The sequence below is a fragment of the Leucoraja erinacea genome, chromosome 6 (assembly GCF_028641065.1).
Source record: "Leucoraja erinacea ecotype New England chromosome 6, Leri_hhj_1, whole genome shotgun sequence".
Lineage (NCBI taxonomy): Eukaryota > Metazoa > Chordata > Chondrichthyes > Rajiformes > Rajidae > Leucoraja > Leucoraja erinaceus.
Window position 1 is genome coordinate 4,755,289 of NC_073382.1, and position 576,716 is coordinate 5,332,004.

At 44.8% G+C, this 576,716-nt stretch overlaps 2 protein-coding genes across 2 annotated transcripts; both read right to left on the reverse strand.

Moving 5' to 3' along the window:
• Window positions 1-38,324: 38,324 nt before the first annotated feature.
• Window positions 38,325-291,216, reverse strand: LOC129697847 (gamma-aminobutyric acid receptor subunit gamma-3-like). The gene is made up of 5 exons (XM_055636508.1): window positions 290,791-291,216; window positions 287,130-287,278; window positions 256,072-256,139; window positions 78,387-78,607; window positions 38,325-38,710 (listed from the first exon to the last, which is right to left on the reverse strand). Exons 1-5 carry the CDS (start codon window positions 290,841-290,843, stop codon window positions 38,605-38,607), a joined length of 597 nt encoding a protein of 198 aa, XP_055492483.1. The 5' UTR covers window positions 290,844-291,216; the 3' UTR covers window positions 38,325-38,604.
• A 95,948-nt stretch (window positions 291,217-387,164) lies between these two features.
• gabra5 (gamma-aminobutyric acid type A receptor subunit alpha5) lies at window positions 387,165-480,459 on the reverse strand. Its single transcript, XM_055636510.1, has 10 exons — window positions 480,124-480,459; window positions 479,118-479,244; window positions 477,155-477,276; window positions 476,470-476,537; window positions 475,742-475,962; window positions 433,668-433,750; window positions 415,746-415,889; window positions 405,687-405,839; window positions 394,004-394,215; window positions 387,165-388,310 (listed from the first exon to the last, which is right to left on the reverse strand). The coding sequence occupies exons 2-10, from the start codon at window positions 479,183-479,185 to the stop codon at window positions 388,017-388,019; spliced, it is 1,365 nt and encodes a 454-aa protein (XP_055492485.1). The 5' UTR covers window positions 479,186-479,244; window positions 480,124-480,459; the 3' UTR covers window positions 387,165-388,016.
• Window positions 480,460-576,716: the final 96,257 nt, after the last annotated feature.

Sequence of the window (576,716 nt, forward strand, 5' to 3'; positions counted from 1 at the left end):
AATTGGTGGTGGGTGCCAGTGGCAGTCATTGAGGCAGATATGACAGTTGTATTTAAGAGACTTTTGGATAGGTGTATGGATATACAGGGAATGGAAGGATATGGATTATGTGCAGGCAGATATAAGTTAGTCTTGGCATCATAGACACAAAATGCTGCAGGAACTCTGCGGGACATGCGGGACATATCTGGAGAGAAGGAATTTTCGATGTTTCGGGTCGAGACCCTTCTTCAGATTCATGTTTCACACTGACATTATGGGCCGAAGGGCCTGTTTTTATGCAGCACTGTTCTATGGTCCAGAACCAGGGGGTCACAGTCACAGTTTAAGAATAAGGGGTATGCCATTTGGGACTAAGTTTAGGAAAAACCTTTTCACCCAGAGAGTTGTGAATCTGTGGAATTCTCTGCCACAGAAGGGTGTGCCACAGATTCTCTGCCACAGAAGGGTCACAGAGCATTTCGTTGTCTCTGTACTGTACACTGACAATGACAATTAATTGAATCATTTCATTTCATTTCATTTCATTTCATTTCATCATTTCATTTCATTTCATTTCATTTTCATTTCATTTCGTGTGGAGGCCAATTCACTGGATGTTTTCAAGAGAGAGTTAGATTTAGCTCCGAGGGCTAATGGAATCATGGGGATATGGGGAAAATGCAGGAATGGGGTACTGATTTTAGATGATCAGCCATGACCATACTGAATGGCGGTGCTGGCACAAAGAGTTGATTTCCGCAGGCAGGCAAGTTTGAGGAGAAGGCTCTCATGGCTCGACAGTGCTTTTAACTTCACAACAAATGACACACAAAATGCCAAAGCTAACCGAGTGACAGATTTGAATGTTGATGCAGATCTGAAGCGCAAAATTATGGGCAATGCATCTTTGGCTACACTAACATCAAGAGTTTAATATTCAACGCAGATATTAATCAATCCCTCACTGTGATAAAAATGAAGGAAGAGGGAAAAGGAACACGGACTTATTTCTTGCACACAGATTTGATTTACTGTGAAATTTCATCTCCACATCTGTATAAGGCAACTCAATAAATATTAATGATATGACATAACATATTCCTCAGCTCCGAGATGCGCAATTAATCAAAGAAAGATATGGACGTTTAACTTTTCACTGGGAAGTGTGGAGAAGGCAGGAATAGTCGGCTGTCAAACATCAGACCCGGATTAATGATTTAACACTTGGACGGCACGGTGGGGCAGTGGTAGAGTTGCTGCCTTACGAACGTCACAGCACCAGAGACCCGGGTTCGATCCTGTCCTCTGGTGCTGTCTGAACGGAGTTTGTACGTTCTCTCTGTGACCTGCGTGGGTTTTCTCCGGGTGCTCTGGTTTCTTCCCACATTTCAAAGACCTGCAGGTTTGAAGGTTAATTGGCTTCTGTAATTTGTCCATAGTTTGTAAGATGCAAAAACTGGGATGACATGGAACTCGTGTATGGGGTGATCGCTGGGCAGTACGGAATCGGTGGGCTGAAGGACCTGTTTTCATTCTGTACCTCTAAACTAAACTAAACTAAACTAAATTTCTTGATGTAATAAACGGAACTGCAGATGCCGGTTTATACCAAAGATAGACACAAAATGCTGGATTAACAACAGCGGGTGAGGCAGCATCTCGTGAGAAAGTGGATAGGTAACATTTCGGTTTGGGTCCGAAGAAGGATTCCAAAACATTAATTATCCATTTTCTCCAGAGAAGCTGCATGACCCACTGAGTAAATTCACGAGATGTTTGATTTGCTATTTTTCCTGCCTGATAAGATTTGCTCTCCTTTGTGTTTAGTTTGGTTTAGTTTGGAGATACAGCACGGAAACCGAGTCTGCAGTGATCCCCTCACATTAACATAACCCTACACACACTGGGGACAATTTTTACATTGACACCAAGCCAATTAACCTACAAACCTGCACGTCTTTGGAGTGTGTGAGGAAACCGAAGATCCCGGAGAAAACCCACGCAGGTCACGAGGAGAACGTACAAACTCCGTACAGACAAAGCACCTGTTGTCAGGATCAAACCCGGGTCTCTTGCGCTATAAAGCAGCAACTCTACCGCTGTGCCACCATGCCGCCCTTACTCCTGCAAGACAGGTCTGAATAAGGTCTGAAACCTCCTGTTATTGAAGAAGGGTTTCGGCCCGAAACCTTGCCTATCTCCTTTGCTCCATAGATGCTGTTGCACCCGTTGAGTTTCTCCAGTATTTTTGTGTACCTCCTGTTATTGAAATGCTTGCAGGTTGACCTGTCAAAGGCGTAACACTTAAAAGCTGCACATGATCTATCCCTCAACGTCTCTCAGTGCCACAAGGCTAAACATCTATTGGAATTGCAGACCACTGGCTGGGAGTGACAGTATCTCCTGAGCTTTGATGACCCAGCCAAGTATTGACACCTGCTGACGCTGCCAGTAAATCTCAGTTCACACACAGCAACCAAATGGCACTGTGACTTTGATAATGATGAATAAAGCACTTCATTTCTATTTGTAGTTCTTGTCATTCAGAAAATGCAATGCCATCTATTTTCAGCTTCCTCCAGATAGCCAAAAAAAAAGGTGACTGCCATTAAATTATAGCGTTTTCCCAATGACAAACCTTTGGGAAATCAATGACTGGACAGGAAATACTGGCAGTATTACTAGGTTGGCTCTTATCCTTCCCACTTATTCAGAGAAAATCTTCACTCAAACTTGCTGCCAATGCATCCACCCTCTTCCTAAAAACTCCACAAACTACTTATCAGCATGCCCAGCAGATTCCCCCTGCACTCGCCCATACTTCATACAAGTTATAGAATTTACTGCCATGGATCCATGGAGTCAGATAGTGATAGAGCATGGAAACAGGCCCTTCGGACCAACTTGACCACACCGGCCAACATGTCCCAACTACACTAGTCCCATCTGCCCTCGTTTGGCCCATATCAGACCAGCGATCCCCACAAATGTACACTGTCCTTCGTGATTCGTACAGATGTCAGAGGTTATGGGGAGAAGGCAGGAGAATGGGGACAGGAGGGAGAGGTAGATCAGCCACGATTGAATGGCGGAGTAGACTTGATGGGCCGAGTGGCCTAATTCTACTCCTATTCCTTATGACCTTATGATCCTACACACGCTAGGGACAATTTACAATTATACCAAGCCAATTAACCTACTAACCTTCACGTCTTTGGAGTGTGGGGGGAAAGCGGAGCTCCCGAAGAAACCCCACGCAGGTCACATGGAGAACATACAAATTTGGTACAGACAGCACCCATTGTCAGGGTCGAACCTGGGTCTCTGGTGCTGTAAGGCAGCAATTCTACCGCTGGGCCACCTTGCTACCCTATCTGCCCACTTGCATTTTATTATTTTCGAGATTCGGATTCTCTTCAATTCTCATTTCTCTGCTGCTACAGAGTGCTTTAGTGTTGATTGTTCATTTGAAAAAATACTGTCCATTTACAGTAACATCTTGCTTTTGGATCGGTAGCAATTTTCTGAGACAATTGGACGATATTCATATGTTCATAAGTTCCAGCAGCAGAATTAGGCCATTCGGCCCATCGAGTCTACTCTGCCATTCAATCGTGGCTGATCTATCTTTCCCTCTCAACCCCATCACCAATTCCTATTAACAAACCAACACACTTTAAAGTCATCCTTGTTACATGTTACACAGTTGAATAATAAGTTTCCCAGCGATCCCAGTGAGTTTCAAAGGAAGCACGGGAAAGGGCCCCGATGTTTCGAAAGGAGCACAGGAACTGGGACTCGAAAGGGTAACAATTTGCTTCTCCCCACAGATGCTGCTTGACCCTGCTGATTTACTCCAGCAGATTGACGATACTCCAGTTTCCAGCATCCGCTGTCTTTTGTGTTCACTCCAACCGCGTGGAGCTCGAATGAATGGTTTTACAGAAAACCCGCGAAAAAGCTGCACCACTCACGTGACCGTGCTAGCCGATAGCGAGGGTTCGACATTACCAGCGCCACCGCTAGGTGCCGCTACAATATAATGACTGTATCAGATTCAGATTCAATTTTAATTGTCATTGTCAGTGTACAGTACAGAGACAACAAAATGCATTTAGCATCTCCCTGGAAAAGCGACATAGCTGATTTGTGTAAATAATAAATGTCCGGGGGGGGGGGGGATTGGCAGTCACCGAGGGTTGGTGAGTAGAGTGACAGCCGCCGGAAGAAAGAAGGTCGACCTCCTCCATCGAGAGGACCTGTATCTTTTTCCATGGTCGCCTCCCCCGTGGCCTAACAGCAGTTGGGGATCGACCTTGGCGATGCTGAACGCCTCTCCCGCAGTTTCACATGCTGTTACACACAGCACAGGACTGCAAATACATCCCACTTTCTACGGACCTTGTGTTTTAATACTGTACATTCCTTCTCTTGAAATATTTTAGATGGGAGGCTTTTTTTTCTCCCTCAGTAAGCTGATTGCTGAGTTATTCTTTTGTAATTGTTTCATTTGCCACCCCTTATTTTTCTCTGCGACATGCCAGTCATTAAAATGAGTGCTGTCCTTCAGATGGAGATCTGGAATCTCAGCGCTGTCCCACTGTCTCCTCCACTCCATACACACTAGGGGCAATGTACAGAGGCCAATTGAGCTACAAACCTGCACGTCCTTGAGATGTGGTGGAAGTCCGGAGCACCTGGAGGAAACCCAAGCGGTCACAAGGAGAACGTGCAAACAGGCAAGGTCAGGACTGAAGTCAAATAGAAACATAGAAACATAGACTATAGGTGCAGGAATAGGCCATATGGCCCTTCGAGCCAACCAATATGATCATAGTTGATCATCCAGAATCAGTACCCGTTCCTGCTTTCTCCCCACATGCCTTGGTCCTGTTAGCCCTAATAGCTACTTGTAACTCTATCTTGAATGGTGCCCGGATGCGAAACCGACAGACAAGAGGCCGAAGCAAAGAAGCCGAAGCCAAAGAAGCGAATTGAAACCGAGGCCGAAACGCCAAGTAACCGAAAGAGTCGGAAGACGAAACGCCTACTAACCTAAAGGATGGGATGCCTAAATGCAAACTAACCGAACGGGCGGGACGCCTAAAAGCCTACGAACCGAAAGGCTGCGTCGTCTAAAAGCAAACTTACCGAATGGCCGCTCTGTCGAAACGCCATGTCCCGAGGAATGCCCATCTTCTGCTGCTTTCTACTTGGTGCTTGGGTTCAGATTGCCCAGTCACCTAATACTCGTGTGGGAAAATGAACCCCACGCTCCCATCTCCCCCTTCTCTCCCCCCTCTTCTCTCCCTCCCCCCCTCTCTCTCCCTTCTCTCTCTACATTATAGATTTAATAGGTATCTATATGCAACTCACCCACAGAATATTCATGAAATTATGAATGGATGAGTGGAGAAAGGCATGTTTGAAAGAAGACATTTTCATTTTGCAGTGATGGAGTTAATGGTTAGAATCAAGACCTTCTAGGTGGGAATTACACAATGATGAAATCTTAATTGCTGATGGACTGCAACTACTTCCCACTTTCTAATTGTGAGGGGTGATCTGATAGAGGTGTATACAATTATAGATCGGATGGATGCATGGGGTCTCTTGCCCAGAGTGGGAGAATCAAGAACCAGAGGGCGTAGGTTTAAGGTAAGATTGGGAAGATTTAATAGGAACCTGGGGCTTAATTTTTTTGGCACAAAAGGTGACGGGCGTAAGAAGTGAGCTGCCTGAGGAAGTAGTTGAGGCGGGTACTATCTCAACACTTAAGAAACATTTAGACAGGTTCATGGATAGGATAGGTTTAGAGGGATATGGGCCAAATGCAGGCAGGTAGGGCTGGTGGAGATGGGACATGTTGGCAGGTGTGGGCAATTTGGGCCAAAGTGTCTGTTTCCACACTGTATGACTCAATGACCAAGCCTTTGCCCATTAATGCTTCAGGCCAGGGCACTTATTTGCACAACAAGTAGTCAATACTAATAGAAAGACAGCAGAATTGGGATTCAGAGGATAGAAGATAAAATGGGCCACAGGTACCGATTTCTCAAAGTTCATTTCATAATTCTACTATACAAAGGGAAGAAAGGGGAATTGAATTCTGTTTAATTATAACAAATCCATATTTAATGAGCGGTGAAATGGAAATCCATCAGCAATTAAGATTTCATCAGTGTGTAATCCCCACCCAGAAGGTCTTGATTCTAACCCACATCATTAACTCCTTCAATGTCTTCTTTCAAACATGCAATTAAGGGAATGTTTCAACTTGTAAAGTTTGCATTAATGCCTTTCTCCACTCATCCATTCATAATTTCATGAATATTCTGTGGTTCAGTTGCATATAGTTACCACTTAAATCTATAAATTTTCAAAATTTCTGGATTAAATTTTACAATGTGCAAAGGCTTTGATGTTCGAACATACAGGAATCTCCTTCAGCCGTTAAAGGAACAACTATCGGGCAAATCCCATCTGAATTGTTGTGACATCCACCAATCCTCTCCCCCCTCTACACCAGCGCTAGAGGCACAGAGTCTCTAGCCCAGAGTAGGTGAATCGAGGACCAGAGGACATAAGTTTAAAGAAAAGGGGAAAAGATTTAATCGGAAGTGAGGGGTAACTTTTTCACACAAAGGGTGGTGGGTGTATGGAACGAGCTGCCAGAGGAGGTAGTTCAGGCAGGGACTGTCCCAACGTTTAGGGACATAGAAACATAGAAACATAGAAAATAGGTGCAGGAGTAGGTCATTCGGCCCTTCGAACCTGCACCACCATTCAATATGATCATGGCTGATCATCCAACTCAGTATCCTGTACCTGCCTTCTCTCCATACCCCCTGATCCCTTTAGCCACAAAGGCCACATCTAACTCCCTCTTAAATATAGCCAATGACCTGGCCTCAACTACCTTCTGTGGCAGAGAATTCCAGAGATTCACCACTCTGTGTGAAAAATGTTTTCCTCATCTCGGTCTTAAAAGATTTCCCCCTTATCCTTAAACTGTGACCTCTTGTTCTGGACTTCCCCAACATCGGGAACAATCTTCCTGCATCTAGCCCGTCCAACCCCTTAAAAATTTTGTAAGTTTTTATAAGATCGCCCCTCAATCTTCTAAATTCCAGCGAGTACAAGCCGAGTCTATCCAATCTTTCTTCATATGAAAGTCCTGACATCCCAGGAATCAGTCTGGTGAACCTTCTCTGTACTCCCTCTATGGCAAGAATGTCTTTCCTCAGATTAGGAGACCAAAACGGCACTCCAGGTGTGGTCTCACCAAGACCCTGTACAACTGCAGTAGAACCTCCTTGCTCCTATACTCAAATCCTTTTGCTATGAATGCTAACATACCATTTGCTTTTTTCACTGCCTGCTGCACCTGCATGCCTATTTTCAATGACTGGTGTACCATGACACCCAGGTCTCGTTGCATCTCCCCTTTTCCTAATCGGCCACCATTCAGATAATAGTCTACTTTCCTGTTTTTGCCACCAAAGTGGATAACCTCACATTTATCCACATTATACTGCATCTGCAATGCATTTGCCCATTCACCCAGCCTATCCAAGTCACCTTGCAGCCTCCTAGCATCCTCCTCACAGCTAACACTGCCCCCCAGCTTCGTGTCATCCGCAAACTTGGAGATGTTGCATTCAATTCCCTCGTCCAAATCATTAATATATATTGTAAATAACTGGGGTCCCAGCACTGAGCCTTGCGGTACCCCACTAGTCACTGCCTGCCATTGGGAAAAGGACCCGTTTACTCCCACTCTTTGCTTCCTGTCTGCCAGCCAGTTCTCTATCCACATCAATACTGAACCCCCAATATAATGTGCTTTAAGTTTGTATACTAATCTCTTATGTGGGACCTTGTCGAAAGCCTTCTGAAAGTCCAGATATAACACATCCACTGGTTCTCCCCTATCCACTCCACTACTTACATCCTCGAAAAATTTTATAAGATTCGCCAGACATGATTCACCTTTCATAAATCCATGCTGACTTTGTCCAATGATTTCACCACTTTCCAAATGTGCTGCTATCCCATCTTTAATAACTGATTCTAGCAGTTTCCCCACTACCGATGTTAGACTAACTGGTCTGTAATTCCCCATTTTCTCTCTCCCTCCCTTTTTAAAAAGTGGGGTTACATTAGCTACCCTCCAATCCTCAGGAACTATTCCAGAATCTAAAGAGTTTTGTAAAATTATCACTAATGCATCCACTATTTCTGGGGCTACTTCCTTAAGTACTCTACGATGCAACCTATCTGGGGATTTATCGGTCTTTAATCCATTCTATTTACCTAACACCACTTCCCAGCTAACCTGGATTTCACTCAGTTTCTCCAACTCATTTGACCCCCAGTCACCTGCTATTTCCGGCAGATTATTTATGTCTTCCTTAGTGAAGACAGAACCAAAATAGTTATTCAATTGGTCTGCCATGTCCTTGTTCCCCATGATCAATTCACCTGTTTCTGACTGCATTTGTTTTAACTAATCTTTTTCTCTTCACATATCTATAATTTTGCAGTCAGTTTTTATGTTCCCTGCCAGTTTTCTTTCATAATCTATTTTCCCTTTCCTAATTAAACCCTTTGTCCTCCTCTGCTGGACTGAATTTCTCCCAGTCCTCTGGAAGGCTGTTTTTTCTGGCTAATTTGTAAGCTCCATCTTTTGTTTTGATACTATCCCTGATTTCCCTTGTTATCCACGGCTGCACTACCTTCCCAAATTTATTCTCTTGCCAAACTGGGATGAACTATTGTTGTAGTTCAGGTACATGTCAGGTACAGGTTCGGAGATATATGGACCAAATGTGGGCAGGTGGAACTAGTGGAGCTGCGGCATGTTGGCCGGCGTGGGAAAGTTGGCCCGCAGGGCCTGTTTCCATGGTGGATCACTCTATGACCATAAAACAAGTCAAAAAAGAGACAGAAAATGATGGAAAAATATAAGCAAAACATAAAGTGTTGGAGTAAATTAGCAGGGACAGGCAGCATCTCTGGAGGGAATGGATAAGAGGAGTTTTAGGTCGGGACCCTTTGTCAGACCTGAAATGTTGCCCATCCATTTCCTCCACAGATGCTAGCTGACCAGCTGAGTTACTCCAGCACCATGTGTCCCTGTGGACAAATTTAAATTGGAGATTACAATGGAGCTGATTTAAAGGCAGCCACATATTTTAAGATTTACATGAACCCCACCTTTGGAACAAAGCATTGAGGATCACTGGAATAATCAAACATGGACAGCATAGTGGCGCAGCGGTAGAGCTGCTGCCCCATAGCATCAGAGACCCCGGATCGATCCTGACTACGGGTGCTGTCTGTACGGAGTTTGTACATTCTCCCCTGCGTGGGTTTTCTCTGAGGTCTTCGGTTTCCTCCCACACTCCAAAGACGTACAAGTTGTAGGTTAATTGGCGTGGTATAAATGTAAAACGTGTAATGTATAAATGTAAATGTAAATAAATGTAAAATTTACGGTAATGTTAATGTACGCGGATCGCTGGTCAGTGCGGACTTGGTGGGCCGAAGGGCCTATTTCTGCATCGTATCTCTAAACTAAACTAAACATAGAAAATAGAAAATAGGTGCAGGAGTAGGCCATTCAGCCCTTCGAGCCTGCACCGCCATTCGATATGATCATGGCTGATCATCCAACTCAATATCCTGTGCCTGCCTTCTCGCCATACCCCTGATCCCTTTAGCCACAAGGGCCACATCTAACTCCCTCTAAAATATAGCCAATGAACTGGCCTCAACTACCTTCTGTGGCAGAGAATTCCACAGATTCACCACTCTCTGTGTAAAAAATTATTTTCTTATCTCGGTCCTAAAAGACTTCCCTCTTATCCTTAAACTGTGACCCCTTGTTCTGGACTTCCCCAACATCAGGAATATTCTTCCTGCATCTAGCCTGTCCAACCCCTTAAGAATTTTGTACATTTCTATAAGATCCCCTCTCAATCTTGTAAATTCTAGCGAGTACAAGCCGAGTCTATCCAGTCTTTCTTCATATGAAAGTCGTGCCATCCCAGGAATCAGTCTGATGAACCTTCTTTGTACTCCCTCTATGGCAAGAATGTCTTTCCTCAGATTAGGAGACTAAAACTGTACGCAATACTCTAGGTGTGGTCTCACCAAGTCCCTGTACAACTGCAGTAGAACCTCCCTGCTCTTATACTCAAATCCTTTTGCTATGAATGCTAACATACCATTTGCTTTCTTCCCTGCCTGCTGCACCTGCATGCCTACTTTCAATGACTGGTGTACCATGACACCCAGGCCTCGTTGCATCTCCCCTTTTCCTAATTGGCCACTAAACTAAATTGTGGGTAAGCACGGAAAGGAGGGATATGGATCATATACAGGCAGATGAGAATTGCTTATCTTGGCATCATGCTAGGCACAGACATCGCGGACCAATGGGCCCATTCCTGTGCTGCACTGTTCTATCTTCTATGTTCTTTTTTATAGTTCTGCACTGTTCTATCTTCTATGTTCTTTAATACAGTTTTATTAGAGGCATCTGCATATCATAGTCCAAACAAATACAGACTGTGTTTCACGGTTACATATTCAATATCCAGGTTTCCAGGGACCCAGTTACTAAAGTAGCTGGGATCCGCATTTATCCGTTACCTATCAACATTGCCTCTAATTATTTATTTATACTTATAGATAGGAAAAATAAAGAAAGAAAGAAAGAAAGAAATTAGAAAAATAGGATAAACTATCAATAATACAACTTTGGAGATAGGTCCGTAGGTCAGAAGACATAACTATTCATCTAGTCCTGGGTTCAGGCTTCAGTCCGGCCTCCGTTCCGGTCCGATCTACCCCTTCAAGTAATCTATAAATGGAGACCATATTCTAATAAATAATTCTGGTTTGTCAAATAAGACATATCTAATTTTTTCCAAATGTAAGGTCTCCGACATCTCCATAATCCACATCTTGATAGTGGGGATCTTCTATGTTCTTTAATACAGTTTTATTAGAGGCATCTGCATATCATAGTCCAAACAAATACAGACTGTGTTTCACGGTTACATATTCAATATCCAGGTTTCCAGGGACCCAGTTACTAAAGTAGCTGGGATCCGCATTTATCCGTTACCTATCAACATTGCCTCTAATTATTTATTTATACTTATAGATAGGAAAAATAAAGAAAGAAAGAAAGAAAGAAATTAGAAAAATAGGATAAACTATCAATAATACAACTTTGGAGATAGGTCCGTAGGTCAGAAGACATAACTATTCATCTAGTCCTGGGTTCAGGCTTCAGTCCGGCCTCCGTTCCGGTCCGATCTACCCCTTCAAGTAATCTATAAATGGAGACCATATTCTAATAAATAATTCTGGTTTGTCAAATAAGACATATCTAATTTTTTCCAAATGTAAGGTCTCCGACATCTCCATAATCCACATCTTGATAGTGGGGTTCTAACTTCTATGTTGTAATATACCATTCAACATCTTGCGCCTGCTCTAAAATTCAACAATCTCACAGCTAATCTTTTGCCTTGCTCCAACTGCCTGCACTAACCAAATATTTGATTCCCTTAATGTCTTAATAACTCGTTGACTCATTGTTCATTGCACGTCAAGTGGAGAGAGACAGACCATTAAAAATTGATTAATGAATGAGAGTTAGTACACAATTAATGCGATACTGAAGGCAGAAAACTGCATATGCTGGAAGTCTGAAATAAAAGTAGTAATTGCTGGAAATTCTCATCAGGTAGCATCGGTAGTGAGAGAAACTAATTAATGCATTAGGTCAATGATCTTTCTGATGCGAATACAAGTTAATTTGAAGTTGTGGCTAGGGATTTCTTTTTCCAGTTTTCTTTCTATTAGAAATTATACATTGTATATGATTTATTTTTCTGCATATTTCTATGGGAGCTAAAAACACTGCTGCAAACATGTTTTTTCATTGTTACCTGTGTCTCATAACTTGTGTAAATAACAATTAACTTAAAATGACTCGACGTCTGTGGTAGGCGGTCCCCACACATTAACACTACCCTAGACACACTAGGGACAATTTACATTTATACCCAAACCAATCAACCTACAAATCTGTACGTCTTTGGAGTGTAGGAGGAAACCAAAGATCTCGGAGAAAACCCACACAGGTCACGGGGAGAATGTACAACTCCCTACAGACAAGCGCCCGTTGCCAGGATCGAACGCTGGTCTCTGGCACTGTAAGGCAGCAACTCTACCGCTGCGCCACCATGCCAGGCGTGACCAAATGACACCAAATGGCACAGCCCGGGTTAGCGCCAAGATGTACAGAAGGTTTGATGATCATAGAAAATAGGTGCAGGAGTAGGCCATTCGGCCCTTCGAGCCTGCACCGCCATTCAATATGATCATGGCTGATCATCCAGCTCAGTATCCTGTTCCTGCCTTCTCTCCATACCCCCTGGTCCCTTTAGCCACAAGGGCCACATCTAACTCCCTCTTAAATATAGCCAATGAACTGGCCTCATAATGGTAGTTAGACAAGTTTCACATGGAGGGAGATGAATGAGATCAGATGAGATGAAACCAAGCAAGGAAGGTGCCATCCCCTTGCACTAAATTCAACTCTGGATCCTCTGGACATTAAGAGCATCTGAAGAAGACGTCTTGACATGTCACCTATTCCTTTTCTCCAGTGATGCTGTCAGACCCGCTGAGTTACTCAAGCTTTTTGTGTCTATCTTCAGTATAGACCAGCATCTGCAGTTCCTTCCTACACATTGTCACCATATCAGGATGCTATTCATTGACTACAGTACAGCCTTCAAAACCATAATGCTGAATAAACTCATCTCTAAATTGGCTTCAGGGCCTTCATTTGAAACTGGCTACATAACTTCCTGACTGGTAGATCTCTGCAAGTTTGAAGTGGTCATAATATTTCCGACACCCAGTTTAATCCTGACCTCGGGTGCTATCCGTGTGGAGTTTGTACATCCTGTGACTGCATGGATTTCCTCCGGGAGCTCCATTTCATTCCACATCTCAAAGACATGTGGATTTATAGGTTAATTGGCCTCTGTAAAATGCCCGTAGTTTGAAGGGAGTGGGAGGAAGTGGGATAACATAGAACTACTGTGAACTGGTGATCAATGGTCAGCGTGGACTTGGTGGGCTGAAGGGCCTGTTTCCATGCTGTAGCTCAACAAACCTAAATGCTTGCTGCTAATGTGAATTAGCTGCATTAGCTGGGATTAGGATGGTGGCCGATTACACGATGTGGTCCGGATCACACGAAGCTGGGGGGCAGTGTTAGCTGTTAGGAGGATGCTAGGAGGCTGCAAGGTGACTTGGATAGGTTGGATGAGTGGGCAAATGCAGATGCAGTATAATGTGGATAAATGTGAGGTTATCCACTTTGGTGGCAAACACAGGAAAGTAGACTTTTATCTGAATGGTGTCCGATTAGGAAAAGGGGAGATGCAACGAGACCTGGGTGTCATGGTATTGAAAGTATGTATGCAGGTGCAGCAGGCAGTGAAGAAAGCGAATGGTATGTTAGCATTCATAGCAAAAGGATTTGAGTATACGAGTCGCCCAATCTGAGGAAGGACATTCTTGCCATGGAGGGAGTGCAGAGAAGGTTCACCAGACTGATTCCTGGGATGTCAGGACTTTCATATGAAGAAAGACTGGATAGACTCGGCTTGTACTCGCTAGAATTTAGAAGACTGAGGGGGGATCTTATAGAAACGTACAAAATTCTTAAGGGGTTGGACAGGCTAGATGCAGGAAGATTGTTCCCGATGTTGGGGAAGTCCAGAACAAGGGGTCACAGTTTAAGGATAAGGGGGAAATCTTTTATGACCGAGATGAGAAAAACATTTTTCACACAGAGAGTGGTGAATCTCTGGAATTCTCTGCCACAGAAGGTAGTTGAGGCCAGTTTATTGGCTATGTTTAAGAAGGAGTTAGATGTGGCCCTTGTGGCTAAAGGGATCAGGGGGTATGGAGAGAAGGCAGGTACAGGATACTGAGTTGGATGATCAGACATGATCATATTGAATGGCGGTGCAGGCTCAAAGCGCCGAAGGGCCTACTCCTGCACCTATTATCTATGTTTCTATGTTTCTATGGATAAATTAAATTGGTGTTTGATGTTGGCTGCTATAAATTGCCCTTAGTGTGCAATGAAAAAGTAGGATAAAACAGATCTAGTGTGAAGGGGTGATCGATAGACAGCTTGGACTCGTTGGGCTGAAGGGCCTATTTCCATGCGGTATTTCTAACCTAAACTAAACTAAACTAAAACAAGCCTCCTAAGCCTGAACATCGACAAGAGAAATATAGGCAAAGGGATAAAAAAGAATATTGAGCAATCATGATCCAACATACTCAAAGAGACCAAAGGACTATATTTGCTTCTCTAATGCCAACTTGCCCCAAAATTTATCGCCTGGTCGGAAGAAAAGTTTGCATGGCAATTTATCTCAAACAAAGGCCATTGTTTAATTAATGATTCAGCAGGTGGAAACGGGAATTTATTTAAACAATTTATGCAGCAGTAAAGATTTTTGGAAATTAATGATCTAGCAGTGCGGAGTGGAGGTTGGGAGCAGGAATATTTGGTCAGAATTAATTCTACAGCTGCAGCTGGCAGGGAGGCCAAAAGAGCAGGGACGGACGATTAATTTACACTGCCACTGGGTCCGAGCCGAGGGTTTGGGGTTGACCAGGGCAACAAAGCATCAATTGGATTGCTAAGGTGATTTTATTTTTTAGTCAAGAGTTGGTGCCTTTGGAGAGGGATTGGGTCTAGAGACAGTTTTCAGCTTTTAATATTTAATCGGGTTTTGGGTGGTGCTTAGGCTGCCTGCAGACATCGCAGCATGATAACTCCCAGCGCTTGTAAGCTGCACATTATCAGATTAATTTATATTAATTTTATACATATAATTGGAGAGGCCATTCAGCCCGTCGGGTCTTTGCTGGCTCCCAGGCAGCAATCCCATTAGTTTCATTAACCCTCTCCCAATTTCCCTGTGTTCGTAGTTTCTAGGGGCAGAATTAAGCCAATTGGTCCACCAAGTCCACTCTGCAATTTAATCATGGCTGATCTCTCTTTCACTCTCAACCCCATTCTCCTGCCTTCTCCCCATAACTCCTGACACCCTTAAGATCAAGAATCTGTCAATCTCCACCTTAAATATATCCATTGACTTGGCCTTCATAGGCAATGAATTCCACAGATTCACCACTATCTGACTAATGAAACTCCTCCTCATCTCCTTTCTAAAAGTATGTCCTTTTCTTCTGAGGCTATGACCTCTGGACCTAGACTCTCACACAAGTGGAAACATCCTCTCCACATTCACTCTCTCCAGGACTTTCACTATTCGATAAGTTTCGGTGAGGTCCCCCCCTCATCCTTCTAAACTCCAAAGAGTACATGCCCAGTGCATTCAAACACTCATCACATGTTAACCCAATCATTCTCCAAATTATTCCCTCTCACAGATGCACGTCAACTGTCCTTTGATTCTTTTTGTCATCAACCTACCTTGAACGCTAATTGCATCTCTTTTTATTTTCCCCATATTCCCGTTAATTTCCTGCAGATTTCACCACTCACTTGGACACTGCGGACAATTTAAAGGGGCCGACTGACCTACCAGCACATCTTTGGGATATGAGAGAAATCTGAGGGACCAGGGATCTGTTGACCTCCATGCAAACTCTATGCAGACCTCAATTCCCGAGGTCAGGTTTGAATGAGCCCCTACAGTAGCATTGAGTGACGCACCATTCTGCTCATGAAAGGTGCTTATTGAGGTAAGTTCGGAGCCTTCCCAGAATCACCAAGGTTCTATCTTGGAGTCTGATGAAGAGTCTCAACCCGAAACTTGATTCTGGATTATCACAGGTGTCAGAGGTAATGGGGAGAAGGCAGGGAAGGGGAATAGGACCTGAGGACATAGGTTTGAATGGTGGTGCGGGGTAGAGATTAATAATTTAATAGGTACCTGAGGAGTAACTTTGACCTTACACCAAGTCACCTATCCTTTTATCCAGCGATGCTGCCGGAGGAGCTAAGTTGCTCCAGGCAGGTGTCTATTGTAACGCTTTAAGTCACAGTCAAGAGCTTAAAACAGGCATTTTGGTCATTTCACTCCAGGTACACTTTAGAGGGATGTACAGGGGCAAATTTACCCAAACTGCACATCTTTGACATGTGGGAGGAAACTAGAGCACCCGGAGGAAACCCACTCGGTCACAGGGCGAATGTGCAAATTCCACGCAGACGGCATCTGGGGTCAGGATGGAATCCGCGGGCCTCTGGCGCTGGGAGGAAGCAGCTCTACCCGCTGCGCCACCCTGCTGCAGTGTTTGTGCCTCAGAGGGCGGTGTAGGGCTGTCAGCTCTGGTGATGCCTCATCATATAGGGCGAGAGCTCGAACGTTGGCTCTTAAAAAAGAGCAGTCTCGGGATATTCGGGGAGAAGTTCACAGACTGTGGGCTGTACTGATTGGGATGATCAGCCATGATCAGATTCAGCATTCAGATTCAGAGTTCAAAATTTTAATTGTCATTGTCAGTGTACAGTACAGAGACAACCCAAAAATGCATTTAGCATCTCCCTGGAAGCAAATGCTCAGGACTTAAACGATTTTAGGCATATAAATAATAATAAACAAAAATCACATTTTATACATAAGTTTTTATACGTGCACAAATGGTGAGATTGATCCCCACCGAGCACAGTCTCTTGAGAAGAGTGAGGGGAATTGAGAACCTGAAGCTAGGTTTCCTCGTGTGGGGGTAGGTTAGGCAACGGAGGAGTAACTTATTTTTACTCCAAGGGAGATGGTAGGAGGGTAAACAGTCCAGAGGAGGGGGTGAGAGCAGTCCTTGGTAATGCTGAGCGCCCTCCGCAGACAGCGCTTGCTTTGGACAGACTCAATGGGGGGATGCGGGCCAAACGGTCATGCAGTTGGGCAATTTGTCACCATGGGGCAATGGTCGGTGTGGGGAAGATGAGCCAGAGCAGTTGCCATACCATACTGTATGCAGTTGGTAAGGATGCTCTCGATGGTGCAGCGGTAGAAGTTCACCAGGATCTGAGGAGACAGATGGACCTTCTTCAGTCTCCTCAGGAAGAAGAGACTGACATTTTTTAAAGCTGATCAGAGCCTTCTTGATCAAGAGAGACACTAGATAGGGCTCTTAAAAATAGCAGTGGGGATATGGGGGAAGACAGGAACGGGGGCCGAATGATCAGCCTGATCAGATTCAGATTCAGATTCAGATTCAATGTCTATTGTCTCATTGTACAGTACAGAGACGGCTCATGCATTTAGCATCTCCCTGGAAGAGCGTAATAGCAAACGATTTGATTAAATAATAATAAGTGTCCGGGGGGGGGGGGGGGGGGTGTTTGGCAGCTCCTCTGAGGTACATTTCTGACTAGAGTGACCCCACCGGAAAGAAGCTAATCTATCGATCTGCTAGCTTGCAAGTGAGATGCCTATCCTGATCTCCCACACTGTAGGAGGGTAAACATCTATGCTATTCTCCAGCATTCCAACTAAACTGAGCGAACTCCGCAGACAGCCATTGAGTACAGACTATGGACTTGCGAGGCGTTGTTTTTGTCTGGGTGTTTGGCAATTTATCTAGGTGTTTGGTTGGATTTACAGACGACAATGTTTACATATCAGTTGTGCTGCTGCAAGTAAGAATCTTATTTTTCCATTTCCAGAATGAATGCCATACCATACTGTGATGCAGCAAAGTAGATGCAGCGGTAGACACTGAGGAGACAGAATGCTTCAGTCTCCTCAGGAAGGACAGACGCTGACCAGCCTTCTTGATCAGACATTGAATGGTGGTACTGGCTCGAAGGGCCGAATGGCCTACTCCTGCACCTATTGTCTATTGTCTATTGAAATACTGAACGGCTCAGGCAGCAGAGATGAAACCTGAGGTAATATTCCAGATTGATTACCTCTCCACTGACGATGTCCAATCTGCTGGGCGTTTCCCGCTCCTCTGATTACATTTCTCACTAGCTGTCCCCACCAGTCCTCAGTAATCTATCAATCAGATAGCTTGAGTGCATGCCAATCCTGATCACCCACACTGTTCTTTGCCCCATCTACGCTATTCTCCATGAATTCCAACTAAACTATGAACTTCAAACTCCATTGAGTACACTAGGGACTTGCGAGGCATTGTTTTTGTCTGGGTGTTTGTACTTTTATCTAGGTGTTTGGTTGGATTTACAGACTACTATGTTTACATATCAGTTGTGCTGCTGCAAGTAAGAATTTTATTTTTCCATTTCCAGAATGAATGGCAGCAAAGTAGATAGACATAAAAAGCTGAAGCAACTCTGCGGGACAGGCACCATCTCTGGGAACCTACAGTATTTTGATTTTCAATGTGTTTAAGTATTTATTAGTGACATTTCCAGTGCTTCACTAACCTCATGCAAATATTCCAATATTGAGTATATTAGCAAACATCAGGATACACAGATAAAATGGGCATATCTTCAGAAGATAGTGTGGAACAATGTGAATACTTTTCAGTAGAAGGTTATGCGGAGAAAACAGGAGAATGGGGTTGAGAGGGAATAATATATCAGCCATAATTGAATGGCGGAGCAGACTGAGTGGCATAATTTTGCTCCAATGTCTTATGGTCTATAGAGTGGAGCATTGATAGAACTGAGAAATGAAATGATATAACTTTAAAGGAGACTAGACCAAGTGCAGACCCGTTGGGTCTGCTCCCCCAATGGTGTGATCCCCCAACCCAATATTCCACCGTGCACCCGTCTCCTCCATTGGAACTGAAGCCATTCCCAAATGTAAGATTCCAGCATTCCCCTGCCTCCCTCAGCAGTGGATTAAAAAAAAAATCCAATTGCACCTCCGCTGCCTGCTGCAGCAGTGAAAAGTTCAGAGTTTTCCTGTCTTTCGAAGTGTGTTGGAAGCTGATAGGAAGGAGCAGCCGTCAACGAATCAAAAGGCAGAAAGGCAGCCGGACGGCAGCCGGTCGGATGGCACGAGAGTTTTATATATTAATAGATAGATAGATATAGCTACAAGTGCAGGTGTAGGTACACAACTCCTTGATGGTAGAATGGCCATTTGAAAAGGTTGTAAAAACAGTAAAAGGGATACTGGGATTAATTCATGGAATTATTGGGCATGATTTGAGGATGTATCTCCTTGTCAGGAAATTCAAAAACTGTGGAATTGGTTGAAGGCCCAAGGGGTCTTGTCAATAGCATGCAAATGATGAAGAACTTTCTTCCTTCAGAGGGTTTTCAACCTTTGAAATTCTCAGCTGCAGAGACTGAGATTAAAAATAATCAAGACAGAAGTAAACAGATTGTTGGTCTGTAAGGGAATCAAAGGTTACAGGCAACAGATGGGAAAGTGAAACAGACACCATCGGTGAAATCGGCCTTGATCTTACTGAGTCACACAGCCGGCTTGAGAGACTGTGTGGTCTTGTACTACACCTACTGTCTATGCTCTATGAAAGAGTGGAAAAACAAGGTATTAATGTTAAGGCGTTACAAACCACCGGTTCAGTCTCATCTGGAGTACATAGAGCATGGAGCAGTACAGCACAAGAACAGACCCTGCAGCCCGCAATGTCTGCGCTGAGCGTGATGCCAAGACCATCACTTATCTGAGTTGAGTCTGAAGAACGGTGTCGACCCGAAACCTCACCCATTCCTCCTATCCGTGTACCTACCTAAAAGTCTTTTAAAGGCCACTAACAAATCTGCTTCAACCACCACCTCCGGCAGCACATTCCTGTCTTGTTTTGAGCTGCCTCCAATATATATAAATCCCACACATATGGAGGATGAGTTTCCAGGTGAGATTTTGGCCTTCACAATTAAGTCTGAGTGAAATGTAATTGAATCAAGATACAAGTTACAGTTAATCAGTTAATGTGCCTACCATCTCTCTGGATGATCTATCTCTGGCAAATACAACAATCATGGGATTCTTGTAGGGAGACCTAAAGGTAAATCTAAGATCATCGAGTGGTACAGCATAGAAACAGGCCCTTCGGCTCAACTTGGCCATACCGATCAACATGTCCCGTCTACACTAGTCCCACCTATCTGCGTTTGCTCCATATCCCTCTAAACCTGCCCTATCCATGCTCCTGTCTAATTGTATCTTAAACGTTGCAATAGTATCTACCTCAACTACCTCCTCCGGCAGCTTGTTCTATACACCCTCCACCCTTTGTGTAAAAAAGTTACCCCTCAGGTTTCTTCCCCCCCCGTCACCTTAAACCTATGTCCTCTGGTTCTCGATTCCCCTACTCTGGCCAAGAGACTCTGTGCGTCTACCCGATCTGTTCCTCTCATCTAAGTGGTTGAACAGAGGGATCTGGGAATAACCGTGCAAAGTTCCTTGAAGGTGGAATCTCATATAGATAGGGTGGTACAGAAAGCTTTTGGTATGCTGGCCTTTATAAATCAGAGCATTGAGTATAGAAGCTGGGATGTAATGTTAAAATTGTACAAGGCATTGGTGAGGCCAATTCTGGAGTATGGTGTACAATTTTGGTCGCCCAATTATAGGAAGGATGTCAACAAAATAGAGAGAGTACAGAGGAGATTTACTAGAATGTTGCCTGGGTTTCAACAACTAAGTTACAGAGATAGGTTAAATAAGTTAGGTCTTTATTCTCTGGAGCGCAGAAGGTTAAGGGGGGACTTGATATAGGTCTATAAAATGATGAGAGGGATAGACAGAGTTGGTGTGGACGAGCTTTTCCCGGTGAGAATAGTGAAGAGTCAAACAAGAGGTCGTCACTTCAGAATGAAGGGACAGAAGTTTAGGGGGTAATATGAGGGGGGAACTTCTTTACTCAGAGAGTGGTAGCGGTGTGGAATGAGCTTCCAGTGGAAGTGGTGGAGGCAGGTTCATGGTATCATTTAAATTTTAAATTGGATAGGCAGCGTGTATGAGAAGGGAAATGAATTTAGGATCTGGTAAGAGTGCATAGCAGGTGGGACTAATAAATAATAAAAGTGTTCGGCACGGACTTGTAGGGCCGTGATTGCCTGTTTCCGTGCTGTATGTTATATGGTTATATAGGTTATAGCTGGTTGAAAGTTCCTCTCTCACTGTTCCGGGAAAGTACACTGCACCAGTGGGTTTGTACAAAAGGGCTGTGGGCCAGGTCATCTTGAATCTGCCCCCTTGCATGATGCTCACCTACCTGCATCACCCAATTTACCCAAACTATTCCTCTTGTGATTTTGCACACCTCTATAAAATCATCTCTCATGCTCCTGCGCTCCAAGGAATGAAGGGATCCAGGAAACAGAAACATCAAGTGAACAGAGTCTGCTCAATGGAGAGAACTTTAATTTCACACAAATTAAATTCATTGTGAAGTTGCTCAACAGACTGTTATTTTCCAGAGAATGCCTATAATCAGCCCTGGGTGAATTCACAGTGATTGTCAGATTATTCCCACTGCCGTCGGCCTGCAACAAGACACTGAAGTATGAACGGCCTGTTTGACCATGCAAGCTTACTCTCTTTCTACCTCATGCTGTATCTGAAAGTCTGTGGGCTCCATGCCTGATACCAACCACTGGTTCACCTACTCAGATTCAGATTCAGATTCAGATTCAATTTTAATTGTCATTGTCAGCGTACAGTACAGAGACAACAAAATGCATTTAGCATCTCCCTGGAAGAGCGACATAGCAAATGATTTGAATAAATAATAATAAGTGTCCGGGGGGGCTGATTGGCAGTCACCGATGCTAACTTGTTGAGTAGAGTGACAGCACTGGGAAGAAGCTGTTCCTGTACCTGCTGGCCTCGGCATGATGAGAGACCTGTGAGCCTCCCGGATGCATAGGAGGGTAAACAGGACATGGTTGGGGTGAGAGCTACTGGCGATGACTCAAATCACATCAATGAAAAAAACAGATATCTTCCATCATTCTGACAAAATGGTCCCAAAACTAAAACATTGACCTTTTCTCAGATGCTGCCTGATCTTCAAGATGTTTCCAGAGACTTCTGTTTCTACGTATTCGTTTTTGCCTGTTCTTCGTCACCTCTAATTCCCCTTCAGTCCAAACATCTTTGGCAAAGACACTGTGGGCCAAAGGGCCTGTTCTTGTGCAGTACTGTTCTATGTCCTCTCTGTCTATCACAGCCTTAAATATTTTCAAAAGATTAATTTCATGGGTGATAGATACAGCAGGGTAACAAAGTCATGGAGTCATACACCATAGAAAGTGTCCTTCACCCCAACTCAACCATGCTGACCAAGATTTTAACTTGAAAAAAATATTTGTCTCACTGCTGAAGTTGCTGAAGGCCTAACCATGATGAACACATTTTACCTGATGGAAAATCCAAAAAAACTGGACATTAACGTTTTGGACCCTGACCTTGAGAGTCGCGCACATTGGTGCCCTTAAAAATCAAATTTCCCCCCTGTGGGGCGTACGCCCCACGTTGGGAACCACTGCTCTAGAGGGAGAAGGCAGGGGAATGGGGTTCGGAGGGAGAGATAGATCAGCCATGATTGAATGGCAGAGTAGACTCGATGGGCCGAATGGCCTAATCTAACTCCTATCATTTATTACCTGATGAGATGCTGCCTGTCCCGTTGAGTTACTCCAGCAGCATTTTGATGTAAACCAGTGCTATTTACATGATCAGGGCGTAAACCAGGCATACGGGATACTGAGTTGGATGATCAGCCATGATCATATTAAATGGCGGTGCAGGCTCGAAGGGCCGAATGGCCTACTCCTGCACCTAATTTCTATGTTTCTATGTTTCTATGTTTTAGTTCCCAAAAGAGTTAGTCGTCTTAGAGCTCCCACATTTAGTTCCAAAAGAGTTAGAGCTCTAGGGGCTAGTGCGGTCAAGGGATATGGGGAGAAGGCAGGCACGGATTATTGATAGGGGACGATCAGCCATGATCACAATGAATGGCGGTGCTGGCTCGAAGGGTGAAATAGCCTCCTCCTGCACCTAGTTTCTATGTTTCTATGATGGGCGGCTGTGTGGTGCAGCGGTAGAGATGTTGCCTTACAGCGCCGGAGACCTGGGTTTGACCCTGATGATGGGTGCTGTCCGTACAGAGTACGTATGTTCTCCCTGTGACTGCGTGGGTTTCCTCTAGGTGCTCTGGTTTCATCCCACATTTCAAAGGCGTGCAGGTTTGTAGGTTAATTGGCTTCTGTATGTTCTCCCTAGAGTGTAGCATAGAACTAGTGCATGGGTGATCGCTGGGCTGCGCAGACTCAGAGGGCCGAAGGGCCTGTTTACATGCTGTACCCCTAAATTAAAGTAAACCAAAAAAAAATGGACTAAACTAGACTTCAATGGAGCTGAATTCCATCGGTAAGTCAATGATTCTAGGGACCCAAAGACAAACATTTGTTCCTTCAATTCCAGCAACAGTTATAATTTTCCAACTCATTGACTCCTGAATTCCAACCCTGCCTGTCCAGCAACAAACAATGTTGACTAGATGGACACAATGTGTAGGAAGGAACTGCAGATGCTGGTTTACATCGAAGATAGACACAAAATACCGGAGTAACTCAGCGCTACAGGCAGCTCCTCTGGATACAAGGAAGGGGTGAGACCCTTCCTCAGACTGAGGGGCAGGGGAGAGGGAGACACAGAGATATGGAAGGGTAAGGTGTGAAAACGAGACATCAAAGGGGATGAGGGTCAAGGAAAATGAAGAATAGATCATTGTTCGCTGGGGGAAGGTGACAGCGAAGCATGCAAAGGTAGCATTTAATTAGGAGGGCAGTCAGACTGGTCGGAGGACTATGATGGAAGAGGGATGGAGAGAGAGAGAAAGCAAGGGTTACGTGAAGATAGAGGTCAATATTCGAAGCTATAGCTCTCAGGGCTAACGGAATCGAGGGATATGGGGAGAAAGCAGGAATGAGGCACTAATTTTTGATGATCAGCCATGATCGTATTGAATGGCGATGCTGGCATAAGGGCCGAATGGCCTACTCCTGCACCTATTTTCTCCGTTTCTATGTTTCTATTCATCCCGCTGTGTTGTAAGCTGCCCAAGTGAAATATGGCTTATCTTGGGTAAGAAGTCAATGGACTAACAGTCTGAAGTTGCCCCTGATTGTTCTGTGAGGGTGGTATAGCAACCAACTTGAAAAATCTCTGCTCCCACGGCTGGGAATTATTCTATCCCTAGCAAAGCTGGTAGTTCCACGCTGAATTATCCATGCTAACGCCTGAAGATTCAAGGCCCCTGAGTGAAAAATCCTGATCCTGTCGGAAAAATACTGTTGGCAAACTTTTCCGGTTGCACACTGGTGCTCCAAGCATTGCAAAAATGATGAGATTCCCCAACATTGCAACTGGGAAATCAACGCCAAGGTCCTCTGCCAAGTTGGACCAGTTGCAGTATCCATGAACCCATTCAGTCAAATTATGACTGCAGCACTACAATAACATAACATACATTTTAAAATTTGTACTTGTGTTTGCATTTTTCATTCGATAAACGCACTATTACATGCTTTTTAGTTGATTTTATTCGGGCCAAATTGACATTATGGGCCGATAGACCTGTTCTTGAACTCTAGAGTCGTTGAGTCAGACAACGTGGAAACAGGCCCTTTAGGCTCAACTTGCCCACACTGCCCGACATGCCCCAACGACACTAGCCGCACTGCCTTCATTTGGGCCATATCCCTCTAAACTTGTCCTATCAACTGTACTGTTCTATGCTCTTATTTCTCAACTAAACATTTGTAGTTTTTTGAAATGTATTTCATTTTTGACAGTTAATAAAAATGTTGAGAAATATTCAGAAGTATCGACAGGAATTTTTTTAGTTATACTGCACGAGTGAAGGCCTTTCGGTCCAACTCTTCCATGCTGGCCAAGATGCCCCATCTAAGCTTAGACACATTTGCCCATGTTTGTTCCCAATCCATCCAAACCTTTCCTATCCCTGTACCAGCCTCAACTACCTCCTCTGGTAGATTGTTCCATGCACCCACCACCTCTGAGTGATTAGGGATAAGCAGCATAGCTTTGTGCAAGGTAAGTCTTGCAAAACTTGATTGAGTTTTTTTAAAAAGGTTTAGTTTAGTTTAGAGTTACAGCACGGAAACAGGCCCTTCGGCCCACACAGTCCGCACCGACCAGCGATCCGCGCACATTAACACTATCCTACACGAGGGACAATTTTTACATTTATACCAAGCCAGTTAACCTACAAACCTGTGTGTCTTTGGAGTGTGGGAGGAAACAAACCCACGCAGATCACGGGGAGAACGTACAAACAACGGCCGTAGCCAGAATTGAACTGTTGCTGTGAGCGCTGTAAAGCACTTTGGAGCAGCCAAGGGAGAATGTTAGCGCGAATAAATTAAAGCATAATGTACGGCGATAGTTGTTAGAGTCTTTTGCTGGATGGTAGACTCTCTCATTGTTACAATTGTCACCTCCAGTCTCCACGGCTCATCGCCTGCCTCACTGATAACACTGTGTTCCTTTAACACCTCACTAATTCCAGTTATGCTGTACACACTGTGTGAACATACAACCCCCGATGGAAATATAATGCTGCTGCGTTTCAATGCGTTTTTATAAAAGGAACCAAATGGCGCTGATCCATGGGGAGAGCAGATCAGTGACTGGATAGTCTGAAGTCTATCCATCATGCAAAGTATCATACTGGATGCAAACATCCTTTGAAGGATGCTCATTATGGCTTTTTGATAACCAGTGGAATTTTCTTCACCCCCCCCTTACACAGAAACATAGAAAATTAGGTGCAGGAGGAGGCCATTCGGCCCTTAGAGCCAGCACCGCCATTCATTGTGATCATGGCTGATCGTCCCCTATCAATAACCCGTGCCTGCCTTCTCCCCATATCCCTCGACTCCACTAGCCCCTAGAGCTCTATCTAACTCTCGCTTAAATCCATCCAGTGACTTGGTCTCCACTGCCCTCAGTGGCAGGGAATTCCATAAATTCACAACTCTCTGGGTGAAAACGTTTTTTCTCACCTCAGTCTTAAATAGCCTCCCCTTTATTCTAAGACTGTGGCCCCTGGTTCTGGACTCACCCAACATTGGGAACATTTTTCCTGCATCTAGCTTGTCCAGTCCTTTTATAATTGTATATCTTTCTATAAGATTCCCCCTCATCCTTAACAACCTTAAGCAACCTTAAATTGCGTAGGAAGATGATGCAGCCTTTTTCAAAATGGTGTGGGGTGGAATACTGCTGGTGTCAGAGAGAAGTTAACATATGGGCTTAACAATTACTCAGGAAAGCAAACGGTATGTTGACCTGTTTTAATGAAGGACCCTTCACTTGGAATGTCACGTGTAGGAAGGAACTGTAGATGCTGGTTTAATCCGAAAATAGGCCCAAAATGCTGGAGTAACTCAGCGGGGGGAAGGCAGCACCTCTGGAGTGAAGGTGGCGTTTCGGGTTGAAACGTTTCGGGTTGAAACGCCACCCATTCCTTCTCGCCAGAGATGCTGCCTCTCCAGCATTTTGTGTCTATCTTCACTTGAAATGTCACCCCCTGGTTCTCTCTCCACCAAGGCTGCTTGACCACCTGAATGTTGGTGACTTTCCCCATTTTTGATTTGGCCTTTCAACATCTGTAGACTTTTTACTCTAAGTATGTTGGCCTTAATTATAGGCGTAATTCCGTTTCAAGTTCAAAGATGCGGGGCACAGATGAGACCACAAAATATAAGAGTGTGTATCGAAGGCTGTGGAGGCCAAGTCAATGGATATTTTTTAAGGCAGAGATAGATAGATTCTTGATTAGTAGGGGTGTCAGGGGTTACGGGGAGAATGAAGGTGAATGGGGTTTGGAGGGAGAGATAGATCAGCCATGATTGAATGGCGGAGTAGACTTGATGGGCCAAATGGCCAAATTCTGCTCCCTATCACTTATGAACATATTTGCAATAGAAAGAGTGCACTAATGCTCATCAAATTGGTTTGTGGGACGATGAGGTGAGGTAATATTTGTTGGAGCAAAGGTTAAGCTAACTGGGTTCATACTCTCTAGTATGCTGAAGTGTGAGAGGGGTTCTCCATGAGGGATGCAAAATTCTTCAAGCCTAACAGGACAATTGTGAAGATGATGTTTCCTTTCACTTCAGCGTCTAGCACCAGTGGTCGATGTTAAATGAAAAGGCCTGTTCATTCAGAGCTGAAAATTCTTCAACTAGAAAGTGTGATGTTTGGTGGACTGTGTGGGGTGGGGAGGCCCATTGCTCCTCCCGTGCAATAAGTGGCGGTGCAAAGGACAAAGGGAGATGTCTGGTATATAGTTTATCCTGTCTGTGAACAGTGTGAGTGTGCAGTCAGATTCTGTGTGTTGCAGCCGTTTTGCGTTGTCTTGCTGCCAGTATTCAGTAATATATTAAAGACTTCTGTTGTACCTTGAAGACTCCCAAGTTTCATGCCGACCTAGAGAACAAACACGAAAGTGGTGTCAGGAGCGGGATACTTCGGGTTGCGTCCAAAGACCCAGATCAGAGCCTATTTTTTTAAAATTAAAAAAAAAAAACAGAACTCAAATTAACATGTCTCGGCAATTCGATCGTTTCGATCCCGAGCGAGAACGGTGGTCGTCGTATTATTGCGCTGAGTATTATTTTGAAAGTATGGCAATGATGACTGACCAGAGGAAGAAGGCTCTCTTGTGTTCATCAATGTCTCCAGAGACTTTTGCACTGCTTCAACATTTACTTACAGAAGAAGTAACTGAAGCCTCATATGCTGAAATCACAACGGCTTTGCAGCTGCACTTTGAAGAGTCGAAATTTCCTCGCAGCTCGCACCAAGGCAAAGGCATCTATTATATATTATTATATAAAACTCTCGTGCCATCCGACCGGCTGCCGTCCGGCTGCCTTTCTGCCTTTTGATTCGTTCCATCGTGTGATGTCACAATGCCCAATGCTCGCAGATGTCCAATCGGAATGGCCGATGCTCGCAGATGTCCAATCGGAATGGATCCATTTACATGTACGGCTGCCGGCTGCATTTCTTCCTTTGATTCCTTGCCAGGCCGAATCCAGACGCACAATCGCCGAGATCTTTTCCATTTCGGTAGAGATTTCACTTTTCTTTCTAAGTATCCGCTCCTCATTACATTTCGTCGTGTTTAAGTACACGTTTTTAATCAAATCCTTCTCCCCCCCCCACCCCCCAATATTTCAAAAATAAACTGGCTTCTCACCCATAGAAGCAGCCATTTGGGTAGACATTTCACTTTTCATTCCAACTATCCACTCCTCATTAGATTTCGTTATGTTTATGTCTACATTTTTCATTAAATCCTTCTCCCCCCCCCCCCAACTCACTCACTCATTTTGTCGCCTCCTGCTGGCCAGCAACCATAACGGCTGCTGGCGCCCGCATCTCGCCTCAAAGACGCCATTTAAAACCAGCCGCACTGCTCATTCCTGAGCCTCATGAGTTGGAGGACCACGTCTCCCGTGGGGCTACGGGTAGGGAACAGCTGCGTTGGGGGAGCAGACCCAACGGGTCTGCCCTTGGTCTAGTTATATATTAAAACTCTGCGGCTGCCGCATGCCGTCCCTCCGGCTGCCTTTCTGCCTTTTGATTTGTTCCATCGTGTGATGTCACAATGCCCAATACTCGCAGATGTCCAATCGGAATGGATCCATTTACATGGACGGCTGCGGGCCGCCTTTCTTCCCTTGATTCCCTGCAACTCCGAAACCAGACGCAGAATCGCCGACGTCTTTTCCATTTTGGTAGAGATTTCACTTTTCTTTCAAAGTATCCGCCCCTGATTACATTTCGTCGTGTTTATGTACACATTTTTAATCAAATCCTTCTCCCCCCCCCCCCCCCAATATTTCAAAAATAAACTGGCTTCTCACCCATAGAAGCAGCCCCAGCCCCAGCCCCTGGTGAACGTTCCATCGTGTGATGTCACAATGCCCAATGTTCAAAGGCATTCTTGCCATAGAGGGGTCACAGTTTAAGGATAAGGGGGAAATCCTTTAGGACCGAGATGAGAAAAACATTTTTCACACAGAGAGTGGTGAATCTCTGGAATTATCTGCCACAGTAGGTAGTGGAGGCCAGTTCATTGGCTATATTTAAGAGGGAGTTAGATGTGGCCCTTGTGGCTAAGGGGATCAGGGGGTATGGAGAGAAGGCAGGTACAAGATACTGAGTTGGATGATCAGCCATGATCATATTGAATGGTGGTGCAGGCTCAAAGGGCCGAATGGCCTACTCGTGCACTTAATTTCTATGTTTCTATGTTTCCCTTGACTCACCCCTCTCCCTCTCCCACCCCCCTTCCCTCTCTACCCCGCCCTCTTCCCCCTACCCCTCTGTCCCTCTTCCACCACTCCCGCTACCCCTCTACCCCTCCCCACTCTTCCAATTCTCTCCCCCTTCTCTCTCCTCCCCCTCTCCCCTCTCCTCAACCCCTCTCCCCTCTCCTCACCCCTCTCCCTCTCCCATCCCTCTCTCTCTCCCCCCCCCCTTCCCTCTCTCTACTCCACCCCCTTCCCCTATCCCTCTGTCCCTCTTCCATCACTCCCCCTACCCCTCTCCTCCTCCCTCCCCACTCTTCCACTTCTCTCCCCCCTTCCCCTTCCACTCCCTCCCCACTCTTTCCCCTCTCTCCCCCCACCCCTCTCCCCCTCCCTCCCTCTTCCCCTCCCTCTCTCACCCCCTACCCCGCTCTCCTTTCTCTCCCAAATCTGTCCCGTTTCCACCTCCTCCTCTCCCCTCCCTCCCCTCTTCTCAACCCCCATCCCCCCACCTGTGTGTTGGGGGGGTGGTTAAGGTTAGTGTGATGCGCAGCCCCCACCCCCCCCCCCCCCCCCCCCAAACGCCGTTGGGGAAACAGACCCAACGGGTATGCACTTGGTCTAGTGTGATTTTAAAACTCAATGCTTCTGAAATTGCCAAGACAATGCGTTGCGGGATAGACTGGTCATGGGCTGCAGGTGGCGCTGCACAGGACAAAGGGAGGTGTCTTGTATATAGTTTATCCTGTCTGTGAGCAGTGTGTGTGTGTGTTGCAGCCATTTTTCAGTTGTCTTGCTGCCAGTATTGAGTAATATATTAAAGACTTCTGTTATACCTTGAAGACTCTCAAGTTTCATGCAGACCCAGAAAACCGACATGAAAGAAAGTGCTGAATCTTTGGAACTATCAAAGCTGGAAGGCTAGGAAGATCATTTGCTGAGTAGAGAAAATACATTCTTCTTCTTTTCGTGTCTTTGAAGCTGGTTGGTTATATAACAGTTTCCCATTCCTTTACACAGTCCTTTGCGTTTTTATTGAACACTGCAAGATCCTTTGGGCTGCATTGGTTGGGTAGTAGGGGGCAGACAAGGCAGTGCTGCATTGTATGGTCCTCTTCTCCACATTCACAGGTGGTTTGGCCAGTTTCATAGCCCCATCTGGCCATGGCAGCTTTTGATCGCCCTGTTCCTGCTCTCAGGCGGTTGAGCATCTTCCACTGGACCCATGGTGCTTCTGAACCCAGAGGGAGGGCTTCAGAAGGAGGGATACCCATGTCAGTAGGAGGGGGGTCGTCCTCAAGCCTTTTTGTCCATAGTTGGAGTCTGGTTTCTTCCCGTGATGCTATTAGGGGCTGGACATGGCTGAGAAAGCTTCTCCTGGACTTCAGCCGTTGGGCCGGGGGTACACGTCCGTAGAGGAGGTGGCGCTCATCACTCGTGGCCTTGGTCATCTCTACTCGGCTGGTGACTTCCCGTCTCACATCGGCAGGGGCAATGCCAGCGAGGAGGTGCAGGTTGTTTATGTTGGTGGGCTTCAAGCAGCCAGTGATTGAGTGGCAGGTGTTATTCAACGCTGGGTCTAGTTTCTTGGCATGGGATGATCTCTCCCAAACAGGACACGCATACTCCGCAGATGAGTAGCACAGGGCCAGAGCAGTAGATCTTAATGTGTGTGCTGTGGCTCCCCATTTGGAGTTGGTCAGCTTCCAGAGGATGTTATTTCAGGAGTTAACTTTCAGTTTGGTGTTTTTGACGTGTTCCTTATAGGAGAGAGTGCGATCCAGTGTTACACCGAGGTAGACAGGGTTGGTGCAGTGCTCAAGAGGTGTTCCAGACCATGTGATGAAATAGATTACAGAAGGCTACAGCACAAGAATAGGTTCGTTGACCCACAATGTCCATGCTGAACATGATGCCAAGTTTGCCTGAACCTGACCTGTATCCCTCCATTCTCTGCGTATCCATCTGCCTGCCGAAAAGCTTCTCAATTGACAACATGGTATCTGCCTCCACAACCACCCCAGGCAGCTTGTTCCAGGCACCCACCACATGGTTAAATCATTTCAACCACGCTCCCTTTCTATCTCTCCCTAAAAACCTGACTAAAGCTTCCTCAAGGTTGATTTACCCTCTGCAACAAAACTTGCCTGCACATCTCCTTTAAACTTTGACTTAGTCTTTGACATTTCCACCGGTGGAAAAAGGATCTGACTGTCTCCCCCACGTACGCCTCTCATCATTTTATATACTTCCAACAAGTCTCGCCTCAACCTCTGATGCAGCAGAGAAAACAATCTTAAGTTTGTCCAACTTCTTCAGAGGACTTTCCCAGAGACAGATTGAGAAATATTTTTATGTTGAGAGGATCAAGCCATGTGGAGTCAGTATAAGAAAATAGGGCTGATATAAAGCTCAGTCTGGTGAAGGGTCTCGACCCAAAAAGTCACCTATTCCTTTAGCTAGGCTGCCTGATCCGCTGAGTTACTCCAGCATTTTGTGTCTATTTTAGGGCAGAGTTCAACCATGATCTTATTGAATGGCAGAATTGTCACAGGAGCTAAATCACCTACTTCTGCTTCTTTTGTCCCACTCCCTCTGCTTCCCTTTCCCCCTTGAAGCCATTTCTTGAAGCCTATCTCTTTGATCAAGCCTTTGGTCACATTTTCTTATATAACCATATAACCATATAACAATTACAGCACGGAAACAGGCCATCTCGGCCCTACAAGTCCGTGCCGAACACTTATTTTCCCCTAGTCCCATCTACATCTCCAAATCTGAGGAAGGACATTATTGCCATAGAGGGAGTGCAGAGAAGGTTCACCAGACTGATTCCTGGGATGTCAGGACTGTCTTATGAAGAAAGACTGGATAGACTTGGTTTATACTCTCTAGAATTTAGGAGATTGAGAGGGGATCTTATAGAAACTTACAAAATTCTTAAGGGGTTGGACAGGCTAGATGCAGGAAGATTGCTCCTGATGTTGGGGAAGTCCAGGACAAGGGGTCACAGCTTAAGGATAAGGGGGAAATCCTTTAAAACCGAGATGAGAAGAACTTTTTTCACACAGAGAGTAGTGAATCTCTGGAACTCTCTGCCACAGAGGGTAGTCGAGGCCAGTTCATTGGCTATATTTAAGAGGGAGTTAGATGTGGCCCTTGTGGCTAAGGGGATCAGAGGGTATGGAGAGAAGGCAGGTACGGGATACTGAGTTGGATGATCAGCCATGATCATATTGAATGGCGGTGCAGGCTCGAAGGGCCGAATGGCCTACTCCTGCACCTAATTTCTATGTTTCTATGTGTTTCTACATGCACTCAGACCATAACCCTCCATTCCTTTCCCATCCATATAACTATCCAATTTATTTTTAAATAATAAAATCGAACCTGCCTCCACCACTTCCACTGGAAGCTTGTTCCATACAGCTACCACTCTCTGAGTAAAGAAGTTCCCCCTCATGTCACCCCTAAACCTCTGTCCCTTAATTCTCAAGTCATGTCCCCTTGTTTGAATCTTCCCTACTCTCAATGGGGAAAAGCTTATCCACGTCAACTCTGTCTATCCCTCTCATCATTTTAAAGACCTCTATCAAGTCCCCCCTTAACCTTCTGCGCTCCAAAGAATAAATAAAGACCTAACTTGTTCAATATCTTATACTGAATCCACATGGCTTGATTCCCTCAACATCAATATCTCTTTGCTGCTTTTTTTTTTGCTTGATAATTCTTCTGTGAAGCATGTGGGAAGCTGCTGTTCCTGTTGACGCAAGGATCATTATTGCCCATGTAGACGCTGGCAACAATTCACTGAATTGGAGGTCTACAATCTGCTGCAGGTCTGAAGAAAGGTTTTGGCCCGAAACGTTGCCTATTTCCTTCGCTCCATAGATGCTGCCGCACCCGCTGAGTTTCTCCAGCACTTTTGTCTACCTTCGATTTTCCAGCATCTGCAGTTCCTTCTTAAACAGCAATTCACCTCTACCATATTGAGACATCAGACATTGCTTCGGAAACTGATGTACATTACACTGTGTATTACACTGCTGGGAACTATATTTTGCAATCTTTATTGGTCCCTTTACTCCTCTGTTGTACATGAGTAAATTGAGTTTCACTGTACCTTATGTGTAGGAAAGAACTGCAAATGCTGGTTTAAATCGAAGGTATCGCAACATCTTGAAGATATGAGACTTGACTTAGCAGGAAAATCAGAGCAATTTTCAAAGATATGGTCTCCTTTCATTGATTCATTACAAGGATAGTATGGTGCAAAACAACTTCGGGATTAAACCGAATTACAGACTGGGTGATGGGTGTGGTGAGAAATGAAGCAGGTATATCAACACTTTTTTTTTTTCCTTTTTTTCGTTTTTGTCTTTTTATTTTTTTTTTAAGTTTTTACTTACTCACTCTTTGACTACACTCATTTGGTAGTTTAGGGGTTCTATTCTTACACAATTCTTTCTTGCTCTTTCTCTCTTTTTCTATTTCATCTTTGTTAAAATTTAAATGGAAGCTGTACAATGATGTCATATGCTGCGGTTTATACTTTTGTGCACTGCTTCTAATAAAATTATAAATCAAACAAAATAAATAAATAAATAAATAAATAGATAAATAAATAAATAAATCGAAGGTCGACACAAAATGCTGGAGTAACTCAGCAGGCCAGGCAGCATCTCTGGAGAGAAGGAATGCATGACGTTTCGGGTTGAGACTGAAGAAGGGTCTCGACCCAAAACGTCACCCATTCCTTCTCTCCAGAGGTGCTGCCTGACCCGTTGTGTTACTCCAGCATTTTGTGTCTATCTTCACTGTGCCTTAATTGGCACACCTGACCAGAAAAGGCCTTTGAAACTTTTTTGAGTTTGACAATTTCATTTATGTAAGGCTTATCTGATCTGTTTAGATAGCGGGCAAAACAAAGCTTTTCACTGTACCTCGGCACACCTGACGATAACTAAGCTAAATCTAAACCTAAAAGGATGTCAAATTTGGCATCTGTTGAGGGAACGGGCAGAATGGAATGGACAAAACAGGGTTAGGAGCCTTTTTTAGACTGAAGACGGGCCCTGAACCAAAATATAATTTGTCCATTCCCTCCACTGATGTTGCCTGACCCACTGAGTTCCTCCAGTGCATTGTTTTGTTGCTGAAGATTCCAGCACCTGCAGTTTCTTGTGTCTCTTCATTACTCTACAAACCCTGGAACTATCCACATCCACGGAGGAACCGATACATAAAGATGCACCTAAAAATACACTGTATAGCAGACCAAATGCTTTTTGGGTACCACTTTGCCCGTTGTAATCCTGGCTTCCAATTACTTTCCCTAGCAAGCGCTCATACAGCCATCCATCCATCTGCCTTTGCCACTTTTTGTCGTGCTTGAAACAAGACAGATGGCTTGACAACAGAGGGCCAGAGCTCTGACATTTGCTTTTCGCAATAATCCCAAGTGATGAATGCATCCTCATATCCCGAAGTTTGAGCGGGGGGGGGTTGGGGGGGGGGGGGGGTGGGGACGGTTGAGTTTCCCTTGGCAAAGAAGATTGAGTTCAACATCTACAATCTGCTGAGGGCGATGATAATAGTTGAAATGCACTTGAAGCATTATTTTTCTCCCCCTGTGCAATTCCGTTCTCCTCAATCCTAAGAGCATCAGCCAGTTACGGCCCTTCAAGTCAAGCGGCGAGAGAGATTTTAGTTATAGTCTGCTAATGCACGGCCTTTGGTGTCTCATTATTTCCTCTGTAGAAATTGTTCAACGACTAACACAAAAAAGTGAACCACTCCAGTTTCCATGCCAGGGAGGGATAAATCCTCCAGTGCCAGAATAGACTTTGAATTAGTTCCACTCATGCTGGTTACTTCTCTAGTACCACTAAAAGGAACTCTGGCTGAAGAGGTCCTCTGTGGTTGCAACACATCACAATCTAATCCACAGCTATGCACATGCTAGATCATATTTCACAGTTTTTCAATTTAACATTTCAAAAAAAAAAAATCCAAGAGTTAAAACACCCCCAGCCAACTCTGTGCTTTGAATCAAACATTCAATTCAGAAGAAAATCACAGCACCAGCATGTTTCAAGGAAACAGGGAATCCCCACGTTACATTTTTTTGTGCAATTGTCAATTCTAGTCACGTACTTATGTCGCATTGCAAATCTTTTCATACATTATTAACAGTGTTTATTAAACAGAAAACATGTAGAAATCGGTAATGGAATCATCGCATTATCTTGAAAATAGATCGAATCTCAGCACAATTTATATTCACGGGGATTTGGAAATAACCTGTTTCATTTGTATGTTGATTTGTTCCTGTATCCTCTCTGGGTCCAAATCCTAGTGTACCCTCTCCAACACTATTACTCAAGCAATCTCAATAGAGACCAACAAAGGTTTGAAACGGCAGCTCACTGCCAGCTGTTGAGGGACATTTAGGGAAGGGAAATAAATCCTGGCCTTGCCAGTTGCACCGTTTTCTGCAAAAGAAATGAGCTATGTTGGGAATTGTGATGAAATATGTGCCAAACTCAACTCTGAAAGCTTAAAAGCCCTGTCCCACGGTACGAGTTCATTCCAAGAGCTCTCCCGAGTTTAAAAAAATATCAAACTCGTGGTAAGCACGGAGAATGAACATAGCGGGTACGTCGGAGCTCGGGGACGTCTCTTAGCGGCTCGTTACGCTAACGGCAGGCACTCGGGAAGACTCGCTAACGGCAGGTAAGCTCGGGAAGACTCGTGAAGATTTTTCGACATGTTGAAAAATGTCCACGAGAGCCCCGAGTACCGACGAGTGGCCATTACTGTAAATCTCCGAGTTCGAATCAGGGCAAACTCAGGAGAACTCTTGGAATGAACTCGTACCGTGCGACAGGCTTTAAGCTGAATGTTGACACAATTACTAATGGGTTTGTTTAGTTTAGGTTTAGAGATACAGCATGGGATCAGGCCCTTTGGCCCATCGAGTGTCAGGGGTTATGGGGAGAAAGCAGGAGAATGGGGTGGGGAGGGAAATAGATTAGTCATGATTGAATGGCGGAGGAGACTTGATGGGCCGAATGGCCTAATTCTGCTCCGATCACTTATGGCCTTATGAGTCCAAGCTGACCAACACTCACCCATACACTAGTTCCATCCTACACACTAGGGGGAGTTTACAGAAGCCAATTAACCTGCAAACCTGCACGTCTTTGGAGTGTGAGAGGAAACTGGAGCACCCGGAGAAAACCCACACGGTCACAGGGAGAATGTACAAACTCCATACAGACGCTATCCTTAGTCAGAATCAAACCACTCTACCACTGTGCCAACTTTGCTAACTTTAAAATATCTGCTTTTCAATTAACCTGATTGCACAGTTAGACAAGACAGCATTTATGGAGAGAGAGAGAGAGCATAGATTTGAAATATTAACTCTGTTTCTCTCTGCACAGATCCTTGCTTGGTCACATTCGTTTGAGTTAGGACTTTGGTAAGCCAATGTCCCCAGAGCTATTTAACAGTATAAATCACGAATAATTGTCACCATTTCTTTATATCTTTTATTTATTTCAATATATATATATATTATCTCTCCAACCTCCATTGCAACACTTTTTTTTTAATTGCAATTCATAGCATTTAATAGAAAATTTCAAAACACTGCGGGGAGGTACTTTCAAAACACTGCAGGAGGACTAATGATGGGCATTTCCCGCTGACATTTTTGACAATTGACCTAAAAGCAATCTTTATATGCTGTTTTCAGTGGAATCTTAAATTAATCATGAACGATCTCATCCATGGTTGGAGAGGTGAAAGATTTACAGGACTGTATATCTCAATGTTGCTAAACAGAGCAATTTTCACCTCATAAATTTATTTTGCTTTCCCCAACTCACTCCCATTTTCAATCTGGGATAATAATAATTGCAACTAATAACTGAAATGTAATAATAATAATAGACCCATTAATTGGGTGTAATCCCTACCATGCAGTCATTTAACACCCATAAACATCCCACCATTTACAGCTATATTAGTTCCTTTCAATGACAATTATGCTAATCCATAGAAGGCATGTTTTGACTGGTGTAGTTATCTAAGTATGTGATTTTTAAAAGTTTCAAATGAATCATATTACGTGTGTTATTCCACAAAGAATGGAGGGACAAGGAAGACATTATTTTATCCCATTTTCCCTTCGCACCCTTCTCAACGTATAACATTGTATAAGACTTTGGTGAGGCCGCATTTAGAGTGTTCAGTTCTGGGCACCATGTTTTTATAGGAAAGATGTTGGAAAGGGTACAGAGAAGATTTACGAGGATGTTGCCGGGAGTCTGAGCTATAGGGAGAGGTTGAGTAGGCTGGGGTTTTATTCCCTGGAGAGCAGGAGAATGAGGGCTGGTCTTATGGAGGTGTATAAAATCATGAGAATGAATGAATGATGGATGAATGAATGAATGTATGAATGAATGATTGATTGAATGAATGAATGAATGAATGATGATGAATGATTGATTGAATGCATGAATGAATGAATGTATGATTGAATGAATGAATGAGTGTATGATTGAATGAATGATTGATGAATGATTGAATGATTGAATTAATGAATGAATGAATGATTGAATGAATGAATAAATGGATGGATGGATGAATGAATGGATAAATGAATGATTGAATCATGAGAGGAATAGATTGGCTAGATGCACTGAGTCTCTTGCCCAGAGTAGGTGAATCCCGGACCAGAGAAGATAGGTTTAAGGTGAAGGGGAAGGTGGAAGGGGAAAGGTGAAGAGGAAATGATTTAATAGGGATCTGAGGGGCAACTTTTTCACACAAAGGGGGTGGGTGTGTGGAACAAGCTGCCAGAGGAGGTTGGTACACAAAAATGCTGGAGAAACTGAGCAGGTGCAGCAGCATGTGTGGAGCGAAGGAAATAGGCAATGGTTAGGGCCGAAACCCTTCTTCAGACTGCCAGAGGAGGTAGTTGAGGCTGGGACTATCCCATCATTTAAGAAACTGGGACAGGTACATGGATTGGTCAGGTTTGGAGGGATATGGGCCAAATGCAGGCAGGTGAGACTAGTGTGGCTGGGACATGTTGGTCGCTGTGGGCAAGTTGGGCCGAAGGTCCTGCTTCCACCCTGTATCACTCTATGACTATAACAAGACTGGAGTCTTTCAATTGACTATTATTCTGGCTGTTCCACAGGGTATAAGAAGCAACAATCCTTGTGTCAGTAACAAAAATAACTGAATCAGTGTTTACATTTATGTCTAATTCAATGATATAAATAATACTCACAGCTCGAGAAGATGAGAGGGCAAGAATGTTCATCCATTGGAAAGTTGTGCAGCTGTAATTGGCACTCTGCGATTATTGTAAGCCTGGGGAAAGCAATCATTTGTGAGTCTCAGTGCATTTCTGGAACTCTGACACAATAACACCTTTGTTTCAGAGCGGGAAATGGAAATGCCAAAGTCCATAGAGCGTGATATTGCCCTCAATCTTTCAGGTGATGTATGGATGGAACTTACCCTCGATGAGAGGAAGGAATCATAAAGTACAAAAGGGAATGGGAGTTGTTTCAACTCCTCGATGCCTTTGATAGCAGACGAAAGAACATGACAGTGGTCACCTACCGTCTGCAGGCTGGCATATAGAAATAATCCATTTGATCTGCCTCTCAGGAGGAGGACTTTGAAATAGAACCAGCATGATGTCTGAAGCAGCTTTTAACCTGTGCGCGAAGTCTGTATAATCTCCCACCTTCACTAACTTCGCCAATATATGCTCCCTTTCCCAATTAACCACAGGGAATTGAAACATAGAAATTAGGTGCAGGAGTAGGCCATTCGGCCCTTCGAGCCTGCACCGTCATTCAATATGATCATGGCTGATCATCCAACTCAGTATCCCGTACCTGCCTTCTCTCCATACCCCCTGATCCCCTTTAGCCACAAGGGCCACATCTAACTCCCTCTTAAATATAGCTAATGAACTGGCTTCAACTACCTTCTGTGGCAGAGAATTCCACAGATTCACCACTCTCTGTGTGAAAAAATGTTTTTCTCATCTCGGTCCTAAAAGATTTCCCCCTTATCCTTGAACTGTGACCCCTTGTTCTGGACTTCCCCAACATCGGGAATAATCTTCCTGCATCTAGCCTGTCCAACCCCTTAAGAATTTTGTAAGTTTCTATAAGATCCCCCCTCAATCTTCTAAATTCTAGTGAGTACAAGCCGAGTCCACCCAGAATGTAACCTTGCCCTTCTGAGTCCTCCTGGCGAAGCAACCATTTATTTTCACTTTTCCCAGTTTAGTGTACCCATACTCATTGTTCACAATGCTAGCACAGTCACTTCGGAATTAATCTGAACATTTCAACCAATGCCTTAAGTTAGGCTGAGGGACCCACTGCACTCAAAGGTCCATGCTACACAGAGAAAACTAAGTGCTTAACATTTCCATCAGTGCCTCGAAAGGCTGTTTTCTTATAAGCAAATAATGATTAGGAATGTCATATGGAGCCTTATCTTGTGTCTTCCAGTTCCAATTATCCATTCAATATTTTAGACTGCTGAATCGTTACAGCCTCCTATCTGCCCTGCTGTTGAGAATGACATCAATCTATCTGTCCTTGAAGATAAGCCTCGTTAATCATTTGGAGCCGCAAGGAACTGCTGGAATCTTGAGTGAAGCACAAAGTGCTGGGTTAACACAATGGGCAGGCAGCATCTGAGGAGGGAATGAAGAGATTTTGAGTCGGGAACCTTCTTCAGATCGAAGAAGTCTGAAGAAGAGTCCTGACCCGAAACGTCGCCTGTCCAATCCCTCCAGAGGTGCTGCTTGACCTACTGACTTATATCAGCCCTTTGTGTTTCACTTATTCATATTTTTGATCACATTTTAAGCGATTATATCTCCTAACTAATCTTAAGCATTCATCTCCTCCCGCCTAGATTACTGCAACTCTCTTTACACTGGCATCAGCCGATCTTCCCTGTCCCGCCTGCAACTGGTCCAAAACGCCGCAGCGAGACTCCTGACGGGCACCCGAAAAAGGGACCACATCACACCGATCCTGGCCTCTCTCCACTGGCTCCCTGTGTGGTTCCGTATACATTTCAAGATACTCCTCCATGTCTACAAAGCCCTCAATGGGCTTGCCCCACACCTACATAAAAAGTCTTCTCACCCACCACTCCACATCCAGGCCCCGTAGATCGGCCGACTTGGGGCTGCTGAATATCCCGCGGTCTAGGCATAAGCTCAGGGGCGACCGCGCCTTAGCGGTTGCAGCTCCTAGACTGTGGAACAGCATCCCCCTTCCCATCAGAACTGCCCCCTCCATCGACTCCCTTAAGTCAAGACTAAAAACGTATCTATACTCCCAAGCCTTTCCTGATGTCCACTGAGCGAGGGCTATATGTATATATGTATGTAGTCTGTTTTGTTGTGCTATTCTTATAACAAATGTAAAGCACTTTGGCCAACGAGAGTTGTTTTTAAATGTGCTATATAAATAAATGTGACTTGACTTGACTTGACTTTATTTTATTAATTAATTTGGGGAATCTGGGCAGTATTAGCAAGACTCTCACTGTTCAGGCCTAGTTGTAGTTCATGGGGTTCATACGGAATAAGAGTAGAATGAGTCCATTCGGCCCATCAAGTCTATGCCGTTCAATCATGGCATCCCTCACTAACCCCATTCTCCTGCCTTCCCGCCATAACCTCTGACACCAGTACTAATCAAAAATCTATCTATCTCTGCCTAATAAATATCCAATGACTATAAATTTCTTCGGTAGAAATTGTTCAACGACTAACACAAAAAAGTGAACCACTCCAGTTTCCATGCCAGGGAGGGATAAATCCTCCAGTGCCAGAATAGACTTTGAATTAGTTCCACTCATGCTGGTTACTTCTCTAGTACCACTAAAAGGAACTCTGGCTGAAGAGGTCCTCTGTGGTTGTAACACATCACAATCTAATCCACAGGCCAGATCATATTTCACAGTTTTGCAATTTAACATTTCAAAAAAAAAAAAAAAATCCAAGAGTTAAAACACCCCCAGCCAACTCTGTCCTTTGAATCAAACATTCAATTCAGAAGAAAATCGCAGCGCCAGCATGTTTCAAGGAAACAGGGAATCCCCACGTTACATTTTTTTGTGCAATTGCCAATTCTAGTCACGTACTTATGTCGGATTGCAAATCTTTTCATACATTATTAACAGTGTTTATTAAACAGAAAACATGTAGAAATCGGTAATGGAATCATCGCATTATCTTGAAAATAGATAGAATCTCAGCACAATTTATATTCACGGGGATTTGGAAATAATCTGTTTCATTTGTATGTTGATTTGTTCCTGTATCCTCTCTGGGTCCAAATCCTAGTGTACCCTCTCCAACACTATTACTCAAGCAATCTCAATAGAGAACAACAAAGGTTTGAACTGCCAGCTGTTGAGGGACATTTAGGGAAATCCTGGCCTTGCCAGTTGCACCGTATTCTGTAAAAGAAATGAGCTATGTTGGGAATTGTGATGAAATATGTGCCAAACTCAACTCTGAAAGCTTAAAAGCCCTGTCCCACGGTACAAGTTCATTCCAGGAGCTCTCCCGAATTTAAAAAAAATCATACTCGTGGTAAGCACGGAGAATGAACGTAGCGGTTACGTCGGAGCTCGGGGCGACTCTTAGCAGCTCGTAACGCTAACGGCAGGTACTCGGGAAGACTCGCTAATGGCAAGTAAGCTCGGGAAGACTCGTGAAGATTTTTCAACATGTTGAAAAATGTCCACGAGAGCCCCGAGTACTTATGAGCGACCATTACCATAAATCTCCGAGTTCGAATCAGGGCAAACTCGGGGAGAACTCTTGAATGAACTCGTACAGTGGGACAGGGCTTTTGTCCTCCACAGTCTTCTGTAGCAAAGAATGCCACAGATTCACCACCCTCTGACTAAATACATTTCTTCTAATCTCCTACCTAAAAGAACGTCCTTTAATTCTGAGGCTTTGACCTCTAGTTCTAGACTCTTCCACTAAGGGAAACATCCTGTTTGAGATAGTTGTGGTGACCTTCTTTCTTAATCCACTGCGGTTCTTGCGTTCCTACGGTGCTGTGGGCTTGAGACCAGTGATAATGAAGGAGCAATGATATCAAGAGAGCCAGTCCTATTTGTCCATTGTCCACACTATTCTGCTTGTTAAGCAGTATCTTGATTTTAAAATCCTTTGTCTATGCTGTCAAATTCTTTCATGACATTGACCCATTTTATTTTCGGCAAGATCCAACAAAGATATCAGCACCCATCCACTCCAAGCCTCTAGGAAAGCCACTAGGCATCTCCTCTGAATTTACACCAATTCACCATAATGCAGGGATCAGTTTAGAAAACTCCTACTAGCCTATTCTGCACCTTAACGATTAAATTGTATGACCGTGATCTAACTTTATCAAGCATGTCTGGAGGACATGCATGGGCGAGGTTTCGACGCGGGACCCTTCTTCAAACCTGACCCGAAACACCACCTATCCAAGTTCTCCGAAGATACTGCCTGACCTGCTGAGTTATGCCCCTGTCCCACTTAGGAAAGCTGAACGGAAACCTCTGGAGACTTTGCGCCCCACCCAAGGTTTCCGTGCGGTTCCCGGAGGTTTTTGTCAGTCTCCCTACCTGCAACCTCCGGCAAACACCTGCAACCTCCGGGAATTGCACGGAAACCTTGGGTTGGGGCGCAAAGTCTCCAGAGGTTGCTGTTCAGGTTTCCAAAGTGGGACACGGGGCATTACTCCAGCACTTGTGTCATTTTTTTCTTATAAACCATAGTCCCTTGTGTCCACCTGCAACTTTATGCACAAGGATCTGTGCCTTACCCCAACACCTTCAGAATTAAATGAGACGCATCCTTTTCACAAAGACAGCATGCAGTACAATACAAGCAAGAGTTTCCACTGGGTCTGAAAGAACTGAGTATATTCAATATTCAGGTGGGATAGAGAGAAAGGAAAAGGAGGTGGGGTAGTGTTGCTGGTTAGAGAGGAGATTAACGCAATGGAAAGGAAGGACATTAGTTTGGAGGATGTGGAATCGGTATGGGTAGAGCTGCGAAACAATAAGGGGCAGAAAACGCTGGTGGGTGTTGTGTACAGGCCACCTAACAGTAGTAGTGAAGTTGGGGATGGCATCAAACAGGAAATTAGAAATGCTTGCGACAAAGGCAAAGCAGTTATAATGGGTGACTTCAATCTACATATAGATTGGGTGAATCAAACTGGCAGGGGTGCTGAGGAAGAGGATTTCTTGGAATGTATGCGGGATAGTTATCTAAACCAACATGTAGAGGAACCAACGAGAGAGCTGGCTATTTTAGACTGGGTATTGAGTAATGAGGAAGGGTTAGTTAGTAGTCTTGTTGTGCGTGGCCCCTTGGGCAAGAGTGACCATAATATGGTTGAGTTCTTCATTAGGATGGAGAGTGACATTGTTAATTCAGAAACAATGGTTTTGAACTTAAAGAAAGGTAACTTTGAGGGTATGAGACGTGAATTGGCCAAGATTGACTGGCAATTAATTCTAAAAGGGTTGACGGTGGATATGCAATGGAAGGCATTTAAAGACTGCATGGATGAACTACAAAAATTGTTCATCCCAGTTTGGCAAAAGAATAAATCAGTGAAGGTAGTGCATCCATGGATAACAAGGGAAATCAGGGATAGTATCAAAGCAAAGGATGATGCGTACAAACTAGCCAGAAAAAGCAGCATACCGGAGGACTGGGAGAAATTCAGAGACCAGCAGAGGAGGACGAAGGGCTTAATTAGAAAAGGAAAAATGGATTATGAAAGAAAACTGGCAGTGAACATAAAAACTGACTGCAAAAGTTTTTATAGATATGTGAAAAGAAAGAGATTAGTTAAAACAAATGTAGGTCCCTTGCAGTCAGAAACAGGTGAGTTGATCATGGGGAACCAGGATATGGCGGACCAATTGAATAACTACTTTGGTTCCGTCTTCACTAAGGAAGACATAAATGATCTGCCGGAAATAGCAGGGGCCCGCGGGTCAAAGGAGGTGGAGGAATTGAGTGAAATCCAGGTTAGTCGGGAAGTGGTGTTGGGTAAATTGAATGGATTAAAGGCCGATAAATCCCCAGGGCCAGATAGGCTGCATCCCAGAGTACTTAAGGAAGTAGCTCCAGAAATAGTGGATGCATTAGTAATAATCTTTCAAAACTCTTTAGATTCTGAAGTAGTTCCAGAGGATTGGCGGGTAGCAAACGTAACCCCACTTTTTAAGAAGGGAGGGAGAGAGAAAACGGGGAATTACAGACCAGTTAGCCTAACATCGGTAGTGGGGAAACTGCTAGAGTCAGTTATTAAAGATGGGATAGCAGCACATTTGGAAAGTGGTGAAATCATTGGACAAAGTCAGCATGGATTTACGAAAGGTAAATCATGTCTGACGAATCTTATAGAATTTTTCGAGGATGTAACTAGTAGCGTGGATAGGGGAGAACCAGTGGATGTGGTGTATCTGGACTTCCAGAAGGCTTTCGACAAGGTCCCACATAAGAGATTAGTATACAAACTTAAAGCACATGGCATTGGGGGTTCAGTATTGATGTGGATAGAGAACTGGCTGGCAAACAGGAAGCAAAGAGTAGGAGTAAACGGGTCCTTTTCACAATGGCAGGCAGTGACTAGTGGGGTACCGCAAGGGTCAGTACTGGGACCCCAGCTATTTACAATATATATTAATGATCTGGATGAGGGAATTGAAGGCAATATCTCCAAGTTTGCGGATGACACTAAGCTGGGGGGCAGTGTTAGGTGTGAGGAGGATGCTAGGAGACTGCAAGGTGACTTGGATAGGCTGGGTGAGTGGGCAAATGTTTGGCAGATGCAGTTTAATGTGGATAAATGTGAGGTTATCCATTTTGGTGGCAAAAATGGGAAAGCAGATTATTATCTAAACGGTGGCCGATTGGGAAAGGGGGAGATGCAGCGAGACCTGGGTGTCATGGTACACCAGTCATTGAAGGTAGGCATGCAGGTGCAGCAGGCAGTAAAGAAAGCGAATGGCATGTTGGCTTTCATAGCAAGAGGATTTGAGTATAGGAGCAGGAAGGTTCTACTGCAGTTGTATAGGGTCTTGGTGAGACCACACCTGGAGTATTGCGTGCAGTTTTGGTCTCCAAATCTGAGGAAGGACATTATTGCCATAGAGGGAGTGCAGAGAAGGTTCACCAGACTGATTCCTGGGATGTCAGGACTGTCTTATGAAGAAAGACTGGATAGACTTGGTTTATACTCTCTAGAATTTAGGAGATTGAGAGGGGATCTTATAGAAACTTACAAAATTCTTAAGGGGTTGGACAGGCTAGATGCAGGAAGATTGTTCCCGATGTTGGGGAAGTCCAGGACAAGGGGTCACAGCTTAAGGATAAGGGGGAAATCCTTTAAAAACCGAGATGAGGAGAACTTTTTTCACACAGAGAGTGGTGAATCTCTGGAACTCTCTGCCACAGAGGGTAGTTGAGGCCAGTTCATTGGCTATATTTAAGAGGGAGTTAGATGTGGCCCTTGTGGGCAAGGGGATCAGAGGGTATGGAGAGAAGGCAGGTACGGGATACTGAGTTGGATGATCAGCCATGATCATATTAAATGACGGTGCAGGCTCGAAGGGCCGAATGGCCTACTCCTGCACCTAATTTCTATGTTTCTATGTTTCTATAGTCATATTTTTTAATGTGAGTGGTGATATATGCACAGGAAGCTCCCCAAAAACACTAATATGATAATAACCAGACAATACATTTTGCAAAGAAAACAACAATGGCGAGAACATCAGGAGACTTTCTTCTTTGAAACATATTTTATTCCTGGACATCCTGTTCTATTTCTGGACCCATAAGGTGACCTTTAGATCAGGGCAATATTGACCTACATATCAGGTGTGTCACAAGCCAAAAGCAGCTGGCTGGGAAAGCTGATGAAGAGAGAATGGAAAACAGAGCTTTTCAAGGATGTATTGTGTCTTGGTTCAGAACAGATCAAACAATCAATTCCCATTTTTGAGTTTGGCAGCCTGTGCTGTCTCTCCCCCTTCTCACAGTTGTGGTTTAAACATAGGTACCAATTCAGTTGGTGCCTGTTGTTTTATTCAAACCAATTCAGTCGGTGCCTGTCCACAGGATTTGGGATGGAGATTAGCGAGTTGAGACCAAGACAAGATCAGATGGACTACATTTGGATACAATTCCAATGGACTTCTGCAATTCATAACTTTGTCTTATTAAATATATGTAGTCAAGTATCCGTCTCACACCGACCGGTCTCCCCGGCTTTTCCCCTCTCCCATCGGGCAGGAGGTACAGAAGTTTGAAAATGCAAATCTCCAGAGTCACAAACAGTTTCTTCCCATCAGGCATCTGAGCGGCCCACTCATCAGAGGACCTGCTAGCTACCTCATTAGAGACCTTTGCGCTGTCTTTAATCAGAGTTACAGGTTGAGTTTAGTTTATTGTCATGTGTACCGAGGTACAGTGAAAAGCTTTTGTTGCGTGCGAACCAGTCAGCGGAAATCCCACTCGCAAGATGATTAAAATGGCCATTAATTTACGGGAACACTAAATGCCTTCCATTTGGCCTATAAATTCATGACAATGAGATTTAAAAATCATGTTATATTGTGAATTCTTGCGTGAATATTATTTGGACACAGGCTATTTAAAAATGTTAATATTTTCTTAAGAAATGGATAGAGGTTTAGATCTAGTAATTGAATTTTGTAATTAGCTACAATTAGGTAACTAACTAATTATATGCTTTAATTTCAGGTCATCCAAGTAAGATTGTTTCATATTTGTTTCAGAATGCTTCAATCTATAATAACTGAAAATTTAACTCCGTTCTCTTAATTTTTAAGAAAGTTATGGGCTTTTGACTGTCCTCGATCACAGCTTTTGTGTTAAGTCAATGGAAAAGCAATAGGGAACAAGATGCTAATTTCCGAGTATGAAAATGGCCATAACATTTTTAATACTGAAGATATGAGAATGAATTAGGTGTCAAATTAAACTTCTTTTTATGCTTTATCTGATAGGATAAATTGCAGACTTGATTTAAAAAATCTCAAAATGTTGTAACATTGCTAATTCATGCATAGTCATTTCTTTGACTAGATAGCAAACAAAAGCTTTTCACTGTATCTCGGTACATGTGACAATAATAAGCTAAACTAAAAACGAAACTAATAAGAAGGAAGTTTCAAAGAAATGGCACTTTGTAGATTCAAAACAATTTAATTCCCTTCTTCTAGCAATGCATTACCAAGTAAAACTGGAAGTCATTGTTAATCACCTAGTTATTCCGCTTGTACTGTAAACTCATTTTATTTGCTTAATTTAATCAGTAAAATTTCAGATAATCAATTAAGCAACCATGGCAATCTTCCAGATTAGTTGAACTAAACATGAAACTGTTGCAATGTAACTTTTTCAATTAAAACCTTTACTGCTTTTCATTAAAAGTGCATTGAATCCATTCTGTTTGTTTGGTAATTGCCTCGACTTGGAGTACTTATGTTAAGGAAGGCCCGTGTTTCTCTACAGCCAATTATCCCAAAGTTAAGAATTTAATGAAAGGACAAACAAGAATTTAATGATGGGCTCCTACGATGGCATCAGACATTATAATTGATGTCATTTTTGGCTTCACTTCTACAACAGAAATTCGGGAATTATAGATCACGCCAGAATTTTACTGATTAAATTAAGCAAATAAAATGAGTTTACAGTACACGACTCGGGGCTGGGACGGCGCACCGGTGAGGGCGGCCCGGCGCGGGGCTGAGACGGTGCTCTGGTGGCTGAGGCGGCGACCTGAATCCGGGGCTCGGCAGCGGGCCAGTGGGCGACATCGTCGGGAGCTCACAGGTCACAGAAACATAGAAACATAGAAATTAGGTGCAGGAGTAGGCCATTCGGCCCTTCGAGCCTGCAGCGCCATTCAATATGATCATGGCTGATCATCCAGCTCAGTATCCCGTACCTGCCTTCTCTCCATACCCTCTGATCCCCTTAGCCACGAGGGCCACATCTAACTCCCTCTTAAATATAGCCAATGAACTGGCCTCGACTACCCTCTGCGGCAGAGAGTTCCAGAGATTCACCACTCTCTGTGTGAAAAAAGTTCTTCTCATCTCGGTTTTAAAGGATTTCCCCCTTATCCTTAAGCTGTGACCCCTTGTCCTGGACTTCCCCAACATCGGGAGCAATCTTCCTGCATCTAGCCTGTCCAACCCCTTAAGAATTTTGTAAGTTTCTATAAGATCCCCTCTCAATCTCCTAATTCTAGAGAGTATAAACCAAGTCTATCCAGTCTTTCTTCATAAGACAGTCCTGACATCCCAGGAATCAGTCTGGTGAACCTTCTCTGCACTCCCTCTATGGCAATAATGTCCTTCCTCAGATTTGGAGACCAAAACTGTACGCAATACTCCAGGTGTGGTCTCACCAAGACCCTGTACAACTGCAGTAGAACCTCCCTGCTCCTATACTCAAATCCACAGGTCACAGGTCCAGGTCCAAGGTCAAATCCAAGGTCACAGGATGGTGCCTGTTTTCCGGAGCTCCCACGGCAACAGCTGCGTCCGCTAGACTGGAGGGGGGCAGCTTCGACCACCCCCGGGCCGCGGAGCTTGAACTGGCTAGTTTGCGGAGCATGGTTGAGCCGCGGGACTGACTTACCATCGCCCGGTGGGGTAACAACATATCGCCTCAGCTCAGAGGGAGAATGAGGAGGGAAGAGACAGTAACCCTAAGATTTTTGCCTCCATCACAGTGAGGAGATGCCTGGTGAACTCACTGTGGTAGATGTTAAATTGTGTTTATTGTGTGTTTTGTTGTTTATTATTATATGTATGGCTGCAGGCAACGACATTTCGTTCAGACCGAAAGGTCTGAATGACAAATAAAGGATCTAAGTCTAAAAAAAGTCTAAAAATCCGCACGACTAGCCAGCTGACACTCACATTCAGACAAGAGGAATGAAGCGGTTGTCTTTCAGTCGAGGCCCCATTTGCAACCTTCAATGGATGCATTTCAACGAGGATTGAACCCTGGGATCCCTGGGATAGCGGGACTGTCATATGAGGAAAGATTGAAAAGACTAGGCTTGAATTCACTGGTGTTTAGAAGGATGAGGGGCGATCTTATAGAAACATATAAAATTATAAAAGGACTGGACAAGCTAGATGCAGGAAAAATGTTCCCATTGTTGGGCGAGTCCAGAACCAGGGGCGACCGTCTTAGAATAAAGGGGAGATCATTTAAGACTGAGGTGAGAAAAAACTTTTTCACCCAGAGAGTTGTGAATTTATGGAATTCCCTGCCACAGAGGGCAGTGGAGGCCAAGTCACTGGATGGATTTAAGAGAGAGTTAGATAGAGCTCTAGGGACTAGTGGAGTCAAGGGATATGGGTAGAAGGCAGGCACGGGTTATTGATAGGGGACGATCAGCCATGATCAGAATGAATGGCGGAGCTGGCTCGAAGGGCCGAATGGCCTCCCCCTGCACCTATTTTCTATGTTTCTATGTTTCTATGAGGAAATTCTCTCTGTTTAGTTCAGTTTAGCTTATTGTCACGTGTACCGAGGTACAGTGAAAACGTTTTGTTGCGTGCTAATCGGTCAGCGGAAAGACAATACATGATAACAATCGGGCTGTACGCAGTGTACAGATACATAGGGTTGCCTACTTTCTCACTCCCAAATAAGGGACAAAAGGTGAAAATAAATTCCCAACAACAATTCGTTGACCGATTCGGCTGTGTCTGGGTGAATGATGAGTTGTGCCGGGTGCTGGACTGCACACAAAGCCCTGCCGGCTGGCCAGCTGAGGAGTGTTGGCCCGAGCGCCGGACTCTGCGCGCGACGTTGCCCGGCCCGGGCCAAAACTCCTCAGCTGGCCCACCGGTGGGGCTATGAGATCTGCTGCAAGCAAAGTTCGGCATCCCATCCAACTCAAAACGTTACACCTCAGATTCCTATTAAATCTTTTCCCCTTCACTTTAATCCTATGACCTCAGGTCCTCGATTACCCCACTCTGGGGAAAATGCAATGTGCATCTACCCGATCTATTCCTCTCATGATTTTATGCACCTCAATAAGATCATCCCTCATCCTCTTGTGCTCCAAGGAATAGAGTCCCAGCCTGCTCAACCCCTCCCTGCTCAGACATATTGACTTTTTTGTTGAACTGGACTACTTATTTTTGTAAAAATAATATTTTTTTTTGCCAGTTGTCTCACTATTTCATTTTAGTAACTGAGATGACAAGACCATTAAGGTTTTAGTTAATTGGTATGATCATCTGCTGTCATCTAGTTTGAAACTACAGATGAGCAAATCCCATTGTCAGAGGATCTTTACCTGTGTGAAAGTCAGGTGAGTATTCCATTGCTGATTGTGCTCCACTCTTGCAGGGCCAGATTTAGATGAAGAGAGGCCCAAGGCTGTTCCACTTGTGAGAACCCTCCCAATCCCCCACCCCCACAACTAGAGGAAGATGGAAGAGTCCACCAGATTGACACCGATTTGCAGCCGAGCATGGCCAATGAGATAAGGGGCTGGAAAGCTGCACGTTTTATTTATTTATTTATTTATTGCCAGTGCTAGTGTCGAGTTATTGGCTTAAAACACTATTATTCTGAAATGGAGGGCAAGGAAAATTACTGAAGGGTTGTTTAGAGACATGATATATACCACAATGACATGCAGCAACATTATAATACAGTATCTCAACTCTTTTTACACGTTGCAATGAATGCAATTTCAATTATTTCTTTCCACTTCCAAACAAAAATGTGGTTGGATTATTCAGCGTATGATCAACCTCGGTGCCTTGGCTAGAGGCCCACTAGATTTCAAGGCTATGAAGCCTAGTGGTAAATTTGCACCCTTGCCTGTTGAGTTCACTGGCACTAAAACCAAAGTGAGTTATCCTCTTCCAATCTGGATAATGTTAAAGACTGTAAGGCATAGCTTTAAGGTGAGAGGGGAAAAATTTAAAGGAGATTCACCTTTTTCACACAAAGGGTGGTGGGTGTATGGAACAAGCTGCCAGAGGAGGTAGTTGCGGCTGGGTCGATCCCAACGTTTAAGAAACAGTTAAGACAGGTACATGGATAGCACAGGTTTGGAGGGATATGGACCAAATGTGGGCAGGTGGGACTGGTGTAGCTGGGACATGTTGGCCTGTGTGTGTACGTTGGGCCGAAGGGCCTGTTTCCACACTGTGTCATTCTATGACTCTAATCCAATATTCATATCCAATAGGTCTGATGAAGGGTCTCGACCCGAAACGTCACCCATTCCTTTTCTCCAGAGATGCTGCCTGACCCGATGAGTTACTCCAGCTTTTTGTGTCTAATAGTTTCACAGTTGTCATTACTGATGCAGTATGACACATGCACATCTCTAGTATAGTCTCTAAATAGCAGATCAAGGCTACTGCATCCAGTACAATATGGGAGTCTACAATGCTGGTCAAAGTGATTTTATTTCACACCAGGTGCTGCATCTACTGATGAAATCATCAGTGAAACCTAAGGGATTTTGAAAATGAACACAGGGAACACAACTCAACCATGTTTGATAAGATTCCAGGAAATATTAAAAGTCCTCTGCAATTTCGATCAAAAGTGCTTGATCTGGAGTAAGTGCTTAATCGTAAAGTCGATGCGTGAATTCAATATTCTGTGCAATCCAATTTTTAGTTCAGCGAGAAAAAAAGCTTAATATTATTATTATGCAAGTTAAGAGAATTTTTTTAACATGGATTATTTTTGGCATCAAAGGCGACTTTACTGATGGTTAAAGTCATGCAAGGTAGGCAAAAATGCTGGAGAAACTCAACGGGTGAGGCAGCATCTATGGAGAGAAGGTATAGACATCATCTATTCCTTCTCTTCATTGATGCTGCCTCATCTGCTGAGTTTCTCCAGCATTTTTGCCCCCCTTCAATTTTTCCAGCATCTGCAGTTATCTCTTAAACGTTAAAGTCATGCAAGCCTCTTTTCATGCTGCAACTCTGCACTGCGCCATGGGGCCTTTATCAATGCCTTTCTAAAATCAATGAGGACAACATCCGCTGCCCAATCCTCATTGATCACCTTTGTTACCTTCCCAAAAAACGTGAATAATTTATAGCACTCAACCTGGCGTGTCAGCAAACACCACGTCTATGCTTGGCCAGGCCGACCCTGAAATGCCGGCAGGACAACATACTTTCACATAGAAACATAGAAACATAGAAAATAGGTGCAGGAGTAGGCCATTCGGCCCTTCGAGCCTGCACCGCCATTCAATATGATCATGGCTGATCATCCAACTCAGTATCCTGTACCTGCCTTCTCTCCATATCCCCTGATCCCTTTAGCCACAAGGGCCACATCTAACTCCCTCTTAAATATAGCCAATGAACTGGCCTCAACTACCTTCTGTGGCAGAGAATTCCACAGATTCACCACTCTGTGCAAAAAATGTTTTTCTCATCTCGGTCCTAAAAGGCTTCCCCCTTATCCTTAAACTGTGACCCCTTGTTCTAGACTTCCCCAACATCGGGAACAATCTTCCTGCATCTAGCCTGTCCAACCCCTTAAGAATTTTGTAAGTTTCTATAAGATCCCCCCTCAATCTTCTAAATTCTAGTGAGTACAAGCCGAGTCTATCCAGTCTTTCTTCATATGAAAGTCCTGCCATCCCAGGAATCAGTCTGGTGAACCTTCTCTGTACTCCCTCTATGGCAAGAATGTCTTTCCTCAGATTCGGCGACCAAAACTCTTCACCTTCATGGTCAGATCAGGATCCCTGCACTTACAGCAACTGAGACTTAAAAATGGCGTCAAACTGGCGACTGTACTACTGCTATACACTTGTAGTGTATATGAGATGCTTATCCAATATGTATCTAAGTGCTTATGTGTAGTGAAACTTGTAATGAACTGTGAACAAAAATGAATTTCACTGTAACTCGGTACATGCGACAAACACAGTGCCCAACCATGCCATAAAGCCGTACTGACTGTCCCGACTGTAACGTTTTTGAGATACAACGCAAAAACAGGCCATTCAGCCCACCGAGTTCATGCCGACCAGCGATCCCCGCACATTGACACCAACCTGCACACACCAGGGACAACTTATACATACACCAAGCCAATGAACCTACATACCTGCACGTCTTTGGAGGGTGGGAGGAAACCGAAGATCTCATAGAAAACCCACGCGGTCACAGGGAGAATGTACCAACTCCGTACAGACAGCAGCCGTTGTCGGGATCGAACCCGGGTCTCCGACGCTGCGAGCACTGTAAGGCAGCAACCGCTGTGCCACCGTGCCGCCCAAATGGGATCGCTGGTCGGTGCAGTCTCGGTGCGCCGAAGGGCCTGTTTCCATGCTGTATCTCTAAACTAAACTAAACTAATATCTACATTCACAACAAGTCTTGAGGAAGGTCTGACTGGCCTCCTTCCAGTTGCACAGTCTGCTCTGTGTGAACTGCGAATTATTCACTTTCCAGAGGTGAGAGTAATTTATTTCTCAGTATTTCATCACTAATTAAGTTAAATCTTCTGCTGCTGTGGGAACTGATGCCATGTAATTCCACCAGCGTGGCCTTAAATCATCTCCTATCTTGTCCAATACACAAGGGATTTTTCAGTAATGGAATATTTGGCTGGAAATTAGAACAAACTGAACCAGAAGTGAAGCGTAATTTATTTCCCGAGTCATCCATAAGAATATGGACAACTCTTTCAGCAGACAGTTAGGTATCACCCACATCGAATACAGTCTCGGAATCATTGATATTTATGGTACTAATGGTAGTCCTTTTGTCCAGAACATATATACAAACTGTGTAGCATCCTCGGCAATACAGCTCAGCCCCTCCATCACACATTGGTCAACCTGAGGAGTAGCTTCAGCAACAGACTGGTCCTAACAAGATGCAGCACAGAACGCCACATGAGACCATCCCTGTGGCTATCAAACTTTACAACTCCTCCCCCTTCTGTCATGAGGTAGACTGACTGCCCCCCCCTCCCCCCCTCCCCAATTTTTACACATCCCCAATCCTTTCCACTCTTCACTTTAGTTCCATGTTTCATGTAGTTTGTATTTATGGCTGTTGGCAAATTAATTTCCCTCCTGGTATGAATAAAGTTCTGTCATATCATAGAACCAGGCTTGTACTCGCTAGAATTTAGAAGATTGAGGGGGGATTTTTATAGAAACTTACAAAATTCTTAAGGGGTTGGACAGGCTAGATGCAGGAAGATTGTTCCCGATGTTGGGGAAGTCCAGAACAAGGGGTCACAGTTTAAGGATAAGGGGGAAGTCTTTTAGGACCGAGATGAGAATTTTTTTTTTTTCAAGCAGAGAGTGGTGAATCTCTGGAACTCTCTGCCACAGAGGGTAGTTGAGGCCAGTTCATTGGCTATATTTAAGAGGGAGTTAGATGTGGCCCTTGTGGCTAAAGGGATCAGGGGGTATGGAGAGAAGGCAGGTACAGGATACTGAGTTGGATGATCAGCCATGATCATACTGAATGGCGGTGCAAGCTTGAAGGGCCGAATGGCCTAATCCTGCACCTATTTTCTATGTTTCTATGTTTCTATATGGATCGGAAGGGTTTAGAGGGATAAGGGCCAAATGCAGGAAAATGGGACAAGCCCAGTATGCCACCTTGGTTGCCATTGGGGATGATCAGCACATGATCATATTGAATGGTGGTGCTGGCTCGAAGGGCCAAATCGCCTACTCCTGCACCTATAGTCTATTGTCTATTGACATGGACAAGGTGGGCTGAATGGCCCGTTTCTGTGCTGCACAGCTTCAAGGCTCTGTGACAACTCTGTGGCTCCTCGGTGACCTGATATCTTATGTTAATCATCAATAGTGCTTTAATGTCTATTAAAGCACTATTTTAAGATAGTGCTTAAATTCTTTTTTTGCAAACAGTTCAGTAAAGTATAGTCGTACCTAAGCACGATCCCCAAATCGCAAAATGTGCAGAAATAGTCTACCGAGACCGCATGTAATAGGTGCCAAGTTTTGGTGCCATTATCAAAGTCCATTGCGTGCTCTGTGTCTTATGAGCGGGTGCCCGATCGAAGCGAGCCCCAGGCTGCAGCAGGGCCTCTAGCCCTCGCCTTCCTTGCACACCTGGATAGTCCAGTGAACCGACGTCCATCTCCGCACCCATCCAACTTTGTGGCCCGGGGAGCCTCCCACAGCCGACCATGTGTGTGCGAAAGGCCAGATGCCGGTTCACTCTCCTATCTGCTTTGCTCCTCTTGTCCGTTATCGCTGGCTCACTCCTCTCCTCTCCTCTCCTGGCCTTTGGGGGATGAGCAGGGGCTGGCTTGGGTTCCCCCTACAGACCGTAACCCGCCAGGTCTTCTGCGTCCAGCCCACCGGGTCTCGTAAGTCGTAATCAACCATTCCAGCTCTTGTAGACACAAGGAACTGCAGATGCTGGAGTCTTGGGTAGGACTCAACATGCTGGAGCTCCTTAGTGGGTCAGTCAGCACGTCAGGGTTACTCCAACCCACTGTGAGTTCTATGTAAGGTTTCACCATCTGCAGTTTACACTTTACTGCTCCATAGAGCAGAATCTCATCAAGGCATGCCCATTTTGAAGACGTCCCCTCTCCTCTCTCTCTGATGGGAGTTCTGTGAGACCCTCACTCACTGCACTCCCCCTGCGGAGTCTGAAGAAGGGTCCCAACCCGAAACGTCGCCTATCCATGTCCTCCAGAGAGGCTGCCTGAACCCGTTGAGTTACTCCAGCACTTTGTGTTCTTCTCATTTCTTGGCTCCATGGTTTTCAGGTTCTGGCCATTGCAGTGATCATCCAGGTACTTGTTAATAATGTTGAGGTTCCTTGGCTCCACCACCTTTTTCATAATTGAGTTCCACCCCTACTGAAACTCCCCTCTAATCCTTCTAACAATGAACTGTGTTTCTCTTTCAGCGGCACGGTGACACAGTCGTGGAGTAACATCGCCAGAGACCCGGGTTCAATCCGAACAATGGGTGTCTTTTGTACGTTCTGCCTGTTACCTACGTAGATTTTCTCCGGGCGCTCCGGTTTTGATCTCACCCTCCAAACATGTACAGGTTTGTAGGTTAATTTGTTTGGTTTAAATGAATATTGTCCCTGTTCTGTGTAGGATAGAGTTGATGTCCGGGCATCGCAGGTCGGCACGGACTCGGTGGGCGAAAGGGCCTGTTTCCGCGCTGTATCTCTAAACTAAAGTTATATTTCCCCTCAGACCTGTTCTGCCCTCCCCCAAAGAATGCAACCCAAGACTACATTGCATCGTCTGATAAGTATGCTTCTGCAGCCCTGGCAAGCTTCTCATAAATCTTTCCTGCAGTCTCTCCACTGCCAACATATTCTGCTTGCTTTGTGCGGTTCTGTGCACAGTTCCTAAATCATGATCTGGAGCCACGATGAACTGCAGAAGCTGGAATTATGAACCAAAACACAACTGCACCAGAGTAACTCATTGGGGCAGGCAGCATCTGTGGAGGGAATAGACAGATGGCATTTGGGGTCGGGACCCTTCTTCAGACTGATTGTAGTCGGGAGAGAAAGCTGGAAAAGTGCTGTATGGGGTAGGACAAAGCCGGACGAGTGATAGGTGGATACAGGTGAGGAGAAATTGATTGGCAAATGGGTTGGCTGGAGGTGAAAAGGAGACAAAAGGTTGTCAGATAAGGAGTGAAGAGGAGGAGTGACATTTTTTGTTTCAGATTTTTCGTTTTAGAGATTCAGCGTGGAAACTGTTCCTTCAACCGACCAAGCCCACACCGACCAGCGATCCCCACACATTACTGAGCTGGATGATCAGCCATGATCACATTGAATGGCGGTGCAGGCTCGAAGGGCCGAATGGCCTACTCCTGCACCTAATCTCTATGTTTCTATGTCTATCAACACTATCCTACACACACTAGGGACAATTTACACTTATACCAAGCCAATTAACCTACACACCCGAACGACTTTGGAGTGTGCAAGGAAACCGAAGATCACAGAGAAAACCCACACAGCTCTTGTGGAGTTGCTGCCTTCAACTGACAGAGACTCGGGTTCGATCCTGACTACGGGCACTATCTGTACGAAGTTTGTATGTTCACTCCCTGAGCTGAGTTGGTTTTCTCCGGGAGCTCCGATTTCCTCCCACACTCCAAAGGCGTACAGATTTGTAGGAGTAATTGGCTTGGAAAAGTGGTAAATTTCCCCTTGTGATCGCTGGTAGGCACAGACTCTGTGGGCCGAAGGGCCTGTTTCTGCACTGTATCTCCAAACTAAGCTATATTTCCTCTGCATCCATCAGTGTTTTGGTCCTAGCAGTTAGGTGTCGGATTTGATTTGAGCTGTGTGACAGTTTTCATATTCTCTCACATTCTGTCTTTCAACCATGAGACGTGGAGTTTATCTCCCACCGCAAAGAAGGACGGGTACTTAAATAAAAGCTCTCAATCTTTGAAAGCCCACTGCAAATCCTGCATTGACCTTGAGAAAGACTGACCGTATTTAGTTCCAAACTGAAGCAGCTCTGCTTTGCAAGCGCAGCAATAACTTGTTTACGAATACACAAGGAACTGCAGATGCTGGAATGCTCACATTTCAAGTAATGCCTTCCCTACTCACCTCTCTCTCCTGAGGCCCTTCCATCCACATACATTTCTCCCATCATCTTCCAACATTCCCAGTCACCCTACCCCTTCCCCATCTTTCCACCTTCATCTTTCATCTCCGAGTTTCTCCAATTCCCTTTATACTCCCCCCCCCCCCCCCGCCCCTCACCCACCCCCAACCCCTCCTATCCATATCTTTGCCTCTGGATTTACACATCATCACTCCTTCCCTTCTCTCCTCATCTTTCTTATGCCCCTGTCCAACTTTCCCTTGCTTCAAACTCGGAGAATTACGGTAATAGCCAGCCGTAGGTACTCGGGGCTATTTTTTGTACTTGTGGACATTTTTCAACATGCTGAAAAAACCGTCCTGATTTACCTGATGCCCCGAGTACCTAAGGCTGGCATTACGAGCCGCTTCAAATATCTACGGACTCCAAGATACTCGCTATGGACTCACTACGGACATTCTCCGAGTTTGCATCAAGGGGAAAACTATGGAGTATTTGTGAGTAACTCGGGAAAGTGAAACAGGGGCTTAATCACATACCCTTTTGTCTCCTTTTCTCCTCTAGGTTTTGACATTTAGTCCTCCCATCTGTCAACCCCCCTCCCTCCTCTTGCTTGTATCCACCTGTCACTCGCAGGGCTTTGTCCCACCCCTACCTCCCTTTTCCAGCTTGCTTCCGCCTACCCGAATCAGTCTGACGATCAGTCTGAATGGTGTTCTGATCATTCTCTCTGCAGATGCTACCTGTTGAGTTCTTTCAGTATGTTATGCTTTTATCAATAATGTATTATATCAACACCTGTTGAGTTCTTTCAGTATGTTATGCTTTTATCAATAATGTATTATCAACAAGAATTGCTTTCATTAAGCAACTTCAATGAAGCAAAACACAAAAAACCAAACTACACAAAGAGATGTCAAGCAGAAGGAACTGTAGATGCTGGTTTACAAAAAAGACACAGAGTGATCTAGTAACTCTACGGGTCAGGCAGCATCTCTGGAGAACATGGAGAAGCAATATTTCAGGTCAGGACTCTTCCCAAGACTGATTGTAATGGGGGGAGAAAGCAGGAAGAGAGGTAGGGGCAGGGCAAAGCCTGATAGGTGATAGACAAGTCAGGAAGCATCTGCGGAGAGAATCAGATCACGAGGAGGTTTTGATTGACAGCTGGTTGTACAAATGCTAGTGAGATCAGGAGATAAAGGAGGGAAGGTGCATGAAATGTGAAGCCAGAGGAAAGGATGCAGGAGGAAGGAGACAGGGGTAAGTTGAAATGGAAAAGAGGGCAGGATTGTGGGAGAAATGGCTGCACATCCAGTTGGGGCACAGGGAAGAGGGCGTGAGAGGGTGTGAGAGTGAAGAGGGAGGGGGTGCAGGGAGAATGTACAGCCAGCACCTGTAGTCAGGATCAAACCCGGGTCTCTGGTGCTGTGTTGTGTTGCAGCAACTCTACCGCTGCGCCACTCTGCTGAACAAAAAGGTGTGGTTGAGAGGTAGAATTTGGGGGGAGTTAATGGGAATTTGGGGAGGCTAAAACAGGATTAGGGTGGGGTTTGTGCAGAAGGGTGCTTTCTGGTTTTCAGCGGGACAAAGTGCCGGGTCGATGCCGTTTGACTCGTGGATATCTCAGTGCGTTTAGGTCTGAAAGTGATTGCAGAGACAGAGAGGTAAGAATCGGATAAATGGGAATCACGCTGGGAGATGGTGTTGCATCCAGCTGGACTGTGGTAGATAAACATTGGAGTGGGCGATGTGCTCAATCAAATCAGCGGCTACAGACAATCCGAGATAGATATATTGTCATTGTCATGATCACAAAGGACATCATTAGTACCATTGATGAGAGGAGTTACGGCTCTGTGCCAGAGATGAGAACAACTAACAATCTGGTCCAGTAATGAGTATGATTGTAAGACGCAGCAGTCTACACTTAGAATCATTCGCATTGTGGGCCAGTCAAACCCAACTTCCCAATTTGTTCTTCTGCAGTAGGAACCGGTTGCAAAGATTTTTGTCGGCCAACTTGGCTTTTAGGTTATGTTTTGTAATCAGACCATTATAACGTATTAGGTGAACCAGAAAGCATTTATTAAAACCGATGCAGAGAGAATAATACAAACTGCTGCACTCGTTGCATCATCTGCAGGCTGCCGAGCTAAGGGGCCAGCAGGTTGATATCAGTACCAGCGTTCCTACTTTAAATCCCGGACTGGATTACAGGGTGGAATGTGTATTATGCATAATGAAGGTTCACCAGACTGATTCCTGGGATGTCAGGACTTTCATGTGAAGAAAGACTGGATAGACTCGGCTTGTACTCGCTAGAATTTAGACGATTGCGGGGGGATCTTATAGAAACTTACAACATTCTTAAGGGGTTGGACAGGCTAGATGCAGGAAGATTGTTCCCGATGTTGGGGAAGTCCAGGACAAGGGGGTCACAGTTTAAGGATAAAGGAGAAATCCTTTAGGACCGAGATGAGAAAAACATTTTTCACACAGAGAGTGGTGAATCTCTGGAACTCTCTGCCACAGAGGGTAGTTGAGGTCAGTTCATTGGCTATATTTAAGAGGGAGTTAGATGTGGCCCTTGTGGCTAAAGGGTTCAGGGGGTATGGAGAGAAGGCAGGTACAGGATACTGAGTTGGATGATCAGCCATGATCATATTGAATGGCGGTGCAGGCTCGAAGGGCCGAATGGCCTACTCCTGCACCTATTTTCTATGTTTCCATGTTTCTATAATATGTGTGGTGAAGGCTACATTGATAGAGATTAATATGGTTGATCTACAGTTTAGTTTAGTTTAGTTTAGAGATACTGCGCGGAAAGAGGCCCTTTGGCCAACCGAGTCCACACCAACCAGCGATCCCCAAACACACAAACCAATCTCCCTTCTATTGACTCCATTTTTACCTCACACTGTCTCAGCAAGGCCAGCAGCAAAATCAAGGACGAGTCGCACCCTGGCCAGCTTTTGCCATCAGGCAAAAGGTATAGAAGTGTGTAAACACACTCCACCAGATTTGGGGACAGTTTCTTCCCAGCTGTTATCAGGCAACTGAATCATCCTACCACATCCAGAGAGCAGTGCTGAATTCTGATCTACCTCTTTGATGACCCACGGACTATCCTTGCTGGCTTTACCATGCACTAAACATTATTTCCTTATAATGTATCTATACACTGTAAATGGATCGATTGTAATCATGTATAGTCTTTCTGCTGACTGGTTAGCACGCAACAAAAGCTTTTCACTGTAGCTCGGTACACGTGACAATGAACTAAACTAAATGACACTATCCTACACACATTAGGGAGATTTTTCTTTACAATTGCACCAAGCCAATGTACGTCTTTGGAGTGTGGGAAGAAACTGGAGATCCCATGCAGGTCAAGAGTCAAGAATCAAGAATTTGAATTTGAATTTGAATTTGAATTTGATTCCTTCATTGTCATTCAGACCTTTCGGTCTGAACGAAATTTTTTTGCCTGCAGTCATACACAATAATAATAAATAACAAAACACACAATAAACACAAATTAACATCCACCACAGTGAGTTCACCAAGCACCTCCTCACTGTGATGGAGGCAAAGATCTTAGTCTCTGTCTCTTCCCTCATTGTTCTCCCTCTGCGCTGAGGTGATCCAGGCCGAAGATGCTGCCCTCCAGTCCAGCGGACCTCCGTGGTGATGTCGCCGCTGCCGAAAGCCGGAACGCCGCCTCAGCGAGTCAGGCCACCGCTGCCTCAGCTCCGAGTCCCACTGCCTCAGCGAGTCGGGCCACCGGTGCATCAGCTCCGAGACCCACTGCCTCAGCTCCGAGTCCCACTGCCCCAGCTCCGAGTCCCACCGCCTCAGCGAGTCGGGCCACCGCTGCCTCAGCTCCGAATCCCGCTGCATCAGCTCCGAGTCCCGCTGCCTCAGCTCCGAGAGTTTTATTGTCATGTGTCCCAGATAGGACAACAAAATTCTTACTTGCTGCAGCACAACAGAATATGTAAACATAATACAGAACGGGAGATAAAAGTTCAGTGTGTCTGTAGACCATAGACCATAAATAAACAGATAAAGTGCAATGTTAATAATAGACTGTTCAGAGCTTATTTATACATTGTGTGACATCATAGCTTGATGGCTGTGGGGAAGAAACCTGTTCCTGAACCTGGATGTTACAGATTTCAGGCTCCTGTACCTTCTTCCCGATGGTAATGGAGAGATGAGTGTGCGACCAGGATGGTGTGGGTCATTGATTATGTTGGCTGCCTTTTTGAGGCAGCGACTTCGATAGATCCCTTCGATGGTGGGGAGCTCAGAGCCGGTGATGGACTGGGCAGTGGTCACAACTGAGCAGTGGTCACGGGGAGAACGTACAAACTCCGTACAGACAAGCACCCATAGTCAGGATCAAACCCGGGCCTCTGGCGCTGTAAGGCAGCAACTCTACCGCTGCGCTATCGTGCCACCCTCCCCTTTTGTGAGAAGGAGGTTTCGCATTTTGCTGATCACTTGCAGAGACGCTGTGTCGTGAGAAAGTGCAGACAGGATAAAACCGAGATGAGGAGAACTTTTTTCACACAGAGAGTGGTGAATCTCTGGAACTCTCTGCCACAGAGGGTAGTTGAGGCCAGTTCATTGGCTATATTTAAGAGGGAGTTAGATGTGGCTCTTGTGGCCAAGGGGATCAAGGGTATGGAGAGAAGGCAGGTACAGGATACTGAGTTGGTTGATCAGCCATGATCATATTGAATGGCGGTGCAGGCTCGAAGGGACGAATGGCCTACTCCTGCACCTAATTTCTATGTTTCTATGTTTCTATGAAAAACCTCAGGAAAGAATCAATGGCAATTGACGAGATGCATCAAAGACGCTCAAAATTCCTCTCCGTGAAGATCCAAGTCGTGATGATAGATTCTGCAGTTATTCAACAAGTTCATTCATATCAGTAAGATCAATGCCTGCCTTTTTAGCTTTTCATCTACTTGTCGACAAATGTCACCAAACGTTGATGCGAATGCCAAGGGTGGCATTTTCTGCCATTTCCTTTTTTGCACAATTCAATCCTGTCCAACATGTCACTGTTTCATCAGTCGAAACCACCGACAATTAACTTCATTCCCCAACCACAAAATATCATCTTTAATGTCAAATGGTAAAAAAAAATTGAATGCTGTTAAGTGGCCTGTTCAAAAAATTGATTTTTGTGTCAGATTTACTTTAGTTTGGTTTAGTGTAGAGATACAGAGCGGAAATACGACCTTCGGTCTGCCGAGTGTCTGCGCCGACCAGCGATCCCCGCAGATTTGCACTACTCGGACACGCACTAGCGGCAATTAACAATAATACCAAGCCAATTAACCTACAAACCTGTACGTCTTTGGAGTGCAGGAGGAATCTGGAGATTCAGGAGAAAACCCACGTGGGTCACGGCGAGAATGTACGTACAGACAGCACCCATGGGTTGGGTTGATCCCGGGTCTCTGGCGCTGCAAGGCAGCGTCTCTACCGCTGCGCCACAGGGTTGCCCAAGTGCCCAGTGGCGGAGTACCTGCAATATCATGTGGTTTCTTTAGTGGGTGAGTCAAGAAGAGATGCCTGCAGGAACGAGGTGGAAGGGAATAAAACCAGCTGTGTAGGAAGGAACTGCAGATGTGGGTTTAAACCGGAGATAGTCACAAAAAGCTGGAGTAACTCAGCGGAGCAGACATCATCTGTGGTGAAAGGGAATCGGTGATGTTTTGGGTCGAGACCCTTCTTCAGACTGCGAGTTGCCCAAGCGAAATATGAGCTACACAGAGGTATGGATATTGATTTCTCTGACTTCAAGTAACCGTTGCATCCCCTCTCTATCCATCCATCCCCCACCCTAGTCGATGTACTAAGTTCAAAGTCATCTTGTTGCGTCTCATTGTCTGTAACTCGTTTTCACCGAGCCCACAGCGAACAATTTTTCCTTTATCATTGTAACCTTTTTGCATTTGTTTTTTTCATTTGCTCCATATCATTGTCTATGTCTTTTGTTTCCCTTTCCCCTGACTCCCAGTCTGAAGAAGGGTCTCAACCTGTGTCTTTTCTCCAGAGATGCTGTCTGACCCGCTGAGTTAGTCCAGCTTTTTGTGTCTATCTTCAGGCATCCTTTCTGCTCATTCCACATTATCGATTTCATGAGGAAATGCTGCCGTATTAACTACGCCACGTCCAGTTGAAGAAGGTGCTTTGAACAAAATGTTATTGAAAGGAATAGCAAATAAACAATTTCCCTTTCCCATGGCCATTGACATACTGGCAAGTGGAAATATAACTGCCTATAATTGCTGGCTTGGGTTTAGGTTTATTATTGCCACTCAGGTACAACATAAAGCTTTGCTTTGCATGCCATCAAATCAGATCAGATAATACTCTACATAAATACAATCATCAATCCCCAGTACCATAGATAGAGCAAAGGGGAAGATACAGAGTTCAGAATATGAGTATAGAAGTTGGGATGTAATGTTAGAAATTGTACAAGGCGTTGGTGAGGCCAATTCTGGAGTATGGTGTACAATTTTGGTCGCCTAATTATAGGAAGGATGTCAACAAAATAGAGAGAGTACAGAGGAGATTTACTAGAATGTTGCCTGGGTTTCGGCAACTAAGTTACAGAGAAAAGTTGAACAAGTTAGGGCTTTATTCTTTGGAGCGCAGAAGGTTAAGGGGGGACTTGATAGAGGTTTTTTTAAATGATGAGAGGGATAGACAGAGTTGACGTGGAAAAGCTTTTCCCACTGAGGGTAGGGAAGATTCAAACAAGGGGACATGACTTGAGAATTAAGGGACTGAGGTTTAGGGGTAACATGAGGGGGAACTTCTTTACTCAGAGAGTGGTGGCTGTGTGGAATGAGCTTCCAGTGAAGGTGGTGGAGGCAGGTTCGTTTTTATCATTTAAAAATAAATTGGATAGTTATATGGATGGGAAGGGAATGGAGGGTTATGGTCTGAGCGCAGGTATATGGGACTAGGGGAGATTATGTGTTCGGCACGGACTAGAAGGGTCGAGATGGCCTGTTTCCGTGCTGTAATTGTTATATGGTTATATGGTTATTATATTAGACTAGAGTTCTCAGCACAAGAGCACCCCAGTTCCCTAGACAAATCCAATGTCTGCAATGGGGTAGTATGAATCAGAAGGTAACCTAATTAATGGAAGTAAAGTATCCTGAAGCCTGATAACGGAGAGAAAGAAGCTGTTCCTGAAGGGCCTGTCCCACTTGGGTGTCATTTGCGTGTCACGCAGATGGCGCGCAAAGTTTTTGAACATCCCAAAATCCTGGGGCACCGCGAGCGACCGCGGGTGACTGCCTACGTCACCGCGTACCATGCGCGCATCACGTGCACCTCACAAAGTGCGCATCGTGCGTCGTGACGCGTGAACGATGTCACGTGAATGACGCACAAATGACGCCCGTGTGGGACAGGCCCTTGAGTCTGGTGATGCATCATTTGTAGCTTCCGTATCATTTGCCCGGCAGGAGCATGTGATCCATATCCCTCTATTCCCTGCATATCCACGTGTCTCTTCTGTAACACTATCATATCTGCCTCCACCATCACCCCTGGCAGTGCATTCCTGGCACCCAACACTCTCTGTGCAAAAACCTGCCCTACACATATTGAAACGTTATCCCTACAGCTACGTCCTTTAGTCTATGACATCTCCACTCTGGGAGGAAGGTTCCAAATGTCTACCCTATCTATTCCTTCTCATCTTTTTATACACACTTCTATCAGATCTCCCATCAGGCTCCGACACTCGAGAGAAGGCAATCCATGTTTGTCCTCATAGCGAATACCTTCTTATCTCGGCAGCTGTCTGGTAAATCACTGTTGCACCCCTCTTCAATGCCTCCAAATTCTTCCTTTAATGGGCCGACTAGAACCGCACACAAAAAACCACCAGACATTTACGTGAGAAGCCCACGACGTTGACGCTTTGATTTCGATAATCAAGGAGACAGTAATACAGAGAGACAATACATAGAGAAAATAGGACCTGTGTGAGTGAGGCTGATTGCGCCAGTTTGAAAAAAAATCCATTAAGATAAGAGATTTGTTGTGCGGTTGATTAAAGAGGCTTTCAGTCGTCCGTGCCGTCTATAGGCTGTGAAAGTGCCTTTGACAGCAATGTTGGCAGCTGCCTCTCATTTATGCAGGACAGGGTCACAGAATCCCTCAACTGCACCCTTCACCTTCAAATGCAAAGTGCCTTGACAGCAAATTATTACAATGGGCCATTTTATAATCCAGTATCTGCACACGGTGGACGCCTTGATTGTAATCATTTATAGTCGTTCCGTTGACTGGATAGCACGTAACAAAAAACTTTTTAACTGTGCCTCGGTAAACTAGGCTAAACTAAGAAGCATCTAGACGCATACTTGAGTGGCTAATGCCCCTGTCCCACTTAGGAAACCTGAACAGAAACCTCTGGAGACTTTGCGCCCCACCCAAGGTTTCCATGCGGTTCCCGGAGGTTGCAGGTGGTTGCCGGAGGTTGCAGGTAGTGGCACCAGGTTTGGAGACTGACAAAAACCTCCGGGAACCGCACGGGAACCGCACGGAAACTTGGGTGGGGAACAAAGTCTCCAGAGGTTTCCGTTCAGGTTTCCTAAGTGGGACAGGGGCATAAGGCAGAGAATACTATCCAAAGTGGGTGAACCCATCCTCACCAATCTCATTCACCTACTTTGGGTTGATAGTATCTTACAATGCTATTCCTTCGAACATAGGCACAAAAAGCTGGAGTAACTCAACGGGTCAGACAGCATCTCTGGAGAAAAGGAATAGGTGATGTTTCGGGTCGAGACCCTTCTTCGACCAGGATATGCGACTGATCTTTACCCCCTCCCCCTGTCTGCGCCTTAAACATGTTAATTAATTAATTGTTTTTTTGTTTTTTTTTTAAATTAGAGATACAGCTTAGGAACACGCACTTTTGGCCCACTAAGTCCGTTCCGACCAACAATCCCTGCACATTAACAAAATTATACAAGTCTCAGACAAAACTCTGAACATTAATAACCCATTATCTGTTATTTGCACCATATCAGTTCATTTATTCATGTGTTTTATAGTCAATGCCTACTATGTTCTGTTGTGCTGAAGCACAGCAAAAATATCATTGTCCTATCAGGGACACATGACGATAAACTCACTTGAACTTGAACTTGAACATGCACTAGGGACAAGTTACACTTATACCAAGTATACAAGCCCAAGCCAACTAACCTACAAACCTGCACGTCTTTGGATTGTGTGGGTGGAAACTGAAGATCTTGGAGAAACCCCACACGGTCCTGTGGAGAACGTACAAATTCCGTACAGACAAGCACCCGTAGTCGGGATCGAACCCGTGTCTCTGGCACTGCAAACGCTGTAAGGCGGCAACTCTACCGCTGCGCCAGCATGCCGCGCTGTTAAGTTTTTAAGATAGACAAAAATGCTGGAGAAACTCAGCGGGGTGAGGCAGCATCTGTTCTGCTGAAATAAATGTTAACTTGGATCTCTTCACACAGATGCTGACTGATCTATTGAGGATTACTAATATCTGTAGATTTTACCTCCCGCTGCCTCGGCAGGGCCAGCAGCATAATCAGGGACAAGTCGCAGCCCGGCCACTCCCTCTTCTCCCCTCTCCCATCGAGCAAAAGGTATAGAGGTGTGAAAACACACACACCTCCAGATGCAGGGACAGTTTCTTCCCAGTTGTTATCAGGCAACATAATCATCTTACCACAACTGGAGGGCAGTCCTGAACTACTATCTACCTCATCAGTGACCCTCGGACTATCTTTGATCAGACTTTGCTGGCTTCACCTTGCGTTGAACGTTATTCCCTTATCATGTACCTTCGCACTGTAAATCACTCAATTGTAATCAAGCATTGTCTTTCCGCTGACTGAATAGCACGCACTCTACCTTGTCCACGTGACAATAAGCTGAACTGAAACAGGATTTTCATCCAAAAATGAGAGATTTCAGATTTCTGCAAATGGAAAATCTGGAGTTGTTCACTCTGAGGCAAACAAGGTGGAGAGGAGATTTAACATGAGATGGACAAGGTCATGGCTGGTTCATAGTGGAAAGATGTTCCGATTCAAGATTAAAGAAGAAATATTAATAAAAGAATAAATTATAAAGGGGTTGTGACGTCAGGGACGATGCCAGGTTCGGCAGTGACCACACCGACACTCTCAGTGTGGTGAACTCACGTGATATATTTTCCTTACTGTGATAAGAAAGTCCAGGACCACATGGGGAGGGGCCATCAGGGCTCATGTGCGGAGGCACTAGTGATCTCAGGCTTGTCCTGGCAGCTCAGTCCTGATCTCAATGGAGCACACTTGGCGACCTCAGGCTTCTCCCTGCAGTTCACCCTTGCCTCCAGAGGAGGCACTGGTGGTCTCAGGTTTATCCTCGTGGCTAATCCTTGAGGCTTGAAGAGGTGACGCTGGCTGTCTTTGGATTATCCTGGCGGCTCAGTCTTTTCCTCTGTGTGTGGGCGCAGACCATCATTGGACAGGGAAATGGCGCTGGCAATCTCAGGCTTGACCTGGCCACTCGGTTTTAGCCTCAGGGGTGTCGCTGGCTGTCCATGGCTTCTTACAGGCAGTCCAGTCCTGACCACACAATGGCACTCGTGGTCTTGGGCTTGTCCCAGTGGCTCAGTCACCCTCCAACCTCTGACCGGGGAACACAGCTAGCAGGCAGGCCCCGCACTTCCTCAACCTCTCAACATCCCAACCTCTCCCTTCTCCCCTCTGGCTACAATGCCTGGGTTCTTTCACAAGAGCACAGTAGAGAGCATGCTGACCGGTTGCATCGTGGCTTGGTTCGGCAACTTGAGCGCCCTGGAGAGGAAAAGACTACAGAAAGTAGTAAACACTGCCCAGTCCATCATCGACTCTGACCTTCCTTCCATCGAGGGGATCTATCACAGTCGCTGCCTAAAAAAGGCTGGCAGTATCATCAAGGACCCACACCATCCTGGCCACACACTCATCTCCCTGCTATCTTCAGATAGAAGGTACAGGACCTGAAGACTGCAACAACCAGGTTCAGGAATAGCTACTTCCCCACAGCCATTAGGCTATTAAACTTGGCTCGGACAAAACTCGGAACATTAATAGCCCATTATCTGTTATTTGCACTTCATCAGTTTATTTATTCATGTGTGTATATATTTATATAATGGTATATGGACACACTGATCTGTTCTGTAGTCATGCCTGCCATGTTCTGTTGTGCTGAAGCAAAGCAAGAATTTAATTGTCCTATCAGGGCCACATGACAATAAGCTCTCTTGAATCCTCTTGAATCTTGAATCTTGAAGGAGTAGCCTGATGAGGTTCAGCAGAGCTGAACCAACACCAGCAAATTGAACCCAATTGTTACAGGTCAGGACTCTTCTTCCTGAAATGTCACCCATCCCTTTTCTCCAGATATGCTGCCTGACCCACTTTGTGTCTGTCTTCTGTATAAACCACCATTTGCAGTTCCTTTCTACACACTAAATGTTAGTTACTACTTTAAAAAAGTGCTGTGACTCTTGGCAAGATAATCCTGGGTCTATAGCTTGTCTTAAAAAGATTGCGTTAGAGCATCAAGTCCTGAATAGGACAAATCTGAAGGTCAGCCAGTGTTGTCCAATGTGTTCCATTTATCCTGATTGACTTCAATTCTGAATCAGGGAGAGCAATATAATAGTGGACACCAAAAGCTGGAGTAACTCAGCAGGACAGGCAGCATCTTTGGAGAGAAGGTAGACAAAAATGCTGGAGAAACTCAGAGGGTGCGGCAGCATCTATGGAGCGAATTAAATAGGCGACGTTTCATGCCGAAACCCTTCTTCAGACTGAAAGTCACGGGAAAGGGAAACGAGAGATATAGACGGTGATGTGGAGAGATAAATTGAATTGAATTGAATCCTTTATTTGTCATTCAGACTTTTCGGTCTGAACGAAATGTTGTTGCCTGCAGCCATACATGTAATAATAAACAACACACAATAAACACAAATTAACATCCACTACAGTGAGTTCACCAAGCACCTCCTCACTGTGATGGAGGCAAAAGTCTTAGAGTTACTGTCTCTTCCCTCCTCTTCTCCCTCTGCGCTGAGGCGATACCCCACCAGGATGGTAAGTCAGTCCCGCGGTTCAAGCTCCGCGGCCCGGGGGTGGTCGAAGCTGCCGCCCTCCAGTCCAGCGGATGCAGTTGTTGCCACGGGAGCTCCAGAAAACAGGCACCAGCCTGTGACCCGCGAGCTCCCGACGATGTCGTCCACTGGCCCGCGGCCGAACCCCGGATTCAGGTCGCCGCCGCCAGAACGCCGCCTCAGCCACCGGAGCATCATCTCCGCCCCGCACCGGGCCGCATCGTCTCCGCCCCGCACCGGGCTGCCCCCACGGGAGCGCCTTCCAGCCGGGACCCAGGCCGCCCTCACGGGAGCGCCCAGCCGTTAGCCGCGCCGCCCACACGGGAGTGTCTCAGCCCCGCGCCGTCCGCCCTCACCGGAGCGCCGAGTCGTGCCGCTGCCCGAACGTCGCCGCACCTCGAAGACGGCCAGCCTGGCTGGCTCTACCTCCGGATCCTCGATGTCGGTTGGAGGCTGCCAGCTCCGCCATTAGGCCTCAGCTCAGGCGGGGGAAGAGAAGGGGGATACCACAAAAAAGTTGCATTCCCCCGAAGGGAGAGACAAAAAGCCCTGTTTCACCCCCCGCCATACACATAACACCTCCTAATAACCAAAAATGTAACTGAACTAGACAAAAAAAAACAACACAAAAAAGTAAAAACAGACAGACTGCAGGCGAGAAGGAAACAGGTTATTGTTAGCTGTTTGTTGGGTGAAAACAAGAAGCTGGTGCGATTTGGGTGGCGGTGGGATGGAGACAGGGATTGCCAGGGTTACTTGAAGTTAATGAAATCAATATTCATACACCTGAATATTGATTTGGCCAAGCAAAATATGAGCTGTTCGTCCAATTTTCGTTCAGCCTCACTCTGACAATGGAGGAGACCTAGGATAGAAAGATCAGTGTGGGATTGGGAAGGAGAATTAAAGTGTTTAGCTACCGAGAGATCAGGTATGTCCAGGCAGACTGAGTTAAGGTGTTCAGTGAAATGACCACCCAGTATATGTTTAGTAATAGTGGATGCAGTTCTTTCAAAATGGGAGATAATCAGACACAGTTCCACACTAATCAATTGGCATTATTAATTCAAGGATTACAAGTTTAATCACAAGATATAGGAATTGACGAATCTAGGAGTGAAGCACGTTCACAGGCCCTTTGTTTTGCAGGCCATTATTATTCATAATTTGCAAAAAATGGACCTATTTACAAAAATTAAAATTGGCTGTCTGCATTTTGACCTATGCTTCCTATATTACAACGGCGAGCACACTTCAGAAGTATTGTATTGTTCCCCGGAATACTTTGGGATATTCTGCGGTCATGAGATGTCCTTTACTAATCAGGACCTTCTTCATACCTTCAACTTGGTGTTTGGGTTCAATCTGTGGCGTGCATTGTTAGTACTTTCTACCACTCAACGAGGGACTCTCTCAGTCACCTAATTCCTATTTTGTTCTGATAATTGCATCCTGCATCAAAACTTAGAACTATATTAGAAATGTGGTCTGTTTAGTAAATGATGCATGTTTAGTAAATTATAAATGCAATGTATTACAACTCCATGGTGATGACATCCAGCAAGTACCAAATCTCCAACCATCTCCCTTAACCTCTTAAGCGACCTCCCTTAATCTGCAGATTAACCTCTTTGACTTAATCTGTAGATACTGTAATTCTATGACCACTGAAGTAAACAGTACTTCTCCAAATTAAATGTCACCTGACTTTGTTTATATATTTCCAAGCTTTCATTAACATAGCATTCTTCTTCACTCAACTATCGATAATGCCTATAAATTTAACTAATTCACATTTCACACAGTAATTTCGGAGAGTTTATTGTCATGTGTCCTTGACAGGACAATGAAATTGTTGCTTTGCCTCAGCACAACAGAACATAGTAGGCATTGACTACAAAACAGATCAGTGTGTCCATATACCGTTATATACGTAAATACACACATGCATCAATATAAACTGATAAAGTGCAAATAACAGATAATGGGTTATTAATGTTCAGAGTTTTGTCCGAGCCAAGTTTAATAGCCTGATGGCTGTGGGGCAGTAGCTATTCCTGAACCTGGTCGTTGCAGTCTTCAGGCTCCTGTACCTTCTACCTGAAGGTAGCAGGGAGATGAGTATGTGGCCAGGATGGTGTGGGTCTTTGATGAAACTGCCAGCCTTTTTGAGGCAGCGACTGCGATAAATCTCATCGATGGAAGGAAGGTCAGAGCCGATGATGGACTGGGCAGTGCTTACTACTTTTTGTAGTCTTTTCCTCTCCAGGGCGCTCAAATTGCCAAACCAAGCCACGATGCCATTGGTCAGCATGCTCTCTACTGTGCACCTGTAGAAGTTAGAGAGAGTCCTCCTTGACAAACCGACTCTCTGTAATCTTCTCAGGAAGTAGAGGCGCTGATGTGCTTTCTTAATAATTGCATCAGTGTTCTCGGACCAGGAAAGATCTTCAGAGATGTGTACGCCCAGGAATTTGAAGCTCTTGACCCTTTCAACCATCGACCCGTTGATATAAATGGGGCTGTGGGTCCCCATCCTACTCCTTCCAAAGTCCACAATCAGTTCCTTGGTTTTGCTGGTGTTTAGGGTCAGGTTATTGTGCTGGCACCATATGGACAGTTGCTCGATCTCCCTTCTATACTCTGACATCCCCATCAGTGATACGCCCCACAACAGTGTTGTCGTCAGCGAACTTAATGATGGAGTTCGCACTATGACCGGCTACGCAGTCATGAGTATAGAGTGAGTACAGCAGGTTGCTGAGCACGCAGCCTTGAGGTGCTCCCGTGCTGATTGTTATCGAGTCTGACACATTTCCACCAATATGAACAGACTGTGGTCTGTGAATGAGGAAGTTGAGCATCCAATTGCAGAGGGATGTGCAGAGACCCAGTTCTGCGAGTTTGGTAACCAGCTTGGAGGGGATGATTGTATTAAATGCCGAGCTGTAATTATTGAATAACATCCTGACATATGAGTTTTTGTTGTCCAAGTGGTCCAGAGTGGAGTGGAGAGCCAGCGAGATCCCATCCACCGTTGATCTGTTGTGGCGGTAAGCAAACTGCAGTGGGTCCAGGTTTTTGTCGAGGTAGGAGTTGATTTGCGCCATGATCAACCTCTTAAAGCACTTCATCACCACAGGCGTTAGTGCCACTGGTCGATAGTCATTGAGGCACGTCCCCTTACTCTTCTTGGGGCTGGTTTCCATTTAGTTTACTAGCTCAACATGAAAAGGGGGTCCATTGGATAACAGATCTGGAACATGAGATGAGATTGGTGATAACTCAGGAAATTGGGAAGTTTTTGGGGAAGAGTGGTTGTGATTTTTTGCGTGTAAGAAGGAACTGCAGATGCTGGTTTACTACGAAGATAGACACAAATTGCTGGTGTAACCTGAATTAATAAGGGGTAAGCCATTTAGAATGGAGACGAGGAAACACTTTTTCACACAGAGAGTTGTGAGTCTGCCTCAGTCTGAGTCCCGGTCTGAATTCTCTGCCTCAGAGGGCGGTGGAGGCAGGTTCTCTGGTTACTTTCAAGAGAGAGCTAGATAGGGCTCTTAAAAATAGCGGAGTCTGGGGATATGGGGAGAGGGCAGGAACGGAGTACTGATTGGGGATGATCAGCCATGATCACATTGAATGGCGGTGCTGGCTCGAAGGGCCGAATGGCCTACTCCTGCACCTATTGTCTATTGTCTATTGTAACTCAGCGAGTCAGGTTGTTGGTGATATCAGCTCTTTTTTGTAAATTAGGTATCAAATTAAATTTAGGGTGTCATAGCGGCATAGTGGTAGAGTTGCTGCCTTACAGCACAAGAGTGTCAGCTTTGAACCTGACTATTGGTGCTGTCTGTACAGAGTTTGTATGTTCTCCCTGTGACCGCGTGGGTTTTCTCCGGGTCCTCCGGTTTCCTCCCACACTCCAAAGACGTACAGGTTTGTAGGTTAATTGACTCCGGTAAAATTATATATCGTCCCTCGCTTACTGTACAGGGAGATTGCTGGTCAGACTGGACTCGGTGGGCCGAAGGTTCTGTTTCCGTGCTGCATCTCGAAAGTCTAAAGTTTATTTTCCAATACTCCAGCTATCTTAGAAAGATTTGAATATATTATGTACAGCTATTCCACTTTGTCACTCTTACTCAATAGTCCTTTTGTCTTGTCCTCGACATGGAGTATACTCTTTGAGGTTTTTCCAGTGTGTCTGCTTCCAGTAATTGGGGAATTGGGTAAATACAAAATCAGAAAGGATGCTGCAGTACATTTGAATTGCTCTCAACATATCTTCACCTTAAATGACCTATCCAACAAACAGCTACTAAATTCCCCTGTTAATATTCACAATCTCTGCTTCCACTATCACCCTAGTCACTTTAATCTGTGCATTTTCCAAATGCTCTTGCTATTCCCTCCCCCCCCACCCACCCACCTCCCCAACTTGACTTGAAATTCTGATGAGACACTCTCTACTTTGAAACTAGAGAAAAATACTTCAAATGCTTAGTTCCTCCCTTGATAACGTGTCATCTCCAGAAACCTTCAAGTGTCTCTTATATTTCAAATTATTTTATACCTGCTTGTTACCGATGTATTTATAGACATGCTTGACATTTCTTTTCACATTCCCTGGTGTCTTCATTTAGTTTCTTTTATTGTCCATTTCTGACTCACTCCTTCACATTTGTGTATGCGTTCTTTGCCAGAGCATTGTATTCTACAAGCAGTTTTGGCCCAGAACCTCCTATCAATGGTAAACCGATGTTGACCTGCGAGAGAAGACCAAGCTTGTACTGTGCGGATTTCCCATGCCAAGTTGCTGGAGAGTCTTGACACTTGTTTAGTTTAGTTTAGTTTAGTTTCGAGATACAGCGTGGAAACAGGCCCTCCGACCACACCGACCAGCGATCCCCGCACATTAACACTATCCTACACTAGGGACGATTTACACTTACACCGAGCCTTTGGAGTGTGGGATGAAACCGAAGTTCTCAGAAAGAACCCACGCAGTCAAGGGGAGAATGTACAAACTCCGTACAGACAGCACCAGTGGTCGGGATCAAACCTGGGTCTCTTGCGCTGTAGGTGCTGTAAGGCGGCAACTCTATCGCTGTGCCACCGTGCCACTGCTCGGAAACAAAGGCTTTCTCCTTGGAAGTTGAGCCATGTTATGGTGACAGGATGAAGGGGTAGGAGGAAATGATACCAATATACCAATCTGGATAAACTAGGGCCACAGCTCAGCTGGCTGTCAAATTGTTGTTGACATCTCTAGCATATGGTATAGGGCTTTCAAAACAAGCCCTTCTGTGTCACATGCAAAAGAATGTTTCCCCTGTTTTCAATCTTTAATGGATGCTGACTACCTCATTAACAAATATAAGATAAACTCCTGTCTCCAAAGTACTTTTTGAACTGCATTGCTATACGTTTGAGGAAAAGTCCACAACCGATGTTAATGAAACTGCTATAAGTTCTTAAAAACACAGCTTATGGGCGATTTATTTAGCCAACTGCCGGTGACTGTAATAATCGTAGCAGGTCGCCACAAAAACCCGGCGACAACCTACGTCATCCTGGCGACAACCTACGATAGCGCCTAGGTCAGGAGATGTCAAGCTACGCTCATTGGCGTCAAACCCACTGTCGCAGGATGTTGAACAGTTAGCGGTGACCAGAAAGACGCTACGAATTTTTGCGCGACTGAGGAGACTATTCCCGGCGACCAACGGAGAACATGTGGCGACAAACCAGTCGCCTGTTGTTGCCTAAAAAAACGCCTAAGTGGGACAGGCCCACAAGGGGAGAAAATTAGAAGAGAGGGATTAGTTTTAAGTTGCTTTTATACAAAGGCAACGCACACTCCGTTCTAAATTGTCTTCTGGAGTATTATGTCATCTGTAACAAATGATTTGCATCTCAGGAAAGCGGACTAAAGTTTAGGCGGGAGATTACATCATTAAATGTGACAAGCAAATGTATTTAAAACTTTAATCTTTCACTCCTTTTTGGCGGCAGACTGTGTCTCCATGCTTATTATGCACTGACGGAGACAGACAGACACAAAAAGCTGGTGTAATGGGCCTGTCCCACTTAGGCAACTACAGGAGACTATGCAGTCGCCACATGTTCGTGGGTGGTTGCCGGGGAGTCGCCTTCATGGTCGTGAGATGTTTCCCGCATTCTGTGTACTATGGTTAATGGGCCTGTCCCACTTAGGCAACTACAGAAGACTATGCAGTCGCCACATGGTCGCGGGTGGTTGCCGGATAGTCGCCTTCATGGTCGTGAGATGTTCCCGCATTCTGTGAACTAGTCGCAGCCTCGTTATGGTCTCCGTGAATTTTTCAACATGTTGAAAAATTAGCGGTGACTAGAATGAAGCCGCCGTGGAGAGTAGCGAGAATTCTCGTGCCGTGCGTGGGTCGCCAGGAGGTCCTAGTGGATTGCCAGGAGGTCGAAGGATCTCGGAGGTTCTCATAGGTTGTAGCCGGTGCTGACCGGTGGGTTTCATTGGGGAAGAAAAGGTGAGCAGTAGTTTTCAGAACCAAGGATAACCGACCGGTAATGTTAAATGTCCGCCGAGCTTCACAGCCGTGTATCTCTGGCTTCTTAAAAGTTGTCTCTCCCTCCTTCTCCCCCCTTCTCCCCCCTTCTCCCACCCTCTCTTAAAGGACTTACCATACACTGTGCTTTAGCCGTCTTTGTACAGCCTTGGCTTTGCACCACATGAATTTTTAAGACAGTGCTCCTCTCGCTTGCCCTGTCCCCCGCTTGCATAACAGGCTGGAGAAGGAAGCCATGTGTTTGTATGTGTTCCACTCTGACAGTCGCCGTTCCAGTTGCTGTTTTTACAGGCGACTGCCGGCAACTTGACGGTCACCGGCAGTCCGCTGAAAAATTGCCTAAGTGGGACAGGCCCATTACTCAGCGGATCAGCCAGCATCTCCGGAGAAAAGGAATAGGTGATGTTTCAGGTCGAGACCCTTCTTCAGACCGAGAGTCAGGGGAGAGGGAACTGACAGACATGGAACGGTACTTAGAACATATTAATGAAAGATAAGCAAAAGGACAGATCAAAGTCTTTGCATATCCTTCAATAATTTGTTTTAGTGGACGTATCATATTGTTTAAGAAAGAACTGCAGATGCTGGTAAAATGGAAGGTAGACACAAAATGCTGGAGTAACTCAGCGGGTCAGGCAGCACCTATGGAGAGAAGGAATTGGTGACATTTTGGGTCGAGACACAAAACGTTGCAAATTCCTTCTCTCCATAGATGCTGCCTCACCCACTGAGTTACTCCAGCATTTTGTGTCTGCACACCTTTTTATACCTCACTGTCCCCTCTCTCCTGAATCTGAAGGAGGGTCTTGACCCGAAATGTCACCTATTCCTTTTCTCCAGAGATGCTGCCTGACCCGCTGAGTTACTCCAGGTTTTTGTGTCTATCTTCAGTGGAAGGCTGCTCAATAGTAAACATGGATATGGTGGGCTCAATGGCCTGTTTCTATGTTGTACAATTCTTGGATTTTACCGTGCTCTCCTGTAATGCAGTGCAATGCAGATAATAGCTTGAACGCCATCACAAAAAAGCCTGGCTCCGCTCCCACCTCACTAGAACTTCCTGGGCACCGTGAATGGGAAAGAATTTCATTGAATTTCTCCAACAACATAATGGTTGAACACAAATTCAAAACCAACGCTAGGGTGGGCGTAGGGAAGGGTAGTGGGATATATCTCCGCTTTTTTCACTTCTTTGTTAGTTCAGGGGTTTTTTCTTTTTTCTCTTTTGTGTCTTTTTCGAAATTCTCTCTTTTCTTTTTCTTTTCTTCTTCCTTTCCCTTCTTTCCTTTTTTACTCTTGTTCCCGATTTAGTTATCAGTTTATAAAATGTTAAAATTGAAGCTGTACGAAAATTGCATCATTGTTATGTCGATTACTTTCTCCTTGCACAATTGCTTCTAATAAAATAAATATTAAAAAATTAAAAATTAAAAATAAATTAAAAAACATAAAAATAATTTGGCGGAACCAAGTTGTCCTCAAAATGGTTTAGATTGTTAAAATAGGAGGGAGTTAAACATTTTTGTTACATTGTAAGTCGTTTCTTAAACTTACCTCAAGGTATACAAGATTTTCCCATCGTTCCATATCCTAAGTAGCTGATTCGGTGTGGTGATCCAATGAGCGTCGGCCATCTTGGAGTTTCTGAAGATGGTGTCTGGTACCCATATGAGGCCCACCATGTTGCTGTTCAGAGTGATTAGTTTCATCGTACTGTTGAACCGTAGGCGACTGTCAATCCAGGTTTGAGCAAAAAAGATGTCGATCGTATACTCCTGCAAAAAGAAAAGGCAGTGCTTGTTTAAGACTGAACATGAATGGAATAAATGCATAAGTCATAAAGTGATTGGAGCAAAATTAGGCCATTCGGCTCATCAAGTGTACTCCACCATTCAATCATGGCTAATCTATTTCTTCCCGTACTAATCAAGAATTGATCTATCTGTGTCATGAAAATAATCCATTGACTTGGCCTCCACAGCCTTTTGTGGCAAAGAATTCCATAAGTTCACCACCCTCTGACTAATCTGACTCCAAATCTCCTACCTAAAGGAACATCTTTTAATCCTGAGGCTATGGCCTCTAGTCCTGGACTTTCCCACTGGTGGAAACATCCCCTCCACATCAATAGCCAAGGAGAATAATTCTTGGCCCCGTGTCCCATCTGTCCATGTTTGGCCCATGTCCCTTTAAACTTTCAGATCCATGTACCTGTCCAAATGTTATTTAATTGTTTTTTACAATGTTTTTATAGTGATGTGCTTTGACATTCTATTGGGGAATTTTGGAAATTTGCTACTCCTATATTTAGGCTAAATGATCTTAACGTGTTAACATGGATCAGTGGGAGTCACCCTCTTGGGAGTCAAGAAACAAGAGATTAGAGTACAAAATGAAGGCCAACAATCCCAAACAGTACTGTAAAGGTGTCCCTTTAAATGAGGTTCATATGGTGTGTAGAAGGACCCATCCCATCTTGAATTCAGATGATTCTTTCTCTCCCATGTATTTAGTCAATATTTGTCCAACACAGTGGGCAGGTGCTATAGACCTGCACGGGAAGGTAGACGCTCCCGCCCCCACGAGTCATGGGCAGACGGGGCTCGTCAGCATGGGATGGGATGGTAGTCCATCTAGGAGAGGGAAAACTGATTTAAAACCTCCACTGCCTTGTGGCCATATCCAGTCATAGAAAAGGCTCCTGGAGTAAACCTCAAGAAAATCCGGAGCCGGAGCCCCTAAGGCAATTTGTCGTTGTCTACAACCTCGCTCTGGCAGCTCCTGCAATGGACCTGCTGTTCCTTTGGATCGATCAGCGACGTGGAGAGGGGGGACGTGCTGCATGGGCAACAGCCTGTCCTCCATATAACATCGCCCAGGCTTGCATCCGACCAGGATGAACACCCATGGTCAGTCATGACCGAGAGGAGCCTCCTACTACTTCAAAAGTGTTTGTTCACAGAATGCTCTGGCATATGCTGAAGTAATTGAAGGAATAAAACCGTTCTAGTTCATGCATGAAACAAGAATACAAAATAGATTTTATGTATAGCCACTATAGGACAGCACGGTGGCACAGGGGTAAAGTTGCAGCCTAAAGAGCCTGTCCCACGAGCATGCGACTCCATGCGGCAAGCGCGACCTAACGTGGTCGCTTGAGCCGTACAGCCTCGTGGGGGGGGTCCCACTTCGATCGCCGGAGCCGTATGGAGTTGTGCGGGGCTGGTCCCGACATCGCACGGGGCTCCGAAAAACTGACACTGTTCAAAAATTCCGCGCGGCAACGGCCTGCCGGCCCGCAGCCGCATTGAGGCCGTACGCAGCGTCTTGACGGCATACGCCTAGCACGAACTTCCCACGGACTTCGCTCGAACTTCACGTCAACTCGTACGGGATCACTCAACCTCCGCGCAACCCCCGCTTCCGGTTTGGTCGCGCTCGCCGCATGCAGTCACATGCTCATGATGGGATATCAGCAATTAAAGATGGGATAGCAGCACATTTGGAAAGTGGTGAAATCATTGGACAAAGTCAGCATGGATTTACGAAAGGTAAATCATGTCTGACGAATCTTATAGAATTTTTCGAGGATGTAACTAGTAGAGTGGATAGGGGAGAACCAGTGGATGTGGTGTATCTGGACTTTCAGAAGGCTTTCGACAAGGTCCCACATAAGAGATTAGTTACAAACTTAAAGCACACGGCATTGGGGGTTCAGTATTGATGTGGATAGAGAACTGGCTGGCAAACAGGAAGCAAAGAGTAGGAGTAAACGGGTCCTTTTCACAATGGCGGGCAGTGACTAGTGGGGTACCGCAAGGCTCAGTGCTGGGACCCCAGGTATTTACAATATATATTAATGATCTGGATGAGGGAATTGAATGCAATATCTCCAAGTTTGCGGATGACACGAAGCTGGGGGCAGTGTTAGCTGTGAGGAGGATGCTAGGAGACTGCAAGGTGACTTGGATAGGCTGGGTGAGTGGGCAAATGTTTGGCAGATGCAGTACAATGTGGATAAATGTGAGGTTATCCATTTTGGTGGAAAAAACAGGAAAGCAGACTATTATCTAAATGGTGGCCGATTAGGAAAAGGGGAGATGGTACACCAGTCATTGAAAGTAGGCATGCAGGTGCAGCAGGCAGTGAAGAAAGCGAATGGTATGTTAGCTTTCATAGCAAAAGGATTTGAGTATAGGAACAGGAAGGTTCTACTGCAGTTGTACAGGGTCTTGGTGAGACCACACCTGGAGTATTGCGTACAGTTTTGGTCTCCAAATCTGAGGAAGGACATTATTGCCATAGAGGGAGTGCAGAGAAGGTTCATCAGACTGATTCCTGGGATGTCAGGACTGTCTTATGAAGAAAGACTGGATAGACTTGGTTTATACTCTCTAGAATTTAGGAGATTGAGAGGGGATCTTATAGAAACTTACAAAATTCTTAAGGGGTTGGACAGGCTAGATGCAGGAAGATTGTTCCCGATGTTGGGGAAGTCCAGAACAAGGGGTCACAGCTTGAGGATAAGGGGGAAATCATTTAAAACTGAGATGAGAAAAACTTTTTTCACACAGAGAGTGGTGAATCTCTGGAACTCTCTGCCACAGCGGGTAGTTGAGGCCAGTTCATTGGCTATATTTAAGAGGGAGTTAGATGTGGCCCTTGTGGCTAAGGGGATCAGAGGGTATGGAGAGAAGGCAGGTACGGGATACTGAGTTGGATGATCAGCCATGATCATATTGAATGACGGTGCAGGCTCGAAGGGCCGAATGGCCTACTCCTGCACCTAATTTCTATGTTTTTATGACAGGCCATTTACATTGCTGGAGACCCGGGTTCAATCCTGATTAAGGGCGTTTGGCTGTGCAAATTTGTACGTTCTCCCTGTGAACGTGTGGGTTTTCTTCAGTTTCCTCCCACACTACAAAGACGTACAGGTTTGTAAGTTAATTGGCTTAGTGTAAATGTAAAATTATCCCTAGTGTGTGTCGGGGTGTGTTAATGTGCGGGGATTGCTGGTCGGCGTGGACTCGGTGGGCTGATGGGCCTGTTGCCGTGCTGTGCCGTGCGGAGAAAGTGGGAACGGGTTATTGATTGTGGATGCTCAGCCATGATCACATTGAATGGCGGTGCTGGCTCAAAGGGCTGAATGGCCTACTCCTGCACCAATTGTCCATTGCCTATTGCCTACAACACTTGTCCTTGGTGTTAGAGGCTTGGATGGTGCTGTCAAAGCCCCCTTGGTAAACAAATGCAGCTTATTTTGTAGGTAGCTACAGCTCCATGTTGTAATGTTGGGGGGAATGATTTTGTGAGGTAGTGGATCAGTTGGCAGTCATTAGGAGCACTAAAAATCTCCTCCTCAGTTTGTTAAAATTGAAATGTTTTCATAAAATGTGAATTTCGCAATTTCTGAATGTTTTCAGATGATTGACAACGATGTGGTTTGCAAGTATGAGTATAGAAGCTGGGATGTAATGTTAAAATTGTACAAGGCATTGGTGAGGCCAATTCTGGAGTATGGTGTACAATTTTGGTCGCCCAATTATAGGAAGGATGTCAACAAAATAGAGAGAGTACAGAGAAGATTTACTAGAATGTTGCCTGGGTTTCAACAACTGAGTTACAGAGATAGGTTGAATAAGTTAGGTCTTTATTCTCTGGAGCGCAGAAGGTTAAGGGGGGACTTGATAGAGGTCTTTAAAATGATGAGAGGGATAGACAGAGTTGATGTGGACAAGCTTTTCCCTTTGAGAATAGGGAAGATTCAAACAAGAGGACATGACTTCAGAATTAAGGGACAGAAGTTTAGGGGTAACATGAGGGGGAACTTCTTTACTCAGAGAGTGGCAGCGGTGTGGAATGAGCTTTCAGTGGAAGTGGTGGAGGCAGGTTCATTGGTATCATTTAAAAATAAATTGGATAGGCATATGGATGAGAAGGGAATGGAGGGCTATGGTATGAGTGCAGGCAGGTGGGACTAAGGGGAAAAAAAAGTTGTTCGGCACGGACTTGTAGGGCCGAGATGGCCTGTGTCCGTGCTGTAATTGTTATATGGTTGTTATATGGTTAAGTGCGTTCACCATTGCTATGTTTGAAACTGAGTACAAGCAGATGTACAGGGATCTTCCATGGTCAAATAATCATGACTAGATTATCGAAGATAGACACAAAAAGCTGAAGTAACTCAGCATGTCAGATTAAATCTCTGGAGAAAAGGAATAGATGACGTTAGGAATCGAGATTATTATCTACGACCAGATTATTTATTTTCAGTCATGTTTTGTGAGGAGTTATCACTAATCAGGACTCAAGAGTGAATTTAAATAAATTGCGTTTGGTTTGTTGTCAGGTGTACCCAGGTACAATGAGAAGCTTTTTGTTGCGTGCTATCCAAAGTCATGTTGCGTGCAAGGTAAAGTCCAGTAAAATCCGATTAAAGATAGTCCGAGGGTCTCCAATGATGTAGATGGTAGCTCAGGACCACTCTTCAGTTGTTGACAGGATGGTTCAGTTGCATGATGACAGCTGGGATAGACAATAGACAATAGACAATAGACAATAGACAATAGACTATAGACAATAGACTATAGACTATAGACTATAGACAATAGACGATAGACGATAGACAATAGACAATAGACGATAGACAATAGACAATAGACTATAGACAATAGACTATAGACTATAGACAATAGACAATAGACTATAGACAATAGACGATAGACAATAGACAATAGACAATAGACGATAGACGATAGACAATAGACTATAGACTATAGACAATAGACTATAGACAATAGACTATAGACAATAGACGATAGACAATAGACAATAGACTATAGACAATAGGCAATAGGCAAAGGAGTAGGCCATTCGGCTCTTCAAGCTAGCACCGCCATTCAATATGATCATCGCTGATCATAAAACCATTATTGAGTGTCGTTAGTGATGCATTAATGGAGGTAATTGGAGAATGTTCAAGTACTATCATGATTTGTGAATGGTGGTGAGTCAAAGATGGAATCACACATCGCACAGTCGGGTTTTCTCTTGTAGGCAACGGATTTGATGCATGGTCCAATTATTTTTCTTTCATGATGATTTATAGAAGGTGAGAACTGATCAACGGCGATGCTACTGAATGTCGAGGGTGGATGGTCAGATCCCTCTCTGACACTTGCCCAGCACATACATTACCAATGTCATCTGTTTATTGTTTCGACGTTGCTGAATGCAGGAATGGACGGTTTCATTTTCTGAGAGGTAACAAAGTAAAAAAAGATGTACAGGAATCTTCCATGGTCAAGTCAAATAATCCTGACTAGATTATCGAAGATTGTGCAACCAGCAGTGAACTTCTTCACTTCTGATCTAATGGCAAAAGGGACATCATTGATGAAACTCCTGGAGATGGCTGGTCTGAGGATACTGCCCTGGGGAACTGACACTTGCGGCAAAATTCTGCAACTTGAACGATTGATCTCTGCAACCACAAATCCAATGGTCGGCACGATAAGGCAGCGGTAGAGTTGCTGCCTTGCAGCGCCAGACACACGGGTTCGATCCTGACTAAGGGTGCTGTCTGTACGGAGTTTGCGCATCCTCCCCGTGATCTGCGTGGGTTTTCTCCGGGCGCTCCAGTTTCCTCCCACACTCCAAAGACGTACAGGTTTGTAGGTGAATTAGTTTCAGTAAGTTGTAAAATTGTCCCGAGTGCGTGTAAGGTAATGCTAGTGTGCGGGGATCGCTGGTCGGCACGGACTCGGTGGGCCTGTTCCTGCGCAGTGTATCTAAACTAAACTAAACAAAACGTTTTCCCCTGATGTCCTTTGGTTTCAGTTGTACATGGTCAGTCAAATGCAGCCATTTTATTTCTGGCAATCACTCTTACTTCATCTCTAGAATTAATTTCTTCCATCGTGTTTCCACCAAGTTTGTCACGAGGCGTGGAGCCCACCAGTCCTGGTGAAGTTCACCATTGGATTAGTAAGTATGCAGATGATACCAAGATAGGGGGTGTTGTGGATAATGAAGAGGATTTCCAAAGTCTACAGAGTGATTTAGGCCATTTGGAAAAATGGGCTGAAAGATGGCAGATGGAGTTTAATGCTGATAAGTGTGAGGTGCTACACCTTGGCAGGACAAATCAAAATAGGACGTACATGGTAAATGGTAGGGAATTGAAGAATACAGTTGAACAGAGGGATCTGGGAATAACTGTGCAAAATTCCTTGAAGGTGGAATCTCATATAGATAGGGTGGTAAAGAAAGCTTTTTGTATGCTAGCCTTTATAAATCAGAGCATTGAGTATAGAAGCTGGGATGTAATGTTAAAATTGTACAAGGCATTGGTGAGACCAAATCTGGAGTATGGTGTACAATTTTGGTCACCCAATTATAGGAGAGATGTCAACAAAATAGAGAGAGTACAGAGGAGATTTACTAGAATGTTGCCTGGGTTTCAACAACTGAGTTACAGAGATAGGTTAAATAAATTAGGTCTTTATTCTCTGGAGCGCAGAAGGTTAAGGGGGGACCTGATAGAGGTCTTTAAAATGATGCTAGGGATAGACAGAGTTGATGTGGACAAGCTTTTCCCTTTGAGAATAGGGAAGATTCAACAAGAGGACATGACTTCAGAATTAAGGGACAGAAGTTTAGGGGTAACATGAGGGGGAACTTCTTTACTCAGAGAGTGGTAGCGGTGTGGAATGAGCTTCCAGTGGAAGTGGTGGAGGCAGGTTCATTGGTATCATTTAAAAATAAATTGGATAGGCATATGGATGAGAAGGGAATGGAGGGTTATGGTATGAGTGCAGGCAGGTGGGACTAAGGGAAAAAAGTTGTTCGGCACAGACTTGTAGGGCCGAGATGGCCTGTTTCCGTGCTGTAATTGTTATATGGTTATATGGTTATATTACATCGGTGAATTGGATATCGATGGGTAAGTGCCATCTTGATTGTATTGTCAATAGCAGGTTCCATCCTTTTGTTGAAGACTGAGAGTAGATGGAAGGGGCATGAGTTTGTTGGATTGATTCTTTCGTGCTTTTTTGCACAGGATTAATGTGGACAATGTTTTGCACGATGTTGGCGTAAATGCTAATATTGGAACTTAGTACAAGGTGGATTAATTTGCTGAGCAGAATCCGTTAGTACTGCAGCTGAGATATTTAGTTTGGTTTAGAGATACAGCATGGGAACAGGTCCTTCAGCCCACCATGTCCATGTGGACAATCAATCACCCATTCACAACATTCTATGTTATCCACTTTCACGTCCACTCCCTTCACATAGAAACACAGTTATAGAAAATAGGTGCAGGGGTAGGATATTTGGCATTTAGAGCCAGCACCGCCATTCAATGTGATCATGGCTGATCATCCAAAATCTGTACCCCGTTCCTGCTCTCTCCCCATATCCCCATGTAACAGTCCTCCTGTTCTCTCTACTATTCACCACTTCACGCCTTCCGCCCAAATGCCCCTACACCCAAATACTGCCAGTGCAAGAGCACACTGGTTTTCTCACTGTTTCAAGATCTGATGGAATCTTTGATCTAAAATGTCGACTTGTCTGACTCTGCATCCCATTTGCAAACACATCAGGGGCAATTTATAGAGGTCAATTAACCAAAAAACCTGCGGATCTTTGGGACGTGGGAAGATACTAGAGCATCCGGCGGGAACAACATGATCACAGGACGAACGCGCAAACTCCACACAGACAGCACCTAAGGTCAGAATTTAACCCGGTCTCCAGTGCTGTGGGGTGGCCGATCTGTCAGCTTTTGCCATATGTTGCCCTAACATTGTCTGGTCATTTCCTGTATCCAGTACTCTCATGCTGTCTTGATACCATGACCACAGAATTGAATCAGCTAACAATTTGTTTCAGTGGTAATGGGGTCATCGGGGATAGAAACATAGAAACATGGAAGCATAGACAATAGGTGCAGGAGTAGGCCATTCGGTCCTTCGAGCCAGCACCACCATTCAATGTGATCATGGCTGATCATCCAAAATTAGTACCCCGTTCCGGCCTTTTTCCCCATATCCCTTGATTCCCTTTGCCCTAAGAGCTAAATATAACTCTCTCTTGAAAATAGGATGGGATGGGATGGGATATTGAGGTGGATCATCAGAAGTTTCTGACTTAAGATGACTGCAAACCCAAAGAATAAAGGACAAAGGTGGCACAGCGGTGGAGTTGCTTCCTGACAGCGCCGGAGACCCGGGTTCGATCCTGACTATGGGTGCTGTCTGTAGGGAGTTTGTACGTTCTCCCCATGACCTGCGTGGGTTTTCTCCGAGATCTTCCGTCTCTTCCCACGCTCCAAAGACGTACAAGTTTGTAGGTTAATTGGCTTGGTATAAATGTAAAGTGTCTCTAGTGTGTGTAGGATAGAGTAATATGTGGTCGGTGTGGACTCGGTAGACCGAAGGGCCTGTTTTTTGCGCTGTATCTCTAAACTAAATTAAACTTGAAAATCACTTCCACTGGGGATATTTTTTATATTATATGATAATTCATGATGTAAGAATGATTAAAAAAAATCTACCCAACTGTGCAAACACACTGATTATGCCTTGGCTCGGTTGATGGTTCCTAAAGGATAATCAAGGGCCTAATCACTGCAAATGCATTTAGGGATAATCAGCACTTGATTACAGCATAATATGAGTTACTGCATGTTATAAAATAATGAGCTCCTAAACATCACACATATCAGCCACTTGCCAACACAATGATCAGTGAATTTGAAAGCAATTAGTTGTGCCCATGAAGGCAATGAAATTATTCTCTGACACAATCAATAATTGCATTTTATTTTTCTCTTTTGATGATTTGCTCAGATGTTCAATTCAGGGCATTTCACTGAGTTTGACTTTGATAATGACTTATTGCAATACAGGAGTGAAACTTCAGAACAAAATTGATTCAGTGACCAATAATCAATATTAATACCAATTTGTAATTAATTCTCATGTCAAATATCAATACGTGTTCTAAAAACAAAATGCTGCTATTTCCCCCCAAACTATAGCTACCTATAGCAAGAAGCTCAAGGTACTGGGTAATTTGCACACATAACCTGGAAGAATAAAGTGAACTAGTGTCAATGTCCTTTTTCAGGGCAATATCCCTGGCATCAGGGCCCTACTCTTTTAGTCAACTGAAGTTAGGACAGGTTTGGAGGGATATGGACCAAATACGGACAGGTGGGACTAGTGTAGCTGGGACATGTGGGCCGGTATGGGCAAGTTGGGCCGAAGGGCCTGTTTCTATGCTGTATCACTCTATGACTTTATGACACAAGTCAGCTCTTTTAGGCACAGCCTGACACCATTCTCCCAAAACAGACACTATTTAGTTTAGTTGAGTTTGGAGATACAGCGCGGAAACAGGCCCTTCAGCCCACCGAGTCCGCGCCGACCAGTGATCCCCGCACATTAACACAATCCTACAATTTATACTTATACCAAGCCAATTATTATCTAAATGGTGGCCGATTGGGAAAGGGGGAGATGCAGCGAGACCTGGGTGTCATGGTACACCAGTCATTGAAGGTAGGCATGCAGGTGCAGCAGGCAGTAAAGAAAGCGAATGGTATGTTAGCTTTCATTGCAAAAGGATTTGAGTATAGGAGCAGAGAGGTTCTACTGCAGTTGTACAGGGTCTTGGTGAGACCACACCTGGAGTATTGCGTACAGTTTTGGTCTCCAAATCTGAGGAAGGACATTATTGCCATAGAGGGAGTGCAGAGACGGTTCACCAGACTGATTCCTGGGATGTCAGGACTGTCTTATGAAGAAAGACTGGATAGACTTGGTTTATACTCTCTAGAATTTAGAAGATTGAGAGGGGATCTTATAGAAACTTACAAAATTCTTAAGGGGTTGGGCAGGCTAGATGCAGGTAGATTGTTCCCGATGTTGGGGAAGTCCAGGACAAGGGGTCACAGCTTAAGGATAAAGGGGAAATCCTTTAAAACCGAGATGAGAAGAACTTTTTTCACGCAGAGAGTGGTGAATCTCTGGAACTCTCTGCCACAGAGGGTAGTTGAGGCCAGTTCATTGGCTATATTTAAGAGGGAGTTAGATGTGGCCCTTGTGGCTAAGGGGATCAGGGGGTATGGAGAGAAGGCAGGTACGGGATACTGAGTTGGATGATCAGCCATGATCATATTGAATGGCGGTGCAGGCTCGAAGGGCCGAATGGCCTACTCCTGCACCTAATTTCTATGTTTCTATGTTTCTATTAACCTACAAACCTGTACGTCTTTTGAGTGTGAGAGGAAACCAGAGCACCCGGAGAAAACCCACGCGGTCACGGGGAGAATGTGCAAACTCCGCTCTGACAGAACTCGTAGTCGGGATCGAACCCAGTGGTGAGGGAGGGGGGGGGGGGTGGGTTTGTGAGGGGGGGGGGGGGAGGGGGGTGAGAGTTTTGATGGGCAAATTGTGGAACATCAGCCTGAGACTGAAACCGAGAAGGTGTGAGACAGAAGGATTGAAGTTCTGAATTGTGAAGCCGGAGGAAGGAACATAGGTGGAAGGGGAGAGGGTGGAGAAAAATAGCCGCACACAGGGGGAGTGGTGGGGGGGGGGGGATCCTTTCAAATGATCTCCCCTCTGGGAGGCAGATGGCAGCTTGGCTCAGGAGATGGATCTTCCATTCCTGGAGATTCTCGGCCAATCTTAACGGGTTGGCCTCATCAGAAGATGGAAGAGGGGCCTTTCCTGGACGGTTAAAGGACTTTATCATCACACCGAGAAAATTAAGTGCAGTTTCTGACATCAGCAGCTGTTCACAGTTGGACACAAACAAACAATCAGTGTAATTGTGAGTGACCTTTCAGCTTATTCACAATTATAATTAAGTTCTTTAGAAATTATGGCACAGGCAAGATGAATTTGCATCATCAGTGCCCCTCTGCACCAACAAATAATATGTAATTTCTGTCAAGTCTATACCGAATGATACTCCAAGGAATGGAAAGTTAATTTAATTCAAGTACGACATCAAATGTTGGTTAAAGTGGTGCCTGCAATGTTCAGAATCATTTTATGTTTTCCTTGCTGCAGTATAGTGGCTACAGAAATTACACTTAGTGAACTGTGAAGATAGTCCTAATCTTGCCAATACTTTAAATCAGCCAGATTACCTTCAAATACATTGGTCAGATAACTGGATTTGAAATTGGTACATTTGAGTTTTTAAATGCCACCATGGCATCTGGAGAATATTAACCTAACCATATAAATCTGGCACCTATGATATGGTGTTGGACGAACAGATGCTACACGTTTCACTGCCCTCCTGATTAATTTTACTGTTGGTATGACTTGTTGTCACCTTCCCCTCGGCCAACAATGAACCATCGTACATTTCCTTGATCATCTTCTGCTTTGACCTGTCCTTCTCACGCCTTATATGCTCTTTGTACCCTTCCATATCTCTAGTTTCCCTCTCCCCTGACTCTCAATCTGAAGAATGGTCTCGACTCGAAACGTCACCCATTGAGTTACTCCAGCATTTTGAGCCTATCTTTGGTGTAAACCAGCATCTGCAACTCCTTCCTGCATGATTTTTCAGCTTATTACTCTTATTAATATTACTCTTATTAATAGGAAAACACCTTTATAGTTCACTTATCTAACTTGTCCGCAAGGACTCAAGAAATTACAGAAAGTTGCAAGTGCAGCCCAGACCATCACACACACCAGGCTCCCTTCCATTGACTCCATCTAACTTCACGCCGTCTCGGCAAGGCCAGCAGCATAATCAAGGACCAGTCTCACCCCGGTCACTCCCTCTTCTCTCCTCTCTCATCAGGCAAGAGCTACAGAAGTATGAAAACGCACACCTCCACATTCAGGGACAGTTTCTTCCTGGCTGTTATCAGGCAACTGAACTGTCCTATCACCAACTAGAGATTAGTTCTGACCTACCATCTACCTCATTAAAGACACTCGGACTATCTTTTATCAGACTTACTGGACTTTATCTAGCACTAAACATTATTCCCATTATCCTGCAACTGTACACTGTGTGCGTGACTTGATTGTAACCTTGTACAGTCTTTTCGCTGGTTAGCATGCAACAAAAAGCCTTTCACTTTACCTCGGTACATGTGACAATAATAAATGGCACGGTGGCAGACAACATGTACTCTCAGTAGACAATAGACAATAGGTGCAGTAGTAGGCCATTCGGCCCTTCGAGCCAGCTCCGCCATTCAATGTGATCATCACTGATCATCTACAATCAGTCCCCCGTACCTGCCTTCTCCCCATATCCCCTACTTCACTATCTTTAAGAGCCCTATCTAGCTCTCTCTTGAAAGTATCCAGACAACCGGCCTCCACCGCCTTCTGAGGCAGAGAATTCCACATACTCACAACTCTCTCTGTGTGAAAAAGTGTTTCCTCACCTCCGTTCTAAATGGCCTACCCCTTATTCTTAAACTGTGGCCCCTGGTTCTGGACCTCAACATCAGGAACATGTTTCCTGCCTCTAGCATGTCCAAACCCTTAATAATCTTATATTTTTCAATAAAATGCCCTCTCATCCTTCTAAATTCCAGAGTATGCAAGTACAGCCACTCCATTCTCCCAGCATATGACAGTCCCACCATCCCAGGAATTAACCTTGTGAACCTACGCTGTACTCACTCAATAGCAAGAATGTCCTTTCTCAAATTTGGAGACCAAAACTGCACACAATACTCCAGGTATGGTCTCACTAGGACCTGTGTAACCTGTACAACTGCAGAAGGACCTCTTTGCTCCTATACTCAACTCCTCACCAACATGCCATTCGTTTTCTTCACTGCCTGCTGTACCTGCATGCTTACTTTCATTGACTGATGAACAAGGACCCCCAGATCCCTTGTACTTCCTCTTTTCCAAACTTGACACCATTTAGATAATAATCTGCCTACCTGTTTTTGCTACGAAAGTGGATAAGCTCACATTTATCCACATTAAACTGCATCCGTGATGCATCTGACCTCTCACCCAACCTGTCCAAGTCACCCTGCATTCTCTCAGTCTGAAGAAGAGCTCCGATCCAAAATGTCACCCTTGTTTTTCTCCAGAGATGCTGCCTGACCAGTTAAGTTACTCCAGCATTTGTGTGTCTATCTTTGGCATGGATATGTTGGGCTGAAGGGCCTGATTTTGCACTTTTCGATTCTATGATCTCTTTGGGGTGCGGGAGGAATCTGGAGCACCCCGAGGGAAACCACATGGTCACAGGGAGAACATGCGGACTCCACAGGGACAGCACCGGATGTCAAGATTGAACTTGGGTCTTACGTGGCTGTGAGGGAGTAGCATCACTAGCTGCACCACTCAGCCATGATGTTGATAAGTACTCCATGTTAAGTATCCCCAAACTTAAAGACATCCTAACTCTATAGATACTCAAAATGCTGGAGTAACTCAGCGGGACTGAAGAGAGGTCTAGACCCATCCCTTCACTCCAGCAATGCTGCCTGTCCCGCTGAGTTACTCCAGCATTTTGTATCTATCTTCAGTGTAAACCAGCATCTGCAGTTCCTTCCTGCACATCTCCTAACTCAAATTTAGAATTGTTTATTTTATTATTTATACTGAGGCACCGTGAAAAGCTTCTACTTGCTCGCTATCCAGTCTCAGACTATGCATGAATGTGATGAATACCACAGTGCATGCTTAAGGGATAAAGAGTACAACATTTGATGCAAGGTGTAATATTGAACCTCTCTAAAATATCATTGTCTGAAGAAAGTTGTGGAATACAAAATGTATTCTCCCACAATAATGTGCATTAAAGTAAAGCCCATCTGCTCTATAAAGTTCCAGCAGACCATGAACCCAAGGCCACATCACTGACTGTTCTTTGTCTAGTATTGGGAGTAAATAAATACATTTGGAAGCAGCGAAAATCTCAGCACATCTCCTTAATCCCAGGAAACAATTGAAGATAGACTTCAGAATATAGAACAAAATCCATATGCAATATCCAGAACTAGCAAACCAAACATTGGGCAAAAACACCACCGTTGGCTCTGTTGCATTAATCATACGTCTGAAAAGATATGTATGTGACTGAGTTTCAAATGAGTTGCCTACCTATCATTCGCAGACTAGGTGTTGATATTCTTTGTGCAAACTGCCAAAGGAGCTCAGATTCAGATTCAGATTCAATTGTTATTGTCATTGTGCAGTGTACAGTACAGGGACAACAAAATGCAGTTAGCAGCTCACCCAGAAGAGCGAACATGGAATAATGGAACAGTAATATATATATATATATATGTACATACAGTAGCAGTAGTGCAATTTTACTGGGGGGGAAGGAGTGTCCGGGGGGTGGTGGGGGGGGAGACTGGCAATAACCAAGGCGCAGAGTTAAGTAATGTAACAGCCGCAGGGAAGAAGCTGTTCCTGAACCTGCTGGTCCGGCAACGTAGAGACCTGTAGCGCCTCCCAGATGGGAGGAGGGTAAACAGTCTGTGGCTGGGATGAGAGCAGTCCTTGACACCTCAACAGATTGAATGGTGAAAGGCCTGGATAGAGTGGATGTGGAGAGGATGTTTCCACTAGTGGGCTAGTCTAGGACCAGAGGTCACAGTCCTAGAATTAAAGGAGATGAGGAGGAATGTCTTTAGTCAGAGGGTAGTGAATCTGTGGAATTAATTGCCACAGAAGGCTGTGGAGGCCAAGTCAGTGGATATTTTTAAGGCAGAGATAACCAGATTCTTGATTAATATGGGTATACTTCGGCTCAACTTACTCACACTGGCCAACATGTCCCAGCTAAATTAGTTCCACCTAATAGAAACATAGAAACATAGAAATTAGGTGCAGGAGTAGGCCATTCGGCCCTTCGAGCCTGCACCGCCATTCAATATGATCACGGCTGATCATCCAACTCAGTATCCCGTACCTGCCTTCTCTCCATACCCCCTGATCCCTTTAGCCACAAGGGCCACATCTAACTCCCTCTTAAATATAGCCAATGAACTGGCCTCAACTACCCTCTGTGGCAGAGTGTTCCAGAGATTCACCACTCTCTGTGTGAAAAAAGTTCTCCTCATCTCGGTTTTAAAGGTTTTCCCCCTTATCCTTAAGCTGTGACCCCTTGTCCTGGACTTCCCTAACATCGGGAACAATCTTCCTGCATCTAGCCTGTCCAACCCCTTAAGAATTTAGTAAGTTTCTATAAGATCCCCTCTCAATCTCCTAAATTCTAGAGAGTATAAACCAAGTCTATCCAGTCTTTCTTCATAAGACAGTCCTGACATCCCAGGAATCAGTCTGGTGAACCGTCTCTGCACTCCCTCTATGGCAATAATGTCCTTCGTCAGATTTGGGGTAAGATAAGATCATGGGGTAGGAGCAGAATTAGGCCATTCGGCCCATCAAGTCTACTTCACCATTCTATCATGGCTAATCTATCTCTCCCTCCTAACCCCATTCTCCTGCCTTCTCCTTCACATATGCCTTCACATAGTGTTAAGTGTGTGCAGGGATCGCAGGACGGAGCACCCTCAGTGGGCCGAATGGCCTGTTTCCATGCTGTATTTCTAAACTAAACTAGAAAACAAAACACAGATAGCGTTCTCCAAAGGCATTGACCATTGGCATGAAACATAGAAAGATTGGGACCGATGTGCAGCAGCCACAATGAGATGTGAGAGTAAATCAGAGCACCCAGAGGAAATCCATAAGATCACAGGGAGAACGGGCAAACTCCACACAGACAGTGCCCGAGGTCTGGATCAAACTTGGGTTGCTAGAGTTATGAGCTAACGGCTCTGCTGGCTGTACCTGTGTCACCTCTGGATATTGGGAAGAAGGAGGTGGTCACCTCAGTGAGATGGGTGGGCACACCTTGGTACCTCCAGTGCCAAGCAGAGACTGGATATGATCACTCTACAGTGTCTGTAGATTGTCACCTTGTCGTGGTGGAGTAGCTTGTGTGGTCCTGAGATCCTGAGAGCGATGCCGTCTGGAGCGATGCTCCTGGTAGGGTCACCAATGGCGGTAAGGTCTATGGAGAGGTCTCTGACAAAAAGCAATCCAACCAAGACCTCAACGGTGGAACAGGCGGAGGACAATGTCTGACTTTAGTGGAGCGTCACAACGGCTGGGAAGGCGGATGAAGGCTGCAGTAGAAAAGGGTCTCTGGTCGTCTTGGACTCCATGCCACTGGATCCTGACCCAGATCTGTCAAGAACCGTGCGGTGGCTGTCTGTGCACCAGTCTCCCCACATTAAACAAAGTCACGCACTGTCATCTCGTTTCGAGGGATCGGCGATGATCATGACAATAATGGCAGTAGGAAGGGTTGTACACACCACAACTGGTGACACCGCAACTCTCCTCTGGCCTGCTCTGCCTGCCCTGATTTGTCCCTGTCCTGCCTTGCTGTGTTTGGCCCATGTCCCTCCAAACCTGTCCTATCCATGTACCTGTCTTATGCCCCTGTCCCACTTAGGAAACCTGAACGGAAACCTCTGGAGACTTTACGCCCCACCCAAGGTTTCCGTGTGGCTCCCGGAGGTTGCAGGTGGTTGCCGGAGGTTGCAGGGAGTGGAAGCAGGTAGGGAGACTGACAAAAACCTCCGGGAACCGCACGGAAACCTTGGATGGGGCGCAAAGTCTCCAGAGGTTTCCGTTCAGGTTTCCTAAGTGGGACAGGGGCATAACTGATTCTTAAACGTTGGGATAGTCCCTGCCTCAACTACCTCCTCCGGCAGCTTGTTCCATACACCCACCATGCTTTGTGTGAAATGGTTACCCCTGAGATTCCTATTAAATCTTTACCCTTCATCTACGGACTTTTTACAGGGGGACTGTTAGCCTACTGACATGAACATCACTTCATGTTCGAGAGCTGCAAGGCGTACGAACTGCAACGGACAGGTTCCAGACCTGCAAGCAGGGTGGGCAAACTCCCCTCCGCTTGACCATACAAGAAGAGATGCAGAACAGAGCCATCTCCATCATCAAAGACCCTTACCACCCATCGGACTTTTTCACCATCCTCCAATTGGGAAGAGGTACAGGAGTAATCAGCTGCCATCTCAGCAGGGATGCTCCTCAACTCTAGGCAGAAGACTGTTAAATGAACTTTCCCCCCTTCTATCGCGTACATTTATTATGTAAAAGAGCCACTGTATGTGCGCTGCCGGTTACGGCGATTGTGTGTTATTTTTGGTTTAATTGTTTGACATGTATTTTAATCTTAATTGCATTTATTTTGTAACGAAAACTGAATGGACACTGGTTGAGAAACGTTTTTTTGTTTCCTCTGAGTATGCGAATACTCAGGAAATGACAATAAAGATTTACAATTACAATTACAATTACAATTAAATGTATAGAGAGTTAGATTTAGCTCTTAGGGCTAAAGGAATCAAGGGATTTGTGGAAAAAGCAAGAACAGGGTACTGATTTTGGATGATCAGCCATAATATTCAATGGCGGTGCTGGCTAGAAGGGCTGAACGGCCTACTCCTGCACTTATTTTCTATGTTTCTATGTTCCTCTGGTTCTCGATTCCCCTGCTCTGGCAAGAGACTCAGTGCGTCTACCTGATCTAATCCTCTCATACACCTCTATATGATGTCCGCTCATCCTCCTCTGCTCCAAGGAATAGTCCCAGCCTACTCAACCTTTCCCTATGGCTCAGACCCTCTAGTCCTGGCAACATCCTCATAAATCTTCTCTGTACCCTTTCCAGCTTGACGTTTAAAAAATTATTTGAATCTATTTGAAACATTTTAAAATTATCAAAGAAATGTGAAGGAATTATCCAAATGCTCTAGGTAATGGCACATCAATCCGGACGTTCACAAGTTCACAAGTTATGGGAGTAGAATTAGGCCATTCGGCCCATCGAGTCCACTTCGCCATTCAATCATGGCTGATCTCTGCCTCTGAATCAATTTCATGCCTTCTCCTTATAACTCTTGACACTCATTCTAATCAAGAATTTGTCTATCTCTGCCTTAAAAATATCCACTGACTTGGCCTCCACAGCCCTCCTCATCTCCTTCCTCAAAGACCGTCCTTTAATTCTGAGGCTATGACCTCTGGTCCTAGACATCCCCCACTAACGGAAACATCCTCTCCATATCCACTTTATCCAAGCCTTTCACTGTTCTGACCTGGCCCACTGCTCTATTGCAGAAACTCGCTGGAACAGTGCACTTTCACTGGAAACATAGAAACATAGAAACATAGAAAATAGGTGCAGGAGTAGGCCATTCGGCCCTTCGAGCCTGCACTGTCATTCAATATGATCATGGCTGATCATCCAACTCAGTATCCTGTACCTGCCTTCTCTCCATACCCCCTGATCCCTTTAGCCACAAGGGCCACATCTAACTCCCTCTTAAATATAGCCAATGAACTGGCCTCAACTACCCTCTGCGGCAGAGAATTCCATAGATTCACCACTCTCTGTGTGAAAAAAAGTTTTACTCATCTCGGTCCTAAAAGATTTCCCCCTTATCCTTAAACTGTGACCCCTTGTTCTGGACTTCCCCAACATCGGGAACAATCTTCCTGCATCTAGCCTGTCCAACCCCTTAAGAATTTTGTAAGTTTCTATAAGATCCCCCCTCAATCTTCTAAATTCTAGCGAGTACAAACCGAGTCTATCCAGTCTTTCTTCATATGAAAGTCCTGACATCCCAGGAATCAGTCTGGTGAACCTTCTCTGTACTCCCTCTATGGCAAGAATGTCTTTCCTCAGATTAGGAGACCAAAACTGTATGCAATACTCCAGGTGTGGTCTCACCAAGACCCTGTACAACTGCAGTAGAACCTCCCTGCTCCTATACTCAAATCCTTTTGCTATGAAAGTTGGGCTGAAGGGCCTGTTTCCATGCTGCCTGACTCTATGACTCTGCACTTCAAAATCTAGGTGGACTGTGAAACACTATGGAAGACCCTGATCCTTAAGTAAAGGTTTTTCCTTCTTCCCTCTTTCTAGAGTGGACACCAAAGAAAGTTTGAAGAAGGGTCCCATCTCAAAACGTCTCCACAGATGCTGCCTGACCTGCCCACTGAGTTACCTATGCCCTTTTATGTAAAACAGCATCTACAGTTCCTTGTTTTTACATTCTAAATTTGAAATTTACTTTGGTGGGAAATAAACATGTAATTTTAAATCCAATGAAACACACGTGAAGCTCAGTCTATAGTCTGTAATGGGGTTTGGTCTGTCCAATACAAAACACAAGTTCCAGGATAAATACAAAATCATTGTCAAAATCAGATCAATTTCGAAATCAGAAAGAATGAAAATAAACGATACACATTAGGAAATGTTCTGGTAATAATACTATTTAATTTAACACAACAGATGTTAAAATCTCATCCGTCAAACCAGTTTGATCTAACACAAGGCGAATAGAAACTAAGGCAGTACATTTCTCGTTTGTAAGTCATCCATTGCATATGCTTATTATGTGTTTACGGTTTTGGAGTGCATTGCCATTAATATACCACCATTAAAGCCAAAACATTTTCAATGTAATTATTCCACTGGAGTTCCATGTTATAAATCATCACTATTTTAATTTAAAATGCACATGTAAAGTTCTTTGGGATATTTGATAACAATCAAAACCCTGTACAAAATGAAGCTTTAGTTACACACTAACGATTTCTGATGAGCCACTTTCGTAGATTAATCAAAAATCTTCTGAACCAAGTAGGGGACTTCTGCTGTTTTCTTTTGCCTTCTTCCCAGAAACATCGCAACAAGAGAAGGCTACTTTTGGTTTAGCTTTGTTTTGTTTAGAGGTACAGAACGGAAACAGGCCCTTTGGCCCACCCAGGGATGGCGGGACTGTCATATGAGGAAAGATTGAAAAGACTAGGCTTGTATTCACTGGAGTTCAGAAGGATGAGGGGATATCTTATAGAAAAATATAAAATTATAAAAGGACTGGACAAGCTAGATGCAGGAAAAATGTTCCCAATGTTGGGCGAGTCCAGAACCAGGGGCCACAGTCTTAGAATAAAGGGGAGGTCATTTAAGACTGAGGTGAGAAAAAACTTTTTCACCCAGAGAGTTGTGAATTTATGGAATTCCCTGCCACAGAGGGCAGTGGAGGCCAAGTCACTGGATGGATTTAAGAGAGAGTTAGATCTAGCTCTAGGGGCTAGTGGAGTCAAGGGATATGGGGAGAAGGCAGGCACGAGTTGTTGATAGGGGATGATCAGCCATGATCACAATAAATGGCGGTGCTGGCTCGAAGGGCCGAATGGCCTCCTCCTGCACCTATTTTCAATGTTTGTATGTTTCTATAAGTCCGCACCGACCAGCGATCCCCGCACACTCATGCTATCCTACACACACTAGGGACAATTTACATTTATACCAAGCCAATTAACCTACGAGCCTGTATGTCTTTGGAGTGTGGGACGATCTCGGAGGAAACCCACACAGGTCATGGGGAGAATGTACAAACTCAGTACAGACAAGTACCCGTAGTCAGGATCGAACACGGGTCTATGGCGCTGTAAGGCAGCAACTCTATCACTGCACCACACATTTTTGAAGATTTGTGCTCCTTCTTACTCAAACAACATGTCCCAAGTAGCTACAGAATCATTCCTGTAAAAGGCCTGTCCCACTTACGTGTCCTTGGCATGCAAATTACGCGATCTCGTGGTCGCGTTGTGTTGTACGGGCATCGTATGGCCGTGCGGGGCCGGTCCCACTTAGAAGCACGGAGGGGTATGTAGTTGTGCGTGGGGCTGAAAATATTTGTAGTGAAAGAAATCTTCGCGCGCCAACGGCCAGTCGTGGAACTGACGGCCAAAGTGGGACAGGTCCAAGACCCTGGCGCGACGTAACGTCTCACCTTCAACAGCAGCAGAAGCAGGCAAACGATCGCAGAACTCGGCCTGGAGCTCACGGCCGTTGCGGTCCGGATCCGCCCCCACTTCTACTCCCAGAGCGGGGCCAAGACGATTGTAGATAGACACAAAATGCAGGAGTAACTCAGTGGGACCGACAGCATCTCTGGAGAGAAGCAATGGGTGACGTTTCAGGTCAAGACCCTTCTTTTCAGAAGAAGAGTCTCGACACGAAACATCACCCATTGCTTCTCTCCAGAGATGCTGCCGGTCCCGCTGAGTTACTCCAGCTTTGTATCCGTCTTCAAATGACGTCACGCGCTCCAGACGGCAGTGCGTACGTGTGGAATCGCGCCCGACCTTCGCGGGACCATCGCGGCTCCATGCGACCACGAGGTCGCGTAATTTGCGTGCCAAGGACACGTAAATGGGACAGGCTCTTAAGCCTTTGAACGTGTGGAGAATTGACCTTGTGTGCATTGTACGTGACCCAAATTGCAATCAGGTATATAAAAGCAGTAGTTAAGAATCAGTTCGAACAATGGGGGAAATCAGTGTCCCAATCACTCTTAACCAAAGTCAAAAATGACATAAATCAGTATTTCTAAACTATCCCCAATGCATTAATGTGTTTTTGAAGACGAGTGACACCAAATTAAAGCACATAGCCGGAATATGATTTTACCAATGAGTTCTGCAAGATTCAAATAGATTGTTTTTGCTCCTAATTAAATGCTCTTGAGATGCATTCAAGTGCTTGATTAGCATGTTGATAGAAGCTTCAAATTGGCACAATGCAACAATGAATAATTGCATCAAAATTATTTTCCACCTTCATCATTCCTAATGGGTACTGCTTGATTATAAAACTTTCATCTTTCTGCCAGCTATTTGCACAACTTTATTTGCAGAACCCCCCCCCCCCCCCCCCCCCCCCCCCCATCATCATTTTGTCAATTCATTTGCTGAGCTCCGGCTACGACAGCTATCACTGCCTATGCCGTGATTTGAGTTCTGTGAAAGACCAGGAAAACCTAACAGCAGGTACATCCATACAATGCCACTTCCATTTGTCAAAACTGAATAAACTTATTTGCTCAGGCGTCATAGGTCAAAAGATTGTTAAGGGTTCGGACAAGCTAGAGGCAGGAAACATGTTCCCGATGTTGGGGGGGTCCAGAACCAGGGGCCACAGTTTGAGAATAAGGAGTAAGCCATTTAGAACGGAGACGAGGAAACATATTTTTCTCATAGAGAGTGGTGAGCCTGTGGAATTCTCTGCCCCAGAGGGCGGTGGAGGCAGGTTCTCTGGATGATTTCAAGAGAAAGCTAGATAGGGCTCTTAAAAATAGCGGAGTCAGGAGATATGGGGAGAAGGCAGGAACAGGGATTGATCAGCCATGATCACATTGAATGGCGGTGCTGGCTTGAAGGGCCGAATGGCCTACTCCTGCACCAATTGTCTATTGTCTATCGTTTAACCTCTGACACCTGTGCTAATCAAGAATCTATCCTCTGCCTTAAAAATATCCACTGACTTGGCCTCTGCAGCCTTTTGTGGCAAAGAATTCCACAGATTCACCACCCTCTGACTAAAGACATTTCTTCTTTCTAAAAGAAAGACCTTGAATTCTGAGGCTATGACTAGCCCTAGACTCTTCCACAAGTGGAAACATCCTCTCCACATGCACTCTATCCAAGCCTTTCATTATTCTGTATGTTTCAATGAGGTCCCCCCTCATTCTTCAAAACACCGGCGAGTACAGATTCACTTGTAGAAAGAAACAGATTTAATGTTTCAGATCACAGACCTTCTTCAACCTTAAACAATAAACTCTTCGTCTTTTTTTTCATAGATGCTTTTTATTTCAGATTTCCAGCACCTGCATTTTTAGTTCTATTTTCATTTTCATGCATCTCATACATACAAGAGTTACTGCCTTACATCGCCAAAGACCCGGCATTCGATCTTGATGACAGGTGTTTGCTGTAAGGAGTTTGTCCGTTCTCCCCGTGTCCTATGTGGGTATTCTCCGAGATCTTCGGTTTCCTGCCACACTCCAAAGACGTACAGGTTTGTAGGATAATTGGCTTGGTATAAAATGTAAAATTGGTCCTTGTGTGTGTAGGGTAGGTTGATGTGAATCGCTGGAATTCTCAGCCACAGAAGGTAGTTGAGGCCAGTTCATTGGTTATATTTAAGAGGGAGTTAGATGTGGCCCTTGTGGCTATGGCGATCAGGGGGTATGGAGAGAAGGCAGGTACGGGATACTGAGTTGGATGATCAGCCATGATGATATTGAATGGCGGTGCAGGCTCGAAGGGCCGAATGGCCTACTCCTGCACCTATTGTTTCTATGTTTCTATGTTTCTATGTGCAGGGGTCGCTGGTCGTTGTGGACTCGATGTGCCGTAGAAGCTGTTTCCTCGCTGTATCTCTAAACTAAACATCCAGTTTTTATTATTCTTTGGAGTACAGCAGTCAGTTGCAAAATATTAAAAGTCAATCCATTGACACATGGGATGGTGTGGATCAGATACAAAAAAGGTTTTTAAGAGGGTTTTAGATAGGCACAAGAATATGCATGGAATGGAATGGACAGGCAGAGGAGAATAGTTTACCTTGGCATCATGTTTGGCACAGGCATTGTGGGCCGTACGGCCTTTTTTTAATTGCTTTGTTGTTCCATATTCCATGTTCTAGGCTAGGCTGTTCTAGTTCTAGGCTCGTTCTAGTTCTAGGCTAACTCTGACCTAAAGAATTGTATTTTATATCAAAGAGCACTCCATGAAACCATCATTTATCTGAAACCTATTTTGCAATACCATACACAAGGAATTATGTTTAATACATGATTGATCATTAGAATGAAATAACATTTAGATAGGGAAAAGTTAAAATAGTACATGGATTTAACGGGGATGCATTTGATTTCAACATGTTCAGAAACTGTTGAGTACAAACCTGACCAGGTGGAACTAGTGTGTTAATATACAACATCTTGTTGACAGCTAGGCCACTGGGGTCTAGTGAAGAAAGCAGGCAATTACATTCAAACATGCATATGTCACTGTGGTCTAATTAACAGAATGATTTCCTTGGGTTAGTGCATTTCGTGAATAGGGCCACAGTTTAAGAATAAGCAGTAAGCTATTTAGAACGGAGCCGAGGAAACACTTTTTCTCACAGAGAGTGGCGAGTCTGTGGAATTCTCTGCCTCAGGGGGAGGTGGAGGCAGGTTCTCTGGATGCTTTCAAGAGAGAGCTAGATAGGGTTCTTAAAAATAGCGGAGTCACGGGATATGGGGAGAAGGCAGGAATGGGGTACTGATTGGGGATGATCAGCCATGATCACATTGAATGGCGGAGTGGGCTCGAAGGGCCGAATGGCCTAATCCTGCACCTATTGTCTATTGTCTATTGAATAACAATGCTCTCTTTTCTTTCTGCAGTCCATACCCTATTTAAAAAAATCATTTAAAATGTACCTTTGTTTTCTCACAACATGTCTGGTCAATGTTTTTTTACATGGGAAGCAATCAAGACTGCATTGCCAGTCCAGTCGCAGACCCCTTTAATAGTGGTTTACTTTGAATTCAATACATTATCGCTGTTGGTCTGGCTACACCTGATAGCTGTGGCCTCCAGTTTTCAATTCCACACAAATGGCAAGTTTCATTCAACTCAACCCAAATAAATTGCAGTGCAGTGTTACAGGGATCTATTGGAGGAAAGTTAAAGCTGTAATAAGCATCTGCCCTTCTCGATGAAGGAAACAGATTGGGCAGGATGCACCTTCAGATCTAAGCTTTCCAGTTGTGCCAGATATCAGTGAGACTAAGTGACATTGCCATCGGGTAAATTGCCTCGCAAGACTATGTTCCAGGTTGCTAATGGAAGAGAGTACAATGGGGCTTTGCAATGGTAAAAATAGAAACATAGAAATATAGAAAATAGGTGCAGGAGTAGGCCATTCAGCCCTTCGAGCCTGCACCGCCATTCAATATGATCATGGCTGATCATCCAGCTCAGTATCCTGTACCTGCCTTCTCTACATACCCCCTGATCCCTTTAGCCACAAGGGCCACATCTAACTCCCTCTTAAATATAGCCAATGAACTGGCCTCAACTACCTTCTGTGGCAGAGAATTCCAGAAATACTCAACTTGCAGTGATGTGCAGTCGGAAGACCAAGTCCGCACCCTTTCCACACAGCATGGGTTTAGTCGGAAAGAACTCGGTCTTTCACGAGTTGAGCTCATTATGGCGACTTGGGACATTATGGGAGGTTTTGACGGAACCGGTGGAGCCGCTGAAAGGCCACATCGCATGAGAGCTTGCGGCGCATTGGTTACAAGACAAGTCAAGTCAAGTCAAGTCAAGTCAAGTTTATTTGTCACATACACATACGAGATGTGCAGTGAAATGAAAGTGGCAATGCTCGCGGAACAACAAAACAACCAAACAAATTATAAACACAATCGTGCGGCGCATAATAGAAGGGTTACAAGTCCCTGGTGACAGGGCAGTCGAATTGCCTCTGGGGTGTCCGTTCTTGCATGTGACAATAAATGGAAAAGGTTCCTGTTACACTCGAGGGTGTTTTAAGGTTCCTGGTTTTAAAAACGCTATCAGAAGCCTCGCTGTGAGCCCGAAGCTCGGAGCACTTGAGAGTTACCCTTATTTATCACTGTCATGGAGAGCTGTTAATATAAAAAAAGCTACATTGTAAATGTCAGTTAAATCCCAACCTCCTCCTGATGGATATGAAAGGTCAGCTCCTGTATAACACAATGCTCACAGTGCGGTCACCTCCCCTTTGAGAAGACCAAACACAGATTGGGCGATTTCTTCCTGGAATACCTCTAACCAATTCTTAATCCACCCCATCCCTGGGTTCTGATCCAGATTACAAAGTGCTGGAGTAACTCAGTGGGTCAGACAGTATCTCTGGGTGCGATACTGAGAGGTGACGTTTTGGTTTGGGACCCTTCTGCAGACAGAAACATCGCCAATCCATGTCCTCCAAAGATGCTGCTCAACTCACTGAGTTACACCAGCATATTTAAGGATAAGGGGGTCACAGTTTAAGGATAAGGGGGAAGTGTGGAAGTGTTTTAGGACCAAGATGAGAAAATCAGTTTTTACACAGTGGGTGAATCTGTGTAATTCGGTTTCCTCCGACACTCCAAAGACGTACAGGTTTGTAGGTTAATTGGCTTGGTATAAAATGTAAAATTGGTCCTTGTGTGTGTAGGGTAGGTTGATGTTAATCGCTGGAATTCTCAGCCACAGAAGGTAGTTGAGGCCAGTTCATTAGCTATATTTAAGAGGGAGTTAGATGTGGCCCTTGTGGCTAAAGGGATCAGGGGGTATGGAGAGAAGGCAGGTACAGGATACTGAGTTGGATGATCAGCCATGATCATATTGAATGGCGGTGCAGGCTCGAAGGGCTGAATGGCCTACTCCTGCACCTATTGTCTATGTTTCTATGTTTCTATTTAGCTCTGTGCAAGATTTCAGCATCTACAGTTCCTAGTATCGACGTATGCCTGGCATCAGGTCACCTGCCACTTTAATCCTCTATCCTATACCTACCTTAACTTTGTGCTCTTGGCATCCTATACTATTCCATTGAAACTTAGCATAGGTTTAAGTGACGGTGGAAAGATTTCATAAGAATCTGAGGAGGTAACGTTTTCACACAATGGGTGTTAGGTGTATGGAACAAGTTACCAGTGGAAGTGGTTGAGGCATGGACTATCGCAACATTTAATAAATATTTAGACAGGTACATGGATAGGACATGTTTAGAGGGATATGGGGTAGGTGGGTTTAGTGTAGATGGGACATGTTGGTCAGTGTTCGCAAGGTGGATCGAAGGGCCTGTTTCCACGCTGTATGACTGTATGACTATAAACACAAGCAGCAATATCTCATCACTTGATCAGGCACATCATCGACTTCAGGGCTCATCACCGTGTTGAAAGGGCTATTGAGAGTGAACTGGCTGTTCTGCAGCAGTGTGCATTGCATTTATGTATCTGTACACTGCTGTGCAGGAGTTCAGAATGCAGTGGAGGCCAAAGATCAGCTCATCAAACATCTTGCTGATATTTGCTCGCATTAGACGGCGCTAGCGATAAAGAGAGGCTGGACAGTCTTGGATTGTTCTCTGTGGAATGCGGAAGGTGGAGGGGGCGAGCTGATAGAAGTATATAAAATCATGAGATGCATGGGCTCAACATTCAGAATCTTCTTCCCTGGGAGGAAGTATCAACAAATAGAGATGTGTGTGTGAGTGTACGGGTGTCAGGGGTTATGGGGAGAAGGCAGGAGAATGGGGTTAGGAGGGAGAGATCGATTAGCCATGATTGAATGGCGGAGTAGACTTGATGGGCCAAATGGCCTAATTCTACTCCCATCACTTATGATCGTAGGAAGCATAGCTTTAAGGTGAGAGGGGGAAATTTAAATCAGATGTGAGTATCGTTTCCTCGCGAGAGTGTGGAATATGCTGCCACGGTGATGTTGGAGGCATATTTGATAGTGCCATTTTCGATTTTGATAGTGCCATTTTCGATTAGCTTTTAGCTAGGCTATGGGCATGCAGGGAATGGAGGGAAATGTACCATTAGCAGACGGATGGGTGGCAAATAGGTGCAGCAGCAGAGTTGTTGCTTTACAGCGCCAGAGACCCTGGTACGATTCTGACCACGGGTGCTGTCTGTACGGAGTTTGTCCGTTCTCCTTGTGACCTCATGGGTTTTCTCCGGGTGCTCCGGTTTCCTTCCATACTCCTAAGTCGTACATGTATAGATTCAGATTCGTATTCACATTTATTGTCACATGCACCAATTAAGGTACAGTGATATTTGAGTTACCATGCAGCCATACAATTAAAAGAACACAACACAATTAAAAGGAACGATAGAACGTAACATAAACATCCACCACAGTGATCACCGTGATGGAAGGCAATAACGTTCAGTCAGTCGTCAGTCTTCCTTCTTTTATTCACCCATGTTTGGGACCTTGACCCTCCGCAGTCGGCATTACAGATGGCTCAGTCTACAGGCCTTCTCATCGGGATGATCAACATGTTTGTAGGTTAATTGGGTTCGGTAAAAATTGTAAATTGCCCCCTAGTGTATAGGATAGTATTAGTGTGCGGGGATCGCTGGTCGGCACGGACTTGGTGGGCCAACGGACCTGTTTCCACATTGTATTTCTAAACTCAACTGAATTAAACTAAATAAAAATGAGATTAGTTTATCTTGGCATCATATTCGGCACAGACATTGCGGGCTGAAGGACTTGTTCCTGCGCTGCATTTGTCTATAGAGTCATAGAGTGATATAATGTGGAACCAGGCCCTTCGACCCAACTTGCACACACCGGCCAACATGTCCCAGCTACACCAGTCTCACCTGCCTGCATTTGGTCCATATCCCTCCAAACCTGTCCTATCCATGCATCTGTCTATTTTCGATGTGGTTCCACCCTCACAACTTACTGACCCAAGGAGACAGATGCTCCAAATAACTATATGTCAGAAACAGACTAGTGCATTGTACATAGTCCCATTTATTTAAACCAGGTCAGAACCTTCATTATGGAAAAGCTTAGCCAAGATATTTTGTTTACCTCACCATGTATATCAATATTTAGTTGCTCGTTAATGAGTTTTAAATACAAGTTTTAGCGTTTTAAATATACTGAACATTACTTTTTTAAAATTTCTTAAATCAATTTGAATGGTTTTTAAATGTCCCTGAATATCAGAGATAGTTATGAATAACGCATGGTGCTTTGACAGCAGGAATTTATCTCTGGTTGGGTGGGGTTGGGTGAAGTGGCTCATTACGCCACCTAGAGGCCTGGCCATTGCTTGCAAGATGACAATAGATCCAAGGCCTTGAGGAACAGAGCCCAGATTAAGAATGACCTGAAGCACTAACTATGTTGCGGGGATCTGGACAGAAGCATCCTCGTGGCGATCCCCAGAAACGACGACACGATGCACTCTGTGACACGTCGGGCGACCATTTCTGTCAACATGTTGGACCATGACAGAAGCCAACAGCGAGCTATACGTGTTTAAGAAGCTGGAAAATCGAAGGTACACTAAAATGCTGGAGAAACTCAGTGGGTGCAGCAGCATCTATGGAGTGAAGGAAATAGGCAACGTTTCGGGCCGAAACCCTTCTTTAGACTGAAGAAGGGTTTTGGCCCAAAACGTTGCCTATTTCCAGCGAGCTATATGTCATCTGTCACACGAACTAACAAACTAAGTTGTTCCCTACACCTACTGATACACGACTTCTGGTCTTACAGTTTAAAGTGAGGGGGGAAAGATTTAATAAGAACCATTTTTTTTACACAAAATTGTGATCAATCCACTGTATATCCACTATTGAACATGCTGACCGGTTGCATCGTGGCTTGGTTCGGCAACTTGTGCGCCCAGGAGTGGAACAGACTACAAAAAGTTGTAAACACTGCCCAGTCCATCGTCGGCTCTGACCTCCCGACCCTCGAGGGGATCTATCGCAGTCGCTGACTCAAAAAGGCTGGTCGCATCATCAAGGACCCACACCATCCTGGCCACACACTCATCTCCCTGCTACCTTCAGGTAGAAGGTACAGGAGCCTGAAATCTGCAACCAGGTTCCAGGTTCAGGAATAGCTACTTCCCCACAGCCATGAGGCTATTAAACTCAACTCAAACAAAACTCTGAACATTAATAGCACAATGCACTTTATCTGTTTATTTATTTATGTGTGCATATATATATATTCAATGGTATATGGACACACTGATCTGTTCTGTATTTATGCCTACTATATTCTGTTGTGCTGAAGCAAAGCAAAAATTTCATTGTCCTATCTGGGACACATGACAATAAACTCTCTTGAATCTTGAATCTTGAAATGACTCGATTGTAATCATGTTTTGTCTTTCCGCTGACTGGATAGCACACAACAAAAGCTTTTCACTGTACCTCAATACTAAACTGAACTGAACTGGTGGTATTAATGTACTGAGCAGCCAAAGGAGGCAGTTGAGGCAGGTGCCATTGCAACATTTAAGAAACATTTAAGGAGGTACTTAGAGATAATATATATAAGCATCTGGATAAACAGGATCTGATTAGGAACAGTCAACATGGATTTGTGCCTGGAAGGTCATGTTTGACTAATCTTCTTGAATTTTTTGGAGATGTTACTCAGGAAATTGATGAGAGTAAAGCAGTGGATGTTGTGTATATGGACTTCAGTAAGGCCTTTGACAAGGTTCCTCATGGAAGGTTGGTTAAGAAGGTTCAATGGTTGGGTATTAATGGTGGAGTAGCAAGATGGATTCAACAGTGGCTGAATGGGAGATGCCAGAGAGTAATGGTGGATGGTTGTTTGTCAGGTTGGAGGCCAGTGACTAGTGGGGTGCCACAGGAATCTGTGTTGGGTCCACTGTTGTTTGTCATGTACATCAATGATCTGGATGATGGTGTGGTAAATTGGATTAGTAAGTATGCAGATGATACTAAGATAGGTGGGGTTGCGGGTAATGAAGTAGAGTTTCAAAGTCTGCAGAGAGATTTATGCCAGTTGGAAGAGTGGGCTGAAAGATGGCAGATGGAGTTTAATGCTGATAAGTGTGAGGTGCTACATCTTGGCAGGACAAATCAAAATAGGACGTACATGGTAAATAGTAGGGAATTGAAGAATGTAGGTGAACAGAGGGATCTGGGAATAACTGTGCACAGTTCCCTGAAAGTGGAATCTCATGTAGATAGGGTGGTAAAGAAAGCTTTTGGTGCGCTGGCCTTTATAAATCAGAGCATTGAGTATAGAAGTGGGGATGTAATATTAAAATTGTACAAGGCATTGGTGAGGCCAATTCTGGAGTATGGTGTACAATTTTGGTCGCCTAATTATAGGAAGGATGTCAACAAAATAGAGAGAGTACAGAAGAGATTTACTAGAATGTTGCCTGGGTTTCAGCAACTAAGTTACAGAGAAAGGTTGAACAAGTTAGGGCTTTATTCTTTGGAGCGCAGAAGGTTAAGGGGGGACTTGATAGAGGTTTTTTAAAATGATGACAGGGATAGACAGAGTTGACGTGGAAAAGCTTTTCCCACTGAGAGTAGGGAAGATTCAAACATAGGGACATGACTTGAGAATTAAGGGACTGAAGTTTAGGGGTAACATGAGGGGGAACTTCTTTACTCAGAGAGTGGTGGCTGTGTGGAATGAGCTTCCAGTGAAGGTGGTGGAGGCAGGTTCGTTTTTATCATTTAAAAATAAATTGGATAGTTATATGGAAGGGAATGGAAGGTTATGGTCTGAGCGCAGGTATATGGGACTAGGGGAGAATATGTGTTCGGCACGGACTAGAAGGGTCGAGATGGCCTGTTTCCGTGCTGTAATTGTTATATGGTTATTATATGGTTACATGCATATGATAGGTTTAGAGAGATATAGGGTAAACTAGACTAAGTGGGACCCGTTGGGTCCCATGTTCACACGGGAGGGCTGGTCACCCGACGCAATATTCCACCTCTCCACCAATTCCAATATTGGTGGCCAGTGGGGGGGCTTTCTGGAGTGCTGGTATGGGTTCTTGGGGTGGCAGCTCAGTCCCTCAAGCCTGATTTGCTGGCAGCTCACTCATGGCTGGTGGGCTGGCAGTTGACCCATGACTATTCCTTGAAATTCCATTTCAAGCAGGGTGCAAGGCCACCAAATTCAAATCCATGTTCCTACCATTTCAAGCAGGGTGCAAGGCCACCGAACTCAAGTGCTGTTTCATACCACTTTCAGCTGGATCCAAGGCCACCAAATTTGTGCAATTTCATACCACTTTCAGCAGGGTGCAAGGCCACCAAATTTGTGCAATTTCATACCACTTCAAGCAGGATGCAAGGCCAACAAATTCAGTGCAGTTTCATACCACTTCAAGCAGGATGCAAGGCCGGCAAATTCAAGTGCAGTTTCATTCCACTTCAAGCAGGGTGCAAGACCACCAAATTCAAATGCAGCTTCATGCCATTTCATGCAGGGTGAAACCACCATTAAACCACACAAAACACCACACTCACAGTTCAGTAGACATTCAGTGTGTTCAGTTGATTCACATCTCAGGCACAGTGGTGACCTCTCCCTCCCCCATCATGCAGAGACTGAGCCACACCCACACTTCCGGGTTTTATAACCCCTCCCCCTCCCACCGGAAAAGGTGTGGCTTTCATGGCTTGATTGACAGGAGAGAGATTCTCAACATTTTTTAAACACTAATAACACTTTTATTTTTCATTGATGGGAAGAATTCTCTGCACCTGCTCAGCGGAGGGGGGACTGAGTAAGATGGCCAAAAATCACAGCTGTAAGTGGTACCGTTTTATCTAAAATCAATATACGGTGCAAACAGGAAGTAATGCATTTGCAGTAGTGCTTTTAACTTCAAGCCAACGCACTCAAGCTGCCATTTGCAGCAAGTAGTGCCTTTCAACTTCAAACCAAAGCTCCCACGCCACCATTTGCAGTAAGTAGTGCCTTTCAACTTCAAGCCAAAGTTCCCACGCCACCATTTGCAGTAAGTAGTGCCTTTCAACTTCAAACCAAAGCACCAAAACAACCATTTGCAGGCAGTGCCTTTTTACTTCAAACAAACCATATTTTAATTTTCAAACCACATTAAGGGGACTCACAGTTGTGTAGACATTTGTTCAGCGTTATTCAGAGCTCAGAGAGACGTGACCCTTGGCTTCATCCATCTTGCAGAGACTGAGTGAGGCACACCACTTCCTGGTTTTATAGTCCCTCCCCTTCCCTCCAGCAGGGGCAGCAGAGAGAATGGTGAATTTTTTTAATAAACATTAATATCTCACTGATTTGTCATCGATGGGAAAAATCATCCACATCCATAAGGCGGAGGGGGGCTCTGAGCGAGGTGGCCAAAAATGACGGCCGTAGTTGTTGGCTTTCTGTTGGAAATCGCAGCACAGTGGGCCAAAAGCGGTCAAGATCAGAGTTTTACTAATATAGAAGATGTAGGCAGGTGAGCCTAGTGTGGATGGGGCATGTTGGTTGGTGTGCGTAGGTTGGGCCAAAGGGCCTGTTTCCACACTGTATCACTCTATGCATTGTCTCATCAGCATACTCTTCTGGTCTTGCATCAATTCTTTTGGAACTTATTATTCTCCTTCCATTCTATCATCTCTGTTTTTGGATTATAAAGCTGTTTAATTATTCTTAATTCTGACATGTTGCAGATGCACCGTAGAAAACCATATGTCGGGTTGCATCACAGCTTGGTTTGTGAACAGCTCTGCCCAAGACCGCAAGAAATTACAAATATTTGTACATGTAGCCCAGTCCATCACACAGACCAGACTCTCCACCATCAACTCCATCGACTCTTCAGACCGTCTCAGGAAAGCAGCCGCCATAATCAGACTTCCATCCCAGTCTATCTCCATGCTCCTGTCCAATAGAAGGCTTGAAGGTGCACACCGCCAGATTCATTTTTTAATTTTTTAATTTTTTAATTTTTACAAAATTATTATTATTATTATTATTTTAATTTATTTATTTATTAGAAGTACAATAAGTTACAGTAATACACACCACATATATCTTATTGCATTTGTTGTACCCCTTCATTTTTTGAGCTTTAAGAAAGATAGAAATAAAAGAAGTAAGGAAAGTGAGAAAGAGTCGTGGTAGTGCAAGAAAGTGTTGGGGGAAAGAAAGCCCCTTAGAAATAGTTAGAGAAGAAAGTTAAGAAATAGATCCTAGAAAAGAGAGAAAGAAAGAGAACAGTTGCTCTATTATAAAAAAACTACGCAAAAATGGATATACCAACCATATTTTTCATTGCCCGTTGCCAGATCCTGGCACCATTTATTTTTTAAAAATTACTGTTGTACCTTATGCTTGTAGTAAATCCACACGGCCAGATTCATGAACAGCATCGAGTGATACAGCATGGAAACAGACCTATAGGCCCAACTTGCCAACACTGGCCAACATGTCCCAGCTACATACACTAATCCCACCTGCTTGTGTTTGGCCCATATCCCTCCAAACCTGACCTATCCACGGACCTGTCTAACTGCTTCTTAAACTTTTCAGTCCCTGCCTCAATTATCTCCTTTGGCAGCTTGTTCCATGCACCCACCAGCCTTTGTGCGAAAGAGTTACCCTTCAGAATCCTTTTAAACCTTTTCCCCTTCACCTTAAACCTATCTCCTCTGGCCCTCGATTCCTCTACTCTGGGCATCTACCCGATCTATTCCTCTCATGATTTTATACACTTCTGAAAGATCATCCCTCATCCTCCTGCACTCCAAGCATTTCCCCCTCCCGATACAAGGTGTCTTTATGGTCCATCCATTAGCTAGGGTACTGTCTGAATCATGCCTATCCCATTATGGGTATTGGACTTTGTCTATGTAACTGATGCTCTGCAATCCTGAGAACGATATTCTGCACTCTTTATCTTGTACCTTGCTTTAGATATTGTGCTTGAGTTTGACTGGATTGTAATTATGTACGGTGTTGTCTGAACTGACTGGACTGCATGCAAAACATGTGTTCTTCGGTACACATGCCAATAATAAACCTAATCCCTAACCTAAGATCGTTTTGAAACATTAGCTGTGTTTTTCTCTCTCCATTGAAGAGTATTTCAAACATTTTCTGCTTTTGTTATTCATTCAGTAAATGCTGCTTAGATTATACAATGGTTGTAATTGGGATCAATGTTTATCCTGCTGAACATTCCCGGCATTTTCCGCCCCATTTCAAACTCTGCGGGATTGTTAGGATTGTGCGCGATGGTGGGAAGGAGGAGATAATGGATTGGCAGCCGATTTTGCACCACTGGCCATTTGGCGATCTGCTCACTTTGATCAGGGTACGTACATTAGGAAACGGCTCTGATGTTATCTATGCCACACTCTTGCTCTCCCCAACTTCCCTCAGTTGCACCATAGAGAGATTCGTATCAGAAGGCATCACAGCTGGGTTTGGAAAATGCCCTGCCCAAGACAACAAGAAACTGCAAGAGGGTTTGTAGATGCAGCCCAGTCTACCCACCCTCACCCCCAAACCCCCACCCCCACCCCCTGACTTCATAGATTGTACACACACTTACATACCCCAGTCATTCCGTCTCCCATTGAGAAGTAAATTAAAAAACCTGAAAGCACGCACCACCAGACAAGGAAGGGTCACGACCCAAAACATCCCCACTCCATGTGCTCCATGGATGATGTCTGGCCCGTTGAGTTCCTCCAGCACGTTGTGTGTTTTTTTTTTTTTGTAAAGCAGCATCTGCAGTTCCTCTGCTGCAAAATCTCCTCAATGTATGCCTGGAGTCAGTCTGACGAAAGGTCCCGACCCAAAGCCTCACCCGTCCATGTTCTCTAGAGATGCTGCCTGACCCACCGAGTTACTCCAGCACCTTGTGTTTTTATTTTAGTCCACCGCACTCGAGGACAGCTTCTTCCCCATCGTTATCAGACTGTCCGGCTGAGCATATATTCCCCAACTCCCAACCTACCTTGTTGCCGCCCTTGTACTTTTTTAGAACCTGCACCTTCTCTGTTACACTATTTTCTGCTATTATACTAACTGTTGCACTTGTGTGTGATTTGATTGTACTTACTGTATGTCTGGCATGATTTATCTGGATGGCGTGCAAAACAAGGTTTTTCATTCTATCTTGCTTCACATGACAATAATAAATAACTGAAGAGATAAAACTGGGGGCACTTTTTCCAGATCGTTCATTCATGAGGTTAATAATGGAGCCAGGATCAAAACACATTGCCCTATCAACTCCCCTGGTGATGCTCACAATGGAATCCTCTCTGGATGGTATTTTATAGACCGTTAAACCATTTGCTTCATTTGTGGTGGAGGAAGGGGTATGATGAAGGGTCTCGACCCGAAACGTCACCTATTCCTTTTCTCCACAGATGCTGCCTGACCCGTTGAGCTACTCTGCCATTTTGTGTCTATCTTGTTTCATTTGTAGGGTGGCTTAAATATATTTCAACTCTACTCCATCCAGAAGATCTCTGGAGAGCATGGAAAGAAAATGGAACATAGAACAGTAGAACAGTAGCACAGGAACGGGCCCTTCAGCCCGCAACATAGGAAGTTGAAACAGGTCCTATTTCCTTGGGATGACTATCTTAAAACATCGAACATAGAACAGGACAGCACAGGAACCGACCTTTTGGCCTATAATGTTTGTTTGGTGCCAAATTAAACTGATCTTGTCTGCGTGTATATGGTCCATACCCCTCTCTTCCCTGCACTCAAGGGCTTGTCCCACTTACGTGATTTTTTTCAGCGACATTCGGTACCCGTCATAGTCGCAGCAGGTCGCCGAAAATTTCCAGCATGTTGAAAATCCAGCGGCAACCAGAAAAAGGTACGACTCTTTGCGCGATTACTCACGACCATACAGGCGACATGTCGCTGGGTCACGCCGGTATGGTCGTGAGTAGTCGCCCAAAGAATCGTACCTTATTCTGGTCGCAGCTGGATTTTCAACATGTCGAACATTTTCGGCGATCTGCTGCGACTATGACGGGTGCCGGCAGTCGGCGAAAAAAAATCGCGTAAGTTGGACAGGCTCTTCACAAGTGCCTATCCAAAGGCCTCTTAAACACCCCCGCTATGGTATCTGCCACCACCACCCCCCTGGCAGTGGTGACGTTTCGGATTTAGTACCCTTGTACGGACTGATTGTAGTGGTGGGGGGAGGGAAAAAGCTGGAAGAGAAGTGGGGGTGGGACAAAGTCTGGCAAGTGGCAGGTGGATCGGAAGGAATCACAGAGGGGGAGTAGTGAGGGAAGGCTCTCGCAAAACTCCTGTCAGAGAGAGGAGGCAAACTTCAATGTAGGCTTGCCTTGAGCAAGATTTCATGATGGATGGCAGCGTATGGTGGAATGGGTCTAGACTTCTTAAGGCTTGGGTGTAGAAGAGACCCAGAGTAACGTGCAAGAAAATATTGTTACACTCCTGAACATAAAACATACTGTTGTAATCAAAGACAGTTTGGTAACGTTGTGAGGAGCATAACTAAATTGTTAATGAACAATTAACCCTAGTGTAAATTGCCCCTAGTGTGTAAGACAGAACTAGTGTATTAGTGTGTTGGGTGATCAATAGTCGGCATGGACCTGGTGGGCCAAAAAGCCTGTTTCCACACTCTAAATCTCTAAAATCTAAAGCAAATTCTGAATTAGTTTGAAGGCAACCCTGCCAAGGTCAGGTCTGTGGTTGACTTATTCTCCAGGGACTGACTTCCCTTCTGAATGAGAGAGTTAGATATAGATCTTAGGGTTAACGGAATTAAAGGATATGGGGGGAAAGCCGGAACAGGGTACTGATTCTGGATGATCAGCCATGATCATATTGAATGGCGGTGCTGACTCGAGGCCTTGTATTCACTGGAGTTTAGAAGGATGAGGGGAAAATCTTATAGAAACATATACAATTATAAAAGGACTGGACAAGCTAGATGCAGGAAAAATGTTCCCAATGTTGGGTAAGTCCAGAACCAGGGGCCACAGTCTTAGAATAAAGGGGAGGTCATTTAAGACTGAGGTGAGAAAAAACTTTTTCACCCAGAGAGTTGTGAATTTATGGAATTCCCTGCCACAGAGGGCAGTGGAGGCCAGGTCACTGGATGGATTTAAGAGAGAGTTAGATAGAGCTCTAGGAGCTAGTGGAGTCAAGGGATATGGGGAGAAGGCAGGCACGGATTATTGATTGGGGACGATCAGCCATGATCACAATGAATGGTGGTGCGGGCTCGAAGGGCCGAATGGCCTCCTCCTGCACCTATTTTCTATATTTCTATGTTAAGAGCATGGACTAGAGCAGCTAACTATGCATTAAAGGGAACGTTCCAATACAAAGGCCATGCCGTATATAAGCAGATGCCTGGGGATCATTCCCTTTGGAAGCTGATGGGATGTGCCTCAGCTGTGAATATTCCACAAGCAATACCAAAGTTTGAATAGTCCATGCAAATGTGAACACAAGACAGCAGACCATCTGTGCAGTTGGCTGAGAGGAGTGTAGTTAGCAAGGCCGTATGTTGCTGTTCGGGTTATAATTTAATTGAAGGCGGCCGTCCCATTAACAGCATTCCCTACCTATTACAAATTTACCAAACTGACTTTGATTCCAACTGTATGTTTTCTGTTAAGGAGCCTAACTAAAAATATGGCTCTGAAAGAGTGCCATGAGTCTGATTGCTGGAGTGCTGATTCCACCCAGGCTGACCTAGGCTATCGTTTAAACTCGGAGGCAACAATCAGGGCGGCACGGTGGCGCAGCGGTAGAGTCGCTGCCTGACAGCGCCAGAGACACGGGTTCGATCCTGACTACGGATGCTGTCTATACGGAGTTTGCATGTTCTCCCCGTGACCGTGTGGGTTTTCTCTGGGTGCTGCAAGGCTGCAACTCTACCACTGTTCCACTGCACTGCTGTAAATACCTGTGCTCTGATATTCTTGGCATATCAATGTTCACAGTCACGACACTCTATGATGCCTCTGAGCAGAGGCCCAGCGGAATCTCACCAAAGGAGTACTTGTAGCATACAGGATGTTTATCCAACACAATTGACAATTGTCCGTCAGTTTTTCAACTGCTGCTGCTATATTCCATGCATCAAACTGGTTATTTTCTTTTGCAAATATTCACCAAACCTTATACTTCTTTTGTTTTCCTAGAAAATCGTGAAGTGGAATTTCACGGGATTCCGATTTTCACTTTAGTGGGAAATTGGGAGAAATGTGTGAATACAGATTATACAATATAGTATCTACCTCATGCGGACCTTCAGACTAACTTTGATCGGACTTTACTGGCTTTACCTTGCACCAAACGTTATTCCATTATCATGTATCTATACATTGAAAATGGCCCGATTGTGATCATGTATTGTATTTCCGCAGACTAGATAGCACGCAACAAAAGCTTTTCACTGTACCTCGGTACTCGTGACATTAAACTAATCTAAACAATATGGGTATGGACCCTCATTGGATTGTAACGGGAAGGAATCGCTTTGTTTGCTGAACATGCAGCTTCAACGTGGCAGCATCTATCATCATAGATCCTCACCATCTCGGTAAGTCTCTTTGACCTATTGGGTAGGATTTACACAAGCCAGAAGTTTAATGGCAGAGCTGGCGGCCTCCAACTGCGACCGACCTCGAGGCTCCGGAGACAGAGCCAGCCAGGACTTACCAACGAGAGGCTGGCCGACTTCGGGGCTGAGGCGGTGTTCCGGCGTTCCGGCAGCGGCGACCTGGCTTCGGAGGCTCGGAGGTTCGGCCGCAGGCCCAATAGACGACTTCGGCGAGAGCTCGCAGGTCACAGGTTGGTGACCTGTTTTTCCGGAGCTCCCGCGGCAACAGCTTCGTCCGCTGGACTGAAGGGCGGCATCTTCGACCACCCCGGGCGGCGCAGTTTGTACCGGCCGGTTCGCAGAGCACGGTTGAGCCGCGGGACTTACTTACCATCACCCGGCGGGGTCACAACATCGGCGGCCTGGATCGCCTCAGCGCAGAGGGCGAACAAGGAGGGAAGAGACAAAGACTTAATATTTTTGCCTTCCATCACAGTGAGGAGGTGTCTGGTGAACTCACTGTGGTGGATGTTAAATTTGTGTTTATTGTGTGTTTGGTTATTTTATGATATGTATGACTGCAAGGCATGAAATTTTGTTCAAACCGAAAGGTCTAAATGACAATAAAGTTTCCAAGATTCCAAGATCCAAGAACTACAAGTTCCTTGAACCGACCTGAACGACTCTAATCCTACGGTAGCAACAGAACATTATGGACTACCTTTTGCTTTGACATGGACTTGTTTCCTTCTAAGTTGTGTTGTGCATTAATGCGTTGTTTTTTGCAATATCTTTTTTGTTTCTCTGCCATCCAGAATCTATGCATAATATATAGAAACATAGAAACATAGAAATTAGGTGCAGGAGTAGGCCATTCGGCCCTTCGAGCCTGCACCGCCATTTAATATGATCATGGCTGATCATCCAACTCAGTATCCCGTACCTGCCTTCTCTCCATACCCTCTGATCCCCTTAGCCACAAGGGCCACATCTAACTCCCTCTTAAATATAGCCAATTAACTGGCCTCGACTACCCTCTGTGGCAGAGAGTTCCAGAGATTCACCACTCTCTGTGTGAAAAAGATTTTTCTCATCTCGGTTTTAAAGGATTCCCCCCTTATCCTTAAGCTGTGACCCCTTGTCCTGGACTTCCCCAACATCGGGAGCAATCTTTCTGCATCTAGCCTGTCCAACCCCTTAAGAATTTTGTAAGTTTCTATAAGATCCCCTCTCAATCTCCTAAATTCTAGAGAGTATAAAGCAAGTCTATCCAGTCTTTCTTCATAAGACAGTCCTGACATCCCAGGAATCAGTCCGGTGAACCTTCTCTGCACTCCCTCTATGGCAATAATGTCCTTCCTCAGATTTGGAGACCAAAACTGTACGAAATACTCCAGGTGTGGTCTCACCAAGACCATGTACAACTGCAGTAGAACCTCCCTGCTCCTATACTCAAATCCTTTTGCTATGAAATATATGTTCAACTCATGCTTTTGAATGTCGTCTGAGTTTTTGTGCTTTTGATGTAGCCGCAAGCCATGGACTTGTAGGGCCGAGATGGCCTGTTTCCGTGCTGTAATTGTTACATGGTTATATGGATTTCTATTATATCTGTACCACACTATACTTGTGCATATTATAATAATAAACCCAACTTGACTTGAGTTGTAAAAATCAAATTCTAATTAATGTGGAGAATGTAAGACATAGGTTAGGGGGAGGGGACTAAAGAGGTATTGGAATGCAACACCACAAAAACGTTTGGAAGCTGAAGGACAAACCAGCAACTCCATCCCCTTCTCCTTTTGATTTCCCCAATTAAGAGGTAACCTGCCAAGGGAAGTCTGTAGCATTGATTATGTACCATCCAGAACAGATACCGGGTATTTGCTCCAGAATCAAGGATTGATTTTAGAGTCATGGAGTGATACAATGTGGAAACAGCTCCATCAGCCCAACTTGCCCACACCAGCCAACTTGTCCCAGCTATACTAGACCCACCTGCCTGTGTTTGGTCCATATCCCTCCAATCTTGTCTGAAGAAGGGTCTCGACATGAAACGTCGCCTATTCCTTCTCTCCATAGATGCTGCCTCACCCGCTGAGCTTCTCCAGCATTTCTTGTCTAACTTTGATTAGCAGTTCTTTCTTAAACTATCCACGTACCTGTCTAACTGTTTCTTAAATGTTGGGATAGTCCCAGCCTCAACTACCTCTTCTGCCAGCTTGTTCCATACACCCACCACCCTCTGTGTGAAAAAGTTACCCCTTGGATTCCTATTAGATCTTTTCCCCTTCACCACGAACCTATATCCTCTGGTCCTCAATTCACTGATTCTGAGCCAGAGATTCTGCGCACCTATTGTATCATGGTGTTACGGAGGGTTCACAGGCAAACGTTGCAATTGTCCCCGCAGCTTCCCATGGGGAGAATGATCTTTTGAATTTAACACTGGGTTGTATTTCATTTCATACTTGCATATGTCCATAAGAGATAGGAGCAGAATTAAGCCATTCCGCCCATCAAGTCTACTCTGCCATTCAATCATGGCTAATCTATTTTCCCCTCTCAATCCCATTCTCCTGCCTTCTCCTTGTAATCCCCTTCCTAATCATAGAAACATAGAAACATAGAAAATAGGTGCAGGAGGAGTCCAGTCAGCCCTTCGAGCCAGCACGGCCATTCATTGTGATCATGGCTGATCGTCCCCTATCAATAACCCGTGCCTGCCTTCTCCCCATATCCCTTGACTCCACTAGCCCCAAGAGCTCTATCTAACTCTCTCTTAAATCCATCCAGTGACTTGGCCTCCACTGCCCTCTGTGGCAGGGAATTCCATAAATTCACAACTCTCTGCGTGAAAATGTTTGTTCTCACCTCAGTCTTAAATGACCTCCCCTTTATTCTAAGACTGTGGCCCCTGGTTCTGGACTCGCCCAATCAAGAGCCTATCGATCTCTGCCTTTAAAAATACCCAATGTCTTGGCCTCCACAGCCATCTGTGTTACTAACGGTTTGTTTTTCAGCTGTCCTGGACTTGGTGGATTTGATTGTTATTGTACTGAACCCTTGATCCACAGATCTGGACACAGGTTCAAATCCCATCACGGATGCCTGGGCAATTTAATTTCCAGCTAATTAATTACATTTGGAACTAAATCAATAATGATGTTCATGAAGCCACTGGATTTGTATCAAAACCTTTTGTGTTATCTTATGTCCTTTAAGGGACAAAACATCTGCTATCAACAGCCAGGCTGAAATATATGAGATTCGAGACCCACCAAAGTGGTCAGTTCTCTCTGTATGATAGCTCTCTATGATGGGCTGGCAACTACTCATTTGCAATGAGCGATGAGCAACTTCCCTACAGTAGCTGGCTTCACTAGCCATGCCCCATCTCCTGATCAAATAAACAAAAGAGGCTGCTTCTATATGCCTCCTATAATAATCCTCTGACATTTTCACTTCCTCCAACGGGATCCCACTACCAGCCACATCTTCTCCTCCCCACCCCTTTCTGCCTTCTGCAATTCCCTGGCCACCTCGTTCCTTCCCACCCAAACCATCCCCTCCCCAGGTATTTTCTGTAATAAACCAGTCGTACGCACGTCAGGGTACAACATGCTTATTAAAGTCTACTCACAGCGCGCTTTAACATGGTGTTACAGTAAACCTAACAGCCACTCAGACCCACCATATGAACTAAATTCTGATAATATAAACCACATAGTAGGCGGAGCTTCTACCAATATAGCAATTTGTTAGTAAGAAGTAACCAATCTACATCTTTAGCGCATTACAAACGCTAACCTGCCCTCCTTGGATGAACATATACAAGGCCCGATGCTTGCGCAGGGCCATAAATATCAAGAAGGACACATCCCACCCTGCCAACCACCTTTTTACTCTGCTACCCTCCGGGAGGCGATTCAGGTCTCTGCAGGCTCGCACTGGTAGACTAAAAAATAGTTTCTACCATTGTGCGATAAAAGAGTTTAACTCCAATAGTGAACTCTGGGAAGCAAGAAGTAACTTCGAGGAATACCGCTAAATTATTTTAATCTCTTTTAAAAATGTATTTATATTCTACTATTAACTGTACATATGTGCATTGGTGTCGTGTTGTATTTCTTTTAACGGAGGAGAAGCAAATGGAATTTCGTTGCTCAGTTTTGTGCAATGACAATAAACATATTCTATTTTATTCTATTCTATTTCCTTGTAGAAATAAAACACAACTAAATTACGAATCAATAAGCAGCAATACGTTAATAAGTGATGGCCAAAGGGCATTCTCAGGAATTTGTAATGGCCGAAGAGGGTGCTGAACGTGGTAAGGTTAGACAAGTAAGGGTCCAGGGGGATCTGCCAAAACAAACTTTTGGCATCCAGAACATATGCAACACATGTCCGTATACCTCCGGCCTCCACTCCGTCCAAGGACCCCGGTAGTCTTTTCAGCTGAGGCAGAGGTTCACTTGTGTCTCCTCCAACCTCATCTACTGTATCCACTGTTCCAGGTGTGGACTCCTATATATCGGCGAGACCATGCACAGGCTCGGCGATCGTTTCGCTGAACACCTCCGCTCAGTCCACCTAAACCTACCTGATCTCCTGGTTGCTCAGCACTTTAACTCCCCCTCCCATTCCCACACTGACCTTTCTGTCCTGGGCCTCCTCTATTGTCAGAGTGAAGCCCAGCACAAGTTGGAGGAACAGCACCTCATATTTGACTTGGGCAGCTTATACCCCAGCTGTATGAACATTGAACATATGAAGAAAGCTAATGGCATGTTAGCCTTCATAACAAAATTAGTTGAGCATAGGAGCAAAGAGGTCCTTCTGCAGTTGTACAGAGCTCCAGTGAGATGACATCTGGAGTATTGTGTAGAGTTTGGTCTCCAAATTTGACGAAGGATATCTTGCTATTGATGGGGGGGAGCGTAGGTTCACGAGGTTAATTCCCGGGATGGCAGGACTGTCATATGTTGATAGAATGGAGCGGCTGGGCTTGCATACTCTGGAATTTAGAAGGGTGTGAGCAGATCTTATTGAAACACATAAGATTATTAAGGGATTGGACACGCTAGAGGCAGGAAACATGTTTTCATTGTTGGGGGAATCCAGAACCAATGGCCACAGTTTAAGAATAAGGAGTAAGCCATTTATAATGGAGATGAGGAAAAACGTTTTCACCCAGAGAGTTGTGAATCTGTGGAATTCTCTGCCTCAGAAGGCAGTGAAGGCCAATTCTCTGGATGCATTCAAGAGAGAGTTAGATGGAGCTCTTAAAGATAGTGGTCGGGGGATGTGGCAAGAAGACAGGAATGGGGTACTGATTGCGGAAGATCAGCCATGATCACATTGAATGGTGGTTCTAGCTCAAAGGGCCAAATGGCCTACTCCTGCACCTGTTGTCTATTGTCTATTCTCTAACTTCAAGTAGCCCTTGCTTTCTCTCGCACTACATCCCCTCCCCCTCCCCAGTTCTCCGACCAGTCTTACTGTCTCCGACCACATTTTATCTCTGTACGGCCCACTCCCCTCATCAGTATGAAGATGTCTCGACCCGAAGCGTCACCCATTACTTTTCTCAAGAGATGCTGCCTGTCCCGCTGAGTTACTCTGGCATTTTGTGCCTATCTTCCTATAATTCTACCCAGGCAGTGCTTAATCACAGAGACTTCATCAATTATTTATTAGCTCCAGTGATAAAATGGTCAAAAACTCCTCCTCGCCCAATATCCCCACTGGGGCTATTGTCCATTTACACCTGCTGCACAGTGGTATAGTTGCTGCCTTACAGCGCCAGCGACCTGCGTTCGATCCTGACCATGGGTGCCAGCCTGTGAGGAGCTTGTACTTTCTCCCCATGACCTGCGTCGGTTTTCTCCGAGATCTTCAGTTTCCTCCCTCGTTCCAAAGACGTTCAGGTTGGTAGGTTCGTTGGCTTGGTATAAATGTAAATTGTCTGTGGTATGTGTGTAGGATAGTGTTAGCTTGCGGGGGTCGCTGGTCAATGCAGACTGGGCCTGTTCTCGTGCTGTATCTCCAAGCAAAACCTTCTCTGTTGCCTCACTGATACTTAGTCCCCACTTCTGATAAAAATCTCCATTGCAGGTGATAGACTTCTAATAAAAAAACATTGACGACTGCTTTGGTGCCACCTCCTGCACCCACACACAACTGACTGCCTTCATCCACTTCACCAAAAGAATCCAAACAGAATCAAATACACAGGACTAGATGCAAACAAACCAAGTATCTTGGCATCAAATTGCAGAATGATCTGCGTTGGAACGGTCAGACTCATCATGCAACGGTGAAAGCAACAGGTGTCCTAAACATTCTGAGGTGCAACTTACATCATTGTTCAACTTCTGTCAAGGAGAAGCTATACTTCACCCTCGTTAGACCTCATTTGGACTACGCAGTTGCAGCATGGGACCTATACACAAATAAAAACATTTCATCCATCGAACGTGTCCAAAGACAGGCAGCTCGATTTGTTACTAACACCTATGAGAGAGAAGCGAGTGTCACCAAACGTCTGAATTCTCTGGGGTGGAACCCTCTCCAAGACAGACACACGTGAAGCTCACTGTTTGACCTGTTTTTACAAAATGTTAAATGGTCAGCTCGACATAGACTACAAGACCTACACCAAACCCAAACCAATTAGGAGCAGACGAGGGCATTCGATCCAATTTGTGATTCCAGCTACAAAGACAGATGTGTACAGCAATTCGTTCTTCCCCCGCACAATTAAAGCATGGAATAATCTCCACCCAACTATAGTTACCCAACCAGATGCAACTAAATTTAAAGTAGCTCTTTCTTCCCAATAACCCTTTCTGGCTGAAGCCCTCCCTTCACCACCTCCAGTCTAAATTCCATTTGGAATATTTTGGAGGACCAAGAAACCAAGAACCAAGAACCACTAACTTCCCACCAGCACTCAAATGCACCTGGACCATTTCCGACACTTCCCTACCATTCCTTGACCTCACTATCTCCATTGCAGGTGATAGACTTCTGATTAAACACTTAGTCGCCACCTGTTCTGTCGCCCACCACCTCTCAACCTCGCCATAATCAGATCACGCTTGAGCGTATTACCAGGTGTTAGCTTTGCTCATAAAATAATCTATTTGCAACACACATACACAAGAGCTAATGTTACAAGAGCTGAGGCTGCTTGCATGCATCACTATTATACATCATCGGAGCCTTCACTGGCAATGGTGCCTCAGTAAAAAAAAGGTTCTTGGCTTTGCCTTATCATGTGAGTTCTGATATAACACCATGAATTAGACATTAGCTTTTCAAAAGGATTACTATTTTTCATCAAATTGTATCAATGCCTAAAAAATATATAATTGGGCACTCTCAACTGGATATTAATATGGCCCTTGGAAACAAATGCTCCCAGATGTCAACAGATTCTTGGAGAATGTGCGGTGTCACAGCTGAAGCCTAATCTATCTTCATGTGATATCTGTGCACCGATAGCAGTGTGGAGATGAATCTCTGGCTCAAGCCGCTTGATCTCATCTCTTGTCCCCGCTCAGATGCTCCTTATGTTGCTCTGGGCTGAATCCAACTGCAACAACGCTTGGCGTGAGCCAACAGGATGGGGCGGGAACCGCTCGGAGATTTTCAGGACAATTTTCCAGACCATTGCAGGGCAAAATGCATCCATTGAGCAACTGGCAAACATTCAACGTGACCCTGCGATTTCCAAGGTGATTCCCAGAATAGTCAGAAGAAATCCGAGATCCTCCCTTCCCATATGGATTGTCACTGAGCTGTGACTTACAACATGCTTAAGGGGTTGGACAGGCTGGATGCAGGAAGATTGTTCCCGATGTTGAGGAAGTCCAAAACAAGGGGTCACAGTTTAAGGATAAGGGGGAAGTCTTTTAGGACCGAGATGAGGAAAACATTTTTCACACAGAGAGTGGTGAATCTGTGGAATTCTCTGCCACAGAAGATAGTGGAGGCCACAGTTCATTGGCTATATTTAAGAGGGAGTTAGATGTGGCCCTTGTGGCTAAAGGGATCAGAGGGTATGGAGGGAAGGCAGGTACAGGATACTGAGTTGGATGATCAGCCATGATCATATTGAATGACGGTGCAGGCTCGAGGGCCGAATGGCCTACTCCTGCACCTATTTCCTCACCAACCGGCCCCAGACTGTGAGACTCGGCCCCCACCTCTCCTCCACTCGGAGGTTGAGTACCGGTTCCCCACAGGGCTGTGTGCTAAGCCACCTCTTATACTGTCTCTACACCTACGACTGTAGTCCGGCCCACAACAACAACCGCATCGTCAAATTTGCTGAGGACACTACTGTGGTCGGACTTATTTCGAAGGGAGACGAGGCAGCCTACAGAGAGGAAGTCCTGAAGTTGACAACCTGGTGCTCAGAAAACAATCTGGCTCTGAACACCAGGAAAACAAAAGAGCTCATTGTCGACTTCAGGAGGCACAGCACCGACTTAGTCCCCCTACACATCAACGGCGAGTGTGTGGAGAGGGTCAACACCTTCCGGTTTCTCGGCGTCCATATCGCTGCCGACATCTCCTGGACAGACAACACGACAGCGGTCATCAAGAAGGCTCAGCAGCGGCTGCACTTCCTGAGGGTCCTCAGGAAGCACAACCTGGACTCTAACCTGCTGCTGACCTTCTACCGCTCGTCCATCGAGAGCCTGCTGACATACTGCATTACAGCATGGTATGGCAGCTGCACCATGGCAGACAGGGAGAGGCTTCAGAGGGTAACCAGGACAGCGCAGAGGATCATTGGCTGCCCTCTCCCCTCCCTGATGGACATCTACACCTCCCGCTGCCTTAGCAGGGCAAAGAATATCATCAAAGACAGCTCCCATCCTGCGTTTGGACTGTTCGACCTGCTGCCCTCCGGAAGGCGCTATAGGTGCATCAAATCCAGGACAAACAGACTCAGGAATAGTTGCTTTCCGAAAATTATAACTACTATAAATTCAAATTCACACATGCACTGACTACACCGCCCAACACGGACTTCCATCTGTATATATGTATACATGTATGTAGCGCCGCAGAATTTGTGCACCTATTCCCCCCCCCATCTCCCTTCTGTTTTTTGTTTTTTCTGTTTCTTTCAGTTTCACTGTACATGTATAGTGACAATAAATGGCATATCTCATATCTTATCTTATCTATTTTCTATGTTTCTATGTGTGCAAAAACCAGCATTTCACTGTACCTAGGAACACATGATAATAATGTAATAATTCAACCATTGAAACTAAATCATCGTTGTAAATAAGCAAGGAAGTGTGCATATTTTTTATCAGATCTCCTCTCAATTTCCGTCACAGAATACTCAAAAGAGCCATTGTTGAACTCCATCTCATCTTTGCATGCAATAGATAACTCCTCTAAATGAGCACCATTCCCTTGGTCCCACTCTGGAGCATCGACCTATATGTGTAGGAAAGAACTGCAGATGCTGGTTTAAATCAAATATTGTCACAAAATGTTGGAGTAACTCAGAGGGGCAGGCAACATCTCTGGGGAGAAGGAATGGGTGACGTTTCGGGTTGAGATCTTTCACCCGACTGATGTCTGAAGAAGGGACTCGATCCGAAATGTCACTTGCTGCCTGTCCCGCTGAGTTACTGCAGCATCAACCTATATGTTGTCCTCAGTCGGATGAAGGGTCTTGACCCGAAACGTCACCCGGGTTCGATCCCGACTACGGGTGTTGCCTGTACGGAGTTTGTATGTTCTCTCCATGCCCTGCGTGGGTTTTCTCCAGGGATCATTCTCTCCAGACAAGCTGCTTGCCTGCTGATTTACGCCACCATTTAGTGTTTTTTTCCTTCGTTGTGCTCAAGGCTCTGGAGTGGAACTTCAACTACAAGTGTGGCACGGTGGCGCAGTGGTGGAGTTGCTGCCTTACAGCACTTGCAACGAAAACCCAGGTTCAATCCCGACTACGGGTGCTGTCTATACAGAGTTTGTACGTTCTCCCAGTGACCTGCGTGGGTTTTCTCCGATATCTTCAGTTTCCGCCCACACTCCAAAGACGTACAGTTTTGTAAGTTAATTGGCTTGGTGAATGTAGAAATTGTCCCCAGTGTGTGTAGGATAGTGTTAATGTGCGGTACGCAATCCTCAGACTTCAGCCAGATTGAGGCCAAACTAGAGGCTGCTCTGCAGAATATGGCAACATACTACCAACAGAACTCCCTGCACCCAAACCCAAAAACAAGCACAGCTTTCCACGTCCGAAACCGGGATGCGAAACGTCAACTGCAGGTGCGATGGAATGATGTCCTGATGGAACACTGCAAAGCCTCAAAGTACCTTGGTGTGGTCCTCGATCGCATGTTATCATATCACCAACATATAACCATATAACAATTACAGCACGGAAACAGGCCATCTCGGTCCTACAAGTCCGTGCCGAACAACTTTTTCCCCTTAGTCCCACCTGCCTGCACTCATACCATAACCCTCCATTCCCTTCTCATTCATATGCCTATCCAATTTATTTTTAAATTATACCAACGAACCTGCCTCCACCACTTCCACTGGAAGCTCATTCCACACCGCTACCACTCTTTGAGTAAAGAAGTTCCCCCTCATGTTACCCCTAAACATCTGTCCCTTAATTCTGAAGTCATGTCATCTTGTTTGAATCTTCCCTATTCTCAAAGGGAAAAGCTGATCCACATCAACTCTGTCTATCCCTCTCATCATTTTAAAGACCTCTATCAAGTCCCCCCTTAACCTTCTGCACTCCAGAGAATAAAGACCTTCTTCCAAATGGCCTAAATCACTCTGTAGACTTTGGAAATCCTCTTCATTATCCACAACACCCCCTATCTTGGTATAATCTGCATACTCACTAATCCAATTTACCACACCTTCATCCAGATCATTGATGAACATGACAAACAACAGTGGACCCAACACAGATCCCTGTGGCACCCCACTCGTCACTGGCCTCCAACCCGACAAACAACCATCCACCATTACCCTGTGGCTTCTCCCATTCAGCCACTGTTGAATCCATCTTGCTACTCCTGCATTTATACCCAACAGTCGAACCTTCTTAACCAACCTTCCATGAGGAACCTTGTCAAAGGCCTTACTAAAGTCCATATAGACAACATCCACTGCTTTACCCGCGTCAATTTCCCTAGTAACCTTTTCAAAAAATTCAAGAAGATTATTCAAACATGACCTTCCAGGCACAAATCCATGCTGACTGTTCCTAATCAGACCCAGTTTATCCAGATGCTTATATATATTATCTCTAAGTATCTTTTCCATTAATTTGCCCACCACTGAAGTCAAACTAACAGGTCTATAATTGCTAGGATTACTCTTAGAACCCTTTTTAAACAATGGAACAACATGCGCAGTACGCTAATCCTCGGGGACTATTCCCGTTTCTAATGACATTTGAAATATTTCTGTCATAGCCCCTGCTATTTCTACACTAACTTCACTCATGTTGAGAAAACCCAAGGCAAAGGTCAACATCCGGAACAATGTCATCGAAAAATTGGGAAGTAGCTCATTTGGAAGTGACCCAACAACAATCCACACTGCAGCCCTGGCACTCTGTTTCTTATTGGCAGAGTATACAAGCCCCTTCTGGAGCCGCTCTAAACAGGCACGCAAGTTGGACTCTGCATTGAACACTGCCTGCAGGAAAGCCACAAGATGCCTGAAGGCGACAAGGGTTAAACGTCAGTACGAGCTGGCAGGCATCGACGAACCATCTCGAAGACGTGGTCGGGCAGCTGCAGTAGAACGCTTCAATGTAGCCACATACCCTCGTCACCACTTGCACAATCACCAACATGCCAAGAAATGTCGGAACAGAGTCAGAATGGAATGCCTTTTATTGTCATTCAAACAACTAGATTTGAACAAAATTTCATTTTCTACAATTTTTACATTACAAAAAATCCATGAGCACAATTTACACAAACATCCATCACAGTGAATCTCCAACACCTCCTCACTGTGATGGAAGGCAAAGTCTTATCTCTTCCCTTTGTTCCTCTCCCGCGGCCCAGCAGTCCAACTGCAGCGTCGAGGCGAACTGGGGCTCCGATGTTAATCCCCCAGCGGGCGATGGTAAGTCCTGAGGCTGTTTAAGCCGCGCGGGGCGATGTTAGGCCCCGGCTCCGTGTTTTTTAAACCCCCCCGAATCCAGCGGGAGAAGTTGCCGTAGCGGAGCTCGGAAAAGCGGCTCTCCCACCCGGGACCTGCGAGCTCCCGATGTTACTATCCACCGGGCTTGCGGCCGGAGCCTCCGAAGCTCCGAAGTCGGGTCGCAGCCGTGCGCCACCACAGTCCTTCCCGCTCCGAAGACGGCCAGCTCCGCGTTGTCAGATCCGCAGGCTCCGCGAATGGAGACCCCTGGTTGGTCCCGGCCAGAGGCTGCCGCCGGCTCCTCGATGTTAGGCCCAACGACATCGGAGACCCGACAGGGAAAAGGTCGGGTCCCCGCACAAGGAAGAGATTAAACGGTTTCCCGCACAGCCCCACCCCCCACATATACACAGTTAAAATAATAATTAAAACTAGCTCAAGACATACATTTAACGAGACAAAAGTTAAAGAAAAGGACAGACGACTGTGGTCGAGTCGCTGCCGTTAGGTGCCGCTACACTCACAGCTTCATGGAATTAGAACCAACCGTGCCAGGTACCAAAACCACAAACAACAGACGGCACCAGGCCACCACCTGCCTTATACTGCCTGGAAAGCCCTAAACAGCCTCCGCACTGGAGTGGGACGTTGCGGACTCAACCTGAAGAAGTGGGGCTTCTCGGACTCTGACAAGTGCAACTGTGGAGAGGTACAGACAATGGCCCACCTACTGACTTGCAGCGGAGAGGCATGCACGGCGGACAATCTCTGCAGAGCACAGATGTGGCACTGGCAGAGGCAAAGCGATGGCAGAACTTTGTCTGACACACGTGCGAACGAATGTGCGGGGATCGCTAGTCGGTGCGGACCCGGTTGGCTGAAGGGCCTGTTTCCGCGCTGTATCGCTAAAAGTAAAAATCTAATGCGTCTTATTCTGAACCAGGTCTCCATCCATTTTGTGAAGGACATAGCCTCTGAGTATAAATGGACTAACAATTCTGTTACAGAAATCGCAACATATCAAGCCTATATATTATATACTGTATTTAGAGCAGTATCAATATACGTGGCAGTTCTGTCAATATTACAAAAGAAAGTATCCCGATTCCTTCTTGTTTACAATAAGCATTCAGATATCCTTGAACGAAGTCAATGTTAAATGGTGAAGTTTTCAGAAGTTGCCTTCCAGCTGTGCCTGGAGTATCCTTGACTGAGATAATTGCTGGGTTTGAAATGGAGAAGTGTTTCCACAGCCAACATTTCTCACAAGTGATTTCTGCAGCCGTTGTCATTACGGCAGCTAATGGCCATCATCAGAGCTCATCAACAACCTGGGGCATCATAGCATTTGGGATTCATTAATATATGTTCAGCATGGTGCATTCATGCTGCCACCTTCGTTTAATAATGGCACATTTATAGCACAGGCATGCTCTCTGAAGTAACTGCATCTTCAACAGAAGACACACAACCTCCTTGACCAACGAACTCGAGGATGTGGGTCAAAGACATTCTTGCCATAGAGGGAGTACAGAGAAGGTTCACCAGACTGATTCCTGGGATGTCAGGACTTTCATACGAAGAAAGACTGGATAGACTCGGCTTGTACTCGCTAGAAACTTATAGAAACTTACAAAATTCTTAAGGGGCTGGACAGGCTAGATGCAGGAAGATTGTTCCTGATGTTGGGGAAGTCCAGAACAAGGGGTCACAGTTTAAGGATAAGGGGGAAATCTTTTAGGACCGAGATGAGAAAACATTTTTCACACAGAGAGTGGTGAATCTCCGGAATTCTCTGCCACAGAAGGTAGTTGAGGCCAGTTCATTGGCTATATTTAAGGGGGAGTTAGATGCCCTTAGGGAGTTAGAGGGAGTTAGGCCCTTGTAGCTAAAGGTATCAGGGGGTATGGAGAGAAGACAGGTACAGGATACTGAGATGATCAGCCATGATCATATTGAAGGGACGAATGGCCTACTCCTGCCCCTATTTTCTATGTTTCTATGTTTCTAAATGTGAAATTCCACCATGACTCCAATATATTTTTGTTGGGAAAGCATATTAAATTTGCTTTTTACAAATAGTGTAGGCAGGAACTGCAGATGTGTGTTTACACCGAAGATAGGCACAAAGCGGGGCAGGCAGCATCTCTGGATAGAAAGAATGGGTGACGTTTCAGGTCGAGACCCTTAGTAGTACCAAGGCGGATGGAGAGATTCAAGAAGCAGATTAACATTGAACAGTACAACACAGATACAGGCTTTTTGAGCCACAATGTTTATGCTGAACATGATGCCAAGTTAATCACCTACACTTGCATGTGATCCATATATTTCAATTTCATGCAGATGCACGTGCCTCTCTAAAAGCGTCCCGAATGTCATGATTGCATCTGCTTTCACCACTACCCCTGGCAGCATGTTCTAGGCATCCACCACTCTGTACAAAACAAGTTTCCCCACACGTCTCCTTAAAACATTGCCTCCCTGACCGTAAAGCTATGCCTTCAGCATTTGCACCCTGGGGAAAAGGTTCTGTCCACCATATCTACACCCCTAACATTTTAATATCTATTAGCTTGGGGAAATAGGCGAGTTGGGACTGTAGTCTCACGATGGGTTAAATAACTCTTTGCTATTCCCAAACAGTACCGCCACTGGGAACTTTTCTTCACCTTGTATGTTGAGGTTGCCCTGCCTGTTTTAGTCACCTTTATGCCATTATCATCTACTATGTACCCGGTTACTGGAATAGCGCAGTTAACTTCATGGACCTTTCCATCTACACAGATGTTCTCACCTACACTTCCTTCACTAATCTCTGTCTGTGTGGAGTTAGCTCGTTCTCCCTGTGACTACATGGGTTTACTACAGTTTCCTCCCACATTAGCACTGCGAAGACGTACAGGTTTGTAGGTTAATTGGCTTATGCCCCTGTCTCACTAATGCCCCTGTCCCACTTAGGAAACCTGAACGGAAACCTCTGGAGACTTTACGCCCCACCCAAGGTTTCCGTGCGGTTCCCGGAGGTTTTTGTCAGTCTCCCTACCTGCTTCCACTACCTGCAACCTGCAGCAACCACCTGCAACCTCCGGGAACCGCACGGAAACCTTGGGTGGGGCGCAAAGTCTCCAGAGGTTTCCGTTCAGGTTTCCTAATTGGGACAGGGGGCATTAGTGTAAATGTAAATAGTAAATTGTCCCTAGTGTTTGTGTAGGATAGTGTTAGTGTGCGGTTATCGATGGTGGGCACAGACACGGGGGGGCTGAAGGACCTGTTCCCGCGCTGTATCTCTAAACCAGTGATTCCCAACGTGGGGCAATTAGATTTTTAAGGGGGGCAATTGAGCGCGACTGAGGAGGTCTGGGTCCAAATTTTCGATTTTTATTTTTTTGGATTTTCCATCAGGTAAACATATGTAGTTTATGTTTCAGATATTATTTTCAGTAAATAACTTTTTTTGGGGCAAAAAAGGTCTTTATTGTGTAGTTATTTTTTGAAGCTTGTTTAAACCAAGGTATTGGCGTTTTAAGCTTCTTCAGCTGAAACGGAGTTCACTTTTTAAATGATAAGAATTATATATCACCATATGGGAGGGGGGGGGCATCAGGATTTTGGAAGTGATTATGTGGGGCATGGCCAAAAAAAGGTTGGGAACCACTGCTCTAAACTAAACTAATTCCAGAGTTTCTTCAGCATTTTTGTCTACCTTCGATTTACCAGCATCTGCAGTCTGTTCTTAAACATAATTCCAGATGATCGTGTTCTCCAGTTATGCTCCCTGACCCACTGAGTTACTCCAGCACTTTGTATCCTTCTGTTTGATGATTTATTCAGCCTGGAGACTTCCTCCACCAAAGCACATTTACAGGGAAATTCCAGAGATTATTGATTAAACTCTTCTAGGAGCTGAGGCTGTGGGCCCCACCTTGATGCTTGCCAACACATTAGAGCACTGGTCTACCTGGGTCTCCTATCACCATTAGGAGGTTTCTTTCCTTGTCGCACTGCCTCAGCATGTGGTTTGCACTTGGCAACCGACAAAGCAAGAAATGAAATGTTCTATCTCCTTCCTCAGAGTTAGGGGAGCCACTTCACGGAGCGTTTCGCTGGAGTAGAATCGCTAGTTCTGAGGTATTTTGCAACACTTTTACCATCTGTTACACTGGCTAGCTGCCCACATTAGTTCCCCAGTTGCCTTCTTTTGAAATTTCGACAAGTGTCTAAGCTGCGAGCTCACCTGCTGTGATGATAAAGCCAACCATAGCCGCTGGCTAGTGAAGGCAGTGAGTTGTCTCAGCATGGCCTGTTGTACAACACAAAATGGGTTCTACACAACCTGCCTAGTGAAGCTCCCTCGATTATACCTCCTTTATTCCTTTTCCTTGCTTGTGACTGCCATAAATTAACCAAAGGTGGCCTCAAATTAAGTATCTGAGCCCATTGTCAAATGTGCTTGAGTTGGAATTTGGTATTTGTGAAATGCTACTTGTTACAGGCAACCTTCAGCCATCTTGTGGATACCCACCATATGGGCGGCACTTTTGCGCAGAGGTAGAGTTGCTGCCTTACAGTGTCAGAGGCCCGGGTTCGATCACGACCACAGGTGCCGTCTGTACAGTGTTTGTACGTTCTCCCCATAACCTGCATGGGGTTTCACTGGGTGCTCCAGATTCCTCCCACGCTCCAAAGACAAACAGGTTTATAGGCTCACTGGCTTGGAAACATTGTAAATTGTCCCTAGTGTGTGTAGATTAGTGATAGTGTGTGGGGATCGCTGGTCGGCGAGGACTCAGTGGGCTGAAGGGCCTGTTTCTGCACTATATCTCTAGACTGGACTAAACTCAGCTAAACAAAACTAAACTGCCATTTTCTAATTTCTCTTTGTTAACGTTTCAAAGGAAGTTGGTGGAGATGTTCTAATGTGTGAACGGTAGGATTGGATTGTCACTGAGGTCAGTAAAGGGTCTGTCCCACGAGCATGCGACCTGCATGCGGCAAGCGTGACCTAAAGGGCCGGTCCCACGGGCATGCGCCTGCATGCGGTAAGCGCGACCTAACGCGGGGCCGGTCCCACTTCGAACGTCGGAGCCATATGGAGTTGTGCGGAGCTGGTCCCGACATCGCGCGGGGCTCCGAAAAACTGACCGTGTTTAAAAATTCCGCTGGCAACGGCACAGCCGCCTCAACGCCGTGTCACTCACTCGACCTCCGCGCGGCTCCCGCTTCTGGTTTGGTCGCGCTTGCCGCATGCCGTACGGCTCAAGCGATCACGTTAGGTCGCGCCTGCCGCATGCAGGTGCATGTTGGTGGGACCGGCCCTTTAGGTCTCGCTTGCCGCATGCAGGTCGCATGCCCGTGGGACAGGCCCTTTACACAAGGAAGAACATACCCTACAGTTTGCTGGACACTTGACTCCGTCCGTCTGAACGTTATAAGCAATAGCATTGGAATAAGAGAACTTCAACATTACTGGTTAAACAAGGCGGTACCCGGTGGTAGAGTTGCTGCAGCACCAGAGACCCGGGTTCAATCCTGACTACGGGGGTTGGCTGTAGGGAGTTTGTACGTTCTCCAGTGTGGGTTTTCTCCAGTCCTGTTTCCTCCTTCACTCCAGAAACGTGCAGGTTTTTAGGTTAGTTGGCTTGATAAAATGATAAATTGTCACTAGTATTAATGTGCGGGGATGGTTGGTCGGTGCGGCCTCGGTGGGCAGAAGGGCCCGTTTCCCCACTGTATCTCTAAACTAATCTGAACTAGTGGACTAGTTTAGTTTACACAGCATGGAAACTCGCCATCCAGCCCAGCAAGTCCGTGCCAACCAGCCATCACCCTGCACTCGTTCCAATCTATACACCAGAGACAATGTACAGAGGCCAATTAACCTACAAACCTGTACGTCTTTGGAAGGTGAGAGGATAGTGGAGAAAACCCATGCGGTCACAGGGAGAATGTACAAACTCCACACAGACAGCATCCGCAGTCAGGATAAAACCTAGGATGAAAGAATGGGTCGACTGGACTTGTATTCACTGGAATTTAGATGGATGAGGGGATCTTATAGAAACATATAACATTCTTAAAGGATTGGACAAGCCAGATGCAGGATTTTTTCCCCAATATTGGGGGAGTCTGGAACCAGGGGTCACAGTTTAGGAATAAGGGGCATTTAGGACTGAGATGAGGAAAAACCTTTTCACCCAGAGAGTTGTGAATCTGTGGAATTCTCTGGCACAGAAGGCAGTGGAGGCCAATTCACTGGATGTTTTCAAGAGAGAGTTCGATTTAGCTCTTAAGTCCAAAGGAATCAAGGGATATAGGGAACAAGCCTGAACTGGGTACTGATTGTAGATGATCAGCCATTATCACATTGATTAAACAGGGCCGATTGTCCAACTCCTGCCGAATGGCCTACTCCTGCTGCTCTTTCTCTATGATTCTATGACCTGAATGCTGTACGGCTGCAACTCTTACCCCTGCACCACCATGCCGCACACATCCAGGAGAATGGACTATTGATCTGGAGAGGAGTTGAAACCTCACCATTGCTGCTTGGGAAATCAAATTCAAAGAAATGTGAAATACTTATTTGACTATAAGATTGTAAATAAAACACCCCATCTGAAATTCTGGAGAAATTCTGAAACAGGTCTACAAGCCTTACTGGGTCTAGTCTATACGTGCACACAGGAACGCTTCAATGCATTGTTGCATTATGAAATAGCTGTTGTGTAATGGATCAATCAAACAGACACAATAGCTTGTGGCAATACCACTGGCGCGCACTCACCTGCATTAAATGTTGTACTCTTTCTCTGTATTCTATGGATGGCTTGATTGTAATTACCTTTTATTTGACTGGATAACACAGAACAAAAATCTTCTCACTGTACCTGACAATAATAAACAAAACTAAAATTCTGCAGAGAGTATGGATGATTCTACTTATGAGGAATTCTTTGACACAGAATGCTGTGGAGGCTAAAGGGCCTGTGACCAAGCGCGACCAAACCTAGATGCTGCGTACGGCGTCGGGACGCTGCGCACGCCCGTCGAGGCGGTGCGTACGGCCTCAATGCGGCTGCGGGCCGGCAGGCAGTTGCCGCGCGGAATTTTCGGACAGTGTCAGTTTTTCGGAGCCCCGCACGATGTCGGGACCAGCTCCGCACAACTCCATACGGCTCCGGCAATCGAAATGGGACCGGCCCCGCGAGGCCGTACGGCTCAAGCGACCACGTTAGGTCGCGCTCGTGGGACAGGCCCCTAAGTCAATAGATATTTTTATAAGGCAGAGATAGATAGAGTCTTGATTAGTACGGGTGTCAAGGGCTATGGGGAGATGGCAGGAGAATGGGGTTAGGAGGGAGAGGTACTAGATCAGCCATGATTGAATAGCGGAGTAGACTTGATTAGTGGGCGGCACGACTCTGGTCAGCAGCGGCCTCTGCAGTCTGTCCGCGTTTTTATTTTTGTCTGTCTGTGTTTTTATGTAGTTTTTGTTATTTTTTGTTGGGGGTGTGTGTGTGTGGGGGGGGGCGGGGGTGGGGTGGGAGGGGGGGGGGGGAACTTTTTAAATCTCTCTCTGCACGGGAGACCCGACCTTTTCTCGTCGGGTTTCCGTTGTCGTTGGGGTCGCAATGAGGAGCGGCCTCCAACAGGAAGAGACCGGGGACTATGGTGCCGACGACTCACCGTCACCGTCGCGGGGCTGGCCGAGTCCGGAGCGGGTGGAGCGGTGGAGGAGCGCTGCTGCTGCTGCTGCTGCGGCCCGACCGGAGAGTCGGAGGCTCCAACGGCAGGTCTGTGGACGGCGGCACCGGGAGCCCGAGGGTCCCTGGAGGGAGACCGCTTTTCAGGGCTCTCGCAATGGCGACTTCCCCCGCCCGAGTTGCGGGGTTGAAGAACTCCTGGAGCGGGGCTTAGCACCACTGCCCCGCGCGGCTTGGAATGGCCGCGGGACTCTGCGAGCGCACGCCGGGGGCTCTAACATCAAGACCCGGTGTGCGACCTCGCACCACCTGGCGTGGCTTTAATGGCCACGGGACAATCGCCATCGCCAGCCGGGGGCTTTGACTTTGACTCTGACATGGGGGGGAAGAGTGCAGTGGAGAGATAAGTGTATTTGGCCTTCCATCACAGCGATGTGATGGATGTTTATGTAAATTATGTTGTGTCTTGGGTCTATGTGTTTGTAATGTATGGCTGCAGAAACAGCATTTCGTTTGGACCTCAAGGGGTCCAAATGACAATTAAATGTATCTTGTCTTGTATCTTGATTGTCCGAATGACCTAATTCTGCCCCAATCTCCAATGACATTACAATTATGAGCACTATGGCATTTGTGTTTTTATTTTAACTGAAACATTAAAAAGACGGGACAGCTTCATTGGAATAGGAGATGGGAATGCAAAATGATTAAGGCAAGATGACAATAGAAACAGCCAGTAAAACAATGATTGACCATTATTCGAGACTTTGGTGCGAAATCCTGAGAATAACATTGATTTTCTTGGATTTAATCATTTTTGTTTAGATCTTGAAAACTGTTCATGAGAGTGTGAAGCAAAATAAAGTCAATGCTGATTTTTGACAATGCCTACTATTGATCCATCTAATTATGTCTTGTTTCATTAGTTGGTTCAATTGTCACCTAGCCTTGATTTATAAAGAGAAGCGTAAACATTATTGTCAGGCTATAAACCAACAGAAGAGCAAATCATCGATTTTCTTTTCATTCTGGCTGGGCTTAACATAATTGATTATTGAGGGAGATTACGCCGAGACTAATTGATTATGATTAGTTCTGCATTCCTTAATTACCGCCCTGCTTGAAATATACTCGATCATTAGGAGGCAGCTCAACATAGGAAGCAACACAAACAACTGAAATAATCAATCAAGTCACCATTCTGCACTGAACTGTTACCTGTTGGAAAATGATGGGAATATCGGTGATTGGTTTTGAAGTAGGATCGATCCATCCTACTTAGGGGAATAGAACAATGGGTAATTGGCTAAATCCATCATCGAATCCCGCAGTGGCCTGACATTTGACACAAATGTCCAGAAAAAGGACTTTTCTTGTACACGTTAGAACATAGCACAGTACAGCATGGTCGCGCAACGGTAGAGTTGCTGCCCTACAGCGCAAGAGACCCGGGATCGATCCCGACTATGGGTGCTTGTACGGAGTTGGTCCATTCTCCCCGTGACCTGCGTGGGTTTTCCTCGGGAGCTCTGGTTTCCTCTCACCCTCCAAAGACGTACAGATTTGTAGATTAATGGGCTTGGCATAAACGTAAACAAGATTGTCCCTTGTGTGTAGGATAGCGTTAGTTTGCGGGGATCACTGGTCAGCACAGACTCCTTGGGCCGAAGGGCCTGTTTCTGCACTGTGTCTCTAAAGTAAGCTAAGGACAGGGACAAACCCTTTTGCCTACAATGTCTGTGCCGAACCTGATGCCAAGACTAACTCTCCTCTCCATGCACATGTTCCATAGCCCACCATTCTTGCATTTCCATGTGCCCATCCAAAAGTCCCGAAGCCTTTATCATGTTTGCCCCCACCACCATATAACCATATAACCATATAACCATATAACAATTACAGCACGGAAACAGGCCATCTCGACCCTTCTAGTCCATGCCGAACACGTATTCTCCCCTAGTCCCATATACCTGCGTTCAGACCATAACCCTCCATTCCTTTCTCGTCCATATAACTATCTAATTTATTTTTAAATGATAAAAATGAACCTGCCTCCACCACCTTCACTGGAAGCTCATTCCACACAGCCACCACTCTCTGAGTAAAGAAGATCCCCCCTCATGTTACCCCTAAACTTCAGTCCCTTAATTCTCGTCATGTCCCCTTGTTTGAATCTTCCCTACTCTCAGTGGGATAAGCTTATCCACGTCAACTCTGTCTATCCCTCTCATCATTTTAACGACCTCTATCAAGTCCCCCCTTAACCTTCTGCGCTCCAAAGAATAAAGCCCTAACTTGTTCAACCTTCCATGGCAGTGCATTCCAGTCACTCATCACTCCCTGTAAAAAAACATGCCCCACACATCTCCTTTAAACTTTGCCCCTCTTACCTTAAAGCAATATTTTAGTTTCACTTTTAGAGATACTGCACGGAAAAAGGCGCTTCTGCCCACCGAGTCTGCACCGACTAACGACCCATACTAGGTTCAATATATATTTATACCAAAGCCAATTAACCTACAAACCTGTACGTCTTTGGAGTTGGGGAGGAAACCGAAGAAATCAGAAAAAACATGCAGGACACGGGGAGAACGTTTAAACTCCCTACAGACAAGCACCCGTAGTCAGGATCGAACACGGGTCTCTGGCGCTGTAAGGCAGCAACTCTGCCGTTGCACCTATCGTGCTGTCCCCATGCCTTTGAGAATTGGATATTTCCATTCCGTTCTGACTGTCTACCCTATCTGTTCATAAAATGCTTCTTATGAAAAAAGCTTGGCTTTTCCATGCTTAGGTCGAGAAAGCGGCATCTGAAATCATCTTTGGAGTAAAACAGGTTCATCAGTCGCTATTAAGTAGATTGAATGTCAATCACACAACATGACCCACTTTTTACTGGTTGCTGGCAGGAATCAGCAACATCTGACCCTACTTTGGCAGCCTTCAACAATGGTTGCATTCAGAATGCAGAGGTGAACCATCTTTTTATCTCAATGTGACAACAGAATGAATATCAAGATTCACAACTCGATGCTACTGTGGAAGCATCATCATAATTGTAGCTTGTTGTGGACGCAGCCCAGACCATCACACAAACCAACCTCCCTTCTATTGACTCCATTTATACCTCACGCTGCCTCGGCAAGGCCAGGCGAGTCACACCCTGGCCACTCCCTCTCCCATCGGGCAAAAGGTATAGAAGTGTAAAAACACACACCTCCAGATTCAGGGACAGTTTCTTCCCGGCTGTTATCAGGCAACTGAATCATCCTACCACAAACAGAGAGCAGTGCTGAACTACTATCTACCTCATTGGTGACCTTCCGACTTTCCTTGATCGGACTTTGCTGGCTTTATCTTGCACGGAACAGTATTCCCTTATCAAGGTACACAAAAAAGCTGGAGAAACTCAGCGGGTGCAGCAGCATCTATGGAGCGAAGGAGATAGGCAACGTTTCGGGCCAAAACCCTTCTTCCTAGGGAACTGGAGCTGGAAGCCGGTGGGCGGCGCGACTCACGTCGCAGTGGTCTCTGCAGTCCGTCTGTCTTTTTATTATTTTTTGTCTCGTTTCAATGTAGTTATTATTTTTTTTTGACGGGGTGTGTGTGTGTGTGTGTGTGTGTGTGGGGGGGGGGGGGGGGGGGGGGGGGGGGTGTGGTGGGGGGGGGGGGGGTTGGGGGGGGGGGGGGGGAGGGGGGGGGACTTTAAAAATCTTTCCCCTGCACGGAGAACCTGACCTTTTCCTTGTCGGGTCTCCGTTGTCGTTGGGGTTGAGCAACGTGGAGCGGCCTCCGGCAGGAACCACCTAGGGCTCCAGTCGCGGAGCTGCGGACCTACTCACCATCGTAGAGCGGGCCGAGTTCGGAGCGGGTGGAGCGTTGGTGGTGCACGGCTGCGACCCGACTCCGGGGATTCGGAGGCTCCAACCGCAGGTCTGGTAGACAGTAACACCGGGAGCCCGCGGGTCCCTGTTGGGAGACCGCTTTTCGGGGCTTCCGCAATGGCGACTTCTCCCGCCCGTGTTGAAGGGTTGAAGATTACCTGGAGCGGGGCCTTACATCACCGCCCCGCGCGGCTTGGAATGGCTGCGGGACTTTGCTAGCGCCCGCCGGGGGCTCCAACAACAAGACCCGGAGCGCGGCCTTGCATCACCCGGCGCGGCGTTAATGGCCGCGGGACAATTACCATCGCCCGCCGGGGGCTCTGACTCTTGACATCGGGAGGGGAGAGGGGAGAGCGGGGGAGGGATAAGTTTTTGCCTTCCATCACAGCGAGGAGGAGATGCGTTGTGATGGATGTCTGTGTAAATTGTGTTGTGTCTTGGCTCTTTCTTGTGTGTATGACTGCAGAAACAACATTTCATTTGAACCTCAATGAGGTATTGTATTGTATTGTATTGTATTGTATTGTGTGAGGTGGAGGCGCAGGCAGGCCCCGAGAAAGCAAATGTGGCTGTGGTATTGAGTCTGGGTAAGGCTGTGGTCATAGAGTTGGAGGGCAGGGGGGGTCACAGAGGGGGAGCAGTTAGAGAGGAGGTTGTGAAATTGTCTCCGGAGAGAGGAGGAGAACTTCTTCAAAGTAGACATACCTTGAGGAGATTTCGCAGTGGAGTAGACAAAGTGTTTAAGAAGGAACTGCAGATGCTGGAAAATCGAAGGAACACAAAAATGCTGGAGAAACTCAGCGGGTGCAGCAGCATGTATGGAGCGAAGGAGATAGGCAACGTTTCGGGCCAAAACCCTTCTTCCAAAGATTCCTCTATCATGTATCTATTCACTGTAAATGGCTCAATTGTAACCATGCATTGTCTTTCTGCTGACTGGACAGCATGCAACAAGAGTGTTTCACAGCACCTCAGTACACGTGACAATAAACTGTGTTGAACAGGGTATAGACGTCTGCAAGGCCTAGGGTTGCCAATTGTCCTGTATTAGCCAGGACATATTTTGGGCTAAATTTGTTTGGGACCGCCCATGTCCCGTATTTGACTGCTACTACTTGGGTCGAGGGGACTGTCGGGTCTGAGCGCCACATCCGGCCACGCCTCACCCGTCCCATAGAAACATAGAAACATAGAAATTAGGTGCAGGAGTAGGCCATTCGGCCCTTCGAGCCTGCACCGCCATTTAATATGATCATGGCTGATCATCCAACTCAGTATCCCGTACCTGCTTTCTCTCCATACCCTCTGATCCCCTTGGCCACAAGGGCCACATCTAACTCCCTCTTAAATATAGCCAATGAACTGGCCTCAACTACCCTCTGTGGCAGAGAGTTCCAGAGATTCACCACTCTCTGTGTGAAAAAAGTTCTCCTCATCTCGGTTTTAAAGGATTTCTCCCTTATCCTTAAGCTGTGACCCCTTGTCCTGGACTTCCCCAACATCGGGAACAATCTTCCTGCATCTAGCCTGTCCAACCCCTTAAGAATTTTGTAAGTTTCTATAAGATCCCCTCTCAATCTCCTAAATTCTAGAGAGTATAAACCAAGTCTATCCAGTCTTTCTTCATAAGACAGTCCTGACATCCCAGGAATCAGTCTGGTGAACCGTCTCTGCACTCCCCGAAGTAGGATAGCAGCAGCGCCTCGCCCGTGGCCCCGTCGGTCGGCAGCCCCGCTAGCTGTCCGACCTTCGGACCTTCGCTTACCGCCGACACCACCACCCCTCCTTCTCATGGCTGATCATCGGTTCATGAGTTGGACGGGGTGCCGGACTTTGCACGCGACGTCGCGCGGCCCCGGTCCAAAACTCCTCAGCTGGCCCACCGGCTGGGCTTTGTGTGCAGTCCAGCACCCGGGCCAACTCATCATTCACCCAGCCACGGCCGAGTCAGTCAACGAATTGCCGTCGGGAATTTGTCCCGTATTTTGACCTTTTGTCCCTTATTTGGGCGTGGGAAAGTTGGCAACCCTAGTAAGGCCCTGTGCCACCTGAGGAAACAAGTGCTTGGTGTCCAAAATCTCAAACCACCACCAAGCTCATGGGTGGCAGTGATCATTGCCTTCTCCCTATGCCTTCACCTGTTAGATGTCCATATAGAAACATAGAAACATAGAAATTAGGTGCAGGAGTAGGCCATTCGGCCCTTCGAGCCTGCACCGCCATTCTATATGATCATGGCTGATCATCCAACTCAGTATCCCATACCTGCCTTCTCTCCATGCCCCCTGATCCCCTTAGCCACAAGGGACACATCTAACTCCCTCTTAAATATAGCCAATGAACTGGCCTCAACTACCCTCTGCGGCAGAGAGTTCCGGAGATTCACCACTCTCTGTGTGAAAAAAGTTCTTCTCATCTCGGTTTTAAAGGATTTCCCCCCCTTTATCCTTAAGCTGTGACCCCTTGTCCTGGACTTCCCTAACATCGGGAACAATCTTCCTGCATCTAGCCTGTCCAACCCCTTAAGAATTTTGTAAGTTTCTATAAGATCCCCTCTCAATCTTCTAAATTCTAGAGAGTATAAACCAAGTCTATAATATAATATAATAATATACAGGCAACAATGCATTGAGTTGGTTGAACGAGTTAAAAGAGGAAGCAGATTGATATGCGTCATAGATAAGGACATCGTACAGATGGCATCTCAAAGCACAGAACCAGTACCACCAACACTACTTCCTCATAATCCTTCAAATTCACCTGCAAGACAGGACAAATGGCATCACTCCCTAAGACCAATATCCCTGGTCAATTCACCTCCTGCTCGGTGAAGTGAGTGTTAATCAGCCCATCTAGCTGTGCTGTCATTTGTAACAACTATTTAAACAGCAGGTTATGGTACACCCTCTGTGGAGGTGAAAGCCTGTAATGGTTTGCTTGGGGCACCAGACAAACAATATACAGGCAACAATGCATTGAGTTGGTTGAACGAGTTAAAATAGGAAGCAGATTGATTCATAATTTAAAACATTGCGTGAGATTCTAGTTTTAGAAACTGAAAATAAAAGAGTTGATGTGGATAATGAGCGCAGGTAACAGAATGTGTTTGATGAGCTAAATTATGATCATCAAGCAATGAGGTACAATAAATATTTTCCACAGAGCAACATAATGATACTAATATACCTGACATTAGTGCGGCATGATAATTAAAATTAATTGTGTTTTAATATCGTAATTATATTATACCAATGGATTTTATTTTATCCTTAATATAATAAAGCCTCAGTAGTTAAATGCCTCAGCTCTCGTCACATCTGTAAAACTTTATTTAGACTGCATTTGGAGGATTGCAGTCAGGAGAGGAATAGATCGGGTAGATGCACAGAGTCTTTTACCCAGTGTAGGTGAATCGAGGACCAGAGGACATCGGTTCAAGGTGAAGGGGAAAAGATTGAATAGGAATCCGAGGGGCAACTTTTTCACACAAAGGGTGGTGGGTGTATGGAACAAACTCCCAGTGGAGGTAGTTGAGGCTGGGACCATCCCATCGTTTAAGAAACAGTTAAAGAGGTACATGGATAGAACAGATTTGAAGGGATATGGACCAAGCACAGGCACGTGACAATAGACAATAGACAATAGGTGCAGGAGTAGGCCATTTGGCCCTTCGAGCCAGCACCATTCAATGTGATCATGGCTGATCATCCCCTATCAATACCCCATTCCTGCCTCCTCCCCATATCCCCTGACTCCGCTATTTTTAAGAGCCCTATCTAGCTCTCTCTTGAAAGCATCCAGAGAACCTGCCTCCACCGCCCTCTGCGGCAGAGCATTCCACAGACTCACCACTCTCTGTGAGAAAATGTGTTTCCTCGTCTCTGTTCTAAATGGCTTACTCCTTATTCTTAAAATGTGGCCCCGGGTTCTGGTGGGACTTGTGTAGCTGGGACATGTTGGCCGGTGTGGACAAGTTGGGCCAAAGGGCCTGTGTCCACACTGTATTATTCTATGAATCTATGACTCATTGCAGGAAGGTTTGGAGAAGGTGCAGAAAAGCTTCACCAGAATGCTGCCTGGATTAGTGGCTATTCGATATAGCTTCTAGTGCTAACGGAATCAAGGGATTTGGGGAGAAAGCAGGAACAGGGTACTGATACTGGATGATCAGCCAGGCTCGAAGGGCCAAATGACCTACTCCTGCAGCTATTTTCTATGTTTCTATTTACTATTATAGAAGGGTACAGATTGTAGAGTACTATTACAGAGAGTACAGAGGAGATTTACTAGAATGTTGCCTGGGTTTCAACAACTAAGTTACAGAGAAAGGTTGAATAAGTTAGGTCTTTATTCTCTGGAGCGCAGACGGTTAAGGGGGGACTTGATAGAGGTCTTTAAAATGATGAGAGGGATAGACAGAGTTGACGTGGATAAGCTTTTCCCATTGAGAGTAGGGAAGATTCAAACAAGAGGACATGACTTCAGAATTAAAGGACAGAAGTTTAGGGGTAACATGAGGGGGAACTTCTTTACTCAGAGAGTGGTAGCGGTGTGGAATGAGCTTCCAGTGGAAGTGGTGGAGGCAGGTTCATTGGTATCATTTAAAAATAAATTGGATAGGCATATGGATGAGAAGGGAATGGAGGGTTATGGTATGAGTGCAGGCAGGTGGGACTAAGGGGAAAAAAAGTTGTTCGGCACGGACTTGTAGGGCCGAGATGGCCTGTTTCCGTGCTGTAATTGTTATATGGTTATATGGTTATTAGGAGAGGTTGAACAAACTTGGATGGTTTTCTCTGGTGTGTCGGAGAATGAGAAGAGACCTGAAAGGTTTATAAAATGATGGGAGACCTATTTAGCATAGTCGGTTCCCACGGTGGAAATGCCAACTGCTAGAGGACGCAGGTTTAAAGTCAGTGGGGGAAAATTGAAAGGAAATTTGCAGGACAATTTTTTTTTAAATTGCGGAACAATTGTGTTTTTTTTTTAAACACAGGAAATTGTTGGTCCCTGGAATGCACTGCCAGGGGTTGGTGTGGAAGCAGATACGGCGATGAATAAGAGACTTGTAGATAAGTGCATGACTATGCGGGGAATGGGGGAATCTGGATCACATGCCGGTAGACCAATTAGTTTAATTTGGCATCATGTTCAATGCAGATATCATGTGCTGTACAGTTTGTTTATAGAGTCATGGAGTCATACTGCATGGAAACAGGCCTTTCGGCCCACGCCGACCAACATGCCTCATCTACACTCGTTCCACCTGCCTGTGTTTCGCCCATATCCCTAAATACCTATCCTATCTTGCCATATTGCCACATTCTTGCCATAGAGGGAGTACATAGTTCACCATTACTGATTCCTGGGATGTCAGGACTTTCATATGGCCCTGGATAGACTCGGCTTGTACTCGCTAGAATTTAGAATATGAGGGGGGATCTTATAGAAACTTACAAAATTCTCAGTATGGACCCGTAGATGCAGGATCCATACCCCCTGATGTTGGGGAAGTCCCACAAGGGGCCACATTTAACTCCCTCTTAAATCTATTAGGACCAATGGGGAAAACTGTTTCCTCAGAAGTGGTAATCTCTGAATTCTGGCAGAGAGGTCCAGTTGAGGCCAGTTCACTGGCTGCGTGAAAAAAGTTAGATCTCATCTCGGTGTGGCTAAAGGATTCCCCTTTATCCTTAAGCTGTGACAGGATACCTTGGAAGATCAGCCTGATCATAGCTGAATGGCAGGGCAGGGGAAGGGCTTTAATGGGGATTTCCTGCCCATATTTCTAATACCTTTGCTATCCACGTACCTGTCCAATTTTTCATCTTTTAAACGTTGTGTTAGTACCTGCCTCAACTACATCCTCCGGCAGCTTGTTCCAGATACCTATCACCCTTTGTGTAAAAATAAGTTGCCCCTCAAGTTCCTAGTAAATATTTCCCCCCCTCACCTTCAACCTGTATCCTCTGGTTCTTCTGGTGGATCACTGGGATTCTCTACTACAGGTGGTCATGCAGGGTAGACAAACGGGTGCACGGTGGTGCAGCGGTAGAGTTGCTGCCTTACAGCGGTTGCAGCAACGGACACCCGTGTTCGAACCCGACTGCGAGTGCTGTCTGTGCGGAGTTTGTACGTTCTCCCCTTGACTTACATGGGTTTTCTCCGAGATCTTCAGGTTTCCTCCCACACTCCAAAGACGTACAGGTTTGTAGGTCCATTGGCTTGGTATAAATGTAAATTGTCCCTGATGTGCATAGGATAGTGTTAGTGTGCGGGGATCGCTGGTCAGCACGGACTCGGTGGGCCAAAGGGCCTGTTTCCGTGCTGTATCTCTAAAATAAGAAGTAGACAAATTTTCTAAAGTTCAGGGAATTGAAGGCACAGAAGAGGAGATGGGGCCTAGGCCAAATAAGCCACAATCGTAGAGAATGGACGGGCTGGCTTGAGGGGCTGAGTGGTCTATTCCTACTCCATTTATATGTTCTAACATAATTCACCAACAGTTGAACTGTGTGTTATTTTAAATGAATCCAGTTCTCGTGTGAATCGATGAATTTAACTTATTCATCCAGGAACAACAAGTTATTTACATCATAGCATTTACATCATATACTTTGTTTAAAAAGATCAAAACTGTGATAATCAGGAATATTAAAGTCCCACCTCACCAAAGGTTCTTGCTATAGTTTGTTATATTTTTCCGATAATTATTAATGCTTCCGTCTCATTTATTTTTTTTAACAGAATGGGTTTTTTTTTGCTTGGTTATGGACAACAGTACATTCAAAACATCTAATTCCACAGTGGCACAGCAGGAGAGTTGCTGCCTTACAGCGCCAGAGACCTGGGTTCCATCCTGACTATGGGTCTTGTCTGCACAGAGTTTGTTCATTCTCCCTGAGACTCTGTGTGTGTTTTCTCCAGGTGTTCCCACATATAACCATATAACCATATAACAATTACAGCACGGAAACAGGCCATCTCAACCCTTCTAGTCCGTGCCGAACACATATTCTCCCCTAGTCCCACATACCTGCGCTCAGACCATAACCATCCATTCCCTTCCCGTCCATATAACTATCCAATTTATTTTTAAATGATAAAAACGAACCTGCCTCCACCACCTTCACTGGAAGCTCATTCCACACAGCCGCCACTCTCTGAGTAAAGAAGTTCCCCCTCATGTTACCCCTAAACTTCAGTCCCTTAATTCTCAAGTCATGTCCCCTTGTTTGAATCTTCCCTACTCTCAATGGGAAAAGCTTTTCCACGTCAACTCTGTCTATCCCTCTCATCATTTTAAAAACCTCCATCAAGTCCCCCCTTAACCTTCTGCGCTCCAAAGAATAAAGCCCTAACTTGTTCAACCTTTCTCTGTAACTTAGTTGCTGAAACCCAGGCAACATTCTAGTAAATCTCCTCTGTACTCTCTCTATTTTGTTGACATCCTTCCTATAATTAGGCGACCAAAATTGTACACCATACTCCAGAATTGGCCTCACCAATGCCTTGTACATTTTTACATTACATCCCAACTTCTATACTCTATATCCAAAGAGGTACTGGTTTGTAGGTTATCTGGCTTCAGTAAAGATTGTAAATTGTCCCTAGTGTGTAGACAGTGCTGGTGTATGGGAACCGTTGGTAGGCGTGGACTCAATGGGCCGATGAGCCTGGTTCCGCACTGTATCTCTAACAAAACTCCATTCTTTTTTCATCATCCTTCTTTCATCTTCCTGGTTTGTGTCGTTTGTTTTTTGTGATAGGTTGTTCCTTCTTCATCGGAAGTTCTCCTGGCACAAGATTAGTGGAAACCGCTGAAGCTCAAGATCTCAAAGGAGTTACTTTTCCCAGTAGCATGCACAGAACACCAATGAATGTGCAGGCACTGTCGACATTCTCTGAGAATCCGTGTTAGAATTTGATACAATGCCCGAATCTGTTGTCCCAAATTCTAACCAATACATTCCATGTTACTATGGCACTGTAATAAGTTGCAATGCATTTTCCCAGGACGGAAATGTCAAAGACTAGAGGGAATTGCATTCAAGTGAAAGGGGCACCATTTAAAAGAGATGTTTGGGGCTATTCTTTTTACCCACCACATAGAAGATGGTGGGTGCCTGGAACACACTGGAGGCAGATACGATAGAAGGGGTTGAGGGTCTTTCAGATAAGCACATGGCTATGCAGGGATTTGAAAGACATGTATCATGTTCAGGAAAGAACTGCAGATGCTGGTTTAAATCAAAGATAGGCACAAAATGCCAGAGTAACTCAGCGAGACAGGCAGCATCTCTGGAGAGAGGGAATAGGGTAAGGTTTTGGGTCGAGACCCTTCTTCTATAGAAACTTACAGAATTCTTAAGGGGTTGGACAGGCTAAATGCAGGAAGATTGTTCCCGATGTTAGGGAAGTCCAGGACAAGGGGTCACAGCTTAAGGATAAGGGGGGAATCCTTTAAAACCGGGATGAGAAGAACTTTTTCACACAGAGAGTGGTGAATCTCTGGAACTCTCTGCCACAGAGGGTTTTGAGGCCAGTTCATTGGCTATATTTAAGAGGGAGTTAGATGTGGCCCTTGTGGCTAAGGGGATCAGGGGGTATGGAGAGAAGGCAGGTACGGGATACTGAGTTGGATGATCAGCCATGATCATATTGAATGGCTGTGCAGGCTCGAAGGGCCGAATGGCCTACTCCTGCAGCTAATTTCTATGTTTCTATGTTTCTATGAAGAGATCTCTCCAGAGAAGCTGGGTTACTCCAGCATTTTGTGTCTATCTTGGGTCATTTGCAGTCAGATAGATTAGTATATCTTGGCATCATGTTCAGGACATAGTGGGCCGAAGGGCCTGTCAAGGGTGCTGTACTTTTCTATGCTCAATGTAAAATGCAACATGGTAGAGAGATGCTGAAAGTATGTATTTGGCACCGTTACCACGGCACCTAGCAATGAAACAGGAAAATTCAGCAGGCTGCTCCTTTCTTCTCTCTTCTTTCAAAGAGATTGTTGCCAAGATACAAATGTCTATCTCCGGGAATTTCAATGATTGGGACCAGCAGTTCATTCTGCCTTAGATCGGAAACTGTGCAGGACAAGTGGGCAGTAGTAATTGTTTGGCAGCAACACTCAGCCTCAATAATGACTTGGTGCGGTGTAAAGGAAAGAGATAATTGTAACAATCAATAACACTTCCAACCAAGATTGGAAGCTGGTGGACTCCAAACTGCAAAAAGTTCCATGATATTTAAGGATTTATAGTTTCTACAAGTCAGAGGCATGAAGAAACATTCTCAGTGACCCAAAGATAGACACAAAAAGCTGGAGTAACTCAGCTGGACAGGCAGCATTGTGGAGAGAAGGAATGGGTGACGTTTCCGATTTAGACCCTTTTTCCTAGACCCAAAACATCACCCATTCCTTCTTTCAAGTTCAAGTGAGTTTATTGTCATGTGTCCCTGATAGGACAATGAAATTATTGCTTTGCTTCAGCACACAGAACATAGTAGGCATTTACTACAAAACAGATCAGTGTGTCCATATACTATAATATAAATACATACACACATGAATAAATAAAATAAAAAATAACATATAATTGGTTATTAATAATCAGAGTTTTGTCCGAGCCAGGTTTAATAGCCTGATGGCTGTGGGGAAGTAGCAATTCCTGAACCTGGTTGTTGCAGTCTTCAGGCTCCTGTACCTTCTACCTGAAGCTAGCAGGGAGATGAGTGTGTGGCCAGGATGGTGTAGAAGTTAGAGAGAGTCCTCCTTGACAAACCAACTCTCCCTAGTCTTCTCAGAAAGTAGAGGCAGTAGATTTCAAACTATATTTTTAGATCCTTTAGAAGAAGCAATGAATATTAAGGCTGATTCACAAAAATTAATATCATACTTTTATAATAATATATTAAATAGAGAATCACCCTCAACAGAAGCATTAAGGGAAGATTGGGAACAAGAGCTAATGACAAAGATCTCGAAGGATAGATGGGAAAAATATTTGATGAATACACATAACTGTTCTATCAATGCAAGACATAATTTAATTCAATTCAAATTATTACATAGACTATATTATTCAAAAACGAGGTTGAATAAATTTTATCCAAATGTCTCTCCCAGATGCGATAAATGTTTGTTTCAAAACGCTAATATAACACACTCATTTGTTGGATGTACAAAGTTGAATAAATTTTGGAGTGATATATTTGATATATTTACAAAGATTTTCAAGTCAAGAATAGAACCCAAAACGGAATGGATTATATTTGGAATAATAGGAGAAGATACCAATTTAAATAAAGATCAAAATGTTTTTTTTAATTATGGGTTAATAATTGGAAAGAAATTGATACTTAAATTTTGGAAAAATGCAACCACACCAACTGTTAAAATGTGGATTAGGAATATGATGGACATAGCACGCCTTGAAGAAATGAGACTCCGACTAATAGATAAATATGACCAATTCTTAAAGAGTTGGTCTCCTTTCATCGACTTTTTGGAATCATGTGATGCAGCGGTGCCGTAAGGATTGCCGATTTCAGTTCATGACGCGGATAGAGCTACATCTCCGAATACAGATTTGAAAAATTCTCTTTTAAGGGGCCTTCTCTTCTATTTCTACTTTCCTCTTTCTCTCTTCCTTTTTTTATTTTTTATATACACACTTCACGTTTTTCTACTCTCTACCATCTATTTTTCCACTTTTTCCCCTTTCTATTGCTTTCTTTTTCTTGTTCTGCTTACTTCTTTCTTATAACATAAAACTAGAGGTTGTACATAGAATGGATTACGGTATTACATAGTTGGCACCTAAAATTAGGTGCCACTGTACTGTTTTGTGCTGTATTAATTTCTAATAAAATAAACAAAAAAAAAAAAAAAAAAAAGAAAGTAGAGGCAGTGGAGCTCTCCAGAGATGCTGCCTTTCCCATTGACTTACTCAAGCTTTATGTGCCTATCTTCGATTTAAATCGGCATCTGCAGTTCTTTCCTACACATTCTCAATGAGTGGCCCAAATAAGTGTGATTCCTACAATACTGACCCTATACAAACTTGTCCCAAACCAGAATATAGCAGCCTGCATTAACCGACAGCCATTCCTTCAGCCATTCCTTATTCAACTATTCCTTCCACCCATTCTCTCTGCAACCAGCACACCGCAACTCCATACAGTACCATCTACAAAATGTACTGTAACAACTTGTCAAAGTATCTTCAACAGTACCTCCCATTATGTGGTAGCAGGAAGAACAAGGGCAGCAGGAACATGGGAATGCCACACAGTGAGGGTTCTCCTCCATACCACATGCCATTCTGAGTTGTAGCACTGTTTCTTCATCTCTGTTAGGTACCAGCTTTAGACTGGCAGAAGTTACAGTATTTTTTTCTACTCTGTTTTAACTGTGGTGAAAAACGTGAAGACTAAGGAACTTGGGATAATTAATGGAGGTGTCCTGCGGACAGTTTGCCTTCTGGTCAAGGAGTTGCTGGATGTCCTACGGTGTATGCAGGTAGGTGTATCTCCTGGGCATGATCAGATATATCAGAGGACACTGTGGGGTTGAGGAAAGAGCGTTCACTCTTTTCACCAATATTTCTACCACCACGCACAAGAAGCACAAACAGTGCAAGAGAGACACAGTTGTATATAACAAGCCTTTATAACAAGACAAATCGAATATAGGAGCAAATAGGTCCTTCTGCAGTTGTACAGAGCCCCAGTGAAACCACACCTGGAGTATTGTGTGCAGTTTTGGTCCCCTAATTTGAGGAAGGACATTATTGCTATCTGAGAAGTGTGTTCAGCTTTGGCTGAACAACTTCTAATTTTGTGTGCAACAGTAATTAATAATAAATAAATAAATAAATAAATGGTATCAGGACCTGGTAACGGGAGGTAAAACAACAAAAACAGACTTGGTTGGTAGTCCCCTTTATGCGGAGTTTAATGTTATAATAGAGCGATTGTTCCTTTTTTCTTTTTCTTTCTTTTCTAGGGTCTACTTTCTCACTTTACTTCCTTCTCTAACTTCTTTTCTAAGGGGCTTTCTTTTCCCAACACTCTTGCACTTCACGACTCTTGCGCACTTTCTTTACTTTCTTTACTTCTATCTTTTTCTTAAAGCTCAAAAAAAAATGAAGCAGTACAAAAAATGTATTAAGATATATGTGTTGTGTGGTATAGTAATTTACCATACTTCTAATAAAAATAAAATAAAAAAAAAAAAAAACTTCTAATCTTGTGTGTGGACTTGATATGAAGATGAAGAGGACAGTGTGGGAAGCTGGATACGATATGATGGGAGACCTAGCTGAGATATATGAATCATCTTCAGACATGGGTGAGGTGCCGGTGATGTGGTCTATTTAAGAAAGACTGCAAGGAAAAGCCTGAGAACTATAGACCAGTGAAGCTGACATCTGTGGTAAGTTAATGAAGACCATTCTGAGGGATAAGATATATATGCATTTGGATAGAGAGGAAATGATTAGGGATAGTGAGCATGGTTTTATTCTTGGTCGACCCTGTCATATGCATTTGATTGTGTTTTTGGAGGAAGTAACCAAAAAGATTGACGAGGGCAAGGCAATAGACATTGTCTATATGGACTGTAACAAAAAAATCTTTGGCTTTCATTGCAAGAACTGAAGCAGTTCATATAAATAGACGTTTGTTATCTTCTCAAGGGCAATTGGAGATGGTCATTAAATGCTGGCTATGCCAATTAGTGGTGTTCACATCCTGTATAAAAAAGGGGTGTATAACATAATGAACCAGTTTCCAGTAATGAGAAAAACAAACTAAAACAAAGGCTCTAAACAGATCAAGTCTCTTAAATGCACAATCGTATCTAACACTGTGGTGTAAATGGAGTTACGATCATAGTTAGATATAATAGTGGCATTTAAAAGATTTTTGGATAAGCATGGATATGCAGGGAATGGAATGGATATAGATTTAGTGCGGGCAGATAAGAGTTGGTCTCAATAGACAATAGGTGCAGGAGTAGGCCATTCGGCCCTTCAAGCCAGCACCGCCATTCAATGTGATCGCGGATGATCATCCCCAATAAGTACCCCGTTCCTGCCTTCTCCCCATATCCCCTGACTCCGCTGCCTTTAAGTGCCCTATCTAGCTCTCTCTTGAAAGTATCCAGTGAACCGGCTTCCACCACTCTCTGAGGCAAAGAATTCCACAGACTCACAACTCTCTGTGAGAAAAAGTGTTTCCTTGTTTCTGTCCTAAATGGCTTACCCCTTGTTCCTAAACTGTGGCCCCTGGTTCTGGACTCCCCCAACATGTTTCCTGCCTGTTATAAACAAACTTATAAGTTTCAATAAGAGTTCCTCTCATCCTTCTAAACTCCAGAGTGTACAAGCCCAGCCGGTCCATTCTTTCAGCATATGACAGTAACGCCATCCCGGGAATTAACCTGGTGAACCTACTCTGCACTCTTCATCTCGGCATCATGTTGAGCACGGACATTGTGGGCGAATGGTCTGTTCATGCACTGTAGTGTTCTATGGTCATTTGCCCCTTTAAACTTACTTCTCCATTTCCCTCACCCAGCAATGCTGGATGCCTCCTTTGTGTGTGTTTGACCTATGCTGGGTGCTAATGAAATTGTAATGCTGGAGGATTGCATGTATAATATTAGCATATCATTATCACCCTGTGTAAACACACTGCCCATTTCGGCATACAACTGGCACAATGTTTACCCTCTATGATACCGACTTCCGCCTGGGAAACAAGAAAGATCGCAGCTTGGGATTCCGATCTTTGAGATCCAAGCCAATGTTTATGTCCGAACACAAAACTAATTTTAAAAAATCACACCTCTAAATGAATGTTTTAGATATTCACTTGGCTTCCCGTTTCCCACAGTGTGTTTCTCTCAGCTCTCACTCTCCTGTAATTCGTTCTCATGTAACATGGGCGGCACGGTGGCACAGCAGTACAGTTGCTGCCATACAGCAAAAAAGACCCAGGTTCAATCCTGTATAGAGTTGTACGTTTTCCCTGTGACCTGTGTGGGTTTTCTCTGAGACCTTCGGTTTCCTGGGATGTCAGGACTTTCAGATGAAGAAAGACTGGATTGACTCGGCTTGTACTCGCTAGAATTTAGAAGATTGAGGGGGGATCTTATAGAAACGTGCAAAATTCTTAAGGGGTTGCACAGGCTGGATGCAGGAAGATTGTTCCCGATGTTGGGGAAGTCCAGAACGAGAGGTCACAGTTTAAGGATAAGGGGGAAATCTTTTAGGACTGAGATGCGAAAAACTTTTTCACACAGAGAGTGGTGAATCTCTGGAATTCTCTGCCACAGAATGTAGTTGAGGCCAGTTCATTGACTATATTTAAGAGGGTTAGATGTGGCCCTTGTGGCTACAGGGATCAGGGGGTATGGAGAGAAGGCAGGTGCAGGATACTGAGTTGGATGATCAGCCATGATCTTATTGAATGGCGGTGCAGGCTCGAAGGGCCGAATGGCCTACTCCTGCACCTATTTTCTATGTCTCTATGTTTCTTTGTTTCCTCCCACACTCCCCATAGACATACAGGTTTGTAGGTAAATAGGCTTGGTGTAAATGTAAATTGGCCCTAGTGTGTGTAGGATAGTGTTGGCGTGCGGGGATCGCTGGTCGTTACGGACTCGGTGGGTCGAAGGGCCTGTTTCTGCGCTGTATCTCTAAACTAAACTAAACTAAACTAAACTATACAAGGTTATTAGCTGCAACACCAGCAGCTAACATTAAGAGCCAGTCCCACTTGGCGATTTTTTTCGCCGACTGCCGGCATCATTGCCTGACGTATCAGGTCACCGAAAAATACGCAGCGTGATCACGTATGACGCGGGATATTTGTTCAAATGTCGCAACGACTTTTTTGTCGCCACTGGATTTTGAAATATTCAAAATCTTTTGGCGACACTGATATGACGCCAGCAAAATCACCAAGTGAGACAGGCCCTTTATATGTGCAGATGTGGTGAAGATGTCGCTATTTAGAGCATATTGCACACCCCTCTACACTGCGCACCTGTGGTCGAACTATGGAAAGACAAGTTTGCAGAGACTAAAGGTGGCATATAACGATGCCATGAGAACACTGCTGAGGAAACCTAGATGGTGTAGTGCCAGTAATATGTTTGTGGCTGCAGGAGTCAGTACTTTAGAAGCTATCCTAAGAAATCACATGTATAAATTCATTTGCAGGATAAATTACTCTAAAAATGTAATTATTGTGGCCTTGTCAAACATAAGGATTAGCACTACACGCTACGAATCCCAGCTGTGGAGACACTGGTATCGTTGTCTCATTGTAGGGCATTGATCATTCTTTTAATCGGGATTTTTAACTTATGTATTGTGTTTTAAAACATATATAATTTATGATGCTTTTATAAGTGATATACTAAGATTTTATATGTACGTTATAATATTTTTAAATATGCAATGCATTTTTCTTTTAATGTAATGTTGCCCCTTGTCTGGACCTCGAGTCCGCAATAAAGTTTATTATTATTATTATTATTATTAATAACATGTCTAGGTCTCCGGGTTAAGCCTATTCTGTTTTCCCTTCCCTGGTGTTATCCCATTTTGCTTTCAGCAGAGGCGCACGTTGCCATGCCTGTTGTTCTCCATCACAATCCTGGGACCAACTTCACTTGAAACAGGACAGCATGCAGTATGCACAGACTGAGCAATGGGGTCTGAAGAAGCCGAAACGTCACCCATTTCTTCTCTCCAGAGATGCTGTCTGCCCCGCTGAGTTACTCCAGCTTTTGGTGTCTTTCTTCAGTTTAAACCAGCATCTGCAGTTCCTTCTTACACAATGGAGCCAATCTATTCTGACCACAGCACCCTACTTGCCACACCTCAATCCCATTATTCAACCCTACTGTTTTCCTACTCTGGTACCAATTTTCTCTATGGATCAGAACAAAAGCTTGGGGAATTTTATTCAGACACAAACAAGGCTCACACAGCTTTCATTACTCACAGAGAACAAGTCTAGAGAGTGGTGGAACACTCTGCACTTGCCTGGCAAGTCCAGCTTGAATATATGAGTCATAGAGAGAGGCGGAAAGAGGCCTGTGGTGCCCTGCATTAATTCTCCCCATATTCCCATCAACACCCCACAGATTCTACCACTCATCCGTAAATCCGGATCTCCACCACCTTACTAATCACAAATCCGTCAATCTCCGCCTTAAAAATACCCAATACCTTGGCCTCCACATCATGGACCCAAAAACATCGTTCAAGGCATAGTGTCAAACTGAACCGAAACCGGCCCCATCGGCCCAACTTGGCTAACCAAGATGCCCCATCTCAACTGGTCCCATTTGCCGACATTTTGCCCATATCCCTCCATGTTTATTCAATGCTGTTATAGCACCCACCTCAATTACCTACTCTGGCAGCTTGTTCCATATACCCGCGCTCTCTGGGTGAAAAGGTTGCCCCCTCGGGTTCATATTAAATCTTGTCACTCTTACCTTAAACCTATGGCCTCCGGATTTTAATTCCTCTCCCCTGGGAAAATAATCTGTGCATTCACCCTGTTTATTCCCCTCATGATGTTATACACCACGCTAAGATCACATCTCAGGCTCCTCTATTCCAAGAAAAAGTCCTAGCCTGTTCAATCTCTCCCTATAGCTCAGGCCATCGAGTCCTGGCAACATCCTGGTAAATCGCTGCACCCATCCCAGCTTGACAACATCATTCACATAGCATGGTGAACAAAACTGAACACAATACTCCAAATCTGGCCTCACCAATACCTGGTGCAACTGTAACATAACCTCCTAACATCTGTACTGAACACTCTGATGAAGGCCAACGTGCTGAAAGCCTTCTTGACCACCCTGTCTACCAGGAACGCCACTTTCAAGGAACTATGTACCTGCACTCCTAGATCACACTGCTCTATGGAGCAGGGCTCCACAGGGCTCTACCATTCATTGTGGAGGTCCTGGCCTGGTTTGTCTTCCCAAAATGCAATACCTCACACGTATTTGCATTAAACATCATCAGCCATTCCTCAGCCCACTTGCCCAACTGTTAAAGAGCCTGCTTTAATTTATAAACTGTAAGCTTGTAAAAGCAATGGTTATTTCAATATTTCTCTTGGTGTAGTGGCAGATTTTCATATCTTTCAGGAAATTAACTCCCTAGTTGCTATTTGGATGAACAGGGATAAGGGGAATATCTTCAATACGCATGTGATCTGGATCACAGAGACCTTCAGAGCTTCTTTACCGATAAGTCTTCAAAAACATAGTCCTTTGATTAATAAATGCTTTATTTATGATAGAAAATGGTAACATACATCCAAAATTCTTCCAATGTTACTACAATCTTCATCGAACTCCAGCTTATTACTTTAAACATAAGAAAGCTCCTCGTGTCTCGGTAACACTGGCAGGATCTCCTTTATGGCTCGCTTGGTCGAAGGGTTAACCTTCTCCCTGGCTCGCTCCAAACTACACTAAAAAACTAAACTTCTGCGCAAGCATCTAAGCTCCAAACACGCCCAAAAACACGTCATAAATCCCACCCACAATATAACGGGCAGTCTAAAATTTAAAAGCACATGCTTTTAATCAATGACATGCAAAACAGGCCAAATGGCCACTACACTTGGGTCATAAATGTAAGGGTTTGAACTTCAGATTTATTGTATTGTATTGTATAGTATAGTATATCTTTATTGTCATTTCCTGAGTACTCACATACCCAGAGAAAACAAAAAAACGTTGCTCAACCAGTGTCCATTCAGTGTGCAGTAAAAATAAATAGGAATAAAAATACATATATCATGAACAAATTAAACACTCTACTCTCTACTAAAACATCAACAGGCGTTCCGATCGGCAGCGGCACGACAGTGGCTCTGTTGCAGTGTGTCCAGGTTGGTGGTTGGTGCGCGATACTTTGGCAATACTTTGGCAGGGGGCAAAGTCCGTTTATCAGTCTTATGGCCTGCGGGAAGAAGCTGAGGAGCATCCTGCTGGTTTTGCAGCTAATGCTCCTGTAGGCTAAGGCTCCCAATTCCCCTTTCTGACGCTGGGCAAATCTAAACCGCGTCCAGAAGCTGTGGATTGTAAACAAATGAGTTGGCCCATTTCTCAGCTCACGAAGCTTCTCTCTCAGGCAGTGGGCCAAATGACGATGAGCGAAATATGGAAGCAAACTGCTGGAGGAACACAGCACGTCCTTTCAAGTTAACGAGGAAACCCCTAAGTCAGTGGAGAACTTGCCGCATCAAGCATCCACCGTCTTCGGGGAACGTTGCTGTATTTATTTTTTTAATCGGAACTACAGCTGGCAGTCATTAGGCACACCAAGTATCTTCTCCTTGGCATGTTCAAATTGAAAAGTATTCAGAAATTTGTATCTTAGTTTAGTTTAGAGATACAGCGTGGAAACAGGCCATTCGGCCCACCGAGTCAGCACCGACCAGCAATCCCCGCACATAAACACTATCCTGCACACACTAGGGCCGATTTACACATGCAACAAGCCAATTAACCTATAAACCTGTACGTCTTTGGAGTGTGGGAGCAAACCGAAGATCTCGGAGAAAATCCACACAGGTCAGGGGGAGAACGTACAAACTCCGTACAGACAGCACCCATAGTCGGGATCGAACCCGGGTCTCCGGCGCTGCAAGCGCTGTAAGGTAGCAACTCTACCGCTGCGCCACCATGACAGCCCATCTCACAATATGCAAATGTTCCCAAATGATTTACAATGATGTGGTTCAAAAGTGTTGTCGCTGTTATCGTCATTGAAACTGAGCGCAGTGTACAGCGATTTTCCACGCTAAAGTCAAATGTTCATGACTAGATTATCTATTTTCAGTCACGTTACACGAGGAATTATCGATGACCAGAACTCGAGAGTGAATCCAAATAAATTGTGTTTAGTTTATTGGTACGTGTACCGAGGTACAGGTGCACAACCTTTTATCCGACAGCCTTGGGACCAGACACTTTTCGTACTTCAGAATTTGTCGGTCTTCGGAATGGAAATTTTTTTAGCGTAGATTTTAAGCTGGCTCAGTGGTCTCCGCTCGGCTCATATCCGCAAGGTCGCTTTTTGCGTTTGATCCCGGCAGTTTACTCCGCGAGTTTGAGTCTTCAATGTAGGTTTTTTTTTGCAGAATAAATGTTTGTATGAAATGCAGTGTGTTGAATGAATTCCTCAATTTGTAAATGTGCCGGCAGCATTGAATCACCTCTCGCACTCATGTCACCCTAGCGGGGCTACATGCCCTTAGGCGGCCTAAGGTCGCGAGTTTGCGTCTTGATCCCGGCAGTTACTCGGTCGCGAGTTTGAGTCTTCAATGTAGTTTTTTCTTGCAGAATAAATGTTTGTATGAAATGCAGTGTAGGAGAGGTGTACTGACTGTGTGGGCAGAACTTTGGAAGTGATTGCCCACCAGTCTAAAAAGCCGCTGTGTCTCCCTGTCCCTGGGATAGCAGGGGGCGATCAAACAGCACAATACCCCCCCTCCCCCTCCAACTTCAGAGGAATCCGCTCCCCGATGGGCCGCTACAGCGCCAAGTGGCAGTTTGCCCACAGCCCGAGCTGCGCCACCCCAAGAACACCTTGCACACCATCAGCTTCTGCCCCTACGTGTTCCTCTGGAGTTGGAGCGGGGCTGGGCTGGAGTTGCTGCTGGCTGTGGGTCTCTGGGATCTCCGTCCTTGCAGTGGGCCTGGGGGGTCGCTGTCCCGTTGGTCCTGACGTCTCCGGCCACCCCCATGGACAGGAGCTGAGACTGGGAACTGTACCGCCCTTGCCCCCTCCCTCTGCAACTGCAAACAACCCCACTCTCCTGCAAGGGCGGTACAGTTCCCGGAGGATAGCAGGTGGCCAGAGACGTCAGGACCAACAGGAACCCGCTCCCCGATGGGCCCCTACGACGCCCCGAGCTGCGCCCCGTCATCCGCAACCCAGGTTCCTAAGTAGTTGGAGCGGGGCTGGGCTGGGCTGCTGTTGGCTGTGGGTCTCTGGGTTCTCCGTGCTTGCGGTGGGCCTGGTGCTCGACGTCCAATTGGTCCTGACGTCTCCGGTGACTCGCACCGATCTGCTGCCATCGCCGACGTGAAGACAGTACAAAGCCCCCGCGCCGCTGCAATGAGCGGGGAGCTGGAGAGGGGAGGGATGGAGTCACACACATGGCCGGGAAGCAGAGGGGTGTAGATGGGGGTGGTGACAGATGGGGCCAACAATGAGTGGAGAAAGACAGAAACACCGACGTGCAAAGGAGACCTACAACAGTGCATGATCTCTCTCCCGTGGCAGGTGACTGTCGCTGGGAAACTGAAGGGAGCGACAATCTGCTGCTGCCTCCCTGAGTTAAAGAGTTCCCACGGTAGACTCACGATACATAGGCGGCCTAGCTCGGGGATTCTTGAATCCCCCGAATAAATAATAAAGACGAGATAAACGTTAAGTAAAACTTTAAACATAAACTGGTGAGCTTCGGTGTGCAGACGACATCCTGGAAAAAATGTCCGGTTTCTTCCAGGTAGGCGATATACCCTCCCGGGCAATATACCCTCCACTTCTCTTTTATGAAGGGGATTTAGTTCCCCTTTTTTCGAGGACCGACCGGAGGTTCCGCTGTCACCTCTGCGGGCCGCCCTCGGTGAACGTCCTGTCTCCCTGTCCCATAGCAGGGGGCCATCAAACACACAGCACCCCCCCTCCCCCTACATACCTCTAGGAATCCGCTGCCCGATGGGCCGACGGCGACAAGTGGCAGTTCGCCCACAGCCCGAGCTGCGCGACCCCAAAACACGACGGCCCTTGCACACCATCAGCTTCTGTCCATACGGGGAGCGTGTTCCTCTGGAGTTGGAGCGGGGCTCGGCTGGAGTTGCTGATCTGGGATCTCCGTGCTTGCAGTGCGCCTGGGGGTCAGCAACCCGATGAGAGCGCGCAGCTCGTGAGCGGCTTCTGGTGGTCAATATGCTCCGGCCAGTTTGCAGTTTTACTCTGTAGTTGGAACGGGGCTGGGCTGCTGCTGGCTGTGGGTCTCTGGGATCTCGGACAGGCAGCAGCATATTGTCAATTATTAACCCTCCCGCGCAATATACCCTCACCTTTTATTTTATGAATGGGGATTTAGTTCCCCTTTCTTCGAGGACCGGGACCGACCGGAGGTTCCGCTGTCACCTCTGCGGGCCGCCCTCGGTGAACGTTTTCAAGGACCTTTCTTCAAGGACCGAAATTTTTTTCGCTATTCGGAGGTTTTCGTTATTTGGATCGTCGGATAAAAGGTTATGCACCTGTACAGTGAAAAGCTTTTGTTGCGTGCTAACCAGTCAGTGGAAAGACAACACATGATTAAATTCGAGCCATTCGCATGTAAAAAAAATGGAACAGCGTGAATAGTGTTTAGTGCAAGATAAATTCCAGTAAAGTCCGATCGAAGATAGATAGAGAGTCTCCAATGAGGTAGATGGTATCTCGGGACTACTCTCTAGTTGTAGGTAGGATAGTTCAGTTCCCTGAATCTAGACGTGTGTGTTTCCACTAAAGGCAGTTTTCATTCAATAAAGACAGAACACTGAGTTCTGACAAAAAAGTTCATTGGCTTCAAACATTAATCATCTTTCTCTCTCTCCACAGATGTTGCCTAATGCTTAAGCCTATTTCCTTCGCTCCATAGATTGCCTATTTCCTTCGCTCCATAGATGCTGCTGCACCCGCTGAGTTTCTCCAGCTTTTTTGTGTAACCTGTTGCCTAATGCTGTCGAGTATCCACACCATTTTCTGTTCCTATTTCAAATTCCCAGCATCTGCAGTGATTATTTGCATTTCAACAGGAGGGGGCGATTTCCTGTTCTTCTTTGAAACAATGGACTGGGTATCGTTATGTCCACCTGCCAGTAGGTTGGGACTCTTTGTGTCAACCTACAAGTGGGGTGGGATTCCGTGTCAACCTGCAAGTGAGTTGGGACATCGATCCGGGGGTATTTGGTTTGTTTTTTTGCACTACTATTTGTGTGCTCGCGGGTCCGGGGGGAGAGAGGGTCCGGGGTGGAGCTCGCGGGACCGGGGGGAGAGAGACCGCTATCCGGAGCTCCCGCAACGCGACTTCTCCAGCCCGTGTCGCGGGGTTGGAACGACCCGGACCGGGACAGTACATCACCTGGCGCGACTTCACGGCCGTGGGACTCACCATCGCCCGTGGGGGTTCCAACCTTGTACTTTCAGACCGGGAGCGGGGCCGTAAATCGCCCCGCGCGGCCTAAAATGGCCGTGGGACTTATCATCACCCGACTGGGGCTTGGACATCGGGAGAGAAATTGAGAGCAGGGGAGAGAAAAGACTTTGCCGTCCATCACAGTGGGTTCACTGTGATAGATGTTTGGGTGAATTTAATTGTGTGTATGGCTGTAGGACATTGTCTTTGTTTGTATGGCTGTGGAAATGAAATTTCGTTTGAGTCTCACTGGGGCTCAAATGACAATACATTTGTATTGTATTGTATTGTGTGCGTGTATGTATGTATATGTGTGGCAATAGACAATAGGTGCAGGAGTAGGCCATTCAGCCCTTCGAGCCAGCACCGCCATTCAATGTGATCATGGCTGATCATCCCCAATCAGTGCCCCGTTCCTGCCTTCTCCTCTGACTGCTATCTTTACGAGATGCACACACTGAACTATTTTTCTTGTTTATTATATTGTTTACATATTCTGTTGTGCTGCTGCAAGTAAGAATGTCATTGTTCTATCTGGGTCATACGACAATAAACCACTCTTGACTCTTGACTCATATGCAGAGTACAATGCATTGTCTCACCCACGTGGCATATTTAGCACTAGTAAAGCATGAACTTCCAACAATTGTAGAGCTCACTCTGTAAAGGTTGGAGAACTGAGGACTACGGAGAGGATGGAACAGAAAAGGAGGAAGCTCAGCTATGATCAAACATCGACCGCTGCACCATCGAGAGCATCCTTACCAACTGTATCACGGTATGGTATGGCAACTGCTCTGTCTCCGACCGGAAAGTACTGCAGAGGATGGTGAAAACTGCCCAACGCATCACCGGTTCCTCACTCCCCTCCATTGAGTCTGTCCAAAGCAAGCGATGTCTGCGAAGGGCGCTCAGCATCGCCAAGGGCTGCTCTCACCCCAACCATGGACTGTTTACCCTCCTACCATCTGGGAGGCGCTACAGGTCTCTCCATTGCAGGTCCAGCAGGTCCAGGAACAGCTTCTTCCCTGCGGCTGTTACATTACTCAACAATGTACCTCGTGATTACCCCCCCCCCCCCCCCCCCCCCCCCCCCCCCCCCCCCCCCCGGACGGACACTCCTTCCACCAGGAAAAAATAATTGCACTACTATGATTGTATGCATGTAAATATATTTATTTATTGCTCATTATTCTATGTTTGCTCTTCTGGGTGAGATGCTAACTGCATTTCGTTGTCTGTGTACTGTACACTGCACAATGAGAATAAATTTGAATCTGAATCTGAATTGAATGCTGAAGAAATATTGACCGGGACAATTGCCTACTCCTGTTCCCATTTTTACTTTTGCTGCTGGGTGCTCTATATGGAAGCGCGGAAAAAAGGCCCTTCGGCCCACCGGGTCTGTTCCGACAAGCGACCCCCACACATTAACATTATCCTACACCCACGAGGGACAATTTTTACATTTACCAAGCCAATTAACCTGCAAACCTGTACGCCTTTGGAGTGTGAGAGGAAACTGAAGATCTCGGAGAAAACCCACGCAGATCACGGGGAGAACGAGCAAACTCTGTACAGGCAGCACCTGCAGTCAGGATCGAACCCGGGTCACCAGCGCTGCATTCGCTGTAAGGCAGCGACTCTATCACTGAGCCACCGTGACCTCTTGTGTTCTGTATTTCTTCCGCACTATATTGCAGTGCCAGTCTAGATTGTGCACGCTTTGGTTTTTGTGCAGCAAGATATGATCCCACCACTCACTAACTGTCATGAATAAGCAAGCCATAGACAACAATCTGTACCCCAGTTCTGCTTCCTGAACTGATTAAGGATAATGAGTTCATGAGACAGATTGAACAAAGTGTACGCCTGCTGAAGATGGGTCTCGACCCAAAACGTCACCCATTCCTTCTCTCCAGAGATGCTTCCTGTCCCGCTGAGTTACTCCAGCATTTAGTGTCTATCTACGAAATATATATCAGGGCTACAGTTCTTCATAAAAAGCAACACCATAAAACCTTGAATTTCTTTGCTCTTCATCCCGTTTGATCTCTTGTTTTTCACGCCTTACCCTTCCTTATCTCTCGTTTCCCTCTCCCCTGAATCTCAGTCTGAAGAAGGGTCTCGACTCGAAACGTCAGCCATTCCTTCGTCCGGAGATGCTGCCTGTCCTGCTGAGTTACTCCAGCTTTTTGTGTCTATCTTCACCTTAAACTATTGATGAATGGTTATATGGAAACTTATAGAAACCTACAAAATTCTTAAGGGGTTGGACAGGCTAGATGCAGGAAGACTGTTCCCGATGTTGGGGAAGTCCAGAACAAGGGGTCACAGTTTAAGGATAAGTGGGAAGTCTTTTAGGACCGAGATGAGGAAAACATTTTTCACACAGAGAGTGGTGAATCTCTGGAATTCTCTGCCACAGAAGGTAGTTGAGGCCAGTTCATTGGCTATATTTAAGAGGAAGTTAGATGTGGCCCCTGTGGCTAAAGGGATCAGGGGGTATGGAGAGAAGGCAGGTACAGGATACTGAGTTGGATGATCAGCCTTGATCATATTGAATGGCGGTGCAGGTTTGAAGGGCCGAATGACCTACTCCTGCACCTAATTTCTATGTTTCTATGTTTCTATGACTTGGTATCAATCAATCGACTTAAGACCTACTCAGAATGAACTGCGCTGGGAAGAATCATTGTCCATCTTACCGGAGGAAACATGCAGATATTTTAACATAATTTTTGATAATTTTGTCATTCATAATATTTTTTGTCATTATAATTTTGACATTTTCTGCTGAGGAAAATATATTTAATCCTCGTGGGCAAGATGTCGCAGATCACAAACCTCTGCACATTTCAATATCATCAGTAAATTTCACTTAATGGCCCTTTGCCCATTGCTTAGATATTCCAAATCATAGCAGCTTAATTATTGGAGTGAATTCTGGGCGGCAAGAGCATTCTGCAACATCGAAACTGCTGCCAAAATCGTTAAGTCTGCGAATGCAGATCCACGCAAAAATAAATGTAACTTATGAACAATAACTGCTCCGGGGAAAGATAGATGTTAACCATATAACCATATAACAATTACAGCACGGAAACAGGCCATCTCGGCCCTACAAGTCTGTGCTAAACAACATTTTTTCCCTTAGTCCCACCTGCCTGCACTCATACCATAACCCTCCAATCCCTTCTCATCCATATGCCTATCTAATTTATTTTTAAATGATACCAATGAACCTGCCTCCACCACTTCCACTGGAAGCTCATTCCACACCGCTACCACTCTGAGTAAAGAAGTTCCCCCTCATGTTACCCCTAAACTTCTGTCCCTTAATTCCGTTGCCGAACCAGCAGGTCGAGGAACAGCTTCTTTCCGGCGGCTGTCACTCTACTCAACAACGTACCTCGGTGACTGCCAATCACCACCCCCCCCACCCCGGACACTTATTTTTTTTTTTTATTCAAATCGTTTGCTATGTCGCTCTTCAAGGGAGATGCTAAATGCATTTTGTTGTCTCTGTACTGTACACTGACAATGAGAATTAAAATTGAATCTGAATCTGAAGTCATGTCCTCTTGTTTGAATCTTTCCTACGCTCAATGGGAAAAGCTTATCCACGTCAACTCTGTCTATCCCTCTCATCATTTTAAAGACCTCTATCAGGTCCCCCCTTAACCTTCTGCGCTCCAGAGAATAAAGACCTAACTTATTCAACCTTTCTCTGGAACTTAGTTGCTGAAACCCAGGCAACATTCTAGTAAATCTCCTCTGAACTCTCTCTATTTTGTTGACATCCTTCCTATAATTGGGCGACCAAAATTGTACACCATACTCCAGATGTTGTTGCAGAACAGTGTTTTTGAAATATAAGTACATGTCGGTGACGTGACCAGAGTCAATGTAAACTGTGCCCATGTCCGTCATTCCTAATCCAACATGGTCCAGTACCACTTGACTACACTTTGACAGGCAGTAACTGCTTTTAGCTCCTTAAAAAGTAACTTCAGTCTCATCCATCACAGAGAATATACGTGACAGTGAATAATGACATTAATTTGCTGAACATTTATAACCCTTAAGGCAGAATTTGAGCCATTGAACACACAAGAATCCTAGTTACGATTATCAACGTGATTGTTAACAGAAACATTAATCCATTTAAGATATTCAGGTTGTTGCTTCTGTTCAAATAGCGGAGGATATTTTTTCTGAAGGAATGTAATTTCTGCATTACGGTTTTACTGGTCGTAATTTCTACCCTCTGGCTTTTGAGATTGCATCAGAACAAATTGCTTCATCTTCTCATCTCGCTGCTTTAATTTGCCAGGTAATTATTTTAGTATTGTTTTCCTCGAAGCTTCGTGATCTTATGTTTTTTCAGGATTATCTGGTTTTGCGAGATGGGCATTCAAAGGCGGGATGGAGCTCTTGCGGGATTGTACGGATGCAATGGGCCAAATGGCCTCCTTCTATCTTGTTACAAGTATCACTCCAACTATGTGATTTGAAGTGCAGATGCTGGTTCGCGTCGAAGATAAACACAAAATGCTGGAGTAACACAACGGGACAGGCAGCATCTCTTCGGAAGAGGAATAGGCGGCCTTTCGAATCTTCGGACTGTGAGTCAGGGGAGAGGGAAACGAGCAGTGTGAGAAGGTAGAGAACAAATCAGAGCCGGCATCGATGACGCAGGAAAGGTGGAGCCCACAATGGTCCATTGTTGGCTGTGGAAGAGGTGATAAGGAAGGGATGCAAATAGTAAAACTAGCAAGACATCTTGGGTGGGGGAGAGAATGCAAGGATTACTTGAAGTTGGAGAAATTAATATTCAACGGCTGGGGTGTAAGTTGTCCAAGCAAAATAGGAGGTGCCGTTCCTCCAATTTGCATTGGGCCTCTCTCTGACAGTGGAGGAGGCCCAGGACAGAAAGGTCAGCGTGGGAATGGAATTGAGATGTTATGTTCGGCAAGTGGAAGATCGCGTAGGCCAAGGTGTGTTGAATGTAGGTGTTTCCACGAGACAATTGCCATGTCTGCACTTGGATCTTGCCAATATTTCAGCGTCCACAACGAGAACTATAGATACAGTAGATGAGGTTGGAGGAGGTGCAAGTGATTTGAAGGTCTGCTGCATTACGGAAGCATGAATCAATGCTGAGGGAATGCGTTTGATGTCATAAAACCCAGATCTGGCTATAGGAGAATGCTGGAAATTAAAAATTAAAAAAAGAAAACGCCCGGGATACACAGCAGCTCAGGCAGCACCAATGAAAAGAGAAGTAAAATTGACATTATTTAATGTACAAAGTGAACAGACTTTAGAAGTGGAAAGGTGAGGAGCCCAAAACCTGTCTTCATCAATGGGAAGGTGGTGGAGAGAATCAAAAACGTCAAGTTCCTGGTTGTGCATGTCTCCAACGATCTGTCCTGGACCCAGAATATTAATGCAATCATCAATTCTTGATTAGTATGGATGTCAGGGTTTATGGGGAGAAGGCAGGAGAATGGGGTTGAGGGAGAGAGATAGATCAGCCATGATTGAATGGCGGAGTAGACGTGAGGGGCCAAATGGCCCAATTCTGCTCCTATCACTTCTGATCTTTTGAATCATAGAGATGGCCCATCAAAACCTCTACTTCCTTAGAAGACTGAGGGGGTTTGGTATGTTGATATACACCAGGGCTGCCAACATCGGGTGAGAGTGAGAGTGAGAAATTGGGAGGGAGCGTAGCGACCGAGGGGGATTAAGTGTGAGAGGGGGGGGTGTCACCCTAGCGCTCCCACGATAAGGAGCTTTTGCATTTTTCAGCTTGAAATTGTGCAATCTGGTGCATACTGTAGCGAGTATTTTAACTTACACTTGAATGCAACATTTATGCTTTAAATTGGATTAGGTATGAATAAGGTTACGTTACATTACATTCCTAATTACATTCCACAGTAGAGCCAGGCTATGATCAACAGATGCAGCAGATGAATTACCTTAGTATATTCATGTATGGAAATCAGATTATAATTCATGCTATTATGCATATATATATATATATATATAGAGGAAAAAACAGAGAAACAAGTCAAGAGTCGGACTTCACTGTTCTGCACAAATAAATCAATCAACTATAGAAACAAGGTGAAAATAATGCCACATATTCAATCATATATGGTTCAATGAAATTAAGATATATATGTAAAACATATATATGGAAAGAGGCCCTTCAGCCCACCAAGTCCACACTGACCAGCAATCTACCATACACCAGTTCCATCCTACACGCCAGGGACAATTTACAGAAGCCAATTAATGTACAAACCTGCACTTCTTTCGGATGTGGGAGAAACTGGAATATCCAGAGAAAACCCACATGGTCATAGGGAGAATGTACAAATTCTGTACAAACAGCACCCGTAGTCAGGATCAAGTCTGGGTCTGTTGTGCTGTAAGACAGCAACTCTACCGCTGTGCCACTGTGCCTCCGCATTAAATTACTTTTTCTGTAATAGATTTATTATGGTGTCACGTCAATAAAGATGAACACATGATTCTGATTTCTGCCCATGGTTGGATAACACACATCTCCAGTCATTGTGTTTTATGGCTGGTTTTCAAACTATTCAGTCTGAAGGTCTCGACCCAAAACGTCACCCATTCTTTCTCTCCAGAGATGCTGCCTGTCCCGCTGAGTTATTCCAGCTTGTTGTGCCTATCTTCAGTTTAAACCAACACTCTTTGTTAAGTGAAACATGTCCTATTCTCATAATATTATTCAACTCAACTAAGTCTTTGCTGCAGAGAATACAATCCCAGTTATCAAATCTTTCTTCAAAGTGAAAAAAAAAAAACTCCAGCCCTGCCAACATCTGCATAAATCGCCCCTGGATCCTCTCCAGAGCAATTGCACCCTTTCTACAATGTGTCATAGTCTTACAGCATGGAAACAGGCCCTTCATCCCAATTTGTTCATGCAGATCAAGATGTCCCATCTAAACTAGTAGGGTCAGAGGGAGGTGAGGGTGGCCAGTGACCTGTGGGTTGGGCATCAGACAAGACATGGAGCCTTAGCCCAAGATTCATCCCCGCGGCTCAGGAGGCGGCATCGACACCCCCACTCACCCGGTCCGCTCCTGGCTCCATGCCGCGGTTAAAACTCCATGGGGTGTGGACAGAGCGGCCGACAGACACATAGCCACCAGAGGTGAGGGTGGGAGATGTGAGCGGTGCCTCAGGGGTCGGTGCTGGGACCACCGCCATGTCTCACCTATCACACCATCTGCAGGGGAAAAACTAAACTACTTTTCTTTCCCCCAAATCATCCCGCGGGCCAGATTTATTATCTGAATGGTGGCCGATTAGGAAAAGGGGAGATGCAACGAGACCTTATATCTTCCCCTCATGGCTTTTACTCACATTTTTTACTCAAAACAATTTTTGCTTTATTTTGCAATTCTAGCAAATGCAGATTTTGGATCCATGAATGTCAAATGTACTGCCGTTTGTCATTTTAAATAGTGTGCTTAAGAGTCTAAGACAACTAAATTGCTCGTTCTTCACGGGAAACCCGCCGACAAAAAACTATCCGTATTGGTGAGTATGGAGGAGATCTGGAAGCCTTGGGAGAATTGAAGTGATCTTGACTTTTATTTATTTATATTTAAAATATGTGAGCGTGCAAAATTTGTGATCAGCATGAGAGTGTGAGAATTTAATGAAATGCGTGAGTCTCACGCTGAATGCGTGAGAGTTGGCAGCCCTGATGTACACTCTCTTAAACGTCTACAGGTGTACGTTAGAGGACATATTGACTGGTTGCATCATGGTTTAGAAAACTCAAACGCGTAAGAATGAAGGAGATTACAAAAAGTGTGAACACTGAAGTGAACTTGGTGTATTGAGAACCAGAGGTCATAGGGGACGACAGATGGCGCAATGGGCTAAGTGTTCGGCTGGCGACCTGAAGGTAGCCGGTTCGAATCCCGCTTGGAGTGCATACTGTCGTTGTGTCCTTGGGGCAAGACACTTCACCCACCTTTGCCTGTGTGTAAATGTAATGTAATTATGTGAAGCACTTTGGGGTCAATGCAAGTTGACTAAAAATGTGCTATATAAATAAGATTATTATTATAGGTTTAAAGGGAAAAGATTTAACAGGAATCCAAGGGGTAACTTTTTCACACAAAGTGTGGTGGGTGTATGGAACAATCTGCCAGAGGACGTTGGGACTATCCCAACATTTAAGAAACAGTTAGACAGTTACATGGAAAGTAGACAAAAATCCTGGAGAAAATCAGCGGGAGAGGCAGCTTCTATGGAGCGAAGGAAATAGGCAACGTTTCGGACCGAAACCCTTCTGTACATGCATAGGACAGGTTTGGAGGGATATGGACCAATTGCAGCTAGGATATGTTGTCCGGTGTGGGCAAGTTTGACCGAAGGGCCTGTTTCCACGCTGTATGGCGTGTATATCATAGTATCCGCTCTGACTCTATGACTCCATCACAGGTATTGAGCTCCCCACCATCGAAGGGAACTGTAGGAGGCACTGTCTCGAAAAGGCAGCCAGCTTCATCAAGAACCCACACCACCCTGACCATGCTCTCATTTCACTCCTGCCATCAGGAAGTAGGTAGAGAGTGGAGTCTGAAAATTATAACATCCAGGTTTAGGTACAGGTTTTTCCCAACGACTATCAGGCTATTGAACACTACAAACACAAACTAAATTTTAAATGACACCCTCCCTTTGTTACACTATTGTCTTTGGACTTTTTTTTGTTTTTGCACTAAATTTGTTTTATTAATATATTGAACTCTTTTTTTATGTTTGTTTATTGTATTATCTATTGAGTGCTGTGTTTACAGATCTCTTGTGCTGCCGCTAATAAAAAATTCATTGTTTTGTTACATTACAACTGACGATAAAAACGCTCTTGAATATTTGAGTGTAGAGACCATGGGGGAACCTCAGAGAAGGCGTCGAGAAATTTGATTGCAAGTAACAGGAGTTCAGAAGTAACAGGGATTTTGAAAGCTGGTGTCATTTTCTTCAGAGATATAATAAATATCTTCTTATATGTGAAAGGGGTCGATAGAGCATAAAAAAAAGATCCAGTGGTAATTCTCCAGTGGTAAATGCTTTGTTACTCGAGGGCACAGTTTATTTGCAATCGACGAAAGAATGAGAAGTGAGTCAAGGAAAATTAATTTCTTTAAAATGAGTTGATTGGATTTTGAATGCACTGTCTGAAATCGTGTTAAGACCAGATTCAGTCACAACTTGTAAGGGAATTGGATTAGTAATTGAAGAGTAAAATGTTCCAGGGCCACGGGGAACAGACTGGGAGCCGAAGCCAAGTGGGATAGTTTGTTCAATAAAGCTACCAGAAACATAATGGAGGACATGGTCTTCTCCTGGTGGGCTAGATGATCTTGCTGAAGTAGGCCTTGTTAGCCCTTGTTGTCTCCTCCCCTCCCTCAGCCCTTGGGCTGTCTCCTCCCCTCCCTCAACCCTCGGCCTCCTCCTTTTTCCTTTCTTCTCCCCGCACCCCGCCCCCACCCCCCATCACTCTGAAGAAGGGTTTTGGCCCAAAACGTTGCCTATTTCCTTCGCTCCATAGATGCTGGTGCACCTGCTGAGTTTCTCCAGCATTTTTGTGTACCTCGGATTAGAGTTGTGTACGTTACACAGAAACATCGAAAATAGGTGCATTCGGCCCTTCGAGACAGCACCGGCATTCAATGTGACCATGGTTGATCATCTAAATCATTACCCCGTTCCTGCTTTCTCTCCATATCCCTTGATTCCGTTAGACCTAAGAGCTATATTGAACTGTCTTGAAAACATCCAGTGAATTGGCCTCCATTGTCTTCTATGGCAGATAATTCCACAGATTCTCAACTCTCTATGTGAAAAGGTTTTTCCTCATTTCAGTCCTAGATGGCTTACCCCTTATTCTTAAACAGTGATCCCTGGTTCTGGACTCCCCCCAACATCAGGAACATTTTTCCTGCATCTAGCCTTTCCAATCCCTTTCAGAATTTTATACGTTTGTTCAAAAACCTGATAGCTGTAGGAACGTAGCTGTTCCTGAACCAGATAGTGTGGTACTTCAGTGTGGGACTTTATACCTTCTGCCCATTGATAGCAATGAGCTGAGGGCACAGCTCGGATGTTGGATATACTTGATGATAAATGGTACATTCTTAGATTAGTCCAGTTTAGAAATACAACGTGGAGACAGTCCCTTCAGCACACGCCTGCCAATGACTACCCATACACTAGCTCTGTGTTATCTCAGCTGCGCTAGGGGCAATCTATAGAAGCCAATTAACCTACAAACTTGCACGTCTTTTGAATGCACCCAGAGAAAATCCACGTGGTCACAAGGAGAGCATACAGTCTCCATACAGACAGCACCCGTGGCCAATTACGTACCGTGGTCTCTGGCACTGCAAGGCAGCAACTCTACTGCTGTGCCACCGTGCCAATGATGCCAATCCGTGATAGACTGAGCAAAGTCCACCACTCTCCACAGCCCCACAAGTTGGTGTGTCTGGGAGGAGGCTCAGCAGCTGTCAATGGCATTCAGGAAAGAGGTCAGGCATTTATAGACATAAAGGCCCCGAGATGCACAAGGCTTCATTGATCATCTGACCTTCAATGGGGAAATGCACCCAGGAATTCACAGTTCACTATTCATTCGAAGATCATCTTCAGTGATTCCTAAGAGGCAAAGAGCAGACTATCCTCCCATGTATAAGTTGCTCAAAAGGCAGAAAGGAAGCAATGAAAGCCTATTTTGTTTGGAGCATGCTAAATTGAGGTGTACCTGCACTGAAGTGTCCTCAGGTAAAAGGGCAATGAATGCAAATTTACTAAACTGCCTATGGAGAGAGATCCGTGTCGGAAGTTAACATTCAAGGGTCCCAACCCAAAACATCACCTATTCTTTTTCTCCAGAGATGCTGCCTGACCTGTTGAGTTACTCCAGCACATTATGTCTATTTTCATTTTCAATTCCCAGTTAGTGATGAATTTCACTGTATTCTGTATGTGGATAAATATGAGGTTATCCACTTTGGTCGCAAAAACAGGAGGGCAGATTACCATCTAAATGGCGTCAAAGTTGGGAAAAGGGTAAGTACAACGGGATTTGGGGGGTCCTTGTTCATCAGTCTTTGAAAGTAAGCATGCAGGTACAGCAGGCAGTGAAGAAAGCGAATGGCATGTCAGCCTTTATAACAAGAGGAATCGAATATAGGAGCAAAGAGGTCCTTCTGCAGTTGTACAGAGCCCTAGTGAGACCACACCTGGAGTATTGTGTGCAGTTTTGGTCCCCTAATTTGAGGAAGGACATTCTTGCTATTGAACGAGTGCAGCGTAGGTTTACAAGGTTAATTCCCGGGATGGCGGGGCTGTCATATGCTGAGAGAATGGAGCAGCTTGGCTTGTACACTCTGGAGTTTAGAAGGGTGAGAGGATATCTCATTGAAACATATAAGATTGTTCAGGGTTTGGACATGCTAGATGCAGGAAACATGTTCCCTATGTTGGGGGAGTCCAGAACCAGGGGCCACAGTTTACGAATAAGGAGTAAGCCATTTAGAACGGAGACGAGGAAACACTTTTTCTCACAGAGAGTGGCGAGTCTGTGGAATTTTCTGCCTCAGATGGTGGTGGAGGCAGGTTCTCTGGATGCTTTCAAGAGAGAGCTGGATAGGGCTCTTAAAAATAGCGGGGTATTGATAATAATAATATATTTTATTGTCATTGCACAACGAGATTTGGTATGCAGCTTCCATCCGATGTCATAACTTAAATAACTAATAACATTTAGATTTAGATTGGGGATGATTGGCCATGATCATATTGAATGACAGTGCTGGCTCGAAGGGCCAAATGGCCTACTCCTGCACCTATTATTCTAACATTTTTCAAATGTATTTTTCTAACCATCCCTTGGAAATAAATATATTACCTGATATGAAGCAGGAGAATTGGCAATAGCAATGGGTGCAGCAGTATTGGTGTCACCCTGGTTTATTATGCATCATGCGGCGTTTTTTCCAATCAGAGTACAATTGTGCTTTCTGTAAAGCGTGCTCCTAATTGCACAAAAATAAGGTTTCTATTTGTCTTCATATTTTCCCTTAGACATTAATTACGTCAAAGTGAATAATCTGTGCAGTCTGAGGTTGGATTGCAACCAGAAACATTGCCCGTCCATTCCCTCCCCAGATACTGCCTGACCCACTGTGTTCCTCCAACACATTGCGTTTCAATTAATCTCCTACACACAAAATGTTTTAACATCTTTTTTTAAGCTGCTAATATTCATTGAGATACTAAAGGGCCTGTCCCACTTGGGTGACCTAATTCGCGAGTTCTGGCGAGTTTGCCCTAGACACATACTCGCAGCATGGTCGACACGAGGTCGTAGGAGGTCTTCGTAAATCTCCTTCATGATCGGGAGTGGCCTCCGCGTACTCGAGGCCTCAGCTAGGTCGCGGCGTTTTTTTCAATATGTTAAAAAATGCCCGTGAGTGAAAAGAGGACGCCATGGAAAAAAATCGATACTTGTTTTACTCGTAGGTTTAGTTGTAGTAGGTCGTAGTAGGTCGCTATGTTAGTCGTAGTTAATCGAGGGTAGTCAAAGTTAGTCGTAGATAATCTTCATCATAGTCAAAGGGAGGTCGAAGGGAGGTCGAAGGGAGGTCGAATGAGATCGAAGGAGGTCCAATTTTCCCGAAGTTAGTCGTAGCTAGACGTAGCTGGTCTTCAACATAGTTGAAAGAGGTTGAAGGAGGTCTTCAACTTAGTCGAAGGTGGTCCTCAACATCTCATTTGTTCAAACTCTTCTAAACTCGCCAATTAGGTTGCCCAAGTGGGACAGCCCCTTTAGGAATGGTCATGTTGTGCATTTACATTGCTAGAGTTGGAAAGAGTACTATTGCAAGATTAAACTGTTTTAAAAATCGTCCATCACCAATTTTAAAGAATTGCAAATTATTTTTTAAATGAATACATCTGGGGTGTAATTCCTACAAATCTTAAAGTAGGAACATTGAATGTCTGAAGAATTAATTTGCAAGTTGAAAATAAATTGTGTTTTAAAAAAGCTTCTTAAAATAATCCGAGATTACTTAATGCAAATCCACATTTAAAAAATGACAACCTTTATTTAAGAAAGGATGTGTACAATTGTTCTTGTATAAATGATAAAATGCTTTAGCCTGTAATGTTTAACATGTTTTTGCCTGGAAGTCCATGCACATAATTAGTGCTAAGCGTTGCTGTATTAACAAAATGTACTTTGCATTTAATTTTTTTTTCTCTATTGAAATCTATGGAATAAATTTCAGGGGCAGTATAAAATGGTGAAAGACTTGGATAGTGGGGGTGTGGAGAGGATGTTTCCACATGGGAGAGTCTACGTCCAGAGGACATAGCCTCAGAATTAAAGGATGTTCCTTTAGGAAGGAGAATGAGGAGGAATTTTTTTAGTCAGTCTGTGGAATTCATTCCCACGGAAGGCTGTGGAGGCCAAGTCAAATGATATTTTCAAGGCAGAGATAGATGGATCCTTGATTAGAACGGGTGTCAGGGGTTATGGAGAGAAGGCAGGAGAATGGAGTTAGGAGGGAGAGGATGGTTGAATGGCAGATTAGATTTGATGGGCCAAATGGCCTAATTCTGCTCCTACCACTATATTTTAAAAAAAGTGTCTGTATTGTGTGAGCAGAGGTGAATTTCGAGGGTTTGGTGCGTTGATAAAATTGGCCTCGAGAGAATAACCATGTAGAGAACTACATCAATCAATCAATCAATCAGTTTGAAGAATCAGTTTCAAACATAATGATTCAATTATCATTACAACTGATGACAGAGGGCAAGAAGCTGACAGTGTGCGCTTTCAAGCTTCTATACCTTCTGCTGCATGGGAGCTTGGAGAAGGAATGGCCAGGGTGGGACAATGCTTTAATAAGACAGTTGGCTGCTTTTCTGAGGCAAGTGGTTTTATATGGTTATAAATATATATAGTCACATTGTTTATAGGTACCTTTGAAATAAATATCCTTATTATCCATGCCTGAATATTATGTTTCTTCATTAACTTTAATCCCCAAGATATTCCTTTCGAGTCATAGAGTCTTACGGCATGGAAACAGGCCCTGCAGCCCAACCTGCGAATGCTGGCCAACATGTCCCATCTACACCAGTCCCAACTGCCTGCATTTGTCCCATATCCCTCCAAATCTGTCCTATCCATGCACCTGTCCAATTGTTTCTTAATTGTTGCATTAGTCCCTGGCTCAACGACCACCTCCAGCAGCTCATTCCGTACACCCACCATAGTTGTGTTGTGCCAACATGAAACGTTGCCAATTTCAATGCCAACCTTCTATCTCGTGACTTTACGATACAATGGGACTATTTATCCCAGGAGGGAAATTGATTAACAACATCTTAAACAACACAACATCTTTTTCAAAGGCAATATCACTGATAAAAGATCTCAACAGATCTTCAGTGTTATCTCTTAACAGATTCATGCAAACCATGTTTTCTAGAAGGGAAGTCAAATATTGTTTTCATTAATATGCGCCAGATTTCTCCGTTCTTAATTCTTCCATCAGCTTTAATAGCCCAAAAGATAAATGAATTTTAAATGCAGGCTAACTTTTGCACCAATCACAAGTCTGCACACCAAAATGAGCACCACCGGAAATTGGAGGAGCAGCACCTGATAATTCGCTTGGGCAGTTTATACCCCAGCGGCATGAACATTGACTTCTCCAATTTCCGGTAGCCATTATTGTTTCCTCCCCTTCTCAGCTCTCCCTCAACCTTCTGGCTCCTCCTCTTCCTTTCTTCTTCCTGCCTCCCCCCCCCTCCCTACATCAGTCTGAAGAAGGGTTTCGGCCCGAAACGTTGCCCATTTCCTTCGCTCCATAGATGCTGCCGCACCCGCTGAGTTTCTCCAGCACTTTTGTCTACCTCTGCACACCTTTACACCGGTTTAAAAACCATTGTGCACAGAATTGGCACAACCTCCAAGAGGATTAAAGATAAACACAAAATACTGGAATAACTCAACGGGTCTGGAATAATCTACAGAGAAAATGGATGGGTTACATTTCGGGTCTGGACCCTTCTTCAGACTGAAGAAAATATCCATGATTTTTCTCAGGAGATGCAGCCTGACCCATTGAGTTACATCAGCATTTTGTGCCTATCTTTGGTATAAACAATGATGTAGTTCCTTTTTATTACATAATTACTCCAAGAGCATTAACCAGCTTTGCCCGTTGCTGCAATTGTTTATTTGCAAACCTATGAAAAATATTTACAGATTAATTAAATTGATTAATTAAATTGACAATTACAGCACGGAAACAGGCCATCTCGGTCCTACAAGTCCGTGCTGAACAACTTTTTTTCCCTTAGTCCCACCTGCCTGCACTCATACCATAACCCTCCATTCCCTTCTCATCCATATGCCTATCCAATTTATTTTTAAATGATACCAATGAACCTGCCTCCACCACTTCCACTGGAAGCTCATTCCACACCGCTATCACTCTCTGAGTAAAGAAGTTCCCCCTCATATTACCCCTAAACTTCTGTCCCTTAATTCTGAAGTCATGTCCTCTTGTTTGAATCTTCCCTATTCTCAAAGGGAAAAGCTTGTCCACATCAACTCTGTCTATCCCTCTCATCATTTTAAAGACCTCTATCAGGTCCCCCCTTAACCTTCTGCGCTTCAGAGAATAAAGACCTAACTTATTCAACCTATCTCTGTAACGTAGTTGTTGAAACCCAGGCAACATTCTAGTAAATCTCCTTTGTACTCTCTCTAATGGCCCACCAAGGCCATATGGATCATTGATCATCTGTTCTTCTTAGGCCCCCTTCAGTCATGGCTGACCATGGGTGTCTCCGGGGTTGGAGGACACCTGTGCGTGACTTTGTTTAACGTGGGGGGAGTGGTGTACAGACAGCCACCCCATGGTCCTTGACAGATCTGGGTCAGGATCCAGTGGCATGGAGACCAAGACGACCGGAGACCCTTTTCTGCAGCAGCCTTCATCCGCCTTCCCAGCCGTTGTGACGCTCCACTAAGGTCAGCCATCGTCCTCTGCCTGTTCCACCTGTAGCGGCAGATTTTCATATCTTTCAGGAAATTAACTCCCTAGTCGCTAAAAGGATGAGCAGGGATAAGGGTAATATCTTTGATACGCACACAAGCTCATTCACCGAGACCTTCAGAGCTTCTTCACATACAGTATATGATGTATAAATGCTTTATGGTTGATAGAAAATGGTAAGATACATCCAAACTTCTTCCGACATTACTGCAATCTTCATCGAACTCCAGCTTATTACTTTAAACATTAGAAAACTCCTCGTGTCTCCGTTACACTGGAATGATCTCCTTAGATCTCGCATGGACCCCGCATGGTCGAAGGGTTAAACTTCCCCATCGTGTTTCCAAACTAATCTAAAAACTAAACTTCTGCGCAAGCATCTAAGCTCCAAACACGCCCAAAAAACACATCATAAATCCCACCCACAATATAACGGGCAGTCTAAAATTTAAAGGCACATGCCATCATCAATGCCATGTAAAATAGGCCAAATTGCCACTACACCACCATTGAATTGCTCTTTATCCGAGTCCTCCCCCTCGACCTTACCACCAATAGGTGGCCCTACCAGGAGCATAGCTCCAGGCGGCATCGCTCAGGATCACAGGATAACACAAGCTTCTCCACAATGACATGGTGACAATCCGTTCACACTAGTTCTCTATTATCCCCACTTTTGCACTCACTACCCACACACTAGGAGCATTTTACAGGGGCTAATTAACCTACAAACCTGCACGTCTTAGGGATGTGGAGGAACCTGGAACACCCAAGTTCAAGTTCAAGGTCAAGTGAGTTTATTGTCATGTGTCCCTGATAGGACATTGAAATTCTTGCTTTGCTTCAGCACACAGAAAATAGTAGGCATTCAATACAGAACTTAGTAGGCATTTACCCCCAAGGAGATACACCTGGTCACAGGAAGACAAACACAACACCAACAGCATCCAAGCTCTGGATCAAAATCGATCTCTGACACCCCATGAAGCAGCATAGAAACATAGAAAATAGGTGCAGGAGTATGCCATTCAACCCTTCGAGCCAGCACCACCATTCAATATGATCATGGCTGATCACTCCGTTCCTGCTCTCTGTCCCTTGATTCCGTTAGTCCTAAGAACTACAGTGCATTCAGAAAGTATTCAGACTTTGATTAAAAAATTCTTTTCTATCATCAATCTATGCACAATACCACATAATTAAAAAGCGAAAACAGGTGTTTAGAAATTTTTGCAAAGTAAGTAAAAATAAATAACTGAAATATCACATTTACATAAGTATTAAGACCCTTTACTCAGCACCTTTGGCAGTGATTACAGCCTCAAGTCTTCATGGGCATGACGATACAAGCTTGGCACATCTGTATTTGGATAATTTCTCCCATTCTTCTCTGCAGATCCTCTCAAGCTCTGTCAGGTTGGATGGGGAGCATCGATGCAGAGCTATTTTCAGGTCCCTCCAGAGATGTTCGATCGGGTTCAAGTCCGGGCTCTGGCTGGGCCACTCAAATACATTTTTCACAGACTTGTCACAAAGCCACTCCTGCGTTGTCTTGGCTGTGTGCTTTGGGTCGTTGTCCTGTTGGAAGGTGAACCTCGACCCCAGCCTGAGGTCCAGAACGCTCTGGAACAGGTTTTCATCAAGGATCTCTCTGTACTTTGTTCCGTTCATCTTTCCCTCGATCCTGACTAGTCTCCCAGTTCCTGCCACTGAAAAAACATCCCCACAGCATGATGCTGCCACCACCATGCTTCACCGTAGGTATGGTATTGGCCAGGTGATGAGCGGTGCCTGGTTTCCTCCAGATGTGACGCTTGGCATTCAGGCCAAAGAGTTCAATCTTGGTTTCATCAGACCACAGAATCCTTTAGGGACCTTTATGTGTACTCCAAGCGGGCTGTCATGTGCCTTTTAATGAGGAGTGGCTTCCGTCTGGCCACTCTACCATAAAAGCCTGATTGGTGGAGTGCTGCAAATATAGTTGTCCTTCTGGAAGGTTCGCCCATCTCCACAGAGTAACTCTGGAGCTCTGTCAGAGTGACCATCGGGTTCTTGGTCACCTCCCTGTCTAACACCCTTCTCCCCCGATTGCTCAGTTTGGACGGGCGGCCAGGCTCTATGAGAGTCCTGGTGGTTCCAAAGTTCTTCCATTTAAGAATGACGGAGGTCACTGTGCTCTTCAGGACCCGCAATGCTGCAGAAATTGTTTTATACCCTTCCCCAGATCTGTGTCTCGACACAATCCTGTCTCGGAGGCCTACAGACAATTCCTTCGTCTTCATTGCTTGGTTTTTGCTCTGACATGCACTGTCAACTGTGGGGCCTTATATAGACAGGTGTGTGCCTTTCCAAATCATGTCCAATCAATTTAATTTACCACTGATGGACGCCAATCAAGTTGTAGAAACATTTTAAGGATAATCAATGGAAACAGGATGAATGTAAGCTCAATTTTGGGTGTCATAGCAAAGGGTCTGAATACTTATGTAAATGTGATATAACATATAACAATTACAGCACGGAACCAGGCCATCTCGGCCCTACAAGTCCGTGCCGAATTTCAGTTAGTTATTTTTAATTACTTTGCAGTAATTTCTAAACACCTGTTTTCGCTTCTTCATTCTGGGGTATTGGGTGTAGATTGATGATTAAAAAAAATGTTTTAATCCTTTTTAAATTAAGGCTGTAACATAACAAAATGTGGAAGATGGCTGAAGGGGTCTGAATACTTTCTGAATGCACTGTATATCTAACTCTCTCTTGAAAACATCCAGTGAATTTGCCTCCACTGCCTTCTGTGGCAGTGAATTCCACAGATTCACAACTCTCTGAGTGAAAAGGTATTTCCCCATCTCAGTCCTAAATGGCCTACCCCTTGTTCTTGCACTGTGATCCCTGGTTCTGGTCCCCCCCCAACATCGGGAACATGTTTCCTGCATCTACCCTGTCCAATCCCTTAAGAATTTTAAATGTTAATATATCAAATGCTAAAAACATGCTGCAACACTGTGCCACCCTCGATCTTTTGAATGCAAGAAATCCATTGAAGAACATACTACTGTATAGACACTGTTGAAACCATTCTTCAGCAATTTACATTCTGGCTGCTCAAGAGTGATGAATGGATGTCATGTTTTCAATTACTTATTTTGTTTTGCAAAAGTAAAATTTACTATGTCAGCAGTTACAGATATCGAGGGATATTTTTCAATACAATTATTATATTTTAAAACGTCCAATTCTGCTGGCCCTTGCCAGATTTTCATGAATGCTGACAGGTTCAAGCAGAAAAACAACTTTTTAAAGCTGGGGCAATTTTGGGTAAATAAATAACCGCAGTGTTTACTGAGAATTTAGTCTCTAGTTCATAAGTTGTCTGAGCAGAATTAGGCCATTCGGCCCATCAGGTATACTCCACCATCCTATCATGGCTGATCTTTCTTTTCCTCTCAACTGCATTCTCCTGGCATCTACCCATAACCCGTACTAATCAAGAATCTATCAATATCCACCTTAAAAGGATCCATTGACTTGACTGCCAGAGCCTTCCGTAGCACAGGAATTGCACAGATTCACCACACTCCAACTAAAGAAATTCCTCCTCATCTCATTTCTAAAGGTACGTCCTTTAATTCTCTTGCTATGGCCTCTAGTCCTAGACTTTCCCACTAGTGGAAACATCCTCTCCACATCCACTCTATCCCGGCCTGGTTGGTAATGTTAGATTTCAGAGCACCACGGCCACACTATATATACATTTTAATTTTTATTTATTCTTGACATGTTTGCTCCATCAATAAGGCTGGTATTTACTGCCTGTCCTGTGTTGCTCTGGCAAATTAACAGCAGCTGCCTCACTGTTCGATCATTTTACGGGCAGTTACATTATCTCTCTCATCAGTGTAGGACTGCAGTAATGTCGAGGGTTTTAATGTGGAAGAACAAACTGCAGATCCTGGTTTAAACCGAAGATAGACACAAAATGCAGGAGTAACTCAGCGGGACCGGCAGCATCCCTGGAGAGAAGGAATGGATGATGTTTCGGGTCGAGGCTCTACTCAAGTATGAAGAAGGGTCTTGACCCAAAACGTCACCCATTGCTTCTCTCCAGCGATGCTGCCGGTCCCGCTGAGTTACTCCAGCATTTTGTGTCTATCTTCAATCGTCTTGGCCCCGCTATGGGAGTAGGAGTGGGGGTGGATCAGGATCCGCAACGGCCGTGAGCCTCAGGCCGAGTTCGGCGATCGTTTGCTGCTTCTGCTGCTGTTGGAGGTGAGACGTTGCGCCGCGCCAGTGTCTTGGGCCTGTCCCACTTTGGCCGTCAGTTACGCGACAGGCCGGTGGCGTGCGAACATCTCGTTCAGGACCAAGTCCAAACTCCTGCACGCTCCTCCACACCACTCCATGCGCCTGTCCCCGCGCTACCCACACACTACCCACACGCTAGCAGGTCGCGTAAATGGCACAGGAATAACAGCCAAGTGGGACAGGTTCTTAACTCAGCGGGACAGGCAGCATCTCTGGAGAGAGGGAATGGGTGGCCTTTTCGGGTCGAGACCCTTCTTCAGACTGTTTAGGGATAAGGGAAACGAGAAATATAGAAGGTGATGTGAAGAGATAAAGAACAATGAATGAAAGATATGCTAAAAAGTAACGATGATAAAGGAGACAGGCTGTTGTAAGCTGTTTGTAGGGTGAAAATGAGAAGCTAGTGTAACTTGGGTGGGTGGAGGAGGGATAGAGAGAGAGGGAATGCTGGGGCTACCTGAAGTGAGAGAAATCAACATTCATACCACTGGGTTGTAAGATGCCCAAGCGAAATATGAGAAGGTAGACAAAATTGCTGGAGAAACTCAGCGGGTGCAGCAGCATCTATGGAGCGAAGTAAATAGGCGACGTTTCGGGCCGAAACCCTTCTTCAGACTGATGGGGGGGTGGGGGGGAGAAGGAAGGAAAAGGGGAGGAGGAGGAGCCCAAGGGCGGGCGGATAGGAGGGTGGGAGGAGACAGCTAGAGGGTTAAGGAAGGGGAGGAGACAGCAAGGGCTAGCAAAATTGGGAGAATTCAATGTTAATGCCATCCGGACGCAAGGTCCCCAGGCGGAATATGAGGTGCTGTTCCTCCAATTTCCGCTGTTGCTCACTCTGGCAATGGAGGAGACCCAGGACAGAGGTCGGATTGGGAATGGGAGGGGGAGTTGAAGTGCTGAGCCACCGGGAGGTCAGGTTGGTTATTGCGGACTGAGCGGAGGTGTTCGGCGAAACGATCGCCCAACCTACGCTTAGTCTCCCCGATGTAAATCAGCTGACACCTAGAGCAGCCGATGCAGTAGATGAGGTTGGAGGAGATGCAGGTGAACCTTTGTCGCACCTGGAACGACTGCTTGGGTCCTTGAATGGAGTCGAGGGGGGAGGTGAAGGGACAGGTGTTGCATTTCTTGCGGTTGCAACGGAAAGTGCCCGGGGAGGGGGTGGTGCGGGAGGGGAGGGAAGAATTATGAGATGCTGTTCCTCCAATTTACGTTTAGCCTCACTCTGACAGTGAAGGAGACCGAGGACAGAAAGGTCTGTGTAGGAATGGGAACGAGAATTAAATTAAATCTAGAGAGTTTTAATGTTAGTTTTACTTCTAGAGATAGAGTGTGTAAACAGGCCCTTGGGTTCACCATTCCACACCGACCATCGATCACCCATTCTCACTGGTTCTATGTTATCCCATTTTGTCATCCATTCCCCACACACTTTGGGCATTTTGTTTTATTACAGAAGCAATTAACCTGCAAACCCACCTGTTTTTTGGATGAGGGTGAAAACCGGAACACCCGGAGAAAACCCACAAGGTCACAGGGAGAACCAGTAAACTCCATACAGATAGCACCCAAGGTCAGTGTCGAACCTGGGTCTCTGGCGCTGTAAGACAGCAGCTCTATTGTTGCAACTTTGCACTGGTTACCCTTAATGAGGATGTCAATTTCCTTATGTAGGAAAGAACTACAGATGCTGGTTTAAATGGAAGTTAGACACAAAATGCCGCAGTAACTCAGCGGGACGGGCAGCACCACGGGAGAGAAGGAAGGGGCGACGTTTCGGATTGAGACCCTTCTTCACACTGATGTCAGGGGTGTGGGCGGTAGTCGGAGACAGTAAGACTGGTGGGAAAACTAGGAGGGGATGGAGAGAGAAGGAAAGCAAGGGCTACTTGTAGTTAGAGTAGTCAATGTTCATACCGCTGCAGTGTAAGATACCCCAGTGAAATATGAGGTGCTGTTCCTCCAATTTCCATCCTTCATTTGGTGGGCTAGCTCCTTATTTGAGCATCACAGTGGTGCAGCAGTAGAGTTGCTGCCTTACAGCATCGGAAACCCTGGTTCAATCCTGACTACAGTACAGTTTGAACCTGCTCCCCTTGACCATGTGAGTTTACCCTGGGTGCTCCGGTTTCCTCCCACACTCCAAAGACGTACAGGGTTGTAAATTAATTGACAGTAGTAAAAAAATGTAAATTATCCCTAGTGTGTAGGATTGGACTAGTGCACGGGGACCGCTGGTCAGCATGGGTGCGATGGGCCGAAGGGCCTGTTTCTGCACTGTACCTCCAGACTTAACAAAGAACTAAGAATCTGACAGCATCGTGGCATCATTACACCAATATCAGCAATTTAATTTCACGTATCCATATCTTGCTGGCAAATAACATTTAAATTCTCAAACTGGGTTTGATGCAATTTAAACGCCCACTTCTTCGAATCCCACTCCATGACTGTCGTGCTTCTGGTCTAACAGACTGTAGCAGTATAATGTTACCAGATCAGCATCCAGAGGTTTTGGAGTGTTGACCTGGAAACACAAGTTTAATTCATATGGCAGCTGGAGAATTTAATTCCGTTAATTAGGTAAATCAGTAATTAAATTAACAAAAATGCATTATGAGCAGTGACTGGACTGTTATTAAACCCATCTGGCACATTGCAGCACTGCAGGAAAATTCTGATACCCTAACCCAACCTAGTTCTGTGACTCCCCGAACCCATATCTATGTACATAGAAACATAGAAAATAGGTGCAGGAGTAGGCCATTCGGCCCTTCGAGCGTGCACCGCCATTCAATATGATCATGGCTGATCATCCAACTCGGTATCCCGTAACTGCCTTCTCTCCATACCCCCTGATACCTTTAGCCACAAGGGCCACATCTAACTCCCTCTTAAATATAGTCAATGAACTGGCCTCAACTACCTTCTGTGGCCGAGAATTCCAGAGATTCACCACTCTCTACTTGATCCTTAAATGCCCTCTGATGTGCCCAAGCAATCTACTTTGGTTAAACCTGGGCATTTAATGCTGTTCAACAATGCCCGTCTCCTGTGAACGCATAAATGAAACTAAGACAACCGCAATGTTTTACAGAACTACAGCGGAGGGACGCTTACGGGCCTGTCCCACTTACCCGACTTTTTCGGCGACTGCCGGGACCCGTCATAGGTCGTTGCAAGTCGCCGAAAATTTTCAACATGTTGAAAATCCAGCGGCGATCAGAACAAGGTACGACTCTTTGGCCGACTACTCACGACCATACAGGCATCACCACGTGACATGTCACCAGGGTGTCCCCTGTATGGTCGTGAATCGTCCCCACAGTCGCCCTAAGAGTCGTAGCGTCTTTCTGGTCGCTGCTGGATTTTCAACATGTTGAAAATCTTCGGCGACCTTTTACGAATATGACGGGTGCCGGCAGTCGCCCGAAAAATATCGCGTAAGTGGGACAGGCCCTTAAATCTGACTTGAGATCTGCGTAGGATTTGTATGATAAGCAGAAAATGCCGCACACACTCACCAGGTCAAGTGATGCTTGCAGAAAAATAAACTGAATTCATGTTTTGGTGGAAGGCCTTGCATTGAAACTGGACAAGTGAGAAAACTAGTTAGGTTTGAGTCACAGAGAAGATGAAGGAAAGGTGAGTGGGACAAAGGGAACATATCTGAAAGGGTGAGGCCAGGATTGTCCCTAAGTGATTTTGCTGAATGGCCTGGATAGAGTGGATGTGGAGAAGAGTCTAGGACCAGAGGTCATAGCCTCCAGAATAAAAAGTCGTACTTTTAGGAAGGAGATGAGGAGGGATTTCTTTAGTCATGGTGGTGAATCTGTGGAATTTGTTTCCACGAAAGGTTGTGGAGGCCAGTCAATGTATATTTTTTAAGGCAGAGATAGAAGGAGTAAAGGAATAAACTGAAAAAGGAGATCAGAAGGGCAACAAGGGGCCAGGAGATAGCTCTGGTGGATAGCATAAAGGGCCTGTCCCATTTAGGTGACTTTTCAGGCAAGTGCAGGAGACTCTGCGCTTGCCATACGATCGCCACATGGTCGCCACATGTTCGCTGGTGATCTCTGGTGAGTCTCCCTCATGGTCGTGAGGAGTTCCCGCATTCTGGGAACTAGTCGTGGCCTCAGTATGGTTGCCACAAATTTTGCAACACGTTGCCATGGAGAAAATCGATACTTTTGTAGTCGTAGGTGCAGTTGTAATGGGGTCGCCATGTAGTTATTGGTAGTCGACCTGGTCGTAGGTAGTTTTAGTTAATCACCTTTGCTGACCAGGCATTTTCATTGGCTCTTTGGGGGGGAAAAAAACGTAAGCACGAATTTTCAAAACATAGAAGAACCGAGCGGTAATGTTAAATGCCCGCTAAACTTCACAGCTGTTCATCTCTTGCTGATTTAAAGTTGTCTGGCTTCTTAAAAGTGTCTCCCTCCTTCTCCCCCCTTGCCCAGTCTCTTGCCCAGAGTGGGGGAATCGCGGAGCAGAGGACATAGGTTCAAGGTGAAGGGGAAAGGTTTTAATAGTGATCAGAGGGTTAACTTTTTCACACAAAGGGTGGTGGGTGCATGGAACAATCTCCCAGAGGAGGTAGTTGAGGCTGGGACTATCCCACTATTTAAGAAACAGGTAGATAGATACATGGTTTGGAGGGATAGGACAGGTTTGGAGGGATATGGACCAAGCGCAGGCAGGTAGGACAACTGTAGCTGGGACTTTGTTGGCAAGTTGGGCCGAAGGGCCTGTTTCCACACTGTATCATTGTACGACTCTATAGATTTGTGATTCGTGTGGGTGTCAAAGGTTATGGTGATAAGGCAGGAGAATGGGGTTGAGAGGGGAAGATGAATGGTGGCCATGATCGAATGGTGGAGTAGACTTGATGGGCCAAACTGCCTAATTCTGCTCCTATCACTTTATGAACTTATGAACTTATTACAGTGCTGTCTGCTTGATAAATTGATCTGGATAGTTCGAGAGAGAGCAAATTGTGGCTTGCCCTCGCCCATCGTTGACAGATCCTTTGGCTGTATCTCATCCATTTCCTACATGTCAGCTCTGGCCCCCCCTCTCCTCCTGATTGGAACAAGGGATAGAGTTCCTCTTGTCCTCACTTTCCACCCCGCCATCATCTGAATCGAATGGGCCATCCATCGCAACCTCCATCATTGTCAATGAGATTTCTTCACCAGACACATCTACCCCTTCTTTCCTTACAGTCCCAGTTTTGCTCAGGGCTCTTTGACCTGACTGTTTCTCCTTCCACAGGTGCTGCCTGACCCTCTGAATGTTTTTATTTTGCATTTGATGACTTCAATCCAGATTTGCAGCATCAGTATTTTTTCTTGAATTTCAAGCATTATAATATCTACCAACAATCTCTGGCACGGTGGTGCAGCTGGTAGAGTTGCTGCCTCACAGTGCCGAAGGTCCGGGTTCGATCCTGACTTCTGGTGCTGTCTGTGTGGAGTTTGCACGTTCTTCCTGCGACCACGTGGGATTGCTGCATGTGCTCCGGTTTCCTCCCACTTCCCAAAGACCTGCAAGTTTCACAAGATTGATCCCTGGGATGGCGGGACTGTCATATGAGGAATTATTGAAAAGATTGTATTCACTGGAGTTTAGAAGGATGAGGGGGCATCTTATAGAAACATATAAAATTATAAAAGGAATGGACAAGCTAGATGGAGGAAAAATGTTCCCAATGTTGGGCGAGTCCAGAACCAGGGGCCACAGTCTTAGAATAAAGGGGAGGCTATTTACGACTGAGGTGAGAAAACCATTTTCACCCAGAGAGTTGTGAATTTGTGGAATTCCCTGCCACAGAGGGCAGTGGAGGCCAAATTACTGGATGGATTTAAGAGAGAGTTAGATGGAGCTCTAGGGGCTAGTAGAATCAAGGGATATGGGTAGAAGGCAGGCACGGGTTATTGATTGGGGACGATCAGCCATGATCACAATGAATTGCGTAGTCGTATCTTCTTAAATCTTGCATCCAAAAGATCTAGGGTGGCACATAGAAACATAGAAACATAGAAACATAGAAACATAGAAACATAGAAATTAGGTGCAGGAGTAGGCCATTCGGCCCTTCGAGCCTGCACCGCCATTCAATATGATCATGGCTGATCATCCAACTCAGTATCCCGTACCTGCCTTCTCTCCATACCCCCTGATCCCCTTAGCCAGAAGGGCCACATCTAACTCCCTCTTAAATATAGCCAATTAACTGGCTTCAACTACCCTCTGTGGCAGAGAGTTCCAGAGATTCACCACTCTCTGTGTGAAAAAAGTTCTTCTCATCTCGGTTTTAAAGGATTTCCCCCCTATCCTTAAGCTGTGACCCCTTGTCCTGGACTTCCCCAACATCCGGAACAATCTTCCTGCATCTAGCCTGTCTAACCCCTTAAGAATTTTGTGGGTTACACAAAAAAGCTGGAGAAACTCAGCGGGTGCAGCAGCATCTATGGAGCGAAGGAAATAGGCAACGTTTCGGGCCGAAACCCTTCTTCAGAATTTTGTACGTTTCTATAAGATCCCCTCTCAATCTCCTAAATTCTAGAGAGTAAGACTGTCCTGACATCCCAGGAATCAGTCTGGTGAACCTTCTCTGCACTCCCTCTATGGCAATAATGTCCTTCCTCAGATTTGGAGACCAAAACTGTACGCAATACTCCAGGTGTGGTCTCACCAAGACACTGTACAACTGCAGTAGAACCTCCCTGCTCCTATACTCAAATCCTTTTGCAATGAAAGCTAACTGGCACAACTGGCAGAGCTGCCTCCACTCAACGCCGGAGACCAGAGTTCGATGCTGACCTTGGGTGTTGTTGGTGTGGAGTTTGCACGTTCTCCCTGTGACTGCGTGGATTTCCTGATGTACACGAGATTCCTCCCACAGGCATGTGAGCTGTACGCTAATTGGCCTCTGTAAATTTCCCCATGCTTAAGGAACGAATGCAAAAGTGGGGAGCATAGAACTAGTGTGAATGGCATGAACTCGATGGGCTGAATCACCCCTTTTCATGCTGTATCGTTCCGTCAATTAAATCCAATCTTAGTCACTTTGGTTAAAACGCTTATCCACAATAACTCTTCAAGCAGCACCCAGTATATGCCAAAGAAACACTGTTAGAATAGTCTTAGTTCTGCTCCATCCTAAACACGTTCCACCTACTTGGTTGACTGTCCTATGTGGAATATATAAGAAGTATTCTTTTCCCAAAAATACTTTATTCAGAATAAAACATATATTCAAAACAAAAACTGTGCAAAAACTCTTCAGACATGCTCAGATTCACTAGTGTCATACTCCGCAGTGTTTGCACCTATCTGTAAGCAAAACAAAGGTTGACACAAAAAGCTGGAGTAACTCAGCAGCATCTCTGGAGAGAGGGAATGGGTGCTGTTTTGAATCAAGACCCTTTTTCAGATTGAGAGTCAGGGGAGAGTGAGTCTAGAAATATGGAAGGGGGAGGTGTGAAAATGACAGATCAAAGCAGACGATGCAAAGGAAAGGTAGAATGGTTTATTATTAGCTGAGGGGATGTTTCTACTGGGAATCAGATGAAGACTTCTGCAAATTGACCTCATGTTGCAGCCTGATGTTCTGCAGAAGAGTGGATTAGAAGGAAGACTTCCAAGAGGGAGCCATTGTCGTCTTTCACAAGTTTGGCCCATCGAGTCTACTCCGCCATTCAATCATCGCTGATCTCTGCCTCCTCGTCCCTTCTTCGGTCTGATTCTCTGCATTTTGTCCTCTCCACTGCAAAGTCTCCTCAAGGTACAGGATGTCTTTTTTTTCTTTCTTAAAGCCCTGTCCCACGGTACGAGTTCATTCAAGAGTTCTCTCCAAGTTTGCCCTGATTCGAACTCGTAGATTTACGGTAATGGCCGCTCGCAGGTACTCGAGGCTCTCGTGGACATTTTTCAACTTGTAGCTGGGACATTGTTGGCAAGTTGGGCCGAAGGGCCTGTTTCCCCACTGTATCATTCTATGACCTATAGATTTGTGATTTGTGTGGGTGTCAAGTGTTATGCGGAGAAGGCAAGATAATTGGGTTGAGAGGGGAAGATTAATGGTGGCCATGATTGAATGGTGGAGTAGACTTGATGGGCCAAATGGCCATTATCTCACATGTTGAAAAATCTTCACAAGTCTTCCCGAGCTTACCTGCCATTAGCGAGTAATCCCGAATACCTGCCGTTAGCGTTACGAACCGCTAAGAGACGTCCCCGAGCTCCGACGTACCCGCTACGTTAATTCTATGTACTTACCACGAGTTTGATTTTTTTTTAAACTCGGGAGAGCACTTGAATAAACTCGTACAGTGGGACAGGGCCAATACACATTTAAGCAAAACAAGACATCCTTGCCACTCATGGGGGCCCTGGTGTGATATCCCTATCTCTGTATGAGGGGGTCCCCACCGGACCCTGCCCCTCAACAAATATACATCGAGCATATTATTTGTCCTGTTGCTAAGTACCAAACATAGAAACATAGAAAATAGGTGCATACCAGATTTTATTTGTTCAATTTTTTTTTTAAATCACAATATGTCACTACTATGTGGGTTTTTTTTCAAGGAAAATCGCAAAAGGGATCTACCAAGGAAGTTAGTAATATAAACGCCCCCCAAATATCCAGAGTCCTGAGGTATGGATGCACCGTAATAAATAAGGGTATTAAAAGCAGAGAAAATGCAAGATGATAAACAAAAGACAATGGGAGGAATCATACTACGTAGCTGGAATATAAGGGGTATTAATGAACCAATTAAAAGGGGCAAAATATTAGCTCAGTTGAAATCATATAACACGGATATTTCTTTTCTACAAGAAACGCACCTTAAATATCAAGATCAGATGAGATTGAGGGCGAATTGGATAGGCCAAACATTTCACTCCTCATATACTTCGAAATCCAGAGGCACCGCAATCATTATTCGCGAAGGAATACCATTCAAATCAAAGAACATTATATCAGATAAGAAGGGAGATATCTTATAGTTACAGGAGAGATCCATGCTACGCCAATCACCTTGGTAAACATATATGCGCCCATTTTTGATAATCCTCAATTTTTTAATAAAATCCTGAATATAATCGCAGAATTTAACTACCAAAATGTTATAATTGGAGGAGACTTCAACTGTGTTTTAGATCCGTACTTAGATAAATCGATGCAAAAACAAAGAGGTAATATGAAATCTAAAACTAGTGAACTCTTAAATACATATATAAAAAATACAAATATAGCAGACGTCTGGAGGATCGCGAATCCGACTGGAAGGGAATACTCGTTTTATTCAATGGTACATAAAACATACTCACCTATAGACTACTTCCTAGTGGACACAAAACTAATCCCTTATACTATGAACCCTAACTATCACATCAATATGATTTCAGATCACTCCCCGCTAACTTTTGTTCTAAAATTAGAAGGAATGTCTACGAATAAATCATTCTGGATGTTTAACTCACAAATTTTGAAAGACCCTCAAGGGAGTATATATCTAACAAAACAGATGGATCTATTTTCTGAGACAAATGATACACCAGATATATCACCCACTTTATTATGGGAATCCTTCAAAGCATTTATTAGAGTCATTATCTCGTATCAAGCTTTTCAAAACAAAAAGAATAAGAATGAACAAAGACAATTAGAAGAACAAATCAGAAAACTAGATATAGATAATGCTAAAGATCCAACTATGGATAAACATAATAAAATGTTAATACTGAAATTTAAGCTAAATAAATTATTATCAGAGAAGGTTATAAGATGATTCCAAATTACAAAACAAGAACATTTCGAATTTGGGGATAAACCCCATAAACTTTTGGCATGCCAACTGAAAAAACGGGAAAAAGATCATGCAATTTTAAAGATTAAATCAGATAGAGGGGAATTATTAACACTACCTAATGATATCAATAAAAGATTTGCTCAATTTTATAAGAATTTATACCCATCAAAAACGCTAATAGACAATAATAAAGTTTCAGATATTTTGGACAATTGTAACCTTCCAAAACTAGAACTGAAGGAACAAGAGGAACTGGGAGCACAAATTACATCTAAGGAAATAGAAGACACAATAAACTCACTTAAGAATGAAAAACACCAGGACCAGACGGATTCAGTAATGAATTTTCTAAATGTTTTTACGACATAGTTACACCACGTCTACAGAAAATGTATACATACGCTTTTAAAGAACAAATCTTACCTGAAACACTAGAAGAATCAACGATCACATTAATACTTAAAAAAGATAAAGATATAGAAGAACCAGGCTCATATAGAGCTATTGCTTTGTTAAATACGGACCAAAAAATATTAGCGAAAACACTAGCTAGAAGATTAAGTCAATATGTTAGTAAATTAATAAATGAGGATCAAACAGGATTTATACCTAAGAGACATTCATTTAATAACTTGAGACGTCTGCTTAACATAATGCACTCTCACAAATCTCAAGAACAAGAGTTATCTATCATTTCATTGGACGCAGAAAAGGCGTTTGATCAAGTAGAATGGGATTATATGATTAAAGTATTGCAAAAATTTCAAATGGGAGAGAACTTCATCGCATGGATAAAATTATTATATAACAAACCCACGGCTAGAATATTAACTAATAATATACTATCTACGAAATTCCAATTAACAAGGGGCAATAGACAAGGATGTTCATTATCACCACTGTTATTCGCTCTGGTAATTGGAACTCTAGCTGAAAAAATCAGAACACACCCGGATATTTACGGTTATAATACTAAATATTCAAATAACAAAATATCCTTATATGCAGACGATGTATATCACAAAACCCCAAATCAGTATACCAAACATATTAAATCCAATTGAGGACTTTGGATCTTTCTCAGGATACAGAATAAACTGGAACAAAAGTGAAATTATGTCTATAAAAGCAAAAGACTCAACACATCTTTTGAAATTCCCCTTTAAAATAGCCACAGAAAAATTTAAATATTTAGGAATTGAAATCACTAGAAACTATCACGCTATGTTTAACGCCAATTATAGCCCCTTACTTAAGAAACTAAATAATCTAATCAAATTCTGGAAAATGCTCCCGATGTCTTTAATAGGTCGAATAAATGCTATAAAAATGATCTTTTTACCACAAATCCTATATTTATTTAAATCAATTCCAATATATCTTCCAAAAAAGTTCTTTAAAAAACTAGACTCAGACATTACAAATTTTATATGGGATTATAAATCCCACAGAATACAAAGAGCACACCTTAGTAAATCAAAAGAGATGGGTGGTCTAGCGCTCCCTAATTTTATGTATTATAACTGGGCAGTAAATATTAAAAATATGATTCACCTGCTGGACAATTCTGCCCAGCAGGTGGACTGGATTGTAATGGAGAGAGAGGACTGCTCTCCGTGTAATACAGGAGCGACTGTCCTCTCACCAATGAATCTGAATAACAAAAATTATAATAAATATCCAATGATACATAGCACAATTAGAACTTGGAAACAAATAAAACAGAATCTAAAATTCAGAAATCTATCTCTCTTAATGCCAATAGTCAATAACCCGTCGTTTCAACCTTCAATTATAGATAAATCATTTATACAATGGGAAAGAATGGGAATTAAACCGCTCGGAGACATGTATGAATTAGGAAAATTATTATCATTTCAACAATTACAACTGAAATATAATTTGAAGAATAATCAATACTTTAAATATCTTCAGATCTGTGACTAGCTGAAAAAACACAAAAAATACACAATAACATGTCCCCAGACTTATTGGATGAAGCCATGAAGATAAAGGCTGAATCAGCAAATCTAATATCATACTTATACAACATTATTTTAAATATAGAAATACCTACAACCGATGGTATTAGAAGAGACTGGGAACAACAACTAGCTATAAAAATTTCAAAAGAGAGCTGGGATAAACATTTACTATATGTGCATAAATGCTCGATCAATGTACGACATACTCTAATTCAATATAAAACATTACATAGACTATTATTCAAAAACTAAAATAAATAAACTTTTTCCCAATGTCTCACCCATTTGTGATAAATGTCAGTCACTAGAAGCTACCATAGCGCACTATTTTGTTTTTTGTATAAAAATCCAAACTTTTTAGAATGAAATATTTGAAATCTTTACAAAATTATTTAAAATAAAACTTGTACCAAAAGCAGAATGGATCATTTTTTGGAATATCAGAAGGTAACCCCGAATTAAATATGTTTCAAAAGAACTTACTTAATTACGGGCTAATAATGGGGAAAAAGCTTATACTCAAATTTTGGAAAAATGCTCCAATACCAACAATAAAAATGTGGATTTCAAACATGTTCGAAACACTACACTTGGAAGAGATGAGACTCCTCCTAGCAGGCAAAGCAGACCATTTCCAAAAGACGTGGTCTGCATTTATGGAACTATTACAAGCATAAGGTGCAATAGTAATTTAAAATATAAATGGTACCAGGATCTGGTAACGGGGGGTATAAAATAAATTTTAAAAAAATTTAAAAACACGGTTGGTATATCCTTTTTTGCGAGTTTTGTGTTACAATAGAGCGATTGTTTTTCTTTTTTTTTCTTTTCTTTCTAGGGTCTTATTTCCTTTCTTTACTTCCTTCTCTAACTTCTTCCCTAAGGGGCTTTCTTTTCCCAACAATTTCCTGCACCTTCACGATTCTTGCTCACTTTCCTTACTTCTTTTATTTCTATCTTTTTTTAAATTCGAAAAACAAAGTGGTACAACAAATGTAATAAGATATATCTGATGTGTATTACTGTAATTTACTGTACTTCTAATAAATAAAATAAAATTAAAATAAAAATAGGTGCAGGTGTAGGCCATTCGGCCCTTCAAGCCTGCACCGCCATTCATTATGATTATGGCTGATCATCCAACTCAGTATCCTGTACCTGCCTTCTCTCCATAGCCCCTGATCCCTTTAGCTACAAGGGCCACATCTAACTCCCTCTTAAATATAGCCAATGAACTGGTCTCAACTACCTTCGGTTGCAGAAAATTCCAGAGATTCACCACTCTCTGTGTGAAATATGTTTTTCTCATCTCGGTCCTAAAAGATTTCCCCCTTATCCTTAAACTGTGACCCTTTGTTCTGGACTTCCCCAACATCGGGAACAATCTTCCTGCATCTAGCCTGTCCAACCCCTTAAGAATTTTGTAAGTTTCTATAAGATCCCCCCTCAATCTTCTAAATTCTCGCGAGTACAAGCCGAGTCTATCCAGTCTTTCTTCATATCAAAGTCCTGACATCCCAGGAATCAGTCTGGTGAACCTTCTCTGTACTCCCTCTATGGCAAGAATGTCTTTCCTCAGATTTCTCAGATTTTTCAAGTTGATGCAGATAATCTATCACACTGTGTGCATTAGTTTAGTCGCTACATTAGCAATATGCTGTACATCCCTGGTGAACAGTTAGATGGGGAATCAAATTAATCTTGGAGTTCAAATTTGCCTTGTAAAAATTTATTACACTGCAGCAAGAAAGAAAGCAAAATTAAAAATAGAAGGAACTGCATAACTTAAAAAAAAAAAAAAATAGGTCATTTAACCACTCCCATCGTAACCCTTTTAGAAAAAGTGCTGGTCTGAGCAATAAAATCCACATTTCAATCCATTTATACATTAATCCGGATCCTATTTTATTTCTCAGAATATTAGTTCTTTCTTCTCCCGATAAACTAAGGGAATTTCTTCGGAGGTGTCATTTTTATGTGGTTCAATAATGGTTTGCTTTACGATCCGTGTGCACACTTCCTGTGGATATCTCTGCTAAAAACTAACAGAAGACTACAAATACCCTAGCCGATAATCCTCATACAAATGTGGGCATTATTTGTATCATGTGCAGCACGGTGGCGCAGCGGTAGAAGGGCGAGGTGGTGGCACAGCAGTAGAGTTGCCGCCTTACAGTGCTTGCCGCGCCGGAGACCCGGGTTCGATCCTGATTAAGCGTGCTGTCTGTACAGAGTTTGTACATTTCCCCGTGACCACGGGGGTTTTCTCTGACATCTTCGGTTTCCTCCTACACTCCAAAGACATACAGGTTTGTAGGTTAATTGGCTTGGTGTGTGTGTGTAAATTGTCCCTGGTGTGTGTGGGATAGTGTTAAGTAAGTTTATTGGCCAAGTATTCACATACAAGGAATTTGCCTTGGTGCTCCACCCACAAGTAACAACATGACATACAGTGACAGTTACAAATGACTCCGAAAACACTAAACATTAATAATAATAAAACATTAATGATAAAACACCATTGATCAAGCATGTGAACCAACAAAATACCAGATCAAAGGAGGGCTACAGATCTTTGGTTGTTGAGTAGAGCAACTACTCATAGATAAAAACTGTTTTTATTTCTGGCTGTGGCAGCTTTGACAGTCCGGAGCCGCCTTCCAGAGGGAAGTGATTCAAAGAGTTTGTGGCCAAGGTGAGAGGGGTCAGAGATAATCTTGCCCGCTTGCTTCCTGGCCTAATGTGCGGGGATCGCTGGTCAGTGTGGACTCGGTGGGCGGAAGGGCCTGTTTCTGCACTGTATCTCTAAATTAAAAAAAGATTATTTGTCACAAGGAGATGAAAGGACAACATAAACCATCCAATCTGTTTTGCCACTCAATGAGACTATAGCAGACCTAATCTTTGGCTTCAGTTCCAATCTACTGTGTGCTCTTCATACATTGATTCTCCTATAGTCTAAATATCCATCCATCTCAGCATTCTACAAGTTGAATATACTGATGCCTACCCCTTCTAGAGGAGAGAATCACAAAGACTCATCCATTTAAGAAAGGAATCTTAAGTAATTGCTGTACCAATGGGATCGCCCATCATAATGGTACTTGTTTTGCTCTGGAGCATATCTCACCTGAACCCAATTAATCTTCTTACATATTAGTTTAGTTTAGTTTAGAAAAACAGCATGGAAACAGGCCCTTTGACCCACAGAGTCCACACCGACCAGCAATCGCGCACACTAACACTATCCTACACAAAAAAGGGACAATATGCATTGATACCAAGCCAATTAACCTACAGACCTGTACGTCTTTGGAGGGTGGGCGGAAGCGGAAGATCTCAGAGAAAACCCGCGCAGGTCACGGGGAGAACGTATAAAACTCTGTACAGGCAGTGGTCAGGATCGAAGCCGTGTCTCTGGCGCTGTGAGGCAGTAGCTCTATTGCCACCGTGCCGTCATATGAGGTGAAATCCCTATGTGGTAGATAGCTGCCCAAATTCTAAGTAAAAGAGGCATTGGATCTCTACGAGTCTTTGGATCATAGAATCATAAATGGTGATAAGGGTAGGACATATACATCAAATGGTAGGATGCTAAAGGGCCAGTCCCATTTTCCCGAGCTGCTCACGAATTCTCCCGAGTTTTCCCCTCGATTCAAACTCGGAGAATGTTCAAAACGGGTCTGTAGGAGGCCATAGGAGTCCGTAGATATATCGTAGCGGCTCGTTAAGTCAGCCGTAGGTACTCGGGGCATTAAATGTTAAGGTGGAATTATCAGATGGAAGTCTTGAATTTTGAATGAGATACTCCAGTATTGGTCATGGGATTATGCAGTTTGTGCCCTGTAATGTGTTACTACATGTATCTGAAAATGCATCCCCTTTGCACAACCTACTTTTGTCCTTCCCAATAATTTAACCAAGCCTTCTGGAGATCATAAGCATGTGCTAGTCGCTGGGTGAACGGATCCTAGTGTGCAGGTGAATCAAAGAATGTGAGGGAATTGATGGGAATGCGGGGAGAATAATGTGGGATCACTGTAGGATTATTATAAATGGGTGTCATGGAATTAAAAGCACCAACTACCAAGCAAAATAATTTCCCTGGGAACAGAATATGTTGGCAGGAACTGCAGATGCTGGTTTACACCGAAGATAGACACAAAGCGCTAGATTAACTCAGCGGGTCAAGCAGTATCTCTCGAGAAAAAGGATGGGCAAGTTTTGGGTCAGAACCTGCAAAATCCACGAGTTACTTCACTCTTTTGTAACTATCCCCTATAAACACAGTTCTCCGTTAAGAGCAGGAGATTTATTTTCTAGCTTGCGACTTTGCAAATGTGAAACCCCCTCTTCCAATGATCAAACAAACAGAAACAAAAATGCAGCTTTTCAGCAATATGCATAAAATGCATGGTGTGTCACAATGTTTGACACTGTTGTTTGTGACCTGATTAAGTTAACGTGACATTTCAACGTCCCCCTTGCACCAAATCAAAAAATAGGTCAGTGGAAGAATGGACTTCGAACATGAAAATAACTCCATAATTCAGAAGGGACAAAAATAAATGATTTACTTCTTTGCTCCAGGAACACAACGGAGACCCTTGGTGATCCTTGAAAACGCGAAGCCAATGTCAGGACCAATGTCAAGGTCATCTCAATCTAATTCACTTTTGTTTGTGGATTCAACTTTGTCATCCACTGTATTTGTCTTTTTGAAATTTCGAATAGTGATGGTGCTTTTTCTATTTACACCTTGTCCTTGGTTCCTTTAACAACCTTGTTCACTTTACCCTATCAACCCATTTAGCCTTTTAATTTATCCAACCTTACGTGCTGGCAAGACTTCCATTTACTTTTCTCTGTTCTCCCGTTTCTCTCCTCCTTAACATGTCGTTCGTCCTTCGTAGTCGAAGAAGACCATGACTTCAGTGTTTTTGTTTGTGGGTGTGGAGGTGACCGGTGAGACCGATCTGGGCCCGGAAGGCTCGCCCGCATATGGGACACAGTTGGGTGGGGGCCGCAGTAGACGATGAAGTGGCTCGAGCCATGCGCGCGGCGCGTTTCCTCTGAGCTTCTGCGGTGCGCTTCTTCTCAGCTGCACGTGCTCTTGTGGTGATCTTGCTTCCCCAGCTGGGCGTTACGGGTCCTGAAGTCATGATTTGGATTAAAGTGAGGGAGAGTTGCGCAAATCATCAGCCTCACACTTTTGTCCCGGCCTATCTGGATCCAGTGGCAAGACATAGTCAAGGCGGCTGGCGATAGGTCAGGATGCAGTGGATGGCCACCAGTGTACTACGTGAACAATGTGCCCTAATTGCACTCCATGATGCTTAACAAAGAACAAGGACATAGCACATAACAGGCCCTTCGTTCCACAATGTCTGTGCCAAACATGATGCCAAGTTAAACTAATCTCCTTTGCTTGAATGTGATCCATATCTCTCCATTCCCTGCATAGCCATGTGCACAATCCAAATAGCTTTTAATGGCCACTACTATATATACAGTTCAAAAATACGGTTTAGTTTATTGTCACGTGTACCGAGGTACAGTGAAAGGCTTTTGTTGCATGCTATTCAGTCGGCGGAAAGACAATACATGATTACAATCGAGCCATTTACAGTGTACATACAATACAATACCATACCGTTTATTTGTCATTTGAACCTCACATGAGGTTCAAACAAAATTTGGTTTCTGCAGTCATACAAGAAAAGAACCAAGACACACACCAACACAATTTACACAAACATCCATCACAGTGAATCTCCTCCTCACTGTGATGGAAGGAAAAGTCTTGTCTCTCCCTTGCTCTCCATTCTTCTCCCGATGTCAAAGCCCCTGGTGGGCGATGGCAAGTCCCGCTGCCATTAAGGCCGCGCCGGGCGATGTAAGGCCACGCTCCGGGTCTTGATGTTGAAGCCCCCAGCGGTTGCTGGCAAGTCCTGCGGCCGTTTAAGCCGTGCCGGGCAATGTAAGGCCCCGCTCCGGGTCGCCTTCAACCCTGCAACTAGAGCGGGAGAACTTGCCGTTGCGGGAGCTCCGATAAAGCGGTCTCCCACCAGGGACCCGCGAACTCCCGACGTCACCGTCCACCGGCCTGCAGCTGGAGCCTCCGAAGCCCCGAAGTCGGGTCACAGCCGCGCGCCACCACAGCTCTCCACGCTCTGAAGCCGGCCAGCCCCACGATGGTGAGTCCACAATCTCCGTGACTGGAGCCCCCAGATCGTTCCGGTTGGAGGCCGCTCCACGGTGCTAGTCCCCACGACAACGGAAACCCGACAGGGGAAAGGTCGGGTCTCCGGTGCAGGGAAGAGATTCAAAAGTTCCCCCCCCCCCATCCCCACCCCACCCCTCCCCCACTCAACAGGGGAATACCATTTTGCACAAGGTAAAACCAATCACTTATAGTCTGAGGGTCACCAAAGAGGTTGATAGTAGTTGAGCACTGGTTGTGGTAGGATGACTCAGTTGTCTGATAACAGCCGGGTAGAAACTGTCCCCGAATCTGGAGGTGCGTCTTTTCACATTTCTACACCTCCACCATGCCTCCGCCAACACCCCTGGCAGTATGTTACAGGCACACACCACTCTCTGTGTAAAACCCACCCCACAAATCTTCTTTAAACTTTGTCCCTCTTACCTTAAACTAAGCGCACTAGTGTTTGACAATTCCACCCTGGGGAAAAGGTTCTGGCTTCCTATCCTATCCATGTATTTCACAACTTTATTTACGTTTATCACTAACATTTTGAGATCCAATGGAAAGCCTTTGATCTGAAACAGAGACTCACTCCTCTACCTACAGATGCTGACTGATCGAATGAGAATTCCTAGAGCTGGCCGCTTTTATATCAGCTTTCTGCAGAATACGACAGAGATCACGATCTATGATACGCACAAATGTACCAAATTATGATGTACCCACATTGTTAAGAAAGGCAATGTGTCCTTATGTCATAAGGGAATATGAGTGAATTAAAACATTACAACAAGATGTTCTTTCAAGTTTTAAATATCAGCTCAAACCAAGGGGTGGTAGTGGTAGCATTTGCAGCACCAAAGACCCGGATTCGAGCCCAACAACCGGTGCTGTCTGTACGGAGTTTGAACGTTCTCCCCGTGACCGCATGGGTTTTCTGCGAGAACTTCGGTTTCCTCCCACACGCCATAGACGTACAGGGTAGCAGGTTAATTGGCTTGGTATAAATATAAATAGTCCATAGTGAGTGTAGGGTCGCGTTAGTGTGCGGGGATCGCTGGTCGGTGGAGACTCGGTGGGCCGAAGGGCCTGTTTCCGCGCTGTATCTCTAAACTAAAGCAAAAACGTCCACAAACAAATCCTTGACTCCACAGCACTGTGATCGGGCTTTGCCATTGTATGCCATGATTATTTTAACTCTCCATCGTCAAACATTACCCTCTCATTTAATCTATTTACATTTTATTCATTTGGAACATTGGTGCAGCAATAAGCCAGACGATCTCTCTCGTCTGTTGTCCACTTCAATGTAATCACTGCCGATGTGAAGGTCAACCTCATCACATGTTCCTGCAACATCCTCCGTAGACCTCTACTTCACTGTTATGAGAAATGCATCTCACCAGGGGCGCCGGATGATTGGCAGCCCCGCCAACAGTCTGTTTGTTTCTTTGTCTTTTTGTAAATGTTTATCTTGCCGGAGGCGCGATGTTTCCGGGTCAAGTCTCCAGTCACTTTGCGGCCCTATCATCGATGGAGCTGGAGGCCTCAGGCCCCACCGCGCTGGGCGCAGAAGCAATATCAGAGCCGATCCCCTGCCTGGGATTGCTCCACCCGCGGCCTGCGGACTTACCATCAAGAGCTCGCAGTCTGGGGAGAGGCGAGTCGGGAGCTCCGACGAACGCAGGGGCTCGACCAGCCCCGACGCGGGGTTCGATCGTCCAGCACGGGGGGAGCTGACATCCCCCCCCCCCCCCCCCCCCCGAAGCAGGAGCTGGATCGCCCCAACGCGGAGGGCCCAAAACCCTGCCAGCTATGGGAGTGAAGATCGTCCCGTCAACGAAGGGAAGAGATTGAACTTTTTTCCACCTTCGATCACAGTGAGGAATGTAGAGTCTCTGTGGTGGATGTTTATGTTAAAATGTGTTTTGTGTGTTCTGTTGCTTTTTATTTGTATAACTTGGCAAATGAAATTCCTCGTATATTGCAAAACATATTTGGCTAATTAAGTATTGTTGTGATTGTGATCTCTAATGTTGGACATACTTAAGTCCGTCCCCATCTCTTTGGGGGGTCGAGATTGCCAACAAATGGTAAGTCTCGGTGCCCTAGAGACATAGAGACAGAGACCTTTTGAAACAGGCCCTTCGGCCCAACCTGCCCACACCGACCAAAATATCCCATCTACACTAGTCCCACCTGCCTGCATTTGGCCCATATCCCTCCAAACCTGTCCTATCCATTTACCTGTCTACCTGTTTCTTAAACGGTGTGATTGTCCCTGCCTCAATTACCTCCTCTGGCAGCTCGTTCCATACAACGACCGCCCTTCGTGTGAGGAAAGTTACCCCTCAGATTCCGATTATATCTTTTCCCCTTCACCTTAAACCAATGTCCTCAGGTCCTCAATTCCCCAACTATGGGCAAGAGACTCTGTGCATCTACTCCATCTACCAGAGGGAACACATAATCATCCTCATTTAAGACTCATCTTCATTTTAAAGGACACCATTTGTTGTCCACCCCTAATGGAAGTGAATGGATTTCTAACCCATCATTGAGGATTGTTAGAAGTCGAACCAAAGTTGTGTGATACCCAGAGTGGGCAAGGATGGCAGATTTACATCCCTGAAGAACATAAGTGAACCAGATGGGCTTTTGTGACAATCTCTTTAGCTTCCGAGCCACCATTACTGATGCCAGCTTTTAATCCAGTTTTTTAAATTTAATTATTGAATCTAAATTCTCGAGCATCTGTCGTGACATTCAGCTTCAAATCTCTAAGTCGATGGCCCAGGCTTCTCAACAAATCAAAGGCAAGAGATCTATCACGCGGAGGCATTGATGAGAAAGGAGAATGGTACAAAAAGGACAAGCACATCTAATCTGTTGATATTAACAATGAAACTCCAGAAAGATACAGAACTAAGATAGACACAAAAGGCTGGAGTAATTCAGCAGGTTAGACAGATTCGGATTCAGATTCAATCAATTTCAATTTTTTTTTTTCCAATTTTAAAACTTTATTGGCATGATAAAAAATACATTGTTATATTGCCAAAGTATAAAACATGACATACATATTTGAAATGCATAAGTATAAATACAAGTATACAGTGCATGGATAGATATGTCCCTGTACATAAACTCACAATAGGCCTATAGCCCTTTGTTGATTGCTACACGTTCTAGCAGCTGTAAGCAGTACAACACAATAGCAAGTTTAGCAATTCAATATTAATTTGTGACAATAAAGACAATCTTTATTGTCATTGTGCAGAGACAACAACATGCAGTTAGCATCTCACCCAGAAGAGCGAACATAGAATAATGAACAGCAGAATATATATATGTACAAACAGTAGCAGTACTACAATTTTACTGGGGGAAAGAGTGGGGGGGGGGGGGGGGGGGGGGGGGTGCAGAGTTAAGTAGTCTGGAGAAAAGGAATAGGTGACATTTCTGGTCGAGATCCTTTTTCAGACCCGACCTAGAACTTCATCTATTTCTTTTCTCCAGAGACGCTGTCTGAGTTACTCCAGCTTTTTGTGACCATCTACAGTTTAAACCAGCATGCATTAAACCAGTTCCTTCCTACACAATATACAGATGTACTGTACGTAGCTGTACCTTGCACAAACATAAATTTAATTCTGGCTCTAGCCAACTCCTCCACTAAATAATAACAAATACACAATGTGCTGGAGTAACTCAGTAGGTCAGGCTTCATTTCTGGAAGACATGTATAGGTGGCGTTTTGGGTCGAGACCTTTCTTCAGACCCATCCCAATCCGAACATCATCTGTTTATGACTTGCTGAGCTGCTGCCTGACACTGTGAGTTGGCCCAGCACTTGGTGTTTTTTTGAGTAAACCTACATCTGCAGTTGCTCATGTTTTGTTTAGTTTAGTTTAGAGATACAGCATGAAAACAGGCCCTTCGCCGCATCGCGTCTGCACCGACCAGCGATCCCCGCACACTAATGCGCCTGTCCCACTTAGGAAACCTGAACGGAAACCTCTGGAGACTTTGCGCCCCACCCAAGGTTTCCGTGCGGTTCCTGGAGGTTCCCGGAGGTTTTTGTCAGTCTCCCTACCTGCTTCCACTACCTGCAACCTCCGGCAACCATCTGCAACCTCCGGGAACCGCACGGAAATCTTGGGTTGGGCGCAAAGTCTCCAGAGGCTTCCGTTCAGGTTTCCTAAGTGGGACAGGGGCATAACACTGCCCTACACATTAGGGATAATTTATAATTTACAGAAACCAATTAACCTACAAACCTGTACGTCTTTGGGATGTGGGAGGAAACCGGAGCACCCAGAAAAAACCCACGCGGTCACAGGGAGAAAGTACAAACTCCAGACAGACAGCACCCGTAGTCAGGATTCAACCCGGTTTCTGGCGTTCGAAGGCAGCAACTCTACCGCTGCGCCACTGTGATGTCCTCAAATGTCTCCAAATAATAACGCAAGTCTGTTACACAATTGCATTTCTCAGGGACATTCCACAGCATTGTGACAATGGAAATGAGACTAAAAGACTAATAGGATTTTCTCCCAAAGAGAATATCAGTCTGAAACAATAAACTCGAAATAAAGCAGAGTTGTGTGTTTTAATCCAGTTAAACCAAAGTTGTTGATACAATCAATAAAGAACCTTCAAAGTATTGCAGCATCGGGGATACTTCACATCAACATCATCTCATTACATTTGTTACTGCCTTAATTAAGACCAATTAGGTTTGGTTTGAAAGATTAGCTTTTTAGCAGCATTTGAAAGGAGGCAAAAGTAGTGGACAGGGAGAGACTGAGAGGTTTATAGACTCCCAGGATTTGGAGTTGTAGTTGTTACAGTTTAGTTTAGTCTAGAGATACAACTCAGAAACAGGCCCTTCAGCCCACCGAGTCCGTGCTGACCAGCGATCCCCGCACATTAACACTGTCCTACACACACACTAGGTACAATTTACGATTACAGTATACCAGGCCAATTAACCAACAAACCTGTACATCTTTGGCGTGTGGGAAGACACCAGAGCTCCCGTAGAAAACCCACGCAGGAGACAGGGAGAATGTACAAACTCCCTACAGACAGGATAAGAGGGAAGTCTTTTAGGACCGAGATGAGAAAATCATTTTTTACACAGAGAGTGGTGAATCCGTGGAATTCCCTGCCACAGAAGGTAGTTGAGGCCAGTTCATTGGCTATATTTAAGAGGGAGTTAGATGTGGCCCTTGTGGCTAAAGGGATCAGGAGGTATGGAGAGAAGGCAGGTACAGGATACTGAGTTGGATGATCAGCCATGATCATATTGAATGGCGGTGCAGGCTCGAAGGGCCGAATGGCCTACTCCTGCATCTATTTTCTATGTTTCTATGACAGCACCCGAGGTCGGGATTGAACCCGGGTTTCTGGCGCTGCATGAAGTAACTCTACCGCTGCGTCACCGGTTGAAGCCTAGAGACATGACAGTGCACTCAATAAGCTATAAACCTTAACCTACAGTGACTCAGTGTTACACAGTCGATACTGCATACGCAAGCACAATGGTGATGGCTCAAACAAGATGCTGTACATTAGGAGGAGAGAAAATCATTGTGTGTGGGTGACTAATGGAGAAACAGCCTGAGATATGTCATCCTTTTCTAACATTAGTCACTAACCACTATTATACAGTTATTCATCTTTGACCTGTACTCCCAGGTTAGTCCCACACTTCATCCCACTTGATATGTAATATTTTCCTTTTGTCAAGAATCAATTAAATGCCTCCAGAAATGTACTTTTTAAATTAATACTTTTTATTTAATTTTATGTCCAAATTTAACATAAGCTAATTAATTCCCAGTTTCCCTTTTTTCCTCTTTCTAATGTCTTGTTTTAGTCACTACCCTTCTCCTCTGATCAGATAAAATCCCTTGCTGGGAGTTAATACATAGGTAATGGTCACCCTATAATATAGCACTCCACCCACTGCATCTCCAACCTGTGTGTGTAGCGGAATTTTTGGCCACTCAGCACTTTGCACGTAGGATTGGTCATTTTTGATTGAAATTCATTGAAAGATACAGCAATGGAAACAGGCCCTTCAGCCCATCAAGTCCAATCTGCCCACTGATTACTCGTTCACTCTAGTTCTACCTTATCCCACTTTCGCACCCACTCTCTGCACACTAGGGGCAATTTGCAGAGGCTATTTATTCAACAAACCCGCACGGCTTTGGGACGTGGGAGGAAACCGGAGTACCCCGAGGAAAAAAAAAATCACAGGTAGAGCATGCAAACTCCGCGCAGATAGTGTCCGAGGTCAGGATCAAACTCGGTTCTCTGTCGCTGTAGGACAGCTGCTCTACCAGCTGCGCCACTGTGCCGTACGTCTTGTTCTTCAATGGCATTCCCCACATGGACCGTTTCTGTTGTCAAGGACTGGCTTTTAATGTGTCGCAGTTAAGTTGGGACAATAGAAACATAGAAACATAAAAAATAGGTGCAGGAGTAGGCCATTCGGCCCTTCGAGACAGCACCGCCATTCAATATGATCATGGTTGATTGTCTAAAATCAGTACCCCATTCCTGCTTCCCCCCCCCCCATGTCCCTTGATTCCTTTAGCTCTAAGAGCTAAATCTATCTCGATCTTGAAAACATCCAGGAAACGCAACGACAAATGGCATCACCTCCGGACACCGTATACCGCTTATTGAACTCATTCCATCAAAGATAATGAAAGGGCTAGCATCATTAAGAATAAGGAGTAGGCCATTAAGGACTGAGACGAGAAAAAACTTTTTCACACACAGTTGTGAGTCTGTGGAATTCATTGCCTCAGAGGGCCGATTCTCTGAATACTTTCAAGGGAGAGCTAGATAGGGCTCTTAAAGATAGCGGAGTCAGGGGATATGGGGAGAAGGCAGGAACGGGATACTGATTGGGGATGATCAGCCATGATCATGTTGAATGGCGGTGATGGCACAAAGGGCCGAATGGCAAACTCCTGCACCTATTGTCTATTGTCTATAATTGGCCTCCACTGCTTTCTGTGGCAGAGAATTACATAGATTCACAACTCTCTGGGCGAAAAAGATTTTCCTCATCTCAGTCCTAATGGCCTACTCCTTATTCTTAATGATGCCAGCCCTTTCATCCTTAATATTATTTTGATTGAGGTTGTACAGATGATCAATCCAAACCTTGTGCTTTTCTGGGTTTAACATCCATGCATTAGCTATACCCCCTCATTTCCTCTGCACGTTGAATGTTTTTCTCTATATCTATTGAATGTTGATTTTGCAGTGGAATAGTTTTGATATTGAATGAAGTGTGCCATCCTAGTCCCAGTGCAATGGATGTCATTAAATACTCGGCTTTGAATGTTTTGTTTTTATGCAACTTTACAGCTTGCGGACAAAAACTTGCCAGATCGCATTAGGATTGAAATATTAAGAGGTGGGAAAGTATTGAAAATGCTCAGATGGTCAGACAATATCTGTGGAGAGAGAAGCAGAGAAATGTTTTACGCTGATAACCTATCAACTGGTGAATCGAGGACCAGATGACACTCAATATTTGCGGATGACACGAAGCTGGGGGGCAGTGTTAGCTGTGAGGAGGATGCTAGGACGCTGCAAGGTGACTTGGATAGGCTGGGTGAGTGGGCAAATACACGGCAGATGCAGTATAATGTGGATAAATGTGAGGTTATCCACTTTGGTGGCAAAAATAGGAAAGTAGACTATTACCTGAATGGTGGCAGATTAGGAAAAGGGGAGATGGTGGCATGGTACACCAGTCATTGAAAGTAGGCATGCAGGTGCAGCAGGCAGTGAAGAAAGCGAATGGTATGTTAGCATTCATAGCAAAAGGATTTTAGTATAGGAGCAGGGAGGTTCTACTGCAGTTGTACAGGGTCTTGGTGAGACCACACCTGGAGTATTGCGTACAGTTTTGGTCTCCAAATCTGAGGAAGGCCATTCTTGCCATAGAGGGAGTACAGAGAAGATTCACCAGACTGATTCCTGGGATGTCAGGACTTTCATATGAAGAAAGACTGGATAGACTTGGCTTGTACTCGCTAAAATTTAGAAGATTGAGATGGGGATCTTATGGAAACTTCCAAAATTCTTAAGGGGTTGGACAGGCTAGATGCAGGAAGATTGTTCCTGATGTTGGGGAAGTCACGAACAAGGGGTCACAGTTTAAGGATAAAGGGGAAATCTTTTAGGACTGAGATGAGAAAAACATTTTTTACACAGAGAGTGGTGAATCTCTGCCACAGAATGTAGTTGAGGCCAGTTCATTGGCTATATTTAAGAGTGAGTTAATCAATCAATCAATCAATCAACCTTTATTGTCATCTTGCAAACAACAAGTACAGTGCAAAATGAAAAGACGTTTCCCAGTGAATAGCAGAGCCTCGCACATGAAATTTAAAAACACTTCTCACATAGTAACACTAAAAAAACAATCCAGTCCCTGATGGAACAGTATAAATAGTTAAAAGCAGGTAAAAAAAACACAATGTTAAAATACAGTAAACCAATCATAAAAAATGTCCGGGGCAGCTGATTTGAGTGGCCAGTGCCAGTTATTAAAGTGTCCGTGCCAGTCGCAGAGTCAAGTGACTGTGAGTACAGAGTGACTGTTTAGCAGCCTCACAGCCTGTGGTAGGAAGCTGTTTAGCAGTCTTGTAGTCCGGGCTTTGATGCTTCGATATCTCTTGCCTGATGGCAAGAGATCCAGGTGTGTGTGGAGGGGGTGCAGTTTGTCCTTGGCAATTCTCTGTGCTTTCTTCAGACAGCGGCTCTGGAACAGTTCTTGTACCGAGGGTAGGGAGACGCCAATGATCCTCTCTGCTCCCCTCACTACCCTCTGCAGAGCCTTCCTGTCCGAACAGTTGCAGGTGGAGTACCACGTATTTATGCAGTACGTGAGTACAGACTCCACCGTGCCCCTGTAGAAAGTCCTGAGGATGTTGGTGGGGAGTGAGGCCTGTTTTAGTTTCCTCAGGAAGTGCAGTCGCTGATGGGCCCGTTTGACGGTCCCAGTGGTGTTCCTGGACCAGGTGAGGCTGTCCGTTATTTGCACACCGAGGAACTTTATGCTCTCCACTCTCTCCACTGCAGTGCCACTAATGTTGAGCGGTGTATGCTTTGGCTGCGCCCTCCTGAAGTCGACAACCATCTCCTTAGTTTTGTCGACATTCAATTCTAGGTTATTTTTGCCGCACCAGTCCACCAGTTGTTCTACTTCCTCCCTGTACCTTGTTTCGTCATCTCCACTGATGAGTCCCACCACTGTAGTGTCGTCCGCGAATTTTATGATTTTATTTTCCCTGAATCTGGCAGCACAGTCATGTGTGAGCAGTGTGAACAACAGCGGGCTGAGCACACAGCCTTGAGGGGAGCCGGTGCTCAGCGTGATCGAACCTGAAGTGTTCTTGCCAACACGGACTGACTGTGGTCTCTCTGTCAGAAAGTCCAAGATCCAGTGACACAGGGTGGTATTGAGGCCCAGCAGGGTTAGTTTCTCCACAAGTCTCTGTGGGATGATGGTATTAAACGCTGAGCTGAAGTCAATGTACAGGATTCTGGCGTATGTGTTCTTGTGTTCCAGATGCGCGATTACTGTGTGCAGCGTGGTGGAGATGGCATCCTCTGTAGAGCGGTTGGGGCGATAGGCAAACTGTAGGGGGTCTAACGATGAGGGGAGGCTGGCAGTAATGTGGGGTTTCACCAGGCGTTCAAAACACTTCATTATTATTGGGGTCAGGGCGACAGGGCGGTAGTCATTTAGGCAGGCAACCACTGATTTCTTCGCTATGGGGATTATCGTGGAAGTTTTGAGGCATGTGGGGACAATGGCCTGACTAAGGGAGATGTTAAAGATGTCTGTTAGCACATCTGCTAACTCCTCAGCACATTCCTTGAGCACACGTCCTGGGATGTTGTCGGGTCCGACTGCTTTCCACGGTTTGACCTTAGACAGGATTCTCCGTGTGTCCATTGTGTCTATGGTCAGGACTGGCTGGTCGGTTTGTAAGCAGGGCTGGCTCTCCCCTTGGGTGTGGGGTTAGCTGCATCAAAACGTGCAAAGAAGTTGTTTAGTTTATCTGGGAGAGAAGTGTCCGTGTCGGTTACCTGCTGCCTTGCCTTGTACCCCGTCAATGTTTCGATTCCCTTCCACATCCTCCTGGTGTCTCCTGTGTCGCAGAGGTGTCCCTGGATTTTCCCCGCGAAGGCACGTTTCGCTGCCCTGATTCCTTTTCCCAGTGCAGTCCTGGTGGATCGGAGAGCGGCTGTGTTACCGGCTCTGTAGGCTGCATCACGAGCCCTCAGCAGCGAGCGCACCTCTGCTGTCATCCATGGCTTTTCGTTACCACGTGCAGTGAAAGTTTTCATGATGGTGACATCCTCAGTGCACTTGGCAATGTAGCTGGTTACAGTCTCTGCGTACTCCTCGATGTTGATGAGGTCATCATAGGATGCTGCTGTCCTGAACACATCCCAGTCAGTGTGCAGGAAGCAATCCTGCAGTGCTGAGGCTGCTCCCTCTGGCCAGACCCTGGTGTGTTTTCTCTCCGCTCTGACTTGTTTTTGCAGAGGTCTGTAGGCTGGTGTTAAAAGCACTGAAATGTGGTCCGAGTGGCCCAGGTGAGGGCGTGGGGCTGCCTTGTAAGCCTCTGGGGTGTTGGTGTAAACCAAGTCCAAGATGTTCTCTCCCCTGGTCTCAAAATCCACATATTGCTTGAATTTTGGGAGCACAGTCTTAAGGCTGGTGTGATTAAAATCACCGGCCACCACAATGAAGCTATCAGGATGTTTGGTCTGGAACTCACTGACGGCGTCATGCAGGGCTCCCAGTGCTTCGTTGGCCTTGGAGTTTACATTTGCACTTGGTGCAACATATACAGCCACAACAAAAACAACGGAGAATTCCCTCGGCAGATAGAAAGGCCGACATTTCACGATGAGGAATTCTATCAGCGGAGAGCAGTGTTTCCCGGCTATCGTAGCGTTCACACACCAGTCCTTGTTTATGTACAAGCACAGGCCTCCACAGTTAGATGTGGCCCTTGTGGCTAAAGGGATCAGGGGGTATGGAGAGAAGGGAGGTACAGGATACTGAGTTGGATGATCAGCCATGATCATATTGAATGGCGGTGGAGGCTCGAAGGGCCGAATGGCCTACTCCTGCAGCTATTTTCTATGTTTCTATGCATGTGCCCGAGGGAATTGCCATCAACCGTGACATTGCCAGCTGGCATGATAGGCAAACAAATAGCAGGACCATTTTAGCTGCTCAAAATGTTGACCGAAGCATATAAACAAATCACAAGCAGGTGTTCAGAATAACTCATCAGAATTTCTAGGGCATCATTCTACAAATAACACATTGGTTAAAATCAAACTTTGCTTGGAAAAGCAACGACAAATGGCAGTCAGCTCGGGACTCCGTATACTGCTTATTGAACTCATTCCGTCAAAGATAATGAGATGAATTTCAGAGGCAGAGAGCAGCATGCAAACGGTCCAAAGGAGGTTGAGGAGAATGATCCAAAGAATGAGTGGGTTAACATGTCATGGGCATTTGACAGCACTGGTCCTGTACCCGCTGGAGTTTAGAAGGATGAGGGGGTACCTCATTGAAACTTACCGGATAGTAAAAGACCCGGATAGAGTGGATGTGGAGAAGATGTTTTCACTAGTGGGAGAGTCTAGGACCAGAGGCCACAGCCTCAGAATAAAAGGACGTACCTTTAGGAAGGAGATGAGGTGGAATTTCTTTAGTCAGAGGGTGGTGAATCTGTGGAATCCACTGCCACAGAAGGCTGTGGAGTTCATGTCATAGGCTATTTCAAAGGCAGAGATAGATGGATTCTCGATTAGTATGGAGGTTAGGGTTTATGAGGAGAAGGCAGGAGAATGGGGTTAGGAGGGCAAGATAAATCAGCCATGATTGAATGATGGAGTACACTTGATGGGCCGAATGGCCTAATTCTGCTCCTTTCACTCATGAACCAACCAGAAATACATTTGTAAGAAAACATCTCTCATTGCCTCCCTTGGCATGAATTGTACCACTTCAAGCCTCATTATAAATTCACTGGGTCAAATCTTTCAGGCTGTTGGAATCACCGACTTACACCCACTCCAATGTAAGGAGATCCAGATTGGGAACAGTGTGGGTTAGAATTTATTGAGTTGGAGACATCAAAGATCAGTCATTGTCCTCGGTCAATGGACTCATGACCATCAGGTTCATGAATAGCTTCATCCCAGCATCGGTCAGGCTCTTGAACACTACACAAAGTGAACCTCAACTATCAACTTCTGCGGACTGGTTTTGGTTGCACTAAGGACGATGTTTTTTTTCCCCACTAGTGTTGTTTAGGTTTGGGGTTAGGTAAGATTATTGCCACGTGTTGCAGTGTATAGTGAAGAGTTTTGTTTTGCACGCTACCCAAACAGATCAGATATATTATACATTAACGTAATCAAGCTGAACTCAAGGACAATAGGTAGAGCAAAGAGGAAGATACAGAGGTAGACAAAAGCGCTGGAGAAACTCAGCGGGTGCAGCAGCATCTATGGAGCGAAGGAAATAGGCAACGTTTCAGGCCGAAACCCTTCTTCAGACTGATGGGAGGTGGGGGGGGGGGGGGGGGGGGGGTTCAATGAGCACGAGCTAATTCAAGAGTTCCCCGAGTTTCCCCTGATTCGAACTCGGAGAATTACGGAAATAGCCGCTCGTAGGTACGCGGGGCTCTCGTGGACATTTTTCAACAAAACTGTCACCAACTGTACAAAGTGTGTGCTTGGGTCGTGAATGTAAGTAATCTTGCACCTTCGCTTTAATTGCTGCTTAACAAGGCTTTTAACAAGCAAAATAGAAACATTTGCATCAGCTAGTCTTCTCGTTCATTAGATTGGCTCGCTCCCAGCAGCAATCATTGTGAACAGGCACAACAATTGCACCTGCTTTGTTAATCATTAGGTACAAAATGACTACACCCTTACACACGTTGTGCCGGATTTAACGCTGAAACCTGACATCCACACTGCACCTTTACAATGGTAAGATGCCTTTGGTACCTCATTGTTAAATCTGATACTAAGCTACATAAAGATCTACTAGGAATGGTGGCCAATAACTTGGACAAGACAACAAGTTTTAAGGACCATCTTAGAGGGAGGAGAGATGAACTTTCCGTTCCTATTTTGTTCAAGGGGATGAAAGGATACAGGGTTAGAGCAGGAAAATGGCAGAGGTAAAAGATGCAACAATGTATCCCTCTTGTGCTCACACCATCTCATATAACCATATAACAATTACAGCACGGAAACAGGCCATCTCGACACTTCTAGTCCGTGCCGAACACATAATCTCCCCTAGTCCCATATACCTGCGCTCAGACCATAACCCTCCATTCCCTTCCCATCCATATAACTATCCAATTTATTTTTAAATGATAAAACGAACCTGCCTCCACCACCTTCACTGGAAGCTCATTCCACACAGCTACCACTCTCTGAGTAAAGAAGTTCCCCCTCATGTTACCCCTAAACTTCAGTCCCTTAATTCTCAAGTCATCTCCCCTTGTTTGAATCTTCCCTACTCTCAAAGGGAAAAGCTTTTCCACGTCAACTCTGTCTATCCCTCTCATCATTTTAAAAACCTCTATCAAGTCCCCCCTTAACCTTCTGCTCTCCAAAGAATAAAGCCCTAACTTGTTCAACCTTTCTCTGTAACTTAGTTGCTGAAAATCTAGTAAATCTCCTCTGTACTCTCTCTATTTTGTTGACATCCATCTCACGAACAATCAGCTTATCGGGGAACTTCGTTGCCTGGTGTCAACGACACCGGCATCGCCGTCTTGTCCCTGTCGGCCGCTGAGGCTTTCAACCAGGGAAGCAACGGCGTTTATCACAGCCACGTCACCAGGGTGGTGGAGGCCCAGACACAGGTGGGTGGGGGGGGGGGGAGAGAGAGAGACGGAGGAGCAAAGCAAAGCAAATCATAGGAAAAGGATTTGAGTATAGGAGCAGGGAGGTTCTACTGCAGTTGTACAGGGTCTTGGTGAGACCACACCTGGAGTATTGCGTACAGTTTTGGTCTCCTAATCTGAGGAAAGACATTCTTGCCATAGAGGGAGTACAGAGAAGGTTCACCAGATTGATTCCTGGGATGGCAGGACTTTCAAATGAAGAAAGACTGGATAGACTCGGCTTGTACTCGCTAGAATTTAGAAGATTGAGGGGGGATCTTATAGAAACTTATAAAATTCTTAAGGGGTTGGACAGGCTAGATGCAGGAAGATTATTCCCGACGTCCGGGAAGTCCAGAACAAGGGGTCACAGTTTAAGGATAAGGGGGAAATCTTTTAGGACTGAAATGAGACAAACATTCTTCACACAGAGATTGGTGAATCTATGGATTTCTCTGCCAAGGTAGTTGAGGCCAGTTCATTGGCTATATTTAAGAGGGAGTTAGATGTGGCCCTTGTGGCTAAAGGGAGCAGGGGGTATGGAGAGAAGGCAGGTACAGGATACTGAGTTGGATGATCAGCCATGATCATATTGAATGGCAGTGCTGGCTCGAAGGGCCGAATGGCCTCTACTCCTGCACCTATTTTCCATGTTTCTATGTTTCTATGGTGTCATCTGTTGCCGGCCCCAATTTCTCACTTCCAATTCCCCACCATAGTCAGTCTGAAGAAGGCTCCCGAACTGAAAATTCACCTAACTCTTTTCTCCAGTGACGCAGCCTGACCCGTTGAGATACTCCAACATTGTGTCTCCCCGAGGTAAAAGATCATCTGTGACCTTATTGAACAGCGGAGAAACATAAGGGGGAGGGGGGGGGGGGTCAAACCTCCACCCCTGCCTCTCCAAAAGGAGATGCTAGAAGCAGGAAGATTGCTCCCGATGTTGGGGAAGTCCAGGACAAGGGGTCACAGCTTAAGGATAAGGGGGAAATCCTTTAAAACCGAGATGAGAAGAACTTTTTTCACACAGAGAGTGGTGAATCTCTGGAACTCTCTGCCGCAGAGGGTAGTCGAGGGTAGTCATGATCAGTCATGATCATATTGAATGGCGGTGCAGGCTCGAAGGGCCTGCACCTAATTTCTATGTTTCTATGAGAGAGATTGAAAACCTTCTGTTATGATGTTAGGATAATAACAGAGCCGTTAACCATCAGGAAGATGAAAGATTGACACAAAATGGTGGAGTAATTCAGCGGGTCAGGCAGCATCTCTGGAGAAAAGGAACACGTGAGGTTTCGGGTCAGAGCCCTTCACCAGGTCGGGAATCTGAAGAAAGGTTCCAACCCAAAACACCATCTATTCCTTTCATCCAGAGAGGCTGCCTGACCTGCTGAGTTACTCCACCATTTTGTGTCTATCTTTCATTATCTTCCATCATTTTCATACTGGGTGAGTGGGCAAATGCATGGCAGATGCAGTACAATGTGGATAAATGTGAGGTTATCCACTTTGGTGGCAACAACAGGAAAGCAGATTATTATCTGAATGGTGGCCGATTAGGAAAGGGGGAGATGCAACGAGACCTGGGTGTCATGGTACACCAGTCATTAAAAGTAGGCATTCAGGTGCAGCTGGCAGTGAAGAAGGCGAATGGTATGTTAGCATTCATAGCAAACGGCTAGATGCAGGAAAATTGTTCCCGATGTTGGGGAAGTCCAGAACAAGGGGTCATAGTTTAAGGATAAGGGGAAAATCTTTTAGGACCGAGATGAGGAAAACATTTTTCACACAGAGAGTGGTGAATCTCTGGAATTCTCTGCCGCAGAAGGTAGTTGAGGCCAGTTCATTGGCTATATTTAAGAGGGAGTTAGATGTGGCCCTTGTGGCTAAAGGGATCAGGGGGTATGGAGAGAAGGCAGGTACGGGATACTGAGTTGGATGATCAGCCATGATCATATTGAATGGCGGTGCAGGCTCGAAGGGCCAAATGGCCTACTCCTGCACATATTTTCTATGTTTCTATGTTTCTATGGTAACAAGAGTTGTACTACATAGGAAAAAAATCAACTAGTCCAACCATGGACAGGTACATTTAAAAGCAGAACTTCATCATGGACCAAGGTACACATAAAAGTGCTGGAGAAACTCAGCGGGTGCAGCAGCATCTATGGAGCGAAGGAAATAGGCAACGCTTCGGGCCGAAACCCTTCTTCAGACTGATGGTCCATGGTCCAATTTGGCCCCCTACCAAAACAACTCTGTCAGATTTGCCAAAGACAAATTGTTTGTTGTTATTTCATCACGGAAATCAAGGGAAGGAGCACAGCAAACCTTCTGCTTCTAAAATAGACACAATAAGCTGGAGTAACTCAGCGGGCTCAGGCAGCATCTCCTTCTCTCCTGTGTGTTTTGTGCCTATCTTCAGTGCAACCCAGCATCTGCACTTCCTTCCTACACATTTCTTCTGATTCTAAACCTGTGTTGCCTGCTGTTTGCAGGGCTGTTGCTATGCCGCCCGTCATCTTTATTTGTGATGATCAGTTCCATTTATTTGTATATGGAAATAAAAGTGAAGATGAATAGTTCGGCAGTGCCCAAGCTCGTCTTGCCATGAATCCAGAGTGGAATTGTCAGGAAAACAGTTTCAGTTTACACCACTGTCTATATATCTCAAGTCCCTTTCCCCTGACTAGTCTGAAGAAGGGTCTCGACCCAAAACGTCACCCATTCCTTCTCTCCAGAGATGCTGCCTGTCCCGCTGAGTTACTCCAGCATTTAAGAAACATAGAAAATAGGCGCAGGAGTAGGCCATTCGGCCCTTCGAGCCTGCGCCGCCATTCAATATGATCATGGCTGATCATCCAACTCAGTGTCCTGTACCTGCCGTCTCTCCATACTCCCCGATACCTTTAGCCACAAGGGCCACATCTAACTCCCTCTTAAATATAGCCGATGAACTGGCCTCAACTACCTTCTGTGGCAGAGAATTCCAGAGATTCACCACTCTGTGTGAAAAATGTTTTTTTCATCTCGGTCTTAAAAGATTTCCCCCTTATCCTTAAACTGTGACCCCTTATTCTGGACTTCCCCAACATCGGGAACTATCTTCCTGCATCTAGCCTGTCCAACCCCTTAAGAATGTTGTAAGTTTCTATAGGATCCCCCCTCAATCTTCTAAATTCTAGCGTGTACAAGCTGAGTCTATCCAGTCTTTCTGTATATGAAAGTCCTGACATCCCAGGATTCAGTCTGGTGAACCTTCTCTGCACTCGGTGGGAGATTGGAACCTTCACGTGGTCCGCCCAGTTTCGACGAATGCAATCAACCTGCTGTGTACAATCAAGTAAGATCAAATAGAACAAGTTGTCCTACAACTTTAGGCTGTGCACGTCATACGCAAGAAGAAGAGGAAGGTAATTTAAGCATTTGATTATACTCATATACACGAATGAATGAATTAATGAATGTTACATTATTAGCATATGTGACATGTCACAATGAAATTCTTTGTTGTCATAAGCACATGCGTGATCGGTGCAGAATTAAGTCTGCTCCACCATTCAATCATGGCTGATCTATCTCTCCATCCTAACCCCATTCTCCTGCCTTCTCCCCCATCACCCCTGGCATCCGTACGAATCAAGAATCTATCTTCTATCTCTGCCTTAGAATATCCGTTGGCTTAGCGTCCACAGCCTTCTGTGGAAATGAATTCCAAAGATTCATCACACTCTGACTAAAGAAATTCCTCCTCATCTCCTTCGCAAATAAACGTTCGTTAATTCTGAGTCGATGACCTCTGGTCCTAGACTCTATCAGTAGTGGAAACATCCTTTCCATTCTATCCAGTCCTTGGATACCATACACAAAGTAGACAAAGAGTCACTACGTACAGGGTGCTGACAAAGTTGCAGAGCATTCAATATATCGCACATCATACATAGATGAAATATGCCAAATTAACAATATATAGATGCCTTTAATCCACAGGCTTCTCCGTGGATTGTCACCTTGTCGTGGTTGAGAAGCGTGTGGTCCTGAGATCCTGAGAGCGATGCCGTCTGGAGCTATGCTCCTGGTAGGGCCACCTATGGCGGTAAGGTCGAGGGGGAGGTCTCTGACAAAGAGCAATCCAACCAAGACCTCAACGGTGGAACAGGCGGAGGACGATGGCTGACCTTAGTGGAGCGTCACGACGGCTGGGAAGGCGGATGAAGGCTGCAGCAGAAAAGGGTCTCCGGTCGTCTTGGATTCCATGCCACTGGATCCTGACCCAGATCTGTCAAGGACCGTGTGGTGGCTGTCTGTGCACCAGTCTCCCCACGTTAAACAAAGTCACGCACAGGCATCCTCCATATAGGGAATAGCACCCTGGAGACACCCATGGTCAGCCATGACCGAAGGGGCACTATGGTAATCTACAGGATCCTTTCCTTTATCTATTTGTACCTTAAATAATTTATATTAGTCAATAAATATAAAAAGAGAAATGTTTCTCCAGAGGGTTTCCAAGTTGCGGTTCTGTCATATTCATTAATAGATCATATTGAGCCATTAATGAGCCCACAAAGAGCTGTAGAAAAAGTGCTGGAATAGCTCAGTGGGTCAGGCAACATCATGGAGAACATGGATAGTGACGTTTCAAGTCGGGACCCTTCTTCAGACTGGTACGGACCTGAAACATCACCTATCCATGTTGTCTAGGGTGTCTGCCTGACTCGTTGAGTTACTCCAGCACTCTGTGTCTTCTTTTGCACACCAGCATCTGCAGTTCCTTGTTTCCACGTGGAGCTTTTATCCTTTGTCTCTCTTGGCCACACGTGAAAGAGCTGCTCAGTCATATTAACCAATGAACGTGGCGGCATGTTGGCACTAGCCGGTAGAGTTACTGCCTCACAGCGCCAGAGAACCGGGTTCGATCTTGGCTACAGGTGCTTGTCTGTACGGAGTTTGTACGTTCTGCCCATGACCTGTGTGGGCTTCTTCCAAAACCTTCGGTTTCCTCCCCCACTCCAAAGACGCACAGGTTTGTAGGTTAATTGGCTTGGCACAAATGTAAAATTACCCCTAGTGTGTGTAGGATAGTATTCTCTTCTTCTTCTGCCGTATGTCTTTTAGACCTGCAGCTCCGTTGAGGCGAGCCAGGCCAACGTGTCATCGTCCAGGTCCATCAGACCTCGTTCACCATTCGGTGGCAGGTGTTTGGTGGCCATGGTCACTATATGCTCCACTGTCTGTGTTGGGTCCCCACACTCCCAGGAGGCGCTGTCCACGAGGCCCCACCTCTTCATCACTACTCCATGGCGTCCAATGCCTGTCCTCAAGCGGCTCACCTGCAGTCCGTCTGTTTTTTTCTTTTGTTTTGTTCCTTGTCATGTTTTAGTTAATTTTGTATTATTAAGTTGTGTATGTGTGTGGGTGGGGTGGGAGAAACATGCTTTGGCCTCTTCCTTCGGGGGATGCGACTTTTTCTTCGGTCGTGTCCCCCGTCTCCGTCTGCGCCGAGGCCTAGTGGCGGGGCTGGCGGCAGCGGAGCTGTGGCGGCGGCAGCAGCGGCGGAGACCTGACTCAGCCCTGAGGCTGTGGCGGCAGCGGCAGCAGCAGCGGCGGAGACCTGGACCGGCACCGAGGCTGTGGCGGCGGCGGCGGCAGCGGCAGAGGAGACCTGACTCGGCCTCTGAGCTGTGGCGAGGCAGCGACCACCCACGGAGTTTGAACCGTCGCCTCGACGCAGAGGGAGAACAAAGAGGGAAGGGCCAGAGACTTTAAGATTTTGCCTTCCACCACAGTGAGGAGGTGTTTGGTGAACTCACTGTGGTGGTTGTTAAATTTGTGTTGACTATGTGTTTTGTCATTTTTTAAAAATTATATGTATGACTGCAGGGAAACAGAATTTCGTTCAGACCGAAAGGTCTGAATGACAATAAACGAATCTAATCTAATCTAATCTAATCTTGAGGGTTGTCCACTGCTTTCATGGCAGGTCCTGGCCAGGGACGTCCATGGGGTCATCGATGTAATGGTGTAGCCTAGATGGTTCCGCTGACTTCCACTGGTCAAGGAATGAACAGGGATCGCTGGTCTGTGTGGACTCAGAGGGCCAAAGGGCCTGTTTCCATGCTGTATCTCTGAACTAAACTAAAAAAAAACGGAACCACTGGTTTATCTGCATCTTGATATGAAATCCCCCACACTTGTACACACGGCCAAGGTGATCTTTATCCAAAGGAAGGGACTGGTAAAGAAAAATGAACTGAAATTCACCTAAGCGATAATATCCACCCTGGGATTAGGATCATTGTCCACGATACTGGTCTCAGTTATAATTGAATGGAATAAAAGATGCCCCAGATTCACTGAATTATTGAAGTATTGTTCTCTGGAGAGCTCTGATGAGCTTTTACTTTCCAATACATCGTGTAAACGGAAGAGATAGGTTTTTAATTTGGATCACCAGAGCAGAGAGCGGAGGAGCTCAAAATTGATGCTGTGAATTACAGGACCTGTTTATACGACTTTTAATTTAATTTCCACCAAAAAAAAAAAAAAATTACTTTTAATTACTGCACAGTTAGTGAACATTTGTTTTATGACCCCCATTGTCTATTGCCAGGTCAAGTCAAGTCAAGTTTATTTGTCACATACACATACGAGATGTGCAGTGAAATGAAAGTGGCAATGCTCGGGGACTTTTGTGCAAAAGACAAACAAACAAACAAACAACCAAACAAACTACAAACACAATCATAACACACATATTCTTTTACATAATAAATAATGGAAGGAAAAACGTTCAGTAGAGTTAGTCCATGGTGAGATAGGCGTTTACAGTCCGAATGGCCTCTGGGAAGAAACTCCTTCTCAACCTCTCCCTTCTCACCGCATGGCAACGGAGGCGTTTGCCTGACCGTAGCAGCTGGAACAGTCCATTGCAGGGGTGGAAGGGGTCTCTCATGATATTGTTAGCTCTGGAGTTGCACCTCCTGATGTATAGTTCCTGCAGGGGGGCAAGTGAAGTTCCCATAGTCCTGCAGGGGGGTGAGTGAAGTTCCCATAGTGCGTTCGGCCGAACGCACTACTCTCTGCAGAGCCTTCTTGTCCTTGGCAGAGCAATTCCCAAACCAGATGGTAATGTTCCCGGACAAGATGCTTTCCACCGCCGCTGCGTAGAAGCACTGGAGGATCCTCGGAGACACTCTGAATTTCCTCAATTGCCTGAGGTGGTAAAGGCGCTGCCTTGCCTTACTCACGAGTGCTGAGGCGTGTGATGTCCATGTCATATCCCCGGAGATGTGGACTCCCAGATATTTAAAACAGTTCACCCTATCCACAGGATCCCCATTTATCCTCAATGGAGTGTACGTCCTCGGATGATGTGCCCTCCTAAAGTCCATGATCAGCTCCTTCGTTTTTTTGATGTTCAAGAGGAGGCTGTTATCCTGGCACCAGAGCGCTAGACCAGCCACCTCCTCCCGGTAGGCCCTCTCGTCATTGCCTGAGATCAGGCCCACCACCACAGTGTCATCAGCAAACTTAATTATAGAGTTGGAGCTGAGCCACAGTGGCTGTAATACAAAAGCTAATTTGTTTCTATTAAAAAATATAATGCTGTATAAAAGTTTCAATAATAGCAAAGCACCAGACCACTTAAACCTGGCCCTTCATTTCTTCGACACCGTTTCCCAACCAGGTGTTGTGGGCCCTGAATGGAACTGTGTACGATCCCTCCGTGAGGGAGGGGCAAGAACAAGGGGAGGGAGAGGGGTGAGGGAGGGAGAACACGACAATGAAGAACCTGGCGTGGGGGAGTCACTGTGGGGGGGGTGTGACGATAATGTATTCCATTCCATTCTACCTGTAAGTGTGTTCAAAGTATTGCTGGCTCCATCCTGATTCCAGTGATAGGGCTCCTTTAAGTTCATAAGTGATAGGATTAGAATGAGGCAATTCGGTCCATTAAGTCTGATTTCATCGTGGCTGATTTATCTCTCCCTCCTAACCCCATTCTCGTGCCTTCTACCCATAGCCTCTCATTGTTACCTGTGTAACATGGGTATACAGTGACAAGGGAGGAAAATACAGTAGACTCTTCTATGACAGTGTAGACTCTTCATGAGAGACCCCTTCCACCCCTGCAACGGACTGTTCCAGCTGCTACGGTCAGGCAAACGCCTCCGTTGCCATGCGGTGGGAACGGAGAGGTTGAGAAGGAGTTTCTTCCCAGAGGCCATTCGGACTGTAAACGCCTATCTCACCAGGGACTAACTCTACTGAATGTTTTTCCTTCCATTATTTATTATGTAAAAGAATATGTGTGTTATGATTGTGTTTATAATTTGTTTGGTTGTTTGTCTTTTGCACAAAAGTCCGCGAGCATTGCCACTTTCACTTCACTGCACATCTCGTATGTGTATGTGACAAATAAACTTGACTTGGCTTGATAGACTTTGAAAATGGGATCACACAGAACTAGTGCGAATGGGTGATCGATGTTCGGTGTGGACTCAAGGGGCCGAGGGCCACGTTTCCATGCTGCATCTATAAAATAAATGAAAATTTCTGAACCAAGGAAGATCGTAGAAGAACAATCCATTTGGCGCACAATGGCCCTGTTGAAAATGATGCCGTTAAACTAATCCTCTTGCCTGCACATGGTCCAGATTCCTCCCCATCGATGTGCCTAGTCTAAAGCAGCAATCATGTCTGCCTCCACCACCACCCCCAAGATATCACATTTTGCTTCTCTTCCTTTTCTCTGTGAAAGCTTCACCTCGTGGATTAAGCTCCGCTGTCAGCGATGAATCACAATTATTCCGCCCAAACACCCTGTCTTTAAGTGTGAAGCAGGACATATATTTTGCCTTGGAAAACAGCAAAACTGCCTCCGACATGGAATAATGTGATGGCATGCGTGGCAGTTTCTACATGCTGATTATTACAGTGTCACTGGAGAACTAAATATTGACAGGGACATAGAAATGCCCCTGTTCTTCTCTGAGACAGGGTTATGTGATATTTCACATTGACTTAGGTGTATAAAATCATCAGAGGAATAGATCGGGTGGATGCACAGAATCCCGTGCCCAGAGTAGGGGAATCGAGGACCAGAGGATTTAAGGTGAAGGGGAAAAGATTTAATAGGAATCTGAGGGGTAACATTTTCTACACAAAGGGCGGTGGGTGCATGGAACAAGCTGCCAGGGGAGGTAGCTGAGGTAGGGACTATCCCAATGTTTAAGAAACAGTTAGATAGATACATGGATAGGACAGGTTTGGAGGGATATGGACCAAGTGCAGGCAGGTGGGACTAGTGTAGCTGGGGCCTGGGTCGGCGCCACGGAGACCCAGCGGCGATAGCGGAGAGCTTGGTGCGGGCGGTCGATGAGGGCGCTGACCACGTGGGAGTGAGGACGTCGCTGCCGGGGGGGAGGAAGAAAGGGGGACCCAGCATGGGGGGGGGATCGTTGTGAGGGAGTGGGATGGAGGGGGAGGGGAGAAGAAAGGAGGACCTGGCATGGACACTTTGTAACAATGTCAGCGCCCTTTATCTGGTGACTATTTGCATACTTTGGATATGCAAGCAAAGAATTCCACTGTGACTTGTCACATGTAACAACAAAGTATTCAAAGTAAAAGTTTAAAGCCTTCACAAATCATTTGGTATCAGGGGTTCGAAAGCAAAGTCCAATTCTAAATGCATGACGGAAAGACTCAGATGTTTAGCATGATCTGGCAACTGGTGGACATCCAGGATCAAGTCAAGAGAGTTTATTGTCATGTGTCCCAGATAGGACAATGAAATTCTTGCTTGCTGCAGCACAACAGAATATTGTAAGCATAAATACAGAACAGATCAGTGTGTCCATATACCATAGAATATATATATATACACACATAAATGAACAGATAAAGTGTAATAGGCTGTTATAGTTCAGAATTTGTTTGAGGTTGTGTTTAATAGTCTGATGGCTGTGGGGAAGTAGCTATTCCTGAACCTGGATGTTGCCGATTTCAGCCTCCTGTACCTTCTACCTGATGGCAGCTGAGAAATGAATGTGTGGCCAGGATGGTGTGGGTCCTTGATGACGTTGGCAGCCTTTTTGAGGCAGCGACTGTGATAGATCCCCTCAATGGTAGGGAGTTCAGAGCTGATGATGGACTGGGTAGTGTTTATCATTGAATGGAAAGCAAAGTGCTTGAATAACTCAACAGTTCAGGCAGCATCTCTGGAGCTCATGGCAACAGGTCTGAAGGGTACCAACCCGAAACGTCACCCAACCGTGTCCTCCGAAGATGCTGCCTGACCCACTGAGCCTGTGTTCTACACTAGATTCCAGCATCTGCAATCCCTTGTCTTAATTCTATAACTCTTCCCTATATGGTGGCAATGAAGCCCATGTTAACATCATGCTATAGTGCACTCTCACCGATAGTGAACTGGCAGCCCAGCTTCCATATCACCCAGCTTAAAACCACTGGAATTAAAAATCACCAGTGTTATACTCTTGTACAACATCAGGAACTTATCCCATTGGGTGAAATAAGATTTCTTAACAGTGCAGAGAGGATAGCAAAGTCCTTGTTTTTCATTCCTTGGTGCCAAAAATGCTGCTAATGACTTAATTGCTTATTTTGTTTGTAAGTACTATTGTAGAAAGCCTTCAGATAGGAATATCCCTAATAGGAACTGTTTTAGAGGCAACTGAGGAGACTTCAATAGCAGTTGCAAACAAATAAGCAATTAAGTCATTAAGTCTCCCCTTCCATTAAAATTCCCACACTCTGCCACCTCAAATCAATTTGAAATAAGGAAGCAATGTGTACTGTAGGCCGCTTGAATGTGTCATTGAATCACCGATCACAGAATGAGTCCCTTCTGCCCATCTTGTGTGTGCTAACAAGTAGGGCGCCACAGCGGTAGAGTTGCTGCCTTACAACGCCAGAGACCCGGGTTTGATCCCGACAACGTGTGCAGTCTGTATGGAGTTTGTACGTTCTCTCTATGACCTGTGCTTGATTTCACCGGGTGCCTCATCTAGTTTCCTCCCACACTCCAAAGACGTACAGGTTTGCTGGTTAATTCGCTTTGGAAAAGTCAAAAATTGTCCCTAGTGTGTGCAGGAAAGTGTAAATGCACAGGGATCGCTGGTTGGCCCAGACTCGGTGGGCCGAAGGGCCTGTTTCTCCAATCTAAACTCAAACAGTACTCATTAACCTAATCCTACCTTATTCCTATTTATTTTCCTTCTCCCTATATCCCCATCACCTCCCCCCTTCCCAGATTCTACCACTCAATGGGCTCAATTAACAGTGGCAAATGCATCCATCAACTTGCACATCTTGGCAATGTGGGAAGAAAAAGATGCAAACAGACCAAAACCAAGCAGTTACAGTTGGAACATGCAAACTCCACACAGGCAGCATCCGAAGTGAAGATTGGATGAGATGCAAAGATAGCAGATTCCAATTTCTTCAGGTCACTTGTGAACCAGATGCGTTTTAACAATACTCCAGTAACCATTTTCGGATGCGCGCCCTTTAATTCCAAACTAACAAGGAACATGCAACACAGGGACATGGCCCACATGATGCTAAATTAAACTGATCCCTTCTGTCTGCACATGATCAATATCCTTCCATTCCCTGCATATTAATATACCTGTCTGAAAGCCTCGTCAATGTCACAATCGCATCTGATTCCACCAACGACTCTGGCAGCATGTTCCATACACCACCCTAGATGCCCTCTACATGTCCTTTAATCTTTTACCCCTCAAGGTTATGGCCTTGGGTATTTGCCATTTCCATCCAGGAAAAAAGATTCTGACTGCCCTCTCATAATGTCACACACATCTATCGAGTCACCCTTCCACCTCCGACACCCCAGAGAAGACAATGCAACCGAGGTACCAAAATTATTTCATTTACTGAATTTATATTGCCCCTTTGGTGCATTGGAATTTGAACTGGAGTCTTTTGATCATTGTTCCCAACGCCTGGATGTTAGTCCAGTAAATTAATCACTATCCCATTGTACCGCATAATTTAACAGAGCATTTAATTAATTGAAGCATTAAGATGATCCAAAGCAGACAGGGCTGGTAATTGGAAGTCGTGGATATAGGCCCTTCGGCCCAGCTTGCCCATGCCAACCAACATGCCTCATCTACACTCGTCCCACCTACCTGCGTTTGGCCCATATCCCTCTGAACCTATCCAAGTACCCATTTAAACGTTTGTTAAGCCCCATGATGGTACCTGCATCAACCACTTTCTCTGGAGACTCGTTCCATATACTTACCACCCTTTGCGTTAAAAAAGTTGCCTCTAAAACAGTTCCTATCGGGGATATTCCTATCAGAGGGTAGAACGGTGGCACAGTGGTAGAGTTGTTACATTACAGCGCTTGCAGCGGCAGAGACTTGGGTTCGATTCAGACTACGATTGCTGTCTATATGGAATTTAGACGTTCTCCTCATAACCGCGTGGGTTATTTGGTTTCCAAAGACCTATACGTTTGTAGGTTAATTGCCTTGGTATAAGTGTAAATTGTTCCTGGTGTGTATAGGGTAGTATTAACGTGAGGAGATCGCTGGTTGGTGCGGACTCGTTGGGCCTGTTTCATCTCTGTATCTCTGCATTAAACTATTAAAAGTTGCCTCTAAAACAGTTCCTATTAAATATTTTCCACCTCACCTTAAACCTACTATCTGTCTGCTGGTTCTTGATTCCCCTACTCAGGGTAAAAGATTCTGTGCCTATCTATTCCTCTCATTGATCTTATAGTGTGGGCAATAATTTGAAGGTTGCATTTAGCAGCAGGGTAGGGAGAACGCAAGTCCATATCCTGTTCCTGGGAGTGGCTGCCAGACCAAATTAAAACTTATACAAGATCGGATGATTACGTGCTTTGAACTGAAACATATTTCATTGCCTTGCACACCTGCTCCATCTGAATAAACTCAGTACAAAATGTGTTCCCCTTTCATTTAAGAGCAAGGGCACTTCTGAAAGTGCCTTTGTACCCAAAGCACTTTGAGATGCTTGGAAGAGATCACGTGTTGTATTGATCAAAATCTTTCATTTATTAAATACACTATAATGTAAAACCATCATGAACTTGGATGGCAGAAAAAAATATTTTGATGGTTAAGCCAATGATTTATTTTATAGTGTTGAGTATATCTGGAGATAAATGCCATTAATCAACGAGATTATTCAACACTGGGCTCTTGGTTTGGTAGGAATACATTGCCCAGCGCTTTCTCTCATTCATTGCTCCTCATCTAACTCGTTGAGGCAATATCACAAGAGTACACTTTTCCCCACTTGCATGCCAATAATTTCAGAGAGTCGTAGAATCAGTCTTACAGCAGGCAAACAGGCCCTTTGGCCCAACGTGCCCACACCAGTCAACATGTCCCTTCTTTACTAGCCTAACCTGCCTGCATTTGGCCCCGATATCCATCTAAACCTGTCCAAATGTTTCTTCAACATTGTGATGGAATCTGCCTCAACTGCCACCTCCGGCAGCTCATTCCATACACTTATCACCATTTGTGTGAAAAAGTTACTGTTGAGGTTCCTATTAAATCTTTCCCTCCTCACCTTAAACCTTTGCCCAGTGGATCTCAATTACGCTACTCTGGGCAAGTGCGTCAACTTGATCTATACCTCTCATGATTTTGTACACCTCTACAAGATCACCCCCCCATCCTCTTGCGCTCCAAGGAATAGAGTCCTAGCCTGCTCAACCGCTCCCGATAGCTCAGGCCCTCGAGTCGTGGTAACATCCTCGTAAATCTTCTCCGCACCCTTGACATTGTCATGACATTGCAAGAGTTCTACTGTTCACAATTGGTCAAGCACACTTTTCCGAGTAAAACAGCGTCTAAGATGATAAGAACAGGATGTAGAACAACTCATGGTCATTCCATGCCCCAGCAAAATGCAAGAATGTTAAAATAATCATTCCTTCAAATGCACCTCAGTATTCCCATCATCTAATGGCTGCTGCCACGCTTCTCTTTTAGCAGATTGATCCCTGGGATGGCGGGACTGTCATATGAGGAAAGATTGAAAAGACTAGGCTTGTATTCACTGGAGTTTAGAAGGATGAGGGTGAGATCTTATAGAAACATATACAATTATAAAAGGACTGGACAAGCTAGATGCAGGAAAATGTTTCCTAATTTTGGGCGAGTCCAGAACCAGGGGCCACAGTCTTAGAATAAAGGGGAGGTCATTTAAGACTGAGGTGAGAAAAAACGTTTTTACCCAGAGAGTTGTGAATTTATGGAATTCCCTCACAGAGGGCAGTGGAGGCCAAGTCACTGGATGGATTTAAGAGAGAGTTAGATAGAGCTCTAGGGGCTAGTGGAGGCAAGGGATATGGGGAGAAGGCGGGCACGGGTTATTGATATGGGATGATCAGCCATGATCACAATGAATGGCGGTGCTGGCTCGAAGGGCCGAATGGCCTCCTCCTGCACCTATTTTCTATGTTTCTATATTAGCATGTAACAAAAGGCGAAACGTGGGGCAGCGGTAGAGTTGCTACTTTATAGCGCTTGCAGCGCTAGAGACCCGGGTTCGATCCTGTCTACGGGTGCTGTCTGTACGGAGTTTGTACGTTCTCCCCGTGACCTGTATGGGTTTTCTCCGGAATCTCAGGTTTCCTCCCACACTCCAAAGACAAACAGGTTTGTAGGTTAATCGACTTGGTATAATTGTAAATTGTCCCTAGTCTGTGTAGGACGGTGCTAATGTGCGGGGATCGCTGGTCAGCATGGACTCGGTGGGCCGAATGGCCTGTTTCCGCAGTGCACCTCTAAACTAAACTAAATCTAAATGTTTTTCACTGTACCTCAGTACACGTGACAATAAACTAAATTAAAACAAAACTGTCGTAGCCCTGATGCTAGTACTTCACCCAAAACATCGACAATTCCATTCCCACATCAGATGTTACACTACACACTGACAGCAGATTTTAGTTTAGTTTAGTAATACAGCACGGAAACAGATCCGTCAGCCCAAGGAATTCATGCCGACCATCAACACTAGTTCTATGTTTTATTATTATTAATGTTTAGTGTTTTCTGAGTCATTCGTAACTGTCACTGTATGTCATGTTGTTACTTGTGGGCAGAGCACCAAGGCAAATTCCTTGTATGTGACTACTTGGCCAATAAACTTACTTACTTATTTTATCCTACTTTCTCATCCACACCCTACACACTTGGGGGTTATCTGCAGAGGACAACCAACCTTAAAGCACATGGCATTGGGGGTTCAGTATTGATGTGGATAGAGAACTGGCTGGCAAACAGGAAGCAAAGAGTAGGAGTAAACGGGTCCTTTTCACAATGGCAGGCAGTGACTAGTGGGGTACCGCAAGGCTCAGTACTGGGACCCCAGCTATTTACAATATATATTAATGATCTGGATGAGGGAATTGAAGGCAATATCTCCAAGTTTGCGGATGACACTAAGCTGGGGGGCAGTGTTAGGTGTGAGGAGGATGCTAGGAGACTGCAAGGTGACTTGGATAGGCTGGGTGAGTGGGCAAATGTTTGGCAGATGCAGTTTAATGTGGATAAATGTGAGGTTATCCATTTTGGTGGCAAAAACGGGAAAGCAGATTATTATCTAAACGGTGGCCGATTGGGAAAGGGGGAGATGCAGCGAGACCTGGGTGTCATGGTACACCAGTCATTGAAGGTAGGCATGCAGGTGCAGCAGGCAGTAAAGAAAGCAAATGGCATGTTGGCTTTCATAGCAAGAGGATTTGAGTATAGGAGCAGGGAGGTTCTACTGCAGTTGTATAGGGTCTTGAGACCACACCTGGAGTATTGCGTGCAGTTTTGGTCTCCAAATCTGATGAAGGACATTATTGCCATAGAGGGAGTGCAGAGAAGGTTCACCAGACTGATTCCTGGGATGTCAGGACTGTCTTATGATGAAAGACTGGATAGACTTGGTTTATACTCTCTAGAGTTTAGGAGATTGAGAGGGGATCTTATAGAAACTTACAAAATTCTTAAGGGGTTGGACAGGCTAGATGCAGGAAGATTGTTCCCGATGTTGGGGAAGTCCAGGACAAGGGGTCACAGCTTAAGGATAAGGGGGAAATCCTTTAAAACCGAGATGAGGAGAACCTTTTTCACACAGAGAGTGGTGAATCTCTGGAACTCTCTGCCACAGAGGGTAGTTGAGGCCAGTTCATTGGCTATATTTAAGAGGGAGTTAGATGTGGCCCTTGTGGCCAAGGGGATCAGAGGGTATGGAGAGAAGGCAGGTACGGGATACTGAGTTGGATGATCAGCCATGATCATATAAATGGCGGTGCAGGCTCGAAGGGCCGAATGGCCTACTCCTGCACCTAATTTCTATGTTTCTATGTTTTCTAGCCTACAAACCCGTACATCGGCACGAAACCAGAGCTTCAGGTGGAAACTCACATGGTCGCAGGGAAACTGCACACCTCCAGATTCAGAGACAGGTTCTTCCCAGCTGTTATCAGGCAAGTGAACCATCCTAACACAACCAGTGAGCAGTCCTGAACTAGCATCAGACTATCTTTGATCGGATTTTACTGGCTTTACCTTGCACTAAACGTTATTCCCTTATCATGTACCTATACACTGTGAATGGCTCGATTGTAATCATGTGTTGTCTTTCCGCTGGCTGGAAAAGCTTTTCACTGCACCTCGGTACACATGAACATAAACCACACTAAACCACACCTGGAGTATTGCGTACAGTTTTGGTCTCCTAATCTGAGAAAATACATTCGTGCTATAGAGGGAGTACAGAGAAGGTTCACCAGACTGATTCCTGGGATGTCAGGACTTTCATATAACCATATAACCATATAACAATTACAGCACGGAAACAGGCCATCTCGACCCTTCTAGTCCGTGCCGAACACGTATTCTCCCCTAGTCCCATATACCTGTGCTCAGACCATAACCCTCCATTCCTTTCCTGTCCATATAACTATCCAATTTATTTTTAAATGATAAAAACGAACCTGCCTCCACCACCTTCACTGGAAGCTCATTCCACACAGCCACCACTCTCTGAGTAAAGAAGTTCCCCCTCATGTTACCCCTAAACTTCTATCCCTTAATTCTCAAGTCATGTCCCCTTGTTTGAATCTTCCCTACTCTCAGTGGGAAAAGCTTATCCACGTCAACTCTGTCTATCCCTCTCATCATTTTAAAAACCTCTATCAAGTCCCCCCTTAACCTTCTGCGCTCCAAAGAATAAAGCCCTAACTTGTTCAACCTTTCTCTGTAACTTAGTTGCTGAAACCCAGGCAACATTCTAGTAAATCTCCTCTGTACTCTCTCTATTTTGTTGACATCCTTCCTATAATTAGGCGACCAAATTGTACACCATACTCCAGAATTGGCCTCACCAATGCCTTGTACAATTTTAACATTACATCCTAACTTCTATACTCAATGCTCTGATTTATAAAGGCCAGCACACCAAAAGCTTTCTTTACCACCCTACCTACATGAGATTCTACTTTTCAGGGAACTGTGCACAGTTATTCCCAGATCCCTCTGTTCACCTGCATTCTTCAATTCCCTACCATTTACCATGTACGTCCTATTTTGATTTGTCCTGCCAAGATGTAGCACCTCACACTTATCAGCATTAAACTCCATCTGCCATCTTTCAGCCCACTCTTCCCACTGGCATAAATCTCTCTGTAGACTTTGAAAATCTACTTCATTATCCAACCCCACCTATCTTAGTATCATCTGCATTCTTACTAATCCAATTTACCACACCATCATCCAGATCATTGAAGAAAGACTGGATAGACTCGGCTTGTACGTGCTAGAATTTAGAAGATTGAGGGGGGATCTTATAGAAACTTACAAAATTCTTAAGGGGTTGGACAGGCTAGATGCAGGAAGATTGTTCCCCATGTTGGGGAAGTCCAGAACAAGGGGTCACAGTTTAAGGATAAAGGGGAAATCTTTTAGGACTGAGATGAGAGAAACATTTTTCACACAGAGAGTGGTGAATCTGTGGAATTCTCTCCCACAGAAGGTAGTTGAGCTATATTTAATATATTTAATGGCTATATTTAATAGGGAGTTAGATGTGGCCCTTGTGGCTAAAGGGATCAGGGGGTATGGAGAGAAGGCAGGTACAGGATACCGAGTTGGATGATCAGCCATGATCATATTGAATGGCGGTGCAGGCTCAAAGGGCCGAATGGCCTACTCCTGCAACTAATTTCTATGTTTCTATGTTTAAACTAAACTCCATACAGACAGCACCCAAGGTCAGGACTGAACCTGGGTCTCGGGTGCAGTGAGGCAGCAACTTTACCAGCTGCATCACTGTGCAGAATTGAAAAGACACTGCGATAGAGTTAGCGAGTGAGTTATTGAAGGTCCCTGGTAAATTCGCATGTCAACATTTGTACAATAGCATGCGAGGACACTTTTAGGACAGATGGAATGTGAATTGGGGAACAAGAGAATTAAAAATAAAGCAAAACTTAAATTTAATTGGATGCCAAACACAGGTGTTAGGAAACGTGATGAATGTTTGCTTGAATGCGTAAGGGAAATGATGCTGCAGGTTTATCATGATAATAGACACGAGACAATAGGTGCAGGAGTAGGCCATTTGGCCCTTCAAGCCATTACCGCCATTCAATGTGATCACGGCTGACCATCCCCAATCAATACCCCGTTCCTGTCTTCGCCCCATATCCTCTGACTCCGCTATTTTTAAGAGCCCTATCTAGCTCTCTCTTGAAAGCATCCAGAGAACCCGCCTCCACTGCCCTCTGAGGCAGAGAATTCCACAGTGTCCACCACTCCCAGTGTGAAAAAGTGTTTCCTCGTCTCCAATTCTGAAGTATGTACGAAATCTGGGACAGAATTGGAAAACTTACATCTCATTACATTACAATAAATGAACAATCTGAAATGCCTGGTCATACAGTATTGTTCTTCCAAGATGGCGTCCAGCCCAAGCGACTATTTGCATGAGAGCTGCAAAGCATCTCCACGTGTTATAATCGTTCCGCACTGCTAAATCTCTCTTCCTACCGCGATGTTTCTAACTTTCACTAAACGTAATTCCCTTATCATGTATTAGTGTACTGTAAACAAGCTCGATTGTAATCATGTCTTTCTGCTGACTGGAGAGCACGCAACGTAAAGCAATGTAGCTCGCTACACGCGACAATAAACTAAACTGAACTTCTATTGAAAGTAATTAACTGTGCCAGGTAACTATACACATTTAGTTCACACCACATCCAATTAATATTTCAAAATAATAAGCTCCTATGTACTTCAGAGATGGCACTTGGCAACATATATTCAAATTGAATTAGATATTTTCAGCCAGGAAATGTTAAAAAAAGTAGTTCAATTCATCCTTAGATTAAATTATTGCAGATAGTTCCCTGGCCAACAAATATACAGGTACAGGTACTTCCAATTATGTTAAGTTTAAAATTGCCCATTTTCATCCTGATTTGTGCATTTATATTGTGGTTGAGGACTACATGTAACTTAGAAATGAACCCAACTGTACTTTTATTGTGTTTAAGAAGGAACTGCAGATGCTGGAAAATCGAGGGTATACAAAAATGCTGGAGAAACTCAGCGGGTGCAGCAGCACCAAGCAGAGGCTCGGCGATCGTTTCGCCGAACACCTCCGCTCGGTCCGCAATAACCAACCCGACCTCCCGGTGGCTCAGCACTTCAACTCCCCCTCCCACTCCGTATCCAACCTCTGTGTCTTGGGTCTCCTCCATGGCCAGAGCGAGCAACACCGGAAATTGGAGGAACAGCACTTCATATTCCGCCTGGGGAGTCTGCATCCTGGGGGCATGAACATTGAATTCTCCCAATTTTGTTAGCCCTTGCTGTCTCCTCCCCTTCCTCAGCCCTCGGGCTGTCTCCTCCTCCTCAGCCAGCTTTCTTTCTCTCCTTTTTCCTTTCTTCTCCCCCCCCACCCCCCCCCCCCCCCCCCCCCCCGTTAAACGTTGCCTATTTCCTTCGCACCCACTGAGTTTCTCCAGCATTTTTGTGTACCCTGTACTTTTATTGCATGAAGCAATGGTTCACAGGACAAATGGCACTCAGACTATGTTCTCAACCCTGCAACGCCACCAGGACAACATACCTTCATGGTCAGATCAAGATGCCTGCGCTTACAACACCAGAGACATGCAAAAACAGGGATATAACGCCGAGGCACTATAAGGCGCTGGTCAGGCAGCATTTGGGGTGTTGTAAGCAATTCTGGCCACCATTTCTGAGGAAGGATGTGCTGGCTCCAGAGAGGGTCCAGAGGATGTTTACAAGAATGACCCCAGGAATGAGTGGGTTAACATAAGAAGAGCTTTTGACAGCACTGGGCCAGTACTCACTGTTGTTTGGAAGGATGACGTGGTGGACCTCATTGAAACTTACCAAATAGTGAGAGGCTTGGATAGAGTGGATGTGGAGAGGATGTTTCCACTAGTGGGAAAGTCTAGTGGATATGTTTAAGGCAGAGATGGATAGATTTTTGATTAGTATGGGTGCCAAAGGTTTTGAGGAGAAGGCAGGAGATGGGGTTAGGAAGAAGAGATAGATCAACCACGATTGAATGGCATAGTAGACTTGATGGGCCGAATGGCCTAATGCTGCTCCTATCACTTATAACCTCATAACTTGAAAATGTTGACTCTGTCCACTGTCTCAGTGTACTACTGCTATACACTTGTACTGTATCTGAGATATTTATTTAATATGTATCTAAGTGCTAATGTACCTATAGTGATACTTGTACTGAGCTGTGTACAAAAATGAATTTCACTGTTTCTCGGTACATGTGTATAATAAAGTACCATACCATGGCCACAGTGACCAGAAAAACAATATGGTTGAAACATAGAAAGTAGGTGTATGAGTAGGCCATTCGGCTCTTTGAGCCAGCACTGCCATTCAGTATGATCATGGCTGATCATTCAAAATCAGTACCCAGTTCCTGCTTTCTCCCCATATCCCAAGACTTTGTTAGCCCCAAAAGCTAAATCTAACTCTCTCTTGAAAGCATCCAGTGAATAGGTCCCCAAAGAGGAGGCTAATTCACTAGATGTTTTCAAGAGTGAGTTAGATATGAACTTTAGAAACAACTCCAATGACTGTGAAATGCAATGGCATACAAAAAGAAAAAAATCCTTTTCTCTGCTGGGGTCAATCAGATAGGAGGTAATGTGCTTGCAGGTATGATGACTATGTTGAAATTCAGCTCAGCCAGCTGTTGGGGAAATTATTGGTTTCACTGCCAGTGACGTTAGTGTTCGCTTGCACTAAACACTGGTGGGAAGATGCTTGAAGCGTAGAGGGAATTGGAATTGATTTACCACAGTAGGGATAAACTAGCTGCTGGCTGGCAACTTGTAGCAACTAAATGAAGGAACCAATCCTCAACAATGTGTCAAGGGAAAGACAATCAGAATCAAAGCCTTGTACACGGGGATGTATGTGAGCTAGGGCGTGAGAATGGGTTTATGCGTTAGAGTGCGCTTGAGATTGAGACACACCCTGCACAAGAGTGCACATGTGTGAGAGCGTGCAAGAGAGAGAGAGAGAAAGAGTGGGCAAGAGAGGAAACGTGAGCAAGAACACAAACAAGACAGAGAGCGTGGGAATGAGCGAGGGAGAGAGTGAGCATCCGAGAGAGAGAGTACAAAAGTGAAAGAAAGCAAGAGGGAGGGGGGGAATAAATTTGCACATTTTGAATATTGTTTCCAAAGGAGAAAGCAAGTTCCAAGAGATAGGGCGATCAAGACCGAAAGAGAGAGAGAGACAGACAGATCGAAAATGTGTCCATGTGTCCATGCGCACCTACACTTGTGTGAGAGTGTGTACCTGTGTCTGTGTGTCTGCCTACCCACCAGGCCTATTGAACCTCCACCCAACTTACCTGTGGACAAACATGTGTGTTTATTGTTTCAAAACTGGTCTCATCAACCTCCTACAAAGCCAAAGAAAAAGCAAATGATTCCTTGTCCCAGGTGACTGCCTATGAGGAAGGAAGTTTCTCAGGATCAATTAACGGTGATGAGCAGGATTTTTTTTCCCCGATCGGAGTGCGATACCTGATGTGGATTTATGTATAACAGATAGTGTGGATGTTGAACTATGTGAAATTTGATACTGAGATTGATGGATTTTTGAACAGACAAATGGAGGGATCTGGGATGGTGGATTTTAGAGTTGAAGCCAAAGATCAGATGACCCAAGATCTTACTGAACCATGAAGCTAGTTCACGAGGCCACATGGCCAACATTTGTTCCTAATCCTTATGTCCCTATACAATCCAATTACTCTAAGCAAGGGCAAGACAACGTTATTCTCTCGTCATGTATAGATTGGTTATTTCTTACTAACCAATTGTAGTGCTTGTTAGTAGAAGCTCCGCCTACTATGCAGCTAATATTATCGGAAGTTTGCTCGAGTCATTCCGAGTAGCTGCTAGTAACTGTAACACCTTGCAGATAAATGCTGTAAGAGTACTTTGATAAACATGTGTTGTACCTTGAGGTGTGCAAGACTCGACTCATTACATGGTGTCAGAAGTGGGATCTCGCTTCGAACTCTATAATCGAACGCACCGTTTTTTTGCTCGTATGCAGCAAGTGGACGAGCCAATAGAGTGCTTTATCAGCGACTTGAAACACATGGCCGCGCGCTGTCGATTTGAAAATATTATGCGATGATCTTATCCGCGACAAACTCGTTGGAGTTATGCTCAGTGACAAGGTGAGCGACGAATTGCTCCGTAACACTGAACTGACTCTAAATCAAGCCAAACGCGCCTGTCGGATCGCTGAGATAACGGCTTCTCACACTAAGTCTGTAACTTCTGGGCAGCACTCCCAGTATAGTGTCAACCTTACAGATACCTCCTGTCGTAAAAAGCATCCACAGCTCTGCTGAAGAACCGCACTCTTACCTGGTAAGTGCGGACGGGGCCCATTTACAGATGCAACGGTCACCATCCCCTTCCTGTGAAGGAACAACGTCCCGCTGCTCCGTATCCAGAGGTGTCGCATTTACTATACCCTCCCGCTACTCAACAACCAGAGACTGTGCCTCCCCCCCGCAGCCTCGCCACGGTGCTCAGCGCCCAGCTCGCCTATTTCACCGCCTCCACTCGGCGGGTCTCCAGTGCCATCCCCGGTCCCCTCCCCAGTTCCCTCCCCAGTCACTTCACTGGTGAAAGGAGGAGAAGCGGATTTGTACCTCACAGGCGACCCTTTAGATGCGGTGGTTTTGTGTAACCATCTAGACGTCCCCATATGCATTATTAGCATTTCGTCTACTGTATTATTTAGCCACCATGTGTCCATCTCCATACTTTATTTTGTTTCTACAAAGAAAGATGGAGATCGTTATTTCTTACTAACCAATTGTAATGCTTGTTAGTAGAAGCTCCCCCTACTATTAAGGGATGGAAGTTTAGGGATAATATGAGGGGGAACTTCTTTACGCAGAGAGTGGTAGCGGTGTGGAATGAGCTCCCAGTGGAAGTGGTGGAGGCAGGTTCATTGGTATCATTTAAAAATAAATTGGATAGGCATATGGATGAGAAGGGAATGGAGGGTTATGGTACGAGTGCAGGCAGGTGGGACTAAGGGGAAAAAAATTTGTTCGGCATGGACTTGTAGGGCCGAGATGGCCTGTTTCCGTGCTGTAATTGTTATATGGTTATATGGTTATGCAGTTTATATTATCAGAAGTTTGCTTAAGTAAGTCAGTCTGAGTAGCTGCTAGTAAAGGGCCGGTCCCACCAGCATGCGCCAGCATGCGGCAAGCACGACCTAACGTGGTCGCTTGAGCCGTACGGCCTCGTGGGGCCGGTCCCACTTCGATCGCCGGAGCCGTATGGAGTTGTGCGGAGCTGGTCCCGACATCGCGCGGGGCTCCGAAAAACTCACCGTGTTCAAAAATTCGGCGCGGCAACGGCCTGCCGGCCCACGGCCGCCTCGACATTGTGTCACTCACTCGACGTCCGCGCGGCTCCCGCTTCTGGTTCGGCGCATGCCGTACGTCTCAAGCGACCATGTTAGGTCACGCTTGCCGCATGCAGGCGCATGCTGGTGGGACCGGCCCTTTAGGTCGCGTTTGCCGCATGCAGGTCACATGCCCGTGGGACATGCCCTTAACTGTAACATCTTGCAGATAAATGCTATAAGAGTACACTAATAAACATGTGTTGTACCTTGACATGTGCACCACTCGACATTACATTACCTATTCACTGTAAATGGCTTGATTGTAATCATGTATTGTCTTTCTGCTGACTGGTTAGCACACAACAAAAGCATTTCATTATACCTCGGTAAACATGACAATAAAGTTAACAAACTAGTTCTCATGACAATTCCTTAAAAGGATATCAAACAGGACCACAATGTGATCAATTGTAAAAGACAACCCCACATAAATGTATTGACGTCTGCAGACTAGAAATTATTCCCTAAGGATTCTGCTTACCATGTAAGCAGGAATAACACATTTTGATACACGTCCCACCTCCCTGATCAATACACACATTTCTTGTGTTCCCTTTCCCATTCCAATACACAATAGACAATAGGTGCAGGAGTAGGCCATTCGGCCCTTCGAGCCAGCACCGCCATTCAATGTGAACATGGCTGATCATCCCCAACCAGTACCCCGTTCCTGCCTTCTACCCGTATCTCCTGACTCCACTATTTTTAAGAGCCCTATCTAGCTCTCTCTTGAAAGCATCCAAAAAACCTGCCTCCACCGCCATCTGAGGCAGAGAATTCCACGGACTTACCACTCTCTGTGAGAAAAAGTGTCTCCTCATCTCCGTTCTAAATGGCTTACTCCTTATTCTTAAACTGTGGCCCCTGGTTCGGGACTTCCCCAACATTGCGAACATGTTTCCTGCCTCTAGCGTGTCCAAGCCCTTAACAATCTTATATGAATGAGATACCCTCGCATCCTTCTAAACTCCAGAGTGTACAAGCCCATCTGCTCCATTCTCTCAGCATATGACAGTCCCGCCATCCCGGGAATTAACCTTGTAAACCTATGTTGCACTCCCTCAATAGCAAGAATGTTCTTCCTCAAATTAGGGGACCAAAACTGCACACAATACTCCAGGTGTGGTCTCACTTGGGCTCTGTACAACTGCAGAAGGACCTATTTGCTCCTATATTCGATTACTCTTGTTATAAAGGCCAACATGCCATTTGGTTTCTTCACTGCCTGCTGTACCTGCATGCTTACTTTCGTAGACTGATGTACAAGGACCCCCAGATTCCCTCATTCCCAACTGCCCTTTGTGTCCTAGACTTTCTCCATTGTCAGAATGAGGCTAAACTCAAATTGGACTAACAACATCTCATATTACACTTCGGCACCTTACAACCCAATGGTATGAAGAATGATTTCTCTAACTGCAAGTAATCCTTACATTCCCTCTCTCTCCATCCCTCCCCCACACAAGTCTTACCAGCTTTAGTCATCTTGTCGAGTCTCATTATCTGTACTCGTTCTCATCCAGCAAACAGATAACAATGGCCTGTCGTTTATCAACGTTACTTTTTTTTTTGTGTGTCATTCATTTGTTCTAGATCTCTTTACATCACCGTCTTTTTCCCTGGTTTCCCAGAGAAAATGTATCGCAGTCGCTGCCTCAAAAAGGCTGGCAGTATCATCAAAGACCCACACCATCCTGGCCACTCATCTCCCTGCTAACTTCAGGTAGAAGGCACAGGAGCCTGAAGACTGCAACGCCCAGGTTCAGGAATAGCTACTTCCCCACAGCCACCAGGCTATTAAACCTGGCTTGGCCAAAACTAATTATTAATAACCCATTATCTGTTATTTGCACTTTATCAGTTTATTTATCCATGTGTGTATATATTTATATTATGGTATATGGACACACTGATCTATTTTGTAGTCAATGCCTACTATGTTCTGTTGTGCTGAAGCAAAGCAAGAATTTCATTGTCCCATCAGGGTCACATGACAATAAACTCACTTGAACTTGAACTTCCCTTTTCCCTGACTCTCAGCCTGAAGAAGGGTCTCGACCCAAAAACCTCACCCATTCCTTTCCTCCAGAGATGCTGTCTGACCTGCTGAGTTACTCCATCCACTTTTCTGTGTCTACATCACTGGCAAATGTTTCTACCCTTGCTGCTTGTAAGGCTGCAATGCCTTACCCTATGTGGCTGACTGCAGGCTTTGGATTTATTTACAGGGGACATAAGGTTATTGTAGGGAGATCAAAAAGCCATAAAAATAAAGAGACGGCAGTCAGAATCAAACAGTGGAAGCAGTAACAGCAATAAACCAGCGATCGTGAACCTTAACGCAATAATTGCAGTAGCCATGTAATAAAGGCAGACATTATGTAGTAAATCTTCAAAACAACAAAACATTCAAATCCATGTTCTACTCCAATCCATTCCCAAAGGAAATCAGTGTGCTGCACATAATGCACAGCATTGTTCCTACCCTTAAGGAAATGCCTTCTGTTGGTTTAGAGAACAAAGTAATGGGCCTGTCCCACTTAGGCGATTTTTTCAGCGACCGCCATAGTCGTAGAAGGTCGGCAAAAAAACGGGGACTGGATGGCTCTACGACAATGTTTATGACAATGTCTACAACAACCTATCACCTAGTCGATGTCCAGTTACGGCAAGCTACCGACAATCGGCGACCGATTAGGACGTCCACCTGCGACCACACCTCCGACAAGCTACTTCCACCCGTGACAAGTTACGAAGGTAAGACAATTCAGTCGCCAGTACCTGTTGCCGGTTGACATAGGTAGACGTAGATACCTACGTCTGAAGAAGTCAAGCTACGCTCATTGGCGTCAAGCCAACTGGCGCCAAAAAGTTTTACACATTTCAAAATCCAGCGGCGACCATAAAAACGTTACGATTCTTTGGGCGACTGAGGAGACTACTCACGACCATGTGGCAACAGCCTAGTCGCTTGTAGTCGCCTAAAAAAAAAATTGCCTAAGTGGGACAGGGGCTAACTTTGTTCGTGCCAGACACGTGGCGAGACTTGTGTATCGCCTAGGCTGTGTGCAAAACAACTGTACCTAGGAACATGTGACTATAATGTATCAATAATTCATTCAAGATTTAGTTTTTAGTTTCGTTATTCCATAGCGAGAGGATTGGAGTATAAGATATATAGCGAGAGTATTTGAGTACAGGATTCAAAGCAAGAGGATTTGAGTATAGGAGCAAGGAGCTACTACGGGAGCTGTACAGAGCCCTGGTGAGACCGCACCTGGAGTATTGTGTGCAGTTTTGGTCTCCTAATTTGAGGGAGGACATTCTTGCTATTGAGGGAGTGCAGCTTGGGTTCGCCAGGTTAATTCCTGGGATAGCGGGACTGTCATATGATAAAATAATGGATCAGGAACTGGGCTTATATTCACTGGAATTTAGAAGGATGAGATGGAACATAAAATGATTTAGGGATTGGACAGGCTAGTTACAGAAAACTGCAGGAACATGTTCTCGATGTTGGGGGAGTCCAGAACCAGGGGTCACAGTTTAAGAATAAGGGGTTGGCCATTTAGGACAGAGCTGAGGAAAAACATTTTCACCCAGAGAGTTGTGAATCCGTGGAATCCATTTCACTGGATATATTCAAGAGAGAGTTGGGTTTAGCTCTTAGGGCTAACTGAATCAAGGGATATGGTCAGAAAGCAGAAACGGGGTACTGATTTAGGATGATCAGCCATGCTCATATTGAAAGGGCCACTGTTATTTGTATGCAAGTAGTATCTGGTGGCAATTTGCAGGGAATAAAGTGGGATTAATGCAGTGTTTGTGCAAACGGGTACATGTCGCTTAGCTTGGGCTTGGTGGGCCCGATTCTGGACGGTCTAAAGAGGATCCCAACCTGAAATGTCACATGATGTCGGACATTGCATGTCCTCCAGAGATGTTGCCCGCCTCGCAGAGTTACTCCAGCACTTTATCCTATTCTATAAACCAGCATCTGCAGTATAGTTTAGTTTAGAGATCCAGCCGATACAGGCCCTTCGGCCCATCGAGTCCGCACCGACCAGCGATGCCCGCACATTAACACTATCCTACACACGCTAGGGAGATTTTACATTCATACCAAGCCAATTAACCAACAAATCCTGAGAGTGGGAAGGAAACAGAAGATCTCGGAAGAAAACCCACGCAGGTCACGGGTAGAGCGCACAAACTCCGTGAAGACAAGCACCCGTAGTCGGGGTCGAACCCGGGTCTCTGGCGCTGTGAGGCAGTAAGTAGCCCTAACGCCACGCCTTCGTGCCGCCCCAGTTCCTCGCGTCTGATTTTTTTGTGCCTGTAGATGTGGCAGGGAAAGCAGTTGTTATTACAGCATCATTGCGTTCCGAAAGTGATATGCAGGGGGAGAAGATTCGAGGCACAATACCGTCTCGCATGTCAGTGGGCTCATGCACGGGAAACGCAATCGAATAGGAACTTGTCTCATGATCCGAAGTTCCCCCTGATGGGAATAGCTGCTGTCAACTGAAATGCCCCACCTGCCCAAACGCAGCTTCAAAATCTCAGGTGACAATTGACAGCCTTTTGTAAACAAGACCTATAATATGCCACCTTACTGCTTTTACCATTCCGTTGAATCCCAGTGGGGCTGCAGAGAGCCGCTTACTTACTTACATTCAAGCTTGATTGTACGTGTGAGGAGGTGGAACCCTGATGGGAACTGACACATACTGCAGACAGGCTCCCCGCTCTACTGGGACCAATCCCTGCGCATTTCTTAAATACACACGCGCTCACAAAAAGATTCAGAATGACCCATCCATTCAAGTTGGCAGGTTCTGTGCCGATAGCTCCAGAGGATTGCTTTTCAAATGAAATTTTAATGCCAACATCGCAGCCATCATTCTCGGCATCTGTAGCTTTTGGATTAGTACTTCTGCTGAGCTGGAATAGTTCCAGGCATGAGGAGAGACCAGCAGAGACGAGGTTCGTCCAGAGAAGGTTGAGAGGAGAAACAGTGGACATGGTCAAGGTCATGGTGGGTTTAAACAGAGTAAGTAAGTTTATTGGCCGAGTATTCACATACAAGGAATTTGCCTTGGTGCTGCGCCCACAAGTAACAACATGACATACAGTGACAGTTACGAAACATAGAAACATAGAAAATAGGTGCAGGAGTAGGCCATTCGGCCCTTCGAGCCTGCACCGCCATTCAATATGATCATGGCTGATCATCCAGCTCAGTATCCTGTACCTGTCTTCTCTCCATACCCCCTGATCCCTTCAGCCACAAGGGCCACATCTAACTCCCTCTTAAATATAGCCAATGAACTGGCTTCAACTACCTTCTGTGGCAGAGAATTCCAGGGATTCACCACTGTGTGAAAAACGTTTTTTCTCATATTGGTCCTAAAAGATTTCTCCCTTAGCCTTAAACTGTGACCCCTTGTTCTGGAGTGACTCAGTTCTTGAATGACTCAGAAAACACTAAAGATTAATAATAATAAAACATTCATGATAAAACACCATTGATCAAGTATGTGAACCAACAAAATACCAGATCAAAGGGAGGCTACAGGTTTTTGGCTGTTGAGAAGAGCAACTACTCGTGGATAAAAACTGTTTTTATGTCTGTTTTTGTGTAAACAGAGAGATGTGTAGGAAGGAACAGCAGATGCAGGTTTACACCGAATATAGACACAAAAAAATGCTGGTGTAACTCAGCGAGACAGGCAGCATCTCTGGAGAGAAGGAAAGGGCGATGTTTCGGGTCGAGACCCCTCTTCAGACTGGTGCTGTCCTGGTCGGTGGAGGCTTCTAGCCATAATAGGACGTGGATTCAAAGTGACTGAAAGAAGATCCAGATGTTACCTGGGGAAGAACTTACTTGTACAGAGAATAACAACCATCTAGAAATAAGAACAAGAAAATGAAGCTCGGCAAGGCCAGCAGCACAATCAGGGACGAGCCGCACCCTGGCCATTCCATCTTCTCCTCTCTCCCAGAGGGCAAAAGGTACAGAAGTGTGAAAACGCACACCTCCAGATCCAGGGGCACTTTCTTCCAAGCTGTTATCAAGCAAATTTATCATCCTACCACAACCAGAGAGCTGTCCTGAATTGCAATCTACCTCATTGGTGACCCTCAGACCATCCTTCTTTAGACAATGCTGGCTTTACCTTGCACTAAACGTTATTCCCTTATCATGTATCTATACACTGCAAGTGGCTCGATTATACAGCAATCATGTATTGTCTTTCCACTGACTGGATAGCACGCAACAAAAGCTTTTCACAGTACCTAGGTACATGTGACAATAAACTAAACTGTGAACACAACTTCCTTGTGTCTCTATACAAAACACTGCCGAGTGTGCAATGGATACAATTTCTGTTGTGGCTTTCAAAAAGGAATTGGACAAATATTTACAAATAATAACAATGGAGAATAAGCCGGAGAAATAAAGAACTAAATCGCTCTGTAAAGAACAGTCGGTACTTGATGGGCCCAATAATGTTCTTTACTGCAACTATTTTGTGACATTTATGCTTCAATTTAAACAAATCGTGAAACATTACACGAGGAGTTCCAGCCTGCAAATTATTTCATGATAAGCTTGCAGTTGATTCTAAAGTCTGAATATTATCGCACTGACAGGGATGGGGGGGAGATAGAGAAACATAGAAACATAGAAATTAGGTGCAGGAGTAGGCCATTCGGCCCTTCGAGCCTGCACCGCCATTCAATATGATCATGGCTGATCATCCAACTCAGTATCCCGTACCTGCCTTCTCTCCATACCCCCTGATCCCCTTAGCCACAAGGGCCACATCTGACTCCCTCTTAAATATAGCCAATGAACTGGCCTCAACTACCCTCTGTGGCAGAGAGTTCCAGAGATTCACCACTCTCTGCGTGAAAAAGTTCTTCTCATCTCGGTTTTAAAGGATTTCCCCTTTATCCTTAAGCTGTGGCCCCTTGTCCTGGACTTCCCCAACATCGGGAACAATCTTCCTGCATCTAGCCTGTCCAACCCCTTAAGAATTTTGTAAGTTTCTATAAGATCCCCTCTCAATCTCCTAAATTCTAGAGAGTATAAACCAAGTCTATCCAGTCTTTCGTCATAAGACAGTCCTGACATCCCAGGAATCAATCTGGTGAACCGTCTCTGCACTCCCTCTATGGCAATAATGTCCTTCCTCAGATTTGGAGACCAAAACTGTACGCAATACTCCAGGTGGGGGCGGACAAAGAGAGACAGAGGGAGGGAGGCAGAGGGAGGGAGGCAGAGGGAGGGGGGACAGAGGGAGGGGGACAGAGGGAGGGGGACAGAGGGAGGGGGACAGAGGGAGGGGGACAGAGGGAGGGGGACAGAGAGGGGGGGACAGAGAGGGGGGGACAGAGAGGGGGGGGACAGAGAGGGGGGCACAGAGGGACAAAGAAACAGATAGCATTCTAACTGTGAACTGCATAAACAAGAGAAAATGGGATTCATAGTATGGGGTTAGGAAGGAGAGAGATAGATCAGCCATGATTGAATGGCGGAGTAGAATTGATGGGCCGAATGGCCTAATTCGACTATGCCTTATGACCTTATGACCGTAAGATCTTGAGTTCATAAGTGACAGGAGCAGAATTAGGCCATTTGGCCCATCAAGTCTACTCCGCCATTGAATCATGGCTGATCTATCTCTCCTCCCATCCTCAATCTCTTGCCTTCTCCCCATAGCCTCTGACTCCCGTGCTAATATAGTTTCAAGTTAATTAAGTATTCAACAAGTTTGCAATGTGCAGTAAAAATAGACGTCACACTGGAGAGATTTTCTCGGGTATAATTGAATATCATCACAAGAATCTGGGTTGGAGCCTTGCATTGTACATTACGCCATCTCTTGAGCCTTGTATGAAATTACTGGTTCCTGTTCATTTTAAGATTTCAATGTTCTCTGTTCTGTTATAATATAATACAAATGACTCGACTCTGATTTTTAATGCAAAATAATTGGATAATGCCTGTATTTTCCATTTGATTAAATCAAACACACAAGTAACCAGTGGCATAATTCACTGGCTACTGAAATCAAAATTAAAATGTCGGCTTTTGAATCAGAGAATAAATTCCAATTATTCTCTCAATGTCTTTCCCCGGACTTCATTTGACAGCTGTTGTGCTAATGAGTAAATCTCCATTTCAAAACACGGTAAACAATGCAGAAAGGGCAACAAACACTATTCCTGTGGTTGTCAGGAAAGTGCAGATAAGTGGAGAGCTGGCACAATGGTGCACTGGTAGAGTTGCTGCCTGACAGCGCGTACAGCACCAGAGACACAAGTTCGATCCCGGCTACAGATGCTGTCTGTGCGGAGTTTGCACATTTTCCCCCGTTTCTCCGAGAAATTTGGTTTCTTCCCACACTGCAAAGACGTACAGGCTTGTAGGTTGATTGGCTTGTATTGTATTGTATTGTATTGTATTCAAATTTATTGCCATTGTCTCAATTAGAGACAACGAAATGAATTTCCCTTTACAGTCAGTATCATAAAAATAAATAAATAATAAATATTAAAACATATTAAAAAAATAAAATAGAATTTAAAAAAAAAGCACAAACACAGAAAGTCCACGACACAACACAACACAGTGGCACCAAGGTGAGGAAGGCACCATTGTCCAGCCAGCCTCCCCTCCGATCTTCCCAGATGTTCATCCGTGGTCGGGGCCTTCCGAGCACCCGCAGTCGCCGCCCCGGGTGGCCCGATGTTCAGGCCCTCACGCCGGGCTGGTGGAACGCCGACGCCGATCCCCGACGGTGAGCATCCTCCTCCTCAGCGGCCCGGACCTCCCGATCAGCCGCCTCCCGCAGCCGGAGTCTGCAGCTCCCGAGTCCGCAGGTCGAGCCGGGCAGAGTCGCAGGACCCCGCGTTGTTGATCAGCGCCGCCCGCGTTGGGAGCTCCGCAAACCGCAGCTCCATGATGTCGGTGCAGCAGGTCCAGCACTCCGGGCTCCAGACGGCGACCCCCGGTAAGGCATCGCCAGCCCCGCGATGTTTCAGCGCTGTCCCGCCGCTGCTGGAGCTCTGGTCGATCCCGGCAGGAAAGGCCGCGCCAATCCAGGTAGGTAGGCCGCTGGGGGGGGGGGCGAGGACGCGACTCGAATAATAGTCGCGTCCTCACCAGGAAGCGGCTGAAGGACGGTATCCCCCGCACCGTGCCCTCTTCCCCAACATAAAGACATTAAAAAATCATAAAAAACACACATCAACGTAACTAAAAAAACAAAAAAACAAAAAGATACCCGGCTGAAGGTGGAGGCTGCTGGCACCAGCGCCACCGGAAGTACAATTGGCTTGGTAAATGTAAAAACTGTCCCTGGTGAGTGTAGGATAGTGTTAATGTGCGGGGATCACAGGTCGGCGCGGACCCGGTGGGCCGAAGGGCCTGTTTCCGCGATGTATCTCTAAGCTAAACCTAAGCTAAATCCAGCAGCTTGCTTGGTTTACAAAACCAACAAGGAATGTGAAGTCTACATCAGAACCAGACTGACTGATCTAGAGTTGGAACCCATAATAAAAATACAATGAATATATCGTAAAACAAAATCCGAATCAGGCAATGTATTCCCATAATACTGATATTGAAAATAAATCACCAGGATCTCACCGTGACTCGAGGGCTTGAGCTACTGGGAGAGGCTACATAGACTGGATAGAATTGATAGACTTATTTTCCCTGGAGGCTAGCGGGATCTTGCAAAGGAAAACAAAAATCACAAGAGGTATTGATAAGGCGAATGGCCACACAGTTTTTCCTGGGGTGGAGTAGTCCAGAAGTAGGGAGGCATCGATTTAAGGCAAGGGGAAAGATTTACGAGTCCTGAGGGGCAATTTCTTTGAGCAGAAGCTGGTGCACAGATGGAAGAAGCTGCCAGAGTTAAATGTAGAGTCGGGTATAATGGCAAAGATTAAAATATATTGAGACAGGTACATGGATAGGAAGGTTTAGAGAGATATGGGACTAGCTCAGTTATAAAACCAGGTTTGGAGAGACAAATAAGGCTGAAGAGTCTACTTCCATGCTTCTATGATTAAAGGATAAATGTTAGCCGGTACTCCAGTGATAATCTTATCATCTTTCAGATAATACCACAGACAACTTCACGCCATTCTGAGAGTGCAGATACCTTCAATTTAATGCCTTGCCTGATTCCCGACAGTAAGGCACTCCCTGAATACCACACTGGAATATCAGCGGGTGATGCAGCGTCTATGGAGCGAAGGAACTAGGTGACGCTATGGGTCGAGACCCTTCTTCAATCTGAAGAAGGGTCTCGACCAGAAACGTCACCTAATTTTTGCCATAGAGGGAGTGCAGAGAAGGTTCACCAGACTGATTCCTGAGCTGTGAGGACTTTCATATGACGAAAGACTGGATAGACTCGGCTTGTACTCGCTAGAATTTAGAAGATTGAGGGGGGATCTTATAGAAACTTACAAAATTATTAAGGTGCTGGACAGGCTAGATGCAGGAAGATTGTTCCCGATGTTGGGGAAGTCCAGAACAAGGGGTTACAGTTTAAGGATAAGGGGGAAATCGTTTAAGACTGAGATGAGAAAAACACTAGAGAGTGATGAATCTCTGGAATTCTCTGCCACAGAAGGTAGTTGAGACCAGTTCATTGGCTATATTTAAGCAGGAGTTAGATGTGGCCCTTTTGGCTAAAGGTATCAGGTATGGAGAGAAGGCAGGGACAGGATACTGAGTTGGATAATCAGCCATGATCATGTTGAATGGCGGTGCAGGCTTGAAGGGCCGAATGGCCAACTCCTGCACCTATTGTCTATGTTTCTATTTCCTTCGCTCCATAGATGCTGCCTCACCCGCTGAGTTTCTCCAGCAATTTTGTCTACCTTCGATTTTCCAGCATCTGAAGTTCCTTCTTAAACACTGGAATATCAGATAAGATTTTAGTTTCCGAGGCTCTAAAGTAGAAATTAAACCCCGCCAAAGAAATCCGACTTTTGGGAATGGTCGGCATGAGCCATTACTGGCTATTAAATCCACAACCTAGCAAAGATTACAGATCTTTAATTATTTTGTGCCTTTCATGACCTCAGGATATTTTAAAGCGCTTTGGTTCCACTAATGAAGTTAATTACTGCTACAATTTATCGAGCAGCTAACCTGGGCACACAAATGACTGGTTTATTATCGAACAATAGTGCCACTGCAATGGATAAGGTGAAAAATAAATCTTCATTGAGGCTAGTATCAGAAAGTTATTCCTGGCACATCAAACACAAGGTAGACACTGCAGAATATGCTTCCTCGTGCAAACTTAAATTATTTTAGTTTTAGCTTATAGAGATGCAGCACGGAAACAGGCCCTTCGGCCCATCGAGTCCACACAACGGCAAACGACTCCTGCACATTAACACTGCCCTAAGTACACCAGGGATCGTTTTATTTTACATTTATACCAAGCCAATTAACCTACAATCCTGAACGTCAATGGAGTCCAGGAGGAAACCGATGAGAGAAACATAGAAAATATGTGCAGGAGGAGGCCATTCGGCCCTACGAGCCAGCACCGCCATTCATTGTGATCATGGCTGATCGTCCCCAATCAATAACCCGTGCCTGCCTTCTCCCCATATCCCTTGATTCCACTATCCCCTAGAGCTCTATCTAACCCTCTCTTAAATCCATCCAGTGACTTGGCCTCCTCTGCCCTCTGTGGCAGGGAATTCCACAAATACGCAACTCTCTGGGTGAAAAAGTTTTTTCTCACCTCAGACTTAAATGGATCCCCTTTATTCTAAGATTGTGGCCCTGGTTCTGGACTCGCCCAACATTGGGAACATTTTTCCTGCATCTAGCTTGTCCAGTCCTTTTCTATAAGATCCCCCCTCATCCATCTAATACAAGCCTAGTCTTTTCTATCTTTCCTCATATGACAATCCCGCCATCCCAGGGATCAATCTCGTGAACCTATGCTGCACTGCCTCAATCTCAAGGATGTCCTTCCTCAAATTAGTAGACCAAAACTGTACACAATACTCCAGATGTGGTCTCACCAGAGCCCTGTACAACTGCGGAAGAAATCTCGGAGAAAACCCACACAGGTCACGGTGAGAATGTACAGAGGAGCACCTGTAGTCAGGATTGAATCAGGGTCTCTGGCACTGTAAGGCAGTAGCTCTACCGCTAAGCCACCGTGCCGCCCACGTTGATAATTTTACAAATCTATTTTGTTTTAGCTGCGATGCCAAGCACATCATCCTTAAAACATACTTCTTCCAAAGATAGTGGGCATCACTAGGATTTAATGTGCATCTCAAATCAGTCCCTTGCACTCAATGGTTTGCTGGCCCATTTCAGAGGACAGTGAACAGTCATCTTCATTAGTAGGTTGGAGTTGTAACAAAGGTCAGTTGGATAAGGTTGGGAAGTTTCATCCCTGAGGGACAACAGAGGCCATAAATTAAGCCGGGGAATATGAATTAATGCGCAGAGTTGCTACGGTCTCAGAAATTGAATATCTTCACTGACGTCAGTTCAAAATTGAGCTTAATGGCTCCGCCAAAGGGAATCGCTGACAAGGGAAACAAAGTGCTGGAGTATTTCAGCAGGTCATGCAGCATCACTGGAGAACATTGTGGGCAGGTAGCATTTCTGGCCTCGACAGCCCTGACAGTACAGCACTCAGTCAGTACCACACTGGAATATCAGGTTAGGTTTTCGTTTCTGAGGCTCTGGGATGCTGCATGAGCTGCTGCTGAGTTAGACTGCAGACTGGAGAGATACAGAGTGGAAATAGGCCCTTCAGCCCACCGGGTCCGCACCGACCAGCGATCCTACACACTACGGACAATTTACAATGTTACTGAAGACAATGAACCTACAACCTATACTTCTTTATAGTGCGGGAGATAAACGGAGCACCCGGAGAAAACGCACAAGGTCACAGGGAGAACATGCAAACTCCATACAGACAGCACCCACGGTCAGGATTGAACCCAGTTCTCTGGTGCGCCAACCTTATTCCAGAACGTTCATGTCCTTTTGTGTATTAACCATTAAGCATCTGCAGTTCTTTGTTTCCACATTTCGACAAATCTCTGACAAGGCTACTCAAAACGTACCTTCTACTCAACAACGTACCTCGGTGACTGCCAATCAGCGCCCGGGTCTCTGGCGCTGAGAGGCAGACGTTCTACTGCTGCACCACAGTGTTGCCCTAAAGTTTTGATATATTTAAGGACTGCCAATCACCACCCCCCCCCCGGGACACTTATTATTTTTTATTCAAATCGTTTGCTATGTCGCTCTTCAAGGGAGATGCTAAATGCATTTCGTTGTCTCTGTACTGTACACTGACAATGACAAATAAAATTGAATCTGAATCTGGATGAACAAAGTAAGATAACTGGGAAATGTAGGCCATTCAGCCTCTCAAGCTCATACAAAGGATACAAAGGACATTTATTATCACATACACCAATTGGTGTAGTGAAATCTGCCTTGCCATTGCAGCACACAAATAAAGTTAAGACACAACATCAAAGAATTAAGAGTAAACATAAAAGCATCCCCCCCACAACGGTGCCCACTGTGGGATAAGGCATCAAAAGTCCAGTCCCGTCCCCTGTTCACCCATGGTCGGGCCTATTGAGGCCTCTGCAGTCGCCGATACAGCAGCCCGATGCTTCAGGCCCTCTCACCGGATGATGGACTTCTGGCATCGGGTGAAGACTCTCAGCGGCTCGGAGTGTCTGGAGCGGCCGCTTCCTCCCCGGAGACCGCAGGTCCCGAAGTCCACGGGCCGCGCTGGTCGTAGCTCAACCAGAGCTACCATTCAACAAAAATATTACCATTCAACCAGACCTTGCTCAACTAATTTAATTCCATGGCCCTAGTGCTAACCTAAATAATAAAAGATTGAAATATTTATGCCAAAACAAATGCAGCTTTATAACTTCCATGTTTATTAAACAACAATCCCAATGTATTTTACTTAAAACAACACAGATGGAGGCCATTCGGCCCAGTGGGTCCATGCCTGCTCCCGAGGCACATTCCCAATAGTTCCATTTGCCTCTCTCCTCATTTCCCCGTGCTCTTCCAGCTTGCTCCCCCCACCACCGCATGTGCATCAACACTAGAAATTGCAGAGAATTGTGGACGCAGCCCAGATCATCACACAAACCAACCTCCTCCGTTCCCTCGACTACATTTACACCTCGTGCTGCCTCAGCAAAGGCCACCAGCATAATCAAGGGCGAGTCTCACCCCGGTCACTCGTTCTTCTCCCCTCTCCCATCAGGCAAGAGGTACAGAAGTGAGCAAATGCACACCCTCAGATTCAGGGACAGTTTCTTCCCAACTGTTATCGGGCAGGCGAATCATCCGATTGACAACTAGAGAGCGGATCTGAGCTACGATCTACCTCACTGGAGACCCTCAGACTATCCACAATCAAACTTCACTGTACTTTATCTCACAATACACATTATTCCCATTATCATGTAAATTCAAGTCACTTTTATTTCTTAGCACATGTAAAAACACCTCTCGTTGATCAAAGTGCTTTACATCAGTCCAGGTACTAACATGCTACATACAGTGGTACATAAATCAACAATACAAACATAGATACATACATACAGCGCTCCCTCAGAGGACCTCAAGGAAGGCTTGTGAGTAGAAATAGGTTTTAAGTCTAGACTTAAAGGAGTCGATGGAGGGGGCAGTTATGATGAGGAGAGGGATGCTGTTCCACAGTCCAGGTGCTGCAACCACAAAAGCACGGTCGCCCCTGAGCTTAAACCTGGAGGTAGAACGGGACCGCGGGGGATAGTCAGTAGCCCCAAGTCCGCCGATCTGTGGGATCTGGAGGTAGAATGTTGGGTTAGCAGATTTTTGATATAGGTGGGGGCAAGCCCATTAAAGGCTTTGTAAACATATAGGAGGAGCTTGAAATTGACTCTGTACCATACTGAGAGCCAGTGGAGAGAGGCCAGAATCGGGGTGACTTGGTCCCTTTTACAGGTACCCGTCAGAAGTCCTGCTGTGGCGTATATGTATCTGTACACTGTGGATGACACAATTGTAATGACATATAGTCTTTTCACTGGCTGGTTAGAATGCAACAAATGTATCTGTACCTCAGTACTGTACCTCAGTGGACATGACAATAAACCAAACAAAATCAAACCAACTGATTATTTTGCCACATCTACATGAAGGAGTCGTTTACAGAAGCCAATTGAACTACCAATACAACATCTGCATTCGAGAGGGAACCGGAACACCCAGCAAAAACCAAACACAGCCGCAGAGGAAGTGTGCAAACCCACAAAGACGGCACCCAAGATCTGGATCAAACCTCGATCCCAGTGAGTCAGTGAGGCAGCAGCATTAACTGCTGTGCCATCTTGCCGTCCATTATGAAATTTGACATTCAGATAATAATTGTACTCAACATCACTCTGCCAACATCTTAAGTCAAGTTTGTGTTTTTCGACAATGCAGGCTGCAATGGTTTTCACGGCTGCCTTTAAGAAACCAAGCCATGACCATCACTATTCTGAAATCCATTGTTTCAAAGCACATCACATCAGGCTCAATTGAAAAGATATTGTTATTGGTGCAAAGCCTACTCACCATGTTAATTGAAGAAACCGGCCCGATGCTGTTGACATAGATATCAACATTTATAACGGTCGGCTTTCCTGTGAAATAGGAAACAAAAGTTCCATGTTAGTAAAGGCATTTGCTCATGTCCATGCTATAAATGGTCATCGTCTTCACTAAAATAGTGAGAAACAAAAAATGTATTCACCCGTGCCTTTTTAAGACTTCGGGATATCCTAACCATAACCATATAACCATATAACAATTGCAGCACGGAAACAGGCCATCTCGGCCTTACAAGTCCGTGCCAAACAACTTTTTTTCCCTTAGTCCCACCTGCCTGCACTCATACCATAACCCTCCATTCCCTTCTCATCCATATGCCTATCCAATTTATTTTGAAATGATACCAACGAACCTGCCTCCACCACTTCCACTGGAAGCTCATTCCACACCGCTACCACTCTCTGAGTAAAGAAGTTCCCCCTCATATTACCCCTAAACTTCTGTCCCTTAATTCTGAAGTCATGTCCTCTTGTTTGAATCTTCCCTATTCTCAAAGGGAAAAGCTTGTCCACATCAACTCTGTCTATCCCTCTCATCATTTTAAAGACCTCTATCAAGTCCCCCCTTAACCTTCTGCGCTCCAGAGAATAAAGACCTAACTTATTCAACCTATCTCTGTAACTTAGTTGTTGAAACCCAGGCAACATTCTAGTAAATCTCCTCTGTACTCTCTCTATTTTGTTCACATCCTTCCTATAATTGGGCGACCAAAATTGTACACCATACTCCAGATTTGGTCTCACCAATGCCTTGTACAATTTTAACATTACATCCCAGCTTCTATACTCAATGCTCTGATTTATAAAGGCTAGCATACCAAAAGCTTTCTTTACCACCCTATCTAAATGAGATTCCACCTTCAAGGAACTATGCATGGTTATTCCCAGATCCCGCTGTTCAACTGTATTCTTCAATTCCCTACCATTTACCATGTGCGTCCTATTTTGATTTGTCCTGCCAAGGAGTAGCACCTCACATTTATCAGCATTAAACTCCATCTGCCATCTTTCAGCCCATTTTTTCATAGAGTGAACAGGCCCTTCAGCCCAACTTGCCCACTATAACCAACATGTCCCATCTACACCAGTCCCACCTGTCTGCATTTGGTCCATATCCCTCCAAACCGGTCCTATCCACGTACCTGTCCATATGTTTCTTAAAAGTTGCGATACTACATTTTAGGTATTCTAAAGGGCCTGTCCCACTTAGGCGATTTTTTAGGTGACTGTCATAGTCGTAGCAGGTCGCCAAAAAAATGGCGGCTGGACCCCCCCCCACACACAACAACATCTACGGCAACGGCCACAGAAGGTAGTTGAGACCAGTTCATTAGCTATATTTAAGAGGGAGTTAGTTGTGGCCCTTGTGGCTAAAGGGATCAGGGGGTATGGGGAGAAGGCAGGGATTGGATACTGAGTTGGATGTCATCAGCCATGATCGTATTGAACCCCTGGAGGTGCAGGCTTGAATGGGCCGAATTACACCTACTCCTGCCCCACCTAATTTTCTATGTTTCTATGTTTCAAAAAAACTTACAGCCCACCACCTAGTCAGAGTCAAAGTCAAAGCCCCCGGCTATGGCAAGCATATTGAACGGTGCGACAAGCGCCTACTGCACCTATTTTCTATGTTTCTTTGTTTCTAACGTGAGGACTACTCCGCCTTCGAGCCCACACCTACGAAAACTATGGCACCTACCGACCACACAGGCGAGCAACCTCCACCGTCCTACGACAACCTACGACCACCAGGCGCCAAGCTCCGACAGGCTACGACCCTGTCGGCGACAAATGAATTCAGTCGCCAATACCTGTCGCGGTTGACGTAGGTAGTCGCCTATTGAATTCACCGAAGTCAGCAACGGCTACAACCTACGTCCCCTGGCGAGAAACCCACGACAGCACCTACGTCAGGAGAAGTCAAGCTACACTCATTGGCGTCCAACCCACTGTCGCTGAAATGTTTTGAACATGTTGAAAATCCAGCGGCGACCAGAAAGACACTACGACTCTTTGGGCGACTGAGGAGACGACTCATGACCGTACAGGCGACATCCCTGGTGACCATGTGGCAACAGCCTAGTCGCCTGTAGTGGCCTGAAAAATAGCCCAAGTGGGACAGGCCCTTAAAGCACGTTTTTGCCAATGATGTACCTTTTGAAATGGTGCCACTGTTAAAGTGGGAATCATTGCACCAGATTACACACAGCAAGATATAATTTACAGTAATGAGATAATATTGAGGGTAGGTTTTAAAAAAAATAATATTGTTTGAGGAATAGTTATTGGCAGGGCAACCAGGAGAGCACCTTTCTCCCCCCGAAAAGATGCTGAAACGTCTTAAGTGTAGGAAGGAACACGGATTCTGGTCTGAACCGAAGATAGACACAAAATGCTGAAGTAACTCAGCTGGACAGGCAGCATCTCTGGAGAGAAGAAATGGGTGGCATTCTGGGTCGAGGCCCTTCTTCAGACTGATCAGTTTGTTCTCTCCAGAGATGCTGCCTGTCTACTACCTGAATTACAGATCGACAGAAAATGCTGGAGTAAGATCTTGTCCAGGTGTGGTCGCACTAGGGCCCTGTACAAATGCAGGAGGACCTCTATAGGAGCAGGAGGTCCTCCTGCAATTGTACAGGGCCCTTGTGAGTCCACACCTGGAGTATTGTGTGCAGTTTTGGTCTCCAAACTTCAGGAAGGACATTCTTGCTATTGAGGGAGTGCAGCCTAGGTTCACAAGGTTAATTCCCGGGATGGCGGGACTGTCATATGTTGATAGATTGGAGCGGCTGGGCTTGTCCACTCTGGAATTTAGGATGAGAGGGGATCTTATTGAAACATATCAGATTATGAAGGGTTTGGACATGAAACATGTTCCCAATATTGGAGGTCCAGAACCAGGGGTCATAGTTTAAGAATAAGTGGTAAGCCATTTAGAACGGAGATGAGGAAAAACATTTTCACACAGAGAGTTGTGAATGTGTGAATGTGTGGACGGTGGAGACTAGTTCTCTGGATGCTTTCAGGAGAGAGTTAGATAGAGCTCTTAGGGATAGCGGAGTTAAGGGATATGGAGAGAAAGCTGGAACGAGGTACTGATTGTGGATGATCAGCCATGATCACATTGAATGGTGGTGCTGGCTCCAAGAACAGAATGGCCTACTCCTGCACCTATTGTCTATTTGAGAGATCGAATGGGTATCAGTTCAATGTTTCATTTCAGAGTTGGCATCTCATACTGTGAAGCATTGTCTTCGTGCAAGTGTGAACCAAGATTATTTCTTCATCCTTAGAATAAGATTTGAACTTTATTCGAAATTTATTTATTGGATATTTATTGTTGCTGTTGCATCTAAAGCTGCAGAGAATAAGAATGTTATTGCTCTGGTTCATATCGAGTGCATGTGAAAAACTTTTGATCTGGATGTTGAATTCATGGCTTTTTGCCATTGTTCCAGGGTTGATAAGAAATACATTTCTTAAATATTACCTTAATACCTTTACGGGAATTATCCCAGGGAACATTGGGTTAACATATGATGAGCGTTGGGAGGCATTGGGCCTGTACTCACTCGAGTTTAAAAGGATGGGTGGGGACCTCAGTGAAACTTAGCGAATAGTGAAAGGCCTGGACAAATTGAATGTTGAGAGGATAGAAACATAGAAACATGGAAAATATGTGCAGGAGGAGGTCATTCGGCCCTTTGGGCCACATGATCATATTCATTGTGATCATGGCTGATCGTCCCTTATCAATAACCCGTGCCTGCCTTCTCCCCATATCTCTTGATTCCACCAGCCCCCAAGAGCTTTGTCTAACTCTCTCTTCAATCCATCCAGTGACTTGGCCTCCACTGCCCTCTGTTGCAGGGAATCCCACAAATTCACAACTCTCTGGATGAAAAAGTTTTTTCTCACCTCAGTCTTAAATGACCTCCTCTTTATTCTAAGACTGTGGCTCCTGGTTCTGGACTCACATTGGGAACAATTTTCCTGCATCTAGTTTGTCCAGTCCTTTTATCATTTTATATGTTTCTATAAGATCCTTATATGTTTCTATAAGATGTTTCCACTAGTGGGAGAGTCTAGGACCAGAGGCCATAGACTCAGAATCAATGACATACCTTTAAAAAGGAGATGAGAAGGGATTTATTTTAGTTAGAAGGTGGTGAATCTATGGAATTTATTGCCACAGACGGCTGTGGTGACAATGGGTATATTTTAGCCAGAGATGGACAGATTCTTGATTAGTAAAGGTGACAGGGGTTATATATATATATATACACACACATATAAGCACAATAATATATATATACATATAAAGTATAAAGTACATATAAAGCATATGAGTATATAAATCGGGCGCGGGGCTTGTTTTCACAGAGGCCCAGGAACGTTGGTGCAGTGGAGGAGGGTCAGGGCGGTGAGTATATAAATCGGGCGCGGGGCTTGTTTTCACAGAGGCCCAGGACCGTTGGAGCGAGTGGAGGAGGGTCAGGGCTTTTTTACCGAAATCCGTAACGTTCCACACTCCATAGTGAGGGTTCTGGTGGAAGCCGCTGATTGGTGGAAGCAGACTAGAGGAAGCAGCTGATTGGGTGCAACATCAGGTTAGCATTTGTGCTTTCTGGTTAAAGGGGCAGTGCTTTAGTTAAGGTACAGTGGGTTAAAGGTGCAGTGTTTTAGTAAAGGTGCAGTGTTTTTGTATTATACTGGTATCAGATCCAGGGTAAGGCGGGAGAATGACAGTCAGAGCAGTATACTGTTCTGGATGTCAGATGTGGGAGGTCATGGTGTCGGATGGCCCTCCAGACGTCCACATCTGCACCAGGTGCAGCGAGATGGGGCTCCTAAGGGACCGTATTAGGATCCTGGAGCAGCAGCTCGATGACCTCGCTCTGATCAGGGAGAGTGAGGAGGTCATAGAGGGGAGTTATAGAGAGGTGGTCACTCCAAAACCACGGGAGAGAGACATGTGGGTCACGTTAAGGAAAGGCAAGGGGCAGAGGCAGGAACGAGTGAGTACTCCAATGTCGGTACACCTCGCAAATAAGTACTCCTGTTTGAGTACGGATGTGGGTGACAGCCTACCCGGGGGTAGTGACAGCGGACGGGCCTCCAGCACAGAGACCGGCCCTGTTGCTCCAAAAGCTAGGGAAAAAAAGAGGGCCATAGTAATTGGGGACTCTATTGTTGGGGGGTCGGATAGGCGATTCTGTGGACGCAGTCGGGAGACCAGGATGGTGGTCTGCCTCCCTGGTGCCAAGGTCTCGGACGTGTCTCAATGCATCCAAGATATCCTTAAATCAGAGGGAGAGGAGCCTGAGGTTGTGGTACATATAGGTACCAATGACATAGGAAAAAAAAGGGAAGAGGTCCTGAAGGGAGGATTTAGGGAGTTGGGAGGAGAGTTAAGAAAAAGGACCAAAAAGGTAACAATCTCAGGATTACTGCCTGTGCCACGCGACAGTGAGAGTAGGAATGGAGCGAGGTGGAGGATAAATGCGTGGCTGAAAGACTGGTGCAGAGGGCAGGGATTCAAGTTCCTGGATCATTGGGACTTCTTTTGGGGAAGGTGGGACCTGTACAGAAAGGATGGGTTGCATTTGAACCCGAGGGGGACCAATATCCTAGCGGGGAAATTTGCAAAGGCAGCTGGGGAGACTTTAAACTAGAATGGTTGGGGCGAGGGACTCAAATAGCGAAAGGTAGTAGACAGAATGGGAGGCAGGAAGCAGAAATGGGAAGCACTCGGACGCAAGAGGAGAAAGGAAAAAAAGGAAATAAACAGAGAATAAGGGACGGGGGTTTTCTTAAATGTGCATATTTTAATGCTAGGAGCATTGTAAGAAAGGTGGATGAGCTTAGAGTCTGGATAGACACCTGGAAGTATGATGTTGTGGCGATCAGTGAAACGTGGTTGCAGGAGGGCTGTGATTGGAAACTAAATATTCCAGGATTTCGTTGCTTCAGGTGTGATAGAATTGGAGGGGCAAGAGGTGGAGGTGTTGCATTGCTAGTCAGGGAAGATATTACAGCAGTGCTTTGGCAGGATAGATTGGAGGGCTCATCTAGGGAGGCTATTTGGGTGGAATTGAGAAGTGGGAAAGGTGTAGCAACTCTTATAGGGGTGTATTATAGACCGCCAAACGGGGAACGAGAACTGGAAGAGCAAATATGTAAGGAGATAGCAGAGATTAGTAGTAAGCACAAGGTAGTGATTGTGGGAGATTTCAACTTTCCACACATAGACTGGGAAACACATTCTGTAAATGGGCTGGATGGGTTGGAGTTTGTAAAATGTGTGCAGGATAGTTTTTTGCAGCAATACATAGAGGTACCTACTAGAGGAGGGGCAGTGCTGGACCTCCTGTTAGGAAATGAGACTGGACAGGTGGCGGAGGTATGCGTTGGGGAGCACTTCGGGTCCAGTGATCACAATACCATTAGTTTCAATATAACTATGGAGAGGGTCAGAACTGGACCTAGGGTTGAGATTTTTGATTGGAGAAAGGCTAACTTTGATGCGATGCGAGATGATTTAAAAGGAGTGAACTGGGACATTTTGTTTTATGGGAAAGATGTAGAAGAGAAATGGAGGACATTTAAAGGGGAAATTTTAAGAGTACAGAATCTTTATGTTCCTGTTCGGTTGAAAGGAAACAGTAAAAATTGGAAAAAGCCCTGGTTTTCAAGGGAAATTGGACATCTTGTTCGGAAAAAGAGGGAGATCTACAATAATTATAGGCAGCATGAAGTAAATGAGGTGCTTGAGGAGTATAAGGAATGTAAAAAGAATCTTAAGAAAGAAATTAGAAAAGCTAAAAGAAGATATGAGGTTGCTTTGGCAAGTAAGGTGAAAGTCAATCCAAAGGGTTTCTACAGCTATATTAATAGCAAAAGGATAAGGAGGGATAAAATTGGTCCATTGGAGAGACAGAGTGGACAGCTATCTGCAGAGCCAAAAGAGATGGGGGAGATATTGAACAATTTTTTTTTCTTCGGTATTCACCAAGGAGAAGGATATTGAATTATGTGAGGTAAGGGAAACTAGTAGAGTAGCTATGGATACTATGAGGTTCAAAGTAAACGAAGTACTGACACTTTTGAAAAATATAAAAGTGGATAAGTCTCCAGGTCCTGACAGGATATTCCCTAGGACATTGAGGGAAGTTAGTGTAGAAATAGCCGGGGCTATGACAGAAATATTTCAAATGTCATTAGAAACGGGAATAGTCCCCGAGGATTGGCGTACTGCGCATGTTGTTCCATTGTTTAAAAAGGGTTCTAAGAGTAAACCTAGCAATTATAGACCTGTTAGTTTGACTTCAGTGGTGGGCAAATTAATGGAAAAGATACTTAGAGACAATATATATAAGCATCTAGATAAACAGGGTCTGATTAGGAACAGTCAACATGGATTTGTGCCTGGAAGGTCATGTTTGACTAATCTTCTTGAATTTTTTGAAGAGGTTACTAGGGAAATTGACGAGGGTAAAGCAGTGGATGTTGTCTATATGGACTTTAGTAAGGCCTTTGACAAGGTTCCTCATGGAAGGTTGGTTAAGAAGGTTCAACTGTTGGGTATAAATGCAGGAATAGCAAGATGGATTCAACAGTGGCTGAATGGGAGAAGCCAGAGGGTAATGGTGGATGGCTGTTTATCGGGTTGGAGGCAGGTGACTAGTGGGGTGCCTCAGGGATCTGTGTTGGGTCCTTTGTTGTTTGTCATGTACATAAATGATCTGGATGAAGGTGTGGTAAATTGGATTAGTAAGTATGCAGATGATACCAAGATAGGGGGTGTTGTGGATAATGAAGAGGATTTCCAAAGTCTACAGAGTGATTTAGGCCATTTGGAAAAATGGGCTGAAAGATGGCAGATGGAGTTTAATGCTGATAAATGTGAGGTGCTACACCTTGGCAGGACAAATCAAAATAGGACGTACATGGTAAATGGTAGGGAATTGAAGAATACAGTTGAACAGAGGGATCTGGGTATAACCGTGCATAGTTCCTTGAAGGTGGAATCTCATATAGATAGGGTGGTAAAGAAAGCTTTTGGTATGCTAGCCTTTATAAATCAGAGCATTGAGTATAGAAGCTGGGATGTAATGTTAAAATTGTACAAGGCATTGGTGAGGCCAAATCTGGAGTATGGTGTACAATTTTGGTCGCCAAATTATAGGAAGGATGTCAACAAAATAGAGAGAGTACAGAGGAGATTTACTAGAATGTTGCCTGGGTTTCAGCAACTAAGTTACAGAGAAAGGTTGAACAAGTTAGGGCTTTATTCTTTGGAGCGCAGAAGGTTAAGTGGGGACCTGATAGAGGTCTTTAAAATGATGAGAGGGATAGACAGAGTTGATGTGGACAAGCTTTTCCCTTTGAGAATAGGGAAGATTCAAACAAGAGGACATGACTTCAGAATTAAGGTACAGAAGTTTAGGGGTAATATGAGGGTGAACTTCTTTACGCAGAGAGTGGTGGCGGTGTGGAATGAGCTCCCTGTGGAAGTGGTGGAGGCAGGTTCATTGGTATCATTTAAAAATAAATTGGATAGGCATATGGATGAGAAGGGAATGGAGGGTTATGGTACGAGTGCAGGCAGGTGGGACTAAGGGGAAAAAAATTTGTTCGGCATGGACTTGTAGGGCCGAGATGGCCTGTTTCCGTGCTGTAATTGTTATATGGTTATATGGTTATATGGTTACATAAGCACAATAAAGCATCAGAGAACAAGGTGTTAGGAATTGAGAGATATAAAGTAATCTGATACAGTACACCAAGGTGACAAACGATAGCATGCAGCCTTGGAAGCCTTGCCCCATTACTCAAACCTCACGTCAAAAACCTTGGCATGATATTTGACTCCACGTTGAAATTTGACAAACAAGTCAATGCCGTGGTAAAAGCTAGCTTCTTCCAGCTTTGGACGATAGCTAAAATAAAACAATTCCTCCAATTTGACGACCTCGAAAAGATCATCCACTCATTTATCTCCTCCAGCCTTGATTACTGCAACTCCCATTACACTGGCATCAGCCAATCACCCCAGTCTCGCCTGCAATTGGTCCAAAACGCCGCAGTGCGGCTCCTGACGGGCATCCGAAAAATGGACCACATCACCCCGATTCTGGCCTCTCTCCACTGGATCCCTGTGCGGTTCCGAATAAATTTCAAGCTCCTTCTTTATAGAAACATAGAAACATAGAAATTAGGTGCAGGAGTAGGCCATTCGGCCCTTCGAGCCTGCACCGCCATTCAATATGATCATGGCTGATCATCCAACTCAGTATCCCGTACCTGCCTCTCTCCATACCCTCTGATCCCCTTAGCCACAAGGGCCACATCTAACTCCCTCTTAAATATAGCCAATGAACTGGCCTCGACTACCCTCTGCGGCAGAGAGTTCCAGAGATTCACCACTCTCTGTGTAAAAAAAGTTCTTCTCATCTTTTCTCATTATGTTTACAAAGCCCTTACTTGCCCCCACCTACATGAAAAATCTCCTTACCCACCACACCACCTCCAGGTCCCTCAGGTCGGCCGACTTGGGGCTGCTGAATATCCCGCGGTCTAGGCATAAGCTCAGGGGCGACCGCGCCTTTGCGGTCTAGACTTAAAACTTATTTCTGCTCTCAAGCCTTTCTTAAGGTCCTCTGAGGGAGTGCCGTATGTATCTATATATGTATGTATTGTTGATCTATGTACCACTGTTTGTAGCACGTTAGTGCCTGCACTGATGTAAAGCACTTTGGTGAACTAGAGTTGTTTTTAAATGTGCTATAGAAATAAAATTTACTTGACTTGACTTGACAAGCATTGGGCAACTAGGGTAAGTAATGAAAATAATTAACTTCGGGAACTTAGACACAAGGAACGCTGGTTTACAAAAAAAAAACATTAAATGCTGGAATATCTCAACTGGTCAGGCAGCAACTGTGGAGAACATAGTTAGGTAACGTTTTGGGGATGCGATCACAAAGGTAACTAATCTACAAACAATCGACGGCCTTTCTTCACCCCCCCCCCCCCCCTTTCCCCGTGATCCACCTGGACTCGCATCCATTTCTTCCCTTCCACCCATATTCCTTCCTCCGGCTTCACAATTTGCACCTCTTCCACCCTAACCTCACACTTTTAGTCTTTTCATCTCCGGCCTTTGACCAACCATCTGCCATTCAACAATAAAACCCTCACCTGTATCCACCCATCACTCACCAGGATTTGTCCTGTCCCTCCTCCCGTCCAGCCCCCCCACACCAACAAAGTTAGTCTGAAGAAGGGTCCCAACCCCAAAACGTCACCCATCATGTTCTCCAGAGAAAAATGATTCCCAATATTGGGCGAGTCCAGAACCAGAGTCTTAGAATAAAGGGGAGGTCATTTAAGACTGAGGTGAGAAAAAAAAAAATTCACCCAGAGAGTTGTGAATTTATGGAATTCCCTGCCACAGAGGGCAGTGGAGGCCAGGTCACTGGATGGATTTAAGAGAGAGTTAGATAGAGCTCTAGGGGCTAGTGGAATCAAGGGATATGGGGAGAAGGCAGGCACGGGGTATTGATAGGGGACGATCAACCATGATCACAATGAATGGCAGTGCTGGTTCGAAGGGCCGAATGGCCTCCTCCTGCACCTATTTTCAATGTTTCTATGGTTCTCTGCTGCCTGATTAGTTGAGTTACTCCAGCACTTGGAGTCTTTTTTTTAAATAAATTACTTTTTCAAAGTTTCAAATCAGACTCTAAATGTCACAATCGAATTATCCAGACTCTAGTTTAGTTCCATGGAACTCTCAACTAATTGATCAGAAAGAGTCATGGGTTTTAACAAGACCTTTACATTGAGCTCTGAGAGTGGCACTGTTGTCAGAAGGTTATGAGTTCAAGTCCCACTCCGGAGACGAGCATAAACTTCTAGGTAAGACTTCAGTGCAAATATGAAATATTACACTGTTGATTATGCCGTTTTTGCAGTTAAATCAAAGTCACCATTTGTTGTCTCAGTTGGACATAAAATATTCTGTTACACCGTTTTGAAGAAAAGCAGAACCGGCTCTGATCAATATATAATCCTCAGACAACATTACTGAAGCAAATTAAATGTTTATTATTATGTTGTCCTTTGCAAAAGCGACAACATATTCCTCTTTGACATATTTCCCGCACTGCTAATTTGACAACTCTACAAACGTAATTTTGTTACCAGTAACGGACTCCGAGACGTCAAGAAAGAGATATGAAAGATGCCTCTTTAATGCGTCTTTTAATAGTTTAGAGGTCTCATCATCAAGTTCAGAATAGTGTTCTATTCAGCAATTAAAGCAGCTAGGCTCTGAATCAAAACATTTACTTTAGACAGATAACTGCTTAAGAAGGAACTGCAGATGCTGGAAAATCGAAGGTAGACAAAAATGCTGGAGAAACTCAACGGGTGAGGCAGCATCTATGGAGCGAAGGAAATAGGCAATATTTCGGGTTGAGACCCTTCTTCAGACTGATGTGAGGGTGGGGGGTGGGAAGAGAAGAAAGGAAGAGGTGTAGCCAGTGGGCTGTGGGACAGTTGAGAAGGGGAGAAGAAAGTAGGGACTACCTGAAATTAGTGAAGTCAATGTTCATACCGCTGGGGTGCAAACTGCCCAAGCGAAATATGAGGTGCTGCTCCTCCAATTTCCAGTGGGCCTCACTCTGGCCATGGAGGAGGCCCAGGACAGAAAGGTTGGATTCGGAACGGGAGGGGGAGTTGAAGTGCTGAGCCACCGGGAGATCAGGTTGGTTATTGCGAAGCGATCGCCAAGCCTACGCTTGGTCTCACCGATGTAGAGCAGCTGACATCCAGAGCAGCGGATGCAATAGATGAGATTGGAGGAGGTGCAGGTGAACCTCTGCCGCACCTGGAAAGACTGCTGGGTCCTTGAATGGAGTCAAGGGGGAGGGAGGTAAAGCGACAAGTGTAGCATTTCCTGCGGTTGCAAGGGAAAGTGCCCGGAGAGGGGGTGGTTCGGGTGGGAAGGGACGAATTGACCAGGGAGTTACGGAGGGAGCGGTCCGTGCGGAAAGCAGACGGGGGAGCAGATGGGAAGATGTGGCCAGTGGTGGGATCTCGTTGGAGGTGGCGAAAATGTCGGAGGATAATTTGTTATATGTGACGGCTGGTAGGGTGGAAGGGGAGGACAAGGGGGACTCTTCCCTTTTTACGAGTGGGAGGATGGGGATTGAGAGCGCAGTCACAGTGTATAGAAGAGACCCTGGTGAGAGCCTCATATATGGTAGAAGAGGGAAACCCCCGTTCCCTGATCAACCTGATCTCCCGGTGGCTCAGCACTTCAACTCCCCCTCCCATTCCGAATCTGACCTTTCTGTCCTGGGCCTCCTCCATGGCCAGAGTGAGGACCACTTGTAAATTTGATGAGCAGCTCCTCATATTTTGCTTGGGCAGTTTGCACCCCAGCGGTATGAACATTGACTTCTCTAATTTCAGGTAGTCCCTACTTTCTCCTTCCCTTCTCAGCTCTCCCTCAGCCCACTGGCTCCACCTCTTTGTTTCTTCTTTACCCCATCCTCACATCAGTCTGAAGAAGGGTCTCGACCCGAAACGTTGCATATTTCCTTTGCTCCATAGATGCTGCCTCACACGCTGAGTTTCTCCAGCATTTTTGTCTACCTTCAGACAGATAAGGTTTGATAACCGCTATAAACTTCTGAAAGTCATCGTTACCAACGACATATTTGCTGTAATAAACACATAAATGCCAAAAAAAAAAAAAATAATAATCAGCAGGACAGGGATAGCAACTCAGCAGAACTCAGGAAAGATAAACTAACTCCAGGTTGATTGAGAACAGAGAAGGCCCATTGGAACAATAGTGATCACTTTGTAACTTTGTCAGTGCCCTATACGTGGTGACTCTTTGCATACTTTGTGTGTGGTTTGCAAAACAAAGAATTTCACTGTGACGTGTCCCATGTAATAATAAACTTTCATTCATTTCACTAGAACTGGGTGGCGCAGCGGTAGAGTATCTGCCATACAGCGGCAGACCTGGGTTCAATCCGGACTCCAGGTGCTGTCTGTACGGAGTTTGTACGTTCTCCCTGTGACTGGGTGGGTTTTGAGTGCTCCGATTTCCTCCCACACTCCAAAGGCATCCAGGTTGGGCACCCCGAGGGAGTTCCGGGACCGCAGGGTGTAGAATGTATCCTCAATAAGGATTGTATCATAGTTGTATAGTGGGTTACAATGGATATATGTTTGTATTGTAGTATGGTGGTGGGTTCTGGCTTGTTTTATTCTTATTTTGTAATAATTGAATACATTTAAAATAAAAAGGCATACAGGTTTGCAGGGGATTGGCTTGATATAATTATAAGCTACCCCTAGTGCGTAGGACAGTGTTATAGTGTACAGGGTGGTCAATGGTTGGCGCGGACTCGGAAGGCCGAAGGGCCTGTTTCTGCGCTGTATCTCTCAATAAAACTAAACTGAAAGGTCATTGATCTAGAATGTTCTGCTTCGCTCTGCAGGGATGCTGCTTGACCTAATGTCAATTTCCAGCATTCTCCGTTTTAATGTCGGGTTTTCAACATCTGCAGCAGTTTACGATTGAAATGTATATTAAGGGCCTGTCCCACTTGGCGATATTGTCGGCGACTGTCGGTGTCAAACCAGTGTCGCCAAAAGATTTTGAAGATTTCAAAATCCAGCGGCGTCAAAAAAATGTTGCGACACGTGAAAAAACACCGCGCCGTCAATATGTCATCATGCAACGTCACGCAGCATCACCGCCGCATCACGTCACGTCATGCCACGCCGCAAGTTTTTCGGTGACCTGATACGTCAGACAATGATGCTGACAGTCACCGAAAAAAATCACTAAGTGGAACAGGACCATTAGTTGTCTTTAGTACAAACGACAAGTGGGATAATTAGAAAATGTTTCATCTCCTGTTGATTTGGGAAATTTATACAGCAGTAATGTTGTACCTACACTTGCATCAACTGTGTTCTTATGCAAAGTTCAGCCATAGAAACATAGAAAATAGGTGCAGGAGTAGGCCATTCGAGCCTGCACCGCCATTCAACATGATCATGGCTGAAATCCAACTCAGTATCCTGTACCTGCCTTCTCTCCATACCCCCTGATCCCTTTAGCCACAAGGGCCACATCTAACTCCCTCTTAAATATAGCCAATGAACTGGCCTCAACTACATGCTGTGGCAGAGAATTCCACAGATTCACCACTCTCTGTGTAACATTTGTTTTCTCATCTCAGTCCTAAAAGATTTCCCCCCTTATCCTTAAACTGTGACCCCTTGTTCTGGACTTCCCCAACATCGGGAACAATCTTCCTGCATCTAGCCTGTCCAACCCCTTATGAATTTTGTAAGTTTCTATAAGATCCCCCCTCAATCTTCTAAAATCTAGCGAGTACAAGCCGAGTCTATCCAGTCTTTCTTCATATGAAAGTCCTGCCATCCCAGGAATCAGTCTGGTGAACCTTCTCTGTACTCCCTCTATGCCAGGTCAATAGTTTATCTTAGTGATCAGCATTGAACAGTTATTTATTTTTGACAATTATAACTTGTCAAAAACTTGAAGACAAAACTATTGGAAATATTTAGCGAGTTGACCAACTATATATTTTGTAGCAAACCTTCTAAAGGAGGAGCATTAGTCTGCAGCAGCCTGAAGGGTTAGACATAGAAACATAGAAATTAGGTGCAGGAGTAGGCCATTCGGTCCTTCGAGCCTGCACCACCATTCAATATGATCATGGCTGATCATCCAACTCAGTATCCCGTACCTGCCTTCTCTCCATACCCCCTGATCCCCGTAGCCACAAGGGCCACATCTAACTCCCTCTTAAATATAGCCAATGAACTGGCCTCAACTACCCTCTGTGGCAGAGAGTTCCAGAGATTCACCACTCTCTGTGTGAAAAAAGTTCTTCTCATCTCGGTTTTAAAGGATTTCCCCCTTATCCTTAAGCTGTGACCCCTTGTCCTGGACTTCCCCAACATCGGGAACAATCTTCCTGCATCTAGCCTGTCCAACCCCTTTAGAATTGTGTAAGTTTCTATAAGATCCCCTCTCAATCTCCTAAATTCTAGAGAGTATAAACCAAGTCTATCCAGTCTTTCTTCATAAGACAGTCCTGACATCCCAGGGTTAGTTTTATGTCTGTCAGCTCTCTTTACTGTGACTGAAATGATTATTGCATACAGTATGGATTATTCAGCTATTTGAAAGTTGTTCATATCCACCCCAGCGGGTAATAGAATCATAAGAATCTGATGTTTTCTCTTCAGAGAGCAACAAAAAGCAAGATATATCAAACCAGCCAATGCAGTGGCTCATGAGAGCAACAGTATAGTTTCAATAAATATGCCACCAGGGATTTCTATGCAAGTTGAATAATTAAGTCTTCACAAATACCCATTAACATAGATTTTATCTCACTGAGTCAGATAAAAATGCTGGAGAAAATCAGTGGGTGAGGCAGCATCCATGGAGCGAAGGAATAGGTGATGTTTCGGGTCGAGATGCTTCTTCAGACTGGGGTGCTGCTATGCAAAGAAAAAAAGGAACACCCGGAGTTTGTGTGTTCTCCCCGGGACCTGCGTGGGTTTTCTCCGAGATCTTCGGTTTCCTCCCACACTCCAAAGACGTACAGGTTTGAAGGTTAACTGGCTTGGTGTAAAATGTAAATTGTCCCACATTGGACAAGTCGTGTTAAAGTGCAGGGATCGCTGGTCAGTGCGGTGAGCCGAAGGGCCTGGTTCCGCGCTGTATCTCCAAACTCAACTAAATCTGAACTGCTGGCTTCTTCAATTTTCTATAAAATCATATTACTTATCCAGCCACCTGAAATCTGCAAATCTATAAATATTAACTGATAATGAAATATATCAGTCGCCGGAACACAGCTCTGAGACTTATCACATTTTTAGCGGCGTTGTCAGCCTGAACGAAGTGAACTCAGTCAACTTCAATGCATCTTGGAATAAGTTCATCAATTCAGAAGTGATGGGAGCAGAAATTTGCACATCAGGTCTACTCCGCCATTCAATCATGGCTGATCCATCTCTCCCTCCGAACCCTATTCTCCTGCTTTTTCCCCATAACCCCCGACGCCCGTACCAATCAAGAATTTATTTATCGCTGCCTTAACAATATCCATTGGCTTGGCCTCCACAGCCTACTGTGGCAATGAGAAGGTCAACTTGACTAATCCACAAGCATTTGGGAGTAATGGCCATCTTGAATTCTCATTGTTACTGGTCAACAAAACGAGTCCAAAACATGAAACAAATAGAGAACTTACTTTCTTTGTTTTTTTTTAATTTATTATTTGTCACAATGACCAAATAGTTCCCTCAATGCCTCAGCATCTGTCAAAAGATAAGTCATTTGCATGGGCTAATACGATAACTAATGCTGAATTCAATAATGTGAGATGAGGTAATGGGATTACTGCAAATGACCTCACACCATAAACAGGCCCTTCAGCCTACTGAGTCAGGGTCGACCAGCAATCCCCGCACACTAACACTATCCTGAGGGACAATTTATAATGTTACCAAGCCAATTAACCTACAAACCTGTACGTCTGGGAGGAGACCGGAGCTCCCGGAGAAAACCCACACTGGTCATGGGAAGAACGTACAAACTCCGTACAGGCAGCACCCGTTATCAGGATCGAACCCAGGTCTCTGGCGCTGTAAGGCAGCAACTCTACCGCTGCGCCACCGTGCTGCCCTGCCACGGTGTGATACTGGTGCATTACTTTTTCTGTAGAGGGGCTGTCCCCAAACAGCTTGACCCTACATTTAAACAATGCGACTGCAGCTTAATTCCACTTTCACAATGAGTAGCACAATTGATTCCAATGAACCAGGAGAAAAAAGGTTATTCCTCATCGCATTGGTACAATCATAACAGATTTTATTAAGATTTCTTCTTCAAAACATCTTTTAAAAATAACTCTATTTTCTGTGCCAATTGAATATACTTTTTGCTAAATTAATATGGCAGATCAGTCTAATTTCATTTGACTATTTTACCTGCTTAATTTAGTAATAATCGCCGATGCATGATGTTTATTATCAATGCCTGGCATTCGAAGCAGAAAGTTAGCATGTCAGAAGTTGCCTCTCAAGTTTATAATGATATGGTTATTCAAACCCATGGTATAACAGACAGTAAGGGAGTGTGACCATCCACTTTATCTATGCCCCTCGTGATTCTATATACCTCTGCAAGGTGCAATGACACATTCACCCTCAGAGCTACTCTGAACCTCATCACCAGCAGACAGGCCAGAGGGAGATCTCAATCAACGCCCCTAAACAAAGACTAGCCGATGGAAAACACTGGCATTCTGGAGTAAACTGAGGCCACAGGCAAACAAGCCACAACTGGGTCCAGTTAATGGTTTTTGGACTAAGTCACCCGTACATCATCAGCCCTACTCCTTATAAACCCAGGAGCCCCAACCAGAAGGGTGTGAGATGGTGGTAGAGTTGATGCCTTAGTGTTGGAGACCCAGATCCGTTCCTGACTATGGGTACTGTCTGTATTGAGTTTGCACCTTCTCCCCATGACCACGTGGGTTTTCTTTGAGATCTTTGGTTTCCACCCATGCTCCACAGATGTACAGGTTTGTAGGTTAATTGGCTTTGTGTAAAAGTCTTGTCCCACGGAACTAGTTCATTCGAAGAGCTCTCCCGAGTTTAAAAAACATCAAACTTGTGGTAAGCACAGAGAATGAACGTAGCGGGTAGGTCGGAGCTCAGGGACGTCTCTTAGCGCTAACGGCAGGTGATTGGGAAGACTCGCTAACGGCAGGTTAGCACGGGAAGACTCGTGAAGATTTTTCAACATGACGACAAATGTCCACGAGAGCCCCGAGTACCGATGAGTGGCCATTACCGTAAATCTCTGAGTTTGAATCAGGGCAAACTCGGGAGAACTTTTGGAATGAACTCGTACCGTGGGACAGGGGTTTTAAATATGAAATTGTCCCTAATAGAAACATAGAAACATAGAAATTAGGTGCAGGAGTAGGCCATTCGACCCTTCGAGCCTGCACCGCCATTCAATATGATTATGGCTGATCATCCAACTCAGTATCCCGTACCTGCCTTCTCTCCATACCCCCTGATCCCCTTAGCCACAAGGGCCACATCTAACTCCCTCTTAAATATAGCCAATGAACTGGCCTCAACTACCCTCTGTGGCAGAGAGTTCCAGAGATTCACCACTCTCTGCTGCGTGAAAAAAGTTCTTCTCATCTCGGTTTTAAAGGATTTCCCCTTTATCCTTAAGCTGTGACCCCTTGTCCTGGACTTCCCTAACATCGGGAACAATCTTCCTGCATCTAGCCTGTCCAACCCCTTAAGAATTTTGTAAGTTTCTATAAGATCCCCTCTCAATCTTCTAAATTCTAGAGAGTATAAACCAAGTCTATCCAGTCTTTCTTCATAAGACAGTCCTGACATCCCAGGAATCAGTCTGGTGAACCGTCTCTGCACTCCCTCTATGGCAATAATGTCCTTCCTCAGATTTGGAGACCAAAACTGTACGCAATACTCCAGGTGTGGTCTCACCAAGACCCTGTACAACTGCAGTAGAAACCTCTCTGCTCCTATACTCAACTCCTTTTGCAATGAAAGCCAACATACCATTCGCTTTCTTTACTGCCTGCTGCACCTGCATGCCTACCTTCAATGACTGGTGTACCATGACACCCAGGTCTCGCTGCATCTCCCCCTTTCCCAATCAGCCACCATTTAGATAATAGTCTGCTTTCCTGTTTTTGCCACCAAAATGGATAACCTCACATTTATCCACATTATACTGCAATGTGTGTAGGGTGGTGCTAACGTGCTGGGGTTGATGCGTGCTGAAGTGCCTGTTGCTGTGCTGTATCTCTAAGCTGAAGGAAGAGAAAAAAAGGAAATAGAATAAAAGAAATCCCTTGTTAATTGTGCCTTCTCAGTGATGATGAAGGACTATGGACCTGTGCCTTATGATCACTATGTGCCGTCTATTTCATGAGTTCTGTGTAGTCATCGGTGTCAATATACAAAGTAACAGAAAATTGTTTAAGTGTGATACCAATATAAACAAGCATTTCATTTAGTTCTGATGAGGTCAGCTTAGTTTCAACATTTTTATTATTTTTCTAAACTATTTAATAATACCCTTGTGGCATCAAGTGACAGATTTTGTTTTTAACACATCCCCTTTTTAGATTAATTGTATCTAACATTCTTAGTCATTAAAAATGATCAATATTAATATCACTACTTTATTTAACATTCTCTTTCTCTCTTTTTCTTGCTTTTGTTACTTTTTTTACGACTGAATTTAAAACACGAAGTTGTACATGAAATGTATTATGTTATTCATGCTTTATATTATTGTACATTGCTTCTAATAAAAGTATATATTTTTAAAATACATTTTTTTTGATCCATTCTCTTTTATTGTGTTCAACTAAAAAAGTATATAATAAAATTTTCCTCTAATTCCATATAAACCATATAAACCATATAACAATTACAGCACGGAAACAGGCCATCTCGACCCTTCTAGTCCGTGCCGAACACATATTCTCCCCTAGTCCCATACACCTGCGCTCAGACCATAACCTCCCATTCCCTTCCCGTCCATATAACTATCCAATTTATTTTTAAATGATAAAAACGAACCTGCCTCCACCACCTTCACTGGAAGCTCATTCCACACAGCCACCACTCTCTGAGTAAAGTGGTTCCCCCTCATGTTACCCCTAAACATCTGTCCCTTCATTCTCAAGTCATGTCCCCTTGTTTGAATCAACCTGTTTGATCAACCTGTTTCTATTTTACTTTTAATTTCTGATCACTTGTTAATTGGAGTTCAAATGTCAGCACAGTCTCCACGACAATCTGATTTGACTGGTTAGTTTACAATCTCAGAACTCTGTCTCAAAATGCGTTTCCTCTTTATATATCTTGTATCTATGTTTAAGGGTTTTGTATCTCTTGAACTAGAAACATATTGTCTTTGTTTTAACCCCTGCATAATCATAAATATCTTCCTCAGTATTATGACTGTCCCACTTGGGCGATTTTTCAGCGGACTGCCGGCGACTGTCAAGTTGCTGGCAGTCGCCTGAAAAACTGGGAACTGGAACAACGACTGTCGTAGTGGAACACATGCACACAAACGCATCGCAAAGGTGGGGGCCAGGGCAAGCGGGGGAGCGCTGTCTGAAATTCACACGGTGCAAATCCAAGGTGATACACACTCCGCGATGAACAGGAAGGTTAGGATGGCTAGCACAGTGTACGGTAAGTCCTTTAAAGGGGGGGGGGGAGGGGGGGGGGGGAAAGGGGGGAAAAGGAGTGGAGAAGGAGTGGAGACACTTTTAAGAAGCCAGACAACTTTTAATAAGCCAGAGATACACAGCTGTGAAGTTCAGTGAGCATTTAACATTACCTGTTGGTTATCATTGGTTCTAAAAACTTGTGCTTACGTTTTTTTCCCCCAATGAGCCAATGAAAATGACCAGTCAGCAAAGGCGATTAACTAAAACTAGCTACGACTACCTCGACTACCTATAACTACAAGGCGACCCCACCACAACTGCACCAACAACTACAGGTATAATCGATTTTCTCCATGGCGACCAATTTTTGGTTGCAGAATATTTTTCAACTAGGTTGAAAAATTTGCGGTGACCATACTCAGGCCATGACTAGTTCCCAGAATGCGGGAACTCCTCGCTACCATGAAGGAGACTCCCCAGAGACCACCAGCCAACGATCGTGTGGCAAGTGCAGAGTCGCCTGCACTCGCCTAAAAAGTCACCTCTGTGGGACAGGCCCTTAAGTCATTCTTTGTCCTTGTATTACCCAAATTCAAGTAGGAACAAAAAGGACACAAAATGCTGGAGTAACTCAGCAGTTAGGCAACATCTCTGGAGAACATGGATGAGTGTTGTGTGGGAAGGAACTGCAGATGCTGATTTACACTGAAGATAGAAACAAAATGTTGGAGTAACTCAGCGGGACAGGCAGCATCACTGGATAGAAGGAACTGGTAACGTTTTGGATCAAGACCCTTTTTCAGACTGGGAATCAGGGGAGAGGGAGATGGAGATATGGAAGGGTAAGGTGTGAAAATGAGGCAGAGGGGAAGTGGATCAAGGAAAATGTAGAATAGATCATTGTTAGCTAGGAAGGTGACAACGAAGCATACAGAGATAAAATTTAATCAGGAGGACTGTCAGACTGGTCGGAGAAAAGGATAGGGAGGGATGGAGAGAGGGGGAGGGATGGAAAGCAAGCGTTACTTGAAGTTAGAGAAGTCAATATTCATACCGCTGGCATGTTGTTTTCAGTCGGGACCTACTGAGAAGGATGACTGGGGAAGTGGAGGGCTGGGGCATAGTGGCAGGAATGGAAATGTGCTGGAGTGGGGATGCAGGGTACAGGAAAGAGGGGGGAGGGGGGGTATTACTTGAAGTTGCAGAATTCAACGTTCATACCAATGGGTGGGGCGGGAGATTGCAACCTACACGTGGTCCACCCTGTTTCGACGAATGCAATCAACCCGACGTGCACAATCAAATAGAATAAGTTGTCCTACAACTTTAGGCTGTGCATGTCATACGCAAGAAGAAGATACCAATCTGGGTACAGAAATAGACCTTAAACCCCATTTCCTTGCTTTCCTCTAACATTTATCATCTGTTATGTTATGCATTCTCTGCCACAGAATTCTCTGCCACAGAAGGTAGTTGAGGCCAGTTCATTGGCTATATTTCAGAGGGAGTTAGATGTGGCCCTTGTGGCTAAAGGGATCAGGGGGTATGAAGAGAAGGCAGGGATGGGATACTGAGTTGGATGATCAGCCATGATCATATTGAATGGCGGTGCAGGCTCGAAGGGCCGAATGGCCTACTCCTGCACCTATTTTTTATGCATCCAGGATTTGCACATACTTTTTCCTCGCTCAACAATGACAAAATGTTGACAAAGGCTTTCTGAAATACCATGCATATCGCAGCCAATGCATTCCTCTCATCTGATACATCCATCACCATTTCACTTCAACATGGTTGGCATAAAGAGGAACAATTCTGTCTCCACAAATACGCTCTAGTTCCTCATTTTAAATCAATTAAAGTTCTAATTGGTTTTGAATATCTTTGTGACCGGAAACATCACCTATCCATGTTCACCAGAAATGCTACCTGACCGGCTGAGTTACTACAGCATTTAGTTTAGTTTAGTGTCATGTGCACCAAGGTACAGTGAACTGCTTTTGTTGTGTGTTAACCAGTTAGTGAAAAGACTATACGTGATTACAATCGAGTCATCCAGAGTGTACACATACATGATAAAGGGAATAACGTTTAGTGCAAGAGATAGTCCGAGGGTCTCAAACGAGGTAGATCACTTCTCATATTGGCTCTCTAGTTGTTGATATGGTGATTCGGATGCCTGATAAGTTTGTGTCCTTTTGTGTATTTGCCTGCATCTGCAGTTCCTTGTTTTTACAAAAATAAGTTGTTGTTTACACTCACTATTGTCATCCACACATGTTCTGGTGCGTAACCCAATTCTGTATCTGATTTCCATCTTGCTACGATCATTTATGTAGAAGGTTTTAGAAAATATTCCTCCAAAAAGATGCATGGGGCATTTTTTTTTTTAATGCCCACTTGTTCTTAGATTTCATCTTTTGAAGCTTTATAAGCATGAAAATCCAAATCCTTCCACTGCCCACATTGCTCATCCCAACGTCATTCAAAATGTATTCAGTACTTCAATTTTGTTTTCTGAATTGTGGCATTTACTGCTACTGAATGGAAGTGTCACTTGCTTGTCATTACACTCGCATATTAATATCCTCTTGACTTCTTTTCTCCCTCAGAATTATTTACTGCGCCCTCCACTGTAATATATCTTTAAAGTAGCATAAAACTCCCTGCCAGTCTTTATCTAAAATAATAATGGACTAACACAACCACAAAGCACATCCACCTGGGATATTTATACCATCTCCAAACACTAATAGGGCAAAACGCAAAGTGCTGGAGTAACTGAACGGGCCAGACTGCATTTGGGAAGGGAATGGACAGGAGATGTTCCAGGAACCTTCATTCTGATGGGAATAGAGGAGAGGAAGCTGGGAAAGAGAGGTTGGGCAGGACAAAGCTTAACAAGTGATGGGTGGATGAAGGCGAGGGGGAATTGTTTGGCAGATGGGTGGAGTAACTGACAAAGGTTCTAGATGAATAGGAGACAAAAGACAAATGAGGAGGAGGAATGGAGTGAAATGTAAAGCCCTTAGAGTGGGATGTGAATGGAAGGGAAAAGGTGATGGAGAGGGGAAATAGGGGACTGGGGAGTGGGAGAGGAAAGGAGGAGGGTGATTAGGGGGTTGGGAGAAATGGGAATGTACTCGAATGGGGATATGAGGTACAGGAAAGAGGGGGTGGGGAAAGAGGGGGCTAAATGGGGTTATAATAGTCAATAGGTGCAGGAGTAGGCCATTCGGCCCTTCGAGCCAGCACCGCCATTCAATGTGATCATGGCTGATCATCCCCAATCAGTAACCCGTCCCTGCCTTCTCCCCATATCCCCTGACTCCACTATCTTTAAGAGCCTTATCTAGCTCTCTCTTGAAAGTATCCAGAGAACCTGCCTCCACTGCCCTCTGAGGCAGAGAATTCCACAGACTCACAACTCTCTGTGAGAAAAATGTTTCTTCATCTCTGTTCTAAATGGCTTACCCCTTATTCTTAAACTGTGGTCCCTGGTTCTGGACTCCCCCAACATCAGGAACATGATTCCTGCCTCTAGCGTGTCCAAACCCTTAACAATCTGATATGTTTCAATAAGATCCCCTCTCATCCTTCTAAACTCCAGAGTGTACACGCTCAGCCGCTCCATTCTCTCAGCATACGCCATCCCGGGAATTAACCTTGTAAACCTACACTGCACTCCCTCAATAGCAAGAATGTCCTTCCTCAAATTAGGGGACGAAAACTGCACACAATACTCCAGGTGTGGTCTCACTAGGGCCCTGTACAACTGCAGAAGAACCTCTTTGCTCCTATGCTTGACTCCTCTTGTTATAAAGGCCAACATGCCATTTGCTTTCTTCACTGCCTGCTGTACCTGCATGCTTATTTTCTTAGACTGATGAACAAGGACCCCCAGATCCCGTTGTATTTCCCATTTTCCCAATGACAAAATTTAGATAGTAATCTGCCTTCCAGTTTTTGATACCAAAGTGGATAACCTCACATTTATCCACATTAAACTTCATCTGCCATGCATCTGCCCACTTCCCCAACCTGTCCAAGTCACCCTGCATTCTCATAGCATCCTCCTCACAATTCACATTGCCACCCAGCTTTGTGTCATCTGCAAATTTGCTAATGTTACTTCGAAGTGGGAGAGAAAAAAAGTAGAGTGACTGGGGAATTGGTGAGGATGTTGGGAGAAATGGGAATGTGGAGAAGTGGGGATATGCGTACAGGAAAGAAGGGGTGAGGCAGGTATTTCTTGAAATTGGTAATTCAACACATATTGGATATAGAAATAGACCTTAAATCCTATTGCCTTGTTTTCTTCTATTAACATTTGTCATCTATTGAGCTCTGCATCCATGAATTACATGCTTTTCTTCCTCACTCCCCGATGATATGTTGTCAAAGGCTTTCTGAAATACCATGCACATCAGCACCAATGCATCTCTCATCTTACACGTCCATCAACAACTGTTCAGATTGGCATAAAGAAAAAGAATTCAGTCTCCGTCAATATGCTCAAGTACCTCATTTAAATCAATTGCAGTTTTAATTGGTTTCGAATATCTTCTGAGCACATGTGACATTGAGGGTCTGGGCTACAGGGAGAGGTTCAGCAGGCTTGGACTCTACCCCTTGGTGTGCAGCAGAATAAGAGGTGATCTTACAGAGGTGTAAAAATTGTGAAGGGAATAGACCAGAAAGACGCACAGAGTCTCTTGCCCAGAGGAGGACAATCAAGAACCAGAGGATGATGGTTTAAGGTGAGAGGAAAAAGATTTAATAGGAACACAGAAGGTAAACTTTTTCACACAGTGTAAGGTGGGTGTATTGAATGATCTGCTGGAGGAGGTAGTTGAGGCAGGTTGTATTGCAACGTTTAAGAAACATTTGGACAGGTACATGGATAGGACAGGCTTAGATGGATTTGGGCCAAATACCAGCAGATAGAAACATAGAAAATAGGTGCAGGTGTAGGCCATTCGGCCCTTCGAGCCTGCACTGCCATTCAATATGATCATGTATCCTGTACCTGCCTTCTCTCCATAACCCCTGATCCCTTTAGCCACAAGGGCCACATCTAACTCCCTCTAAAATATAGCCAATTAACTGGCCTCAACTACCTTCTGTGGCAGAGAGTTCCAGAGACTCACCACTCTCTGCGTGAAAAATGTTTTTCTCATCTCGGTCCTAAATGATTTCCCCCTTATCCTTAAACTGTGACCCCTTGTCCTGGACTTCCCCAACATCGGGAACATTCGTCCTGCATCTAGCCTGTCCAACCCCCTAAGAATTTTGTAAGTTTCTATAAGATCCCCCCTCAATCTTCTAAATTCTAGCGAGTACAAGCCGAGTCTATCCAGTCTTTCCTCATATGAAAGTCCTGACATCCCACGAATCAGTCTGGTGAACCTTCTCTGTACTCCCTCTAAGGCAAGAATGTCTTTCCTCAGATTTGGAGACCAAAACTGTACGCAATGCTCCAGGTGTGGTCTCACCAAGACCCTGTACAACTGCAGTAGAACCTCCCTGGTCCTATACTCAAATCCTTTTGCTATGAATGGGATGGGACTAGTGTAGCTGGAACATGTTGGTCGGTATGGGCAAATTGGGCCGAAGGGTGTGTTTCCATGCTCTATGACTCTATTCCTCCATGCGCATGTTGCTGGAAAAGCCAGCATTTATAGTACAAAAGCAATTGCCCCTGAACTGATCAGATTGCTTAGACACTTTGGAAAGCAGTTTAAGAATCAATTGAGTGCAAGCCAGAAGTCACAAACAGGCCAGACTGGCAGAGAATTGTAATATTCTTTCCTTTTATTTAGTGATCCTGATAAGTTTCTGTCCTGGGTCCGGTTTAATTCTCCTTCCCATTCCCACACGGACCTTTCTGTCTGTGGCCTCCTCCGGTGACAGTGAGGCTAAACGCAAAGTGGAGAAACAGCGTCTCATATTTTGCTTGGGCAGCTTATAGCCCAGTGGTATGAGTATTGATTTCTCTCACTTCAGGTGACCCCGGCATTCCCTCGATCTCTATTCCTCCCCCACCCACGTCGCACTAGCTTCTCATTTTCACCCAACAAACAGCTAATAGACAATAGACAATAGGTGCAGGAGTAGGGCATTTGGCCCTTCGAGCCAGCACCGCCATTCAATGTGATCATGGCTGATCATCCACAATCAGTACCACCCACGTTCCTGCCTTCTCCCCATATCCCCTGACTCGGCTATTTTTAAGAGCCCTATCTAGCTCTCTCTTGAAAGCATCCAGAGAACCGGCCTCCACCGCCCTCTGAAGCAGAGAACAATGGCCTGCTTCCTTTATCATTGTTACTTTTTTTGCTTATATTTCATTCATTGTTCTTTATCTCTTTACATCATCGTCTATTTCTCGTTTCCTATATCCTTAATCAGTCTGAAGAAAGGTCTCCACCCGTAAAGCCACCCATTCCTTCTCTCCAGAGATGCTGAGTTACTCCAGCTTTTTATGTCTATCTTCTGATAACTTCCATGACAGCCCAATATTTTGTGCCCAGCATCACATATAACCATATAACCATATAACCATATAACAATTACAGCACGGAAACAGGCCATCTCGGCCCTACAAGTCCATGCCGAACAAATTTTTTTCCCCTTAGTCCCACCTGCCTGCACTCGTACCATAACCCTCCATTCCCTTCTCATCCATATGCCTATCCAATTTATTTTTAAATGATACCAATGAACCAGCCTCCACCACTTCCACTGGGAGCTCATTCCACACCACCACCACTCTCTGCGTAAAGAAGTTCCCCCTCATATTACCCCTAAACTTCTGTCCCTTAATTCTGAAGTCATGTCCTCTTGTTTGAATCTTCCCTATTCTCAAAGGGAAAAGCTTGTCCACATCAACTCTGTCTATCCCTCTCATCATTTTAAAGACCTCTATCAGGTCCCCCCTTAACCTTCTGCGCTCCAGAGAATAAAGACCTAACTTATTCAACCTATCTCTGTAACTTAGTTGTTGAAACCCAGGCAACATTCTAGTAAATCTCCTCTGTACTCTCTCGATTTTGTTGACAAAATACATATACGATTATCTTGCTGGATAATAATAATAATTTCCCAGCTGCGATAGCGAGATTCAAACTGATGTGACTACATACAGACCTATGGAAGCGAATCCAGTAAATACTGCTTCCCGAAAACACGGCAAAGTTTTGGGACTCACCTCTTGCTTTAACTTATTCCAAACAGTTTAGGCTAAGGTGTTATTGAATGCAATACCCTTGTTTTTTAAACAATGCATGACCAAGTAGGGGTTGGGAGGTTAATTGGCTTTGGTAGCATGTAGGCTACAATTTGGGATGATTGAAGGGAATGTGAGAAGAATGAGTGCTAATGGGTGCTTGATGGCCAGTGCAGATTCAGTGGGCTGAAGGGCCTGTTTCTTTTAGTCAGAAGGTGGTAAATCTGTGGAATTCTTGGTGGAGTTAGGACCTTGGTTAGGACTGTAAACTCCTATCTCACCAGGGACTAACTTTACTCTACCACTCTACTGCTTTTTCTTAAAATTGCTGGGTTTTTTTCCCTTTTTCCTTCCACCCACAATATTTAATATGTAAAAGAATATGTGATTCTGTTACATTATGTTTGTAGTTTGGTTGTTTGTCTTTTTGGACAAAGTCCACGAGCATTGCCACTTTTCATTTCACCGCACATCTCGTATGTGTATGTGACGAATAAACTTGACCTGACGGCCAAGCCAGTGGATATATTTAAGGCAGAGATGGATAGATTCTTGATTAATACAGGCGTCAGAGCTTATGGTGAGAAGGCTGGCGAATGGGATTTGGAGGGAGAGATAGATCAGCCATGATTGAATGGCGGAGAAGACTTATAACCATATAACCATATAACAATTACAGCACGGAAACAGGCCATCTCGACCCTTCTAGTCCGTGCCGAACACGTATTCTCCCCAAGTCCCATAAACCTGCGCTCAGACCATAACCCTCCATTCCCTTCCCATCCATATAACTATCCAATTTATTTTTAAATGATTAAAAACGAACCTGCCTCCACCACCTTCACTGGAAGGTCATTCCACACAGCTACCACTCTCTGAGTTAAGTTCCCCCTCATGTTACCCCTAAACTTCAGTCCCTTAATTCTCATGTCATGTCCCCTTGTTTGAATCTTCCCTACTCTCAGTGGGAAAAGCTTTTCCACGTCAACTCTGTCTATCCCTTCTCTGTAACTTAGTTGCTGAAACCCAGGCAACATTCTAGTAAATCTCCTCTGTACTCTCTCTATTTTGTTGACATCCTTCCTATAATTAGGCGACCAAAATTGTACACCATATTTCAGAATTGGCCTCACCAATGCCTTGTACAATTTTAACATTACATCCCAACTTCTATACTCAATGCTCTGATTTATAAAGGCCAGCACACCAAAAGCTTTCTTTACCACCCTATCTACATGAGATTCCACTTTCAGGGAACTGTGCACAGTTATTCCCAGATCCCTCTGTTCACCTACATTCTTCAATTCCCTACTTGATGGGCTGAAGGGCCTAATTCTGCTCCCATCACATGATTTTACGATCTTAATCTGTACTCTATGGCCTTATAATCCAAACAAGCTAATAATAAGCCATATTATCTAATTAGGAACTTTATATCCCTTTACAGTGCATGAATCGTGAGGAAGTCGGGCATGTATAGAACCCTCCGAATGAATAGCAACGGATAAGGGTGACTGAATTACACTTTTATCCCAGTCTAATCTATTACAACTTAATTTGGTGCCTTACTATTTTTCAAAGTAAAATATGAAAAAGATCTGTCGAGTAAATAAGCTGCTACAAAATAGCATTGAGAATTTGACAGAGGACCTGACAGGTTCAAAAGATGTTCAGGTTATTGTTTCCAGCCTGAGATTACTAACAGAAGCTAAAGGGAAGATTGAAGTGAAGTATGAATGAATCACTGAGCTCAACAAAAGATAGCAGAATATGTTATATTTTGACACAAAAAAAAACAATTTAGTTTTATAACTCATTTCTTCTTGTGTAGATTACCCAACCATCTTCCCTGTTTATTGCTGTGTTGTTTACTTTCATAGAAGGCAACATTTAGTTCACAGATTCTAAGCCACCCTGCTACCTTTCAATTAGATTAATAAAGGGCTTTATTTCTTATTACAGGGTCAGAATTGTATTCATTTCATTGTTTTATGTGCTATTGTCAGGGGAGCCATGCACTTCAACTTACGCAGTGCCAGAGAACCGGGTTCGATCCCGACTACGGGTGCTGTCTGTACAGCGTTTGTAAGTTCACCCCGTGACCTGCATGGGTTTCCTCTGGGTGCTCTGGTTTCCTCCCACACTCCAAAGACGTACAGGTTTGTTGGTTAATTGGCTTGGTATAATCGTAAATTGTCCCTAGAATGTAGCGTAGTGCTTGTGTGCGGGATTTGTACGTTAATTGTCTTGGTATCATTGTAAATTGTTCCTAGTGTGTGTACAATAGTGGTAGTGTGTGAGGATCTCTGTTTGTGTTAAATCGGTGGGCCAAAGGGCCTGTTTCAACGCTGTATCTCTAAAGTAAAACTAGAACGAGAAAATAGAAGAAAATAGTGATGCATTGTAAGTTAGTCGTGTTCCTTTAAGTAATTTTCTCAGACTGCGTGCATTACAAGTAGTTTGTGCAGTTTTTGGTAAATGGTGAGCATCTTTGCCGACAGGTGTTCATTACTTCAATGCTTTGAATAATGGACTGTATGTTCTGTAAAAATGCAGAAAGTGATAGTCCAAGTGTTTGATTAATGTACTCTGCTGAGTACACATTCCTCAATCATTCCATTATGAAACTACACAATATTTTAGAATGCAAGAGAACACTTTCTTGGAATTGTATTTTTGGAGATTAGGTAAAACAATGCCGTTCTATAAATCAGTTTATCTAGCAACATATTTGATGGGTATTCCAGTTGATTTCAGAGGGAAATAAATGATTAACGTGGGGCCCTGTACACGTTGAAGCTTTAACCATTCATTAAACGACTTTGTTCTCTACATTTAAATACTGAGAGGAGGACGGCCAGTTTTACAGGTTCATATTGTGGAATGTTTCATATTCATAAGTAATAGGAGCAGAATTACCATTCGGCCCATCAAGTCTACTCAGTCGGTAGACAAAAGTGCTGGAGAAACTCAGCGGGTGCAGCAGCATCTATGGAGCGAAGGAAATAGGCAACGTTTCGGGCCGAAACCCTTCTTCAGGCTGAACTCCTCCGTCATTCAACCATGGCTGATCTATCTCTCCCTCCTAACACCCACCCCACATCTCCTGCCTTCTTCCCGTAACCCCTGACACCCGCACTAAACAAAATCTCTCCATTTCTGCTATAAAAATATCCACTGACTTGTCCTCCACAGAGGCCAATTTTTATTTTCCAATTGTTGCCATGGGTTGAGTTTGCAGCACGTTGCAATAGGCGTATTCGTGCGAACTGAAATGGGGTGGGGGTACTTACGAGATGTTTTTCATTACGGGGAGTACCCTAATGTTTTACTCTTTTAATTATGCAAGCAGGAAACGTCCTCAGTAACTGATATCCAACCACACATCCACAAAAACATAAATGTATTTCCACCAAACGACACTGTTTTAGTGAGGGGCAGGGCGCGGGGTACAAAAGACCCGCTGGTACTTACTTCCGATATCGGGGCGCAGCTTTTTGTCATATTCCTTCAGCAAGTCATTTAAAATCGTCGTCATGCTGCGGTCTTGCAGTTTTGGAGACAACACCCATTTCTGGTTGACAGTGAGATCTTCAAACTCATCTTCGTCAATCTTTCTCGAGCTGCGTAATGGAAAGTTGGTTTTAGTATTAACGTCAGTTACCTTGGAGAGGGCTGCGAACATTGAACGCGGGGTTAAAACGTTATTTTTAAATAGTGCATTCTAGCCCGCCTGTAAATACATTCGCAGGTAATCACGGCGGGGGGCCATGAGCTACGAAATGGGTCCGATATCTGGGGCACTCCTGAATACAGATGTCTTTCCCGTTACGTATTAGGCCAACTTACACTTAACCTCGAAGATAGGCACAAAAAGCTGGAGTAACTCAGCGGGTCAGGCAGCATCTCTGGAGAGAAGGAACAGGTGATGTTTCCGGCTGAGACCCTTCACCAGACTGAGCCTGCAACTATAACCTCCATTACACCCTGAACTGCATAGATTATTACTGTTATACTTTCACTATTATTGTTGTTTTTGTGTGTGCGTGCATGTATGTATGTATATATACATATATATATTCTTCAGACTAGTCTGAAGAAGGGTCTCTACCCGAAACGTCACCCATTCCTTCCCTCTATAGATGCTGCCTGTCCCGCTGAGCTACTCCATCATTTTGTCTATCTTCAGTTTAAACCAGCACCTGCAGTTCCTTCCCATATACAATTGTAAAGTTCAGACATGACTTTATACACACACACACACATATATATAGAAACATAGACATAGAAACATAGAAACATAGAAATTAGGTGCAGGAGTAGGCCATTCGGCCCTTCGAGCCTGCACCGCCATTCATATAAACTCATGCCTGAATTTATTTTATTGTTTATTACATAGTTTACATAGTATTATGTTCACATATTCTGTTGTGCTGCTGCAAGTAGGAATTCCATTGTTCTATCTGGGACATATGACGATAAAACACTCTCGACTCTTGAGTCAGGGAGGGGGAAACTCGAGGTTTGGGAAGGTACAGAACTTAAACTCAGAGTTCTTATTTCAACTGTTATGAATGGAACATAGATTCTTTGTTGATGTTCGATCTCTATACGTTTCTCAAACAAAACTTTCCCATCAGACTCAACACACTTAAGTCTAAGATTGAATGCACAAGTTCTTTTTTTTTCAATTAGATTAAATGAAGTGGGATAGATGGTGTGAATTATTTGTAAGTATATGTGCATATTGAGTGGATGGATGGTGGGACTGCCATATGGTGATAGAATGGAGCGGCTGGGCTTGTACACTCTGGAACTTAGAAGGATGAGAGGAGATCCTATTGAAACCTATAATATTATTAAGGGTTTGGATATGCTAGAGGCAGGAAACATGTTCCCGATGTTGGTGGAGTCCAGAACCAGGGGCCATGGTTTAAGAATAAGGGGGTAAGCCATTAAGAACGGAGATGAGGAAAAACTTTTTCACACAAAGGGTTTTGAACCTGTGGAATTCTCTGCCTCAGAAGGCAGTGGAGGCCAATTCTCTGGATGTTTTTTTAGAGAGAGTTAAATAGAGCTCTTAAAGATAGCGGAGTCAGGGGATATGGGGAGAAGGCAGGAACGGGGTACTGATTGTAGATGATCAGCCATGATCACAGTGAATGGCGGTGCAGGCTCAAAGGGCCGAATGGCCTACTCCTGCACCTATTGTCTATTGCTATCCCCGTTGTTACGTTGCCAATACTTGCAATGTAAGAGTGTATTTCTCAGACCACTAATATCACCAAGCACAAGTAGTAACCGAAGATAGACTCAAAAACGCTGGAGTAACTCAGCGAGACAGGCAGCATCCCTGGAGAGAAGGAATGGCTGACGTTTCGGGTCGAGACCCTTCTTCAGACCATTCTGACCCGGCGTAAAAGATGGAATCCAAGAAAATTCGCCAATCTGAAGAAGGGTCCCCACTCGGAAACGTCACCAATTCATTTTTCTCCATAGACGCTGCCTGACCCGCTAAGTTACTCCGGCACTTTGTGTCTATCCTCGCATACTGTAAATGTGGACGGCGCCCCTTTTGCATGTAGCTCCAATCTACCTGTCCGAGGTAACAGACCGTAAATAACCAATACGTTCAAACTTGATTTTACTATCGCAGTAAATAAACCAAACAATAGCAATTCTGACCGAATTCCAGTACAATCAGATCTCGTTATTTAGCGTGTGGATGTATAAAAGACTGGAGCAGTAGTCAATAGATAATAGGTGCAGGAGTAGGCCATTTGGCCCTTCGAGCCAGCACCGCCATTCAATGTGATCATGGCTGATCATCCCCAATCAGTACCCCGTTCCTGCCTTCTCCCCATATCCCCTGACTGCGTTATTTTTAAGAGCCCTATCTAGCTCTCGTTTGAAGGCATCCAGAGAACCTGTCCCCACCGCCCTCTGAAGCAGAGAATTCCACAGATTTACAACTCTCTGTGAGAAAACGTGTCTAAATGGCTTACTCCTTATTCTTAATCTGTGGCACCTGGTTCTGGTCTCCCCCAACATCGGGAACATGTTTCCTGCCTCGAGCGTGTCCAAGCCCTTAACAATCTACTCGATATAACAATAGCTTGGCTACTGTATCATTCATTGCCATCATTACTCGCTTTAATATCAAACAACGATGATTGCTATTATATGCTCAGCTGCCCCTATTCCGCTTGCCCAGGGATGCTTAACACTGGCACGCATTTCCGTGCAAGGTTTGTAGTTTTGAATTCGCCCTTCTGCAGAGTTTTACAGAAACGTCCAGACCCAATCCATCCTTCCCCACTCTAACCCTTTAGTTCTGAAGGAGGCTAGCGCAATTCAAAATATGTTATCGCCAGGTGGGTCCGTTTCTCTTGCAAGGGGTGTAGTCAGAAGCATTTGCTCAACTCGTTACCTTTTGATCTGATTCAATTGAGGGAAAGATACAAAGTGTGAAAACCAGGCCCTTCGGCCCACCGAATCCACGCCCGCCCATCGATCACACTAGTTCATTTTTGTCGGTGTGATGCCACTTGTCGCACCCATTCCCTTGCACACTAGAGGAGGGAGGGGGGGGGGGGCGATTCACAGAGGCTAATTAACCTACACACCGGCACACTTTTGGGATGCGGAAGGAAACCGGAGCACCCGGGAGGAAACCCACGCGGTCACGGCGAGGAAAAAAACGTGCAAACTACACACAGATAACAGGCAGCCGAGGTCAGGATTGAACCCGGGGTGTTGTCCGGCGCTGCGAGGCAGGAGTTCGAGCAGCTGCGCCGCCCCAAACTATATGGTAGTGAACTCCAGATAGTTATGGTTCCGAATATTTCAATCGCCCACCCCTCCCCCGACCCCCTTCGCCTCCCTCAATATCCACCCCATCCACATAACACAAGGCAGACTGGAAAGAATGGAGGTCCCGCTATCTGGTGTGTACACCTGCACGGACACATCACTAAATTTAACTGCGACACCTCGAGTCTGCCCCGTTTTCACCAGTCGCGTCTGTCCGCGCATTTCCTCAACTTTTGCCCACAAGCGCAGACTAGCTCTAAAACCTAACAATCATCTCCTCGCTAAGGAAGAGGAGGAGGGGGGAAGAAAAACACTTGCTTACCAAGCTTGGAAAACTGAAAGTAGGAAGAAAGCTGCGAGCAGTTTGGTTGGCATAGCTGAAGACGCGGAATCGGAGGCAGAGGCGAGCCGTCAAGATGCTCGGGGAACGTTCGCCGCCGGAGACAGGGAGCAGAGAGAGAGAGAGTTTCTCACTCGCTCGGATCGCTGACAAAAAAAAATCCCAGCCGCCTCCCAACAATCTCTTGTCGCTTCGGGGACCATCCGGAGTCACAGCCGAGATGAGAGAGAAAGAGAGAGGGGGCGACGGCTCCAGAGCCAGCCGTAAATCACAGGCGTGCACCTCTGACAGGTGTGAGCGCTATTCTCTTTTTCTTGTTTATGGACGGCTCCCACTCTCTCCACACGCGAATGGCTACACACTAGCCACACTAGCGGCGAGAAGCCCCTCCTAGGCGCAACAGCCCTGACGAGTTCGACGCCACCCGCTCCATTCGGCTTTCTTGCACGGCGAGCGAGAGAGAGGGAAAGTAACAGGGCGACGGTGTCCAAGTGGCCCGAATTTCCTCTCTGCCCATGAAATGCCACCCGACGGGAGTCCTGTTGGATTATCTGACGTCAGGTCTCACCCCCACCCCCCTCCCCAAGCGCCGCGGTTAGTTGGAGAAACACGAGGTACCGTCTTCTCGTTGACTAGATAACGGCAGCGATGTGTGTGTGTTTGTGTTTTGTGAGCATTCATGACTCTGCCTGCATGTGTGATGCGTGCACATATGACCCCCGCGGATGTGTGTGTACCTGTTACTTACGCAGCATCGCCACAATGTTGACCACAGACTTGCCTAATCGGTTATTGATTCCAATGTTAAACTAGACAAAACATTAAAACAAAAAGCAGGAGTAACTCAGCGGGCCAGGCAGCATCTCCGGTGAAAAGGCATAGGGGTTGAGACCCTTCTTTAGACTGAGAGTCTAGAGAGGAAACATTTCAATTCCCTTTCCCCCGTCTCTCAGACAGAAGGTGTCTCGAACAGCTAACAATGGCCTGTTTCCTTCACTGTCATTACTTTTGTATATCTTTCATTCATTTGTTCCATGTCTCTTTATATCACCATATATATCTTTATTTCCCTTTTCGTGACCTTACCGAAACGCCACCTATTCCTTCTCTCCAGAGATGCTCCCTGGCCCGCTGAGTTACTCCAGCTTTTTGTGTCAACCTTCGCTTTAAAACCGTTCCTTCCTGCACGTTAAGTGGGACTCTTCGCTTTCAATAGAACTCCCAATTCCCTCCCTCTCCCACCCCCGCCTCGCCCCATTTCCTAAAAAAATGGGTTATGAGCGGAGTGTTTATATATTCGACTTATGAAGTTGAATGCAGCTCTCGCTGGGTTTGTTTGGTGCCACCGCTGTCTCGCCATAGACAGCGCAGTCTAGTTCAACAGCAAACGTTTCATCGGCGTGAGATCTGTTGCGCTTTCCGGGGAAGTTGGTAAACAAGTAGACAACACCCTGCGGATCGTGTTCTCACCAAGTCCGGTGGCAAGTGCCATCGAACGGACTCGTTAGTGTGGACTTTGGCGGCAGTGACTCGAGGTGGCGGTTCAGCTGAAAAGTATCGGTGATCAAATGTCGCTCACCGACCGGCTCCACTTACGCCACGCACTAGCCGGCACTTACAGGAGCCACTTGTGTGCAGAATCCGTCGCTGGGCTCTGGGAACTTTTATTTTTGTTAGGGATATATTGCTAACTAGAATCCTAGCGCCAAAGTACAAATGTTGTCTAAAGCTGGTCTGGGATCGGTGGGCGGGTGATGGGGGTTTTTATTCTTCCCCCTGTCCTGCAAGTGGGTGTGGAATCACTTGTAAACACACTCAACGCGTGTCGGTGCCGAATTGCTTTTCGCTTGCCCAAGTGCCTGCAAATAAATACCCTGGCGACCTGGCGAAGGCGTACATGAACGCGAATGGAAAGTACTTTTGCTCCTCTCCACAGACCCTGCAAGATGAAGGCGGCGAACAAGCAGCCCGCTGCCGACTAACTGGTGCTGTCTGGAGCAGCGTGGATTAGACCACACCTGCCCTTAAAATGTCAACAGCTAAACGCATTGCCAACAGCGGCTGCGGGTCAGGCTTGTTAACTCACAGGTAGGTGACTTGTGGCGAATAAGCCAGGTGCTTGTTTGGCATTCCGAGATTGAGAGTATTGTGTTCAGTTCTGGGCACCGTGTTATAGGGAAGGATGTTGTCAAACTGGATTTAGAGAAGATTTACGAGGGTGTTGCCAGGGCTAGAGTGTCTGCGCTACAGGGAGACGTTGAGTAGGCTGGGACTCTATTCCTTGGAGCGCAGGAGGATGAGGGGTGATCTTATTGAGATGTATAAAATCATGAGAGGAATAGATCGGGTAGATGCACAGAGTCTCTTGCCCTGAGTAGGTGAATCGAGAACCAGAGGACATAGGTTTAAGGTGAAGGGGAAAAATATTTAAAAGGAATCCGTGGGGTAACTTTTTCACACAATGTATGGAACAAGCTGCCACAGGAGGTAGTTGAGGCTGGGACTATAGCAGCGTTTAAGAAACAGTTAGACAGGTACATGGATAGGACAGGTTTGGAGGGATATGGACCAAGCGCAGGCAGATGAGACTAGTGTAGTTGGGACATTGTTGGCCAGTGTGGGCAAGTTGGGCCGAAGGGCCTGTTTCCACACTGTATCACTCTATGACCTATCTGATATTAAATCGCATTTCATTCAGCAGCGGAGTAGATGGATGTCTGCGGGCGGACTCTGTGGGATTGTAGCCCATCTTAATGTCACTTCTAATGGGGGATCTCCGGGACGCTGGGAATATTGCGAATAATTGAAGGGGAGGGGGCAGAAAAAGACTCAATTACGCACCTCATGTCGCAATACAAAACCGAGCTCTGCGCTTAGTGTGCGGAAAGATAGATGCGAGCCCGAACCTCGCAAAATCTTAAAGCGCAACCTAGAAATAACGGACCACTGGAGACAAGAGGTCGCCCAGAACGGCTGTCTATCCAACATGCACGGTGCAGGATTCAGCACATTGGACCCCGTGACAGCGAGGAGATAACGCGTTGCGCAAAGATGACTTGTTCTCACCCAATATACCAATCACCCAATAGTTTTAATATTTTAACTCCCATTTGGCATTTTGAAAATATACGTGCGCAATTGCAGATACATATCAGCGCGTAGCCTGAACATTGCATTGTTATAGACTGCGGGTACAAATGATTGATAAATTAACTCAAATGTTGGTATTGACACACAGTTGAGTGCACAAACACACACGCGCACACGCGACCTTAACACCATACGACAAACACACCACCGGCGAAGTGTAGTCTGAATGATATTAATGTCATAAATCTCAGGCAACGGACGGGATGTTCCCCTTGTCTGGGGGCGGGATGTATCAGGGGACTCGTGGACTTTGAGACGGTTTTGTGGATCCGCTTGGAATCGCCGCGGCTGAACCTGCACTAATAGGGGGAGCGGGAATGAGGAGAGGAGAGGGGGGTCATAGGAAGAGAGGAAGGAAATTAACTTCTGTCGGCTGCTGTTTAAAAAAAAAACCCATCTCCATTTCACGTGGCTGCAACTGTGTTTGCAGAGGAGGGCGAGAGGAAAGGGAGAGGGGATGGGAGCAGGGGGAGGGGGAGGGGAAGGGGAGAGTGGGTGGTAGAGGAAGAAGGGATGGGGGAGGGAAGGAGAGGGGGGGGTAGGGGAGGGGTGGGGGATGACGGAAGGAGGTAGAGGGAAGGGGGGGGGGGGTAGGGGGGGGGGGTGGAGGGAGAGGGAGAGAGGGGAAGAAGGGGTAGAGAGGGAGGTGGGTGGGGGAGGGAGGGGGGGGAGGGTGAGGGGGGGAGGGGAGAGGGAGGGGAGGGGGGGGAGGGGGGAGAGAGGGAGGAGGGGAGAGGGGGTAAGAGAGAGAAGGGACGAGAGCTAGGGTGGGTAGAGATAGAGAAGGCGACAGAGAGGGGAGAAAGAGTGGAGAGAGAGAGAGAGAGAGTGGGCGGGGTGTATGGGAATCGGCAGCGCGGAGACCCCTAAAGGTGAGGGAGAGGCAGGATTCCCACCGCAGGCGAATCGATGTGAAGTCAAGCGGCAATCAGCGACAGCAAATGGTTCGGATCGATGGCAGAGCGAGGAATGGAGCGTGGTCGGAGGCGAAGGCTTCCCCCGTCTCGGCTCCGGGATCTCCCTCACCACAGACGCTCCGTCTCATTGCGGTGGGATGGGAGAGGGAGGGAGGGGAGGGGAGTGAATGACAGTGCACGGTTTGCCCCATTTGTAATTTCAAACAGTATACAGTGACAGTCAGTCTCTCACTCTCGTGTTAATAGAAACACATAAACATAGAAACACAGAAAATAGGTGTAGGCCGTTCGGCCCTTCGAGCCAGCAGCGCCCATCAATATGATCATGGCTAACCCTGCTCCTGCTTTCTCCCCATATCCCTTGATTCCGAGATCCCGAAGAGCTAAATCTAAAACTCTCTATTTAAAACATCCGGTGAATTGGCCTCCGCTGTCTTCTGTGGCAGAGAATTCCACAGAATTTGGGATGGGAGAAGGCGTTGGTTCTCCTTTCTCTTCCCAGAGGGTTTTTTTTGTTTTGTTCACAGATAAGTGGCAATGGGTGGATAAACACAGCGCCGCATAAACACAAGCAGAATGCAAGAGATAGACACAATAACTCAGCGGCATCTCTGGAGAGAAGGGGCAGTGCGAAGAAACATCTCGACCCGAAACGTCGCCCATTCCTTCTCTCCAGAGATGTTGCCTGTCCCGCTGAGTTACTCCGGCATTTCGTGTCTATCTTCGGTTTGAACCAGCCTCCAGCAGTTCCTTCCCACACACACAGTGCAAGAGACCCGAGATATAACGCAAGCAGCCGAGCAACCCCGCTAAACGCGACCGAAACAAACATTTGGGGGCGGGGGCGTGTAAATGGTCAACATTTAACCCTACCCAGCAGTCTCCATCTCCGAATCCGACCGATAACTTCAGCAGGAGGTTACACGGACACGTCAGTCCCCGCACCATTGACTCTGATGCGGGGAACCCTTAACACTAAAGCGGGGAACCCCACGCCACCCAAGTGAAATAGCTCTCCCACACATCAAAGGAAATCAATGAACAAGTCTTTTCGACTGTAGCTTAGCGCCGTTGGTGCGCGGGTGCCCTCCTCCCAAATCCCTCGCTATTAAACACACGACTCTACCAAAACACAGCATTCTGTGCAACTTAATATAGACACCAAAAGCTGGAGTAACTCAACGGGCCAGGCAGCATCTCTGGAGAAAAGGAGCAGGTGACGTTTCGGGTCGAGACCCTTCTTCAGACTAGATTGCTAGGATTCTTTTAGCAACTCCATTTGTGGAATAAACCGCTAAACTCCCAAACGTTAGCTAGATTCACAAGACTTACGAAGACCAGCCGTTTTTGCTGCAATGGAAGCTCGAGTGTGTTAAAGCAAAAATCTCTTTTATGTTCTAAATACCCAGCGAAAGAAAGGTTCGAGTGACTGTGGTGTTGAATAAACCGGTGGATTTTCAGCACGTTGAACATAGTTTAACACTTGAGGTTCTGTTCGGGCGCTCCGGTAGAGTTGCTGCCTGGAGCGCCAGAGACCCGGGTTCGATCCGAGTTGTCCCGAAGTGTGTATGGCAGTGCTAGTGTCGCTGGTCGGCTTGGACACGGTGGGCCGAAAGGCCTGTTTACGCGCTGTGTTTCCACAGAGAGATCTTAATGGCTAGTTTACACGGGGCGACTTGACGCAAGATGTAGCCAGAGTGGAGTGGTCGTGGTCTAGCACGATATCACACGATATAACGGGGGTAGAGTAAAGAGTTCCCACGGTACTCGGCAATTCTGTCATTTGTGCGAGTGACTTGTCCGTCTCCCGATCTTTCCCGAATGAACATCGTGGACTGTAGTGTAGTTAATCACATGGCACAAATGATGTTACTTTGTTGTCACACACTCTATTCGTTTTTTTCACCCGAGCTCTTTAATGAGCTGAAGAATAATCTGTTTTTTTAGACAAATGTTGTTTGGTGTGATGCACCTTCTCTCAATATGTGCAGAAGTCGTCTTTTTATTTTGTCAAATATGAATAAAGACTGTATCTCACATTGACCGTGATTATTGTGTTATTTTATGATCTACTGAGAGGTGAAACTTTCAGTCTGAAGAAACTTTCAGCCCGAAACGCCACCCATTCCTTCTCTCCAGAGATGCTGCCTGTCCCGCTGAGTTGCTCCAAGCAACTGGTGTCTATCTTCAAAGGACTGACCAGGACTCGCCTGCGCTCTCTCTCTCTCTCTCTCAAAACCCCCCCCTCTCTCTCACACACACATGAATGGAGGAACTCCGCGGGCGACGGAGCATTTACGTTCTTTCTCTCCAGAGCCTGCTGCCTGTCCCGATGAGTTGCTCCAAGCAACTCAGTGTCTGTATCTTCCTTCTGACCAGGACCCCCTGATCCCTCTAACGACAAGGGCCTCTCTCTCTCTCTCTCTATAGCTCTCTCTGGCCTCAACTCTCTCTCTCTCACACAGGCATGAATGGATGAACTCCGCGGGACAGGCAGCATCTACGGAGAGAAATGAACAGCGACAAGGGTTCTTCAGGCTGCCTTATGTCTCCCCCCCCCCCCCCCCCCCCACATGTAGAGGAATCTTTTGTGCGCGGCCTCACCCCAACTCCCACCCACACACGCGAATGCTGGAGAAACTCAGCGGAACGTTGTCTATTTCCTTCGTTCCATAGATGCTGCTGCACCCGCTGAGTTTTCTCCAGCATTCGAGTGTGTGGGTGGGAGTTGGGGTGAGGGGGGGGGGGGGGGGGAGAGAGACATAAGGCAGCCTGAAGAATGGGTCGCTGTCCATTTCTCTCTGTAGATGCTGTCTGGCCCGCGGAGTTCCTCCAGTCATGCCTGTGTGATTGAGGGAGGTTTGGGAGAGAGAGAGAGAGAGAGAGAGGCAGTCCTGGTAACAGTCCTTTGAAGATAGACACCAGTTGCTTGGAGCAACTCAGCCGGGACAGGCAGCATCTCTGGAGAGAAGGAACGGGTGGCGTTTCGGGTCGGGAGCCTTCTTCACACTCTCCCTCCCTCACTCTCACACAGGCATGAATGGAGGAACTCCGCGGGCCAGGCAGCATTTACGTTCCTTCTCTCCAGAGATGCTGCCTGTCCCGCTGATTGTTGCTCCAAGCAACTGGTGTCTATCTTCTTCAAAGGGACTGACCAGGACTGCCTCTCTCTCTCTCTCTCTCTGTCTCCCTCCCTCTCATAACAGGCATGAAATGGAGGAACTCTCTCCGTAAATGCTGTCTGGCCCGCGGAGTTCATCCATTCACGCCTGTGTGAGAGGGACACACAATTGGTGGATGCGAAATCTTACCTGCCTGTTTCAGTGACAGACACCCACCGCCAGTAAATGAAGACACCCCCATCTTTCAGACAAAAAGAGACACACTGACATTAATGAAATGCTTAGCTAGTTTTATTAGATTTGTATGTAAATAGCAAACTGGCTGGATTCACTCTATCCAACTTCCGGGTTCACCGTTGGCAGGAGTTCCCACGGTGACCGCAAGAGTTACTACCGCTATCGCACGGGACACTTCGTTCATAAAATGTTGCAATGCTTAACCACAAGTGCACAAGACACTCTTGGACAAATTCAAACATGTTTGAATTTTCTCCCGAGTACCCAAGGTACACGATTACATGCCGTTAGCGCCACGGTGGTCCACGAATGCCGTACTGTTACCGCACGAGGTTCCCACGATGTCAAACTCTGGTTACCTCTTGCGTCAAGTCGCACCGTGAAAAGGGGGTTTGACAGTATTGAGGTCATAGGGCGACGACTTGCTAATACGCTCAGTGGGCGGTTTCGATGCATTATATATTTAATCGGATATTGTACTTGTGTGTGGCAATAATCTTACTGATCCGCATGCAAAAATATTTTCACTGTAGGTAGACAAAAGTGCCGGAGAAACTCAGCGGGTGCAGCAGCATCTATGGAGCGAAGGAAATAGGCAACGTTTCGGGGCGAAACGTTGCCTATTTCCTTCGCTCCATAGATGCTGCTGCACCCGCTGAGTTTCTCCAACACTTTTGTCTACCTTCGATTTGCCAGCATCTGCAGTTCCTTCTTAATGCATTTCGTTGTCTCTGTACTGTACACTGACAATGAGAATTAAATTGAATCTGAATCTTAAATCATTTCACTGGACCTTGGTAAACAAGACATGAAAGGAAACATTGACTATGAATCATCTACACCTGTCACCTAATTGGGATATGATTTCTCAGTGTCTGTTAATTTGGTCCATCATTAGTCTAGTATACAGATACAGCGCGGAAACAGGCCCTTCGGCCCGCCCAGTCCGTGTGGACCAGCGATCCCCGCACATTAACACTATCCTGCACTAGGGATATTTTTTACATCTATACCAAGCAAATCGACCTGCGCATTATTTAGGACGTTTCAAAACTACAGGTGAGGATGTTTACTAACACAGCCATCTGCTTCCGTTTAACCAGGAACGATCAATAGACAATAGGTGCAGGAGTAGGCCATTCGGCCCTTCGATATGATCATGGCTGATCATCCAACTCAGTATCCTGTACCTGCCTTCTCTCCATACCCCCTGATCCCTTTAACGACAAGGGCCACATCTAACTCCCTCTTAAATATAGCCAATGAACTGGCCTCAACTACCCTCTGTGGCAGAGAATTCCAGAGATTCTCCACTCTCTGTGTAAAAAAAGTTTATCTCATCTCAGTCCTAAAAGATTTCCCTTTATGCTTAAACTGTGACCCCTTGTTCTGGACTTCCCCAAAATCGGGAACAATCTTCCTGCATCTAGCCTGTCCAACCCCTTAAGAATTTTGTAAGTTTCTATAAGATCCCCCCTCAATCTTCTAAATTCCAGCGAGTACAAGCAGAGTCTATCCAGTCTTTCTTCATATGAAAGTCCTGACATCCCAGGAATCAGTCTGGTGAACCTTCTCTGTACTCCCTCTATGGAAATAATGTCCTTCCTCAGATTAGGAGACCAAAACTGTACGCAATAGTCCAGGTGTGGTCTCACCAAGACCTTGTACAACTGCAGTAAAACCTCCCTGCTCCTAAACTCAAATCCATTTGCTATGAATCATGGCTGATTATCCACAATCAGTACCGCGTTCCTGCTTCTTCTCCATATCCCATAACTCCGCTCTCCCTAAGAGCTCTATCTAACTGATCTGTAATCTGGTTGTACTTTCAAATGAATAGCACTAATTATATAATTGATAACTAATTTGTAGCAGGTGGAATAGATGCCAAAGAGGTTTTCCTCAAAGAATTACGCAACTAATTATTTCAATCAATGAGTGTGAACTCGACGTAGGGTAGCAACTGGGAAGTGTAGCACAATGATAACATGTCAGTGCAAGCAAGGAACTGCAGATGCAGGTTTTCAAAGAAAAAGGCAAAAAGTACTGGAGGGTACTGTGGGTCAGACAGCATATCTGAAGAAGGGTCTCGACCCTAAATGTTACCTATTCCTTCTCCAGAAATGCTGCCTGACCTGTTGAGTCACTCCAGTTTTTTTGCGTCTATCGTCGGTTCAAACCAGCATCTGGAGTTCCTTCCGGTACATCTCTGGAGAACATGGACAGGTGACTTTTCAACTTTGGGCCCTTCTTCAGTCGAAAATGGCGATATTGCCTGCACTGGTAAGAAATGTTAAGTTAATTTTGTCATTGTTCAATCGTGGCAATCACTGGATTAATATGTACTTTGTCAAACGGCGTTAAGTAATTTACCAGAAATAGTAATCTTAATTTGCATGGCATCCATTTGATTCTTGGGCATCCAAAACAATTTATAGCAGCGAGTAATTTTGCAATCATTTACTTATTAAAACTCGGATCTTGTTAGTGTGTATATATGTGTGTGTGTGTGTACGTCTTTACTTCTTCGCAAAAACACTACGTGGTAACGATTACATTTTTAATATTCCGGTTGACATTTTTCCCGTTGAGGCTGGGATCACCTTTTCTGAACATTTCATGCTTTATTTCTCAATTTATTCTCGACATGACTGATTAAAATAAAAGACTATGAAATTACAACCACCAGCTTCAAACGATGACATCACAATGGCTCAGCTAACAGCGCTGAGCCTCAGTGAGGATTTCATCCCATATCTGACGCCTTATTCGCGATTAAAGCTTTAGAAATGCCTATTTCACAATATTTTTACATATTCTGATTTACATTTCCCCCTCTAGTCAGAGATCACTTTCACTGAACATTTTATGCTTTATTTCTTGAATTTTTACTGATTAAAGTTAAAAAAAAAAATCAAAATACCTTCAATTTCTAACCAAACAGCTTCGTCTGATGATATCACAATGGCAGCTTCAACTGATGACGTCACAATGGATAGACTAGCAGGGGGAGGGCGAATTGCTATTGCAACAAGCAGGGCAAGTGCAATTTAAAGATCACTGCTGAGGGAGGCAAGGGAAGTACAGCAAGAAGAGGGGGGAACAGGAAGTATTAACATGATTGAGGATAGGACACACTCACCTGAACAGCACATTAAAAATATTGGGAAAACACCCTACTGGGCTGTGTGAGGAATGCCATCAACCAGAAACAGTTCAGCATGCCCTAGTTGCATGTAGGAGATATGAGACAGAAAGAAGATTTATGATCATTGAAATGAGGAAAATTGAATTGACAGAAATATCAGTAAAGAACATTCTAGAGTGTGGAGGGAAAGGAAAAGGAATAAAGTTGTTATTTGATTTCTTGAGGGCCTCTGGGCTTATAAAAAGGATCTAATATAAAGACATGAGTACCGTGGAATGAAGCCAGAAGGTGGCAGCAATGCAATATTGCGGATGCCGGCTGCCGTAAAACTCCAAAGAAGAAGAAGAAGAAGATGAAGAAGAGGCAAGGGAAGTGCTGGAATCTTACGTTTGGGTACGGTTTGAGTTGGAGGACCAAGCCTCCCGTGGGGGCTACGGGCAGGGAACGGGTGCATTGGGGGAGCAGACCCAACGGGTCTGCACTTGGTCCAGTGAAGTATAAAACGCTGGAAAGACTCAGTCGGTTACGTGGGAACTGTGGAGAAGAAAGTTGCTATTTTCAATCAGGAATATCTCTTTTCAATCAGAACCGGACTGTTTTTCTATAGACAATGCTACAACCAGTCAGTGTAGGTACGGTGGCGCAGCGATAGAGTTGCTGCCTTACAACACCTGAGACCCGGGTTCTATCCCGGCTACAGTTGCTGTCTGTACGGAGTTTGCATTTTCTCCCTGTGACCTGCGTGGGTTTTCTCCGAGATCTTCAGTTTCCTCCCACATTCCAAAGACATGTAGGTTAATGTGCAGGGATCATTGGTCAGTATGGAATTGGTGGGCTGAAGGGCCTGATTCTGCGCTGTACCACTAAAATTAAAAATGACTGGTTAATTTCTTTGTCAATCAAAGTTGGACTCAATATGTAGGATGCTGGTTGACACCAAAGATAGACACAAAGCTGGAGTAACTCCGCGGGACAGGCAGCATCCCTGGAGAGCAGGAATAGGTGACGTTTTGGGTGGAAACATTTCAGACTCCATTTTGGGTTGAAACCCTTCTTCAAACAACTTTCCAGCTGAAGATGGATTTTGACCTGAAATGTCTCCCATTCCTTTTCTCCAGTTGCTGCCTGGCCTGCTGAGTTACTCCAGCATTTTGTGTCTATCTTCAAAGATGGACCAAGGTTCTGGTTCAAACTATAATTGATATTCTGATGAGACAAGGTACTGCAGTGTCAATAAAATGGTGAAGTAACTCAGGAGGTTGCCATTCATACAGGAGGAGCCTGACCTACTGAGTTACTCCAACATTTTGTGTCCTATTGATACTATTAATATACTTTTTGTGTTACCATTCTCCTCTCCCCACATTTTTTTTGTTCTAGAATTGACTCCATTCTTCTGGAAAATGTTACTATAGTTTCTGGTTCATAGGTTATAGGAGTAGATTTAGGCCGTCCAGCCCAACAATTCTACTCTACCATTCCATCATGGCTGATCAATCTTTCTCTCTCCACCCCATTCTCCTGCCTTCTGCCCAAAACCCCTGACCCCCGTATTAATCAAGAATCTGTCAATCTCTGCCTTAAAAATACCCAATGACTTGGCCACCACAGCCGTCTGTGGCAATGAATTCCACAGATTCACCACCCTCCAACTAAAGGATTTCCTCCTCATCTCCTTTCTAAAAGTATGTACATTTCATTCTGAGGTTATTGCCTCTGGTCCTAGACTCTCCCACTAGTGGAAACATCCTCTCCACATCCTCTCTATCCAGGCCTTTCACTATTTGGTAAATTTCAATGAGGTCCCCCACTCATTTCCTCTGTACTTTTTCTCTATATCTCTTGAATGTTGATTTTGCAGTGGAATAGATTTGATATTGAGTGAAGTGTGCCACCCTATCCCCAGTGCAATGGACGTCGTTAAATACTCCGCTTAGAATGTTTTGTTTTTATGCAACTTTACAGTTTGCGGACAAAAGCTTGCCAGATCGCAATAGGATTGAAATATTAAGAAGTGGGAAAGTATTGAAAATGCTCAGATGGTCAGACAATATCTGTGGAGAGAGAAGCAGAGAAATGTTTTAAGCTGGTAACCTATCATCTGGTGAATCGAGGACCAGAGGACATAGGTTTAAGGTGAAGGGGAAAAGATTTATTAGGAATCTGAGGTAGACAACAAATGCTGGAGAAACTCAGCGGGTGCGACAGCATCTATGGAACGAAGGAAATAGGTGACGTTTCGGGCCGAGACCCTTCTTCAGAGTGATGTGAGAGTGGAGGAGGGGGGGGGGGGGGGGACGGGAATAAGAAAGGAAGAGGCAGTGACAGTGGGCTGTGGGAGAGCTGGGAAGGGGAGGAGAAAGCAGGGACTACCTGAAATTGGAGAAGTCAATATTCATACCGCTGGGGTGCAAACTGCCCAAGCGAAATAGGAGGTGCACCTCCTCCAATTTAAGGTGGGCGTTATTCTGGCCATGGAGGAGGCCCAGGACAGAAAGGTCAGATTCTGAATGGGAGGGGGAGTTGAAGTGCTGAGCCACTGGGAGATCAGGTTGGTTATTGCGAACCGAGTGGAGGTGTTGGGCAAAGCAATCGCCAAGCCTATGCTTGGTCTCACCGATGTAGAGCAGCTGACACCTAGAGCAGTGGATGCAATAGATGAGGTTGGAGGAGGTGCAGGTGAACCTCTGCCACTTGGGTCCTTGAATGGAGTCGGGGGGAGGTAACGTGACAAGTGTAGCATTTTCTGCGGTTGCAAGGGAAAGTGCCAGCGGAGGGGGTGGTTTGGGTGGGAAGGGACAAATTGACCAGGGAGCTGCAGAGGGAGCGGTCTCTGCAGAAAGCAGACAGGGGAGGAGATGGGAAGATGTGGCCAATGGTGGGATCTCGTTGGAGGTGGCAAAAATGTTGGAGGATTATTTGCTGTATGTGACGGCTGGTAGGGTGGAAGGTGAGGACAAGGGTGACTCTGCCCTTGTTACAAGTAGGGGGATGTGGAATGAGAGAGTCATGGGGTATAGAAGAGACCCCATTCCCAGAAGAATGAGGACATCTCCAATGCCCTGGTGTGGAACACCTCATCCTGGGTGCGGATGCTGCGTAGACGGAGGAATTGGAAGTAGGGGATGGAGTCCTTACAGGAAGCAGGGTGGGAAGAAGTGTAGTCCAGATAGCCACGGGAGTCAGTGGGTTTATAGTAGATGTCGGTCAGTAGTCTGTCACCTGCGATGGAGATAGTGAGGTCTAGAAATGGTAGGGATATGTCGGAAGTAGTCCAGGTGTATTTGAGTGCCGGATGGAAGTCAGTGGCGAAATGGATGAAGTCAATGAGTTGTGTGTGGGTGCAGGAGGTAGCACCGAAGCAGTCATCAATGTAGCGGAGGTAGAGTTCGGGGATAGAGCCACGGTACATCTCGAACAAGGATTATTCGACGTACCTACAAAGAGGCAGGCATAGCTAATGGCCCATGCACGTGCCCATAGCTACGCCTTGGATAGGGAGGAAATGGGAGGAGTCAAACAAAAAGTTGTTACGGGTAAGGACCAGCTCCGCTAGGCGGTGGAGAGTATCAGTAGACTGAGATTGGTTGGTTCTGTGGAAGAGGAAAAAACAGAGGGATTTAGGAATCTGAGGGATAACTTTTTCACACAAAAGGTGGTGGGTGTATGGAACTCACTGCCAGAGGAGGTAGTTGAGGCAGGGACTATCACAACAGGTACATGGATAGGACAGGTTTGGAGGGATATGGACCAAGCACATGCAGATGGGACATGTTGGTCGTTTGTGGGCAAGTTGAGCCTCGGGGACTGTTTCCACATTGTATGACTCTACGGCTCTATAAAGTGATGGACATGGTGTTGTTGCACATCAGATGAGTGTTTCTGTGTTTATATCCTGCAGCCCTAGAAACCTGCAATAAACATTCCATGTTGGGAAGTAGATTAAAGGTTGTGCAACGTTCTTAGACAACGGCCTTGTAATGCTCTGACCGAGCTCCCGGAATTTATGGGGCGATCCGGATTTGTTTTTTATTTTGTTGCAGCCGCTGACAGCAGAACCTCAGCCCTTGCTATTCCCCCGTGCAATTCACTGGTGGTTGTAATTTATAGAATCTCATTCACGAGCGTGAAAGGATCCATAACTCAGCTGTCTCGCACCTCTGAACAACCACGGCCTCTGGCCTGTTTGTGGCGGTGAATGAAACTTGTGTTCGGCTGTGAGAACGGAGAGCTTGAGAAGGAGTTTCTTCCCAGAGGCCATTAGGACTGTAAACTCCTACCTCACCAGGGACTAACTTTACTGAACCACTCTACTGCTTTTTTTTTTTAAATGCTGCGTTTTTTTTTCCTTTTTCCTTCCTCCCACAATATTTAATATGTAAAAGAACATGTGATTCTGTTCCATTCTGTTTGTAATTTGTTTGGTTGTTTGCTTGTTTTTTTGCACAAAGTCTGCGAGCATTGCCACTTTTCATTTCACTGCACATCTCGTATGTGTATGTGACGAATAAACCTGACTTGACTTGCCAGTTCATTGGCTATATTTAAGAGGGAGTTAGATGTGGCCCTTGTGGCCAAAGGGATCAGGGGGTATGGAGAGAAGGCAGGTACAGGATACTGAGTTGGACTGATTCCTGGGATGTCAGGACTTTCATATGAAGAAAGACTGGATAGACTCGGCTTGTACTCGCTAGAATTTAGAAGATTGAAGGGGGATCTTATAGAAACGTACAAAATTCTTAAGGGGTTGGACAGGCTAGATGCAGGAAGATTGTTCCCGATGTTGGGGAAGTCCAGAACAAGGGGTCACAGTTTAAGGATAAAGGGGAAATCTTTTAGGACTGAGATGAGAAAAACTTTTTTTACACAGAGAGTGGTGAATCTCTGGAATTCTCTGCCGCAGAATGTAGTTGAGGCCAGTTCATTGGCTATATTTAAGAGGGAGTTAGATGTGGCCCTTGTGGTTAAAGGGATCAGGGGGTATGGAGAGAAGGCAGGTACAGGATACTGAGTTGGATGATCAGCCATGACCATATTGAATGGCGGTGCAGGGCCGAATGGCCTACTCCGGCACCTATTTTCTATGTTTCTATGTGAAGTGTTCCTCTCCCCCCCGCCCACGGAAAGTGGTCCTGTGCAGCTGAGAGGTTAAGCAAAACCATTCAGTAAAAAATGTGACTGAGAAGAGGAAAATGAGTTTGGTTAACCGATGGGACAATTGAACCCATGATGAAAGACTTAAAGTAAATGATAATGTCACCTGGAATGAATCGTTTCTTTGTTCAAGGACTATCATTCCTTGAGGCTTTGCTGCTTCCTGACACCTCCACATTGCTCCTCTGACAATATAAATGCGAATGTCGTTAGGTTTTACCCTGAAGTTTATCTTTTGCTCTTTCTTAATATATCCCCGCACCTTGTTCTGGAAAAAGGCACATTTCTATGTGATATATTACAGTCATTTACTCGAGGAAAGTGTTTTTGTTCTGTTGCCCATGGGTAGTGAAGAATTTAAATTAGTGTCAGGATTAACAGGATAAAACATAAGAGAAAGCCAGCCGGTCTCCTTAAGATCTGTTCTCTATTCAATAAGATCATGATTGATCCTCGACAGCTTTACCTACCTCTGCAATCATCATATTGCATGATTCCATTAGAGTCCAAAAATATTAACAATATCTCTAGTGAATATGTTGAACATTGTATGTCTGATGTTTTTCGTGCCCTCTTCTATCACAATGGGTCAGCAATTGACTTCCTGTAGCTCTGTATAGATTCTGACTGGGATTTATTTTAGTAAATGGCAAAACAAAACAGAATTCCTTTATTCTTTGGTGAAATACCTTTAAACCGTTTCTAGGGTCTAAACATCCATGTAAAAGTGACTGGTAATTTGCTGGTAGACAAAATTGCTGGAGAAACTCAGCGGGTGCGGCAGCATCTATGCAGCGAAGGAAATATTTCCTTCACTCTAAGATGCTGCCGCACCCGCTGAGTTTCTCCAGCAATTTTGTCTACCTTCGATTTTCCAGCATCTGCAGTTCCTTCTTGAACTATTAATTTGCTGCCAAATATGCCAGATACACTGGTGATGGCTCATGTTCATATGTTCTAGGAGCAGGATTAGGCCATTTGGCCCATCAAATTTATGCCATTCAATCATGGCAGATCTATCTTCCGCTCTCAACCCCATTCTCCTGCCTTCACCCTTCCTAGAATACATAGAAAATAGGTGCAGGAGTAGGCCATTCGGCTTTTCGAGCCTGCACCGTCATTCAATATGATAATGGCTGATCATCCAACTCGGTATCCTGTACCTGCTTTCTCTCTATACCCCCGATCCCTTTAGCCATAAGGGCCACATCTAACTCCCTCTTAAATATAGCCAATGAACTGGCCTCAACAACCTTCTGTGGCAGAGAATTCCAGAGATTCACCACTGTGTGAAAAATGTTTTTCTCATCTAAAGACATCCCCCTTATCCTTAAACTGTGACCCCTTGTTCTGGACTTCCCCAACATCGGGAACAATCTTCCTGCATCTAGCCTGTCCAACCCCTTAAGAATTTTTGTATGTTTCAAAAAGATCCCCCCTCAACCTTCTGACACCCTTTCTAATCAAGAATCTGTCAATCTCCACCTGGCAACATTTCCTCCACGGCCATCTGCGGCAATGAATTCCACAGATTAACCACCCCTTTGACTAAAGAAATTCCTCCTCATCTCCTTTCTAATGATATGTCCTTTTATTCTTGGACTGTGGCCTCTCGTCCTGGACTCTCCCACCAGTGGAAATATCCTCTCCACATCCACTCTATTCAGACCTCCCATAGAGTAATGCAACGAATAATCATTTAATCTCATGTTAGCATTAAGAAAAGTTCCAACAAAATGCGCCACTCTCACCCTTGCTATTGTGGATAAAATGATGTACATGTTCAGCACACATTTGCGATTATTTAAATGAATAAAGGCATTTGTTACTGTGAAGTTTGATGCTGGAGCATGGAAGATTTTGCAAGGTGCATAGTTAGTTACAGTGCAAATCCTTAACAAATGGTGGAGTCTCCCACCATGATAATACTATCTTCTCATAGCTATTGTTGAAAAACTGGCTAATGTTGATTCACCTGGTGAAGAGACATAATCTAAGAAGAGAGGGTTGCTACATAGTTACATAGACAATAGGTGTAGGAGTAAGCCATTCGGCCCTTCGAGCCAGCACCACCATTCAATGTGATCATGGCTGATCATCCACAATCAGTGCCCCGTTCCTGCCTTCTCCCCTTATCCCTTGATTCCGTTAGCCCTAAGAGCTCTACCCAACTCTCTTTTGAATGCATCCAGTGAATTGGCCTCCACTGCCTTCTGAGGCAGAGACATCTGGTCATGTGTTAATCAACAAATTTCCAATAAATTAGTAGTGGAATGAAATTGATAGGTTTGCTCTGAGGGCTAGCATAGAGTTGATGGCCGAATGGCCTCCCATTTCATAAGGAAGTATGCTGTTTGCAATTGAGATGTGCCAATGAATTTAATATACAAAATGTATATATTCTTGTACGGTGCAGAAACATTTGAGAACTATTTAATGCACAGTCTGATGCCATGAGGAAGAAATAAATTACAATTATATAACATTTTTTCTCATCTTCTGGATGCTCCGGTCTCACAGCCTGGGATGAATTTTGAAGTGTTGTTAATGTATTGTTGATATAATAGAAAGCAAGGCAACAATGATTTCACTAACAATACAGGTGGAGATTGGGCAGTGAATTTGCTTAGCGTCGTAGAATCAGGCCCTTCGGCCCAACGCTCTCATACCGACCATCCACACTAGTCCCACCTGCACCACTAGGCCCTTATCTCTCTAAACCCATCCTATCAATGTACCAGTCCAAATGCCTTTTAAATGCTGTTATTGCACCTGTCTCCACTACCTCCGTTCGTTCCATATAAGCACCACCCTCTGTGTGGGAACAGATACCCCTCAGTTTCCTATTAAATCTTTTCCCTCTCGCCTTGAACCTGTTCTCTGGCTTTTGATTCCCCTATCCTGGGTGAAATACTCCATGCATCTACTGTGTCTGATCCCTCGTGATCTTGTACACCTCTAAAAGATCACCCCTCACCCTCCTGTACTCCAAAGAATAAAGTCCTAGCCTACTTAACATCGATACATAGCTCAGAACATACTTGTAGATCTTGTAAATCTTCTCTGCACTTTTTCCAGCTTAACAATTGATCAAGATCCTGCTGTAAATTTTGCTAACCATCCTCGACACCTATGATATCACCCACATTAGTGCAATGTGCAAGGCTACTAATCATGCCTTGTACATTCTCATCCAAATTATTGATACAAACCACAAACAACAACTGGCCCAGAGCACTGATTCCTGAGGCGTACCATTAGCACAAGACTTCAGTCCAAAAACAACCTTCCTCCATCGCTCTCTGCTTCCTTTCATGAAGCCAATACTCTATCCTTGTAGGAAAAGAGTTAGGAGATGCAACGAGACCTGGATGTCATGGTACACCAGTCATTAAAAGTAGGCATGCAGGTGCAGCAGGCAGTGAAGAAAGCAAATGGTATGTTAGCATTCATAGCAAAGGGATTTGAGTATAGGAGCAGGGAGGTTCTACTGCAGTTGTACACGGTCTTGGTGAGACCACACCTGGAGTATTGCGTACAGTTTTGGTCTCCAAATCTGAGGAAGGACATTATTGCCATAGAGGGAATGCAGAGAAGGTTCACCAGACTGATTCCTGGGATGTCAGGACTTTCATATGAAGAAAGACTGGATAGACTCGGCTTGTACTCGCTAGAATTTAAGAGATTGAGGGGGGATCTTATTCAAACTTACATAATTCTTAAGGGGTTGGACAGGAAGATTGTTGCCGATGTTGGGGAAGTCCAGGACAAGGGGTCACAGCTTAAGGATAGAGGGGAAATCCTTTAGGACGGAGATTTTTTTTCACACACAGAGAGTGGTGAATCTCTGGAACTCTCTGCCACAGAAGGTAGTTGAGGCCAGTTCATTGGCTATATTTAAGAGGGAGTTAGATGTGGCCCTTGTGGCTAAAGGGATCAGGGGGTATGGAGAGAAGGCAGGTACGGGATACTGAGTTGGATGATCAGCCATGATCATATTGAATGGCGGTGCAGGCTCGAAGAGCCGACTGGCCTACTCCTGCACCCATTTTCTATGTTTCTATGTTTTCTATCCTGTTGGCTAGCTCTCCCTGAATCCCAATTATACTCCGCCATTCAACCACGGCTGATCTATCTCTCCCTCCTAATCCCATTCTCCTGCCTTCTCCCCATAACCCCTGACACCCGGGTTTGTTCGTTTGTTTAATCCTGTTACTTCACCACAAAAAAACCATTGCTGGTTATTTATCTCCATCCATGTGATCGTAGCACAATGCCACATTTTCCAACAATAAAAAAGCACGAACGATATCGTGAGATGGTCTACAAAAACTATTTTTCACAGTGTTAATGCATGCAGTGATATATTTTGCATTCGCCAATGATCTGCTAAAAGTGTTCAAAATCACAACAAAACACAACATGGAAGATGTTGCAGAGCTCAAAAAAAGGAAGATTCAAGGTTGACAAATATTTCAAGTTGCTTAAGAAAGTTTACAAGAGTGATTGCAAGAATGAGTGGGTTAACATATGATGATAGCACCAGGCCTCTACTCGCTGGAGTTTAAAAGGTTAAAATCACAACAAAACACAACATGGAAGATGTTGCAGAATTCAAAAAAGGCATAGATAGAGTGGATGTGGAAAGGATGTTTCCGCTGGTGGGAGAGTCTGGAACTAGAGGTCATAGCCTCAGAATTAAAGGGTGCTCTTTTAGAAAGGAGGTGAGGAGATTGAGAGGGGATCTTATAGAAACTTACAAAATTCTTAAGGGGTTGGACAGGCTAGATGCAGGAAGATTGTTCCCGATGTTGGGGAAGTCCAGGACAAGGGGTCACAGCTTAAGGATAAGGGGGAAATCCTTTAAAACCGAGATGAGAAGAACTTTTTTTCACACAGAGAGTGGTGAATCTCTGGAACTCTCTGCCACAGAGGGTAGTTGAGGCCAGTTCATTGGCTATATTTAAGAGGGAGTTAGATGTGGCCCTTGTGGCCAAGGGGATCAGGGGGTATGGAGAGAAGGCAGGTACGGGATACTGAGTTGGATGATCAGCCATGATCATATTGAATGGCGGTGCAGGCTCGAAGGACCGAATGGCCTACTCCTGCACCTAATTTCTATGTTTCTATGTTTCTAGGAGGAACTTCTTTCGTCAGAGGGTAGTTAATCTGTGGAATTCATTGCCACAGAGGGCTGTGTAGGCCAAATCAGTGGATATTTTTAAGGCAGAGGTAGACAAATTCTTCATTAGATCGGGTGTCAAGGGTTATGGGGAGAATGTAGTAGAATGGGGTTAGGGGGGAGAGATAGATCAGCCATGATTGAATGGCGGAGTAGACTTGATGGGCCGAATGGCCCAACTCTACGCCTATAAACTTGTGATATGAGTTTTCTTAGACTCGAGACGTCTGGCAAGTCTGCAATGGTTATGTTACATTATTGTCCCACACAGCTCATGTAATACTCAAGCACAAACCCCGCGGTTATCTTAATTTGTATCTTAATATGGATGTCAGTGCCATGAAAGAACACGGCGAGAGTCCCATTTCTCTTTCCCTGCTGCACTTGAACCACATTATTGTTATTCTCTGCCTGCCTGTCTCCTCTAATGGCCTCTTCCATTGTCAATGTATGTCTAATCCTTCAGAAATGAATGGAGGATATCTGCCTTGTCTCCACAAAATGAATTGTCCTCATCCAAGTCTGCCGAGCCCGAGAGGCAAATATTTCAAAGTTGCCGAAGAAAGAATATAAGCTTTCTGCGATTCAGAACTGTCTGGAAGGACTGAAGCCATTTTCTTTTGTGAAATTGTCTCATCTAGCCGGTGAAATGCTTCAGCACAGTCTAACCTTTTATCTTTATATTGAAGCTCAGTACAGATTTACGTAAGTGTGATCAAAGTGTACGATTTGAATCCCATTAAGACCATAAGACACAGGATGAGAATTTGGCCATTCGGCCCATCGAGTCTGCTCCATCATCTGAACATGGCTCATCTATTTTCCCCTCTCAAACCATTCTCCTGCCTGCTCCCTGTAATCTTAGCTGCACTTAAAAAGGGTGGCACTGTGGCACAGCAGTATAGTTGCTGCCTTACAGCTCCAGAGACTGGATTTTGATCCTGACTATGGATGCTGTCTGTACGGAGTTTGCACGTTCTCCCTCTGATTGCATGGGTTTTCCCCGGGGGCTCCGGTTTTTTGTTCCCACACTCCAAAGATGTACAGGTTTGTAGGTTAATTGGCTTCAGTAAATTGTCACTAGTGTGTGGGATAGTGCTAGTGTACGGGGATCGCTGGTCGGTGCAGAGTCGATGGGCTGAAGGGCCTGTCTCTAAGACGAGAACTAAATCAAGAACCTATCAATCTCCGCTTTAAAAATATCCAGTGACTTGGCCTCCACAACCATCTGTGGCAATGAATCTCACAGATGCAACACCCTCCAGCAAAATAAATTCCTCCTCACTTCCTCCTACTTGAGGAGATTACTTATGAGATGCAAAGGGATGCTCTGCACTGGTACAACGGGACTAATGATACAACAGTGAGTTCACAGCACGTTACGAAGCGATGGAGTAAACCTGCCGGAAGAACCAAATCCATCCTGAAATCCAAAAACTCAAGTAACATTGAGAACATATAAGGCACTGGTCAAACTGCATTTGGAGTATTGTTAGCAGTTTTGGGCCCCATATCTGATGAAGGATGTGCTGACGCTGGAGAGGATCCAGAAGAGATTTACGCAAATTATTGGGTTAACATATGACGAGTGTTTGACGGCACTGGGCCTGTACCCGCCTGAGTTTAGAAGGATGAGGGGACACCTCACTGAATCTTATCGAACAGTGAAAGACCTGGATGGAGTTAGTGTGGAGAGGATGTGTCCACTAGTGGGAGAGTCTAGGACCAGAGGACACAACCTCAGAATAAAAGGATGTGCTTTTAGAAAGGAGTTGAGAAGGAATTTCTTTAGTCAGAGGATGGTCAATATGTGGAATTCATTGCCTAAAATGGCTGTGGAGGCCAAGTCAATGGATAATTTTAAGGCGGAAATTGACAGATTCTTGATTAGTACGGGTGTCAGGGCTATGGGAGAAGGCAGGAGAATGGGGTTGAGAGGGAAAGATAGATCAGCCATGATTGAATGGCAGAAGGGACATGGTGGGTCGAATGGCCTTTTTCTGCTCCTATAACATATGAACATGAATATATGGTGCTGATCTATTGAAATACTGGCAAATCCTAAACTGGGTAATAAATATGCAACCTTCTGATTTGGAGGCATGTGCGCTGTCATTGAGTCAAGATAAAAGGGATATACATAGTTGGGAATAGGTAATCAATACAACACTCACCAAAGTAATTCATATGTGTAGGAAGGAACTGAAGATGTTGGTTTAAATCGAAGGTAGACACAAAATGTTGGAGTAACCCAGCTGGACCGGCAGCATCTCTGGAGAGAAGGAATGGGTGACATTTCGGGTCAAGACCCTTCTTAAGAACGTCACCCATTCCTTCTCCCCAGAGATGCTGTCTGGCCCGTTGAGTTACTGCTGCATTTTGAGTCTACCTTTTCAAACTAATTCATATCCTTTCAATAGAATAAAATAATTTAAATGACAACTTTTTATTCCTTTACAAAGATAAAGGAAATGGTAAGCAACAACTTCTATGACATATGTGGATGTGTAAGATGTATACAAGTAGAACACTGGAGGATGACAACAGATGAATATGAGCCAGAATTTTATCAATGGTTCTTCCATGACTGGGATCTTTCTCACCTCATTTCCTTGGCTCCATTGCAGACTTAATCAATAGAGATTGAATGGAATGGCATCACCGACTCCATTATCATTGTATCATCCAACAGAATGTTAAGAAGCAAACTAAATAGGTCTTTCGGATGTACACAAAATTGCTGGAGAAACTCAGCGGGTGCAATAGCATCTATGGAGCGAAGAAAATAGGCGACGTTTCGGGCCGAAACCCTTCTTCAGACTGATGGGGGGTGGTGGGAGGGGAGAAGGAAGAAAAAAGGGGAGGAGGAGGAGCCCGAGGGGGGGGGGATGGGAGGAGACAGCTCGAGGGTTAAGGAAGGGGAGGAGACAGCAAGGGCTAGCAAAATTGGGAGAATTCAACATTCATGCCATCAGGATGCAAGCTGCCCAGGCGGAATATGAGGTGCTGTTCCTCCAATTTCCGGTGTTGCTTGCTCTGGCAATGGAGGAGACCCAGGACAGAGAGGTCGGATTGGGAATGGGAGGGGGAGTTGAAGTGCTGAGCCACCGGGAATTAGATCTTTCTCTATTTTGATTTCAGCCAGTAATAATACCTAAACACTTTATAACGACTACCCATTTTGGCTCAGGCAGTGAAATGAAATGTTTAGATTAGAATTTGTTATGACGTCAAGTGATCAGGAAAAAAAAATCAATTTGCAATGTGCAAATTTCCAATCAGCTGGTACATCCATAAGAATTTTAATAAAACTCCTTGTATAAAATTGTGTTGAAAGTTACAAAACTATGTATATATGTTTCATACAAGAGTAGGAGTGCACCTGTAAAGTCATCACTTTTGTCAAATAAAACAGTATTTTCTCACTTATTCCTGTGCTTTCTTTCCCCCCCTGTGACTTTTCCCCAAATGCAAATAACACAAAGTGCATTTAAGTTTTTAAGAAGGAACTGTAGATGCTGGAAAATCGAAGGTAGACAAAAATGCTGGGGAAACTCAGCGGGTGAGGCAGCATCTATGGAGCGAAGGAAATAGGCAACATTTCGGGTCGAAACCCTTCTGAGGTTCTAAGTGCATTTAAGTTACAGGTTATCCGTGCATGCAGCTAAGTCGGCTGCGACCTGACTTCGGAGCTTCGAAGGTTCCAGCTGCAGGCCTGTGGATGGTGACATCGGGAGCTTGCGGGTCCCTGGTGGGAGACCGCTTTTCGGAGCTCCAGCAACGGCAACTTCTCCTGCCCGAATTGCTGGGTTGAAAACGACCCAGAGCGGGGCCTTACATCGCCCGGCACGCCTTTAACGGACGCGGGACTTGCCATCGCCCGCTGGGGGGCTCCAATATCAAGACCCGGAGCAGGGCCTTACATCGCCCGGCGCGGCCTTTAACTGCTGCGGGGCTTGTCATCACCGGCCGGGGGCTTTAACATCGGAAGAAGAATGGAAAACAGGGGAGAGACAATGACTTTGCCTTCCATCACAGTGAGGAGGAGATTCACTGTGATGGATGTTTGTGTAAATTGTGTTAATTGTGTGTCTTGGTTTTTTTTTCTTGTTGTCTGACTGCAGAAACCAAATTTCGTTTGAACTTCATTTGAGGTTCAAATGCCAATAAACGGTATTGTATTGTATTGTATAGTTGCAACAGAGCAATCATTTCCTTTCTATAAATATCATATCTGCATTAATTTTCTGTCAGACAGTGGTGCAGCTGGTAGAGCTGCTGCCTTACAGTGTCAAAACCCTGGGATCGATGCTGACCGTGAGTGCTCTCTTTGTGGACATTGGGGGTTTCCTCCAGGTGCACCGGTTTCTTCACACATCCCAAAGTTGTGCAGGTTTGTAGGTTCAATGCCCTCTTTTAATTGCCCCTTGTGTGTAGGGAGTGAATGAAAAAGTGGGTAACATAGAACTAGAGTGAACGGGTGATTGTGGACTCGTTAGCCGAAGGGCCTGTTTGTATGCTGTATCTCCAAATTGAATAAACTGAAGTGAGGGAGGGATTCAGTGCCAGGAGATTCTTACAGAATTAACCTTTATGGCAGATATGGCAATTTGATGAGCAAAAAAACTGGAGGTACTGGAAATGTAAAATAAAAATGGACTTGCTGGAAACACACAACAGGCCAGGCAGCAGCAGTGACAAGAGAAAACAAAGTTATTACTAGTTCATGACCTTTTGTATTAAGCTGTTGACAGTTCATCGAACTTGAAACTTTGATTTTATGTCAATCTCTCCACAATGCTAGATGGGGCTCTTAAGGATAGCGGAGTCAGGGGATATGGGGAGAATGCAGGAACTGATTGTGGATGATCAGCCATGTCACATTGAATGGCGGTGCTGGTTCGAAGGGCCAAATGACCTACTCCTGCACCTATTGTCTATTGTCTATGCTGCCTGAGCTACTGGGCATTTCCAGAATAATATTTTGTTCTTTATGAATGTTTGATACCTTTGTTGCATTGTTACTAACTGAATTTAATTAAATGATATTTTGTGCAGTGCGAGCCAAGCTTCCACCTACCTAACAATCATTTACTTTTTAGAGATACAGCGTGGGAACAAGCCTTTCTGACCATGACTGTACCGACCAGCGATCACACGTGTACTAGTAGTTCTGCCCTGCACACTAGGAAACCAATTAACCTGCAAATCTTTGGAATGTGGGAGGAAACCAGAGCACCTGGAGAAAGCCCACGTGGTCTTAGTGAGAACGTGCAAACCTCATACAGATAGCGCCCGTTGTCAGGATCGAACCTAGCGCTGAAATGCGGCAACTCTACCATGCCACCCCTGCAATCATGCAACAGTTATTCATATGGATGGCATGGACTAAGCTAGACTACCAGTGTTTGCCTCTATGCTTTTTTTTTTGTTTTTCTTACTTATTCAGAGGTTGTAGGAACTACTGGCAAAGGTCCAAGCTCAACGTTCATTCAGCTTTGCGGAAGGTAGGTAGCAGTGAGCAACCACTTCGAACCCCTGCATTACATGTGGTGATGTTTTATCTACCACCGGTTGGCGCCGTTTATGGCAGCCTCGCCACCAGCCTGTCTCGTTCCTTTCTTCTTTTGTCGTTTTTCAGTCTGTTTTAATCTGGATGAAGGTATGGTAAATTGGATTAGTAAGTATGCAGATGCTACTCAGATAGGTGGTGTTGTGGATAATGAAGTAGATTTCCAAAGTCTACAGAGAGATTTAGGCCATTTGGAAGAGTGGGCTGAAAGATGGCAGATGGAGTTTAATGCTGATAAGTGTGAGGTGCTACATCTTGGCAGGACAAATCAAAATAGGACGTACATGGTAAATGGTAGCGAATTGAGGAATGCAGTTGAACAGAGGGATTTAGGAATAACTGTGCATAGTTCCCTGAAGGTGGAATCTCATGTAGATAGGGTGGTAAAGAAAGCTTTAGGTATACTAGCCTTTATAAATCAGAGCATTGAGTATAGAAGTTCGGATGTAATGTTAAAATTGTACAAGGCATTGGTGAGACCAAATCTGGAGTATGGCGTACAATTTTGGTCGCCCAATTATTGGAAGGATGTCAACAAAATAGAGAGAGTACAGAGGAGATTTACTAGAATGTTGCCTGGGTTTCAGCAACTAAGTTACAGAGAAAGGTTGAATAAGTTAGGTCTTTATTCTCTGTAGCTCAGAAGGTTAAGGGGGGACTTGATAGAGGTCTTTAAAATGATGAGAGGGATAGACAGAGTTGACGTGGACTTTGGAAAGCTTTTCCCATTGAGAGTAGGGAAGATTCAAACAAGAGGACATGACTTCAGAATTAAGGGACAGAAGTTTAGGGGTAACATGAGGGGGAACTTCTTTACTCAGAGAGTGGTAGCTGTGTTGAATGAGCTTCCAGTGGAAGTGGTGGAGGCAGGTTCGATTTTATCATTTAAAAATAAATTGGATAGGTATATGGATGGGAAAGCAATGGAGGGTTATGAACTGAGTGCAGGTAGATGGGACTAGGGGAAAATAATTGTTCGGCACGGACCTATAGGGCCGAGATGGCCTGTTTCCGTGCTGTAATTATTATATGGTTATTATATGGTTAATTGTATGTTTTAGTGTATCTTTAGTTTTTGTATTATGTGTGTGTGAGGGAGGGGGGTTGGAGATTTTTTAGAATCTCATCCCTCGATGGAGATGTAACGTTTTCCGTAACATACCACTTGCATACCATATACCTGAAGGCAGCGGAGAGATGAGTGTGTGGCCAGGATGGTGTGGGTCCTTTTTGAGGCAGCGACTGCAGTAGGTCCCCTCGATGGTAGGGAGGTCAGAGCCGATGATCGACTGGGCAGTGTTTACAACTTTGTACATTCTTTTCCGTTCCTGGGTGCACAAGTTGCCGAACCAAGCCACGATGCATCCGGTCGCTCCATGAGGACATCCCAGAGTTTAGTGCGAGTGTGGACTTCTTTCTGACTGTTCGGGCGGACAGGGACTGCAGAGAGAGTGACAGCAGTTGGTACAACTCTGGCCACATCATGGTGAAGGATAGTGTGTGTGGCTCGGACTGATGATTGTGGGTCTCCGCTTATGCTGTGTGCTCTGGGGATTCTCACACGCCGCTGTGGTGGCTGTGTAAGTCTATGTTTAATCTTAATGTAGATATGTATCTTGTTGCTTTTTTTGTGTGACCTTTGAACCATTGTATGATTTCCACTTTGTAGCAAATTCCAGGAATTTGAGCCACGAACAATGAAGGATTGTGTAAGAAGGAAATGCAGGTGCTGGTTTAAACCGAAGGTAGACACAAAATGCTGGAGTAACTCAGTGGGTGAGGCAGCATCTCTGGAGAGTAGGAATGGCGACGTTTCGGGTCGAGACCTTTCTTCAGACAATGAAGAACAATGAAGGATTGGCAATTTAGATCCAAGGGAAGTGTGCAACTTGGATTGGAATTTGCAATTGATGTTCCTAAGCCATACTTACTTGATGGATTGGTAGATGTCAAAGGTTGGTGTCAAAAAAGCCTAAGCATATAGCTGGATAACGTCCAATCGTACTGCGAGTACACTTGGGGCTGGTTGCCCGGCATAGCAGAAGCAAGACTTTCAGGTAATTATCAATTGAATCAGAATTCACACCCACTCTATGTTCATGAGTCCTACAGTCTGAAGACGGGTGTTGAGAAGGAACTGCAGATGCTTGTTTATAGCAAAGATAGACACAAAGTGCTGGAGTAACTCAGCAGGTCAGTCAGCATCTCTGGAGAAAATGGATAGGTGACGTCTCGGGTCGAGACCTTTCTTCAGACAAGAGTTGTGAATTGTTAAGTTAATGGATAGGACATTTGATAATTGTGTTTGCATTGTAAACTGATCAAGTGGAGAGGGAGGGAGGTGACAGGTTGGAGGGAGGGAAGGAGGGAGGGAGGGAGGGAGGGAGGGAGGGAGGGAGGGAGGGAAATCAGATGCAAGGTCAACCAGGATTTTTTTTTTGAAAGGGAAAAAAAGGAGGTACAGAAGGGGGACAGGGAGGGTTCTTTAAGGCGAAAGGGAGGGGGAAGGAGGCTGGTGTGGGTTAGTTACTTAAAAATGGATAATTCAACTCCCTCATTTTGTGCCAATCTTTGTATAAGCCGGTAAGAAGGAACTGTAGATGCTGGTTTGAACCGAAGATACATACAAAATTCTGCAGTAACTCAGTGGGACAGGCAGCATCTCTGGAGAGAAGGAATGGCTGACGCTTTGGGTTGAGATGCTTCGTCAGACTAGCCAGGGGAAAGGGAAACAAGAGATATAGACGGTGATGTAGAGAGATATGGAACAAATGAATGAAAGATATGCAAATAAGTCACGATCATAAAGGAAACAGGTCATTGTTAGCTGTTTGCTAGTTGTGAACAAGAACCTGGTGCGACTTGGAGGCGTGGGGGGGTGTATGGAGGGGTGTATGGAGAGAGAAGGTGCAGAGTTTACTTGAATTTCAAACTCTATAATGCATTAACAGTGATTCAAAGCCTCAAACAGTCATCAAAACAAAGTAACCAAAAATATTAACGCAGATTCTCTCTCCACAGATGCTGCCTGAGAATACTTTGCATTTCCAGGGTGCTTTGTACAATTTTAGATTTCCAGCATCTGCAGTACTTAATTTTTCCATTTTGTATACTTAGTCCCTACCACTGCGCCACCGTGCTGCCCTTGATGAACATAGAACAGTACAAGACAGAAACAGCCCAGCAATTCTGTGCTAACAATGAAAGAAATGAGCGTACATGATGGTGGATAAAGTGTCGGGCAAATGTATAGATTTGCCCAGGCTTTCGTGAGTGAAACTGTACTAATCCAGGCAACTGGATCGTATTTTGTGGCATTCTTGACGTGTTTTGCACAGTTTGCTTTTGGAAACTAAGATGGGCAACTGGCTAAAAAAATATCGATTTTGCTATCAATAAGACATATCAAAGACTTCCAGTCTCAAACACGTGTTCCATTTCATTGTTGTCAATATTTAAATATAAAGTACCTTCAAAATGGAGATGAGGAGGAATTTCTGGAGCCAGAGGGTGGTGAATCTGTGGAATTCACATCGCTGTGGAGGCAGTCACTGGGTATTTTTTAAGGCAGAGATAGATAGATTCTTTGTTAGGAATGGTGTCAAAGGTTACGGGGAGAAGGCAGGAGAATAGGGTTGAGAGAGATAAGTGGACGAGCCATGATTGAATGGTGGAGTAGACTCAATGGACTGAATGGCCTAATTCTGCTCCTCCATCTGATGCCCCAATGGGAATGCGTTGCAAGTTAAAACTGGTCTCTAAAATCTGCTGCCTTTTGGGTTTTTTTGTTTAATTTCCATCAGGTTTCCACTCGTACCATAATTCAATCATTTAATTTTGCCTTAATTTAATTTAACATAGGCTTCTTTGTTCCTTTTCTTCCTTTCAGAGCCAGCGGCCACAGTCTTAGAATTCCAGAACCAGGGGCCCCAGTCTTAGAATAAAGGGGAGGTCATTTAAGACTGAGGTGAGAAAAAACTTTTTCACCCAGAGAGTTGTGAATTTATGGAATTCCATGCCACAGAGGACAGTGGAGGCCAAATCACTGGATGGATTTAAGAAAGAGTTAGATAGAGCTCTAGGGGCTAGTGGAGTCAAGGGATTTGGGGAGAAGGCAGGCATGGGTTATTGATAGGGGACGATCAGGGGACGATCAGCCATGATTGCAATGAATAGCGGTGCTGGCTCGAAGTGCCGAATGGCCTCCTCCTGCACCTATTTTCTATGTTTCTATGTTTCCCAATACTCCATAAAAGCCATATTATTTAAGTAATTGCAGCCACTGTATGTATGTGGCTGGGCAGTCACTTATAATGTTCATTGTCAACTGATGAATGTCGACTTCATGCACGATGAGTTGTTGTTGCATTTCTGGGACATTTAAGGTGTTAAAATTCACAACTGTAAACTTTGTCAAATTATTTAAAATACAAGAGGCGGGTAACTGTTGTAAGCCAACTTTCCAGTTCAGCTGTTTTTAAAGTATTAAATTTCTAACTTCAATTTACTGGGAATTTCCTGCGAGATTGATCCTTTCTTTGGCACCTGGATTTTTTTTGCGATTCTGGAGGTTTCTCCACTCATGCTTGTTTGAGTACTATTTTAATGAGACATAAAATAAATAGAAAAATTTACACAGTTTGCAAGTTCCTCTGCTTTGTTTGATGGTCTGTTTCCCCACCAGTAATAGAATGCACAGTGAGTGAATTGCTAGCTGGTATATTTTTGAGCTTGATAACATTAGCCCAACATCCTGGATAGACTCGGCTTGTACTCGCTAGAATTTGGGAGATTGAGAGAGGATCTTATAGAAACTTACAAAATTCTTAAGGGGTTGGACAGGCTAGATGCAGGAAGATTGTTCGCAATGTTGGGGAAGTCCAGAACAAGAGGTCACAGTTTAAGGATAAGGGGGAAATCTTTTAGGACCAAGATGAGAAAAACATTTTTCACACAGAGAGTGGTGGATCTGTGGTATTCTCTGCCACAGAAGGTAGTTGAGGCCAGTTCATTGGCTAGATTTAAGAGGGAGTTAGATGTGGCCCTTGTGGCTAAAGGGATCAGGGGTTATGGAGAGTAGGCAGGTACAGGATACTGAGTTGGATGATCAGCCATGATCATATTGAATGGCAGTGCAGGCTCGAAGGGCCGAATGGCCTACTCCTGCACCTATTTTCTATGTTTCTATCCTTCAGTCTCTCTCCCCTTTTCAGGAGAAAAACAAGGAACTGCTGATGAAAAAAATTGCAAAGTGCTGGAGTACCTCAGCAGGTCAGGCAGCATTTCTGGAGAACATTGATGGGTGGTGTTTTGGTTTGGGACCCTTCTTCAGACCCTGGCTGGGTCTGGAAAAAAGTCCCAACCTGAAACAACACCTATCCATGTTCTCTAGAGATGCTCCCTGACCTGCTGAGTTATTCCAGCACATTGTGGTTTGCTGAAGATATGACAAGTTTGAAATGCAAGGTTAGGAAAGAAAGACAATACAGTCATAAGTTCATAAGGTCATAAGTGATAGGAGTAGAATTAGGCCATTCGGCCCATCAAGTCTACTCCGCTATTCAATCATGGCTGATCTATATCTCCCTCCTAACCCCATTCTCATCCTTTCTCCCCATAACCTCGGACACCTGTACCAATCAAAATTTTATCTATCTCTGCCTTAAGTATATCCACTGATTTGGTCTCTACAGCCTTCTGTGGCAAAGAACTCCACAGATTCACCACCCTCTGACTGAAGAAATGTGTCCTTCCTAAAATAATGTCCTTTAATTCTGAGGCCATGACCTCTAGTCTCAGACTCTCCCACTAGTGGAAACATCCTCTCCGCATCCACTCCATCCAAGCCTTTCACTATTCTGTATGTTTCAATGAGGTCCCCCCTCATTCTTCTAAACTCCAGCAAATACAGGCCCAGAGCCGATAACCATATAACCATATAACAATTACAGCACGGAAACAGGCCACCTCGACCCTTCTAGTCCGTGCCGAACACGTATTCTCCCCTAGTCCCATATACCTGCGCTCAGACCATAACCCTCCATTCCTTTCCCGTCCATATAACTATCCAATTTATTTTTCAATGATAAAAACGAACCTGCCTCCACCACTTCCACTGGCATAAGCGCAGTATAAGGAAAAATCTACGATTGATAAGAGACTTTAATGAAGGACCAAACAAAAATATATGGAGTAAAACAAGAAGTCGAGGATGGCATTAGAGGAGGTTGTATGTAGGAATAGCAGAACCATGATCAGCAACTGCTGTTGTTTAAAATGGGAGCGAAGATTATGACATGAAATCGCTAGAGTCTGCACTGAAGCCAGAAAGCTGTGATAAGATGTTTGATAAACCAGATGCTATTCCCAGAGTTTGTATCAAACCTCATTAAAACAGTGCAGATCCAAATTTGAGAGGGAGTTAATGGGAGTGACAGGCAAAAATAAAATAATCTTTGGGTCTAGCTTGCAGACTGAACAGATATATTTCTCAAAGTGATCACTCATAAATTACTGTTGACAATTAATTACCAGTTGGCCAGCATTAATGTATTATTCTGATAATTTTCCATCTCATTATTTTGACCCATTTATTTTAAACATATTGCCTGTAATACAACAATAAGTAGAATGGCGTCTGAGTCCAAGAAACATTCATCATCTATTACCATCAACAGGAATTTCTGGGCATACATATTCACAAATCCTTACTTCATGTCTGCATTTTTTATTTTCTTCATCGTAAACTTAATAGAACCCATTTATCTGAGTAATCTTTTACTTGTCACTAGTTACACTTCACAATAAATACATTAAAATGACATTTGGACAGGCATGTGGATATGAAAAGTTTAAATGGATATGGACCAAACACAGGCAGTTGTGACCAGTGTAGTTGGGCATCTTTGTCGACGTGGACAAGTTGTCCGAAGGCCCTTTTCCCTACTTTATGAGTAAATGTATTGTCTACTCTATTCATTTGGAGAATTATTTCATTGCAATTGTTATGTCTGCATTTTCTCGATAAAAAATGGATCTCTATACAGAAATCCACTCTATGCACTGGATAGAGTGAATGTGGAGAGGATGTTTCCACTAGTGGGAGAGGCAGGGGCTAGAGGCCATAGACTCAGAATAAAAGGTTGAACATTTAAGAGCCTGTCCCACTTTGCGATTTTTTTCGCCGACTGCGAACATCAGCGACTGACGCCCGTAGTCGCCCTAAAAACCGTCAAGTTGCACGACACTCACGTCAAGCTACGTCACTCCGTGTCACCCGCCTTCGCAACACAAGAAGGTTACACCGAAGTAATCACATTGGATATGAACTTATCTATATAATTAAAAGTCTCATCTTGACCACTTCCTGTTTGCACTGCGCTTTGATTTTAGAAAATACGCTACCACATATGGCTGTGATTTTTTGGCCATCTTACTCGGGGTCCTCCTCCACTGCGCAGGCGACGATGATTTTTCCCATCGTTGAAAAATAAAAGATTTATTAGTGTTTACAAAATCTTGAGATTCTCTCTCCTGTCAATCACCGCCATGAAGGCCACGCCCTTCCAGTGAAAGGGGGGAGGGACTATAAAACCCGGAAGTGTGGGCGTGGCTCAGTCTGTCTGTAAGATAGCGAGGGGGAGGTCATGACTCTCTGTCTGAGCTGGGAAACTACAGAACACTGTGAGTATGCAATGTACTTGAATAAATGATTTGTTAGCCCTTAATGAAAATGAAATGAGTTGTTTGGCCTGCCCTGTGCTTGAAACTGCAATGGCAATGGAAATGAAGTAAAAATGCAATGAGCTGTTTGGCTTGAGCCTGCCATGTGCTTGAAAGTGCAATGACAATGGAAGTTAAATGAAAATGCAATGAGCTATTCGGCCTACCCTGTGCTTGAAACTGCAATGTAATTGGAAATGAAATGGGAAATGAAAATGAGTTGTTTGGCCAACCTGGCCCCTATTAGCCGAGAAACCAGTCCCTTTTGCTCAAAATGCCCGTATTAGCCCAGGAGGAGCATTTTGGCCCAAAAGCCCTGTGCCAGGCCAGGAAAAGTCCAGAAAAAGTGCCTTACACTGAGATTTCACTCCCTCTCTTTTTTTTTTTTTAAGAGCCCCTTCGGCCCTTCGGGCCTATACTAGCCCAGAAGACCCTTCGGCCCATTAGTAAGTATTCCCCCTGCAAGTATTAAACCTCACCTCAGTGTTTTTCTCCCTCACTTCATTTGCTCCTTGTGAGATCCAGGCCAGGATAACCTTTCCTCCTTCATTGCTGTGATCTGCAGAAAAAAGATGAAAAATGTCTAAAGTCGATTCTCCACCCTCTTCCCCTTCTCTCTCACAGAGTCTCTCACCTGTTTTGGGCAGAATTTCTGGCAGTTTCTGAGCTGCCAGCCCACCAGGCCTGAGTGACTGAACTGCCAGCCCAAGAATCCATTCTGCCCACAATGTCCATACTAGCCCTCTGGAAGCCAGTCCCTTCGCCCACAACCCCCCCCCCCCCCCCCCAACTTGCCAGCAATATTGGAATTGGTGGAGAGGTGGAATATTGCGTTGGGGGACCAGCCCTCCCGTGTGAGGGGTAATATGAGGGGGAACTTCTTTACGCAGAGAGTGGTGGCGGTGTGGAATGAGCTCCCAGTGGAAGGGTGGAGGCAGGTTCATTGGTATCATTTAAAAATAAATTGGCATATGGATGAGAAGGGAATGGAGGGTTATGGTACGAGTGCAGGCAGGTGGGACTAAGGGGAAAAACATTTGTTCGGCATGGACTTGTAGGGCCGAGATGGCCTGTTTCCGTGCTGTAATTGTTATATGGTTATATGGTTATATGGAATATGGAACCCAATGGGTCCCACTTAGTCTAGTCTACAATAAATCTAAGGGCCAATAACTTTTAAAGAAATAAATTGTTTATTTAACATCAGCATCACCGGTCGTCACCCGCAGGACAGCATACGTCAGCGTGTGACAGGGCGCACAGCATAAGACACCCACACGTCGCTGAAGATTTTGAACACTCCAAGTCAAGTCAAATTTATTTGTCACATACACATACGAGATGTGCAGTGAAATGAAAGAAACTGAAGATCTCGGAGAAAACCCACGCAGGTCACGGGGAGAACGTACAAACAGTACCCGTAGCCGGGATCGAACCTTTGTCTCCGGTGCGGCATTCGCTGTAAGGCAGCAACTCTACCGCTGTGCCGCACTGTGTCGCACGATTCCAAAATCCAGGGGCGGCAGGGAGACACCGTGCATCACTACATGCGTCACGCCCCGACCACGACACAACAACCTCTTTTCAGGCTGTCACAGAAAATGTCGCCCAAGTGGGACAGGCCCTTTAGTAAGATGAGAAGTAATTTCTTTAGTCAGTGGGTGGTGAATCTGTGGAATTCATTGCCCCCAAAAGGCTGTGGAGGCCGTCAATGGATAATTTTTGGATGGAGGTTGAGAGATACTTGATTAGTAAAGGTGTCGGGGGTTAATGGGGTTGAGAGGTAAAGATAGATCGGCCATGAGTGAATGGCGGAGTAGCCTTGATGAGCCGAATGGCCTAATCCTGCTCCTAGAACCTAGGAACATATTATGAATCTTTTTAAATTATTTCCATTAATAATCAAAATTACAATGAAAAATATGTTCATTCCGACCAATACCAGTGTTGTCATTAGGCACCATTTTGAAATGGTACTGCTTTCCGAAGATGGCGGTCTTGATTTCAACTTTGCCAGTCTAGTGATTTCTTTCAAGATCAGATGCACCAGGTTTCAAAGTTCAAATGCTACCTATATCACTGTAATATAATCTGTGTAATTTCATGTTCATGGTTGACAGTCATCGCCTCAAGGCCAGTTTTGTTCCTTGGCTGACGACATCCTGTGAAAATGTACGGTGTAAGGGCTGTTTACAGATGTCTACACTCAGTGGGCTTGTAAACACTATCTACTCAAGGAGAAATACCCACTCCACATTTTTTTGTATGTTAAGGTACAACGATACCTAATTTCAACATGATTACTTCAGATTCAAGATAATCTTATAGAAGTTGGGAGGTCTTGTTGCAGTCAGTTATATTTCAAAGTATCGTCTTGTGTCTTTGGCACCATGTTATAGGAAAGATGTTGCCAAGCTGCAAAGGGTGTTGAGAAGATTTACAAGGATATTGCCAAAACTCAAGAACCTGAGCTACAGGGAGAGGTTGAGCAGGCTAGGACCCTATTCCTTGGAGCGCAGGTGGATGATCTTGTAGAGGTGTACAAAATTACAAGAGGAATACATCGGGTAAATGCACAGAATCTCTTGCATTGAGTAATCTTCCAATTCTGTTGAATCGAGAGCCAGAGGATATAGATTTAAGGTGAGGGGGGGGGAAAGACTTAATAGGAACCTGAGGGATAAATTGTTTACACAAAGTGTGGTGGGTGCGTGGAAGGAGCTACTGGAGGAGGTGGTTGAGGCAGGTACGATCACTATATTTAAGAAATATTTAGATATGTACATGGATAGGATGGGATTAGAGGGTTAGACAATAAACAATAGGTGCAGGAGTAGGCCACTCGGCCCTTCAAGCCAGCACCACCATTCAATGTGATCATGGCTGATCATCCACAATCAGTACCCCGCTCCTACCTTCTCCCCATGTCCCCTGACACCACTATCTTTAAGAGTTCTATCTTTAAGAGCTCTACTCTCTCTTGAAAGCATCCAGAGAACCGGCCTCCACCGCCTTCTAAGGCAGAGCATTCCACAGACTCACAACTCTGTGTGAAAAAGTTTTTCCTCATCTCCGTTCTAAATGGCTTACCCCTTATTCTTAAACTGTGGCCCCTGGTTCTGGCCTCTCCCATCATCGGGAAAATGTTTCCTGCCTCTGGCTCTAGATATTGGCCAAACACTGGCAGGGAGGACTAGGGGAGATGGGACATGTTGGTTGGTGTGGGCCGGTTTCCACGCTGTATGCCTGATCCCAAGATCTAGTCTGCATCTTTTTTTAATCATTTGCCAATGATTCACTTCAAATTTATTTCATCAGTTATCTCTATTTGGTTTACATTTTAAGTTTAATATTCATAATTTGTGTGATCATTCCATGGAGAGGTTCATAATATTTAAATGTTACCATGATAAATTAAACAAATGGATAAAGGCATGAAACAGAGAAATAAGGGAAAGATATCCTGGTTAGTCATGTAGGCTGGTGGTTCACTTAAAAATAGTTGTCCCTGCGCTATTTCATCAGGATAGGAATGCAGTCTTTTTTCTTGGGTTGGGTGGTTGTTGGGGAAGGTCATAAGTCATGGAGCAGAATTAGGCCATTCGGCCCATTGAGGCTACTCCACCATTCAATCATGGCTGATCTATCTTTGCCTCGCAACCCCTTTCTCCTGCCTTCTCACCGTAACTTTTGAAACCCTTACTCGTCAAGAACCTGTCAAACTCTGCTTTAAAAATACCCGATGACTTGGCCTCCACAACTGTTTGTGGCAGTGAAATCCACAGATTCACCACTCAGAAAGTAAGCATGCAGGCAGTGAAGAAAGCTAATGGTATGTTGGCCTTCAATACGAGAGGAGTTGAGTATAGGAGCAAATATGTTGTTACGGACCTCCTGGACTTTGGTTGGCCATCTAGTGATTACCTTTGAGAAACGTTTTTGGGTGGCCATCTTTCAAATTAGAAACAAACCGCCACAAACCGCCATCCTCATCTCTGTCAATCCCTAACACAGCTTTGTCTTTTCACACTTTATTCCATTAAAGTCTCAAAATACACAACTGTCTGTTCCTTTGGAGGGAGATGGAAGGAGTGTTAAACTAGACTGAAGAGCTGAACAGCTTGTGTTCAGTGAAGGCAGCACAGTGAAAAGACAGCTCTATCCAGGCTTAGGCAAGGTGGAGGCTACCAACAAGGATGATTACGACAAAGAAACTGCTGCTCCGGATGAAGAGCTAGAAATAAGATCAGTGGCATCTTTATCTTCATCAAATAAATAGGACGCTCATCAGTAGCATCCAGTGCTAGCTTAGCCCTGGCCAAAGCCCGTATAAGTCAAGTCAAGTCAAGTCAAGTTTATTTGTCACATACACATACGAGATGTGCAGTGAAATGAAAGTGGCAATGCTCGCGGAACAACAAAACAACCAAACAAATTATAAACACAATCATAGTTTACATAATAAATAATAGAAGGAAAAACGTTCTGTACAGTTAGTCCCTGGTGAGAAAGGCGTTTACAGTCCGAATTGCCTCTGGGAAGAAACTCCTTCTCAACCTCTCCGTTCTCACTGCATGGCAACGGAGGCGTTTGCCTGACTGTAGCGGCTGGAACAGTCCGTTGCAGGGGTGGAAGAGGCAGGCGCAGCTAAAGCTAGAGCTTCTTACCTGAAAAGAGAACTGGATTTGAAGATGGAAAAGACAAAACTGGAAGCCTAGCTAGAAGCTATAAAAGTTCAGAAAGAAGTAGGAGCTGCTCAAGCTGAGGTTGATGTTATGGAGGCAGCTGCTACACAACTGGGCCTACCTGCAGCATATTTCAAAGGTACGGAATCCCCTTCACAACCAGAGAGGTCACTGCAGCGCACCTGTGAGTATATAACACAACAATCAAAAGTAACCTTCAGAAGAAATGAAGATGGGATAGATGCTTCGTGTCACACAGACCAAACTAGTAAAGAACCTCGGTACACAAAAATGCTGGGGAAACTCAGCGGGTGCAGCAGCTTCTATGGAGCGAAGGAAATAGGCGACGTTTCGGCCCGAAACCCTTCTTCAGTAAAGAACCTCACCTGAGTGGTCAAGAACAAGATGGGAATTCTCTGGTAGACCGGGATTACTCTGGTCATAGTGAAGCTGAAAAGAGCTCCAGCTCTCCACTCCGTGACACCAGACCGTCCAACAGTGGAGCTGAAAAGCGCTCCAGCTCTCCTTTCCGCAATGTGAGGCCGTCCTACAGCGGAGAGAGACAGCGCTCTAACTCGCCACGCCGAGATGCAAGGTCTTCATATGGAATAGAGGGCCAGCTTTCTAGTCATCTAGTCAACATAAGATCATTCCCACAGAGTAGACGACCAATCTTCCAGAGTTCCACTCTATGACTCAACGGAGTATAGGAGGCACACAGAACACCACCACTCCCCACACCGTGCTAACAGATTTTCATCTGAATTGGATGATAGCCTGCAATACAGCCATGTGGCCGAAAGTAGATTGCAATCTAGAGGCAACGTGACAGGTAGCACCTCCACAGCTGACCTTGTCAGATACCTAGCAAAGAGTCACCTTGTGCCTGCTGGTTTAACTAAATTCAATGATCAGCCAGACAGCTACATAGCCTGGAAAGCTAGCTTCATCAGCGCCACGGCAGAGCTAGGACTAACAGCCAGTGAGGAATTAGACCTACTTGTCAAATGTCTAGGAAAGGAGTCGAGCTTCAAGAATCAGGTCCGTCAATGTGAATCATCCTCACGTAGGTCTCAATAGGGTCTGGAAAAGACTCAAAACATGTTATGGCTCTCCCGAGGCTATCGGGGGAGCTCTATTCTCTAAGATAGAGAACTTCACAAAGATCGCAAGTAAAGATTACAGCAGACTCCGTGAACTTGGAGATTTGCTGATTGAGTTGCAATCAGCAAGACAAGATGGCTACTTACCAGGCCTCCGACATCTTGACACATCCAAAGGGGTGAGTCTCATCTTGGGCAAGCTGCCTTTCAACCTTCAAGAGAATTGGAGGACACAAGGGACACGTTACAAGAGAGAACACAAAGTCGCCTATCCTCCTTTCTCTTTCTTTGTTGACTTCGTCGTCAGAGAAGCAGATGACAGAAACGACCCTGGTTTCATCACCTCACCGCCTCCCATGGCCAACCTGAAGAAAGAGCGGTCATATGGTAATCAGAGAACAGTTTCAGTGCACAAAACCAATGTATCATCCACAGCCGCCAAGTCTAAGCCAGACAACACAAGCAAGACGACAATCGTTCCAGATAAAGAATGTCCCATTCATCACAAACCTCATCCTTTGAAGAAATGCAAACGCTTCAGACACATGTTGTTGGGTGACCGTAAGAACTGCCTTAAGGAGAATTCTATCTGTTTTCGCTGCTGCGGTTCCACCACTCACCAAGCCAAGGACTGTGACGTGTCCATCAAATGTGCTGAGTGCAGCTGCGACAGACACCTAGCATCCCTCCATCCAGGTCCTGCTCCAGAGCCATCTGAGCCACCCTCCTCACAGCACGGCAGGGAGGAAGAAGATGCACCTCAGCCAGAGATCACGTCCACATGTACAGAGTTATGTAGTGGAGGCTTCAGCGGTAAATCTTGCTCAAAAATATGCCTCGTAAACGTCTATCCTTATGGTTGCAAGCCAGAAGCCAGGAAGATGTATGCCATCTTAGACGATCAAAGTAACATGTCATTAGCCATCAGAATTCTTTGACCTGTTTAACATCCAGGGGCCTGCAGCCCCCTATACCCTAACAACATGTGCTGGGTTAGTCGAAACAGCTGGCAGAAGAGCTCATGGCTACATTGTGGAGTCTGCAGATGGAAACACAAGCCTCCCTCTCCCTACTTTGATTAATTGTTGTTGTTTTCTTTGTCCTGTTTTAGTAAAATTTAGTTTATTAGGTTGTGTATGTGAGTATGTGGGGTGGGGGGAGAAACATGGTTTTGGTCTCTTCCTTTGGGGGGATGCGACTTTTTCTTGTCATATCCTCCGTCTCCGTCTGCGCTGAGGCCTAATGGCGGAGCTGGCGGCCCCCAACTGGGACCGACTTCGAGGCTCCGGAGGCAGAGCCAGCCAGGACTTACCAACGCGAGGCTGGCCGACTTTGGGGCTGTGGCGGCGTTCCAGTGGCGGCGACCCGACTTCGGGGCCTCGGAGGCTCAGCCGCACGCCCAGTGGACGACATCGTCGGGAGCTCGCAGGTCACAGGTTGGTGACCTGTTTTTCCGGAGCTCCCGCAACAGCAGCTTCGTCCGCTGGGACTGGACGGCTGGGACTTTAAGACTTTTGCCGCGGAGTTTGAACCGGCCCGTTCGCGGAGCTCGGATTCAGCCGCGGCACTTACTTACCATCACCCGGCGGGGTCACAACATCGGAAGCCTAGATCGCCTCAGCGCTGAGGGAGAACAAGGAGGGAAGAGAAAAGGACTTTAAGACTTTTGCCTTCCATCACAGTGAGGAGGTGTCTGGTGAACTCACTGTGGTGGATGTTAAATTTGTGTTTATTGTGTGTTTTTGTTATTTTATTCTATGTATGACTGCGAGGCACAACATTTCGTTCAGACGGAAAGGTCTGAATGACAATAAAGGATATTTATACTTATACTTATGCACAGAAACAGGATGTGGGCTGGCTCATCATAAGCAATGTGTCTTGGCAGAGCCCACCAGCCTGCTACAGTCAGTGCCTTGAAGACCTGCATTTTGGAAAACGGACGCCCAAGTCATCTGAGCCCATGCGAGAGCCACATCAAAGTAAAGGAGAACTACAGCCTTCAGAACCGGTCTACAATCTCTTCCTCATGGTTTCCAATGCATAACCTGTTAGTGAGACCGGATGAAGACAGCTTCGGTTAGACAGTTTTCCATCAACGAGAGAACGACAACCAGTTTGCACCGTCTATTGAGGATATGCTCTTCCTGCAGATTATGGAAGGAGAGCTCTTTAAAACATAGAACATAGAAACATAGAAATTATGTGCAGGAGTAGGCCATTCGGCCCTTCGAGCCTGCACCGCCATTTAATATGATCATGGCTGATCATCCAACTCAGTATCCCGTACCTGCCTTCTCTCCATACCCTCTGATCCCCTTGGCCACAAGGACCACATCTAACTCCCTCTTAAATATAGCCAATGAACTGGCCTCAACTACCCTCTGTGGCAGAGAGTTCCAGAGATTCACCACTCTCTGTGTGAAAAAAGTTCTCCTCATCTCGGTTTTAAAGGATTTCCCCTTTATCCTTAAGCTGTGACCCCTTGTCCTGGACTTCCCTAACATCGGGAACAATCTTCCTGCATCTAGCCTGAAGATTGTTCCCGATGTTCCTTCCCGAAGAAGGAACTGCAGATGCTGGAAAATCGAAGGTACACAAAAATGCTGGAGACACTCAGCGGGTGCAGCAGCATCTATGTGGAGCGAAGGAAATAGGCAACGTTTCGGGCCGAAACCCTTTGTTATTAGGTATAGCATTAGGTATTAGGTATATTTAAGGATAGCAATGACAGTTGGATTGCCCCCCTACTGTTCCGCAAACCTCGGAGACCGCTACCCAATAACAGAGAGCACGCCTACGGTACATTGAAGACACTCCGGTGCAATCTGGAAAATAAACCAGAAATGAAAACACACTTTGGTGGAGTTCATGCAAAACATATTTGACAGCAGCCATGCAGAGAGAGCACCAGCATTCAAAGAAGACAAAGAATGCTGGTATCTTCCCATATTTGGAGGATACCATTCCCAGAAACCTGGAAAGATCCGTGTGGTTTTTGACTCCAGTGCACAATACGATGGTGTCTCCCTGAATGATGTGCTGCGATCTGGTCCGGATCTTAACAACAGCCTGAGGTTCAGACGGGAGTGCAGAGATGGTTCACCAGACTGATTCCTGGGATGTCAGGACTGTCTTATGAAGAAAGACTGGATAGACTTGGTTTATACTCTCTAGAATTTAGAAGATTGAGAGGGGATCTTATAGAAACTTACAAAATTCTTAAGGGGTTGGACAGGCTAGATGCAGGAAGATTGTTCCCGATGTTAGGGAAGTCCAGGACAAGGGGTCACAGCTTAAGGATAAAGGGGAAATCCTTTAAAACCGAGATGAGAAGAACTTTTTTCACGCAGAGAGTGGTGAATCTCTGGAACTCTCTGCCACAGAGGGTAGTTGAGGCCAGTTCATTGGCTATATTTAAGAGGGAGTTTAGATGTGGCCCTTGTGGCTAAGGGGATCAGGGGGTATGGAGAGAAGGCAGGTACGGGATACTGAGTTGGATGATCAGCCATGATCATATTGAATGGCGGTGCAGGCTCGAAGGGCCGAATGGCCTACTCCTGCACCTAATTTCTATGTTTCTATGTTTTCTATGAGAACAAGTGGCCACCGTGTCGGACATACAACAGATGTTCCACTGTTTCCTGGTACGAGAAGACGGTAGAGATTTCTTGCGCTTTCTGTGGTACCGTGACAATGACTTGGACAATGAAACTCGGAAGCAGCCCATCCCCAGCAGTATCCATCTTCGGGCTGAGGAAGGCTGCAAGTGTAAAAGAGAAGGACTTCGGTAGTGATGTGAGACACTTCATCGAGAGAGATTTCTATGTGGATGACGCGCTGAAATCACTCCCTACAGAGGCAGAAGCCATCAGCCTCCTGAAACGTGCACAGGAAATGTTGGCGCTCTCCAAACCTAAGCTTCACAAAATAGCCTCGAACAAGAAGGAAGTACTGGATGCCTTTCCTGCAAGCGACCAAGCCAAAGACATCAAAGACAATGATCATTCATTGGATAATGGCAGCTGTGTTGGATGGCACAGTTGCAAGGAAAGTGTATCCACAGCAGAACTCGCTGAAGCCGAGCACACTATCATCAGATGTGTTCAACAAGAAGCATACTCCGAGGAGTTCAAATGCATTCAAGCAAGGCAAAACCTCTCTAAAAACAGTGCTCTGTGCAAGCTTCACCCGCTCATTGACAGGGAAGGATTACAGCGAGTAGGAGGACGTCTTACTCGGGCGAAGATCCCGATGAGTGAAGCCAACCCTCTCATCATCCCAGGTCGGCATCATGTTGCAACATTGCTCATTCGCCACCATCACGAATGTGTGCACCACCAGGGAAGTCACTTTACTGAAGGTGCCATCCACGCTGGTGGTTTGTGGATAGTTGGAACAAAAAGGCGCATCAGTGGCGTCCTCCATAAATGCGTAATCTGCAAGAACCATTCTCCTACGTCGGCCTGGATGGGTTTGGACCATGGGAAGTAGCAGCATGTCGCACAACAGGGGGGCAGTGCTGTTCTCATGCATGTCTACTAGAGCTATCCATATTGAAGTAATTGAAACAATGAGCTTATCCAGCTTCATCAATGCACTCAGAAGATTCTTCTCACGCCAGCGCCGTCACCGGAAGTGGCGGCGCTGTTGACAGCTGCGGCTCGCCTGCAGTCCGTCTGTTTTTACTTTTTTTGATGTTTTCTTTTGTCCTGTTTTAGCTAAATGTTAGTTTGTTAGGTTGTGTATGTGTGTGTGGGGGCGGGGGTGGTGAAACATGTTTTTTGTCTCTTCCTTCGGGGGAATGTGACTTTTTCTTGTCGTATCCGCCTTCTATGCCTCCGTCTGCGCTGAAGCCTAATGGCGGAGCTGGCGGCCTCCAACTGTGACCGACCTCGAGGCTCCGGAGGCAGAGCCAGCAGGACTTACCAACGCTAGGCTGCCCGAATTCGAGCTGTGGCGGCGTTCTGGTGTTGGTGGCCCGGCTTCGGGGCTTCAGGGCTGCAGCAGCGTTCCGGCGGCGGTGACCTGAATTCGGGGCTCGGCCGCGGGCCCAGTGGACGACATCGTCGGGAGCTCGCAGGTCACAGGTTGGTGACCTGTTTTTCCGGAGCTCCCGCAACTACAGCTGCGTCCGCTGGACTGGAGGGCGGCATCTTCGGCAGCTTCGACCACCCCGGGCCGCGGAGCTTGAACCGGCCCGTTCGCGGAGCTCGGTTGAGCCGCGGGACTTACTTACCATCATCCGGCGGGGTCACAACAACGGAAGCCTGGATCGCCTCAGCGCAGAGGGAGAACAAGGAGGGAAGAGACAAAGACTTTAAGACTTTTGCCTCCATCACAGTGAGGAGGTGTCTGGTGAACTCACTGTGGTGGATGTTAATTTGTGTTTATTGTGTGTTTGTTATTTATTATTATATGTATGACTGCAGGCACGAAATTTCGTTCAGACCAAAATGCCAATAAATCTAATCAATCAGAGGGCCTACCAAACAGTTGCCCTCTGACTGCGGAACCAACTTTGTTGGACCAAACAAGGAGCTCAAGTTGAATCCTCCAAAACAAGGACAGACAAGTATTGATAACTACCTTCTTGAGCAGAAATGCACATGGGTGTTCAACCCATCGCACTCATCGCACATGGGCGGTGCCTGGGAACGCATGATAGGGATTGCAAGGCGCATCCTAGATTCCATGCTTCTTCAGATCGGGCATTCTCATCTCACGCACGAGGCCCTAACCACTCTGATGGCTGAAGTCGTTGCCATTGTCAACGCAAGACCCCTGGTTCCTTTCTCATGCGATCCAGAGTCACCCCTCATTTTAACACTCCTGCTCCTGACTTAGAAGATCAGCTCTCTCCCTCCCGCTCCAGTAGATATTTCCAAAGGGGACCTGTTCAAGAGTCAGTGGAAGAGGGTTCAAGTCTTGGTGGATACATTCTGGGCCACTACAAAGTCGTCAGAAATGGCAAACCAAAAGACATAATCTCAGAGAAGGAGACATTGTTCTCATGAAGGACAACCAGACAAGAAGGAGTGAATGGCCTATGGGTGTCATTGTTAAGACACATCCCAGCAAAGTTGGGATTGTCCGAAAGGTAGAAGACAAGGTGACACGGCAAGGAAATGTGAAGACCTTCTCAAGACCTATCTCAGAGGTCATCCTCCTCTTGACTCCGGAGAGTTAGGAGATGTATGTATGTGTGGCGTCTAGTGATTCCAGGCGCGGAGTGTTACGGACCTCCTGGACTTTGGTTGGCCATCTAGTGGTTACCTTTGTGAAACGTTTTGGGTGGCCATCTTTCAAATTTAAAAATAAACCGCCACAAACCGCCATCCTCATCTCTGTCAATCCCTAACACAGCTTTGTCTTTTCACACTTTATTCCATTAAACTCTCAAAATACACAACTGTCTTTGGAGGGAGATGGAAGGAGTGTTAAACTAGACTGAATAGCTGAACAGCTTGTGTTCAGTGAAGGCAGTACATATGTCCTTCTGCAATTGTACAGGGCCCTAGTGAGACCACACCTGGAGTATTGTGTGCAGTTTTGGTCCCCTAATTTGAGGAAGGACATTCATGCTATTGGGGGAGTGCAGCGTAGGTTCATGAGGTTAATTCCCGGGATGGGGGGACTGTCATATGTTGAAAGAATGAAGCAACTGGGCTTGTATACACTGGAGTTTAGAAGGATGAGAAGGGGATCTTATTGAAACATATAATGATTAAGGGATTGGACACGCTAGATGCAGGAAACATGTTCCCGATGTTGGGGGAGTCCAGAACCAGGGACCACAGTTTAAGAATAAGGGGTAGGCCATTTCGAACGGAGACATTTTCAAACAGAGAGTTGTGAATTTGTGGAGTTCTCTGCCTCAGAAGGCAGTGGAGGTCGGTTCACTGGATGCATTCAAAAGAGAGTTAGATAGAGCTCTTTCGGGCTAGTGGAATCAAGGGATTTGGGAAGAAGGCAGGAACGGGATACTGATTGTGGATGATCAGCCACGATCACATTGAATGGTGGTCCAGACATGATGGGCCAAATGACCTACTCCTGCAACTATTGTCTTTGTATCTACGTATCTACCTGTATGTATCTCTGACGATAGACATTCTTCCTCATCTCCTTTCTAAAAGTACATCCTTCTATTCTGAGGCTGTGCCCTCTGGTCCTAGACTCTCCCACTCGTGGAAACTTCCTCTCCACATCCACTGTTTGGTGAGCTTCAATTAACTCTCCCTTCATCCTTCTAAACTCCAGTGAGTGCTGGCCCAGAGACGAGAAATGCCCATCATACTTCAACCCAACCATCCTTGGGATCATTCATGTGAGCCTCGTCTGGACCCTCTCCAAGGCAGCAAATCCCTCCTCAGTTATGGGGACCAAAACTGCTCCCAGGTTCAATCATATTCCATCAGGGATTGCAAATTGGGATTGGGACACTTTGTAATGGACCAGACCCAACATCCTGCCTTTCATTAGTCAATTATTGTAACCATCTTTAAAAAAAAATGCGTATGAATTGAGCAGAGGTTTGCCAACCAATGCAACCAGTGTCAAATTAGCAGCCGCAAATACAGACAAATATCAAAATGGACTAAAAATTAATTATACCACAGATTCCTTTTGATCTTTCAGTTTAATGCCTCAAAAATCTGCCTGCAGATTTTTTTTAGTAGTGCCTTGCAATCAACTGCTAAGCAGCAAAATTATTTGAGTATAGGAGCAGGAAGGTTCTACTGCAGTTGTAGAATTGTAGACATTCTTGCCATAGAGGGAGTACAGAGAAGGTTCACCAGACTGATTCCTGGGATGTCAGGACTTTCATATGAAGAAAGACTGCATAGACTCGGCTTGTACTCGCTAGAATTTAGAAGATTGAGGGGGGATCTTATAGAAACTTACAAAATTCTTAAGGGGTTGGACAGTCCAGATGCAGGAAGATTGTTCCCGATGTTGTGGAAGTCCAGAACAAGGGGTCACAGTTTAAGGATAAGGGGGAAATCTTTTAGGACCCAAGATGAAAAAAACATTTTTCAAACAGTGAGTGGTGAATCTCTAGAATTATCTGCCACAGACGGTAGTTGAGGCCAGTTCATTGGCTATATTTAAGAGGGAGTTAGATGTGGCCCTTGTGGCTAAAGGTATCAGGGGGTATGGAGAGAAGGCAGGTCCAGGATACCGAGTTGGATGATCAGCCATGATCATATTGAATGGCGGTGCAGGCTCGAAGGGCTGAATGGCCTACTCCTGCACCTATTTTCTATGTTTCTATGTTTCTACAATAAATGCAGTATATTTGCTTGTTTCCCCTTTCCCTGACTCTGGCTGAAGAAGTGTCTCGACCCAAAATGTTACCTGTTCCTTTTCTCCAGAGATGCTGCTTGTTCCTCTGAGTTACTTCAGCTTTTAGTGTCTATCTTTAGTTTAAACCAGCATCTGCAGTCTCTTCCTGTACAATAATCACTTGTTAGGTTTATGCTTCAGTAGTCTCTAGGTCCATTCATTCCAGCAGTCTCTGGATTGATTCTCAGCTTATTACTTTCACAGTTCATTTGTGTTCAATGTCAGATGGCCCTTTGTGCCTATCAGTGAACCTGCTATCAACTTTTGTTGTTTACATTTCATTGATTAGTTTATAATTGGCCAGCAATGTTTGCAATTGATAAGAAAACAGTTGGATATTGAATTCCTTTTGCAATTATCAGATGTTTTGGCTTCATTAACTTCTTTGTGGTGGCCTTAGTGTTTTAGTCCCTGGGGCTGAATGGTTCGCCCAAGGGCGAATGAAATTACATTTTAGGGTGAATTAAACTAAAGGGGTGAATGAAGGGTGAATGACTTGATTTATTCAGATATTTATATATATTTTTCTATACTTAAAAAAGGCATTGCCATTAAAGTGGTTAGTAAGCTTTTATTGGTTTTAATGGCATGTTTTTTTCTCTCTACAATAATAATACTAATAATGATATTTTATTGTCACTGCACGTCAGTGCAACGAGATTTAGTATGCAGCTTCCAACCGATGTAAAAGAAAAGTAAAATAAATAAATAAGCTGTGCGACGTGACCATCCGAGGGAGACAGTCCAGGGGGGGTGGGGGGAACTCAGCAGGGCCGGTTCAGAGCCGCTATAGCTCTGGGAATAAAGCTGTTTCTGAGTCTGGAGGTTCGGGCGTAGAAGGCCTTATAACGTCTGCCGGAGGGAAGTAGTTCGAACAGTACGTTACAGGGGGTGTGATGAGTCTTTATGGATGCTGACGGCCTTCCTGAGGCACCGTGTGTGGTAGATGCCCTCCAAGGCTGGTAGCTGTGTCCCAATAATCCTCTGCGCTCTGTGGACGACGTGCTGAAGAGCTCTCCTCTCCACCTCCGTGCAGCTGAGATACCACACAGAGATGCCATACGTTAATATGCTCTCTGTGGTGCAGCTGTAGAACGTTGTCAGCAGCTGTTGGGGCAGACTAGTCTTTTTTAATGTCCTCAGGAAGAACAGTCGTTGCTGTGCCTTCTTGACCAGCGCAGCGGTGTTGGTGGACCATGTGGGGTCCTCTGAAATGTGTGCCCAGAAACTTAAAGCTGGACACTCTCTCCACACTTTCCCCGTAGATGGAGATTGGGGCGTATTCTCCATTGTGGGACCTCCTGAAGTCAATAATCAGCTCCTTGGTCTTGGAGGTGTTTAGTGACAAGTTGTTACGTGTGCACCAGTCCGCCAGGTTCTGCACCTCCGCTCTGTATTTTGTTTCATCACCGTTGATTTTCTAATGATTCACCTATGGTTTCCTAATTTCAAAGTGGCAGGATATTTCCCAAATTTACTGTAATATAACTTTTTAGGGAAGATCAGACGAGCTAGTGGGATCATAAATGTATAAATGGCAACACTGGAGGATCGCAGTAGGAAACTGTTGAACTGTAACTTTATTTGTGTAGCAATTTAGTGGTATTGTGAGCTTCCGTCGGGGAGAGTTGTAGAAAGTTATATTAGTTGGATGCTAATATATTAAATCACATACTCCGTGGGTTTTTGAGCTAGATTTCAAAGAAAAAAACTGCAGTAATCAAAGCCCGAAAGGGTAGGATGGGGCTGAAGCCCAGTGTTTAAACGTTGGAATTGTTTTTTATCATTCTAATAGAATGATTTTCCAACTGCATTGGTACAGGTAATTATACCTTTTTTTTTTCACTCCTCGTTTTCTTTACATATTTTTAGGATGTTCAAAAAGTTGAAAAAAATAAACTCTTAAGAAATTAGTTAATAAATGAATGAATAAGTTTATTGGCCAAGTATGTACACATACAAGGAATTTGCCTTGGTGCTCCGCTCGCAAATAACAACACAACATACAGTAAACCATTAAGAATAAAACATAAAACATTAAAACATTAAGAAAAAAACTTTATAGTTTAAACATGTGAATGAAAAAAAAACAAAGTGAAAGGAGGCTACAGACTTTTGGTTATTGAGTAGAGCTACTGCTCGTGGAAAAAAAAAAAAAAATGTTGCTCATATGACAAAATAAATTATATATATATTATGTACAAGGGAGAATAGACATTAGACAATAGGTCCAGGAGTAGGCCATTCGGCCCTTCAAGCCAGCACCGCCTTTCAATGTGATCATGGCTGATCATCCCCAATCAGTATCCCCCCTGTCCCTGCCTTCTCCCCATATCCTCTGACTCCACTATTTTTAAGAGCCCTATCTAGCTCTCTCTTGAAAGTATCCAGAGAACCTGCCTCCACCACCCTCTGAGGCAAAGAATTCCACAGACTCACCACTCTCTGTGAGAAAAAGTGTTTCCTCGTCTCTGTTCTAAATGGCTTACTCCTTATTCTTAAACTGTGGCCCCTGCTCCTGGAATAAGACAAAAATTACCAAAAAACAAGAACATTTAGTCGAGGGTGAATGAAATTTTGTGATAAAGACTCAAGGGTGAATGACACTGAACTAGTTTACGATGCACTGTTTTAGCCTATCATGGCTGCATTCTTCTTGTTCATAGACACAAAATGCTGGAGTAAATCAGTGAGACAGGCAGCATCTCTGGATAGAAGAAATGGGTGACGTTTCGGATCAAGATCCTTCCTCTTGTCCAGGTAGGTTTCCTGTAGGAAAGAAACGTTCTGTGTCTATGATTTATCCTTTCATTCTTTTGAATTCTGGAGGATACAGACCCAGTCCACTCAATCTCTCCTCATGCAGCAACGTTGCCATCTCTGAAACCTGTCCAGAGAACCTTTGCTGTAATTATTCTAAGATCGAGACATAGTTTCTTAAGTGAGCAATGTAAACTATACCTAAGATCCCAGGTCCAGTCTCACCGGGACCCTTTACATTTACAATAAGGTTGCAAACTCTAGAGGACATAGCTTAATTGAATTGAATTGAATTGAATTGAAACCTTTATTTGTCATTCAGACCTTTCGGTCTGAACGAAATGTTGTTGACTGCAGCCATACATGTAATAATAACAACACACAATAAACACAAATTAACATCCACCACAGTGAGTTCGCCAAGCACCTCCTCACTGTGATGGAGGCAAAAGTTACTGTCTCTTCCCTCCTCTTCTCCCTCTGCGCTGAGGCGATACCCCACCGGGCGATGGTAAATCAGTCCCGCGGTTCAAGCTCCGTGGCCCGGGGGTGGTCGAAGCTGCCGCCCTCCAGTCCAATGGACGCAGCTGTTGCCACGGTTGCTCCGGAAAACAGGCACCAGCCTGTGACCTGCGAGCTCCCGACGATGTCGTCCACTGGCCCGTGGCCCAGCCCCGGATTCAGGTCGCCGCCGCCAGAACGCCGCCTCAGCTACCGGAGCACCGTCTCCGCCCCGCACCGGGCCGCCCACACGGGAGCGTCTCAGCCGCGCACTGCGCTGCCTACACGGGAGTGCACTCCAGCCGAGAGCCGGGCCGCCACACGGGAGCGCATTCCAGCTGGGACCCAGGCCGCCCACACAGGAGTGTCTCAGCCCCGCGCCGTCCGCCCTCATCGGAGCGCCGAGTCGTGCCGCTGCCCGAACATCGCCGCAGCTGGTAAGTCCTGGCTGGCTCTACCTCCGGAGCCTCGAGGTCGGTCACAGGTTGGAGGCCGCCAGCTCCACCATTAGGCCTCGGCTCAGACGGGGGAAGAGAAGGGGGATACGACAATAAAGTCGCATTCCCCCGAAGGGGGAGACGAAAAGCCCTGTTTCAGCCCCCCCACACACACATAACACCGCCTAATAACCAAAAGTTTAACTGAACTAGACAAAAAAACACAGCGCCGCCACTTCCGGCTTAAGAGTGAGCGAGGAAAGATTTAATAGGAACCTGAGGGGTAACGTTTTCACACAAAGGGTGTTGGGTGCATGGAACGAGCTGTCGGAGGAGGGAGTGCTTAGGCCCCCTTCGGTCATGGCTGACCATGGGTGTCTCCAGGGTGCTATTCCCTCTATGGAGGACGCCTGTGCGTGACTTTGTTTAACGTGGGAGACTGGTGCACAGACAGCCACCCCACGGTCCTTGACAGATCTGGGTCAGGATCCAGTGGCATGGTGTCCAAGCCGACCAGAGACCCTTTTCTACTGCAGCCTTCATCCGCCTTCCCAGCCGTCGTGATGCTCCACTAAGGTCAGCCATCGTCCTCCGCCTGTTCCACCGTTGAGGTCTTGGTTGGATTGCTCTTTGTCAGAGACCTCCCCCTCGACCTTACCACCATGTGTGGCCCTCCCAGGAGCATAGCTCCAGATGGCATCGCTCTCAGGATCTCAGGTACATACAAGCTTCACCATGACAAGGTGACAATGCACGCAGAATTTAAGGCAGGGAGTTAAGGCAGGTAGTATCACAGCGTTTAAGACACATTTAGAGAGGTACATGGATAGCACAGGTTTAGAGGGATATGGGCGAAACACAGGCAGGTGGGACTAGTGTAGATGGGTTAGATGGGACATGTTGGCTGGTGTGAGCAAGTTGGGACAGAGGGCCTCTTTCCACGCACTATGAATCTATGACTCTATAAGGTTATTTTACACATTGTTATCAAATAGATTTGACAAATGATTTGTGACTTTTAAGTTAATTTATTGTCATGTGTATGGAGGTAGAGTGAAAAGCTTTTTGTTGCGTGCTAATCAGTCAGCAGAAAGATTATACATGATTACAATCGAGCCCTCCACGGTGATAAAGGGAACAATGTTTCGAGCAAGATAATGTCTGAGTAAAGGTAGTCCGAGTGTCTTCAATAAGGTAGATGGTAGATCAGGGTTGCTACCTAGCTGGTGGTAGGATGGTTCAGCTGGGAAGAAACTGTCCCTGAATCTGGAGGTGTGCATCTTCACACTTCTGTACCTCTTGCCTAATGGAAGAGTGGAGAAGAGAGAGCGACTGGGATGGGACTCGTCCTTGATGATGCTGTCTGCCATGGCGGGGCAGCGTGGAGTGTAAATGGAGTCAATGGAAGGAGTTTGGTTTGTGTGTTGGTTTGTTTGCAGGTTAATTGGCTTCTGTAAATTGTCCTTAGTGTGCAGGGACATGGAACACAGCGCTGGAGTAACTAAACAGGTCAGGCAGCATCTCCGAAGGACATGGACAAGCGATGTTGGGATGCTTTTTCAAACTGATTGCAGTGGGAGCAGGGGGAGGAAACTGGATAAGAGGAGGGGGATTAAGACAAAGTTTGGCAAGTGATAGTTGGATATAAGTGAGGGGAGGGGGTGGTTGATTTACAAATGGGTCCCTTCTCTTTTCATTTGACATGATTTATTCTTCTTGATTAGTACGGGTGTCAGGGGTTGTGGGGAGAAGGCAGGAGAATGGGGTTAGGAGGGAGAGATAGATCAGCTATGATTGAATGGTGGAGGTACACAAAAATGCTGGAGAAACTCAGCGGGTGCAGCAGCATCTATGGAGCGAAGGAAATAGGCAATGTTTCGGGCCAAAACCTTTCTTTGTAGACTTGATGGCAAAAACGGGAAAGCAGATTATTATCTAAACGGTGGCTGATTGGGAAAGGGGGAGATGCAGCGAGACCTGGGTGTCATGGTACACCAGTCATTGAAGGTAGGCATGCAGGTGCAGCAGGCAGTAAAGAAAGCGAATGGTATGTTGGCTTTCATAGCAAGAGGATTTGAGTATAGGAGCAGGGAGGTTCTACTGCAGTTGTACAGGGTCTTGGTGAGACCACACCTGGAGTATTGCGTGCAGTTTTGGTCTCCAAATCTGAGGAAGGACATTATTGCCATAGAGGGAGTGCAGAGAAGGTTCACCAGACTGATTCCTGGGATGTCAGGACTGTCTTATGAAGAAAGACTGGATAGACTTGGTTTATACTCTCTAGAATTTAGGAGATTGAGAGGGGATCTTATAGAAACTTACAAAATTCTTAAGGGGTTGGACAGGCTAGATGCAGGAAGATTGTTCCCGATGTGGGGGAAGTCCAGGACAAGGGGTCACAGCTTAAGGATAAGGGGGAAATCCTTTAAAACCGAGATGAGGAGAACTTTTTTTCACACAGAGAGTGGTGAATCTCTGGAACTCTCTGCCACAGAGGGTAGTTGAGGCCAGTTCATTGGCTATATTTAAGAGGGAGTTAGATGTGGCCCTTGTGGCCAAGGGGATCAGAGGGTATGGAGTGAATGCAGGTACGGGATACTGAGTTGGATGATCAGCCATGATCATATTAAATGGTGGTGCAGGCTCGAAGGGCCGAATGGCCTACTCCTGCACCTAATTTCTATGTTTCTATGTTTCTATGATGGGCTGATGGGCCTAATTCTACTCCTATCACTTGTGATCTTATGATCTGATGAATTTGTGATCAGGAAATACTAGATTTCCACAAAGAAAATGCAAAGTTGAAATCTCCTTCCTGAATGTCACTGGTTAAGTGCCAATGGCTTTGTTTCCTGTTCCACATGGATCCTTGGTCACAGCTTTAAGAACTATTATTTATGAATCTAGAGAGGACCTAACGGGGCAAGCGTTGGCTCTGCGGTAATCAGTGGAGCACAATTGTTGAACAAATTGAGCTTCTTCCAAGCTGAACCTGCAATCCCCATTGTCTTCCATGTTGTATCGCATCTCTTCATCAGATCAGCTGCTGCCAAATTCCATGAGCATCTTAAGTGGTTATAATTTACATTTGTCTACAAATTCTGGCTTTTATTATTATTCTTTAAATGTACAATGTTGTGTTCCTCCAGTTGCATAATTTATGTCTGCATTAGTCTTCTGGTTAAAAACCTGCTAAGCTTTTACAGCTCCTCTTAATTTTAATTATGTGTGGCAACTATTAATGATTTTTTTGAGCACAGCGCAGTGTTAAATGAAGCAGTGTGAAATACATTTTTAGGAACAATGATGGTGTCTTGTATTGCTTAAGAGCGCACAGCGAATTTGCAAGAACATAATGGGTCAATTTTCATTTGGCTACCATTAGCCCATTCACAAAGAATGCAAATTACAATTGAAAAAATTAGTTGCTGCTCTGCCCCATTTAATTCAACACTTTCTAGGAAATGCGTGATTCCAACAGCAATTATCCATATTTTGCATTATCACATTTTGTTGGGGTCACGTATCCTCATTGAAGCTGTTTAGTAGGTCTTTGTTTCGACTGCATTGGAGTAAAGCATGCATTTCAGGTCGCCTCATTGCAGGAAAGATGTGGAGGCTTTGGAGAGGGTGCAGAGGAGGTTTACCAGAATGCTGCCTGGATTAAAGGGTTTCAGCTACAGGGCGAAGTTGGATAGATTTGGACTTTTTTCTCTGGGCCATCAGATTGTTGAGGGGAGACTTGATAGAAGTATATATAATTATGGGAGGCATAGAGAGGGTCTTAGGCCATGGGTGTCTCCAGGGTGTTATTCCCTATATGGAGGACGTCTGTGCGTGACTCTGTTTAACCTGGGGAGATTGGTGCACAGACAGCCACCCCATGGTCCTTGACAGATCTGGGTCAGGATCCAGTGGCATGGAGTCCAAGACAACCGGAGATCCTTTTCTGCTGCAGCCTTCATCCGCCTTCCCAGCCGTTGTGACGCTCCACTATGGTCAGCCATCGTCCTCCGTCTGTTCCACCGTTGAGGTCTTGGTTGGATTGCTCTTTGTCAGAGACCTCCCCCTCAACCTTACCACCATGGGTGGCCCAACCAGGAGCATAGCTCCAGACGGCATCGCTCTCAGGATCTCAGGACCACACAAGCTTCTCCACCACGACAAGGTGACAAACCACGGAGAATGATATAGAGAGGTTAGACAGTCAGAAAGCTTCTTCCCATGATGGAAATGCCCAACACTAGGCATAAGATGAGACGAGAAAGTTGAATGGAGATGTGGGGGGCATGTTTTTTACACAGAGAATGGTGTGGGCCTGAAACACAGTGCCATGGGTGGTGCTGGAAACAGATACAATGGTGGCATTTAAGAGGCTTTTGAATAGGTATACACAGTGCAGAGGATAGAGAGAAATGGATCATGTACTGGCAGATGAGATACATTTTATTTGGAATCATGTTCTGCACAAACCTTGTGGGCTGGAAGACTTCACTATACTGTGCTGCTTTTGCAGTACCTTTTGTACTTTAATGTACTTGCGGTACTTTAATGTACTTAGCAATGTTACAACATTTTGAGATTTTAAAAATCAAGTCTTTAATTTATCCCATCAGATAAAGCATAAAATAAGTTTAATTTGACACCTAATTCACTTTCATATCTTCAGTATTAAAAAAAGTTAAGGCCATCTTCATACTCGGAAATTGGCATCTTGTTCCCTATTGCTTTTTCATTGACTTAACACAAAAGCTGTGATCGAGAACATTTAAAAGCCCATAACTTTCTTAAAATTTAAGAGAACTGAAAGACATTTTTCAGTTATTATAGATTGGAGCATTCTGAAACAAATATGAAACAATCTTACTTGGATGACTTGAAATTAAAGCATATAATTAGTTAGTTACCTAATTGTAGCTAATTACAAAATTCAATTACTAGATCTAAACATGTATCCATTTCTTAAGAATAGATTAACATTTTTAAATAGCCCAAGTGTCCAAATAACATTCACACAAGAATTCAGAATATAACATATTTTTAAAATCTCATTGTCATGGGTTTATAGGCCAAATGGAAGGAATTTAATGTTTAATACCTGTAAATTAATGGCCATTTAAATCAACTTGCCTGTGGGATTTTCTGGAACGTGACCATTTGGAACGTTGAGGTTGCAGTGATTTTATACCCGCATATCGGCAGCAAATACACTGCCGGTTCTTTGGGGGAAAAAAATCACCGTTTCGCAACTTAAAATGTGAATTAAATGCATCTTAAGAAACACTTTTATACATAAAAATAAACTCCTTTCTTTTACCTGTCCCCTACATAAAATCCGGCCCCGTTGTCGGCATTGATGGCATCAGAAGCTGATTTTAAAATCACTCCAGTGATTAACATGTCGGGCGATTTTTTTGTTAAAACACACAGAACGTCCGTCGGTACGATTCTTTAGCAAAACCTTGCACTCCAACAAATATAATCCAGGATCAGGTCGTAAAAAAACGTGTTTTTAACCCCGCCCCCCCCCCCCCTCAAACGTGTCAAAATCGCGCACACGGCCAGTGGCAGAATTGCAGCGCCGCTGAAGGTAAGTATTGTAACATACCTAGCTGTACTGTTCAGCTCAATCTTCATCACAAGTTCATAAGTGTTAGCAGCAGAATTAGGTCATTCTGCCCATCGTCAACTCTGCCATTCAATCATGGCTGATCTATCTTTCCCTCTCAACCCCATTGGCCACTAGGTGCGGCGCATTGACGGCAGCCTCAGTCTACAGTTTGTCCGTTTTTTCGAGCCTTTTTAATTTTAGTCTGTCTTAACAGTATGTTCTGGAGGTTTCTTTAGTGTTTCTATGTGGGGGAGGACGGGTAGGGTAAGGCAGTCTCGCAGTCACCTCCTGGCGAGGATGCTCCGAATCGCGTCCTCGCCCCCTTCCTCGCAGCCTACCAACTGGATTGGCGTGGCCTTTCCTGCCGGGGACTGGACCAACACTTCAGCAGCAACAGCGGCGCAGCGCTGGATTCATCGCGGAGCGGGCGATGCCTTACCTGTATCGCCGTTTGAAGCTCCGGAGTGTTGGGCCTGCTGCTTCAACATCGCGGGGCTGTGGCTCATGGGGCTTCCAGCGCTGTGGTAGCGCTGACTTTAACATCGTGGAGTCCTGGGATCCCTTTGCCGGGGGCCTCCAGCGTTGAATCTCCATCCAGCGGAGCCGCGGACTCCAGCAGGAAGTGGCCGATTCGGATGTCCAAGCCGCTGAGGTTGTTCTCCCGTTCCGACGTCGGAGTTCCATCATCCTGTCGAGCGGGCCTGAACATCAGGCCACCCGTGGCGGCGACTGCGGAGGGCTTAGGAGGCCCTGACCACGGGTGAACATCAAAGAACATCAGAGGAAGTGAACTGAACTTTGGTGCCTTCCCTCACAGTAGGAAACCTTGATTCTGCTGTGTGGGGATGTTTTATGTTGGACTCTATCGTGCGTTGTATTTTTTTATTCGTATGTCTATAAGGTGACCACACATTTCACTGTACCAACTGATACATGTGACAAATAAATGTATCTTGTATTCTCCTGTCATCTCCCCATAACTCTGACATCCGTACTAATCAAAAATCTATCTATCTCTGCCTTAAAAATATCCTATTGGATTGGCCTCCACAGCCTTCTGAATTGCACAGATTCACCACCTTCTATGATGTGTTTGCGGCAGACCTCCCCAAATTTGATTCCATCTGCAATAGTGACACCTTGCAGCCCGATATTTCAGTGCAAATTGCCGTTACTTGCAGTAGAGGAGGTGTCAATGTTGCCAGTGCAAACCTAATTGTCATTCCCATTGACTGCCAGTCTGTTAAACAACTTTCAACTCCGTTGTATAAATCTCATCATCCATTAATTCCACATACCCTGACCTTATGAGATGTCTTCTGATTCTGATGAGCATCAAAAATCTTCAGAAAAATTTCAAATGACCAATTATTCTTGTGTTCCTGTCTCAAAGTATTTAAACATAAAACAAACTGATTTGAGTACTTTCATTCCACTGACGGTAAGCTAACAGATCAGTGACTCCTGGATTATTTCCATCTCCATGTTTACAATTAATATATTATGCCTCAATCTATTGATTTTGTATAAATGGATCATAATGTCTCAGCTAGCTTTTCTCAGGCTTCCTTAAATATCTACAGGGTAATCCCCCCAGGCCTAGAGATTTATCCTCATTACTAGTTACAGCAGTGATTTATATTTCACTTGCAGCTTAGCCTTTGTAATATGCTTTTACTGCAAAAATTATCAGTTTCTCTTTGCTAGCCATGTGAATAACTAATGCCCCTGTCCCACTTAGGAAACCTGAACGGAAACCTCTGGAGACTTTGCGCCCCACCCAAGGTTTCCGTGCGGTTCAGGAGGTTTTTGTCAGTCTGCAACCTCCGGGAACCGCACGGAAATAGGTGATCAACTTCAGGAAGCAAATGGGTACGCATACCCTAGTTTGCATTGACGGTGCCGAAGTCGAGGGTCGGAAACCTGAAAACCCTAGGAGTCAATATTACCGACAACTTCTCCTGGACCACCCATATTGAAGCAATGACCAATAAAGCACACCAACACCTCTACCTCCTCTGAAGGCTTAGGAAGTTTGGCATGTCCCCTACAACTTTATAGATGCACCATAGAAAGCATTTTATCAGGATGCATCACAGGTTGGTTTAGGAACAGCTCCATCCCAGACCATAACACAAACCATTCTATTGACTCCATTTATACCTCACGCTGCCTCGGCAAGGTCAGCAGCGTAATCAAGGACGAATCGCACCCTGGCCACTCCCTCTTCTCCCCTCTCCCTGTGGGCAAATGTGATGCATTATCGGATGAGTAACTAAAGGCCTGAATCATTGCTCTGCAGCAAATCTTCAATTATTACCTCAACTGCTGGGCAATTTATAGCTGGGAAATTAAACAAATTGGAAAAAGTAACAAGGAGTGGAGGGGTATCCCCCAGTCTCACCTGGGATAGTTTATAACTGGTTACATAGAAACATAGAAAATAGGTGCAGGAGTAGGCCATTCGGCCCTTCGAGCCTGCACCGCCATTCAATATGATCATGGCTGATCATCCAACTCAGTATCCTGTATCTGCCTTCTCTCCATACCCCCTGATCCCTTTAGCCACAAGGGCCACATCTAACTCCCTCTTAAATATAGCCAATGAACTGGCATCAACTACATGCTGTGGCAGAGAATTCCACAGATTCACCACTCTGTGTAAAACATTTTCTTTCTCATCTCAGTCCTAAAAAATCTTCTACACCTCAATTTCGAATAGTCATGCGGAATTATAACCATATAACCATCTAACAATTACAGCACGGAAACAGGCCGTCTCGACCCTTCTAGTCCGTGCCGAACACGTATTCTCCCCTAGTCCCATACACCTGCGTTCAGACCATAACCCTCCATACCTTTCCCGTCCATATAACTATCCAATTTATTTTTAAATGATAAAAACGAACCTACCTCCACCACCTTCACTGGAAGCTCATTCCACACAGCCACCACTCTCTGAGTAAAGAAGTCCCCCCTCATGTTACCCCTAAATTTCTGTCCCTTAATTCTCAAGTCATGTCCCCTTGTTTGAATCTTCCCTACTCTCAGTGGGAAAAGCTTATCCACGTCAACTCTGTCTATCCCTCTCATCATTTTAAAAACCTCTATCAAGTCCCCCCCCCTTAACCTTCTGCGCTCCAAAGAATAAGCCCTAACTTGTTCAACCTATCTCTGTAACTGTTGTTGAAACCCAGGCAACATTCTAGTATATCTCCTCTGTACTCTCTCTATTTTGTTGACATCCTTCCTATAATTAGGCGACCAAAATTGTACACCATACTCCAAAATTCTCTGCTATTTATTCATGGCTGATCTATCTTTCTCTCTCAATCCCATTCTCCTGTCTTCTCCTGCCTGCTTCCCATAACCCTTGACACCCTTACCAATCATTGATCCTTTGTCCAAGTTCTAGATTATCCACCGGAGGAAATCTCCTCAGAGGATTTGTGCGGTCGGATTCCCTCATGATTCAACATTCACCTCTCACTCTCCTGCACTCTAAAGGGTCTAGCCTCATTCTGCTCAACCTTTCCTATTTTGACAGTGCACCAGTGCATTTAAGAAACATGAACCTATCCTATCCTCCCCATCTTTGGGATTCCAATAAGCATGAAATTTATTTGAGCACTTTGTTTCCAAACTGCTCATTTCAAGAGGTGGAAAGAACTATTATTATCGTGATACCAGTTTGGAATGTGTTTAATCCTTCTCTATGGATGTCATTCTCCTTCTAGTTAATGGGATCATTAACATTTAAAGTAACTTTGATTAAAAATGGAATTGCAATATGAACAAAATCACAACCTGACCCTTTTGGAAAGGTTATGCCTCTTCTGCAGAAATAAAAGTAGCCCCACAGTAATTTAAAATGAACGGCAAAAGCAGGTGCGGTGAATCACATCGGAGTCCCTCTGGTTGTGTTACTCTCGTTTCGAGATTTGTCATTTGGCCCATTGCTTGGATAGAGTGGATGGGGCGAGGATGTTTCCACTAGTGGGAGTGTCTAGGGCTGGAGGTAATAGCCTCAGAATTAAAGACCGTTCTTTTAGGAACGAGATGAGGAGACATTTCTTTAGCGAGAGGGTGGTGAATCTGTGGAATTCTTTGCCACAGAAGGCTGAGGAGGCCGTCAGTGGATATTTTTAAGGCAAAGATAGATAGATTCCTGATTAGTACAGGCGTTACAGGTTATAGGGAGAAAGCAGGAGAATGGGGTGAGGAGGATCAGCCATGATAGAATGGCGGAGTAGACTTATAACCATATAACCATATAACAATTACAGCACGGAAACAGGCCATCTCGACCCTTCTAGTCCGTGCTGAACACGTATTCTCCCCTAGTCCCATACACCTGCGCTCAGACCATAAACACTCCATTCCTTTCCCGTCCATATAACTATCCAATTTATTTTTAAATGATAAAAACGAACCTGCCTCCACCACCTCCACTGGAAGCTCATTCCACACAGCTACCACTCTCTGAGTAAAGAAGTTTCCCCTCATGTTACCCCTAAACGTCTGTCCCTTAATTCTCAAGTCATGTCCCCTTGTTTGAATCTTCCCTACTCTCAGTGGGAAAAGCTTATCCACGTCAACTCTGTCTATCCCTCTCATCATTTTAAAGACCTCTATCAAGTCGCCCCTTAACCTTCTGCGCTCCAAAGAATAAAGCCCTAACTTGTTCAACCTTTCTCTGTAAGTTAGTTGCTGAAACCCGGGCAACATTCTAGTAAAATTGATGGGCCGAATGGTCTCATTCCACTTCTATTCCTTATGACCTCATGACCTCACTGCAAAGAGTACGAGTAAACGGGTCCTTTTCACAATGGCAGGCAGTGACTAGTGGGGTACCGCAAGGCTCAGTGCTGGGACCCCAGCTATTTACAATATATATTAATGATCTGGATGAGGGAATTGAAGGCAATATCTCCAAGTTTGCAGATTCCACTAAGCTGGGGGGCAGTGTTAGCTGTGAGGAGGATGCTAGGAGACTGCAAGGTGACTTGGATAGGCTGGGTCCCTCTGGTGGGCAAATGTTTGGCAGATGCAGTATAATGTGGATAAGTGTGAGGTTATCCATTTTGGTGGCAAAAATGGGAAAGCAGACTATTATCTAAATGGTGGCCGATTGGGAAAGGGGAGATGCAGCGAGACCTGGGTGTCATGGTACCCCAGTCATTGAAGGTAGGCATGCAGATGCAGCAGGCAGTAAAGAAAGCAAATGGTATGTTAGCTTTCATTGCAAAAGGATTTGAGTATAGGAGCAGGGAGGTTCTACTGCAGTTGTACAGGGTCTTGGTGAGACCACACCTGGAGTATTGCGTACAGTTTTGGTCTCCAAATCTGAGGAAGGACATTATTGCCATACAGGGAGTGCAGAGACGGTTCACCGGACTGATTCCTGGGATGTCAGGACAGTCTTATGAAGAAAGACTGGATAGACTTGGTTTATACTCTCTAGAATTTAGGAGATTGAGAGGGGATCTTATAGAAACTTACAAAATTCTTAAGGGGTTGGACAGGCTAGATGCAGGAAGATTGTTCCCGATGTTGGGGAAGTCCAGGACAAGGGGTCACATCTTAAGGATAAGGGGGTAATCCTTTAAAACCGAGATGAGAAGAACTTTTTTCACACAGAGAGTGGTGAATCTGCCACAGAGGGTAGTTGAGGCCAGTTCATTGGCTATATTTAAGAAGGAGTTAGATGTGGCCCGTGTGGCCAAGGGGATCAGAGGGTATGGAGTGAAGGCAGGTACGGTATACTGAGTTGGATGATCGCCATATCATATTGAATGGCGGTGCAGGCTCGAAGGGCCGAATGGCCTACTCCTGCACCTAATTTCTATGTTTGTCCCTCTGAAAGCACTTTCAATGAATTATGGAATTGCTGTGGCACATGAGAGACCATTCAGTCCATTGAATCAAAACTAGCCCATCATAGATAAATTCCACCAGTCCCTGCTCCTTACCTGTGGCAGTGCAAATAACTTCAAATACCAATCCCATGGTCTTCATACTTCATACATAAGGCTTTAGAGATGCAACGCATAAACAGGCTCCAAACACTGTGCCGCTCTATTTCCACCAACCTTACAAACAGTCTGTTGCAGAATTTCACTTTCTTTACCCAAAAATGCTTTCCTCGTAAAACCACCCCCTCCCCTCCCCACTCTATTTACTGCAGTTCACAACACACCCGACCCAATGACATTAATTCACTTGTGTTACAGTTGTACAAGATGTTGGTCAAGCTACCCAGTGTCGTGTTCAGTTTTCCGACCCTGCATCTTCTGTGTACTGCCAGTACACAGTACACAGAAGATCTCATAGAATGCTGCTAGGACTGAGTTGTAGGGAGAGGTTGGCCAGGCAAACGCCCCTGTCCCACGTAGGGAACCTGAACGGAAACCTCTGGAGACCTTGTGCCCCACCCAAGTTTTCCGTGCGGTTCCTGGACGTTCCCGGAGGTTTTTGTCAGTCTCCCTAATGGTCGAAAGTGGTTTCCGCTTCTTCTAATGTTCCGGCGATTATTTCAAAAAATTCAAAACCGGCCGCGACTAAAAATACGTTGCCGTTTTAAAAATCGGTAACTTTTTAGTCGAAGCCGGTTGCGCCCTCCGGCAACCACAGGCAACCTCCGGCAACCACCGGCAACCTCTGGCAACCACCTACAACTAGAACTGCAACCGGCTTCAACTAAAAAATTACCGATTTTTAAAACGGCAATCTATGTATAGTCGAGGCCGGTTTTTCCTTGCAACACGGGATGCTGAGGGTGACCTTATAGAAGTGATTTAAAATCATGAGATTAATGCATACTTTTTTTCTTCAGGTAAGGGAATCAAGAGCTAGAGAGTGTAAGTCTAATGTGAGAGGGAAAGATTCAATAGGAATGAATGAATGGATGGGAACCTGAGGGGCAATTTATTCATGAGACCATGAGGGAGCCTCGTGCAAATGCCTTCAATGAGTGAAAGATACTTTATGGTCATATGTACCAGGGCACCTAGGTAGAGTGAAATACTTTGTTTTGGATCAACCTGGTGTTACCACATGTTGGCACTGAAAAACTTACTAAAGTACTGAAGAGTCCTATCTACAGCTTGCCGCCCAATATGCCGGGCCCTCCAATGGTGGGAATGGCTTTGCACATGATGCACTGGGCTAAGTCCACCACTCTCTGCAGTCGGATAGTCGGCGACTAAACCATTTCCCCCACCTGGTTTGCCAGGTGAGGAGAGGGCTGTGGACCCCCAGCAGGACCCAAAACAAGACGTGTCAAAGGGGCGGATGAGCTTCCAGCGATCCAACGGCCATCCACACTTCAGTAGAAGTTGCGATCACTGTCGTACATAGCATTGTAAGGAATGACTTGAGGAGCTTAACCACTTCTATGGCCGCTTCGACAGGGACAATCTAGAGACAGCCATCAAGGCTGTGCTACCTGCCGATCACCAACCCCTCACACTCACCCCCTACGACGTGTACGTGGCACTGAGTAGGACTAATGCACGTAAGGCTGCTGGCCCTGACGGCATCCCCGGGCGCGTGCTCAGTGCCTGTGCTGCGCAGCTGACAGACGTCTGGACTGACATCTTCAACCTGTCACTTGCCCAAGCAGTTGTCCCCACTTGCCTTAAAGCCACCTCCATCGTGCCAGTGCCAAAACACTCCACTGCGGCAAGCCTCAACGACTTCCGCCCAGTTGCACTTACCGCCATCATCACCAAGTGCTTCGAGAGGCTGGTCCTGGCACACCTCAAAAGCTGCCTACCCCCCACACTGGATCCCTATCAGTTTGCCAACCGCAAGAACAGGAGTACGGAGGATGCCATCTCAACGGCACTTCACTCCGCCCTCTCCCACCTTGACAACAGAGACACTTATGTAAGAATGCTGTTCATCGATTACAGCTCAGCATTCAACACCATTATTCCATCAAAACTGATCACCAAACTCGGTAACCTGGGCATCGACCCCTCCCTCTGCAACTGGATACTGGGACCCCAGTCTGTGAGGTTAGACAAGCACACCTCTTCAACCCTCACCCTGAACACCGGCGTTCCTCAGGGCTGTGTGCTGAGCCCCCTCCTCTACTCCCTCTTCACCTATGACTGCACACCTGTACATGGTACTAACACCATCATCAAGTATGCAGATGATACAACGGTGATTGGCCTCATCAGCAACAACGATGAGCTGGCCTACAGGGAGGAGGTCCAGCACTTAGCAGCATGGTGCGCTGACAACAACCTGGCCCTTAACTCCAAGAAGACCAAGGAGCTCATTGTAGACTTCAGGAAGTCCAGAGGTGGCACGCACACCCCCATCCACATTAACGGGACGGAGGTGGAACGTGTTTCTAGCTTCAGGTTCCTGGGAGTCAACATCTCCGATGACCTCTCTTGGACCCACAATACCTCGACTCTGATCAAGAAGGCTCATCAGCGTCTCTTCTTCCTGAGGAGACTGAAGAAGGTCCATCTGTCTCCTCAGATCCTGGTGAACTTCTACCGCTGCACCATCGAGAGCATCCTTACCAACTGCATCACAGTATGGTATGGCAACTGCTCTGTCTCCGACCGGAAGGCACTGCAGAGGGTGGTGAAAATTGCCCAACGCATCATCGGTTCCACGCTCCCCTCCATTGAGTCTGTCCAAAGCAAGCGCTGTCTGCGGAGGGCGCTCAGCATCGCCAAGGACTGCTCTCACCCCAACCATGGACTGTTTACCCTCCTACCATCCGGGAGGCGCTACAGGTCTCTCCGTTGCCGAACCAGCAGGTCGAGGAACAGCTTCTTTCCGGCGGCTGTCACTCTACTAACCAACGTACCTCGGTGACTGCCAATCACCCCCCCCCCCCCCCCCCCCCCCCGGACACTTATTATTTATTTTTTATTCAAATCGTTTGCTATGTCGCTCTTCAAGGGAGATGCTAAATGCATTTCGTTGTCTCTGTACTGTACACTGACAATGACAATTAAAATTGAATCTGAAATCTGAATCTGAATCTGAATCTGAATGATGATAAAGCACACACACACCAAAATCCTATACTTCCAGCGGCGGAAGTCCACAAGAACTGGAGGACAGAGATGTGTGGTGCGTCCGTCACCATTCCCGTCAGAAACCAGCGCCACCATTCTGTGGCCTCTTGATTTCCTGTGCTTTGGAGTTTCCGTACCAAGCCATGATGTAACCAGTCCTGATACTTTTTACGTTGCATCTGTCGACGTTTGTCTGAGTATTCAGCGACACGAATGAAAGTTGGAGGTGCTGACGTCTTCTCGATGACTACATCTACGTGCTGGGCCCAAGATAGGTCATCTGAGATGTCAACACCCAGTACGTTGAAGCTTAGATCATCCTTGATTAGAAAATACTTAATCGCTGGTGGCATTTGGAGTTTTTGTAGTGCCTTTACTGATCTTTCTGTAGAAACTTGCCCCATCAATCTTTTAGCTTCTTTGACAAGGGATGAGTTGTGTTTGATCAAAGGCCCCATTGCGTGACTTGTTTGGACCCACAGGCTAATGTTAGGAGTTGAACCTGGTTTTCGCGGAAGCTAAAGCACATTTTGGGAACTTTGCACATTTACAGTATATCCATGATGCAGAAGATTGTAGAATGTATGTAGCTAACCTTTCAGAATGATTTTTAACAGAGTTAGTCATAGAGCCCTAAAGCTTGGAAATGGACCCTTCAACCCAACATGTCCCATCTATACTTGTCCCACTTGCCTGCATTTGGCCCATACCCCTCTAAACCTGGCCTATCCATGTACCTGTCTAAATGTTTCTTAAACATTACAATGGTACCTGTCTCAACTACCTCTTCCAGCAGCTCGTTCCACACAACCACCATCCTTAATGTGAAATACTTATCACTCAGGTTCCTATTAAATCTTTCCCCCTCAACTTAAAACTTTGTTCCCTGATCCTTGATTCCCCTACTCTGGGCAGGCATCTATCCGATTTATTCCTCTCATTATTTTGTACCCCTCTATAAGATCACCCCTCATTCTCCTGCACTGCAGGGAATATAATCCTAACCTGCTCAACCACTCCTTATAGCTCAGGCCCTCGAATCCTGGCAACATCCTCGTAAATCTGACAATATTTTTCCCGTAACATGGTGCCCAAAACCGAACACAGTACTCTAAATGCGGCCTCACCAACGTCTTATACAACTTCACCGTGACCTTATACATCGGCGAGACCAAACGTAGACTGGGCGATCGTTTCGCTGAACAGTTTCGCTCAGCCAGCCTGAACCTACCTGATCTCCAAGTTGCTAGACAATTTAATTCTCCTTCCCATTCCACACTGACCTTTCTGTCCTCGTCCTTCTCCATTGTCAGAGTGAGGCTTAATGCAAATTGGAGGAACACCATCTCATATTTCGCTTGGGCAGCTTGCAGCCCAGTGGTATAGATTTTTCCAACGTCAAGTAACCCCTGCATTTCCTCTCTCTCTCTACCCCTCCCCCACCCAAGTCGCACCAGCTTCTCATTCTCACCTAACAAACAGCTTACAATGGCCTGTTTCCTTTATCATCATTATTTTTTTGCATCTCTTTCGTTTATTGTTCTTTATCGCTCTGTACCTTCTGAATTTGTAGTCAGCAGGGCAGTACTCTGCATATCGCCAACATGTCTCTCTACATCATTGTTTATACCTCTCGTTTCCCTTTTCCTTAACTAGTCTGAAGAAGGGTCGCGATCCTAATCGTCACGCATTCCTTCTCTCCAGAGATAGAAACATAGAAACATAGAAAATAGGTGCAGGAGGAGGCCATTCGGCCCTTCGAGCCAGCACCGCCATTCATTGTGATCATGGCTGATCGTCCCCTATCACTAACCCGTGCCTGCCTTCTCCCCATATCCCTTGACTCCACTAGGCCCTAGAGCTCTATCTAACTCTCTCTTAAATCCATCCATTGACTTGGCAGGGAATTCCATAAATTCACAACTCTCTGGGTGAAAACGTTTTTTCTCACCTCAGTCTTAAATGACCTCCCCTTTATTCTAAGACTGTGGCCCCTGGTTCTGGACTCACCCAACATTGGGAACATTTTTCCTGCATCTAGCTTGTCCCGTCCTTTTATAATTTTATATGTTTCTATAAGATGTCCCCTCACCCTTCTAAACTCCAGTGAAGTCAAGCCTAGTCTTTTCAATCTTTCCTCATATGACAGTCCCGCCATCCCAGGATGCTGCCTGTCCCGCTGAGTTACTCTAGCTCTTTGTATATATCTTCAACATGACCAACCAACCAACCAACCTCTAAGGTACACAAAATTGCTGGAGAAACTCAGCGGGTGCAGCAGCATCTATGGAGCGAAGGAAATAGGCGACGTTTTTGGGCCGAAACCCTTCTTCAGACTGATGGGGGGGTGGGGGGGGGGGAGAAGGAAGGGAAAGGGGAGGAGGAGGAGCCCGAGGGCGAGCGGATAGGAGGGTGGGAGGAGACAGCTAGAGGGTTAAGGAAGGGGAGGAGACAGCAAGGGCTAGCAAAATTGGGAGAATTCAATGTTAATGCCATCCGGACGCAAGGTCCCCAGGCGGAATATGAGGTGCTGTTCCTCCAATTTCCGCAGTTGCTCACTCTGGCAATGGAGGAGACCCAGGACAGAGAGGTCGGATTGGGAATGGGAGGGGGAGTTGAAGTGCTGAGCCACCGGGAGGTCCGGTTGGTTATTGCGGACTGAGCGGAGGTGTTCGGCGAAACGATCGCCCAACCTATGCTTAGTCTCCCCGATGTAAATCAGCTGACACCTAGAGCAGAGGATGCAGTAGATGAGGTGGGAACCAACCTCTATGTAGTTTTGGACACTATATCAGAACAATTTTCGCTACTAGTTATTCTTTCATTCATTTTGAAACTCCTTATATAAAACAAGCACTGTTTAAAAAAAAAGTACTGACAACACGATATGTCAATGTTGAAATAATTGCCCTAATACCACAATATTATGAAAATAATTGTGATTTTTGCTGCGGTTTGTTAGCTAGATGATGCCTTTTCGTGGATGAAGTGTTAATTATGTAAGGCAGAGCGTTTGGTGTGATTTGGAAGATACAGGCATTTTTTAAAAGTATTTCAAATGTGCACTCAGACAGCAAAAAAACAATTTGATGCAAGAGAAAAGCCCTAAAGCGTATCGAGTTGAAATGCTAATGTATATAACTGGGTATAGGTACTGTTTCTGATAAGCAATTCCATTCATCATCTGACATAATGCACCCCAGTAATAAAATGGGGTGAAACAAATGAGGAGGGAAGCAATGAATATTGTAGCCCAAAAGGAAGAACTACATGAATGATACCAACTGAGTGGCTGGCTGTGGTAGCTATGATTTTGATACAGGACTGCCAGTCAGTGCATTGAGCATGATTACTCTAATAGGTGTTCTCATCAGATGAGTCAAAACAGTGGAATAGCTCAGCCTTCACATGAATTAACACCCCAGTTTGGATTAGTTCAAACCTGTGAGATACAGCGTGGAAACTGACCCCCTGGCGCACCGAGCCCCTGCCGACCGGCGATCCACGCACACTAGCACTATCCTACACACTAAGGGCAATTTACCATTTTACCAAGCCAATTAGCCTACTAACCCATACGTCTTTGGAGCGTCGAACTAAACCGCAGCACCCGGAGAAAACCCACGGCGCTCACTGGGAAAACGTACAAACTCCATACAGACAACGCCCGTAGCCAGGATCGAACCCGGGTCAGAGGCGCTGCAAGGCAGCAACTCTACCGCTGCGCCACCGTGCCGCATCTACACCCGGGTTGCGGAGTGTAAATTGGGAGACACTATGGTGACTATTTCCTCGGAGTTTGATTGCTTGGTTTTGGTTGGTTTCTTGGTCCTCCAAAATATTCCAAATGGAATTTAAACTTGCTTGCAAAGCATTTCATGAGATGCCCAGGAGAAAATAAAAGGAAGGCAAACTTACGGGGTCTGCAACTCTGAACCAGAAAATGCTCATCAAACAGTGCTAATTATTTATGTGTTTTGCCATGGGATGTGGACGTTGCTGGCTAGGCCAGCATTTGTCATCGGCCGTTGATTGTTGCCTGAACTGAGGAGGCAATAAAGAGTCAGTCACATAGGCAGGTCTGCAGTGAATTACAAGCCAGGGCGGCACGGTGGCGCAGCGGTAGGTCGATCCTGACTACAGGTGCTTCCCGTACAGAGTTTGTACGCTCTCCCCGTGACCTGCGTGGGTTTTCTCCGGGTGCTCCAGTTGCCTCCCATACTCCAAAGACGCGCAGGTTTGTAGGTCTGAAGAAGGGTTTCAGCCCGAAACGTTGCCTATTTCCTTCGCTCCATAGATGCTGCGGCACCCGCTGAGTTTCTGCAGCATTTTTGTGTACCAGGTTTGTAGGTTAATTGGCTTCCATAAATGGTACGTTGTCACTAGTGTGTGTAGAATAGTGTTAGTGTGCGGGGATCACTGGTCGACGTGGACTCGGAGGGCCGAAGGGCCTGTTTCCGTGCTGTATCTTGAGACTAGATCAGATCAAACAAGTGAGAGCAGATTTCCTTCCCTGAGAAACATCCATGAACTAGATGGGGTTTTAATAACAATCTGGCACTTTCATGGTTATCGGCATTCATACTACTCTGTACCTATTTAATTGCTAGAATTTATCATCCTCATTTGTGTGTTGAAATGTCTTCTCCGAGTGGGAACTGAATTTCAAGAATATTCTTCCCCAGAGATTGATGAAGGCAGGTCATTTGTATTTTTATTTTTAAGGTGGAGAGAGGAAACTATTTAAAATATCAAGGAATTAAAGGTTCTGGGGAACATTGCACAGAAGAACAGTTTTAGTTTTTAGTTCATAGATATAACGCGGAAACAGGCCCCTCAACCCACCCGAGTCCGTACCGATCAGCGATCCCCGAGCACTGCCACTATCCTACACACGCTAGGGATAATTTACAATTTTACCAAAGCCAATTGATCTGTAAACCCGCACGTCTTTGGAGTGTGGGAGGAAACCGGAGCCCTCTGAGAAAACCCACGCAGGTCACGGGGAGAACATGCTAACTCCACATAGACAGCACCCGTGGTCAGGATCGAACCCGGGTCTCTAGCACTGTAAGGCAGCAACTCTACCGCTGCGCACTGTGCATAAATCCGCTACGACCATATTGAATGGCAGGCAGCTTCAGAGCCCAAGCAGCCTTCTCTTGCTCCTATTTCTTGAAGCCTTTTATTCTGGTGGGATTCATGTCGTTGAATTTATTGTCACAGGTTCCCATAAGGTGCCCTTTTCATCATGAACCTCTGCCCTGCATGTCATGAGGTCATAAGTGATAGCAGCAAAATTAGGCCATTCGGCCCATCAAGTCTACTCCGTCATTCAATCATGACTGACCCCTCCCTCCCTCCTAACCCCATTCTCCTGCCTTCTCCCCATAACCCCTGACTCCTGTGCTAATCAATAATCTATCTGCCTCTGCGATATATCTGAGATGTCTGAGCAGCCATCTGAGTGGTCCTATAGAAAGACATAAACAGCGGCCATTTTGGCTGTGAATAGCACAACTCCCCCAGTACACCAGCAATCAATGCTGAGAAGAAGAGTTGAGGCCAGTATAGATCAGTCATGATCATATTAAATACTGGGGCAGGGGTGAAGGGTGTGGTGACCTATTTCCTTCTGTTCTCATATTCCAAATTAGCTGCCCATGGGTCAAATCCAATGTTGCCTAATTAAATGTGCCTGCATGGTTATGGCATGTGCAGGCAACATGTCTAGAATTGGCCTCTGGAAGATGGTGAAAGGTACAAAGAAGCACAAAATCCAAGTCGCACCAACAGCAGCAAAACAATGGGCACCATCAAATGTATTAAATCCTGAGAGGAATAGATCGGGTGGACGCACAGAGTCCCTCACCCAGAGAGGGGGGAATCGAGAACTTGGCAACATAGGCCTTAGGTGAGGGAGAATGATTTAATGGGAATCTGAGTGGTAACTTTTTCACACAAAGGGTGGTGGGTGTATGGAATGAGCTGCCCAGTGGAGATTGGTGAGACGATTACAATGTTTAAGGAACAATTAGACCGGTAGATGATAAAGGCAGGTTTGGAGGGATGTGGGCCAAATGCAGGCAGGTGGGACCAGTGTAGATGGGACTTGTTGGGCCTGTTTCCACGGTTTTTGACTCTCTAACTCAATGAAACAATATCGCATCTAGAGTGGGTTGGGATGAGTGACATGTGCAAGCAACATTTTGTTGTTCAAATGTATTGAAGGTTTAATGGTTTGTTTTAAAAATAAAAAGGTATGTGAACTTGGAAAGAGCCCATTCCACTGCTCACAATGAAAGCTTGTGCTTTAGTTTGGAGATACAGCATGAAACAGCCCTTCGGCCCAGGGATGTAATGCTGAGGCTCAACAAGGCACTGGTCAGGCCGCATTTGGAATATTGTGAGCAATTATGGGCACCATATCTGAGGAAGGATGTGCTAGCTCTGGAGAGGGTCCCGAGGAGGTTTACAAGAATGATCCCAGGAATGAGTATTCGCTGGAGTTTAGAAGAATGAGAGGGGGCCTCATTGAAACCAACAGAATTGTGAAAGGCTTGGATAGAGTGGATGTGGAGAGGATGTTTTCATTGGTGGGAGAGTCCAGGCCGAGAGGTCATAGTCGCAGAATTAAAGGATGTTCATTTGGGAAGGAGATGAGGGGATATTTCTTTAGTCAGAGGGTGGTGAATCTGTATAATTATTTGCCACAGGAGGCTGTGGAGGCCGTCAAATTATATTTTTTATGGCAGAGATAGATAGATTCTTGCTTGGTACAGGTGTCAGAGTTTATGGGGAGAAGGCAGGAGAATGGGGTTAGGAGAGAGAGATAGATCAGCCATGATTGAATGGTGGAGTAGACTTGATGGGCCGAATGGCCTAATTCTACTCCTATTCCTTATGACCTTATGAATGCACACCGTCCATCGATCAACTGAACACTAGTTCCATGTAATCACACTTCCTCATGCACTCCATAACCTGCAAATCTGCACAATCGTTGGTGTGTGGGAGGAAACTGGAGCACCTGGAGAAAACCCACACGCTCACAGGAAGAGCCTACAAACTCTGCACAGACACCAGCGGTAGTCAGAATCGAACCCACGTTCTCTTGTTCTGTGAGGCAGCAGTTCTCTCACTGCTCCACTGTGCCTCACTCTGAAATGATGAAGCCCATCCACTAGTTTCCACTCGTGGGGGAGTTGGAGAGTCGGAGAGTCCCGGACTAGAGGTCGTTGCCTCAGAGTTAAAGGATGGTCCTTTAGGAAGGAGATACGGAGGAATTTCTTTAGTCAAAGGGAGGTGAATCTGCGGAATTCATTGCCATAGAAGGCTGTGGAGGCCAAGTCAATGGACATTTTTAAGGCAGAGATAGATAGATTCTTAATTAGTACGGGTGTTAGGGGTTATGGGGAGAAGGCAGGAGAATAGGGTTAGGAGGGAGAGATAAATCAGCCCTAATTGAATGGCGGCGTAAACTTAATGGGCCGAATGGCCTAATTTTGCTCCTATCACTTTTGACCTTATGACATCGCCTCCCCTGTCTCTCCCTAGTTTAATTTAGAGATACAGCACGGAAATAGAACCTTCAGCCCACTGGGTCCACGCCGACCAGCGATCCTCGCACACTTATGCCCCTGTCCCACTTAGGAAACCTGAACGGAAACCTCTGGAGACTTTGCGCCCCACCCAAGGTTTCCGTGTGGTTCCCGGAGGTTTTTGTTAGTCTCCCTACCCGCTTCCACTACCTGCAACCTCCGGCAACCACCTGCAACCTCCGGGAACCGCACGGAAACCTTGGGTGGGGCGCAAAATCCCCAGAGGTTTCCGTTCAGGTTTCCTAAGTGGGACAGGGGCATAACACTATCCAACACACACTAGGGATCATTTACAATTGTACCAAGCCAATTAACCTACAAACCCTGTACGTCTTTCGAGTGTGGGAGGAAACCGGAGATCCCGGAGAAACCCACGCAGGTCACGGGGAGAATGTACAGACAAGCACCCATAGTCAGGATCAAACCTGGGTCCCTGGCACTGCAAGGCAGCAACTCTATTGCTGCGGCACTGTGTTGGACCAGTTCTGGACTCTACTAGTGATTTGACCTACAAATTGTTCATCTGAAACACTCAACATGGGGGAAACACGAGGCAAGGGGGCATCAACCATCCACATCTGTTGCCTGTCCTGAAAATGTGCTCCTGTGATATTTAGCAATCCTCTCGACTCTCCCTCCTGTGGCACTTTCAGCAACCCGTGTTACCAGCAATCTGTTTTGTTTTTTTCAATGGACTGAACTTTGTAAACAATACCTTGCCTCCAGCTCTTGTCATCAGAGAGGTGGCATTTCCGTGAGATGCTGTACGTACTTTCATGCCAGGCCTCTGGAGAACTATTCGTCTTGTTCCGGGAGTCTGGCAGGAGGTGCTAATTTGAAGATTAAAGATCGAGATGATATTTATTGGCCAGCGTTAAATTCTAATGATTATCATTTGGAAACGTGTGCCTGCCAGAGATATCTGTGCTGTGGGGTTAAAAAGCCCCGGGTTCTACACAGCAGCTAATGGTGAATGGATTTTTTTCATTCCCTCTCAGTGGATGTTGCTATGGTGCCCTGGTTCTTTATTTAGAACTGATACAAGAAGCAGTTGAATTTTGTGCTTTCATCAGGACTGCTGGTGCCTGGCTTGTGTGATGTATTGAACTGATGGTGCAAATGGGGGAGAAAAATGCTTGATTCACCCTTCAGAAGTCCAAGGGTTGTAAAATAGATGCGTGAAACCTGCGATGGAAACTCCGAAGACTACTGGAGTAACTCAGCGGGTCAGGCAGCATCATAGGAGAAAAATAAATGGTGATGTCATAGAAACATAGAAACATAGAAAATAGGTGCAGGAATAGGCCATTCGACCCTTCGAGCCTGCACCGCCATTCAATATGATCATGGCTGATCATCCAACTCAGTATCCTGTTCCTGCCTTCTCTCCATACCCCCCTGATCCTTTTAGCCACAAGGGCCACATCTAACTCCCTCTTAAATGTAACCAATGAACTGGCCTCAACTACCTTCTGTGGCAGAGAGTTCCAGAGATTCACACTCTCTGTGTGAAAAATGTTTTTCTCATCTCGGTCCTAAAAGATTTCCCCCTTATTCTTAAACTGTGACCCCTTGTTCTGGACGTCCCCAACATCGGGAACAAATTTCCTGCATCTAGCCTGTCCAACTACTTAAGAATTTTGTAAGTTTCTATAAGATCTCCCCTCAATCTTCTAAATTCTAGCGAGTACAAGCCAAGTCTATCCAGTCTAAATCCGAGTCTATCCAGTCAAGATCCTTCTTCAGACTGAGAGTCAGGGGAAAGGGAAACGGGAGACAGTCAAGAGCGTTTTATTGTCATGTGTCCCAGATAGAACAATGAAATTCTTACTTGCAGCAGCACAACAGAATATGCAAACATCGTGCTCTGTATGCAATGCAATAAACGACAAAAAAGACGGGTGACATTTTGGGTCGGGACCCTTCTTCGGACTGAAAGTAGAGGGGAGGGAAATGGAGGTAAGGAAAGGCCAGAACTTCGAAGGGCCGGCAAGGAAGGGTGGAGCTCATAATGGCCCATTGTTGGCAGGGGAAGATGTCATAACGATGGTATACGATGGTCCTTCTTCCGAGTCCCGACCAGAAATTTCACCTATCCATGGTCCCCAGAGATGCTGCCTGACCCGCTGAGTTACTCCAGCACTTTATATCTAAATGCCCATTAATTTTGCACCTTCAGAAAATCTCATCTCTTAGGTTTCACTGGCCTTACACTATACTAAGATTGGACTCTACAATATATACTGTCATATTTCAGTTTATAAGGTCATCTGTGAACACAGGATTTGAAAAGTGGATTTGAAAAGTGTCATTTACGTGCTTCAATTACTTGTGTGGAACCGGGTCTCTTGAAAGGCTGCATTTTGAGCTGGAATGAGAAGATTAATAAGCTTTTTGCAAAATGCAGCATTTCAAATCAAAATTACAAATTGCAGGCCGATTCTGGCACCATTGTTAACGTAATTGTGGAAGAGTTATAATTTGGCTTGTGTTTTTTTTTTAACCTCGGCTCCACATTGTGTTTGAAAGTTGTAGTTGCAACAAAGAAATGTGCTGAGATTTTTCCTAGTGAAGTTAAGCAAATTCTATATAATTACGGCTCTGTTTTGTCATGCGGTGACAAGCTCCTATTTTGTCGTGGATTAAGCGGTCGCATGTGACCTAATTACCCGAGTGTTTCTATGGAACGCAGTGCTCTTACGTCACGTTGCCATACAGCTCGGCAACAGACCAGTCTTGCATATGTTTAAGATCTGTTGGTTGCAGAACGTTCTTCAATAGGGGCAGCGCTGTCGTGTAGGGGGTGGCGGCGTGGAGGAACTGCTGCCTCACAGCGCCAGAGACACGGGTTCCATCCAGACCTCGGGTGCTGTCTGGGTGGACTTTGTACGTTCTACATGTGACTGTGTGGATTTCATAAGTTCACAGTTCATAAGTCACAGGAGAAGAATTAGGCCCATCAAGTCTACTCCACCATTCAATCACAGCTGATCTACCTATTCCTCTCTACCCCATGGCTCCTGCCTTCACCCCATAACCCCTGACACCCTGATTTCCTTCGGGGCTCTCGTTTGCTCCCACACTCCAAAGACGTGCGGGTTAAGGGCCTTTCCCACTAGCATGCGACTCCATGCGGCAAGCGCGACCTAAAGGGCCTGTCCCACGAGCATGCAACTCCATGCGGCAAGCGCAACCTAACGTGGTACCTGATTGAGGTGTGGAAAAAATCATATATATATATATGAAGCATAGAGTCATAGTCATAGAGTGATACAGTGTGGAAACAGGCCCTTCAGCCCAACTCGCACACACCAGCCAACAATCTCCCAGCTACCCTAGTCCCACTTGCCTGCGCTTGGTCCATAACCCTCCAAACCTGTCCTATCCATGCACCAGTCCAACTGTTTCTTAAATGATGGGATAGTCCCAGCCTCAACTAGCTCCTCTGGCAGCTTGTTCCATGCACCCACCACCCTCTGTGTGAAAAAGTTGCCCCTCAGATTCCTATTAAATGTTTTCCCCTTCACCTTGAACCTATGTCCTCTGGTCCTCGATTCACCTACTCTGGGTAAAAGACTCTGTGCATCTACCACTTCTATTCCTCTCATGATTTTGTATACCTCTATAAGATAGAGAAATGCAAACATTTCCCCATAGCATAGGTAGGTGTCTATAGCCAGATTACTTAAGGTTAAGGTAATGATGCAAGAGTGTTTGAAGGGCATACAAACAAGCTAATTTTTTCACCCAGAGAGTGGTTGGAGATTGCAACAACACAGAGGATGGTGGAGACTGAGACTATCTGAAAATTGAAGAAGTCAATTCGATCATTTCTGTTTGGGCAGCAAGGTGGTGCAGTGGTAGAGTTGCTGCCTTACGGTGACAGGGACCTGGGTTCGATACTGACTAGGGATGCTGTCTGTATGGAGTGTGTACATTCTCCCCTTGACCTGTGTGGGTTTTCTCGAGGTATCACTGGTTTCTTCCCACATTTCTTCATATATATATGATTTTTTTTCCACACCTCAATCAGGTACCCCCTCAACCGTCCCTATTGAAAGGAAAAATTACCCAGACCATCCGTCACTCCTCCAGTGTAGCTACAGCAGAAGGGAGAGAACATACAAACTCCATACAGACAGTACCAGTGGTCGGGATCAAGCCCGAGTCGCTGGCAACGGATGTGCTGTAAAGGGGCTGTCCCACTTGGGTGACATTTGCGCGTAATTTACGCGGCATCATTTGCGCGTCACAACGCACGACGTGCACGTTGTGCTGCGCACGTGATGTGCGCATGGTGCGTGGTGACGTAGGCAGTGATGCGTGGTCGCGCGCGGCGCCCCAGAATTTTGGGATGTACGAAATCTTCATGCGCCATCTGCGTGACGCGCAAATGTTGCCCAAGTGGGACAGGCCCTTAAGGCAGCAACTCTGCCACTGCACCACCGTGCCACCCACTCTTTGAACAAGATTTAAATAATGTGAGTGATGAATTAGGAGAAATTATTTGCATTATGCAGGCTGTATTGGTTATAACTCGATTTCAACCACTTAAAAGCTACGTTGTAAATTCGCAAGCAAGAAAAAAGCTCTTGGAGTTAAACAGTATAGGGGAAAAACATAGAAACATAGAAACATAGAAATTAGGTGCAGGAGTAGGCCATTCGGCCCTTCGAGCCTGCACCGCCATTTAATATGATCATGGCTGATCATCCAACTCAGTATCCCGTACCTGCCTTTTCTCCATACCCTCTGATCCCCTTGGCCACAAGGGCCACATCTAACTCCCTCTTAAATATAGCCAATGAACTGGCCTCAACTACCCTCTGTGGCAGAGAGTTCCAGAGATTCACCACTCTCTGTGTGAAAAATGTTCTCCTCATCTCGGTTTTAAAGGATTTCCCCCTTATCCTTAAGCTGTGACCCCTTGTCCTGGACTTCCCCAACATCGGAAACAATCTTCCTGCATCTAGCCTGTCCAACCCCTTAAGAATTTTGTAAGTTTCTATAAGATCCCCTCTCAATCTCCTAAACTCTAGAGAGTATAAACCAAGTCTATCCAGTCTTTCTTCATAAGACAGTCCTGACATCCCAGGAATCAGTCTGGTGAACCTTCTCTGCACTCCCTCTATGGCAATAATGTCCTTCCTCAGATTTGGAGACCAAAACTGCACGCAATACTCCAGGCCCTGTTCCTATACTCAAATCCTCTTGCTATGAAAGCCAACATGCCATTCGCTTTCTTTACTGCCTGCTGCACCTGCATGCCTATGTTTCCATGTAACCTCCCCACAGTAATGAGACGCCATTGTCTCTTAACTACACAGCTGCTACTTTAATAGTGGGTGATTATGGAAATAGCCAATTGACAATTCAATTGACAATTATTTTCTTACATACAGTCCAGTACAGTCACACTCGGAGACTCAAGTCCACGTGCACACTGGTATCAAATCGCCTTGGCAAATGTCCCATGGTATATCCTCCACTTCCCCAGATGTGGATGATGAAATGTGGATTTGTAACTGAAGCTCTTCACCACTGAGTTGTAGAGTTTCAGCGGGGATGCCATCAGCAATCTGTGGCTTGGTTTTTTATTTAGTTTGGATCCAAGGTGTTTGGATCTGTAAACGGTAGAAGGCATACATCAGCAACCTGCCCCATAGGTAGAAGAATCTATGATATCTACATTGGCATCATCGGTCACCTCAGAACCTCCGCCCCTAGACCAGACTAGAAGCAGATCATCCTCAACCCCAAAGGGACTTCCTAAGACGAGGGGTCATGCACTTCATTCTCTTCATTTCTTCACACTGTAGAATACTGTGCACTACTTTACTGTCTCCCAGTGTCAACTCTTCATCTGACGGGGGTTCTGTGAGACCCTCTCTCGCTGCTCCTCTTCTGTGATTGCTGCTGCCCTCCTGCCTTTCGACCGTGTTCTGCTACCTATCACTTGCCAGACTTTGTCCAGCTTCCCCCTCTTTTTTAACCAGCCTTCTACCCTCCCTGCTATGATCAGTCTGAAGAGGAGTCTCAACCCAAAGAATTGTATGTTCATTCTCTCAAGACATTGCCAGGCTAGTTGAGTTCCTCCACTTTGTGTTTTGCTCAAGATTCCAGCATCTGCTGATCCATATCTTCTTTATCATCTTCCTTGTTTTGGTCTGAAATCACAACATATTTGGCTGCCCATCTTTGCTGAATGTAGCAAGTCAGTAACATTGTAAATTCTTGGAAAAGCAGGACCAGTATATTTTGTTTTTGGGTCATAGGGGCAGAATTAGGCCATTCGCCCCATCAAGTCTACTCCGCCATTCAATCATGGCTGATCTATCTTTCTCTCTCAACTCCATTCTCCTGCCTTCTCCTCATAACCATTGACACCCTTAAACCCCTGTCCCATGGTACGAGTTCATTCCAAGAGCTCTCCCGAGTTTGCCCTGATTCGAACTCGGAGATTTACGGTAATGGCCGCTTGTCGGTACTCGGGGCTCTCGTGGACATTTTTCAACATGTTGAAAAATCTTCACGAGTCTTCCCGTGCTAACCTGCCGTTAGCGCTAAGCGACGTCCCCGAGATCCAACGTACCCGCTACGTTCATTCTCCGTGCTTACCACGAGTTTGATTTTGTTAAAACTCGGGAGAGCTCTTGGAATTAACTTGTACCGTGGGACAGGCCCTTAACTAATCAAGAGCCTGTTAATCTCCACTGTAAAAATGCCCAAAGACTGAGATTGCCCAGTCGTCTGTGGCAATGAATTCCACAGATTCACCATGCTCTGGCTAAAGAAATTCCTCCTCGTCGCCTTACTAAAGGAACGTCCTTTAATTCTGAAGGTACACAAAAAAGCTGGAGAAACTCAACGGGTGCAGCAGCATCTATGGAGCGAAGGAAATAGGCAACGTTTCGGGCCGAAACCCTTCTACAGACTGATAGGGGGTGGCGGGGAGAAGGAAGGAAAAAGGAGGAGGAAGAGCCCGAGGGCTAAAGAAGAGGAGGAGACAGCAAGGGCTAGCAAAATTGGGAGAATTCAATGTTCAAGCCCGCAGGCTGCAGACTCCCCAAGCGGAATATGAGGTGCTGTTCCTCCAATTTCCGGTGTTGCTCGCTCTGGCCATGGAGGAGACCCAGGACCGAGAGGTCGGATTGGGAATGGGAGGGGGAGTTGAAGTGCTGAGCCACCGGGAGGTCAGGTAGGTTCTTGCGGACTGAGCGGAGGTGTTCGGCGAAACGATCGCCCAACCTCCGCATGGTCTCACCGATGTAGATCAGCTGACATCTAGAGCAGCGGATGCAGTAGATGTGGTTGGAGGAGATACAGGTGAATCTCTGTCGCACCTGGAACGACTGCTTGTTCCTTGAATGGAGTCGAGGGGGGAGGTGAAGGGACAGGTGTTGCATTTCTTGCGGTTGCAACGGAAAGGGCCCGAAGAGGGGGTGGTACGGGAGGGAAGGGAAGAATTGACAAGGGAGTTGTGGAGGGAGCGGTCTTTGCGGAAGGCAGACATGGGGGGAGATGGGAAGATGTGGCGAGTGGTGGGGTCACGTTGAAGGTGGCAAAAATGATGTAGGATTATTTGTTGTATGTGACGGCTGGTGGGGTGAAAGGTGAGGACTAGGGGGACTCTGTCCTTGTTGCGAGTGCGGGGATGGGGAGAGAGAGCAGTGTTGCGGGGTATGGAAGAGACTCTGGTGCGAGCCTCATCTATGGTGGAGGAGGGGAACCCCCGTTCCCTGAAGAATGAGGACATTTCAGATGCCCTGGTGTGGAACGTCTCATCCTGGGAGTAGATGTGGCGTAGCTTTAATTCTGAGTCTGTGCCCTCTGGTCCTAGACTCTCCCACTGGTGGAAATTAATAAACTAAACTAAACATCCTCTCTATATCAACTCTACACAGGCCTTTCATTATTTAGTTATTCAGTTTAGTTTAGTTTAGAGATACAGCGTGGACACGGACCCCTTGGGCCCAGCAAGGATCACCGACCAGCATAGTAACACTATCCTACACACAATAGGGACAATTTTACATTTATCCCAAGCCAATTAACTTACAAATCTGTATGGCTTTGGAGCGTGGGAAGATCTCGGGGAAAACCCACACAGTAATGGGGAGAACATACAAACTCTGTGCGAACAGCACCCGTAGTTGAAATCAAATCTGTGTCTCTGGTGCTGTAGGGCAGCAACTATACCGCTGTGTCACTGTGCCACCGCAAAATGACAGTATCTCCCCAGTGGGGATTTGAACCCATGTCTCCCACATGACAGGCAGCGATAGTAACCACTATACTACTGAAGACTAATAATAGACCAGAGACTATAAATTACAATGAGAACCCCCCCCCCCCCCCCTCCCCCTCACCCCCCCGGATGATGTCAATGTGCTTTTGTTTGATTATGATCCACTGCATCCAACCTGGTATATACTCAATATCTAATTCATCAGTCTCATGCCAGTTGGTTGATTCTGAGTTACTCTTATTTTGGACATTTGGATGGGGTGGACAATTGCAACTTCCACGTGGTCCGCCCTGTTTCGACAAATGCAATCAACCCGGCATGCACAATCAAATAAGATCAAATAGAACAAGTTGTCCTACAACTTTAAGCTGTGCACGCCATACGCAAGAAGAAGGGACATTTGGATAGGTACATGGGTAGGGAAGATTTGGACTTCTTAATGGGTTGGACAGGCTAGATGCAGGAAGATTGTTCCCGATGATAGGGAAGTCCAGGACAAGGGGTCACAGCTTAAGGATAAGGGGGAAATCCTTTAAAACCGAGATGAGGAAAACTTTTTTCACACAGAGAGTGGTGAATCTCTGGAACTCTCTGCCACAGAGGGTAGTTGAGGCCAGTTCATTGGCTATATTTAAGAGGGAGTTAGATGTGGCCCTTGTGGCTAAGGGGATCAGGGAGTATGGAGAGAAGGCAGGTACAGGATACTGAGTTGGATGATCAGCCATGATCATATTGAATGGCGGTGCAGCTCGAAGGGCCGAATGGCCTACTCCTGCACCTATTTTCTATGTTTCTATGTTTCTATTCCTTGATTTGTATTTCCCATCTGTACTTATTCCTCCTTAAAATCTAGCACTGGAATTTCAATCAGAAAGCTTTAAACCCATTAATAGTACCAAGTATTTTGCATGGTTGATTTATAGCTCAGTGATTCACAATGCAGTCTCTGCTGTGCACTACATGTCCCACACCTGGCCATGTTAATTTAGAGACTTTAGAAGTACAGCACGGAAACAGGCCATTCGGCCCACCAAGCCCACGCCGACAAGCGATCACCCCGTACATACAGCACCATCCTACACACTAGGGACAATTTACAATTTACAGAATCCAACTAACCTACAAACCTGTCCCTCTTTGGAGTGTGGTAGGGAACCAGAGCACCTGCGGAAAACCCACACGGTCACAGGGAGAACGTACATTCTCCGTACAGACATGACCCACAGTCAGGATCGAACCTGGGTCTCTGGCGCTATAAGGCAGCCAACTCTATCTCTGTGCCACTGTGCCGTCCCAAATAATTCTACCAGCTATTTAACATGGAAATTAATTGCGTCAGTTGATTTAATTACGAGGTACACTGTTTGTCAGTCCAAGTGCTTCCCACAAAGTATGTTTACGGTTGGGAGAATGATGCTAGTTGCTGAACGCAATAGATGGCATTTTGGCCTCATTGGTCATTATGTGCATGAGTTTCACCATCTGAGGTCACTTCAAGGGTCAGTAATTATCACAGTTTGCTCCCGCCACAAGATCACGGAGGGTGGGTTTTAGCATTTCCCTATGTTAAAAAATGCGACGAAGAGTTTTAGGCGAGCTGAAACATTGATGTAAAATGAATCCTGACAAGTTTATTCCTCAACAGCCAACGGACAAGACGTAAAAATACTTCTGTCAAATAAAGGCTCAGCGCGCTGTGTTGGTATGGCAATCTGTCTTCTGCTTGAACAGGAACTGAATGCAAAAGGCACATCACTCTCATTATTGTTGTCAATTGCTTTCAATAGATGTTGGCAGGCTTACAACATGAGAATATATTCCTTCAATTCGGCCTTATTGTTTCATTTAATTGAACAGCACAGGCGATGTTCTTCTCTGTGCACCAAAGAAAGACAAGATGAGAACCCTGTTTCACTACAAAAGAAGCACTTGTTTTTCTTTTAAATCACATTGACTGAACTATCACTGGCTCAAATAGCCTATGCTTGCATCGCTTGGGCTAATCTCTTTTTAAATGTTTTCCTCCGTTTTGAAATTGATTTTTCTGCACTTCCTTTCTTTCCAAATTTACAAAGAGAAAAGATGTTTCGTAATTCTTTGAACCCGTGATTTCTGAGGGCAGGATCTTGCACTGACTGCTAAATATTTGCAGCATTGAGCACATTGAAATTGGCCATACAAAATGTGATTAGACTTTGGACTTTCGAGATACAACGTGAAAACAGGCCCTTCGGCCCACTGAGTCCGCACCGACCCCTTACACTAAAACTATCCTACACATTCGGACAATTGACAATATTTCAGCAAAGCCAATTTACTTACAAACCTGCAGGTGTTTGGAGTGTAGGGGGAAACCGGAGTACCCAGAGAAAACCCACGTGGTCACGGGGAGAATGTACAAACTCCGTACAGAGAGTACCCATAGTTAGGATCGCACCTGGGTCTCTGGTGCCATAAGGCAGCAACTCTACCACTGCTCCACTGTGCGGGGAGATGCAGCATCTGTACACTTGCTTGTGGATCTTTGGGGGGGGGGACAGAAAGCTCCCCACAGTTTCGCAGGGGGAATAAGTATCAGTCGCAGTTTTTCCACCATGAAAGATGCAGCACAAATAAGCATAGTTACAAACAGTGAAGATTTCTGGGTGTGTAGTTCATGGAGATCATCGGAATGAGGCCAAGTTCAAAAATAGGGAAGAGTGGTTTTTAATTCAATTTGGCTTCTTTTGCAACTTGGTTTCTTTTTTTTTTTTTTTTAATTTTATTTTTATTAGAAGTACGGTAAATTACAATACTACACAACACATATATCTTAATACATTTTTTTTGAGCTTTAAGAAAAAGATAGAAGTAAAGAAAGTAAAGAAAGTGCGCAAGAGTCGTGAAGTGCAAGAGTGTTGGGAAAAGAAAGCCCCTTAGAAAAGAAGTTAGAGAAGGAAGTAAAGTGAGAAAGTAGACCCTAGAAAAGAAAGAAAAAGAAAATAGGAACAATCGCTCTATTATAACATTAAACTCCGCAGAAAGGGGACTACCAACCAAGTCTGTTTTTTATTGTTTTACCTCCCGTTACCAGGTCCTGATACCATTTATTTATTTATTTATTTTAATTACTATTGCACCTCATACTTGTAATAGATCCAGAAACATAGACCACGTCTTTTGGAATTGGTCTGCTTTACCTGCTAAGAGGAATCTCATCTCTTCCAGATGTAATGTTTCAAACATGTTTGAAATCCACATTTTTATTGTTGGTGTGGGCGCATTTTTCCAGAATTTAAGTATAAGCTTTTTTCCCATTATTAGCCCGTAATTAAATAAATTCTTCTGAAACACGTTTAGTTCAGGGTTACCTTCCGATATTCCAAAAATAATCCATTTATTGGTTTCTAACACAGATCCAGACTTATTCTCGGTTCCAGCAATGCTGTCGATTCCATTTTTCCAAACAATGCCAGCGATGTTCCTTTTCACTTTGTGGAAGGGGTTTCCAAGCTAGTGGAGGTGACTTTCTTGCAAAATTCCCCTTTAACAATACTAATTCCCCTTGCCTCCTGTGCCCTTATTACCTGCCAGGGTCCCAACCCGGAACTCCACCTATCCATGTTCTCCAGAAATGATGCCCTGATCTGTTGACTCTCTCCTTTCGTATAACCCTTGCTTTTACCATTGCAAATCACTTGGGCAGTTGTTCAGATTTCACCTGATCACCAATTTTGGGATATATGATGAAGCAATTACCACATTTGCTGGCTCTGGAGAGGGTCCAGAGGGGGTTTACGAGAATGATCCCAGGTTAACATATGATGAGCGTTTAATGGCACTGGGCCTGTAGTCGCTGGAGTTTAGAAGGATAAGGGGGGGACCTCATTGTAACTTACCATACAATCCCAGCCTGTGGAGGGGATGCTTCACTGGTGGGGTAGTCTAGGACCTGAGGTCATAGCCTCAGAATTAAAGGATATTCCTTTAGAAAGGAGATGAGGAGGAATTTATTTCGTCAAGGGGTGGTGGGTGAATCTGTGGAATTCATTGCCATAGAAGGCTATGGAGGCCAAGTCAATGGATATTTTTAAGGCAGAGATAGATAGTATGGGTGTCAGGGGTTATGTGGAGCCGGCAGGAGAATGGGGTTAGGAGGGAGAGATAGATCAGCCAAGCGTAGACTTGATGGGCCGGATGGCCTAATTCTGCTCCCAGCACAAATGGACATGAACTTATGAAGAAACTTTTGGGCAGATAAAGCAGTAAAGGTGTCGGGGTGCAGCGGCATAACTGGCAGAGCTGAAACCTCAAAGCCAATGATTCACACTCTAAACTGACCTCCAGTGCTTTCTACCAGGAGCAGGCACGCTCTCATTGTGACTGTATGGGTTTCCCCTGGGAACTCTTCATCCTCCCCTTCACTAAGGGGTGCAAGGTGGTAGGTTAATTTCCCAAAGTGTGTAGGTAAGGTGCAAAATTTGGGTTGAGTTTAAGGGAATATGGGGAGAATGTAATGAGGTTAGTGTGGGGTTAACATAGAAACATAGAAAATAGGTGCAGAAGTAGGCCATTCGACCCTTCGAGCCTGCACCGCCATTCAATATGATCATGGCTGATCATCCAACTCAGTATCCTGTACCCGCCTTCTCTCCTTACCCCCTGATCCCTTTAGCCACAAGGGCCACATCTAACTCCCTCTTAAATATAGCCTATGAACTGGCCTCATCTACTTTCTGTGGTAGAGAATTCCGCAGATTCACCACTCTCTGTGTGAATTTTTCTTTTCTCATCTCAGTCTTCCTCCTTATCCTTCAACTGTGACCCCTTGTTCTGGACTTCCTCACCATTGGGAACAATCTTCCTGCATCTAGCCTGTCCAAACCCCTTAAGAATTTTGTAAGTTTCTATAAGATTCCCCTCAATCTTCTAAATTCTAGCGAGTACAAGCCGAGTCTATCCAGTCTTTCTTCATATGAAAGTCCTGCCATCCCAGGAATCAGTCTGGTGAACCTTCTCTGTACTCCCTCTATGGCAAGAATGTCTTTCCTCAGATTAGGAGATCTAAACTGTACGTTAGCCTGTGGGAGCTGGATGGGCTGAAGGTGTTTTTTTCCCCACTGTGTGACTCTGGTTCTTAAACGTTAATCATATTCAGTCAGTTTTTCATACACTTTACAGTGTGAAAATATAAATGAATTATTAAACACCTCTTAGAAGTGTAAATAATATCCCAAATGATACATCAGTGACTGCTCCCATAATATCAATGCATAAATGCATGACTAATTGAAGGAACTTCTGTACACACCGGAGCATGTGGTAACTACGTCAAAAGAGTTACCTCAGCATTCGGAGTAAGATGTGGGCTAATCCCCAAGAAGTAGAGGAGGCAGGCTCCACTGATCACAATGATAGTCAAGGATTTGGAGCAGTGTCCTTCCTCAGTCGTTTTAAAGGCACGGTGGAGCAGCGGTGGATTTGCTGCCTTACAGCGCCAGAGTCCCAGGTTCGATCCTGACCACAGGTGCTGGCTGGGCAGAGTTTGTCTGTTCTCCCCGTGACCTGCGTGGGTTTTCTCCGGGATTTCCAAATTTCCTCCCACACTCCAATGATGCACAGTTTTAGCAGTTTGGCACAATTAGCACAGTTTTTTTGTTGTTGTTTTTTTTGTTGTTTTTTTTTTGTTTATTTTATTAGAAGTTAATACAGCACAAAACAGTACAGTGGCACCTAATTTTAGGTGCCAACTATGTAATACCGTAATCCATTCTATGTACAACCTCTAGTTTTATGTTATAAGAAAGAAGTAAGCAGAACAAGTAAAAGAAAGCAATAGAAAGGGGAAAAAGTGGAAAAATAGATGGTAGAGAGTAGAAAAACGTGAAGTGTGTATATAAAAAATAAAAAAAGGAAGAGAGAAAGAGGAAAGTAGAAATAGAAGAGAAGGCCCCTTAAAAGAGAATTTTTCAAATCTGTATTTGGAGATGTAGCTCTATCCGCGTCATGAACTGAAATCGGCAATCCTTACGGCACCGCTGCATCACATGATTCCAAAAAGTCGATGAAAGGAGACCAACTCTTTAAGAATTGGTCATATTTATCTATTAGTCGGAGTCTCATTTCTTCAAGGCGTGCTATGTCCATCATATTCCTAATCCACATTTTAACAGTTGGTGTGGTTGTATTTTTCCAAAATTTAAGTATCAATTTCTTTCCAATTATTAACCCATAATTAAAAAAAACATTTTGATCTTTATTTAAATTGGTGTCTTCTCCTATTATTCCAAATATAATCCATTCCGTTTTGGGTTCTATTCTTGACTTGAAAATCTTTGTAAATATATCAAATATATCACTCCAAAATTTATTCAACTTTGTACATCCAACAAATGAGTGTGTTATATTAGCACAGTTAATTGGCTTGGCACAATTGTGAATTGTCCCCAGTGCGTGTTACGCCCCTGTCCCACTTAGGAAACCTGAACGGAAACCACTGGAGACTTTGCGCCCCACCCAAGGTTTCCGTGCGGTTCCCAGAGGTTGCAGGTGGTTGCCGGAGGTTGCAGGTAGTGGAAGCAGGTAGGGAGACTGACAAAAACCTCTGGGAACCGCATGGAAACCTTGGGTGGGACGCAAAGTCTCCAGAGGTTTCCGTTTAGATTTCTTAAGTGGGACAGGGGCTTTAGTGTGTGGGGATCGCTGGTCGGCGCGGACTCGGTGGGCCGAAGGGCCTGTTTCCGCGCTATATCTCTGAACTAAACTAAACTAAACTGAATGCTTGGACAAGGAAGCAGGAACAAATGGAATAACAGTTTTCATGAGTACACCACATCCATCTAACCCTTTAGAAATGATGAACTGAGAGAGTTAGCAGATGAACTGAGGGAGTTTGCTGAATCAGAGCTTCTGATAGAAGATGCAAAAACAACTCCCAGGGCAGCAGAAAGCACCAAAGTAACAGTATCATCCCGGGAGGCTCTACTGATGAGCAGCAAGTTGCTTCCTTGCCTTTCTCTCCTTTGAAGTGGCACAAATGGCACGGATGATGAATCAAGATAATACGTGCACTCCACACTGTCACCTACCAGAATCACCAGGGAAACCGTCAGATCACGTACACACAACAAGTCGGGAGAAACAAAATTGTTACACTTTCTTTTAATGTGTAGGAAGGAACTGCAGATGCTGGTTTGCTCTGAAGGGGCACAAAATGCTGGAGTAACTCAGCGGGACAGGCAGCATCTCCGGGTAGATGGAATGGGTGACATTTCCGGTCGAGACCCATCTTCAGACCTATCTGTCCGTCAACATTTTCTTTTAATGCTGCCCCGAATTCCATTTGAGAAGCAGCACAATGATGTAGATGCATTGTAACTTAAGTAAACCTAATTTAACTAGAGGCTAGTTTACAGGATGATGAAGTGATCTTTGATGCAGAGATGGGATTCGGGACTTTGAATGCCCAACAAGTGATTTATGTTCACATTCTTTTGGATGAAAGCGACTTAAAACTATTTCTGCCTCCTCACCTCCGCTAAATGATATGTTTCCCTGGAATTGTTTATGAAGGAACTGACCGAAACGTTGCCTATCTCCTTCGCTCCATAGATGCTGCTGCACCCGCTGAGTTTCTCCAGCACTTTTGTCCTTCCCTGGAATGCTGTCTCACACAGCATGGGCTCACAGGTTTAATCCATTACTGGATTGAGTTTATATCAGTGTTTTCGATGAGAATGTACAAGAATAAGGGGTAGGCCATTTAGAACGAAGAAGAGTAAAAACCTTTCCACCCAGAGAGTTGTGAATCTACGGAATTCTCTGCCTCAGAAGGCAGTGGGGGCAAATTCTCTGGATGCTTTCAAGATAGAGTTAGATAGAGCTCTTAAAGATAGCAGAGTCAAGGGGCATGGGGAGAAGGCAAGAACAGAGTACTGATTGTGGATGATCAGCCATGATCACAGTGAATGGCAGTGCTGGCTAGAAGGGCCGAATGGCCTACTCCTGCACCTATTGTCTATGGTCTATTAGTATGTTTGCAGATGACAGTAAAGTGGGTGGTATCGTAGACGGGGAAGATGGTTATCAAAAATTGCAGCAGGATCTTGATCTTGATCCTGCTGGGCACGTGGGCTGAGGAATGGCTTATGGAGTTTCATGCAGATAAGTGTGAAATGTCATATTTTGGGGAGTCAAACCAGGCCAAACCTTCACAGTGAATGGTGGGGCCCTGGAGAGTGTTGTAGAAAAGAGGGATCCAGGAGTACAGAGTCACACATGAGTCAGTCATACATAGTTCCCTGAAAATAGTGTCACAGGTACATGGGCCTTCATCAGTCAGGGTATTGAGTAGAGAAGTTGGGATGTTGCAGTTCTACAACACGTCAGTGAGGCCATATTAAGTGCATTGTGTTCAGTTTCTTTGGAGATGCAATGGAAAAGATGTAATTGAGCTGAAAAGAATGCAGAGAAGGTTTACGTAAATGTTGCCAGGATTCGGGGCTTGAGCTATAGGGAGCGATTGGGCAGGCTGGGACTTTATTCCTTGCAGCTCAGAAGGCTGAGGGATCATCTATCTATCTATCTATCTATCTATCTATCTATCTATCTATCTATCTATCTATCTATCTATCTATCTATCTATCTATCTATCTATCTATCTATCTATCTATCTATCTATCTATCTATCTATCTATCTATCTCTATCTCTAAAACTCTCATCTTGTAATCTTCTGGTTTACGTTGTTTATACATTAGCGCAAAAATGGTACACGATAGTGCTACAATTTTTCGCCACCTTACTCGCCATTCTCCTGTGCTGCAAGCGCAACAAGTTTTCTTCCGATCGGTGGTATATTTTTAAAGTTATTAAGGTTTAAAAATCTTTAAAACTGCGCATGCGCAGATTGGTCACCTCTCCTGTCAGTCACCTCTTTTGTCAGGGACGCCCATGCACCTTACTGCTCCATTGCCACACAGATCGGCCACGTCCGCTGTTTGTCACCGGCGGTGCCCGCCTTTGCCCGGCGCGTCTTCCGGTCTGCGGGTCTTCTGTTCGCCGTGGCCTCTGGTCAAGGTGAGCTCAAGATCTTGGGGAGGTGAGGAGGTAGACTAGGGGATTGAAAGGAGAGGAGGCGGTAGGTAGGTAGAGGGAGGGGAATGTGGGAGAGGTGAGAAGGGAGGAGCGAGGGAGAGGCGGGATAGAGGGAGAGGAGTTGGTTAGGGAGGGGAGAGGAGAGGAGTTATGGAGGATGGGAGGGAGGGAGGGAGTGACTGAGGGTAGGATAAAGGAGAGCTGAGGGAGGGATTGGGGAGGGTAGGAGGAGAGGGGAAAGAAGAGGGTGGAGGGGAGAAGGGAGAGTGGGGATGAGGGGGAATAGAGGGAGAGGAGGGGGGAGTGGGGCAGGTGAGGAGGGATAGTGGGGGGGATAGGGGTAGGAGAAGGGTGGGGGAGGGGTGGGATAGGATGGGGGTAGGGAAGGGAGAGGAGGTATGGAGGGAGGGAGGGAGTGACTGAGGGTAGGGGAAAGGAGAGGGAGGGAGAGGTGAGAGTGGGATTGGGGGAGGGGAGGTGGAAAGGGGAAAGAAGAGGGAGGGTGAAGAGGAGGGGGAGAGAGTGCTGGGGATGAGGGGAATTGAGCCGTGCCTGCGCAGTTGGGGGCTATGGGTGAGTGGTGGAATATTGCATTGGGGGATCGGGTTGCGTTGGGGGACCAGGCCTCCCATGTGACAGGGACCCTACAGGTCCCACTTAGTCCAGGAGGTGTATAAAATTATGAGGGTAAATGCACAGTGACCTTTTACCCAGAGTTGGAGAATTAAGAACCAAAGGATATTGAGTTTATGTTAAGAGGGGAAAGATTTAATAAGGAACCTGTGAACAATTTTTTCACTCGGGTATAGGGAACAAGCTGCCAGAGGAGGTGCTTGAGGCAGGTACTATAACAACATTGAAAAGACATTTGGACAAGTACATCGATGGGAGAGGTTTGGGTCAAACAGAGTGATATGGGTCAAACACAGGCAGGTGGGATAGTGTAGATGGGGTATTTTTGTTGGCATGGGCAAGTTGGGCCAAAGAGACTGTTTCCACACTATATGATTCCATGACTGAGTTGCTATTCATAGAAAAATAGAAATTAGGTGCAGGAGTAGGCCATTCGGCCCTTCGAGCCTGCACCGCCATTCAATATGATCATGGCTGATCATCCAACTCAGTATCCTGTTCCTGCCTTCTCTCCATACCCCCTGATCCCTTTAGCCACAAGGGCCACATCTCACTCCCTCTTAAATATAGCCAATGAACTTTCCTCAACTACCTTCTGCGGCAGAGAATTCCAGAGATTCACCACTCTCTCAAATTGCATTGAAATGTAGAGCACCTCTAATATATTAGTGCCTTTTAGGTTTCTTATCACCATGGTGTTGGATTAGTGAGATGGTGGAACAGTATTATGTCCTGGTGAAATCCCTAAGAATTCCTATTTTAACAAAGCCACTAATCCATTTACTTAATACTTTAGAGCCACCATTATTAAAATAACAATTGCTTTACTTAATGCGTTATTTGTATGTCTGCAGTCATTTGGTACCTGGTAATTTCTGTGATAATTTCAGTTATCTTTTGATCAGCAAATCTAATTATACTTTGAAATGTTTTCCCTGCATTGTAGGTGTAAAATAAAACGCAAGTTATTATTAGGATGCAGGGAGCCTCAGGAGAACCAATTTCAATAAATTTACTCTGTTACTGGAGTTTGAAGTCGAAGATATCCTAAAAAGACTGAGGCATTCAGGATCTCTCTGATATCCTTGATATATTTATTTCTCGTTATGTCAGAAGTCTAGCCTAATTGAATGCTTTGTGTCCATAAACCAACCCTGCAATGTGCAGGTCACTGGAGAATAAGTAGAATATTTTAGTTTATTATCAGAATATTTTATGGTAGAGAGTACAGGACCAGGATATATGGAGCAAGAGTCACTAACTGTGTGTGTGTGTCCGTGTGTGCGAGTGTGTGTGTGTGTGCGTGTGTGTGTTTGTGTGTGCGTGTGTGTGTGCGTGTGCGTGTGCGTGTGTGCGTGTGCACGTGGCTGTGCCTCTGTGTGTCTGTGTCCATGTGCATGACTGAGTGTCTGTGTCTGTGCCTGTGTGTGTACCATAGGCGAATAGATCACATTTCTGCAATTAAATACAGAAAAGCACATAATGTCCTCTGCCTCTGAAATTCATTCAAATGTGATGATGTCAAATTGACCTCAGTTTGAGGACAACACAACGTGACTTTATAGTACACATCCACCACCGATTTTCTGGCAACTGATGATCCGGCACCTCCTGTAATACGTCCAAAATTACGAGAGCATTGCGTGTGGCACACGCTCTTTCGGGACATGAGCCTCCATCCTGAAAGAGTTACTTCTTTGTTAATTGGTAATTCTTTTTTCACATTTCCAGCAGTCCATGGTGCTTTAGCGACATGGGAAAGGTATAGTTCGCGGGTCACAGATGTGTATTGTTGAATTATTACGTGACCTCTGTTGGTCCGGCAAAATGGATAATCCGCCAACGTTCTGGAACCTAAGTTCTAGAAGCAGAATTAGGTCATTAGGTCATTCGGCCCCATCAAGTCTACTCCGCCATTCAAACATGGGTGATCTACCATTCCCTCTCAACTCCATTCTCCTGCCTTCTCCCCATAACCCCTGACACCCTTTTACTAATCAAGAATCTGGACCAGTTCCAGAGGAATTAAGCCACCCGGCCCATTGTCTATTCCACCATTCAAACACGGCTGATCTATCTAACCCTAAGGGTGCTGGAAAATCGGTGGTGGACCTGCAATGAGATATTGGCACTGGATGAGGTTGAATATCTGGACTGCTCTGGCCTTCAATATTTCCAATACTGACAGCTGAAGAGAAACGAGAATGGTTGGATTTGAGAAATGTGATGCGTTGCTTTTCAGGACTGCTACTGTCCCCATGGTGAACAGATGTCTTTCACCAAGACCCCAAACTCACCTATTCCCCTCTTCCCAATACACCAACCCTAATTGCCACCACCACCCTGCCATGAACTTGCCCACACGCAAGAGGGATTAAAGACAGCCTTACATTCATCCCTCAATAGCTACTCAATTTTCCTAAAAAAAAACCAGATCCCATAAACCTTCCTGATTATAACCCATATCTATCCACCCAGGTTTCTTGCACCTTGGACTACCCTTCCTTTTCCCCTCTCCCATCTTCTCTCTCCCATCTGGTTCCATCTACCGGTCCTCTCTCTATCATAAGGTTCAATATACAGTGGTGGGCAGCACCGATGCTCAACAGTAGAGTAACTAGCTGCCTTATAGCACCAGAAAGCGAATGGTATGTTAGCATTCACAGCAAAAGGGTTTGAGTATAGGAGCAGGGAGGTTCTACTGCAGTTGTACAGGGTCTTGGTGAGACCACACCTGGAGTATTGCGTACAGTTTTGGTCTCCTAATCTGAGGAAAGATGTTCTTGCCATAGAGGGAGTACAAAGAAGGTTCACCAGACTGATTCCTGGGATGGCAGGACTTTCATATGAAGAAAGACTGGATAGACTCGGCTTGTACTCGCTAGAATTCAAAAGATTGAGGGGGGATCTTATAGAAACCTACAAAATTCTTAAGGGGTTGGACAGGCTAGATGTAGGAAGATTGTTCCAGATGTTGGGGGAGTCCAGAACAAGGGGTCACAGTTTAAGGATAAGGGGGAAATCTTTTAGGACTGAGATGAGAAAAACATTTTACACACACAGAGAGAGTGGTGAATCTGTGGAATTCTCTGCCACAGAAGGTAGTTGAGGCCAGTTCATTGGCTATATTTAAGAGGGAGTTAGATGTGGCCCTTGTGGCTAAAGGGATCAGGGGGTATGGAGAGAAGGCAGGTATGGGATACTGAGTTGGATGATCAGCCTTGATCATATTGAATGGCGGTGCAGGCTCAAAGGGCCGAATGGCCTACTCCTGCACCTATTTTCTATGTTTTTATGTCTATGTTTCTATATAGCTTGGACACAGCCTCTTCGACACAACTTGTCCCCAGTGTTTAGGATAGAACGAGTGTACGGCTGATCGCTCGTCAACATGGACATGGTGGGCCGAAGGACCTGTTGCCATACTGTATCCCAAAACTAGACAAAGCCAAACTATCACCTTCCAACCTTGGTCTCTATCTTCCTACCACTTTCCTTCCTTCCTTCCGTCCAAATGTGGCTTCAATCTGCCCAATTTTAATTTCCTTAACTGTCTTCACCTATCACCCACAGGTCTTTGTATCTAACCCCCCCCCCCCCCCCCCCCCCCCCCCCCCCCCCCCCCCCCCCCCTTTCTTTCTCCACCTATCCATCATCTCCCACCTTACCTGACTCCACCTATGTATCCCTTTATCAGCCCTACTTTACCCTTGTCTCTTTATGTTGGTAATCTTCTCTCCATGCTTGGTCCTGATGCAGGGCCTCGACCCAAAACATAGAAGTGCTTGACTTCTTTCAGGCAAGTTTTTTTTTTTTGCCAAAAGAAAATTTAAGGCGTCAAAGATAGCAGAAAAGGCAGGGTGGGGATGGGGGGGAGAGGGAATGGGCGAGAGTCAGGACATTTCTCTACATGAAATAGAGTGGCACATGTAGGGTGCGATGTGACGTTTTTGTATAAAGTGCTGTTGTAATATAAATATGTCATTCTCCATCTTAAAAACAGCCAAGACACACTTGACCTCCTGTATTTCTGTGAACGTCACGTGAGTGCAGTGAGAGCCAGGCACCCATTTTCATTCCTCCCACCAACCTCCCACTCTTTCTCCATTGAAAGAACATCATTCAACAGCTATCATTATCACCTTCAAAGGGAACTCAATCTACAAAGTACAGAATTAAGCCACAGAATTCAGACACATAAGTATCTGCAGTACTTTATTTTCAACCTGCATACACAAAAGTCAAACTTCATTACCATTGTTCTGTTTTTTTTTAATTGCAGCATTCTCAAAGTAATCGTTGTGCCCTGTTTCATTTGCCATTTAAATATAGAAACTGTCAAAGGAAATCTGGCATCATCTGCTTACGACATGCAAGACGTATGAAAAAAGGTCTGAAATATTTTGGATAATCATACAGTATAAAATTGTCAGGCGCTTAAAATCTTCCCTGCTTACACCAGTGTCTAGGGATATGGTCAACAGATTGAGTAAAGGGCCTGTCCCACGGGCATGCGACCTGCGTGCGGCAAGCGCGGCCTAAAGGGCCAGTCCCACCAGCATGCGCCTGCATGCGCCAAGCGCGACCTAACGTGGTCGCTTGAGCCGTACGGCATGCGGCAAGTGCGACCAAACCAGAAGCGAGAGCTGCGCGGAGGTCGAGTGAGTGACACGGTGTCGAGGCGGCTGCGGGCCGGCAGGCCGTTGCCGCGCGGAATTTTTAAACAGGTCAGTTTTTCGGAGCCCCGAGCGATGTCGGGACCAGCTCCGCACAACTCCATACGGCTCCGGCGATCGAAGTGGGACCGGCCCCGCGAGGCCGTACGGCTCAAGTGACCACGTTAGGTGGCGCTTGCCGCATGCAGGCGCATGCTGGTGGGACCGGCCCTTTAGGTCGTGCTTGCCGCATGGAGTCGCATGCCCGTGGGACAGGCCCTTTACTTCCCCTAGATGGTTAGTTTGGAGTAAAGGCTTCTTTTATAACTGGATCCCTGTTCAGGTACGTTGCCCAGTAAACCAAATTGAAGATGCCAAAGAAGACAGGAAACACAACTCTGGCCATTTTGTCAATTTTGCTGACGCTGTTATAAGATTTTTTACTTTCAGCCACTTTTTCTTCTGCCTTCATGTGCACGGTGGTGCTCTTGGAAATACTCGAGATGACGGGTTCCTTCGTAATGTTTGGCGTATAGGCCATCCCTCCGATGGCGTATGCATTGTTCATGTTTCTTGTCAAAGTGTCCTTTTTCTGCAAAACACCACACAACGCCTTTACAATTACAAGTGTTTTAAGAGGGCCCACTGCACACTCTGTAGTGCTGAGGTATGCATCATTCGCCACAAACCAGACCTGAACTATAAATATAACTCTGGCTTTTAACCAGTTTTAACACATCTGCTCAACCCAAATTGAGCCACAAAGCAGCAAATGGGAACAGAAATTCCTCACACAAAGCCTCCATGACACAGAGATGCAAAATGCAAAGATGAAAAACTGTATCGTAACGGTCGATAACAAGCAGGTAATGTTTGCAAAATTAATCGAAGTTCTTGTGATATCACGATAAAACTTCCCATTTTTTTCTTGGCCATTTCTCAAGATGAGGTAGTCTCCACTTCTACCTAAAACAGTTGCGAAGTTTATTTTAGTTTAGAGATGCACTGTAGAAACAGGCCCTTCGTTCCACCGAGCTGGCGCTGACCAGCATTCACTCGCACAGTACTATCCTGTACACTAGGGGCGATTTACAAAGGCCAAATAAACTACAAGCCCGCACATCTTTGGGATGTGGGAGGAAACTGGAGCTCCAAGGGGAAACCCACGCAGATCACGGGGAGAATGTACAAACTTCATACAGACAACCGCCCATGGTCAGGATCGAACCCTGGCCTCTGGCGCTGTAAAGCAGTAACTCTACCGCTGCGCCACTGTGCCGCACTTTCTTGGCTATTCCTCAAGACGAGGTACTGGAAAGTAACTCTACGCTTCTACCTGAAACAGTTGTGACGTTTATTTTAGTTTAGAGTTACAGTGTGGAAACAGACCCTTCAGCAGAGATGAATCTCACGCCGACCAGCGATCACCGGTAGACTACATTTATCCAACACGCTAGGGACAATTTATAGAAAGCTAATTAAACCACCAACTCGTACGTCTTTGGGATGTGGTAGCAAACGGTAGCACCCGGAGAAAACCCAGGCGGTCACGGGGAGAATGTGCAAACTCCACGTAGACAGCATCCGACGCACCACAGGATGGAGTGGATGTGGAGAGGACGTTTCCACTAGTGGGAGAGTCGAGGACAAAACGTCATAGCCTCAGGACGTTCCTTTAGGAAGGAGATGAGGAGGGATTTCTTTAGTCAGAGGGTGGTGAATCTGTGGAATTCATTGCTACAGGAGGCTGTAGAGGCCAAGTCAATGGATAATTTTAAGGCAGAGATAGCTAGATTCTTGATTAGAATGGGTGTCAGGGGAAATGCGATTCCTCCATATGGATAAAACCAGATCAATTCATAATGAGTTGGTCTCCATTTGTCGTCTTTTTGGAAACATATGGTGCAAGACAATTGTAAAAGCTAATTGTTTCAGGACTGGACGAGGGATGGTCAAGATTATAAACAATGATCTCCTTACTTCTTTTCTTTATGTCTTATTCTCTTTTTCCTATTTTCTTTTCTTCAACTTTCATTCATTCTTTTTTTTCTTTTTCTTCACACACTATATATCTCACAGCTTTCTATCCTTTACTATCTAATTTATTTTTCTTATTCTTATTTTTCTTTATTATAACAAAAAAAAAGAAGCTGTACATAAAATGTATTATGAAAATATAAATTAGGCACTTTGGTGCCATATGATTGTACTTACTTCTAATAAAATAAAATATTTAAAGAAAAAAAAAAGAATGGTGTAAGGGATTATGGGGAGAAGGCAGGAGAATGGGGTTAAGAGGGAAAATAGTTCAGCCATAGAGTAGTCTTGATGGGCCGAATGGCCTAATTCTGCTCCTATCACTTATGGTCCTTCCCTTTCACCACCAGCAGTTGTGCAATGTAAGTTCTTCTCACTGAGCGATGGTAACATTCGGAAACTCAGAATTAAAAAAAAAAAAGTTGCACTATTTTTCAACGAAATGACTACATTTACCTGTCCAGCAATTTGGAGAGTTGCAGTTACAATATACACCGTTAGTAAAAATATAATTACCATGCTAACTATTTATAAACCTTCAGTTTGCAACGCGTCTTAATGGAGCTGTCATAAATTTGTAATTAATTTCAAAAGTGTTGTCAATGAAATGACATTTCACAACAATTATAATACTGACTCAGTTCAGAATGATGAGTAAAATATAGGTTAGAATTGACTGTCAGCAAAGTTGCTATAGGAATGCTAAATGCTTGCTCCCTCATTTATTTCCACTGGAGCATTAAACCAGTTAGTCATTATAAATAGATTAATGGCTCTGTCAAAATAGCAAAAAAAAAAGAGCTTGATATCTGTGCAAATGGTTGGTGACATAAATTTCCTGATTCTCGTCTCCAGCAGACCAGTTTTTTTTAAAATTGAAAGATGCAGCTTGGAAACAGGTCCTTAGACCCACCAGTTCCACGTCAAACATTGATCACACGTGCATATTGGTTATATCCGGTCATACTGGTCTGAAGAAGGGTTTCGGCCCGAAACGTTGCCTATTTCCTTCGCTCCATAGATACTGCTGCACCCGTTGAGTTTCTCCAGCATTTTTGTGTACCATACTGGTTCTATGTTTAGTTTATTTTAGTTTAGAGATACAGCATAGAAACAGGCCCTTCGGCCTATCGAGTCCACGCCACCCAACAATCCCCGCACATTAACACTATCCTTCACACACTAGGGACAATTTACACATACACCTAGCCAACTAACCTACAAACCTGTACGTTTCTTAAGTGTGGGAGGAAACCGGAGCACCCAGAGAAAAGCCACGCAGGTCACGGGGAGAACGTAAAAAACTCCATACAACTAAAGTCCGTGGTTCGGATCGAACTCGAGTTTCTGCCGCTGTAAGGCCGCAACTCTACCGCTGCACCATCGAGCCGACCTCCGTTTTCCCAGTTTCCCAACCGCTTCCTACAATTTACAGAGGCCAATTGACCTAAAAACCATATTTGGCACAGTTTTTTTTTAAGGCGCAGAGATTCCCACTAAAATATGAAAAGTAATTTAAAACCTGGTCAAAACCAGCAACAGAAGAAAGGAAAATACAAAACAGGAGATAACATTCAAGCAAACTAGCTGCTGGTTTTTAAGGTGGTATTTAAGGGCAGCACGGTGGTGCAGGGGTAGAGTTGCTGCCTTTCAGCGCCAGAGACCCAGGTTCGATCCTGACAGGTGCTGTACGTTCTCCCCGTGACCTGCGTGGATTTTCTCCGAGATCTTCGGTTTCTTCCCACACTCCACAGACGCACAGGTTTGTAGGTCAACTGGCTCGGTATGAATATAACAATGTGTGAAAGGATAGTGTTAGTGTGTGGGGATCGCTGATCAGTGCAGACTCAGTGGGCCAAAGGGTCTGATTCCTCACTCTATCTCTAAAACTACGAAACTAAAACCAAAGAGGTTGGAAACAAGAAGGAACATTAATTTGAATTTCTTTGGGTTAATAAAATTAGCAGTTACTGTATGAAATAGTTATGAAGAAAACTGACTGAAACAAACAACATGAATGGAATCGAGTGTGGGTCAGGAAAAAGGGTTATTCCGTAAGCAACAGGTGGCTAATTGGTAGACAAAATAATTGGTCGGGTTTAATAGCCTTCTCTTCAAAATTCAAAGACTGTCTCCAATATTCATAGCGTGCAAGGAACATATAAATAAGAAAGGTGCTAGAACTAATATTGCAATAGATCTGTTGGAGTTAAATGGAGTCACAACAGGGGATTATTATGATTCATTAAAATTAGCAGTTGCATTAGCTACATATTGACTTAATTTGTTTCAGTAATACAAATTTACAAGAGCAATTTCAATAAATAGTGAAAATGTCACAAACTATTATTTTGTCAAAAGAATATTTCTAATTTCAGTTCAATGTCAAGGGTTGGAAATCATCCAGTTAAAAATGTTACATGCATTGTTACCTCCTTAGCATCTGCATATAGACACGTACATCTAATACAGACACTTTTTCTGCTATCTTTAATCCAGGATTGTAAGACACAAGTGTAACTATTTAGCCTCTTGTCTACTTTGCCATTCAGTGGTAGCATGTCTAATCCATGATCTAACTTCTAGACTTATTCAACTCCACGTCGAACATTTATCACTACTGTTTCTATGTTTAGTTTATTTTAGTTTAGAGAAACAGCGTGGAAACAGGCCCTTCGACCCACCGAGTCCATGCCAACCAACGATTGATCCCCGCACACACACACTATCCTACACACTTGGGACAAGTTACAATTTTACCAAAGCCAATTAACCTACAAACCTGTATGTCCTTGGAGTGAGGGAGGAAACTAGAGCACCGGAGAGAAAGCCTACGTGGTCACGGAGAGAATGTAAAAACTCCGTACAGATAGCACCTGTAGTCAGGATCGAATCGGGGTCTCTGGCACTGTAAGGCAGCAGCTCTACCGCTGCATCCTAACTGGGCTGAATCCTCCATCTCTGAACCCGTCATCCCAGGAATAACTCGGCCATAACTTCATGCTTGTACTGCCACCCTTGCATTCTCTGAGATATCTAGAGAACTTCCCCCTATTCTCATACGGTCATAGGAGCAGAATTAGACCATTCGGCCCATCAAGTCTACTCTGCCATTCAATAGACAATAGACATAGACAATAGATGCAGGAGTAGGCCATTCAGCCCTTCGAGCCAGCTCTGCCATTTAATGTGATCATGGCTGATCATCCCCAATCAGTATCCCGTTCCTGCCTTCTCCCCATACACCCTGACTGCTATTTTTAAGAGCCCTATCTAGCTCTCTCTTGAAAGCATCCAGAGAACCTGCCTCCACCGCCCTCTGAGGCAGAGAATTCCACAGACTTGGCTGATCGAAATCTCCCTCCTAACCCCCATTTTCCTGCCTTCTCTCCATAACCCCTGACACCCGTACAAATGCAACGAGACCTGGGTGTCATGGTACACCAGTCATTGAAAGTAGGAATGTAGGTGCAGCAGGCAGTGAAGAAAACAAATGGTATGTTAGCATTCATAGCAAAAGGATTTGAGTATAAAAGCAGGGAGGTTCTACTGTAGTTGTACAGGGTCTTGGTGAGACCACACCTGGAGTATTGCGTACAGTTTTGGTCTCCTAATCTGAGGAAAGACATTCTTGCCATAGAGGGAGTACAGAGAAGGTTCACCAGACTGATTCCTGGGATGGCAGGAATTTCATATGAAGAGAGACTGGATAGACTCGGCTTGTACACGCTAGAATTTAGAAGATTGAGGGGGGATCTTATAGAAACTTACAAAATTCTTAAGGGGTTGGGCAGGCTAGATGCAGGAAGATTATTCCCGATGTTGGGGAAGTCCAGAACTAGGGGTCACAGTTTAAGGATAAGAGGGAAGTCTTTTAGGACCGAGATGAGAAAATCATTCTATACACAGAGAGTGGTGAATCTGTGGAATTCTCTGCCACAGAAGGTAGTGGAGGCCAGTTCATTGGCTATATTTAAGAGGGAGTAAGATGTGGCCCTTGTGACTAAAGGGATCAGGGGGTATGGAGAGAAAGCAGGTACAGGATACAGAGTTGGATGATCAGCCATGATCATATCGAATGGCGGTGCAGGCTCGAAGGGCCGAATGGCCTACTCCTGAACCTATTTTCTATGTTTCTATGTTTCTAAATCAGGTATTCTGCCTTTTAATTAAAGTCTCTTGCAGCCAAGCCTCTGGTCTTGAGCGTATGAGTGATGTTGTTTATGATAAATGTACCAAGAATTTTACCTTGGACTGATAGGCTTCCATGGCTTTTTTCCCATCCCATGCCCAGCTTCGTTTAGTGAAGTAATTGACTGTCGCAAACTCTATGAGAGCGGAGAAGACAAATGCGTAGCAGACAGCTATGAACCAGTCCATTGCGGTGGCATATGCTACTTTTGGCAACGAGTTTCTTGCGCTGATGCTCAGAGTTGTCATTGTCAGCACAGTGGTCACACCTGCGGAAAACAAAATCGTATTAGGGTTTTAGCTTTAGTTTCATTTTAGTTTTGGAAATACACCGCGTAAACAAGCCCTTCGACCGACCAAGTCCACACCGAATAGTGATCCCCACGTACTAACACTAACCAACACTAAAGGCAACTTTTATATTCATACCAAGCCAATTAACTTACAAACTTGTACGTCTTTTTTTTTTTTTTTTTTTTTTAAATCAAAAAATGTATTCAATTATTAAAAAATAATATTTACACTACAATAAAACAAGCCAGAATCCACCACCATAAATACAATACAAACATGTATCCATAATAAAATATTATACAATTATGATACAATCCTTATTGAGGATACATTCAACACCCTGCGGAGCCCAGCGGTCCCGGAACTCCCTCAGGGTGCCCACAGACAGGGCGTATTCCCTTTCTAATCCCACCCGGGCACGGACGTAACCCCAGAAAAGGGGCAGGCAGCTGCATCGGGTGGAGCCCTCCACCGTCTGGCGTCGTGACTCGCGGATGGCCAGCTTGACCTTGTACGTCTTAGGGGTGTTGGAGGAAACCGAATATCACTGAGAAAACCCGCGCAGGTCACAACTCCGTACAACATCCACACAGAAAGCCAATGGGAGGAGAACGTGCAAACTCCACACACACAGCACCCGCGGTCAGGATTGAACCCGGGTCTTTGGCGCTGTGAGGCAGCAGTTCTACTAGAATGGATCGATTGTACTCATGTATTGTCTTTCTGCTGACTGGTTAGCACGCAACAAAAAACCTTTCACTGTACACGTGACAATAAACTAAACTGAACTGAAACTGAACTGAGCTGCTAGACTGTGTTAGTAATACTACCAATAATTTAAGTCACTAAATAAAGAAACCTACTTTGTTCTCTTTCTAAGGTATCAGCTCTTTCATAATCCTTTAGCATTATTTACAAACTCCATTTTTTACGAGGAAGTAAAATGTTTTTAATTAAAAGGTCATTTCATCTAAGGGATACCTCAGGGCGAACTTGCCCAATGGAACATAGAAATCATTGCTCCTGACTCAGTAATACCTATTAAAACCTATTGGTTTTGGATGGTGCCTGTAACATCTTCAAATCCAGTGTTAAAACGTATTTGTACTCCCTGGCTTTTGACCATGCCTGAGGCTTTGCTTGAACTGTTTGTGACTGTGTTTTTACCATAATTTAAGTTTCTTTATTTTACATGTCTTTTCCTACAGCTTTTTCATTTTTTTGATTATTTATTTTTGGTGTGTAGTTAAAATGTTTTTAATTTTTTTGTCATTTGATTAGTGATGTCACAGCACTTGCCCAATTGCATAGCTATGTTTGCTTTTTACTCAGTGCTCTATAAATAAACCTATTATTATTACGGTTATGTATTAAGAATTGCATAGGTTCTTGCGCTGAATGAAATGATCTCCATTGTCAAAGTTTACATTCAAACAATGAAATTATTTTTTTTCCCATCAAGAACATGCATTAATAAAGCACCTTTAACATAGATAAAAAATCCCGAAGCATATCAATATCCGAACATGTATCAAGGTGTCGCAAGAAATCTAAATATCCACTGGAGAGAGATGGGGGCATCCTTGGCATTAAAAGCAACATAGAAACATAGAAACATAGAAATTAGGTGCAGGAGTAGGCCATTCGGCCCTTCGAGCCTGTACCGCCATTCAATATGATCATGGCTGATCATCCAACTCAGTATCCTGTACCTGTCTTCTCTCCATGCCCCCTGATCCCTTTAGCCACAAGGGCCACATCAAACTCCCTCTTAAATATAGCCAATGATCTGGCTATATTTCATAATGGCTATAATGAACATGTAATAAGGGATTCGGCCCAACTTGCCCACACCAACCAACATGTCCCATCTGCCTGCGTTTGGTCCATATCCCTCTAAACCTGTCCTATCCATTTACCTGTCTAAGTGTTTCTTAAACATTGTGATAGACCCTGCCTCAACTACCTCCTCTTGCAGCTCGTTCCATACTTTGTTCCACCCTTTGTGTGAAAAAGATCCCCCTCAGATCCCAATTAATTTTTTCCCCTTCACCTTAAACCTATGCTTCTTGATTCCCCTTCAAAACTGATTTTCCAATCAAGAACAATAGCTCATTCCAGATTTTGACGTTCAAAGGTGGCTCCATCTCATTCCGTGAAGTGTTGATGGAAGCATGGAACAGGAGGTTATGCATCCAGGCAATATTACAGCAGATGACGGGAGCTGGATTTCTGGAAAGCCCTCCTTTAATGCCATAAAAGTCATAAGTTCATATGTAAAAGTCTTTTCATTGAACAGGTAAGAGTTGATCACGTTAGTTGGGCTGGGACCACGTGTAGATCAGATTGGACAAACCGACCAGATGTTCTTCTCTGAACTCTATTGCAATGGTCCTGTGATTTTATTGAAGCCATTGGACTATACCATGTTTTCAGATTTTTTACAGATTTATTTAATAACTTAAATTTAAACTTCCTAGTTGCTACCTTGGCTTCAAATAGATGTCTATGCATCGGGAATCTAATCTATATACAGCGTGGAAACAGGCCCTTTGCCCCACTGAGTCCACACCGACCAGTGATCACCCCATACACTAACACTGCTCCTTGTCACTTGTAACCTTATGACTTATCACCTCCCTAGTCCCACCCTAGTTTAGTTTAGAAATACAGCACGGAAACTGGCCCTTCAGCCCACTAAGTCCATGCCGACCAGTGATCACCGTACACAAGCACTATCCTACCCACACGAGGGACAATTTAGAATTTTACCAAAGCCAAAGCCAATTAAGCTACAAACCTGTGTGGGTGAAAACCGGAGTCCACGTTGTCACAGGGAGAACATGCAAACTCCGCACAGACAGCACCCGTGGTCATGATCAAACCCGGGCCTCTGGCGCTGGAAGGCAGCAACTCTACCACTATGCACTGTCGGCCCTTAGAATTTTTAGGATAATAATCCAATAATTTAGCTGCTAGAGATAGGCTTTTAAACGGGTGCATTGAAGTGCAAGGAATAGAGGGATATGAATCATGTACAGGCAGATGAAGTCAGTTGAACTTGGCATCCTGATCGGCACAAACATTGTGGACCGAAGGGCCCGTTCCTTTGCTGTACTCGTCTAAGTTCTAAACAACCATATCTTTGACAACAAATGTTACGTGCTGAACCTTGTAACCCAGGGCCATCCGGCACAAAAATTACAATGAAAAGGTAGATCACGGTGGACAAATTCACGTGATTTTCCTTTATAAAGTACGACTTGCACCCTGGCCACTTCCTCTTCTCCCCTCACCCATGAGGCAAAAGGTATAGAAGTGTGAAAACGCACACCTCCAGATTCAGGGACAGTTTCTTCCCAGCTGTTATCGGGCAACTGAATCATCCTACCACAACCAGAGAGCAGAGCTGAACTACTATCTACCTCATTGGTGACCCTCAGACTATCTTTGATCGGGCTTTACTGGATTTTCCTTGCGCTAAACGTTATTCCCTTATCGTGTATCGGTACACTGTAAATAGCTCGATTGTGATCATTTATTGTCTTTCCGCTGACTGGTTAGCACGCAACAAAAGGTTTTCACTGCACTTTTGGTACACGTGGCAATAAACTAAACTGCAACTGAAAGGAACTGAAAGGAACTGAAAGGAACTGAACTGAAACTGAAACTTAAAGGCAGAAGGATGATGCTTGTCCCACATATATACATGATCAATCTGACCAAACCAGTTTCCCATTGTTCACTACTCTGTAGTGCAGAACCATATAGCTCCGTGTGATGTGAAGCAAAGTGCAGGACAGATCGAGTGGCAGAGAAGGAAACTTGAAGAAGATGACACGATTGGGACCAATTTAGATTACATTTCCTTTTCCAGTTTTGATACATCTTTAAGGATGTGGGTTTTGTTTGACTCTGGCATTAACTCAAATGATTATGCAGCTCTCCAAAGGACAGTCTGAATATTAATAAAGATCATAGTTCTGAATGTTGAGTCTCCAGGCTTGCAGAGATGATTATTTAGCACTCAATAGACCGTAATTGGCAGCAGCAGTAAAGTATGTGGCCATAAGTTGTTAATGACGATTTGGAGACATCAACATGTAGTATTTAATGGGTCATTTATACCTCAATGAAATGGATTTAAATCCAACTAAATTCCATTTCAGTTATTATTAAAAATAGTTCTGAATGAAACTGCAATGCTTAGGCAATATCACCTAGAACACCCTTCCGGGATTGGAGTCCAAAGCATATTGAAGGAAAACTTGTTTTTAGTTTAGTTTAGTTTTTAGTTTAGTTTAGTTTAGTTTAGTTTAGTTTAGTTTAGTTTAGTTTAGGGATACAGCGCAGAAACAGGCCCATCGGCCCACTGAGTCCATCCCGACCAGTGATCCCTGTGCACTAACACTAACCTGCACACTATGGACAATTTGTACAATTTTAACAAGCCAATTAACCTGCAGACTTGCAGATCTTTGCAGTGTGGGAGGAAACTGGATCTCCCGGAGAAGACCCCGCAGGTCACGGGGAGAACGTGCACACTCCGTACAGACAGCACCTGTAGGCAGGATCGGACCTGGGTCCCTGGCGCTGTACGGCAGCAACTCTACCGCTGCGCTACCGTGTGTAATATATCAGAATTATAAGTAATTGGTTTACTATTGCATTTAACATAATGAATAAATAAAATAGAATGGACTTTACTTTGCATCAAATCTCAGGTAATAGTAACACTTCAAGGGTATAAAGGGGCTGTCCCACTGTACGAGGTAAATTCAAGAGCTCTCCCGAGTTAAAAAAAAATCTAACTCGTGGTAAGTACGTAGAATGTACGTTTAGGCTACGTCGGAGCCAGTGAATGCCCCGTAGCGGCTCGTAACACTAACAGTAGGTACTCGGGAAACGCGGTAACTCGTGAAGTTTTTTCAACACTGTGAAAAATGTCTACGAGAGCCCCGAGTACCTACGAACGGCTATTACCGTAATTCTCCGAGTTCAAATCAGGGGAAACACGGGAGAACTCTTGAATTACCTCGTACAGTGGGACAGGCCCGTTATTCTTCCTGCTAACAACTTTATGATTTCCCTCCCCCTTTTGTTGAATTCTTCCCAATTGCATCAAACCTTTGCCAGTCAAACCAAAAACAAGTATCAGAAATGACCAGATTTAAATATGTGCTTAAAATATTCCGTTCTTGTCGTTGACCTAAGACGGATCTAATGGCTTAAAAAAAAAATCTCCTGGATATTTAGAAGGAACTGCAGATGCTGGAAAATCGAAGGTAGACAAAAATGCTGGAGAAACTCAGCAGGTGAGGCAGCATCTATGGAGCGAGGGAAATAGGCGACGTTTCGAGTCGAGACCCTTCTTCAGATTGATGTGGGTATGGGTGTGGGGGGGGGGGGGGGGGGTTCGGGACGAAGAAAGGAAGAGGCGGAGACAGTGGGCTGGGAAGAGCTGGGAAGGGGAGGGGAAAAGACGGAGAAAGCAGGGACTACCTATAATTGGAGAAGTCAACGTTCATACCGCTGGGTGTAAACTACCCAAGCAAAATATGAGTTGCTGCTCCTCCAGTTTACGGTGGGCCTCACTCTGGCCATGGAGGAGGCCCAGGACAGAAAGGATGGATTTGGAATGGGAGGGGGAGTTGAAGTTCTGAGCCACCGGGAGATCAGGTTGGTTATTATAAACCGAGCGGAGGTGTTGGGCGAAGCGATCGCCAAGCCTACGCTTGGTCTCACCGATGTAGAGCAGCTGACAGCTAGAGCAGCGGATGCAATAGATGAGGTTGGAGGAGGTGCAAGTGAACCTCTGCCGCACCTGGAAAGACTGATTGGGTCCTTGGATGGAGTCAAGGAGGTAAATCGACAAGTGTAGCATTTCCTGCATTTGCAAGGGAAAGTGCCAGGAAAGGGGGTGGTTTGGGTGGGAAGGGACAAATTGACCAGGGAGTTACGGAGGGAGCGGTCTCTGGGGAAAGCAGACAGGGGAGGAGATGGGAAGATGTGGCCGGTGGTGGGATCCCGTTGGAGGTGGCGAAAATGTCGGAGGATTATTTGTTGTATGTGACGGCTGGTAGGGTGGAAGGTCAGGACAAGGGGGACTCTGCCCTTGTTACGAGTAGGGGGATGGGGAATGAGAGCAGAGTCACGGGGTATAGAAGAGACCCTGGTGAGGCCTCATCTATAGTAGAAGAGGGGAACCCCCGTTCCTTAAAGAATGAGGACATCTCCAATGCCCTGGTTTGGAACACCTCATCCTGGTTGCAGGTGCGGCGTAGACGGAGGAATTGGGAGTAGGGGATGGAGTTCTTACAGGAAGCAGGTTGGGAAGAGGTGTAGTCCAGATATGCATGGGAGTCAGTGGGTTTATAGTAGATGTCGGTCAGTAGTCTGTCACCTGCGATGGAGATAGTGAGGTCTAGAAATGGTAGGGAAATGTCAGAAATGGTCCAGGTGTATTTGAGTGCCGGATGGAAGCTAGTGGCAAAGTGGATGAAGTCAGTGTTGTGTGTGGGCGCAGGAGGTGGCACCAATGCAGTCGTCGATGTAGCGGAGGTAGAGTTCGGGGATGGGGCCCTGGTACGCCTCGAACTAGGATTGTTCGATGTGCCCTACAAAGAGGCAGGCATAGCTTGGGCCCATGAGCGTCCCAATAGCTACGCCTTGTATTTGGAGGAAATGGGAGTTGTCACGGGTAAGGACCAGCTCCACTAGGCGCAGGAGAGTATCTATTGGTGGATATTTCATGTTTTTTTAAATCATTCTGCTAATGTGGTTTTCAGTTCATTTGGCAAAAATGAAATACTTCAACAAATGAAATACTTCAACAAAATGATACGTATTCAGTATTTCCCAGAAGACAAGGCTCTTCTTGAATGAGCTGGTGATTATTTTCTGGAGGACAATGAAGCAAAGAAATACTGTTTCATAGTCAAAGAGTGATACATTGTGGAAACCGGCCCGTCGGCCCAACTTGCCCACACCGGCCAACATGTCCCAGCCACACTAGTCCCACCTGCTGGCGTTTGGCCCATATCCCTCCAATCCTGTCCTATCCACGTACCTGTCTAACTGTTTCTTAAAGGTTGGGATAGTCCCTGCCTCAACTACCTCCTCCAGCAGCTTGTTCCATACACCCACAACGCTTTGTGCGAACGAGTTACCCCTCAGATTCCTATTAAATCTTTTTCCCTTCACCTTAAACCTCCTGTCCTCAATTCACCTACTCTGGCTAAGAGACTCTGTGCATCGATCCAATCCAATCCTCTCATGATTTTATGCATCTCAATAAGATCACCGCACATCCCCCTGCACTCCAAGGAATAGTGTCCCAGCCCACTCGACCTCTTCCTATAGCTCAGACCCTCTAGTCCTGGCAACATCCTCGTAAATCTTCTCTGTATCCTTTCCAGTTTGACAAAGTCTTTCCTATGACATGGTGCCGATAATGTCCCCTGGTGCACATGTCTATCTGATGTGACTGGGAATTTGAAAGAAGGGTCACTCCAATGCCTGATCTCTGCCTTGGCCCTCTTATAACTAAAAATCAATGTATTTAACATCAGGGGCTAATAGACAATAGGTGCAGGAGATGGCCATACGGCCCTTCAAGCCAGCACCACCATGCAATGTGATCATGGCTGATCATCCACAATCAGTACCCTGTTCCTGCCTACTCCGCTATCTTTAAGAGCCCTATCTAGCTCTCTCTTGAAAGTTTCCAGAGAACCGGCCTCCACCGCCCTCTGAGGCAGAGAATTCCACAGACTCACAACTCTGTGTGTGAAAAAGTGTTTCCTCATCTCCGTTCTAAATGGCTTACCACTTATTCTTAAACTGTGGCCCCTGGTTCTGGACTGCCCCAACACCGGGAACATGTTTGATGATCTGATGATCTTTATCTCCCATCCATTCAGTCACAATTCACAGGGAGGCAAATAGCAAATGGCAACAGGCCATAAGACATTGAATCAGAATTAAGGCATTCGGCCAATCAAGACTGCTCCACCATTCAATCATGGCTGATCTATTTTCTCTCTCAATCCCATTCTCCTGCCCTCTCACCATATCCTTTAATACCCTTACTAATCAAGAACCTGTCCATCTGTGTTTTAAAAAAATACCCGATCACTTGGCCTCCACAGCTGTCTGTGGCAATGAATTCCATAGATTCACCACCCTCTGACTAGAGAAATTCCTCCTCATCTCCATTCCAAAGGTACGTCCTTTTATTCCGAGCCTGTGGCCTATAGTAGTAGACTCTCCCACTACTGGAAACATCATCTCCACATCCACCACATCGAGGCCTTTCATTATTCTACAGATTTCAATAAGATCCTCCTTCATACAATGAAGCTGCTGGCTGCCTTCCATCTAATTAAATGGGCCATGGACTATTACACTGCTACTACATTATTTAAAAATCTGCCATTTCAAGAATAATGAATGAAGAGTTAAAGTTCTGAACAAGCTTTGGAATTTAATTAAAATTAGACTATTTCTATTAATTTCATGTAAACATCTTTGAAATTAACACAAACCTTTTTAATAACCTCATTCTACAACACAAGTTATAATTAATGATAAAACAGCATCTTAATAGCTGTTTAAGAAAAGAACTGGTAATGTAACACTTAAATCTTCTAATTAACCACATACACTGCTGCACCTTGAGATAGTTTGGTGCTAAGCATTAAATAAAAAGTTCAATTGTTTTTCTGTTTAGATTTTTTCCTTTATTACGTGGGATTTTAGGCTGTTGCATTTCCTGTTCATTTTAGTTCTGTTTGCTGTTATGCAAGATTTGGTCGGTTAAATATGTCCATCTCCAAGGTGCAGCACGGTGGCGCAGCAGTAGAGTTGCTGCCCTACAGTATAGTATTGTATTGTATTCAAATTTATTGTCATTGTCTCAATTTGAGACAACGAAATGAATTTCCCTTACAGGCAGTATCATGATTTTTTTTTTTTAAATAAATAAATAAATAAATAAACAAACAAACAGATAAATAAATAAATAAATAGACAGATAAATAAATAAATAATAAGACATATTAAAAATAAAATTGAAATTTAATTTAAAAAAAAAGCACAAACACAGAAAGTCCACGACACAACATAACATAAATGGCACCAAGGTGAGGATGGCACCATAGTCCAGCCAGCCTCCCCTCCATGTTCATCCGTGAGACCCGGACAGGACCAGAGACCCGGGTTCGAACCTGACCTAATGGTGCTGTCTGTACGGAGTTTGTACGTTCTGCCCGTGACCTGTGTGGGTTTTCTCTGGGAGCTCTGATTCCCTCCCACACTCTAAAAAGAAGTACTGGTTTGTAGGCTAATTGGCTTGGTATAATTGTAAATTGTCCCTGGTGTGTGTAGATTAGTGTTAATGTGCGGTGATCGCTGTCGGCGCAGACTTGCTGGGCCGAAGGGCCCTTTTCGCGTTGTAACTCTAAACTAAACTGAAATGTGAAATTTGAAGCAGTAAAACAACACTTTCTCCTGAAACTCTTTAGAAAGTCACGCAATGCCACCATTAATGGATGATCTGCCAGAGAAGCACCAAGGAGAAAATGGAAAAGAAAGCCAAATCTAACGGAACTGAAACAGTCCAGCAGTTAATTGTGTTTGATGCCTGCTAAAGCCTGTGTGGTGCTGTTTTATATAATGTAACCAGAATGGTGCATTATACACTGCAAGGGGAACAGTGTTCTGTGCCTTTCCATACAAGCATCTCCAAAAATTTCATTGTTCAAGAAGGAATTCTGCAGATGCTGGAGAATCGAAGGTAGACAAAATTGCTGGAGAAACTCAGTGGGTGCGGTAACATCTATGGAGCAAAGGAAAGAGGCAATGTTTTGGATCAAAACCCTTTGGCTGTCTACAAAGAAGTGGCTACTCCTAATCCACTGTGTCACACCCATGCTAAGTGATATCTTCAAGTGACACCGCTCTGTATTTTCAGTTGAGAGGAGAAGTCTCGACCCAAAGAAGGGTCTCGACCCGAAAAGGGTCACTCATTCCTTCTCTCCAGAGAATGACTTGACCCGCCTGAGAAAGTGAGCGAAAGTGCGAGTCGTGCCTGACCCGCTGAGTTACTCCAGCATTTTGCGTTTATCTCCGGAAACAGGACAATTATCCCAGCTCATCTATGCCGACAAGGATGCCCATGTTCCGTTTGTCCATGGTCGACTCATTTCCCTCAAAACATATCCTATCCAAATATCCTTAAAACCTTGTTACTGTACTTGGCTCGACCATATCCGTTGCAATTATTGTCCCTTAGAGACCAATATAGCCCTGACGTTAACCTGTAATGTGATTTTGTGCATTCTGTCTACAGAACTAGTGCAGGTACACCATCGATTTTCCAACACCTCCTTTAATCCGGACAAAATTATGAGAGCATTTTGTTTGTTGCAAGCTCTTTCAGGATATGTGCCTCCGTGTGGACAGTTAATTGTTCACACTTTTGTTAATTGTTAATTCTTTATTTAAGTTTCTGGCAGTCCACGGTGCTTTAGAAATAGAGAGGCATAATTAGTGGGTCAGAGTTGAAGGTTCAATTATTATTACGTGACCTCTGTTGGTCGGGCAAAATGGATAATCCGGCAAGGCTCTGGAATCAAGAGTGCCGGAAAGTCGATGGTGCACCTGTAATTGCTTTGCCTGAACAGGCAATGCCACTTTATTACATTGGAACCTAGAAACATAGAAAATAGGTGCAGGAGGAGGCCATTTGGCCCTTCGAGCCAGCACTGCCATTCATTGTGATCATGGCTGATCGTCCCCAATCAGTAACCCGTGCCTGCCTTCTCCCCATATCCCTTGATTCCACTAGCCCCTAGAGTTCTATCTAACTCTCTCTTAAATCCATCCAGTAATTTGGCCTCCACTGCCCTCTGTGGCAGGGAATTCCATAAATTCACAACTCTCTGGGAGAAAAAGTTTTTTCTCACCTCTGTCTTAAATGACCTCCCCTTTATTCTAAGACTGTGGCCCCTGGTTCTGGACTCACCCAACATTGGGAACATTTTTCCTGCACCTAGCTTGTCCAGTCCATTTATAATTGTATATGTTTCTATAAGATACCCCCTCATCCAACTCCAGTGAATTGTGGGGTTAGGAGGAAGTGGTGGATCAGCCATGATTGAATGGCGGAGTAGACTTGACGGGCCGAATGGCCTAATTCTGCTCCTATCACTTATGAACTTATTGGTTCAATGCCTGCTCTACTCCATCGCTAACTGCATATAGAACGAGCAGTCAAAGGGAAAAGATGGATACAGCAAAGTTAACTTCCCTGACAACCTGGAAAAAAAATAGAAACCTTGTACTCCACAAAAATAAAGTGTAGATAGTTGCAAAATACCGCATTAAAAAAAAATTCACGTTCACGCTTCTAACCCAGGCGTGTCCAAAAAGTATTTAAACTTACCAAACACTGTTCTGGCAGGGACAGATTCTCTGTTCAACCAAAATGACATCTGGGATAAGATAACAGTCATGATGCAGGGGAGATAGGTTTGGATGACAAAATAACCTATTTTTCTCTTCAAATGGAAATGTGCTGTCATCACTACATAATCGCCTGCAAAAGACACAAAAAAGAGCAAGGAATAAATCAGCAGTGAAGTGGGAACATTACAAAGGGTTTTATAATTTGTTAAAACAAGTTGAGCAGAAAGTGACAACTCTCATCATCTGCATCATGTACAAAATAATGGTTTAGTTCCTGACTCCAATGTGACTATCAAAGTTGGTTTAATCAGCAGCTGTAGTATAGATTAGATTAGATTAGATTCCTTTATCGAAATTATGTTGCCTGCAGTCATACACAGAACCAATAATAACAAAACATACAACTAACACAAATTAAACATCCACCACAGTGAGTTCACCACGCACATCCTCACTGTGATGGAAACAACGTCTTAGTCCCCGTCTCTTCCCTCCTTGTTCTCCCTCTGCGCTGAGGCGATCGATCCAGGCCGGAGATGCCGCCCTCCAGTCCAGCGGACCTCCGTGGTGATGCGGCCGCCGCCGAAAGCCGGAACGCCGTCTCCGCTCCGAGACGGCCCGCCACAGCATCAGTATAAGTACCCATCTTACCAGACTAGCTTACAAAGTACCTCTTATGTCACTGTGTCATAGGTTATGGGGAGGAGACAGGAGAATGGAATTAGGAGGGAGAGATAGATCAGCCATGATTGAATGGCAGCGTGGACTTGATGGGCCAAATGGCCTAATTCTGCTCCTATCACTTAAGTGCACCTCATATTTTGTTTGGGCAGCTAATGGTACAATTACAACCTAATGGTATGAATATTGGTTTCTCTAATTTCAAGAAACCCTTGCATTCCCTCTCTCTAGTCATCCGTCCCGAGTTATCCTGCTAGTTTCATTGTTCCTATCCCTTCGTTATCACATTTTCCACAGCCAACAATGGACCATTGTGGGCTCCACCATTCCAGGGTCATCAGTGCCGGCTCTGTACCTTTTCATACCTCTGGTTTCCCTTTCCCTTGACTCTCGGTGTGCAGAAGGCTCCCGATCAAAAACGTCACCTATTCCTTTTCTCCAGAGATGCTGCCAGACCAGCTGAGTTACTCCAGCACTTTGTGTCTGTCTTATTACAAAGTAAAGCAACTGAGTGTTTCCCCTCTCTCCTGTCCCCTTCCGCCTCTATCCCCCCTTCTGGCTCGACATTTCACACCTCTTCTTTCTTTTTCTGACACACTTGTGTTTCCTTTTCATTTTTAGCCTTTGCCACTTACTCCACTCATCTACCAAAATAATCCCACCTCACCTGTAGTTCACGGGTCCTAGGAGCAGAAGTAGGCCATTCAGCCCATTGAAGCTACTCTACCTTCAACCATGGCTTCTATCTTTCCCTCTCAACCCCATTCTCCTGCCTTTTTCCCCATAACCCTTGGCCCCCTCACCAATCAAGTATCTGTTAATCTCTGCCCTTCAAATACCCAATGACTTGGCCTCCACAGCCGTCCCCCACAGATTCGCCACCATCTGACAAAATAAATTCCTCCTCATCTCCTTCTAAAGGTACGTCCTTTTATTCTGAGGCTATCAGCATTCACCTATTTGTATCCACTTATCACTTGCCAAGCTTTGTCCAACTCCCACCTCTCTCTTCCAGATTTCTCCCTCCACTCTGATCAATCTGCAGAAGGGTCCCGACCCGAAATGTCATCTGCCCATTCTCTGTACAGATGGTGCCTGACCCGCTGAGTTCCTTCAGCAGTTTTTGTCAAGCTTCCAGTTTCTTGAGTCTTTGGGAGAACTGGTGCTCACCTCGTAGATGATCTGCTTTGAAATGGCATCACTGGGCCAGAAGTTTCACCTCAATGTCATTTTATTTCTGCTCTTTCCACATGTACGATTAGTACGGATGTCAGGGGTTATGGGGAGAAGGCAGGAAAACAGGGTTAAGAGGGAAAGATATACCAGCTATGATTGAATGGCGGAGTAGACTACATGGGCCGAATGGCCTAATTGTGCTCCTATCACTTATGAACTTCTGAACGAATACGATGACATAATTTTTGTTTTGCCACTTGCCACCTGTTCCTCAAGGCCATCTTGAAAAGGTCCCCATGAAAAGTTGCAACAAATTTCCTTCCCAGCTTCTCATTCCATTCTTAAAGGGCCTGTCCCATGAGCATGCAACTCCATGAGGCAAGCGCGACCTAAAGGTGCTGTCCACGAGCATGCAACTCCATGCGGCAAGCGCAACCTAACGTGGTCGCTTGAGCTGTACGGCCTCGCGGGGCCGGTCCCACTTCGATCGGCGGAGCCGTATGGAGTCGTGCGGAGCTGGTCCCGACATCGCGCGGGGCTCCGAAAAGCTGACCGTTCAAAAATTCTGCGCGGCAACGGCCTGCCGGCCCGCAGCCGCCTCGACGCGGTATGCACCGCCTCGACGCCATACGTCATGTGCGAACTTCTCGCGGACTTCGCTCGAACTTCATGTCACTCACTCGACCTCCGCGCGGCCCCCGCTTCAGGTTTGGTCGCGCTTGCCGCCGCATGCTCGTGGGACAGGGCCTTGAGGGTTTACAGATAAAGCACGGCAGATAATTAGAAGGTTGGAAAGGCTCCATAGGATTGTGGAGAGAAAATAATGAATTTTTGAAAACCGAGAACCATTAAAATATAACAAGCTTTAAGATGCTCTAAGTATTTAAGCTTAGAGTATAACAAGCTTTAAAAGGGGATAAGGAAGGAGAGAATAAGATCTGTTATAAGATTGGGTAGGAATTAAATGATCAAAGGGACATTGAACTTGGTGACAGAGGGCGATAAAGACGTTAGTGAAATAAAAACAGTTGGGTCTGCTGGAAGTGATAATAGAACAAGAGTGTTAAAATATCAGCATGAGCCGTAGAGAAAGATGAAAGCACTACAAGCCATGGAAGTTTGAAATACAAAGGCTGGAATGACTCAGTTGCTGCAGTGTTGCAAGTAAGCTCCTTATGCAAAAATACTGTTGAATTATTAATGAAAAAAACCCCCAAAAATGCTCCGTTGGAAACCGGGTGAAAAAACCATAAAACGCTGAAAATAATTAGCAGCCCAGGCGACACCTGCAGAGGCAAAAACTGTGTCAATGGTTCAGTTAAGTGGTGAAGTCCAAAGACATTTGGACAGGTACATGAACAGGATAGGTTTGGAGGGATATGGGCCAAACGTGGCAAGTGGGACTAGTTTCGATGAGGCGTCTTGGTCAGCATGAGCAAGTTGGGCCGAGGGGCCTGTTTCCGTGCTGTATGACTCTAACACAGCACCAGAGACCTGGGTTCGATTCTGACTACGGGTGCTTGCTGCACAGAGTTAGTACATTCTCCCTGTGACCTGCATGGGTTTTCTCCGAGACCTTCAGTTTCTTCCCACACTCCAAAGACGTAGAGGGTTTTAGGTTAATTGACTTGGTTAATTGATTAGGTTAATACATATAAACTGTCCCTTGTGTTTGTACGATAGTGTTAATGAGCGGGGATCGTTGGTCAGAGCGGACTCTGTGGGGCCTATTTCCTTGCTGTATCTCTAAATTAGCTTCAGTTTCAGTTTAGTTTATTGTTATGTGTACCGAGGTACAGTGAAAAGCCTTTGTTGCGTGCTAACCAGTCGGCAGAAAGACAATACATGATTGCAATCGATCCATTTCCAGTGAAAAGATACCAGATAAGGTAAGAATGGTCTCGATCCAGTCTGAAGAAGGGTCTCGACCCGAAACGTTGCCTATTTCCTTCGCTCCATAGGTGCTGCCTCACCAGCTGAGTTTCTCCAGCATTTTTGTCGACCCAAGATAAGGGAATAACGTTTAGTGCAAGGTAAAGCCAGCAACGTCCGATCTAGGATAGCCCAAGGGTCATCAAAGAAGTAGATAGTAGTTCAGCTCTGCTCTCTGGTTGTTGTAGGATGATTCGGTTGCCAATTAACAGCTGTGAAGAAAATGTCCCCAAATCTAGAGGTGTGCGGTTTCACACTTCTATACCTTTTGTCTGATGGGAGAGAGGAGAAGAGGGAGTGGCTAGTGTGCGACTGGTCCTTGATTATGCTGCTAACAGCATAGCTAAACTCTAACAACAAACCACTAAGTGTCTCACTTTTTTAGCGATGACGGCTTTCTTTCTTGCAAATATAAATGTAATATGTTTAGCCTTGGTTCCTGAGTGTCCAGCGAGCTCACATTCAGTAAAGAGCCGATGAACCATGCAAATCGGCATTGAGGGCTGACGCTCTTGTCTGTTGGAAATCCGAGTACTCGTCCCCATTAATCCCCTCCTGCAATCTGTGACCGAGCACTGTCTGATAAATCTCTGTACAGATCCGCCTCTCCACATCAGAAAGGGCAGAGCATTTTGCCATTATCAACGTGCATATTTTTGTTTAGTGTATATATATATATATCTATATTGAATCAGCAGATCGAAGAGGAACGTAGATACAGATATTAAAAAAAAAACACTTTAAAACCGGGAGTTTCAATTCAACATAGAATTGGACATTGGGACAATTCTGAAGAGGCCACAAGTCAGGATGTGCCAAACCAGACAGATGACTTGGCCACGCAGTTTTGGGACGGCTTACCCACGTTCTTTTTGAAGTCGTTGACTCGATGAAAAGAAAACCGAATCGCGAAGAATGAATTTAGAACAACTCGGTGTCACTGTTTGCTTCTTGTTGTTAAAAGTCAACGGAGAGTTCCCGTTCGTGGCAGACAACAACGCGGCCATGGTTGTCAGTTGGTAAGTTCCTTGGCTGGTTCTGACTTTTCATCGGGTCCCCTCCTAATGGCTCATGTTGGCATTTTGCCACACCGTGCTGGAACTGTGTGAGCGTTCGTGCCTTGAATACTGCTGAGAGTATTGATGCACTGTGGCACAGCGGTAGAGTTGCTGCCTTTCAGCGCCAGACACCCAGATTCGATCCTGACCCACAGGTGCTTGTCTGTACGTTCTCCCCACGACCTGCGTTGGTTTCCTGCAGGTGCTCCGGTTTCCTCCCACACTCCAAAGGTGTACAGGTCTGTAGGTAAATTGGCTTCGGTACAATTGTAAATTGTCCCTAGTGTGTGTAGGATGGTGTCAGTGTGCGGGGATCGCTGGTCGGCGCGGACTCGGTGGGCCACAGGGCATGTTTCCGCGCTGTATCTCTAAACCGAACTAAGCAAGGTCCTTTACGCTTGCGGGGTCTTCAGAGAGCAAGGGACAGAATTGTAGAATGTGCAAATGAAAGTCAGAAGGCTCAATGTAAAAGGACTCAAAATATAACCTGGAGTGCTCACTCTGTACAAACCTTGTATCAATGAAAATCAGATGCTGAAAACCTTCATAAAACACCCGCAAAAAATGTTTCAAAGAAACAATGTCAATGCTATCCGTGGAAATGAACCTCGGGAAGATATATAGAAACATAGAAAAATAGGTGCAGGAGTAGGCCATTCGACCCTTCGAGCCAGCACCGCCATTCAATATGATCACGGCTGATCATCTAAAATTCAGTACCCTGTTTCTGCTCTTTCCCCATATCCCTTGATTCATTTAGCCCTAAGAGTTAAATCTAACTCTCTCTTGAAAACATCCAGTGAACATTCAAGTAATTTTCAATGACAGGGCTGTACTGTCTGTCCCACTTTCAATGTAAAAATAATATATCTTTTTTTCCTTTTACTATTGCCAAGAATTGCGAATAATTTAAATCAATCAAACGTCAGCGCGGTGTTGCCACTTTCTTAGCTGGCATTATTTTTCTGAAGGTAAAAGATTAACAGGATTTACAGAATGTAAATACATTATTGTCTAATCTGCTTTGCGTATGAGGGAAGAGAATGATTCTCGTTTCACCCATACATTCAGAAGATCATGGCAGAGTTTCGAGACAGGTTAAATGAATCGTCCACGTTTGCTCATAGATACAAGTCATCGCTCAGAATTTTTAAGCCACCTATTGCCTTTTTAAAAAAAAACTTGGCTCTGTGTAGAAATGTCCTTATAATTCAGGAATTCCATTGACTGTTCCAGTGTAGCAAGGAACTGCAGATGCTGGTTCACACTCCAAGATAGGCACAACATGCTGGGGTCACTCAGTGGGTCAGGCAGCACCTCTGGAGAGAAGGAACGGGTGACGTTTCAGGTCCACACCCTTCTTCAGACTGGGAGTCAGGGGAGAGGGAGACACAGAGATACGGAAGGGTAAGATGTGAAAACGAGAGATCAAAGAGGACAAAAGGCTCGAGGAAAATGTATCATTGTTAGCGGACGGGAATGTGATCAGGAGGACAGGCAGACTGGTCAGAGAACTGGGATGGGGGATGGGGGATGGGGAGAAAGAAGGGCCTCGACCCCGATCCGAAACATCACCCATTCCTTCTATCCAGAGGTGCTGCCTGTCTCGCTGAGTTACTCCAGCATTTTGTGTCTCTCTTCGAGAGAGAGGTAGAGCAGGGGTTGTTACAATGTGCGTACATCAACATTGAGCCGTGGGATTCCTTCTAATGCTCACTGCATTGATCTTGAACATGTTAAATCCGCTGGGATTTGCTGTATTAATCCTCTGCTCTGATCTCTTGCTTGAATGTTGCAAGAAAGCTGGAGTTTTTTTTCTCACCCATTAATAACGTGCCATGACTAAAAAAACAATGTTTCAGGGATGCAACTGGAAACGTACACGCGGTAAACATTGGTAAAAGGCAGCGGGGACTGCAACAAACTGGGCTCGGAGACCATTGAGCACTGCAAGCTCACAAATAGCGCTTTAAAACCAGGATCTGAAATGGGTCAGCTGTCTACGTGCTTTATCCCAACACTAATACCGAATCCTGCAACGGCTAAAACCAATCTATGTAAAAATACGAGCAAAATGTGTATATTTCCCTGACCAACACGTGAAATTAAATTCAGAACATTGTGGTTAGATATTGCACCATAATTGTCATAAAATCAGAAGACATAGGAACAGAATGAGGACATTCGGCCCATCGAGACTGCTCTGCCAGTCGATCATGACTGATCTATTTTCCCCTCTCAACCTTATTTCACTGCCTAATTGTTGTTAATAACTTCAAGTGTTCAAGTGAGTTTATTGTCATGCGTTTTACGCATGCTTTGATAGGGAGAACACTGATGTGCCTTCCCGAGCCCCCATTCGCTGTGATGGTATTTCAGTCTCAGTCACAGAGCCCGACGTCAGGAAATCCTTCAGAGGGGTAAAGCGCCTGGACCTGATGGTATACCCGGTTGTGTTCTAAAAACCTGTGCGGACCAACTGGCTGGGGTTTTTACGGACATTTTCAACCTTTCACTACTGAGGTCTGAGGTCTTTCACTACTGAGGTCCCCACCTGCTTCAAAAGGGCATCAATTATACCAGTGCCCAAGAAGAGTAAGGTGACGTGCCTCAATGACTACCGACCTGTGGCACTAACGCCGGTGGTAATGACATGTAACATGTAAGTCTATATGCAGACCATCTATTATGATACTCAACCTTATTGCAGTTTTGAAGCCTTTTTTCCCCCTTTCTGCTTTGAGAGAATAGTTTATTTTGCTCCCCCTCCACCCTCCACCCTCCCTCCTCCCTCCTCGCAGATGAGCAGTTTTTTTCTGACTGCAGTCACATTGCAAATTCAGCCCAGTGGAGTGTTTAAAACAGAGGCACCTCTTTATCTGCAGCGACTGTGGCTGGAATGTGTAGGAAGGAACTGCAGATGCTGGTTTTACACCGAAGATAGACACAAAATGCTGGAGTAACTCGACGGGACAGATACCATCTCTGGAGAGAAGGAATGGTTGACGTTTCGGGTCAAGACCCTTCTTCGGACCCTTAGTGAGGGGTGTCAGGGGAGAAGGCAGGAGAATGATGAGAAAAACATTTTTCACACAGAGAGTGGTGAATCTCTGGAACTCCCTGCCACAGAAGGTAGTTGAGGCCACAGTTCATTGGCTATATTTAAGAGGGAGTTAGATGTGGCCCTTGTAGCTAAAGGGATCAGGGGGTATGGAGAGAAGGCAGGTACTGGATACTGAGTTGGATGATCAGCCATGATCATATTGAATGGCGGTGCAGGCTCGAAGGGCCGAATGGCCTACTCCTGCACCTATTTTCTATGTTTCTATGTTTCTATGAATGGGGTTGAGAGGGAAAGATAGATTGAACGGCGGGGTAGACTTGATGGGCCGAATGCTCGACCCGAAACGCCACCCATTCCTTCTCTCCAGAGTTGCTGCCTGTCCCACGGAGTAGCTACTCCAGCATTCTGCGTCTATCTGCAGCGACTGGATGTGATGGGTGTCCTGCAAAATTGCTGTAGGTAACACCGCCAGGGAATGACATCAAACATAATCCCTGGTCCACGTGGGGCTGGGTTGTCGACATGTGATGCTGGTATAGGGGAGGGGAGTTCCCGAGATTGGATTCCCTTTCATAGAACTGAGCTCTCACTAATCCGTTAGATACAACCAGCTGAGCAAGCTTTGCTTCCTGACCTGCTGAGTTACTCCAGCTATCTTCGGTTTAAACCAGCATCTCCAATTCTTTCCTACAAAAGCAAGAATTAATTCCCCGCAGCAATCCTTGTTCCTTTTATTTGTTTTTTATTTTAATAAGCAACTTGGGGAAGGAATTTTTTTTTTCGTGTAAGAAAGACACAAACGCTGCAGCAACTCAGCAGGTTAAGCAGCATTTCTGGAGAAGATGACAGGGTGATATATCAGGTCAGGACCCTTTAGAAAGGAGATGAGGAGGAATTTATATAGACAGAGGGTGGTGAATCTGTGGAAATCATTGCCACAGAAGGCTGTGGAGGCCATGTCAGTGGATATTTTTAAGGCCTAGATTGACAGATTCTTGATTAGTGCGGGTGCCAGGGGTTATGGGGAGAAGGCAGGAGAATGGGGTTGAGAGGGAAAGATAGATCAGCCATGATTGAATGATGGAGTAGACTCTATGGGCCGAATGGCCTAATACTGCAATAAATGTGAATTTATAAACTTCTTCAGACTCAAGATACTGTTATTATTTCGGTAACCTGTCTTAATGCTATGTGGTTGTAGCATTTTAAAACAAGATTTTGTGTTAAATGCATAAAATGTCCTGATGCTCAGCACTTTTATGCACTTAACACAAAATAATGCAACAAATGTCGTAAAACCTAATCTGTTTATATAATATGATGGAAGGAACCGCAGGTGCTAGTTTACACCAAATCATTTTAGGTAATAGATGGTTTGATCCCCAGAGCAGTCAGTCTCTACAATCAGAAAGTCACGTAGAGATACAACATGCAACAGGCCCTTCAGCACAACACTAGTCCCGGTGTCTGCTCTTGGCCCGTATCCCTCCAAACCTGTCATATCCATGTACCTGCTAACTGTTTCTTAAATGTAGGGACAGTCCCAGCCTTAAATACCTCCTCTGGCAGCTTGTTCCAAAACCCCACCACCCTTTGCGTGTAAAAGGTCCCCATCAGATTCCTAATAAATCTTTTCCCCTTCACCTTAAACCTATGTCCTCTGGTCCTCGATTTGCCTGCTCTGGGCAAGAGACTCTGTGCATCTACCAGATCTATTCCTCCCATGATTTTATACACCTCAACAAGATCACCCCTCCTGGTCTCCAAGGAATAAATTCCCAGCCTACTCAACCTCTCCCTACAGCTCAGACCCTCTAGTCCTGGCAACATCCTTGTAAATCTTCTCTGTACTCTTTCCAGCTTGACAACATCTGCCCTATGACACGGCGCCCAGAACTGAACACAGTACTCTAACTGCGGCCTCACCACCTTCTTACACAACTATGCGTTGACCTCCCAACTTCTCCATATATTCTATACTCTACTTGCATAGTTCCAGCAACCTGCATTCTTTGCATAAACTGGGGGTAGGATAAGCGAATTATGTTAGGAATGATGGTAGAACGCTGAAATATTGGTGCTCTCTTGAATCAATGAGCAAATACACGTGGAAAGCATAACAGACCTGTGCTTGATCTGATCAGTTCATCTCCCACTGTGTGTCCCAACAAGTCGTATTGATTCAGGCGAGAGCCGTCTTCAGCCACAACCACAGATTTGTACGTCTCGTTAGTCCATATATAAACGACCTCAGAGTTCGGATACGCATCTATTGGGAAAACGACATTGAAGTTAGGCAATGAATCACTCGTTGATTGAATTGGAGATTCTTGCAACTGCAGATGCTCGCATCTTGAGGAAAACACAAAGTGCTGGAGGAACTCCGCATGTCAGGCAGCTGCTGATCAGTGGAGGAAGGAACTGCAGATGCTGGTTTACACTGAAGATAGTCACAAAATGCTGGAGTAACTCAGCGGGTCAGGCAGCATCTCTGGAGAGAAGGAATGTTTGACGTTTTGGGTTGAGACCCTTCTTCAGAATGCAGGGTCTCATCCCGAAACATCACCCATTCTTTCTCTCCAGAGATGCTCCCTGTCCCACTGAGTTACTCCAGCATTTTGTGTCTATCTTTGCTGATCAGTAGAGTTCCTCCAGCACTTTGTATTGTACCGCCAGTTGATTAATTTAGTCTGGCAACAACATTCTTGCAACAGTTGCAACATATATTGGGAATAAATTGAGTCATTTGCAACATGTCTTTGACATTTCAACAGAGATGAATGCATGCATGTATGGATATGGGTTTCCCTTTCCTATCTGGTGCTAATTTCAAATTGGCACCATTAGTATGAGAATCGGTGGCATTAACAACTCTTGAAACCGCTGAGCAGCGAATCGGACTGCACATGCATCAAACCAGGAAGTAAAAAGCAGAGACAATGATTCATTATTTTATAGAAAAAACAAAGATTGGTTTAGGGTTAAGGTAAAAGCAAATAGGGCTAAGATAAAAGCGAAAGTGCCATCAATTTAAAATATGATTTATATATAATCTACATATATTTATTATATATAATCAAAATTATATATACATACTAACAATGTTGTTTCACAGCAAGGAGAATGATAATTCAGTTTTAAAACATTGTTTTTGTCAGGACCAAACAATATTCTCCAGCAATTATGACTGTAAAGCATAAAGGCGAAGTTCCACTTCATTCAACAAAACTATGCCATCAGCAATTATAGTTCCTGGTGTAAACGGCTGAAATGTTGCAAACTGTATGCCGATTGTCTTTGCGAACACTCAAATTATGCACGCTGCGGAGAGGCAGATAATCCCTTACAACGTCCCTGGATTTCCTTGTTTAATTACCAGCGAGCAGACAATAGCAGTCGCTGTCATTTTTTGTGGTGCAACAAACAAAGGCGAACAGTGATAGCTTTGCCGTCACGTCAGGCCTGAAATCGGTGCATTGTCATTTCACTGGTCTTGTCTCCAAGTGTTAAATACGGCATGGGGCGAGCGTCATACGTGAATCCAGCTACCATTTGGATTACATGTATGTGATCCATATCCAATGTACTTGCCAAGACCTGGATAAGGTGACTATTACATTTTCCTGACTTTTGCAGAATATTTGAGATATTAATTCTACTGCACATACTGAGGATGATGATTCATGATGAATTCACCCACTTGGGGCTTTATCTTTCAAGCACACAATTAAAGTGGGAAATCCAAGAAATAATATTCTTTGCTGAAGCTATAATTGTTGGATAGCATCCCTTGCCCTTTACTTATCAATTCTTCAGGACGTCGATACACACCGTGTACGTTCCACAGCTATTTTTTCCCTGAATTCTTGAAGAAACAAGATTATACATTCATATCTGCAGGCTTGTGAATGCAGTTGAGGTGCTAAAGTACTAAAGTACTTCTTAATGAAATCTCTTAGTCACACTCCCACTTGATTTCATAGATAAATACAAACGTATATTTGCACAATTAATACCAGGGTTTCAGTATACTTGACTGTTTTCATCCTGAAGCAAAATAGAGTGGCACAGTGGTAGAGTTGCAGCTTTACAACGCCAGTGGTACGGGATCAACCCTGACTACAGGTGCTGGCCGTATGGAGTTTGTACATTTCCCCTGTGACCGCATGGGTTTTCTCCGGGTGTCATAGAGTTATACAGTGTGGAAACAGGCCCTTCGGCCCAACCTGCCCATGCCGACCAACATGCCCATCTAAATTAGTCCCACTTGCTTTCTTTTGGTCCATAACCTTCTAAGCCAACCCTATCCATGTGCCTATCTAAATGTTTCATAAACAGTGCTCCGGTTACCTTCCATATCCCAAAGTCATGCAGGTTTATACAGTAGATTAACAGGTTTCTGTAAATTGTCCCTAGCGAGTAGGATTAGAACTAGTGCATGGGTGATAGTTGGTTGGCATGGACACGGTGGGCTGAAGGTTCTTTCTCTAAACTAAACTAATATAATTTTAATATTTACTAGAAGAGAGAGGTCAGTTTAAAATAAATACTAAGAAAAACAGCAAATGCTCTTGGGCACATGTGACTATTTAGAGCATTTAGAGTGGTAGAGCTTGTGCTTTAGTCTCAGTCACTGAGTGCATTCAAGATAGAGATCAAACTATCATTGAATGTTAAAGGATTCTAGGAATAAGGGGTTTGTGCAGGAAAATGGCACTGAGTTGATCAATCAGCTCCTGACTACGTGCATATATGTCTGTACAGAGATTGTACGTTTCTCCCCGTGACCTGCGTGGGTTTTCCCCGGGTGCTCCGGTTTCCTCCCAAACTCCAAAGACGTACAATTTTTAGGTTAATAGGCTTGGTAAAACTATAAATTGTCCCTAGTGTGCATAGAATACTGTGAATCGTTGGTCGGCGCGGAGTTGATGGGTGGAAGGACCTGCTTCCACGCTGTATCTCGAACACCATCCCGACATCATACTCACCAATCAGCTGGGCAGGAGGCGGGCCGACTGAATTTGGACGTCTCACGGCATCGGGCGGTGACGTCATCATGCAACGGTACGCCAGACGGTGACGTCAACGCGCAACGCCACACGCTAGGCGTACGCCGTCAAGACGCTGCGTAAGACGTCAAGATGCTGCGTATGCCCGTCAAGACGCTGCGTACGCCCTCAATACGTCTGCGGGCCGACAGGCCATTGGCGCACGGAATTTTTGGACAGTGCAGGATTTTTGGAGCCCTGTGCGATGTCGGGACCAGATCCACACAACTCCATGCGCCTCCGCGGTTCCACACAACGCCATACGCCTCCGCGGTTTGAATTGGGACCGGCCCCGCACGGCCGTACGCCTCAAGCGACCACGTTTGGTCGCGCTAGACGCATGCAATCGCATACTGGTGGGACAGGCCCCTTACGCCAGCATTTTTGTGAATGTCCATGGAGATAGAACCTTGGTTTCGTCAGTTTCCAGTCTCAAGGATGACACAGGGGTATATGGTGGGTATATGGAACAAGCTGCCAGAGGAAGTAGGTGAGGGAGTTACTATAAAAACATTTGAAAGACATTTGGACAGGTACATGGATTGGGAAGGTTTAGAGGGATATGGGACTCAAGCAGGCAAACAGGACTAGCTTAGATGGGGTATCTTGGTCGGCATGGAAGAGTTGGCCAAAGGCCCTGTTTCCATGTTGAATTACTTTATGACTTCTGAAACTGTTGCACTCTCAACCCATTCCATTTAAAGTTATTGAATGCAACTAGGACACAATACTGTGAAACGTGATTTTTATTATGAATGAATGCCAGAAAGGAAATTTAAATTGTGAGTACAAAAAAAATAAAAACTGATTGGCAATCCATTTCCTTATTTGTGGTTGTTATGTACGATCAGCCATGGACGATCAGCCATGATCACCTATGTTTATATGTTTCCATGTTTCTATGTAGGCGCCTATATACAGAAGGATTCCATCTATCCAATATTCCTGTTTTTAAAAGTGACTCATTCCATATAACCATATAACCATATAACAATTACAGCACGGAAACAGGCCATCTCGGCCCTACAAGTCCATGCCGAACATTCAGATTAGTAACTGTACAAACCATTTCTAATAATTTACTATACTCAATAATATTATCTCAGTGCTGAATAGGATTGTCTCCTGTTAATGCAACCATGATTATCGCTTGAGAAGGAAGATTGAGCTGAACTTTGCAAGTCAATGCTGGTGGTTTTGAATGGAAATCCTGGCAACATCAGTTGAAGGATGCTCCTGTGTCCTCCCACATCCAAAAGACGTGCAAGTTTGTAGGTCAATTGGCTTCTGTGAATTACCCATCCAGTGTTGGATGCGAAATTGGGATAACATGGAACTAGTGTGCGGGTGATCGATGGTTGGCATGGATTCGATGGGCCGAAGGGCCTGTATCTCAAAACTAAACTAAATTGTATAACAGAGAAGATGGAATTTGACAATAATCTGCTGGATCTTATATGTAAATCTGTGGTCCAACAGATTTATATTTGAATATTATATTATAGTCTCAACCCGAAACGTCACCTATTCCTTTTCTCCAGAGATGCTGTCTGATCTGCTGAGTTACTCCAGCTTTTTGTGTCTATCTTAGATTTATATTTGGACTAAACAGTGTTAGAACACTATGTAGCAAAATAATGGGTTTGTTAGAGTATAAGTAAGTTTTCAACATTTTTTTTACCATCAGCCACTTTACTGCCTATATTTCTGCCTCTCTGGGGAACCACTCCAGTAATATTTCTTCTGCCTGAATCAGTGTTATAGAGCAGTTATAAGGCAATTGTTTGTGCATTACTGTGAAAATATGGTGCATAAAAGTATTTACTTCTAGAAAATGAATGTGATGGAACATGTTTATGTGTAATCCAGCTGAGAATTCATACAAGTATTTAATATAGCCAGCCGCCAGTTGTTCATGCACCTTAATTTAGTTCAACAAAGAAACTGACAAGTTACTAAAGAACCTTGATGCTCGAATTAAAAAGGATCCTTTGTTTGGTAGCTAGGTCGTGTGATATGGGACAGAGTTATTCAGAGCACTTTTAACCCCAACCAGGACAGGGCGCTATTTTAGCAAGGAGGTGAGGAGGAACTTCTTTAGTCAGAGGGTAGATAATCTGTGGAACTCATTGCCACAGAGGGCTGTGGAGGCCAAGTCAGTGGACATTTTTTAAGGCAGAGATAGACAAATTCTTGATTAGAACGGGTGTCAAATTCTGGTCAAGGCGAAGTTATGGGGTGAAGGCAGGAAAATGGGATTAGGAGGCAGAGATAAGTCATGATTGAATGGCGGTGAAGACTCGATGGGCCGAATGGCCTATTTCTACTCCTATAACTTGTGGACTTGTGACAGTGGTAGGTGTTTTGCAGGACGGAACTGCAGATGCTGGTTTACACCAAAGACAGACACAACATGCTGGAGTAACTTAGCGAGACAGGCAGCATCTCTGGAGAGAAGGAATGGGTGACGTTTCAGTTCTTCAGACTAAGAGAGTCTTTTACAATAAAGTCACACTGCCGCAGAAGGGAACATTGGGCCTTGGTTCTCATTCCAAGTAACAATGTAGTTGGAACTCTGTCTGTGTGAGCATCATTTGCCAATAGGACCTTTGAAATTCCACATGGGGTACAATGTTGGTATCCGTATCGATAGAGGCATATTTGTAACAGAGAGAGTGCAAAGCAACAATTTCACTCCAAACATTCGTAAGATTATGACAGAGTTTCGAGACAGATTAATAAATCATCCATATTTGCTCAGAGACACAAAGTAATCGCTCAGAATTGTGTCACCTATACTTTCAGCCTTTAAACAATCAGTTAAAAATAAAAACATGGCTTGTGTAGAAATGTCCTTATAATTCGGAATCAGATTGGTCGTTCCTGTGTAGGAGGGAACTGTAGATGCTCGTTTACTTCATTGCAAAAGGATTTGAGTATAGGAGCAGGGAGGTTCTACTGCAGTTGTACAGGGTCTTGGTGAGACCACACCTGGAGTATTGCGTACAGTTTTGGTCTCCAAATCTGAGGAAGGACTTTATTGCCATAGAGGGAGTGCAGAGATAGTTCACCAGACTGATTCCTGGGATGTCAGGACTGTCTTATGAAGAAAGACTAGATAGACTTGGTTTATACTCTCTAGAATTTAGGAGATTGAGAGGGGATCTTATAGAAATTTACAAAATTCTTAAGGGGTTGGACAGGCTAGATGCAGGAAGATTGTTCCCGATGTTAGGGAAGTCCAGGACAAGGGGTCACAGCTTAAGGATAAGGGGGAAATCCTTTAAAACCGAGATGAGAAGAACTTTTTTCACACAGAGAGTGGTGAATCTCTGGAACTCTCTGCCACAGAGGGTAGTTGAGGCCAGTTCATTGGCTATATTTAAGAGGGAGTTAGATGTGGCCCTTGTGGCTAAGGGGATCAAGGGGTATGGAGAGAAGGCAGGTACGGGATACTGAGTTGGATGATCAGCCATGATCATATTGAATGGCAGTGCAGGCTCGAAGGGCCGAATGGCCTACTCCTGCACCTAGTTTCTATGTTTCTATGTTTCTATGTAAGATAGACACAAAATGCTGGAGTAACTCTGCGGGACAGGTAGCATCTCTGGATAGAAGGAATCGGTGACGTTTTGGGTCAAGACCCTTCTTTAGACTGCGAGTCAGTGGCGAGGAAGACATAGAAACATAGAAACATAGAAATTAGGTGCAGGAGTAGGCCATTTGGCCCTTCGAGCCTGCACCGCCATTCAATATGATCATGGCTGATCATCCAACTCAGTATCCCGTACCTGCCTTCTCTCCATACCCCCTGATCCCCTTAGCCACAAGGGCCACATCTAGCTCCCTCTTAAAGACAACTTATCAGATCGTATTAGTGGGTTTGTCAAATGAGGGGCAATTGAATGGCCTCTAATTTCTAGGATTTAGGAAGTTGAGAGGAGATTTCTTGAAACAGAGAATTCATAATGTGTTGAACAGAGGAGAGGCAGGGAGGGTGTTTCCTTTGTCTGAGAAGCCTGGAACTGAAGATCATGATCTTAAAATAAGAGAAATGTATTTCATTCAAATGATAATAAACCCTTGAATTCTGTATCCCGGAGAGTTGTAGAGGGGTGTTTGCTTTCAACACTGGGATCAATGGCTCTCTAGATATCGGAGGGATCAAGGGATATGGAAATAGTGCAGGGAAATGGTGGAAGATAATGTTTGATTTTGCTGAATGGCAAAGGGTTCAAATGATACCTTATGCTTGCAATTGAAACAGCCCTTGGTCTCTTGACCGAGACACAAGCACTGGAGTGTTATTAGAGAATGTATGTGGATCTCGCAGGCATTTTGAAGGATGAGGGGAGAACTCATTGAAACTTACCGAATAGAGAAAGGCCTGTACAGAGTGGATGTGGAGAGGATGTTTCCACTTGTGGGAGAGTCTAGGACCAGAGGTTATAGCCTCAGAATTAAAGGACGTTCCTTTAGGAAATAGATGAGGAGGAATTTCTTTAGTCAGAAGGTGGCGAATCTACGGAATTCTTTGCCACAGAAGGCTGTGGTGGTCGTCAATGGATATTTTTAAGGCAGAGATAGATAGATTCTTGTGTAAGTAGGAACTGCAGATGTTGGTTTAAACCCAAGATTGGCACAAAATGCTGGAGTAACTCAGCGGGACAGGCAGCATCTCTGGAGAGAAGGAATGGGTGATGTTTCGGGTCGAGACCCTTCTTGATTAGTATGGTGTTAGGGGTTATGGGGAGAAGGCAGGAGAATGGGGTTAGGAAGGAGAGGTAGATCAGCCTTGATTGAATGGCAGAGAAGACATGATGGGCTGAATGGCCTAATTCTGCTCCTACCACACGAATTAATGACCTGTTTTCGCTACATAAGTGGTGCCTGCAAAGGGAAGAGGGAAACCTGATACACAGAAGCTTCAACTTTCCAATATTACAGAGCAATCCTCTATAGTATACCAAGAGAGTGCCTTACACAGACTTTCTTTCAATCTGGCTGCCAACAAGTATCAAATAAGTTACTAAAACTTTCATTCAACCCAGGAAACAAAAGCTTAATTTGCCAAATCTTAAATAGATTACTGAAGCAATATATCATAACAAATGCCCTGCACCGATTTTCAAGGTTTAACTGCAGATTTCTTTACTGATATACTCGCCGTATAATAAAGTTCCTACCATTAATCTTTCACTGTAGCCAGTACTACGCATCAAGATCGTAGACTGCACAGGAAGGCAATTCTGATGAAGATAGACCTGATATTGAAGGGAAAACTCCATTAAGTTCACCATGGAGTGGGCTGCAGTGCGGCGCATCGGGTAGTGCGGCTGCCGCAGAGCATGACTAACCCAGGTTTGATCCTGACGTCAGATGCTGTCCATTTGGAGTTTGTACATTGTCTGTGACCTCTTGAATGCCTCTCGTGATCCCAAAACTGACAGGTTGGGATGTTAATTGTCTACTGTTAATTCCACCTGTTATGTATAGATGGCAGTAGAATGGGGAGCGGCAGCAGTTAAAGGGCAAATGCCAGGATAGGTTGCAGGGAGTTGTGGGGAGAGGGATTAATGGCTGTCCTCTGCTAAACTGGGACAGACTCAATGGGCTGAATGGCATTCTTGCAGGTTTAGGTTTCTTATAGTCATGTGTACCGAGGTATAGTGAAGAATTTGTTGTGCATGCTATCCATTCTAATCACATCTTTCACGCAGAGGCATCGAGTCATAGAGTGATACAGCGTGAAAACAGGCCCTTCGGCCCAACTGGCTCACACTAGCCAACATGTCCTAGCTACACTAGTCCCGCCTGCCTGCGTTTGGCCCATATCCCTCCAAACCTGTCCTATCCTTTCACCTGTCTAACTGATTCTTAAACGTTGGATTAGTCCCTGCCTCAACTACCTCCTCTGGCAGCTTGTTCCATGCATCCACCACCCTTAGCGTGAAAAAGGTACACCTCAGATTCCTATTAAATCTCTTCCCCTTCACCTTAAACCCTCTGGTCCTCGATTCACCCACTTTGGGCAAGAGACTTTGTGCTTTGTGATTAGTACAGGTGTCAGGGGTTATGGGGAGAAGGCAGGAGAGTGGGGTTAGATCAGCCATGATTGAATGGCAGAGTAGACTTACCATATAACCATATAACAATTACAGCACGGAAACAGGCCATCTCGGCCCTACAAGTCCATGCCGAACAAATTTTTTTTTTTCCCCTTAGTCCCACCTGCCTGCACTCATACCATAACCCTCCATTCCCTTCTCATCCATATGCCTATCCAATTTATTTTTAAATGATACCAATGAACCTGCCTCCACCACTTCCACTGGAAGCTCATTCCGCACCGCTACCACTCTCTGAGTAAAGAAGTTCCCCTCAAATTACCCCTAATCTTCTGTCCCTTAATTCTCAAGTCATGTCCTCTTGTTTGAATCTTCCCTATTCTCAAAAGGAAAAGCTTGTCCACATCAACTCTGTCTATCCCTCTCATCATTTAAAGATTCTTAAACGTTGGATCAGGTCCCCCCTTAACCTTCTGCGCTCCAGCATAAAGACCTAACTTATTCAATTATCTCTGTAACTTAGTCTTGAAACCCAGGCAACATTCTAGTAAATCTCCTCTGTACTCTCTCTATTTTGTTGACATCCTTCCTATAATTGGGCGACCAAAATTGTACACCATACTCCAGATTTGGTCTCACCAATGCCTTGTACAATTTTAACATTACATCCCAGCTTGATGGGCCAAATGGCCTAATTCTACTCCTATTCCATACGACCTTATGATCTACCCAATCTATTCCTCTCGTGATTTCATACACTTCTATGCTCTAATGGTATTAGTACATAATACTGTATCATTCATGTATAGTATTATCATACTACACATCAATACAATCTGGCTACAAACAGGTGGAACAAAGGGAAAGAAGCAGCGTAAAATATAGCTCTCAGAATTGTATAAAACATTTCAATTCCAGGAAATTCTGAATATCTCAGAGAGTTCAAGTTTAGCCTAACCTCATGGCTTTGATGTCTCAATTTCTTGTTCCCCCTCGATGACATTTCTGCTTTGTAATCATTCGCAGGCATGGGTAATTTCTTTCAGCATCTCGAGTCAAATTCTGCTGCCTTGCAACAGGGCATCATAACACATGTTCTTACAATGTAATTACTGCCAATCCTTGAAATGCCTGGCAGGTTTTATGGGCTGCCTCCTGCAGTTTTGATCAAACCATTATCCAGAGCTGTGCATCTGCAAAGTGGAAAGAACCAGCCTCTCGCCTACAGTATTTAATTGGCTGGCTTTACAGAGAGTAATGGCTCACATTGATAATGTGAGCGGGTATTACACCATTTAAATGAATGAAGAAAACTCGCATTTATGATCTTCACCTCACCTCAATGCACTTCAGAGTCAATTAAATAATTTGCATGTGTAGTCACTGATGGAAAATAGACCACAAGGGAGCCAATTTGCACGCTGCAAGGCCCCGCAAATGATGGAAGACCAATTACTACTGGTTCGGTATCGTTGCCGGAAAATGTCCGGATTTCCTCGTGTAATTGGATTGTGGTGGCTTTGAATTTTCTGTAGAAAACGTCCTAAAGTAGCAATCAGCTCTTTGTCCTAATTTGTAAATTGGATCAGGAACTGCAACCTGACTCTTTTGCCTTCTATTTACCACTGAAAGTACGAAAATCACTAGATTCCCCGTTACTCTCAATGAGTCATAGAGTCATACAGCATTGAATCAGGCCACTTTGGCCCAACAACCAACCTGACCTCCCGGTGGCTCAGCACTTCACCTCCCCCTCCCATTCCATATCCGACCTCTCTGTCCTGGGTCTCCTCCACGGCCAGAGTGAGCAACACCGGAAATTGGAGGAACAGCACCTCATATCCGCTTGGGGAGTCTGCATCCTGGTGGCATGAACATTGAATTTTCACAATTCTATTAACTCTTGCTGTCTCCTCACTTTCCTACCTCTCCCTCAGACCTCGGGCTCCTCCTCCAGCTTTTTTCCTTTCCTTCTCCTCGCCTCCCCCCACCCCCCCTATCAGTCTGAAGAAGGGTTTTGGCCCGAAACGTTGCCTATCTCCTTCGCTCCATAGATGCTGCTGCACCCGCTGAGTTTCTTCAGCATTTTTGTGTACCTTCTCCATGCTAAGCAAGTTGGCATCTGGGCTGCACCATTTGTTGCATTTGGCCCACATGTCTCTAAAGCTCTCCTATCCATATATCCGGCCAAATCTCTTTTGTAAATCATAATTTTATAGCTTCCTCTGGCAGCTTGTTCCAGATACATACTTACTGCACGGAAAAAGCACCTCAGAGCCTCTGAAATCTCTCTCCTCTCACCTAAGGTCTACGCTCTTAATTTTAAAATCTTCTGCTTTGGGTAAAAGACATATGAGGTTGACGAGAATGATCCCAGGGATGATTGGGGTACCGTATCATGTGCGTCTGACAGCACTGGACCTGTACACGCTAGGGTTTAGAAGGATAAGGTGGCGTCCTCATTGAAACTTAGCGAATAGTGAAAGGCCTGGATAGAATGGATGTGGAGAGGGTGTTTCCACTAGTGGGAGAGTCGAGGAACGGAGGCCATAGTGTCAGAATAAAAGGATTTACCATTACAAAGGAGATGAGGAGGAATTCATTTAGTCAGAGGGTGGTGAATCTGTGGAATTTGTTGCCACCAGAAGGCTGTGGAGGCAGAGTCAGTGGATATTTTAAAGACGCAGGTAGATAGATTCTTGATTAGTACGGGTGTCAGGGGTTATGGGCAGAAGGCAGGCGAATGAGGTTGAGAGAGAAAGATCGATCAGCCATGATTGAATGATGGAGCTTATTCAATGGGCCGAATGGCCTAATTCTGCTCCTACAACTAATGAACATTTGAACTGTTGAAGTGCGGGGCAAAGCTTTAATAGAAACCTGAGGGACAACTTTGTTTACACAGAGGGTGGTACGTATGTGGAATGAGCTGCCAGAGCAGATGGTTGAGGCAGGTACTATCACACCTTGAGAATACATTTGAACAGGGACACAAACAGGACAGGTTTAGAGGGATATGTGCCAAATGCAGGCAGGTGGGACTACTGTAGATGGGGCATGTTGGTCGGCATGGGCAAGTTGGGCCGAAGGGCCTGGTTCCATGCTGTACGAGTCTATGACTCTATGAATCGTCTCTCTCGGGACCGCTTGTCCTTGCCCCTTGTCTCCCCCGCCTGTGACTAAAGAGGGGCCGAGAGGAAAGCAAACATTGGTATAAATTAGAGTTCGACGATGTTATTTCCTCCCCTATCATTACCAGATCCCACCACTGATATTGCATCCCTCTACCATCTCAGTAATTCTGCACATTTCCTTTCCTCCACATTGCCCCTCTCCCAGAACAGCCACACTACCACTGTCCTTAGTCCCTAGCTTACACTTCAATTGTCCACTCACTTCTCTCACTCACGTACCCAGTTCTATGCTTGTACATCATCACCACCCATCTCACATGTGGCGTAGGTGCCCCTCCTGTAACTTCCTTCCAAAGGTTAAACACTAATCTCTTGAAGGAACGGGTTTGTTCTTTATGTTGCTGACGACACGAAAAATAGAGCTGGAAGCTAGAAGGAATTTCTCATTTAAAGCGTTTATGGCGAACAAACATAAGTGGCAGACGAAGGGGTCTAAGAAATGGAGGTGATCGGCCAGATAGTTAGTGCAGGATGATGCACACGGCACCCAGTAATTTGTCAGGAGGTGAAAAAATCTCCAGAGCTTCACCCGAGGTGATTAATAATTAAGAAGGAGAGAGGGATAAGAAACTGCAGTTGCTGGGGTCTTGAGCAAAACACAGCACTGAAGTAACTTTGTGGGTGTCATGGCGGTGCAGTGGTACTGATGCTTCCTTATGCCCCTGTCCCACTTAGGAAAGCTGAACGGAAACCTCTGGAGACTTTGCGCCCCACCCAAGGTTTCCGTGCGGTTCCCAGAGGTGGTTGCCGGAGGTTGCAGGTGGTTGCCGGAGGTTGCAGGTAGTGGAAGCAGGTAGGGAGACTGACAAAAACCTCCGGGAACCGCACGGAAACCTTGGGTGGGGCGCAAAGTCTCCAGAGGTTTCCGTTTAGGTTTCCTAAGTGGGACAGGGGCTTTACAGCGCCAGAGATCGTGACCACGGGTGCTGCCTGTACGGTGTTTGAACGTTCTCCCTGTGACCGCGTGGACTTTCACTGGGCGCCCCAGCTTCCTTCCGCAGTCCAAAGATGTACAGGATTGTAGGTTAATTGGCTTCTGTAAATTGTGAATTGTCCCCAGTGTGTAGGCTAGAACTCACCCCAACCATGGACTGTTTACCCTCCTACCATCCGGGAGGCGCTACAGGTCTCTCCGTTGCCGAACCAGCAGGTCGAGGAACAGCTTCTTCCCGGCGGCTGTCACTCTACTCAACAACGTACCTCGGTGACTGCCAATCACCCCCCCCCCCCGGACACTTATTATTATTTATTCAAATCATTTGCTATGTCGCTCTTCCAGGGAGATGCTAAATGCATTTCTTTGTCTCTGTACTGTACACTGACAATGACAATTAAAATTGAATCTGAATCTGAATCTGAATCTGGAATTACCTTGAAACAGCTGATGAGGACTACTTTACCAGGGGGGTTTACTAATCATCTACTGGTTTCATGCTCACTGTTAACATACTGTACAAGTGTACCGGACAGGAACAGGCACTTTGGGCCACAATGTCCATGCCGAACATGATGCCTCTTCCCTAACTTCAAGTGATTCCCTCCATTCCTTGCTTGTCCATGTGTCTCTCTGAAAAGCCTCTTAAATCCCATTATCGTATGTGCCTCCACCTCTATCCATGGTTCTGCATTCCAGGCACCCATCGCTTTCTGTGCAAAAGGCTCTGGAAATACTCTCTTGCCCTACACATTTCCATTAAACGTCCCCTATGCACTCTAGTGTTGGACTTCACCGCCCTAGGGAGAAGGTTCTGACTGCCTAATGTATCAATGCCCCTAACATAAATGTATATACTTATCTCAGATCTACCCTTAACCTCCAGTATTCTATAGACAACTGTCCAAGTTTGTCCAAGCTTTCCTTGTAGCTGATGTCCTCTAATCCAGGCAGCATTCTGGTCAACCTCTTCTGCACTCTCTCCAAAGAATCCACAGCCTTCCTGTAAGGGAACTGCCCACAATTCCCACAAGTGGTGGCCTAACCAAAGTACTATAAAGCTGTAACGTGACTTCCTGTTAGTTATACCTATTCCTTAGTTCCATCGTTGATTTAATTTAACTTCTCAAGATGCTGCTGTAGCATTTGTGAGCGGCTTGGTCTTCTGGATACAAGTATTGAATCTTAATGCCATGCTCCTCTGTATCACTTTGAAGTTAGTTATGAGCTAAATCCTACCCGATATTTCATCAGATATAAAGCTTTAGATGAAACACCCCAGCCTTTTAGTTTAAATGGTTCCTTTCATAAGTTCTTTGTTTAATTTTAACATGTTAAAAAAAAAAACATTTCCACTTGCATAGCACGGCGCTGTGACTTTCTCATTCAACACAGTCCAAATATCTTTCCAGACAATCTTATGATTAATCTTGCAAGATTCATAGTTCCTTTTAATAACTTTGAACCATTTCAATTTTCAGCGCTGTGCCATAGAAATTAATTGTACTGTCTAGATTGAGAAATAATCTAATTGAAGAAAATGAATTTACTTGCATACAACATTAATTTGCAAATGAATAGCCCTCCAGACAATTATTTAAATTTTGTAATACATTTTCCCCCCATATTTTATGAAAACACATCACTCTTGGGTCTCGCAGGAAAACAAAATCATCACCCAGAATTGTCGTACAGAAAGAATGATTACTTTTCGTGTTGCTGATCACCCAGTCTTTCTCCTACTTTCATAATAATAATAATAATAATAATAATCTTATTTATATAGCACATTTTTAGTCAACTTGCATTGACCCCAAAGTGCTTCACATAATTACATTACATTTACACACAGGCAAAGGTGGGTGAAGTGTCTTGCCCCAAGGACACAACGACAGTATGCACTCCAAGCGGGATTCGAACCGGCTACCTTCCGGTCGCCAGCCGAACACTTAGCCCATTGCGCCATCTGTCGTCATTGACTCAACATTAGTTGTGAAGAAGGAAAAGCTTTCAGAAGATATATACAATGGAACCATGAAAAACAATTCTGGACTTCTGAAAACCAGTTGCTGGAGATTTGAAATCAACATGAGGGAGATTTGAAATCAACATGAAAAATGGTGGAAATACTGAGCAGATCAGGCAGCATCCGTGGAGAGAGAATTACAAAGCTGGAGATTAATGACCTTTCTTTAGCACTAAACAATTCCAGATAATTGACCATTTAAATTTATAATCCGAACTGATTTAAATTTCAGATTTCTGATGAAACATCTTCAATCTCTACTGTGTGAACTCTGCTTTCCTTACTCTCGGGATGCTGAGTCCTTTCAATTTTATCTTTCACGTCAGATTTCTAACAACTGCAGTGTTTTGGATTTCATAGATCTGGCAAGGTCAGTCAGCAGCTCAAACAATTGATAAGGCCTGGATAATGGAGAGGGTGGTTTCCACTAGTGGGAGAGTCGAGGAACAAAGGCCACAGCCTCAGAATAAAAGAAAGTACTTTTAGAAAGGAGATGAGGAGGAATTTCTGTAGTCAGAGGGTGGTGAATCTGTGGAATTCATAGATTCTTGATTTGTAAGGTGTCAAGGGTTATAGGGAGATGGCAGGGGAATGGGGATGAGAGAGAAAGAGCCATGATTGAACGGCAGAGTAGACTTGATGGGCCGAATGGCCTAATTCTGCTCCTAGAACTTGAGAACATGATTTATTTGGGCAGAATTGTGGTTGATCCATCTGGCCTCCATTACTCAGCATGTCTTTGACTTTGGTCTCTGTCGCTGTTGTATGGATGTATGGAACACTCTGTTTCTCAAACACCCATACACCTGACCTCCCAATCCCCTGGTGAATTTAGCCACAAGTTCCTCAGAGTTCTTCTTTAACCTCCTCCCAAGGATCAAGGATTATCTGCTTCCCCTCCAGTCCAATGGGTTCTGCGGTAGATATTGAGGCCCATTGGAGACCTGTTGAAGAGTCTCGGTCGGACCTGACCAAATTTGTGAACTGATGAAGAGTCCCAGATTTAACGGATTACCCGTTCTTTCTCCACAGATGCTAACTGACCTGCTGCGTTTTCCACTGAAACACAAAGTGCTGGATTGGAAGGAATGAATAAGGAATGTTTCACCCCGACGCGAAACATCGCATATCCATTCCTTCCACATATGCTGCCTCACTCACTCAGTTACTCCAGCACTCAATATTTCACTCAAGTTTCCAGCATCTGTAGTTCCTTGTGCCTCCATTCTACCCTTGAGTTGTTTTCATATTAATTTCAGTTACTGATATCGGCATTGTTAAAAAAATTATCTGTAAGTTAGTTCACCTTCAAAGTTGTGCATTCAGGTTTAATACTTAATCCAAGACCTGATATCACCAGTCCTTAGGTGATGCATTACCCAGCTTTGTCCTTAGGTGATGCATTACCCTGTTCTCCCCATTCAAATGGATATCAACGATTTCATGAAACACTTCGAAACTTACACTGTGCTTTGTTTAATATTCATTATGTCTCCATGAGACCTCATTTACTGTTGAAGATCATGCTTCACCCCAATGTAAGAAATGGAAGCAGGCTGTTCTTATCATGGGTGATTTTGGATCACAAATCTAGTTTCTCATCTATATTTAGATTATATTTCTCATCTAGTTTCTCATCTATCTTCTCATCAATCCCTTGAGCTCACCCAAATAATGTGTCCGTTTCAGTCAATGAATAATTTTGCAAATATCGTAAATATTACAATGCGGGCAAACGCAACAGCAGGATTTATGTGCAATTTTAACTCACAAAGAGTAATTAAATATTTTAATGGTGTTAAATGGGGAATTTCTCACCAAGCCTCGAGAAGACCATCTCAATAATTGAACATCTAGAATTCAGAGTCACAATTCTCTGATGAATGACATGTCTGGGGATGGTTAAAACTGGGGCAGTCGTTTATATGTTCCGACTGGAATGATGACTACAAATGTGCGGGGGAAAGTGTGGAGTAAGGAAGGTTTTCCATCCCCTGTTCTTGCTGGGTGTGGTGGTGATAATGGAAGCATTTTTCATCGAAGTGGAAGAGGTCAATACTCATCCCTCGGGTTTAACCACCAAAACATGATATAATTTATTTCACTATTCATTTTGCATCATAATTGCACAAAGGCTTGCTGTTATACTTGCCCAAATAGTAATACTAACAAGTCTGAAGAAGGGTTTCGGCCCGAAACGTTGCCTATTTCCTTCGCTCCATAGACGCTGCTGCACCCACTGAGTTTCTCCAGCTTTTTTGTGTAACCTAGTAATACTAACAATATTTACATAAACGTTAAATTGTCTATGGGACATCCTGTAATAAATTGTGAACCTCTCTGTTTGTGCCCCTTCTGTTGTATAATGGCTTGTTACTAACTGCTACATTAACTTTCGACGATGCCCCATCGAATGGAAATGTTGTCATACATGGAGCATTTGAATGCCAATGGGGAGGTTATTGTCCTTTACTCATTATCCAGCATTTCACAGTCTCGATCTCAGGAACTTAGGCCTTGAGTTTGGTTCCTCAATTTAACAAAAACAACTTCTGACGCAGTGAATCTGCACAATTTACATTTATACTAGAACCACACGATGGCCTTGACTCTCTCTGAATGATAGTGATAAATGAATGGGATGATTTATATCCAGGAGAATGGTCTGGCTGTACATGGAATCAACAGTGCCCCTGGCTTCAGAGGTTCAAGAACTATTGCCATTCTGCACCTGAATGTAGATCATTGTATTCAGATATGATTTCACACAGACTTACAGCTTCCAAATTTAAGGGGGCAAGCATGAACGTCCATTGGGAAGTCTTCTAGTTGCATGGGGCACTCAGCAGAAATGGTTAACCTGGAAAACAGAACATACAACCCACATAATGTTCCATTCACTGCACAGACCACTTGAAGATAAGAGTAATGCTTGAAAATCTCCTGTAGCTAACTCAGTGAAATTAGCCACAGTAAATATTGAGATCCGGCTTTTAACGAGCAAATGACCTAATCACCATTTGTGGTTAACACAGCAATTATAGTTTAATATGCTGCAAGACCAAAATCTATGGGACATTTTTGTTTCATGATTAAGGATGTGATGAATGATAAATCAGGGTTTAAGAGTGGGTTAAAAAACTAAAATGAATTTGTGAACTAAATGGATTCAACTGATTGAATGGTCAGCTTCACAGGACAAAATTGGGGCCAATAGATAATTTCCAGACAAGTTATTGGACATGCGGCCTAGGCTAGATACCTGACCTGGCGCATTGGTATCACCATGACAGCTGATACATTTAAATGTAAATAATTAAATAATCCCCCACTAAAATGCCGGCATCAGTACTGATGAATGCAGAACATGTTGATTCCCGTCATGGAAATCAGAGCAAATTTACATCCTAGAAAGAGGCCATTCGGCCCATTGTGGCTCTAATAGGAAAGAAAGCCGCTCAGTGCATTTTCAGTATGTGTAAGGATCATAACTCTGTGGGTCCCACCTCTTCAAGTGATCATCCAAATAGCTAGCAAATGCGCAAAGGATTTCTGCCTCCACTTCCCTTTCAGGCAGTGAGTTCCAGCCTGGCTGAGAAATACTTCCCTCACCTCACCTCTAATACTTTCAATAATTTATTTCAATGTATTTAAATAGGGGTGGCACGGTGGCGTAGCGGTAGAGTTGCTGCCTCACTGCGCCAGAGATCCGGCTACGATACGGATTATTGTCTGTACAGAGTTTGTACGTTCTCCCCGTAACCGCGTGGGTTTTCTCCAAAATATTCGGTTTCCTCCCACACTCCAAAGACGTACAGGTTTGCAGGTTAATTGGCTTGGTATGAATGTAAAATATTCCCTAGTGTGTGTAGGATAGTGTTAAGGTATGGGAATCGCTGGCCAGTGCGGACTCAGTGAGCCAAAGGGCCTGTTTCCGTGCTGTATCTCTGAACCAAACTATACCCTATGAGCTTAAATAATTCTGCAATGGGAAATAGGTACAGGGTACATCCAATTTACTCTATTCAGACCTCAAGGTGTCATTCTTGTCTATGTTGATTTGGTGGTGACTGAATACTAGTGTAAAGGTTTAGACAATAGACAACAGGTGCAGGAGGAGGCCATTCGGCACTTCGAGCCTGCACCGCCATTCAATGTGATCATGGCTGATCATTCACAATCAGTGCCCCGTTCCTGCCTTCTCCCCTTATCCCCTGTCTCCGCCATCTTTAAGAGCTTTATCTAACTCTCTCTTGAAAGCATCCAGAGACCGGCTGCCACTGCCTAAACTAAACTAAAGTTACGGTAATTCTAAACTGAACCTCAAGCCACTGATTTAAAGGGCACGAGAGGTGAATCATAAATATTATCCTGTCAAGTGCTGTTCGCAAACCATGAAATAGAGATATTAAGATGCCAATTAATTGATAAACATGACCACATTTATTTCTGTTGACTATTAGGAGTTGAAAAGCTAATTCTTACTTAGGGATAACAGCTTCTGCAAGTGTTGTAGTACTTTAAGATCAGATGAGACTTAGGCTGATTCCATAGAGAAACAGCTCTAACAGATGGGCTACCGACAGCATTGCTGCCACCCAAATATCAGGTCATATTAGGGGCGGCACAGTGGGGCAGTGGTAGAGTGCCTTACGCGCCAGATACCCAGGTTCGATCCTGACCACGGGTGCTGTCAGCATGGAGTTCGGACATTCTCCTTGTGATTGTGTGGGTTTTCCTCAGGTGCTCCGGTTTCCTCCCATATTTCAAAGAAGTGCAGGTTTGTACGTTAATTGGCTTCTGTAAATTGTCCCTTGTGTGTAACATAGACCTAGTGTATGCGTGTGTGTGTCGGTGTAGACTGGTGGGCCGAAGGGCCTGTTTCCACACTGTATCCACAATAAACTCTAATATCCCTTTAAGTGTACCATTACAAACTACAGCATGAAATGCAGACACATGGAACAAAACAAAGACGCAAAGTGCTGCAGTAATTCAGCTGGTCAGGCAGCATTGCTGCAGAACATGGGTAGGTGGCTTTTCAAGCCGGGATGCAAGTGAGTCGATCCAAGACATCACCTGGAGTATTGCGTACAGTTTTGGTCTCCTAATCTGAGGAAAGATATTCTTGCCATAGAGGGAGTTCAGAGAAGGTTCACCAGACTGATTACTGGGATGTCAGGACTTTCATATGAAGAAAGACTGGATAGACTCGGCTTGTACTCGCTAGAATTTAGAAGATTGAGAGGGGATTCTTATAGAAACTTACAACATTCTTAAGGGGTTGGACAGGCTAGATGCAGGGAGATTGTTCCTGATGTTGGGGAAGTCCAGAACAAGGGGTCACAGTTTAAGGATAAGGGGGAAATCTTTTAGGACCGAGATGAGAAAAACATTTTTCACACAGAGAGTGGTGAATCTGTGGAATTCCCTGCCACAGAAGGTAGTTGAGGCCAGTTCATTGGCTATATTTAAGAGGGAGTTAGATGTGGTCCTTGTGGCTAAGGGGATCAGGGGCTATGGAGAGAAGGCAGGTACGGGATACTGAGTTGGATGATCAGCCATGATCATATTAAATGGTGGTGCAGGCTCGAAGGGCCAAATGGTCTACTCCTGCACCTATTTTCTATGTTTCTAAGACATCTCATACCCATGTCCTCAAGGGGTGAGGACCACTGTAAATTGGAGGAGCAGCACCTCATATTTTGCTTGGGCAGTTTGCACCCCAGCGGTATGAACATTGACTTCTCTAATTTCAGATAGTCCCTACTTTCTCCTCCCCTTCTCAGCTCTCCCTCAGCCCACTGGCTCCTCCTCTTCCTTTCTTCTTCCCCCCCCCCCCCCCCCCCCCCACTCACATCAGTCTGAAGAAGGATTTCGACCCGAAACGTTGCCTATTTCCTTCGCTCCATAGATGCTGCCTCGCCCGCTGAGTTTCTCCAGCATTTTTGTCTACCTCCGATTTTCCAGCATCTGCAGTTCTTTCTTAAACGTGCTACCTGACCCGCTGAGTTTCTCCAGCATGCTAAGTCTTTGCTATGTCATGAAATATACTGATTGACAAATACAATTTATTTTACAACTTATGACGATGTTTTGTGATTGTGTCATGATTGTAATATATGAAATGTGGTACGTAATTCGCACACACACACACACACACACACACACACACACACACACACACACACACACACACACACACACACACACACACACACACACACACACACACACACACACACACACACACACACACACACACACACACACACACACACACACACACACACACACACACACACACACACACACACACACACACACACACACACACACACACACACACACACACCACCGACAGTTTGATAATTCACTCGATAATCTATTTTTTATAATCTTGATTGAGATAAATATTGGTCAGAACTCTTGGTATAATTCCACTACTCTTCTTCAAAATAACAGGCAAATAGTGCATGGTTTATCATATCATCCAACTAACAGCAGCTCCAACAGTGCAGCATCAGTTTCACACTTGACAGTCGGATAAACCTAGGAAGAGGAGATGCTCACACATTTGTTAAATTTTGGGACATTTGATACAACCTTCTGAGGACTCCCTTCTTCTTCAGAGTAGTTATTCCACCACCGAAAAGTGATGGAGTTTCACAACCACAATGAGTACCAGGACCATTGTTTTCCTAAAGGATTGGACTCAAAAGTCAGACCTGCATGGGTCTTCTTTGGGTTTCCTCCTGCACTCTAAAGACGTCCGGGTTTGTAGGCTAATTAGCTAGATACAAATGTGAATGGTCCCTAGCGAGCATGGGATAGTTTTAAGGGCATGTCCCACTTAGGCGAATTTTTCGGCGACTGTCACAGTCTTAGCAGGTCGCCGAGAAAACGGCAACTGGACCACCCCCTACGACAATGTCTACAACAATCTACGACAACCTACCTACCACCTAGTCAACGTCAAGCTACTGACAACCAGCGACCCATTAGGACGTCCACCTACGACCACACCTACGACAACCTATGACCACACAGGCGACAACCAAAGTTAACCTATGTCCACCACTGACAAGCCACGACAAGCAACGACCATGTCAGCGACTGAAGACGTTTCAGTTGAAGACAACTGTAGACAATTCAGTCGCCGGTACCTGTCGCCGGTTGACGTAGGTTGCCGTAGGTAGTCGCCAATGGAATTCACCAGTCAGCACCCGCCGACAATCAACGACACCTGGCGACAACCTACGTTATCCTGGCGATGACCGGCGATTGTACCTACGACAGGAGAAGACAAACTGCGTCAAGCCCACAGTCGCCAAAAAGTTTTGTAGATTACAAAATCCAGTGGCGGCCAGAAAAACATTATGGCTCTTGAGGAGACGACTCACGACCATACAGGCATCACCCCACGACCATGTGGAGAACAGCCTGGTCGCCTGCAGTCGCTGAAAAAAATCGCTAAGTGGGACGTGGTCTTCAGTGTGCGGGGATCGCTAGGCGGTGCAGACCACCCGGTGCTGGGACCGCAGCTATTTACAATATATATCAATGATTTGGATGAAAGGATTCAAAGTAACATTAGTAAATTTGCAGATGACACAAAGCAGGGTGGCAGTGTGAACTGTGAGGAGGATGCTATGAGCATGCAGGGTGACTTGGACAGGTTGGGGGAGTGGGCAGATGCATGGCAGATGAAGTTTAATGCGGATAAATGTGAGGTTATCCACTTTGGTAGCAAAAACAGGAAGGCAGATTACTATCTAAATGCGTCAAGTTGGGAAAACGGGAAGTACAACGGGATCTGGGGATCCTTGTACATCAGTCTATGAAAGTAAGCATGCAGGTACAGCAGGCAGTGAAGAAAGCGAATGGCATGTTGGCCTTTATAACAAGAGGAGTCGAATATAGGAGCAAATAGGTCCTTCTGCAGTTGTACAGAGCCCTAGTGAGACAACATCTGGAGTATTGTGTGTAGTTTTGGTCCTCTAATTTGAGGAAGGAGGCAGGCAGGTTCTCTGGATGTTTTCAAGAGAGAGCTCGATAGGGCTCTTAAAAATAGCGGAGTCAGGGGATATGGAGAGAAGGCAGGACCGGGGTACTGATTGGGGATGATCAGTCATGATCACATTGAATGGAGGTGCTGGCTCGAAGGGCCGAATGGCCTACTCCTGCACCTATTGTCTGTTGTCTATTGCCAAAGGACCTGTTTCCACACTGTACCTCTAAGCTAATCTAAAACTAAGACATCAAATTGAGTATTGTAGTGAATGCAGAGGAGGACTGCAACGGGAATATTAACACCTTGCAGAGCATAAATATATCTTGTTAAAGCAGTGCAAGGGAATGAAGCATTTTAGAAGATGTAACCTTGGAAAATACCCATTTAATGGGGCTGTAAAACAACGGAATTGTGGGATTCATAAAGAAATCACACTTAAAGGAACAAAAATGCTGGAGAAACTCAGCGGGTGCAGCAGCATCTATGGAGCGAAGGAAATAGGCAACGTTTCGGGCCAAAACCCTTCTTCAGACTGATGGGGGGTAGGGGGGAGAAGGAAGGAAAAAGGGAGGAGGAGGAGCCCGAGGGCGGGGGGATGGGAGGAGACAGCTCGAGGGTCTGAAGAAGGGTTTCAGCCCGAAACGTCACCTATTTCCTTCGCTCCATAGATGCTACTGCACCCGCTGAGTTTCTCCAGCATTTTTGTGTACCTTCGATCTTCCAGCATCTGCAGTTCCTTCTTGAACACTTAAAGGAACAAGGTGGGTTAATATTCCAAAATGAAGCATATTTAGCAAATACATTTAGAAAGGCAAAGAATTGAAAAGGTGAGTAGTTATGTTAAATTTATACCACACTTTGTAAGTATTGTGAACAGTTCTGGACACAATATGAATCCTGAAATGTGACAGGTATTAGTATAACATCTTTTCTACTCCATAACATTTTGCTTCCTTCTGACCTCAGTGGGGAATGACTTCGGGTGAAGCGTAAAACAGAGAGTGAATCCAAACTTGAAACTTTCATGCCGATCAGATAACATTGTATTGATCCCAAAAATGTTTGTTATCATCAGTATATTATTGTCATATGTATCAATATACAGTGTTAAACTGTTTGTTTTTTTTTTAAGATTTTTTTTTTGTTGCATCTTACCTCCTTCCCTTGAATATTGATGGTAAGGCCACGTAGAGAGTGGTGAATCTTTGGAACTCTCTGCCACAGAGGGTAGTTGAGGCCAGTTCATTGGCTATATTTAAGAGGGAGTTAGATGTGGCCCTTGTGGCTAAAGGGATCAGGGGGTATGGAGAGAAGGCAGGTACGGGATATTGAGTTGGATGATCAGCCATGATCATATTGAATGGCGGTGCAGGCTCGAAGGGCCGAATGGCCTACTCCTGCACCTAATTTCTATGTTTCTATGTTTCTATGTTTCTATGTTTCTATGTAAAACAGTGTTTATTGCCTATCCCTAACTGTCTTTGTAAAGAGAGTGGCAAGCTAAGGCAAGAGAGAGACAAGGTGAGCGGGAGAGATGGAGAGAGACAAGGTGAGAGGGAGAGATGGAGAGAGGTGAGGGGGATAGAGAGAAGGTGAGAGGGAGGGAGTGGGACAGAGAGAGGGATGAGATGGAGAGAAGGTGAGAGGAATGCAGATAGAGGGAACGAGAGAAGGCGAGAGGGAGGGAGAGGGACAGAGAGAGGGATGAGAGGGAGAGGTGGGAGGAATGGAGAGAGAGAGAGAGAGAGTAAGTGAGAGGGAGAGAGAGAAGGTGAGAGGGAGAGAGAGAGAGAGAGAGTGAGAGGGAGGGGAGGCGGAGGGAGAGGGGGGGAGGGGGAGGGAGGGAAGAGAGAGAGATGGGAGAAAGGGGGAGAGTGAGAGGGAGGGAGGGAGGGAGAGAGAGGGGGTGAGAGGGGGAGAGGGAGAAGGAGAGAGGAAAGGAAAGATAGAGAGAGTAGATGACTGAGAGAGAGAGAAGGTGAGAGCGAGGGAGAGGGAATGAGAGGGAGAAAGAGAGAGAGATGGGTGAGAGGGAGAAAGAGGAAGGAGGAAGAGAGAGAAGGTGAGAGGGAGAGAGAGAGAGAGTTAGAGAGAGAGAAAGAGAGGTGAGAAGGAGGGAGAGAGCGAGAGAAGGTGAGAAGGAGGAAGAGAGAAAAGGAGAGAGGGAAAGATGAAGAGGGAGGGAAAGAAAGAAAAGGACACTAAGTGCTGGAGTAACACAGCTCCTCTCCATATTCCAGAGATGCTTCCTGACTTGCTGAGCTACTCCAGCATTTTGTGTCCTTTAACCAGCGCCTGCCATTACTTGTATGTGTGTATATATATATATATATATATATATATATATATCACACACACACACACACTACTGCAATTATCGGTAACAAAAGTTTGAAAAAGTTCAAGGACCTTTATCTTTGCATTGTATTAGTTATCACCCACCATGTACTTTGCTGAAGGAAGGAACTCATAACAAGCTAAATGCTAATCTTTTCCCCAGTTACTGTGAGTTGTTTTCCAGATTTGGCCTTTGGGGTTTCTACTTGTGCTGCCCATTATTGAATCAATTTACATTTATATCGAAACAATCAGAAATGTCAGTATTATACCTGGAGGTAAATGAGAACCAGTTCCCATGTGTGGCTGATCACTGCTAGTAACTATTCAAACATTAATATAATGTGATACTCTTATCACCCAACCTACAATCCTTCGAAGCATGGTCATTATAAGTGCCTCTCACTGTTTGTGCAGTCATTTTGTTAATAAAGTTGGTTATCATGTATTCTATCTTGAGACAATGACCACATCTCTGAAGTACTTAATTGGTACACCTCACCCCTGACTCTCAGTCTGAAGAAGGGTCTCTATCCGAAATGTCACCCATTCCTGCTATCCAGAAATGCTGCCTGTTCCACTGAGTTGCTCCAGCATTTTGTTTCTATCTACTTAATTGGTTCAGATGAGCTCACGTTCTGAAGTCTTTTTGACACAAGCAGAAGTCTTTCCTGCTAAGTCTTCAGGATCTGGAAAGTTTAGCAGAGAACAATGCTGCCCTAATTTGCCAAAAGGAAGCAACTGCCAATGTTGTCAAAATTGAGTTATTGCTTGTTTTAGGGTATCTGAGGTATGCTCTACATCAGTGATTCCCAACCTGGGGCCATGGCAAATTTCAGGGAGGATGCACAGAAACATTTGGGGATTTAGAGGGCCACAGGTTCAATGAAGGGAGACACTTTTTATTTCCGCTAATAATGTCAGGGGGGGCACAGAAAAATTAAAGTGCCTAAGGGGGCCATGAATTAAACAAGGTTGGGAACCACTGCCCTACACAATGGTGAACAAAATAAGTCTTCTTTGAGTACAATTTGAAAATATTTATACCAGAGAAGTTAGAAATCCCATCACAGAGAGCTGAAAGAAAAAAAAAATCTTGTAAAAATGAGGAAAATGTGTTTTTCTTTCAGCTCTTTGTGATGGAATTTCTTACTTCTCCGGTGTTAATATTTTCAAATTGTACTCAAAGAAGACTTAAGTTGCTTCATTTTGTCAAAGTAGGGCAGAATTGGTATGGATTTTGATCAACAATAGGTATAGTCATCTGGCTGGGCTGTTGAGAGTAAACCAGTCAGTTAGACCTTGGTTGTGGCCCTACCGTTACGTCACCTTGTTCATCACAGAAAAGTATCTCCAAAAGTTTGTTTGCAATTCACCGAAAGTGAAGAATGAAGCCTGCCATTACAGGCAGTTTTAAAAACCCTAAGAAAAAGATTTTAAAGGTTCTCAGGCAGACTAATAAACCACCTGAGATCTATGTAACATTGGGTTTGAACCAAGTCGCTTTGCACTGTCGTTGATGTCATAGAAACATAGAAAATAGGTGCAGGAGTAGGCCATTCGACCCTTCGAGCCTACACTGCCATTCAATGTGATCATGGCTGATCATCCAACTCAGTATCCTGTACCTGCCTTCTCTCCATACCCCCTGATCCCTTTAGCCACAAGGGCCACATCTAACTCCCTCTTAAATATAGCCAATGAACAGGGCTCAACTACATTCTGTGGCAGAGACTTCCAGAGATTCACCACTCTCTGTGTAAAAAATGTTTTTCTCATCTCATTCATAAAAGATTTCCCCTTTATTCTTAAACTGTGACCCCTTGTTCTGGACTTCCCCAACATCGGGAACAATCTTCCTGCATCTAGCCTGTCCAACCCCTAAAGTATTTTGTAAGTTTCTATAAGATCCCCCCTCAATCTTCTAAATTCACATTTTCTCCACATTATACTGCATCTGCCATGCATTTGCCCACTCACCCAGCCTATCCAAGTCATCTTGCAGCCTCCTAGTATCCTCATCACAGCTAACACTGCCCCCCAGTGGCATTTGGAACGGTACATGTATTATAGAATAAAATTATGTGGAACCAGTGCAGATGGGACGGGTTGGTTGGCGTGGGCAAGTTGGGCCCATTTCTATGCTGTATGACTATGACCCCATTTGACAGTGACCTTGACTGAGTCTGAATAAAGGTCTCGACCTGAAACATCATCTTCTCCAGAGTATCCATCTTCTCCAGAGACACTGCCTGACCTGCTAAGTTACTCCAACACTTTGTGTTCTTTTGTGTACTAACCAGTATCTGAGCTTCCTTGTTTCTGCCAAATGATGTGACATTGGATCACACTGAGTATTTATCTCGAAACATCAACTTGAGCAACTTGACAGCTAATCGACCACCTGAGAACTAAGTAAAATTTGCTTTGAAGTAAGTTCCTTCATGCTGCCCACAGATAGCTCTCTTGGGATCCTGTTGGAGTCAGTGCCAAAGAGGACCCACTCATACCTAGTATTCCATCAGAAACCTTAAAGGGCCTCTCCCACGAGCATGCGACTGCATGCGGCAAGCCCGACCTAACGTGGTCGCTTGAGACGTACGGCCTCGCGGGGCCGGTCCCACTTCGATCGCCGGAGCCGTATGGAGTTGTGCGGAGCTGGTCCCGACATCGCGCAGGGCTCCGAAAAACTGACAGTTCAAAAATTCCGCGCGGCAACAGCCTGCCGGACCGCAGCCGCATTGAGGATGTACGCAGCGCTTCGACAGGCGTACGCAGCGTCTCAACGCCGTACGCAGCGTCTTGACGCCATACGCCACACGCGAACTTCCCACGGACTTCGCTCGAACTTCACGTCACTCACTCGACCTCCGCGCGACCCCCGCGTGGCCCCCGCTTCCGGTTTGGTCGCGCTTGCCGCATGCAGTCGCATGCTGGTGGGACCGGCCCTTTAGTATTTCTGCATACTTCAGTCATTCTGAATTTACAATTCTTTTTCTTATAGAAACGGTAATGATGGTTACGGCTCTTTCAATCCGCTGCAGGGTCCAGAAATAGCATGGTAGCCTCATAAATAATCTTTCAAGCCAAGGAATTTCCAGCTACAGCACCGTCAGCAAAATAAAACTAACTCAGGAAATCATGACAGCATCATTGAATTTTGACACCACATTTTCTTTCATCCCTTTAACTATACCTTTAGACTTTGATTTCAGTTTCTTGCCGAGGCTTAAAATCCTTGGTTCTTCATGGGATTTTTCAAAACCTAATTGGCCTGTCCCACTTAGGCGATTTTTTCAGCGACTGTCCTAGACGTGGTGGGTCGCCAACAAAACAGCGACTGGACCCCATTATGACGATGTCTACGACAATGTCTACAACAACCTACCACCCAGTCGATGTCCAGCTACGGCAAGCTACCGACAACTGGCGACCCATTAAGGCGTCCACCAACGACCACGCCTACGACAACCTACGTCCACCCGTGACAAGCCACAGCAAGGTAAGACAATTCAGTGGCCGGTACCGGTCGGCAGTTGACGTAGGTAGTCGCCAATGGAATTCACCGAAGTCAGCACCGGCGGCAACCAACGAGATCCTGGCGACATCCTACGGCAGCTCCTACGTCAGGAGATGTCAAGCTACGCTCATTGGCGTCAAGCCAAGTGTCAACACTTCAAAATCCAGCACAATCAGAAAGATGCTACAATTCTTTGGGCGACTGAGGAGACTACTTACGACCAAACAGGTGACACCCTAGCGACCATGTGGCAACAGCCTAGCCGCTTGTAGTCACCTTAAAAATCGCCTAAATGGGATAGAAATCGCCTGTAATATATTACGTGTGCCTGTACCTCCTGAGGATATGTGGCCAGTTTAATCTCCTGACTTCACGTTTTGATTAATTGCACTTTTTATAATATATTTTGTTCATCGGTAGTTGCCGGAGCTGTTTGCATTAATCTGATGATGAGGAAATTGAAAATGTGTTTTTTCCCCCAAAAAATATTTCAATGCAAACTTAAAATTGAACTCTCCGAACTCAGATGTCAGGTGGCATTTATATGAAGTTATTAGTAGCCAAATGGTGGAAAACACTGTTAACCAGCCTCAACCTGCACAGCAACAACTCCCCAAGGCTTTCGCCACACAATCTCCAAATCCTACAAATGACACTTGTTAGCTCAAGGGCGGTGCGTACATCACAAGTTGCTCTCCAAGGAGTCAACCTTTTGGGGCATGCCAGCCAAAAGTAAACAGGAGCTTCTACATACACAGATTGCAACAGTTCAGGAAGGCAGCTCACGTTACCTTTACCAAGGGAGTTGAGGAACAGGAATTAAATACTGCCTAGCGCAATGGCGACTGATGTTTACGTCCAATATATGAATATACAAAGAAGAATCAAGAGCCAGATTGGTAAGAAAAGGAACACAAAGTGCTAGTGTAATTCAGCATGTCAGACAGCATCTCCAGAGAACATGGGGAGATGATATTTTGGGATGAGACCCTTCATCATACTGAAAGATCACATTTTGGGTCGGGACCCTTCTTCAGACCTTAAGGTCCCGACCCGAAATGTCACATCCATGTTCTCCAGGGATGCTGCCTGACCCACTGAGTTACTCCAGAATTGTGTGTCTTTAAACGAGAGTGCAGTTCATTAGTAAACGATAAGGTCTAAAATCAGACTCAAAGAGCACTGCACACCTCATCTGGATGAATTGACTTAGCAGTTGCCACTTGTCAGGCAATGACACTGGCAGAGATGCTTCAGGGCCTGGAGTTTAGGAGAGATTTTTTTTGGAATCTGGTATCAGCAGATTAGGGAGAGTCTGAAGGCTTTCGACAAGGTCCCACATTAGTATGCAAACTTAAAGCACACGGTATTGGGGGTTCAGTATTGATGTGGATAGAGAACTGGCTGGCAGACAGGAAGCAAAGAGTAGGAGTAAACGGGTCCTTTTCACAATGGCAGGCAGCGACTAGTGGGGTACCGCAAGGTTCGGTGCTGGGACCCCAGCTATTTACAATATATATTAATTATTTGGACGAGGGAATTGAATGCAACATCTCCAAGTTTGCGGATGACACAAAGCTGGGGGGCAGTGTTAGCTGTGAGGAGGATGCTAGGAGGCTGCAAGGTGACTTGGATAGGGTGGGTGAGTGGGCAAATGCATGGCAGATGCAGTATAATGTGAATAAATGTGAGGTTATCCACTTTGGTGGCAAAAACAGGAACGTAGACTATTATCTGAATGGTGGCTGATTAGGAAAAGGGGAGATGCAACGAGACCTGGGTGTCATGGTACACCAGTCATTGAAAGTAGGCATGCAGGTACAGCAGGCAGTGAAGAAAGTGAATGGTATGTTAGCATTTATAGCAAAAGGATTTGAGTATAGGAGCAGGGAGGTTCTACTGCAGTTGTACAGGGTCTTGGTGAGACCACACCTGGAGTTTTGCGTACAGTTTTGGTCTCCTAATCTGAGGAAAGACATTCTTGCCATGGAGGGAGTACAGAGAAGGTTCATCAGACTGATTCCTGGGATGTCAGGACTTTCATATGAAGAAAGACTGGATAGACTCGGCTTGTGCTCGCTAGAATTTAGAAGATTGAGGGGGGGATCTTATAGAAACTTACAAAATTCTTAAGGGGTTGGACAGGCTACAAGCAGGATGATTGTTCCTGATGTTGGGGAAGTCCAGAACTAGGTGTCACAGTTTAAGGATACGGGGGAAATCTTTTAGGACCGAGATGAGAAAAACATTTTTCACACAGAGAGTGGGGAATCTCTGGAATTCTCTGCCACAGAAGGTAGTTGAGGCCAGTTCATTGGCTATATTTAAGAGGGAGTTAGATGTGGCCCCTTGTGGCTAAGGGGATCAGGGGGTATGGAGAGAAGGCAGGGATGGGATACTGAGTTGGATGATCAGCCATGATCATATTGAATGGCGGTGCAGGCTCGAAGGGCCGAATGGCCTCTACTCCTGCACCTATTTTCTCTGTTTCTATGTTAAGGTCTTCAAGCTCTCTTGTAGTATAGAAGCAGCAGGAGTATGATAATCCTGGTGTCCAATAAACTGGATATTAGTGTGCAGGAAGTATGCTGGTTTAAACTGAAGATAGACACACAAAGCTGGTGTAACAGCGGGTCAGGCAGCATCTCTGGAGAAAAGGAATAGGAGACGTTTCGGGTCGAGACCCTTCTTCAGACTGAGAGTCAGGGGAAAGGGAAACGTGAGATATAGACGCTGATATAGAGCAGGGAAAGGGGAAATGAGAGATCCAAAGTCTGAAGAAGGGTCTTGACCAGAAACGCCACCTATTTCCTTTCTCCAGAGATTCTGTCTGACCCGCTGAGTTACACCAGCTTTTTGTGTCTAAACTGGGTATTAGGTTGTGGAGAAAGTGGTGTTGTACACTGAAGAGAGACACAAAATGCTTGAGTAACTCAGCGGGGCAAGGAGCATCTGCAGTTCCTTCCTACACAAGCAGTGTTGTACAATTTGAGATCTCCAGTTTAGTTGAAAGATACACCACGGAAACAGGCCCTTCGGCCCATCAAGTCTACGCCAACCATCGAGCTCCCATTCACACCAGTTCTATTGATCTCACATTCTCAGCCACTCCCCACACATTTGGGGGCAATTTCACACAGACTAATTAACCTACAAACCCACACGTCAATGGGATGTGCGATGAAACCAGAGCACAGGAAGGAAACCCATGTATCCACAGCAGGCACATGCAAACTCCCCACAGACCGGCTCTCTGGTGCTGTGAGGCAGCAGTTTTACCAGCTGCGTCACTGTGAACCGTGTGTCAAATTGTTACTGAGGATATGGAGTTTTTCATTTGTGTATGAGACCTGAGCATTAGCAAGCTGTCCACAGACCTGGCAAGGGCAGCTTCCTCTCCCTGACTACCCTTGAGAAGATCATCTTCCATTGTCATTGAAGATTCCCCCTCTGGGATAGTTGGGACAACCGAGATAATATGGGTCATCCATGATCTACTTGCATTAAAACAGCTCGAGTGGCAGAAAGGCCTGTTCCTATTCCCGTACCTCTATCTAAACCCAATTAAAGATCACGTCAGTGCAGTGGTAAATTCATTTGAACTACCTCTTTGCTTCTGAGGCTTATAATTCATTCATACTATCCATTACTCCACATGTTAACATGAAGCAGCAATTGTGTAACACTGATGTGCCACAGCACTAATGACAACAGTGTTAAGCGCATTGTTTTGTAAGGTGTTGTGACATGTGTCAAAGCTTGTGAAGGGCAAGGAACTGGAAAGGATCCAATTGAGTTTGTTTATGCTCTTACCCTGGAGCACATACCCCTTTCCTTCTTTCAGGAAGGAATTAATTTGTCCCTACACGAGGAACTAAAATGCCCGTTTAAAAAACAAAAGACACAGAGTGTATAAATACATGAGTTAACTTTATCTATGTGTAAATTATTGGGTGTTTGCATGATATAATTTCTGGATAATTTGTGGATTTCATTCCAGTCATCTTAAATTGTTTAAGCAGTAGGTTTAATTTAGGAATGCATCTAATCATTCTCAAGGACGTACTTTTAGAAAGGAGATAAGTAAGTAAGTAAGTAAGTTTATTGGCCAAATATTCCCATACAAGGAATTTGCCTTGGTGAGGAGGAATTTCTATAGTCAGAGGGTGGTTCTTCTGCAGTTGTATAGGGCTCTGGTGAGATCACATCTGGAGTATTGTGTACAGTTTTGGTCTCCTAATTTGAGGAAGGACATCCTTGTGATTGAGGCAGTGCAGCGTGGGTTCACGAGATTGATCCCTGGGATGGCGGGACTGTCATATGAGGAAAGATTGAAAAAACTAGGCTTGTATTCACTGGAGTTTAGAAGGGTGAGGGGGGGATCTTATAGAAACATTTAAAATTGTTAAAGGACTGGACAAGCTAGATGCAGGAAAAATGTTCCCAATGTTGGGTGAGTCCAGAACCAGGGGCCACAGTCTTAGAAAAAAGGGGAGGTCATTTAAGACTGAGGTGAGAAAAAACTTTTTCACCCAGAGAGTTGTGAATTTATGGAATTCCCTGCCACTGACGGCAGTGGAGGCCAAGTCACTGGATGGATTTAAGAGAGAGTTAGATAGAGCTCTAGGGGCTAGTGGAGTCAAGGGATATGGGGAGAAGGCAGGCACGGGTTATTGATAGGGGACGATCAGCCATGATCACAATGAATGGCGGTGCTGGCTCGAAGGCCTCCTGCACCTATTTTCTATGTTTCTATGTTTCTATGTTTCTATGTGGTGAATCTGTGAAATTCATTGCCACAGACGCCTGTGGAGGCAAGTCATTAGGGTATTTGTAAGGCAGAAATTGCCAGATTCTTGATTAGTAAGGGTGTCACGGTTTATGGAGAGAAAAACTGAGAAGGAAAGTAAAATCTGCCATGGCAGACATGATGGGCTGAATGGCCTGAGCCCCAGAACTTATTTCATTGGCTATATATTAAGAGACCTCAACATTTGGAGTATACTCTTGATACAAGTGGCCCAGGATTGTGGCTGAGTAATATGGAAAATAACAGCAGAGTTTGGTAAAAAATTATAATATTAAGAGCACAGGAGTTGAGTTGATGACTTCTTGTTGAAATAGGGACACAAAGGACAATACAGAAGCTGGAGAACAACAGAGAGGGTGCAGCAAAATACATTTCTATGGAGCGAAGCTAGAAATATTGTTCCCAACGTTTCAAGGGGTCCGAAACCCTTCTTTTTTCAGACTGTGGATTCTCTGCCATGATCATATTGAAGTTAGATGTGGGTGGCAGGGTCGAAGCCACGATCATATTGAATGGCGGTGCAGGGTCGAAGGGACAAATGGCCTACTCCTGCACCAATGTTCTATGTTTCTATGTTTCTATTTGACATTGTCTGTGTCCATGACATTATATTGTTTGATTGTAATTTTAACACTGACTATTTTCAAAAAGGGTTGACTTAGCTCTCAGGTGAGTTTAATTTGCATCATTTTAACTTAATTTTAAGGATAAAGCAGAAATTAAGATGCCATTTTCATAATTCCTACGGCATAGCAATGAAACTCGAACAACAATTTGGATATTTCTGCGCAATGGCCCATTTGTCTTTTCCTGAAAGTGCTTTTGGGACTTATGGCCTTATTTTGTCAGACAGCGTCTTCAGGTGGGTATATTGCTGTGAAATATTGACTTAAATCACCACCTAATGGTACTTTTTAGGAACTGCAATCATGTTATAAGGCACGGTTAAAATTTGACAAATGTAAAAAAATTGTACTGAAAAAAGTTGTATAGGCTCCGAAAATGTCGGATGAATTTTGTTTGTTTGAATGGTTCAGGAATTGTATATATTTATCAATTGAATAAAGTCTATTTTGAAATGATTTTTTTTTTTAAAAAGGCACGGTTAAATAGGACAACTATGTGTTACATGAAAAATATATAATCACGGTTTGTAGTTAACACAAGGTTTATTATAAAGTTTTGCGCAGAGTTAGTGGGGAAAGAGGGTGGGAGCCTTTTATCACCTGCTCTCAAATAGACATTCCAGGGGGGGCGGGGGTGGGGGGGTGGGGGGGGGGGGGGGGGAGGGGGGGGGAGGGGGAGGGGGGGGGGGGGGGGGGGGGGATAGACAGACTGTGGACGAAAGACAGAAGGTGTGATACAAAAGGATTGAAGAGTTGTGAATTGTGAAGCTAGAGGAAGGAATGTACTGCAGGTGGGAGGGGAGGAGTCGAGAGTGATTTATTGTCATATATATCCCAGATAGACCAATGCAATTAATTTAGACAATAGACAATAGACGCAGGAGTAGGTCATTCGGCCCTTCGAGCCAGCACCACCACTCAGTGTGATCATGGCCGATCATCCACAATCAGTACCCCGTTCCTGCCTTCTCCCCATATCTCATGTCTCCGCTATCTTAAAGAGCTCCATCTAACTCTCTCTTGAAAGCATCCAGAGAATTGCAGCACACAACAGAATATGTAAACATAGTACACTGTAAGCAATATAATAAACAAAACGTTCTGGGTCTGTGTGTGCCCAAGAATCCATTCGGCCCACAATGTCATACTAGCCCTCTGGAAACCAGTCCCTTCAGCCCACAACACCCATACTAGCGCTCCAGAAACCCCCTCCCCCCCCTCCCCCCCCCCCCCCCCCCCCCCCCCCCCCCCCCCCCCCCCCAACTAGCCCCAAATATTGAAATTGGTGGAGGTGGACTATTGCATTGGGGGACCAGCCCTACCATGTGATGCTGGGACCCAATGGGTCCCACTTAGTATAGTATATATAAATAATATATATACAGACACACAGATATACACACACATATATACACACACACACACACACATATATATATATATAAATACACGCACACACGCATAAACGTACAAACACACACGCACACACACACATGTACACACACACATTATATGCATATACACATACATACATACACATAAAAACAAACAACCAATAATATTGCACACATATTTGAGGGGAGGGGAAATAACTGTGAATACAGATTGGGGGGGATGGGGGGGAGGGGGGCTAGTGAAGGGAGAGAGGGGGGATTTTGTAGTTATCCAAATTTGGAGAATTCAATGCTCAGTATGACATACCCACACATATATATACACACTAAGGCACTAGGTGAATATTATTCTGAGACCTCAGCTTGACACTTTATACTAAGTTGAAAGTTTATACGTGGAGTATAAAAAACAATAGCTATGTGGCAAGCTGGTCAGAGGCGCCCTGTGAAGAATCAAAGAGCAACAGCAATGTTAATCGACCTTCAAAACTGTTCCTATTATGTGACTCTGCTGCCACCTATTGGATTCTCAATGTTCAATTGTGTTCAGCCGTAGGGGTGCGAAGTCATATCAAAAGTCATATCAATGTTCGATGGCCTAAGTAACAATTGTTCAAACCTAAATTGCATCTGCCTAAAAAATCCACCTTGGTGTCAGTTAAACAACAAATTTGAATTAATATCTATCCTTTACTTTCATGAATAAGTTAGTTCCCCCGCGTAGAAACAAGGGACTGCAGATGCTGGTTTATACCAAAGATAGACACAAAGTGCACATGCAACTCAGCGGGTCAGGAAGCATCTCTGGAGGAAAAGGTTTGGGCGACATTTCGGGTCGGGATCCTTTGGACTGAAAGTGGGGGCAGTGGGGGGGGGGGGGGAGGGGTGAAGAGCTTGAGGTGAGAAAAGACATGGCCTAAACAGATGATCTAATGCAGGACTAGAGTTGCCAACTTTCTCACTCCCAAATAAGGGACACAAGGTCAAAATAAGGGACACATTCCCAACGGCAATTTGTTGACCGACTCGGCCGTGGCTGCGTGAATGATGAGTTGACCCGGGTGCTGGACTGCACACAAAGCCCAGCCGGCGGGCCAGCTGAGGAGTTTTTGCCCGGATGCGATGTCGCGCACCCCATCCAACTCGTGAACCGATGATCGGCCATGAGAAGGAGGGGTGGTGGTGGTGTCGGCGGTAAGCGAAGGTCCGAAAGCCGGACAGCTGGCCGGGCTGCCGACCGACGGGGCCACGGGCGAGGCGCTGCTGCTGCTGCACTCCATGGGTTGCACTGTGTTGGGACGGGTGAGGCGGGACTGGACGCGGAGTTCCGACCCGATAGTCCTCTCAACCCGAGTAGTAGCAGTCAAATATGGGAGAAGGGCTGTCCTCGTCAGGACAAACCAATTTAGCCCAATATATGAGATAATACAGGACAGTTGGCAACCCTTTGCAGGACAGTGCACGGTAAACCAATTGTTGGCTGGGGAAGATGTTATCTCAAGAGAGAAGCAATCTGGAGAACTGTGGAACTGGTAAAACATTCTCCCTGTAACAATTTGGGATTCCTGTGGGTGCTCTAGTTTCATTTTCCTCCCAGATCCCAAATAGGTATATAATAATAATAATAATAATGTTTATTTATATAGCACTTTATATGGTATATGGACACACTGATCTGTTTTGTAGTCAATGCCTACTATGTTCTGTTGTGCTGAAGCAAAGCAAGAATTTCATTTTACTATCAGCGACGCATGACAATAAACTCTCTTGACTCTTGACATGCAAGTTGGTTAGTGAATTGGCTTCTGTAAATCACCTCTAAAGTGCATGCGAGTTGTGGGAATCTGGAGGCGGCTTGTTCAGAATGAGTAGAGAATAAAAATGTTATGCTTGAACAATGATTGAAAATGTTTACATGATAGTGTGGTGGGCAGAAGGGCTGGCTTCTCTGCTGTATGCCAATGATTTTACATGTATATATATATGTTACAGGCTGGCATGAAGCAAATATGTGGTGCATGATTATAACATGATTCGTGGAGACCTGTTTCCTGCTTGCCAATCCTTCTTAGTCATGCCCTTGTTTGGAATATTGAGAGTTTGTGAAAAGTGTCACATGTTTATCTTTTCCTTTGGTATCTAAACCAGCTTTAAACAGAAATAATACGGTGATAAATTGAAATCTTAGCAACAATTGGACTTCTGAATTAATTCAAATAAGCTTGTTCACAGTTTAGATTACAATCCCTGGAGTTTAGCAGGCTGAAGGATGACCTTATTTCAAGAGGATGAGAATACAAAACCAGGGATGTAATACGGAGGGTCTATAAGGCGCTGGTCAGGCTGCATTTGGAGTATTGCAAGCAATTTTGGGCACCGTATCTGGGGAAGAATGTGTTGGCTCTGGAGAGGGTCCCGAGGAGGTTTACAAGAATGATCTCAGAAATTAGTGGGTTTAACTACATATGATGAACGTTTGTTGGCACTGGGCCTGTGCTTGCTGGAGTTTCGAAGAATGGGAGGGGACCTCATTGAAATTTACGGAATAGTGAAAGGCTTGGATAGAGTGGAGGTGGAGAGGGTGTTTCCACTAGTGGGAGAGTCTAGGACTAGAGATCATTGCCGCAGAATTAAAGGACGTTCCTTTAGGAAGGAGATGAGGAAGAATTTATTTAGTCAGAGGGTGGTGAATCTTTGGAATTCTTTGCCACAGAAGGCTGTGGGGGCCATCAATGGATATTTTTAAGGCAGAGATAGATCGATTCTTGATTAGTACAGGTGTCAGGGGTTATGGGGAGAAATGAAATGAAAATGAAATGATTCAATTTATTGTCATTGTCAGTGTACAGTACAGAGACAACGAAATGCATTTTTAGCATCTCCCTTGAAAGGGAGACACAGAAGGCAGGAGCATGAGGTTGGGAGGGAGGGATAGATCAACCATGTTTGAATGGGTGGAGTAGGCGATGGGCCGAATGGCCTAATTCGTATGGCGTTATGAACTGCAGACATTTGTAAAATCATGACGAGCAAAGATAAGGGAAACAACTATATTTTTTTCCCCGGGGAAGGGCTGTCTGAGCCTAGAGGGCATAGGTTTTAGCTGAGAATGGAAACATTTGAAAGACACATAGAGGGTGGATAGGAAAATGTAATGAGCTTCCAGAAGAGGTGATACGGTGAAAACAAGATATTTAGAACATAGAACATAGAAAAATAATGCAGAGGAACAGGCCCTTCAGCCCACAATATCTGCACTGAACATTTAAAAGACACATGGATAGGAGAGGTTTGAAGGGATATGGGTCTTGCATAGGACTCAGTGAGGCAACTTGGTTGGCATGGACGACTATGGCCAAAAGGCCTGTTTCTGAGCCGTATAACTGCACCATTGTGTAGCTGGAAGAATCGCTGCCACAGGGCGCCAGAGAACCGGGTGCTGTCCGTGTAGAGTGCGTGCGTTCTCTCCGTGACCATATGGATGTTCTCTGTGTACACTGGTTTCCTCCCACATCCCAAAGACGTGCGGGTTTGTAGGTTAATGGGCCTCTGTAAATTGCCTCTAAAGTTTAAGGAGTGGATGCAAGAGTGGGATAGCATAGAGCTGTTGTGAACGGGTGATCGATGGTCGATGTGGACTCGGTGGGACGAAGGGCCCATTTCCACTCTGTATCTTCGAACTAAACTGCGCAACACAGGTGGCGCAGCGGTAGAGGTGCTTCCACACAGCGCCAGAGAACCGGGTTTGATCCTGACCTTGGGAGCTGTCTGTGTGGAGGTACAGGCTGCAGGTTCACCCTGTGACCACATGGGTATCATCTGCGTACTCTGGTTTCCTCCTACATCCCAAAGATGTGCGGGTTGGCAGATCAATTGCCCTCTGTAAAATGCCTCTAATGTTTAATGAATGTGAAAGTGGGATAGCATAGAACTATTGTGAACGGGTAATCGATGGTTGATATGGACTCGGTGTGGCAAAGAGACAGTTTCCATGCTGTAACTCTAAACTAAACTAATCTAAATTCAGATTCATATTCAGATTCAACTTTAATTGTCATTGTGCAGTGTACAGTACAGAGGCGACGAAACAAATAAACTATGATTTTGCAATTCTTAAATCCGTGGATTGCGCCTTGCCTCTAACTCATGGTGGCGCAGCGGTAGAGTTGCTGCCTTACAGCGAATGCAGCACCGGAGACCTGGGTTTGATCCCGACTACGGGAGCTGTCTGTACGGAGTTTGTACGTCCTCCCCGTGACCTGTGTGGGTTTTCTCCGAGATAGAAACATAGACATAGAAACATAGAAGATAGGTGCAGGAGTAGGCCATTTGGCCTTTCGAGCCTGCACCGCCATTCAATATGATCATGGCTGATCATCCTACTCAGTATCCTGTACCTGCCTTCTCTCCATACCCCCTGATCCTTTTAGCCACAAGGACCACATCTAACCCTATTGGGAATTAAGGGACAGAAGTTTAGGGGTAACATGAGGGGGAACTTTTTTACTCAGAGAGTGGTTGCTGTGTGGAATGAGCTTCCAGTGGAAGTGGTGGAGGCAGGTTCGATTTTATCATTTAAAAATAAATTGGATAGGGATATGGACGGGAAAGGAATGGGGGGTTATGGTCTGAGTGCAGGTAGATGGGACTAGGGGAAAATAAGTGTTTGGCACGGACTTGAAGGGCCGAGATGGCCTGTTTCCTTGCTGTAATTGTTATATGGTTAACCCCTTCTTAAATACAGCCAATGAACTGGCCTCAACTACATTCTGTGGCAGAGAATTCCAGAGATTCACCACTATCTGTGTGAAAAATGTGTTTCGCATCTCGGTCCTAAAGGATTTCCCCCTTATCCTTAAACTGTTGAAACTTTTAAAGATCTTCGGTTTGCTCCCATACTTCAAAGATGTGCTGGTTTGCAGGTTAATTGGCTTGGTAAATGTAAAAATTGTCCCTAGTGGGTGTCGGATAGTGTTACTGTGCGGGGATCGCTGGTCGGCCCGGACCCGGTTGTCCAAAGGGCCTGTTTCCGTGCTATATCTCTAAAACTAAAACTAAAACTGAAAAACCTTTCGAAGGTGTAGTTCAAGCATTTTTGTATTTGTGTAGCAAAATGGCATGTCTGTTGAAAGAGCCAAGGCTAAATATTGCAGATGCTGTAAGATGAAGATGGCAGAGGCAGCATCAGCAGACTGAGGAAGTCAAGGTGAAGGTTGTTGGTCGGTGCTCTATTGTTAGAACCTTTTTTTTCAGGATGCCACCTCACCTGCTTAGTGTTGAAAGCTACAAGGCTTCCCAGGAGCTTGGAGGGGCCTGCTTCACGGAATAAAAGCAGCACAGGGAAAAGCAGTTCAGGGACGAGGTCAAGAATAACTATTGTAAGAAACCTGGACATGGAAATGCACGCAATATACTGTGAGATAATACTGTGTGATAGCTACTACCAGCAAAGGATTGCACTGGAGAAATAGCTGATTGAAACACACTGGATCAATGGCACACAATAAAAATACAGGGAAGTACTGTAAAGGGTGATTGCTTCAGTTGAAAATGATCTGCTAAAGTTGCAACAGGTCAGGAGATCCTTAAAATACCCATTGACCAATCTCCCTTCCGTTAAACCCATTTACACCTCACGCTGCCTCGGCAGGGCCAGCAGCATAACAAGGACCAGGCTCACCCCAGCCATTCCCCACTCGCCCCTCTCCTATCGGGCAAGAGATCTAAAAGTGTGAAAACACCTCCAGATTCATAAACACGTGACAATAAACTAAACTAAACTGATTATTATTGAAGCCATTGCTTTCAAACTGAATTTTAAACTCGTGAAGAAAAAACATTTTTTGCCACATTCATTGGTTAGTCTAACAGCAACTAACAGCATGGTTAGCTTTTAAAAGAACCCTCATCATCCCCCTTGCCTCAGGATTTCCAACCTTTCTCCCAACCTCTGACATAAATATTTTGGCTGACACTGAGATGCAGTACCGACGAATATCTACACAATCTAAATTTAAAGTTTGCAGGAAGATTATTTCCGATGTTGGGGAAGTCCAGAACAAGGGGTCACACAGTTTAAGGATAAGAGGGAAGTCTTTTAGGACCGAGATGAGAAAATCATTGTTTACACAGAGAGTGGTGAATCTGTGGAATTCTCTGCCACAGAAGGTAGTTGAGGCCACAGTTCATTGGCTATATTTAAGAGGGAGTTAGATGTGGCCCTTGTGGCTAAAGGGATCAGGGGGTATGTAGAGAAGGCAGGTATGGGATACTGAGTTGGATGATCAGCCATGATCATATTGAATGGCGGTGCAGGCTCGAAGGGCCAAATGGCCTACTCCTGCACCCTGTTTTCTATGTTTCTAAGCCATTTAGAACGGAGACGAGGAAACACTTTTTCTCACAGAGAGTGGTGAGTCTGTGGAATTCTCTGCCTCAGTGGGCGTTAGAGGCAGGTTCTCTGGATGCTTTCAAGAGAGAGCTAGATAGGACTCTTAAAAAATAGTTTCTATCTTCAGGATGAAGTGTTACACTAGTGGGAGAGTCTGGGACCAGAATAAAAGGACTTTTGTAGCGACACCCAGTGGTGGGGCTGGGAAGTCAGAACCCTCGTCAATAGTCGGCACGTCACGTGACCGCGGGGGTATGTTCGTAGGCTTTTAGCCAGTTATCAGCGCTCCTCCCAGCGACAGGAGCTGTGTTTTGTAAGCTCAGCTTGGCACGCGGTTTTCACAAGTTTTAGTTTTGTGTTCTGGGAATAAAAACTATTTCACTCAACCTGCCTGGTCTCGCTTCAACGTACCTTTAGGAAGGAAATGAAGAGGAATTTCTTTAGACAAGAGGGTGGTGAACCTGTGGAATTCATTGCCAAAGAAGACTGCGGAGGCTGTCAATGAATATTTTTAAGGTTGATATTTTAAGAGGGAGTTAGATGTGTCCCTTGTGGCTAAAGGGATCAGGGGGTATGGAGAGAAGGCAGTTACGGGATACTGAGTTGGATGATCAGCCATGATCATATTGAATGGCGGTGCAGGCTCGAAGGGCCGAATGGCCTACTCCTGCACCTGTTTTCTATGTTTCTATGTTTCTAAGCCATTTAGAACGGAGATGAGGAAATACTTTTTCTCACAGAGAGTGGTGAGTCTGTGGAATTCTCTGCCTCAGAGGGCGGTAGAGGCAGGTTCTCTGGATGCTTTCAAGAGAGAGCTAAGGTTGATAAGGTTGACAAGAGAGAGCTTTCAAGAGAGAGATAAGGTTGATAAGGTTTTAAGGATATTTTTAAGGTTGATAGATTCATGATTATTACGGGTCTCAGGGGTTTTGGGGAGAAGGCAGGTGAATGGGGTGGGGAGGGAAAGATAGATCAGGCATGATTGAATGGTGGAGCAGACTTGATGGGCTGAATGGCCTAATTCTGCTCCCATCACTTGTGAACGGATGAGTTGTCTGAGTTGTATGAAGGTGAAATATCTCACTAGCTTCTCCCTGTTGCTATCACTTTTGGTTAGATAGATTGATCCAATCAGTTGGTGCAGTGATGGGGAATGGGAATGTATTGGAGATGAACCAGAGGTGGACAATACATCACCCTTCAGCGTCTCAGCTCTCAAGGTGCAGGCAATGGATCTCAACCATGGCTAATTAACCAGGCATTCCAGCTTACGATGCATAGGGATCATTCTTGTACACTTCATTTGCACAGATTACCCGTCAATTTCATAGCTCTTCTTGAAATATTCTTAAATTCGAGTGGAATGATCTGTAAGCACCCCACAATTGTTACAAATTGACAAGTTAAAGTCCATTTGGCTGCAGGAGGAAACTATGCAACTCTCAGAGTTCATTTACAATACATTGTCATTCTGGCCACGTGAATGATCTTCATTTACTACGTGCACTGGCACCTTTTTATGTACAGAAATAAAGCACTGCAATACACTTTAGATGGAGCTTCTGTGTGTTTAACTCTTTTGATGTCCACAGCTTCTCTTCAATCCTAGTGTTAGCCTTCCCTCTCCAGTAATGGGGTCTTGCATTAAATATACATTGACATCGAAACACAATCCTTAATCTAGTCGTGGCGGGCGAAGCTCTTGTAACTGTACTACTATTAGAACTGGACGAGGCCCGGAAAGAAAATACTTTGAATGGTAAGAACAGGGTCGTTGGTGACCCTCAGACTGTCTTTGATCAAACTTTGCTGGCTTTACCTTGCACTCAACATTATTCCCCTATCATGTATCAATACACTGCAAATGGCTCGATTGTAACCATGTATTGTCTTTCCACTGATTGGATAGCAAGCAACAAAAGCTTTTCACTGTACCTTGGTGCATGTGACAATACATTAAACTGTAAGAAGATTGGAATGGCTTTCATAAGATCATAAGTGATAGAAGCAGAATTAGGCCAATCGGCCCATCAAATGGCTGATCTATTTCTCCCTCACAACCCCAATTCTCCTGCCGTCTCCCCATCTCCTCTGACACCCGTACTAATCAAGTATCTATCTCTGCCTTAAGGGCCTGTCCCACCGTACAAGGTAATTCAAGAGCTCTCCCGAGTTTAAAAAAAATCAAACTCGTGGTAAGTACGTAGAATGTACGTAGTGGCTACATCGGAGCCCGTGGATGTCTCGTAGTGGCTCGTAACGCTGACGGCAGGTACTCGGGAAACGCTGTAACTTGTGATGTTTTTTCAGCACTGTGAAAAATGTCCACGAGAGCCCCCCAGAGTACCTACGAACGGCTATTACCGTAATTCTCCCAGTTCGAATCAGGGAAACTCGGGAGAATTCTTGAATTACCTCGTACAGTGGGACAGGCCCTTAATATATATCTACTGACGGCCTCCACAGCCTTCTGTGGCAAAGAATTCCACAGATTCATCACCCTCTGGCTAAAGAAATTCCTCCTCATCTCCTTCCTAAAAGAACGTCCTTTAATTCTGAGGCCATGAACTCTCATCCTAGATTATCCCACTAGTGGAAACATCCTCTCCACATTCACTCTATCCAAGCCTTTCACTATTCTGTACGTTTCAATGAGGTTCCTCCCCTCACCTTTTTTCCTAACTCCAACGAGTACATGCCCAGTGCTGTGAAATCATTTGAGTCCTAAGCCACGTACATAAATTCTCCTTCCCGTCTTGCTCTGGAATTTCCAGCTGTCCAAACACAAACTCATTCAACTAAATACACATCGAGGCTAAAACTGTGGTACTTTCAATAAAGATAGGCTGGACCGTCTGAGGTGCCGAATTTTCAATGAATTATTAAACCAAGGCCCTTTCCGCTCTGTTTGGTGAAGATAGAGTATTTGATGGCATTATTTCAATGGAGAGCAAGGGAGATATCTGCAGTGCCCTGGCCAATACTTATTGATTACTCAAAATCATTAAAAACAGATTATGCTGTCATGATGAAGATGTTTGTAGGATTTTATTAAGCACAAATTAGCTACTTCATTTCAACATTACAAAATCATTAATCTTCGATCAGGATATTGTTGCATGTAAACAGCTGTAGGATATTATGAATGGAACATGTAACACTCTGGACAAATCTAAGTCCCTCTTCCTTTGGCAGCAGGCAGGGGTGTATGGGGAGGAGAATGGGGATAGGAGGGAGAGATAGATCAGCCATAGTGGAATACTTGATGGGCCGAATGGCCTAATTCTGCTCCTATCACTTATGACCTGGCAAGTATTGTTTCATCTCCCCCCGCAGTGGCCTCCCAGCACTCAAAAAGCCACTTCCTCACTGGTCAGACAGTAATCCTGGCTATATTTGGATGGTGAATATCAATGAAGTGCAGGAATGCAGAAGGGGCACAAACAGTTGAGCTGTTTGCCTCACCTCTCAACGTTCCTAATCGTGGATACTTCCTGAAAACAGTTCTACCTTGTGCCAAATGCAAGGTGCTTTGTTCATGCATTCACACAGAGCGTGCAGCCAGATGTCAGTACAAAATTGCCATGAATCTAACTTAATGAAGGGGTGAGACACTGTCCAGGAGGTCGTACCGCTCAGCTGCTGCCTAACTGATCCTAGGTGGCGCCAAAGCCAGCCGACTTTATGTGTGCTGGTCACAGAAGTGCGGGATTGGTGGCACAGCGGTAGAGTTGCTGCCTTACAGCGCTTACAGCACCAGAGACCCGGGTTCAATCCCGACTACGGGTGCTGTCTGCACGGAGTTTATGCCTTCTCCCCATCACCGCATGCGTTTTCTCCGAGATCTTCGGTTTCCTCCCACAATCCAAAGACGTACAGGTTTGTAGGTTAATTGGCTTGGTACAAATGTAAATTGTCCCTTGTGTGTGTAGGATATTGTTGGTGTGCGGGGATCGCTGGTCGTTTTGGACTTGATGGGCTGAAGGGCCTGTTCAGCGCTGTATCTCTAAACCAAACTAAAAAGTGGATTTGGAATAATTTACTCCAATTGCTCCCCGCTTTCAAATTTTTTATTTCTCCTTATCCTGTACCTGCCCAGCGTGGACAGTTTGATTGTAAAAATACATAGTCATTTCGCTGACTGGATAGCATGCAACAAATAAAGCTTTCTGCTGTAGGGACACAAATATGCTGGAGAAACTCAGCGGGTGCAGCAGCATCTATGGAGCGAAGGGAATAGGCTTCGCTCCATAGATGCTGCTGCACCCGCTGAATTTCTCCAGCATTTTTGTGTACCTTCGATTTTCCAGCATCTGCAGTTCTTTCTTAAAAGCTTTCCACTGTACCTTGGTACACCTAACAATAATAAACCAGACTTAAAGCCCTGTCCCACGGTACAAGTTCATTCTAAGAGCTCTCCCGAGTTTAAAAAAAATCAAACTCCTGGTAAGCACGGAGAATGAACGTAGCGTGTATGTCGGAGCTCGGGGACGTCTCTTAGCGGCTCGTAACGCTAACGGCAGGTACTCGGGAAGACTCGCTAATGGCAGGTAAGCACGGGAAGAAGCGTGAAGATTTTTCAACATGTTGATAAATGTCCACGAGAGCCCCGAGTACCGATGAGTGGCCATTACCGTAAATCTCCGAGTTCGAATACGGGCAAACGCGGGAGAGCTCTCGGAATGAACTCGTACCGTGGGACAGGGGTTTAACTACTGACAAAGGCAAATAAAACTTTGGGAGCTGCATTCCAACTTCTACACCTCTTGCTCCTAATCTCCAGGTTAAACATTTTAATCTTAAATGCCAGCAGGTAGCTCACCAGTCAGCCAGTTCCCCTGCTAACATCAATAGTGACACAGCATTGGAGAGTCAATAATGTGTTCCAGTATACAGGCACATTGTTCCTTTACCTGCCTGGCTAGGGGTTTCCCGCTAGTTAGGCAGATATAAGACCTTATTAAGGCAAGTCCAGTTCCCAGTGAGAGAAAGAGAGATATATTTGAAAAAGAAAACGTGGGATTTAAAAAAAAAGGAACCCAGACCATAGATAGTTTTGGGTGACAGACACAAAATGCTGGAGTAACTCAGCGGGACAGGCAGCATCTCTGGAGAGAAGGAATGGGTGACGTTTTGGGTCGATGGCCTTCGTCAGTACTAGAGGGAGATACATAGACAATAGACAATAGACAGTAGGTGCAGGAGTAGCCCATTTGGCTCTTCGTGCCAGCACCACCATTCAATGTGATCATGGCTGATCATCCCCAATCAGTACCTCGTTCCTGCCTTCTTCACATATCCCTTGACTCCACTATTTTTAAGAGCCCTATCTAGCTCCCTCTTGAAAGTATCCAGAGAACCTGCCTCCTCCGCCCTCTGAGGCAGGGAATTCCACAGACTCGCAACTCTATGTGAGAAAAAGTGTTTCCTCGTCTCCGTTCTAAATGGCTTAATCCTTATTCTTAAACTGTGGCCCCTGATTCTGGAGTCCCCCAACATCGGGAACATTTTCCTGCCCCTAGCGTGTCCAAGCCCTTAATAATCTGCTAACAAATGTTATAGATAAGGAAGTGTAAGGTGTGAACATTGGACAAAGGGGACGAGGGTCAAGAAAAATGTAGAATAGATCAAGGTTTGCTGGGGAGAAGCTAACAACAAAGCAAACCGAGATAAAATGTAGTCAGAGATAGTAAGACTGGTCGGAGAACTGGGTAGGGGGAGGGATGGAGGGAGAGGGCAAGCAAGGGTTACTTGAAGTTAGAGAAGTCAATGTTCATACCTCACTCTACACCTCCATCCCCCACCACGATGGTCTCACAGCCCTCCGGTTCTTCCTCGACCAGAGAAGCAACCCATACCCAGCCACTCTCTCCTCCGCCTAGCGGAGCTGGTCCTTACCCTCAATAACTTCACGTTCGACTCCTCCCATTTCCTCCAAATACAAGGCATAGCTATGGGCACACGCATGGGCACACGCATGGTAGGGAAGTGTCGGAAATGGTCCACGTGTATTTGAGTGCCCCGAGTACGTCGAACAATCCTTGTTCAACACATACCAGGGCCCCATCCCCGACCTCTACCTCCGCTACATCGACGACTGCTTTGGTGCCACCTCCTGCACCTGCACACAACTGACTGACTTCATCCACTTCACCACTAACTTCCATCCGGCACTCAAATACACCTGGACCATTTCCGACACTTCCCTACCATTCCTTGACCTCACTATCTCCATTGCAGGTGATAGACTTCTGACCGACATACACTATAAACCCACTGACTCCCATGGCTATCTGGACTACACTTCTTCCCACCCTGCTTCCTGTAAGGACTCCATCCCCTACTCCCAATTCCTCCGTCTACGCCGCATCTGCTCCACGGATGAGGCGTTCCACACCAGGACATCTGAAATGTCCTCATTATTCAGGGAACAGGGGTTCCCCTCCTCCACCATAAATGAGGCTCGCACCAGGGTCTCTTCCATACCCCGCAACACTGCTCTCTCTCCCCATCCCCCCACTCGCAACAAGGGCCAAGTCCCCCTAGTCCTCACCTTTCACCCCACCAGCCGTCACATACAAAAAGTAATCCTCTGTCAGTTTCGCCACCTCCAACGTGACCCCACCACTCGCCACATCTTCCCATCTCCACCCATATCTGCCTTCCGCAAAGACCGCTCCCTCCATAACTCCCTTGTCAATTCTTCCCTTCCCTCTCGTACCACCCCCTCCCCGGGCACTTTCACTGCGTGAAAAATGTTTTTCTCATCTCGGTCCCAAAAGGATTTCCCCTTTATCCTTAAACTGTGACCCCTTGTCCTGGACTTCCCCAACATCGGGGACAATCTTCCTGCATCTAGCCTGTCCATCCCCTTAAGAATTTTGAAAGTTTCTATAAGATCCCCCCTCAATCTCCTAAATTCCAGCGAGTACAAGCCGAGTCTATCCAGTCTTTCTTCATATGAAAGTCCTGACATCCCAGGACTGATGGTGGGAGAGGGGCAGAGATAGAAGGTTACTTGAAATTCGAGAAATCAATATTCATACTGATAGGCTGTAAGTTGCCCAATTGAAATATGAGGGCTGGGATTGGCTATGAATGGGTTGGAATATAATTTTATTAAGGAGTCATAATAGCCTTCAGAAAGGAGTTTGAAATGTCAGTTCTTTGTCTCTGTGAGTTTAATATCCAATATGAATTGGTCATTTTTGTATGGTGATTTTGAGAGCTTATTGAGCACACAATGATTGGGTTAACATATGATGTGCGCTGGAGGGCACTGGGCCTGTACTCGCTGGAGTTTAGAAGGATGAGGGGGTACCTCATTGAAACTTACTGAATAGTGAAAGGCCTGGATAGAGTGGATGTGGAGAGGATGTTTCCACTAGCGGGTGAGTCTAGGATCAGAGGCAATAGCCTCAGAATGAAAGGGACATACATTTAGGAAGGAGTCGAGGAGGAATTTCTTTAGTCACAGGGTCAATGGATATTTTTAAGGCAGAGGTTGCTAGATTCTTAATTAGCACAGGTGTCAGGGGTTATGGAGTAAAAGCAGGAGAATGGGATTGAGAGGGAAAGATAGATCAGTTATGGTCGAAAGGTAGAGTAGACATGATGGGCCAAATGGACTCGCTAGAATTTAGAAGACTGAAGGGGGATCTTATAGAAACTTACAAAATTCTTAAGGGGTTGGACAGGCTAGATGCAGGAAGATTGTTCCTGATGTTGGGGAAGTCCAGGACAAGGGGTCACAGTTTAAGGATAAGGGGGAAATCCTTTAGGACCGAGATGAGAAAAACATTTTTCACACAGAGAGTGGTAAATCTCTGGAACTCTCTGCCACAGAAGGTAGTTGAGGCCAGTTCATTGGCTATATTTAAGAGGGAGTTAGATGTGGCCATTGTGGCTAAAGGGATCAGGGGGTATGGAGAGAAGGCAGGTACAAGATACTGAGTTGGATGATCAGCCATGACCATATTGAATGGCAGTGTAGGCTCGAAGGGCTGAATGGCCTATTCCTGCACCTATTTTCTGTTTCTATGTTTCTATGAATGGCCTAATGTTGCTCCTGTGAATAACATGAACTAATGAGCAAATTGTCAGCCACATTCGCTGAGTTACAGGAGTGGCTACACCTCAGATGTATTTTTAGTTGCGAGACACGGAATGGAAACAGACAAGTCAGCCCACCAAGTTCACGCCAACTATCATTGGCCGGTCACATTGGTTCTCCGTAATGTGACATAGGTTCATTGGTTGTATATTCTGGAATTTTGAAGGATGAGAGGGCATCTTATGGAAAAATATAAGATTGTTAAGGGTTTGGTCACGCTAGAGGCAGGAAACACGTTCCCGATGTTGGGGGGAGACCAGAACCAGGGGCCACAGTTTACGAATAAGGGGCAAGTCATTTAGAAAGGATATGAGGAAAAACTTTTTTCACATAGTGGGTTGTGAAACTGTGGAATGATCTGCCTCAGAAGGCAGTGGAGGCCAATTCTTTGGATGCTTTGAAGAGAGATAGGTAGAGCTCGGAGTCAGGGGGTATGGTGAGAAGGCAAGAACGGGGTACTGATTGTGGATGATAAGCCGTGATTAGAGTGAATGGCGGTGCAGGCTCGGAGGGCCGAATGGCCTCCTCCTGCACCTATTGTCTATTGTCTATGCTATCCCACTTTCTCATCCACTCCACCCACACTTGAGTCAATTTGCAGAGGACAATTGGCCTACAAACCCACACATCTTTTGGGAGGAACCCCATGTGGTTGCAGGGAGAATGTTGCACGCAGTTTCCCTCCACACCGACAGCACCCAAGGTCAAGACAGGACTTGGGTCTCTGGCGCTGTGAGGTAGCCTATCCACCTGCTGTGCCGCCTTTACATTTTGTTGACTTTGAATTGCTTGGAAAGCTTGATGTTGTGAAAGGGAGTGTGCAGGTGGAAGTTGAAACTGAGATTTCGATCCTCAGCAGAATTTTTTTTTAAATGTGCTGACATTTTAAATGTGCTCAATCTCTTTGAGAATGTGTGACAAGCTGATACAGTTTGAAGCAGAGCAAACCCAAAAACGGCTCTATTCAACTACATGTTATCCAAACGCCAACATTTTCTCCCTGTAACTGGGGTGCTAGGTTTCTCTTGCGTGTTACTTTATTCTTTTTTCCCCCAGTATTTTGTTGACCCTTTATTTCCCACGCTAATCTTGAAGGTCACGCTCTCTTTTCTTACTGGCTAGTGGCTCTGCTTTTCTGTAGTGGGTGAAACTGTGCTCAGTGATCCAAACATGCAAACACTTAATGCATTTGTAATGAAATTCACTGCCCTCTATTTTAATGGGATCTTAACTTGTTTATTTTAGAGCCATTAAGGTAGAAGGCAAAAAAGGTTTCCGACAAGCACATTAAGTATTTATGCTCAAGAAGCAAAGAGCATGATTTCATAGAGACATAGTCACAGCCTCAGAGAGTCATACAGCATGGAAACAGGCCCTTCGGACCAACTTGCCCACACAACCAACATGTCCAATCTACACTAGTGCCACTTGCCTGCATTTGCCCGTACCCCTCCAAACCTATCCTATCCATTTACCTGTCTAAATGTTTCTTAAACGTTGCGATAGTACCTGCTTCAACTACGTCCTCTAGCAGCTCGTTCCATGCACCCACCACTCTTTGTGCAAAAAAGTTACACCTTGAATTCCTATTAAATCTTTTCCCCTTCACTTTAAACCTATGTCCTCTGGTTCTCGATTCCCCTACTCAACATTCTCCTACTTTCACAATGTCCATTGCTTTGGATATCTTTGTTCGTCGGTGTGTCTTCCTTTTAAGAGGAACTTTTAAGTTAGGTATTTCAAAATTGACTTGTATGTTATGGCTGGCATGGCCAACACTTGTTGTCCATTATAGCTCCCAAACTCAATAGGTTCCCACACCATCTCAGAAGGTAACTGGGAGTCAACTACACGAGTGTGTCTGGTCAAACATACGCCAAGAAAAGCACAGTCAAGTTTCCATCTTTGCAAGAATTATCCCAGGAATGAGTAGGTAAACCTAAGATGAGCGTTTGCCTGCACTGGGCCTGTTCTCGCTGGAGTTTAGAAGAATGAGGGGGGATCTCATTGAAATATACAGAATAGTGAAAGGCTTGGACAGAGTGGGTGTGGAGAGGATGTTTCCACTAGTGGGAGAGTCTTGAACTGGAGGTCATAGCCTCAGAATTAAAGGACGTTATTTTAGGAAAGAAATGAGGAGAAACTTCTTCACAGATTCACAGTCGGTGGTGAATCTGTGGAACTCTTTGCCAGGGAAAGCTGTGGAGGCCAAGTTAGTGGATATTTTTAAGGCAGAGGTAGATAGATTCTCGATTAGTACAGGTGTCAGAGATTATGGGGAGAAGGCAGGAGAATAGGGTTAGGAGGAAGAGATAGATCAGCCATTGGTGAAGTAGACGATGGGCCGAATGGCCTAATTCTACTCCTATTCCTTGTGATCTTATGAACGAAATCAGTAAACATGATGTGTCTTCACAATAGTCTAACAGTTGGTATTAGCATTAATGTTATTGACATCAGTATTACACATTTTTAATTTCTCCAGATGTTATGGTTAGATTTAAACTCATTCCACTGCATCAATTGTTAAGGTTACTGAATACTAGTCAACTAATTGAACTAGTACATACACATAGAACATAGACTGTTAATAATTGCAGAGACTTGTGGACGCAGCCCAGACCATCACACAAACTAACCTCCCTTCCATTGACTACATTTACACCTTACGCTGCCTCGGACAAGGACAGCGACATAATCAAGGATGAGCCGCACCCCGGCCATTCCCTCTTCTCCCCTCTCCCTTCGGGCAAAAGGCACAGAAGTGTGAAAACACACACGTTCAGATTCAAGGACAGTTTCTTCCCAGCTGTTATCAGGCAACTGAACCATTTTACCAAAAACTGGAGTGCAGCCCTCAGCTACTATCTACCTCAATGGAGACCCTTGGACTATCTTTGATCGGACTTTACTGGACTTTATCTTGCACTAAAAGTTATTCACTATTTCTCTTTGTCGCATATCCATACACTCTGGATGGCTTGATCATAATCATGCATTGTCTTTCCGCTGACTGGTTAGCATGCAACAAAAGTTTATCACTGCACCTCAGTACACGTGACAATAAACTAAACTCAAACTCATTTGTACAATGTCTTGAGGCTCTCAATGGCAGATTTTTCCTTTTGCTCTTCCCTCCTCTTCCCTCATTGCCATCTCTAAACTTGTAACATCTCCAATTTCTCCCAGGTCTGATGGAAAACCATTGACCTGAATCATTAACTCATTTTCTTCCCCCACAGATGCAGGCTGACAGGCTGAGCAATTCACGCCTTCATTTCGCATCCACTGCATTTTGCTTTTGGATTCCTGGTTAGTTTGTTGCCTCTTCTCTGCACCTCTCCATTAAGTTTTCATCCGATTCCAATTCGACACCCCACCACTGCTCCCTTCCCTCTTGTGTTCACCCTCATACCTGCCTCCTGACTCTCCTGGGGTTCCCGAAGTTTCCAGTTCCACCTAAGTCCAAGCTTCCACGGTTTTCTACGAACATATTTAATGTAGTGGTAGAATTGCTGCATTACAGCGCCAGAGAGTCGCGTTCGATCCTGACTACGGGTGCTGTCTGTACGGAGTTTGTACGTTCTCCCTGTGACCTGCGTGGGTTTTCTCCGGGATCACCAATTTCTTCCCTCGGGGAATGTTGAGTAGGGGAATCGAGAACCAGAGGACATAGGTTTAAAGTGAAGGGGAAAAGATTTAATAGGAGTTCAAGGGGCAGAATTACTTCCTAGGTAAGTGTGTGGGGATTGCTGGTCGGCATGGTCTCAGTGGGCCGAAGGGCCTATTTCCACACTGTATCTCTAAACTAAACTAAGCTAAAATATGGAAATGTATCTCTGTCACAATTTCTATTCCCCAGTAGAATTCTTTCTCTGAGTAGGTGACTTCAAATGACTTTGCCTGACAGTTACCACAAATAGAAAGAGGTCACATTCAAAGGCACCTATATCATACAATTCACACCTGTACCAATCATAATAGGCCTCCTGTGGCCGACATGTTCATCAAGATATAAATAGATAGTTTTTATTTATAAACCAGACATGACACTGACCATAGCTCACTCCTGACTTTGCAGCTTGTGTTTGTCATTAAATCAGGTAGCATCTTTTTGGATAAGGCAGTATGGCGATTAACTTACTGCACCTGAAGCCTAGATGGCTGGATTCTTTCACTTGGGCAGTTTGCAAACCAGCAGTATGAATGCTGATTTCTCAAATTTCTAGTAATCCTTTCTTTCCCTATCTCTCCACAGATAGATCCCCCACCCGAGTCATCTTATAAGTTCATGTTCATATATTCTAAGAGCAGATTTAGGCCATTCGACTCATCAAGTCTACTCTGCCATTCAATCACGGCTGATCTATCTTTCCCTCTCAACGCCTTAATCCTGCCTTCTCCCCATAAACCCTGGCACCCGTACTAATCAAGAATCTATCAATCTCCACTTTAAAAATGTTTCCACTGTTTAGAAACATAGAAAATAGGTGCAGGATAACGCCATTCGGCCCTTCGAGTCTGCACCGCCATTCAATATGATCATGACTGATCATCCAACTCAGTATCATGTACCTGCCTTCTCTCCATACCCTCTGATCCCTTTAGCCACAAGGGTCACATCTAACTCCCTCTTAAATATAGCCAATGAACTGGCCTCAACTACATTCTATGGCAGAGAATTCCAGAGATTCACCACTCTCTGTGTAAAAAATGTTTTTCTCATCTCAGTCCTAAAAGACTTCCCCCTTATCCTTAAACTATGACCCCTTGTTCTGGACTTCCCCTTTGTATCCTTTCATTATCACTTCTTCCACAGCCACCCATGCACCATCATGGGCTCCATCTTTCCTGAGTCATCGGTGCCGGCTTCGATTTGTACAGAACCTTTTCATACCTCTAGTTTCCCTCTCCCCATGTCTCTCAGCCTTGACCCAAAAAAGCCACCTATTCCTTCTCTCCAGAGATGCTGCCTGAGCCACTGAGTTACTCCAGCATTTTGTGTCTGTCTTTTGCTGGATTATTATCCAGAGATACAGGTTTGATTCCCACCATGGTAGTTGATTAAATTAAATTTGATTGAATTAAATGGAGATAGATTGAAATGCTAGACTCAGCAATGATGAGCTTGAGATTTTCCCGAGTCCATCCAATTCGCAAGTGCCCTTGGGGAGGTGAATCTGCCATCTTTACACCGCATGGACTGGATGTGGCTTCAGTTGCTCTATCATAGTTGACTCTTAAAGGTGGCACAGTGTCGCAGCAGTAGAGCTATGGCCTTACAGCGCCAGAGACCCGGGTTTGATCCTGACTACGGGTGTTGTTTGTATGGAGTTTGTATATTCTCCCCGTGACCTGCAAGGTTTTTCCTGAGATCTTCTGTTTCCTTCCACACTCCAAAGACATACAGGTTTGAATGTTAATTGGCTAGGTATCAGTGTAAATTGTCCCTAGTGCGTAGGATAGTTCCAGTGTACGGGAATCGCATGTCAGTGCGGATTCGGTGGGGCAATGGGCCTGTTTCCATGCTGTATCTTTATACTAAACTAAACTTAATTGGCCTCTTAATCCAGCAATACATGAAGTTCAGGGAAATATTGTTGCTGAAAGAACTCAGTGGGTCAAGCAGCATCTGTAGATGGTTGATGTTTCAGACCAAGACTTTGCATCAGGATCGAACAAGTCAAGCAACAACTTCGCGACTAATTTCCATCCTGCACTCAAATTCACTTGGACCATCTCCGACATCTCCCTACCATTTCTGGATCTCACCGTCTCCATCACAGGAGACAGACTATTGACTGACATCTACTACAAACCTACTGACTCCCATAGCTATCTAGACTACACTTCTTCCCACCCTGCTTCCTATAAAGACTCTATCCCCTACTCACAATTCCTCCGTCTACGCCGCATCTGCGCCCGGGATGAGGTTTTCCGCACAAGATCATCGGCGATGTCCTCATTCTTTAGGAAACGGGGGTTCCCCTCTTCCATTATGGATGAGGCTCTCACTAGGGTATCCTTGATATCCCACCACTCCGCTCCTGCTCCCCTCTCCCCCATTCACAACAAGGACTGAGTCCCCCTTGTCCTCACCTTCCACCCCATCAGCCGTCGCATACAGTATATAATTCTCCAACACTTTCGACAGCTCCAACGGGATCCTACTACTGGCCACATTTTCCCATCTCCACCCCTTTCTGCTTTACGCAGATACCATTCCCTTTGCAACTTCCCGGTCAACTCGTTCCTTCCCACCCAAACCACCCCCTCCCCAGGTACTTTCCTTAGCAACCGCAGGAGATGCAACACCTGTCCCTTTACCTCCCTCCCCCCTCCTGACTCCATCCAAGGACCATGACAGTTTTTTTCAGGTGAGGCAGAGGTTCACTTGCATCACCTCCAACCTCATCTACTCTAGGTGTCAACGTCTGTACATCGGCGAGACCAAGCGCAGGCTCGCCTTAACCTACCTGATCTCACGGTTGCTCAGCACTTTAACTCCCCTTCCCATTCCCAATCTGACCTTTCTGTCCTGGGCCTCTTCCATTGTCAGAGTGAGACCCAGCACAAATTGGAGGAACAGCACCTCATATTTCGCTTGGGCAGCTTACAACCCCAGCGGTATGAAGATTGACTTCTCTAACTTCAAATAGCCTTTGCGTTCCCTCTCTCTCCATCACCTCCCCAGTTCTCCCACCAGTCTTACTGTCCCCGACTACCTTCCATCTCTGTTTCGCCCACTCCCCTGACATCAGTCAACCCGAAACGTCACCACTCTCTAGAATTTAGGAGATTGAGAGGGGATCTTATAGAAACTTACAAAATTCTTAAGGGATTGGACAGGCTAGATGCAGGAAGATTGTTCCCGATGTTGGGGAAGTCCAGGACCAGGGGTCACAGCTTAAGGATAAAGGGGAAATCCTTTAAAACTGAGATGAGAAGAACTTTTTTCACACAGAGAGTGGTGAATCTCTGGAACTCTCTGCCACAGAGGGTAGTTGAGGCCAGTTCATTGGCTATATTTAAGAGGGAGTTAGATGTGGTCCTTGTGGCTAAGGGGATCAGGGGGTATGGAGAGAAGGCAGGTACGGGATACTGAGTTGGATGATCAGCCATGATCATATTGAATGGTGGTGCAGGCTCGAAGGGCCGAATGGCCTACTCCTGCACCTAATTTCTATGTTTCTATGTTAACTCCTTCTCTCCAGAGATGCTGCCTGTCCCGCTGAGTTACTCCAGCATTTTGTGTCTGCTTTGCCTATATAGATGTCACTTGACTTGCTGACCTGATCCAGCATTCTATATTTTGCTCCTGATTCCAGCATCGATTGTCTCCTGTATCTCTGGTGTTTCTGATGAATTTGTTCATTATGATAGAACACAATTAAGTCCATATTTATTGATGAATTAAAAGTAACAAGCTGGTGTAAATTCTGTATTATATTATATTAGCTTGCACCTAAGTCTAACTTTAAAGCAGGAAATGCAAGTATTACTTTCATTTAAATTTTAATTTTAATTTTGCTCTCCCTTCACCTGCCCAATTCCAAATGGTACAAATCATCAAGGTTACCCATTACCCTGGTTACTGTGGTACATCCATTCCAGCAGCCCTATGTTCTCTTAACTTACTCTGATCATTATGCTATTCCTTTGTCTTCAAACCCCTTCTCTCAGTATGAATCCCATCCAAACTGTCCACAATTCTTCCTAGAAATGTCTTTAACCACCTTGCCCAATTTCACTCACAACTATTAGTTCAGTATGTCCCACCAAAATTATTATCCCAACATACACATCCTTCATTCTCTGATATCTCTTTGAGTTCATTATCACAACTTTGACATTTGAAATTGAATTGCACAAATTGGTGCCAAAAACTCGGCAACCCTTGTGTACAGTCTCAGTGTGGTCTACTGTTCTTGCGTCCTTGTACTAAACGACTGCTGGCACCCATCATAGATCATTGCAGGTCGCCGGAAATGTTCAACAAGTTGAAAATCCAGGGGCAACCAGAACAAGGTACGACTCTTTGGGCAACTGCTCACGACCGTACAGGCTTCACCCCGCGACATGTCGCCAGGGTGTCGCCTGTATGGTTGTGAGTCGTCCCCTCAGTCGGTCAAAGAGTCGTAGCGCCTTTCTGGTCACCACTGGATTTTCAACATGTAGAACATTTTCGCTGACCTGCAACGACCTATGATGGGTGCTGTGCCGGCAGTCGCAGAAAAAGTCGCGTAAGTGGGACCGGCCCTTAAGTAGAATTATTTTTTTTACTAAACTGCATGCAAAAAAGGAATTTCACTCTACAGAGGTACATCCGACAATAAAGTAACATTGAACCATTGATCCGATGTCTCCAGGTTCCAGTGCATCATTTACCCTCTAACAGTACAGACTTTAGTCACACTTTAGTTGGGAATTTCTTCACAAAACCTTAACCCTCTCTCACAACTTGGTCACAGTCACAGAGCCAACCAGTGTGGAAACAGGCCCTTCAGCTCAACTTGCCCACACCGGCAATATGTCCCAGCTACACTAGTCCCACATTGCCCACATTTGGGTCAGGCAGCATCTCTGGATAAAAGGAATAGGTGGCATTTTGGGTCGAGACCCTTAGGAATGGTGACATTTCAGGTCAAGACCCTTCTTCAATAAAAGGGTCTCGACCCGAAACGTCACCTATTCCTTTTCTCCAGAGATGCTGCCTGACCCGCCGAGATAATCCAGCTTTTGGTGTCTATCTTTGATAACTAATACTCTGAGCATTGGACAGAACTGGATAATATACTCTTGCAAGAAAATAGCGCAAGTATTTAAAAGTTGATAAATTGCTCCTTAAATTGCACTCATTTATTTTCACAAAAACATATCACTGGAATTTGTGTGTGAAACTTCAAAATCCCAACAGTGCACATATGAAGCTTTTCATTTCCAATGCCAGGGAGCCATCCTGTGGTGACTAATGAGTATGGCACCAAATTTTCAGACAAAGAAAATATCAGCCTACACATCATTCTTTGACTGGCAAACACTTCAGTCCTGTATTGACAAAACAAATATCAGCATTCTTTCTGTAATAGCAATGATGCAGTAGCATTTAGGATTTAATTTGTAGTATTTGATTTCAACTTAAAATCATAAGGAACCAGCAAGTTGTTGGCTATAACTGAGCCACTAATTAACAAAGACAAGGGCTAATTTGGATTTTATCTCACACAATTAATCTTAGTTACTGTTCTTTCTATTGCAGTAATTGCGTTTTAGTCTCAACACGAGAAGATCATTGAAATAATTCTTCACTAAGCATATTTTAAATTACTCTCCCTGTATATAGACCAGCCATCTGACAATGAAAAGTACAATCTACTAAAATAAATCTCGTCAGGTTTAAACGTTGGTTTAAGACGTTGATATTCATTATGTTTATCTTATTGTTTCCTATAAACAAAGATGAATGTTTAACAGTGCTTGTCTACTGTAATGTTTTTCTTTACAATTCAGTATTATTGTGTTATATGGTGGAAACACAGGAAAATGCTTTGAAGGCTTGATGAGTATGGTTTAAACGTTCAATTTCGTTCCGCATTGAGAGCGCATGGAATCGGGTGAGATCTCTTGGAAATCCTCGGGTAATTACCTCATAGTGTAGAGCAGAGTACCGTCCTCGACCAACCTGAGCAACTTGTTTGGGGTGGTCATGTTGTGAGCAATGGACTTCTTGCCATTGTGAAAGAACGTGTCCGGAGTCCATATCTTACTGGCCAGCATGTTATTCAGGGACAGACGCTGCATTGGTCCCTTAAACTTCAGCCGCTCGTCCTTCCAACTCTGACGGAAGAATACATCGATGGTGTACTCCTGTAGGGGGGGTGCAGAAAGCGGTGACTATTTGGAACCGTCAAACGCAAGGTTGGAACAGCAAGATTAGTATTTCCGATGGTAGATGCAAAGTGCATCTCAAAGGCTCAGACAACATCTCCCGAGAAAAACGATCGGGTTGGAACCCTTCAGACTGCAGGTAGAGGTGGGGGTGGACTGGAGGTAGAACAAATCAGGGATGACAGCGGATGACCAAGGAAGGGTGGAGTTCATCATGGCCCCATTGTTGGCTAGGGAAGAGGTGATAACAGGGATACAAGGATGCGAACAGTGGAACTAGTAGCAGGGGTTACTTGGAATTAGAGAAATCAACGTTCATACTGATGGGTCGTAAGCTGCCCAAGTGAAATATGAGGTGCTGTTCCTCCAATTTGCATGTGGCCTCTCTCTGACAGTGGAGTAGGCCCAGGGAATGGGAAGGGAGGGGGAGTTAAAATGTTTAGCAAACAGGTGATCGAGTGGGCCATAGAATTTCTGGTTACTTACCATTTCAGTATCCGACACTGGACCAAAGCTTGTAACGTAGATATCAGTTTTAACTTCCGTTATTCTTTCTACAAAGTGCCAAAAATATAAAAAAGTAAGTTGCTGTCATTGTATCCATCACTATTAATGTTCTTTCACACAGAGAGTTGTGAGTGTGTGGAATTCTCTGCCTCAGAGGGCAGTGGAGGCTGGTTCTCTGGATACTTTCAAGGGAGAGCCAGATAGAGCTCTGAGGGACAGCAGAGTTAAGGGTTATGGGGGGGAAGGCAGGATTGGGGTACTGATTGTGGATGATCAGCCATGATCACATTGAATGGCGGTGCTGGCTCGAAGGGCCTAATGGCCTACTCCTGCACCTACTGTCTATTGTCTATTGCCATTTGTGGCTACCAAGTTCAACTTCCTAATTGACCTATTTCGCTTGCCCCATCTTTTAGATGGAACTTGTTCCACTGGACTTGTTAGCAATTAGCCAGCTAGTAATGGGCTCGGTTAAAACAATACGCTTAGCATTCCACCACCCAAGGTTCCTTTGGGATTCGGGTCGGCACTTATCGATGTCGATGTGCCTAAAATGAGCGGCCGATGTCACAGGCCGCACACCGAGAGACACACTCGAATGGGGGTGCAATGGGATTTGAGAGGAGCAGCTAGAGGTTGCGCGGCAGTAAAGAAGAGAACTCACCTCCCAGGCCAGGTCTGAGCCTGTTATCATATCCGTCCAGAAGACTGTCCAGTATTCGAGTGAAGATTGTGATGTTGTCATTATTCCGTTGCTTCATCACTGGAGCGACACTCTGCGAAAAACTTTGAAACGGGGTTTACGTGCAAAGGTTTGGAAGGAACTGCAGATGCTGGTTTACACTAAAAATAGAACAAAATGCTAGACGCAAACTAATGTGTCCCGCCGGGCCGAGCTACTCCGGCACTTTGTGTTTTCCCATTGCATGTCAAGGGTAACCGGGTTCTCTCCACACGTTAAATGTCTAGCTAATTTAATCAACTCATAAGCTTTCGTAGAATCCTTAGCTTGATGGGCGCGGTTATGGCCTCAACTACCCTCTGCCACAGAGGCCAGTTCATTGGCTATATTTAAGAGGGTTAGATGTGGCCCTTGTGGCCAAGGGGATCAGAGGGTATGGAGAGAAGGCAGGTACAGGATACTGAGTTGGATGATCAGCCATGATCATATTGAATGGCGGTGCAGGCTCGAAGGGCCGAATGGCCTACTCCTGTTTATATGTTTCTATGACTGGTGAATAATGTTCCGTTTTGAAGCGATCTCCAATCACACCAAGGATAGGCATTTACATAATGTTGGAGTAACTCAGCGGGTCAGGCAGCATCTCTGGGGAAAATGGACAGGTGACGGTTCGGGTCGGGCCCTTTCTTCGGACTGAAGAAATCTGAAGAAAGGGTCTCGACTGCTCCAGTCTGAAGATCCTTCTGCGGACTGAAGAAATGCGTAAAAAGGTCTCGAACTGAAACGTCGCCTTCCATTTTTTCCTGAGATTCTGCCTGCCCTGCCCAGTCACTCCGATATTTTCTCTCTCTCTTTGGTATGAACCAACATCTGCAGTTCCTTCTTATTACTCCTATTATTCCAACATTTTGACGCGACATTTGGTCATTTGCTTTGGACGGAAGATGATTCTGGTTATAGTACATTAATTTAACGTTCATGCCACAGCAGAGAGCGGAACATATAGTGGCCTCAACCTTTCCCCCATTGCATCAATAGACAATTGACTCAAAGGCCAATATTAATGCGGTAGCCTCTACAACATGTGTTTAAGAGGGAACTGCAGATGCTGGAGAATCGAAGGTTACACAAAAAAGCTGGAGAAACTCAGCGGGTGCAACAGCATCTATGGAGCGAAGGAAATAGGCAACGTTTCGGGCTTCGGCCCGAAACGTTGCCTATTTCCTTCGCTCCATAGATGCTGCTGCACCCGCTGAGTTTCTCCAGCTTTTTTGTGCAGCCTCTACAACATATCTGTTTGAGCAAGGCACTATTTTTAGGTGGTTGGTCTTTGGAGAAGGTTAACGGGGCGTTACATTTAGAGCGACGTTCGTACAGTCCTTCATCTCCGGTCTAACGTGAATGCTAATGGTTGCCGGGTTGGAAGCGTGTGGATCTGGCAAGATAATCTAGTGTCAATTATTCTGAAGTCACCCAAGTCGTACCAGCTTCAAAGTCGGCTTGCTGAGTCTCATTGGCTGAACTCGTTCTCACCTAACACACAGCTAACAATGGCCAGTTTCCTTTATCACCGTTACTTTTGTGTACATCTTTCATTCATTTGTTCTGTTTCTCTCTCCATCACCGTCTATATCTCTATTTCCATTTTCTCTCTGACTCTCAGTCTGAAGCATGGTCTCGCCTATTCCTTTTTTCCTCCGGAGATGCTAGTCTGACCCGCTGAGTTACTCCAGCAATTCTGTGTCTATCGCTGCCCTTCGACTCGAGTAGTTTCCACCCCTTTGCCTTTGTGAAGGATCACGATAAATGTAAAATTGTGCGGGCGATTATATATACAACCATGCGCTGCTAACGTCGCTTCGTCTCCTAAAGGTGCGACACGGGTCGATCATTGCGAACTATTAGGCGGCCGGGAAACTTGGTTGGGGAACTGGTTGCTACTTACCTCTGTCGCCAGGTTAGGCTAGACACGAGGAGCAACGCGCCCAGTCGGTACCACCAGCCAACGCCCATGTCCAATAACACGCTGACTTCAGACCATTCCAATCCCGACCAAGTCTCGCCAGGTCGCCCTAAATCCGATAGAGGGGCAGCGTTGAGTAGACCAACAAACTCGTTATCACCCCTGCACAGGCATCGACCGAACAGAAAATATCACCTCGTTTCAGATGGGGGGGGGGGGGGGGGGGGGGGGGGGGGGGGGTGGGGGGGGTGTGTGCGGTGGAATGTGATTTAAAATCGCCACGGAGACAGACATACACCTTGTGTCACCGCAAGCCAGAAATAACGCCCGTAACACGACGTTAAATCATTCTCATTTTAACTACCTACTCAGTCATTGACGGATGTAACGAGGATTTGGACGAACACAACCCTTGATCACGCAAACGGCCAATAAAACCCGGTGCAGGTAGCGCTTTTTCCTTCTTGTTCTTGGTTTCTTGGTCTTCCAAAAATATTCCAAATGGAATTTAAACTGGAGGTGGTGGAGGGAGGCTTTTCACCCAGTCACACACACATGCACACACACACACACACACGCACACGCACACACATACACACACACAATAATTTAGGCATCCGAGCTTTTGTCCCAAATCTTCAACTAGAATAGATTTCAGCAATATCACCGGAGCTGTTTTGTTCCGCAACTCCTGTCTTTGCAGATGTTTTTTTTTTGTACAATGCGTTAGAGAACGAGGCACCGAATCAATATCCAAACCCCCTTCCTTCCAATCATTCAGACGCACCATGCATTCTGCTTGTCTACCAACTTTCAATACCTGGAGGCGTGAAAGACTGTCACTTTGCGCTGTCCTTTCAGCACCAGTTAAAAAAAAAAAATCCAGCCCGGTACGGGCAGCAGTGGAGAGAGATCTCTGACCCCCTCCACCCCCCCACACCCCCACCTCCCTCCAATCCCCCCCCCCCCCCCCCCCCAAAGTCTGCACCTTGTCCTTCCTCGTTCAGCGGCCAGTCGGCAGGATCGCTGCTCTCCTTGCCCGTTTCATCGCGGCGCAAGGGTGAATGCTGGCTGGAAGCAGGCAGTGCGGATCGGAGGGGAGCCCGAGTAGTCTCATGCAAGCCAATGTAGCGGCCGCTGCTGATGCTGATGCTGATGCTGGTGGTGATGATGATGCCGCCTTCCTCCTTCGCCTCCCTCTCTCCGGCTCTTGTGCTGGGGGGGCCGGGGCGCGCGTTTGCGCGTTCCCGAGCGCTCCGGGCTCCCGCGGGCCAGTGCACGCTTGCTGGGACCGTTCACGGTGGGCGAAGGGGAAGCGGCGCTGCTGCAAAATGCGGAGGATGCGATGAGAAGGAGGAGGAGGAGGAGGAGGGTTGGAGATGGGATGGGAGTCAGCCTTGGTAGGGTGATTAGGCTTCACCGTGCAACGAAGCTAAGAGGCGAGTTCAGGCCACACCCTTCTCTAAATGTGCCCCTCTCCAATTGTCAAGTGGGAGACAGGTATTTACCGGTCAGAGTGACTGCACAATCTCGCCTCCACTCCTCTCTCTCTTGCGAAGAACCCAACAAGAAGCGAGTTAAAATTGGCAGAGACCTTCACTCAAGAGGACAATAGGCAAATCCATTGGCTCTGGAGTGAGAAAGACCCACAGACTTGAACCAAACAGGCAGGATGCTCAAACGGGAGTCTCTGCTCAGATTTCCAGCATCTGTGCGGTTTTAACTGAGAAGTTTAAGATGTTGCTGGTCCAACTAAGGGGTGGAAGGGTGGGCTGAGAGAAGGTTTCCTCCATCAGACTGTTGAGGGAAGGTTCAAGGCGAAGCCTTGGGTTCAAGTATCAGAGGCCATGACCTCAGAATAAAAGGATGTACCTTTAGAAAGGAGACAAGGAAGAATGTCTTAGATCAGAGGGTAGTGAATCTGTGGAATTCATTGCCAAAGAAGATTGTGGAGGCTAAATGAATGGATTATTTTAAGGCAGAGATTGACAGATTATTGATTAGATTCTTGATTAGGTAGGGTGTCGGGTGTTATGTGGAGAAGGCATGAGAATGGGGTTGAGAGGGAAAGATTGATCAGCCATGAGTAAATGCTGTAGACAATGGCCTGAATGGCCTAATTCGTCTCCTAGATCACATGAACTTAACAACTTGCACAGAAGTGGTGGAGGGGTTGGTATTCACAAGAGAACAGTAGATTACTCTCTAAATGGGGAGAGAATCCAGAAATCGGAAGTGCAAAGGGAATTGGGAGTGCTGGTGCAGCATTCCCAAAAAGTTGATCTACAAGTAGAATCAGTAGTAAAGATAGAAAACGCTTGTATACAAAAGCAGTGAAGAAAGCTAATGGAATGCTGGCCTTCATAACAAGAGGATTTCAGTATAGGAGTAAAGAGGTTCTTCTGCAGTTGTAAAGGGCTCTAGTGAGACCACATCTGGAGTATTGTGTACAGTTTTGGTCTACTAATTTGAGGAAGGGCATCCTTGTGATTGAGGCAGTGCAGTGTAGGTTCACGAGATTGATCCCTGTGATGGTGGGACTGTCATATGAGGAAAGATTGAAAAGACTAGCCTTGTATTCACTGGAGTTTAGATGGATGAGGGGGAATCTTATAGAAACATATAAAATTATAAAAGGACTGGACAAGCTAGATGCAGGAAAAATGTTCCCAATGTTGGGCGAGTCCAGAACCAGGAGCCGCAGTCTTAGAATAAAGGGAGGTCATTTAAGACTGAGGTGAGAAAAACACTTTTTCACCCAGAGAGTTGTGAATTTATGGAATTCCCTGCCACAGAGGGCAGTGGAGGCCAAGTCCCTGGATGGATTTAAGAGAGAGTTAGATAAAGCTCCAGGGGCTAGTGGAGTCAAGGGATATGGGGAGAAGGCAGGCACGGGTTATTGATAGGGGACGATCAGCCATGATCACAATGAATGGCGGTGCTTGCTCGAAGGGCCGAATGGCCTCCTCCTGCACCTATTTTCTATGTTTCTATGTAAAACAGGGATGTAATGATGAGGATCTATAAGACACTGGTCATCCCACATTCGGAACATTGTGAGCAATATTGGGCACCATATCTGAGGAAGGATATGCTGGCTCTGGAGAGGGTCCAGAGGAGGTTTACAAGAATGATCCTAGGAATGAGTAGGTTAACTTATGATGAGCGATTGATGGCACTGGGCCTGTATTCGCTGGAGAATTATTCGCTTAGAAGAATGAGGGGGGGACCTCATTTAAACATACAGAATAGTGAAAGGTTTGGATAGTGTGGATGTGGAGAGGATGTTTCCACTAGTGGGAGAGTCTAGGACTAGAGGCCATAGCCTCAAAATTAAAGGACGTTATTTTAGGAAGGAGATGGGGAGGAATTTTGTTAGTCCGATGGTGAATCTGTGGAATTCTTTGCCACAGAAGGCTGTGGAGGCCATGTCAGTGGATATATTTAAGGCAGAGATAGATAGATGCTTTATTAGTTTGGGGAATCAGAGGTTATGGGGAGAAGACAGGGGAATGGGGTTAGGAGGGCGAGATAGATCAGCTTATGACCTTATTAACAGAATCCTGCAGGTTGTGAACATTGATTTCTCTAATTTCAAATGACCCCTGCATCCCTCCCCCCACCCCCCAAGTCATCCTGTTAATTCCACCATTTATATCTTTGTATCCTTATCATCGTTATCATCTCTTCCCCTACCAACAAGGGGCCATTGTGGGCTCCACCCTTCCTTGGTCATCTGTTGCCAGCCCTGAATGTTTCTGGCCTTCTCCTATCTCCGGTTCTATCCCTTCTACTTTCAGTATGTAGAAGGGTTCTGAAACATAGAAACATAGAAACATAGAAAATAGGTGCAGGAATAGGTCACTCGGCCCATCGAGCCTGCACCACCATTCAATATGATCATGGCTGATCATCCAACTCGGTATCCCATCCCTGCCTTCTCTCCATAGCCCCTGATCCCTTTAGCCACAAGGGCCACATCTAACTCCCTCTTATATATAGCCAATGAACTGGCCTCAACTACCTTCTGTGGCAGAGAATTCCACAGATTCACCACTCTCTGTGTAAAACATGATTTTCTCATCTCAGTCCTAAAAGACTTCCCTCTTATCCTTAAACTGTGACCCCTTGTTCTGGTCTTCCCCAACATCGGGAATAATCTTCCTGCATCTAGCCTGTCAACCCCTTAAGAATTTTGTAAGTTTCTATAAGATCCCCCCTCAATCTTTTAAATTCTAGCCGAGTCTATCCAGTCTTTCTTCATATGAAAGTCCTGCCATCCCAGGAATCAGTCTGGTGAACCTTCTCTGTACTCCCTCTATGGCAAGAATGTCTTTCCTCAGATTTGGAGACTAATCTCTGAGGAGACTGAACCGAAATGCCACCCAACCTTTTTCTCCAGAAGTGCTGCCTGACCCTCTGAGTTACTCTAGCATGTTGTGTCGACCTCTGTTGAAAATCTCCTGGGGTTAAAGAGGACTCACGTGTCCTCATATTAAAAAAAAATAAAGGACAGTTTAGAGAGGTAATCTCCTGTACAGGCAACAAGAAGCTCAGTTGTATAACCAACACAATAAGTTGCATTAGAGTCCAGAGTTGAAGAAAATTATATGTAAATTGAAGTTACAGATGCAGTCAAGGGTTAAAGCTGTGCTAGATCATTATTGCATGTTTTTTTGTAGTATTTTCTTTCATGTATTATCTTTTTTTTTGTTATGTGATATTAGACTACTTCACTTTAGACTTTAGAGATACAGCGCGGAAACATGCCCTTCGGCCCACCGAGTCAGCATCGACCAATGATCACCCCGTACACTAGTTCTATTCTACACACTGGGGGCAATTTACAATTTTACTGAAGCCAATTAACCTACAAACCTGTACGTCCTTTAGAATGTGGGACGAAACTGGAGCACCTGGAGAACTCCCACACGGTCATAGGGAGAATGTACAAATTCCATACAGACAACACACATAGTCACAATCGAACCTGGGTCTCTGCAGTTGTGAGGTAGCAGCTTTACCTCTACACCACTGTGCCATTCCGGAATATTGCATTTGTAATGCTTGTAATTGTATTATATTATATGTTGAAATTACCCAGCCTTCAGCAGCTTTAAAAGAAAAGACCAAGTGCAGACCCGTTGGCAACAGGCCCTGCATGTTGCAATAGCAATTCGCCCTCCCCCTCCTGTGAGGTGAAATGTTCAGAGTGTTCCTGTGTTGCAACATGGGATCGAAGTGTGTTGGAAGCTGGCAGGAATGATTTTAGCACTAAAAATCTTGTGAAAGTTGGCATTTGTAAAGCTTTAATCGTGAATAACATGAAATATAGGATGAAATCTTCAGTGAAGCTGATCACTGCTAACCGAGTCATTGTGACGTCATCAGTTGAAGCTGGTTGTTTTAAATTCAAAGTATTTTGAAATTTTTAAACTGTAATCAGTAATATGTCGAGAAATAAAGCATAAAATGTTCAGTGAAGGTGGTCTCTGCCTAGAGGGGGAAAATTTGAATCAGAATATGTAAAAATCTTGTGATAATTGGCATTTAAAAAGTTTTAATCATGAATAACGGAAAATATAGGATGAAATCTTTAAAGCTGATCACTGGCAGCTGAGCCATTATGACGTCATCAGTTGAAGCTTGTCATTTTAAATTCAGTCTTTTGATGTTGTTAAACTTCTTACTTACTTTTAACCAGTAATAAGTCGAGAAATAAAGCAGAAAATGTTCAGTGAAGGTGTCCTGGCCTCGAGGGGAAAAATTTCAATCAGAATATGTAAAAATGTGATCGTTACTGCGTTGTTTTTTTGCAAAAATGTAATGCCAACCACATATACACACACATATACACACACACACATATACACGATCAGTCTTTTTACAAGTATATGGTGTTGGTTTTGCTGCCCTGCGAGCTTTTACCACAGAGGCTCAGGGTCGAGCTGTAAACAAAGAATAGGTCATAGTCACATAGCAAGGAAACAGGCCCTGTGTCACAACTTACCCACCAAGAATAATGAATGATGAAAGACCTAGATAGAGAGGTTGTGTTTCCAGTAGAGGGAGTGTCTAGGAACAGAGGACACAGCCTCAGATTTAAAGATCGCACCTTTAGAATGGTTCTAGCTTTTACAACCTTGTTAGCCTGGAGACTGATCTTGCTTAACCTGTCCCCCGACACATGCCCGCTGGATTAAGGAGGTGCTCTACAAAGCTTGAAAAACTTAGGTTCCTCTCAAAGGCTCTACCAAGACATTCCTAGATACATGGAACCCTTTCTTGGAACTTGTTAACTCTCTCAACTTGTCCCCGGACTCGGAAGAGGACTGAGTGCTCTCCACCATTGTTCTGCTCTACTGCAGCTGCTCTCCTCTTAACCCCCCCTCCCCTCCCCCACACACACACTTATTTATTTAATTACGTACTTATTTACTGTTATTAGTGATTCCCCCTTATTTAAAAAAAAAAATGTATGTGAGTGTTGTTTGTCCCCGTTTGGTTCCGACCTGATTCGGGTGGGTTGAAGGTGGGTAAGGGTAAGGGCTTTGAGGGTCGCTTACATACTGTTGCACAATTATGCCTTGACTGTCACTGTCTGTTATCATTGTATGTATGCAAATTGCTGTGAAATGCAAATAAAAAGATTTAAATCAGAATGGAGATGAGGAGGAATTTATGAATCTGTAAATTCATTGTCACAGACAGTGGCCAAGGCCAAATCATTGGTTATTTTTAAAGTGGAGATTGATAGTTCTTGAATATAACCATATAACAATATAACCATATAACAATTACAGCACGGAAACAGGCCATCTCGGCCCTACAAGTCCGTGCTGAACACATTTTTTCCCCTTAGTCCCACCTGCCTGCACTCATACCATAACCCTCCATTCCCTTCTCATCCATATGCCTATCCAATTTATTTTTAAATGATACCAATGAACCTGCCTCCACACTTCCACTGGAAGCTCATTCCACACCGCTGCCACTCTCTGAGTAAAGAAGTTCCCCCTCATGTTACCCCTAAACTTCTGTCCCTTAATTCTGAAGTCATGTCCTCTTGTTTGAATCTTCCCTATTCTCAAAGGGAAAAGCTTGTCCACATCAACTCTATCTATCCCTCTCATCATTTTAAAGACCTCTATCAAGTCCCCCCTTAACCTTCTGCGCTCCAGAGAATAAAGACCTAACTTATTCAATCTATCTCTGTAACTTAGTTGTTGAAACCCAGGCCACATTCTAGTAAATCTCCTCTGTACATTAGTAAGGGTGTCAATGGTTATGGGGAGAAGGTATGAGAATGGGGTTGAGAAGGAATATGGATCAACCATGATCGAATGGCGGAGCAGACTTAATGGGCCGAATGGCCTAATTCTGCTCCTATGTCTTATGAACATAAGATGCCCATGTCAGATGATGCAATTTGCCCGTGTGTGATCCATATCCCTTTAAATCTTTCCTATCCATGTACTGTATCTCGCAAAATGTGATTGAAACCTCTTCCGCAGTTGGGAGATACTACTATCTACAGTGCTGAGGGATTGACTAGTGCATGGAACTGCATTAGACTTGATCCCAGGTTGCCTCATTTAATGTACATACCCACAATCAGCTGATTTTCTAGAAATTATTCCAAAGATTACGAAGAAACCAGTTTAGAATTTGGAGCTGCACGTGTAGACAATACTGTAGGGTGTTGGGAGAGGAATGAACTTGATAAGATTAGAAGCAGGCTGCTGGGAACCTCATTCATTCAGATACTATACTTGAGTATTAAGGGACGGACTTGTAAGCATTAGGGCTGGAGTCTACAGTGTGCAATGGCCTAATTGACAATTAGCATCAGACTGGCATCTTTAACATTGTACACTGGGGAAGTAGTCTGTGGGCCAATAATGGAATCTTTAGTATTCTTCCACCCAAGACTAGATTCAGAATAGTGAAATGTAACTATTTGGGATTGGCCACAATGAAAGTACGTGGCCTGACTATTCTGGTTTGTATACTTCCGAGAAATGTCAGACTGGATAGCTGCATGACTGCATTTTCCGTCATCATGTTCGTTAGGCCACAGGTTCTAGGAGCAGAATTAGGCCATTTGGCCCATCAAGTCTACTCCACCATTCAATCATGCCTGATCTATCTTTCCCTCTGAACCTAATTCTCCTGCCTTCTCCCCATATCCCCTGACACCCTTACTAATCAAGAATCTGTCAATCTCCGCCTTAACAATATCCATTGACTTGGCCTCCATAGCCTTCTGTGGCAATTAATTCCACAGATTCACCACCCTCTGACTAAAGAAATTCCTCCGCATCTCTTTTCTAAAGGTCTGTCCTTTTAATTCTGAGGTTGCAGCCTCTGGTCCTAGACTTTCCCACTAGTGGAAATATCCTCTCCACATCCACTCTAACCAAGCCTTTCACTATTCGGTAAGTGTCAACGAGGTCCCCCCTCATCCTTCGAAACTTCAGCAAGTAAAGACCCTGTGCCGACAAACGCTCATCATATGTTACCCCAATCACTCCAGGCATCATTCTCGTAAACCTTCTCTGGACCCTCTCCAATGCCAGCACATCCTTCCTCAGATCTGGGGCCCACAAATGCTCTCAATACTCCAAATGCGATCTGACAGTGCCTTATAATGCCTCATCAATGCATCCGTGTTTTTATATTTATATTGCTATTCTTTTATTATTATCATTGGCGATCACTTGGAATCGAGAATGTGTGTCCTCTTAGTGGATTGTATTGGTGGTCGTCTTTGAAATGGTGGAAGAGGCTGTTCCTGGAGACACAGACTGTGGGGTATGTCCCTCCAGGTGTATGGCTGTGCGTAGCATTTTTTAACATGGGGAGATTGGTGCAGGGTCAACCATCACAGAGACTGACCCGGGTTCAATGGCATGGACTCCATGATGGGGGGGGGGGGGGGTCTCTCCCTGCTCCCTGCTGCAAACTTCATCCATCTTCTCAGTCATTGTGGTGCTCCACCTAACTGGCCAGCCAACAACCTCCATCTGCTTCACCATTGAAATCTTCTTCTTGGCCTATGCTTTATGAGGAACCCCCCACACCCCCCTTGACCTGCTCACCGTAGGTGGTCTTCCCAAGAGCTTTGCTCCATGATCTTAGGGACATGCAAACTTGACAAGATTTATGAGGATGTTGCCAGGACTAGAGGGTGTGAGCTATAGGGAGAGGTTGAGTAGGCTGGGTCTCTATTCCATAGAGCGTAGGAGGATGAGGAGAGATCTTATAGAGGTATACAAAATCATGAGAGGAATAGATCGGGTACATGCACAGAGTAGGGGAATTGAGGACCAGAGAACATAGGTTCAAGGTGAAGGGAGAAAGATTTAATAGGAATCCGAGGGGTAGCTTTTTCACACAGAGGGTGGTGGGTGTATGGAACAAGCTGCCAGAGGAGGTAGTTGAGGCTGGAACTATCCCATTGTTTAAGAAACAGTTGGACAGGTACATGGATAGGACAGGTTTGGAGGGTTATGGACCAAGTGCAGGCAAGTGGGACTAAGGTAGATGGGGCATTGTTGGCTGGTGTGGGCGAGTTGGGCCAAAGGGCCTGTTTCCACACTGTATTGCTGTACGGCTCTAAGCTTGTCTGCCACGACAAGGTGGCGCGTTTTGGAGATTCATATTTTCTGTTAGGCGGCACAGTGGCACAGCGGTAAAGCTGCTTCATCACAGCGCCAGAGACCCGGGTTCAATCCGGACTATGGGCGCTGTCCATGTGGAGTTTGCTCATTGGGACCACTTGGGTTTTTCTCCAAGTGCTCCATTTTCCTCCCACATTCCAAAGATGTGCAGGTTTGTAGGTTAGTTTTGGGTCGGGATGGTTCCTCAGACCGAATGTCAGGAGTCTGAAGACCCGGCGAGTTGGTGTCCTTGTTATTCTAACCTAAAATTATTAAGTGTGGGAAAGAACTGAAGATGCTGGTTTAATCCAAAGAAAGACACAAAACGCTGGAGTAACTCAGCGGGCCAGGCAGCATCTCTGGAGGGAAGGAATGGGGGATGTTTTGGGTCGAGACCATCTGAAGAAGGGTCTTGACCTAAAATAATAATTCTGTTCCCTTCTCCACAGATGCTGCCTGACCTGCAGAGTATTTCAAGCATTTTCTGTTTTATTACAGATCAAAATAGATCTTGTTATAGGTTGAAAACCTGAAGAAATTAAAAAAAATTGAATTGATTGTTTTAGATTAGGTATATAAAAATGATCACAGAATTATAAAATTGATCGTGATTGTGCAATTTGCTCTGTGTTCTTCTTTTGCATGACCAAGATGTCAGTTCATCCATCTTTTGCAGCTAAGCCCATTGTAAGTTATTTCTTAACCAATTCATTGTGCTCATATCTTATATTTAACATGGCTACAGGTTGGTTACATGGTTGGTTTTATGATTATTTTGTCGACAGATCAAAAGCCTTCAGTTTCAGTTTAGGTCTACCAAGGGACAGTGCAAAGCTTTTGTTGTGTGCTAACCAGTCAGCAGAAAGCCAAAACATGATTACAGTCGAGCCAATTACAGTGTATAGATGCACGATAAGGGGGTGATGTTTCGTGCAAGCTTAAGACAGCAAAGTCTGATCAAGGATAGTCCGAATGTCACCAATGAGTTCGATAGCAGATCAGCACTGCTCGCTGGTAGTGGTAGGATGATTCAGTTGCCTGATAACAGCAGGGAAGAAACTGTCCCTGAATCTGGATGTGTAAATTTTCGCACTTCTATACTTTTTGCCCAATGGGAGAGGGGAGAAGAGGGATTGGCCGGGGTGCGACTCATCCTTGATTATGCTGCTGGCCTTCCAAGACAGCGTGAGTTTTAATTGAAGTAAATTAGTTACTGCAGCGTATTACTTTTCTCCAGGGATGCTGCCTGACCCGCTGAGTTACTCTAGTATTTTGTGCCTATTTTCAGTGTAAGCCAGCATTTGCAGTCGCTTCTGACACAGCCTTGTAGCTCTGTTCGTCTCACTCCTCGACTAATAATAGCACAGAAGGAGGTCATTCAGCCCATCACGTTCATGCCAACTCCCTGTAGAGAAGAACAGTCTTCCCCATTCTCGACATGCAAGTTTATTTCATTTCATGTATCTGCTTAATTCCCTTTTGAAATCATCGACTGTTTTCATTTTTACAGGCAAATGATTACCACTCGCTGTGTGAAAAAGGCTTGTTCTCGCATCCCCCTTTATATCTTATGCCAAAAGCAGACATCTTTGCCCACAGTTCGTTGTTCGACAAGATAAAGGGAACAGACTTTTTTTTTTTTGTCCTTCTTTTCTACACCTGTCATAAAGTTGCAAATTATTTCCTCAAATTCCTTTGCTCCAAGGACGACTATCTCGTTTTTTCCAAGCTAACCATACATTATTCAGTGCTGGTGAACTTCTTTGTGGCTGTATTAACAATCCGCTTCAGTTACCTTCCAACTTGTCATCTGCCTTCTGTAGATTCACTGCCTTCAAACCGTACCATCCATGCTGCATGCAAGCAACAATCGAGTCACAGTGAACAATGTATCCCATGCTAATATTCCCCCATGAAAGCTAAGTTTCTAAGAAAGCCGGGATTCTTCTTGCAACCAGGAGATTATTCACACAGGCGATATAAATAGGAACTGCAGATGCTGGTATAAATCGGAGATGGGTATAAAAAGCTGGAGTAACTTAGCGGGACATGCTCAAGCAGCATCTTTGGAGAAAAGGAACAGGTGACGTTTCGGGTCGAGACCCATCTTCAGACTGAGAGTCAGGGGAAAGGGAAACGAGAGATATAGACGTCACATTGAATAAATGAACGAAAGATATGCAAAAAGCAATGAAGATCAAGGAATAGTGGAGCCCACAATGGTCCGTTGATGGCTGTGGGGTAGGTGATAACAATTTTCACTGTCATTATCACTTACATCACAGCCAACATTTTGTTCTATGTACTATATCTCTCGTTTCCCTTTCGCCTGACCCTCAGTCTGAAGAAGGTTATCAACCCGAAACAACACCTATCCCTCTTCTCCAGGGATACTGCCTGACCCATACGTTACTTCAGCTTTTTGTATCTATCTTCGACAATATAAATAAGTGTTTTTAGCATGTGAAGCATGACATACGAGTCAAATATTTTCCCAAAATACACGCTCACATCTAACTTACAATACTGCTTAGTAGACAAAGAATGGAACAAGGGGCGGATGCTGATTTTGTTCCCTGCCTTGAGACAATGAGCTGTATGTCACAATGCCATGGCAGTTAAGATTAATGAGGCTAGCCAGGGATGAAACACTGTAATATACGAGTGCCTTAAATGCAACAGTGTCTTATACGCAAAACCAACTCACACTCAGCGGTGCAACTGGTAGAGGTGCTGCTTTACAGCGCCAGTGACCTGGGGACTATACCTAACTACAGGAGCTGCCTGTGTGGCATTTACATGTGCTCTCTGTGAATGTATGGGTTTCCTCCGGGGTGCTCCGGTTTCCTCCCACATCCTAATGACTTGCGGGTGTGTAATTCAACCTGAACACCGGCGTTCCACAGGGCTGTGTGCTGAGCCCCCTCCTCTATTCCCTCTTCACCTACGACTGCACACCTGTACATGGTACTAACACCATCATCAAGTATGCAGATGATACAACGGTGATTGGCCTCATCAGCAACAACAATGAGTCGGCCTATAGGGAGGAGGTTCCGCTCCTAGCAGCATGGTGCGCTGACAACAACCTGGCCCTCAACTTCAAGAAGACCAAGGAGCTCATTGTAGACTTCAGGAAGTCCAGAGGCGGCATGCACACCCCCATCCACATTAACGGGACGGAGGTGGAACGTGTCTCCAGCTTCAGGTTTCTGGGGGTCAACATCTCCGATGACCTCTCTTGGACCCACAATACCTCAACTCTGGTCAAGAAGGCTCACCAGCGTCTCTTCTTCCTGAGGAGACTAAAGAAGGTACATCTGTCTCCTCAGATCCTGGTGAACTTCTACCGCTGCACCATCGAGAGCATCCTTACCAACTGTATCACAGTATGGTACGGCAACTGCTCTGTCTCTGACCGGAAAGCACTGCAGAGGGTGGTGAAAACTGCCCAACGCATCACCGGGTTCCTCGCTCCCCTCCATTGAGTCTGTCCAAAGCAAGCGTTGTCTGCGAAGGGCGCTCAGCATCGCCAAGGACTGCTCTCACCCCAACCACAGACTGTTTACCCTCCTACCATCCGGGAGGCGCTACAGGTCTCACCGTTGCCGGACCAGCAGGTCCAGGAACAGCTTCTTCCCTGCGGCTGTTACATTACTTAACTTTGCACCTCGGTGATTGCCAGTCACCCCCCCTGGACACTCCTTCCCCCAGAAAAAAGTGCACTACTACTACTGTATGTACATATATATATTTTACTGCTCATTATTCTATGTTCGCTCTTCTAGTGAGATGCTAACTGCATTTCATTGTCTCTGTACTGTACACTGCACAATGACTATAAAGTTTGAATCTGAATCTGAATCTGAATTGAACTCTCTAAATTGTGTGTAGGAAGTGGATGATAAAGGGGGATACTGTAGAATTAGTGAGAATGAGTGAATCATTAGGCGTGAAACCTGGCCTCAGGTGCTGTCTGTGTGGAGTTTGCATGCCATGTGGGTTTCCTCTGGGTGCTCCAGTTTCCTCCCACATCAGAGTATTGAAGTTGGGAGGTTATGTTACAGTTGTATAAAACATTGGTGAGGTCACATTTGGAGTACCCTATTCAGTTTTGGTCAGCTTATTCTAGGAAAGATGTTGCCCTGCTGGAAATGATGCAGAGAAGATTCACGAGGATGTTGCCAGGACTCGAGGGTCTGAGCTACAGGGAGAGGTTGAGCAGGCTAGGACTTTATTCCTTAGAGTGCAGGAGGGTGAGAGGTGATCTTATAGAGGTGTATAAGATGATGAGAGAAATAGATTGGGTAGATGTACAGAGTCTCTTGCCCAGAGTAGGGGAATCTAAAACCAGAAGACATGGGTTTAAGGTGAGGGGGAAAGATTTAATAGGAATCTGAGGGGCAACATTTTTACACAAAGAGTGGTGTGTATATGGAACATGCTACCAGAGGAGGTAGTTGAGGCAGGTACCATCACAGCATTTAAAAACATTTGAACAGGTACAGGGATAGGATAGGTTTAGAGGGAGATGGGCCAAAGTCAGGGATATGAGACTAATGTAGATGGGGCATGTTGGTCAGCATGGACAAGTTGGGCTGAAGGGCCTGTTTCCATGCTGTATGTCTCTATGACTATCCTAAAAAAGGATAGAGAGTCAGACTCTCTTTTGTATGGTCTATTTGTATTCAATCAAAAAAAAAAACCCATCCGCCAGCTATTTCGCTTTGTGCTTGAAATACAATGAAAAATCAGAAAGAGAAGGAATTCTCAGAATTTTAATGGTGAGAATAAAAAATAATAAAACGCCCAAAAATCCATTATTCCACCATTCAGAAATCCCAACGGTTCAGCATTTGGCTCACCTTGTAATCTTACAAAGAAACATAGAAACATAGAAAATAGGTGCAGGAGTAGGCCATTCGGCCCTTCGAGCCAGCACCGCCATTCAATATGATCATGGCATTAGTAAGTATGCAGATGATACCAAGATTGGGGGTATTGTGGATAATGAAGAGGATTTCCAAAGTCTACAGAGTGATTTAGGCCATTCGGAAAAATGGGCTGAAAGATGGCAGATGGAGTTTAATGCTGATAAATGTGAGGTGCTACATCTTGGCAGGATAAATCAAAATAGGACGTACATGGTAAATGGTAGGGAATTGAAGAATACAGTTGAACAGAGGGATCTGGGTATAACCGTGCATAGTTCCTTGAAGGTGGAATCTCATATAGATAGGGTGGTAAAGAAAGCTTTTGGTATGCTAGCCTTTATAAATCAGAGCATTGAGTATAGAAGCTGGAATGTAATGTTAAAATTGTACAAGGCATTGGTGAGGCCAAATCTGGAGTATGGTGTACAATTTTGGTCGCCAAATTATAGGAAGGATGTCAACAAAATAGAGAGAGTACAGAGGAGATTTACTAGAATGTTGCCTGGGTTTCAGCAACTAAGTTACAGAGAAAGGTTGAACAAGTTAGGGCTTTATTCTTTGGAGCGCAGAAGGTTAAGGGGGGACCTGATAGAGGTCTTTAAAATGATGAGAGGGATAGACAGAGTTGATGTGGACAAGCTTTTCCCTTTGAGAATAGGGAAGATTCAAACAAGAGGACATGACTTCAGAATTAAGGGACAGAAGTTTAGGGGTAATATGAGGGGGAACTTCTTTACGCAGAGAGTGGTGGCGGTGTGGAATGAGCTCCCAGTGGAAGTGGTGGAGGCAGGTTCATTGGTATCATTTAAAAATAAATTGGATAGGCATATGGATGAGAAGGGAATGGAGGGTTATGGTACGAGTGCAGGCAGGTGGGACTAAGGGGAAAAAAATTTGTTCGGCATGGACTTGTAGGGCCGAGATGGCCTGTTTCCGTGCTGTAATTGTTATATGGTTATATGGTTATATGGCTGATCATCCAACTCATCTTTGCTGCATCTCCATTCTACTCCCTGGACCCCTTGCCCCCACGCTCAGTTCTCACTCACCGAAGCCTCGGTTTTCATCCTCCATTTCAACTTGGAGCACAAAGTGTTGGAGTAACTCAGCAGGTCTGGCAGCATCCCCAGAGAACATGAGTAGGCCTCCATCTAAATGACACTGAACTGAAATGTCACCTCTCCACGTCCTCCACAGATGCTGCCTGACCCGCAGAGTACCTCCAGCAATTTGGATTCTGCACAGGATTCCAGCATCTGCAGTTCCTAGTGTGTCCATTTCAACTTCCTAGATTCACTGGAAAATGCATTAAGTTTTCATTAGTTTAGAGGTACAGCACGGAAAAAGCCCTGTCAGCCCACAGAGTCCAGCGAACCCGTACACTAGCCCTATCGTACACATAAGTGACAATGTCCAATTTTTACCAGAGCCACACACTCGGACCAATTAATGATTAAGCTAAGGCAATTAACCTATAAACGTGGGTACACAAAAAAGCTGGAGAAACTCAGCGGGTGCAGCAGCATCTATGGAGCGAAGGAAATAGGCAACGTTTCGGCCCGAAACGTTGCCTATTTCTTCGCTCCATAGATGCTGCTGCACCTGCTGAGTTTCTCCAGCTTTTTTGTGTACCCTCGATTTTCCAGCATCTGCAGTTCCTTCTTAAACCTATAAACATGTATGTCTTTGGAGTGCGGGAGGAAACCGGAGCACTTGGAGAAAACCTATACGGTCACGGGGAGAGTGTACAAACTCCATACAGACATGTGGCCGTAGTCAGCATCGAACCTGGGTCTATGGCACTGTAAAGTAGCAAATCTACCACTGCTCCCCTGTTCCGCCCTAACACTGTGTGATACCTAAAAAAAAAGTGAATTACTAGCACGTTAGAGTATCGATAGAAATAACATCCTACATTTGGAAAATATTCTATTTTGGCACCAATAAAGTCCTCAGCTTGTAATATTATTTGAGTTTTACTGTAACATTTTAGAAGTAACCATGGCGGTGCACAAGCTTGCCGCTCTCGACTCGAAACGTCACCTCTCCAGAGATGTTGCCCGTCCCGCTGAATTACTCCAGCATTTAGTGTCTATCTTCGCTGAAGTGATAAACTTGTTTTACAGGTTGCAGCAAGGCGGGGAGCTTGACCCCTGAATATTTTACCCTATCCCCCTTCCATTATTAAAACCATGATTTCCTTTTGTTCTGGGTCTTCAAAGAAAATGATTTAATATAATTGAAAGATTGGGCTCATTCTGATCTGATATATCCGTTTGAGTTGATCACTTAGAAGCCTAGTTCTTTGATCTCAATATTTCATCCCTATTAACAATTCACTTTGCAAAAGTCCAAGGCCACCTCATTCAATAACATGATTTAAGTAATTGAACACAATAAAACAAAATTTCTATTTGATAGGGACCATTCCTGTCTCCATAATGAACAGCATTTACTTTCTGAAATTTATCTCTGATGGCAGTGTTAGTTGTAGCTCAGTTGGTTGCAGTCTTCAGACTGAAGATGGAGCATTCAAGTTTAAGGGCCTGTCCCACTGTAGTCCATATAACCATATAACCATATAACAATTAAAGCACGGAAACAGGCCATCTCGGCCCTACAAGTCCGTGCCGAACAACTTTTTTCCCTTAGTCCCACCTGCCTGCACTCATACCATAACCCTCCATTCCCTTCTCATCCATATGCCCATCCAATTTATTTTTAAATGATACCAACGAACCTGCCTCCACCACTTCCACTGGAAGCTCATTCCACACCGCTACCACTCTCTGAGAAAAGAAGTTCCACCTCATGTTACCCCTAAACTTCTGTCCCTTAATTCTGAAGTCATGTCCTCTTGTTTGAATCTTCCCTATTCTCAAAGGGAAAAGCTGATCCACATCAACTCTGTCTATCCCTCTCATCATTTTAAAGACCTCTACCAAGTCCCCCCTTAATCATCTGCGCTCCAGAGAATAAAGACCTAACTTATTCAACCTTTCTCTGTAAAGTCAAGTCAAGTCAAGCTAAGCCAAGTCAAGTTTATTCGTCACATACACATACGAGATGTGCAGTGAAATGAAAAGTGGCAATGCTCGCGGAGTTTGTGCAAAAAGACAAACAAACAACCAAACAAACCACAAACAGAATGGAACAGAATCACATATTCTTTTGCATATTAAATATTGTGGGCGGAAGGAAAAGGGGAAAAATCAGCAATTAAAAAAAAACTGTGCGAGGTAATTCAAGAGTTCTCCTGAGTTCTCCCCTGATTCCAGCTCGTGTAATGTACATAGCGGGTATGTAGGAGCTCGTGGATGTCTCGTACGAGTAAAAAGTAACAATTCTTTTCATCATAAGTATTTTTTTACTCGTGGACATTTTTCACAGTGTTGAAAAAAACATCACGAGTTTACAGGATTTCCCCGAGTACCTACCGTTACTCGTGCGAGCCGCTACGTGACATCCACGAACTCCTACGGACCCGCTATGCACATTACACAAGCTCGAATCATGGGAGAACTCGGGAGCACGAAATTTCATTCAGACTTCGGTCTGAATGACTATAAAGGCTATCTGTAAATCTGTATCTGTAAAGAACTCTTGCATTACCTCGTACAATGAGACAGGCCCTTTAGTTTTTTTTTAGTTTAGTTTAGAGATACAAATAGACCCTTCAGCCCTCCGAGACTGCTCGTACCACCGATCCCTATACACTAACACTATCCTACACATGAGGGACAATTTACAATTTTTACCAAAGCCAATTTACCTACAAACCCGTACGTCTTTGGAGTGTGGGTGGAAACCAGGGCACCCAAAGAAAACCCACGCAGGTCACGGAGAGAAGATACAAACTTCGTACAGACAGCACCCATAGCCTGGATCGAATCCGGGTCCCTGGTGCTGTAAGGCAGCAACACTACCACTGTGCCACCCTGATGCAGTCTCAGGCAGAGGAAACCTGAATTTCTAAGGCTTTTTAAACAGTTACATGGCACCCAAGAGATATTTTATTCTATTTACTTTATTTTATAGGTGCTAGGGTTCTCTTTGGTGCTGCATAGCTATGATTCAACCCGGGTCTCTGGTGCTGTAAAGGGCCTGTCCCACGAGCATGCGACTCCATGCGGCAAGCATGACCTAACGTGGTCCCTTGAGACGTACAGCCTCACGGGGCTGGTCCCACTTCGATTGCCGGAGCCGTATTGGAGTTCTGCGGAGCTGGTCCCGACATCGCGCGGGGCTCTGAAAAACTGACCCTGTTCAAAAATTCTGCGCGGCAACGGCCTGCCGGCCCGCAGCTGCCTCGACGCTGTATGCACCGCCTCAACGGGCGTGCGCAGCGTCTCGATGACATACGCAGAGTCTTGAGATATTTCCAAGGACATTATTGCCATAGAGGGAGTACAGAGAAGGTTGACTGATTCCGGATGTCACGTCTTATGAAGAAAGACTGGATAGACCTCTCTAGAATTTAGGAGATTGAGAGGGGATCGAAACTTACAAAATTCTAAGGGGTTCAGGCTAGATCAGGAAGATTGTTCACGATGTTTCCAGGACAAGGGGTCACAGCTCATAAGGGGGGGAAATCCGACCGAGATGAGGAGAACTTTTTTCACACAGAGAGTGGTGAATCTCTGGAACTCTCTGCCACAGAGGGTAGTTGAGGCCAGTTCATTGGCTATATTTAAGAGGGAGTTAGATGTGGCCCTTGTGGCTAAGGGGATCAGGGGGTATGGAGAGAAGGCAGGTACGGGATACTGAGTTGGATGATCAGCCATGATAATATCGAATGGCTGTGCAGGCTCGAAGGGCCGAATGGCCTACTCCTGCACCTAATTTCTATGTTTCTATGTTTCTATGTTGACACCGTACGTCACGCGCAAACCTCTCGCCGACTTTGCTCGAACTTCACGTCACTCACTCGACCTCCACGCGGCCCCCGCATCCGGTTTGGTCGCGCTTACCGCATGCAGATCGCATGCTCGTGGGACAGGCCCTTTAGGCAGCAACACTACTGCTGCATCACCGTGCCACTCCACTTTTAATACCTGAACCCAAAGGTTTAAGTTGTCATACCAGCGCAGTACTGAGAGAGTGCTGCACAGTTGGAGGTCTGCCTTTCAGACGAGGCATCAAGCCTCTGTCCTGCCTGCTGTGTCTTGCCTGGATGTTCAATGTCCAAAGGTTCTCTTTCAAAGAATAAAAGAGTTTCCCCTGGTGTACTGGCCAAGATACATCCTTCAAACAGCATCAGAGAAGGCAGATTATCTTACCATTATCATATTGTAGTTTGTGAGAATTTGTGAGCAAATTAGAGGCTCGGGTTCTCACATTACAACAAAGAGCACACTTCAAAGGAAGTGGCTGTAATGCATTGGGATGTCATTAAAAACACCAAAGAAATCCTAGCCTTTCTTCACTTTTAATGAGCTGTTAACTCTCAGCTTTCCTCACTGGTACTTCTTATGGGCCTGTCCCACTTAGGCGAGTTTTTTCAGGGACTGCCGGCGATTGACATAATCGTTACAGGTCTCCGAAAAACCAGCGACTGGACCCCCCTATGACAATGTCTATGACAAGCTACAACAACCCATCACCTAGTCGACGTCACACTACGGCAAGCTACCGACAACCGGCGACCCATTAGGACATCCACCTACGACCACACCTACCACGACCTATGTCCTCCCGCGACACGCTACGACAAGGTAAGACCTGTCGCCGGTTGACGTAGGTTGACGTAGGTAGTAGCTAATGGACCCACAGCCCCATTTATATCAACGGGTCGATGGTTGAAAGGGTCAAGAACTTCAAATTCCTGGGCGTGCACATCTCTGAAGATCTTTCCTGGTCTGAGAACACTAACGCAATTATCAAAAAGCTCATCAGCGCCTCTACTTCCTGAGAAGATTACGGAGAGTCGGTTTGTCAAGGAAGACTCTCTCTAACTTCTACAGGTGCACAGTAGAGAGCATGCTGACCGGTTGCATCGTGGCTTGGTTCGGCAATTTGAGCGCCCTGGAGAGGAAAAGACTACAAAAAGTAGTAAACGCTGCCCAGTCCATCATCGGCTCTGACCTTCCTTCCATCGAGGGGATTTATCGCAGTCGCTGCCTCAAAAAGGCTGGCAGTATCATCAAAGACCCACACCATCCTGGCCACACACTCATCTCCCTGCTACCTTCAGGTAGAAGGTACAGGAGCCTGAAGACTGCAACAACCAGGTTCAGGAATAGCTACTTCCCCACAGCCATTGGGCTATTAAACCTGGCTTGGACAAAACTCTGATTATTAATAACCACTTTCTATTATTTGCACTTTACCAGTTTATTTATTCATGTGTGTATATATTTATATCATGGTATATGGACACATTTATCTGTTTTGTAGTAAATGCCTACTATTTTCTGTGTGCTTAAGCAAAGCAAAAATTTCATTGTCCTATACAGGGACACATGACAATAAACTCACTTGAACTTGAACTTGAACCTACGTCATCCTGGCAACAACCTACGACAGCACCTACGTCAGGAGAAGTCAAGCTACGCTCATTGGCGTCAGGCCAACTGCCGCCGACTGTCGTCGAAAAGTTTTAAACATTTCAAAATCCAGCAGTGACCAGAAAGACGCTACGATTCTTTGGGCGACTGAGACTACTCACAACCATACAGGCATCACCCTGGCGACCATGTGGCGGCAGCCTAGTCGCCTGTAGTCACCTAAACAATTGCCTAAGTGGGACAGGGGCATTAACCTCCAAGTGGCTAATGCAAGGGAAGGCACAGTGGTGCAGGTTGAGGAGCCGCTGACTCCCAATCCTGGCCTCGAATCCTGGCCTTGCACATGCACCAAGGTACAGTGAAAAGTTTTTGATGCAAGCTAATCGGTCAGCGGAAAGACAATACATGATTACGATAGAGCCATCCGCAGTCTACAGATTCTTGATAAAGGGGATAACATGAATAATGTTTAGTGCAAGTTAAAATGCAGTAAAGTCTGATCAAAGATAGTCCATGGGTCTCCAATGAGGTAGATAGCAGCCCTGGGTTGCTTTCTAGTTGTTGGTAGAATGGTTCAGTTGCCTGATAACAGGTGGGAAGAATCTGTCCCAGAATCTGGACGTGTGCATTTTCACATATCTTGCCTGATGGGAACTGATCTTTCAAAATCAGTATCCTGTTCCAGCTTTTTCCCAATTTTCCTTGATTCCCTTAGCCCTAAGAGCTAAATCTAACTCTCTCTTGAAAACATCCAGCGAATTGGCCTCCACTGCCGTATGTGGAGGAGAATTCCACAGATTCACAACTCTCCGGGTGAAGAAAAATTTCCTCATCCGAGTCCTAAATGGCTTACCCCTAATAGCCCTGTCCCACAGTACGAGTTCATTCTAAGAGCTCTCCCGAGTTTAAAAAAAATCAAACTCATGGTAAGCACGGAGAATGAATGTAGCGGGTACGTCGCAGCTCGGGGACGTCTCTTAGCGGCTCGTAACGCTAACGGCAGGTACTCGGGAAGACTCGCTAATGGCAGTTAAGCACGGGAAGACTCATGAAGATTTTTCAACATGTTGAAAAATGTCCACGAGAGCCCCAAGTACCGACGAGTGGCCATTACCGTAATTCTCCGAGTTCGAATCAGGGCAAACGCGGGAGAACTCTTGGAATGAACTCGTACCGTGGGACAGGGTTTTTATTCTTAGACTGCGGCTCTAGTTCTGGACTCCCCCAACATTGGGAACATTTTTCCTGCATCGAGCTTGTCCAGTCCTTTTATAATTTTTAATGTTTCTATAATATCCCTTCTCATCCTAAATTCCAGTGAATACAAGCCCAGTCTTTCCAATCTTTCCTCGTATGAATCCCAGGGATTAACCTCGTGAATCTATGCTGCACTGCCTCAATAGCAAGGATGACCTTCCTCAAATTAGGAGACCAAAACTGCACACAATACTCCAGATATGGTCTCACCAGGGCCCTGTACATTGCAGAGGGACCTCTTTACTCCTATTCTCAAATCCTCTCGTTATGAAGGCCAACATGCCCTTAACTTTCTTCACTGCCTGCTGTACCTGCATGTTTACTTTCAATGACCGTTGTACAAGGACACCCAGGTCTCTCTGCACTTCCCTTTTTCCTAATCTGACACCATTAAGATAATAATCTGCCTCTTTGTTCTTCTGCCAAAGTGTATAATCTCAAATGTATCTACATTATACTGCATCTGCCATGCATCTGCCCATTCACTCAACCTGTCCAAGTCACCCTGGAACCACCTAGCATCCACTTTAAGTTTCACACTGCCACCCAGCTTTGTGTCATCTGCAAATCTGCTAGTGTTACTTTTAATTCCATCATCTAAATCATTAATATATATTGTAAATAGTTGCGGCCCCAGCACCGAGCCTTGCGGCACTCCACTCGCCACTGCCTGCCAATGTGACAGGGACCCGTTTATTCCTACTCTTTGTTTCCTGTCTGCCAACCAATTCTTTATCCATGTCAATACCCTACCCCCAATACCATGTTCTCTAATTTTGCCAACTAATCTCCTGCGTGGGACCTTATCAAAGTCCTGATAAACTACATCCACTGACTCTTCTTCATCCATTTTACTTGTCACATCCTCAAAAAATTCCAAAAGATTTGTCAGGCAGGATTTCCCCATCGTAAATCCATGCTGATTTGGACCGATCCTGTTACTGCTATCCAAATGTGCCGCTATTTCATCTTTTATGATTGACTCCAGCATCTTCCCCGCCACCGATGTCAGGCTAACTGGTCTATAATTCCTCGTTTTCTCTCTCGCTCCTTTCTTGAAAAGTGAGATAACCCTCCAATCCACAGGAACTGATCCTGAATCTATAGAACATTGGAAAATGATCACCAATTCACTATTTCTAGAGCCAACTCCTTGAGTACCCTGGAATGCACTCCTTCAGGCCCTGGGGATTTATCAGCCTTCAGTCCCATCAGTCTACCCAATACTATTTTTCGCCTAATGTAAATTTATTTCAGTTCTTCTGCCTCCCTATATCATCTGTGCTCTAGTACATCTGTGAGATTGTTTATGTCTTCCATAGTGAAGACAGATCCGAAATACATGTTCAACTTTTCTGCCATTTCCTTGTTCCCCATAATAATTTCATCTGCCTCTGCCTTCAAGGGACCCACATTTGTCTTTACTGATCAATTTCTCTTAACATACCTAAAGAAGCTTTTACTGTCCTTCTTCATATTCTTGGCCAGCTTACCCTCGTACTTCATCTTTTCACCCTGTATTGCTCTTTTTGTTCCCTTCTGTTGTCCTTTGAAAGTTTCCCAATCCTCTGGCTTACTACTCTTTGCTATGTTATACACATTTTCTTTTAGTTTTGTTCCATCCCTAACTTCCCTTGTCAGCCACGGTTGCCTCTTACTCCATTTCGAATTTCTTCCTCTTTGGAACGAAATTGGAATTTGTACTCACTAGAATTTAGAAGATTAAGGGGGGATCTTATAGAAACTTACAAAATTCTTAAGGGGTTGGACAGGCTAGATGCAGGAAGATTGTTCCCGATGTTGGGGAAGTCCAGAACAAGGGGTCACAGTTTAAGGATAAGGGGGAAATCCTTTAGGACCGAGATGAGAAAACATCTTTCACACAGAGAGTGGTGAATCTCTGGAATTCTCTGCCACAGAATGTAGTTGAGGCCAGTTCATTGGCTATATTTAAGAGTGAGTTAGATGTGGCCCTTGTGGCTAAAGGGATCAGGGGGTATGGAGAGAAGGCAGGTACAGGATACTGAGTCGGATTATCAGCCATGATCATATTGAATGGCGGTGCAGGCTCGAAGGGCTGAATGGCCTACTCCTGCATCTATTTTCTATGTTTCTATGTTTCTATGATCCTGCATCTTCTGGATTATGCCCAGAAATTCCTGCCATTGCTGTTCCACCGTCATTCCTACTAGGATCCTTTTCCAGTCGTCCTTGGCCAGCTCCTCTCTCAGGACTTCATAGTCCCCTTTGTTCAACTGCAACACGGACACTTCTGATTTAACCTTCTCCATCTCAAATTGCAGATTAAAATGTATCATATTATGGTCACCTCCTAGCAGTTCCTTTACCTTGAGCTCCCTTTATTAAATCTGGTTCATTGAACAACACTAAATCCAGAATTGCCTTATCTCTGGTAGGCTCCAGTCCAAGTTGATCTAAGAATCCATCTCGGAGGCACTCGCTTTCTTGGCTTCCAGAACCAACCTGATTTTGCCCAGTCTACCTGCATATTGAAATCTTCCATAACCACAGTGGCATTACCTTTGTTACATGCCAATTTTAACTCCTACTGCAACCTGCACCCTATATCCAGGCTACTGTTTGGAGGCTTATAGATAACTCCCATTAGTGTATTTTTACCTTTACGATTCCTCAATTCTATCCACAGTGACTCTACATCATCAGTCCCTATGTCACCCCTCACAAGGGACTGAATTCCATCCCTCACCAACAGAGCTACCCCCCTCCTCTGCCCACCTGCCTGTCCTTTCTATAGGACGTACAACCCTGAATATTCAGTCCCCAGCCCCGATCCTCCTGCAGTCATGTCTCTGTTACCCCCACAGTCACATCTACCAATCTCTAACTGAGCCTCAAGCTCGTCCTCTTTACTTCTTATACTTTGTGCATTCATATATAATACATTTCATCCATTACTCACCTCTCCTTTCACATTGATTCCTATTTCACTCTCCTATCAAGGCACCCACATTTGTCTTTACTACTCTCTAAGTATTCACAAGGCTGGCACTATGTGTCTATACCACATTGTTTTTTTTGTTAGTTTTTGTTTATTATAGTCACATTTACCGAATTGCAGTAAAAAGCTTTTTTTTGTGTGCTTTCAAGTCAGCGAAAAAACTATACGTGATCGCATTCAAGCTGCCCACAACGTACAGATGCATAATAAAAAGCATACCATTTTATTGCTGGCAAGATAAACTCCAATAAAGTCTGATTAATGATAGACCGAAGGTCTCCAATAAGGTAGATGGGTGGTCAGCATCACACTCTAGCTGGAGAGAGGACAGTTCAGTTGCCTGATAATAGCTGAGAAGAAGCTGTCCCTGAATCTGGAGGTGTGTGTTTTCAAATTCCTGTGCCACTTGCTTGATGGGAGAGGGGAGAAGAGGGAGTGACTGTAGTGGGATTCGACCTTGATTATGCTGGTGGCCTTGCCGCCTTGCCGAGGTAGCATGAGGTGGAGATGAAATCCATGGGAGGGAGGCTGCTTTTCGTGATGGGCTGGGCTCGATCCACAATTCTCTGCAATGTCATGCAGTCTTGGAAGGAGCTGTTCCCAAACAATCGCCAATTGCAAATAAGTCTTTTTGTTGACCTCACTATCTTGAACTGCTCTCGTTTTTTACATGCTGGTTATTTTTGAAGGAAATTTAAAGTCAACATTGTAAAAACAGGGCTAATTAAGTACTTTACGTTTTTTCCCCATTAAGGACATCAAACTAGCTTCTGCAATAACTCTATTAGTCATTATCTTTGATATCAGCATTTGATGGCAGATTTATTTAATCAACCAGCTAAGTTTCAATTCATCCATTGCCATTGTCGGGTTGGAGCACATGTTTCCAGATCACTTTTCGAGGCCTTTCGGTTGCTGTTCGGTGATGTAACCTGCTGTTGTCTTGTCAATGGTGGAGAGGCTTTGATAATCAGATGGGTCAACTTGCCACTGCAGGGTGCCAAACTACTGCCTAAATCTTCTATCTACCTATCGCCTCTCTAACTGTCTATCATCAGTCTACACCAGCATGTGCAGTCCCTTCCTACGCATTTTGCCTCCATCCAACAGCTGGTCAAAGTAGATACATCGTCAATGGTGAGCACCCCTCCTCCAAGGGACGTAATCACAGGGTGTTTTGAGCATGGTGCTACAATTGCCAAAGGAATTGTAATTAGACTTTGATTTGCATCAGGCAAAATGCCACGCCACTTATCACCGATGTCTGTAGAAAACCGCAGACCCGTACATTATCTCAAGAGCTGCAAATGCAGCTGAACACTTTCAAATCATTAGTGAGCATTCTTACAAAGAAAGGGAAACCATTAGTCATAGAGACATACCGTGTGGAAACAGGCCCTTTGGCCAAACTTGCCCACGCCAATCAACATGTCCCATCTACATTGGTCCCACCTTCCTTTATTTGGCCCATGTCCTTCTCAGTCTAACGTTTCCATGTACCTGTCCAAATGTCTTTTAAATGTTACAATAGTCCCTGCCTCAGCTACCTCCCCAGCCAGCTTGTTCCATAGACCCACAGGTTCCCAGTAAATCTTTCCCCCTTCTCCCTAAGCCTATATCCTCTGGTCCTTGATTCCCCTACTTTGGGTAAAAGACTGTGCATTTACCCAATCTATTCCTCACATGATCTTAACATATCCATCAGATCACCCTTCATCATCCTGCGCTACAAGGAATGAAGTACTAGCCTGCTCAACCTTTCCCAAACACCCAGGCCCTTCGAGTCCTGGCAACATCCTCGTAAAATCTTCTCTGCGCCCTTTCCAAGTGAGCAATATCTTTCCCAAAACAAATATTAGTGAAACAACTAATGGCATTTGGCCTTGAACATTTCTATAAAGAACTGAAATTATGCCTTGTAGTGGAGAGGTTGGGGTCAAATAACTACAACCCTTTGTGCTGGTCATGACTCTGGACAATGGATAACCTTAAGGGCCTGTCCCACCAGCATGCGATGGCATGCGTCTAGCGCGACCAAACGTGGTGGCTTGAGGCGTACGGCCTCGCGGGGCCGGTCCCACTTCCAACCGCGGAGGCGTCTGGAGTTGTGCGGGGCTGGTCCCGACATCACACTCACTAATCAGCTGGGCAGGAGGCGGGCAGGAGGCACGCCGGGCGGTGACATCATCGCACAGCGCCACGTGCTTGGCGTACACCATCAAGACGCTGCGTACAGCATCGAGACACTGTGTACGCCTGTCGAGGCGCTGTGTACGGCCTCAATGCGGCTGCGGGCCGACAGGCCGTTGCCGCACAAAATGTTTGGACGGTGTCAGTTTATCGGAGCCCTGCGCAATATCGGGACCAGCCCCGCACAACGCCATACGGCCCCGGCAATCAAAGTGGGACCAGCCCCGCACGGCCGTACAGCTCAAGCGACCACGTTAGGTTGCGCTCACCACATGCAGTCGCATGCTGGTGGGACAGGCCCTTTACACCTATTTTCAATTTACAATGCGAAGTTAAGACTTGTCTCAGTATGTCAACTGCTGCCTTTATTTTAAGGGCAGTGAATCTTCCCTCAACTCTGACCATGTTTGAACAAAATGTATGTTGTGATTTGGAGCCAAACGTTCCATATAAAATTCTAAAGTAACACCGATGTGCTCTTTGATAGCATTGTCATTCAAACCATTCATTACTTAGTTAATGATTGAGAGTAGCCCATGAACTTGTTCCTTATTGAAATGGATTAGTTCTGTTGTATGTCGACAGAACATGCCTGGGCAATTTAGCATGTAGCTGGGTGGATGCCAGTGTTAAAGATGTATTGTAACAACCTGGCTAACCATTCGGCTGGATTTGAAGCATACATATTCTAAGCATAAATTAGCTCCTAGGGCTATCGGAATCATAGAAACATAGAAACATAGAAAATATACGTGCAGGAGTAGGTCATTCGGCCCTTCGAGCTTGCACAGCCATTCAATATGATCATGGCTGATCATCCAACTCAGTATCCCGTACTTGCCTTCTCTCCATACCCCCTGATCCCTTTAGCCACACGGGCCACATCTAACTCCCTCTTAAATATAGCCAATGAACTGGCCTCAACTACCTTCTGTGGCAGAGAGTTCCAGAGACTCGCCACTCTCTGCGTGAAAAATGTTTTTCTCATCTCAGTCCTAAAGGATTTCCCCCCTTATCCTTAAACTGTGACACCTTGTCCTGGACTTCCACAACATCGGGAACAATCCTCCTGCATCTAGCCTGTCCAAACCCCTAAGAATTTTGTAAGTTTCTATAAGATCCCCCCTCAATCTTCTAAATTCTATTGAGTACAAGCCGAGTCTATCCAGGGATATGGGGAGAAAGCAGGAACTGGGATGATCAGCCATGATCATATTGAATGGTGGTACTGGCTCAAAGGGCTGAATGGCCTACTCCAGCACCTGTTTTCTATGTTTCTATAAGAAGTCAACCACTTTCTTGGCTTCCACAACTTTTGCTGCTTCTAGATTCCTCTGTCAATTCTGATGTTGCATTAAGTGAATTGAACAGGCTTTATGCTGCAGAGCTGATAAAGGTTTAATGGTTCATGATCCTATTGAATGGGACATGTTGGACAGTGTGGGCAAGTTGGGCCGAAGGGCCTGTTTCCACATGGTGTCACTCCATGACTCTAGAATGGAAGACAACTCCATTGCTGGTGAAGCCACTTACTGTATCATTCCATGGATATCCATTTTTTGAGTTGAGATCTGTTTTGAATTTATCCTATTAAATCCATACCGTATTAAAATCAATCTTTAAATTGTTACCTCTGAATGTAACATTCGCTATGGTGGAGCTGAACGCTACTGAATTTGTTGGGGGCTTGGGTGCAACTATTTCTTGGGTGCTACATGTAATCGTAGAGCCCAGTCGCCCATTTGTGTGTCAAATCATGCAAAGTACCATATTGGTTGGGATTCTTCAGTGTGCAGTAAGTGTCTGCCAGAACGATGCCTGAGCAGACAGATAATCATATCAACTGAAACTAATCCTACAATAATTCATCTAGCACCCTCCCTTAACTTTTGCATGCAGTAGGAACCATCCTCCTTACAAAGAACTATTATCGAAAGCCATTATTCGGCATGCTACCCTGTCTCTTCAAGTTTTTTGGACCTTTCTATAGTTGTTTCAATCTGCAAACACCTACAGTGAATGGTTGGGGCAAATGCAGTCTTTTTTTCTGGTTGCACGTATTACCACTAAACACATGTAGATAGGGCTCTTAAAGATAGCGGAGTCAAGGGATATGGGGAGAAGGCAGGAATGGGGTACTGATTGTGGATGATCAGCCATGATCACAATGAATGGCGGTGCTGGCTCGAAGGGCCAAATGGCCTACTCCTGCACCCATTGTCTATTGTCTATTGTCTATTGCCAGAGAGTAATGGTGGATGGCTGTTTGTCAGGTTGGAGGCCAGTGACTAGTGGGGTGCCACAGGGATCTGTGCTGGGTCCACTATTGTTTGTCATGTACATCAATGATCTGGATGATGGTGCGGTAAATTGGATTAGTAAGTATGCAGATGATACTAAGATAGGTGGGGTTGTGGATAATGAAGTAGATTTTCAAAGTCTACAGAGAGATTTATGCCAGTTGGAAGAGTGGGCTGAAAGATGGCAGATGGTGTTTAATGCTGATAAGTGTGAGGTGCTACATCTTGGCAGGACAAATCAAAATAGGACGTTCATGGAATGGGAAAGGAATGGAGGGTTATGGTCTGAGCGCAGGTATATGGGACTAGGGGAGAATACGTGTTCGGCACGGACTAGAAGGGTCGAGATGGCCTGTTTCCGTGCTGTAATTATTATATGGTTATATGGTTATATGGTAAATGGAAGGGAATTGAGGCATGTAGTTGAACAGAGGGATCTAGGAATAACTGTGCACAGTTCCCTGAAGGTGGAATCTCATGTCGATAGGGTGGTAAAGAAAGCTTTTGGTGTGCTGGCCTTTATAAATCAGAGCATTGAGTATAGAAGTTGGGATGTAATGTTAAAATTGTACAAGGCATTGGTGAGGCCAATTCTGGAGTATGGTGTACAATTTTGGTTGCCTAATTATAGGAAGGATGTCAACAAAATAGAGAGAGTACAGAGGAGATTTACTAGAATGTTGCCTGGGTTTCAGCAACTAAGTTACAGAGAAAGGTTGAACAAGTTAGATCTTTATTCTTTGGAGCGCAGAAGGTTAAGGGGGGACTTGATAGAGGTCTTTAAAATGATGAGAGGGATAGACAGAGTTGACGTGAATAAGCTTTTCCCACTGAGAGTAGGGAAGATTCAAACAAGAGGACATGACTTGAGAATTAAGGGACAGAAGTTTAGGGGTAACATGAGGGGGAACTTCTTTACTCAGAGAGTGGTAGCTGTGTGGAATGAGCTTCCAGTGAAGGTGGTGGAGGCAGGTTCGATTTTATCATTTAAAAATAAATTGGATAGGTATATGGACGGGAAAGGAATGGAGGGTTATGGTCTGAGTGCAGGTAGATGGGACTAGGGGAGAGTAAGTGTTCGGCACGTACTAGAAGGGCTGAGATGGCCTGTTTCCGTGCTGTAATTGTTATATGGTTATATGGTTATTAGTGGCAGTTTCCCAGGCAATACAGTCAAGAATCAAGTCAAGAGTGTTTTCAGTCTGAAGAAGGGTCTCGACCCAAAACATCACCCATTCCCCTATACAGAGATACTGCCTGTCCCACTGAATTACTCCAGCATTTTGTGTCTATCTTCGGTGTAAACCAGCATCTGGAGTTCCTTCCCACACAAGAGTATTTTATTATCATGCGTCCCAGACAGAATAATAACATTCTTACCAGCAGCTGCACAATTGAATATGTAAACTTAAAAAAAAAAAAAAAAAGTATATGTAAACTTAATAGACTGTAAACCATACAACCATAAAAAAGAGACAGACAGACAGACAGACAGACAGACAGACAGACAGACAGACAGACAGACAGACAGACAGACAGACAGACAGACAGACAGACAGACACATAAAAACAAGCAAACAAACAATGATAGTGCAAAAAGATAAAACCAATGCCCCCAAGTCTATGTAGTTCAGAGCTTATTTGGAGATTGTCGTGTTTAATAGCCTGATGATTGTAGGAAACAAACTGTTCCTGAACCTGGTGTTACAGTTTTCAGACTCCTATACCTTCTTCCAGGATGGCAGGAGTGAAATGCTTGGCCAGGGCGGTGTGGGTCTCTGCCTTTTCAAGGCAGCAACTCCTGTGAATCCCTTCGATGGTGTATGGTGACGGAACCAGTAGCATTTCATTTCCTTCTCAATTATTTCTCACATATTTAGAGATATGATAGAGATACTGGAACCTCTGTAAGGAAATCACCATTGCAAGTTGTTGAATACCACAACTTCAGAGCAGGGAAAAGCCAAGCAAGCCTTTGGTTACCAACATGACTGTAGGAATGAGATTGCATTTGGGGATAAATGCAACACCCTACAGATCTTTGTAGAGCAGGTCACGAAGGATCCAATTCAACAAGAGTGTAGATGGGATGAATTCACTTGGAGTCTGGAGTTTACTTCCAAAATGATTATCATCTTTAATACAAATTGAACAATTTGGGTGACAAGTCCAAAGGCAGATACTTTGTTGTCTTGAGCAAGAAACAAACTGCTGGAATTTGAATGTGTAGGAGGGACCTACAGATGCTGGTATCCACTGAAGATGAACACAAACTGCTGGAGTAACTCAATGGGTCAGGCAGCATCTCTGGAGAAAAGGAATAAGTGACGTTTCAGGTTGACGCCCTTCTTCAGACTGTCTATCTTCTGCTGGATTCTGAAGAAGACCCAAACCAAAATATTGTCTGTCCACTTCCCTCCACTGATCAGTTGAGTTTTATCCTGATCACCTTAACCAATCTCCGGTCTTATGTATCACACCTCACTCCCCCTCACAGCTCTGTTTAGTTTTTAGCTTTGAGATGCAGCACGGAAATAGGCCCTTCAGCTCATCGAGTCCACACCTACCAGGGATCACCGCACACTAACATTATCCGAAGCACACTAGGGACAATTTACATTTACATTTTGCACCAAACTAATTAACCTACAACCTATACGTCTTTGGAGTGTGGGGGGGGACCCAAAGATCTTGGAGAAAACCCACGTAGGTCTAGGAGAGAACAGACAAGCACCCGTAGTCAGGATCGAACCTGGGTCTCTGGAGCTGTAAGGCAGCAACTCTACCGCTGCGCCACCATGAGGCCAATCTGCTTTGAAAACGGACTCATCCCCACTCTCACCCCTGTTCCCAGGAAGGATTCCTGAACTAAAATGCTATTTTTATTATTGTTACATCGTCTGAAGTGTGCTGGAACAGCTTTTGGACGTCTTTGAATGAATGAGAGTCTTTCAAAATCGTGACATCCGAACAGACACCAAAATGTTAGTGCACAAGGCAGTGGTGATTCCAACACTCCTGTATGCATCAGAAACCATCTGAAAACACGTGAAAAGTTCCATCAATGATGTCTTCGAAGCAGCTTAAATATCAGTTGGGAAGACAGGAGAACCAACGTCAGTGTGCTGAATGAAGCAAAAACATCCAGCATCGAAGCCTTCATCATCAAGGACCAACTAAGATGGGTCGGTCATGTTGTTCGGATGGAAGACGAGCGTCTCCCCAAGCAAACCTTCTACACCCAGCTTAAAGAAGGCACACGGAAAAGAGGCGGACCAAAGAAGAGATTCAAAGACGCCTTAAATGCCAGCATGAAGAAATGTGCAATCGACAATTGGGAAACCAATGCCAAGGACAGGAAACTCTGGCGAACCATCATCCAAGAAGGAACAGCGCCATTCGAAGTCAAGTGATGCGCAGAATTGGAAGAAAAGAGAAGAAAACAGAAAGAGAGGCAGCAACAACCAAAGCCGTCTGGAGTTACGTGTCCTGAATATCGGAGAACTTTCAAAGCCAGGATTGGACTCATAAGCCACCTGAGAGTCCGTAAAAACAACAGAACATAGACCACCATCCTCGACCTCGAGTGATAGCCATGACAATTACTATTATTATTATTATTATTATTATTATTATTATTATTATTATTGTTACTATTATTATTATTATTGTTACTATTATTATTATTATTATTACTACATCTCACTGCTATACACTGCTTAACCTTCCTGTTTAACACAACTCCTGCAACCCAGTGATTATCCCAGTAAACCATTTCTGAACTGCCCCATTGAATAAGGAAACAAAACTGTACACACTCTTCCAAGTGTAGTCTTGTCAATACCTTGTGGAGCTCCAACGTGGCGTCTTTACGCTTACTTCATTCCCTTTGCGATTAAGGCCAACATTTCATTTCCTTCCCAACCTACCTGGTGTAGTTGCATACTGAAGTCCTTCCTCTGTTTCCAGTATGACAGCTCTATAGAGCAGCCTGCCTCCAGTCAAATAACATTCTGATTTTCTATTTCTCAAAATTAATTGAATCTCACATTCTAGTTCAACTGCTATGTTTTTGCCGATCGCTTTGCCTATTGAGGATAGACACAAAATGCTGGAGTAACTCAGCAGGCCAGGCAGCATCTCGGGAGAGAAGGAACGGGTGACGTGTTGGGTCGAGACCCTTCTTCAGATTGAGAGTCGGGGGAGTGGGAAACGAGATAAGGAAGGATACTGAATACATGTAAGATGTGAAAAGAACAGATCAAAGCCGACGACAATCAAGGAAATGTACAATGGTTCATTGTTGGATGAGGGGAAGTTGACAAAGAGGCGTACGGACAGTAAAATTAATCAGGAGGACATTTATTGTCTCATTAAACTTCACATGTAAGCCTCAACCCAGCCCAGACATTTAATGTCAATTTTAATTCAACTTTTAAAACCATTCTGCTCAGTGCAAAGTGCACACAAAGCTCAGAGGGACACAGTTTGCTGGGCTTTGTTGCAAGTGGATGAATTTAAAAGTGGGAAATGCTGCCTGTACCCTACAGGGTGTAAACAAGACCATATGATACGATATGATACAATAGAACTTTATTTACCCCAGGAAGAAAATTGATCTGCCTAGAGTGCTCCATATAGTTCTGATCACCCTGCCTAAGAAGAGATATATTTATGTTGGAAACAGTTCCGAGACCATTCATGGATTGATATTCTTGTAACATGGATGGAGGTTGTTCAGCACACTGAGCCTCCCCTAGCTCTTAGAGATTACACATTGTGGGCTTGTCCCACTTTGGCTATTTTTAGGCGACTGCCAGCGACTGTACCCCCTTCGACATAAAATTAAAAAATAGAATCATTACTTTAACAACAAAAAAACCCATAGTCAGCACTGGCCCGAACCTACGTTAACTTGGCTTCAACTATGACAGCACCTAAATCAGGAGAAGTCAAAATACACTCATTGGCATCAAAACCACTGTCGCTAACTGTCTCAGAAAAATGTTCAACATGTTGGAAATCCAGCGGCAACCAGAAAGATGCTACGACTCTTTGGGCGACTGAGGAAACTACACACGACCATACAGGCGACATCCCGGCAACCATGTGGTGACAGCCTAGTTGCCGGCAGTCGCCTAAAAAATAGCCTAATTGGGACAGGCCCATTAGTCTCTTTTCTCCTTTTAACTTCCTGCAGCCCATTCAATGCCCCCTTGTTGATCAAACATAGAAACATAGAAACATAGAAATTAGGTGCAGGAGTAGTAGGCCATTCGGCCCTTCGAGCCTGCACCGCCATTCAATATGATCATGGCTGATCATCCAACTCAGTATCCCGTACCTGCCTTCTCTCCATACCCTCTGATCCCCTTAGCCACAAGGGCCACATCTAACTCCCTCTTAAATATAGCCAATGAACTGGCCTCAACTACCCTCTGTGGCAGAGAGTTCCAGAGATTCACCACTCTCTGTGTGAAAAAAGTTCTCCTCATCTCAGTTTTAAAGGATTGCCCCCTTATCCTTAAGCTGTGACCCCTTGTTCTGGAAACAACAAGCAACATGATGGATAATGTACAGTGGCCTCTTAATCTGCTAACTTGTATGTCTATGGGGTGCGGAAGAAAACTGGATAAGCTGGGACCAAACCAAGCAGTCACAAATGCAAGCTCCAGACAAGTGGGCAGGAGAGCAGACTCGAAGTCAGGTCACTGGAGCTGTGGTAGCAGCCCATCCATTGCACCATTGCCTTGTCCTCACATGCAGGAATTTAGTGCGGAAAAGATAAACAAGATACTCACTAGGCTGTAGGAAATTTTGCCGTGGACATGGAATATTCTGAAGCACTTTAATGGGATAGATACTGGTGGGACGTTTTCCCTTATCGGGGTATAGAGGAAGGGAAGGCGTTTCAGAATGAGCGATTGTGCATTTAGCAAGCAGTTGAAGAGGGAGGTCCAGGAAAGATGCTGGATTTCTGGTAGTTTTCTGGATTTTTCATTTATTTTGTTTAGAGATACAGCGCGGAAACAGGCCCTTTGGCCCACCAAGTCCGCGCTAACCAGCGATCACCCCTACACGCTAGGGCCAATTTACAATTTTTTATCGAAGCCAATTAACCTAGGAACCTATACTTCTTTGGAGTGTGGCAGGAAATGGAGCACAGGAAGAAAAACCCACGCAGTCACAGAGAGAACTCACAAACTCCATACAGAGAGCACCTGTAGTCAGGATTGAACCCGGGTCTGGCACTGTAAGGCCATCGTGCCATTGTGCCGCCCTTGCCATGCCGATTTGAGGAAACGTTATTTATTCATGTGTTTAATGATTTTTACAAAACAAGCTAAAATTCCCTTGAACCTTACATGACCAACTGTGCTAACTCTTCAGTGCTCAGTACTTCTATCTATAGGGCTAGTCCCCGAGTATATGGATTTGGCATACCACAGAAATCATACCTTATAACCAATAAGAAACATCAAGTGCGGGAGTAACTCAGCGGATCAGGCAGCATTTCTGGAAGAAATAGATAGGTGACGTTTCAAGTCAAAACCCTTCTTCGGAATTAAAGCCTTTTTCTGAGCGTGATGGAATGTCCCGGCCCGAAATATCACCTATCCATGTCCTCCAGAGATGCTTCCTGACCCTCTGAGTTACTCCAGCACATTGTGTATATATTTTTTGGTAAATCAGCAGCTGCAGTTCCTTGAGTCCCCTGTATCTTATATCCAAGTTGAATTCACACACGAGGCTTGGATGGGAAGGTTTAGAATTTTCATTATGCAGAGGATGATGTTTGGAACTTTTTATTTAAGAAAGAACTGCAGATGCTGGAAAAATCGAAGGTAGACAAAAATGCTGGAGAAACTCAGCGGGTGAGGCAGCACTTATGGAGCGAAGGAATAGGTGATGTTTCGGCTCGAGACCCTTCTTCAGACTGTCTGGAACTTGGTTGCTTCAGTGGATTGGAAAGTGGAAGGCACAGCACAGAAGCTAGTGTAAATAACACATTGCATATTCATGCAAAGTGGAACATGGCAAGGATATTAATTTGTCACAACAAATAGTCTATCTCTCACTAAACGTTTGGGCAAGTATTGAACAGTGTTACTGATGTTCCACTGCATTTTGCAATGTTACACCACTTATGTCACTTGTCTCCTGGGGCAGTTAGCATTTCTGAGCTTTAACCAGTCTCCTGCACAGTGCTGGCAATGCATAAACTTGTCTTTAACCATCTCTCTCTCACGGTTCCATTGAAAACTCGAGCGATTAGTGGCATGTCTTTTGAAGTGATATCAATTCTTTACATCAAATGGCACAAATGTGGTAATTCAACAATCCATACCGCTTTATATATTTCCAAAGCTGACAGGAAGGATTTCAACCCAAAACGCCACCTATTCCTTTCCTCCATAGATGCCGTCTGACCCGCTGAGTTACTGCAGTATTTTGTGTCTATATTCGGTCTAAACCAGTATCTGCAGTTCCTTCCTACACAGGAACTATAATTGTTGCATTTTGTACCAAATTAATAATAAATGTCATGTGTTAGCCAGTTGTTCATTTTGTGAACATGTCTGATAGATTTTCACTGGATTAAGATAAATTCTGTAAAATTCTAATTAACAATGTTTAAAAAATTGCTGTTTCCCTTTCCACTTTCTGGTCTTGATTATTACTGTGGGAATTCTAATTAAGTTCTAGAATAGTTCTAGCAGATTTAAAGGTAGAAAGGAGGCAGGACAAAAAGAGGGATTAATTGACATGACATCAGTAACAGAGAAATATTGAAATGTGTCATTCGTTTTGGGTTAGTTTATTGTCACATGTACTAAGGTACAGCGAAAAGCTTTTGTTGCGTGCTCACCTGTCAGCGGATAGACAATATATGATTACAATCATGCCATCCGTATTGTACAAATACATGATGGCCGATTAGGAAAAGGGGAGATGCAACGAGACCTGGGTGTTATGGTACACCAGTCATTGAACGTAGGCATGCAGGTGCAGCAGGCAGTGAAGAAAGCAAATGGTATGTTAGCATTCATAGCAAAAGGATTTGAGTATAGGAGCAGGGAGGTTCTACTGCAGTTGTGCAGGGTCTTGGTGAGACCACACCTGGAGTATTGCGTACAGTTTTGGTCTCCTAATCTGAGGAAAGACGTTCTTGCCATAGAGGGAGTACAGAGAAGGTTCACCAGACTGATTCCTGGGATGTCAAGATGAAGAAAGACTGGATAGACTCGGCTTGTACTCACTAGAATTTAGAAGATTGAGGGAGGATCTTATAGAAACTTACAAAATTCTTAAGGGGTTGGACAGGCTAGATGCAGGAAGATTGTTCCTGATGTTGGGGAAGTCTAGAACAAGGGGTCATAGTTTAAGGATAAGGGGGAAATCTTTTAGGACCGTGATGAGAAAAACATTTTTCACACAGAGTGTGGTGAATCTCTGGAATTCTCCGCCACAGAAGGAAGTTGAGGCCAGTTCATTGGCTATATTTAAGAGGGAGTTAGATGTGGCCCTTGTGGTTAAAGAGATCAGGGGGTATGGAGAGAAAGCAGATACAGGATACTGAGTTGGATGATCAGCCATGATCATATTGAATGGCGGTGCAGGCTCGAAGGGCCGAATGGTCTACTCCTGCACCTATTTTCTATGTTTCTATGTTTCTATGATAAAGGGAATAATGCGATTAACGTTTAGTGCAAGAAAAAGCCAGTAAAGTCCGATCAAAGATAGTCTGAGGGTCTCCAATGAGGTAGATAGTAGCTCTGGACTGCTCTCCAGATGTTGGTAGGATGGTTCAGTTGCCTGATAATAGCTGGGCTGTTAAGCTGTTTAGGTACAGTGGATACAAGGGGTTGCAGATGCTGCTTTACAAGAAATGACACAAAGTGCTGGAATATTTCAATGGGTTCAATGGCACTCTATTCGTCACATGTACCGAGGTACAGTGGGATTCACTTTTGTATACAGTTCAGTACAAGTACCACTATACATAAGCACCTGGATAAATCTTAGATAAACATCAGATACAGTGCAATACGATACAATACGATAGAACTTTATTTATCCCAGGAGGGAAATTGATCTGCCAACAGTCATAAAAACACAAAATACATGAAACATGAAATTAACGTGACGAGTGGAAAGGATTGGGGATGCGCAAAGATTGGGAAGGGGAGCGGTGAGGGGAGGGGTGTGGGGAGGGGAGTCAGTCCACCCCACAACACAATGGGGAGGAGTTGTTCAGTTTGATAGCAACAGGGATGAATAATCTCTTGTGACGTTCTGTGCTGCATCTTGGTCTATAGGTACATTGAGATAGTATACAGAGTTGCCAGATTTGGCATTGTTTTCAAGTCACAGTTGTTATAAGTCTAGAGTTCTTAACCTGATCACACAGACCCATTGTGGCATCTCTGGATTACATGATATATATATATATCAGATTTTGTAGAAGGGTCCCGATGCAAAATGTCACCTATGCATGGCCTGCCTGATCTACTGGGTTACTCCAGCACTTTGTGGCTGTTTTTTAGGCAGAGTCAACATGGATTTACAATGGAGAAATCTGGTGTAATATTTTGATACTTTAACAAGGTAGATGAGACCAAACCATTTACTTTAGACTTTAGACTAGAGATACATCGTGGAATCAGGCCCTACGGCCCATCTAGTCTTAGCCAATCAGCAACAATTTACAGTTTTTACCAAAGCCAATTAATCTATATTAAAAATTTTTTTTTTTTTTTTAAGATTTTATATTTAAAACATTTTTTTTACCTATAAACCTATATGTCTTTGGAGTGTGGGACATCAAAGGAGATGAGGGTCAAGGAAACTATAGAATTAGATAGGAGAAGGTGACAACGAAGCAAACAGAGATAAAATTCGATCAGGTGGACAGTCAAACTGGTCAGAGAACTAGGAAGGGGGAGTGAGAGTGAAAGAGAGGGGAAGTTGGAGAAGCCAATATTCATGGGTGTAAGCTGCCCAAGCATTAGTCAAGTCAAGTCAAGTCAAGTCAAGTTTATTTGTCACATACACATACGAGATGTGCAGCGAAATGAAAGTGGCAATGCTCGCGGAACAACAAAACAACCAAACAACCAAACAAATTATGAACACAATCATAACACACATATTATAATACTCATAACACACATTAGCGGCTTTAAGAGATCCATACATGTGGAGACTAACAACCCTCTGTTGGTCAGTACTTCCTATGATATTCATAGTCCCCTCATTCACAGTTTACATAATAGTCCTCCTAAAGTGCAGCATCTTATTATTTTTCACAATTAAATTTCAACTCTTACTGTTCTGCCTATATTATCAACTCATCATTATTGTTTTATAGCTGAAGATTATATTCTTCTCAATCAATAACACCACTAATCTCCACGTTATTTGTGAACTTATTAATCATATCTCCTGCAGTCACATACACATACACATATATATATATATATATGTGTGTGTATATATATGTGTGTATATATATACCAGCAATTCAGAAAGCATCCCCCCCACCCACAATATTGGAATTGGTGGAGAGGTGGAATATTACATTGGGGGGCCAGCCGCCCTGTGCAAATATATATATAACTAGACTAAGTGGGACCCGTTAGGTCCCATGTTCACACGAGAGGGCTGGTCCCCCAACGCAATATTCCACCTCTCCACCAATTCCAATATTGGTGGCCAGTGGGGGGTGGGGGGCGCTTTCTGGGGCTCTGGTATGGGTGTTGTGGGCTGAAGGGACTGGTCTCCAGAGGGCTAGTATGAACATTGTGGGTGAAATGGATTCTTGGGGCGGCAGCTCAGTCCCTCAAGCCTGATGTGCTGGCAGCTCACTCACGGCTGGTGGGCTGGCAGTTGAATCACAGGTATTCCTTGAAATTCCATTTCAAACAGGGTGCAAGGCCACCAAATTCAAGTGTAGTTTCATACCATTTCAAGCAGGGTGCAAGGCCACTAAATTCAAGTGCAGTTTCATAGCACTTCAAGCAGAGTGCAAGGCCACCAAATTCAAGAGCAGTTTCATACCATTTCATGCTGGGTGCAAGGCTACCACATTCAAATGCAGTTTCACACCATTTCATGCTGGGTGCAAGCCCACCACATTTAAGTGCAGTTTCATACCATTTCAAGCAGGGTGAAACCACCATAAAACCACACAAAACACCACACTCACAGTTCAGTAGACATTCAGTTTGTTCAGTTGATTCACAGCTCAGACAGAGTCATGACCTTTCCCTCCCCATCATGCAGAGACTGAGCCACACCCACACTAATAGCACTTTTATTTTTAATTGATGGGAAGAATCCTCTGCACCTGATGAGCGGAGTGGGACTGAGTCAAATGGCCAAAAATCCCAGCCTTAAGTGGTAGCGTTTTATCTAAAATCAATATACAGCAAACAGGAAGATGTCAAGTTCAGACCACCAACCATTTGCACTGCTTTTTACTTCAACCTAAAACCCCCACCTACCATTTGCAGTGCTTTTACTTCAATCCAAACCTCCACCATTCATTTGCAATGCTTTTACTTCAACCCAAACCCCCACCATCCATTTGCAGTGCTTTTACTTCAACCCAAACCACATTTTAATTTTCAATCCACATTAAGGGCACGCAAGGTCAGAAAACCACACTCACAGTTTAGTAGACATGTGTTCAGTGTTATTCACAGCTCAGACTGAGAGACTTGACCCTCTCACTTCCCCCATCTTGCAGACCCTGACTGAGGCACAACACTTCCGGGTTTTATAGTCCCTCCCCCCTCCCACCAGCAGGGGCAGCAGAGAGAATCTCAACATTTTTAAAACGTTAATAACTCTTTTATTTTTCATCGATGGGAGAAATCCTCTTGTCCTGCGCAGCGGAGGCGGACTCTGAGTAAGATGGCCAAAAATCACAGCCGTAAGTGGCAGCGTTTTTTCTAAAATCACGATACTGAACAACAGGAAGTGGTCAAGATCAGACTTTTAGCAATATAGATATATATATATATACACAGATCATTAATATTTATAATCATCAGCAGCAATATCTGTGAAGCACTGTTAGCCACAAACTTCCAATTGAGGAAGCAACCATTGTCAATCATCCTCTGCCTCCAATCACCAAGCTAAAATTGGATCTGATTTGTGAAATTGGATGGTTTCTTATATGAAACTTGGCAAAGGCATTACGGTCCACATAGACTAACATATTAATGCTCCTTTATTCATTGCGTGAAAAAAATGGAATCATATCGGTCAGACAGGAATTTCCTTTAAGAAGGCCATGCTGACTATTCTTCAGGTCATAAGTGATAGGAGCAGAATTAGGCCATTAGGCCCATCAAGTCTACTCCTCCATTCAATCATGGCAGATCTAACACTCCCTCCTTACCCCATTCTCCTGCCTGCTAATCTACCTTTGCTTTAAAAATGTCCATTGACTTGACCTCCTCAGCCTACTGTGGCAATGAATTCCATAGATTCACCACCCTATAACCATAATATAACCATATAACAATTACAGCACGGAAACAGGCCATCTCGACCCTTCTAGTCCGTGCCGAACACGTATTCTCCCCTAGTCCCATATACCTGCGCTCAGACCATAACCCTCCATTCCTTTCTCGTCCATATAACTATCCAATTTATTTTTAAATGATAAAAGCAAAACCTGCCTCCACCCTCTGACTAAAGAAGTTCCTTCTCATCTCCTTCCGTAAGAAACGTTCTTTAATTCTGAGGCTTTAACCCCCAGACTCTCCCACTAGTGGGAACATCCTCTGCACATCCATTATCGAAGCCATTTACTTGATTCATCCTAGTCTCTCCAATTACAGAATGATCTTGTCCCTCAGAATATTTTCCACAAACTTTCCCTCCACTTTAGTTTAGTTTGGTTTAGGGATACAGCATGGAAACAGGCCCTTCGGCTCTTACCTGTACATTAGTACTATCCTGCACACTCGGGATGATTTACACAAGCCAATTAACCTACAAACCTGCGTGTCTTTGTAGTGTGGGAGGAAACCAGGTGATCCCGGAAGAAACCCACACAAGTTTACTATTGAGCCCTTCACAATGTACAGTATACATGCTAAGGGAATAACATTTATTGCAAGGTAATGCTAGTAAAGTCAAAGATAGTCTGAGGGTCCCCGATGAGGTAGATAGTAGCTCCGGACTGCTCTCTAGTTGAGGTATGATGGTTCAGCTGCCTGACAACAGCTGGGAAGAAACTGTCCCTGAATCTGGAGGTGTGTTTTTTTCACAGGGAGAATGTACAAACTCCCTACAGACAGTACCCGTAGCGAGGATCAAACCCAGGTCTCTGATGCTGTAAGGCAACAACACTACCGCTGTGCCACTGTGCCACCACTCTGTTGTTAGACTTAGCATTTCCTGCTTACCACCGCTACTCTTTTTGATTAAAGGTACCTCATTCTCTATCCTCCAATTATTTAGCACTCTTCTAGGCACCGAGAAGATGAAAAAATTCTGTCAGATGTCTCACTTACAGTATTTCCTCCCAGCCTGGGATACATCTTATCAGGCTCTTGGGATTTATCCAACTTCAAGCCTGCTGAGCCACCTAAAACCTCCTCCTTTTCTGTTGCAACTTGTTATGGGATTCAAATGTCCGCTCCCTGAAGTATCCAACAATATCTTGCTCTATTGTGATCTATCTCTCACAATGATTTGGACGCTGGGATTAAATGTAACAGATTCAATGGAAGTTCAGCATGTCCCCAGTGACTCTCATATACTTCTATAGGTGTGCCTTAGAAAGCAAACTGTTGGGTTGCCGCACAGCTTGGTTGGGGAACAGCTCTGCCCAAGACAGCAAGAAATTACAGAGATTTGTGAAAGTAGCCCATATCACAGACCAGACTCCCTACCATTGATTCCATCTACACTTTATGCTGCCTCGAGAAGGCAGCCAACATCATCAAGGATCTTTCCTACCTCAGTTATTCATTTTTCTTCCTGCTCCCATTAGGCGGATGCTACAGAAGCTTGGAGACTCGCACCACCAGCCTCAGAAACAGCTTCTTTCCCTCTGTTATCACGCTTCCAAACAGTCCTTCCATAAACCAGGATACAGTCTGATTCTCCCCGACCACCTAGCGGACATTAGACTTTGTTTTTGGAATTGTAAACTCCTATCTCACCAGGGACTAACTTTACTGAACCACTCTACTGCTTTTTATTTTTTTTAATTGCTGTTTTTTTCCCTTTTTCCTTCCGCCCACAATATTTAATATGTAAAAGAATATGTGATTCTGTTCCATTCTGTTTGTAGTTTGTTTGGTTGTTTGTTTGTTTGTCTTTTTGCACAAAGTCCGGAGCATTGCTACTTTTCATTTCAATGCACATCTCGTATGTGTATGTGACAAATAAACTTGACTTGACTTGTTGTGCTATAATACTGGGAACTATATTCAGTTGCAGTGTCAATTTTAGTTTATTGTCACGTGTGCCGAGGTACAGTGAAAAGCTTTTGTTACGTACTAATCAGACAGCGGAAAGACAATGCATGATTACAATCGAGCCATTCATAGTGTACAGATACATGATAAGGGAATAATGTTTAGTGCTAGGTGAAGCCAGTAAAGTCCGATCAAAGAGAGTCCGATAGTCCCCAATGAGGTAGATAGTAGCTCAGGACTGCTCTCTAGTTGTGGTAGATGCCTGATAACAGCTGAGGAGGAACAGTCCCTGAATTCCTGGGATGTCAGGACTTCCATATGAAGAAACACTGGATAGGCTCGGCTTGTACTCGCTGGAATTTAGAAAATTGAGGGGGGATCTTATGGAAACTTACAACATTCTTAAGGGGTTGGACAGGCTAGATACAGGAAGATTGTTCCCGATGTTGGGGAAGTCCAGAACAAGGGGTCACAGTTTAAGGATAAGGGGGAAATCTTTTAGTACCGAGATGAGAAAAACATTTTTCACACAGGGAGTGGTGAATCTCTGGAATTCTCTGCCACAGAAGGTTGTTGAGGCCAGTTCTTTGGCTATATTTAAGAGGGAATTAGATGTGGCCCTTGTGGCTAAAGGGATCAGGGGGTATGGAGAGAAGGCAGGTACAGGATACTGAGTTGGATGCTCAGCCATAATCATATTGAATGGCGGTGCAGGCTCGAAGGGCCGAATGGCCTACTCCTGCACCTATTTTCTATGTTTCTATGTTTCTATGTTTCTATGTTTCAATGTTTCTAATCTGGAGGTATGTGTTTTCACACTTTTGCCTTACTCTGCACTCTGTACCTTTCCCTTCAATCTACCAATTGAGCTTGAGGTTGGCTTGGGTATATTTATGAAAATATTATCTGATTTAATTGGAGGTAGACAAAAATGCTGGAGAAACTCAGCGGGTGAGGCAGCATCTATGGAGCAAAGGAAATAGGTGATGTTTCGGGTCGAGACCCTTCTTCAGACTGAAGCCTCTGCAGTTCCTTCTTAAACAATGCATTTCGTTGTCTCTGTACTGTACACTGACAATGACAATTAAAATTGAATCTGAATCTGAAACATCTGATTTGGGATAGCTAACAAAACAAAGTTTTCACTGTACACATGACAATAATAAACCTAAGCCAAAACTAGATGTAAGATTGTTAATGATATAAAACCAGGTGGCAGCATCGGTGGTGGTTAGATGAACAGATGCAATATCGAATGTAATATATAAAAAATGTGAATCCATAAATGTTGGTGGTAAATATATAAAGATCTATTTTTAAAATGGTGAGAGACTGAAGGGTAGCTGTGCTCACAGGGGCCTAGGTGTCCTTATATACGTCACTATGTTAACATTCAATCAGGAAGGCAAGGTCTTTATTGCAAGTGTATTTGAGTCAGGTTAATGGCTTACTGCTCTAATTATATGAAAGCAAATGATATGAGAGACATATTGTCCTCATCTGGTCTCTCCAACTGAGATAGGCACAAAAGACTGTCAATGGTAGAATATTGAGTAAAATCAAAGTTCTGGAGGAACTCAGCGGGTCAGGAAGCACCTGTGGGGGGAAATAGAGTAATGGCGTTTCGGATCAGAACCTTTCTTTAGACTGATGGATGTATCTGGACACAAAGTGCAGAGCAGGAATACAGGTCCACCACCGATTTTCCGGTCCATTTTGTTCCAGATTCTTTCTGGATTGTACATTTTGCCAGACCAACAATGGAGTCCAACGGTACCAGGTTGATCTGCTCAGGGGCCAGGATATCAGCCTGCAAACTAGGCCGCGGAAGTCAGGTATGGGAACACATCTGCCGGCTCTGTCAGGGCTGCAGTTCCAGAGCCTCGGCTGCAGGGGGCAAATTCCACCCAACAAAGTCCCAATGAGGTAGAGATTGGCTGCTTCACCCAGCCTAGGCTCCACAATTTGGGTGGGACCTCCGGGGAGGATTTCAAGTGCACTCTTGTAATTATGTCCGGATTAAAGGATGTGTCGGACCACCAGTTGTCAGAAAATCGGTGGTAGAACTGGTCCAGGTCACCTGGGAATGTCAGGGCTGTTGTGCAAGAAGAGGTGGGCCTGTACGCTAGGATTTTGAACAGTGAGAGGGGATCTCAATGAGGGTTCGAGAGGGTAGACACAAAATTAACATTTCCCCTTGGCTGTGAATCTAGAATGAGAGGTATCAAGATAAGGCGGTCAGTCATTGAGGAGTTATAGATTCATTGAGTCATAGTCATGGAGTGATACAGTGTAGAAACAGGCCTTTAGGCCCAACTTGCCCACATTGGCCAACATGCCACAGCGCCACTAGTCCCACCTGCCAGCATTTGGTGCATATCCCTCCAAACCTGTCTTATCCACGTATCTGTCTAATTGTTTCTCAAATGCTGGGATAGATCCTGCCTCAACTACTTCCCCTGGCAGCTTGTTCCAGACATCCATCACCCTTTGAGTGAAAAAGTTACCTATTAAATCTTTTCCCCTTCACCTTAAACATATGTCCTCTGGTCTTCAATTTATTTACTCATGGTAGAGTCTCTGGCAACATCCTCGTAAATCTTCTCTGTACCCTTTCCAGCTTGACAACATCTTTACTAATGCACGGTGCCCAGATCTGAACGCAATACTCTAAATGTGGCCTCACCACCATCTTAAACAACCGCAACATGACCACACAACTTTTATACACTGGCCGATGAAGGGCAATGTGCCAAAAGCCTTTTTGACCACCCGATCTACCTGTGACTCCACCTTCGGGGAACCATGCACCTGCACTCCTAGATCCCTCTGCTCTACAACACCCCCCAGAGCCCAACCATTCACTGTGTTGGTCCAGCCCATGTTAGACTTCCCAAAATGCAACAGCTCACATTTTCCTGCATTAAATTCCACCAACCATTCCACAGCCCACCTGGCCAATTGATCAAGATCCTGCTGCAATTTTTCAAAACCATCTTCAATATCTCCAAAACCACCCACTTTTGTATCACCCAAATCATTGATATAGATTACAAACAGTAATGGGCCCAGCACCGAACCCTGGGGCACACAGGCCTCCAGTCCGATAAGTAACCTTGCATAAAGGATGAAAGTTGAGCCCAGACAAACACGAAAAGCGGGTCAGACAGCATCTCTGGAGAAATGGAAAAGATGAAGTCTCGACAAGAAAACGTCACCTATTCCCTTTCTCTGGAGATGCTGTCAAACCCGCTGAATTATTCCAGGTTTTTGTGTCTGTCTCAGGTTTAAACCAGCATCTGCAGTTCCTTCCGACAAAGTTGAGCCCAGGTTTTTCATCAGAGCCACCTTTATTTTTACCGAGTTTCTCTCTTTGTGTTCCATTTATTACCACTAGAGGGAGTGCTAAGTCTCTGAATAGGAGACCCACCGTTCCAGGTTAAAGGTGGACAGATTGTTTAAGAAGGAACTGCAGATGCTGGAAAATCGAAGATAGACAAAAATGCTGGAGAAACTCAGCGGGTGCAGCAGCATTTATGGAGCGAAGGAAATTGGCAACGTTTTGGGCCGAAACCCTTCTTCAGACTGGGGAGAGAAGAAAGGAAAAAGGAGGAGGAGGAGCCCGAGGGCAGAGGGAGAGATAGGAAGGGGAGGAGACAGCAAGGGCTAGCAAAATTGGGAGAATTCAATGTTCATGCCCCCAGGATGCAGACTCCCCAAGCGGAATATGAGGTGCTGTTCCTCCAAATTCCGGTGTTGCTCGCTCTGGCCATGGAGGAGACCCAGGACAGAGAGGTCGGATACGGAATGGGAGGGGGAGTTGAAGCACTGAGCCACCGGGAGGTCAGGATGGTTAATATTGCAGAACAACAGCTAAATGGAGTGCTGTCATATACGGAGTGCTGTCATATTCTCAGTGACCATCATCCTCCTTCCAAGCAATTAAACACGATTGTTGTGATTTACTACATGAGGGGCTGACAAGTTATTTTTGTTTTCATGGCCTGTTTGTTTGATAATGTGTTTTATGCCGTCATATAAAGCAAAACAGTTATTGAAAATATGTTGTATTTGTTATGCTACGGAAAAGAAAAATGTCGATACATCTTTCTGCTTTCAGTAGCAACTTTTTAATGAGATAAACTTTGCTGATTTTGCATGCAAATAAATTAATTCCTCCTCATAGAAGCATTGGACATCTATAGAATATAAAATGGGGATCTAAGCATTATAGATATCCGCCATCAAACATATTATAATTGCCTTATATTAATCTTTCCATAAAAGTTAATGAGTCATCATCAGTGCAGATCTGCCAACAAACGGAATGGCTGGGTGTCTGAATCAGCCGGCCATATTAATAAGTGTAAATACTTCCACTTTTGTCTTTCCTGTGATTTCCTGAGAAACCAGGGCTCCCAGAGAAAACCCAGGCAGGTCACGGGGAGAACGTACAAGCTCCATACAGACAGCACCTGTAGTCAGGATCCAACCCGGGTTCACCAGACTGATTCCTGGGATGTCAGGACTTTCATATGAAGAAAAACTGGATAGACTCAGCTTGTACTCTTTAGAATTTAGAAGATTGAGGGGGGATCTTATGAAAACTTACAAAATTCTTAAGGGGTTGGACAGGCTAGATGCAGGAAGATTGTTCCCGATGATGGGGAAGTCCAGAACAAGAGGTCACAGTTTAAGGATAAGGGGGAAATCTTTCAGGACCGAGATGAGAAAAACATTTTTCACACAGAGAGTGGTGAATCACTGGAACTCTCTGCCACAGAAGTTAGTTGAGGCCAGTTCATTGGCTATATTTAAGAAGGAGTTAGATGTGGTCCTTGTGGCTAAAGGTATCAGGGGGTATGGAGAGAAGGCAGGTACAGGATACTGAGTTGGATCATCAGCCATGATCATATTGAATGGCGGTGCAGGCTCAAAGGGCCGAATGGCCTACTCCTGCACCTATTTTCTATGTTTCTATGTTTCTATGTCTCTGGCGCTGTAAAGGGCCTGTCCCACTTATGCAATATTTTCGGCGACTTGCCAACACCCATCATACTTGCAGCAGGTCGCCGAAAACTTACAACATGTTGAAAATCCAGCGGAGACCAGAAAAAGGTACGACTCTTTGGGCGACTACTCACGACCAAAACAGGCGTCAGCCCACGAGGCTGACATACAGGCGACATGTTGTGTGTTGACGCCTGTATGGTCGTGAGTAGTCACCCAAAAAGTCGTTTTTCTGGTTGCCGCTGGATTTTCAACATGTCGAAAATTTTCGGCGACCTGCTGCGACTATGACGGGTGCTGGCAGTCGCCGTAAAATTTGCGTACATGGAACAAGCCCTTAAAGCAGCAACACTACCGCTGCGTCACCGTGCCACCCTATTTTGTATAAAATGGCAACCTTCTTGAATTGAATTGAATTGAATTGAATACATTTTATTAGCCAAGTATATATACATATTTGCCTTCTCGTGCCCTATTTCGGTAGTGTAGGTTACTCCCTTTTAAAATGTAATGCCATTCAATTGTGATTCTTCAAACATGAATTGACCAGACACCGTAAGCTCTCCGCCTGCTCTCCTCAATTCCATGGCCAGGGCATTAACCAGCTGCCCCTCCATCGCCCCACTTAGTTAGCAATACCCAGACCGTGGAATTGCTCTGCTTGCCTTCACAATGGCTCAGAGTCAACGCAGCAGCTTCAGCGCTTCAAACACACACACACACACACAAATCCCTTAAGTGCTCAGGTGGGTGAAGCACTGAACAGCATTGTCGCGTCTGACTGTGTGAAGAAAACCACCTGGGCGACGGATCCCCATTGCTTCAGCGGCCGCTGAATGATCGGCATCTGGCTGACTGCACGAGTTGTACTTCTGCTCGCAATAAATGTTAGCATTTATTTCGAGAGGAATTAGATCGAGTAGATGCGCAGTATCTCTCGCCCGGACTTGGGGAATCAAGGACCGGAGGACATAGGTTCAAGGTGAAGGCGAAAGATTTAATAGGAATCTGAGGGGTAACTATTTCACACAAAAGATGGTGGGTAAATGAACAAGCTGCCAGAGGAGGTAGTTGAGGATGGGACTATCCCAATATTTGAGAAACAGTTAAAGAGGTACATGGATAGGACAAGTTTGGAGGGACATGGACAAAGCGCAGGCAGGTGGGACTATTGTAGCTGGGACATTGTTGGCTGGTGTGGGCAAGTTGGGCCGAAGGGCCTGTTTCCACATTGTATCACTCTGTGTCTCTAAGACTCTATTACTAGAATATGAAAAACGGGATGTAATGCTGAGGGTTTATAAGGCACTGGCCAGATCGCATTTGGAGTATTGTTTAGAAACATAGAAACATAGAAAATAGGTGCAGGAGAAGGCCATTCGGCCCTTCGAGCCTGCACCGCCATTCAATATGATCATGGCTGATCACCCAACTCAGTATCCCGTACCTGCCTTCTCTCCATACCCCCTGATCCCTTTAGCCACAAGGGCCACATCTAACTCCCTCTTAACTATCGCCAATGAACTGGCCTCAACTACCTTCTGGGGCAGAGAATTCCAGAGATTCACCACTCTCTGTGTGTTAAGTTTAGTTTAGTTTAGAGATACAGCGCGGAAACAGGCCCTTCGGCTCACTGAGTCCGCACCGACCAGCGATCCCCGCACATTAACACAAGCCAACACTAGGGGCAATTTACACTTGTGCCAGGTATACAAACCCAAGCCAATTAACCTACAAACCTGTACGTCTTTGGAGTGTGGGAGGAAACCGAAGATCGCGAAGAAAACCCAAGCAGTCATGGGTGAGAATGTACAAACACTGTACAGACAGCACCTAGTTGGGATCGAACCCGGGTCTCCGGCGCTGTAAGTGCTGTGAGGCAGCAACTCTAACACTGCGCCACTGTGCCACCATTTTGGGCCATGAATGAATGAATGAATGAATGAATAATTTTATTGGCCAAGTATTCACATACAAGGAATTTGCCTTGGTGCTCCGCCTGCAAGTGACAACATGACATACAGTGACAGCTGGGAATGCCACATAAAACATTAAACATTAATAATAAAAAAATATTGATTAAACATGTGAATTAAATAAATACCAGAGCAAAAGGAGGCTACAGATTTTTGGTTGTTGAGTAGAGCTACTACTCGTGGAATAAAGCTGTTTTTATGTCTGGCTGTGGCGGCTTTGACAGTCCGGAGTCGCCTTCCAGAGGCAAGTGATTCAAAGAGATTGTGGCCAGAGTCAGAGATGATCTTACCCGCTCACTTCCTGGCCCTTGCAGTGCACAGTTCGTCAATGGAGGGAAGGTTGCAGCCAATACCCTTCTCAGCTGATCGGACGATTCGCTGCAGCCTCCGGATGTCGTGCTTGGTGGCTGAGCCAAACCAGACCATGATGGAGAAAGTGAGGACAGACTCTACGATGGCCGTATGGAATTGGACCATCAATGGGAGCAGTTTTGGGCCCCATATCTAAGGAAGAATGAGGAGGAAGAAACTGCAGCTGCTGTTTACACTAAAGATAGAAGCAAAATGCTGGAGTAACTCAACGGGACAGGCAGCATCTCTGGAGAGAAGGAATGGGTGACGTTTCGGGCCGTGGTCATCCCAGACATTGTGGACTGAGAGGATTCTTCCTGTGCTGTAATGTTCCATGTTCTAATTATTTGTGGGAAATATGATTTTGTATGAAATCAAATGCAAAGCATAGCACCGAGTTTATGAGGCAGCTAGTAGTGTCTCAGTGTAACATGAGCCAACCAGTGCCTAGTCTCTGAAGTCATAATCAAAAGCGAGGGATTATCACTCTCTCATCAATAAGCAGGATCTTGTTAAAGCAGATGAAAAGGGAGAACTGTCAGACAAAAGTGATATGCTTTCAAAGCAGTGCTTTGAGCATTTGCAAATTAGGCCAGAGGTAAGAGGATGTGCTAAGCCATAAAGTTTACTAAATTCTGGCTCAAAGGATTGTGACTTCAAGTTTCTGTCCTGAATTTGAGCATCTAACAAGTGCTCAAAATGACCCAAAATGATGTGGTCATCATTCGACTTTAGACTTCAAAGATATAGCATGGAGACAGGCCCTTCGGCCCATCGAGTCCACGCCTACCAGCGATCTCCCCGTACACTAGCGTTATTGTACACACTGGGCACAATTTACAATTTTTACCGAAGCCAATTACCCTACTAACCTGTACATCTTTGGAGCGTGGGAGGAAACCGGAGCACCCAGAGAAAACCCACGCAGTCACAGGGAGAAGGTACAAACTCCATACAGACAGTGCCCTTTTAGTCAGGATCAAACCCGTTTCTCTGGGGCTGTAAGGAAACAGGTGCCACTGTGCGACCCTCATTATTGAACTGCCTGTAAGATATGCATTAATATTAGTATTTATTGGCCATATTATTGATTAGTAATCAGCTGCAGATTCTTACTCAATAAACATTTAACCGATGCAATATATTTATTAATCTTGGAATATGGAAATCCTCCTGCAAGTTTCTTGTGAGTGGCACAACAGACACATTTGCAGATATTATAGACCCACAAACGAACACAAAGGAAATATTTCCGCTTTGCTTTCCCAAGGATATTCCAAGGAATTACATATTGCCATACATTGTGAGCCGAGGGCCGGAGCAGTGGTAGAGTAATTGCCTTACAGCGCCACGGACCTGGTTTACAATTCTGAGTGAGTGCAAGGAGTTTTTGCTGACCCATTCAGTCCAACGAGTTTACTTCACCATTGAATCATGGCTGATCCATCATTCCCTCTCAACTCTAGTCTCCTGCCTTTTCCCCATAATCCTCGACACCCTAATGCCCCTGCCCCACAGGAAACCTGAACGGAAACCCCTGGAGACTTTGCGCCCCACCCAAGGTTCCCGTGCGGCGGTTCCCGGAGGTTTTTGTCAGTCTCCCTACCTGCTTCCACTGCCTGCAACCTCCGGCAACCACCTGCAACCTCCGGGAACCGCACGGAAACCTTGGGTGGGGCCCAAAGTCTCCAGAGGTTTCCGTTCAGGTTTCCTAACTGGGACAGGGGCATTACTAATCAAGAATCTGCCAATCTCTGCCTTAAAAATACCCAATGACTTGGCCTCCACAGCCATCTGTTGCAATGAATTCCACAGATTCACCACCCTCTGACTAAAGATATTCCCCCTCATCTTCTTTCTAAAGGCATGCACTTTATTTCTGCGCAATGCATATCACAGTGTTCAAAAGATAATCGAACAGCTTCAATGATAGGAAAGATTTGGTATCGATATTAGAAACAACTAGGACGAGCTCAGGAAGGCACCTTTGCCAACATGGACGAGTTGGGCTGAAAGGCCTGTTTCTGTTCCGCCTAATTTTCCGGAAGTGGCGACGCTGTTAACGGCTGCTGCTCGCCTGCAGTCCGTCTGTCTTTACTTTTTTCTGTTGGTTTTTTTGTCCTGTTTTGGTTACGTTTTAGTTTGTTGGGTTGTGTTAGAGGGGGGGGTGTGAAACATGTTCTCTGTCTCTTCCTTCGGGGAATGCAACTTTTTCATGTCGTATCCCCCATTCTCGGCCTCCGTCTGCACTGAGGCCTAATGGCGGAGCTGGCGGCCTCCAGCCTGCGACTGACCCCAAGACTCCGGAGGCAGAGCCAGCCAGGGCCCACCAACGAGAGACTGGCCGACTTCAGGGCTGAGGCAGCGGTGGCCCGACTTGCTGGTGCGGCGTTCTGGCTTTCGGCGGCGGCCTGGAGCTGATGCAGCGGGGCTCGGAGCTGAGACTGCGGGACCCGGAGCTGGGGCAGCCCTGGAGCTGGGGCGGCGGCCCGGAGCGGAGACTGCGGGACCCGGAGCGGAGACTGCGGGACCCGGAGCAGCTGGGGCGGCGGCCTGGAACTGGGGCGGCGGCCCGGAGCTGATGCTGTGGTGGGCCGTCTCGGAGCGGAGACGGCGTTCCGGCTTTCGGCGGCGGCGACATCACCACGGAGGTCCGCTGGACTGGAGGGCGGCATCTCCGGCCTGGATCGATCGCCTCAGCGCAGAGGGAGAACAAGGAGGGAAGAGACAGAGACTAAGACTTTGCCTCCATCACAGTGAGGATGTGCTTGGTGAACTCACTGTGGTGGATGTTTAATTTGTGTTTATTGTATGTTTTGTTTTTATTGGTTCTGTGTATGACTGCAGGCAACATAATTTTGTTCAGACCGAAAGGTCTGAATGACAATAAAGGAATCTAATTCTAATTCTAATAACTCTCTGACTCTAAGACAATATGCATCATTAAGAAAAATGGGAGAAAGTTCTTTCAGCGTAGTTATCTTGCGAAAATTTAACTCTCCTTCCGCTAAATGGTCAAAGCTAGAATAACAAAGTTCAGATGGAGGAACCACTAAGCTACTCATTGATTACTATGTAATGCATCAACAGAAGCACTGGAGCAGGGACCTCACTAGATTTATTTCTGCAAGCCATTATATTTGATCTCCATGCTGAAGAACAGCAGTCTTCATTCTTTGGTTGCTGTTCAATTATTGAGGTGATTAGTACCGCTGGCACTTAGTTTCAGCAGAACTGAAGAAGGGAATATTTGGGGAAACTAGTATAACAAATTCATTTTTAATGAATGCTGAAGAACAAGCAAGGCTTGAGTGTTATGTGAGGAATGAAGGAAGAAGGAAACCTAAGATAGACACAAAACGCTGGAGTGACTCAGCCAGTCAAGCAGGATCTCTGGAGAAAAAGGAATAGGTGACGTTTCGGGTCGAGACCCTTCTTCAGGCTGAGAGCCGAGGAAGATGGAAACTTGAGATATGAAACGGTACATACAGGAAATGAATGAAAGGTATGAAAAGAACAAGCCAAAGCCGGCAATGATGATCAAGGGAAGGTGGAGGCCACAATGGTCCATTGTTGGCTGTGAAAAGGGTGATAATGAGTGGATACAAACAATGAAACTATGCAGGATGGCAGTGAAACTACTAGGTGTTTATCGATAAGCTTAAATTTGATAACTGGAAATGAAGCCAATATTAACATGATCTGGATACAATTAACATGACAATAGTGCAAGACATTTCTGTACATATTAAAAATCAAAGGGTCACATTGATCCAATGAGAATTCTGCTTATGTACAAAAATAAAAATATGACTGATTCATTAATTTTGTGCATCAGCTTTTCACTTCAGAAGATGGTACCTTTTCTAAGATCACAGGAAGAATGTATAACTGAGAGAATGGTTTTAGCTAATCGTGGTGAATTTAAGACAGCTATTGCTCGCAGAAGGGCACTTTCAACTTTCAAGAGAGAGCTAGATAGGGCTCTTAAAGATAGCGGAGTCAGGGGATATGGGGGAGAAGGCAGGAACGGGGTACTGATTGGGGATGATCAGCCCTGATCACATTGAATGGCGGTGCTGGCTCGAAGGGCCGAATGGCCTACTCCTGCACCTATTGTCTATTGTCTATTAGCATAGAAACATAGAACATAGAGAATAGGTGCACGAGTAGGCCATTCGGCCCTTCGAGCCTGCACCGCCATTCAATATGATCATGGCTGATCATCCAACTCAGTATTCCATCCCTGCCTTCTCTCCATACCCCGTGATCCCTTTAGCTACAAGGGCCACATCTAACTCCCTCTTAAATATAGCCAATGAACTGGCCTCAACTACCTTCTGTGGCAGAGAATTCCACAGATTCACCACTCTCTGTGTGAAAATAAATATTCTCAACTCGGTCCTAAAAGGCTTCCCTCTTATCCTTAAACTGTGACCCCTAGTCCTGGACTTCCCCAGCATCGGGAATAATCTTCCTGCATCTAGCCTGTCCAACCCCTTAAGCATGTGTGTATCATGGACTCAAATATATCTTTGAAAGTGGCTTCGTAATGTTAGGTGGCGTGGTGAGGTAACAGAGCTACTGTCTTATAATGCCAGAGACCCGGGTTCAATCCTGACTACGTGTCCCTGTCTGTACGGAATTTGTACCTTCTCCCCATGTCCTGCGTGGGTTTTCTCCGAGATCTTCAGTTTCCTCCCACACTCCAAAGACTTGCAGGTTTGCAGGTTAATTAGCTTGGTTATACATGTAAAATTGTCCCTAGTGTGTGTAGGGTAGTGTTAATAGAAACATAGAAAATAGGTGCAGGAGTAGGCCATTCGGCCCTTCGAGCCTGCACCGCCATTCAATATGATCATGGCTGATCATCCAACTCAGTATCCCGTACCTGCCTTCTCTCCATACCCCCTGATCCCCTTAGCCACAAGGGCCACATCTAACTCCCTCTTAAATATAGCCAATGAACTGGCCTCAACTACCCTCTGTGGCAGAGAGTTCCAGAGATTCACCACTCTCTGCGTGAAAAAAGTTCTTCTCATCTCGGTTTTAAAGGATTTCCCCTTTATCCTTAAGCTGTGACCCCTTGTCCTGGACTTCCCTAACATCGGGAACAATCTTCCTGCATCTAGCCTGTCCAACCCCTTAAGAATTTTGTAAGTTTCTATAAGATCCCCCCTCAATCTTCTAAATTCTAGAGAGTATAAACCAAGTCTATCCAGTCTTTCTTCATAAGACAGTCCTGACATCCCAGGAATCAGTCTGGTGAACCGTCTCCGCACTCCCTCTATGGCAATAATGTCCTTCCTCAGATTTGGAGCCCAAAACTGTACGCAATACTCCAGGTGTGGTCTCACCAAGACCCTGTACAACTGCAGTAGAACCTCTCTGCTCCTATACTCAAATCTCTGCTCCTATACTCAAAATGTGCGTGTATCGCTGGACTCGGTGGGCCAAAGGGCCTGGTTCCGTGCTGTACCTCTCAACTATTAACTAAACTATATCCATGTCTTTCCCCATGGAAGGCGATTCATGCAATTCAAATTTTGGGGGGAAAGAAGTAATGGGACCTTGAAATTTACAGACCTGGGAATATGGTTTTAGTTAAAGGGGAAAACATCATATGAAAAGCATAGATACGGTGGACAGTCACAACCTTTTTTTCCAGGGTGGAAAATTTAAATAGCTTGAAGGTGAGAGCTGCAAAGTTTAAAATGGATGTGTAGGGCTAAATGGTTGCACAGATTGGCACTTGCCTAGGCCGCACCTCTGGGGATGGTGGGTGAGGCAGATATGCCAGTGGAATTTATGAAACGTTTGGTGGGCAGATGTGCAGAGAATGGAGGGATCTGGATTATGTGGCAGCAGGTATTAGTTGGTCTTGGAATCATGTTTGCACAGACATCGTGGGCCGAAGGGAAAGTTTTTGTCTGCTGTTCAATGTTCTATCATATAAAATGTGATGCTCGGCTATCTGGAGAGTTTGTGGGCTATTCTTAATTACAATCATGTTGTCTGGAAATACAGAACTATATCATTAATTTAGTGGGCTTATAACCATATAACCATATAACCATATAACAATTACAGCACGGAAACAGGCCATCTCGACCCTTCTAGTCCGTGCCGAACACATAATCTCCCCAAGTCCCATATACCTGCGCTCAGACCATAACCCTCCATTCCCTTCCCATCCATATAACTATCCAATTTATTTTTAAATGATAAAAACGAACCTGCCTCCACCACCTTCACTGGAAGCTCATTCCACACAGCTACCACTCTCTGAGTAAAGAAGTTCCCCCTCATGTTACCCCTAAACTTCAGTCCCTTAATTCTCATGTCATGTCCCCTTGTTTGAATCTTCCCTACTCTCAGTGGGAAAAGCTTTTCCACGTCAACTCTGTCTATCCCTCTCATCATTTTAAAAACCTCTATCAAGTCCCCCCTTAACCTTCTGCGCTCCAAAGAATAAAGCCCTAACTTGTTCAACCTTTCTCTGTAACTTAGTTGCTGAAACCCAGGCAACATTCTAGTAAATCTCCTCTGTACTCTCTCTATTTTGTTGACATCCTTCCTATAATTATGCGACCAAAATTGTACACCATACTCCAGAATTGGCCTCACCAATGCCTTATACAATTTTAACATTACATCCCAACTTCTATACTCAATGCTCTGATTTATAAAGGCCAGCACACCAAAAGCTTTCTTTACCACCCTATCTACATGAGATTCGAAGCTCTAGGAGGAGTAATGCTTCTGGAAACATAGAAAATAGGTGCAGGAGTAGGCCATTCAGCCCTTTGGGCCAGCACCGCATTCAATTTGATCATGGCTGATCATCCAGTACCCTGCTCCTGCTTTCTCCCCATATCCCTTGATCCCATTAGCCCTAAGAGCTATATCTAACTCTCTCTTGAATACATCCAGTGAATTGGCCTCCACTGCCTTCTGTGGCAGAGAATTCCACAGATTGTATTGTATTGTAATTAATTTATTAGCGAAGTATGTAAAAACATACAAGGAATTTGATTTGCCAAACAGCCATAACAAAAAAGCAACAAGACACACAACTACATAATAATTAACATAAACATCCACCACAGCGCACCGTATTATCTTCTTGCCTCCTTTCGTTTAGCGGTCGGGGGAGTCGAACCATCCTCAGTTGGGGCGATCGAAGCCCCCGCAACAAGCGACGGAAGCCCCCATGATCGGGGCCGGCAAAGCTCCTGCGGCTTGGAGCTCCTGAAGTCGGTCCCTAACCAAAGGGTTGATGTGAAGTCCGCAGGCTGCTGCGGTTGGAGCTCCCACATTCGGTCCCCAGCAATGGGACCGCCAGCTCCTCGATGCTAGGCTGCAGTGCGGACGGAGATACGATATGGAAAGAGTCACATCTCCATCCTGGTAAGAGATAGAAAATTCCCCCCCCCCCCCCCCCCCCCCCCCCCCCCCCACATAATAGAAAACTAAAGATACACTAAAACATACAGTTAACAACAACCTAAAAACACCAAAGGAAGAAAAGGACGAGACAGACTGTCGGCGAGGCTGCACCGTACGGAAGAAGAGTCCATTTTATTGTTAATACTTGTATGGAAGAAAATCTTTTTTATTGTTCTAAGAGGTTATTGATAAAATACTAAAGCATTGGCAATTAGATAGAGAATGAGAGTTGTTGGAATGCAGTGCAGCGAATACATTCAATATCTAATTCGTTAAATGGATAAAAGGCAAAGCATTGCTCTGAATGGGAGGGGATCTGATTGCGGCCAGTTACAAGTGGATTTTCGCAGAGCTACTTGTGGTGGACATTAGTGTTCACTTTCCCTAATTATGGAAAATGAGCTACATGAAAAACCGTTCTTAAATTTGTGGATGAGACCTACTAATTGCAACCAGATCAATAAGTGGGACTCCATAAGTGAATTGGTTCATAGGATGCCAAATGTGCTGCAGTTAAGATTGTAAAACTCCCATACTCGACCCTGCTCAGAGATAACTGATAGGCACTGTAAATCAGTACATTAGGGTGGCACGGTGACACAGCGGTAGAGTTGCTGCCTTACAGCGCCCGAGACCCAGGTTCGATCCTGACTTCGGGTGCTGTCTGTAGGGAGTTTGTACATTCTCCCCGTGACCTGCGTGGGTTTTCTCCGAGATCTTCGGTTTCCTCCCACACTCCAAAGACGTGCAGGTTTGTAGGTTAATTGGCTTGGTATGAATATAAATTGTCCGTAATGTGTGTAGAATAGTGATAGTGTGCGGGGATTGGTGATTGGTGCGGACTCGGAGGGCCGAAGGGCCTGTTTCTGTGCTGTATCTTTAAACTAAAATAAAAAACGTTACTAAATAAGATCTGAGATAGCCATGCAGAAATTAAGTGGGATGAGCATAGTTAAAATCAAATAGCTTAGATTGCTGCGGTGCTAGCTCGAAGGGCCGAATGGCCTCCTCCTGCACCTATTTTCTATTTTCTATTGTGCTATTCTGACCAATTAATGCAACACCCATGTTCTGTATTTGGATTACCTAAGGCCTTAATTTTATTTCATCTTGAAGTTTGTCTTACATTAGACACTCAAAAACCAAACAGTGTTATACATAGTACAAAGAGATGCACACATCATATCACCAGATGTTGAAGCTCTGGGATAAGGATTTTATCTTTAAGAATGAAAGCTTGCACTTGCTCAGAGTATTGATTAGGATGTCATGGTTACAATACTTTGAGATAGAAGAAAAAAATTGGTCAATTTCAACATTCAGTAACACAAGCGATGGCCATGAAGTCAGGCAGCATTGGTCAGTTTCTCATGCAGTCTTTCAATTTCAATTGCTGGTCGGTGACACAGTATAATCATCGTATACTCGTCATCATCGGCGGTCACTCGAAATGTGTATGACTGTCCTCTCATAGAGGACGCCTGCGCGTGACTTTGATTAACGTGGGGAGACTGATGCACAGACAGCCATCAAGCGGTCCTTGACAGATCTGGGTCAGAAACCAGTGGCATGGAATGCAAGACGACTGGAGACCCTTTTCTGCTGCAGCCCTCATCCGCCTTCCCAGCCGTTGTGATGCTCCACTAAATTAAGCATCATCCTCCGCCTGTTCCACTAGTACATAGACATAGAACTTAGACCGCGAGCAATTGCAGAGAATTGTGGACGCAGCCCAGACCATGGCACAAACCGACCTCCCTCCCTCCCATTGACTCCATTTACACCTCACGCTGCCTCGGCAAGGCCACCACTGTAATCAAGTACGAGTCGCACCCTGGCCACTCCCCCTTCTCCCCTCTCCCATCGGGAAAAAGGTTTAGAAGTGTGAAAACGCACACCTTAAGTTTCAGGGATAGTTTATTCCCAGCTGTTATCTGGAAACTGAACCATCCTACCAACAACCGGAGCGCAGTCCTGAGCTACCATCTACCCCATTGGAGCCGGACTATCTTTGATTGGACTTTACTGGACTTTATCTTGCACTAAACGTTATTCCTTTATCATGTATCTGTACACTGTGGATGGCTTGATTGTAATCATGCATTATCTTTTCGCTGACTGGTTAGCACACAATAAAAGCTTTTCACTGCTGGAAAATGGGTTGAGGGGAACGATAGATAGGCTATGATTGAATGGCGGAGTAGACTTGATGGGCCGAATGGCCTAATTCTGCTCCTGGATGTAAAATATTCTCAAGCACAAAAAGAAACATCACAACAATCTCGGAAAGACAAAAACCTTATCATTGAGTTAGATAGCGCTCTAGGGGCAAGGGATACGGGGAGAAGGCAGGCACGGGTTATTGATTGGAGACGATCAGCCATGATCACAATGAATGGCGGTGCTGGTTCGAAGGGCCAAATGGCCTACTCCTGCACCTTTTTTCTACGATTCTATGTTTCTATATAGCTGAGAATATGACAATGCAAGCTTATCGTATTCCAGAATCATGCAATCTATTTCTGCTTTCATTAACATGGAAAATAAATTCAGATAATCACGATGGTGGGAAAAAAAAAAGTAAATTGACAATTGAAATAAAAGTACACATAACTAGGGAACGTGTCCGCCAATGAAGATTTCTGCCTGATAACCAGTAATAGATTCAGTCCTCTGTTCAGGCTGACAATATCAGGCTCGAACAAAATAATAAAAGAGAGAATAGAATGGTACAATTCCACAAGGTCAAGATGTCTCGTGTATTGTGTACAGTCTATCAGGAACTATAAATGAGAAACTAATTTTAGCAGCTGTAACATTTTATTTTCCACTTCAATAAATCTCCACTGGAGATTCTAAAATATCAGATTTGCGCTCCGTGTTTCTGAGTTATTTCTTGCGAACATAGTGAGAATTGAGCTGGCCCACCATACATCTCTTGAATCGATCGTGCACATGTTGGATTTAGGTAACAAGTGGCAGCTCATTTTGGGCTTGTGTATTATTATCTTGTACCAAGTGACGGGAGCCCCTTCGACTGTGATGAATGGACTCGTAAACGGGCGCCAATACAAGAGGAAACATTGTGGAGTGAACTCCCCGTGAAGATTCTCCCGGTTGTCTGCCTTTTCCTTGGAGCACGAGGCTGAGAGATTATGGGAAGATTGCCATTGGCATGCACTCTATGTGTGTCTCCAGGCATCCCTTATGCAGCAGCTGTTCCAGTTTAGTGTATAGTCACGCGTGCCGAGTTACAGCGAAAAGCTTTTGTTGCGTGCTCATCAGAAGGACAATACATGATTACAATCGAGCCATTTACAGTGACAAGGGAATAACATTTAGCGCAAGGTAAAGCCAGCAAAGTCTGATCAAGGATAGCCCAAGGGCCACCAATGAGGTTGATGGTAGTTCAGCACTGCTCTCTGGTTGTGGTAGGATGCTTCAGTTGCCTGATAACAGCTGGGAAGAAACTGTCCCTGAATCTGGAAGTGCGCGTTTTCACACTTCTATACATTTTGCCTGATGGGAGTGGGGAGAAGTGGGAGTGGCCTGGGTGCAACTCATCCTTGATTATGCTGCTGGCCTTGCCGAGGCAGCGTAAGGTCTAAATGAAGTGAATAGAAAAGAGGTTGGTTTGTGTGATGGAGGGATATGGATCACCTGAAGGCAGAGGAGATTAGTTTATCTTGGCATCATGTTCAACACTGTCATTGTGAGCTGAGTTTAGTTTATTGTCACGTGTACCAAGGTACAGTAAATAGATTTGATTGCGTGCTAACCAGTCAGTGGAAAGGCAAGGTAGACAAAAATGCTGGGGAAACTCAGCGGGTGAGGCAGCATCTATGGAGTGAAGGAAATAGGCAACGTTTCGAACCAAAACCCTTCTTCAGACGTTTCGGCCCAAAACCTTGCCTATTTCCTTCGCTCCATAGATGCTGCCTCACCCTCTGAGTTTCTCCAGCATTTTTGTCTACCTTCGATTTTCCAGCATCTGCAGCTCCTTCTTAAACAGTGGAAAGACAATACATGGTTACAATTGAGCCATCCACTGTGTACAGATACATGTTCAAGGGAATAACGTGACTAATGTCTAGTGCAAGATAAAATCAGTAAAATCCAATCAAAGATAGTCCGGGGCCCTCTGATGATGTAGATAGTAGTTCATGACCACTCTCTAGTTGTTAGGAGGATGATTCAGTTGCCTGATAACAGCTGGGAAGAAACTGTTCCTGAATCTGGAGGTGTGCGTTTTCACACTTCTATACCTTTTGCCAATGGAAGAGGAAATATTTATGCTATATTTAAGAGGGAGTTAGATGTGGCCCTTGTGGCTAAAGGGGATCAGGGGGTATGGAGAGAAGGCAGGTACGGGATACTGAGTTGGATGATCAGCCATGATCATATTGAATGGCGGTGCAGGCTCGAAGGGCCGAATGGCCTACACCTGCACCTAATTTCTATGTTTCTATGTTTCTATGAAAGCTGAACGGCCTTTGATGATGGAACGTTCCTTTGCTTTTCAGGGCTGGATTAACCATTAAGTAAAATAAGAACATGCTTAGGGCATAAGGGAAGGGGAGGCACCACAGAAATGGTAAATGGTTTACGGCACAATAGAAATCACTTTAAACGTGCTAAAATAATATTCTAAGTGGTTTATATGATCGGAAATATAATTTCGAAGTGTTCATGGTGTCATAGTAAGATTCATTTTGAGGATCTGATCAAAGACTTTGCAATTAAAAAAAGTAGGATAAAACTTTTCAAATATAAATAAAGTGGAAGTATACAAAAATAAACAGTATTTTCCATCTTACTGTTAGTTTTGTTTCATTTTGAAAAATAAAAAAATACTTTATGGTTTATTATTGTTTATATTTTGAATTACATATATATGGGGGCACCACAATCTTTTAAATGCTTAGGGCCTCTATGGGTCTTAATCCGGCCCTGGTTTTACTGTTCCATGTTCTTTGTTAAATGTCATTGGAGCACAAACGTTTCATATCTTCTTGGTAGAATTTTTTTTAAACGCTTTGATATGATACTCTGTAATTTGTGAAGCCCTCTATTATAGGAATAGAAGTTTGAATGCATGAAGGTATCAAGTATCACATTAAAACTCGTACTATATATGATCTCAATTATAGTTAAGCATGGTGATTTTACATTATGAACTAGAAATATTCCACTGATTATAATGGCATGTGTATTGCTTTAATGTTAATTTAATTGCATTGATTTCATTACCACATTGTTTGAGTCTTTACATATCAAGTACTGTCTGATGTAATAAGGTACTACTGGGCCAGTGACTGGCTGTTCTTGGCACTTCCTATGACTAATCCCAGCATTTTCACTGCAGATGCCATCTTTCCCCATTTCTTCTCCTGAACATTGGCATTTTAATTCTGAATGCAAGTCTGCGTTCAGGAGCTGGTGCTCTGTCTTTCTCCGCTTGCCTAGAAGCGACGAGGATTTGCAACTGGTTACTGCAGTAGTTGCCTGTCTGTCCATTGGCATTTTAAATACAAACTCTAATTACAATGAATGGAGTTGAACGCTGCCTCTAAGATCCAGCATGGTCAGCGAGAAAGATTCTTTATTTCGTGGAAAGCTGATTGTGCCAATATGTCGGTGCCTTAAACCATATTATTGATTAAAATAAAAGACTTAATAAGCAGAGTAATGACCAGGCCTGCAAAACAGAAATAGTCTCCTTTTACTGCAAGCGGTGGGATTCCATTTATTCCTTCCTGCGTAAAAATGTTTAGCAACTTTCATTTTCCATCGATGTTTTAATTTAGTTTAGAGATACAGCATGGAAACAGTCCCTTCGGCCCATCGAGTCTGTGCCGACCAACAAACCCGCATGCACTAGTTCTGCGTTATTCCATACACTAATTCTGTGTTATCCCAGTTCCGCATCTTACACACAAGAGGCAATTTACTAAAGCCAGTTAATGTACAATTCTGCATGTTTCTGGGATGTGGGAGGAAACCGGAGCACCCAGAGAAAGTTCACGCAGTACTAACTCTATAGTGGTCGGGATCGAACCTGGGTCTCTTGCGCTGTAAGGCAGTAACTCTACCGCAGTGCCACTGTGCCTTGCTACTTGTTACTGAGGAGTTGTGACTCCAGTAAAAGGTGAAATCATGCTGGACGTAAAATAAGTGATGAAGCTGAATACTTTGGTACACGTTTGGCAGGATTAAGTTTAAGATTAACTGCTAATAAATTAGACAGTGGTCACCAGACTACTTGGCCTGCACAACTTGTCAGTCTACGGTGGCACATTGGCACAGCGGTAGAGTTGCTGCCTTACAGTGCCAGAGACCCGGGTTCAACCCTCTCTATGCTGTCTATACAGAGTTTCGTACCATCTCCAAATGGGATTTCTCTGAGTGCTCCGGTTTCCTTCCACACTCTAAATACATATATGTTTGTCGGTCAATTAGCTTTGGTAAAATTATAAATTGTCTCGAGTGTGTAGGATAGTGCTAGCGTACGGGGTGATCGCTGGCCAGCACCGGCTGGGTTGGCCAAAGGGCCTGTTTCAATGCTGTGTCTCTAAAGTCTAAAGTAAACATATTGTTACACTCCATCAATTGAGACAAATGGTCTTGATTTGAGCCTTGTCAACAATGTAGAGGTGTTGAGGGAATCAACTTTAGAGGGTACTTGGGCTGTACTGTCCCGACCCCTGGGAAACTGAAGGGAGCGACAATCATGTGCCACGGATACAAATGTCATACACAAGAAAGGGCAGATGCTGGTTGACAAAAAGTGAACACACAGTGCTGGAGTAACACAAAGACGCAGCAGAATTTTGGAAACGTCATCCCGTCACCCATTCCATCTCTCCAGAGATGCTGCCCGTCCCGCTGAGTTAAAAAGTTCCCACGGTAGACTCACGAGTCACTACGGTAAACTGACGGGCTACTACGTTCTTACAACGAGTTTAAAAGTTTGAAATTTTTACTTCAAGTGTAAATTTGACTCGTGGAAATCTTTCATCATGTTGAAAGATTTTCGCGAGTTAACAAGTTTCCCGAGTACCTGCCGTTAGCGTTACGGGTTCCGACGTTCCCTCTACGTTAATTCTACGTGATTACCACGAGTTTGATTTGTTTTAAACTCAGGATCACTCGTGGGTGGACTCGCACCGTGAGACAGGGCCATTACACTCCATCAATTGAGACAAATGGTCTTGATTTGAGCCTTGTCAACAAGGTAGAGGGACTCAACTTTAGAAGGTAATCGGGCTCAGACTACCTTTTCACATCAATGGCTGTTTTATTAAATTACTGACCAATGGTGCACTCAATAAGGGAAAAAATAAGAGGTTGCACTTTCAGCTACAAATCTCATGATTCATTAGCATTGGTTAAATGAGCTTTATCTACTTGAGCTGCAATATCCAGGACCGAGTATTCAGAGTGCTAAATTATTTTGGATTCACGATCTGGTCAGCAAATCTACTGCACACGTCAATTACTTTGTTAGCAATTCCTCACACGTAACACATTGATCTTACTACCTGTTGAAAAAAAGATAAGACAAAAGGAGTTAGATTAGAACAGTGATTCCCAACCTGGGGCCATGGCAAATTTCAGGGGGAGCCACAGAAAAATTTGGGGGTTAAGGGGGCCACAGGTTCAATGAAGGGGGTCACAGACCTACCAGTTGCCTCCTAAATTTCAGTTCTAATAAAGTTAAATCTATGTAGTTTAAATATTTTTGATGTTTGTGGAATAGAATAAAAGCGAATATATGTGCAATTAATAGACACTGATATTTTTATGGAAGGTATTATAATATTGAAGTACTTTTTTTCCGCTAATAATGTCAGGAGGGGGGGCACAGAAAAATTAAAAGATCCCAAGGGGGCCATGAGCTAAAAAAGGTTGGGAACCACTGGATTAGAAGATTAAAGCAGCCTACCTGAGCTAAGGTCTGAAGAAGGGTCCCAACCCAAAAGGTCCATGTTCTCCAGGGAGAGAGTTACTCCAGCATTACTCTTTCCTTGGTAAACCAGCATCTGTAGTTCTTTTTTCTTACCTGAGCAAGCCTCGTTTCCCTGCCCAAAGACTTGTACAGCTGTAACATGATATCCCAAATGATCTGAATAAGGAAGATAAGTCTGCCAAATGCTTTCTTCACCACACTATCTATCCATCATCAATTTCAGAGAATTGGCAGACAGAATTATGCGTAGCAAAGTGCGGAGTCATGCATTTTGGTAATAAGAATAAGATTATTGTCTAAATGGACACAGAATCCAGAAATTGGAGGTGCATAGAAACTTGCTTTGCAAGTCGAATCGGTATTATGGACAGCAATACAATACGAACATTTATATCAAGAGGACTGGAATACAAAAATGGAATGCTGAGGCTCTATAAGGCACTGGTCAGGCCACATTTGGAGTACTGTGAGCAGATTTGGGCCCCATATCTGAGGAAGGGTGTGCTGGCTCTGGAGAGGGTCCAGAGGAGGTTTACAAGAATGATTCCAGGAATGAGTGGGTTAGCATATGATGAGCGTTTGATGGCACCGGGCCTCTGCTCGCTGGAGTTTAGAAGGTTGAAAGTTACAGAATAATGAAAGGCATAGATAGGGTGGATGTGGAAAGGATGTTTCTACTCGTGGGAGAGTCTCGGACCAGAGGTCATAGCCTCAGAATTAATGGGTGCTCCTTTAGAAAGGAGTTGAGGAGAAACTTATTTAGTCAGAGGTTAGTTAATTTGTGGAACTCAGAAATGCCACAGAGGGCTGTGGAGGCCACGTCAGTGGATATTTTTAAGGCAGAGATAGACAAATTCTTGATTAGAACCTGTGTCAAGGGAGGTGTGGAGAAGGTAGGAAAATGGGATTAGGAGGCAGGGAACAGCCATGATTGAATGGCGGAGTGGACTCAATGGGCAAAATGGCCTAATTCTACTACTATAACTTGTGAAATATTCATCAGCACAAAGATTTGTTTTACAACACTCTCCAGGATCTGACCATTTACCATGTAAGTCAATAGACAATAGACAATAGGTGTAGGAGTAGGCCATTCGGCCCTTCAAGCCAGCACCGCCATTCAATGCGATCATGGCTGATCATTCCCAATCAGTACCCCGTTCCTGCCTTCTCCCCATATCCCCTGACTCCGCTATTTTCGAGAGCCCTACCTAGCTCTCTCTTGAACGCATCTAGAGAACCCGCCTCCACCGCACTCTGAAGCAGAGAATTCCACAGACTCACCACTCTCTGTGAAAAAAAGGTCTGTTTCCGCACTGTATCTCTAAACCCAATCAGACAAGTTGAGACATGGGAGAGAGAAAGAAGAAATAGGTAAGAGTGGGGAGTGTGGAGGGGCTGAATGTGGACAGCTTTTTTACGCAAATATTTTCAACCGTATAAATGATTAATGCAGGCACTGTAGACCCATGCTTACAGTACGATACAGGAGAAATCAGCCATAGAAATGAACAAAAAAACAGCTCACTGCTAATATTTATATGAGCAATGCTCGCCTCATGCAAAATTTAATGCTACTTTTGCAGAAGAGTAAATATCCCGATGGTAAACGTATGAGCAATATTTCACGATTCTGCAGGAGCTCCTTATTTGTCCAATGGACTATCGCTGCGGCAGTCATTTGCACCAAGCCATTCTTATTTACCTCAGTCATTTTCAGAACTTTAGAATTCTGGGTCTCAATGCAACAAAAGTGATTACCATTGATTTCAGCCACATTTGTTTCAAATTGATCTAGCTTGCTTTTTAAATGCATTTTGGTGGTGGGTCAGCAAGGTGAGATGTTTTCAGCCGGCCTTAAAGGAAAATGCCTATTTGAGTAGTAACTGCATTGCTCCTGCAGATAGAGTACTGACACTCACTAGACAAGGAATATCCAAGACCGTGTCTCCAGTTTGTGGGTAAGTGGTTGATATTGATCCGTGTGCGCTGAGTTAAATTGAGCTAAAGTTACTAAAATAACGCACAGTACTAGGAGTCCAAACCCCAAAGGTACGGTTGGTGGTAGGTAAATACGATACTGTATACTAACCCTAGAGTACATGGGTGGTAGGAGAAATGAGATAGCGCTTACGGGAATGTGAGAACAACCTTAACCGGGATATAAATGAGGGAATGGAAACATAGAACCATAGAAAATAGTTGCAGGAGTAGGCCATTCGGCCCTTCGTGCCAGCACCGCCATTCGGCCCTTTGAGCCAGCACCGCCATTCAATATGATTATGGCTGATCATCCAAACTCAGTACCCCATTCATGCTTTCCCCATATCCCGTGATTGCCCGAGGAGCTCTATCTAACTCTCTCTTGAAAACATCCACTGCATTGGCCTCCACTGCCTTCTGTGACAGAGAATTCCACAGATTCACAACTCTCCGGGTGAAAAAGTTTTTCCTCATCTCAGTCCTAATGGCCAACCCCTTATTCATAAACTGTGACTCCTGGATCTGGACTCCCACAAAAATCGGGAACATGTTTCCTGCCTCTAGCCTGTCCAATCCCTTAAGAATCTTGAATGTTTCTATAAGATTCCTCTCTCATCCTAAATTCCAGCAATGGACTTAATGGGATTGATTTGAGAGCTGCCAGAGACTCAACGGGCCGAATGGCTTCCTTCCTTGTGATAAGGGAACATGAGAACAAATTAAAACTTCAAATGGTGGGAATACTCAGCCAGATTGGTGGAAGGAGAAACAGATATATTGTTTCACATTAAAGTACTTTCATCACATCAGGGAAAACACTGGAGATACCTTTAAGATAGAGAAAAGATGAAGGACGCAGCCAAGAAGAGAAGGGCCAAGTCAGGGGGTAGATTAAAAGGTATTAGGTTTAGGATTAGTTTATCATTGTCACGTCAATGAACAGTGAAAAGCTTTTGTTTGCGTGCTATCCAGTCAAAGAAAGACTGTACATGAACACCATCAAGCTGTCCAAAATGCACAGACAAAAGATAAGGGTACAACATATGGTGTAGAATGGATGGAAAGGAAAATCGTTCAAGGTGAAGGAGGTCTTAACGAATGCAGTTAAAGACACGGGTAGAGGCATTATTGGGAACAGAAGAAATAATAGGGTCCACAAGATATCATTTCCTTGGTTGAAGCGTGTGACATGTGATAATAAACAAAACCAAAATAAGCTAAACTAAACTAAACTAAACTAAACTAAACTAAACTAAACTAAACTAAACTAAACTAATTTAAACTAAACTAAACTAAGCTAAACTGAACTAAACTAATTTAAGCTAAACTAAACTAAACTAAACTAAATTAAACTAATTTAAACTAAACTAAACTAAACTAAACTAAATTAAACTACTAAACTAAGCTAAACTAAACTAAACTAAACTAAACTAAACTAAACTAAACTAAACTAAACTAAACTAAACTAAACTAAACTAAACTAAGCTAAACTAAACTAAACTAAACTAAGCTAAACTAAACTAAACTAATTTAAACTAAACTAAACTAAGCTAAACTAAACTAAACTAAACTAAACTAAGCTAAACTAAACTAAACTAAACTAAACTAAACTAAACTAACTTAAACTAAACTAAACTAATTTAAACTAAACTAAACTAAACTAAACTAATTTAAACTAAACTAAACTAAATACTTGGGATTCAATAGAACAATATAGGGACTGAAGATGGAGAGGTCCAACTGAGAATGTGAATTAAAATGATGTGCAATGGAAGCTCACCACTATGTCGGGAACTGTCCGGAGATGCTCTGTGTAGTGATCTGTATTCAGTTTCCCCATTGGGGAGTAACAGCACCATGAGCAGAGGCTACACTATATTCAAGGTACAGGGTAGTGAAAGGTCAGTGATTGTATTATCCTCCTGTGGCTTGGAAGGGGAAGGGTGAAGCCATGTGTTGCAGTGGGGGCAGTGAAAGGAAGGTGGATAGGAGACCGAACTTGCTCAAAATTGAGCCATTGCTAGCTGGGTCTGGTGGAATATAGGAACAGATAAGGACAAGGGGAGTCGGAGGTTGTGGGAAGAAGACAGGAGAATGGGGTTGGAAGGGAGAGACAGATTACCATGATCGAATGGCGGAGTAGACGTGATGGGCCGAATGGCCTCATTCTCCTCCTATCACTTATGATCATAATAATAATAATAATAATAATAATAATAACTTTAATTATAAAGCGCTTTTAGACAACATCAGTTACCACAAAGTGCTGTACATGGGAAGTCAACAAAAAGTTATTACAAACTACTAAAACCATTAAGACGACAGGACTATATAAACAGTAAAAATTAAAAGACATTAAAAGCACTAAAACAGGAACAATGTCTCAGCCAGTGTCGAAAGCCAGTGAATAAAAGTGAGTTTTTAGGGAGGATTTAAAGATGAACAGTGAAGGGGCCTGTCTGATCTACAACGGCAAGGTGTTCCAGAGTGCCGGGGCAGCAACAGAAAAGGCTCTATCCCCTCTGAGCTTCCGCTTAGACCTTGGTACCTCAAGGAGCAGCTGATCCGCTGACCAGAGGCACCGTGCAGGAGCGTATAGGTGGAGCAGCTCAGAGAGGTAAGGCTGGGCGAGGCCATTCAATGATTTAAAAACAAATAAAATAATTTAAAAATGAACTCGAAAGTGCACTGGGAGCCAGTGAAGGGAGGCCAAAATTGGCGTAATGTGCTCCCTCTTTCGAGTTCCGGTTAAAAGGCGAGCGGCAGTATTTTGGACCAACTGGAGACGAGCAAACGAAGCTCGTGAGACTCCAGAGTAGAGTGCGTTACAGTAATCCAGCCGAGATGAAATAAAGGCATGGATTACTGTTTCAAAATGCTGCCGCTCGAGAATGGGCTTCACCTTTGCCAGCTTCCTTAGGTGAAAGAAGCTGGACTTAACCACTGCGCCTATTTGTTTATCTAATTTAAAATCACCGTCCATCATAAAACCCAGGTTTAAAACTGTTGGCTTTACGAACACTGCAAGTGGACCCAAGTCAACAAAGGGAGGTTCACGGCAGCAATTAGGGCCGAACAAAATCACTTCTGTCTTTTTTTCGTTAAGCCCCAGAAAGTTTAAGGCCATCCAGGACTTTGTCCTCACGACAAGCCAGAAGTGATTTTAGGGAATAATTATCTTCTTTCCTGAGTGGCATGTACAACTGGCTATCATCCGCGTAAAAGTGAAAGGAGATGCCATGCCTTCTTAAAATTGAGCCCAGTGGAAGTAGATAAAGGGAGAAAAGCAGGGGCCCTAAAATTGAGCCCTGTGGAACCCCATATGCCAAGGGAGCAGAGGAGGATTCAAAGCCACCAAGGCTTACACGCATGGTTCTATCTGCCAGATATGAACCGTCTTGTGTTCTGCGTGCTCTGAGCGATGCCCAAATTCTTTCGGTGCTAATTATCAGCGACTGCCGATTCCTGCCCGATTGGGTCAACTAACCAACAAAGTAAAGTCATTCACAAGAGTCGCACAGCACAGAAACAGCCCCTTTAGCCCAACTTGCCCATGACGATCACAATGCCTCATCCCAGCTCCAGTCCCACCCATCCACATTTGGCCTATATCCCTCTAAACCTTGCCTACGCACCTGTCCAAATGTCTTTCAAATATTGTCATGGCACCTTCCTCACCTATCTCTTCCGGCAGCTCATTCCATGTGCCCTATGTGAAAAAGATGCCCTTCAGATTCCTATTAAAACTTTCCCTTCTAATCTGAACATGTCCTCCGGCTCTTGATTCCCCTACATTGAGTAAAAGATTTGGTCATGCACTCACATTATCTAATCCCCTCCTGATTCTATACATATTCTTGTAATACTTCAACCATCTCCAGCACTGTCTTCAACAGAGGCATAATAAGCATGAAAGAGAAAAAAGGAATGGATACTAATATCTAGTTTTCCTGCCGACCTTTGTTTCTTCATTTTGTTTTTTTAGTTTAGCTTAGTTTAGTTTAGTTTACTTTAGAGTTACAGCGCGATACACGCACTAAATTAGCATTAAGTACACACACTAGGGACAATGTACAATTATAGACAATAGACAATAGACAATAGGTGCAGGAGTAGGCCATTTGCCCTTCGAGCCAGCACCGCCATTCAATGTGATCATGGCTGATCATCCCCAATCAGTACCCCGTTCCTGCCTTCTCCCCATATCCCCTGACTCCGCTATTTTTAAGAGCCCGATCTAGCTCTCTCTTGAAAGCATCCAGAGAACCTGCCTCCACCGCCCCCTGAGGCAGAGAATTCCACAGACTCACCACTCTCTGTGAGAAAATGTGTTTCCTCGTCTCCGTTCTCAATGGCTTAGAAACATAGAAACATAGAAATTAGGTGGAGGAGTAGGCCATTCGGCCCTTCAAGCCTGCATCGCCATTCAATATGATCATGGCTGATCATTCAACTCAGTATCCTGTACCTGCCTTTTCTCCATTTAGCCACAAGGGCCACATCTAACTCCCTTCTTAAATATAGCCAATGAACTGGCCTCAACTACCTCCTGTGGCAGAGAATTCCAGAGATTCACCACTCTCTGTGTGAAAAATGTTTTTCTCATCTCGGTCCTAAAGGATTTACCCCTTATCCTTAAACTGTGACCCCTTGTTCTGGACTTCCCCAACATCGGGAACAATCTTCCTGCATCTAGCCTGTCCAACCCCTTAAGAATTTTGTAAGTTTCTATAAGATTCCCCCTCAATCTTCTAAATTCTAGCGAGTACAAGCCGAGTCTATCCAGTCTCGAATAAGGCTTACTCCTTATTCTTAAACCAAGCCAGTTAACCTACAAACCTGCACGTCTTGGGAATGTGGGAGGAAACCGGAGATCCTGAGGGAAAAGCCAGGCGGGACCAAGGGAGAATGTACAACCTCCGTACAGACAGCAGGATTGTAGTCAGGATTGAACCTGGGTCCCTAGCGTTGTAAGGCAGTAACTCCACCGCTGCGCCACCGTTTGTCCCACATCAATTTTCTTCAAACCAGAGTATAATTAATGATTGTTTTACATTTATATCCCCACACCAGTAGCAGGTTGGGTTATTATTTTAGAAAGATGGCCTGAATAACCGCTGATATCATTCCACTTCTGAGGCACTGTAATGCCCCTGTCCCACTTAGGAAACCTGAACGGAAACCTCAGGAGACTTTGTGCCCCACATTAGATTTCCGTGCGATTCCCGGAGGTTTTTGACAGTCTCCCTACCTGCTTCCACCACCTGCAACCCGTCCGGCAACCACCTGCAACCTCCGGGAACCGCACGGAAACCTTGGGTGGGGCACAAAGCCTCCAGAGGATTCCGTTCAGGTTTCCTAAGTGGGACAGGGGCATAACGTCACATAGTTTGATCGAAATATAAATGGCGCTCATGTGTCAAAGATACACTGAGCTACAATTCACAGTCAATGTAATGGCAGCACTGTTTAAATATATTCACTGTTGTAAATTGAACCAATGCAATAGTCCATTTTTTAAATAACAAAGTGTTATAATAATAATAATAATAATAATCAGACTCGGTGATACCAGTAGAGAGATAAATGTCAGCTTGGGCAATGGGAGAATTTCCTGTTGTTTTATAAATATAATAGAGAGTTTTCATCCAACCAAGAGAGAGAACTTGGCCCAGAGTCCAACGGAAATATAATCGCAATCCGACAGCATGATAATCCCCCAGCACAGTGCAATCATAAGTTCATAACTTCATAAGTGATAGGAGCAGAATTAGGCCATTCGGCCCATCAGGTCCACTCCGCCATTCAATCACAGCTGATCTATCTTTCATAGAAACATAGAAACATAGAAAATAGGTGCAGGAGTAGGCCATTCGGCCCTTGGAGCCTGCACCACCATTCAATATGATCATGGCTGATCATCCAACTCAGTATCCCATCCCTGCCTTTTCTCCATACCCCCTGATACCTTTAGCCACAAGGGCCACATCTAACTCCCTCTTAAATATAGCCAATGAACTGGCCTCAACTACCTTCTGTGGCAGAGAATTCCACAGATTCACCACTCTCTGTGTAAAAAATGATTTTCTCATCTCGGTCCTAAAAGATTTCCCCTTTATCCTTAATCTGTGACCCCTTGTTCTGGACTTCCCCAACATCGGGAATAATCTTCCTGCATCTAGCCTGTCCAACCCCTTAATAATTTTGTAAGTTTCAATAAGATCCCCCCTCAATCTTCTAAATAGATTTCCTTTGCAACCCCATTCTCCTGCCTTCACCCCATCGCCCCTGACACCCATACTGATCAAGAATCCATCAATCTCTGCCTTAAAAATATCAGTTGAGTTGGCCTCCACAGCCTTGTGTTACAATGAACTCCACAGATTCACCACCCGAAAGAACTAAAGACTAAAGAAATCCCTTCTCATCTCCTTCCGACAGGTATGTCCTTGAATTCTGAGGCTATGGCCCCTGGTTCTGGACTCTTCCCACGAGTGGAAACATCCTCTCCGTGTCCACTCTATCCAGGCCTTTCACTGTTTGGTAAATTTCAATGAGGTCCCCCCCCCCCCCCCCCCCCCTCTTCATCCTTCTAAACGCCAGTGTGTAGAGGCTTACTGTAATCAAACGCTCATCATATGTTAACCCACTCATTCTTGGGATCATTCTCGAAAACCTCCTCAGGACCTTCTCCAGATCCAGCACATCCTTCCTCAGATATGGTGCTCAAAATTGCTCACAATACTCCAAATGTGGCCTGACCAGAACCTTATAAAGTATAGGCCCAATGCAATAGTCAATTTTAAGTTAACAAAGAATAATAATAATAATAATAATAATAATAATAATAATAATAATAATAATAATAATAATAATAATAATAATAATAATAATAATAATAATCAGGAATCTCGAGAACAAAAATGCATGAGCTGTGCTTCAGTGTTTAATCATTGGGTGGCAGCCTGTCGCTAGGGGAAGTTTTTGCTGACAGGTCATTTTCTGAAGACAACGGGTTATCAAGTCAAGTCTCCTTTTGCCCTACAATGCAAAATTGAAGATATTCTTACATGTTTCATAAATTCAAAGAAAATCATTTTATTGAAATGCATTGCAAAAAAATTTATTAATTCAACTCACCTCCCATCTGAATAAACTATGGTTTTATTTATAAATCAATTTTCCAATCTTTGGCTGGCTTTGCAGAATACACCACCCACTCACAACAAAGGATACAGCGTGCTCAACACATTATATACTGCAGCCATCCATCTCACCATTTTTTTACTGTTCATACTCATATTTTTTCCCCCTCATGGGTGCACTGATTATAATTGAATTAGAGTCCTAGAGTCATAGAGTGTACAGCGTGGAAACAGGTCCTGCGGCCCAACTTGCCCACAACGGCCAACATGTCCCACACTAGTCCCATCTGCCTGCGTTTGGTCCATATCCCTCCAAACCTGTCCTATCCATGTACCTGTCCAACTGTTTCTTAAAAGTTGGGATAGGCCCTGCCCCAACTACCTCCTCCGGCAGCGAGTTCCATACACCCACTACGCTTTGTGTGAAAAAGTTACCCTTCAAATTCTTATTAAATCTTTTCTCCTTCACCGTAAACCTATGTCCTCTGGTCCTTAATTCACCACTCTAAGAGACTCCGTGCATCTAACCGATCTATTCCTCTCATGATTTCATACACCTCTATGCACTAACAGTATTAGTACATAATACTATACATCATCCTTTTTATGAGGATGTTGCCAGGTGTAGAGGGTGTGAGCTATAGGGAGTGGTTGAGTAGGCTGGGCTACTATTCCTTGGAGCACAGGAGGATGAGGAGTGATCTTAGAGAGATGTACAAAATCATGAGAGGAATAGATCGGGTAGATGCACAAAGCCTCTTGGACAGAATGGTTCCCATGGTGACTCTTGGGCAAGAGACACTGTGCATCTACCCGATTTATTCCTCTCGTGATTTTATACACCTCAATAAGATCCGCTCACATATAATTAATTCCATATTGATATGAACTGTTTCATTAGCATCTGCTCATGAGCTTGCTAAAGATGTTCAGGTCACATGCATAGAACAAACAAAATTAAAGGGATGCTTTAAGCACATTTTGAATTTGTGTTCTCTGTGGAGGTATCCAATTCCTCTATTTACCTTTGGTTTGAATATTTAATGCAGTGCGTTAACAGTTGTCATCATCATTGATTTCTTTATTCACTTGCACCATGAAACATATGATCGAGGAACCAAGGCACAAGAGACTGTAGATGCTGTAGTAGATATGGAGCAAACAAAAAAACATACTGCTGGAGGAACTCGGCAGGCCAAGGAACATCTGTAGAGGCAAAGGGATGGTTTTTGTTTGGTGTCGAGGCCACCAAGCATTCCCCACAACTTTTTAGTTTAGTTTAGTTTAGAGATGCAAAGCAGAGACAGGCCTTTCCTCCTGCCGAGTCCGCACCAACCATCGATCCCCTTTACATTAACACTACCCTACACACACCATGGACAATTTATATTTATACCAAGCCAATTAACCTACAGTATATACTTGTACATCTTTGGACAAAGGAAACTGGCCATAGTTAGCTGTGTGCTTGGTGAAAACGAGTTGAATGATGATTGTATGGCGCCACCTGGTGGTTAGGCCACTTATTGGGCGAACCCTCGTCCCTAGGACTGGCAGGGTCACGTGACTAGATTTGGCGGGAAGAAGTCGTCACGCGGTTTTGGGGTGTGCCCTGTTATATATAGAGCGTTTTGGGGAACCCTCCCCAGTCGCGTGTGAGCTGTTCTTTGTTTAACTCAATAAAGCTCACTTTGTTTAACAACACGTGTCTCGCTATAATTGATTGATAAGTGAATAATTGACTTACCAGCTAACGTTAGCGATTTCTCTATCTAAACTCTGCATGCTTTCAACAAATCAATTATGGCGGCACAGGTGACACAACAGTAGAGCTACTGCCTTACAGCACCAGAGAGCCAGGTTCTTGCCTGACCACAGGTTCTTGGCTGACAGAGTTTGTACCTTCTCGCTGTGACCTGCGTGGGTTTTCTCCAAGATCTTCGGTTTCCTCCCACACTCCAGATGTACAAGTTTTGTAACTTAATTGGGTTGGTATCAATGTAAAATTGTCCCTAATGTGTGTAGGTTAATGTTAATGTGTGAGGATTGCTGACTCGGTGGGCCTGAAGGGCCTGCTTTGGCATTGTATCTCTTAACCATATAAACCATATAACCATATAACAATTACAGCACGGAAACAGGCCATCTCGGCCCTACAAGTCCGTGCCAAACAACTTTTTTCCCTTAGTCCCACCTGCCTGCACTCATACCATAACCCTCCATTCCCTTCTTATCCATATGCCTATCCAATTTATTTTTAAATAATACCAATGAACCTGCCGACACCACTTCCACTGGAAGCTCATTCCACACCGCTACCACTCTCTGAGTAAAGAAGTTCCCCCTCATGTTACCCCTAAACTTCTGTCCCTTAATTCTGAAGTCATGTCCACTTGTTTGAATCTTCCCTATTCTCAAAGGGAAAAGCTTGTCCACATCAACTCTGTCTAGCCCTCTCATCATTTTAAAGACCTCTATCAAGTCCCCCCTTAACCTTCTGCGCTCCAGAGAATAAAGACCTAACTTATTCAACCTATCTCTGTAACTTAGTTGTTGAAACCCAGGCAACATTCTAGTTAACTAAACAAAATGGAACTAAACTAAACTAAAGTAAACTAAACTAAATCGCATTGCACCCTCTCGTCGAAGGGAAGTACTTACAATTTTGGCAGTCCATCCTTCAACAAGACTGCCTCATCCTGATATTGGTATTGGTTTAGTTTGGGTTGCAGACTCGAAGGGCCGAATGGCCTACTCCTGCACCTATTTTCTATGTTTCTAAGTCACACGTACAGTGAAAAACCTTGCTTGCATGCCATCCAGGTAAACCACCCATACCTGATTACAATTAAAACATACACGAGTACCCCTAGTAGTGCAAAACGAGAAAGGAAACAGTGCAAAATATACTGTTACAGCCATAGAGAAAATGCAGCTTAAAAATTTTGTAAGGCCTACATTAAAGGATAAATAAAGGAAGTGGAGTGAGCATATGGAACAATATCCTTCCACACATACCGTTTATTTTCCATAATACCCCAACCTCTCTCACTTTGTTTCTTCCCACGCTACCTGTCCATCATCCACACACTCCTCCCATTGAGTCTTCGCCCCCATTGTTCTATATTCCCACCACCCTCTGCCTGGAAAAATGTATCCCATCAGGTCCCTTTAAATATTTGCCCTCTCAGCCTAATCCTATACCCTCTAGTTTTAGACTTCTCTAACCTGAGGAAAGGACTGTGACCATCCACCTAATTTGCGCCTCTTATGATTTCATAAACCTCCAACAGTTTACTCATCAATGTCCGGCACTCCAGTGGATACAGCTCTGGCCTATCCAGCCTCTCCTCCATGTCCTCCAGACATGGCAACATCCTCGTGAATTTTCTCTGCACGCTTGCCAGATTAATGACACCCTTCCCATAGTTGAGCAACCAGAACTGCACTCAGTACTCTAATTGTAGTCTCACTGATGGCGTGTACATTTGTAACATGTTGTCCCAACTGCTTTTAGACTTTACACTATAGAGATACCATCCGGAAACAGGCTCTTTAGCCCACCGAGTCCAGGCTGACCGACGATCACCCCGTACGCTAGCGCTATCCTACACACTGTGGACAATTTACAATTTACAGAAGCTAATTGACCTACAAACCTGAACGGCTTTGGATTGTGGGAGGAAACCGGTGTACCCAGAGAAAACCCACATGGTCTCAGGGAGAACGTACAAACTCCATACAGACAACACCCGTAGTCAGGATCAAATCCTGGTCTCTGGTGCTTTAAAGGGCCTGTCCCACTTGGCCGTCATTTGCGCCTGATTTACGCTTCATATGTAAAATAGGTCGACGCGTTGTGGCGCACGGGTAGTGTGTGGGTAGCGCGGGATGGGCGCATGGAGAGGCGTGGAGGAGTGATTCAAGATTCAATATTCAAGAGAGTTTATTGTCATGTGTCCCAGATAGGACAATGAAATTCTTGCTTTGCTTTCAGCACAACAGAATATAGTAGGCATAAATGATACAGAACAGATCAGTGTGTCCATATACCACTGAATATATGTATATATATACATAAATGAACATATAAAGTGCAATAGGCTAATTAAAGTTCAGATTTTGTTTGAGTTGAGTATAATAGTCTGTGGGGAAGCAGCTATTCCTGAACCTCGTTGTTGCAGATTTCAGGTAGCGGAGAGATGAGTGTGTGGCCAGGATGTTGTGGGTCCTTGATGATGCTGCCATCCTTTTTGAGGCAGCGACTGTGGTAGATCCCCTCGATGGTAGGGAGGTCAGAGCCGATGATTGACTGAGCAGTGTTTACAAATTTTTGCAGTCTTTTTCGCTCCTAGGCGCACTAGTTGCCGAACCAAGCCACGATGCAACCGATCAGCATGCTCTCTACTGTACACCTGTAGAAGTTAGAGAGAGTCCTCCTTGACAAACCGACTATCCGTAATCTTCTTAGGAAGTAGAGCCACTGATGTGCTTTTGTTATGATTGGATCAGTGTTTCTGGGACCGGGAGCGATTTTCGGAAATATGCACGCCCAGGAATTTGAAGCTCTTGACCCTTTCCACCATCGACCCATTGATATAAACGGGACTGTGGGTCCCCATCCTACCCTTCCAAAGTCCACAATCAGTTCCTTGGTTTTGCTGGTGTTGAGAGCCAGGTTATTGCGCTGGCACCATTTGGTCAGTCGGTCGATCTCACTTCTATACTCTGACTCGTCCCCATCAGTGATACGCCCCACAACAGTGGTGTCGTCGGCAAACTTGATGATGGAGTTTGCCCTGTGTCCGGCTACGCAATCATGAATATATAGTGAGTACAGCAGGGGGCTAAGCACGCAGCCTTGAGGTGCTCCTGTGCTGATTGTTATTGAGGCTGACACATTTCCACCAATGCAAACAGACTGTGGTCTGTGAATGAGGAAGTCGAGGGTCCAATTGCAGAGGGATGCGCAGAGACTTAGTTCGGAGAGCTTGCTAACCAGCTTGGAGGGGATGATTGGATTAAATGCCGAGCTGTAGTCATGAATAACAGCCTGACATATGAGTTTTTGTTGTCCAAGTGGCCCAGTGCGGAGTGGAGAGCCAGCGAGACCCCATCCACCGTTGATCTGTTGTGGCGGTAAGCGAACTGCTGTGGGTCCAGGTTTTTGTCGAGATATGAGTTGAATTGCACCATGATCAACCTCTCAAAGCACTTCATCACCACCGGCGTTAGTGCCACTGGTCGATAGTCATTAAGGCACATCACCTTGCTCTTCTTGGGCACTGGTATTATTGTGTGGAGTTGTGAGTGGAGTGTGGAGTTGTGCGCTGTATCGCGCGACGTTCCAGGATTTCGTCCCGTAAGAAATCCTCGCGCGCCACCTGCGTGACGTATTGCGTACACACGCTGACGCATTGGGTACGCACAGTGATGCATTGGCGTTGCATGCTGCGCCCCGACTTCTCACGTGTATCGTGTGTTGACGCATGGTTTACGTCACCGTGCGTAACCATGCTTTGCCGCGTGGGGTATTCTAATGACGTCACGCGCACCACACGGCATGATGACGCGTGATTTGCACGCGACATCGCGCGTAACGACGCGTCGACCTATTTTACATAGGTCAAGTGGGACTGGCCCTTAAGGAAACAACTCTACCACTGTGTCACTATGCAGCCTCCTATACTCAATGCCATGACCGATGAAGGCAAGCATGCAAAACCCCTTCTTCACCATTCTGTCTAGCCATTGCAGCATTTAAAGGAACTATGTACCTATGTACCTGTACCTCTACGTCTCCCTCCTCTATAAAATTCCCCAGAGCCCTCCCATTCACTCTGTTGGTGCTGCCCTGATTTAACTTTCGAAAATGCATCATTTCACACTTGCCTCAGTTAAATTCCATCTGCCATTTCTTTGCCCACTTTCCCAGTTAATCTACATTCTGTTATAACCTAGGACAACCATCTTCACTGTCCTATACAGTTGAGGTTTACCAATGGTCCCCACGATGCTTGCAGTTTCATCTGTTACCTAATGTCACATCATCTAATCCATATGCTGAATTGACAGGGGACCTAGTCTTCACTAAGTTTGTGCTAATTGAACAAAGAAACTGTATGCTTGAATAGAAAAGGATACATTGGAAATCATATCTGGGATCAAATGTTCCACCAGTCACATTGGTCACTGACAACAAGCCCATCTTGGCCATTCTTGGTCTCATGTTTACAATTCCTATAGTTGTGGTCTCCAGTCTCAATATGCGTATGATATTGAATGCAGAGCATTCAAAGAGAACAGTCGACATGCATTGGATACATTATCATGCTTACTACACAAAGACACTGTTGCAAACACAGAGAATGCATCCAATGTTTCTCTCCAGACAATAAATTATAATTTTCCTGTAGCACCAAGGAGGCAGTGAAACTGATGGAGAAGTATCTAATATTGAAACAAGAGTATGAGTATATTTTGAGTGGCTTGTCTGATTTGGACCATGGCTCTAAAGTTGACCTGGATGCAAAAATATATCTAACTGATTGGTGTCAGTGTAGATGGGACGTGTTGGTCAGTGTAGGCAAGTTGGGCCGAAGGGCCTGTTTCCATGCTGCATGAATAAAGGGGAGGCCATTTAAGACTGAGGTGAGAAAAAAACATTTTCACCCATAGAGTTGTGAATTTATGGAATTCCCTGCCACAGAGGGCAGTGGAGGCCAAATCACTGGATGGATTTAAGAGAGAGATAGATAGAGCTCTAGGGGCTAGTGGAGTCAAGGGATATGGGGAGAATGCAGGCACGGGTTATTGATAGGGGACGATCAACCATGATCACAATGAATGGTGGTGCTGGCTCGAAGGGGCGAATGGCCTCCTCCTGCACCTATTTTCTATGTTTCTATGTTTCTATGATTGACCTTTAGTGATCCTTCTTAGTTTTTGCTAAAAATGTCTTAATTCAAATAATGCCACAAATTATACTCTCCCATTATTCTGGATCACAGTTCTACTATTGCCCTGTCTGATGCATTCACGATTTGTAGGCAGATCAAAGGGTTTTATATTCTCATCCCTATATGGTACTAAATGTTATTATCTTATCATGTATCTATACACTGTGAATGGATTGATTGCAATCATGTGTTGTCTTTCTGCTGACTGGTTAGCACGCAACAAAATGCTTTTCACTGTACCTCTGTCCAGCTCAGTCTTAATATCAATATGGGAATTATTAATATGTAAGCAATCGGTCCTTGCTTTTGTATTCGTCTGTCATCCCAGCAGTGACAAGAATTTGGAAGATGTACATAGCTAGCAAGTGCATAGTCCGCCAAGACTGTCGGTCACAGTGATTGAGAATGCTATTGACGTTGTGGAAGTGCCTCTGAAACCATTCAGTGCATGCAAATATTTTGCTGAGAGATTGGCGTGGCCAACCTTCTGGCTTTGGTGAGCAGCAATTTAAAATGGATTGAGGGCAATCTGAAGGGATCAAACATCCGCACAATAAGAAATGTCTGACATTTTTTGTAACCAAGATGGGACTAAGTTAGTCCCATTCGCCCGCGTGTGGCCCATATCCCTCTAAACCTTTTCTACCAATGCATCTGGACGAAGCCACTATTCCATCTTTGGATGATCTTCTGGAGTGGATTGCAGTCTGTAATAATGGATAACGGTCTGTAATGTTCCTCATTTTGGTCACAGGGGAAATGTACAAACTCCGTACAAACTGCACCCGTAGTCGGGATCGAACCAGGGTCTCTGGTAACATGTTTACCGGTGAGCCACCATATCTGAATCTGGTGCAGCCAAATCAGAGGTTGAGAAGGTGGAAGAAAAGTAGTCCTGCAAAGTAGAACAAAGCAGCCCACAAGTCACAATGCATTTGGACCAGGAAGTTAGAATCTAATTATAAGTTGGAAAAAGTAGGCAATACAAGGCCCTAAAGTTGACTGGGAGCCTAACCAACATCAAAATGATTTACCATTTAGTGGAACCTTTTAAATCTTTGCTAACATGTCCGAATTCCAAAGTGAATTTGTCACGAAGTGAGTGAGGAACTGGCGTATAAATGTTTTACTTCTGTTCATTTATTTGGCAGCCAGTAGACTTACTGGACTTGTTCAACTTTGTGTAGTTCAACGATGTTGTTAATTCTGTCCAGCAAACCAGAGCACATTTGCGAGAATGCTTGCCTCCTGTGCATGAGATGATTCAACAGCTATTTATTAGCAAAGCTATGGGCAGAGATATCAGTCTCGCTCAGGAGAGTGGAAACTATTGAAAGTGAAAGAGGAGAGGGAATTTGTGGAGCTCGCCTCATTAACTGGGCTATTTCCAGACTTTTTGAAAGACTGACTTACTGATCCAGAAGCATTAGAATGGGTTTGCTTTTGGGACAGATCTTTCTTTTCCAATGCCTGACTTCAAGATCCCCACCATTAAAAGATCCTGCAAAGTCAACCTCACACAGAAAACATAGAAAAATAGAAACATAGAAATTAGGTGCAGGAGTAGGCCATTCGGCCCTTCGAGCCTGCACCGCCATTCAATATGGTCATGGCTGATCATCCAACTCAGTATCCTGTACCTGCTTTCTCTCCATACCCCCTGATCCCTTTAGCCACAAGGGCCACATCTAACTCCCTCTTAAATATAGCCAATGAACTGGCCTCAACTACCCTCGGTGGCAGAGAGTTCCAGAGATTCACCACTCTCTGTGTGAAAATTTTTTTTCTCATCTCAGTCCTATAAGTTTTCCCCCTTATCCATCAACTGTGACCCCTTGTTCTGGACTTCCCCAACATCGGGAACAATCTTCCTGCATCGAGCCTGTCCAACCCCTTAAGAATTTTGTAAGTTTCTATAAGATCCCCCCTCATTCTTCAAAATTCTAGCGAGTACAAGCCGAGTCTATCCAGTCTTTCTTCATATGAAAGTCCTGACATCCCAGGAATCAGTCTGGTGAACCTTCTCTGTACTCCCTCTATGGCAAGAATGTCCTTCCTCAGATTAGGAGACCAAAACTGTACGCAATACTCCAGGTGTGGTCTCACCAAGACCCTGTACAACTGCAGTAGAACCTCCCTGCTCCTATAATCAAATCCTTTTGCTATGAAAAATAATAATACTTCTAAACATCTACATTTCATTTCAAAATGTGTAGGAAGGAATTGCAGTTTGCTGGTTCACACCAAAGATAGACATAAAAAAGCTGGAGGAACTCAGCAGGTCAGGCAGCCTCTCGAGGAAAGGAATAGGTGACGTTTCGGGTCAAGACCGTTTTTCAGACTAAGAGTCAGGGGAAAGGGAATTGAATGATATAGATGGTGCTATAGAAAGATATGGAACAATTGAATGGACAGTGATTAAGAGAGATATAGAATAAATTAATGTTGGTCTTCTGTATCTCTCTGCATCACTGTCTATTTCTTTCATTTCCCTTTCCCCTGACTCTCAATTTGAAGAAGGGTCTCAACCCGAAACGTCACCTATTCGTTTTCCAAATAGGCAGCTATTCTGTAGGATGACCATGTGCATATTCTGGCGAAAAGGAATAGGTGACATTTTGGGTTGAAACCCTTCGTCAGACCTTTTCTCCGGAGATGCTGCCTGACCCGTTGAGTGTCTCAGGCATTTTGTGTCTGTCTTTGGTTTAAACCAGCATCTGCAGTTCATCCCTACACACATGTGTATATTCTGCTGTGTCCACTACAACATCTGGAGATAACACATTCAGAAACTCAAAACTTCTGTGCAAACTGAACCCTTTCCCTTGAATGACTAAATGTATTCCTATAAACAGCTGTGGTGTAAAGAAAGACTCTTCTCTCTAAAGTAAAACTCCCATTGCAAAGGCAAGAGTATTTGATGAGCGTTAGAGGCAGAATAAAGATAGTAATAAGCACACGTCTCCTTACCAGGAATGGCCACATTTGTTGCATACATTGAGGACTTCCATTGTTTTTATGACTTGATAATGTGCCAAGCAAACTTGGAATTAAATTCAGCAAAATCAATAGTCAGAATAGTGTAGATTGAACACAATTTGTCTGACTGAAGGCAATTAAAATACATTGCATTGTATACCTCTTTAAATGCTATTTCAGAATATACTGCAACATGTGCTGGCTTTAATAACTCAAAGTGGAATGAAATTGGCTTAATTGGGACAGGCAGCATCTCTGGAGGGAAAGAATGGCTGATGTTTCATTGTATGTTGGCTTTCATAGCAAAAGGATTTGAGTATAGGAGCAGGGTGGTTCTACTGCAGTTGTACAGGGTCTTGGTGAGACCACACCTGGAGTATTGCGTACAGTTTTGGTCTCCAAATCTGAGGAAGGACATTATTGCCATAGAGGGAGTGCAGGGAAGGTTCACCAGACTGATTCCTGGGATGTCAGGACTGTCTTATGAAGACAGACTGGATAGACTTGGTTTATACTCTCTAGAATTTAGGAGATTGAGAGGGGATCTTATAGAAACTTACAAAATTCTTAAGGGGTTGGATAGGCTAGATGCAGGAAGATTGTTCCCGATGTTGGGGAAGTCCAGGACCAGGGGTGACAGCTTAAGGATAAAGGGGAAATCCTTTAAAACCGAGATGAGAAGAACTTTTTTCACACAGAGAGTGGTTAATCTCTAACTCCCTGCCACAGAGGGTGTTGAGGCCAGTTGAAATTTAAGAGGGCTTAGATGTGGCCCTTGTGGCTAAGGGGATCAGCTTCTCTGGAGAGAAAGGCAGGTACGGGATACGCCGACGTTTCGGGTCATATTGAATGGCTCTTCAGGCTCGAAGGGTCATTGGCCTACTCGCACCTAATTTCTATGTTTCTATGTTTCGGGTCAAGACCTTTCTTCAGACGGGTCAGTCTCAACCCGATATGTCATCCATTCTTTCTCTCCAGAGATGCTGCCAGTTCCGCTGAGTTACTCCAGCATTTTGTGTCTATCTTCGGTTTAAACCAGCATCTGCAGTTCCTTCTTACACAAAATTGGCTTCATCATTTGTGCCGGTCGTGTAATAAAGCATGGCTTTATTCTTCATCGGGAAAGTTGGTTCTATTGAAATCTCATGCTGTAGTTTCTTAAAGTTGTGTTTCTTATGGGTCTGTCCCACTTAGGTGACTTTTTAGGTGTCTGGTGAGTCCCCTTCATGGTCGCGAGGAGTTCCCGCATTCTAGTTGCGGTCTCAGTATGGTCGCCGCAAATTTTTCAGCATGTTGAAAAATTTTCTGCCACCAAAATTTGGTCGCCATGGAGAAAATCGATATTCCTGTGGTCGTATGTGCAGTTGTTGTGGGGTTGCCATGTACTTATGGGTAGTGGAGGTGTTCGAGGGTAGTCGGAGGTAGTTTAGTTAATCGCCTTTGCTGGACTCTCTGCATCTATCTGATCGATTCCTCTCACGATTTTATATACCTCTATAAGATTACTCCTCATCATAGAAACATAGAAACATAGAAAATAGGTGCAGGAGGAGGCCATTCGGCCCTTCAAGCCAGCACCGCCATTCATTGTGATCATGGCTGATCGCCCCCTATCAATACCCCGTGCCTGCCTTCTCCCCATATCCCTTGACTCCACTAGCCCCTAGAGCTCTAACTAACTCTCTCTTAACTCCATCCAGTGACTTGGCCTCCACTGCCCTCTGTGGCAGGGAATTCCACAAATTCACAACTCTCTGGGTGAAAAAGTTTTTTCTCACCTCAGTCTTAAATGGCCACCCCTTTATTCTAAGACTGTGGCCCCTGGTTCTGGACTCGCCCAACATTGGGAACATTTTTCCTGCATCTAGCTTGTCCAGTCCTTTTACAATTTTATGTTTCTATAAGATCCTCCCTCATCCTTCTAAACTCCAGTGAATACAAGCCTAGTCTTTTCAATCTTTCATCATATGTCAGTCCCAGGGATCAATTTTGTGGACCTACGCTGCACTGCCTCAATCACAAAGATGCCCTTCCTCAAATTAGGAGATCAAAACTCTATACAATACCCCAGATGTGGTCTTACCAGAGCCCTATACAACTGCAGAAGAACCTCTTTACTCCTATACTGAAATCCTCTTGTTATGAAGGCCAACATTCCATTAGCTTTCTTCACTGCCTGCTATACCTGTAAGCCAACTTTCAGTGACCGGTGCACAAGGACGCCCAGGTCTCGCTGCATCTCCCCCTTACCTAACCTAACCCCATTGAGATAATAATCACCCCCCCTTGTTTTTGCCTCCAAAGTGGATAACCTCAGATGTATCTATATTATACTGCATCTGCCTCGCATCTGCCCACTCACTCAACCTGTCCAGGTCGACCTGCAACCTCCTAACATCCTCTTCACAGTTTACACTGCCACCCAGCTTTGTGTCATCTGAAAACTTGCTAGTGTTGCTCCTAATTCCCTCTTCCATATCATTAATATATATGGTAAACAGTTGCAGCCCCAACACCGAGCCTTGCGGCACTCCACTCCCCACTGCCTGTTCACTCCTACTCTTTGCTTCCTGTCTGCCAACCAATTTTCTTTCCATGTCAACACCCTACCCCCAATGTGCTCTAATTTTAGTCACCAATCTCCCGTGCGGGACCTTATCTAAGGATTTCTGAAAGTCTAGATACACTACATCCACTGGCACCCCTTCAACCATTTTACTTGACTTTGCTACTCGTTTTCCCTTAATATATCTAAATAAGCTTTTACTGTCCTGTCCTGGCCAGCTTCCCCTCGTAGTTCATCTTTTCAGCCCATATTACCTGTTTTGTTTCCTGATTGCTTTCCAAGTTCTGATTGATGTCCCCCTAGGATTTTTATCTACAATATAAATGATATAACTGCAACTTGTTAATGCACAATTAAGTAATTTTGTCCATGTCCAAAATAAATTATCATCTTATTGGAAGGGAAATCAACTCTATGTCAATCTAAGGCAATCTCACCGGTTAGTGATATGACAATAGAAGATCGGCTCATAATAAGTAGATTCCAATTTCATTGTAACAGGAGTTCAATTTCTAAATAAAAGTATTAGCTCTTCCCCATTTGTAAATAATCAAAGAATAAATATTTTGCCAGTGAATAAAGATCCAGGCTCATCCAGACTTGGAAAGTGACCATTTTCAGTCTCGTTTCTGCGACTTTGAACTGTAATAGGAGAAAATGAACAGCTATGTTACTGATATAAAAACATTATATATATTTTACTGTAGAGAGCTACCAAAGGAGTGCCGAACATTTGCTGATTGAGAGTTTTAAAAATGATATTCTCCTATACAGCTGGGTTTCCTATCACAGCAAGCAGAGGAGAGATAGGATTGGTTTAGGTATCGGTTCGTTATTGTTGTGTGTTCCACGGGACAATGATCAGCTTTGTTTTGCATGTTATCCAATTTGCATGCTATTCAATGAATGGAGAGTTGTGAACATTTAAATCACCCTTCATAAGAGGAGACAAAAATTGGTTACAATACATCAAGAGGGAATATGATGGCGCCAGACGGCGGAGGGCTCTACCCGAGCCAGCTGCCTGCCCCTTTTCCGGGGTTACGTCCGTGCCCGGGTGGGATTAGAAAGGGAATACGCCCTGTCTGTGGGCACCCTGAGGGAGTTCCGGGACCGCTGGGCTCCGCAGGGTGTTGAATGTATCCTCAATAAGGATTGTATCATAATTGTATAATAGTTTATTATGGATATATGTTTGTATTGTATTTATGGTGGTGGGTTCTGGCTTGTTTTATTGTAGTGTAAATATTATTTTTTAATAATTGAATAAATTTTTTGATTAAAAAAAAAAAAAAAAAAAAAAAAGAGGGAATATGTTCATAAGTGATAGGAGCAGAATTAGGCCATTCGGCCCTTCAAGTCTACTCCACCATTCAATCATGGCTGACCCATCTCTCCCTCCTAACCCCATTCTCCTGCCTTCTCCTCACAACCCCTGATACCCGTACTAATCAAGAATCTATCTATCTCTGCCCGAAAAATATCCATTGACGGCCTCCACCGCCTTCTGTAACAATGAATTCCACTGAAATGGACTATAAATGAAATGGACAACATTTGGGGGTAATTTCGTCTTTGAAGTATTGTCCCAGTTTTATATACACATTCCTTTCAGAAATATTAAATGTATTCTGTTTTCCTGCAGGCACGCAGTGGATGGAAACAAGAAAATATTTGCAATATATGACACAAGGTAGGTCATTTAATAGAGCTATTTAACTATGAGTTGTGTGTGCAATCTTCTTATTTTCCAAAAATATAAATGCTTTTGGGTAATATAATGCAGCTGGAATTAATTTTCCATTAACTCTTTGCAGAACAATCCTGAATAGAATACAATAAATAAAACTGCAATTGATTTCTTTATATTGTGCATTTGCTGGTGCTATTTTTAAACATCATATTTTAAAAATGTGGATAAAGCTTTCAATACACTATTTATTTATATGTGCAGGCATTTTCAAACAGTTTAGAACTAAGGATACATTAACATGATCAGTCGTTACAATCCACTGATTGTAAAATAAATTGAATTCATTCTGTACCGCAGTTACTAGGGTTTGATTGGCAGACACATTTCTTCACAAATGTGGACCGATATCGCTGCTGATTTTCAATTAATTAATTTTAAATAGTTGGAAATGTTTGAGTTGTTTGTGCCCACAACGAGTAAATAATTATTGCGGACTCGAGGTCCAGACAAGGGGAAACATTACATTAAAAAAATCCATTGCATATTAAAAAATATATCATAAAGTACATGTAAAACTACTTATAAAAGCATCATAAATTATATATTTTTAAAACACAATTCATGAGTTAAAAATCCAGATTAAAAGAATGATCAATGTCCTACATAGCAACATAGAAACATAGAAAATAGGTGCAGGAGTAGGCCATTCGGCCCTTCGAGCCTGCACTGCCATTCAATATGATCATGGCTGATCATCCAACTCAGTATCCTGTTCCTGCCTTCTCTCCATACCCCCTGATCCCTTTAGCCACAAGGGCCACATCTAACTCCCTCATAAATATAGCCAATGAACTGGCCTCAACTACCTTCTGCGGCAGAGAATTCCAGAGATACACCACTCTCTGTGTGAAAAAAGTTTTCCTCATCTCGGTCCTAAAAGATTTCCCCCTTATCCTTAAACTATGACCCCTTGTTCTGGACTTCCCCAACATCGGGAACAATCTTCCTGCATCTAGCCTGTGCAACCCCTTAAGAATTTTGTAAGTTTCTATAAGATCCCCCCTCAATCTTCTAAATTCTAGCGAGCACAAACCGAGTCTATCCAGTCTTTCTTCATATGAAAGTCCTGACATCCCAGGAATCAGTCTGATGAACCTTCTCTGTACTCCCTCTATGGCAAGAATGTCTTTCCTCACATTAGGAGACCAAAACTGTACGCAATACTCCAGGTGTGGTCTCACCAAGACCCTGTACAATTGCAGTAGAACCTCCCTGCTCCTACACTCAAATACAACGAGACAACGATACCAGTGCCTCCACAGCTGGGATTCGTAGCATTTAGTGCTAACCCTTATGTTTGTCAAGGCCACAATAATTGCATTTTTAGAGTTATTTATCCTGCAAATGAATTTACACATGTGATTTCTTAGGATAGCTTCTAAAGTACTGACTCCTGCAGCCACAAACATATTACTGGCACTACACCATCCAGGTTTCCTTAGCAGTGTTCTCATGGCATCGTTATATGCCACCTTGAGTACTATAATTGCTTCCGCCCATCATGTTAACGTCTGGCTGTGGAATAAATAATGTTTCCCTGCCATTAATGCCCCTCATTATAACATGTTTTTTTAAATAGCATTATATGCCATTATGCAATGATTTCATTCAAGGCAAGTCAAGTTAAAAAAACGTGGACTAAATGGCCAACATCCTACTCGGTTATGTAACTGGCATTGTGGATTAGTTGCTTGCTTCTATAACAGCAACCCATCCACAGTTTGTTTCAATGGAAATTAAAGTTGATGGGTTTCATACTGAGTACCCAATTTGCAATGCCAATTTTGTGACAAGTGGCAAGGTAGGTATTTTTATGTCAAAATGAGTGCACGGAATCATTTGGAGTAATGCCGTGTGTTTTTGGTGACCTGTTGAATCTGAAACTCATAACACCAGCTTAGCATTGCACTTCTTCCCAGACTTCATAATTCACTGGGATAAAGTCTAGGTGTGATTGTGTAAAAAGGAAGATATTGAGATATTGCTGTTGACCGAAGATGTCTGAAGCAAGGTCTCGACCCAAAGCGTCACCTATTCCTTTTCTCCAAAGATGTTGGCTGACCCGCTGAGTTTCTCCAGCTTTTTGTGCCTATTTTCTGTTGACTTCAACTATCAAAAGTGATGTGGATGTGCCTAAGATCCAGTATTCCTTCTTTTGCACTATTGCACAGGTCAAGATCGAATCTACACAGGTCTTGTATCACCCCTACCATCTACAAGCATCTAAAAGCAATCAGTCCACCACAGATTGGTTTATTGGCAGCTGTTTGTTGTACGATAAGACTTCAGACTTGTCGACTTTAGAGATACAATGCATAAACAGACCCTTCGGCCCACCAAGTCCGCCCTAACCACTGATCATCCTGTATACCACACACTAAGGACAATTTACAATTTTTACCAAAGCCAATTAACCTACAAATCTGTACGTCTTTGGTGTGTGTGGGAGGAAATCGGAGCATCCAGAGAAAACACACGTGGTCACAGGGAGAACGTACAAACTCCATACAGACAGCATCTTGATCAAGATCAATCCCAGATCTCTGGCGCTGTAAAGCAGCATCTCTACCGCTGCTCCACTGTGCCGCCCCCAAACCTTATCCGTGGTTCCCCACCTGGATTTCTCAACAATAATAATCTGTGCTAACATAGAGAGATTTTTTTAAAATCTGTTTTCCTTTATAAAGGATGATGACATATTACATATTAAATATTAGTTGTCAGTTTCTTATTTGCCATTCTCTATCTAAACCTTTCAAAGATAAATGAGAAATAATATTTTGGGAAATGTCGCTTTTCCTTTCAAAATTAAGAAAAGATTGAACACAAATTTCACACCATACATACTATACTTGAATTGCACCTAATTTGACATTATTGTGTGCCGATCCTGCTATCTTTTAGAAGAGATAGTGGGGAAAAACCCACAAGATTTTGATGAGAATCTCTGCTATCTAATTAAACAGATGCTTTGAAAAACAATAAATGACGTCAATCATCTGTGGATTATTGCCATAATGCATAAAGCATGGGTGTTGTTTAATTGGTACAATTTTTCATACGCACAGGCACGTCCCTACCTGTCAGAAATTGCTTGTTTGATAATTACTGTGTTGTTAAAAACCTTTTTGCTTTTTTTCCTAATTACCAATCAGGTCAAATAAATGCTGATTGTGGTCAGATGGAAGAAAAATACTTAAATGGCTTCTTTTCTTGGAGACTGCTTGAAAGATTGGGTTTGAATTAATTTGCGAATTTAATTATCTCTCTGCCTGCATTAATATTTATGAAAAATCCCTTTGTGTACTTCCTTTTTTGTATTATGAATTTTTTTTTGTTGAAAATATAAACTTGCCATGCAATTATTTTCTCTGTGACTAGTGTTGAACGATATGCCCTTGCTCTGTGAAAATGTAAATTATGAAGTTGGGATGGCAAGACACTTAAGGGAGGGAAGGATAGGTCGAAGGCATTTACACACTGACATAGCTCATGGAGCTCCAGCGATCTGGATTCGTTATGAAGACTCCGGTGCTGTCAAGTTCAAGTCCTAGTTCATATTTATTGTCACATGCACCAGTTGGTACAGTGAGATTTGAGTTACCATACAGCCATATAAATAAAAAGAACACAATACATGATTCAGTTTAACATAAACATCCACCACAGTGGAATCAACCTTTCCCCAATGTAATGGAAGGCAGTCATCTTCCTCTTTGTTCACCCTTTGAACCCTCCGCATTGCCGCTATGGACGTCCCGATGTACAGGCCCTCTCGCCGGGATGATTGAAACTCGGGCGTAGGATCGGATCGGATCGGATCGGATTGGATCGCACCGTGTGTAGTTTGTGTGGAGTTTGCACGTTCTGCACATCAATGTCGGGGCCACCCCGAAGGGTCGGCGGGAGCAGGAAGTCGCCCGAAGGCTCGTTGGTCAGTGGGACCGGAAACCCTCCCGAACGCTCGTCGGTCAGCATAACCAGGGGGGAGCTGGAGACGTCGGACACAAGGAGCAAGGGCCGGCAGGAGGGTGAACCTGGGTAACGCCTCCAGCGCCTTCAAGGTCAGCTACGAGAGGCACCCCCGTGACACAAAGATGGAGAGGGACGTTGGTTTGCGGAAACTGCTCCGACCGAGCGCACAGGTAGACCAGACTTTGGATTTTGAATAATGGCGCAAAAAATAGCAGTGCCGGCATGTGTAATATATGCAAAAGGAATCTCACTGCACAGTTGCACAGGTGACAAATAAAACAGCATTGGACCTTTGAACCTTTATCCTGATGTCTGCAGGGGTTTTTTTCTCCAGATGCTCTGTTTTCCTCCCACATCCTGAAAAGCGTTCAAATAGCTGGTTTCATTGACCTCTGTAAGTTGCTCCAAGTATTGTAGGTAAGTGGTGAAATCCGGGGAGAGTTGATATGAAGGTAGGGAAAGTAAAATGGGATGAGTGTAACATTAGCGTAAATGTCTGCCTGATGACCCGTGTGGGCTCAGAGGGTCAAAGGGCCTGTTTTCCCACTGTATGATTCTATTAATACTAATTCTATTAATACTAGTGGAGTGGAAAATAATCCACACAAAATAAAACCTTTTTCCTGATACTTTCTGCCTCATTACTGATTTGCTGTAAAATAGGAGAGCAGAAGAAAGTTGAATACACAAAACATACACTTTAATCTTCACATTCAATTAGAACTACTGGGTGGACCATTATGGGTTCCAGCTTTACTTGATCATCGTTGCTTCTTTGCATGTCCTTCATTAATTTGTCCTATATCTCTCTATATCACCGTCGATATCTCTCATTTCCCTTTCCCCTAATTCTCAGTCTAAAAATGGGTCTCGACCCGAAATGTCACTTATTCCTTCCCACTAGAGATGCTGCCTGACCCGCTGAGTTACTCCAGCATTTTGTGTCTATCTTCGGTTTAAACCAGCATCTGCAGTTCCTTCCTACACAACTCAACCAGGTCAATAGACAATAGACAATAGGTGCAGGAGTACCCCATTCGGCCCATCGAGCCAGCACCGCCATTCAATGTGATCATGGCTGATCATCCCCAATCAGTAACCCGTTCCTGCCTTCACCCCATATCCCCTGACTCCACTATTGTTAAGAGCCCTATCTAGCTCTCTCTTGAAAGCATCCAGAGAACCTGCCTCCACCTCTCCCTGCGGCAGAGAATTCCACAGATTCACCACCCTCTGTGAGAAAAAGTGTTTCCTCGTCTCCGTTCTAAATGGCTTACTCCTTATTCTTTAACTGTGGTTCTGGACTCCCCCACATTGGGAACGTGTTTCCTGCCTCTAGCGTGTTCAAGCCCTTAACAATCTTATATGCTTCAATGAGAACCCTCTCATCCTTCTAAACTCCAGAGTGTACAAGCCCAGCTGCTCCATTCTCTCAGCATATGACAGTCCCGCCATCCTGGGAATTAACCTTGTAAACCTACGCTGCACTCCCTCAATAGCAAGAATGTCCTTCATCCACAATGTATATGCCAAACATAACGCCAAGACCAACCCTTAGATGCCTGCACTTCATTCCCTGCATACCCACGTGCCTATCCAATAAGTCTCTTGAATGTCGTTAACGTATCTGCCTCCACCACCACCATCAGTAGCACGTTCCAGGAACTCACCACCCTCTGTGTAAAAATCTTGCCCCACACATCTCCTTTAAACTTTGCCCCTCTCACCTTAAAGATATGCACTCTAGTATTCGATATTTTCCATCATATGAAATAGGCTATCTGCCTTGTTTCCATTCTGTTTCTGACCGGCACGACAATCACATGCGGAGGTTTCATATTTACGGAAGATATTAGTAGTAACAGTATATAGATTTCAATTATATTTTCCAGAATAGTCCAAGAGCATCCCTCCAGCACAAGGAACTACTTTGATCAGTTGTAACTGTGATTACCGGTAGTTCGTGCTAACTTTCCACATTCAACGCAAATAGTCATAGAGTGATACAGTGTGGAAACAGGCCCTTTGGTCCAAATTTCCCACACCGGCCAACATGTCCCAGCTACAGATTCAGATTCAGATTCAATTTTAATTGTCATTGTCAGTGTACAGTACAGAGACAACGAAATGCATTTAGCATCTCCCTGGAAGAGCGACGTAGCAAATGATTTGATTAAATAATAATAAGTGTCCGGGGGGGGGGGTGGTGATTGGCAGTCACCGAGGTACGTTGTTGAGTAGAGTGACAGCCGCCATGAAGAAGCTGTTCCTCGACCTGCTGGTTCGGCAACGGAGAGACCTGTAGCGCCTCCCGGATGGTAGGAGGTTAAACAGTCCATGGTTGGGGTGAGAGCAGTCCTCGGCGATGCTGAGCGCCCTCCGCAGACAGCGCTTGCTTTGGACAGACTCAATGGAGGGGAGCGAGGAACCGGTGATGCGTTGGGCAATTTTCACCACCCTCTGCAATGCCTTCCGGTCGGAGACAGAGCAGTTGCCATACCATACTGTGATGCAGTTGGTAAGGATGCTCTCGATGGTGCAGCGGTAGAAGTTCACCAGGATCTGAGGAGACAGATGGACCTTCTTCAGTCTCCTCAGGAAGAAGAGACGCTGGTGAGACTTCTTGATCAGAATTGAGGTATTGTGGGTCCAAGAGAGATCATCGGAGATGTTGACTCCCAGGAACCTGAAGCTAGAAACACGTTCCACCTTCGTCCCGTTAATGTGGATGGGGGTGTGCGTGCCGCCTCTGGACTTCCTGAAGTCTACAATGAGCTCCTTGGTCTTCTTGGAGTTAAGGGCCAGGTTGTTGTCGGCGCACCATGCTGCTAAGTGCTGGACCTCCTCCCTGTAGGCCGACTGGGCCTACACAGGTGCCACCTGCGTGCGCTTAGTCCATATCTCTCTAATCCTGTCCTATCCCTGTACCTGTCTAACTGTTTCTTAAATGTTAAGTAGTCCTTGCCTTAACTACCTCCTCTGGCAGCTTGTTCCATTCACCCACCACCCTTTGTGTGAAAAAGTTAACTTTCAGATTCCTATTAATGTTTTTTCGCCTTCACCTTAAACCTATGTTCCCTTGTCCTCGATTCACGTACTCTGCGTTAGAAACTCTGTGCATCTACCTGATCTATTCCTCTCATGATTTTATACACCTCAATAAGATCATCTCTCATCCTCCTGCGCTCCA

Coding starts and splice junctions, on each gene's coding strand:
- LOC129697847 (XM_055636508.1), bottom strand. CDS start 290,843: ATGCCAACCAAACTGCTCGCAGCTTTCTTCCTACTTTCAGTTTTCCAA. Junction 256,140..287,129: donor GCTGCGCCCCGATATCGGAA/GTAAGTACCAGC, acceptor CCTATTTCACAG/GAAAGCCGACCGTTATAAAT. Junction 78,608..256,071: donor CGGTTTCTTCAATTAACATG/GTGAGTAGGCTT, acceptor TTCTTTTTGCAG/GAGTATACGATCGACATCTT.
- gabra5 (XM_055636510.1), bottom strand. CDS start 479,185: ATGGGCGTTGGCTGGTGGTACCGACTGGGCGCGTTGCTCCTCGTGTCT. Junction 477,277..479,117: donor AGCCTAACCTGGCGACAGAG/GTAAGTAGCAAC, acceptor CCCGTTTCAAAG/TTTTTCGCAGAGTGTCGCTC. Junction 388,311..394,003: donor TGGAAGCCTATCAGTCCAAG/GTAAAATTCTTG, acceptor GGTGTTTTGCAG/AAAAAGGACACTTTGACAAG.